At 43.1% G+C, this 434,280-nt stretch overlaps 7 protein-coding genes, 1 long non-coding RNA gene and 1 pseudogene across 32 annotated transcripts; 5 read left to right on the top strand and 4 right to left on the bottom strand.

The window, feature by feature from the left end:
• Positions 1 to 76,344: 76,344 nt before the first annotated feature.
• Positions 76,345 to 77,469, bottom strand: GPR88 (G protein-coupled receptor 88). Its single transcript, XM_084848211.1, has one exon. The coding sequence runs from the start codon at positions 77,467 to 77,469 to the stop codon at positions 76,345 to 76,347; it is 1,125 nt and encodes a 374-aa protein (XP_084704337.1).
• A 6,899-nt stretch (positions 77,470 to 84,368) lies between these two features.
• Positions 84,369 to 167,850, bottom strand: CDC14A (cell division cycle 14A). Of its 3 annotated transcripts, XM_084851747.1 has the most exons (16): positions 167,391 to 167,850; positions 166,629 to 166,719; positions 151,201 to 151,276; positions 145,002 to 145,094; positions 137,344 to 137,423; positions 116,849 to 116,915; positions 113,455 to 113,517; positions 109,538 to 109,625; positions 107,402 to 107,632; positions 105,663 to 105,801; positions 99,641 to 99,803; positions 98,218 to 98,333; positions 96,584 to 96,631; positions 93,235 to 93,363; positions 92,249 to 92,573; positions 84,369 to 87,512 (listed from the first exon to the last, which is right to left on the bottom strand). In XM_084851747.1, exons 1-16 carry the CDS (start codon positions 167,503 to 167,505, stop codon positions 87,483 to 87,485), a joined length of 1,854 nt encoding a protein of 617 aa, XP_084707873.1. In that variant the 5' UTR covers positions 167,506 to 167,850; the 3' UTR covers positions 84,369 to 87,482. The 3 variants fall into 3 exon arrangements, with proteins under 3 accessions (XP_084707873.1, XP_084707874.1, XP_084707872.1); XM_084851748.1 differs by lacking the exon at positions 92,249 to 92,573 and having other exon boundaries at positions 167,391 to 167,787; XM_084851746.1 differs by lacking the exon at positions 84,369 to 87,512 and having other exon boundaries at positions 92,096 to 92,573; positions 167,391 to 167,787.
• Positions 90,471 to 107,147, top strand: LOC146347894 (uncharacterized). Of its 2 annotated transcripts, XR_014790467.1 has the most exons (7): positions 90,476 to 90,584; positions 93,290 to 93,372; positions 96,194 to 96,327; positions 101,512 to 101,586; positions 104,963 to 105,025; positions 106,207 to 106,238; positions 106,476 to 107,147. It is a non-coding gene; the product is annotated as an uncharacterized LOC146347894 (long non-coding RNA). The 2 variants fall into 2 exon arrangements; XR_014790468.1 differs by lacking the exon at positions 106,207 to 106,238 and having other exon boundaries at positions 90,471 to 90,584.
• Positions 167,851 to 176,457: 8,607 nt separating the features above from the next.
• Positions 176,458 to 178,222, top strand: LOC146347892 (nucleoporin p58/p45 pseudogene; annotated as a pseudogene).
• Positions 178,223 to 182,282: 4,060 nt separating this feature from the next.
• On the bottom strand, positions 182,283 to 205,127 carry EXTL2 (exostosin like glycosyltransferase 2). Of its 3 annotated transcripts, none has more exons than XM_084851723.1 (6): positions 204,295 to 205,127; positions 199,490 to 199,617; positions 197,214 to 197,280; positions 187,173 to 187,600; positions 186,305 to 186,375; positions 182,283 to 185,309 (listed from the first exon to the last, which is right to left on the bottom strand). In XM_084851723.1, exons 3-6 carry the CDS (start codon positions 197,216 to 197,218, stop codon positions 184,818 to 184,820), a joined length of 996 nt encoding a protein of 331 aa, XP_084707849.1. In that variant the 5' UTR covers positions 197,219 to 197,280; positions 199,490 to 199,617; positions 204,295 to 205,127; the 3' UTR covers positions 182,283 to 184,817. The 3 variants fall into 3 exon arrangements, with proteins under 3 accessions (XP_084707849.1, XP_084707848.1, XP_084707847.1); XM_084851722.1 differs by having other exon boundaries at positions 204,480 to 205,108; XM_084851721.1 differs by lacking the exon at positions 204,295 to 205,127 and having other exon boundaries at positions 199,490 to 199,645.
• Positions 205,128 to 205,166: 39 nt separating this feature from the next.
• SLC30A7 (solute carrier family 30 member 7) lies at positions 205,167 to 262,363 on the top strand. The gene is made up of 11 exons (XM_084851718.1): positions 205,167 to 205,402; positions 206,396 to 206,497; positions 216,007 to 216,120; positions 218,373 to 218,460; positions 220,466 to 220,592; positions 224,215 to 224,370; positions 226,639 to 226,689; positions 229,908 to 230,043; positions 256,948 to 257,038; positions 258,490 to 258,639; positions 258,996 to 262,363. The coding sequence occupies exons 1-11, from the start codon at positions 205,323 to 205,325 to the stop codon at positions 259,041 to 259,043; spliced, it is 1,143 nt and encodes a 380-aa protein (XP_084707844.1). The 5' UTR covers positions 205,167 to 205,322; the 3' UTR covers positions 259,044 to 262,363.
• A 278-nt stretch (positions 262,364 to 262,641) lies between these two features.
• On the bottom strand, positions 262,642 to 303,497 carry DPH5 (diphthamide biosynthesis 5). Of its 14 annotated transcripts, none has more exons than XM_084851735.1 (8): positions 303,439 to 303,497; positions 299,518 to 299,729; positions 295,284 to 295,408; positions 286,058 to 286,166; positions 274,487 to 274,607; positions 269,692 to 269,731; positions 267,251 to 267,354; positions 262,642 to 265,611 (listed from the first exon to the last, which is right to left on the bottom strand). In XM_084851735.1, exons 2-8 carry the CDS (start codon positions 299,650 to 299,652, stop codon positions 265,406 to 265,408), a joined length of 840 nt encoding a protein of 279 aa, XP_084707861.1. In that variant the 5' UTR covers positions 299,653 to 299,729; positions 303,439 to 303,497; the 3' UTR covers positions 262,642 to 265,405. The 14 variants fall into 14 exon arrangements, with proteins under 14 accessions (XP_084707861.1, XP_084707865.1, XP_084707851.1 ...); XM_084851739.1 differs by having other exon boundaries at positions 262,648 to 265,611; positions 303,134 to 303,497; XM_084851725.1 differs by having other exon boundaries at positions 262,648 to 265,611; positions 286,037 to 286,166; positions 303,207 to 303,497.
• A 104-nt stretch (positions 303,498 to 303,601) lies between these two features.
• LOC146347888 (uncharacterized) lies at positions 303,602 to 407,173 on the top strand. 5 transcript variants are annotated; one of them, XM_084851741.1, is made up of 8 exons: positions 303,602 to 303,755; positions 334,428 to 334,676; positions 345,419 to 345,520; positions 368,492 to 368,583; positions 374,407 to 374,589; positions 376,161 to 376,220; positions 380,323 to 380,441; positions 405,614 to 407,173. In XM_084851741.1, the coding sequence occupies exons 1-7, from the start codon at positions 303,635 to 303,637 to the stop codon at positions 380,416 to 380,418; spliced, it is 903 nt and encodes a 300-aa protein (XP_084707867.1). In that variant the 5' UTR covers positions 303,602 to 303,634; the 3' UTR covers positions 380,419 to 380,441; positions 405,614 to 407,173. The 5 variants fall into 5 exon arrangements, with proteins under 5 accessions (XP_084707867.1, XP_084707868.1, XP_084707870.1 ...); XM_084851742.1 differs by having other exon boundaries at positions 380,323 to 380,426; positions 405,614 to 407,082; XM_084851744.1 differs by lacking the exon at positions 405,614 to 407,173 and adding an exon at positions 404,521 to 404,558 and having other exon boundaries at positions 380,323 to 380,426.
• A 3,163-nt stretch (positions 407,174 to 410,336) lies between these two features.
• On the top strand, positions 410,337 to 424,430 carry S1PR1 (sphingosine-1-phosphate receptor 1). Of its 3 annotated transcripts, none has more exons than XM_084851694.1 (2): positions 410,337 to 410,443; positions 422,172 to 424,430. In XM_084851694.1, exon 2 carries the CDS (start codon positions 422,320 to 422,322, stop codon positions 423,457 to 423,459), a length of 1,140 nt encoding a protein of 379 aa, XP_084707820.1. In that variant the 5' UTR covers positions 410,337 to 410,443; positions 422,172 to 422,319; the 3' UTR covers positions 423,460 to 424,430. The 3 variants fall into 3 exon arrangements, with proteins under 3 accessions (XP_084707820.1, XP_084707818.1, XP_084707819.1); XM_084851692.1 differs by lacking the exon at positions 410,337 to 410,443 and adding an exon at positions 417,955 to 418,254; XM_084851693.1 differs by lacking the exon at positions 410,337 to 410,443 and adding an exon at positions 418,601 to 418,927.
• The last annotated feature ends 9,850 nt before the right edge of the window (positions 424,431 to 434,280 follow it).

The raw sequence follows: 434,280 nt of genomic DNA, 5'->3' as shown, positions 1-434,280 counted from the left end.
GGATCCACACTCATGAGCAGGCGATAATTTTCACACAGTGAAAAAGTGTCACTTGTTGATTTTTTTGCAAATTGAGCTGCTGATAGCGGCCCAAGAACAAGGCCAGATCCTTTAGTTTTTTGGTCAGTTGCAAGTCTTGGAGATGTGAGTGAACAGTTTAAAGCCCTATACCAGCGCAGAGAGTATTATCAAAATGCAGATTATTAGAACGGGAGCCAAGTGGATGAGCCATTTTGTTTCAAAACATTTCTATGGGGAATGTCTCTCTGAAACAATACGGATTAAAAGCTCCCAGCCTTTTAACATGTGTGGAAATTGGGCAGAGGTGATGCTTTTTCAAGCTTAGACTCCTAGCACTACTAATCAAGAAACATTCCATCTTTCCCTATTTAATAGATTTTGTGCGGTAAAAGGGGGGGGGAGACAGAAGCTGCTGGAAAACACGGCAAGATTTGTAGGGCTCCTTCACACTGAGCTTCTCTCCATCATGGAATTTTGCGGGCTCTTTACCTGGCGCCGTGATCATTCAAGGCGTTCCCTGCACTAAATGCCCTTTGTTCCGTTTTTAAATAGATCACAGATTAATGAGCTATCAAATGACCCCATTGTGTTTTGCTTCAGTTCCCTCCGTGAAAAGAGTAAAAGCGGCAAGAAGAGGAGTGAGATCAATGAAAGATAATGGAAGACTCAGATATGGGGAGAAGGAGGGGGAAGGGGTGGGGGGAAAGCACGCACGTGAGAAAGGGAGTCATTGTGATCCTGCATTTAAAACGGAAGCAGAAAGCTCCGTTTTAAATGCAGGATTTTAGACTGGTGTAGAGATGCCCTGCGGGCCGCGGTGGCTTAGTGGTTAAGTTGCTGAACTGCAGACCGGAAGGTCGGTAGGTCAGCAGTTTGAGACCCGAGTACCGCGTGACAGAGTGAGCTCCCGTCTTCAGTCCCAGCTCCTGCCAACCTAGCAGTTCGAAAGCAAGAAATTGCAAGTAGATGAATAGGTACCGCCTCGGCGGGAAAGGTAACAGCGTTCCGTGCACCTCGGTGTTCAGTCATGCCGGCCACATGACCACGGAAGCGTCTTCGGACAGCGCTGGCTCTTCGGCTTAGAAACGGGGATGAGCACCGCACCCTAGAGTCGGACACGACTGGTTGGGGACACCTTTACCTTTAGAGATGCCCTACAAATGGAAGACATCTGGACACCAGGTGTCTTCCAAAAAGCTGCATCTGAAAGTACCCGCAGAATAGACATGAAGTAATGGGGAAAGCTTCACCTGTTATGTCACTAGACACAAGAAGCCTGCCAGAGAAAAGTTGGCAACTAGAGATAATTCTTCCACAGTTTTACCCTGGCAATCTGATTTTATTTCCCTGCATTACAAGCTACACTTGCTGAAATTTCTTTCTTCTACCCAGCTAGTAAAGGTACAGGAACCATTTCCCTGTTCTTTAGTGAAGTGGTTGCCAGACCACTGACTGAAAAGGCTAGAATTTATGTAAGATGTGCTTTTTTTTCCTACTTCCAAGAAATAACTTGACAATAATATGACTTTGGACCAGACATGGAAAACCTTCCCAGAGAAAACAATGGGTTACCGCAAAAAATCAGTGACAGCACATAGAATGGAATCAGGAAATGAAGCTCTCAGCAAGGAAACAGAAACCTAATGAGATGTTTCCACCTTGGCATACATAGAAGAAATTGAAATAATTTGCCTCTGTTCTAAACTTTCCCCAATGCCCTTACTTCCAGTATTCTACCCTAGTTTGTAGGTCACCTGTCCAGGAAAAATCCATTTTGGTTTGCTTTTGTGCCTTTAGCCCCATTTCATCTGCAGAAATTGAGAAACTTTTCTCAGCATGGGGATAAACAATATCAACCTGCTAATGTCTGAAAATGAATCTGCTGCTAAAGGCACAGCTACAGAGATGGATTAAAAAGTTGACAACCCTAATTTCATGAGAAGTTTAAAACTGAGCCCTCCATCAACCCTTCTATCTAGGCTGGAAGACTGAAGATTTCTCTTCTTGCATCACATTGGATGACTATCATCAATTCTCTAATAAGTCTTTCCTCCCACTCTTAAGTGAAGGAAAATCCCTGTCTTCTTCCTACATCAGAATGGAATGTAAAAGGAGTGGAAACAAGAAAGCAACACAGAGTGACCAGTAGGTCAATAAAACAGCTAGACTACTGTAACAAAAAAAAAATTATGCCAGGGCCCCAGAAGAAGGAGCTAGAGGAGGAATTTTAGTGTAATAATAATAATAATAATAATAATACCTGGGGTTATCCCATGACGCTGATTGGTGGAAGATTCCGGACAGATAAAGAAGTACTTCTTCACACAGCGCATAGTTAAACTTTGGAATTCGCTTCCACAAGATGTAGTGATGGCCACCAATTTGGTTGGCTTTAAAAGGGGATCGAACACATTCCCTGAAGAGAAGGCTATCAATGGCTACTAGTCCTGATGGCTATATGCTACCTCTAGTATCAGAAGCACTATGACTATGTACACCAGTTACTGGGGAATATGAGTGGGAGGGTGCTGTTGCATTTATGTCCTACTTGTGGGTTCCCCACAGGCAGCTGGCTGGACTAGATAGGCCTTTAGTCTGATCAAGCATGGCTTTTCTTATGTTCTTATTTCTTCTTTGCTGCCAGAGGAATTCTCCCATTATTTACTCCTTTATTTTCTTTTATGTTTTATTAGGACAATTGTGCTTTAGCAAAATAATAATAACAACAACAACATTCTTATTTCTGCATACAAAAATGAAATGAGATTACACATTCAAAAAGCAAAGCCCTAGCTCTGGGGGAAGGGACTACACAGCAGGCTATGGTAAGGGCAGTGCAGCCAAGAAATGGAGTGCAAGCAATGCAAAACACAGCATCAGGAACTACGTCACCAACCACCTTATGGATCACTCCTCCTGCCTGGTACATCCCTTTGCCTAAACATAGACTCAGCTGCATTTAAAGTCAGAAAAATGCCACAAACAAGGTCCTTAAAAAGGCAGAAGGACAACACAGAAAAGACTGGCATTTAAAGGCTTGGCAGCAATGTCATCCGGATTCTCCTTGATAATTGAGTGAGCAGGTGCTGTCTGTTTCAGACAAAATGGTTGGTGTGGAAACAGCTTTAATCTTAATGCTTTGATAAGCATTATCAGTTAGATCTGATGCTGATGGTACTTTTTCCAAATAAATTCTATTTCTTTTCATGTGTATAAATTCATGTTGGAAGTTGGGGTTTGATTTGATCTGCAGTCTAACTAATAGGCGAGAATATTTAGCTTCTGTGAAAAGCTTCACCTACTGAGCATTTCTTAACCAGGCTAAAATCCTGCAACTTTACTGAGGCTTTCTGCTTCCATTTTAAATGCAGGATCATGACAGGCTCCATTTACATGTGCTTCCCTCCCGCCGCCCCTTATCTGTGTGTTCTATATATTTCATTATACAGCCACTATATGGCACTGTGTTCTAGCTCCTCTTATTGTGCGACTTCCTCTTTTCACGAGGAAATGCAACACGCTGTTATTTGATAGCTCATTATCTCCGATCTTTTAAAAAACGGGATAAAGGTGATTTAGCATGGGAGACGGCCTGGAGGTTGATGACATCATGTAAAGGTGATGTACATGACATCATGTAGCCTGCAAACTTCTGCCAGTAACCAATCTCAATTGCAGGATAAAAACCCTGTGTGGAGAAGGGTCTATATCCAACTTCTTTCAAAGGCACAGTATCAGCCCAGGCAGATTTTTCTCCCCATGCCAGTTAGCAATCCTATTGGAAGTGAAGATATAGGAACAATCACAGCAATTACTTCCAGGAGTAACCACTGCAATCTTCCATGCATCCTCTATACTCATACCAGTAGACCACTTGCACAACAGTTACTTATTGGGGATAGCTAACTGACAAACCCCCTCCTCCCTCTCACCCAGTCTATGGTCCCTCAAGACAGGGGGGCGGGGCTTTGCTTCCACCTAGACAGGTTATTCCCACCCATCTCATGTTTCCACCTTTTAACAACTTTCTTATATTCCTCCCCCCCCCCGAGTATAACTGTGTGTGCATTGTGCCCTTTTTGAACTTCTACCTAGGTTAAATATAAGTAGTGTGATGAAGACGTAAGTACAGACTCGATGTAAAAGAATCAAAATAATGTATTTAGATTATGATACAGATTGAACTTTAAAAGATTTCTCTGAACCGAATTTATGCTAAACTAAGGCCTAATACCACTAACCACCTTTCCCTATCCCCAGGAGATGTTTTATCTGAGAGATCAAATCCCTCTTTCCCTCATCATCTCTCTTCTGTCATCCAATGGCCTCTTTTAACTAACTCATTCCAGCACCCCTCCCATCAGCATTCTCACGGACCAATCACACGGCCCCAGGCACTCAGCCACTCACACCATTCCATAAATTCTCACACATCCACCAGGCAACCTCCAATGCATGGCGAAGCTATAAACCCTTAACGCTGTGCTTAAACAAATAAAACCATGGGGTAGTTCCACCATACTAACTTTTGATAATGTGACATCTGCCTCACTGACACTGGAGAGTACAGAAAGAGTGGACTGGCCAATCAGATGTTGCCTCCTGAATCCTGATGTCAGATCTGTCCAATAGAGAGGATAGGGCTGGGGGAAAGGGATTGGTCTACTGGCTGTTGATGTCACAACTAGTTATTTGGAGGGGGGATTGGAAGTATTTCTCTAGACCAGGTTCCCCCACATAAGTAGTTCTTGCCCCTCTTAGCTTTTCTGACTGTACCTTCCCTCTCTGTGTCTCTATAATAGTTCAAGAAAAGTAAAGCAGATCGACTTATGCAGATATCTGGAACACTTTCATAGACGAAGATGGTGATGGTTTCATCAATGTACATAGTGCCTTACAGAATAGCATAAGCCAAAAGATAGGTCTTTGTTCCAAGGAGCTCATAATTTAAATGTTGACAGGAGGAAAGTGAGAAGCAAGGATAGCAAGGGGGGCCAACATGAGCAACAGAAGTCAGGGATCCTGTGTTGGATTTGGATCTGGACCAAAAAGACTCAGATACACCTCTCCAGAGAGCTGTTATATTCTCTTTGGGCCAGAGTCTCTCAGCCTAGCCAGCCTCACCAGGTTATTGTGGGGATAAAAGGTGTGTGTGTGCTGTCCTAAGTTGCCTGGAAGAAGGGCAGGGGAAAATAATAATGTAACAAACAGTTTAGCAGATGAGGGAATTTGGGCAGGTGCAAGGTGCTACAGCGATGAGAAAAGCTGCACTTTCTCTACAGGTTCCCTGCCTTCCTTAGTGTCTTGGCACTCTATCAACTTGGCCAGGGGTGGGGAACCTGTGACCCTCCAGACATTGTTGGACTCTATCTCCCATTAGCCTGAGCTGACATAGCCATGGTCAGGGAAGATAGGAGTTATAGTGTAACAATAGCTGGAGGGCCACAGGTTCCCCATCTCTGGACTAGGTGCAAAGCTATTAGAAAGCACTCTTGACCACCACTGCAACCCGGACTTCCAAGGGCAGTGCTGAATCCAAGAGCACGTGGAAACTGCAGACCTATGTCTTGGGGAGAGTGCACACCCCATCCAAAACAGGCTGTATACTCATTCTAGGATCCTAGAATGGGTCAGCCCAGCTTAGAACAGGTCCCCAACCAACAATGCTTCCATCCTGTCTGAATTCAGGGTAGTTGGGGGTGGGTGGGTTGTTTTTTGTTTTGTTTACCCTCATCCAGTCCATCAGTGACTTGGAACACCCATTTATAACTTTCACCGCCTCCCCAGGATATGATGGAAAATAAAGACAGAGTAGGGTGTCATCTGCATACTTATGACACTGCACCCCAAATCTCTTGATGACCTTAACCTGCAGTTTCATCTAGATGTTAAACAACATGGGAGACAAAATGGAACAGCCTTCCCCAACCTGGTGTCCTCCAGATGTGTTGGACTACAACTTTCTGCACCCCCAGGATGCTCCACATCTGGAGGGCACCAGGTTGGGGAAGGCCGTTCCATTTTGTCATCTTGCAGAATCCCACAAGCCAACAGCCATGGTAGTCCAAAGCTTATTTTGGAGTGTAAGGGTATATAGATTTCAGATCCTTATTCAGGCTGCCCATGCAGCTCTGTTTTGAACTTTCAGATAACAAACTGGAAACTAGGAATAAGGAGCTGGGCAATAGGAACCAATGTCTGAATATGAGAGACGGGATTCCAGGTAAAGTGACTATGGGGCAGTATTTCCAGTCAGACAGCTCCTAGCACCAACAATAGCAGCTATCGCTTTCCTCCTTAACAGTTTTTTTTGTGGTAAGAAAAAACATGGAAGAAGCAATGAGAAAACATGGGACGGACAGAAGTGGAAGAAAATACAGTCTGGGGCTGAATCTACACATAGCAGTTATACCATTATCATAACTATTAGTGCCCATTGGTCTCATGTGTACCAATAGTTATGATAATGGTATAACTGCTATGTGTAGATTCAGCCTGGATTCCCTGTAAAATTCCATCAATGAGGCAGGGAAATTGTACCATAAAAGCCTTGCTGGAAGCACATGCAAAAGGGGACAGGTGCCTGTATATTCAATATTTGGATCCAACAGCATACCCAAACTGCAGATCCGTGTCTATCACAACTGGCAAAAATACAACAGATGAAACTTCTCCAGCACAAAAATGCAGTGATGCAAAAGCAAAAACACCCCTCACTCGCTGGATTCCTGCATCTTATGCATTTGATAAAGGCATGTAAGCCCTGCAAGGGAAAAGCATGGTGGAACCCCCTGTCCTCTTTCACTCTCCTCCCATTTCCCTATGCACATTAGGACACTGTGCCAGGCAGTTTGAAGGCCAGAGCTGTAATACAGGCAAAAAAGAGAGAGCAGCAATCGAAACCAATTAGACTTTTCCTTTCAAAGTCATATTTTACTTGAAAATGCATTTATGTTGGCCAAGCTGATTTGAAAACAGGATACAGACAGAAAGTCCAGTTTTAGAGCATTGTTAACAAGTCATGTGCTCATTTTCACATTTAAACTTGGGATTTCCACAGTATGTAGTGGGTGCCAACAATAGCATTGGTTCATTCTGGTTGTGTGCATTTTGGTGACGCTCACTTGGTTTGTAGATAAAGTTTCATTTCACCAAAAGAATCCTTGTGTGTCATTGGAAAAAGTGGCAGCCAAGGTCCAGCATTTGGGAGACTAGAAAGGTGAAATCCCATGCATGGTTAGACATAAAAATGTCCTACAACTCCCAGCATTCCCCAGCCAGCATGATTGGCTGGGGCATGCTGTGAATTGTAGGAGTTTTCTCTGTCTAAACATGCATAGGATTGCACCCTAACTTAACTTCTTAATTCAACTCCCATTGCAAGTGATTGAGCTTAAGTGAACATACTAACAATTGCCCAACTGATCCATCACAACAAAGACCACAATCCTGCTTCCCTCAGTGGTCAACTAGAGGGCTCCAGGAAGCCCAGGAGTAGGACCTGAAGGCAATTCTGTCTCCTGCTGTTGCTCCCCAACACTTGGCGTTCTGTGGCACACTGCCTCATAGCTCATGGCTGTCACCACATCTTGTGGCAGTGAATTCCATCTGTGAACTATGTGCAATGAAGAAATGCTCTTTTTAAAAATTATTTGTCCTGAATTTACTGCTGAGTGCTGACTGATTTCATTAAACAAACATGTGTTCTGATATTATTAGGGAGGGGATGGAAACATTTTTCTAGGTCCATTTTCTCCACACCATGCATAATTTTATGGACTTCTGTTATATCTCCTTCCCCCTTACCCATCTTGTTTTCTAAACTAAAAAGCCCGGAACATCTAGTCTTTCCTTGCAGAGAAAATGCGCCAACCCTGATTATTTGGTTGCCCTTTTGTCCAGGGTTGGCATCAAGAGTAGTTATAGTTGGGCACCTGCCAAGGGCCCACAACTCAGCAGGGGCCTACTGACAAAAAAACTCCTAAAGTTGCTCCTCCTCTTCACCATTGTGACCTTCTTTTTCACCTGCCTCTCTTTAAGAATATAAGAAGAGCCATGCTGGATTGAGTTTAATCCGGTGGGGGAGGGAGAATCTTCATGACAATGGAATGAGAAGTGTATTGGAGTATTATCCGGATTCTCATGGAATCAGTTTTGGTCTGTCAAGGGGACACATGAAGCAAGAAAAGCTGAATGTACCATACCTTAAAAATCCACTTTTCACAGGTCACACAGCACTTCAAAGGAACATATTTCTGGGTTGGATGGGGAGAATATAACTGAACGTCATCAACCCAGCAGGGGCTGTTCAACCCATGAGAGAGGCTTGTTTCCCACCCCTGTCTGGGCTCCCCCCTGCTACTAAATTATGAATGGAGAGTAACTAATTCAAATTCTGAAGGCTAGAAACAGAGCTAAAAAGGCAGGCTAGATACTCGCTCTTCGTGAGAACACCCCACCAGTGCAAGTAAGCTCCATTCCAGCAAACTCTTGCGGAGTTATAACTTCCAACTCCCCTTTCTCCTTCTCTGGCCACTTCTCCCTGCTCGCAATGACAGGCTTCTCTGCTCCCATGATCCTGAGACTGCAGTAGTTCACTACTGAGATAAAGCCCTTATGTGCATTTGTTTAATGCCAAAGGAAAGAGGAGAATAGGGGAAAATGGGGGGATAGGGGGGAAATGCTCAATATTCCATGAAGAAGCAAAAAACCCAAATTATCCACTGCAGCATCTAAAGGTTCCCTATGAGAGCACCCCACCACCCCAATTTCGCCCCATTCCAGCACACTGTCATGGAGTTATTGCCCCCGCCCCCTTTCCCCAATGTGTGCACTTGTCCATGAAGAAGCCAAAATCCCAAAATATCCAATGCACGATCTGAAGGCTCTGCATGAGAGCACCCCACCAGCACAATTTTGCCCCATTCCAGCAAACAGTCACAGAGTTATAGCTTCCAACCGGTTTTTACTGCAAGCAAGAGAAGTGAAAAAACCCAACATCAGAGAAGCGACTTAACACAACATCACAGAAGCAACAACACAACATCAAAAAAGTCATAATCACGGAGACTAGTTACTCCCACTGGTGAAAAGGAAGGGCAGCGCGATTCTGAAGGCTCAAAAGAGTGCTCTAGTGCTTTGACGTCTTTGAAAGGCAGGCTAGTTACTCCAGTTACCTAGGTTACCGAGGTCACGGCCAGGTGAAAGACACACTCCTAAGAATGCCCCGATCACAATGAATTTAAAGTGGAGGGATGGGCCCACAGCAGCTGAACTGCAGAGGAGCTGCATTAAAGAAAACAATGGAGTAAAAGTACTCTGTAAAAATGCGGCTTCCCCACAGGTAAACTCCAGGGTGGTTGCAGACTGGCCACGATGTCATGTGCCGCAAAGGACCTCCAAACAGTCTCAATCTGTCAGGATTCCCCCCTTGCCCTGCTGAAAACTCCAATGGCCAAACTCAAGACTCAGACAAGAGGCTGCATTTCCAAGACTTTAATTCCATTTACCCTAATGAGTCATACAGATGGAAATTGCTAGAGACTCACAGACTACAAAGGAAAAGCCTTCAAGGAGTTCAAAGGGGAGCTATGAAAGTTGGTCTCCATTTGGGAAAAGGCAGCAAACTCTCCACTCTTAAGGGGTGGGAGGGGAAACTCTCCCCCTCTCCTGTGACACCTCTAGGCGCAGCTGTTGATGCCGAGCCAATCGGGCAGAGCACCTAAGTTCAGGCCCCGCGATTTCTCGCTTGTGTCTGTGTCTGCGCCTTGCATCTAAGAGTTCAGGTTGTCCTTCCCTTGCCTCCCCCCGTTCGCTATCACTCATAAGAAGTGTGAACGGAGGGCCTCTCCGTCCAGCTGTGCCTCCGAAGCCTGGGAAAGTTTCTCCCCCACGTGTTGCAGCTCCCCCTCAAAATCTGAACCACTCTGGCACTCTATATGCTCAGAGGCAGCCCTGACACAATCTGCAGCAAATCACCCATGAAGACAGGCTTCAGTTTCCAAGTACAATGCTGCATTAGCCACATACAGTCAGGGCCAGAAATATTGGAACAAGGATAACTGTTTTGGCAGTTGGCCTCTGTACATCACCACATTTCAGTTGAAAGGAAACACACCCAGATGGGAGCGAAGTCAGGACTTTCAGCTGTAATTCAAGGGGTTTGACAAAAGTGGGGCACTAACCATTCAGGAAGTACAGCCAGTGGCATACACACACACACATATCCATCATTGGTGGCTCATAAGTTATGGAACAAATGTCTGACAAGCAGCTGCATGGTCAGGTGTGGCCTGTTTCCTGGGTACCCCAGGACCAATCAAGCAGAGAAAAGGCCTGGAGGTGGTTCTGAGTGTTACATTTGCATTTGGTAGCTGTTCACTGGAATTCCCAACATGAGGTCCAAAGAGGTGTCCATGCGAGTGAAAGAGGCCATCACTAGGCTGAGGAAACAAAATAAACCCATCAGAGAGATAGCAAAAACAGTGGGAGTGGCCAGTACAACAGTTTGGAAATCCTGAAAAAGAAGGAATTAACTGGCAAGCTCAGCAACAGCAAAAGGCCTGGAAGACCACGGAAGACAACTGAAGTGGATGACCGCAGAATTCTGCTCGTGGTGAAGAGGAACCCTTTCACAACATCTACTCAGGTCAAGAACGCTCTTGCGGATGTAGGCATGTCATTGTCAACATCTACAGTCAAGAGACGGCTTTATGAATGTAAATACAGAGGCTTCACAACAAGGTGCAAACCACTGGTAACGCTCAAGAACAGAAAGGCCAGATTAGCCTTTGCCAGCAAACACCTAAAAAAGCCTGCCCAGTTCTGCAATAAGATTCTTTGGACTGATGAAACCAAGATTAACTTGTACCAGAATGATGGGAAGAGAAAAGTATGGAGAAGGAAAGGAACAGCTCATGATCCAAAGCATCCCACATCATCTGTCAAACATGGCAGAGGCAGTGTTATGGCATGGGCATGTATGGCTGCCAATGGAACCAGGTCACTGGTGTTTATTGATGACCTGACTGCTGATAAAAGCAGCAGGATGAATTCTGAAGTGTATAGGGCTATACTTTCTGCTCAGATTCAGCCGAATGCTGCCAAACTGATAGGACGCCGCTTCATATTGCAGATGGATAATGACCCAAAACATACAGCAAAAGCTACCCAAGAGTTTCCCAAGGCAAAGAAGTGGGATGTTCTTCAATGGCCAAGTCAGTCACCTCATCTCAACCAAATAGAGCATGCTTTTCGCTTACTGAGGACAAGACTGAAGGCAGAAAGACCCACAAACAAGCAGCAGCTGAAGGCAGCCGCAGTAAAGCATCTCGAGGGAGGAAAGTCAGCATTTGGTAGGGTTGGTGGAGAATTTCTCCCCGAAACTTCGGGGGGCCGAGCGCCAACGTGTTCGGCCCCCCGAACAAGTTTTGGGGAGAAATTCTCCGCCCCCCCCGCCCCCCCCCAGGACGGGACTTATCTTTGGCGAATGTCCCTTCCAGCGGTGGGTCCAGCCGGCGGTTCGGCGGGTCTTCGTCAGGGGCGGGGGCGGCAGCCGATCTTTCAACCGGCTGCCGCCGCCGCCATTCCAATAAAAGAAAAAAAAAAAACAACGCCCCCGTGATAGGCTACGTGACGATTAACGTAGCCTATCATGGCTAGATTTGCAAAGTCAGCCGTGATAGGCTACGTAAATCGTCACGTAGCCTATCACGGGTGACTTAAAAAAAAAAAAAAGCACGTACAGATAATGGCGGCCCCCATATGGAGCCGCCATTCCCGTTCCTTATTTGGTCGCTGTAGTCTACGTAAAGATTTACGTAGACTACAGCGACCAAATAAGGAACGCGAATGGCGGCTCCCTATGGGGGCCGCCATTTGCGTACGCGCTTTTTTTTTTTTAAAGTCACCCGTGATAGGCTACGTGACGATTTACGTAGCCTATCACGGCTGACTTTGCAGATCTAGCCGTGATAGGCTATGTTAATCGTCACGTAGCCTATCACGGGGGCGTGTTTTTGGTTTTTTTTTACTTTTTAGTTCGCAGCCGGGCGAGGCGAGGCGCCTCCTCCCCAGCCTGAATTTCGGCCGGGCAAGGCAGGAAGCCTCCCCCCTGGCCTGAATTTCGGCCGGGCGAGGGGGGAAGCCTCCCCCCCCCGGCCTGAACTTCACGGGGGGTAGCAGCGAAGCGCCTCCCCCCCACCGCAAAAAGCTTCGAGGACAGGTAAGGGACTTTCGTGCACCCCTAGCATTTGGTCATGTCCATGGGTTCCAGACTTCAGGCAGTCATTGACTGCAAAGGATTTTCATCCCAGTATTAAAGGCGATCCTTAAGTTTGAAATGATGTTGGTTTGTTCCATTACTTATGAGCCACCAATGATGGGTGTGTGTGTATGCCACTGGCTGTACTTCCTGAATGGTTAGTGCCCCACTTTTGTCACACCCCTTGAATTAAAGCTGAAAGTCCTGACTTCGCTCCCATCTGGATGTGTTTCCTTTCAACTTCAATGTGGTGGTGTACAGAGGCCAACTGCCAAAACGGTTATCCTTGTTCCAATATTTCTGGCCCTGACTGTATGTAGGGACCCTGAGAATTGTCTGAAGATAAGTCACTGAAGTCTGCCTTTGTAATTGATTCTTGGGGGGAGGGGGTATTATGGCTGTTAGATACTAGTTTTCTTGTATCAGCTTTTAAATAATTTATTGTTTGTATTTACACACCCTAAATCTCATGTCACATGAAGGACAGTATAGAAATGTTTTAAATAAATGTTGTCCATCCCAGTGATACTACAACAGGACTTGGTCCACGAAAACCACCTGTGACAGAGGTTTTAAAAGACATGGACTATGTTTGCTTGGAAATAAATGTTCACCCCAAAAGAGCCTATTCCAAAGTAACTGTCCATAGAATTACAGCTTTGAGTACTCAACAGTCTCCTTTGGTAGATTGTTCAGTTGTCTAACCAGTCTTGTTATAGGTACTTTTATCTATTTTAGACTGTGTATTTTTAGAGAATAGATTCTCTTGAGTATGCATGACTAATGCTTAATGCAAAGGGGGAGAAAAAACAACTCAAGTATGAGCAGCTAATAGCTTGATAAGAAATATAGGCAGCCAAATCTTGTAGACAAGCCAAGTGAATAGCAACATGGACGGCTGTGACTGACTTTGCCTTTCAAGAGGCTTGTCTGGCTCAGCATCAAAGACGACAGTCCTTGTATTCAGATATACATATTTGAGGAAAATGTTTTGCATGGCTGTGTGTCACCCTCTATCAGAGTGCAGGGAACTCTTGGGAGATAAGAGGCAACTTGAAAAAAATGTTATGTGTGTGTGAAATTGCTGGCATACACGATACAGAGGGGTGCTGAATGATTCAGAAGAGTATTTCAGTTTTTCAGAGTGACACATTTCTTCTCAGAAGGATCCCTTTTAGGGGAAATTCGTCACAAGTATTGGTGTGCTTCTAACCATCTGATTTGGGGCCAGATTGTACTCTGAGTGACATAGCAATAACCACAAGAGTTTTTTCTGAAACAAATCTAGCTGGGTGAAGAAATGGTCTCCTCCACAGATCCAGGAGCAACAGTATGTGTGTGTGTAGATTAAATGAATGGAGAGTAGGAAAGATTCAACAAGGTACAGGGGAAAAAATAGTATTAATAGAGCAATCCTAAGGTGCTGAGGGCAGCGGGGGGGCGGCAGGGGAGAATCCGTGGCAGAGGAACTGGGTGCTTGCTAGGTCAGTAAGGGGGTGAGGAGCAGCTTTTTCCTCCCCCCCATTTTTCCTTTTATGTTTGTGTGCATGTAGAATTTCCCTCCCATCACCTCTAATGGTAGGAAAATTCACTACACCAGCTCCAGTGCTGGCATAGTTTTTTCCCTTGAGGAGGCTTTGGATCTGGTGAAACCAAGCCCTCCCTCAATTTGCCTCTAACACACTCTTTTTTTCTTCTCCCTACCGCCACTGGAATATTGACAACAGAGGAGCAATGGTGGTTTCCACCACTGCAGCAAGGAGACCTCCACCTATGGACCTCCCCCTCTGCCTATGGAGAGGGAGATCTGAAATAACCTAAGGTCACTGAGGGGAGACACCGTTCCAGGGACCATAGGACTGCAGTCTAAGACTGCAATCCTATACATATTTTTGTGGGAGTAAGTCCCATTGACTTCAGTGGCATTTACCTCTGACTAGACATGCATAGGATTGTTCTGTAAACTGCAAAAAAGCAGTACATTTTGAGAGCATTCATTGAAAATATTTTTATATCTATATTTCACGTTAACTTCAGCAGTGAATTCACTAGGCTTGTTAACTGTCCCCTAATTAAAGACATCTTAGTCAATTAATATTTGTTTAATTAATTAAATCTGCCTAAATTTGCACATGATTAAAAACATCCTGAAGCAAAAGACATAGTTTGTTTTATTATGCACACCCATTTCATAATAGGCCAGTGCCTTAGAAGTGGTGTTCCTTCCTGTGTCAGGAAAGAGAATGTCTTTTAAGATTGTGCTTATGATCTGCACATTTTAAGGGCTTCTATTAAATACAATATTTTTTAAAATTCTGCTGCCTGATTATCCAGAGGCACATGTTTAGTTGATCAAGTTATCAATAAAATATTTAACCTTGGTGGCAGTATTATCAACACAGGGACACATTATTTTGAAGCAAAGAGATTTATGCATTTGGCATGCACACTTAGGACATAAATCAATTTAGCCTGCGATCCTATATCCACTTACTTAAGCGTAAGTCTCATTGAAATTATCAGGGTTTAGCTCTGACTAGACATGTATAGGATTATGCTGTTAGTTGTTCACAACTTTAGCCACTCAGTGCTAAAACATCTGTATTTAGCAGCTACATCTTCTTCTCTGTATCTAGGAGCTGTTTCTTTTCCATCTCTACTCTAGACTAGGCACAAGAGGCCTAATCCAGATTGGGACCATAGTGGGGGGAAAGGGTTAAAGACCTCGAACCCAGAATTAACCCCTTGCACCACTCTAGAGTAAAAATGCAAAAAAGGTGTAGCTACTAGGAAAAAAATAAAATAATGTATGTTCTATGTAGGACCATTGATCTGGCTAGGGGTATAGGGGCTCCTGAGGAGTAATCATATGTGGTCTAGATACCTAAAAAAGGTGATGCCCACAGTCATTCTGCTCATGACACTTTCTGTTACTTGCCTGCCCTCCTGCAGCTCATGGCATCGCAATGTGTGTGGAGAATGGGAAGTCTATGTCTGAGCAAAAGCCCAGACACTTCCCCCAATCTTCCCCGATCACATCCTTACCAGAGGACTGTAAACTAGGTAACATCTATTTTTAGAATGATATCCAAGAAATTACATAACATTTAACCTAACATTCACTGTAGTTAAATTGATGGAAAACATGATTAAATATAGCATTATTTAGCAAATTGAAGAACAAGCCTTGGTGAAGATGAATCAGCATGACGTCAAAGCTCTGCCTCCATCACATCAAATTTCAGTTTCACATCCAAAATCTTGTGTTGGGGGACACCCCAAGCCACATCCCTGCCACCTTCCTACAACATCCCTTCTAGTCAAGTACTTCACCCCACATTTACAAGGGTCGATGTCAAAGAGGTTCTCTCTCCACACCCCTACACCAAGATACTAGTTTGTCCTGGCAGTGGGGGGGGGGAATCTTCACAACAATGGAATGAGAAGCATATTGGAGTATTACCTGGATTTTCATGGAATCAGCTTTGCTCCATAAGGGATACATGAAGCAAGAAAAGCTGAGTGTAAAATCTGGTAAAATCCTTTAAAATCTGGTTTTCAGGAGTCACACAGTGCTTGAAAGGAACATACTTCCAGGTGGGGGGAGGAGAAATGAACGTCATCAAACTGGCAGAGGCTGCTCAACCAATGAGAGAGGCTTGTTTCCCATTCCTGCCCAGGCTCCTCCTTGCTACTACATTATTATGAATGGAGAGCAATTAATTTTCCCCATGTGTGCAGATTTCCCTGAAGAAGCCAAAATCCCTGGTTGTCAAGTGCAGCATCTGAAGGCTCCCCCTGAGAACTTCCTCCCACCCCGATTTTGCCCCATTCCAGTGAACTGCTGTGAAGTTATTGCTTCCACCCCATTTTTCCCCATGTGCGCACTTTTGCCTTAAGAAGCCAAAATCCCCAATTCTCCAGTGCAGCATCTGAAGCCCCCCCCCCCCGAGTAGCTCAGCCCCTCAATTTTGCCCGATTCCAGAATTATGCCCCGGAGTTATTGCTTCCAACCCCCCCTTTCTCCTTCTCCCTGCTCTCAATAAGAAGCTCCTGTAAACCCGAAAGATTGTTACTGCAATAAAGTGGAGAAAGAACTTTACCTAACAACAGAGAAATGACTTTAGATCAGAGAAACTACAGAACATCGAAGAAGCACAACATCACAATAGCAATTTAAGAGAGCATCGGAGAAGCAAAAGGGCGCTTTAGGGCAAGTTCCTAAAGTTAGCCTTTAACCCTTTCACTGCAGGGGCATGACATTTATTTCTTACTTCTGAGTAAACATGCACAGAAGGGGGGATATGTTTAAGATTAAAAGCAGGCTACCTAAGGTGAGTGAGTGTCCCCACTACTCCGGTAATGTGAGGGGTTGCTGCTGTGCTACTGGGGATTTTCTCAGTGGGAAAAACTACTTGGGAAATGGGAAAACAAGAGGTAATGGGGAGTTCCACCCCCTTGACCACCTCACTGCCTGGTCACAGAGGCATGCCCAGGATTTAATGCAGGGGGGGGAACATGGCACAATGTGGTAAAACTGCCAAGGAGCTGCTTCTGGTAAAAAAAAAAAGTCAGAGTAAAAGGATTTTCAGAAAATGCGGCTTTTCAAGAGGGAAGTGGCTAGTTGGCAGTGGATTGGTGATGTCATCTTTCGCCAAGGAATTCAGACTGCTCTTAGCACTAATCGCTTGTGAAGACAGCCCCCTGGAGCTGCTGACTGGCTTGCTGCCCTCCCTGTCAACAGGGGATTAGGGCTGCCTAGGGTCACCCAAAAAGCTAGAGTAGGAGGAGAGAAGAGTCCAGGCCAGGACCTTTTATATTTGCCAAATCCCTTCCTTCTCCTGGCACAGCAATAAACGGTGGCTGGCTCTACCATTAGGTAGAGTGAGGCAGCTGCCTTAAGCAGCTGATTGTGGGTGTTGTGAAAGGGCAGCAATTTGTTAGGTATTTCATTTATTATCATGGTATTTTTATTCCCAGGGATAGGCATTTGTGGGATTTTCTATCCCAGGTGCCAAAATAACTTGGCCACCATTGAGTAGGGAATCTGCTGTTCTGTCTCAGGTCTTGAGTTGACCAATGCACAGCCAGACCGCACATGGAACTATGTGTTCTGCAAGGAGAGCTCTAGCATCTGTCCCTTCAAGTCTGAAACTTAGCTTTGCAACAGGCTACAGCAGGGTTTGAGTCTGACAGAGGCAGACACAAGTCAGATGGGCCAAAGTCACAGACAAGCTGGAGAACAGTTACTAAGTTGGGCAAACAGGAACCAGAAGTGAGGCAGTCTACATTACCTATTCAAAGTTGCTCAGATTGAGAAGATGGCTTGGAAGAGGGTGTGATGTGTGTCCATTGGCTTGTGAGGTCAGCTGACCATCTTCAGGCTATGGGGTAAACTGACAGCACTCAGGCCTGTTCTGCAGCTTAGAGGATGCCCTTGGATCACAGATCCTAGTGTGTCTGGCCAACTGAGAGACTAGAATGCTGATGGCGCAAGAGTAAAGTGCTGGAGGATGGCTGCTGGAGGTCCCTGCTTGATATCCCCCCCCCTTCCTGATCACCAGTGGAGTGGCTGTAAGAGTGAGAAGGCAGAGCAATGTAAGCTCCACTGGCAGCCAAAAGCATCCATGAGCAGCAAGTCCCAATGAAGTGGAAAACGGAAGAAGAGAATCTATGGGTGAGGCAATTCAGGTTCCTTGTGTTTTGACTCACCTCTCCCCTACTCTGTTTTTCTCTTTTTCCTGATTAAAACAGAAACTCAATAGGCACAAGTACCCCTACTACCTGAAATACTGTTCTTACTGGTAGGGTCTCACAGACTCCCTTGTTTAAGGCAGCATTTAATGGTTCTTAGCAACGAGTTTCAGTTATTGAGGCCCGAGGATGCGGACAAGGTGCTTGGTCAAGTCCGGTCAACCAGCTGAGTGTGTGACCCTTGCCCTTCATGGCTTACTACATCAAACAAGGAGGGGATGTCTGACTGGGTCCAGGAGGTTGTAAATTCCTCCTTGAGAGAGGGAGTGGTGCTGGCATCTTTAAAAGAGGCGGTAATCAGGCCACTCCTGAAAAAGCCTAACCTGGACCCCGAGGATGTTAATTGGTGGCCAACATCCCCTTCCTGGGCAAGGTGCTTGAGCGGGTGGTTGCGGGACAATGGATTATCTAGATCCATTTCAGTCGGGCTTCAGGCCTGGTTTTGGAACAGAAACTGCCTTGGTTGCCCTGTGGGATGACCTCTGCTGGGAGGTGTGACCCTGTTGATTCTCCTGGACCTCTCAGTGGCTTTTGATACCATCAGCTATGGTATCCTTCTGGATAGGTTGTCTGGGTTGGGAGTTGAAGGCACTGCACTGCAGTAGTTCCGCTCCTACTTGGATGACTGATTCCAGAAGGTGGTGCTGGGGGATTATTCCTCTGTGCCTTGGCAATTATGCCATGGGGTTCCACAGGGCTCTATTTTACCCTCTATGCTATTCAACATCTACATGAAACCACTGGGGGAGGTTATCCAGAGGTGTGGGCTGAGGTGCCATCAATATGATGACACCCAGCTCTACCTCTCTTTCTCATCAAACCCAGGTGAGGCAGTGGCTGTTCTGAATCAGTGTCTGGGCACGGTAATGGACTGGATGAAGGCTGATAAACTGAAACTCAATCCAGACAAGATGGAAATACTGTTAGTGGGTGGTTTGTCTGCCTGGCTAGGTGATGTTCAACCTGTTCTGGAGGGGGTTGCACTCCCCCTAAAGGATCAGGTTTGTAGTTTGGGGGTGCTCTTGGACCCAGAACTGTCACTTGAGGCACAGGTGAACTCAGTGGCACGGAGCACTTGTTATCAATTTAGGCTGGTATACCAACTATGCCCTTATCTGGATAGAGATAGCCTAGCTGGTTATCCATGCTCTGATAACCTCTGTCTGAATTACTGCAATGTGTTATACGTGGGACTGCCTTTGAAAGCGGTCCGGAAACTTCAACTAGTCCAAAATAGGGCAGCAAGATTGTTAACAGGGACTGGCCAATGAGATTATGTTATGCCAGTACTTTTCCAGCTGCAGTGGCTGCCAGTCCATTTCCAGGCCCGATTCAAAGTGCTGGTATTAACATTCAGAGCCCTTAATGGCTTGGGGCCAGATTATCTGAAGGATCGCCTACTCCCATATGTGCCTGCCTGGACCCTAAGAACATCCTCAATGGTCCTTCTCCATGAGCCTCAGCCAAAGGAAGTGAGGTAGGTGGCTACCAGGAAGAAGACTTTTTCTGCTGTGGCACCCCGGCTGTGTAATGAGCTCCCTAGAGAGGTTCGCCTGGCACCTACATTGTATTCCTTCCAGCGCCAGGTGAAGACCTTTTTGTTCTCCCAGTATTTTGGCACTTTAGTTTCCTAGTCTTTTAGCTCTGGTGTTTTAAATCTGTATTTTAAATCTCTGCATTGCTGCTAAGTTTTATTCTGATTGTATTGTTATGTTGTGGTTTTAAGCTTTCATACTTCATATTGTTTTACACTGCGCTTTGTGGTTTTAATTTTTGTAAAGTGCCCAGAAAGATTTGGCTATTGGGTGGTATATAAACAAACAAACAAACAAATAAATAAATATGTTTTCATGGAGACCAATTTTGAGGATTATTGGGTGGAAGATGATATTTCTGCATCATTCATCATCACTTCTAAACGGGGGGGGGGGATTTTGTTTTCCAAAGAATGTATCATGTCCAACCTTCTCCCAGCTGAAGTCTCTTTCAGAACCTGATTATCACATAGGGCACAGACTGAAACACGGAGAATGTCCAAGCAAAACAGACCGAGAAGATGTTTTATTTATACATTACCAACCAAAGTCCTGACACATACAAGATTTTTGTTGTTATTTTTCCTCTTACCATTGGCTCCCTGACCCTCCTTGTTCTGTTTGACTCCTTTTGTTTTGCATTTTAGCATTGGCCATCATTCTGGCCCTTGTTCTGCTATGGCAAAGGTAAATATCCCTTGGAAGGAAGCTCCTATCCTCCTCTCATCCCTGCATGTTGCCCCCAAGGGCAGCTGAACAGAACATTGGTGTACTAACTTAGCTGCAATTGGCTATTTGGATAAAGGTGTACATTTGAACTGGTTTCAGTTGGCTTCCGTTATTTTGTCCAGAAAAAGAACTGGCCCCAAGACCCGAAGATATTTTCAGTTGTCAGCAAGACCACTGATCTGATATGATCCCGTTTCCTGACAATGTCAACAGCCAGCAGCAGGTGTCATTACAGAGGAAGGCGACAACCTTGAAGACTAAACTCTCCCTGTGGTGCTGAGCTACAAATGGCTTTCTCCTCCATAGAGTCCATGTGTGACCCTAAGCAACAGGAAAAGTAGCTTTAGGGACTTTCATTGAGTGAGGAAAAGAAAGGTGGTTTTAGGGACTTTCTATGAGCTAGGTTGTTGTTTTGTGAGAGGGGTCATTACCTCTCCTTTCCCTTTCAATTACCCTTTTTCCAACCCAAGCAAATGACAGTGGCCATCAATGCCTTCTTAGAGTGAAGTCATGCGTATGTATTTGTTGCTTGATGACTTCAACATTGATAGTTTGCACATGTGATACCGCAGATGCACAATAAACAACGCCAACAGAGCTTCCATAAGCATTCCTACACCAGGCTAAAATCCCGCAACTTTACTGGAGCTTTCTGCTTTCATTTTAAATGCAAGATCATAACGGGCTCCCTTTACACACGCTTCCCTTCCCCCCTTATCCGTGTAGTTCTATATGTCTCATTAAACAGCCACTAGATGGTGCTGTGGTCTAGCTCCTTTTATTGTAGATTTCCTCTTTTCACAAGGGAACTCAACATGCTGTAATTTGATAGCTTGTTATCTCCAATCTTTTAAAAAAATGGGATAAAGGTCATTTAGCACGGGAGATGCCCTGGAGGCTGACGACGACAAGTAAAGGACCTGCAAACTTCTGTGAGTAACCAATCTCAATAGCAGGATGAAAGCCCATGTGGAGAAGCCCCATGTCACTTCACCTGAAACAAAATACTTTCCAATTAAGAGGCACAGTAATGTGCATGTGTAAGTCAACCACAACAGACTTGATGTGTTCTGGGTGGGCAGCCCCACAGCTGTTCTCTGCCCCAGGAAAGGTGCAGTACAGACCACTAATTGCTTCTTGAAACCTGAAGGGATTAGATATGGGGAGAATATACTGATAATATACATCTCCTTGGCCTATAAATGCGAATGGTTTGTTCAAGGAGAATTAATGAGCTCTTCAGTTAACATGGTCTATGTCAGGGAAAACAGGCTAGCATTCAGCTGCAGGAGGAAAGCAAATGCTGGACCCAAGGGGGAGAAACCTCCTACTAAAAACTCAAGATAATTTATTTATTATTTATTAAAATATTTCTAGGCCGCCTTTCAAGCCATCAGAAGGGGGTTTACAACATTAAAATTAATGAGATAACAGTTCTTATGTCCATAGACTATTTGCTAGGTAAGGATTTGGATCAGCACTCCATCAGCACTTCATGGATGAAGAGTGCAAACTGAGATACAGGGCCATGACATTGACTACATTGCTTTGGCCAATTACATATTACAGAGAGCTAGTGGGACTGCAACAAAATGCTGCAGTGTGAAGTGCTTCTGTTTAGGTTTCTAGCCAACCATGCTTTCTCCCAGGATACTCCATTCCATTCATTACTTTTTCCCACTGATTTTCCAATGCCCATCCTCTCTAACAGACAATCGGCATTCAGTGCCCGCTGAGCATGCTCAGTCCTCATTGAGATACTTTTTAGGGGTGGGGTACCTCCTTAGATGCCCCCCTCTAAATATATGGTACATCTGCTAACCTTTGGGTTCTGCCTAGCCCGCTGATACTGCCTCTTGTGCACGGATGGTGACATTTTGGCTACCTAAAGATCTTCACTCAGAGAATGAGATCACTTTTAGTATATAGGATATGAATAAGGAGGAGGCTGTAAACAGAGCATTCAACTGCAGGAGGAAACACTGTACTACTCCATCTGCGGGTGAGAGGGATGATTCCCCATGTTAAAAGAAGAAATTGTGGATACAGTAAAGTAGCACATCTAAGAGAAAGGCTTAACATAGCCTTACCCCCTTTTTGTTAGTTTACAACATGCAGGTTCTTTAAAAAACATAACACACACACAAAGAAACAAAAGGTAGCAATACAAAATATGACTAATCCCATCTACACTTGAAGTGGTACACTCCAGAATTCTACGACTTCTGTCTACCATCCCCTTCTGAATAATATGATGCTCAGCTTTCACCTTAAAGACATTTGCAGGATATAAGGGCCATGAGTAGGATGTGCACTTGTACAATGATACAGGTTACCCTACATCAGGGGTGAGCAACTTTGTGGGCCGGGGGCCAATTTCCACACCCTGGACCTCCCATGGGGCCACACTTCTGCTGCTGCCATGCCGCCAGAATTTGGCAAGGTGGTGGCAGTGGCAGCAAAACCTTGGTGGCAAACCAAAACAGAGGCTGAAAAGGGACAAATTTAGCTTGTTTTCAATCTAAATGTGTCACTTTGAGCCTCCATCACAGTTTGCTACCAAATTTTGGTGGCACACTGCCATTGTTTTCACTGCTGTAGTGTTGCTGAATTTCGGCAGGGAGGTGGCGGGGAGAGCTGCACTTGAGGCCAGGGGTGGCTCACATATAAGGCCATGGGTCACATGTTACGAAATCCTGCCCTACATCAACTTATTTGCAACTAGCTTTATTGGAAGGTCATTTTCAGCATACAGTCAGGGGTGGAGCATTTGGGTCCCAACTCTTCATTTCCCCTCCACAGAAGCCATTTCTACTTCATATTTTATTTCTAGTTTAACAATTGCAGGGAGGGGGCATATGGTAACTTTCAGGGGGACACATTTGGCCCAGACACCTCTATTTGCTCATCCTTATACTACGGGTTTTCAACATGTCACTTGTTTTTAGACAGGATCAGGAACTGACAAACACAATCCATCAGGTAGCATCTTATGATCAGAAAGGTCTTGCTTCTCATCATCATCAATTATATGTCATCAGTGTGCATGGCCCTTTACAGAGTACAAGAGGGCAAGTCCATGCCCCAAGAAGCTTACAATGGGGTGAGGAACATTTTGTGGACCAAGGGCTGGATTGCATAAAACACTGGGGGAATGTTTCTCTGCCCTTTCTGTTCTCTGAGGGAGTTTGAGGCAGGGGTGCTTTGGGAAGATAAAGCTCCATCTGTTGAATCTCAGTTAACAGCTATTCTGGGCTATGTGTGCACACAAAACTGAAGTAGGTGCCAGGGAAAGATGGTATTGAGGGTTCAAAGTCCTGAACTTTTATCTCAGATACCTGAGGGCGATGCTGGCTAAGAATGGGATGGAAATGTACTCTGCATATGCTCAGAAACAACTTCTTCTATTTCCACCAGGTCATATGTTCCACACAAACAACTACTTTCCTGGGCAGCAGCTGCACATGTGTACAAACGTACACATGCATGAACAGACACACCAAACTTTTTGATATCACTGGTGGGTGAGAAAGAGATACTGCCTCTGGAGGATCAATTCTGGTGTCAAAGGAAGCAGGAATATATCAGCTTGCAATCTTAGCAACTGGGGGCTGAAGGAGAAGCGACTGAGCTGTATCAAAGGTGAAAAACTCTTCCCTCTAATAGCTGAATAGCAGAACCTTCATGTTCAGGTGCAGTCTACTTCTGAATTAGGTTGCATAGTAGGCTACATCTGAGTATAGAGGGGTTTTTTTTCTATCTACCTCCCATGGGTTCTCCCTTGTGCTGAGATATTCACACACACCGCCGAGATAATCAGTATACCATAATTGCATTAAACAAAGGAGAATGCTGAAGCAACTGGATGTATTTGCCCTTTCACCTCACAGATTTGGTGTTTTTTTAAAGAAAATACTTCTGAGTACTAACATAGACATGATGAAGTACTTCCCCAGCCAGCCAGTTGCCTTATATATTTACCTCAGAAAAACGTATATGTAGAGAGAGAGTTACTTCAGGAAAAAAGCTCAAGATGGTGGGGGAAGCGCTACAAGGGAGAAGCAATGACAGCTAGATAGTAGAACTGCCATGTTCAGTTGCGGTCTACCACTGAAAATATGTTTCCATGGCAGATTGTGACTGAACAGTCTTCCTCTCATAGCTTCTCTCTTGTGGGGACTTTTCCCCTCTGAGGGTGGTTAATACGCTACGGTGGCCTGTTAACCTTGCTGCATGTGCCAGTTGCATGCCAGCCTGATTTACATAATTACTGTCATTGGGTGTGGCTTCTCGTATTGTCAAAACCTGGCAAGGGTGGCTTGTTAACAAAGCACCCAGAAACCAAGGCCTGTTGTAGGGTGGTTTGTTAACCACCCCAACAAGCCACCTTTGCTGGGTTCAGACAACACGAGAAGCCACCGGGGGGGAGGGGGCTGAATTGACAATTTTGTGCTCACAGGAACCACAACCCACTGGGTCTGTGCCCTAGTGAGGATTAGAGGGTCTTTAACCCTTTGACCGTTACCGTGGTCCCAATCTGGATCAAGGTCCACTGTGCCTGCAATCTGCATAGGAAAAAGGCCTCCATTCAATGGGGAATTTGATTCTTATACAAATGGCAGGCATGGGCCCCCTAATCCAAATTGGGACCACAGCAGGGGTCATAGGGTTAACACATACACCCAGCCCCCAAACTAGGATCCTGAGCCAGATCAGGTCCACCACTCTTATATTTGAATAAGAATAAAAGAATAAACACAGCTGTATGCTATGTAGTTCACTCTGGGTCATCCAAAGTGTGTGGGATGATGAAAGGCCAGTTTTATGGGTTTCTCATTCAGGATAGTTGATTCCCAACTATCAGGAGACCATCTTCTAGCTATTATGCCTATTGAGGAAATATCAACAGACCATCTTAGTCTAACAGAGGGCTACTCCACCTCCTTCTGAAAAAAGGCTTGGTTACTACACCAAGAAAACTGAAATGACTCATAGCTGCATATTTCCTAAAGGAAAGGCAATTAGACTTGTTAATAACCAAGTTTAAAAATATACATTGTTCACTGTTCATATATTAGAAAACCATTTCCCCATCTGCAATTCATGAATGTTCCCTCTAAACTAAAAATTGCCCCCGTTTGTGATTTCCATTCAGATAATCACCATTAAAACACAAAATATGATGTTATTCTGAAGCTACTGTTCCACCCCTAGGTGCCCATTATATGAGGATAATATTCCTTCAGGCTCCCAGATTCTCTCTTGCCATTCACAAACACTCATTATAATTTCCTTAACCTCCAGTCCTCAACAACCTCCCATTTAGCCAATTGTAAACCAAGATTATGGCAACCAGCTTGATTGATAACTGGCAAATAGAGGGAGAAGACGTGGGTGGAGGCAGTGACAGACTTTGTCTTTGTAGGCGCAAAGATTACTGCAGACGCTGACTGCAGCCAGGAAATCAGAAGATGTTTACTTCTTGGGAGGAGAGCAATGACAAATCTTGATAAAATAGTGAAGAGCAGAGACATCACACTGACAACAAAGGTCTGCATAGTTAAAGCAATGGTATTCCCCGTAGTAACCTATGGCTGCGAGAGCTGGACCATAAGGAAGGCTGAGCGAAGGAAGAGATGCTTTTGAACTGTGGTGCTGGAGGAAAATTCTGAGAGTGCCTTGGACTGCAAGAAGATCAAACCAGTCCATACTCCAGGAAATAAAGCCGGATTGCTCACTTGAGGGAAGGATATTAAAGGCAAAACTGAAGTACTTTGGCTACATAATGAGAAGATAGGATACCCTGGAGAAGATGCTGATGCTAGGGAAAGTGGAAGGCAAAAGGAAGAGGGGCCGACCAAGGGCAAGGTGGATGGATGATATTCTGGAGGTGACGGACTCGACCTTGGGGGAGCTGGAGGTGGCGACGGCCAACAGGAAGCTCTGGCGTGGGCTAGTCCATGAAGTCACGAAGAGTCGGAAGCGACTGACCGAATAAACAACAACAACAAATAAAATAAAGGTGGGCCAAACTTCATGTGATACTGAAGACATTGTGGGGATTTTTGTTTTTAGAAGTGCAAATCAGCAACTGCTGAGGGGGCGCTGAGGATTCCGAATGTGGCACATGTGGGGGAAATGTTTTGTTAACTCTTTCCTCCTGTGCTGCAGTCCCAATGTAAATTGTTCCCCCCACAGCTCCTATATGATTCCATAGGGGAGCTCCCATGATGGGATGGGGGTGGGGGAAAAGCTGGCTTCCAACTGAGCCACTGGCTAGAGGAGTGCTCCTCAAGTCAACAGCTCAGTTGGGCCCTCTCTACGCCTCAGCTGACTGGCGCAGATCAGCTGAGGATTTGAGGGTGCCTGATTTTCATCCCCGTTGTGGCAAATGATTCGCAGGACTTTTCTACACAAGGCATTTATTGTGCGCTCATCATTCCCTACTCATAGCTGTTTACGGGTTCTTTAGACGATGTCATGACCCTGCAGTTTCGCTTCTAACGAGCACTTTTGGTGAGTGTACTTAGAACAGGGGAAATGCAGCATGTAATTGTGAAAGCAAAATTAACTTTTTAAACTTGTGTATTTATGCTATTCCACTGTACTACAGTGCCTCCTAGAGGTTATGTAGTGGAAAAGCAGGAAAGGAAATGCTCCTTGTGGAGTGCTCGGATCACAATTCTGCAATGAAACCGAAAGCAGATACAGAGGATTAATAACCTTGTGTAGCAAAGCTCTAAGATAGGTTTATTGCCTTCTTTTGGGAAGAACTTTGAGTGTGCTGACCTGGCCCGTATCATGCAGAACTGGCTGGATGAGAATGAGGGAGTAAATCTCTCCCAGCTTTGCCCACCTGAATTCTCTATGTTGCTGTATGCAAGACCTGAGGGGCAGGGAGGTGGAATTGCAGTGGTCTATCATGATTCTGTCTCCTGTCCAGGTGCCCCATCCTGTAGTCTTCCAGTTTCAAGTGTGTCTATCTGAAGGTGGGCATTTGTGACAGAATAGGAGTTCTGTTGGTGTACCACTCACCCTGCTGTTCAACAGTCTCCCTTCCTGAGCTAGCCAAGGTGGTCTCAGGGTTGGTGCTGGAGTCTCCGTGGCTTGTTGTGCAGGGGAACTTCAACATACATGCTGAGGCCACTTTGTCAAGAGTGGCTCAGGACTTCATGACCTCCATGGCAACCATGGGTCTGTCTCAATTACTATCTGGCCCTACCCATTCAGCAGGGCACACTTTGGATCTGGTTTTCTGTGCAGGGTGGGATGATGGTGATCTGCGGGTGGAGGAACTTTCTATAGTTCTTATTTGTGACTGAAGCTGGCACTTTATATTGAAACCTTTCTCATTTTAAAATCTGTTAATATTTTTTTAATCTATAAATTTATAAACTGGATGCATTATCATTGTTTGTTTTATTTTATAGTTCTGTTGTCATGGGCAGATTACTTCCTGATGGGGTTTAGACTTGCTGGGACTCAGAGCCTCTGCGGGGGTGGCGGACTGATTAAGATGGTCCGGCCCAGGAGACTGATGGATCCAGATGCTTTCTGGTGGCTTTGGGGGATTTTCCTGTCCCTTAAGCAGGTGATTCTGTCAAAGCCCTGATTAATCTCTGAAATGGCCCCAGGCAGTTGACACGATTGCTCCTGGGCGCTGAAACAAGTGGGACATCAACTGAAGTGACATTGGCAGAAAACTTGGAATGAGTCTGATCAAACATGAGCTAGAGCTCATTTGAAAGTTTACTCTGTGGCAATGAGGGTGGTGAAGAAACTGTACTTCAGTGCACCACCACATCTGCTCACCCAGCAGTTTTTTTGAGCGGTCAGAGGACTGTTATGTTCTGGCCTGCAAGAAGAAGAGATGGATCACTTGATAGCTCGCTGTGATCAATTTGCACAACACTTGGCAGTTAAAATCGATCGTATCCATGCTGACCTGGATGCCATTGTTGATACAAGTTTGGTGAATGTAAATGTGGCTCCTACTTGCCCAGTTACGATGCATAATTTTCAGTTTGTACAGCCACAGGACAGGATCCTTGGAGAGGTGAGGCCTACCACTTGTGTGCTCGACCCTTGCTCTCCCTGGCTTATAAAAGCAACCAGGGGAGGAGTGGCTGAGTGGGTAAGGGTGATTCTATCTTGCCTAAAGGAGGCAGTGGTAAGTTCTTTGTTGTTGTTGTTGTTGTTTTAAAACCCTCCTTGAACCCCACTGTGTTGGATAATTTTCAGCTGGTCTCCCAATATTCCATTCTTGGGCAAGGTGCTGGAGCATGTAGTCCCAGGGATTTCTGAATGAGTCAGATTATCTAGGCCCATTTCAATCTGGCTTCAGGTCTGGCTATGGGACAGAGACTGCTCTGGTCACCCTAGTGGACGATCTACGCCAGGAACTGGACAGGGGGAGTGTGTGCCTGTGAGTTCTGCTAGACCTTTTGGCAGCTTTCAATATCATTGATCATAGTATCCTTCTGCGATGTCTGAGATGGGACTGGGAGGCACTGTTATACAATGGTTTGGGGGGATCCCTGTTTGATGCCTTGGCTGCTGGCCTATGGTGTCCCTCAGGGTTCCATCTTATCCCCCCATGCTATGTTGGATACCAACATATACGTGAAACCACTGAGATTCAGTGCCACTAGTATGCTGACGACACCCAACTCTATCTCTCCTTTCCATCTGAATCCAACAAAGTTGTTCTGGTTCTAAATTGGTGCTTGATGTTGGTATTGGACTGGATGAGGGCAAACAAATCAAAGCTTAATCCAGAGAAGACAGAGGTGCTCCTGGTCAGTCGAAAGGCAGATCAGGGAATAGCGATTCAACCTGTGCTGGATGTGGTTACACTCCCCCTGAAGACTTGGGCTTGCAGTTTGGGTGTATTCATGGAATTGGCCCTGAACCTGGATGCCTGTTCAGCAGTGGCCAGGAGTGCATTGGCACAGCTGAGGCTTGTCACCAACTGTGCCTGTTCCTAGAGATGTTTGATCTGGTCAGACCTTAGTTACATCCCATTTTGAGTATTGTAACATGCTCTATGTGGGGCTGCCTTCGAAAACTTCAGAAACTTCAGCTGGTCCTGAATGATGTGGCCAACCTGTTGATTGGGGCTAGTTGCAGGAAGCACATGCCTCCCTTGTTACAGCAGCTGCACTGGCTACTGGTCTATTTCTGGGCAGAATTCAAAGTGCTGGTTATGACCCAGAAAGCTCTATTTGGCTTGGGACCACCCAGCTGAAAAACTGCCTTCTCCCATATCAGCCTGCCCAGTTTTTAAGATCTTCTGGAGAGGCCCTTCTTTCGAGACCACTGCCTTCAGAGGCACATTTGGTGGTGACATGAGGGGGCCTTTTCGGTGGCTGCTCCCAAGCTATAGAGCTCTGTCGCAAGGGAGGCTAGGTTCACTCCCACTCTGTTGTCCTTCTGACAGCAGGCAAAGGCCGTTTTATTCAAGAAGGCCTGTAACGGTGCAATCCTATGGGGATAGGTGGCTGCCTCCGAACTTGGAGGCGACTGCCTATCCAATGCAGGGCAGGAGAAGCATGGAGGGAATTGTCCCCTCTGCACTTCAGTCACTCTGCATTTGTGGCTAGACAGCTGATTCAGCTGTCCAGCTGCAGGAAGGCAGAGTGGGAGAAGCAGATGTGTCTTACCGGCATTTCTGCCTTCCCCGCCCCGGAATGCCGTTTCCGCTGCTCTGTGCTCCTCTTCCGAGCACGGAGCTGTTTCGAGCTGCCTGCCAGGCAGCGGGGGAGGTTGGTTCTCTGGGAACCAACCTGGGATCGTGGGCTCTGAGGTCAGTTCCCAGAAACCGATATATCCTATGGCTGTCTAGCTGCTGACTAGAGGCCAAGGGATTGCTCCCTAAGTGGGGCTATTTGGGTTGGGTGCTGCTTTTATTCTATAACGGTTATGTTTTTATTGTATTTTAATGTACTGTGTTATTGTTTTAACCAATTTTAATTGCCTCTGTAAGCTGTCTTGAGTGCCATTTTTTGATAGAAAGGTGGGGTACAAATCAAATAAATAAATAAATAAGAATGTGTATCTGCAAGGACTGCCAACAGAAGCAGCTCTTGCTTGAAAAATTCCCTCAGGCTTAAAAGTGTATCTGGATAGGAGATTGAAGGCTAGAACGTTATGAGGTAACTGGTATTTTGTCAATAGACAACCTCCCACTTGAAGCCTCCAGGGACCTGATCACTGCTACAGTTTGCCACACATTTAGAAATGGACAAGCCACTGGTACTGGAATTCCGTAACTGGTTTGTGCACTGGGAAAACAAGCTAAACAATTAAACTGCTTATGCCATCACCATACTAAAATGATGTAGACTTTGAGCACATACGTAGAACTGTAATCGAACTTTTTTTTAAATGATGAAATGTGTTAGAGGCAGGAACTGAGGTTCTATCTCAAAGGCAAAGAGATCAGATTGGGATGGAAGTTCTCTTTAGGATTACCACCGTGATGCTTTAAAAAAAACCTTCCTATTTTTGCTTTGTTTTCTTTCCTTCCTTGCCAAAACGAATCCTGTTTATCACACTTCCTCCTAGCATGGCGGAAGGTTTAACCTGATAGCCAGGGTAGGAACTCCTCTCTAGCCCAGGATTGTTTTCACATGATGTCTCCACTGTAGGCCAGCTGACCCTATAGCTGGGTTGCAGGAGGTTTCTCTAGTTCAGATGACTAACACATGATGCTTCTATAGGTCAGGTGCCCACAGGGCTGCATTGCAATGTGTTTCTTTTATGCATACTTCCAGAGTCTTTTTGTCACTGTGTTTATTATTTAGTTAGGCATTTATGCACATTTATGTACAGACAGTGTATGTATGGGGGAGTGGAAACTTCCTCACGAGCACATAGATTATGTGCATACATTATGCTGAACACAATGGGTGAGTGATGCCACTCCCCCTGTATGCTTGTTGCGTGTACACTACTGTAACATGTGTACAGTCTTCTGGCTGCCATCAGCTTCATGGTTGCTCCCACATATCCCCAGGAACATACAAAGCTTCCACTCATGTAATTCAGATTTACAGCACAATATGCCCACGATGCCCACACAATATAGCTAAACTTGGAGGAACGGGAGCAGCCTTAGAGGTGTCACCAACATCGTCGTTCCAGATATATGGAAAGAGGGCTTTGAGAAGATTTAAGTCCCACTGAACTCAATGGGAATCACATCTGAGTAAACCAGAGAGAGCCAGTGTGGTGTAGTAGTTAGTATGTTGGGCTGGGGAGACCTGGGTTCAAGTCCCCACTCAGCCATGAAACTCATTGGGTGACTTTGGGCCAGTCACTGACTCTTAGCCTAACCCACCTCACAGTGTTGTTGTGAGGATAAAAAATGGAGAGGAGGATCGTATATGCCGCTTTGGGCTCCTTGGAGGAAAAAGCAGGATATAAATGTAACAAATCAATAATGAACATGCAGTGGATTGTGCTGTATGTCAGTCTAATTTTGTGTCCTTGTGGTTTTTTCAGAGGAGGGGTGGGGAACTTGTGGCCCTCTAGGATGCTGTTGGACTCCAACTCCTATCATCCCCAGCCAGCTTGGCCAATGGCCAAGGATTATGAGAGTTGTAGTCCAGCAATATCCAGAATGCCACAGGTTCCCCATGCCTGCTTTAGAACATATATGTGTGGCCATGGGGGGGGGAGAGAGGGGGGAGGGAGAGAACAGAGCTTAAATCTATCCAGAAACACCATCTGACCTGGAATCTTTTCATGCTAATCCCCCATATGTAGTTATTACTCAGTGGGGAGGCGAATGCACTCTGTACCTGGTCAGGGGAACTTTGATGTGTTCTTATTTCATATATTTCAAGGCTGAGTGCTATCACATATTGAGCCGTGGCAGAGGCCTCGTCTATATCTGATGCGCACCTGATCACAAGAGATATTCAGCTGTGAAGAAATTGTGGTTGGGTCAAAAAAAAAGGGAAGCCAAAAGAAAAATGCTGATTCAAATGTAGGAGGCCATCGTTATCTGGCTATGACATACCATATACCTCTATCCTTTTCCTATAAAAAGTTTTATCTCCTTCCTTATCTCTCAATCTGTTCTGCTCCTTGAGCCTGCCAACCTTTCCCATGCAGCGTTTGCATTTTTTTAAAGCACAGTGCCTCTTTCCTTGGTAAACATATATGTTGCAACATTTCTAGCCATTTCATGCACACAGCACATGTGATTTATGTTTCTTCTCCAGCAAGGATTTTCCACACAAAACCTGCAAGCCTGCTGTAATGGAAACAGGCTATTTTAGCAGGGCCTGCTGAGGACCCACAGAGTTACTTACGTTTTTGGAAGATCGAAAGGAGCAGTTGGGTTTGTTTACATGCTTAGGTCAATTTTACATAAACTCAGCAGTATTTAGAAGTAAACAAGGTTAAAAAACCTTTGCACTATTCATGCACTTGTAACTGCAAATTCTGAGACAAAGAGTACATGGTGGTGGCATCTGGGCTATGGAAGTCCTTGCCCAAGGAAACATTGTTAATGTCACTTCTTTCTGCCTTGAGAAGACAGGCCAAAGGTTATATTTAGATATGTATTTGGCCTGAGCAATAAATTAATGTAATTGGACCTTTTGCCTGCTGCTGCTAATTTGATATTGGTGCTACTATTTGGGTTTTTTGTTTTTGTTTTTTTGTTCCCATTTTATTATTTCATTGGATATTTTAATATGCCTCTTAGCTGCCCTGAAGACCCCTTTTAGGGATGGAAAGGTAGGAAACAAATGTTTTAATAAATAAATAAATACATAAGCAAGGAAGTGTAAATTCAGTTTGTGTCTGTAGTTTCTTTTTTTCTCTCTCCTGACAATGTTACTACCACATAGTTGACAGGGTCACTTTGAGACTATTAACACTCCAAGACAAAATTCTTGCCTAGGCATAAACCCTCCTACTTATCCATCTTCCCCTTTTTCCCTAGCAGCACAACGTTGCCTTGTACACTAAGAACATAAGAAGAGCCATACTGGCTCAGACCAAGGGTCCATCTAGTCCAGCATTCTGTTCACACAATGGCCAACCAGCTGTTGACCGGGAATCCACAAGCAGGGCATGAGCGAAACAGCACCCTCCCACCAATGTTCCCTAGCAACTGGTGTACATAGGCTCACTGCCTCTGGTAGCACAGAGCTATAACCTCCTGGTAGCACTGTTGTAACCTTCTCTCACAGAGAAGATGCTCCAGCCCCTTGGTCATTTTAGTTGCCCTTTTCTGCACTTTTTCAAGCTATACAATATATTTTTTTAGGTGCGGTGACCAGAACTGTACACAGTATTCCAAGTGTGGTGGCATCGTAGATTTGTATGGCAGTTTTATTCTCAATTCCTTTTCTAATTATGCCTAACATAGAATTTGCCTTTTTTACAGCAGCTGCACATTGGGTTGACATCTTCATGGAGCTGTCCACCACACCCCCAAGATCTCTTTCCTAGTTGGTCACCGCTAGCTCAGATCCCATCAGGTTATACTTGGAGTTGGAATTTCTTGCTCCAATGTCCATCACTTTACACTTGCTTACATCGAACGCATTTGCCATTTAGATGCCCATTCTCCCAGTTCGGAGAAATTCTTTTGGAGCTCTTCACAATCCCTTTTTGTTTTAACCACCCTAAATAATTTTGTGTCATCGGCAACCTTGGCCGCTTCACTGCTCATTCCTAATTCCAGATCATTTATGAACTGGTTGAAAAGCATTGGTCCTAATACAGATCCCTGTGGGACCCCACTATTTACTTCCCTCCATTGGGAGAATTTACCATTTATCCCTACTCTCTGCTTTCTGTTCTTTAACCAGTTACTGATCCACAAGAGGACCTCTCATTCCATGACTGGAATAAGTTTGCTCAGGAGTCTTTGGTGAGGGACTTTGTCAAAAGCCTTTTGGAAGCCCAAGTAAACAATGTCTACTGGATCACCTCTGTCTACGTGTCTATTGATACTCTCAAAGAACTCTTAAAAGCTTAGCGAGACAGGACTTACCTTTGCAGAAGCCATATTGATTCTTTTTCAGTAGGGCTTGACCAATTACGAATTTGCTTACGAATTTTATCTTTAATAATACTTTCAACCAATTTAAGCAGAACATATGTTAAGCTAATCAGCCTGTCATTTCTCAGATCCCCCCGGATCCCTTTTTGAAAATTGGTGTTACATTGGCCATCTTCCAGTCCTCTGGTATAGAGGCTCATCTTAGGGACATGTTGCATATTTTGGTTAGAAGATCAGCAATTTCATATTTGAGTTCTTTGAGAACCCTAAGATGCTGTCAGGGCCGGGTGACTGATTTGCTTTCAATTTATCAATAAGGTTGAGAACTTCATCTTTTGTCACCACTGTTTGCCTCAGTTCCTCAGATTCCCTTCCTGAAAATATCAGTTCAGGCACAGGTATCTATACTATATCTTCTGCAGTGAAGATACTATACTCTATTGTTACCCTGTGCTGCAAAACCTTAGAAGAAAATCAACCTTAGAAGAAATGGAGTAGCACTCATAGTCAACAAAAGGGTGGGAAAAGCAGTACTGGGGTACAATCTTAAAAACGACAGAATGATCTCAGTACGAATCCAAGGCAAACCATTCAACATCACAGTAATTCAAGTCTATGCCCCAACCACTGAGGCTGAAGAAGCTGAGGTTGATCGGTTCTATGAAGACCTACAACACCTTCTAGAACTAACACCAAAAAAAGATGTCCTCTTCATCATAGGGGATTGGAATGCTAAAGTAGGAAGTCAAGAAATCACTGGGATAACAGGCAGGCATGGCCTTGGTGTACAAAATGAAGCAGGACAAAAGCTAATAGAGTTTTGCCAAGAGAACACGCTGATCATAGCAAACATTCTTTTCCAACAACACAAGGGCGACTCTACACATGGACATCACCAGATGGTCAATATCGAAATCAGATTGATTATGTCCTTTGCAGTCAAAGATGGAGAAGCTCTATACAGTCAGTAAAAACCAAGACCTGGAGCTGACTGTGGCTCAGATCATGAGCTTCTTGTTGCAAAATTTCAGCTTAAATTGAAGAACGTAGGGAAAACCACTAAACCATTCAGGTATGACCTAAATCATGTCCCTTATGAATATACAGTGGAGGTGAGGAATAGATTTCAGGGATTAGACCTGATAGACAGAGTGCCTGAGGAACTATGGACGGAGGTCCGTAACATTGTTCAGGAGGCAGCAACGAAATCCATCCCAAAGAAAAAGAAATGCAAGAAAGCCAAGTGGCTGTCTGATGAGGCTTTACAAGTAGCTGAGGAAAGAAGGGAAGAGAAAAGCAAGGGAGAAAGGGGAAGATATATCCAACTGAATGCAGAGTTCCAGAGAATCGCAAGGAGAGACAAGAAGGCCTTCTTAAATGAACAATGCAAAGACATCGAGGAAAACAACAGAATGGGAAAGACTACAGATCTCTTCAAGAAAATTGGAGATCTCAAGGGAACGTTTTGTGCAAAGACGGGCATGATAAAGGACAAAGAAGGCAGGGACCTAACAGAAGCAGATGAGATTAAGATGAGGTGGCAAGAATACACAGAAGAACTATACAGGAAAGATCTTAATGTCCCTGATAGCCATGATAGTGCGGTCACTGAACTTGAGCCGGACATCCTCGAGAGTGAAGTCAAGTGGGCCTTAGGAAGCATTAGTAACAACAAAGCTAGCGGAGATGACAGTATTCCAGCTGAGCTATTTAAAATCCTAAAAGATGATGCTGTTAAAGTGCTGCATTCAATATGCCAACAAATTTGGAACACTCAACAGTGGCCGCAAGACTGGAAAAGGTCAGTTTACATTCCAATTCCAAAGAAGGGCAACGCCAAAGAGTGTTCAAACTACCGCACAATTGCGCTCATTTCACATGCCAGCAAGGTGATGCTCAAAATCTTACAAGCTAGGCTTCAGCAGTATGCGAACCGAGAAGTACAAGCTGGGTTTCGAAGAGGCAGAGGAACTAGAGATCAAATCACCAACGTTCGCTGCATCATGGAGAAAGCAAGAGAATTCCAGAAAAACGTCTATTTCTGCTTCATTGACTACGCTAAAGCCTTTGATTGTGTGGATCACAACAAACTGTGGCAAATTCTTAAAGTGATGGGAGTACCAGACCACCTTACCTGTCTCCTGAGAAACCTGTACGAGGGTCAAGAAGCAACAGTAAGAACCAGACATGGAACAACCGAGTGCTTCAAAATTGGGAAAGGAGTACGACAAGGCTGCATATTGTCACCCTGCTTATTTAACTTATATGCAGAGTACATCATGAGAAACGCCGGGTTGGATGAATCAGAGGTCGGAATTAAGATTGCCAGGAGAATTATCAACAACCTCCGATATGCAGACGATACCACCCTAATGGCAGAAAGCGAAGAGGATCTAAAGAGCCTCTTGTTGAGGGTGAAAGAGGAGAGTGCAAAAGCTGGTTTGAAACTCAACATTAAAAAAACTAAGATCATGGCATCTGGCCCCATCACTTCCTGGCATATAGAAGGGGAAGAAATGGAAGCAATGACAGATTTTACTTCCTTGGGCTCCAAGATCACCGCAGACGGTGACTGTAGCCATGAAATTAAAGGACACTTGCTCCTTGGGAGGAAAGCTATGGCAAACCTAGACAGCATAGTAAGAAGCAGAGACATCACCTTGCTGACAAAGGTCCGTCTAATCAAAGCTATGGTTTTCCCAGTAGTAATGTATGGCTGTGAGAGCTGGACTATAAGGAAGGCTGAGCGCCGAAGAATTGATGCTTTCGAACTGTGGTGCTGGAGAAGACTCTTACGAGTCCCCTGGATTGCAAGGAGGTCAAATCAGTCCATCCTAAAGGAAATCAACCCTGAGTGCTCATTGGAAGGACAGATACTGAAGCTGAAGCTGAAATATTTTGGCCACCTAATGCGAAGAGAAAACTCTCTGGAAAAGACCCTGATGCTGGGAAAGACTGAAGGCAAAAGGAGAAGGGGACGACAGGATGTGATGGCTAGATAGCATCACCGATGCAATGAATATGAGTTTCAGCACACTCCGGGAGAGAGCACAGGACAGGAAGGCCTGGCGTGCTATGGTCCATGGGGTCACGAAGAGTCGGACACGACTGAACGACTGAACAAGCTGCAAAACCCGAGGAATCTGGCTACAGGAAAAGCATGAGACTAGAGGAACCATCCATTGACGTGGGGTAGTGGCCGCTAAAGGATGTTGTCAGAGATTCTTCAATGAGACACTCAATTATGTCACACTGTCTTCCCTCAGAGACAGGTTACCTACCATTACCACTCTGGCCCTGCCATCTGCAGTCACCAGGGAGTGTTCTCGAGCATGTTCTAATCAAGTACAGGGCAACAATGAGGCCCTGCTGGCCAGTATTCCATGTAAATGGAGCGTATGTCTTAAATGCTACCCAGAACTCCTTGCAACGCTCAGGGCTCCATGGCTATGGCCATGAAAGAAGTCTTCAACGGAAAAATCAATGTGGAAAGAGCTCCCTCAAGTAAAAGGGCTGAAAATCATAGGCCTAGGGCAGCTTTTCCCCAACCTGGTGCCCTCCAGATGTGTTGGACTAAAACTCCCATAACCCCCAGCCAGCATGGCCAGGCTGGCTGGGGGTAATGGGAGTTGTAGTCCAACACATCTAGAGGGCACTAGGTTGGAGAAAGCTGGTCTAGGGTGACTGATGCAAGAGAGAATAAGGCTCCCACTACTTTTAAGATCTGCATACAGTAGGGAATTACAGCAAGTGCAGCTGTTCTCTGCCCTGCATCGCAAGCTGTACCTGCTGTACACCTGTCAAAGGTACAGAAGGAGCCCCATCCTCCTCCTTTGCACTTGCACCCATTGTGCAAAAGCCCCAGGTTCAAAGTGGTTCTCCTTACTGATTAGTGTTTTTGCTCTCCCTTAAAATACAGCCAAATGCAACAGATTTGCTTTTAGATTTCATTTAACGAAATTTAGTCTTCTGTTTTCTTACAGGGTCCCACTCTACTAACTGTAATACACACTCTCTCTCTCCTCTTCTGAACTTTCTCTTATCTTGTAATCTTTGGCAGTGTTCCATTAGTCCTTTCAAACTGCGTTGCACTCCTCATTCCATTTGCCCTAAGATGAAAGAAAATTTAAGGGTTTTTTTTACTGCCCATTGCACATGCAACAAACAACTCAATGCACTTTGCCACAACAATGTATTGCCAGTATTATCTGCAGGTGTAATTTACAGAGATGCTGGACGCAGAACTCTGAAGTGTGATAGGAATTTCCTCCCCCACTAAAATGGCAAATTTGCTATAACATATTTGCATTATTGCTACAAGTATACATATTGGACCATAAAGAAGATATAATAATAATAATAATAATAATGTACTCTTACAACACAGTTGTATACATGTCTACACAGAAGTAAGTCCCATAGAGTCCAATGGGGCTTACTCCCAAGTAAGTATAGGACTGCAGCATTACCGTGCTTTTTTAAGAGCTCAAAGCATTTCGCATACACTCTCTCAGTAATCTTTACAAAAACCCTGCAAAAGAAAATGAAATATTTAAAATCTCAATATTGCAGGCAGGAGGCTGATGTTGAGAGCTAGCATCTTGCTTATTAAGTGTGTGTTTACAGTTGAAATGAAATCTGAAATGGAGACGTCACATCTTACAGCTCATTCTCTTGATCAGAATGATACTGGATGACGCAGGGGTCCTCTACACAGTGCCTGCAGGCACCTCCAATGGCACCCGCACAGCTCTTCACCCCCTGCCAGGGGTGGTGCTAGGTACGAAAAAGATCAGGGCTCAGGCCTATAGGACAAAGATATGCCCAAATTTGCATATGCTAATTTATATATGCAAATATATGTGCATAATTAGAAATAATCACTAGAATTTAAATTTTATAGACAGCCAGCTAATTAACCTCTTCTTTGCTTTCAGGACAGAACTGCAATGTCCAAAATTGTGCTTGTTAAAACTTACCCGCCATGTGCCCACACTTTTCCTTGGTCTTTCAGGCCCAAATCCAGATGGGGAGGATGGAGTGTCTGGGACCAACAAAGAGCTGTATGGCACTTTTAACATTTACCAATTAATTGCAAACTGAATACGGCACAATGGCAAGACAGAGAATGGGAATGTATTGTAGACTATAATAACCCATGCTCTTAGGCTGCAAACTTACACAGTTACTAGGGAGTAACCCCCATTAAACATAGTACAATTTACTTCTAAAACCTCATTTAACCCCCCCCCCTCCAACAAGCACAACAGCACTGGACAAAGACCTCAAGACCGGAGGACTTTGCTTTGCTGCTCCTGGTCCCCAGACCAGGTGAGGAAGCGGAGATAAACACTACCAAAGGTAGCTCCTAATTTCAAATACTTTATTTAAGGTAGGGATGTATGAAAGTCACTTACCTTTCATGGATTATGTTGATAGTGGGGGGCGGGAGGCGCTCCGTTCCTCCCCCCCCGGAATCCTGGCCGGCTGGCTGTGCTCTGCAGGGATTCTGCAGAGCCGCCAGCCGGCTCCGCCAGCAGCCGGACATCTGGCCGCTGGCTAGCAGGGACGCAAATGGCGGCGGCTGTAGCCGCCGCCGTTTGCATCCCTACAGTCAGCTGTGATAGGCTATGTAAATGTTTATGTAGCCTATCACGTCTGACTAAAACAACAACAACAACAATGCACATACGCAAATGGCGGCGGCCACGGCTGCTGCCATTTGCATTCCTTATTTTGGCACGTCTTAGTCTACGTCAAGATTTACGTAGACTAAGACGGCGAAAATAAGGGGAACGCAAATAGCGTAGCAGACGCTACGCTATTTGCGTTCCCCTTATTTTCGCCGTCTTAGTCTACATAAATCTTGACGTAGACTAAGGCGTGCCAAAATAAGGAACGCAAATGGCGGTGGCCATGGCCGCCGCCATTTGCGTACACGCGTTGTTGTTGTTGTTAAGTCAGACGTGATAGGCTACGTAAAGATTTACGTAGCCTATCATGTTTTTTTTTTTTAAACTAGCCGTGATAGGCTATGTAAATTTTTACGTAGCCTATCACGTCTTTTTTTTTTTAACTGGAAATGGTGGTGGTGGTAGCCGGTCGGAAGACCGGCCGCTGCCGCTGCCAAACCGCCGCCGGAGCTACTGCCGCCAGGAAGATCCGCCCCAGGTAAGTCTCGTCCCGGGGGGGCGGCGGGGGGGTGGCAGACCGTTCCGCCACCGATTTCGGGGGGCCGAATGCGCTGGCATTTGGCCTCCCTGAGATCCGTGTAGGAATTCTCGAACATCCCTAATTTAAGGCACAATCCTATGGCAGCTAGTCAGTGGCTAGACGGCCACAGAATAGGTCAACCGACCTCCACCCCCTCTCATGCTGCCTCATAGGCAGCGCGGCTCAGCTCCACGCTTGTAAGAGGAGCGCAGAGCAGCGAAAACGGAGCATTCCTGGGGCAGGCAGAAGTGCCTTTCCAACACTTTGTATGCGTTGTCTGGCAACTGCACCCTCCACTCCTGTGGCTAGACATCCGAAATCAGCTGTCTAGACATGAATGCAGAGCGGCTGAAGCGTGGAGGGGAAGATCCCCTCCGCGCTGCTCCTGCCCTGCATTGGATAGGTGGACACCTCCGAGTTTGGAGGCAGCCACCTACCCCGATAGGATTGCACCCTTCATTTCTGGGATTCTAGAGCACGTTTTTTTTTTTTTTTACAGTTCTTTGGTTCTAACTTCTGGAAATTCTAAAATCTACATCAAATTTTGCAATATTACGTTTCTAGCAACCTCATCATCATACAACTATTAAATTACAAAACTGTATAGCTGGACACATTTATTAGGACCAACAAAAATTCCTCATAAAGGTATTGCCGAACTGTGGATTTGAGGTTTTTATTTCTCGAGGACCAGCATGGCTACTTTTGTTTTTGGTCGGTTGTTTTTTCAATTACCAAAGTTATCAATCCCCAGATTTCTCTCTAGATCCAGATACTGGAACTATCTTCAGGGTTGATAAGGCAAAATGCAGTTCTGAGCATATTTCTTTATGGAGAAAGACTCCAATCCTACATACACTTACCTGGGAGTAAATCCCATTGAACTCAATACAATTTACTTCAGAGTAAACATGTGTAGGATTACACAGTAAGGTTGATGTAATCCTGAACATGTTTCCCCATCCACAGATCTCTCTGTACCCCCAGTTGTTTCTCTACCCCACATGATATCTTGTACTATCTCAGCTGCCTTTTCCCACCCCACAGATCTCTACAACCATGTCCAGGGCTGGCCCAAGACACTTTGCTGCCTGAGACAGAGCAGCAAATGGTGCCTTCCCCCCACAATCCCAGTCAAGGTGCATGCTGTTGTTCAGTTGTTAAGTCGTGTCCAACTCTTTGTGACCCCATGGACCACAGCACGCCAGGCCTTCCTGTCCTCCGCTCTCTCCCGGAGTGTGCTCAGGTTCATATTCATTGCATTGGTGATGCTATCTAGCCATCTCATCCTCTGTCGTCCCCTTCTCCTTTTGCCTTCAATCCTTCCCAGCATCAGGGTCTTTTCCAGTGACTTCTCTCTTTGCATTTGGTGGCCAAAATATTTGAGCTTCAGCTTCAGTATCTGTCCTTCCAATGAGCACTCAGGGTTGATTTCCTTTAGGATGGACTGATTTGACCTCCTTGCAGTCCAGGGGACTCGTAAGAGTCTTCTCCAGCACCACAGTCCGAAAGCATCAATTCTTCGGTGCTCAGCCTTCCTTATAGTCCAGCTCTCACAGCCATACATTACTACTGGGAAAACCATAGCTTTGATTAGACGGACCTTTGTCAGCAAGGTGATGTCTCTGCTTCTTACTATGCTGTCTAGGTTTGCCATAGCTTTCCTCCCAAGGAGCAAGCGTCTTTTAATTTCATGGCTACAGTCACCGTCTGCGGTGATCTTGGAGCCCAAGAAAATAAAATCTGTCACTGCTTCCATTTCTTCCCCTTCCATATGCCAGGAAGTGATGGGGCCAGATGCCATGATCTTAGTTTTTTTAATGTTGAATTTCAAACCAGCTTTTGCACTCTCCACTTTCACCCTCAACAAGAGGCTTTTTAGATCCTCTTCGCTTTCTGCCATTAGGGTGGTATCATCTGCCTATCTGAGGTTGTTGATAATTCTCCTGGCAATCTTAATTCCGACCTGTGATTCATCCAACCCAGCGTTTCTCATGATGTACTCTGCATATAAGTTAAATAAGCAGGGCAACAATATGCAGCCTTGTCGTACTCCTTTCCCAATTTTGAACCAATCGGTTGTTCCTTGTCTGGTTCTGACTGTTGCTTCTTGACCCTCGTACAGGTTTCTCAGGAGACAGGTAAGGTGGTCTGGTACTCCCATCTCTTTAAGAACTTGCCACATTTTGTTGTGATCCACACAATCAAAGGCTTTAGTGTAGTCAATGAAGCAGAAATAGACGTTTTTCTGGAATTCTCTTGCTTTCTCCATGATCCAGCGAATATTGGCGATTTGATCTCTAGTTCCTCTGCCTCTTCGGAACCCAGCTTGTACTTCCGGTAGCATAGTAGCACTCAAAGGCAGAAAATCCTACAAGTACCTCTCCCCTTCCCTTGCAGTGAAAATACAATAATAATTAATACATTAAATAATGAATAATTTGCTGTTTTTTCATTATGTCCGAAATCAGCTGTCTGAGGCAGTTGCCTCAGGCTCTAAAGTGTGTGTGTGTGTATGTGTCTTTAAAGAACCCTGTCTCCTAAAGACATCCCTATTTCTAAAAAGGGATGAATGGATAGGGGAAAGGAGGGCATTTGATTTCAGGAAAAAACCTCAGGCAGAAAGATTCAAGGGAGGCAACAGGAGGGGAAGCATGTGTGGGCAAAAAGTCAGCTAGTCCAGGGGGAATCAGATGCAATAGAGGTCTTCAGGGCCCCTGTACTTTTATTTCAGCAAATGCCATTTTTCTCCATTTACATGAAAAGCAACATCTTTGAAAAATAACTTTCTCTACAGTGGAGTCCTGTCCATGAAAGCTTATTATGCCACAGTAAATGTGAGAGTTTTAAGGAGCCACAAGGCATTGTGGGTTTTGAACCCAAAAGAGCAAGAAGCCCCTATCCTCCTCCCATATCTATTCACCTTTCGCTAGCCTAGTGCAAAACCCTGATGCCAAGGAGGACCACGCACCCACCAGAATCTGGCCATGTGGATCACGCAAAAAGCAGATGCATTCCAGAAAGATGACTGCACAGCCAAGGAGCTCCAGACACATTCAAGCAAGCCAGAAAGCCAGGACAAACCATATATTACCTTGCCCCAAATTTAGACATTGCTGCTCATTGAAACCCTTTATGCAAGCAAACCCATTTCTATTTTCCCCCAGGGTAAGGGGTGTGGGCTAGTTTGGAGGAAGCAACAGATGAGGAAGGCCTCTGGCACTCCGTTTGATATGTGAGCAGCCAATGCACCTGCTCTTTTTCTTGTCAGGGCCTCGCTACCCAGGGCACAAGCACAATTGCCCAGTAGTAACTGGCTGGGCAGGTCTCTGCAGAGTCAGACACACTCCGAGAAAGTTGGATGACAGTGGGGCTGTTAGGCCATTTTGGACTCTATACTTATGAAAATAATGAGCAGGAAAGGTGGTAGTCTCCCATCTGGTTTAAAAGGCTGGTGACTTCATGCTAGACTCCATATTAGTCTGCTAAGGGAGTGCGTCCTAAGGTCTCCTAGTAACTGCTAAGCTACTAAATTCAGAGAGAAGGAGCAGGCTTGTATTAAGGCAGATGATGGCAAACTGAGGCAGCTCTAAAGATCTGAGGTACTGCTCAGAAGATCCAAGTCCCATGCCTAAGTGGACCATCCTTAACACCGCCCATGCTCCCTGTCCCCCCCGCCCCCAATTAATAAAAAATTGAAAAACATTAGGGTGCCAGGTTCTCTTTCCTGTTCCTGAACCTGCTGCTGATCAGCTATTGCGGGCAGGAAGAGACGGCAAGGCAAAGGGGAAGAGGGGAAAGCAAGAGCAAGGCTAGAGGCTAGGAGACAAACAGCAAGATAAAGAGGTGTCTGGGGGGGGGGGAGAGAAATAGTGAGGCTAGAGGCTGGGAGTGGAGAGAAACAGCAAGATAAAGGGGTGCATGACCAAGGCTAGGAGGGGGGAGAAAGAAGAAGGGTAGGGATGGGGAAGGGAGGGAAACAGTGAGGAAAGGGGTTGGGGGAGAGAAATTGGGAGGCTAGAGGCTGGAAGTGGAGGGGGAAAGAGAGAGCGCACGCACAAAGGGGAAATGTCTCTGTGAATGGAAGGAGACTGGGCAGGCCAAAAAGCAACTCTTTCCATTTTTCCCTCCCTCCCAGCCTCTAGCCTCACTATTGCTCCCCTCCCCCCCACACACACTTTTGACTAGCCATGCCCCTACAGCAGCCATTAGGTGACTAGCCACATCCTCCAAGGGAGCCATTTTGTGGTAGTGCCCACAGCAGTTTCTCAAATTCCCAAATATGCCCATGGGTCCAGAAAGGTTGAGGACCTCTGGTATAATGTCTGTCTGCTTTCCTTGACAACACTCAGGCTCTGGAGCAGCATTTAATTTTTTCTTTATGCTTAAGAATATCAAGCTAGTTCAAAACATTCCCCAACAGGAAACCTTTGTAACTGGTATCATTTCTCAGCTTGGCTTCTATATTTACTGATATTCTCTGGGGCTGCTTTTCATTGTACAGGATGCAACAGCATGATTTTTATACAAGATATTTTTCCAATATGCAGAGCCTGACATTACTAAAAACAATGCTATGTCACCTTTATATTCCTGAACTGACCTCTGAAACCTTGAACAATAGAGAACTAACTAGATTATTAATTTCAGAACAATACTGGTAGCCCCTAGCCTCTAATGGGTGTCACATTTTTTCCAAACGTTATTGTGCAATTCTTGAAAATGCTGAACAACACCTTCTTGATTTCTGGGGGTGGTGGGCATATTTGGTCAACTCTTCTTCTGAAACCACTGATTCATCACTTCGTAGAATGTGTACTAAAAAGAACAGAGGATAACAGGAGGCAGGGATACGGTGATTCTGAGGTATAACAAAACACATGCTCTGAATACACATGGGGAATCACCCATGCCTCTTGGACTGTTAGCCCAGATGAATGAATGTGCACCTCTTTCAATTTCCATCCCTCCCACACAACAGAATTATAGAGCTGGAAAGGGCCATTTAGGCCATCAAGTCCAACCCCATGATCAGAGCATGAATCCAGTTTAAAGCATCCCTGACAGATGACTGTCCAGTCTCTGTTTGAATTCATCCGGTGATGGAGAACCCACCACCTCCCTAGGAAGTTGTCTGACTCCTCTAACTGCTAGGAAGTTCTTTCCTGATGTTCAACCGAAACCTGCCTTTCTGTAACTTAAGTCCATTATTTTGTGTCCTACAGTCTTAGATGATAGAGAAAAAGTTGTGGCATAGTTTTTGAGAAACCAGCAGTGATCTTCTGATTGAGGAAACCCTGCTAAGTTCCCGAGGAAACCAAACGTTCCTAGAAAAGCAGCTTGAAACCCGCAGCATAAAAGAACATATATCATGAAAATGTATTAAAGGGGTGTGGGGGGCGTGTGTGGGTGGAATAACATTCAGGTATTATATCTTCGCTGGAAAAAATAGGAGTCAGTTATCTTTAGAATCCATTTGGTTTCTGAAAAGCAGAATCAGATGGAATAGGTTGCTCATAAATAGCAGCAAAATTGTTAAAGAGGGGCAGAGCAATACTAACCCCTCAGACAGTTGTCCGAAGGGGGCTACGATGCAGTGGAGGTGTTCTTACACTTAAAGGGGTCTTCCCTGTCCTGGAGGCCCCAGTTATACCCACAGAAGGTCCATCCATGGGCATAAAGTTACTGCCAGCATGTTCCTGCTGGTGGTAGGCTCCAAAACTCACTCTTCTGTGAGTGGGGAAGAGGTGGCTTTAGATCAACTGGATCTAAAGCCCCTCTGTTCCCCTGAGAAGGCCTTAGATTGAGCCCCTCAGCTATGCCAGCCTGGAGCAGGTGTCGCAAATTCCCCCCATTGGTTTCGGGGGGTGGGATTTTTTAAAAGCCTCTCCCACACCTCACACCCTGACCACTGTGACCTGGCAGGGTACAGGAAGTGGCCGACAACCCACCACTGCTCCCCCACCCACCCTAGTTAAGATTACTCTTTTAATCCCTGTCCCACTGAGTGGGACTGGGCAGGAGGAGCAGCCACGAAGGTCCCTGACGAATGCTGATTTTCATTTGTCCAGCTTCCGAAACTGGCATCATCAAAATTGGGTGTCTGCTAAAGTTCAGCAGGGAAACACACCTATAAAATGCATAGCCAGCTTGAAAAATCGTTGCATGCTACAACTTCTCTCTGATGGCATGAAAATAGTAATTGCTATACAATCTTCACAGCTGCGATTTCATTACCACCTCCCTAATATAACTGTGACAGAGAGAGCAGGAAAATAGAAGCAGCCCTACTAGAGATTCACAGACCCTTACAGGCAATGAAAGCAACCACAAACACTTAGCATCTATGCAAACCATAATATATTGATCCCCCCCCCTCCGTACTTCAGAACACATGATTGCATCTATTGGCCCCACAGTGGAATTCAATTGGATTTAGCCAGGACTGGCATATGTAGGATTTCGCTGTTTATTTTTATTTACTACTGCTTTTGCTGTTGTTTTTAATGGTTTTCATTGTTTATGTTAAACTTCTATTGCATTTTTATGATTTTTGGTTTGCATTGTGAGCTGAGAAAAAGAAGGAAGGAAGGAAGGAAGGAAGGAAGGAAGGAAGGACTACAGGCTTAGTAGTGGAGTGTTCTGATTGTTTTTATCTGCTCTTGTTTTACTATGGTTGTTTATTTTGTATGATTATTTTTATTATGTCAAATGTTGTAAGCTGCCTTAGGTGTTATATATGGAGATACAGGATATTTATTTAGGGCGCAATCCTATGGAGGTTTAGACAAAAAAAAAGTCCTACAGCTCCCAGCATTCCCCTGCCTATCCAATGCAGGGCGGGAGAAGCATGAAGGGGATCATTCCCTCCGTGCTCCTCCTGCCCTGCATTTTTGGCTAGACAGCCGATTGCGGCTATCTAGCCAAGGGAGGGCTGAGTGGGGAAGGAGGCTGCCATACGATGCACTGGATGTGTCGTACAGGCATTTCCGCCCTCCCCCTGTGTACCTGTCAGCTAAACAGCCTATTCAATATTGAATAAAGAATCTGCTACTTAGAATGAGATCTCTCTTTTTTTAAGGTATTAAGACTAGAAGTCTAAGAACAAGAAATGGTTAAGAAATTATTTTTCTTTTTTAAGCTATTAAGATGTAAGGATCTTTAACAATGCTCTGTTTATCAATAAAAATGTTTTTATATGCACATTACATTATAATGAAATGCTATAAAGTATATTTCCAATAAAAATGATAAATGGATCAAAGATGATTTACCTGTACTAATTCTTGTTCGTACAAAACCTGGATTGCAACCCATGAAACAATCCTGGGTGTACACTTTGTTTAGAAGTATTTTATCTGCTATCAGGTGGTAAACAGAGATAAATGCTCTCAAAGTTCTGAACTCTAGACAGATAGCTCAAAGTCCCTGATCCGTAACATCTTCCACCTGATTTTTGGGGATCCCCTCTCCCTCCCACACCACAGTTCACCCCATTCAGCAGGGTGAATCTCTGTGTAGCATTTTCAGGGGGCCAGAGGGGCTGCCATGAGATGGTGGGGTTGGGGAAGTCCATTTCTGCCAGTGTAGTTGCTCCAGCATAAGTCTGAATCCAACCCTTAGTTATTATAGCCCCAGCTGCCTACTAGACAGCATGCTATTTTCCTTTATAGCATTGCTCTGAAAGGAGGAAGTCATGTCAGGAAGCTAGACAACAACTTTATTGTCTCTCTTAAACAAGGATAGAACAGTAAGAGGAAACTTTTGACTCTACCCAGAAACAACTAAGTCCGGTGCCTAAATAGTGACACTCAAATAGTGTCATTATATAGTGACTGAACTATATAATGACACTATTTGAGCTTAACCTCAAATTCCATTTTAATTGACACTGCACTTCGATGTCACAAACCAGCAAATTATCGCTATTCACTCTCGGTCCAGAAGTATCGTAGAGTTTTTACATTGGCACGCTTTAATTCCCTCCCCTCAGCTGTCCTGGGGGGCAGATTTTGTAAAATTCCTTATTGCGAATGGAGCACCTCCAGCAACACCAGATAGGCCGCTCAACAAGATCAGCCTTGGATGACCTTCTCTCTGTCCCATCAGCGAGGACAGCTAGGCTGGTGAGGATGAGGGAGAGGGCCTTCTCTGTGGTGGCCCTCACTCTATGGAACTCCCTCCATAGGGAAGTCCACCATGCCCCCTCTTTAATGAGCTTCCGCCAAGCATTAAGACGTGGTTGTTTAGGCGGGCATTTGGGGTGGGTTAGGGTAATTTTAGAAATGTGATGTTTTTAATGTTGAATTTTATTGTTTGAACTGTTTTTATTGTTGTACATCGCCCAGAGTGGCTGGGTGACCAGCCAGATGGGCGATTAATAAATTTAATAAATAAATAAATAAATAAATAAATGTGCCCCTGTGACTCAGGAGAGATCGAAAGTGACCCATGTTCTCCTATGCTGTCTTTTTTATCGTGACATTCGTAATTGATCCCATTTTATCTGAATTACCAGGATGCTCAGAGGCATTTTATGTCTCTTTATTTCTTTCTGACAAAAAGGCAGCCACTACTCTTATTGCTGCCAAATTTTTTGCAGCAGCAAGTAAAATCCGTCAAGAATTTACCCAATCTATCCAATGTTTAAAACTCTTCTGAAATGTTTAGAACTTTTATAATGTTTCGGCTTCATATACATATTGCCCTATTTCTTGTCTTTGGTCAATGTATTTTATGTTGATTATGGAGTTAATTTGGTCATTGGGCCGTAATAAAGAGCGAGTGATATAATGACACTATCCACACAGAGGCACGGAACTCTTATTTACTGTTTTCCTCAGGCCAAGAGTAATATTTAGGAAGTGCAGGATGGGGCCATCATCCCTTCCCTGTGTTTCTGATCCCATGCGTTATTCCTCAGAAACATCTACCCTTATAAATAATCTAAGATTGTTCAACCTGCATTGACATTTCTATTGTTATTATAATAGCAATAGACAAGCATGGGGGTGGGGGTGGGGTTGCGGAACATAACTGTAAAAATGCTCTTAAACTGCACTATTTTGCTTTGTTTGAGGTTTAATCTTGAATCTGGCCACAAGCAGGCCTTTAAATCTTGTTGAAAATGTGTGTTCCCCCACCACAGTGATCTGAAAAGGTGAGCTGGGTTAACTCTGCAATTTTTGCATTGAAGTCTACAACAGGGATAAGGAAACCTGTTGCCCTCCAGATGGTTTGGATTACAACTCCCATCAGCCCCAACCAGCATGTCCCGTGATTGGGGATTTGGGGAGGGGTCTGGAGGGCACAGATTCTTACCCCTGTTCTACAACATTCTTCTCCACTCATTTAAATAAACTAAGGAAGAACTAATAATTGCCATTATACCATAAGCATAGCCCAGCTGGGACATTTCTCATCCTCCACCTTAGCACAATTTTGCAGCACCCCAACTGCCAGCCTTCTCTTGTCTTTAGCTCATCAAAAAGCTTTGTACCATTTGGAACATTCATGTGGAACTGAGCATTCTTGTCTAGTCATAAGGCTATCAAGATGGATCTCAAGCCATCCACTACACTTATTTTCCAGCCTATCCGTTGTTTTATATCCTAACATTGGGGGAGTGGTACTTCATAGCCAATGCAGTCAAGTAGAGAGAAATGTAGGAATTTACATGATAAAACTTTTCGTGGACTGTATAAAATCAGAGTGCAGGTGGTGGACTGCATAATTCAACGCCCCTCACCCGCAATATATATTCAAAATTCTCCTGTTGTAGAAAATAAGAATGAAGGATTCTAGCTACACATGTAATAATATTTGCATGATTTCCAGATCATGCTGCTACAGTCCTATTTCCAATCACGCCATACAGCCCTATTCCTCAATACTGTAATCCACATTCATGTACCATTCTTCCTCCAGGGAGTTCAGGGCAGCATACATGGGGTAATCCCATGCTATCCTTAAAATCACTCTATGAAGTAAGCTTGCTGATAGAACATTAGGTGTCCAAGGCTACCCAGTCATCTTCAAGGCTGAGAGAGAATTTGAATCTATATGGTACAGGTCTACATTGGCTCCCAGTCTGTGAATTGGAAGCTGCAGCAGACCTGCTTAGCCTCTCTGGTCTTATCCTCCCATGGCACTGGACCTTTCTTAGCTGCTCCCAACAACCACCAGTGTCCATTCCCAGTCATGTCTACAAAGAATACTACACAGACTATCCAGGCACTGTGGGAAAAAACAGGCATTCCAAACTCACAGCCCCAGTTGGTATTCATGGATGCCACCATGTGTGTTTACATATAATAGTAATGTTTCTTTACCCTGCCTAGACATGCAGCTACAATGCTATTATTATTCAGAGATACAGCATCCAGGACTGGGCAAGGCACCAGCAGCCAACAGGGACATCAGGGGACACAGGTAGGGTGGCCACTTATGAACCACCCAAAACAAAGAAATACATTACAAAAAAAGAGGACAAGGGAACATAAATTTGCATGAAATTTACATATACTAATTTATATCTATACATGCAAATTTAGAATTATAACATAAATAGAAATACAGTTACACATAGTGCAGGAGACTGTGACAACACCTGACTGTTTAGTCCGCTATCCAAGTGCTAACTGTGAATGGGCAACCGTTCTTATGGTTATCTGGGCTTCTCCACACCAAGCTTTTTATCCCACAACTTACTGGGGCTTCTGCTTCTGAGTCCTTTGCGGGATTAAGATCGTACCCTTACACAGGCTGACACCGGTTGTTTTTTTTGGGGGGGGGCTGCCTTTCTTGGCAAGTTCTCTATGTTTCATTTCACAGCCACTACATGGCTCTGTGGTTATAGTGCAACTCCATCATTACACATTGCTGATATATTGGATTAACATTCCTTATTGGGTTATCTCCAATCTTTTTAAAAGCAGGATAAAGGTCAGAAAGCATGAGAGACACCCTGGAGGTTGACGACGTCATGTACAGGACCCAGAAACCTCCATAAATAACCAATCACGAGCAAGCAATAAAAGCCTTGTGTAGAAATGTTCTTTATCTTCAAACTGGAACTGGACAGCACAGCCTTTCAAATAGAGGACAGTCCTCTGGCAGCTCTTCAAATAGCGGATTGTCCTCTGTAAAAGGAAAGGTGGATTTTCCCAGCCTTTTGTGTTGGCAGCCATGATATTTTAAAATTTTAAAAATATCTAAACTATTTAGATATTGCGTAATATTCTACGCAATATTATAGGTATTGTGAATGGCCTATGAAGTTGTGGAAATACCCTGGGACCTAGTGAAAAAAGAGGAAATGCGCGAACACTGAAACAAAGGAAATTAAACTCCTGGATAATTGAAAGTGAACAAGAATGTTTATCTTGAATCGCTTCCCTGTTTATCCAAGCCTTGCAAAGGTCAATTTTATTTTTGATACCGACTCCGCTGCTGCTAGTGATGTTCTCTTTATAAAAAGGGACCCTACTGTAGGGCTATGGCTTGGGGCTTTTCTTCAAATTGTTCCTCCCATTTTACACATACAAGATAAAAGGGGAAAGAAAAGGGAAATTTTCCTTTTCTTTCAGCTGATGACACACTGGTGGCTCGCATTCTGCAGTACCCCAGGGACCATGAGGCGCCACCTGCCTCTGATCATCTCTTGCTGATCAGATAATAATAACCAAGGAGTGATAATAACCAAGGAGTGGTTATTAATAACAATAACAGTTCACAGGAACTAAGGTGCTTGTCACAAATGATTTCTGTTTAAAATCTTGCAAGATGATGCTGTCAAGGTGATGCATGCCATATGCCAGCAAATTTGGAAAACACAAGAATGGCCAACAGATTGGAAAAAATCAACCTATATCCCCATACCAAAAAAGGGAAGCACCAAAGAATGTTCAAACTATTGAATGGTGGCACTTATTTCACATGCAAGTAAGGTAATGCTCAAGATCTTGCAAGGTAGACTCCAGCAATTCATGGAATGAGAATTGCCAGATGTACAAGCTGGGTTTAGAAAAGGCAGAGGAACTAGAGACCAAATTGCCAATATCCGTTGGATAATGGAGAAAGCCAGGGAGTTTCAGAAAAACATCTATTTCTGTTTTATTGACTATTCTAAAGCCTTTGACTGTGTGGATCATAACAAATTGTGGCAAGTTCTTGGTGGTATGGGGATACCAAGTCATCTTGTCTGCCTCCTGAGGAATCTGTATAACGAGCAAGTAGCAACGGTGAGAACAGACCACGGATCAACGGACTGGATTAAGATTGGGAAAGGAGTACGGCAGGGTTGTATACTCTCACCCTACCTATTCAACTTGTATGCAGAACACATCATGCGACGCGCTGGGCTTGATGAAGCCAAGGCTGGAGTTAAAATCGCTGGAAGAAACATTAACAATCTCAGATATGCAGATGATACCACTTTGATGGCTGAAAGCAAGGAGGAGCTGAGGAACCTCATGACGAAGGTGAAAGAAGAAAGTGCAAAAGATGGGTTGCAGTTAAACCTAAAAAAAACCCCAAGATTATGGCAACCAGCTTGATTGATAACTGGCAAATAGAGGGAGAAAACGTGGAGGCAGTGACAGACTTTGTCTTTCTAGGCGCAAAGATTACTGCAGATGCTGACTGGAGCCAGGAAATCAGAAGACGTTTACTTCTTGGGAGGAGAGCAATGACAAATCTTGATAAAATAGTGAAGAGCAGAGACATCACACTGACAACAAAGGTCCGCATAGTTAAAGCAATGGTATTCCCCGTAGTAACCTATGGCTGCGAGAGCTGGACCATAAAGAAGGCTGAGCGAAGGAAGAGAGATGCTTTTGAACTGTGGTGCTGGAGGAAAATTCTGAGAGTGCCTTGGACTGCAAGAAGATCAAACCAGTCCATCCTCCAGGAAATAAAGCCAGACTGCTCACTTGAGGGAATGATATTAAAGGCAAAACTGAAGTACTTTGGCCACATAATGAGAAGACAGGAGACCCTGGAGAAGATGCTGATTCTAGGGAAAGTGGAAGGCAAAAGGAAGAGGGGCCGACCAAGGGCAAGGTCGATGGATGATATTCTGGAGGTGACGGGCTCGACCTTGGGGGAGCTGGGGGTGGCGACGGCTGACAGGAAGCTCTGGCATGGGCTGGTCCATGAAGTCATGAAGAGTTGGAAGCAACTGAACGAATAAACAACAACAACACAAATGAAGGTTAGGTCCAGTGGGAAATTATTGGTGGATGCTGGATAAAAAGGGGTGAGGCCTGGTAAAAACAGCATATTCTCTACCAGGCCAGGTCTTCTGAGCTTCGTGCTTCTTCGTGGCTAGGCAGAAAGTAAGAAAGATTCCCTCCCAAACAGCAATATTAGTTCATCTCAGACTACTGGAGTATCCAGAAACAGCAGGCCTGGCTAGCAGATCCTTGATCTCTCCACCCTCAGTATAAACATATATATATTTCTTATACTTTAATACAATACAGAGCTGGGGGCAGCTGTATGTTTTTATATTATTAACCGCCGTGAAAGGTTTTGTGAGTAAGAGGTGGGATAAAGACTTCTTTTTTTAAAAAAAATTGTTACTGCCAGGGTTTGGGACAAGAGACAGTAAAACTGTCTGGGCTTTGTCAGGTAAACTACAGGTGATATGTTGCCATGGGAATTAAAGTTAGCCAATTGCTTCTTAATATAGGATCATTTTGGGAAATCTTCCAAATAGGGGCAAACTCCCCCCCCCCCCAGCAAAGGATGAAGTAATAACGGTGTCTGTGTAGGAAATTTGCCCAGTTTCCCCAATTTGGGGAAAGACAAAAGCTCCATGTGGGTGTTTACCCTCTGCATGTGAGGGTTAAAAGTATGGTGGGAGTGAGTGAATGGACCCACAACATCCTCATCCACCTGGCTCTTTGCATGTTGAGCACAAAGTTCTGTAGAGGGTTTGTTAGCAGCTGGATGCACTTCCAAACTTATCTGCAATCAGGAACCCTGATAAATGCTAGTTAGCTGGACATGCTAACAAACTCCCAACACACCTTATCGCTAAACAGGCCTTAGCCTGTGTTCTCAGGGGCAGGGGCTTGTTTGTGCACCCTCACCCCACCCCTTTTTGAGCCCATCTGTGCAGACAAAATACCTGAATAGAGCTAAAAACACAGAGAAAGGGGAAGAGAATTTAGTTTGAGGCAGACTGACAGAGCCACAGAAAGTTGGGTTTGGGGTCTGTAATAGCATCTTCGGGTGTTGGCTGTCTCCCAAGGGACCTGATATGGAAGCAGCAGACTTTGGGTGTCTGTTGGAATGCTTATGTCATGTGGTCAACCTGTATATTTGAAAATAGATAACTATTACAAAATGCCATCACCCCTGCAGTGACCGCCTTCAGAAAAAGAATGAAACCCTAAGCGCTGCACCCCTGGGCCTCGTCACTGCTCACAGAAGTGGAATGCACATAGCACTACTCTCAATAATTAAAAAAATAAATTAAAAATAAGCAATGTCTGGCATGTTCTCTAGGACATTTGCAAAAAGCGCTCTTATGCATGAGGACCTATGGAGAGACCTGCTGGATCAGACCAAAGGCTGTCCAGTCCTGCATCCTGTTTCCCATAGTGGCCAACCAGAGGCTATTTGGAAGCCCACAAGCAGGACATGAGAGCAATAGCCTTCTCCTGCTGTTGTTCCCGAGAACCTCTGAACCTGGAGGTAGTGTGTAGCTATGATGAATAGTAGCCATTTATAGACCAATCCTTCATTTATATACCAATCCTTCATTAGTTTAATCCCCTTTTAAAGCCATCTAAATGTGTTCCCATCACATTTTGTGTCAATTAATTCCATGAGTGTAGTATGTGCTGTGTGAAGGAGTACTTCTGTGCAAAGAAGTACTTCATGCACAATACCCATTCCTTCCAATGGGGATTGTGCAGGACAACTTATAATCATGAACAGTTTTGTGCTGTGCTGCACTTTCTTGACTGGATTCTGCTTTCTTCAGTTAGTAGAGATCCTCACAATCGCACCCCCCCCCCACTAACCCACACAAGATTCTTCTTGCTGTAGTTGCTAATTTTAAAGGGGGGGGGGTGTTCGGGCAGGGAAAAGGCTTGATTTAGAAATCCAAAGTCAGCACTATTTTATGTGGTATGAGCATTTCCTAAAAAAACAAACCCAAAGTTGAGGCATGTAGAAGAATAGTAAGCCAGAATATGTTTTACAAGTTGCAGCAGTTGAGGAAGATGCAAAGGGAGCTTATTTTATGAGTGGCAACAGCTATGGAAGAAGCGAAGGGAACACAGTGTACATCGTTATAACTTCCAGGAAACAAGGAAATCTATGCATCCTTTATCTCTGAGATATTGGCAGCATCTTTTGTTTGTCCAAGGTTCAGGATATTGTCTGTCTCCTGCCTTTATACCAGATGCAGTTTGATCCATATAAAACACAAGAATGTGGATTTTATATAAATATAAAAAATACTTATGTCTTCATGTGACTCATGCACTTAATAAGATTTTGGTAAATATCCAATATAATTCAGATTACATCTGTGTGTAATCCTAGCCTGATAAAAGATCAGCATTTTTTTTTATTCAAAAAGTGCTTAGCTGAGAAGAGTTTTAAAAGAAGTATACTCTTTGGGTCAGATAAGCACTTGGATTTCTGCAAGTACAGTAATCATTTGCTGAGATGGCACTAAATACAGGAATCATATAGTACTAGGAAGTTTGACATTTGCCATGATGTCTCTCAGCTTAGAACTGAGCCCATATTTAGGGCTATTTGTATTCTGATATTCTGCAATCGTACCTTGCAAGGACAGAATTTGGTACTAGGGGCAGGATTCATAATCCTAAAAAAAACACACCGTCTTAAAAGAAATGTCCCTGATCCAACTAAAGTTAGCCATCGCTGAGCCCTATTAAAACTGATGAAACCAGTTAAGAAAGATGTGCCTTCTGCAGAGCAAATGAGGCAATTCTGGATGAGCCCTCACAACACTGAATACAAATGTACCTTTTCCACTCCAGGCATGAGGTGTGCAGAGCTAATTCTGCATTTTTGCAGCAAAAGTCAACTATGAATGGCACCGATTAGCTACTGCCTATGACCTTCTACTCCCAATCTCTTGATATATTTTGCAACTACTGAATTTTAATGTTAAGAATGAATAAATAAACTCACAAATGCACATACAGTGCTTAAAAACCAAACAGGTATCCCTCCTGGGCACAGGAGGGCCAAGACTGATGGTGATTTGCTTAAGCTTACCTCTGCCATACAAATCACAAGCTGGGTGAAAGCTGCAGCTTCTCTGTAATTACATCTGTTTCCCCTCTATATTTATCTAGATGCAACAACAGGCTTGAACATATGTGGGTGACGCCTAGTCATATCTCAGAGACCCAGGGCAAGTAGCTTAGCTAAACGCAAAGCCAGAGAACGCTCATATACCTTTTATATCCCCTGATGCAGCAGGAGAAGAAAAAACAATCACAGCTTTTCTTTCTTGTTCCCTCCCTCTCCCTGCTGTTCACGCCTTTCCCAGTCTGCTGCAATTGATCAAGGGAAGGGTGTTGCTAGTTGAGCAGGACCCTGGCCCTGAGGACCCTGGATCTATTCCCCAGACCACTGGGTATCCACTGGTGCTGATGGAAGGGTTTTTTTCTCAGCTTAATTGCCATGGGGGGGGGGGAATTTAAAGGGGGATTGCAGCTGGGGAGGGAGGGGCGAACTCTCCCCTTCCCACATGCTGCAACACCACCTCTACCTCTCCATCTTCCCCTGTAGGGCAATTAAACTTAGAAAACAAACTTTCCATTGATTTGGGATGATCTGGGTTAGGGTGCAAATTAATTGAAGCATTTATTTTGTCTGAGCTGATTTGGATGAGAAATTAACTGGCTGGCTTTGCCTCCTGTGAAATTTAAATAAACCTTAGTAATTATGCCTGAATTTACATATATAGATATAAATGAGCAAATGCAGATTTTACGCCCTATGGGGCCTGGGACCCGAATCTTTTAACTGCCTGGTGACGCCCCTAGCTCCAGGTATTCTGAAAAAACGGGGGGGGGGGGATACAACAGGGCCTGAGACGGAAGGGGCAAGAGAAGTTGCGTCTGCTTTTATTTCCTGTCACATCGGGAGATTTCATTGTATCTGAATATGCTCTGGCTTTGAATCTGGCAAACTGAATGGGCAGAGAGGAAATGAGCACGATTTCCAGATATTAAGTAGACAGGGCTCCTTGTCGCACGCTAACAGAAGCATAATAATATTTATGTAAGCGAAATGTGGAAGTGTTCTTAATGTGCAAGATGTATACAGGTTGCCGGATCCAGCTTCTTTGGCACAGAATTTAGATTTTTTTCTCTCTCTCTTTAAGCTCAGGACCAAAGCAGACATTATACTTTAAATCCATATCTAGCAGCTAGTCTCCCCCCACCCTTTCATTTTTACTCTGAAGTAGGCACAGGGGCTTCCAATCTGGATCAGGATCCTCGTGTGGAGGTTGGGAAGCTTTTACGATCCGGACCAGGTCCCCTGCAACTACTGTAGTGTAAAAATGAGGCCGGGGGGAGAAGTAGCTGCTAGATACAGATTTAAAGTAATGACTGTTTCCATCTTCAGAGCGTGCAATCCTGGCAGTATGCTGTAGCCTTCACATTCAGTGAAAGCAAGTATAATGCAGGAATTGGTGGTCTCAGTCTGATAAATTCCCCACAGGCTAACCCTGGTTGCATTATTTGTAATTGTGGACACAATGAGGGCTATACACTTGCCCTTTCTTTACTTAAATCTGCAGACCCACAAGCTCAAAAAACTCCCGCTCTGAGTGGGGAAACCCCTACTGCGGGGCTGATTTAGTTCCCTCTTCTTTTGTAAGCTGATCTTTCGTGGCCCTCTTTGTTCTGGCCACTTTAATCTTCAGGAATTCCCGAGACAATGTTATTGCCAAATAAGGAATCGGCTTGTTTGATTAATACAAATTATGTGAGACTGACATCCGTGACTGGATCTGCTGTCTACGGTTTTTGTAAAAAAAAAAAAAAAAAAAAGCAGCAAAAGGGACTAGGCTCAAGACCATGATGCTGGGGGAAGTTTGTGGGTATGTTTTTTGTAATCCTTCCCCTCTGCACCCTTTTCCTGGTGAAAAATCATCCCCTTAAAGCTTCTATTTGCCCCATTAGGGGAAGTGTGCATGTACATTTTCCCTTCTGGGGTAAAGAACAGCTTTGGGGGTGAGGAATGTTTATCACAAAAATGGTGGAGGGGCAAGAGGTGTGTTTTTTCTTTTTTAAATTTCCAGATCCTAATTGCCTCACAGCTGCTTTTTACAAACATTGAAAGACATGGGGAATCTGGTTATGGATGCCATCCTCTTTTATTTCTGTAGATTCCATTATTAGCACATTTCTTACATAATTCAGTTCTACTTCATAATTCTAAAACCCAGAAAAAAATATTTATTGTGTCTTCTATTTCTCCTTTTGGTTATTTTGCCCCACTACTGGAGTTACAACAATTGTTTATGGATGGGTTCCTAAGATAACTTAACTTCAAGGAAATTTAAATTCGATTAACCCAGGGGTGTCCCCTTCATGGATCACTGCCTTGTTGTGGCGAAGGGGCTTGCGTAACTCAGTGAAGCCATAAGCTATGCCGTGCAGGGCCACCCAAGACGGACAGGTCATGGCAGAGAGTTCTGACAAAATGTGGTCCACTGGAGAAGGAAATGGCAACCCACTTCAGTATTCTTGCCAAGAAAACCCCATGGAACGTATCACAAGGCTAAAAGATATGACGCCGGAAGATGAGCCCCTCAGGTTGGAAGGTGTCCAATATACTACTGGGGAAGAGCAGGGGGTATTTCCAAGTAGCGCCAGAAAGAGTGAAGCGGCTGGGCCAAAGCCGAAAGGACACTCAGCTGTGGATGTGTCTGGTGGTGAAAAGAAAATCCGATGCTGTAAAGAACAATATTGTTTAGGAACCTGGAATATACGATCAATGAATCAAGGTAAGCTGGAGGTGGTCAAGCATGAGATGGCAAGATTGAACATCGACATCTTGGGAATCAGCGAAGTAAAATGGACAAGCATGGGTGAATTTAATTCAGGTGACCATCATATCTACTACTGTGGGCAAGAATCCCTTAGGAGAAATGGAGTAACACTCATAGTCAACAAAAGGGTGGGAAAAGCAGTACTGGGGTACAATCTTAAAAATGATAGAATGATCTCAGTACGAATCCAAGGCAAACCATTCAACATCACAGTAATTCAAGTCTATGCCCCAACCACTGAGGCCAAAGAAGCTGAGGCTGATCATTTCTATGAAGACCTACAACACCTTCTAGAACTAACACCAAAAAAAGATGTCCTCTTCATCATAGGGGATTGGAATGCTAAAGGAGGAAGTCAAGAAATCACCAGGATAACAGGCAAGCATGGCCTTGGTGTACAAAATGAAGCAGGACAAAGGCTAATAGAGTTTTGCCAAGAGAACATGCTGATCATAGCAAACACGCTTTTCCAACAGCACAAGAGGCGACTCTATACATGGACATCACCAGATGGTCAATATCGAAATCAGATTGATTATGTCCTTTGCAGCCAAAGATGGAGAAGCTGTATACAGTCAGTAAAAACAAGACCTGGAGCTGACTGTGGCTCAGATCATGAGCTTCTTATTGCAAAATTTCGGCTTAAATTGAAGAACGTAGGGAAAACCACTAAACCATTCAGGTATGACCTAAATCATGTCCCTTATGAATATACAGTGGAGGTGAGGAATAGATTTCAGGGATTAGACCTGATAGACAGAGTGCCTGAGGAACTAAGGACGGAGGTCTGTAACATTGTTCAGGAGGCAGCAACGAAATCCCTCCCAAAGAAAAAGAAATGCAAGAAAGCCAAGTGGCTGTCTGATGAGGCTTTACAAGTAGCTGAGGAAAGAAGGGAAGCGAAAAGCAAGGGAGAAAGGGGAAGATATACCCAACTGAATGCAGAGTCCCAGAGAATAGCAAGGAGAGACAAGAAGGCCTTCTTAAATTAACAGTGCAAATAAATAGAGGAAAACAACAGAATGGGAAAGACTAGAGATCTCTTCAAGAAAATTGGAGATCTCAAGGAAACGTTTTGTGCAAAGACGGGCATGATAAAGGACAAAGAAGGCAGGGACCTAACAGAAGCAGATGAGATTAAGAAGAGGTGGAAAGAATACACAGAAGAACTATACAGGAAAGATCCTAATGGTAGCCATGATAGTGCGGTCACTGAACTTGAGCCGGACATCCTCGAGAGTGAAGTCAAGTGGGCCTTAGGCAGCATTACTAACAACAAAGCTAGCGGAGATGACAGTATTCCAGCCGAGCTATTTAAATTCCTAAAAGATGATGCTGTTCAAGTGCTCAATATGCCAACAAATTTGGAACACTCAACAGTGGCCACAAGACTGGAAAAGGTCAGTTTACATTCCAATTCCAAAGAAGGGCAACACCAAAGAGTGTTCAAACTACCATACAATTGTGCTCACCACATGCCAGCAAGGTTATGCTCAAAATCCTACAAGCTAGGCTTCAGCAGTATGTGAACCGAGAACTACCAGAAGTACAAGCTGGGTCTCGAAGAGGCAGAGGAACTAGAGATCAAATCGCCAACTTTCGTTGGATCATGGAGAAAGCAAGAGAATTCCAGAAAAACGTCTACTACGCTAAAGCCTTGGATTGTGTGGATCACAACAAACTGTGGCAAATTCTGAAAGTGATGGGAGTACCAGACCACCTTACCTGTCTCCTGAGAAACCTGTATGAGGGTCAAGAAGCAACAGTAAGAACCAGACATGGAACAACCAATTGGTTCAAAATTGGGAAAGGAGTACGACAAGGCTGCATATTGTCACCCTACTTATTTAACTTATATGCAGAGTACATCATGAGAAACGCCGGGTTGGATGAATCACAGGTCGGAATTAAGATTGCCGGGAGAATTATCAACAACCTCAGATACGCAGACGATACCACCCTAGTGGCAGAAAGCGAAGAGGATCTAAAGAGCCTCTTGTTGAGGGTGAAAGTGGAGAGTGCAAAAGCTGGTTTGAAACTCAACATTAAAAAAATGAAGATCATGGCATCTGGCCCCATCACTTCCTGGCATATGGAAGGGGAAGAAATGGAAGCAGTGACAGATTTTATTTTCTTGGGCTCCAAGATCACCGCAGACGGTGACTGTAGCCATGAAATTAAAAGACGCTTGCTCCTTGGGAGGAAAGCTATGGCCAACCTAGACAGCATAGTAAGAAGCAGAGACATCACCTTGCCGACAAAGGTCCGTCTAATCAAAGCTATGGTTTTCCCAGTAGTAACGTATGGCTGTGAGAGCTGGACTATAAAGAAGGCTGAGCGCCGAAGAATTGATGCTTTCGAACTGTGGTGCTGGAGAAGACTCTTACAAGTCCCCTGGACTGCAATGAGGTCAAATCAGTCAATCCAAAAGGAAATCAACCCTGACTGCTCATTGGCAGGACAGATACTGAAGCTGAAGCTCAAATATTTTGGCCACCTAATGCGAAGAGAAAACTCTCTAGAAAAGACCCTGATGCTGGGAAAGACTGAAGGCAAAAGGAGAAGGGGACGGCAGAGGATGAGATGGCTAGATAGCATCACCGATGCAATGAATATGAACTTGAGCACACTCCGGGAGAGAGCGCAGGACAGGAAGGCCTGGCGTGCTATGGTCCCTGGGGTCACGAAGAGTCGGACACGACTGAACGACTGAACAACAACAAACCCAGGGGTGTAGTACCTCAGGCCCAGGGGCCAAATCCAGCCCTTCCGGGGGCAAATTCCAGCCCTCTCTTGGGCCAAATCTGGCTTTCTGTGGTTCCCTAAAAGTTCATGCTGTCTTCCTCTGGCCCCACTCCCTTCTCCCCAACCACTGATCATTTGGTGGTTTCCCAGGTTTTGCACTGCTTTTCCCTCATTCTAAAAGGTCGAAATGCCTCTCCTAAGGCTCAGTTACTGGCAGTAAGAGTACTAAGCTAAAATATGCAGGGGGGGTTGGTTTTTTTTTTTTGGTATTTTGGCCCTGCACACCACTGGAATGTGGCCCTTGGTCTGAAGTAAGTTCTGTACTCCTGCTTTAACTCCTGAAAAGTCTCTCTGGAGCGGCGAGGGTGGGTGGGGTCCTGAAGACTCTGGGATTGGATGCATGGGGCTAGTGTGGGAAGGGAAATATCACCCCAAACTGGGCAAATCTCTGCCTGATTTGGGGTGATTCCCCCTCCCCCAGCAGCCAACCCCCCCTATTGTTAAGGAGCACCACTCAATCCTCCACAGAGGCAGAGGTAGTTGCAGGGAGGAGGAGGCAGGAAACATTCCTTCTGTAAATATTTTAATTTATCTTAGGATCCAAGCTGATGTCTCCAGAAGTATGCGGACATCACTTAAGAAGGAATTGTATATGCACACATCAAAAATGGATGTTCAGAAAAGCTGGTAGGCCTAACAGGCAGCTTGGTAGTAAACATACGTATGTTTAAATATCCTTATTAAGCGATGCTTATGATGCATTGGGGCCGCGGTGGCTTAGTGGTTAAGACGCTGAACTGCAGACCGGAAGGTTGGCAAGACAGCAGTTCGAGACCCGAGTGTCGCGTGACGGAGTGAGCTCCCGTCTTCAGTCCCAGCTTCTGCCAACCTAGCAGTTCGAAAGGAAGAAATTGCAAGTAGATAAATAGGTGCCGCTTCGGCGGGAAAGGTAACAGCATCCCGTGCACCTCGGTGTTCAGTCATGCCGGCCACATGACCACGGAAGCGTCTTCGGACAGCGCTGGCTCTTCGGCTTAGAAATGGAGATGAGCACCACACCCTAGGGTCGGACACGACTGGTTGGGGACACCTTTACCTTTTTATGATGCATTAAAACAGGGGTAGGCCATCTTCTGGGGCCCATGGGTACATTTGGCAATTTGAAAAACTGTCCTGGGCACCACCACAAAATGGCCACCCTAGGAGGCATGGCTAGCCACTAAGGACAAGTAACCTGCCCAAAAGACAGGGTACAAGGCAGAGGTGGGTTCTGAGCCCCCAAACACAAAACAGCTCCTTTGAATTCACATTTTCTGTGCCACCAGAAACCTATTTCACAGAAGGGAAACTCTTTTTCTCTCTCCCCTCTCTCTCTGCCAGCCAACTCATTCCCCCACCCTATCTCTTTTACTCTCTCACCTTGCACCCCCCCACACACCACGTATGGCTGTGGCAGTGGCTGGAGGCCCTTGCTTTGAAGCTATCTCAGCTGCCAATAAGAACATTTAAAAAAAATATTTAAACATGAAAATCGGGAGGGATAGGGCTCCTTGGTAGGCACCAAACAAGGTGTTGAAGGCACACTGGCCCCACAGGCACCATGTTGCTGACCCCCGTGTTAAAGATTAAGAATTGGATCCAGACTAAATTAGCTGAATTTAGGTCCCACCGAAATCAACTAATATGGTTTGGTTCCAACCCTAACAGATTTACTGTGGCATAAACCTTGCTGGTCTACGACCATAATAAAATTGAATTGAATTGAATTGAATTGTCGCATAAACTTCCATGGACTAGACTAGAGACTACGTTGGCAGATGTGGTATCCACACACAACTTAAGACATGAGCCACAATTCAACATAAAAGAGTTAAACTTAGTTAAGATAACTGAAATCAGTGGACTTAAGTGCACTCAACTCTGTATTGGATGTGGCTTTGGAGAGGTATTCTTCTTTAGCCCCCAATGGGGGGGGGGCAGAAAAACAAGCAGCTGGTGGGGGGAGGCTTAAACTTCCCCTACCTGCATGCAGTAGCGCTGATCTGGATCAAGACCCCACATGCTTACTTGTGAGTACCTCCCCCGCCCCCCCAATGGTCAGCCGCATGCTACATAGTTAACATATCGTGTAGTTTGACCTTAAGATGCGCCTATTAGGGATGTGTGAATCAGCAAAACTTGAGCTGGCTGAAGTTCTCCTAATTCCATCTTGAAGCTCATTCTGGCTCAAGTCCGTGTGAGCTTTTTTTTTCTTTTCAGATGAACATTCGTGCATATTTTTCCAAACATATGCATCAGTTGTGTGCATCTTTGAAATGTATGCATTCTTCTCCCATTGATTAAAAGCATATTTGTGTGGATTTTTCATAAGTATGCGTTTTTTTCATGTGCATTTTTAAAACATATGCATGCTGTTGAACATCAGTTGGGTTCTGTGAATCACACTGCAACCTCGGAAATGTACGCACTTCGACTGCAGATTGCATCTGAGTCCATGTTCGGTCCTCAAGGTGCAAAATGGGTAAATCCTGATTGAAAATGGACTGAAACAAATGTCTAATACATCTCTAGTGACTGTTTAGAAAAACAACGCAGAAAGCAATCCACAGTAAAATGCCCAAAGCATGTGAGACTGAACTTAATTTCAGCATAGTCAAACTGCTGTGCATGATCTGCCTGTAGAGCAGTGCCATCTATCTCCACTCTACAGGCTTATATTCTAACTCAATCAACTGCTTGGATGCCAAGAAACCCCTCCATCAACTCAAACGTATTCTCATCACTTAGAACTGTTGAGCTCTCCTGTACATGAAGGGGGTCCTTTGGTTTTTCTACAATGGCCCAAGAATATCTAGACTACAGGAAACTAATGGAAGGGATGAGGGCACAACAATCACCAGAGAATTGGAGACCATATGAACGTAGCTGCCTTGCTGGATCGGATCAAGATGCATCTCTAGTCAACAGTCTGTGGCTATCCAGATGCTCTGGTGGGTAGCAAAGGCTATAAAGGTGACAGGAACATAGCAAGCTGCCTTCTACTGAGTGGGACCATTGGTTCATCTAGCCCAGTATTGTTGGCACTGGCTGGTTGTGACTCTCCAGTTTTTCCAGCCCTTCCTGGAGAAGCTGGGGATTGAACCAAGGAACTTCTGCATGCAAAGCAGGGGCTCTACCACTGAGATACAGCTACAGTCCTCCCCAGTTGTCTCCAGAACAAGGATCTACAAACTGGGCCACAATGGCATCTGCTCCCTTCCTTTGGAAATTGTCCTTTCCCATGTCTCTTGACTTCATACTGCATTTTGAACGTACTGAACCTCTAAAATGCAGCACAAGCCTGCAATGAGAACCTCTCCTTTTCTGAGCCTGGAACTTGGGAGAAGGACTAATTTGACTTGGTTCTGTACTTTGGAACCATTCTGAGTGGCTTCAAGATGCCGCTCTGGTCAACACCGAGTCAGAGCTGCTGCCCCTCCCTGGAATGATCTGAGAATGGCAAAGGTCTCAGAGATGGGCAGAGGCAGTGTGGCAACCACAAGTCAGTGGCTGGCTACCAAAACCAATGTGGCTCCCTGGCCCAGAATCTGGTATTCACAAGTATTTCACCATAGTACATGGAGGTTCTGTTAAACTATCATGCGGGAGAGCTCATACCTGTAGCAGCAACTGCCAGTACCTCCTTAGGAAGACTGACTGAAGACTTGGAGAACTGGGAACACACAAACGTTTCTTGTATTTAAGCTGGAGAACATTCATATATCTTTCTGTCTCTTGTTGTGGCAGGAGACTAGGCTACCATGAAGTTCCTGGTTCCAGGTTTTTGAAGGCCCTTGGGCAAGACACTCTCAATGAGCCCCCTCCCTCAGTGAGTCTACCTTCTCACCACCGCTCTTGCTTCTCATCCTCTTTCTCATCACCGCTACTGCTTGCTTGCTTGCTTCCTTGGCAGGCAAAAAGCCAGTGAGCAAGTAGGCAGTGGCATCTACTGCTCCTCCTTCTCACCACCAGAGCAAGAGGCAGTAAACGAGCAGGTTGCAATGGTGAGGAGGAGGAGCATGTCCAGGAGGCCCTTGTCAGTGGGCCCCTGCTGGGGTGTGGGCCTCCAGCAGGTGCCTGACCATGCCTACCCTTGACGCCAGCCCTGCAGTCATGGCTTCTCTTGTTCGTTCCCCTGTGTGCACTTCCATCCCTTTCTTCTCTATGTGGTAAACCTGGCCCTGATCAGTTACAGCAGGTTTGGGAAAGGGTGGACAACAATGCCAGGGAGAGAACAGGCAGAAGAATCTGCAGCTGCCTGGTCTTCTGCTGCAAGTATATGAATGTGTCCGGCTTGAATCTGACAACTCTAACTGCCTGCAGCTTTTCTCTTGCACTACCTCCATTAGGTATTAGCTATTTACTTTCCATTCATCGCTCCCCACCTACCCTGCTGTCATTCTATAACACCTGATCACTCTTCAAGAGATGTTAACTCACATCTGTACCAGGCATAGATTTTTTTTTTTTCATGGACCACTTGTAAATTGCTAGAGGTCTTGGTAGACTGCTTAATACTTTTTTTTTTGTTCTACAAATGAAAGCACATACATAACTCATGGTTTAATTTTTAAAATTATTCAGCACCGGCATCATCATCAAAACCAGCGCAGCCTGTGATGAGAATCACGGGCCCTTGGCCAGGCATTTGAGAAGGGTCCCCTTTAACTGGTACATGTTATGGGGGAAATTAGCAGAGTGTACCAGTCCTATGAAAATCATGGAGCCTTGTTAGCCTGTTAGATGATCTGGCCTGGTCACTATGGCCTCAACCTCCATCAGAAAAATTAGACCAAGTACAAGGCCAACTAAAGATATTCTCAACTGTTCTGCAACCTTTCTGCAGGCCACCTGAGCAGAGTTTGTGTGTTCCATTGATTACTCTTGGACACAGCACTGTAGTAACTTCTTTGTTAGGCAGACTATTGTTGCTTGCTTTGCTTTACTCTGCACTGGTATCCACAGATAACACAAGACCCTAGAGCAAGATAGGGAACATACACAACACAGACCACAGGTTGAGAAGCTCTGTTCTAGACCATTAAAGGCGCAATCCTATCCATCGTACCCTCGATGATCAGAAGTACCCCAAACCCGGAGGCTTCCCATCATCCAATGCAGGGCAGGAGGAGCAGTGGAGGTGGTCTTCACCTCCCTGTCCTCCCACCCGGCATATTTTGCTAGATGGGCTTTTTAGTCTGTCTAGTGATGGCACTTCAGATGGGGAGGGAATGAAGCTGGAAGAGGCTTAGGATAAATGTATCCAGATCTCTCTGGTCTCCTCTCCTCCTGGCCCACCAGAACACCCCCTTTCCCCCTTCTCTGAGGTTGATTTTCCAACCTCAGAAACCAGCCGGATGCAATGGGGCGGGGGAGGATCTGTGACTCCCCCTTCCGAGGTCGGAGTCCTGTCTCTGACCTCAGAGGGGGGAATGCCCAGTATCCTATGGCTGCTCAATGTCTAGGGGACATAGGATTGTGCCCTAACTCTGGAAGTAATATGGGTGTGGCTGTAACCAGCCCTGTGAAAACAAGCTGCTGTCTTCATTTATGATAAAACCACTCAATCATTCCTCACAAGCCTAAGCCTACCTTTCCCTCCCAGAAGGTCTCCTTTTAGCCAAGAATAAATAATTTCTCTTGTATGCGTCAGAGGCAGATCCAAACTCACGGAGACTCAGCCAGATAGCACAGGGTATGCAGCAGAATGTGATGATAGAATGGACAGAACGATTTCAGACTGCAGATGGGGGACCCACTCTTTGAATGCTTCCTCCAGTGTGTGTGTTTTACATCATTACTATCACCATCCAAAAGTAGAATACTTCCAATTCAGAGATGAAGTTCTTGCTTCCAAACCTTTGCATGCTGTGCTGGATTTCTGTTTTCAAGGAGTTTTTAAATTGCAAGAACGCATTCAAAAATGTGACACCCCGTCCCCACCTGCTGTCTGAACTGACGCTGTTGCGTTCTCCCACCTTAGCATTATCCTATCTCATTTTTTGCTGCATGCGCAGACCAGAAAGTTGGTCTGCACATGCCACATGCGCTCCCCCGTCCTTTTCTGCAGCTCCCCTGCTGCCGTGCTACCAAATTCAGTGACAGTGGCAAAAACCCTGGCAATTTGGCAACAAAATTTGGTGGCAAACCACCACAGTTTAGTTTGTTTTCAACTTTTATTGGTTTATTGTTTTCAACTTTTATTGGTTTATTGTTTTCAACTTTGTTTTCACCTTTTACACGTATTATAACCAGGTTGAGGAGAGGGCGGGAGAAGGGCTCGAGACCACTGGCCATATTACTGTGGCTCATCTGGGGGCTGTTTTGGCTGTCCATACTGCATCTTGGACCCCAGAAGTTCATCTCAAACCTGAGCTTCCTATCCTAGCTGAGACTTCCGTAGGTGCAACACAACAGTTGCCCGTAATCTGTTGGGCGGTCCCTGTCTGACCCGCACTGCCCCAAATTCTGGCTTTTGACTTCCTTATTTATTGGTCTTGATACCCCCCCCTCTGTTCCATACCTGCCCAAGTTGTGATGGGTTTATGAAATGTCATTGCAGTTTACATTTACATTCTTAAGGTGATGCCCCAGGGAAGGCAAAAAACCACTAAACAGGATGCACTTGTAACTTACAGATTCTCTTGCAGGTCCTTACAGACAACATTCACATATCTTAATTACGTCATGTACCCTTTCTTGTTCAAGGCCTTGTTCCCTCTGTTATTAGCTCCATTCCCCTTGCCAGGACTACTGCAGTCTAACTGGCCATAAATCAGCACAGGGCATCTGCTGGGTTAAAATTGTACCTAACAGCTCTTAACATTCTCACAAGGGCAATCATATTACACCTGTCCTACATTCTTTCAGCCAGTTGCCTAAATAGCAGGTTGAATTCAATGCTTTACATTTTGGAGGCCTCTGGACACTGTATGGTAGCCAGGCATCCCACTTTACAATTGACAGTTCTCTATTTTGGAGAGCTGGCAGAGGGCAGTTCTCTATTTGAAGATGTCCTCTATTTGATGGGCTGTTCAGTCCAAGTGTGGTGGAAAGTCAAAGAATCATAAGGAGGGAGAGTAGAGCAAAGGCACTGACATTGTCCATGAAGAGTAGCACCTGAACAGCAGATTGAGCAGTGGGAACACAAGTCTCCTGGTCAGTCTTCTCCACTGTGCTGAAATGTATTGTATTTCTGTTTAAAGTATAGTTATTCTTTCTAAATTTGCATCTATACATATAAAATCACACACGTAAATGTTATGCAAATTGGTGTCCTCTTTTTTTGGTGATGAAAAACCTTGTTTTTTGGCAATGAGTGAGTGGCCACCCTACTGGACACTGGCAATGTTTTTAATCGGGTTGTGTTTGGCTATTGCTCCCTGTGGGGGTAGTCCTGCCAATGAACCAAAGGTGATCAGGCCTTTGCAATGGAAAGCATTCAAGAGCACCATTCAGCTCTTTCTAGACGTTCCTCTCCCTGCAACTTTAAGCATCTGGAGATTCTTATCGTATTGTATCCAGGTGTTACGGATTTGATTTTACTATTGAAATTGCCCTGAGAGCAGCTTGGCGGTGCCAGGAAGGGGGATGTAACATGTATAAACAACATGTATTAATTATGAAGTATTATTCTTGCCCATGCTGGCTGGGGCTGGTGGGAGTTGTAGTTCTGACACATCCGGAGGGCACCAGGTTGGGGAAGGCGTATCTAGATACTCCGCTTTATTATTATGGTGAAGTTGCAACACAACGCAAGGCGGGATTTCCAAGCCTCAAATAATGCTGCCAATAAAGCAGAATTTATTGCTTTCGTGGCTCTGTCTGAATTGTGTGCAAAGCTGAATTTGCCCAAATTCTTCCTTCTAAAGAACTATCAGTATGAGAGCACATATGCGATACAATAATCCTACTCTTAGATCTTCTGCAGTACCCAAACAATGCAATGCATAAGATGAGCTTGTTTTGTACTAGCTCGCAGCATGCCCCCTTACGGGCTTAATTTTGCAGCCTACCCGCTGTCATCTGCTACCAGCCTCTGCATTAGCAGAGGGGTGGGGGAGAGCACTGTTCAACCAGGCTGGAAAATTCCGGATTAGAAAAGATGAAACATATTTGTTCATAGGTAGAGTTAGTAAATCTGTACCTGTGAAAATAGTTCACCTCAGTTGTTCAAAGATTTATTCAATGAGTCATACAACGGAAGGGCCCAGATGGCCATCCCATCTCACACTTTGTTCCATGCCAGAACATTGCCATAGAAACCTACAGTAACCTATCAATATTTTTAACTTTTATAATCTGGATCAGGGCTGGGCAACGTCTGTACAACTCAGAAGCCATTCTACTCTCCACTCAGTGATCCAGAGACTAAAAGTGTATTTGCCACATGACTCTACTACTCCTTCAAGTTTCTACTGCAAGGACGTCAGCTAGCAGAATGGCCGTTCTAGTTAAGGCATGGTTGCCTTAAAGCAAGCCTGGGGCAGTGTGTACGAAATCCAAAGTAACATTCCCTCATGAAGGCTCCTCCTACCTCTGTTGTCACCACCAGCAGCCATTCCAGCAGGCTGAACTGTGGGGATTGAAAGGGTGAGGAAGGCCATTCCACCAGCCCTGCTGTCACCACCAGCAGCCATTCCATCAGGCCAAACTGAGGGAGATAAGAAGCGGAAGAAGAGCCATCCCACCAGCCTGCTGAAAGACTATTCTTTTTTCCTCTTCCCCTCTCATTCCTTTTTCTTCGTGTCTTTTTAGATTGTAAGCCTGTGGGCAGGGGCTGTCTTGTGTAACTGTAAGCCGCTCTGGGAGCCCCTTTGGCTGAGGAGTGGTATAAAAATATTTCAAATAAATAAATACATAAATAAAACATTACAGCATAGGATATTGCTCACTCGCTCTCACCCTCCCCACACACACCTTTTTGAAATAACACGTTGCTTAAGTTTCCCTTCTAAGAGAAAGAAGATCAATCAGCAGTCAGATACAATTGCTTCATGGGCCAAATCTGGTCCTAGGGGCCACCCATCAGAAATTGAAGGATGTGCCACAAGAAGAGAACAAGAGTCAGATGTATTGCACCAAACCACAGCAGCCCAAATACTTCCGGATGACTCAAGGCGAACCTTGTGCATGAAGGAAAACCCATCTTCACATCCTCTGTGGACAAGAACACTTTATTAAAGCATGTGGAGTCTACCTTCCCAACATATCTCAGTCCTCAATGCTCTAGCTTTTTTTCACAGCACAGTTACTTGGTTCCACTGAGTAGCCTATAGGCAGCTCACACTTGAAGCCAGTTACGGAAAGTAATGTTCAAAATTCTCATTGGGGAGAATGGCACTACCATTAGGCAGAATGAGGCAGCAATTGATTTTTGGTGTCATGAAGGGGCAGCAAATTATTAGTTATCGAATAGATTATCAATGCATTTTAGTTGCCAGGGCAGAATAGAGGCCCTTCTGGGATTTTCTGCTTCAGGTGCCAAAAATAATTTCATCAACTTTGGGTACTATGCACCCTGACTTGGTGGTGGTGATGGGGAGGCATTTGTAGCTCTGACTCAGGCAGCAAAATGTCTTGGGCCAGCACTGATTCTCACTGATCTAATCCTGCAATATTTAGATGATGAGAGTGTTTCTAAGATACACAGTTTTATCATGCCACCAAGAATGACTCCCGCCCACCCAGCCCCAGAATACAAACTGAACCTGTCGCTCTTGCATTTCATCCGCTGCTGCTTTTGAAGCAACAGAAAAGACCTTGAGGATAAGTGAGAATACCAACCACAGGCACTGTGCATTTACTGTCTTGGGGAAAATTTATCTCTTTTGATGTGGTGCTGTCTACAAACGAGATAAACTTAAAGCAGGCAAACTGAGCACTTCAGAGGGCGTTATTCCACCAAATCTTGAGGGGTTTGGCCAGGTAGTTTATTAGCGAGACTTCCTCTGCTCCACTGGCGTGGATTACAATCCTTAAAGGTTCACTTTGTTTTCGTTTGGCAGTCAGCGTCAAACGGTACACCAAACAATGGGTGTAACCTAGAGCAGCCTTCCCCAACCTGGTGCCCTCAGATGTGTTGGACTACAAATCTCATCACCCTCATCCTGTGTGGGGGTGATGGGGTTTGCAGTCTGGCTCATCTCAAGGAGAGCAGGTTGAGGGCTCTTCCAGAGAAAATTTCGGTCTGCCTGCAGGTCCTCACAAATTTCTGCTGCCTTTCAAAATCTGGATTTCGGAGATCCTAACTTTTGGACTTATAGCTACGATAACCCAGAATGAGGCTGGCCCGAAATCCTACTAAAGTGAGTGCGGACTACGGCTATAATCCTATATACACTTACCTGTGAGTAAGGCCTGCTGAATACAGCAGGATTCAGTGAACATGCATAGGACTGAGCTGCTAGTCACAACGAAACATGTGACATCACCACCAATTTCGGTCCCATTGTGTGAGCAGCCTGACCCTATGCATGCTTACTTGGAAATAAGTCCCACTGAATTCAGTGGGGCTTACTGACAAGGAAGTGTGCAGAGAATTACAGCTTTAGTCATTGACAAGCTTTTGCTAGACTGGGGCCAGCATTATCAGGCTATTTTATCATTTTGCAACAATGATAAAGAAAGGTTTCTTCGCTGCCTTTCAAGAAACATTCAGAGCCCAGGGCTTCATCCCACATTACACAAGCAGACCTCCGCTTCTGCAACAGGAGTTTCTCTACCCCTGCAGCCCCCTGCCCTGCCACAGCCTGTGGAGTAGATTTGGGCCTTGTATGGCAAACTGCAATGTGATCCACCAGCAATATTTGTTCAGCTGGCTGGACACCACCATCAGATACAAAACCCACTTCCAACACCTGTTTAGATAATCATGTTTTACAGGGAACAGAAGATACTAAGAGCAATGTAGTAGGCAACTTTGCACATAAGAGCTGAGATATGGTAAGCGTTATATAGGACGATCATGTTGGGTAGTTTTGTTACCACTGACAGTTGGGTAGTTATATTTTGTACTTTAAAGTAATTGTTTGAAAATGGCTTTAGATGAGGGTCAGGCGACTTTTTTGTTTCGAAAGAAAGAAGAATGTCCACTCAAGAAAGTTCATAAGAGACAAATGATAGTTCTGTTCCTTAATCTTGTGGTGGTTAAATCTTATATATTAATAGTGAATTCATTATTTGAGTGCCTATTCTTATGTAGCCAAAACAGTACCATCCATGCACAAGAGGAAGGTTATCAGCAGGGCTGGGAGAACTCCAAGGTTTCTACAAATAGAAAAAAAACTTTAGGAAAAAAATTAAGAGGGAGTTCCCACCAAAAAACAGCCCAATAAGGATTGAGCAAGCTCAGTGGCCACGAAATGCTGAACTGATGAGGGGTGCGGGGTGGGGAATAGAAAACTGGGCAGGAGGAAGGGGAATGGAATGGTGTCACCTGGAAAATGAAACCACTGACTGGCTGGACTCTTGAACAGGAACACTCCAGGCTGAAATATTTTGCTGGGGTCCCACTTGTTCTAAATCAGCAAAAACAAACGAGTAAATAAAACCCGCCAAACAGTTCACCTTCAGTATCAGGGCTCAAGAGTGTGAAAGTCATGTTTTCTCACAAGACAACCCTATTTCTAATCTCTAAAATGGGTGTTGGGCCTCTTTCAGCCTAAGAGCCAAATTCCATTGTGGAGAAGCTCTTGGGTGCTGCATTCCAGTGGAGGGTGGGACCAAAGGTAAGGGGTGGAGCCAAATAGACCAGCTTATTTTAGCTTCAAGTTCTTACTGCCAGTAACTAAGCTTTAGGAGAACTAAGCTTTCAACCTTTTAGAATGGAGGGGAAAATGGCACAAAAGCCAGGAAACCACCAAACAAAAAGGGGTGGGGCCAGGGGAAGGGGTGTGACCATCTGGGAAACCTGAGAGGGTGGATTGGGACCCTGGAGGCTGAGGTTCCCCACTCCTGCTCTAAGACATGAGGGAAAAGCACACTGTTCTAAATACATTATATGACACATATAATCCCTGTTGCCTCTGTCTGTCCTCTCTCCCTCCCGCTATACTGCCCCACTTTCCATTGAAATTTAAATTATAAACTCCTTGAAGCTGAGGACCTGTCTTTTTTGCTCACAGTACTCTGAAAAGAAGAGCCATGAATTTTGATGATGCTCTGTCAATACAATTACAAAATACAATTACAATTACAAATACAATTACAAAAACATAATGCTTCATGTGTCTGAGGCCTGAGCCCTGGCTCGCTCGCTCTGTGTGTGTGTGTGTGTGTGTGTGAGAGAGAGAGAGAGAGAGCACCCTCTTCCCTGATACCGGGGTCAACAGTGTCAGGGCAGATTTGCCCCCGCTCCACACTAATATTATACCCCAATGCAGCCCTTTAATTTCCTCCCATGTAAAAAAAATGGCCACCATTCGGTAAAATAATTGAAGGTAAAAGACTGAACTCAGAGACATCCTTGTGGTAGTGGTCCATTCACTTGTGACACTTGGCAGCTTGGCCTCCATTGGTGGAGACCCAATGAAGAGGCCCTACCTTCACACACATGCATCCTGTGACTCCAGAAACATCTATATTCTTATTATAGTTCATATTTTGTACCACATCCTTTCATTTAAAGCATTCAGGGTGAACATGGAGGCAATCTTATTTTATCCTGTGAGGTAAATTAGGCCCATGGTGACTAGTAATCAGTGGTGTAGCGAGCCGGGGATCACAGGGACATAGCACCCGCACTTTCTGATTAGCAGGGACCCTGGCATCACCTTCCATTTACAGTTTTTCCTCTGTAAAACATCCCTCTTCCCTTCGAGCTTAGCTGCAATGCATACAGTAGCTTGGGGGGCAGGGGGATGAATTTTCACAGCAACATTACATTGTTCCCTGTTGTAATGTAAAGTATTTGGGGGGTGGCTTGGTTTTGAATGGGCAATTAAGACCCAGTCGCTTTATACAAGACCAGCTCCTAGTAGAGACAAAAACTGCTAGAAATAGTTTGTTGAGATGGATTAACTCAGCAGGCTGCAATTTTGGCCTCTCCTTGGGAGCGTGGCTATGGGGGCTGTCATGATGAGCACCTGCTCTTCAGAATTGACCACTACACCACTGCTAGCCTTAATGACTAGACCAAGGTATGAGCTGCTTGGCTGAGCAGGGATTTGAAGGTACACAACACACTATCCAGTACAGCACGGCAGCCATCTTAACCTCCCTCTGTGCTCTCCCACTGGTTTCTCATAATGATGGGAATTTTGCTGAGAGTTAGGTTATTGTTGGCTTTGGTGGGCTGAATACATTTACAGTTCATATGCCAAGCAGAAAGATGCCATCAGCAGTCCTAATGTCCAAGATTTTCCACTGTCAAATGCTCAACATTCATATTTTTTGGAACAGAAACAGAAGAAAACATAGGATATAAGAACTTGTCTCATGTGGCTTTGGTAACAGCTTGCCAGGGACTCAGACAGAGGTGTGCTTTTTCCCCTTCGCCATGTGATCCTTTAAATCGAGATGCCAGAATGGTTGCTTGGACCTTATCCATGGCAAACATGTGCTCTATCAGTAAGCTAGGGCAACCCTTCTGTTACAAGTTGGTTCCTGTTGGCATTTTGTGAGCCAAGAAAGGAATGCAAAGTTTTCCAGACAAAAACAAAACCCAAACAGTTAAGACCCTGACAGGCAATTTGAGGTATATAAGATGCTTCCCTCAGCTTGACTACACCAAGTCACTGTAAAATTCCACAAAATATGAAAGCGATTTGATACAAATATATACATTCCACACACACACCCAACCCCCCCTGCTGACAAGTGTCTCTATAGAAGCATTAAAAAGCCTCTCCTTTGGGAGCAGAGGACTGTGCAGTTCAGTCAGCGAGTCATTTTTAGTTACAGACAAATGCCTCCCAGTGGCTGTTCATTCAAGTGTGGACAGGTTTCCACTGGTGGGTCATTGAAGTACTAAGCTCCCCATACTTTCGACTGTGGTGCCCAGCTGGGATGGCTCCTGAGAGGGAAGTGACACCGTGGGCAGGGCCGTGGTGGCCGCTGCTGCAGCCGCTGCTGAGGTGTCCCCTCCAGGTAGTACCAAGCGCACACAGCGCCGGAACTCCTCATTCTTCCAGGTATAGAGCAGTGGGTTGAAGGCAGAGAGAGAACAGAAGAGCAGCCAGCTGGCCAGCTGCAGCTCCCGTGGCATGGGCTGGAAGAAAAAGCCCAGCAGGCTTACCCACACCAGGGGCTGAGTGGCCAGGAGAAACGCAAGGCAGAGGAGCAACACAGAGATGCTGCTTAAGCGTCGCTGCACCCGACGTGGAGCTTGTGGAGCAGCGGGGAAGGGCAGCTGTTGCAGCAGGTGAAAGTTGAGGACGCTGACCCGCTTGACACTGCCTTGCACTCTCCTCACAATCCCCACGTAGCAGCGGAGCAGGAGAACTGTCTGGCTGAGAACAGCCAAGGCCACCAGCAGTGTAGTATAGTTAGAGCTCTTGCTGCTGGTGGCATTTCTAGGCTCCCACGGGTCAGGTTGCCATGTCCGCAGCCATGGCAGGACCAAGGCAAGGAGGAGGGCAAAGCCCCAGGACAAGCCAGTCATCCCGACTGTGTGCTTCCGCTGGTAAACAGCCTGGTATGTGATGGGCGGCTTGGTGATGAGGACGTACCGGTTGAGGGCCACCAAGAGGTGGGAAAGCAGCGAGGCGGTGAGTCCAAGACCTACAAGCCCGACCCGGAGCAAGCGGTAGCCTTCTGAATGAGCCGTGGGGGAACCAGAAGGTAGCAGCCCTTGCACCACTTCCTGTGGCATCCAAAGGCCACACACGCTCAGGTCAGCTATGCAACCATTCACAATGAAAGCGTTGCTGGTGGTGCGCAGCTTCCGGAAGGTGAAGACAAGATAAATGACTACGACATTGGATAAAGTCCCAGAGATGGCCAAGAGCAAGTAGAGGATAGAAAAAGAGATCCTGGTTCCTAGCGAGTCTTCTTCACAAAGCAGCAGTTGTAAGGATCTGGAACTCCAAGAGGAGGAGGAGGAGGAGGAGGAGGAGGAGGAGGAGGAAGAGCTGTTGGGCATTCTGTTGCACACAAATTAGGCTCTTCTGCACCTCCAGACAAACCTCCCCACTGCTCGGTTCTGGAGGTGGCTAAGCCAAGCCATGACGAAATTAAGAACCATCTACTAGACTATGCAAAGGCAGAGCAAAGGCAGCCAATTAGAAAAGTCCAAAACATGCAAGGTGTCCAAGAAAAGGCAGACAGCAATATCCAAACAGGTAGAGAAACTGGATTCCAGTGGAAACACACAAAAGCCATGCCAGATCCAGAGTCAGTCATTGACAAATGTCAAAGAAATGATGTAGGGGGATTCTTCATAAAGTAAAGTGAGGAGGATGCAAACATATTCTAAGCCAGCCACAAGATCCCAAAAGGTGAAGCTGGGTAGATCATCTGAAGGAGGGGTTTGGAAGGCAGGAAAGCAGGAAAAAAGATCCGAAGCATGCAGGAACCTTACACAGTCTCCACCATGGTAGGTATGAAGCTAGCTTGCCAGCCAGGAGAATGTGAGGCAGCAATGAGTGCCCTAAGCCAGGCAGGCAAGCAAGCAGACAAAAAGAAAAGAAGGTGTGAGTGTGTGTGTATGGGGGAGGAAATATAACGAGTCCCAGGACCCTGCAATGAACAGCCTCCAGGAGATTTGGATTAGCAGCTCATCTGAAGAGTTGGAGCAGCTTCCTTTGCTTTACAGTACGCATAGTGTGTATATATATCAGTCTGGGAAAATTCGGTGCTTCTAATCTTTATGAATTATTCAGCAGGTTTCAGGCTTGCGAGAGCAGGAGGGAAGGGAAAAAAGCCAAGCTTACACAGAAAAGCCAGCAATTACAGACTGATGTTTCTCCCCCAACCCAGAACTCCACCCACTGTGGTTCTCAGATCACCTTCCTTTTGACACAGTACCTTCTGTTCCCTTCATCTCCTGGACCTTTCCTGTAACCACTGAAATCCAGCCCCCAGTTTGGACAGAAACTCCTCTACTCACACACTTCATTGTTCCTGACTCCTTCTAGTCTGTGTTATTCTGAGGAAAGATTTTATGCTTCTATGGCTTACCAAAAATATTATCTAATTTTAGATCAAATCTTCCGTTGCAATATGCAAAAGCACTCTTGCTTAATACATGCTTGCTGCACCTTGGCAACAGAATTTTGATCATGCTACTGAGCTGACCATCTAATATATTTATGCATACTGTTTACAATAGGGTTCCCTCCACCTCCTCCAGAAAACATTAGTGTAAGTATTCCCAGGGTTTGAACTGGGGGAGGTACACACAAGTGTGATAAATACATAATTTTCCTAAGGAAAGGAGAAACGGAGAGACAGACACAGATTTAAGGTTGTTCATTCATTTTTTTATGAAACATTGAAAATGCCCAAAGTGGTGTACAAAAGATAAGTGCCCCAGTCCAAGAAGGCAGATCCGCATGCAGAAACTGCCTTCCATGCATGCATGTAGGTGATGTGGAAACACATCCCCCTTTGCAATGCTCATCCAGACCCCTTGAAAGTGGCTGGACATGTCTTGCGCATGGGGAAATGCATACCTGTGCAGAGCCACCAGTAGCAACTTGCAACTAGAACTAGGTAAGAACCAAAACAGAAAACCCATTTTCGCTATCTGATACCAATCAGGTGGCTGCAGTTTCTCCAGAATAGAAGTTGGCAACCTCAGCCAAGGTGGCAACTTCTGAGTTGGGGGTACATTCAGCTGTGAAGTTGGGGGAACTGATGATGGCGAAGCCAATGGTTTGTCATCTAATTTGATCCTATGGTTCTTCCTTTTGGTTTTCGGTCCCAGCCCTGTTGTCAATGGGCTCTTACTGTGGAACTTTGCTGGCTTGGCCCTATTGGTCCCGACCGTTAGTCTCAAGGCTTTGGGATCATGCTGGAGTGCCAAAGTCAAGGGCACAGTCAACTCTGGTACCATCTGCAGGGTACCAGGTACCAACTCTGGTACCATGCAGGGCTGATTCGTTCCCATGCAGGGTGGATTGTGCCATGGCTCCATCCATGGAGGGTGGAGCTGGGGTGAGTAGTAGGGAGTTCAGTGGTACTGACTTCATGCAAACAGACAAAGCAGTATGAAGCAGCTGGTTCTTGTCACAGAATCTGCAACCTGCAGGGCCTGTTCCCACAACAGGGTGTGAAGATGAGCCATTCTGTTATATCTGGCCTGTCTTGTAAAGGCCTGGCAGTGTGTGCAGGAGTCAACTTGATGTTCTTCCCCCAGACAAAGGAGGCATCTGTGGTAGCTCCCTGCCACAGTGGGTACACTTTTTTAAGGATGCCTTGGAGGCCATGCACCTTTGAAGGGGATGAGACAAAGTTGAGGATAACAAAAAGTAAAAATAAAGGAAAAGGAAGATTCAACAATGAGGATAACATTAAAAGAACTCTACCCAGTAGACCCAGGAGGGGATATCTGTAACTTTTTGAGAAAGAAGAATTGTGAAACATGGAGAACATTCCTAATGCTGCTATTGCTGTGGAGGATGAAAAGGAACTGAGTGGGAGGTGAGAGCCATGCCCCAGAGTATGCATAAAGGAGGTGGCTGGGACTCCTGGCTAAAGCTCTGCTCAGCTCTACTCAGCTCTACAGTATTCCAAATGACAGTTCTGTGCAGATGTACAACCCATATCCGTGAGTCACAGAGACCACAAAGAAGAAAGGCTAAAATGGGTTGGGTGATGATATCAGTCGGCATGGCCGTGCTGACATCATCTGGCCTGCAGAGGGCCTGGAGGGGGGCAATTTGGCCCCCGACCGAAATATGCTTCTGCACCCCTGAGTTAGAGTACCAGGATAACCAAATTGTGGAGGGAATTCTTGTGTTAAAACATTTTGAATACTTGGCTGGCCCATGATCTGAACGACCTCCATGACTAGGATGTACATAAAAATCTCTCCAAAAAGCAACTGCACAAACTTACTCTGCAGAGGAAAAGCAGCTTGTGCAGAAAGGACCAGCCTGCACATTTAAGATTTTTCCATGTTAATGAGTCAAGAAAAGAAACCAATTATTCTCTTCATTAAATATCTTCAATATATTGAAATAGTTAATTGGTATGGCAGTGGTTATGACAACGTCCACATGTTCTGTTAGTATATTGTAATATTACTCCATCAGTTTGTTCATACTAAAAAACCAAAACAAAACATTTTCTGCCCCCAGAACCTGTATTAATAATCCTGTACCTGAAGGATCTAGTTATGGCCATCCCCTAAAGAAGCTCTTGTTTTGTACCACCTCACAAATCCAAGGATTAGCTCTAGCATCCAAATTGGGTTCTGGGACTCAGTTGTGGTTAATACATAATGGATATAGACACAAAATAAAAAAACCATGCTGTCAACAGAGATAAATGTGATTAATGTGAAGCAGAGAAGATATATGCTTGTTGTAAACACACAGTGGAAACATACAAAGAGGACATGGTTGACAGGGTGTGTGCACATCCACCATGCATCTTTGCAATTCTTGCAAGCAACGTAAGGTGTGATGCAGAGATGGGTTGCTAAACTCACAGGGACCCACTGTGGACATGCACTGGGGAGCTATGCTTCCTTGGCACATTTCCAGATGCACATTTCCAGTTCATACTTTAGCACTTACCGCTGCAAACACTGATGTAATTACAGCATCCCAAGCATATACATGTTTGCCATGTAAAGAGTGCATCAGCCCTGAGCACATAAGCCATTTGAAAAACCCCCAAAAGCAGCTGCTCAAAGCAGTGAAATGGAATTTGTCATCCACCATGCCTTTTCATGTTGAAAGCTGCCTGCCACCCCCACACTGCACTGGAACAAGGGGAAGGGTTTGAATTCGCTGCTTTAAACAGCATCTCCTTCTCATTGCTCCTAGGGTCTGCTAGTTCGAAGGGCTCTCACCAGCTTGGTTTGTTCAACATTTTTAGAGCGCTGCCTTGGAAATAATGAACAACAATAACTACAAGCCCCTACAAAACACAACAGCACGTATGCTCCAAAGCATTATGCTCTGGTCTTACGTGCTGCCGTCATCCTCTGCTTCATCTTCATGTTCACAAGTGAACCCAGGTTGAAATACAAACTTTGATACAGCAAGTTTGTTTTAAAAAGGAAGAACGTTCCCTTCCTTCCAGAAGGGTAAAAAAACAGCAGTAGCCAACATACTTGGCAAGTGTGCCGCCAGTTTGAAAAATGAGATGCTGCTCCAGGTTGCGCTACACCTATACGAGCTGTCTACTTGTGCCTTGTGGGGGTTTTGCCCTCTAATCCAGGGAGCGGCACAGCACCAGATGCCGTAGCCAGGGCCACCATCTCTCCTTCAGTCTGCTTCTGATTGGTTATGCCACAACAAACTTGTGCTGTGTGCTGTTTATGACACCCATGCCACAAGTCAACCAACCAGGGTAAAATGCCTGAACTAAAAGTTTAAAAGCCCCGAATAGTCTTGGGTCAGTTTTTTCGGGAATCACATCCTCCTGTATGAACTTCTTTGAGAATGTGGCTCAGGTTCTGAGACCCTTCTTGTGGCCCACCATTCACATAAGTTCAAAGAGTAAGGGCCCCTTTGATCATGGTGCACAGATTGTGGAATGACCTATGTAGAGCTGCATTTCCCCCTTTGTTAGTATTCATTTAAAGGCAGCACTCATTTAAAGCAAGCAAAAATTTTTGTAGCAGCAGAACTGCAACTTTTTTGTACGTTAAGCCCTCAGGACTGGTTGTTTTATTGGTTTTGTCCTGTATTGTTTTAATTATCTACCCTTTTGCTGAACTGTAATTACTTTGTATTGTTATATTGTTTTCTATTGCATTGCCATTACTCGTCTTGTATGTTGGTTGTAGAGAAAGGTATGATACAAATGTTATTATAAACTGGGATGGGCAGTTTGTGGCCCTCCAGCATTTTGGCCTACAGCTCCCATCAGCCTTAGCCAGCATAGCCAATGGTGAGTAATCATGGGAGTTATCAGCCAAAACATTTGGTGGGCCATAAGTTACCCACCCCTGTTATAAACAAACGAACAGCTAAATTCTTCTTAGTTTCTGGAATTACTGTTTGACCAAGCAGAGAGAGATTGAAAACTGAGTTACTGGCTGACACCAAATTATGATAGCTATGTTGTAGTTTTGTTTTTAATTTGCGCTTCAGCAGTCACTGAACTCCAAGGAACATACAAAAGGAAACAAAGTATGCTGCAGATCAGTGGATGATACCTATTTTATTAATTCTATTTATTTAAAGTATTTATAATACCGCTCTTTAACAACACATTCCAGGGTGGTGTACAAAATTAATTAAAACTATTAAAATTGAGATAAAATCCACAATAAAACAGAAAATCTAACTCACCATGGTTCTCAAGAGATTATGCCTACTGCTAATCCAAGTTATAGACCAAAGACACTAGTAGGATCAGCATATACAGCATAGTCCAGGACAGCAACTGTTACAGTCAATCCTCACTTTAATTGTTCTCTCTCTCTCTCAGCACTCATCCACTTCTGGCTTAGCTCTATAGTTTCTAAGATGCTGGGGAGTGGGGAGCTGGCCCTTAAAAAGCAAATATGATTGTACTAGCATTAATCCAAACATCCACAAACAGGGTATGTGTATGCTGTGATTCTGCAGGAATGCAGATAATCTGCAGAATTCAGCTTCCTGAAACACTCCATTTCAAAAAGAGACAGACACACACACATTTGCATGTTTACTCAGGGATAGGTAGCACGAACAAGCATGTGCAGGATTGCAGCTTTGGTTGTTGTAGAATGCAGAAGTTGTCCACTGGAATTATATATGTACCACTGGTCCCCAACTTCCTATTCGTTTAGAAGGGCATGAAAAATTAAATGTTCGATGCAGCCAATAAAAAGTTAAATATGTACTCAAGTGTATCAGGGCAATGTTGGAAGTTTAGGAGGGAAGAAGCAAATTTTATAGATTTGTGGTATGTACATATTCTCTCATACACAGCGTATATAATGCAAGTGTGAAGGAAACAATTGGGTATTGAAACAATTGGGTAATGTCCCATAGACAGTAAATGTCTATGGGAGAATCACTATAACTATCCCTTTGTTGGAAAAGTGGCATCCTTATACTGTATTCTGGTGTAGGACTAAACTACATGAAAATGCCAGACATTTAATAGTATCAAACTTTTAAAAATGGAGAGGGGGAAATGGGAATAATTTAATTCCACTAGAAACTATAAAACAGATGCTTTAAGATATATACTATTCAAAGGATAATAAGCCCACCAAAATAGGAATATATACTTAAAATTTTGGTAGCTCTGTAATGTATACTTTATTGGAAAAATGAATTTGACATTCAAATATACATGAAAATCTTTTTGTTCTCCTTTAATCCCCACACCCTTCCAATTAATTAATTCCAGATCAGACACCCACTCTCATCCTCTGCTTGCATAAGGCTTTTTTATTCTCTACGAAGAAACACACTCAAGGTGCTCATGGGTATTCCCACTATGTGTGCAAAACATTTTCCAGCTCACAGAAGAGAACAGAGAAGGCATGTTCTTAGCACAGCAAGAATAAGAGGACTACTTAATACAAATGCACTTTGTTTTAGGAGATGTTGGCAGGGGGTGGGAAGAAAGAAATAAGATGTGCCTCAGCTGTAGTCTTGGAATGGGAAGGCTGAGAGAAGCCCTTGACAAAGCTCCCTAAGACAAGGCTGCCAGCCAGAACAGGAGGGGCCGCCAATCAAGAAAAAAGGATGTGCGCGCATGCGTGTAGGGGGGTGGGGGTGGCTACATGAGTTAATGAATCTACAATAACGGCCAATGAAAAGCAGGGTTCAAATCTGAAGGAAGAAGGGTATAGGTTCCCCAGGGTCACTGAAAAATATTCTCTAAAACAGAAATAGTTCATAATATCTGATTAAACCAAAGAAATGAAGTGCATAATTTTGACTTTTATTGTTTGTTAGCATTTATATTTCAACATTTCAAAAAAATAGTACATCTTTCTAGTAACTAAGCTAGTAACAAAATACATGTCAAATTGTATAGAGGTAGAATTACCTTAGAATTTGCTTATCACTCATTCACATACAGTACAATTTATCTACATATGATCAAAATTAATATTGTATTCAGTGATTAAAACAGCTGCAATCAAGAATTTTGCCATCATAATTAGGGCCATTTCCCCTCATAATATATATTTTTTAAAAACTCAACATTAGTTATCCATGCTTGATATGAAACCAGTAAGAAATCATAGCACACTCCCTGTTAAACAATGGCCTGGTTTAAACAATCATATATGAATGAGCCTTTTGCCTTTCACTCTTTCCTTTGCAGCGTGAGCAACCTAGGAAGCCTCTAATTAACCATAGTTTCCCATTCTGCCCGAACTGGGAAATTATGATCGCAAGCATTGGAACAAACCAGGATATTAAACAAACTTCAAACCATGTTGTAATATCCTGGCTTATTTTGAAACTGGTACCCAATTCAGGCAACATAGTAAATAATTGTTAGAGACTTCCAAGCTGCGAACAGAGGAGTGAAGGGGCTGCATGTCTGGGCAAAAGACTCATTCATACCTCACCTTATTAAACTGAGATATGATCCTCCAAGCATAGTCATTGAGTGCAGAGATATCTTCTTGTCATAATATAAAATAGTAAGTCAAATGAATACTACCATTTAGCTTTTACTGTTATTGCATTCTGAATGATACCAACTGTACTGCAGATACAGGAAGAATATAGGAGGTGCAGCTATTTCAGAAATATTTTTGAAGGGTTCTGGTGAAGAGCTACATCTCTTTCCTAGTAGCACTGTTTGAAATACTTTAGTGATTAAACTGAACTGAGAACCAAATGCCTCAAGGTGGCATTAGGCACTGGCAACAGCATTTGCAACCACAATAAGCAGAATAGCATGGTTGCATGTTTAAGGGTGCAATCTATGACTTCTGTCCTCGATGTTCATAAGCCTCTAAACTTGGAGGCTTATGAGCATCCAGTGCAAAGTGGGAGGAGCGGCAGAGGTGATCTTCCCGCTCTGCATTTTTGCTAGATGGGCTTTTTGGCCCATCTAGCTGGGGTGTTCTGGAGGGAGCAGGAAGGAGGTTGGGGAGGCCTCAGGATAGCCTGTATCCAGCCTCTCCAGTCTCTTCTTCTCCCTGCCCACTGGAATGCCCCCTTTACCCTCTCTCCAAGGTTGAGTTCCCAACCTCGGAGTGGCACCCGATGCAGTTATTTCTGTACCAGCTATGAACAGGGGGTGGAGAAGCATCGATTCTTGGATCTGAGATCAGAGCACTGTCTCTGACCTTGGATCTAGGAATCTGAAATATCCTATGGACTCCAAGACACTCTCTAGGGGCCATAGGCTTGCTCCCTAAGAAATATAGCAATAAAGGGACATATACAATGCACTGTATAATGAAAATGTGTGATTTCCTGCTAGGGATGGGCGAACATGTAGTGTTCAACTTTGTTGAGGTTCTCTGAAACAAAGCTCATTTGGCCTCGTCTGCATTCTCAAATGCGAGCGTGTTCTTTTTTTCCAATCAGGGAAAAATGTGCATTTTAAAAAGCACACAATTTTCCCCAATTGAAAAAATAAGCATTAAAAAAAATATGAATTTTTCCCTACCAAAAATGCGTATTTCACCCCATAGGCTAAAGTGTGAAAATGCAGATGGGGGTGGCGCTTCTGAAAATGTACAAACTGCATTTTTGGAAGTTTGGGAAATTGCAAAAATTTCCCAAGAACTGCTTTCCTGCTTGCATTCAGGGTCGTGAATGGGGCATGTCTGCATGATTTGTGAACAGGAACAAAATTCTTGTACATCCCTACTTCTTGCCTTCATGCCTAATTTTGTAACAAAATTAGGCAGTAACAAAAACCACTGCAACCTGGCAATGAAAGTCCCATCAAATCAAGATCAAAATACATGTGATTTTTACAAATTCAGTGAGTATATGAGGTTTTTATTGCTATGCATCAAAACTTTCCCCCTTATACATAGCATCCTGGCTTTATATTCTGATAAAGTAGAGGTTTTAAAAACAAGATATGCAAAAAGAAAAATGCAGGCTCTAAGAGTAGAATGTCCTTGTAAAAAAATTATTGGGCTAAAAATGTTAACAGGTTACAGACTTATTATTTAAAATGACTTTTCCTTTCCATGGAAAAAACACCAATTCAGGATGTTAGCATAGGCCTACTTCATAGGCATTCTATATACTTTTTTAAATGTCCATTTTAAACACCAGTATTTCAAAGCTAAAAACAGTGATATTAACTAGTTTTCCACTAGTAAAGTTATCTAAACTAAATCCACAATGATGGATGCATAAAATAAAACCAATAAGCAGCCCTATTCTTAATGGCCAGGATCAAGAGAGATGTGCAAGGTTGCTTCCAAATGTGCACAGAATTTTCAGCTCTCCCCTTCTAGCAGCAGCTTCTTGCACTCCACAAAAATTGAGGGGCACTCTGGAGTGACAGCTCATGTGGCAATGATGGGATGCCACCTACAAGCAACCCTTGCATCCCATGTGTGCGCAGAAGTGGTCTGCATGACATTCTCTGGATCCAGGTTAATGTTTGAATTGTAAAGCTAAATATATATTGAAAAATACACATTTTTGGTAAAAAAAGGTGAGGCCTAAATCAAAATATAGTCTACTTTTTACACATTTATATATAGATATATATACACACACAAAATATTTACTCAATACATATACATTATAACACTGTATCCAGAACCATAATTACAAATGTATTGCTAAAATCATTAGAAATGTCCTCAGAATTAAAATCCTGCATCTGTACACAAAGGTGTAATATTCAGAAATTGAACTTCAGTGCATTTGTAGTAGTCACTAAGTGAAGCCCCTGGTTAATTCAAAGACTTGGGTATCTTAAGTTCTAATCATGTATGAAGAGGTGTCTTCCCCGCAGGTTGTTTCCCTCAACACTGTTCCTTCCTTGAAGAACATTGATTTTTAGGAGCTGTCCAGCTTTCACCGAAGCAACAAGGCTTTAGTACTGAACATATTCAGACTGAAGGGACTGTGCAGGTGAGAAACAAAAACTAGTGTTAAAATTCAGTTCGAGACAAATTATATTTCAAGCAACATAAATAAGTCTTCTTTCAAGCAGAAGAGTTTGGCCCTATGAACAAAAACTGGCTAAAAAAAATCCAAGATACAGCATGGCCAGACAACACATTTAATTTGCTTACACTATGAGAAGTACAATATAAATGGGCATGTAAAGAAGTAACATCTAAATAACAGAGGCCCAATTTCAACCTCCAAAATTAAAACTGGAGACACGCTATGCTTTTGCATCCAAGGAAGTTTACATACTCAAAAGAGTCCACCCTGTATTTCTGTACAAGTCAGTGATCTGGTCTTTCCATCTTCCAATCAGGAGGCAAGCCCAGAGTTAGTGACATGTGCAGACACAGAGTAGGCATTCTCCTCTGAGGACTGGTAATTCTGCTGTGGTTTTGGTATCAGGCGTGATGAGATGATCCAGTCAAATCCACTGTAGATATGGCAGAAATTAACAGGGGAAGCTTACTAGGAAGGGTACTTAAACATCATGGGAGCTTTCAGTTAAGTTTTTTTTTCTTACTGCATACTAACAGTTCTCTCATAGTTCACTAGTCTGCCCTGCAAAAAGTTTGGGAATTACTGCAGTAAACTCTTCTTCTGTGTTATGAAAATTAAAGATAAATGTTAAATGGTGACATTTGTCTTTAATTAGGGTAGCCTTCCTGCAAACTGAGGTGGGGGTAGGGTAGGGTGGGGTTGGTAGCTGACAACTGTTCAAAAAGACCAAGTCTGACTGTTCCATAATTCTTCACATTTTGACTGTCATACTAATTAAGAATTCTAGCTATCTTTTACATTAAGTACTTTGAAACAAAGGACACAGTCATAATCACCTCTACAATTTACCTCAGTAAAGAAAATGGAAAGATGAAATTGCACTTATTGTAGTTTAATTGCATTCATTTAGCTTCAACAATGAAAAGCACTCTTCAGTTTTTGATTCCATTCAGAAAGTGAGTGAACTAGAGCTAATCCCCACAAAATGAATTAAACAGCAGCACATTTTAGAACACATTGAAACATTTTAGATATAGATTTGAGAGGGGTAAGAGTAGAAACAAGTACAAATGAGTATGTACAGTTACTGTAAGTAGCAAAGATGGACAGGGAAAAATTTAGTAGAGTTAAATGCATGCCATGAAAACCCTTGCTAATATTTGTACAAACAGTGTCCCTACAGCTGTGTCCCTTTGAACTTAAAATTCTTTCTCTGAACAGAGAAAATGGATTTAAAATTACAACTTTTAACGTCCTGCTAGTTCTTGCAACCAGTACTGCAACAATGAAATCTAACTTAAGATCTAATCTTCACTACTGCTTGTTGTTAGGTCTCAATCCTAGAACGATTTACGTGGCAGTAAGTTCCAATGAAGTCAGTGGGACTTACCTCCAGGTAAAGAAGACACCATTCTGCTGACATGCCAGCTATGATAGAGCACACTGATAGACCTCATTCAATTGCAGGAGTGACCTAACTAATACAGCAGACATGGAGAAAGTTGTGTGCAAGTCTATCCTGGGTTATAATGGTACAAAGCATAATACTGTAAAGACTCAACAGTGAAAACCTTAAGTTAAAAATAGTTGCATCCTGCTGTTTACTACTTCTCCAATTGGTGTATTTTGACTCCTACTTCTAGCACTGCTGCTTGTTCATAATGAGGCAGAATAGTCACAGCCATTAGTTGAATGAGACGGCTAGACTAAATTTTAAAACCTTACAAAATAGAATAAACACTCTGTTTATCTGGCTGGTTTACATATGCAAGTCCTGCTTATTTTCCCTGTTTGTTCAAGTATGTGAGTATACAGCTGTGTAGCAAATCATGTATGTCTACTTGTGCCACACTGACCAGTAGCAATCACAGCAGCTGTGACAAAACTGCCTCAGTAATTGTGGAACTGGCTGTTGGCAGCATGCATGCTGTCTAGTCCACTCTTGCTGTTTTTCACATGACTATATACCCCCGTGAAGACAATGTGCAGGTTGCATGTGTGAACCAGTACATCCCTTACTTATTATCTACATTTTGCAGTTATCTGACTTCACCGTTTCCTAGTCCTGCTCCTGGGCTTCTGCTTTTTCTGGAGATCTGCTAGACATTACTACACTTTCATTTTCATTTTTAATATAAAATATTATTGACCACTCGTGAGCAATTATAGAAGATAACCTGAATTACAATCTGAGCACCATCTCATAGGCACCATCAGTGGTGTACATCTCAACATTAGAACTACTCTCCCCAGTTTGACAAAAGAAAAAAACAGTAATATACCAAATGTGTAAATAAATATATAAATGTATGAATACAGCACAAGCCAGGAACACTTTGAAGGCTAAACATCTATTATGCTGCATCAGTAATTGCCAGAGATGGGGGATACTTTTTTCCATTTATGGAACACAAAATGGCCATCTTGCCTTCCTTCTCGCTTTCATAGTTATTATTAAAAAAAAAAAAAAGGCCCTTCTACTGCAATATACTTTTGAGTTTTTACAGATTCCTTCCTAAGGAATAGCTAAGCTAGTTTTTACAAGGATGAAGGGAGTGAAAGAGGATGCAGACTGCATGAAGACTCAATTTTGGTCATGCATTTCTTTTAATCTACACTCTCCACCCCCATCCCCTGCCACTCAATCAGCTTTGGCATTTCCAAGTCTAGGTGAAATCAATCAGAGATATAGCAATGAACAAGGCATTTATTGAAGACACTTGGCATTTATGGCTAAGATCAATGCTTTGATATAATTTGTTTTCAGTTTTCTTGCCAACATGCAGGCCCTCTCCTGCTTCTCTAAAACTGTAACATCCTAATTGGTATAGTTTCATTGGCCATCTCTCCTCCAAAGGCAGCATCTAATTGGTTCAGACCACTGCTACTCAAATGTAAGGTTAAAAAAAAAGAATTATTTTGAAATGGAGCAGCGCAGGCCCTGAAGGCTTGCCTGGATGGCTGCTGTGGGGCTGCCTTTTGCCAGAGGAGCCAGCTGGGCCTGGGTGATGAGGAGCAGCAGCAGGTTAAAAACAAAAAAAAGGGAAGGGAGGGCTGGTGGTGGTGGCAGGGAGGGCTGGCTAGCATACAGCTTTGGGGGCAGGCAGGTGGGGGGGCAGGGGCAGGCAGCTTTGGGGGTGGGGGGCATGCGGGATGCCTTGGCGGTGGGTGGGTGAGGGGCTTGCCTTGGCAGTGGGCAGACACAGGCCCCATCAACAGCACTATGCCAACAGCTCATTGCAATCTGGTGCCAGTCCTGGCTAGGCATAAGTTTTCTAAAAAAATGGCAGTTGTGGAGACCATGCAAGATCTCTTTAGGTGTCATAGTTCATGAGAATCACACCACAGATTACAATAAACTGGTCGTCTGATCTATTCATGTTTGGAATTTCACATATCAACTCTTACATTTACACAAAAAGATGCTATACTTTCTCCTACTTATCTTCTCAAACACCCAGGAGGTTTACCCCAACCCTCATCTACCATATAATAACCCAAAATGCCATTTATGATACCGGCAACCTGAGGTGGCATGCCATGGAAATGCACTGAGAAACAGTTTTTCAGACATATGCCATCACCTACACCTCCTGAAAACTGCTGCCATTTTATGGTATTACACACAAAAAGCCTAGTTTAAAAACAAAATGTCAAGCCTTGAAAGCAAACGGCTACAGCAGTAATGTTTTTAAAGAAAATCCTGGGATCAGTTTGGTTTCAAAAACTATACAATAAATTATTTCAGAAGGGGAAAGGTTTTCAAACATTTTCTGTATAAAGTGAAGCAAGATGGGGTTTGCTGGATGTGCTCAGCAGAATGAACAATCACACATTTTCAAAACAAATTTAGTATGAAGAAACTCCAGTTCTCAGTTCTGGAAATCATTCAGCATATTTTTAGTGCTTCCACACTAAACTCAAAATGCCTGTATGGCAGATAAAATTTATCAGCCAAAGCAGCTGCAGGGATGCAGGCTGTGGCTTGAGATACTGCCGTCTTCTAACAGTGGCAATAAAGGTTTGGCTTTCTGACCCTGTAAGCCTAAATCTAAGTACTGCTATGCTGAGGCAACCATTCCCACAGGACTGGATCACAAAAACAATATTCTAGGAAGCCAGATGTTTTAAATAATTCTTTTAAAAATATTTACAGTGATATAGAATTTTGGAAGATTATAAAAACTGTTAACTCAAATTTTTGAGTTTTAAGTTGCATCCTTTTACAAATTTAATTAATCCCTTTCATGGTGCTAAGGCTATATCCTATTATTACACTACCTTTGAATACATACACTACATACGCTACCTTTGAATACATCTAACAAATCCGGATGATCTTACATTACTATAAAAGTTTCATGTTTTCAGAATTTTATTATGAATGATTTGAAATGGGCAGACTAATGAAGAAAGATGTACTCATGAAAGATGTTAGAGAGTTAAAGAATTATCTGTTTCCATTACATCTTTTCTGAGTGAACATCAAAGAAGCAAAAGTAAAAAGTAGTTGATTGCTTTCGCTAAGAAGAAATCAGCAAAAAAAGCAAGGATGCTATTTGCATAAACGAAGCATGTCTTAAGGCAAGAAAAGAAGGTCTAGAATGGTTAGAAACTCTTTTGAGGAAGCTCTGGCTGGAGGGAGTTGCTGTAAGTTCCCTGGGAGGGCTGCTGTGGCTGTGAACTTACAGGAATCGAACGACTCAGATATCTTGCTGGAGAAGCAGCGAGCCCCGTAAAGGATCTGTAGGCGCTGTACTCGTCTGTCAGGACGCTGGGAGAATTGACATAGCTGTTGAGGTTGGTAGCACTACTGCCGCTCCTGTTGTACAGGTTGTTGTTCAGCTCATGGTAATTTCTGGCAGGCAGCTGTGTACTGCCATTCAAATGACTGGAGGTTTGGTTTACAGAATAACCTGTCCTAGAGGACGATGATGTCAGTTTGCTCTCAGCATCATCTGAAGCAGCATACAGGTTCCCTAGAGAACTGGCTAGCCTGGAGTTTATGGAAACGCTGAATGGAAAACACATGCGGGGTAAAAATACACACAAAATGTACATATATGCGATGATTAATGCAAGACACATTTTAAAGGACACTAGGGGAAGGGTGACAAACCAGTGTCACAAAATTAAATGAGGGCAGGATATGGTTTACTTCTTTCTCTGAACTATGGAGCAGCCATTGCAAAAACTGTAAGGTAAGGAATGATGCAATAATGAAACGGTTGTAATGTGCTGAAAAAAGTACACGATCACCAAGATCATGTGCACAAAATGACGATGGACATGTGGAATTTTCTGCAGAGTTTTCCGTGGCAGCAGCTTCTAACTGGCTCATTTAAATATATTTGTTTCTTGGCTTGTATAAGCAGCTGGAAGGTGCTTGTGTGGAGAAAACTCTGTAGAAAACAGGATCACAGCTATAGTTTCATTAGTACTCAAAGTCACTTCTTTAGATTATCATACTAATTTACCATAGTCTGGAGTTCAAAATGACATGCCAAATATAAGACAAGGTCAGAATATTTTAAGACTATTGGTACCCTTAGCCAAGTAACAAAAACCAAGATGCAGATGCATAAACACAGTTAAAACCAATTTTCACTCAAACTTCCATGTTACGCTTCTATCTCCCTCCCCAAAAGGAAAAGACACAGTAGAGTAAGGCGTACCTTTTAAAATTTGGGGTTGAGGATGGAGAGTGTCTGTTTATTCTTTTTACTGCAGGTGACATAGCAACCATCACTTTGGAGGACTTCAAAGGAGATATAGACCCTTGAGAGATAGCTGCAGTATTCAGTCTAAAACAGGTACAAAAATGAAAAGTAGCAGCAAGATCACACTGTTGATACACTTTCATCATTCAGCTAGAAACCTAATAAGTTATCATTCTAAACATCTTAAACCAACCTTTTCAGAAATGGAAGCTTAATACTTAGGTTACCTATTAGTAGGATTCAGTTAAAAATAACACCAAACTCAGTGTTTTCTGTTAAGACAGCAGGTCTTTGTACCTCATAGAATGTAGCCCCAAAGGCCCCCCAACCTTTGGGACAGCTTTTCAGTTGCTGCAATGGGAAGGGTGGGATTTAAAAAGCCCTTTGTATGTACAGAAGACCACATTTAGGCCTTTGGATTATTTGAGGATTAGAAAGTTTAGCAGCATGGGAGTTTCTTGCACAAGTATAAAACGTTTTCTCCCTCGGAATATCTGGCTGCAGTATGGACTGCTCATTTAGACAAAGATGCAGCAAATTTTCCTCTAACTTTAAATTCTCATTTAAAAACACACACATCAGTCTTTCTTAATAGATAAACAGTGGAGGTGAGGAATAGATTTCAGGGATTAGACCTGATAGACAGAGTGCCTGAGGAACTATGGACGGAGGTCCGTAACATTGTTCAGGAGGCAGCAACGAAATCCATCCCAAAGAAAAAGAAATGCAAGAAAGCCAAGTGGCTGTCTGATGAGGCTTTACAAGTAGCTGAGGAAAGAAGGGAAGTGAAAAGCAAGGGAGAAAGGGGAAGATATATCCAACTGAATGCAGAGTTCCAGAGAATCGCAAGGAGAGACAAGAAGGCCTTCTTAAATGAACAATGCAAAGACATCGAGGAAAACAACAGAATGGGAAAGACTAGAGATCTCTTCAAGAAAATCGGAGATCTCAAGGGAACGTTTTGTGCAAAGACGGGCATGATAAAGGACAAAGAAGGCAGGGACCTAACAGAAGCAGATGAGATTAAGAAGAGGTGGCAAGAATACACAGAAGAACTATACAGGAAAGATCTGAATGTCCCTGATAGCCATGATAGTGCGGTCACTGAACTTGAGCCGGACATCCTCGAGAGTGAAGTCAAGTGGGCCTTAGGAAGCATTACTAACAACAAAGCTAGTGGAGATGACAGTATTCCAGCTGAGCTATTTAAAATCCTAAAAGATGATGCTGTTAAAGTGTTGCATTCAATATGCCAACAAATTTGGAACACTCAACAATGGCCGCAAGACTGGAAAAGGTCAGTTTACATTCCAATTCCAAAGAAGGGCAACGCCAAAGAGTGTTCAAACTACCGCACAATTGCGCTCATTTCAATGCTCAAAATCCTACAAGCTAGGCTTCAGCAGTATGCAAACCGAGAACTACTGGAAGTACACGCTGGGTTTAGAAGAGGCAGAGGAACTAGAGATCAAATCGCCAACATTCGCTGCATCATGGAGAAAGCAAGAGAATTCCAGAAAAACGTCTATTTCTGCTTCGTTGACTACGCTAAAGCCTTTGATTGTGTGGATCACAACAAACTGTGGCAAATTCTTAAAGTGATGGGAGTACCAGACCACCTTACCTGTCTCCTGAGAAACCTGTATGAGGGTCAAGAAGCAACAGTAAGAACCAGACATGCAACAACCGATTGGTTCAAAATTGGGAAACGAGTACGACAAGGCTGCATATTGTCACCCTGCTTATTTAACTTATATGCAGAGTACATCATGAGAAATGCCGGGTTGGATGAATCAGAGGTCGGAATTAAGATTGCTGGGAGAATTATCAACAACCTCCGATATGCAGACAATACCACCCTAATGGCAGAAAGCGAAGAGGATCTCAAGAGCCTCTTGTTGAGGGTGAAAGAGGAGAGTGCAAAAGCTGGTTTGAAACTCAACATTAAAAAAACTAAGATCATGGCATCTGGCCCCATCACGTCCTGGCATATAGAAGGGGAAGAAATGGAAGCAGTGACAGATTTTACTTTCTTGGGCTCCAAGATCACCGCAGATGGTGACTGTAGCCATGAAATTAAAAGATGCTTGCTCCTTGGGAGGAAAGCTATGGCCAACCTAGACAGCATAGTAAGAAGCAGAGACATCACCTTGCCGACAAAGGTCCGTCTAATCAAAGCTATGGTTTTCCCAGTAGTAATGTATGGCTGTGAGAGCTGGACTATAAGGAAGGCTGAGCACCGAAGAATTGATGCTTTCGAACTGTGGTGCTGGAGAAGACTCTTACGAGTCCCCTGGACTGCAAGGAGGTCAAATCAGTCCATACTAAAGGAAATCAACCCTGAGTGCTCATTGGAAGGACAGATACTGAAGCTGAAGCTCAAATATTTTGGCCCCCTAATGCGAAGAGAAAACTCTCTGGAAAAGACCCTGATGCTGGGAAAGACTGAAGGCAAAAGGAGAAGGGGACGGCAGAGGATGAGATGGCTAGATAGCATCACGGATGCAATGAATATGAAGTTGAGCACACTCCGGGAGAGAGCGCAGGACAGGAAGGCCTGGCGTGCTATGGTCCATGGGGTCATGAAGAGTCGGACACGACTGAACGACCGAACAACAACAACAACAAAACTTTTGATTGTTGTTGAAAAAGAAATGCTTTGACCCGAGTCATATATTTGTAATTCAGTGGCATGGATGGGCTTCCAGATTGTCTATCTCGCAGTGGATTTTGATATGTTCAACCAGGGTATCCTTCTGGAATGACTTGCTGAGACAGGATGGGGTGGTGATGGTACTATTTTGCAATGATTCCAGTCCTACCTTCTGGATAGATTGCTACACTTCCCTATGCCTTTAGATTGCAATGTATCACAGGGGTTTCTCTAATCTCCCATGCTATTTAACTTTTACAGGAAACTGGTAGGGGAGGTCATCCAGGGATTTGGGACAACAGAAGTATGCTGCTGACACAAAGCTCTCTTCACCCCATGCCCCACCTCAAATCAAATCTTCAGGAGCCACCGGAAATGCTGATCCAGTGTCTGAGGTCAGTGATTGCTAAATGAGGGCGAAAAAACGGAAACTTAGTCCTGACAAGATAGAAGTACTGTGGACTGGGATATGGACAGGTGTACAGTTGCTGTACTCTTAAGACTCAGAACCACAGTTTGGATGTACTCTTGGATCCTGTAGTTTTTTGGGATGTTCCTGTGGTAACAGTAACCAAAACTGCATTTTCCCAGCTTGGTCCGGTTGAGAGATATAGCACGAATTGCTTCCCAAGAAACTATAGAAATAAGTACCTGAAAGGCTGGGATACAGATCTGGTGTGCAGTTTCATATCTTCTAATCTAGAAAATCAAGAGCATTTTTAGATCAGAAGTATCAGGCTTAGAAAACATGGGATGTATGATTTATTACTGGATTTCTACCATGCTAGACAGCCAAAGTTAAACCCCTAAAAATCAAACATAACAAACCAATTAAAAACAAACACAAAACCAAACACCACATACTGATAGAATTACAGTTTACCAAAACACAAGTACCAGACTGTCAACCACATCCCCCTCCCAGGCCAGCAAATGCCTTCCTAAAAAGGGAAAAATCTGTTACCATGCTTATGAGGACTGGAAGCTGGTCCAGTGAGCCTCCCCAGGGAGGGAGCTCAACAGGGCACGTGCCACCAATAAGGAGCCCCTCAATCTCTGTACATCAGATGGTGGGCCGTGCAAAGCAGGGGCTCCTTCAATTGTTTTAAGGCCAACAGTGGCACATATAGTAGGAGCCACAGCTCACTGGTAGAGCACAGGGCTTTCATGGACAAGGTCCCAAGTTCAATTCTTGGCACCTCCAGGGAGAAAAAAAAATCAGGCATTAGGTTATGGGAAAGGCCTCTGCCTGAATGCTGGAGAGCTGCTGCCAGAACACACAACACTGGGACAGAAAATATGGACCAACAGCCTGCCAGTATATGTTCATATATAAAGAGATATTCCTTTAGCTATCCCAGAATCAGACCTTTATGATGTGATTTTAATACCTTCGACATTAAAATTAACCTCAGATGAAAATAAAGGAAAACTATCTGATCTATTTGCAGTTAAGAGTCATGAGCTGTTTTTGGCTGTGGGTGGTTTGTTAACCACGGCAAGAACCCACGGTGTGCTGGGTTTTCATGTCACAATAAGCTTTGTTGACTGCCTGCTGCAGCTTGAATATTCACAATAGCTGCTGACAGCTGCAGTGATTGTGCAAACTTGTCCAATGTTTTTGGAAGGGTACAACCCCCAACACACCTAATCTGAAGGGGGTGCTCATCCACGCCACACCACACCCCCAATTAATTACAATATTATAAGTAATTCATCTTGGACTTTCAGCAACTCTGACAATAGGGGTCACTGTTGAGCAACACATGGTTATTTAGTATTGTGCAGAAAGTGCTGCCTGGAACTTTTGGTTGACATTCATGGAGGCTGGGGGAAGGAAGGGGAGAGACATAATCCACAATCTGGTAGGCTGGAGAAATTCTTACAAATTTCAGGGATCAGGGACTTAGATTTCTAATAGTCAGGTGCACGGGCTTCTCGCCTCGCTTCTCTCTCTTTTTTCAAAAATACTTTTGCCACTGTGGCAAGTAGCAGCAGCACCTAGCATATCCCAGCAGTCATTCCGTCCCCCCGCCTATTACTGGAGGGAAAAAATGGCTGTCCCCAGTAAGCCTGCAATTCCCTTCCCCTCAAACATGCCCCTATAAGACTGCTACATTGTGATAAGGCCTAGTGTTATCACTGTCTAACACAACAAAATTAAATTTCAGTGCCAAATCAGGGAAACCTAAACACTTTTTAAAAGTATTGGTAGAAGACCATCCCATTGTCTACAAGGCAATACTGTGGCTCACTGAACACATGGAGGAAAGAGAATGGGTTACCTAAGTGCTCCTGTCGTAGCTGAGCGTGGTTGCCTCCGAAGTTTTAAGGCACGGAGTTTGTCTCCTTGTGTCATGCCATTCTTAATGTCCACTTCTTCATTGTCTTCCAAATCATTCTGGAAAATAGGTATAATTAAACAAAATCAACGGGATTCCAAATGGCATTCTTAAAACTGTATTTGGGGGCCAACCATTTTGACTTAGAAGTCACTAAATCCTTTCTTCTTGTGCTATATTATTTTGGGTCAGGACCACCTACTGATAAAACTAGTAACCTGGCAACTGACTCACAGGCTCATGTCTCCACTTCTCATAGTGTCCTCCCAACAGGCACTTGCAAAAAGGAAAATGTAACATAAAGAAGGAGAAAAGCACCATATATAAAAAAGTAAACCATTTGGTCCAGCAGGTTGAAATTTACCAGTGCTTCTAGAAGGGCTACTCTGAACTCAGATAATAAATGCAAAAGTATACCTGTTTTTAATCAATTCAAGCTTGTCCTATACCAGATTCCCAGGTGGACAAAGGGCAAAAGCACAATGTAGTACCATCACATCAGTATCACAGCCAAGGCTGAACATAGTGCTGTCACATCAGTGCTTTGCTTCTTGTCCATTCCTGTAGGCTGTGTGCCATTAAAGGATTTTTAACTAGGGATTAACATGTATGCTAGTTATTCTACTGCTGCTTTCTAATCTCTTCTCAAAATAGTAGCCAAATTTTAAAACAATATATGTGAGAACATCAAGTATCCATTTGGACTATCATTCTATGGTTTATGAAGCCAGGAATGAGCTTTGGGACTGAGCATTCCTCTCTTGCCTCCCCTCAGTGTGAAGGTTTTGGCTTGTATTAATCCAGAGTTTTCCATTATGTCTGAACCAGGGAACTCTGGATTAATATCCATTAACAAAGCAAGAAAATAAGCCAGGATGTGATGATACCAAGTATATTTTATAAGGTAGCATAATGGCTAAGACACCTGTTCCAGAGGGTCATTTTGGAGGTGACTGAATTGACTGCATGTGCTATGGGATCCCATAGAATTCCATCTTGTTCCTCCCCATCCCCCTGATATTTAATATCTATATGAAGCTGCTGGAAGAGGTCATCTGGGAATTTGGCATTAAGTGTCAGCAGTACACTGATGACACTTAGCTCTCAGCTATTCTATGAACTCACTAGGTGGTCTTAGGTAAGCTGCTCTCTCTCAGCCGCAGCCCACCCCCCTATCTGCAATATGGGGATGGTAATATTGACCTCTTTTACGGGTGTTGTTGTAAGGATTAGAACACAGTATTTAAATATATGAACTGCTTTGAATGCACAAATGTGCTATGATAAATGCCAACTATTATCTTTGGAAACTATTTAATTACTGCTTTTCTCCTTTGACGTTGGAGAAATACCAGTGAAATTTTACCTCCCCATATCTATCCAAATTTTCTGCTTTGTTCATCAAAGTCCCACTGATGGAAATGTCATCCAAACCAGACAGAACTTTGTTCACGCTATCTTCATCTACTCCTCTTGGTTTCTGTTTGGCTCGGTAGATATCTCCTTGGACCCACAATGTCGACTGCATTCTGTTCAACAAGTACAAAGACAAAATCAGTCCAGCAAAATGTATGTCAAAGTCACTGTAAAAAGTTAGATTGGAGCCCTCCATCTATCCAAAGCCCTGCCAGCAAGAGCCAGGCAGGGTGGGTAGAATGATGGAGGCGATTTGGCCTCCAGTTTCTCCTTGAAAAAAACCCAGTTTCAGCTAGACTGGTCACTGAGCCCATTTAGCTGATTTACTGGCAGTGAGCGGGGACGGCAACCAAGAGGCTGTAGGATCTTTCAGATCCACACCTCCCCTCCCCTCTCCTCCCTCCCCTCCCACCACCCTTGGGCTCTTCTGAAGTTGCTATTATGACCTTCGAAGGGCAGCCACACTCTGCTTTTAGATAACCTCTTAAACCTAGTTTTCAAAGAAATATTTACCCAGACTGAGAAATTAAAGATGAAAACTGGGTTGTTTTAAAAATATATATATTCTAATGTTTATAAAAGCAGTAAACCAGGAAGGAACTGAATTTTCTCCAACTTACAACAGGCCACCTCTATAGAAGTCTTCACAACCATATTAGTAAGAGAGCATTGCCTTCCCCTTCATTTATGAAAAAAAACAATTGTTTTGCTAAATTTTACTGATTTCCTCCATGAACAATCTTTTCCTGCAATTTTGCTCATGAAGTGTAACAACTCTGGCAATGAAAGAAATAACTCCATCCATATAGTCTGAGTCAGAGAAAAGCTCCCATAGGGAGGTCACATAACTGTGAATACAGCAGGATTAGAAAGCTGAAAAAAAGTGTTCCTGCTTAGAGTGTGGAACTTGATATCCAGTATAACTGAGTGATCTGAGATTACACTGATGATGGTGATGCAAGCCAAGTTAAGTCTTGAAACCACTTGCTGGGAATGTGTGTCAGATACACAGAAATAATAGGATGTGAAGTAAGTTATTTTTTGCAAGTATCAAGGACGTTTATCTATCAAGGATGTTCATGTTTCTCTTTGAGATTTTCTTATTCGTACACCATAATATGCATGTGAACAACTGTTCACATTTGCTAGCGCTTATTGTTAGGATGTTAACTACCAAGAAGAAATGCATAGCCAATGGTCAGGAACCTTGCAATGGAGCCTCCCTCCAATTCTGAATTCATAGCCACCTAAATAAAAATGCTTTAAAATGAAAGTTGTGCATTATCTTCTCTCACTTATATGTCTTACAGTAACATTAACAGAAGGTCTTCTACCACATTTAAAAACATGATCCCTTCGTTACACTTTTTTTTGGCAGGGTTTAAACAATAATTCTGTAGTAAACAAAGCTTTCTTTGAACACCACACAAAAGAAACTTTCACTGGTCTCTTGGAAAACTAGGTGGTCTTTTGGGTAGAAAAACTGGTCATTTCCTTGGCCAGGTTCAGAGAGCAACAGAGCACAAATAAGGAGATATCACCTCACTTTACTTCAGACCGTAATACCAAAACACCAAGGGTGAGCTGCTGTCACCTTTGCATATTCCAAAATGCATAAAGCAAATGTGTGGTATGGAAGTTCAGAAATGGGCAGTTGCGGTTAGAGCTATTGATTCCCAACATAGAACAACTTCGGGTACTTGGGTAGGTGCAACTGAATAACAATTCTACAGAAATAAGAAACAATTATAGATCAAGCACTTTCATCTCTCTGCAATGGCTGCCTTTGTGCTTGGATATTAATTAGCACAATTTTTGCAGGCCAGATTAGAACCTCAATCCAGCAGTTTCGATGTTCACCAAGGAGCTTCAGTACGAACCCAGAACTTCATGCAAGTAAGGGCTTTTCTTATTCTTGTAAAGTGTCCAGACCAATTTCATGCACACAGTGAAAGAAATCATGCATGGAGAAAGCATGAGAAAGGAACTGTTTCTGTAGAATCCTCCTAATTATGTCTTCAAGGAGCTTTGGATTACATAACAAAATGCCCATGCTGCTACAAAGGTCCAAAACTCAGTGCCTTGGACATGCATTATCCAACTGGGCATGAGTGTCACTATTCTACCCCTTTCTACTGCAAAGTATCATATGTTCTAGCGAATTTCAAAGAATCTTATTCCTCTATCTCATATAGGATTCAGAGGCATCAAAGCTGAATGAGTAGCACTATGAACGTAACCTGATATCAGGATATTATACTTTTTACATTCCAGAATTAGGGACATATGTGCATTTCAGAATAGCAAGGAATATGGAATCCTCAATACAAAAACTTAACCCAAGGCAAAGGCATTGTTTCTTATGCCCACTTAAACTGTAACTCCTGAGAAGGGAAAAAAAACCAATGAAAGAGCCAAAATCAGTAATGGGCCAGATTTAATTATTACTATCATTATCATGAGTTAATGTGTTGACTATATTGTATAACGCTAAGAAGTGATAACAAGCATCAGAATTTGAAAATAGCTGAAATTCTAATGTTGAAACATCCCTTTGTGATAACGCTGCTGTAGCATGTTTCTGGCATTTAAACCTGGGACCTTTAGCAAAGAGGATAAATACTCAAACCTCCTCCTCAGCCAGTTTGCCCATCTGCTCATGTTTGCATTCCAGGACATTAAACCCTTACATTTCGTCTTGCTAAAATCAATATGATCTCAAATGGCGATATACATTTCAGTAACTAGGTATAATTTAAGGCCATATGTATCTTGTAGATTAACTGTATACATCAAATGACTTATTGCACCTTCTGCTTAGTGATTGTTGGGCTATAAATACAGTTACTTTTTTTCCAGGGAAAATGGCCATGAAGATGCTGCTGGCACCAAGCTGTACCTTGTAACCTAGTACCTACATATGCATGAGCCAAGTGAAACTGATTTAAGACTAAGCTGAAATAACTGTTGGCAGGTCCCGTGACTTGGGGAGGGGGGATTTAAAGGCCTCTCAAAGTCCATGCTGGGGCTCCTCCCCATTTCATTTCATTTCATTTCATTTCATTTCTTATATTTCTATACTGCTCCACAGCTGAAGCTCTTAGGGCAGTTCACAAAAATGAAAGACTCATTAAAATACGTTATACAAAGTACAAAACTATTTACATAAGAACAAATAAACATGACAGCACACACAGAGACAACATATACCTAAAAACAATTCTTAAACAATCAACCAAATGCAACCCAGGACGTGATTAAAAAAATCATTGTATGTTGCCAAATGCCTGAGAGAAGAGGGCAGTTTTAACCTGGCACTGAAAAGGTAACAATGTTGGCACCAGGAGGGCCTTGTTGGGGAGATCATTCCACAACTGGAGGACCACCACTGAGAAGGCCTTCTCCCTTGTTGCCACCCTCTGAACCTCCCTCGGAGGAGGCACCCATAGGAGGGCCTCATACCGGGAGAGGCACTCCATCAGGTATTGTGGCCAGCATTACCCCAGTTTCTGGACAGGGTTACACTGGTACCGAGAGGAACCTGGGGCTTCCTTTGACACCTTAGTGGGAGGATTCCTAATGGAGATTACACTGGGAACATAACACAGAAAGCCTTTAAGGCCAGAAGATATGTAGTCAAATCAAGTGGTAAAGCTTTTAATGAACTGTACCACTTTGTGGTGCAGGTAGGGGGCTGTAGTATTGAACTAACCCCATTAAGACAAAACTAAATGTTTCTGCATATAGAAATCTAGCATATCAAGAAGAACTGTTTATCTGAATATGCTATTTTTCTATGTGGAGGTTTTTTCCATCAGGATGGTAGAGCATTCATGTACCCTTGCTTCCAACCCGAAATTGTAGATCCCAGAAAAATGTACATTTGCTGGTGCACACAAAGGATGAATAAGCCTTTGGTTCTCCTTTTTTGCCTGGAAAGTTAGTTTTTAATAATCTGGCTGCTAATTGTTTTATGCCAACTATATTGGAAGGATTTTTTAATGTTGCATTTTTATTGTTGTTTTTAATTACTGTATTTTGTATATTTAGCATTTTATTCTGTATACCACCCAGAGAATACTTATTGATGGGTGGCCATATAAAATAAAACTAAACAACTAAACAACAACAACAAAATCAAACCAACCACTGTGCACACTGGAAGTCAATCACTTGATACAGATTAAAGAGTGGATACCTAACCACACTAGTTTTATGCAATGAGACTGGCAGTATCTTTCAATTCATGCTTATGGGGAAGTGGGGATTATAATATGTGTAAACATTTGAATTCAGAACTGTCACTGTTTTATGGCATACCAATCAATGCAATATAAAAAAGTGTGATGTTGTAAATGCCTCATAAAGCTGCCCAAGTGTTGAAACTGACTGCTCAGTAGGGTTGAGCCTGCAGCTGTCTATACCAGGGTTAGACAGCCTGATGCCTGCCAGATAGTTTGGACTACAACTCCTATAATCCCCAAGCCAGCATGGCCACACTGGGCTGGGAATGTTGGTAATTGTAGCCCAAAATATCTAGAGGGCACGAGGTTGCCTACCCCTGGACTATTCTGATCCCACCCTGCTTCTATGTGCAGTCTAAACAAGGAGAGACAGGTCTTGTGAGACCTGGAGACTGTTTGTGCATGCACACAGCTGAATAGCTACACACACAATTATACACATGGCACACAGGGACAATATTGTGTGCTGGAGAAACACTGACATCCAAGTGCCGAAATATAAAAGCCATCACTTCCCTATCCTGATGCAATGCAGAAAAGTTATGTGAGAAGCTTCACAATAAAAGTATTACCTTCAACAGCATGATACAGTCAAGTTAGGCTGCAATCCTAAACGTTCTTACCTGGGAGTAAACCCCACTGAACGCAATAGGACTTATTTCTGAGTAGACATGCTTAGGATTGCATTACTAAAGTAATAACAAAGCAACTAGTAAAGTGTGTGTGTGTGTATGTTTTGTGAGGAATATGACACGTATGTGTGAGGGACAGTGGAGAATTTAAAAGGTGTAGTACTGAGTGAGAACTTTGTATTTTGCTGACATTTCCCCCTGACCAGCTAAAATGTTTACTGATCCTATGACATCACTACCAGATGCATTACTGCACTACCACAAATTCCATAATGCAATGCAGATGGCTTGATCTTGTTCTTTCCAGTCAGCCTTAGGTGGGCAACTTTTCTACTCCTAGTATTATTTATTATTATTACTACTGCATTTATATCTCGCCTTTTTTCCTCTTTCAAGGAACCCGAGGCAGCTTACATGGTCCTCCTCCTCTCCATTTTATCCTCATAACTACACTGTGAGGTAGGTTAGGCTAAGAGTCGGGGGCCCAACGTCACCCAGTAAGTTTCATGGCCAAGTGGAGACTTGAACCCAGATCCCTTGAGTCCCAGCCCAACACTGTAATCACTACACCACACTGGCTCTCAATCTGAAGTACACACTTCAGATTTTTCTGCCCCCTTCAAGAACAGGTGTGAGAATCCGAAGTTTTCAATTTTAAAACAAAGTATGCACATTCATGACAGAATTCTAATTTCATTCTATTGCCTTAATAGTCAAAGGAATAACACGTTACAAATGTACACAAAATGCTGACATAGAAGTTAAACCTAAGGCCTTCACTATGCTCAGCCAGCAAGTCACAGAGAAGGATTAAACCACTTTCCAATTTAACTCATTTCCTGAAGGTATTTAAAGAGCCATACACTGAATAACACAATAAATTAAAACTTCGTTATTACAATTGTACACACCTGTCCCAGGGAAATTAATAAAGTTACACACCTAGAACTGTACACACATTTTCAGCCTACAGAATTTGAAGAAAGCCACCATGTAATTTGGCCTTTCTGTAACAGACTTTCTAAGCTCTACAGACAGGGAAAAGTGCATGGTTCGGAGCAGTAACTGATATAATTAACATAGGTGTCATACTTACTCTTCAAGAAAGTGTTGCTGGGGTCCAATAATAGAACCTGGCCGACACATTCGTATCCAAGCAATGGCTTCAGAATGTGTAAATCTATAATGTTTCATTATATAACAGGCTATCAGCGTTCCTGTTCTTCCTAGCCCAGCTACATTATGGGGAAAAAGGACAAAAAAAATGGATCTTGGGTACAGAGCAACACAACTTCAAGAATATTGAAGAATACTGTTAAATGTGTTATATTCCATAAATTTGTTTCTGTGTGTCAAATTTTACAAAACAATACTACTAAAGTCTTTTTTAAGCATCATGAATCTGTCACAGTTATGAACATCCTGCTAGATCCCACATAGCCTAATGCCTGTCTTAACCTCCAGTGCCCTTTCTATTCCTGCCCTGGATAATCCAGAGTATACAACTCCTTGTTCTACTGAACAATGATATACTGCTTTGTTACAAAAGTTAAACTGAAGGCACACATGGTGGAACTATATGTTATATATGAGATGACATCACCTTATCAAGTTCTCCTTCTCGCCTTTTTAATGTGTAGGATCATTTACATGGTGTCAGAACTTCAGGACAGTGAGTAAAAATGTCACACATCATTAGATGCCATTGGTGGAGGCAGGGCCACGTACAACTGAGGATGTCACAACATAGAGTGACTGACCCTACATTTATTTAGCTAAATTTCTGTGTTATCCTCCCTAAACCTTCTAGTTTTTAGTTCATTATTTATGAGGATTTCAGCCCCTGTAGAGATGTATAGCTAATGAAAAAGCCGTCAAGATAACTAATCCTCTTCATCTCTGCTTACAGAATATGATTTCCTGAGAATGCATTCTTATCCAGAATGTGCTTTGGGGGTTGTAGTGGATCCACGATCATTGTTATTCCATAGAAACAATCCTCTATGAAAACAAGGTAGTGTTCAGCTAACAGAGCACTATGAAGATTGGTGTCAAATGCTATTATCCCTCCCACTTCTTTCATTTGCTCAGTACTTTGAGAAACTGCCTCCTGTGAAATGCCTTTTCTTAATGTTAACCCTGGTCGCCCATACAGGATGACAATGAAACAGTTTTGTTATCGCAGTCTCTATTCCAGTTCTAGAGGAACATGGATATTTGTTCACTGTTCCTGCCCTGTTAGATAAGGGACAGGAAGAGTGTAACAGGGGCTGATTTCTAGATTGGTTGGGCCCTAGAAGAGAAGCTCACTGACTTTTAAAAATGAAAATGAACAAAAGTCAAGGAAGACATTTACACTCTGCTTCTAGCTAACTAAATAAAAGAAAGGTGGCCTGGAGAAGAAAGGACAATGCTACACTGTTATTTTCCTATTTTAAAAATCAAATAATTTTATTTAAATGGCTTTTATGGAGAGAATGGACACCATGCAGAAATGGCTATGTTTCTTACTGCTATCCCACACACATAAGAATAGTATGTTCTATGTGTATATTATAATGTTTAAAATACGAAGGAGAAATCTTTATGAAAAAGAGAGGAAATAGCATCACTCAGTGGAATAAAAAAGGATCTGCATAAAATGCAGCAGGAACTAATAAAAAATTTCTGCCTGCACTCAGAGTTGAAGCGTTTGCAATTTGGACTATTTCACCAAAGGCAGCCTCTTTTTTTATAAATTAAGATCCGAGATGCGATTTTCAAATCTGGTTATTTATTCTTCTTTATGCCATCACACAGTACTACTGAATTGTCATTTAGAGCTTTTTAATATACCTTTACAATGTACAGCTATGGCACCTTCTGCTTCCTCACAAATGTTCAAGAACTGTCGCAATATACCATCGCTTGGCGTGCTTCCATCTATGAAGAACAGGTCGTAGTGCTCAAACCCACCATCTGTGAAGCGCTTTGCCTCATAAATCTTTTTGTTGAGTCTTATGACTGTTGTTATGTTGTGCTTCCTGAAATATGGGAAATAGGCTTCGGGTGCATGGAGAGGGTAGCCTATAACAAGCAGATTGTGTTTAAATACATCTCCAGAAACTGCCCAGTTGCACAAACAGAAACTACACCATACTTTAAACTCATATGGTTTAAAAATGAAAATGTTACTAATGTAATCAACACACCGAATACAAACGTCACTAAGAGAATAGGTCCAAAGTTGAATGCTTTGGAGTTGCACAAGTCGATAGATCTTCCATCAGAGAGTAACAAAACATGAATGATTCTGGCTAATACTGTGAGTAGCTGGACAATTAAAACAGTACTAGAGGGTAGAAATATGAGTGGGGAGCCTCCTCCTCCTCCTCGTTGCAGAACACAAGGCCACATTCTTACATAACCTTCCTCATCATGAAATGAATGCAGTTAAAACAGAAGTATGAGTATTCTAGGGGTACAATTTCCAACTGTCAAAGTTTGGGGCACAATAACCTTGACTGATTTGCTATTCCTTCCCTGAGCTCACCAGTAGACCCAATGAAATGAATGGGGCTTAGGTTAGTCATGACTAACCTAAGTCCCATTCACTTCAATAACCTACACTAAGAAGAACTAACATTGGATACTACTCACTGTATCCAGCAACACACCGAAATGTACATGCCCTTCCTTTATATGCTGCCCCCCACTGTTTTCTTTTTATATAGGTTTGTTTTATAGTTTTTCCTTTCTTTGTAATAGTTCTAAAATTACGAGATCAAGTTTAAGGCCACGCACAAAGGTTCTGAAATGCCTGAAGATCCAAGAAGAGAAATTTTCAGCAATGAGACGTTCCCTGTTCTTAAATCATGCATCAATTCAGTAGGCTGAAATTAATCTGTTACTTTAAAACAAGTCTAACATCTTGACTTGAATTTGAAAAATGCACTTTTATTATTTTTAGAATGAAGCATTCATTTTGAGTAGGTGAATACAGAAGATGCACATTGTTCTTTAGACCTGAAAACAATTATCATTTATTCATTATGTAAAACTGAAAATAATGCTCAGAGGCCATATTATCTGTATAATTCTCATTCCAGGTAAGAAATTTTGAAATATTCATGAAACCCTCAATTTGCCTCTCAGGAAGGCCAGACTCTACTGACAGAGATTCCGTGGGGAGGCAGATCATTTAGATGTATAATCCACCCCAGAAGCTTGCCACCTTACTAGCAATAAATATTTAATTTTTAACCTAGCATTTTCCCCAAGTGCTCAGAATGCTTCAAATACAGCCTCAGGAATCCTCACAACTACAGAAGACCATGGGAGTAGTCCCCTTCCCCCTTCTGTTATGTATAGCAGTACTTATGAGCTACAATCTTTTTCCATATATTAATTTTGTAGGATATCTTTAATTAAACTGCAGTTGATGCAAATTGCCAGTTTTAGGAGTGAAAGCAGGAAGGTTCATCAATTTCCCCACACACTTACAGGCTGTTTTAATCTCAGGGCAGTTACAAAAAATCTATGAATTTAAGATTTTCAAGACATTTGAAAGCTAATGAAAAGTCTTATCACAAGATGCAAAAATGAAACAATTTGGATTTTGGACTCAATGAAACTTAAACATATACATGTTTACTGTTTTCACAAACAGCAAGATACCCTAAAAAGAACTGCACACAAGGTTTCTGTGCATGCACACATGATTTCCATGTGCATGGGACCCCTCAGCTATCCTTCACATTGCAATCTCAAATACTGTATACATCCAGAACAACTGCTGAAGCTTAGAACTTTAGGGGCAGCCTCCAATACAGCATAAGGAGCTGCATTTGGATATACAGGGAGGGGACCAGATGTAATCCTTTGCATACAATAAACTGCTTGCATGAACACATGGAGATCTTCGGATCATGATGACTATTCATATGAAGCAGATACAAAATTCTACAGAAAGCAAGGGGAAAAAACACATACCATTTTCAATCTTGGTCTTTGGATGTGGTCCACTAAATGCTAAAAATTTTCCAGGAACAATCCAGTTGAAGTCACCATTTTCTACTCGCTAGTGAAGATAAAAGTAAAAATAATAATAAAAATCTATTCACAACATTTTTGGACAATATTCTCTTTTGCAAAACTTTAAGAGTAGTTGCTGTCTGGCTCATAAAATATAGCTGTATGGACATAGTACAATTTAGCTTCTGGGCAATATCTCCTTTGGAAAGATTTTTCAGGTTGCTCAAACTTTACCAAAGCACTTCTTCTGGGTCCAAAGAAATGCATGAATCCATTTAGCTCTACTATTAGTAGGGGCTGGCAGACAATTACTTTCTTTTTGGTATTTACAAAGGCAATGGAAGTCTGCCACATAATTAAGACTTGCAAAACTAATCTTAAAGGGAAGACAAAATTAAGACCAATTAGCTTTGATATATTTTTCATGTAGATACAGCTTCCTGCCATGTAAAATTGCTGTCAGACCAAATATCTCTCTCATGAATCAGCCTCTTATTATGCCAGGTAATTCACTATGAAGAAGAGATGTGTGTCAGCTGAAGCCATTGGATCTATTAATGGAAGGAGCCTCCACTCATGGAGTGCAAGTCTGCTTCTTGTAAATGGAGCAACTACATTGGTTCTTCTTTGTGGTCTCTGTGTATCACACATACTTTATGGGTTCTGTGCCTGCATGGAGCCCCATTCGGGAAACTTCTATAGCTGAGGAATTTTTGGCAGAAACCCTCCCCCACCATTCTAGTGTGCATGTCCCTAGCAGGTTCCTGCCTAGTAAGGCTATGCAGCTCTCCTGCCAGCAAATCAACATGGCTAGGCATCAGACTGACTATGACACTGAGGTGATTGTCAGATCCCTGGCCTTAAGGAAACATGCTTGGCTCCATTCTGCCAGTCTCTCTCAAGAGGCCAGGTCCCACATTGAGGACCTTCCCTTCGATGGGGAGGGCCTGTTTAATTCCATAATGGACAAAGTGGTGGACTCTGTGCAGAAAGTGAAAAATACTGCTCAGTGGATAGGATTGGGATAGCAACCTGCTTCATACAAACAGCATAGGTGGTTTCGCCAACCATTCTATCAGCAATCATGGTCCCATGGCTTGTCAACCCTTTTGCATCAATTAGCCTTGGTTCTAACACGACAGTATCCCCTTCCAAGTTTCGCAGGAAGCAGGATGGCAATAGTAAATGCTCTTTGACTAGCCCCACTTCCTTCTTCATCCTTCCGTCTGTCACCCCACCTTCAGAACTTGTCTGGCCTCTTTCCTACTGACATGGGCACATATGTCAAATTCCTGGGTCCTTTCTATAATACAAAAGGGTTATAAGATCAAGTTCAAAGTCTTTCCTCCTGTCGGTTCCACTGAAGTCACGACACCATTGTTGGGGTTAAGTAGAGACCCTCCTAGCAAAGGGTGCCATCGAGAGTGTCCCAGCACATCAGCTTCATGACTGTTTCTTCACAGTTCCAGAGAAGGATGGAAGGCTTCAACCAATCCTGGATCTCAGGGATGTGAACACCTTTATCACCCCCAAGCACTTCCAGATAGTCATGCTTCTGTTCCTACGGAAAGGGGACTGGTTCACATCTGTGGAACTGAAGGACACGTATTTCCATATTGCCATCAATCAGAAATACGAACGCTTCCTCTGATTCACCATCAGTCCTGACGCCTACCAGTTTCAGGTGTTGCCCCTCAGGCCTGCCACCACACCAAGGGTCTTCACTAAGTGCATGGCTGTGGTGGGACTCACCTTCACGGCCAAGGGGTGGCAGTGTACTACATCGATGACTGGCTGCTGCTGATGTCTTCAAGAGAGGGGATCATGCAGGCTCTCTCCCTAATGTGTCATTTTTTGTGGGACCTTGATTTCTAGCTGAATGTAGAGAAATCCCACTTGAGACCAACACAGAGAATCCACTTCATTGGGGCAGTCTTGGATTCTACAGAGGGCTGATGCAGGACTTAACACTCTCATAGAGGAATCTTGCAACACTGATTTCTTATTTATAATTTTCTTTTGAACTCCCCCGCAATCCCTATTAGGCTACTGGGGTACACTGGACCCTTGCATTATTTATTATGAGCCCGGTGTTTTACCTAGGCATTTTTTTGGTTTCTGTTTTGCTTTCTCTTCTGTTTTCTCCTCCAGGGCTTCCTGATAGCCTGATGAGGATTGCCTAAATTGGCTGGCTGGTTGTATCTTTTTCACAGTTACATGTCACAGGTTTGTTTACCCTTAACAAAACATATAGATACTCACTACTTTGTGTAAGTGCTTTTCTGTTTAAACAAGTACGTTAATACCGAGATGCCAAATGTGTCCCAATAGTTTTTGTATAAGACTAAATTTTTGAAACGTGATACCAATAACATATTTTTTGTATGTTAAACTGGAGTCAGCAAATCATATCTTTATTTTCAGCTAATCCTTCTGTTGGACCCTAATAGCATTATTTCTGTTGGATCCCAACAGCTCAGGGGTTGGCAACATGGTGCCTGCCAGGACCCCTGGGTTGGCTTGCCAGCCCCTGCCCCCTGACCACCTCGCTGCCACCTACTTCCTACCACTGCTTCTGCCACCTACCTCCATGCTCACAGAATCCTAACAGGGAAGCAGGAAATTGGATCTGCTGACTTCCTGCTTCCTTGTTAGGGCTGTTCCAGTGAGGATGCAGGAGATGGGGGTGGCGGCAAAATAGAGGAGGAGAGCATGGCGGTCAGGCAAGGGAAGGAGGAAGTGCAGCGGGGGGGAGGGTCAGCAGCGATGACAGGGGGATGAGGAAATCGCAGGGGCAATGTGAACTCACGCCACCCTCACAGCACTTTGTGGTGGTGGCCATGGGCACTTTTCAAACTGAAAAATGTGCCTGCAGACCAAAAAGGGTTGCCTACCCTGGCAACAGCTGATTAATACTGTCAAAAGTAATGGTAGAGGACGGTTAAGCATCTCTTTACATCCTGGCCACAATACTGTATCTGGATTTAGACTGAAGCTCAATCTCAAAAGTATTGAAAATAATAAAGTAACACTGTCATTCTTAGTAGTTTGTAGGAAATGAAAAGAAGGCTGAAGTTCTATATAAATGTAAAAAGAGTGCACAGAAAAGAAGATAAATTAATTCAGACTAATTCCTTTCAAGGTTACAACTAAGCCAAGAAAAGATGTGCTGCTCCTGTAAGTGCCATATTCTTCAACAAGTTATCCAAAAGTTAATATTTAACAACTAGTGAAAGGGTTTCCTACAGTAATTATTAGTTAATCCACGTACCTATGCTTCCTGCTACAGAAACGTGACTGGGCATGTACTATATAAACATTCTCAAGTACCCTCTCCAAACAAAGTTTCAGATTTAGAACATATAAAATATTGTGCAAAGCAAACAGAAGTGACATTACTTGCTCAATAAAAAGACACAGCAGAAAAACATCAGGCAATGCAACAACTGAAATAGGACAGGCTCCACAAGCTAAATACCAGATAGACCTAAATAGCTTTTAGCACTGGCCAATTACTCAAACAATTTTCCCCAGATTTTCAGCAACCAACTGAAAAACCGGGATTTTTTAAAATGTAGTCCTAATACACAATTTTTAAAGAATGACTTTTACACTGTTAAAGTGACATATCTCATTTAGGTAGTATTCAGATGATGCCAAAGCTCTAAGCAATATTACATTTCTTTGTCTTTGTACTTTTATTATACCTAAACTCAACATCTGCAAGACAATTTAAAAAGAAATCGGCAATGCATGAATTATGTGAAACCCCCAGTACAGGAGAAGCTCAAGCTATTCAGCAAAACAGACCTTATTATATATAATGTGTCATGTTTGAACCTGGCAAAACCTGTTAATTCAGAAGATACACAAACCTCATAGTGCTCGTACTCATCTGCATCAAATGTCTTGAAGTCGATAAATCCATGCTGTAAGGCCTGGAAAGAAACAGGTGACAAGTTCTCATACAACCATCCAAAGAAGAGAACATTTAAATTTTAAATTTAAGAGAGATCCAGAGAGCATCTGGATCAAAATAAATGGAGCAAAGTATAGAAGGAACCTGGTGGTCGGAGTCTACTACCGGCCACCCAACCAAGGAGAAGACGAGGATGAAACTTTTGAAAAGCAAATAGCCAATGTTTTCAGGAAGCATGATGTAGTAGTAATGGGGGACTTCAATTTCCCTGATATTTGTTGGGAGACAAATTCTGCAAAACATGGCCCCTCCAGGAAATTCCTGACTTGTGTGGCGGATAACTTCCTCCTACAGAAAGTAGAGGAAGGAACTAGAGCATCGGCTATCCTTGACTTGATCCTAACCAACAGAGATGACTTAGTGCATAAAGTAGCAGTTACAGGAACTCTGGGGGAAAGCGACCGTGTTGCACTTGAGTTCTTGGTTCTAAGGGAAGCAAAAGCCGAGTGTAGTCAAACGCGTACCCTGGATTTTAGGAAAGCTGATTTTAATCAACTCAGAACAACCATCAGTAAGGTCCCATGGCAAGCGACGCTAATGAGAAAAGGAGTCCAAGATGGGTGGGAGCTTTTAAAAAAGGAAATTCTCAAGGCACAATCGCAAACAATTCCAACAAGAAGAAAAGGTGGAAGACAACAGAAGAAGCCAATGTGGCTTCACAAAAAGCTTAGAGATGACCTGAAAACAAAAAAGGACACATATAGGAAGTGGAAAGCAGGCCAAGTAACAAAGGAAGAGTACAGGCAGGTAGCACAGAATTGCAGGGATGGCGTCAGGAAGGCTAAAGCTGAGAATGAGCTGAGGTTAGCGAGGGATGCTAAAAACAACAAAAAGGCTTTCTTCAGCTACGTGCATAGTAAAAGGCAGAGGAAAGAAATGGTTGTTCAGCTATTAAATAAGGATGGCAAAACGATAACAGATGACAAAGAAAAGGCAGAGGTGCTCAATTCCTACTTTGGCTCAGTCTTCTCCCAAAAGAGGGTCTATGACCCCCCTGGCAAATGCGAAGTACAGGCTGAAGGGGCAGGACTGCAGCTTGAGATCGATAGGCATATGGTCAAGGAACACCTAATTACTTCGAATGAGTTCAAATCGCCAGGGCCAGATGAACTGCATCCTAGAGTAATAAAGGAACTGGCAGAAGAACTCTCAGAACCACTGTCTATTCTCTTTGAGAAATCATGGAGGACGGGGGAAGTGCCAGATGACTGGAGGAGGGCTAATGTTGTCCCTCTCTTCAAAAAGGGTAAAAAGGAGGAACCTGGCAACTACAGACCAGTCAGTCTGACATCAATCCCTGGGGAAATTCTGGAGCAGATGATAAAGCAATCCATCTGGAAGCACCTTGAAAACAATACCGTGATTACTCGAAGCCAACATGGATTTGTTAAAAACAAGTCCTGCCAGACAAATCTGATCTCATTTTTTGATCAAGTAACCTCCCTTGTAGACAGACCATGGGAATGCTGTAGACATCATATACCTCGACTTCAGCAAAGCTTTCGACAAAGTGCCCCATGATATCCTGATGAGCAAACTAGCTCAAAGTGGGCTAGATGAAACAACGATCCGGTGGATCCACAGTTGGCTACAGAATCAGACTCAAAGAGTGCTTATCAATGGGATCTTCTCAAACTGGGGAGAGGTAACGAGTGGGGGACCGCAGGGCTCAGTCCTGGGCCCAGTGCTCTTCAACATTTTTATTAATGACTTGGAGGAAGAGGTGCAGGGAATGCTGATCAAATTTGCAGATGACACAAAATTGGGCGGGATAGCTAATACTTTGGAAGACAGAAACAAAATTCAAAGTGATCTGGATAGACTGGAGTGCTGGGCAGAAAACAACAGAATGACATTTAATAGGGATAAATGCCAAGTTCTGCACCTAGGAAAAAGAAACCAAATGCACAGTTACAAGATGGGGGATACGTGGCTCAACAACACTACAAGCGAGAAGGATCTTGGAATTGTTCTCGACCACAAGCTGAATATGAGCCAACAATGGGATGTGGCTGCAAAAAATCCAAATGCTCTTTTGGGCTGCATTAATAGAAGCATAGCTTCCAAATCCAGGGAAGTACTAGTTCCCCTGTACTCAGCACTGGTTAGGCCTCATCTGGAGTACTGTGTCCAGTTCTGCGCACCACACTTTAAGAAGGATGCAGACAAGCTGGAGAGGGTTCAGAGGAGGGCAATAAAGACGATCAGGCGACTGGAAACAAAGCCCTATGAAGAGAGTCTGAAAGAACTGGGCATCTTTAGCCTTGAGAAGAGAAGACTGAAGGGAGATATGATAGTGCTCTTCAAGTACTTGAAAGGTTGTCAGAAAGGAAGTCCAGGATCTCTTCTTGATCATCCCAGATGCAGGACACGGAATAATGGGCTCAAGTTACAGGAAGCCAGATTCCGGCTGAACATCAGGAAAAATGTCCTGTTAGAGCAATACGACAATGGAACCAATGACCTAGGGAGGTGGTGGGCTCTCCCACATTGGAGGCATTCAAGACGAGGCTGGACAGCCATCTGTCAGGGATGCTCTGACTTGGATTCCTGCATTGAGCAGGGGGTTGGACTCGATGGCCTTGTAGGCCCCTTCCAACCCTACTATTCTATGATTCTATGATTTGAATGGGCATCTGTCATTTTCAATCTTTAGACCACTTTAAACTATTAATATACAGACAAAAATTGGGTGTATTTTGTAAGAAGGATGCTGTCATAAGAGCTTTCATAAACATTTTTCCAAGCTTCAGCTTTCAGTTTTATATGTATCATTTAAAGGCCTGTAAAATTTGTTGTCTCTCCCACTGCTTTAGCCTATTCTCCCCCACTCCAAATTCACCCTCTTGATGAACCATTGGCTTCCCACAACCCAGAACACAGTTCTAAGAGAGAAGGAAAGATAACATTTCTGATGCCCCTCACAACCCAGAAACTGACTTTGTGCATAGTGGGTGTAGGAAGGAAGCAGTGAGCTTTACACCTGCTCTCAGAATGTAATATAATGTTACACGCACCCATATACGTGAATGCCATGCGTTACTTCACAATGGAATCATAAGGACCAAGTATACTACTAGACCTAGCTGGTGAAGCAGCCTCACTGTTCTATCAAGCAAGGGCATCACTGCATGTCACCAGAAAAACCTGTTAAGACTGAGCAGTGTGTTCATCAACAGTTCAACAGCTTTGGTGAAGGACCTATTTTCAAGTCCCAGCCCTGGGAGCTTCTTTGCTTGCATGTGCTTAAGGATATAGATTTTTGTTTCATACGCACTCTGTGACATTACCTTTTTTATTCCTTGTAGGCAGTCCAAAATAGATAGATTATACGTTGAGTTTCCAAAAGAGGCATCCCTGTTAAAAGAGATGCTGATATACGTCAAGTGAATACAAAAAATAGATCTGTATAATCACACCCAAAGGTGGAAGATATTTCATGTTTCAGATTCGTGAAATACTAACTTCGACATGAAGACATAGGGCAGGATCCAACTGTGCCCTTGCGTGGGCGATCAAGCCTACTGGTCCTGGTATGCGCATGGCCCCTACTGCTGGCAGCCATGATATAGTGCTTCCAAGGACAAGCCTCCAAATGAACAGAAACCCTTGTTTCTAGAAGGGGCAGGTTACCCCTTCCAGAAACAAGCACTTCTGCTCGTTTCGGGGCTTTCCCCAAGAAGCACGACATCGTCCCTGCCAGTGGTAGGGGATGTGCACACACCAGGATCAGTAGGCCTGACTGCACACGCAAGGGGGCTGGCCATGCGTGCACCAGGACCGGTGGGCCTGGCCACCCGTGCATGGGCGCAATTGGATCCTGCCTAATATACGTGCACACACATAGACACAGCTCTCCTCTACTAATTGAAGACACTTATGTTAATTTAAAACATTAATAGGATAAATTTTAAAATGAATAATTGATTTTTTTAATGTGGCAAAGGTTTGTGGCTCTGGTCTGGATACTTCGATTCATGCTTATGGAATTATTCCTACAGGCACCTTTCAAATGTATTTTTTTGCTACTGTTTTTAATAGCAGCAGTCTTCACAGACTAGAAGGAATAATGGTACAAAAGGAAGCAGAAGACAGCAAGAAGAGAAGGAATGTGAAATTCAAGTTACTTTTCAGACTATTACACTTCATTACATTTTCCTGGATTAACAATTTTAGGTTTTTGTTTACTTTATAAAACTTAATAGCATTAGTAGATAGATATAGGTCCTCTCAAAATCAGGATTATAATCAGCACAGCCAGATATATTTTCAAACAATGATAAATTAAGATTACAGGTCTCCATTTCTTTGGTCAAAAAATAGACACCATTCATCAGCATCACAAAGACTTATGCAAAACAGTAATATAACTCTGAAGACTACCTCACATAAAACAGAGCTATTACTAGTAGATTTGAAATTTAGTCCAGTAGATGTAGAAGTTAACCGTAAACAAAGTCCACCCAAGACATCATTTCTTTTTGGGGGGATGTCTACCTATGCAAAGGCCAAAAATAAAAAAAAATCTAGAGCTTTCTTCCTGGGGAAAGCCTTATGCTACCTATTTTTTCACATTTATTTATATCAATTCTACCTGTTATTTCCATATGTGATACATGTTTTAAGAGACAAAATGTTGATAATGAACTACTGTCACTAATGGAGCTATAATTTCTGCTTTAACATTTCAGTAAATTTCACAACCAATGACGCTATACTCTATTATTTGTGACAGTCTTCTTGGAAATGATGAAAGTTGCGCGGGTTTTTTTGTTTGTTTTTTTAGGAAAAAGCCATGAGAAGCATCATTGAAATGAGCAAGGAAAAATGTGATGATTTGCGTGAGAGACCTGTGGAAGTTCCTCAAGTCCATAAAGCACGCCATTGTATGTATACCAACAAAAACTTATAAAATTGTTTTAAAAAAAAAAGATGAAGCGTCATATGCTTCACTCGGAAGTTCCATGGTTCAGTTTCAAAGGAAACTGTTTATTATGTGGCAAAATTATCACAGGCAAAGAACAAAAAAAGGGGGGCTATTTGTTACTTAAGTCAGAACCATGCAAATCAGATAAACACTCAAGAAATTTGTACCACAAGAGGAGATACGTGGAGTGTACTCATCCAGACACATCTGCTTCCAAAATCAATTTGCCACAGCAAGAGAGCAGAGCTGGCAGGGCTCTTTGGAACGTTTGCCTTGCTGGAGGAAGATGGTGGTGGTAGAGACCTCCTGGTGCCGGAAGTGCACAATTAACCCCTCCACCATCTGAGACAAGGGATTCACTCAACTCATGGGAGGGCTGGCCCTGCTGCTGTGGGTTACAAATAGACTGCAAAAACAACCAGGTCATAGATTTTTCAGGCCTGCTTCATTGGTCCTAGACTTTGGATATCTAATATAGAATACTGTCCTGAACAAAGTGCAAGTGGAACAATTCTGGGTGGAATTTGTTTATGGTTAGGCATTGTCTATGCAGTGGGTCTACTGGACTAACTAATTTAGAGAGAAATCCTATGCCTCCTAGACAGATTCTGGGAGACATAGGATTCTTTGGTTTCCTGGATACGAGGTCAGAGACAGGGCTCCAATCTTGTAGCCGGGAAACCACGCTCCTCCCCCCGCCGCCAGTGTGGAGAGAACTGTGCCGGCTACCTCTCCATGCTCAGTAAACCCAGTGTGGAGATAGGGGAAAGGGGATGTTCCTGGGAGTGGGGGAGGGAAGGTGACCAGGCCTTTTCCTACACACTCCAGCCTCTTAACCTCCCCCTCCCCAAAGCCTCCGCTAGATGGGAGAAATCACCCATGTAGCTTAAATGCAGCACAGAAGGTGCAAGGCACCTCCCACTGAGCCCTTTGTAAGTATTTTGCAATTATAGTCCAAATTGATACTCCACAGACTTTGTTTTGTTTTAAACCCAGAAATTTATGAATTTAGGGGAGGCATTTTATTATAACTGGGAACTAAGAGCTACAATGGAGATAGTTGTTTTAGCTGGGTTTCACTGGATTGTTACGAATAGGTCGGAGAATAATGCAAGCACAACTCTAGTTTCAATACTCTGTTGTTGTTGTTCAGTCGTTCAGTTGTGTCCGACTCTTCGTGACCCCATGGACCATAGCACGCCAGGCCTTCCTGTCCTGCGCTCTCTCCCGGAGCGTGCTCAAGTTCATATTCATTGCATCGGTGATGCTATCTAGCCATCTCATCCTCTGCCGTCCCCTTCTCCTTTTGCCCTCAGTCTTTCCCAGCATCAGGGTCTTTTCCAGAGAGTTTTCTCTTCGCATTAGGTGGCCAAAATATTTGAGCTTCAGCTTCAGTATCTGTCCTTCCAATGAGCACTCAGGGCTGATTTCCTTTAGGATGGACTGATTTGACCTCCTTGCAGTCCAGGGGACTCGTAAGAGTCTTCTCCAGCACCACAGTTCGAGAGCATCAATTCTTCGGCGCTCAGCCTTCCTTATAGTCCAGCTCTCACAGCCATACATTACTACTGGGAAAACCATAGCTTTGATTAGACGGACCTTTGTCGGCAAGGTGATGTTTCTGCTTCTTACTATGCTGTCTAGGTTTGCCATAGCTTTCCTCCCAAGGAGCAAGCGTCTTTTAATTTTATGGCTACAGTCACCGTCTGCGGTGATCTTGGAGCCCAAGAAAGTAAAATCTGTCACTGCTTCCATTTCTTCCCCTTCTATATGCCAGGAAGGGATAGGGCCAGATGCCATGATCTTAGTTTTTTGAATGTTGAGTTTCAAACCAGCTTTTGCACTCTCCACTTTCACCCTCAACAAGAGGATCTTTAGATCCTCTTCGCTTTCTGCCATTAGGGTGGTATTGTCTGCATATCGGAGGTTCTTGATAATTCTCCCAGCAATCTTAATTCCGACCTGTGATTCATCGAACCCGGCATTTCTCATGATGTACTCTGCATATAAGTTAAATAAGTAGGGTGACAATATGCAGCCTTGTCGTACTCCTTTCCCAATTTTGAACCACTCGGTTGTTCCATGTCTGGTTCTTACTGTTGCTTCTTGACCCTCATACAGGTTTCTCAGGAGACAGGTAAGGTGGTCTGGTACTCCCATCTCTTTAAGAATTTGCCACAGTTTGTTGTGATCCACACAATCAAAGGCTTTAGCGTAGTCAATGAAGCAGAAAGAGACGTTTTTCTGGAATTCTCTTGCTTTCTCCATGATCCAGCGAACGTTGGCGATTTGATCTCTAGTTCCTCTGCCTCTTCGAAACCCAGCTTGTACTTCCAGTGGTTCTTGGTTTGTATACTGCTGAAGCCTAGCTTGTAGGATTTTGAGCATCACCTTGCTGGCATGTGAAATGAGCGCAATTGTGCGGTAGTTTGAACACTCTTTGGCGTTGCCCTTCTTTGGAATTGGAATGTAAACTGACCTTTTCCAGTCTTGTGGCCATTGTTGAGTGTGCCAAATTTGTTGGCATATTGAATGCAGCACTTTAACAGCATCATCTTTTAGGATTTTAAATAGCTCAGCTGGAAGACTGTCATCTCCGCTAGCTTTGTTGTTACTAATGCTTCCTAAGGCCCACTTGACTTCACTCTCGAGGATGTCCGGCTCAAGTTCAGTGACCGCACTATCATGGCTATCAGGGACATTCAGATCTTTCCTGTATAGTTCTTCTGTGTATTCTTGCCACCTCTTCTTAATCTCATCTGCTTCTGTTAGGTCCCTGCCTTCCTGGTCCTTTATCATGCCCGTCTTTGCACAAAACGTTCCCTTGAGATCTCCGATTTTCTTGAAAAGATCTCTAGCCTTTCCCATTCTGTTGTTTTCCTCGATGTCTTTGCATTGTTCATTTAAGAAGGCCTTCTTGTCTCTCCTTGCGATTCTCTGGAACTCTGCATTCAGTTGGATATATCTTCCCCTTTCTCCCTTGCTTTTCGCTTCCCTTCTTTCCTCAGCTACTTGTAAAGCCTCATCAGACAGCCACTTGGCTTTCTTGCATTTCTTTTTCTTTGGGATGGATTTCATTGCTGCCTCCTGAACAATGTTACGGACCTCCGTCCATAGTTCCTCAGGCACTCTATCAGGTCTAATCCCTGAAATCTATTCCTCACCTCCACTGTATATTCATAAGGGATATGATTTAGGTCATATCTGAATGGTTTAGTGGTTTTCCCTATGTTCTTCAATTTAAGCCGAAATTTTGCAATAAGAAGCTCATGATCTGAGCCACAGTTAGCTCCAGGTCTTGTTTTTACTGACTGTATAGAGCTTCTCCATCTTTGGCTGCAAAGGACATAATCAATCTGATTTCGATATTGACCATCTGGTAATGTCCATGTTTGTACTGTTGGAAAAGCGTGTTTGCTATGATCAGCGTGTTCTCTTGGCAAAACTCTATTAGCCTTTGTCCTGCTTCATTTTGTACACCAAGGCCATGCCTGCCTGTTATCCCAGTGATTTCTTGACTTCCTCCTTTAGCATTCCAATCCCCTATGATGAAAAGGACATCTTTTTTTGGTGTTAGTTCTAGACGGTGTTGTAGGTCTTCATAGAACCGATCAGCTTCTTCGACATCAGTGGTTGGGGCATAGACTTGAATTACTGTGATGTTGAATGGTTTGCTTTGGATTCGTACTGAGATCATTCTATCATTTTTAAGATTGCACCCCAGTACTGCTTTTCCCACCCTTTTGTTGACTATGAGTGTTACTCCATTTCTTCTAAGGGATTCTTGCCCACAGTAGTAGATATAATGGTCACCTGAATTAAATTCACCCATGCTTGTCCATTTTACTTCGCTGATTCCCAAGATGTCGATGTTCAATCTTGCCATCTCATGCTTGACCACCTCCAGCTTACCTTGATTCATTGATCGTATATTCCAGGTTCCTAAACAATATTGTTCTTTACAGCATCGGATTTTCTTTTCACCACCAGACACATCCACAGCTGAGTGTCCTTTCGGCTTTGGCCCAGCCGCTTCACTCTTTCTGGAGCTACTTGGATATACCCCCTGCTCTTCCCCAGTAGTATACTGGACACCTTCCGACCTGAGGGGCTCATCTTCCGGCGTCATATCTTTTAGCCTTGTGATACGTTCCATGGGGTTTTCTTGGCAAGAATACTGGAGTGGGTTGCCATTTGCTTCTCCAATGGACCACATTTTGTCAGAACTCTCTGCCATGACCTGTCTGTCCTGGGTGGCCCTGTACAGCATAGCTTATGGCTTCACTGAGTTACGCAAGCCCCTTCGCCACAACAAGGTGGTGATCCATGAAGGGGTTCAATACTCTACAGTTTCTCATAGTAACTAGTCTTGCATATGTGCACACATATCCCCACCCATTAAACTGACCTCCAAGAGAACAATCTTAATGAAACATCTGCATGTTCTCCTTAACATCAAATACATTACTTACTACTACAAAAGCTGTAGAATTCGGAATAAAATTAAAAAGAAATCTTGACTGTATTGTGGTATGCTCTTTCATCCATTAGCAAGAACTTTCTGTTTAATGAGTTTTGGTAGTAAGTGTTTAGAACAGTTCAGTATTTGAACGAGTATATATGGCATTTATGGGGAAAGTTTATCCACAGAAGCAGAAGCCAGACTTTTGTAATGTGTGACTACTAATGTTGGCTACTTAAGTTTATTAGGGAGCAATCCTATGCATGTTTAGACAGAAAAAGTCCTACAATTCCCAGTATGCCCCAGTCAGCATGGCTGGTTGGGGAATGCTGTGAGTTGTAGGACCTTTTTCTGTTTAAACATACATAGGATTGCATCTTAGGGAGCAACTGTAAGGGAATAGTGGGCCGCCTCTGAACTCTGAGGGAGGCGAGTGATTATCCAATGCAGGGCAGGCACAGCATGGAGGGGATCCTCTCCTCTGCACTCCAGCTGCTTTGCAATTGCAGCAAGACAGCCGATTTCTGTCCCCCTCACCGCCCCCAGGAATGCTCCCTTTTCGGTTGCTCTGTGCTGTTCTTAGAAGCATGGAGCCAGGGACGAACCACGCCTCCTACGAGGTGGCAGGGGAGGGGGTGGAGAGTTAGATTTCTGGGAACTGAGCTTGGAGCGCTGGCTCCAATTCAGTTCCCAGAAAGTGAAAAACCCTGTGGCTGTCTAGATGGTGTCTAGTGGCCACAGGATTGCTCTGTTAGTGTATGTTACAAAGAATACTTGTTTGGAATGTCTGTTATGGGAGAAGTCAGACTGACAACATGACCTCCTGCACTTTGAGAATTCAAGCCTAAATATAGATTTCTGTTTAATAATTCACCATTCAGTGGAGCTTTACAGTGTTCTGGGCAGTCTAGTCAGGATTAGTACTAAGGACAACTAGATATGTGCTAAGAAGCAATAGTAGGCATAAGGTTTTAATAAGATTCAGGGGCTGCGGTGGCTTAGTGGTTAAGACACTGAACTACAGACCGGAAGGTCGGCAGGACAGCAGTTCAAGACCCAAGTGTTGCGTGATGGAGTGAGCTCCCGTCTTCGGTCCCAGCTCCTGCCAACCTAGCAGTTCGAAAGCAAGAAATTGCAAGTAGATAAATAGGTACTGCTTCGGCGGGAAAGGTAACAGTGTTCCGTGCACCTCGGTGTTCAGTCATGCCAGCCACATGACCACGGAAGCGTCTTCGGACAGCGCTGGCTCTTCGGCTTAGAAATGGAGATGAGCACCACCCCCTAGAGTCAGACACGACTGGTTGGGGACACCTTTACCTTTTTAATAAGATTAAAGCACAAAAGTGCTAGAAAATTTAAGATATATTTCAACCATATTAACAACTACTTGATCTTGAAGTGGGCAAGAATGAATATGAATTTGACTGGATGTTTAATGGAAATTCTAAATGTACTCTACCATCCAGGGCTCCAGATATGCAAGGGTAGGCTGTAGATATTCAGTGAGAGAGAACTTCCCATGTGCAATATCAGATGCACTCTACTACCGCATGTGTTAGGGTTTTCATAACAAAATATTTGATTATCATAAGTTTTAATCCATTAAATCTGCCTACAAATAACTAGCTCTGAAAAAAAAACATCTATCTATCTATCTATCTATCTATCTATCTATCTATCTATCTATCTGTTTTTAGAAGATGGGCACCAAAGTTGCAGCATGCCATTATCTTAGAAGAAGCATTCCTTCCTGTCTGAGAGAAGGGGAGACATTCGTATAAAATATGCTATTTTTAAGTGAGTGTTTTAAAACTAATTTTAAAAAATATGCTTTCCAATTAATCAGGGGCATCTTTTAAAAATTCGTTAGAAGACTTTAACTGACTTTTAAAAAAATTGGTGGAGCCCACCAATTCCAGCTTTCAGAGCTGCAATGTATTAAGCTCCGAAATGTTGTCCAGTGTTGGCAGTAAATTTAACATCTCCCCCCCCATATTTTTATATAAGCAGGAAAAAATAAGCTTCTGTATTTTTTACATTACATGGATTATAATTTCTGCCTGAATAAAGAAAAAAAAGTATATACCTCCCACAAGTTTTTTTTTTTTTAAGGTATTTGTTCAGTGCCCTATTTGGCTCTTCTGCTGAATTGTGCAGTCCACTTATTCAGCAGCCCGAGGGCCTCGGTTTTGATTTAAAGAAGCACATTTCTAGTGTTTATGACTGCAAAGGTCATAGCAATGGCTGGATAAATCTCAGAAGCCAAAGGGGTAGGTTAGCAGAGAATAATGTGCAATCTTCAGTACCCATCCTAGCTCCTTGCCTTTCTCTCTGACTAGAAAAACACAGACTCAAGCAGAAATGCACATTTGTATAGTTTGTATAAGCAGCTGAATTCAGCTTTTCTTTGCATTGAATGTGTGTGATCCTGGATGCAAATTTTTTGTTTTACAGCAGAGTAAATACATAGGCCCTGTCCCCAGACAGATTGGTATGTTATGGGAATAACTTGCCCCCACCAGCACAAGATACGACTTTGTGTAAGGGATCATTTTGATTTCTTCAGAGTCTAAGGCCAGGTAAATTCAGAGAACCAAAAGAAGTAGAAACAAAGAAGAGCTACAAGTATCCAATTGTTCCTTGTCCTTAGATAGATGTTGAGTATACCACTGCTAGAATCCCATTAAAGCTCAGAAGAGTTGAGGGAGCATCATATTTGACAGGTAACCAGGTGTATTTCTTTAATGTTGCCCAGATACCAAATCCATGTTTTATATTAGTATGAGATCTTATCCACAGTGGGCAAGTCCTTATTCCTTTTGACGTCTTATTCTCTTGCAGAAAGATTAACGTTATGCTGCAATTGCAGTCTGTGTCAAGACTTCTGGCATTATAAATCTACATGCTATCATTCAGTTGGCATGTGTTTAAAAACTAAAACTAAATCCAGTTAGCAATGCAATTTCTGGGAGAAAAGGCACAACAACTGAACTGAGAGATCTTCCCAAAGACCACTCTGCTACAGGTTTCTATTAGGGTTACACATCAACCACTTGATGTACACATCAAGCAATTTGAAAAGCAGCCCAATTTGGCTTGGAGCACTTCTAGGGGCATCCAGTTCAACTCAGGTTGGAACCTGGTTTCAGAAACCGAACGCTTTGTGCCTCCCAGTTGACTATCACTGGGAAACAAAGGCTACAACACTTTTGTTTTCTGAAGAACTGGATGACATTCACAGGCCTAGGAGCCCCATCTGAGTGGATGAAGCCTGCCAAATTTCAGCTGGGCTGGTACAGGAGGTTTTGTGCAAGACAGGCTTTACCATTGGGGGGTTTGAAAAATGATTTGCTTAACTAGGGATGTATGAGAATATTGTTTGTGTCCACAAAACACTCAAACATGCCCCGTTTGCGACCCCGAACACAGATGCAAGCAGGAGAATGTATTCACTGAAAATCTTCACAAATTCTAAAAAATGCTCATGCTCGAAAGGTGCGCAATTCCTAATGAACAAAACAGTTTGAAATGATGCATTTTTGAAAACGTGCAATTTCACACTTTAGTCTGTCGGGGAAAGTTGTGCAACTCTGGAAAATACGCAACATTTTGTGCCGTTTTCCTGTTTGATTCGTGCAATTTCCCCATTTGTACAAACCAAATGGAGATTGCAAATCAAACAGAAATCAAGGAGAGATTAACATCAAGCTGATGTTAGGAGAATCTGGGCAAACGTGAACATCATTTGTTTGCCCATCCCTGTCACTTACCTCCTGTGTTTTTTCTGGTAATTTGTGTGAAAATGACATACATCATAGAAGTGCCCCTAGGGAAGAAACCTGCAACATTTCCAAAGGGCAGGTTCAGTGGGGTTTGTGCTAGGCACCTTTACAGCTGACTGGGGACAGGGGCTAAACTGCAATTCACTCTTCTGCCCCTCCCACCATGGTTTTGTGGGCAATTTATATACCTACACTGTAGAAGTGCCCATATGTAAGTAACCTGTAACATTTCAGAATGCTATGGCCAGGAATTAGGGAGTTGTGATGAATGAAAAACAGATTTAGGATTTAGTTTGTTTTTTGTTAAATTGACAGTACCAGAGTCACTTTAAGGACTTCACCTTTGATAGGGTAGATGGAGGATACTTTACTGAGAAAATATAAGAAAGTATACACTGTAGAGCTTGTACGCACTATATAGTGGAAGGGAAGCCTTTAAAGTTTGGGATGTTTTTAAAAGGGATTCCCATCCCACCCCTTTTGTTGGCAGTTTGCTGTGTCCTTTGTTCTCTCTCTCTCTCTCTCGCACACACACACGCAAGAATGAATAGTGCCTGGTGCAACCAGAAAACTCTCCTTGATTGAAAAGCTCAGACACCCTTCCCCGCTATATTCTTCCAGGCAGAGGGAGTGTCCTTTTTGCTCTTTGTTTCAGAGAAAGTAGCTCATCACTGGGCTTTACATTAACCAGTGGGAGAAATGGCAGTAGAGGTGGCAAGATCAGTTCTCCCCATCTCCCTATGCTCCCTGACTGCCTGGAACTTGTGCATTTTCCCCCACACCATGATAAGTTGGAGGTAGGCACTAGCTTTAGTAGCAAGGTCCATGCATAAGCTTCTGCCCAGCCTGTGCTAGCAGTAAGACAGAAAGTGCTAGGGGAACGTGACTCAGGTTGTGGCGTCTTAGTTGAACTCCACATACCTGCCTGGGAAATTGGTGTCAGCACCTACTGCCCACTGAACAGGCAGGCATGGGATGGGCACCTCCTAGTTAGTGCTGCCTCTCAAGCCATTCCTGGAAGCTCTGAGCATGGCTGCTACCTCTGCTGTCACAGAGACACAGTCACAAAATGCAGCAAAAACACAGGTCCTGGTATCTCATCATAATTGTTTTTAGCTGTTCTAAACTGTTTTTAAATTTTGCATGTTAAAATTTTTTATATGATGTTTTCTAGTTCTTGTGAACCTCCCCCAGCTTTGGCTATTAGGTGGTACAGAAATGAAATAAATTAAATGAAAGGAGCAGCATCTGATAACTTTCCTCTACATTCCTCCTTAAAAAAAGAAGAAAGAGAGCCCTCATAAGGTTATTTCCAGAAAGGAAGCTAAAGCTGTCAGTCACAAAACTACACCCCTCTTTTTTCCTGCCTCTCTTCCCGTCCTGGCATTTTCCTTACATGGTGAGCTTGGGGGAAAATATACCAATTTTTCCACATACAGGCTCAGTCCAGATGTAACAACGACCCATGGGTCGCCAGGGTCACCTCCCGACCACTGCCGTTTTTCTGTTTTGTTTCTGGATGATAAAACAACTCATGGTTACTTGGGGCTGTGTGTGAGCAAGCACATGGTTTCCCTCAGCGAGTCAGAGTCTGGTTTTGCACATTACAGAGCACAACCCAGGAACTTGTTTTGTAATCTAGAAACGAAGTGGAAATGGAGAGCAATCAGGAGGCAGTACACTTGCTCCCACACGGCCCCAACTAATCATGGGTTGTTTAACCCATTGTTGGCTACTACATGTGAACCAAGTCACAGTGTCTGTGTCTCCATGTCCCTCCAAATCACTCCCAAAGCTTCAGGAAGACTCAGATTCACTTTGGCATGATTCTGAGGACCGTTGCTTCACTTTGGATGAATCCCAAATCTGTCCAAGTCAGCCTGATTCCATTTGGGATTTGCTCAAATCCAATGCACATTCCTAGGCTCTATAATGGATAAGTGAGGTTAAGTTTTATAGCAACCAGTTCTACCACCCCTCTGTGGGGGTGCACACTGGAAGAAATTTTAACAACTCTGCTGTGAAGCAGGACTGATCTCCATCTCATTCTCAAACACTGAAAGACTCCCAACAACAGCTTGTACTGTTCATTACTCCTGCAGTGAAGGAGCTAACATTACAGAGGTAGCCTCACAGTCCTTAGAAGCATGTCTGTCAAAAACTGACTTGCTATTACAAGAGTCATGGCCTTGAAATCAAGCTTTCAGAATGAGGTATCTTTGTTTTCCTTTGTGGAAGAGACCAACAAGTTCTGGCAAGCCCAGAAAGCCTTTACAATGCACTATTAACAAAGCTATGGCTACACCATCTCTCTTCCACAGCAACAAATATCAGTATAGGTCACTCTTGCAAATAAAACGCTCTCGTGTGTCAAGCAACATTCTCTAATGCTTTAGATTAGTCATGTATGTACAGTGACCTTTTAAAGCCTCACCCCCACTAACTCTTGTAATTATGTCTGTCTTAATATTTTCCTCCTACTTTTTAAAAAATAAGCAGTGCACCTACCACTGCCAATTATAAAGTTTACAGAACTTTCTCCACCGCCAGCAATTATTGGGTAAACTCTCTGCTCCAATAAAACCAATGTAATATCCTAGATTAGATTAAGAATACATTTATGGCATTTTGCCAAATATTAAAAAAACCAGTATGTCTAAACAGAAAAACTTAGTGATGACTGCAGTATAAAAATCACACTCATAACCATTCAGATATTATATTATTTGCTGGGCTTGTACAGCAAAATTCCATAATAATTGCAATAATTTTAAAGAATTGCCTCCATCGATGCTGATTTTTTTTTCATTTGATGGTCCAGTATAGCAATCACTTCCCCCATGATTGGAGGAAAAAGACATGTACATAAGTATTTTGCAGTGAACGTGCCACATGGACAGTTTGGTCAGGCATATTTTGCTACCTCTCAACAAGAAGAGCCCATTTCAACAAAGAGAATCTAAATTGTGAAATATCTTGCCTTTGATCTGTAATATTTCACAGATATAATTCTATCCCAAATTGTATTTTTGCATATCTTGATAAAAAAAGAAGTATGAGAAGCTCTAAACATCATTATCTTTTAAGGCTGTTCAGCTTAATATCATCTAGCAAAGGGAATGAGGACATCCAAGATGTTCATTTTGAGTGCTGGGGATATAGGAGAGATACAACCTGTCAGGAAGACATCTATATCCTCTGCAACAAGGTTTGTGAGGACACCACCATCATGTTTCACAGTAAGAATTGTCTATACATAGCGTTTGTTGTATGAGAGGCTGGTTGCCAGCTATGGATTAGATGCAGCCCTTGTGCAACAGGACCTCCCTGTTCTCCCCCCCCCGCATCTGCTCTGGAGGGTCCCCCAACTCTCTGGAGCAGGTTTAGGGGGCACAGGGGACTGCAGGGGAAAGAGGAAATCCATTCCACCAGCGGTTCCCCGCTGCTGGTGGAACAGCATCATGGGATACAAACCTTTATATCCAGGACGGACTCAAATTACACCACAAGAGTTGAAAGGTCATATCTGGTCAATGCATATCATTAAAAATCAAGTCATCATATCCACAATTAATTCCAAAATAAGATTAAAATATCTGATATGTTATTAACAATTATTCATTCCATTATTTACTATGAACAAAGGGGACACTGACTCATTATATCAGAAAGGAACATGCCTTCTCTCTCTTAACATAATACTATCACAGCTTTGTAACAGAATACTTTTCTGGCAGCAGCTTTTAAAGTCAGTGACTAACTTTCTAGCGATGAACTTTAAAACATCGTTCACTAGAAAACTGACTAACAAGATAATTCAACCTTTGGATCGTACTGCCTACATCACGTACATACAGCGAGCTAAATACACAATACTTTGGAAGTATTAAAAGTTTTGCAATTACAGCTGAAATCCATTCTGTTCTAGTTAATCTCTCTTCAGAACCATAGGATGTGTCTGCCATGTCAAAGAAAAAGAGGTGCCAAGCTTATTTAAAGACACTCTGTCTGATTTCTCTACTTTGATCATTCTGTGCTCTTCCCAGTTCTGCTATGTATATAACTATGGTAGCAAAAAGGGATTTTCTTTGGCAATACTCCCTCAAAAATTATCCTTTCTTTTTGAAAAATCTTGTATATTAACAATAAGTTAAGACACATTTTGTGCCTAACAGGTTTGGCAAATTCTACTTCTGTTTTTATCTATATGGTCAAAGAACCTTCTTGCTATAAAAAGAAAAGTTATTAAAAAAGTACAAAGTTAACTAAAAACATTTATCAAGCATTTCACTCAAGTTTTAAACAACTGATCCAATTTCATGAAAGCCTAAGAAAAAGTTAACACATTCAGGTTGGTGGACATAGCATTCCAGATTTGCTTAACCATGGTGAGGCAATTGGGAACAGGTTAAGACAGGGGTGGGCAACTTCTGATCCTTTAGATGTTGTTGGACCGTAACTCCCCTCAGCCCTAGCCTGCAGAGCCAATGGTGACAGCTGATGTGAATAGTAGTCCAGTAACATCTGGAGAGCCACAAGTTGCTCACCCCTGGGTTGATCATGCACTACCTCCCCCTATCACCGTATGGAGCATGAATCCCTTGCTTTCCTGGTAGGTCTGAGTTAACTGTGAATTCTGGTTAGCTCTAATAGCAGTTAGCACTACATACACAGCAGTTAATCAGGGTAGAACAAGCAGGAGAAATTCATGCTCCAGAGTGGAAGGATCCTGTCGCCCATTCCTGATTTGTTCAACCATGGTTAAGCACATGAGGAATGTTATGACTCCACTGACCCTGCTGTAACGAAAGCAGCTCTCTCACATTGCTAAACGTCTTTCAACAGTTCCAGAGAAGCTCTTGGGGGCCACATTCCAGTGGTGGGCAGGGCTAAGGACAATAAGGGAAAGGGCCAAAAAGCCAGCATGTTTTAGCTAAAGCTTTTACTGCCAATAACTAAGTCTTGGGAGAGTGGTATTTTAACCTTTTAGATTGGGAAAACCCCCACAAAAAACAGGAAACCACCAAACTATCAATAGCTGGGGGAAAATTGGCCCAGAGGCCTGAGGCTATGCATTCCTGTTTCACAATCCTTATGACTGGGGCCCCCAGTCGCATTGAATGATTCACTCAACACACATTTTTGTCTATCTTCTTACTAGCCTTCAGAACCCTGCCCTCTGGCCTGCCACTATTGTTGGTGGGTATCAAAGATGGAAACTTTTCAGTAGTAGCCCCAGACCTGTGGAAGTCCCTGCCACAAGAACTCTGCTTGCCCTGCTCTCTTGCCCCAAAGATTTTTGTACTCTGACATTTTTAAGTGATTTTACTGCTCCCCCCATTTTATCTGATCCTGTTTTTATCTCATGTTATTTTCTCCATTGTTGTATTTCTTAAACAATTTTTATTGCAAGCTGTTTTGTGAGAGTGTGCCCTAAAAAGCATGGTAAATGTTTTAAAAATAATAACTTCCTGTCTGTAGAAAAGGCTACCTTTACAAGACATCCAGACTTTCAACCTGAGGAGCAAGAATAATTACATATACAACCCCTTTCTGTCTTTAGGGGTGGGTCCCTTCGTGCAAGTCAATGTTTATTCAGCTTCTTGCTGTGATCTGGCCAGCCAATAGGAGATTGTGTCTTGCATCATTTGAAGACAACAGGTTAGAGACAGGAAGCCCTCAAGATAGATTCACCTATGGCAGTCAAATGGCAATTGCACTCACTTGTACAGTAAGCAGCTCACGTCTGGCAGTCTCTACAAGCAGCTTGCATTGTCTAATTTAGGGGAAAGGACTGGCAAATAAACTGGAGTTATGCACTTCCATGTATGGGAACCCTGCAAAATAAAATCTTGAACATTATAAATGGGTATTGCTGTTTATTGTGAAATTAAATTTAGCCACATTCCACTGCAATAAATCCTTCTGGAAGCCAGAATGTCTCCCTAAGATAAAATCATTTGAGTAAGAACCTAACGCAAGTGCCCTCAATTAATCTCTTCAACCAACATTAACTTGTCCCCCCCCCCCTTTCTACCATACATAGAGATTTGAAACTGGCTGCATGGTATATCTGATCACGCTATATACTTATATTTCACCAGTATTTTGCTCCTCCAGTGCTTAAATGAAATGATGGCTGAACGTTTAAGCAGATTAAGATTTTCCAGGTCATTGAACTAAATGAAAACAGATCTATTTGAACAAACACTAATGTATATATTTTAAGAGACTGTCATTCAGATTCTGTACTGCTGTGCTATGAGGTATGGGAGCTCGAGATTAGGTTTTCTCAGTAGCAGCATCTAGACTGTGGAATTCAGAAAGCCAGCAATCTGCTTTTTACATGTTCAAGCAACAGTTTAGATGGCCTTGGTCTGAGCATGTCTTTTCTAGAGTTAGTTTCTGATGTTTGCTACTGTTTGGGGGAATGGGGGTGATGGTTTTGCTTTAATTTTGATAATTCTGTTTGGTTGATTATTTTAACATGATTTTTGTTTTTAATTATATTATCTGTAAGCTGCTTTGCATGCCCCTTTGAAGCAGATGAAGCAGAGTATATGTTGCCTTATAAACAAACAAGTGACATAAATATTTATGTATTCTCCACTAAACAGGTATCAATGTAATTATCTTTTTAAAAAATGACCTGCAATGGCATCCTATAACTGGCTTTTCTTGGTTCACTAGACTTAGAAATCCTCATCTCTGTAGTATCTTAAACAGAGAAGCATTCCAGAGAACAAGGTATTTTTGTGGTATAAGGAAAAAAATAACTAGGATCATGACAAATAACAGAAATAGCCCATTTGAATCTTAAGGCCATATTCAGACATTATTTCTTTTAGAATGGTCCCCAGGGAAAGTGCGGAGTAGACTTTAGGCTCACCCACTATGTTCATTGCAGGGAGAAGTAACTGGACACACTGATATTTTCCAACATTTATTTGAACACAGGATCTCCCAGTGTAGTTTTCACTTTTCCTGAAGGAACAGGAGATCACAAAAGAGGAGGAAGACACTGTGCAAGCTTGAAGCCTCCTTCCAATATTTCCCAGAGTCCCAGGCACATTCCTCCCAGGGAAGAAAACCAAGCAGCCCCAACAGTTCATGCTCCTGGAAGGAGTAAGTGCCAAAACAAAAGTGAATGGGGGCATTAATAGGGCCTCCCTTCAATTTGTGTCAAAAATGCTTTAAAATTGGCCCCAATAAGCACATTTTGGATGAGCAGGCTTCAGAGGACAAGTAAAAAAGACAATTTTGCTCTCAACTAGGAAACAAGTTAATCAAAAACTAAAGAGACTATACATAAGGATTCCCTTGTTTCATGTACGATCCCACAAAGTGAACATATGGCTATGCAGTCTTCAAAATAACTTTCCTATTATTGATAAGCTGTCCCTGTTTTAAATATTTGATGCCTACAGTTCAGGAAACATTTCTGGCAGCTACCTAAACTTCAGGTGATTACAAATAGCTCTGTGCTGACAAAGCTTCGATTCTTGGCACGTTGCCAGCGTCTTCAAGAACTGAATCAGCAGCAATTTGTGCGCTAACCAAAAGGATTATCAGGAAATGTCAACCGTATGTAGCAATCCTTGCACTGTTTCCTAAAGTTCCAGAAATTAGATGCAAAGTCATTATGATAAGGACAAAGGAACAGCTTTCAACATCATGTACCTTAGCTTTCAACCCTGGTACTTTGGTGTCTGTGACTTGCATCTATTCCTGCAATGCTATTAAGCTATGGCAAATGTGACAAAGCCTCGCTGGAATCATCGCAGACCCATTTTTTCCATATAACTAAATCTGCCAAACTTTGGAACTCTCAAGATGTTACTGGGGAAGTATAAAAAAATTGTTTTCTTGTTGCCTCATGCCTAGCATAAAATGACAGGTCCAGGCAACAGCAGCACATGGATGATCAATCCTGAAGCATTGCATGACCAAATATGAAAGAAGAGAAGGGGTCATACAGTTGTAGCTGAAAACCATAGAAATCATTTGTCTGATAGTGGAGGTATTTCTGCAATTCCACAGAAGCATAGCATATGCTTTGGGGCATGGAGTTCAGTACCTTGAGAACTACAGCTTTCACTCAAGAGATTTATAGCACTTGTGAGAGCAAATACAGGGTTGAAAGTGTGTGTGCAGTGCCTAGTACCAGGTACCTTATAGAACTGTAGAATACCAATATATATGGTGTATAAAAAGGAGTACATTTATAATAAATTGAGATATATATATATATATATATATATAGACAAATAAAGCACAATCAACTGTATGTGCCAAATTACAGAAAAAGTCCATGATGTCAATCCACCATCTCAAAAACAAAGGCTGCTGGTTAAGATTTCCAGTGGATGACCCATGGCTTCAGTGCCCTGAATTGTCCTTCCCCTTCCTCATGACTAGGAGAATAAGAAGACAGCAAAATAGATGTAAAAACTCTGCAAATTTGTTCAATTTACATAGGTTGCAGAACTTGGATTTTCTTGGAACAGTGCTTTGGATTTTAGCAGAGAGTATACACATCTCTATATTATTCTGTAGGTGCAGCCCCTCTACTTAAGGCTGCTAAAAGGGCAAGTGTGTCATCTTCTCAGAATTCTATTCCCTAATGCTTCGTAGACTACCTTCAACTTATAGTGAGGTATTAAGAACTGAACACTTGTTAGCTGATTACTTTTGGCTTTAATTTAATGCACAGTACTGATTTTAAGTTGAAACTTTGGGGGTAGGGTAGAACGAGGACAGGCAAGTATTTCATCAACAAGTAATAGGTTTTAAAAAAACTAGCTTTCCACTTAAGTAAAAGGGAGGTAGTAAAAGTACTGCAAACTCCAAATCAGATATGTGTGATATCAATAAGATGTGGACAAAGGCAGACAGGGAAGAAGGAAAGTCTGGAGGGAGGAGTAAGAAGGTTGGCCCAACACATTGGCATCACCTGTCACATGAAATGGGAGGGTGCTGGTGTGAGACATAGAGAGGGAGAAGGTACAAGCAAGGTTGAAGAAGGCAGAACAAATGCAAGGTTCTCTGACAACTCTAAAAGATGGATTGTGAGAGGCTCAAATGACACCAAGTTCTAGTGCAGGATAAAAAATGATCTGAGCAGCATGCATCACCTGTACCACAGTTTGCACATGTACAGATATTAATTGCAACCCCCCCATCTATGAAACAAGATAAAACATATGGATAGAATTGTTTGAACACTAAAACAGAAAGGAAATTGGGGTGGAGAGAGAGGAATTGAAGCAAATCTCATCTGCAGTGGTCAGTACACAGGTTTTAATTCTGAGGAGCAATATGGGCTAATAAAAGGAGGGAAAATCTTGCAAAGCTGACAGGATACCTCTCTTGGCAGCATTTTAAATATTGAATGGTCAAATTAAGGTAATTGCGTCCTTAAGTTTGTAAGTAATGGAGCTGGTACGTAAGCAATTTTGTGGGAAATATTGATATTATATAATTTTATGCCATTCTTTTCTTAATTTGAGATTCTCAAATATAGTATCCACAACAAATGGTTCACAGAACTCTGGCTACATAGCCCCTCTATTCACAGGGCACTTAAGGAGACTTTGCTAACAATGCAGGACAGGAGTGGCTCAATTGTATATTTCCGTGGTTGGGTGTTGGGTTTTTTTGCATTTCATCTATCCCAACCATTAAATTAATAAAAGCATTTTGCCACTGAATGATGCATCTAACATTAATTAGACAAAACAAACAAAACCAAAATAATTCAGTATTTCAGAGTGAGTATAGATACCTCTTGCCTTGCTGGTTCAAGGAAGAGCTGCATAAGGGACAAATTGATCTCTTACTGCACTGCTTTCTTAGTGTATAGTTATAAGTGCTTTACCCAGTATTTTTCAGCAGAGGGAATGGAAAGGTAGCATATGTGAACTTCATATTAATGTAAACTAGGAATAACACACGTCTGTAAACATTTCTCTTAAATCTAGTTGTTCAAGAGATATTAGATACATTCCTGCATACTGAGTAAGTGTATCAAATTACCCAGTGAAGAACACATGAGATAAAAGTTCAGCTAATTTGCATGTTGTAGCAATGCCAGGTGAAGCAAGAAACAGGAGACACTGGTAAGGATCCAAATAACCCTGTGTATGAGTAGAAAGCATTGCTGCATGGGGAGGGGGAGCTGAAGCAGGAAACTCCCCTTTGGATCTTAGTTACTAGCAGGTGACAAGAGAAAGGAACAAGCAGCCAGAAAAACTGGCCCAAAACCTGTGGGGCACCACACTGTAAGAAGTATGCTACACAATAATATCCACGTGTCATGCTGATTGAAGAGTTTGGTAGAATGCACCGACATCAAATCACCTGTGTTTAGGAACTTTAAAGGCAACTTGCTTAACTTGCAACAAGAACTGGTGTAGCACAGTGGCTAAGGGACTGAGCTCTCAATCAGGAAGTCCCTGGTTTGAATCTCACCTCTGAGCTCACCATAGGTAAGCTATGCTCACAGGAAGATAATACTGACTTACCTTATCAAGTTGTTGTAAGGATTAGGGTTAGTATGAAGCACTCTGAACACTTGAAAGCTCTATATAAAAGTATTATTGTTTACAGCCATACCTAAATGGAAGATATGGTGGATTAGATCCAGATAAGAGTATTCGGTAAGCTTCTTCTGGTGTTTTCTTCAAGTAGATGACCTACAAAGAAAACCAATATGAAGTAACACCTCATCTTAGAAAAGCTGAAATGATATTGACAGTTGTACAATATATTTATCTCAAGCTAATTCTTTAATGTGAATTGGATGTAACCTGGAATTGTGACAATTCAGTCCTTTAGCCTTTGCTATGCAGCCTTAAGAGTATTTACATGCTTTAGTAGGGCAGACAAATGCCATTTTTCTGGATGTACTCATGGCCATACCATGACAGAAGCACCACAGCAACCAAATTGTTTTCCAGTAAACCATGTTTCAGTGTATGTTGTTGTAAACATCCATTAGGTGTCTTCACCATCGTCTAATTCGATTGTACTGAATTAAGGCAAACGTTTGTGAGCCAGGCTTTTCCCACCAACAAAAAGCTTTCTTGCTCTTATACTGGCAGAGCACACTGAACACAAGTCATGAAGTAGTAACTGCTGATCAGCTCAGTCTTAGTATCACCCTCTTCATACATCTTTGCTGGCCAGTGTTGCTGGCCCAAAATAAAGATCCATCAATATTATTTCACTTGCTATACATTTTGATGTCACAGTGAATTCTTAGTTGACTACCTCACCAAGCCACTTACTGTCTCTCTCTGGTTATTGGTGACTCCAATCTCCTTGTCCCATAAATCACCAACATAAAGGTATCCATGGAATCTCATGTGCATAAGGATTTCCGTTCCCTTCCATGAGAAGGGCAACTTGGTGCATGCAGACACATTCCCCACTGTGAAAGCAGGTGTTTCCCTTCTCACAGGGAAGAACAGGAAGTGCCTGGACATACAGGGCTTTATAAACTCAAACAAGACACCAAAATTTAGAACCTAAAAGTAAAAATTAAGAGATACTGCCTATACAGTGATCATCTTGTGTGTTTAACACAGTTAACACAACTGCTTTTAAAATATATCTCAGAAAGGTTTTGGAATGTCTTCCCAGGGAATGCACATTGCTTCTTTGTGGCTAGGAATTACACAGAGCACTGACCTGGCATTGAAACAAGTGGGATTTCATGAAGAGCACTATTTGGGGGAACTGCACATTAAATCCAATTTTCTGCAATATCCTCAGCTCAGTTTTACAGATGTTTTCATAATGCCTCTCGTAACTTCAGTGCATATATTCTAGTCAGTATTCTCCCGCCACTCTTAAAAAAAAGAGCACTCCCTTTCCCCATCCAGTATTCATCTTCTTGAAATCAAATTGCTTCCTTCTCTTTTGTCTTCTCTTCTTTTGTAGTCAGGGAATATGACATACTTACAGCACTCAGCAGTCCCCCACCCCCCACCCTCAAGCCAAGAAACTTCTGAAGGGGTGCATAACTAAGATACATTACTAACAGATATAGTACACATTGTGCGCTTTATCACTTCAGAAAGATATCACAATTTATTATTTTTTCATTGCTAACACAGGTGACATAGCATGACACTTCTACATTTCTATTTTCTAGAAATATTTTGCCAACTTCCTTTCCATTCCCCCATTTCATTCTTGAAAAGTTGTTTTTAAATAATATATTATTCTGTGCTTAAGTCATTGCATGTTGAACTAAATTTGCAATCACAGTCTACACATTTTCCCTAAGTATATATAGTAACTGCACTTAATTTCATGCTACAGAATTTAATTTTTCCCATGCTATAGAATTTAATGTATGTGAATAGTCCAGAAAGCTTTGGCTGTTGAACTGTATAGAAATGCAGTAAGTAAATAAATATAGGACATATTAAAACATTTGGCTTTTTAATTATTTCAGTCACCAGTGGCTGCTGAACAGTTCTTTGCTGAAGCTGACAGAAGTATACTAAGAGTTTTGCTGAAAATAACAAAAGTATCTTGGGAGATTAACAGAGCCAGAAAAGATTTAGTAGTGGTACTGTACATATGAACTAAGTTACCATTCTTGGGCTTTTTTGGCAAAGTCTATATAGTACAATTCATGGATAAAACTAGATCATGGCATACACTACCTGGACATGAGAAATGTTCTATGAGCTATATGTTACATACCCAGCTGAACAGTCAAATGTTAACTAAGACTTGCTAGATAGGGACTAGGAGCATTGTTTGCTAACAATGGGGAAGAAATGAAAGAAAAGCCTGAGGTTCTCATGTTGCATTTTGTACAGCACATGACAGTACTACAGATAAAGTAAGATGAGAGGGGAAAAAAAGTAGGTTCAAGACAAAAATACGCAAGTCACATTGTGTGCCTGTGTAAAGTACATAGCTACCAGTGAAAATTCTATTTGTAGAATTTAATCTAGTGTTTGCCTAGTTTCATTTTACACATTAATATTTTAGCATTAGGACAGTAAAAACAACCCTCTGAACTAACAATGCTCAGAATGTCATGTGCTACACAAACATAAGGAAAACAAACTGTTTCTCAAACAGGATTGTGCATAGTAAATCTAGCATATGAAGGGAAAGGTAAGTGAAAGGGTGACTGCTTTTAAGCCCATGTATAAGAAGTTCAACAGAAGCTTATTGGTTCAAGAGGGAACAGGTTGCAAATCTGTTTTCCTCAAAGGGGAGTTTACTACACTAAGACATTTTACAGCTCAACATATTGTAACCAACCCTGTAAGCTTGATAAAAATTTACAGACTCTGCACACTGTGGGAAACAGCAACCGTCTATTGGGGATAGCTATCCTAACTCTGTGTTTGCCTTGCACCCAGACATGGGATGCAGCATTTAAATGGGGCTATATGTCTAGTTCCAATCCCTGAAGAATGCCTACCCTCAAAACTGAGGTAAAGATAGCACAGATTGGGTCTACATGTCTAAACCCCATTTCAACGCCATCAAGAGCATGCACCTGATTTCTCTACAGAAAAGGATACTGAACGATCAGTCTATGTTAGATGCTAGAAGTGACAACAAAAATAGTATCCTTAGCTCAACCAAAAGTATTGTTAGTTTTTGCATGAGTCAGGCAGAAGTGTTTGTCCTCAAGAACTACCCTTCTGCTCTATCACATACACATACCACAGCATTCTGCACTGATCTGGAGGCTTAATTCTGCTATCTACTGTGGAAGGACCACTCTGGGGTTGCAGACCCAAAGAGAAGCACACTGGCACTTCTGCCATTGCTCTGGGCACCAAGTGCCACTAGCAAAGGAAAGACCAATCTGGCCCCATCCATCAGCCAGGGAAGGAGCAACTGTACTGAGGTTACTATCTACTCCCTTCCAGAAAGAAGTCTGCACCAGTGCTTGCCATCCTCTTCCCTCCCCATTTCTTTTCCCCTTTGTATCATTTCTATTGGACTGTGAGATTAGGGGTAGGGATCATCTTATCTTTTAATCTCTCTACAGCGCTTAGAAAATTTTAGGTGCTTTACAGTTGTTGTTATAAATGCTTCCACCATGATGTCACTGAAAAATTGCTATGTTTTAAACCTCTTGGCATTTAAACGATTCTTCATGGACCTTCCCCACCCCATCCCAATAGCAACTGGATTTTTTTTTTTTAAAAGACAGAATGCTTACGCTGTCATGCTCAGACTGAGATTGTCAGCAAAGCAGCATTGCTGGTCTTATACAGTAATTGCAGCCTTGCAGAACATAATGTCACCACAGCCTCAAAAACAATTCCAACATTACAGCTGGAAAGGCTGAGAAAGGAGGTGCTAAGATCATCAAGAAGTAGTTGTTTTACAATACAGGAGAGAGATACAGACTCCCCAACCCCACTTTCTATATGTAACTATCCCTGAACTCAATCAAGGAATACCAAATGGAACTACCTGACCAGCTGAAGAAATTCCCTACAGAAGGAACAGATGTATTCAGATATCTGAGAAGTCTTCACTAAATGACTTCTACTTGCTACTCCAAATTTACCAGCTGGGTAATCTAGGGTGTTCCATTGTCTCAGGCACTGGCATTCTTTCAGCAGAAGCATCCGAATATGCTGACTCTATGCCACTAGCATACATAGTTATCTTCAGAAAACCACAGACTTGATGAAGAAGTTGCAGTGCAATTAAAATCTCCCAGAAAAACACCATTCTTGCAGACATAGATATAGAGGTTTGATACACCAAGATCCCACACACACAGATGGACTGATGACAGATACTACAGCACATTTAGATGCTGCAGTTTACCAACTTGTCTTCATCCACAACTGTTTCAGACCTGGGAGAGTTTGTATCTTGAGATCTATGTTACTGTTATGGATACATGTAGGGCTCCACAGTGTGCCATCATATTTATAGGTGACTTAAGAAATAACACTTCCTAAGTTCCTGTCCTCTATTGCCTTTCCTCTGAGTTACATCAACAATATCATCATCTGAAACTACAAGAGGGAGCCCCCGGGAATTCATTCAGAACTGCGCCGATTTCCACTGCAATATTAACTTAAGCCTGATACACAAGCGCCCACTTTTTGACACCACTGTACAACTATGCAAAGGACACAGAACTCCTATCTTACGACATAAGCCAAATGTCCAAAATCCATGTTGCTGCAATACCTTTATTAGGCCAATCAAATGATCACAAAAAATTGTGCAAGCTTTCAAGACTCTTCAGGCAAGATGTTATAAAAGACGGGATGGGGGGAATGGGGAGGGGAAAAAAAGATGACTACATGGTGAAGTCACAAGGTCTGCAAGTTCAGACTAATCACAAGGTATAGTGTGGGAGGAGGAGTCTGCAGGTTATGTGATGATTACAGAAAGGTTATGCTCCCCTTAGTGATACTGGGAAGGAAGCGGGGGGAAATGTTGGATCCTCCATTTTGGGGATTATAAAGTCCAGCTATTCTCAGAAGTGTTTTCCATCCTGGCTGAAGCCCACATGCTCCTTATGGCCAACATGGCTACCTTTGCTTTTTCTATAAACCAAATTATTCACATATCTATATGCTTCCAGTCACAGTACACTTCACTATTCACTGTCACCAGTCAAACTTTATGACATAACAGCATTTGCTCCAATTCTTTCATCGGGGACCAACATGTGCAGGATTTCCATCAGTTATTACGATACTGTGGTGGGGAAGTGAAGGCATAAATAGGCAAGGCCAATCAGATACTCAGGATAGGCCAGCAGAAAAATGAACGGAATGCACGTCAACATCAGCTCTCAGCTAAAACCTCTCCAGTATATTAAGGATCTACAGTCCATTCTTGAAAATGAACCTTGGATGGTAAGCCTGTCCTTGCTAACAGATTACTCCCCAATTTGGAAGTCATCTAACAAGAAATACAAATCCAAGAACAACGCTCCATGGCAACATTGGTGCCCCCATTTTTACTTTGATAACTCTATGATGAAAGCCATAGGACAAAACAACAACTACACCAAAGGCTTGTTCAATTGCACATTGTCTAATGTGATATTAAATACACCCTGAGGGGTCTACAAATTTGGAGAAAGACCTTGCCCAAGTCTGGAGACGGGCAAGGGCTCTCCCTGATCTTGTGCTGAGTTTTGGATGCTTGGAAAGCAGAACATCTTCAAAGTTCACTATGAGAGGGATGAGCTCCTGCCCCCTTCCAGCTCAGAGATGGAGGAGAGGGTGGTGGCTGGGTCCCACAGGTGTGCTGGGCCTCAGTGGTGCTCCCGGCATCAAAGCTCAGTATGTCATCATAAACAAGACTCCTCCCACCCACTCCACCTAGGGGAGGGCAACAGGTTGGTGAATGGCACACATTTGGGCTAACTATCCAGGCGAGCCAAAGTCTGTGGACTCCTGCATGCTATCGTCTGCCAACAATGCCCTTCTGCCATTTATACAGGCAAAAAGTTCAGTCTCAACACAAGCAACTAAGTCAAAACATATCAGACATTACAAAGAATAAACAGCGGGGAACCATTTTACTCTCCTAGGACATTCTGGAGACCTTAAAGATATCATACTCCAGCACGAAGTTTCGAAGAGAGACTCCAGGGCAAAGGTGCCAAATTAGAATTGATTAGTGTGATGTCATCATACCATGCTGGATTTTATTGGTTTTCAGACTGAAACATCTGGGCTTTTAAATTTTTATATCAAATTATGACTCTATTATATTAAATTATATGCTATCCTGACAGTCTTGCACTGAATGGTGGCTATACAGAGATGGATGGATGGATGGATGGAAGGAGGAAAACCCAAATATTGCTGTTCTAATGCAAGTGAAAATTGCTTTATTAATATTGCTCTCAACACCCAAGACAGTCAGAATGTTAAAACTTTTTGCACAAGTATTTAGAATGTGGCAGACAAACAGCAATGCCAATACAATTCTGCAAAGTGTGCTAGTACTGCTATAATTTTACAATGACACAGCAGAATGCTCCTCCAAGCAAGATGTTACATTTGGGATTCTTAGCCTTGTCCTTGCCCTCTGTAATAAAGAAGTTTAACATAGTAGTCTTCAGCAAATCTGTGCCCGATACCCTTGAAGAACTGGATTCAAGACCTGCTACCAATAAGGACTGATAGTCCAACCACTGCTCTGCTTTAGCATGAAGGACTAAGCCATCTTATATGCCTTTTCACTGTCAATCCATTCCCATGTTAATGCTGTTCCCATTTTATTGTTGTTTGCACACAGATAAAGTTAAAGTACACTTTGTGTTCCTCCAGAAAAGGCTCTATTTCATTTGTTTGTATCTTGTTCTGTTGCTCCATAGAGGGCCAGTTTGTTTCCATTACTATATACAGGAAGATTAAGCCGTATGAGCTACTTATACAAGCAGTGATCAATATTTCCAGAATAATGTTGATAATCATCTCAATGTACTCTGTGGAGAGGTACAGCGTAACTTCTTTTTTGGTAAATGTTTCCATAAAGTTTCCATACACAGAAGGTACTAAATGTGATACACAGCAGAAATACTCAGTGAAATGTATTGTCATTAATGAGCCAACAAGGCATTATTTTAAGAGGCAACACAAGAAACCTTTAAACATTTACCTTGTATGAATTTACAGATTAATAATAACCTACAAACATCCATATATGAATGCTTCAAATTCTCTTCAACTTAGAAAATGCTAATGTTTTTGGAAAGTTGTGCAGCTTTAAGTCTCTGTATATACATATATTATAACAGACCCAAATAACATATGCACTGCTCTTTAAGAAATAAGAAGTCAGAAATTTATGCACAGCTTGCTATGGAAACTGCTGGTTCCCTTGGGTCCAAGAAAAATAACATTAGCAATAAGCCCCTGCAGCAGACTGACATTCCCCGTCAGGGAGCCCTGCTGCGACCGCCTTGCCTGTATTTCCGGCCAGGGAAGTGGTAGGAAGTTAGTCACAAGGATAGCTACTGTAATACAGGGTGAAGACAGTGTGTCACTAAATTTAGCTACTTCTCCTGGCTCTTTTCTCTGCATGCCAGCATAAGGCCAGAAGGGAAAAGAGTATAGAGAAGGCAAAGTTCAGCAGGATGGGGATATTCCTTTTTTTTTAAAAATTGTAACACAGGATTGGACTGAAGAACAATAGGAAAAGGACAGTGATTTTAGGATTTACAGTATCTATACTTAACCAGAGAATGAGATGCCAGTAAGTTCCTGCTAGAGACACACACATCAACTGATACTTACTGCATATGCTCCTATCAAAAATGCAGCATTTGCTCGTTTCCGCTGGTCAAAGCTGGTATAATACACAATTTTCTTTCTTGACAGACTGAATGACTGTTTAAAGAGAGAAAGATGAGGGGAATGTTAGCAAAGGATCATAACATTCTGTAAATTAAATGCTGGCAGCTGACCTGTGCCAATTTAGCCAAGTCTGCCTTGGCAGTTTCTTCAAATCAAGTTCATGTCATGACACAGAAGATAAAGAAAGTGCTCCCTAACCCTTGATGAGCAGCATATCTCAAGCTGTTTCTCCTTCTTACTTGTGTTCTCCAACCCCTCTCCCCATGTTGCATGACAGTCTGGATATATGAAATACAAGGGATTAGCATTCCTGTGGCTAATTTCCCATCACCTCAGTGTATCATCTAATAAACTGAATGAGCCGATGCCATTGCATATAATGACAACCACGCCCCCCCGCCCTCCAATACACCTGGAGAAATGGGAACATTTGCTACAGAAATTCCAAAGACATCTCTTTAGACATCTAACAGTGGGCATTTGGCACAAAAAGTCTCCTCGTTCATTCACCACAAAAGAGGCAGAAGAAATGCTTACAAGAAAATTGCACATTAGAATCCAAAGTCCAGAACAAGTAAATCAATCATTTGGCTCCATTCTCAGCTTGCTGCTTACTGCATAGAAACAGCAGCAACATCAAATGTTACATCCCCCATTTGAATAGGGGTTAGTACAATGAAACAGTGATCCATGTTTTACTCTTGTGCCCAGCATGGGTAGGAAGCAAATGAGCAGCAACTTTAAACAAAATACAGATTTAAATTATTAAATGAGGAGCAAGAATGCACCAACTCATCTTCTAGGTGAGAGTGAGATGAATGATATAAAACAGAAGTTGATGACTGATGCTACAGCTATCCCTTAAGAGCATGGCTCCTTGCCTTCCCCAGTTGAAGCACCACTGGCAGTGCTCAATGCTCTCAAGTCCTCTTTAGAGATTCACACTTAACTCCAAACGTACATATCCCTTTATGTTCAAGTCCCTGCCTGATGTAAACAAGGTACCTGCAACAAGACAGAAACACCAAGACCTGAATAACTGAACCCCTAGAGATTGCTACAAGGAAGGTGCCTGTGACCTTCTGTTGTACTTTCCGTAGGGATGTCAAAGCCGCCATCTTCCATGCTCTGGACAACAAAATGATGATCACATGAAAGTTATGCTCATTATTTATCAGGCCAACCAGTTATGAAACTAGGCCCATCTCTACACCAGAAGATTTGAAGCCAATAAGGTATTTATGTATTAGGGCTATAAAGCTCTCAGGTGGTTTACAGAGTAGAATCATAAAACAATTAAAAATACAATTCAATAATAGTATTGACTGAACAATACAATCTAAAACTAGCAAAAACAACACAATATCATAATAAAACACCAGCAATGATTTAAAATTATCACTTAAAAGCTTGGTCCAAATAAATCAGAGAAAGCAGATGTAAACAGCCAGGTCTTTACACCCCATTTAAAAGCACACAAAGAGGAAGATACACAAACTTTCTGTGGGAGGGAGTTCTACAGTGATGGGCCACAATCAAGAAGGCCCTGTCTCTTGTTCCTGCCAGCCTGATGAACCTTATTGGCAGGTATCTGAGGAGGGCCTCAGAGGTGAATCTCTTAGAGTACCGTAAGTATTTACTACTGCGTTCAGCACACACTTATCCTGACATTACTTGCAAATTGGCTCACTAAATGCCTCTGTTACTAGCAGAGGTATTGCAAGAACTTGACTTTTTGAACACTTCTGCTCAAACAGCCAGCTCTGTTGCTACAAAGAGAATTGGGGAAAGTAGCGCACACACCCTCAAGGAAGCCTCCCACCCTGATCCCACCCCTCACCAGTCTGACACATGCTCCGGTGGGCTAAAGCCTGTGGTCCAGGCAGACAATGGTGGCTCTGGCAACTCCCTGAATGGAAGAGGCTCACCTAACCTTCCCCTCCCCTCTATTTACTTCTTTAAAAAAAGAAAATAGAAAGAAAAGACACAGTCAACGTCTTGATGCTGCAGGCAGAGCCACTGCTGTCTGCCTGGACCACAGGCTTTAGCCCACCGGGGTATGTGTGTCAGACGGGTGAGGGCTGGGATCAGGGCTGGAAGCTTGCTTGAAGGGGTGTGTGCTTCCTTCCCAATTCTTCTTGCAGCAGTAGAGCTGGCTGTTTGACTTTTTGAGCATTTCTGCTCGAATTCTTGCAAAACCTCTAGTAGTAACAGATATATTTAGTGAGCCAATTTCCAGGTGATATCAGGATAAGTGTGTGCTGAATGCAATAGTAAATACTTCAAAGGTTTATTGAGTTACTTAATTTTTTTAAATCAAACCTCAGATTATCCCTGGCTGAAAAAAAGACTACCAGATATAACTGATGTTGTTGGTCAAAAATTGACTGTCTATAAGCGATATGGTTGTTTTGAAAAACAAATTGGCATAACTGAACCATCAAATATTATAAATTTTGTTTAACATTTTTTAAAATTCATCTAGTGTAGTGTTGTCAGGTTTCCCACACGTGGAGTGTTTATTTTGAAAATGCCAGTGGCCAGGGATTATGGGAGCTGTAGTTCAACTCCGACAATCCCAAGCAGAAGGAGATGCCACAGCATCAAGATTCTGGCTGCACAGGGGAAGGAGGAGGGGGAGAACAGACGGCCTCTTCTATCCAAAGAGCGGCTGGAGCCATCTGCCTAGTTCCCAAGGTAAGCTTTTGTCCCACTGGGGAGAGCAGAACAGGCTGGAAGGGGAACAAAGAATTGGTCCATGGGGTTCTCCAACCAGGTATTTTTGACTTCGGCTCCCATCAGGCTCAGGCAGCATGGCCAATGGTCAGGAATGCTGGGCAGTGTAGTCCAAAATATTGGGAGGGCAACAGGTTGGAGAGGGCTGCTTTAGGAACATAAAGCAGCCTTCCTGTTCCTAAAGTTATTTTATGCATGGTTTGTTTGCTCATAAAAGCATCATTATATTTTAAAACTTTTAAAAGTAAACTCAGTTAGTAAATGTGTACTTATTGTATGAACAGATTAGAACTACATTAAGTGACTGCTACAGCATCAGAAACACAGGACTCTATAGAACAAAACCCAAGCTGTCAAGAATGCACAATTGTGACTCTACTCCCATGTTGGGAAACTGAGCATAAATGTCCACCAGTAAAATATTTTAGATCAATAATTTTAACAAAGAAAGAACTAACTATGCTGGAAATCTTACAGGGAAGATTTTTTTTTAAATTCCCCATGTCTTCATTATTTCCAGACATTTTACATCTCTAGTCTTCCTATAAAAGTGTTCTTATTGTTTTTAGAAATCATTTTGGGAGGAGTAAAGGCTGGGTAACAATATATAAATACTCCGTCTTAAATTCTAAAAGAAAATATTTCATAATCCAAAGCTGTTCAATTTTTTGGAAGCAAAAATGGTCCTAAGGGAAAAAAAAAAAAAAAGGGAACCCCCCCCCCTCATTTTTTCCCAGGCCTTCACATCACTAGTCAGAATATGCATCACTTCTTTTGTGCTAGCTAGATAGTTCTATAGTTGCTGTTTCTTCCATATAACTGCAGATGACCTAAGGTACAGAACTTCTTTGCTTCAAATAGATACGTTTTAAATAGCAACACAATTATTTCACATTTTACGTATTTCTAGCACTCTTCCTCCCTTCCCTTAAACTGGCAGATATCGTAGGCACAAGACCCACATTTATATTAAGAAACTGTCATATTAGGGGAAGCTCCATCAATTGCAAAAGGCCATAAGACAAGAGACCAAGCAATGCTTCATACAGGCCCCTGGCACATCAGCTTTTTGCATGACAGGGGATAAGAACCTTGGGCTTTCCCACTTTGCCACATGTGAAATGTGTCATCAGCCCCATATTTGTGTACATCTTTATGTGCATAGACACAGTCTCTATAACCTATCTGCTAGAAAAAAAGAGGTGGATGATCAGGCATACAAGGCATTCCCATACAGGGATGTATAAGGTTAATCACACTTGATGTTCACATCAAGAGGTGTGTGTGAGAGACTAAGGCTCATTCCTGGACCCCCACCATGTGTAGACAGGAAAATTCCGAACCAACCAAAACTCAAATAGTTTTAAATATTTTTTATATTTGTATCCATTGTATCCTACCATCATGTACATGGGAACACTAGGTTATATGCTCACAACAAGACTGGTTAATCAGAATGTATAACTTTCCCAAGGCCACCCAATGAGCTTTAGGGCAGAACAGAGACTCAAATCTAGGCCTCTCCTGTCCAGTGATCTTGTATCTTATTATAGCCTTAACATATGCCTAAAATAATTAAACTGTATCAGAAATACAAGAAAAAAATGCATTACTTCTTTTTGTATCACCAATTCTGAAGAGGAAGGCACACACACAAACACCCCCACCACGCTGAAGGATAGGTCTCATATATGGTAGTTAGAGGGTTGTGATAACAACCCCATATACTCCATAAGCAATATAAAATAGTTCATAATGGGTGGTAAAATACAAGGCATTTTAACAAGAAAATACTTTTACATATTTAAGATATGCAACCTAACTCTCACACCTTCCTCTCTTTCCATCCCTCCACCCCATTGGCATATATTCTGCACCAGCCTACCCCAACCTGGTGCCCTCCAGATGTGTTGGACTACAATTCCCAGCATCCCTCAGGCATCTGTGCTCCAATTCTTAATCAAAAGTTTAAAAATAAAGAGTATCTGGAGCAGTTAACATTTCAGATGCTGCCAACATTTTCACAGTAGCATTAGTTGTTACTAAATTGTTGACATGTTCTTCGAGACCTCTCCTATGTGTATGATCACATAGAGAAACTGAGCTGTCCATGTAAACCAAGCTGTCTCCACAAACAGAGCCATTATCATAATAGTGGCAATATTTGTAGCCGTTCAATCTCAACGTACGGCCTGGTCAACACTAAGCCTACCCAGTCCCATAAATGAAAGTGATTGTATGTATTAGGAAAAGCAGATTGGCCACATTAGTGAGCTAAAATCACTAGTACACTATAAACAGGATCCCTAATTCGTGTTTGAAGCTTTTAATTCCTCTAAAACATCAAATATATTCAGATACTTGCAAATAAAAAGGAACTAGTAATATAAATCCAAAATCTATTAGATGTAACCTTACTTTTGTAAGACTTCCCAGAGTTAGAGACTGTCTTTCTGGTTCCTTTTTCCTAAGTGACCGCCACCCGGGAAAGATTTTGGTGTCACAATAGAAAGTTCACTTTACACATCAGCTTGATGAGCAATGCAGGCACCATTTTGCATATGTTTGTGTAACCCTAAAACAGACCATGGGTTACAGAGAGGGTTGTTTACCCTCTCATAACCCACGCTCATTGGGTTAACATGACAACCCGCAAGGGGGGGTTGCATATTCAAAATGGCAGTTGCACATGCCCCATACCCTCACCATGAATGGGTGGTCTTGTCATGTGAACAGCCCCAGTGACTTGTATGTAAGGGTACTTTTGGGCAAGTGGAAACCACTTTCGCACATGCAAGACAGGCTCCCTGATTTTTGGCAGTCACCCCATCCCACTGCAATTATCCCACACTTTACTGTCCTGGAGGTTCTCCCATCTTTCAGGAACATAAGGGAGGTGGGCGGGGGGAGGAGGGGAGGGGTTGTAGTAGACAGAAGCGATCAGCAAAAATCAGGAAGGACCTATCTTGGCTGAGCTGAAGTGTTTGCTGGTCATGCAAAAGCACCTTTGGATGCAAGCCAATGTATTTATGGAATTTAAGAGCCACAAGAAGCTGTAATGGCAACCAGGCACACAGATTTCGAAAAGATTTAGTACAATATTATGGGTATCAGCCATAATAGACACAAATAGAATCTCTATGTGTAGGGACAGTACACTGAAGTTTTTCTTAGGTGTACTACAATTTACTTCTATGGCTTTATATTAGACAAACACTTTGTATTTAAGTTACTGACACAGTGGATCAATTTTCAGTTTCTCTATTCAGAGAGAAAGACCAAAGTTTTAGTGCATAAATTTAAGAATTCTGTTAATTATCATGTAACTGGCCGTCACCTGTAGCAGTTTGCTGGTCACATTTTAGTAAAAGCCTATATCTAGAAGAGAATATAAAGTTCTTACCTTTAATTTCTTGTTTAGTTTGCAGCAGAATCGATATACCAGAGCCACGTTTAAAGGTCCAAAATCTGCATAAAAACTATAAGGAATATATATCAATGGTCAAAATCCTTGTACTTTAACCCTTTTGAAAACTGATTTCTTAAATGATTTCTTAAAACTACACAAACTGAAGACTTTTATATAAAACTAAAGATGTTAAATTTCTGAAACTTTCCTGACAGATGTTTAGGGATTGCTCCAGGTCATGCTTATGTTCCTAACATGTGACTAGAGTCACCATATCATAATACATAAAGAAAATGTGCATTCTTTTCAGCTTCAGTTTTGTTCTATGGAGTCCTGTGTTTCTGGACTTGCTGTGGTTAGATGCTGTAGCAATAGGGATTTCTTTTTTAAAATGTTATCATTCAATTCTCCTCTAGAAAAAAAATATAATTCACCTGGCTTTTTTTTAAAAGGTAAAATTTGCTCAAATTCCAATTTGACCACAACCCCCCAAACAGGCAGCAACTAGGATATCTGTGCTATGACATCACAACTGCTTATTTTTCTTGGGTTGGGGGAGCACAGAGAACATTTCTTGTAAAAATATGTCCCAAAACAACCATGATTTTGTAAAATCCAAAAGTTAAAAATGGTGTATAGTGCCATTGTGCAAGAACACACCAGACTATTTGTGTGTATTCCTACAGAAAAGAAGGGAGGGAAAATATAAGTAGATGTTGTGATAAGAAAATTCTTGTTCAGTGACAAATTTGTGTTGTTTGTGTGTTAGCACCATTTCAACATTAGTACAAATATTATATATGTTTTTAATCTGCCCATATTATTATTTTTATGCATATTTTATTTGTCTCCCCATTTTAAAAAAGGTGCAACTGTGTGGAGAAGGGAGGGGAAGTGAACAGTGGCTGGTCAGTATGCCCATCCTTTTTGTCTTCAGCCCTGGAAATAGTTGAGAAGGACATCTGTCAGGGCTGTGAAATCTGCCTCCCCTCACTCCACCCCCAAGAAGAAGAAATGTGTTGAAAATACAGGACAACCATTATATTTAAGTGGTGCAATTCATGTCTTTGACATAGATTAAGCCTGTTCCCCACACAGGCCTCGTCTCTTAGCACTAGTAGCATAACTGAGAGAGCCAGTGTGGTGTAGCGGCAAGAGTGTTGGACTAGGAGATGGGAGATCCAGGTTCTAGTCCACCCTCAGCCATGGAAGCTCACTGGGTGACTTTGGGCCAGTCACAGACTCTCAGCCCAACCCACCTCACAGGGTTGTTGTTGTGAGGATAAAATGGAGAGGAGGAGGATAATGTAAGCCACCTTGGGTTCCTTGCAAGAGGGAAAAAGGCGGGGTATAAATGCAATCAATCAACTGCTTCTATCTGAGATTTGCTCCACCTATTGAGTTTCTTCTTCTTCCTGTCACTCAGCTGGTAGCACTATTAGCTCTGCGTCTAACAGCTGAGTGACAGGAAAAACTCACTAGGTGGAGTTTCCCCCAACATTTGGGAGGTGGGAACTGCATTCTGGCCATCGTTCAGCTGAAGTACAGACAGAATATCCCCAAGTGCTGCTTCCATCCTCATATGTCAGGTAAAACTGCACCTATTTAATTTCTTCCTGTCATGCACCCAGTGAGAGTCCTGTTCCCTCTGCCCCTTATAAGGAACTTGGTAGCCCCTTTCTTTTATGAGGTACAAGGCTGGAGGGTAGTAAAGGCCAAACAGCAGCACTGAAGTCTAGCAGTTTTGAGGTAAAAATGAAGCAAAATGAAGGAGGATGCTCTCAGGGAGAAGTAGTCACACTATTACTACCAAGAGGCTTATGCAGGGAATAGGTCTAATCTGCCTCAGACACATGAGTTACACCATTCAAGTATAAAGGCTGCTCTTTATTTTGAAGATATTCCTCCTTTGGGAGTGGGGGCGGGGGGAGGGAGAAGACAGATTTTAGTAGCCCCAACAGAAGCCTTCATCAGCTATTTCTAGTGCTAAAGACAAAAAGGGTGGGAACATTGATCACTCTCCACACACTATGTTTTTTTTAAGGGGGAGAAATAATTAAAATACGTTTCTCCCCTATGCTAGCACTCCATATAATAGGGGGAGGGGAGAGAAAGAGTGTGTGTGTGTGTGTGTGTGTGTGAGAGAGAATTTGAGTTATAAAACCAACTCTAATACTAACCTTGAAGTCTTCACTTCCCTCATTTCCACTCCCATGTAATCCTCATTGCCAGCAAAGAAAAATGCTATCATGCAGGAATCTATGCACAATATCCAATAGTGTCACTCTGCAAACTCAAATAGCACTAGCAGAGCTCTGCTGAATCTTTCCATTGTGCAAGCGGTTGCCCATTACGCTTGCACAACCAGTTGTACAAGGTTGTGCAATCAGCTGTGTAAGCAACTGTAAAACCGGTTGCACAAGTTAATGTACAAACACTTGTGCAAACGTAACTTTAGTTGGATTCTTCTTTGCACATAGTTCAGAACCTAGTTTCCACTAGCGCAATGTCATTTGCACTACCAGAATGACACAGGTAGATACTGCCCTACAAACGGTAGGTTTCCTGAATTTCCTTTAACAAATCCTTTTCAGCCATTGCAATGAATCAGTGCAAAACAAGCCGCAAACCCAGTCAATCCTATCTACACACTGCAGGAGAAAGGAGTGGGGTTGAGCACTGTCATAATCACGTAATCGAAATGGAGGTTGTTTTTGCTCTGCCAGGGTAATTTGAATCTTTAAACAGGTTTTTAGAACATAATGCTTCATGTAGGACCCCAAACAAGTGCAACATTAACTAATGATGAAGTGTTTAATGGAGTAATACTACTAAAAATGCAATGTGAGATTTAGGAGAAATCCCTGTTATGAATGTAGTTCTAAAACACACGAGATAAAAACTGTAGGTTAGCCACCATGGACACCACATGTGACAGAATGACATGAAGGTTATTTATTTATTTATAATATTTATATACCACTCCACATCTAAGCAGATTCCAGAGTGGTGAACAATAAATGGTAAAAAGAATAAAACACCATATTAAAAAACCCAAACTGAATACCAATAAAAAAACATGCCTGGTCAATCAAAGAAGGCTTCTGGAAATAAAGATGTCTTCAGCAGGCATCGAAAACAACACAATCTTGGAACCTGCTTGACCTCCAGAGGCAGGAAGTTCCACAAAAATGGAGTCACCGCAGTAAAGGCTCTATTTTGGGTGGACTCCAACCAGGCCATACGTCCATGTGGAGCATCGCACCTATGATTTTCCTTTTTTTCAAAAAAGAACTCACTGTTACAGTTTTTAATAAAGTTCCCCATTGGGCACAGTAATAAAGCTCACAGTTGGGGAATGCTGCCTCTGCCATAAAACCTTTTACCACTGCCACCAAAAGGATCTATACCTAAAGAAACTCAGTAGCCTGGCTCCTATGGCATAGGTGTGGGATTGACATTACCACGAGAGACAAGCTTTCAAAATGAACAAAAATTAACATGTTTATTAAGATGACTTTAAAAAGGGACTAAAATGTCACTGTTTAAATAACAAGTTGAGATTGCTTAAAGATTCCTAAATTAAATATACTTGATTACCATTCTTAATTAAGTAGAGAGTCTTCCCTACCTAAATAAGCTCTCAATAGTTTTTCCTTCAGATGTCCCTAAACTCTACCCCAACCAATTCTTCACAAACAGGAACAGATGCTGTACGTGAGTATGCTTCTGCTCCCAGCTCTTCCTGCTACTTTTGGCTTGTAGGATGATTCAGAGACTATTTGCTAATATTCCCTCTCTGGTCAGGCATAAAATAGGAACCTAAAATGTATTATGTATAACTCAGTTTGCTCATAAAATCTCATGTTTCATATTACATTTAAAAGTATAGTTTGAAATTTACTGAGTTGACTTTTAAATGTTTTTAATTTTAATAATAATTTTATGATCAAACCAATGCATTTTATGTTATAAAGAATCTTTTAAAAAGTATTGCGTATTTTCTGTTTTGGCATTGCGTTTGTTTTTTCCTGAAATTGCCCGGAAAAAGCCCATTTTCCCCCCATGACTTCAAAGTTTCCAAATATGTTACAGCTCCAGCTAACATGAAGAAGTGATATATCTGTCAGGATTTGAACTCATCTTTCATTCCATATTGCAGCATTAATCAAATACAAAATTCCAGCTCAAGTCTTAGAATATGTTTCCTACGATTACAACCCTCACTGCTTACAGTATGTTGAAGAGAAGAAATGTGTGTAAAACAGTGATCACGGTCTCCTGGGATTTATGCTTCATTGTTTCTAATTATTGGTCTAACTGGAGATGTAATAGTATGTGTTAATATGTTCATTGTGGTAATATCAAAAAAGCTAAGATTGTAATAAATAACATTCTTTTAATGAAGGGATTCGACATAGGTTGACATACAGATGAAGTGTTAACAGCAACAAAACTGAGACACTGAAGCATTCTGATTGATACAACAAGTGCCAGTGTTTGTCTCACACACCTATACCCTGTTTGATGGAGCTGGCAACAGTTGCTAACGTCTCTGGTAGGCATGGCACACTTCCTGCCTTTGAAGTTTTTAATTTGTTACTGTATTGAGATCATGACACTGGAGGAATAAGGCACCAATTTGCTCAGAAGCAAGCAGTGGTTCCTATGGTAGCCATCTTGGCTGACTATTAGATCAACCTACAGCACAGTAAGTAGGCACAGCATACTATTAAGTGATGAGAAGTGGGAATGAAAGTATTAAATGGACAGTGTATTAGCTGGGTGGGTAGGGGTGACAAAAAGGGACTGCATTTGCTTATTTTTGCCACTCAACACAAAAGGCTAAGATTGTGATTATGATCTTGCTGCAGCATTTAACCTTCAAAAACGTAGTATCAACTTTCTTGCAGTCTCTTACCTGAGAAATATTTTAAGATAGTCTGGTGAAAGGCAACTTACAATATGGAACATTAATAGTCTGTGGCTACAATCCAAACTAAACTCAGGGAGTTGGATCCAGATTTAATCATATTCAGAGAAGACTGACTGAAATCAGTCTGGGACTACACAGCCAATTGTATTTAGCCCCATTGATTTCAATGGGTCTCCTCTGACTGAATCTGAATCTAACCCCCTGTATTTATTTCTGAACGAACATGCATAGGATATGTTCATATGAAAATGAGTGCAACCATAGCTATTTATTGGGAATATGTTTTTTCCTGACACAGACACCCAAAGAGGTTTAGGATAAACATTCTATGAAAACACACAAGTGTTTTCATTAAAGTGTTTTTAGAATCTTAAGGTTTATGATGTGTGACATGCTGCGCACATCAACATTCAATTCAATAATTCCATGAAATATTTGCCCAAACAAAACGTTTATCATATATGCAGATTAGCTGCTCTATGATGTTGGAGATGTGGGTAAACTTTCATTTTCAGTTCAAACGCAGGGAGGCACATTCAGCTATAATGTAACTGTAGCTTGTCACTTCGGTGTTATTGGTACTTTACAAGTGTCAAAGGTAAAAAAAACAAAAACAAGAGTAAGAGTTAAAAAAAAGATATCTGTTGAAAAGACAGGTACTTGCTCTATGGCAACATAATCTTTGAATTAATCCAAATCTTACTACAGACAGGAGCACATAATGTAGCCCATTGTCATATATAGTTGCTTTTGCATCTGTTCAGAGTGTTTGCGCTTCTACAACACTTGCAAAGTCCAGTAACTAAATAACAGATGTGACAGATTTTAGAAGGAGGAAAGAGACCGCATTTTAGTAGAGAGGCACACAAGAAGTCAAGGCCCTCATGAGCTACCTCAAACTGAAACAGATACAGACCAACTACTAGAGAATATGTTAGCTAAATGAAAGCCTATTGTGCACTAACCAGTCAAGTGTGATATGCCAAGCCTAGATCAGCTTGCAAAGAACAAAACAAGAGCTAGCATTCTTCTAGAAGAATAAGCCATTTGCCAGTTCCCAACTCATTAATTAATTAAAAGTCTAAGTCAGCCTTGTGTCTGTCAATAATTTTTTCTCCTTTCTTTTTCACCATCTTTATTACAAGGTAAACATTACAAAAGTAGTACCCTTGAGCAGGACAAAGACATATAAGAGACACCTGCCAACTTAACATGAAGAATAATTTTCAATAAATTAGGCTTAAAACGTATTAGTTGGCTTCTCCAGCTTTTATTTTCATTTGGCAATATACAAGCTCATTCATTTTTCTTGGCAGGACAGGTTCTAATGTTTAATCATAAAATGTTTAATTGGACTTGGCACAGCTACTGTAGAGAGTTAAAACAGCTGGCATATGAGACATGGCTTTTACAGTACAAATTTGAACCTGTTATCAAAGCAATCCTGCTACAAAAAAAGCAACTGCTGTTTATTCCTACAACAGGAAACACAGGAAGAAGTTTCATGTAGATCTGTAAGATTTCAATTATCAAATTTTGATCCATGAACTTTTTTTCATTATGTGAAAAAGTGTCAGATGATAAGTACAAGTATAGCATACAGGAATAGTTCAAATTGAGTCTTTTGAAAAGAGGCAGGACAGAAGCTTTAACTATTTTAGGGAGTAATCCTAAAAAAAATACAAATAAAAATACTGATTGCGCCCTCAATGACTGTAAGCCCCCAAACTCAGAGGCTTCCTAATCATCCAATGTGGGATGAGAAGTAGCAGAGGCAATCTTCATCTCCCCGTTCTCTCACCCTGCATATTTCACTAGATGGGCTTTTTAACTCATCTAGTGATGGTGGTTCAGAAGGGGAGGGAAGGAGGTTGGCAGAGACTCAGAGGAACTTGTATCCTGGCATCTCTAGTCTCCTCCCCTCCCTTCCGAGGTTGGAGAGCTGACTCTGACCTTGGAGGGTGAAAACCCCAGTATCATATGCCCCTCCAGACAATGTCTAGGGGTCATAGGAATGCTCCCTTAAAGACTTATTTATTTTTTTAAAATTATATACTACTGTTTATATAAATTTCACAGCAATGTACAAGAATGTAACACAATATTATACACAATAAATATCAGTTAACAGTAAGAACAGAAGCACAGCACAGAAAACAGCAAAGCATGGCAAGTCAGTGATTTCTGAAAAAGGAAGTTTTAGAATCCAATCATATGCTTGCTCAGAAGTAAAAGTTACCTTAACACTACCTTCAAAAAGACAGTAGGGAGGAAGCTGTATGTACCTTTCTGAAATTCTCTTTCAAGAACATCTAGGCTACTACAGAAAAGTCCCTGCTCCCTTTGTAGGGTATTCTACTCTACGATGGAATTTGATCAGAAAATCTTAAGAGGTGGAGCTTGTATAGGAGATGCTCCCTGGAAAAAAAAAAAGGGGGCAGCTGCATTCTGTACTAGCTGAAGTTTCCAAACAGTCTTCAAGAACAATTCCAAAATGAAATACTTTATCTTTCTGGAAGTCAAAGTAAGTTTGATTGGCATCTTGATCCAACAATTATGCATAGCTGTTATGACAACTGGACTATGTTTACAGGACTACCCTATGATGGGCAAATACATCTTTGGTACCATCAGATGAACAATTACTTAAATTGCACCAGTGAACTTGCCTTCATGGTGGCTGAAACACTATGGGGATGATGCATCAGGAATTATGTCCCAGAACAAACACCAGAACATCCAGATGATCCTTAGATGCAAAAAAAAAATTAAACATCAAGAAGACAGCTAAAGTACTTTAAGTAATAATAAATGGATGACTTCAGCTTTCCTCAAGTTGATCAGGTCAATGTAATTTTGGACATATTTAGGATAGAGAGATAAAACTTCAAGATACAGATTTATCTTGCAACAGTTATAAAACCACAAAGAGAAGAAAAGACAACTCAGACTGCCTAATTCTCTGCCTATGCCATCTGCCTTCCCACAATTCTCAATTCCAGATAGGCCAGATCCACTGAATTTACAGTCATCTGGCAAGTTCTAGAGTTTTCTCCAGTGCCAAAGGGCTTCTGCTATCAGTATGGTACAGTATCATGAGGCTTCTACATATGTAGTCTCAACTTATGCAGCCTGTAATGTCAGAAAAGCCTTACAGGTGCACAGCAGAATCTGCTGGATTATGCTAAGAACATTTTCCAGTCCAATCCTGCAGTGATCCAAACTGCAGATCTGCTGTTAACTATACTTTGATTAACATCTCTGAAGAAAGGCAACACTTCATTCAAACCTAAGACATGCCTACGATCTGGTCAAGAAAGTAACACCAAAAAGTATTGAAAACAGGAGCCATACCAATATCAACAATATGAAAAGAGTCTTGCCTTACTCTCCAAAAGAGTATTTTAATTTTAAAATCTCTCAAAAATGAAATAATTACTTAAACCTAAAAAGAAAAATTAAGGTCGTAAATCTCTCCAGGAAGCATACAGATGTATAAAATCACTATGAGGATTAATAACATTTATACTACCAATTAAAAAAGTATAGACAAGTCTGTAGCTGCACTAAATCTCTTCTTTTTAAAGTTTCAAATCTTTAAGTGCACACACTCTGGCAAGCCAAATATAAATGGGTAAGACAAGCCAAGAAGGAATTTGAAGAGCATATTTCTTAAGATATTAAAAAATAAACATTTATTTAAATACATCAGAAACAGTAAGACGAGAAATAGTATGACTATTAAATAACAGTAAGTTGTAACTATCAGAGGTAGAAGTTTATTTATTAAATTCATATCTGCCAAAAGTGGCCCTCAAGGTGGCTAACAATAATAAAGCCAGCCTCCTTTCCAAAGAAGTGGAAAGCAATCAATGCAACACCATTTTATTAACAGGATCCAGAAAATTATTATATATCAGCCCCACTTCTTTCCCGAGTAAATTTCTAGAAAGCGTGACCAAGGCTAGCATTATCGAAGAACAACTGTTGCTGAGGTATAGTCTCTGGGAAAGAAATTGTACTTCAAAAGACCTTTAGGAAACTAAGTAGTCATAGGGTGAGAGGAAAAGTCCTCTTAGGGTGCAATCCTAACTAGACAGGAGGCCATCTCCGAAGTCAGAGGCAACCGCCTATCCTAAGCAAGGCAGGAGAGGCATGGGGGGGATCGTTCCCTCCGCACCTCTCCTGCCTTGCTATTTTTCGCTAGACAGCTGAAAACAGCAGGGGGGCCGACCAGGAGAGGAAGCTGCTGTATGACACATTGGATGTGTCGTACGCGCAGCTCCGCTCTCCCCGCCCTGGAATGCCCCCCGGAACACCTCTTTTCAGTTGCTCCGCGCTCATCTTCCGAGTGCGGAGGATGGGGGTTCTCCATGCTGCCTTGGAGGCAGCGCGGAAGAGGGGGGAGGTCAGATTTCTGGGAACCGACCTCAGAGCGCAGGCTCCGAGTTCGGTTTCTGGAAAACAGCACAATCTATGGCCCTCTAGACAGTGTCTAGTGGCCATAGGATTGCTCCCTTATAGATTATTTTTACCTTCTTGTTAACACCACCACCCACACACACACACACACACACAATGACAGTTTCACAATGGAGGAAGTAGATAGTGCAGTCCCTCAACAATATGTACTGGGACTAGTGCTGCTTAATCTTTTCATCCTTTATATGGATTTGGGGGTGAACAACATGATACCCATGTTTGCAGATGCCTTTAGATTTTTCAGGATGGTGAAATTCCAAGCTGCAGAAGAGGTTCAAAAGGATAGCTCCAAAAGGATCTTTCCAATTTGATGACTGGGTGCAAAAAAATGTGAGATAAGCTTCAATTCATATGAGTACAAAGAAGCTCACAAAATCTCAACAACATTGGGATGTAAATGTTTTTCTGGGTAGTCACAATCAATCTGGTAGGTCATAACAGATCATTAAAAGCATTAGTTGGTAGCAGGGCTGGTTGTGTACAAATTTAACAGTAAGAAAAGAGTGAAAATGCATCTTGATGTCATTATATAAATCTATAATGTGTCCCATTTAGAATACTGTTACAGTTCTTGTTGCTGTATTCAAGAAGGATTAAAGTTTGAAACAGTAAACAACTAAAATGGTCAGGGGGTTAAAGCCCTCTGATGAAAGCTTTAAGAGGGTGAGAGTTTTTAGTTCTAAAAATGACAACTGAAGGGATCACATGGAGAGTCATGTCTGGAGAAACCAGACAGATTTTTCTAAAGAGTACTCAAACTTGGGGTCATCTAATGTAGTTGACTGGAAGTGGATTGAGGGCATGAAGAAGGAAGTAGTTGTTTGAACAAAACATAATTAATGAATGGAATTCCTTACCACAATGGCCACTGACCTAGATGGCATTAATACATTAAACGAATTCACTGAGAAACAGGACTATCAATTGCTGTTAGCTTTGACAGCTGAACAGAAATGTCATGTATTACAAGGTCCTCGGTGTACACAATAGGAGATGGCTGGCATCATATTTGATTGGGAGATTCCCAGAAACATCTGGTTGGCCACTGATTGAAACAAAACTCTTATTATTAGATTGTTCTAATTCATCACCAGAGTTCTTATACACTTCTGTAGCATGCAATAATTCTGATGAGGCAGCTGACAACTGTGATCATATAGTGGAACAGTTTTTAGAAGAAAGTGGGAAAGGCTAGTCATGTGGTGGCTAGACTAGAGGAGCCTTATATGGAGATGCCTGCGTTATCTACGGATTCCAGGGTGTTCCCAGGAACTCTATTTTAGGTATGTACTTTGAACAGCCACCATCACCTACCAGTTATACCAAGTCGGGTAGGCCACCTGATATTTACAATATTTGTCTAAACTCCATTGCTATGGGGCAGGGGGGTTCAATCCAAAACACTTTAAAAGGAATTCCCTGTAACTAGAGAAGATTCAAAACCCTTAAGTAATGTAAGGCCAACTGGAAGAATGAGCAGGGTGTGTGAAATTATCCTCTAGATGTAAGCTTCTGGTGATAAAAAGTAGAGATTGATTTATTAAACAAATCAGCATGTACAGGCTTAAAAAGGTGAAAATATGAAGATGGAGAAAGACAGAAAAAGGATGAAGGTATTGCTAATTTAAGTTCTTCCTAGCTTCCTGGTGTTCTGAAGGCAGGCAGTATCAGTTCCAGAAAAGTTTCAGAAATCCTAGGCTATCTTGCGAGGGAAAATGCTGCCACACCTTGCAAGTGAAAGAGGAAAAAGAGCAAGGCCTTCTTCCTCCCGTGGTCCTCTGGACCATCCTATCCCAACAGAATAAAAGAACATATTGAGATCTATCTTCAAAACAAGAACTGACTAACTGAGCAACTTCATTCCAATTATAGTGCAATCAGAAAGGGAGAGCAAGTCTGCATGGAATGTAAGATAAATCTGATAAAGAGAGGACAAAGTGACAGGAATGGAAAAAGTGTGACACTCCAATTCCAGAGGACAAAGCTACATGAGTACACATGCACACAATGGTTTGAGGAGCAGGCTGCTTTAAAAAGGCTTTTAACCTTCCAAAATGAAGCTCTGTAAGTGTACACCTTGGAATTTTCAGTCCTTCCTATAAGCAATTCATACGAAGTAGGAAAACTCCCTTCTAAGTGATCAGTTTATCAAACTCTTAAGTCACCTCAAGGCAGAGAGGTACTGCTACCAAGTAGAACTATGGCATTTTGGTACTCATTTGCAAAGGTGGACTGCACTACCTTTGAAATCCTTTTTGATGCTATGGTTCTATAATGGACTACATCAAATAACAGTTTCTTTTGTTGTACCAGAAGCAGGTAATTAGTTATGTAATGCAAAGTATTTTGAGCTACCTAGAATGTTCCTTAGGTTTTGATCATCACGTAAATTACTATGATTACAATACAATTATTCTTAAGAGCTACAAATTTTAAGACGACATCCTCCAACCAAACATCGAAGGCCCCCAATTTTGCATGACTAAAAAATGAATTTTTTGACTCTTCCTGGTGCTTTAAGTACCTACTAACAAGTACGTAATTATTGCTATACAAAAGTGATCAAGGGTTGTGGGATCACAGGAATAGGATTATGTATTAGTCAAGTTTTTAAAATGTTGGAAAGTTCAGCTAATGGACCTAGCCACATAGGTATTCTTGGGCACTGTTGGGCATTGAATCATTTTAAAATATAACATTCAAGATGACTAGTTCATTAAGACTTGAGAATGATTACAGGGCACAATCCTATGCACGTTTGGACAGAAAAAAGTCCTACAACTCCCAGCATTCCCTAGCCAGCATGGCTGGCAGGTAAATGCTGTGAGTTGTAAGACTTTTTTCTGTCTAAACATGTACAGGATTGCACCCTAAGGGCACAATCCTATGGAGACAGTTGTCTGCCTCCGAACTCGGAGGTGGATGGCTATCTAACACAGGGTAGCAGGAGCACAGAGGTGACCCTCACCTCTATGCTGCAGCCACCCTGCATATTTGGCTAGGCAAGCAATTCTGCCTGTCTAGCTGGGGAGCATCGGAGCAGGAGTGGGGGAGGCTGTGCAGTACATAGGAAACTGGGTAAAGTGGCTTCTGCAGTCTCCTCTCCTCCCAATCCCCTTTTCCCTGTCTCTGTGCTCTTTTTCCAAGGGCGGAGACATAGCCAGTGTGGAGTCAACTACGCTGGCTGCGTGAGGGCACGGAGTGCCGTTTCTGGGAAACAAGGTTGGAGCCCTGGCTCCGACCTCGGTTCCCAATAACTGAAAAATCTTATGTCCCCTAGAAGCTGTCTAGGGGACTTAGGATTGATCCCTAAATCTACTAAATAAGAAGTGTCAGGGTCAAATTGCTTTAGGAGGAGGTAGTTATAGCAATATACTAAGCATCAGCGCTTTATTTCCATCAATACCCACAAAAGTTGAAATACCAAGTTTGTTTCACAAAGCTTGTATGTAGTAAGCTACTAATCAAAAACTCCATTCTGTGAGGAGGATGCTCCACTGGATCAGAAGCCTTTTGTGGATGGAGAGAACCCTTCCATTCATGAAAGGAAGACTGTGGTTTCAAGCCATAGTAATTTTAGCAAACCCTAAGAGTGAAGTGTTCATATTTATTATACATGCATGTACACTGCTTAAGGACAGTCACCCCCCCCATGTTAAACTTTGAAAATACTCAATTTGACTAGTATGTTACGAATTTTGTTAATGAATTTTTAGAAATGGAAATTAAATTTTCTACCCCACATCACTGAGTATGAATGTAATCCACAATATTCACCAACTAATAAGCAAACAGGAGAAGACCCATGCTAGTCTAATAAAGAGAAAGAACCTAAAATACTATGTATGTTCGTAGCATTTGGCCTCTTTAAGATTACTATGTGTTAGACCTGTCAGTTTAAAGGATTAATCCTACTCATTTGGACACCTTGGACAGTAGTCAAGGTTCCATGTCTGCTCCAGAATCTTATTACTTTCTCCATTGTCTACATGTAATTCCTTCTTCCCCCACTTCACGAGATGTGCTGCTACTGATCTTTTCCATCAGGTTATTGATGCTCACCATCCCTTATGACTCAGTACACATCCCATTCTGTCTGGCAAATGAAGTAATCCTAGCAATGTATTACATTTTATCACACAGGCTAGAAGGGACATTAAGTGTCAGAGAACAGTGTGGAATTCCTCAAATATTTCTAGAACCTAAGCATAATGTCTCATTTGTAACTTGTCAACATGGACCTGAAGCCACCACGAAAAACACAGTTGTCAAGCATATTCTTCCACCACCCTTAACATGAATTTAATAATATATTTTGATTTTTAATTATGACTGATGGTTATACTGTATAGTTGATTATAACTAAAACAACCTATATTTGTATTTTTATTATTGTACACTGCCTGGATATGTTATACATGATAGGCTGTACAGATTTTTTTAAAAATTGATCAGTCATCATCATCTGTAACTTAAGCCAAATCCCCTCACTGAGCAGTTTAAGCCATTCAAGAGGGAGAAGAGTTACATTTGAGGTATGTAAGGTAGTTAAAACAACAGCTATTTATACACTACTGCTCGACTTACTGCTGTAAATGGATATTTTAAATACAAACTATTTTTTACTGATAAACATTTGAGAAGGGGTGTTTAGGACACAATCCATCAAAGGTTAGCTTCAATCCTATACACATTGAACCTGGGAGTAAGCACAATTGAATGCAATGAGGCTTACTTCTGAGTAGACATGTATAGGATTGCATTGTATATCTCACTGAAAGGAAATCTCTATTACCGACTTGAAATGGATTCGGGGGATTTTGCTCTTAAGAGTGCAAAAACACTTGGGCACTAAATACAATTTTGAGGGGACACAAAGGCTTTGAGCCTTCCCTCCACTAACATTCTACCCCCTCCCCCCATTTCACTTGCATGTTATTACAGTGCTGCTGACTATCCAACTAGAGTCAGGGTATTATTGTAAAGTATTACTAACAACTTACTGCAAATCCCTCCCCTCCCCTTGCTCCATCTGCCCCAAGTCTAAGGGCAGATGGAGGGCAACCTCCCCTTGCCAAGACTCTGTGATTATACTGTGTTGTTTGGGAAAAGGAAACGCAGGGAAGGGGCATGCAGTGCTGCAATCTAAGTGGGCACTGTAAAAAGAAAGATAGTTTCTGAAAAGCCCTGTTTATTATTCTCTGTGGACCCTTGAACTTCTGGTGTTGTCCCAGAAAGTTTTTGAACAATCTCAATCACAGCCTACTAATCAAGAAAAATCTGAGATCCACAAAAGCTGCTTAACAAAATAATGATTTGAGTAAGAACCATGTTTTAAAGTTCACTAAATTGAGGTTCTCTTACTATAACTTGAGATGACCCATCATACTTACACATATTTAACACTGCAAATTCAATATATATTGTTAATGGCTAATTTAATGCAACTATCATGCACTTCACAGATTTGCTGAGTAGTAGTGAAGCCATGATGTTTTGCTCTTTCATGTAGGAAGAGAGATTTATACCAAAGAATTTTGGGACAGATAAACTCACTTTTCTTTTTTAAAAAGAGGAAAGATAAATGCGATTGAACAAAGTGCTTTAAGTGTCTTGCTATAGTTGTCAAAACCTACAGTCACTTAACAGCGGGATCCATTTTACAAAAAGTAAGAAATGGGGTGGGGGAAGAGAACGAAAGACAAAAACATCCATTTTCTATTTAAGATTCCACTAAGATATAATTAGTCTTAAAGATAGGCTCTGTGGCTTTAAAAATAACCCACTGGCGACACATTATTGCTAACCCACCCAAGATGACAAGGTACTTTACTTCCTTTTAGTGTGAGTGAAAGAGAGAAAGAACAACCTACTCCTATCACTTGGCGACAGGCTTGAAAAGGCAAAAAAACCAAACACTTCAAATGAGAAAACGAAAGTGAGCAGGAGTGTTGGGAGGAGGGAGGCAACAGAAGAAGGCGAAGAAAAAAGAGAAAAAACTTACTTTTCATAAACAAGTTCCTCATCCGTACAGAAATAGTGGGTGTTTACCGTGCTTTTGGGTCTATTCCGTAAAGTAGCAAAATATAGTCGGTCTGAAGAGGGGAAAAAAGTTTAAAAGGCAATCAACTGCCCTTGCGGTATCTTACATTTCAGCACAAGTTGATCAGTACCTCTCACTGTACAGCATTTACTGCAAGGGTTATTTAAAAGCCACTCTTTGGGCAGACACTGTAATTTGCATTAAAGCTTGGGGACGTCGCCTTAGGGTTACAATTCCGGAAATCCCCCCCCCCCAAACTTACCAGCATGGCTAAACGTCTTAGGGCTTACCCCCAAGCAGATAAAACTTAGCCCCGGGCTGTCAGAGTGAACGAACTATACGGCACCATCTTCCCTAACTCGTTTCTCCACTGAGGTTGGGAGTGGAGGGCGGCATTACTGCCCTTCCAAAGGGGGAAGGAAGCCCTCAAATTCCGTCTCCCCGCCGCGGTAAGGGAAAAAGTTCACGCCGGGGGGGTCGGGGGACTAAACTCGCTGCTTTGCTTCACCTCAGGGCAACTTTCCGCTGTTGTTGCTGCTGTTGTTGTTGTGGACACCCCTTCCCGCCCGCCGCCGCCGCCGAGGGCAGGTGCCTCCAAAAAAGGCAGAAAGGAAGCGCCGGGGTGGGGGCGAAGCAGAGTTATTGCGTCCCCGGCCGGCGCCGCCACCCGCGCTCGTACACCGGGAGCCCCAGCGGGGTGCCTGCCCCCTTCCCCGCTCTCACCTTTGAGGAACTCCGAGGCCCCCACTAGCTGCTCTGAGGAAGCGGGCGGAGCCGGCTCCATCCTAAAGAGGGCGCGGAGGTGCGTAGACGCGCGGGAAGACGTCTCCGCACTCATGAGTGGCGACTTATTTTTCTGCGGCGGCAGCAATATCAGTGGCGGCGGCGGCGGCGGCGAGAGAGCCGCCGCTCAGCTGGATTCAGCGAAAGAGGCGCCTGCAGCAGGACATGCCCAGAGAGCGGGGAGCCGCCGCCCGCCGGGGTCCGGACTACTACTACTGCCGCCGCCGCCGCCGCCAGAGAACTCCTTCCCCGCCGCCGCCCGCATGGGATGGAAGTGAGCGCGCGAAGGAGGCGAAGGGGAAGGCGAGGGCTCCGGGACCCAGCAACCAGCCCGAGTGGCGGAAAGAAACAGGGAGCCGGCCGGAGGGTGGGGTGGAAGGGATTTCTTCGCCCCCGTCCCGCCCTCCGGCGGCTTAAAGGGGCAGCGCCCGGTTACTAAGTACTCGGCGCTGCGGTAGCAACCACGTTACCAGGGCTTTGTTACACACACGCGCTTTGCCTCAGGCCGAGAAGCAGGGGCGGCCGGCCTCGCGCCTCCGAAGGGCTCGCCCCTGCCTCGCGCCTCAGGCCTACTCTGTGCCCCGGACAGCGTTGAAAGGGGCGCAGCAGCGCGGCACTTTCGCCCTAGTCGCCTCTCGCCCGAGGCCTCAAGCAGGAAGAGCCCAGCCCCTCAATAACAGCCCGCTCCTGCGCATGTTTATTCGGAAAGTAGCTCCGTTGAAGTCAATGGGATTTACTCCCGATGTGTACATGATAGCCTGAGGCATAGGGTCGAGCGTGCGGAGCAAGTCCCGTTGAGCTCTGTCTCTGTGCCACCGGCTTCCAAGACAACAGCCGTAGGCTTGGGCTACAAAAAATCACTCGGGTTCACTAACCCAGCCTTGAGTACACCAGCCTACCCCAACCTGGTGCCCTCCAGATATGTTGGACTACAACTCACAGCATCTCTCAGCCAACAAAGCTGCCTGGGGAATGCTAGGAGTTGTAGTCCAACACAACTGGAGGGCACCAGGTTGGGGTGGGCTGCACTAACTCCTTTAACACCCTAAAAGTTAACTGCCTTTGGGAGTACTCGGCGACCCCAAGGTTGTTTTAATAAGATGTGAAAACTAAAGACTGGATTTTCCCACCCTTTCAAGGTGAAACAACAAATCCCCTCACACACCCCTGCCCCCAGGGGCAAAGTAGTGAGAGCCAGGCACATTATTTTGGCACCCAAGGCACAAGTGCCTCCCTCCCTTCCTAGCAGTAAAAAACCAACAACAACCCATCATACTATTTGTTGCCTTTTTGTAACACCCCAAATCAGCATTCTGCCTAATGGCAGGATGGGCCCTGGTTTGTGGCTGAGGTGACAATTACCAAAGGCTATTGTGTGAAGTCTGAGATGGAGACTTCACTTCCAGTAGCCCTATCCTAGGCCTGTTTACTTAGAAGTCCCACTGTATTCAGTGGGCCTTTCTTCAAAGTAAATGTGCATACCTTTAACCACTCTGATGAGTGAAGTTGGAAATACACAGTGCAATTCTGTTCATGATTCCTCAGAAGTCAGTTCCACTGAGCTCAGAGGCCCTTACTCTCATCCTTTTGCATAGGAGTAAAGCCTTGGTCATCATAAGAGAGTCTAGTTATTCTGGTTTAATCAATACTGAAGTAGCAGCAGCTTTCTCAGTCCCTGAGGTTTGTTATACACCTGATCAGGATGACTGGTAATAAACCATGTATTTCTGTTTACACATTCAAAACAAAGAAACAAGCAAGGAAAACTAAGCCCAGTGTAGTAACTCAACACACAATAAATCCCATTTCCTATATTGATTTACAATCATACAGGCTATGAAAAAACTGTGATGCCCTTCTGGTTTTTTTCTCCTCTTTACATTTTCATGTGAAATCTTATACAAGCCCGTTAAAGCTGGAGAAGGATATTTCACACACTACCAGATGAAACGGAAAACAGAGCAGGACGTGTTAAGATACAAGAAATTTCTCAAGACTTACACTGTTAAGGGATCAACACTTGTAAACGTGTTTAGGTAAAGAGAACCTAGAATTGTTTCAGGTGGTCTAGAGTCCACATGCAGCTCAGGATTCTTATCTAGTTGAGTACACATGTTTAATTACTTCAATAACCACAGCTGACTGCATTCTTGTGACCAGCACATCATTACATGGTTGGAGTACAAGCTAGGATTGTCACCTTGAGACAATGTATAACTCATACCTTACAGAACAATAGTTGGATATACAGCAGGGCTGTCTCCAGGTTTGAGGGGGCTCAGGGCAGAGTACTCTCTGGTGGAGCCTCTCCTCTTAGGCCCAGCAGAGTTATCTGGTAGTGGTGACTGGCAGCAACTATATTCCAGGCAGTGCCCAATAGTTGGGGATGGGGTGGCATTTTGATTTTCCACAATGCCTCAGAGTGATGCTACATTAGGGGCATTGTGGGAAATTAAAAAGACAGCTATACCCAGGTGGCCAGTGCTTCTCAGAGCACCAGTCCAGAAGAAACAATTTAAAGGGGGATATGGGGTAGGCCTCAGTGGAGTCTTGCTGCTGGACCAGTGGGAACATAGGATAGGCCTCAGTAGTGAGTCCTGCTGCGGCACCAGAAGCTGCCCAAAGTTGTCAGGTGGTGATGCTGACGCTGCTGATAGTCTTTGCTTTCTGATTAGAAGTGTGATTGTATCTTTTACTTTGATATGAAAATGTAAGATATGAGGTAGTACTGAAAACAACATATCTGAAATAGTCTTGTAAATGCATGGATGTGAAGACAACTTCCACAGACTTGCTAATCCATGGTAGTCATCATGGTATTAATGCCCCCTGGTCCCAAGTACATGAAGCTGTGCTTTGTGTGGACCATCATCTTCTGTTGGTTATTAGTGACAGGAGGTGTTCCAGAAACACATTTCTGCACTGACACGTCCACAAGGATTGAAATTTGCATGTGCAAATCATCCATATAAACCCCTCAAAATGTTTTTGAGAGGCGAGTGAGATACCAATTTGCTGTTTTGACTTGACACTTTGCACTTCCATTCTTTTTTTATTGTTATTTATGTCCTGCCCCACAGTCATAACTTTATATTATGTTTTAATTGATTTACTCTGACAAGTAGCCCTGGTCCATACCCACAATTATTGGATGTAGATTAGCATCATCACTCCATTCATAAACATACAGTAAAAGAGTGGAAACGTATAGCTTCTCTTTCTGAATACCACAAGTTAAATAAAGGAATTTCGGCTTAAAATGAAGAACGTAGGGAAAACCACTAAACCATTCAGGTATGACCTAAATCATATCCCTTATGAATATACAGTGGAGGTGAGGAATAGATTTAAGGGATTAGACCTGATAGACAGAGTGCCTGAGGAACTATGGACCGAGGTCCGTAACATTGTTCAGCAGGCAGCAACGAAATCCATCCCAAAGAAAAAGAAATGCAAGAAAGCCAAGTGGCTGTCTGATGAGGCTTTACAAGTAGCTGAGGAAAGAAGGGAAGCGAAAAGCAAGGGAGAAAGGGGAAGATATATCCAACTGAATGCAGAGTTCCAGAAAATAGCAAGGAGAGACAAGAAGGCCTTCTTAAATGAACAATGCAAAGAAATCGAGGAAAACAACAGAATGGGAAAGACTAGAGATCTCTTCAAGAAAATTGGAGATCTCAAGGGAACGTTTTGTGCAAAGACGGGCATGATAAAGGACAAAGAAGGCAGGGACCTAACAGAAGCAGATGAGATTAAGAAGAGGTGGCAAGAATACACAGAAGAACTATACAGGGAAGATCTGAATGTCCCTGATAGCCATGATAGTGTGGTCACTGAACTTGAGCCGGACATCCTCGAGAGTGAAGTCAACTGGGCCTTAGGAAGCATTAGTAACAACAAAGCTAGCGGAGATGACAGTCTTCCAGCTGAGCTATTTAAAATCCTAAAAGATGATGCTGTTCAAGTGCTGCGCTCAATATGCCAACATATTTGGAACACTCAATAGTGGCCGCAAGACTGGAAAAGGTCAGTTTACATTCCAATTCCAAAGAAGGGCAACGCCAAAGAGTGTTCAAACTACCGCACAATTGCGCTCATTTCACATGCCAGCAAGGTGATGCTCAACATCCTACAAGCTAGGCTTCAGCAGTATGCGAACCGAGAACTACCGGAAGTACAAGCTGGGTTTCGAAGAGGCAGAGGAACTAGAGATCAAATCGCCAACGTTCGCTGGATCATGGAGAAAGCAAGAGAATTCCAGAAAAACGTCTATTTCTGCTTCATGGACTACGCTAAAGCCTTTGATTGTGTGGATCACAACAAACTGTGGCAAATTCTTAAAGCGATGGGAATACCAGACCACCTTACCTGTCTCCTGAGAAACCTGTACGAGGGTCAAGAAGCAACAGTAAGAACCAGACATGGAACAACCGAGTGGTTCAAAATTGGGAAAGGGGTACGACAAGGCTGCATATTGTCACCCTGCTTATTTAACTTATATGCAGAGTACATCATGAGAAACGCCGGGTTGGATGAATCACAGATCGGAATTCAGATTGCCGGGAGAATTATCAACAACCTCCGATATGCAGACAATACCACCCTAATGGCAGAAAGCGAAGAGGATCTCAAGAGCCTCTTGTTGAGGGTGAAAGAGGAGAGTGCAAAAGCTGGTTTGAAACTCAACATTCAAAAAACGAAGATCATGGCATCTGGCCCCATCACTTCCTGGCGTATAGAAGGGGAAGAAATGGAAGCTGTGACAGATTTTATTTTCTTGGGCTCCAAGATCACCGCAAACGGTGACTGTAGCCATGAAATTAAAAGACGCTTTCTCCTGGGGAGGAAAGCTATGGCAAACCTAGACAGCATAGTAAGAAGCAGAGACATCACCTTGCCGACAAAGGTCCGTCTAATCAAAGCTATGGTTTTCCCAGTAGTAATGTATGGCTGTGAGAGCTGGACTATAAGGAAGGCTGAGTGCCAAATAATTGATGCTTTCGAACTGTGGTGCTGGAGAAGACTCTTACGAGTCCCCTGGACTGCAAGGATGTCAAATCAGTCAATCCTAAAGGAAATCAACCCTGAGTGCTCATTGGAAGGACAGATACTGAAGCTGAAGCTGAAATATTTTGGCCCCCTAATGCGAAGAGAAAACTCTCTGGAAAAGACCCTGATGCTGGGAAAGATTGAAGGCAAAAGGAGAAGGGGACGGCAGAGAATGAGATGGCTAGATAGCATCACCGATGCAATGAATATGAACTTGAGCACGCTCCGGGAGAGAGCGCAGGGCAGGAAGGCCTGGCGTGCTGTGGTCCATGGGGTCACGAAGAGTTGGACACGACTGAACGACTGAACAACAACAAATTAACTCAGATCCGGTGATCCCTAGTATGCAACCTGATCCAATTAATGTTGACTCAGAAGTAAGCCCCTGGGAGCTAAGTGGAACTTATTTCTGTACAAGTGTGCATAGGATTGTAGTCTAAGGTTTCTACCAAGGTACGATTTCCTGCACTGGCAGTGGGGGCAGTCCCAAGGTTACATCATAGTTTTGTTCATAATTATCATGGTTAAAGTGACAAATATAAAGTTGCCCACTCCGCCTCCCAGGTCTGGGGGACTCTTCCTGTGCTCAACAGTTTGATGTGCAGATGTCAACTGGTGAAGCTTTTCACAGCACAGATATAATTATTATCACTTGCTAACATCTGCAGGTGAAGCAGCTGTTAAAGGGCACTGCTACAGTGGCATGTTGCAAAGGTGGCTATCCTATTAAAATATCCTCAGTTCTACAAACAGTGTTTAAAGGATAATGAGGCATTTCTAAATTAAAACCAAAGCTATGGTAGTTATCCTGAGTACATCATTAAAATATGATATTGTGGATGTTTTCATCTCTTTCCTTCTATATATTCCCCCTCTCATTTGTTCATCTTTTGAAATAAAATAACAGCCATAACTGTGATGAATTAGTGCAATACAAATCCTGGTAAAGATCCCAACCCAGATACAGAAAGGTACTTAGTCTTGGCGGGCTGTTCCTAGGTAAGAGTTTAGGCAAAGCTGATAGATTAGGAATTAAAATGGTGACAAAATTTTAAAGTCCTAACCTTCTTCTTTGGCTTTCCACACACTTGTGTCCACAATGGCAGTTATAAACTGAGAAGAGCCAACATATTCTTTAGGACCACCCGTAGGCTAAGGACAGCCTATCGTACACAAACACCTGGCTTCCGCTGCATCTACTGGTCTGCGACTGGCTCAAATTTTAAAAAATGCTACCGTATCAGACTACCTAAGACATCAGTAAATGGCTTTCCTGATCCTGTCAATGTCAATGATTCAACATTCTCGGGAGGACAGTGAGGAAATTCTTCCCAGTAACATTTGTTTCCTGCACACTGCAGACACCATTTCCCCATTCATCTCTACAAGACCTTGCTCCCTTTCAGAAATATTTACCCAGATATTCTTTGGTAGTCCATCAATCATGTTGTCGATTCAGTACTTGTTAGAGGCAGCAACTAATGCTGGTCATTGTGATTCATCTGTTGTCTATTTCAACAGGCAAAAATATTGCATATGTGACCACTGAATATACACATATACAGAGAGAGAATGAGAGAGAGGGAGGTTAGTGTAAAGCAGCACAACAGCAAAGTAACAAGGATGCTCTGGATCCACTGTGGAAGCAGTCAGTCTTAAGGTAAAATGTATAAGAAAGATAGAAGGACTAACGACAGAGTATTAAAAAATATATTTTAAGCTAAACGTTTCAGCTTCTGCTCTCATCAGTAGCTGTGCTGTTATGTGGGTATCAGGAGTGGCAGTTTGGAATGCCTGGAGATGAAAGTTCCTTAGGAGAAAAAACAGAGGTATGATTGACATAATGCTTATGAATTGTCCTCCAGATTAAGGCCATTTGGACTAAGATTTCTGAGTCTAGAGATCCAGAAATTTTTCCTTTTGTCAAGCATAATAGGGTCTTTTGTTTGTTCTATTGGAACCAACTGTAAATCCGAGAGACTATTTGCAGGAGAGTTGAAATGGCTGCTCTAGTTTTTTGGTAAGAATCACAGGTTTGTGATTATGGAATTGTGTTCTTAGGTCCATTGTAGTTTCCCCTACATATTGCATACAACATTTTTTTTAAAACATTCAATTAAATAGGGGTGCAGTCCTATCCATGTTTAGACAGAAAAAAGTCCTACAACTCCCAGCATTCCCCAGCCAGCTATGCTGGCTAGGGAATGCTGGGAGTTGTAGGACTTCTTCCTGTCTAATTATGCATAAGATTATGTCTTAAAGAACATAAGTAGAAGTGCATTATTAAAATTTGTCTAATGCAATAAGCTTTGTTAGTAATTGTGCTTCTGAAATAAGTGGTTTCTTGGAGAGAACTGCAGGTAATGCAATGCATTGATTTACAATGGTATGATCCTGGGTTGCAAATATTTTGTTTAAGTGCAGCTTTAACTAACAATTTATGCAGATTGGGTGGTTTTATGAATGCAATGCATGGTGGAGAATTAATGGCTTCCATTAAATGAGCACCATAGGATATAATAGGGTAACTATATTGAATTATCTTGTGGAAATTAGGGGCAGCTGAATGGTAGTCCACAACAAATGGAATGCTATTTTCTTTCAAAGAGTTATCCTTCTTTATGAAGCAAAGGCTATCCCTGGATATTACTGATGCTCAATTGATGTTGTAGTCAATAATGTGACTAGGGCCCAATCCACATGGAAACGGTTTCAGAGTGTTTTCTAGTTATATCTGGAATTTAATGAAATTGCTTTAGTCCATCAGCAGCATGCAAAGCAAGAAAAGGACAGTATACACTACCTAAAAACCTGTATTCATGGGTCAAACAGCACTTGAAACTGCAGAGTAGAGAACATCATAACTACATAGGGGCTGTTCAGGAAATTAAAGAGGCTTGCTCCCCACCCCTTTCAATGCTCCCCTGCTCAGGGAAGTTTAATAGAAGAGATGAATTATGTCCCGTAGTTAACCCCACACCTCTCCCCTCAAATCCACAGGACTGTGAAGCAGCAATATTGAAGCCCAGCTCCCCACATTAGTTACTATAGCACACTAATGAGACATAGCACAATTGTGTGAGTAGAAGACTGTGAAGCAGCAATATTGAAGCCCTGCTCCTTGGGTGAGTTACTGCCCCAGTATAATTCAATTCTGTTGCCCTAATGCAACATTGCACAATTGTGCCTGTGAAGGTTTGAGGCCTACAGAGGCATAGGGAAAAAGGGTCAGGCTTAGAGGCCTGGGGTTTGTTTTTTGGTTGGGAGGGGGATCCCTCAGACGACTAGTTTCATTTCCCCAGTTAAGTTTAATTTCATCAGGTTTGAAACAGTACTGTTGGCTTTGAGGGAGGAGGGTTTATAAAGAGAATGAGAAAGCCAGTAAGAGCAGAGTCAAGAAGACCAGAGCCTGAAGAGGGAGCAGGAAGAAGCAGCTTGAAAAAGTCTAAGTACAACTGGGGTAAAGGAACTTGTATTTTGCAATGTTTATTTTCTCTTAATGCCTTTTGTATCACTCAGCTGTATTGTATAAATACTTGTAGTAGTAATTTACTTGCATTAACTTACCTGTAAACTGTTGTGGTTAAACCATGTGTCTAGAGGGCAATCACCTCACATCTACAGCCTAAACCCCATGTTACTGGAAAGTAGAAGGTAAAAGAAGGAAGGTAGGACTCTTAAGAAGGCAAGAGTTGCTCAGGGGGGTCCGGGTCATAAGGAGAACCCTGACAGTGCCGTTACAGGAATGTGAAGTAGCAATGTTGTAGTACAAAGTAAAAATAAAAGGAAAGGCCAGCAGCCAAGCAGCACTACTGTGTAATAGTGTTAAGTGGGAAGAGAAGGCTGTGTCCAAAGCAGCTACTGGGGGGCCGCAGCTTGTGTTGTGAGGGGGGCCGCCAAGCCTGCGTCAGCCTACCGAACCCAAACCCCGCGCTTGAAGCGTTTCTTTTTCCTCTCCGCCATGTCGGCAGGCTTCTTTTTTGGGGCTGGAACGTTGACTTCGGCCACTGCTGCCACTCCTAGGACTGGCGGCGGCGGCAGTGGGGGGTTCTCGTTTGGAGCCACTCTGAGCTCAACTGGAGGGCTTAACTTTGGAACATTGAGCTCAACAGCTGCAACTACAATAGCTGCTTCTGTAGGGTTTGGGTGTGGCCTCTTTACCTCAAAACCTACCACTGGTTTTACATTAGGAGGGACTAATACAGGAACAGCAACAACTATTGCCACAGGACTAACACTAGGCACACCTGCTACTACTTCTGCTGCTACCACAGGCCTTAGTTTAGGATTCAACAAACCTGCAGGATCAGCCACACCATTTGCTTCGCCCATCACATCTACCTCCTCTGCCCTCTCTCTTCTGCCCTCACGTCGGCTCCAGCAGCAGCACCTTCCCGCTTTACGTTGAACTTGGGAGGCACACTCGCCCCAACCACAAGTGTATCCACAGGACTTTCTCTGGGAGGAGCTTTGGCTGGTTTAGGAGGGACACTATTCCCAAATGCAAGCACAACTGCAACAGCGCTCGGACAGAATGCTTTTGGCTTGACTCTAGGGACAGCTACAGCACCTGCTGCTACAATTAATGAAGGTCTTGGTGGCATAGACTTCAGTAGTTCTTCAGATAAGAAGAGTGACAAAACAGGAACAAGACCAGAGGATAGTAAAGCACTAAAAGATGAAAATCTACCTCCAGTAATCTGCCAAGATGTAGAAAATCTCCAGAAGTTTGTAAAAGAACAAAAACAGGTTCAGGAGGAAATTAGTCGAATGTCTTCCAAAGCAATGCTTAAAGTGCAGGAGGATATTAAAGCCTTGAAACAGCTTTTATCAATGGCTGCCAGTGGATTACAGAGAAACACTCTTAATATCGATAAACTGAAAGTGGAAATTGCTCAGGAACTTAAAAATGCTGAAATAGCATTACGAACACAGAAAACTCCTCCTGGCCTTCAACATGAAAACACAGCACCAGCACTTCAGGATCTTGATTGAACAGTTTGAAGCACAACTGCAGCAGTACAGTCAACAAATTGAAGAACTAGAAAATCATCTTGCCACTCAGGCAAACAATTCTCATATAACTCCACAAGATTTGTCGATGGCTATGTAGAAAATTTACCAAACATTTGTAGCTCTAGCTGCACAACTCCAGTCAGTACACGAAAATGTGAAGATGCTCAAAGACCAATATCTTGGTTTCAGAAAAACCTTCTTGGCGGATGCTGTGGACGTGTTTGAGGCAAGGCGAGTGGAAGCGAAGAAGTGGCAGACTGCCCCACGTGTTACAACAGGACCTACTCCTTTCAGCAACATACCAGATGCACTGGCTGTTGCCATGGCTGCAACACTTACACAGCAGCAACAGCCTGCTACAGGGCCACAGCTGACTCTGGGAATTAGTTTTGGAACGCCATTCGGTTCAGGTATTGGCACTGGCTTGCAGTCAAGTGGCTTAAGCTCTTCAAGCCTTGGAGGGTTTGCAGGTAGCTCTGGTTTTGGAAGCAGTGCTGCAGGTGCACCATCATTTGGATTTGGAGCCACAAATAAGCCTTCAGGAAGCCTTAGTGCAGGCTTTGGCAGCTAGAGCACATCTGGGTTTAACTTCCGCAACCCTGGCATCACAGCATCTGCTGGCCTGACATTTGGAGTGTCCAATCCAGCCTCTGCAAGCTTTGGCACAGGAGGACAACTTCTCCAGCTAAAGGAACCTCCAGCTGGAAACAAGAGGGGAAAAAGAGAAATGTTAATGGGGCGGGGGGAGGGTTGGGGTCAGAGAAAAGGGACAATGCATTCACTTCGTTCATCCTGGAAAAATCTATTTTTTAAGCTGATATAGTAGGTGCTCTCCTGCACTGCTGCTAGGTTTTATTGTGGTTGTATTGTTATATTGTGGTTTTAATGTTCTATATATTTTAAATTGTTTTATTGTGTGCTGTTTGGTTTTAATTTTTGTGAACCGCCCAGAGAGCTTCGGCTATTGGGCGGTATAGAAATAAATAAATAAATAAATAAAATACTGTGAATGGGGGGGGGGGAAAGGAATTGGGGGGGAGGGACAGCCCCACTCCTTGACCAAGTCACAGCCCCACTCCTTGACCAAGTCACAGCCAGGTCATAGATACACCCCTAGGCATGCCCAGTATGCAAGATTTAATTCGGTGGAATGGGGCGCACTGCAATGGAACTGCATGGGAGTTGCATTTAAGGAAAAAATATGCACTGAAAGGACTTTGTGAAAATGCGCCTTTTTGAGAGAGAAGTTGTGCAGTTGCTGCGGTGGCAACAACGTCATGTGTTGCAAATGACCCTGATGTGCTCTCATTCTGCACTACATTATCTGTGTAGACTGGGCCTAGTAGGGTATCCGCATTGTTGGAGATAATATTTAAGGTAATTTCACCTTCTTGAGAAGTTTTATTTGTTATTACAAATGTGTTTTATCCTATGAGCTAAACTATGTATAATGTTCTCCTTTAGATGGCTCACATGACTTGAAGTAAAGGTACAGGTGGGAATCTGTAAGTTTACAATATAAGTCTTTGACAATTTGGGCAGTTTTCGTGGAAAAGCAGCATATCAATTTCATGATGATTATGAATTTGCTGGTTTTCAATAGTTAAGAGAACATCCAGGAAGGGTTATTTTGGGTTTTCAGTTGTGTTACTGGTAAATTTTATTGTTGGAAGGATAGTGTTGATAAACTTAGTTAAAATCTCCAAGCTATCCCTTCCATAGTCCCAGATGACAAAAATGTCATCTATGTAATACCACCATATGCTAGGTTTTTAGGCAGAAGTTCTGCAGATAGTGTCTTTGGTTTGCCCCATAAATAGATTGGCATACGATGGGGTCATACGTGTTCAATTGCTGTAACTTGGAGTTGTAAATAGTGATTGCCATTGAACATGAAATTGTTACAAGTGAGTACCAATTTAGCCAGGGATGTTAAGACTCCAGTACTAGCTTCATTAGAGGTTCTGCTGTTTAAGAAGTGTGTTAAGGCCGAGAGGCTGTCTTTGTGGGGTATGTTAGTATATAAAGAAGTAACATCAAAGGCTGTGATGATGGTATAATTGTTAAATCGGTGTTCCTGATTTAGTCTTTTGATCTACTTAAGGAAGTTTGTAGCGTCTTTAATATATGAAGGAAGTTTATGGACCAATGGTTGAATTATGGAGTCAATATATAGTATTTTTACATGAAACAATAAGTCACACTGGGTTGTTGTTTTTATGGATCTTTGGTAGCATGTAAAATCTTCCTGCTGTAGGGGTGGAGTTAACTAAAAGATGAACGCTTTCTCTGTCCAGTAAGTTTTCATGCAGGAATTTATGGATTACATTGCCATTTTTTTTTAAAATTCAGGTCAGCTGTGATATCATGATGGAAGAGTTTGTATGTATTGCTACCATTTAATTGTCTCAAACCTTCAGAAATACAATTCTCAGTCTTCATCACAACAACAGCTCCTCCTTTATCAGCTGGTTTTAGGAGTATGTCTTTTCTGATTCAAAGGTAGTTGAGGGCCTCTCTTTCTTCTCTTGTTAGATTGTAAAAGACACATCAATTCTTTTTTTAACTGATTATATTATACTATATTATATATATTATACACACACACTGTACTGTTAAATATACCAATTAATATAATATTTCTAGTATGATACCACATGGCAACATTTTCACCTAAATACTAAGCTGTATCCCTGTTCATGATTTCAACTACCTCCTCTTTTATTGGTGATGGGTTGTAAGGACTCCTTAGTGGTGAGAGTGACGGACTGGGAGCCAGGAGATCCGGGTTCTAGCCCCACTCGGCCATGGAAGCTCACTGGGTGACTTTGGGCCAGTCACAGACTCTCAGCCCAACCTACCTCACAGGGTTATTGTTGTGAGGATACAACGGAGAGGAGGAGGATAATGTAAGCCGCCTTGGGTTCCTTGCAAGAGGGAAAAAGGCGGGATATAAACGCAATAATAAATAAATAAATAAATAATAAATAAAATAAATAAGAGTGACACCTGCTGGCTAAATTGAGAAAATTCAGCAATGGGGTAGTAGTGATATTGAATGAAGAGAGGGGAACTAGCAGATCTGCACTAGCAGATCAAAAACAGTGACAGCTGTTTATGTAGTGGGGCTCAGGAAATAATTCTTCCTTGATTCATTATTTTCATTCCTAAATATGGGTCAACAGGATTACACAGGAAAACATTTCCCTGGACTTAGGAAAGAGGCTATCTAACATCCTCCTCTCTCTCTTTAGGATTATGCCGGATGCATTCATTGAGCTCAAGACATGCCAAGTCTCACCAGCTTAATCCACTACATATCATCTAATATGTAGAAAAGATTGGTGTCGAGGCTCAAGCTTCTAGGTCCCATAAGGCCGACAATCTCTGTTCTTTAGTTCCAGGGAAAGAACATTAACTGCGCAGTTATTAATATTTACTAGATGAATGTGTATGTTGCACATCCTCTGCAGAGCTTTATAGCACAATCCTATGCATGTCTACTCAGAAGTAAGTCCCACTGAGTTCAGTGGGGCTTACTCTAAGGTAAGGGGGTATAGGATTGCAGCTTTTAACTTCACAACAACTTTGTAAGGAAGGTTAGGGTGAGAGATAGTGACTTACCCAAAGCTACCCAGTGAGTTTCATAGCTAAGCCAGGCTTTGGGTCTGGATTTTCCACATTCATGCCTTCCCTGATGCTTCAGCAGCTATGCCAGTGCCAGCAGAAATGCATTCCTTACATGCTTAGAGTCCCTTTCTTCTCTAGTTAATCTGCAGGAGCAGAGGACAACAACTCCAATGCATGCATAAAGTGGAGAGTTCCATAAACCAGCAGCAGGTGCTGAAACAGGTTCTAAGGCAGCCTCCCCCAACCTGACACCCTCCAGATGTTTTGGACTACAACTCCCACCATCCACTACCCACTGGCTATGCTGGCTGGGGCTGATGGGAGTTATAGTTTAAAACATTTGGAGGGTGGGGAAGGCTGTTCCAGGCTGTGCACCCTGGAGGGAATTATGCATTGGAACCCATCCTATTTTGAATGGCTATACTAATAAAGCTCATGTTAATCCGGCTGGATTTCTTATCTTTCCTGGATGGGAACTAGCTTTCAAGTATTATCTGGAAAAATTCTAGCAGTAAAAGCAGTATTGCTTTTATCATGAAACACCTGGGCATCTCTTGTCACAAGTGTGGAACTACAAGTATATCTTCCACCTAGGGCAGGGGCAGACGACCTGGGTCCTCCAGATGATTTGAACTACAACTCCCATAATCCTTGACATTTGGCCATGCTGACTGGGGATGATGGAAGTTGTAGTCCAAAACATGTGGAGGGCATCAGGTTGCCTATCCCTGATCTAGGGTGGCATCAGTCCACATACCTTTCTTGATGTAGCTGTTTATAGCCCTGGACAATGTATTTTTTTTAATTAAGAAATTTTTATCTTTCCTCTCCACATGCTTGAGGTAGTTGGGGGATGCACATTTCAATAGTGGGGATACTAGAATGTGCAGGGGGATGTATATTGCATATTTGGGAGTAAGTCCCAACTGGGACTTTGCCTCCAAGTAATCACGCAAAGCAGTGTAGCTCAGCCCGAGTTTCAAATGAGGTCTTACTCATTTCTGAACTGGTTGCACACCTTTCTTTGGAAGAAAGCCCCATTGAACAAAATTAGATTTATCAGAAAATGTGCACAGGGAAATGAGTTAACCTGCTTTCAATCTAATGCAGCTCCATTTATCCAATAATCACATGACATTTGTCATCATTACGCATCTTTATTAGCTTTTTTGTTAGAAAGTAAAGATGAAGAAAACAAACAAAACCCCCAACAGCATATTAATATGAAAGAACGAAACACACAAGACTTGGGGGAAAAATACATTCTGTATCAATACAACTGAATTAGGCAGCCACATCTGCAGTTGCCACTGAATTCTACAACATAAATATTTTCAACACCACAGTGTGTTTCTAGCTTATTTCTTGGAACAGAATACAAGAAGAGAAATACAAAACTCAAGACATAAAAGTAAGCTTAGTTGAATGAATATAAGCAGGAAATATGGCACCTTAATATATAGGGTAGCATAGCTCCAATTCTAGAGCCAGGCATAAAGTAATATTTATTTTCTGAAGAAAGTAATCAGTCACCAATTTCATATATCTACAGGATGCCAAACAAATACACACTCGTGATGCCAAACAAAGAGGCATAGTTGAGCTCCTGGTTGACCATAGCCTGCCAGATATTAGAGACAAGTCCCTGTTTTTGCAGCCTGCATGGTTGATGTGCCCTGTGTTGCTTGGGGATGTATGTATGTTTCGCAGGCCAGGACTAGACCTTGTGAGCTGCACATGTCACCACTGTGGCTGATACACTGTACATGGGGGCTGGAATCCTCCATGGTTATGTATGCTTTGCTCTTGCTGATCAGGTCAAGAACAGCATGCACATTGCTAGATGTTTCCATTTACCTGGTTTTGTTCCAGCAGGTCCCCTCTGAACAACAAACCTGTCACAGGTTACTTGTGTTTAAATATGGCGGAGATCAGGGACATTGCGAGGCACTTAAAAGATTAGAGGCCCAGGCCCATAGACTTAATTGCCATGCAGGCAGGAATTTTAGGGGGTCACAGTGTGCTGGGAGGGTAGGGTTCACCTTTCCCTCTCCGACTGTGATTTCCCCAGAAATCCTGACTGGCAATTTATCTTTGAAAATACCTCCCACTGGCATCATTGGAAGCACTTTTTTTAAGCTTAATTGCCATGTCAGTGTATGTGTGTGTGTATATTTTGGGGGTTGCAGTATGTGGGGAATGGGGTTATCCCTTCATTTCCCAGCTGCAGTTCCCCTTGAAAATCACCTCCGGCATGGGAATTAAGCTTAGAAAAACCCTTTCCATTGTCATGAATGGATACTCAGGGCTCTGGGGAATAGATCGAGCCCCTGGAAAATAGATTTGGGGCCAGGGCCTAGCAGTGCCCTGGTGGAAATTAAAGTGTGGCTTGTATACATTGGCAGAAGGGGCAGCCATTGTGAAAAGTAAGCAAAAACCCATGACTATACATGCATGGAGCATGCACAGCATGGGCTGTTTAGGCTGTGGCTCCAAAGGGAAGCAAATAACTGGATACAGGACTGCAGCTCTTGAATACGGAGGAGGAACAGACTATGGAGAAGACAATGCCCCAGAATGCAACAGACGTACCCTACTGCTTCCACTGTGTCTACCCCAGCTGTGCTGCCTTCTCCATGTCCTGCTTTAGGATTTCCATGCACTCCGATCCCTAAGCAGCCTGCCTTTGTAGGCTTTTGTAACAGGACAGAGGATGAAGCTGGTCTCTCACTTTGGAGACCCAGGACCCTGCTGGAGACCCAGCAGACTGAAGAACAGCAAGTCAAAGTACAAGTTGTACAAGCTTGGAGATGCTTTGTAGTTATGCTGGGACCTACCAGAAAACTCTACGAACAATTCACTGTAGCCCATGGCCTGAGAAGTATAGTAAAACTCTGTCAAAATGCAAACAACCATTGCTAAGATAAATAGATTCAAGGAAGTGGATAGCAAATAGATTGAAGGAAGTGGATGTGAAATTCCTCACATGGGCAAAACCCAAAAGATATGTGCACTTAGAATATTTGGCCCTGTTATTATTTATTTATTTTTATAATAAGGGGAAAGGAGAATGATTTCATTGCAAATGTACCTGAAATGGGAAAGTACTCCTCTTAGAACATTTTTGATTCCACATTTCCATGGGTGAAATTAAGGAGTAATACTGGTGTTAATGTACGATCTGCAAATGAGGTGTCACGTGCAGGCTTGTAAATAACTGCTGGCTTGCTTATCTGTGATGAGCAAGAACTGCTGGGGAAAATGTTATAAAAACCAGTTCTTTTCTTCTTTTAGGTCACAAATAACGAACATTGATACATGTGGGCAGGCAGACCAGTAGTAATCATTATTGTGGGCTTAGCACTTTTTGCTGGAGACATATTGGTGACACTGATCATGTGAATTATCCTGCATTTCTGGGATACTCCAGCTTCATGCAAGTGGGTTCGTTTGACTGAAATGGGGATAAATGACAAAGCCAACTGAAGAAGCGTTTTGCATGCTGAGCCACAGAGTTGCAACGCTTCAACCAGATCTCACATCCCCAAAGAGCTTTTGCAGAAACAAGCTCCAAATAATGTGCAACTTGGAGATCTCTTACATACTTACTTCTTTACTTCATTTACCATTTCAATAGCTGGGAAGCATGTTGAAGCATTTCCTTGCAGCACCTTCTTACATTTTATTCTTATGATTAGCATAATTTGGGAAACCAAACTGGGAAATCATAAGGTTAGAGTATTTTAAGGGCATGTTGCCATAGATACTGACCAATTTGTTTAGACAGTAAGACCTCTGCAGCAAGTGTTCAGCCCGATGCCACATTCCAGAATAGCCACTGTTACTCTCTTTCTCTAAATTCCTGATGTCTACTGGCTTCACAAACATGCCCGAAGGCTTTCCAGTATGTTTGGCCACTAAGAAATTCATGGCAATATCATCACAGTTTTGAGTCTCATCTATCATGGTGTGCACAGCTTCAGGTAGTTTTTGAAATAGTTCTAGGTATTCACTGCTGAAGAAAGCTGCTCCTACTAGAACCATGGAATACTGGTCCCCATTTCCGATGCTGGGAGTCTGCAGTTCAAAGCTGCCATAGCTGTATATTCCTGAAGAACTAGGCACATGCTTTCTAGGAACAAATCCCACTATCTGATCTGGAAATTGCTATAAGAAAGGGGTGAAAAAAGATCTTAAAATATGAATAAGACGGTTACTCACAGCCTTATTGAAACTGATCACAATTACAGAGGATCCTATAAATTAGGAATAGGCAGAGAAATTGACAAACCATACACTCTATGGATGGAAACAGGAGGAAATGAATTAACACAAAAGTATCCAGTAAACTTTCTAAGTGGGCACCATTCATAAATTCATAGTAGCACTGTTTAAAATGGGCAGATTCTTTACTGTGTGAACTTACCACCAGTGGTTAAGAAGAACTAACTAAAATTGCAATCTTCTGCACACTTACCTGGAAGCAAAGCCCTGCTAAACTCAGTGGCATGTACCTCTGAGTAGATATGACAATAATAATAATACTGAATAATTGTGTAGCACTTTCAAGCATTCAAAGCACTTCACATGTGTTAGCTGGTCGGTAATAATACTGACTTACTTGACAGGGTTTTTGTAAGTACTAAAAACAACCCTGTCACGCAAGTCAATATTATCCCCCATATTACAGATGGGGGGGGGGAGAGGCTGAGAGAGGGTGGCTTGCCCAAGGCCATCTAGAAAGTTCATGGCAGAGGCAAGGTTCAAACCAAGGATGTCCCGATTTGTAGCTCAGTCTCTTAGCTGCTATGCTACACCAGCTTTAATTTGGAGAAGTGAAGTATAAGCTTTTATTTATTTAGTAGGGAGGGGTAGGGTACCTTGGCGGACACCAAGAAAGGTGTCCAGCAGCACATTAGTGCTCACACCATCACATTGGCTATCCCTGACCTAGAAGACCTTGCAACCCTCTGGCAGATCCTAATCCACCTCTGGGAATCACTGTGTTTTAGGGACACAAGCAGCACAATCATAGGCATGTTCACTCAGAAGTACTCCTAGGGAAATGTGCATAGAATTATACCCCTGCAGGAATACCACATTGCTCAAACACACTTTATATCTAATAAAATAAGGTGCATGAAGCAGAATGCAGACATTACCTGCCAAATGGAGAACGCGAAAACTAGGTCATAGGCACTAACTAGGGTATCATCATCCATCATCAGAACAGCTGCACAGAGAAAAATGCATTTTGATGAGTGCACACATTAAAAAAAGACATTACTAAGCAAAAGACATATGACAAGTGGGAACAATGTTCACTGTAATTACTCTTCCTGGGGAAAACATCGGAAGAGTCTAACCACTCTTTGGAGCAAGAGATGAAGCAAGATTTAGGGGAAATCAAAAGCTGCCTTGTGAAACTCAGCCATGTTTTCCTCTTGCAAAATAAGGTTTCCAACCTTTTTCTTAGACTCAAAATTTTGTGGTGATGCAAAGAAAAACACAGCATGCAGCAGGAGAACCCAAAATGTGATGTGAGCAGCTGAAGTGCAGCTCTCTGGGTGTTCCCAAAAGTGAGTATGACTTGGTGAAGTTGCCTCTTGTGTACATTATACAGTAAGACCAGAGTGTGGAACTTTTTTCATCCTGAGGGCTGAATCCTATTTCAAAGATGTTTTCAGGGGCCACATTCCAGTGGTGGCTGTGGCCAAAGGCAAAAGGGGTGGGGCAGGACAGGGTACTGAACCCAATCCCAAAATAGGTTCAGCATATTCGATAGGTCCTTTAGTGTTCTGACTGAAACCCAAAGTGGTTTCACAGCCCCACTGACATCAGAGCCACCAGCCTCCACTGGTTTATTTGCCCATGACAGCCCCACCTGATGCTGCAGTCATCAAGTGATGAATGGACATCGGGTGAGACAAAACCCAATTTATAACCCACCTCTCCGAATGGAATAATGTTGTAAGCAGTAATGATAACTGGCGGGTGCATGGGCCAAGGGTGGTGAGAGACAATCACTACCTTTTGTTTCCAGCTCAGGAAAAACCTGAAGCCTGTTCCTCATGCGATTGACTGTTTGCACTTTGAAGATAACTGGGACAGGATGTGGTCCCAGGGAGTTCCAGATTTCCTCAGGCGCTTTCTCCCCAACGTTATTCCACACGACAATCACTTTGTGCAAATGAGGGATGGCTTGATAGTGATTCAATAGCTTCAGGAGTAAGTCGGTTCGGTTGTACGTCTGCATAATGAGAGTAAACGAATCCGCGGCAGACTGGCTCTGGGATTTCCTTTCCCTTCGCAAAGTAAGCATTTTATCTTCCTTGATATTAGGCAGCAAAGCCGTTAATGCGCCTGCCACCAGGAGCAACAAAAGGATCACTACAGAAGAGAAGTGAAGGAGCCGGATCCCCATGATTCTTCCAGGTAGCTTGCAGGTGTGATAAAACCTTTAATTTTTTTTAAAAAAAAGGTGTGGGGAGGGAAATCAGTCAGTCATCATCATACCTTGCAAAATACAAAATTGACATCAGCCAACAAAAATTGATTAAAGACAAATGGGTTTTGCACACTCAGAGCAGATTATGCTAAAGGTCTTAAAATGCATACCAATGTCACTGAATGTCTCACAATGAAGGCAAATCCCACCTCTTTCTCAGCATCTGAGATACAGCTTAATACCACCTTCCCCAACCTGGTGCCCTCCAGATGTTTTGGACTTCAATTCCCATCAGCCCCAGCCAGCACATCCAATGGTCAGGAATGCTGGGAGTTGTCGTTCAAAACATCTGGAGGGCACCAGGTTGGGAAAGACTGGCCTAGTAGCTACAAAAATGTCTAGTAAGAGCTACAGGCCTGACCCTGCCATAGGAGGGCTTGGCTAGGGTTGTGGTGGCTGTACCCAAATCTTGTCTGTCCCGCCCAGGGTCTTTGAGGGCAAGAGGTGGAGCCTTCAGTGCAGCAGGCAGAAAATACTGCTTGAGCAAGTAGGTACAAAAGGCCAAGCTCCTAGTATTTATAGTAGGGCCTGCCAATCAGAAAACATACTGCTTTCCAATCACAGGGTCCAATGGTATACACCCCATTCCCTTCTGAAGGTGGCCTAGGCCTGAGCACACACAGTCCAAGGTAGTTTGCTAGTGTTCAAGTCCCAAGAGTCCCTGACAATGGCCTTCTTAGCAGGGTCCCCCCGGCCTAGTTTGATGATCGGTATGCTCTGAGCAGAAGTAACCAGCAGGCCTGGAGCAGTCCATGTTCCACGATTACCTGCTGATGGTGCAGGGCCTACAACACGACCTATTCCAGCAGTATGTTCCTGGCATGGCTGTGGAACAGTGTGTGTGTGTGTGTGTGCGCGTGCGAGCGCCATATATGCACAAAGCCCCAGAGGACAGATGTACATGTGCTAGAAGCACTTTGTACCAGTCACCAGTGTCCATTTGCATGGGCAGAGCTATATACACTGTCAAGGTTCCAAGCCCTCCCACTGAGAAGTGAGGCAACAGAGACTTGCTGTGGAATCCACAAAGTCTTTATTCAGTTTAAATATGTCTCCACACCTGTAGCATCTGTGAAAGCTAAAAGCTGTCCTCTAAGCCTAATTAGCTAAACAAAGCAAGGCAGTTGCTATCCACTAAGTGAATGGTTTCCTGCTGTGCTGGACAGACTTTTATGGGGCTCCTCCTTCAGAGAGTGTCCTCTTGACCCAACTTCTGACATGCAGCCAAGCAGACCACCTCCCCTCAACTGCTTAACCCTGCGGTGGACTCTGAGATTTGTCAATTCTGGTGCCCCCTCCCCCTCTGACAAAGACTGAGTTCCCACGGTGGGTGGGAGGAAGATGGTCTCTGAACCTGGGCCTCCTGTTCGATAAGCTCCTGGGAAGATTCATCCGTGACTCCTGGAGAGTCTTGGGGAATTTCCTCCCCTGCTCTCTGTTTCGACTGGGCTTCTTCTAGCTCTGTCTCTGAATCTGACTCAGAATCTGAAACCAAACCAGGGAGCCTGGGTTCCATCTTGACAATACACTCTGCCATCCATGTGCAGGATCCAGGGATTGGATTGCACCCTGATTTTTAAAAAGAAGATATTGCTAAAATATAACTGTCTTCACATGGTGTCGTATCATTACGTCAGTTACGTACAGGATGCTTCAGCACAGAACTCTGGGATACTAATAAGGAGGCAGGAGAACCCTCCCAATGGGCCATGCATTAGAACAGAGGTCCAGAATCTTTCAGCCTGAGGGCCTAATTCCATTTGAGAGAGGTTCTCAGAGGGCCGCATTCCAGTGGTGGGCAGGTCCAAAGGCAAAAGGGGCAGGACCAAAAATACCAGCATATTTAAACTTGAAACCCCTACTGCCAGTAACTAAGCCTTAGGAGAGGCATTTCAACCTTTTAGAATGGGGGAAAAAACTGCACAAAAGCTGGGAAACTACCAAACAATTAGTGGTCGGGAAGAAGGGGTGGGACCAGGAGAAGGGGGTGTGGCCATCTGGGGAACCCCATAGGGCCAGACTGGAACCTCAAGCCTGAGGTTCTGCACCCCAGCACTAGAACATAAAGTTGATGTTGAACCTATTCATGCCACCACTAGATTTGTGTTTCAGCTAACAAAATAATCTTGTTCAAGTCAAGGAGAGCAATTCAATTTAGATGTGGGTTTGATGAATGTTTGTTGATGAAGGCCCAAGGCGGTTCAAAAAATAAAAGATGGGTACATATGAATTGATGAATAGGGAAAAAAATAGAATAATTTCTAATAAATGGGCACTGGGAGAAGAATAGCAAGATGAGCCCACAGCTCTCTTTCATTGCTCAATGCAGAGCAGTACTCTGCCACATCAAATATCCTGTAAAAGGATTTATGTGACGGTACACTTTTTGCAGTTACTGTTATGTTCCATTTATTTTTTCAAATCTATATTGTAATGCACTAGGAATTAGCGGGTGGCTATAAAGCCTCTGGGAGTTATTGGTTGACGTACCCTGATTATTACAGAGTAGCAGGACAGGCAGAAAAGACTGCCACTGGTTTAGCTACTCAGTTCATACAGGGTGCTTCCAGATGAGGCTTCTATTGTGCAATCGCCCTGCTGCGTTGAAGGAATTTTACAGAGGGTTCAGGGACTGTTGTTGTCCATTGTTAGCCATCCTGTATTTTTGCACTGCTTCTTCTGTCTTTCTTCTTACCAGCATTTAAAGAAGAAAAGATGGAATAGCTTCACACTGCTTTTTGATTGTCAGCTCTTGGAGTCCTTCATTGGGAGGCACCAACAGAGTGGTAGGGCAAACACAAGAGCCTAGGGAAGGAGAGGGTAAAAAACTAGGGGCTTCAGGAAATGGCCATTTGGTGTAGTGGTTAGAGTGCTGGACAAGGAGCGAGGAGACCCAGCTCCAAATCCCCACTCAGTTATGAAGCCCACTGGGTGACTTAGGCATAGAATAATAGAATAGTAGGGTTGGAAGGGGCCTATAGGACCACTGAGTCCAACTCCCTGCTCAGTGCAGGAATCTAAGTCAAAGCATCCCTGACAGATGACTGTCCAGCTTCATCTTGAATGCCTCCAGTGTGGGAGAGCCCACTACCTCCCTAGGTAATTGGTTCCACTGTTGTATTGTTCTAACAATCAGGAAGTTTTTCCTGATGTTCAGCCGGAATCTGGCTTCCTGTAACTGGAGCCCATTATTCCGTGTCCTGCACTCTGGGATGATCGAGAAGAGATCCTGGCCTTCCTCTCTGTGACAGCCTTTGAAGTACTTGAAGAGTGCTACCATATCTCCCCTCAGTCTTCTCAAGGCTAAACTTGCCCAGTTTTTTCAGGCTTTCCTCATAGGGCTTTGTTTCCAGTCCCCTCATAATCTTTGTTGCCCTCCTCTGAACCATTTCCAGCTTGTCTGCATCCTTCTTAAAGTGTGGCACCCAGAACTGGACACAGTACTCCAGATGAGGCCTAACCAGTGCTGAGTAGAGGGGAACTAGTACTTCACGTGATTTGGAAGCTATAATTCTATTAACGCAGCCCAAAAGAGCATTTGGCTTTTTTGCAGCCACATCACATTGTTGGCTCATATGCAGCTTGTGATTGACAACAATTCCAAGATCCTTCTCGCTTGTAGCATTTCTGAGGCAAGTATTGCCCATCTTGTAACTGTGTATTTGGTTTCTTTTTCCTAGGTGCAGAACTTGGCATTTATCCCTATCAAATGTCATTCTGTTGTTTTCTGCCCAGCATTCCAGCCTATCAAGATCACTTTAAATTCTGTTTCTGTCTTCCAGGGTATTAGCTATCCTGCCCAATTTTGTGTCATCTGCAAATTTGATCAGCATTCCCTGCAACTCCTCCTCCAAGTCATTAATAAAAATGTTGAAGAGCACTGGGCCCAGGACTGAGCCCTGCAGTACCCCACTCATTACCTCTCCCCAGTTTGAGAAGATCCCATTGAGAAGCACTCTTTGAGTCCGATTCTGTAGCCAGCTTGAGATCCACCTGATTTTGCTCATCAGGATATCATGGGACACTTTATCTAAAGCTTTGCTGATGTAGAGGTATATTATGTCCACAGCATTCCCAAAGTCCACAAGGGAGGTTACCTGATCAAAAAATGAGATCAGATTAGTCTGGCAGGATTTGTTGACAAATCCATGTTGGCTTCGAGTAATCACGGTATTGTTTTCAAGGTGCTTCCAGATGGATTGCTTTATCATCTGCTCCAGAATTTCCCCAGGGATTGATGTCAGACTGACTGGTCTGTACTTCCCAGGTTACTCTTTTTTACCTTTTTTGAAGAGAGGGACAACATTAGCCCTCCTCCAGTCATCTGGCACTTCACCCATCCTCCATGTTTTCTCAAAGATAATATAGACAGTGGTTCTGAGAGTTCTTCTGCCAGTTCCTTTATTATTCTAGGATGCAGTTCATCTGGCCCTGGCGATTTGAACTCATTCAAAGTAATTAGGTGTTCCTTGACCATATGCCTATTGATCTGAAGCTGCAATCCTGCTCCTTCAGCCTGTACTCCGCCTTTGCCAGGGGGCTCATAGACCCTCTTTTGGGAGAAGACTGAGCCAAAGTAGGAATTGAGCACTTCTGCCTTTTCCTTGTCATCTGTTATTTTGCCATCCTTATTTAATAGCTGAACAACCATTTCTTTCCTCTGTCTTTTACTATGCACATATCTGAAGAAAGCCTTTTTGTTGCTTTTAGCATCCCTCGCTAACCTCAGCTCGTTCTCAGCTTTAGCCTTCCTGACGCCATCCCTGCAATTCTGTGCTACCTGCCTGTACTCTTCCTTTGTTACTTGGCCTTCTTTCCACTTCCTATATGTGTCCTTTTTTGTTTTCAGGTCATCCCTAAGCTTTTTGTGATGCCACATTGGCTTCTTCTGTTGTCTTCCACCTTTTTTTCTTGTTGGAATGGTTTGTAATTGTGCCTTTAGAATTTCCTTTTTTAAAAGCCCCACCCATCTTGGATTCCTTTTCTCATTAGAGTCACTTGCATGGAACATTACTTATCACTGTTCTGAGTTTATTAAAATTGGCTTTCCTAAAATCAGGGGTACGCATTCGGCTACACTCAGCTTTTGCTTCCTTTAGAACCAAGAACTCAAGTGCAACATGGTCACTTCCCCCCACCTCGCCCCAAGTTCCTGTAACTGCTACTTCATCCACTAAGTCATCTCTGTTGGTAAGGATCAAGTCAAGGATAGCCGATCCTCTAGTTCCTTCTTCTGTAGGAGGAAATTATCAGCAACACAAGTCAGGAATCTCTTGGAGGGGCCATGTTTTGCAGAATTTGTCTTCCAACAAATATCGGGGAAATTGAAGTCCCCCATTACTGCTACATCATGCTTCCTTGAAACATTGGCTATTTGCTTTTCAAAAGTTTCATCCTTGTCTTCTCCTTGATTGGGTGGCCGGTAGCAGACTCCAACCACCATGTTCCATTTTATTCTTTGCTCCATTTATCTGCTCCACAGATGCTCTCAATGGAGCTACCAAGCTCATCCTCCTGTATTTCTGTGCAGACATATGTATTTTTAACATATAGTGCAACTCCACCTCCCTTTCTGTTCCTCCTGTTCTTTTTGAACAAGTTTTATCCTTCAATTGCTGTATTCCAGTCATGGGAGTCATCCCATCAAGTTTCAGTTAGACCTATCATGTCATAATTTCCCTCCTGTATTAAGAGTTCAAGTTCGTTCTGTTTGTTTCGCATACTCTGGGCATTAGTGTATAGACATTGAAGACCATGTGCTTTATTGTCTGGCTTTCTTCCTACATGTTTCTGAAGACTATTATTGGGCGCTATTAGAGCTGTTCTCTCCGTTGTGGTGCATGAGCCTTCATCCACTGTTACCCCCAACTTTACGTCTCCCTCCCCTGTAGGATTCAGTTTAAAGCCCTCCTGATGAAGTTCTTCATGCTGTGGCCAAACGCATTCTTCCCAGCCTTTTGAGGTGCAACCCATCCCTTGCCAACAGTCCATCTTCCAGGAAGTATAGCCCGTGGTCCCAGAATCCAAATCTCTCATGCCGACACCACCTTCGTAGCCAGTCATTCACCAAGAGTATTTTTCTTTCCCTTTCTGTCCCTCTTCTAATTACTGGAAGGATGGATGAGAAAACTGTCTGGGCCCCAAAGTTCTTGAGTTTCCTTCCCAAAGCTTCAATGTCTGATGTGATTTCTTCGTAGCTCTGCTTGGCGGTATCATTTGTTCTCACATGGATGAGAAGAAAGGGATACCTGTCAGTGGGCTTTATGAGTGTAGGCAACCCTTCAGTCCCGTCTCTAATCCGTCCTCTTGGAAGACAGCATACCTGGCGAGTCCATGGGTCTTCGCGACCTACTTGGGTTTCAATCCCACACAGCAAGGAGTCTCTCACTCCTCCTCCTCCTCTTCTCTTCTTGTTGTTGTAGGCCTTGGTTTCATCGCCTCTGCTTGACTGACCTTCAGCCTCTTGCTCGTTGTCATGCGAGGTCCACTGTAATTCTTCCTCTGCAGGCGGTCCTTCAGCCTCATCCTCAAGTACCTGAAAACGGTTCCCTAGTTCCACTGCTTCCACTGGTGTAGAGTGGCTTCTAGTTCTTCTGCTCCTAACTGTCACCCTTTTCCAAGGAGTATGCTCTACTTCATTTTTCCTCACCTCAGCATTTTCCTCTTCTGCCTCAGCTTGCTGTTGCTCTTCTAGCTTCTATTCTTCACTTTGCTGCTGTAGTTCCACTGTTCTGTCCATGAACTCGTGTTCTCTTATTCCCTGGAGGGTCGACACTCACTGTTCCAGTCCTCTTACTTTTTCTTCCAACAGCGTGATCAACTTGCACTTGTTGCACGTGTAGGCCATGTTGATCTCAGGCAAGAAAACAAACATGGCACAGACGTTGCAGGTCACCACCACTGGAGAGTCTTTTCCTTCCATAGTCTGTATTCCCTTTATGTTTCTAGCTTTCTGATTGTACTGGAATAGCCTGTTCTTGGTCCTCTATTCACTGGAGGCTAAAAACACCGTTGCACAGGTATGGAAGTGTGTGTTACAAGAAAAAGAAATTTTTTAAAATGGAAAAAACACACATGAAAAAATGGGAAAAAATGTTAGGGGCCTCCCCCTTGACCTCCCCTGGCCAACTCCTGTTTGTTCTCCTTGTTCACTTGCTTTGATCGCTCTCTCTCTCTGGAAGCTTGTTTGCTTCTATAGCCCCTAGACCAGTTGGAGCAGCTTCCTCTGCTCTGCTCTGCTCAGCTGGGAGGTGGGAAACAGACTGAAACTTCCTGTCTACACAGACAGTTGGTGATCTCTCCACCTCTTCTGCCTCAAAGGGCTGTTGTGAGGATAAAATGGGGGTGGGGTGGGAAGAGCCCTGTATGCTGCTCTGAGCAACTTGGGGAAAAGGTGGGATATAAATGTTCTAAATGAAAGAAATAAAAAGGCAAGAATTTGAGGGAAGGCAAGCCACGAGAAGCTCTGGGGCTTAGGATAGTGAGGTAAGAAGAAAAAGTGATCCAGAGGAATGGAAGAATAGGTGTGACTAGGAAGTTACCAATCAAATATTTGGCTACAGGCCTTCCATTTAATTTCTTAAAAAGGGGCAGGGGGGAAGGACCACCACCACTACCACCAGTAGGCTGTAAGAGAGAGGGATGAGAGGGGAAGCAGGGTTATTCCACGAGGACTGCTAAAAGACTGCTTCATTTTTTCCTCTCCCCTACTCATTCCTTTTTCCTTGTCTGTCATGTCTTTTTAGATTGTAAGTTTGTGGGCAGGGACCGATTGTTTGCAAGCTGCTCTGGGAGACTTTTTGGATGAACAAATAAATAAGAAAAAAGAAATGGCTTTCATTCATGCCTTTGTGTCTCAGTTGTATCTGGTAAGGCTCAAGACATTTCCCTGAAAATAGAGAGGCTCCCCATGACAAAGACTGAAAATTGCTGCATGATAATAACTAAATCTAATAGGATCGAATTCCAAAAGTACAATCTGGTGTTCATAAATTTCTGTTCATAGGAATCTGTAGATGCAAACCATCAATTGAAATTGCCAATCCCCCCCCCCCCCACTACTTACTTCTAAGCTAAATATATACACATACAGCAGTGAAATCTGCATGATGGAAAAAACATGAATATGTTGCTGGGGAAAAAAGAATCGATATTCACTGGAGGCAGACAACTTGGCTCTTTTAACTGGCTTGGGTGGCTCACAATCTGTACAGCCAGCTTTACAGAGGGGTTCCTGTTCTCTTGGCAAGAGATCAAGAAGTGGACAGAATTACCCGAATTGCCCAACGGCAGGGCAGCACAGCAAAAAGATGTGGTTGCTGCTTCCGCACAAAAGACCCACTGCACTTTACAAGCAGGCAGAGAAGGTGAATGATGGAGTTTAGATGCCCCTCTTGCCAGCCTTGCAGGAGCAATGTTGTGCTTCAGAAACATGAGTGGCAGTGAAACTTAAGAGCATACCCCTAAATCAAGTGAGCAGCGCAGAGAACAGGGTTGGACAACTTGTGGCCCTCCAGATGTTGTTGCACTGAAGCTCCCATTATCCCTTGCCATTGGCTAGGCTGGCTGATGGGCGGTGCAGTCCCACAACATCTGGATGGCCACAAGTTGCCCACCTTTTTTCATAGAACAACCACAACTGTGGACAGACAGGTTGGAGGAAAGGATTGCTCTACCAGTCCTGTAGCATCAGCCTTATATTAGGTATATCAGCCTTCTCCAACCTGATGCCCTCCAGATGTGTTGGACTGCAGCTTCCATCATGATGGGAGTTGTAGTCCAATACATCTGGAGGGCACCAGCTTGGGGAAGGCAGTGGTATAACATAGCACCAGGCTCATACTAGGTTCAGTAGGGAAGTGGTGGGCAGAATTCAAGCTAGTGAGATCTCCTTTTTCCCTAGAACCTTGAGATCTACCAGCTGGAGCCAAGCACAAAATAGTGGCTTAGAAAGAGGGGCAGCCATACACTTAGAATTAAGGAACATGGAACTTGTGAGTACATCTCAGCCCCATACAGGATGGGGTTTTATGGGATCAGGCCATTAGAGTTACCGCAGATTATATATAAAACAAAACCATGGATTGCAAGGTAGAATTGTGTTGAATAACACTGGCTATTTTCTTAACATATGAATGTACCACATGCAAAGAGTGAAGTGCAGTGATGCACATGCAACAAGTTCCTGTAAGCTAACTATGATTCAGTAATACAATTTAGATGTCTCTGTACAGCAAACCAAATAGCAGTAACATTTCCTAACAGCTCTTTTCCAGGAAGCCTCCTTGGTTAACCAGCCTCGGTTTTAGTGACACTCTGTTTTTTAAAGAATAATTTAAAGATCAAGTTTCATTCTTTTTATCTTTTGTTCATTTTATCTCTTGTTGTTCACTGCTCCGGAATCTATTTAGATGTGGAGTAGTATACAAATGTTGTAAATAAATAAATGTTTATAGCTACATCCTTTTCTTACAGGTGTTAGGAACACAGGCAATAATTTAATTTCTAAACAGCATATGTGCAAAATATTTCAACTCAGGGATGCATTTTGTATGAGAACTCACCTCATTCCTGCAGAAGAAGCTTTAGTGTTAGTGTGCCAGGGAACTCTACTTGGGATAGCCTTTAGCTCTGTTGAAAAATGAAATAATTCACAATTATACATTGTCACAGGCCACTTATAAGATGATCCTGCAGAGGAACACATATGTGAAACTTTTACCAGGCAAATTTGCTAGTATGTCTACAGTGCTGTTAACTGTCCTGTTCGCTCTGATTGTGAAAAGAAAATCTCTTGTATCGTGATTTTTTATAACACCAATGTATTACTTCCAGCCAATACTGTCATCATTATGCGGGAAAGTTCCACTGTGTAACGGAGCCTGCAATGCTTTACAGTCCAGCAGTGGACAACATGTGGCCCTCTAGATGTTTTAGCCTACAACTCCCATTAGGCCTAGCCAGCATAGCAATAGTGAGGGATGCTGGGCATTGTAGACCAAAACACAAGTTTTGTGTTCTGGAAAGCCACAAGTTGCCCACCCCTGCTATACCCACTTACCTGGGAGTAAGCCCCATTGAACACAGTGGACTTATTTCTAAGGAAACATGCAAACTCTTGGTGTACAATTACAGCCACATGTGTTTAGGATCAGATTCCCAGCCCTAATGCAGTGCCATGTGAAACAGACAGTACATCCAGCCTTCTCCAATCTGGTATCCTCCTGATGTTTTGGACTACACCTCCCAGCCATGCTGGCTGGGGCTGATGGGAGTTGAAGTCCAAAACATCAGGAGGGCACCAGGTTGGGAAAAGATGACACTTTTCTCTCTTTCCACGCATCATTCTCTGTTGTTTGCTTTGCCTTGTTCAGTGGATGGTTTTATTTCATGCTGAAGCATAGTTTGAGATTGATGGATTTTGATTGGTTCCCATTTTACTGATGGCTAAATATGAATGGTAGTCTCTCTGTCTCTTTCTCTCTCTCTCTCTCTCTCTCTCTCTCACACACACACACACACACACACACTATGTAGGGAGTAGACTAAGATTCAGACTGGTTCCTTGTTTTGCCACTGCTTTTCTGTATAATCTTAGGCAAGTCACATGTGGTGAAGGAAATCACTCCGTGATCAGCACGTTCACTGAAAATCTCTCTCACTAACCTCCTTGGAACTCATTTTCATGTACATGTGCTTAGAAGCATGACTAATGTGAGTTTATTATCTTCGTCTTGCAGCCCGATACTGTGTGCACTTTGGGAACAAGATCCATTGATCTCAATGGGGCTTGTTCCCAAATGTATATGCATAGCTTTAGGCTAACAGACTAATGCCTCAAATATGTTTGTGATCTAAGGTTGTTGTTGTTTATTTGTTCAGCCGCTTCCGACTCTTCGTGACTTCATGGACCAGCCCGCACCAGAGCTTCCTGTTGGCTGTTGCCACCCACAGCTCCCCCAAGGTCGAGTCCGTCACCTCCAGATCTAAGGTTGCAACACTCTAAACCAGCCTTCCCTAGCCTGGTGTCCTCCAGATGTGTCGGACTTCAACTCCCATCAGCCCCAGTCAGCATGCCCAGTGTTCAGGAAAGCTTAGAATTGTAGTCCAAAAAAAACCTGGGGGCTCTAGGGTGGGAAAGGCTGCTTTAAGCACACTCAGTGGTACTTACTTTTGAGTAATCACGTATAGGATTGTGATTCACTTAGATCTTACTGGGCTGCTGTAGGTGCAGAAGGGCCAACAGAAGCTTGTTTAGCTGCAGCTAAAACAGCGTCCAAAGGTGCACTTTATAGTCCTTCCCTTTTACTATTACAAATCTTTGGCAATGCATTGTTCACAAATGAGATTTTAATCTGCTACAAAGGTCTTTGGGATATGAGATAGGGGTGGCAAAGCAATCCCAGCTCCACCCTCACTGTGGTTGTGTTTGCATAGCAATACCCATTGATGCTCCTGCAGCGGGGTGCCTGATCTTATGAGCTGCGTAAAGCAGCGCCAAGTGGATTATGCAGCCCATTTTTTTGTGCATTATAAAACCTTCAAAATATTCTCTAGATTCCCCCCCCAAAAACCCCCCAAACAAAAAATTCACAGCAACGTAAAAGCGCACACGCGAACTCAGCAACCAGTGAGGTCAAGAAATAGGACCCTGCGGCTTGCTTCTCTTCTACAGCCCCTCCCCACGGTTCCGAATTAAAACCGACATTTCGTCGTCTCATTCAGCAAAAGGTGCCCCTCTCTAAGCGTAAAATGCTTCTCTCCCCTTCCCTCGCCGTTATGACATTGTGTTCTAATACTGCCTCTTCTCCCTCGTCATGGCTTCAGATTGTTTCGTTACCTGCAGTCAAGGGGGCTGGGCGCGATTTCACATCGTCAGCAGAAATGACAGCGGAGATATCGAAGACGGCTTGAAAGGGGTGATCGAATCTGACCGGTGACTGCCCAGACCTGCGCCGCTTGATTCAGCTGCAATTGAAAACATCCATCGCAACGTGAGAGGAACGCAAAAGGGGCTGTACCAAGTCCCGCAATTCCTTCCCTTTTTGTTGCCTTGTGCTTCCTGTTGGAAGGAGGCCCTCTTCCTCCCCCTGTTGGCGAGCGCGTTTTTGCTTTGCGTTATTTCTCCCTCCGTCTGTTTGTTATCATCCGTTGCAAAGTACTTTTTAGCTGCTGATTCTGACCGATCGCCGGAGTAGTTAGCTCAGACGAAACGTAGAGTTAAAACCAGCAAATTAAAACCCCAAATTTGATCGCTTAATCACCCATACCAGGACACAGGGCCAAAAAAGCTGTTTAGGATTTGTTAGTCTGGAAAGTGACACCAGATTCTTCGTTGTCTTCACGTGTAGGATTCTATACATATGCGGCACCCAGAAGGAAAGGGTGGTCAGTCCACTCCCCCTGCCACAGTAAGTAGCTGGTTCCCACCACATGTCACCCAATTGCTGAAGCCCTGTAGTAATTTGAAAGAAATGCACTGCTCACATACGAATTATAAGTCAGTAAGAAATGACAAATTAAAATAAATTAAAAGTAAGCTCCTTCAAAATCAATAGGACTTGCTTTAGAGAAAAGGGGGTTGTATCCAATGGTGACATTCTGCAGGTGTAAATGACGCTGCATTAGCAGATACCAAGTTCTAAACTGCTCAAGGGGAGAATCCAACTAAGGCTCTGCTTGCACAACCACTTGTCCCATCTGGTGCAGATCTTGGGCAGTATCCAATGCTGTCACAGTGTTAGTGCAAATCAGCACTGGCACAATATTATTAGTGATTGCTAGGCAAAGGAAAAGAGGCAATTTGTTGCCAAAATTCGGCAGCAAACTGCACCGTTGAAATTTGGTGCCAAACCACACTGCTGAAATTCAGTTGCAAATCATTAGTTTTTCCCTTCGTCTAGCAAGTGCTAACAACGTTGCCCTAGTGTTGGTTGATGCTAGCATAATGGGTAATATCCAATATTAGTCCTATGTAGAGTAGACCTATTGAAATGAATGAGACTTAAGTTAGTCATGACTTAACCCTAAACCTAAGTTAAGTCTCATTCATTTCAATGGGTCTACTTTAAATAGGACGGACATTGGATACTACCCAATGTCATTAGCACTAGTGCTGTAGCAACATTGGATACTGCCCCTTAGGCTTACAAAGTAGTCTGCTAGCATTTGTGCAATGGGAAAAGGCAGCAGAGATCTGCTAGCACAGCAAGTTCTGCTAACAGTACATTGGATTTAAGCCAATATGCTTAAGATGGGAGCATTAATGTGAAATATACCATGATTTCTCTGTCAGAAATCATAGAATAATAGAATAGTATAGTAGGGTTGGAAGGGGCCTACAAGGCCATCGAGTCCAGCCCCCTGCTCAATGCAGGAATCCAAGTCAGAGCATCCCTGACAGATGGTTGTCCAGCCTCATCTTGAATGCCTCCAGCGTGGGAGAGCCCACTACCTCCCTAGGTAATTGGTTCCATTGTCGTACTGCTCTAACAGTCAGGAAATTTTTCCTGATGTTCAGCTGGAATCTGGCTTCCTGTAACTTGAGCCCATTATTCTGTGTCTTGCACTCTGGGATGATGGAGAAGAGATCCTGGCCTTCCTCTCTGTGACAACCTTTCAAGTACTTGAAGAGCGCTATCATATCTCCCCTCAGTCTTCTCAAGGCTAAACATGCCCAGTTATTTCAGTCTCTCTTCACAGGGCTTTGTTTCCAGTCCCCTCATCATCGTTGTTGCCTCCCTCTGAACCCTCTCCAGCTTGTCTGCATCCTTCTTAAAGTGTGGTGCCCAGAACTGGACATGGTACTCCTGATGAGGCCTAACCAGTGCTGAGTAGAGGGGAACTAGTACTTCCCGGGAATTTAGAAGCTATACTTCTATTAATGCAGCCCAAAATAGCATTTGGCCAGTGTGGTGTAGTGGCAAGAGTGTTGGACTAGGAGCTGGGAGATCCAGGTTCTAGTCCCCACTCGGCCATGGAAGCTCACTGGGTGACTTTGGGCCAGTCACAGACTCTCAGCCCAACCCACCTCACAGGGTTGTTGTTGTGAGGATAAAATGGAGAGGAGGTGGATAATGTAAGCCGCCTTGGGTTCCTTGCAAGAGGAAAAAAAGGCGGGGTATAAATGCAATAAAATAAATAAATAAATAAATAAAATCACATGGTTGGCTCATATTCAGCTTGTGATCAACAACAATTCCACGATCCTTCTCGCTTGTAGTGTTGTTGAGCCACGTATCCCCCATCTTAATCTTAACATGTGGACCAACGCCCCCAAATACAACTTGCTCCTTCTGTACCAACCCAATACATTTTTTTCTGGTGGTGGTGCCACTGATTATACAACAGCCTGTTCTTTGCTGAATGTTGCCAGGCCAGCAATAGGAAGGATTCAAGAAATATACTGGGTGGCAGAGGGGATTCTAGAAGTTAGCTGTGGGAAAATTTCTGCTCATGGAAGCAGGCAGAAAAATATAGCACACAAAAGGGATCAGAAAGTGCTGCAATGGGAGAAGGAAGGGTTCCTTGTCTCCCAGTCCATAAACTTAAGGCTTTGAATTAAAAATTAGGGGAAGACTGACATTCATAGGCCCCATGGCATAGTAGCCCGGTAGATATTATGCTAATAATCGCAGACCTATTTGGTTGTCCTCATATTAAACAGGTTTGGACTGGAGTGTTAAGGATTATTCTTCCAATGCCCAGTCATCTGTTTTCAGGTGCACCAGAAGTTTTATTACGGGATAATATCAAGACGGTGTTTCCAGACCAGTAACTCCTAGTGCTACCAGTCAAAAGACATTGTGCAGCTATTCTGTTGTTTCCTTCTTAGCAGACTTTTTTGGGAAAGGATAAAGATATAAGAAGCAGTGGAAAAACTGAAGGGTTAGAAGTGGAGGATGTAATGACTTGGATCACAAAACTATGTGAATGAGGCAGGGCAATTGCATAATAAAGCTTTGCCTGGAAGCACCCAAGTATTCCTGTTAAAGAGAAAACATGAGGCACAACTTGTTAAGGGCAACAAAGATTTGCATTGCTTGAAAATAGAAAAATCCAGGGGTCCCAGAAATTAAAATTTAGTTATTTAAAATGTGGGAAATTGTAGCAATGCAAAAGGCGACACTATGGGCCGATCTACATTGTGCCTGCCATCGCAATGAATTCGGTGTCCCGTCTCGGGTTAAACGCTCTCGCATTAAAACGTGATTATTCACACTCACCCATTTTCCCCATTGCAGTGCTTCATCGAATGCGCAAGCTCAGTTCACACTCGAGTGCTGTGCTGTTTTCCTGCGTGCGCTTGTCTGATCTCAGATGCTAAGCAGGATCGGCCCCGGTCAGTAGTTGGATGGGTGACCGCCTGGAAATCAGGCTTCCTGCACTGAGCAGGGGGTTGTTGTATCCCCTCAAATGAGACTAAGTTTTACCTCCTCCAATCCCCCGCTCTGGATGTTTTTTTAAAAAATTCAGGCATTATCCTCGCAGAATCAGGGCTTCTCCGTGATTTTTTTTTCTAATTCAGGCATGATCTTAGAAGCTTCGAAGTTGTGAAGCTTCACAACTTCAAAGATCATGCCTTAATTAGAAAAAAAAAATCGCGGAGAAGCTCCAATTATGCAAGGATAACGCCTGAATTAAAAAACACACACATCCAGAGCGGGGGATAGGAGGGGAGTAAAACTTAATCTCATTTGAGGGGATACAACAACCCCCTGCTCAGTGCAGGAAGCCTGATTCCCAGGCATTCTCCCATCCAAGCACTGACTGGGACCAACCCTGCTTAGCTTCTGAGATCACACAAGTGCACGCACATCCAGCCCTTTGCTTGTTGCTGAGGAAACAGGGGCTGCTGAGGAAGCTATGCGATCGGTAGCTGGAAGAAGACATGGGGCCATCGAGAGCTGTGATTGGACAGGAGGGAAATACAAACACTGCTGCCTGGCGGGGCAGGGGACTATGACTGGATATGGTAGCGAAGGCGGAAAATCAGAGCACATTAAGGGGAAATACCAGGATATTAGCGTATTGAAAGCAGGAGCACGGAAGTGGGAAATTCCGGTTCCAATTCGAGGCGGCTACTGCGTAGTGTGAAAGGTGGGTGGTGAAACCTCATTGGAAGCGAAAAAAGGTGGTAAGTATAGATCCAGCCTATATATTAGGATAAGAGAAACAAGAATATATACTAATAATGACTTCCAGGGAAAATGGAGTTTATTTATACAATTTCAGAAATTGTATGAATAGTTGTATGGATTTATTTATTTATTGCATTTATATACCGCCTTTTTTCCTCTTGCAAGGAACCCAAGGCGGCTTACATGATCCTCCTCCTCTGTTTTATCCTCACAACAACAACCCTGTGAGGTAGGTTGGGCTGAGAGTCTGTGACTGGCCCAAAGTCACCCAGTGAGCTTCCATGGCTGAGTGGGGACTAGAACCCGGATCTCCCAGCTCCCAGTCCAACACTCTTGTACAGCATGTTTGGAATGTTAAAGTTGTTTGATTTACACATGTGTAATTAGCTTTTTGTTTCTGATTAAAACAAAAATAGCCCCATTCATTCCTTAGCCAGGACAAGCAGCCAGGTGTGTACTCTGGATGTGTATCTCCTTCCTGCTGGGAAAACAGCACAATGCATACCTTCTCACGGGCAGCTAGCACTAGGCTCAGGTCATACTGTCAGGAAATTCTTCCTAATGTTTCGTGTAAATCCTTTTTCCTTGTAATTTGATCCCATTGGTTTGGGTCTTACCCTCTGAGCAACAGAAAACATATTTAGCCCATGTGACAGCCCATCACATATTTAAAGATGGCTATCATATCACCTGTTAATTGTCTCTTCTCCAGTCTAAATATACCCAACTCCTTCAACCTTTCCTGGTTGGGTCTCCAGGCTCCTCACCAGCTTTGCCACCCTCCTCTGGACATGGTCCAGTTTGTTGATATTCTTCTTATAGTCAAAGTGTGTCTTAGAATGCAACCAGTATTCCCCTGAGGATGCACATGGCAAAGGAAGACCAAGTAACCGTGAGCAAGATGCCATTCAGGGAAGCTTGTCTATTGTTTCTCATCCAGGAAACCGTACTCTATAAGCTTCTGAGGACCACCAACAGTGCCGGTGCCAGGTTTTTGAGAACCTTCGCGTCGGGGATCGGGGTAAAGTCACACAACTACTTTTTATGTCATAAGGAGTACATTCAAAAGGACTTCCGAGTCACGCATCCAGGCGGTGACTAAACCAGGGCTGAGGAATCTGTGGCCCTCCAGATATGGACTCCGCCAATAATCACTGGCCATGCTGGCTGGGGCTGCTGGGAGTTGGAATCCCGCAACATCTGGAGGCCACAGGCCCCCTACCCCTGGACGAAACTCTTCCTGGTTCACCCGCACAAGCCATGACTGCATCTGCCTCGCTCCGCGCCTCCGCACCGCCCGGTTTTTTCCTTTTCATGATGCAGCCCTCCGTCGCCGCCCCTACCGCGCAGGCTCGCTGGAGGCGCGCGGCTCCGGTTGTGCCGGAAGTGGCTGCTGGCGGAGAGGCCCGGCTTCTTGGCTTGCAGGCGGCTGCCGCTGCTGCCTGCCGGAGAGAGTCGGGCCCCCTCTGGAGCTGCTCTTGCGCCCCCTCACGCCAGGCCAGGCCTCAGCCTTTCCCTCCGTTGCTGAGGAAGATGCTGCCTTTATCCATCAAGGACGATGAGTACAAGCCGCCCAAGCTGAATCTGTTCCACAAGATTTCGGGGTGGTTCAGGTGAGCGAGAGTGGAGGAGGAGGAGGACGAAGGGGACGAAGTAGCCACGGCTTCGTGTAGCAGCAGCAGCAGCATCCTCCCCCCGCCCCGCGCGTGTGGTGGTTTCCAGCGGGTGGCTTAAAAAGGGGTGGGGGCAGCAGTCGCCCCACAAGGGGGTCTGGCCGGAGAAGGTGGGCGAGCAGGAAGGAGCCCGCGCCCGAGGGACGGTGGGGCGGGAGCCTTCGGCTCTGAGCTGGCCGGCAGGGAGGAGTTGCGTGTGGCTGGAGAAGCCGTGGGTGGGGGAAGTAGGAGAACGGGCTGGGGGTCTAGCCCAGGCGGGGTCTTGTAGGCGGAAGGGCGGAAGCCCGCGCAGCAGTGGTTTGAGGGGACGGAGAGGAAGGGGCCGACTTGGGACTTCAGCTGAATGAAGAGTCGGGGGGCGAGCGAGGGGGAAGAAGCGGTGTGCAAGTTGCGGGAGGGGGTAGTCGAGAGCTATGTCTGTATGGGTCTACTCGAGGGCCTGTAGGGAAAAGCTGGAGTGGCAGTCGCACGGTCTTGGGGAGGGGGCTTCGGGCGGCCGGGGCCGAGGGAGCTGCTGAGGAGCGGGGCGGGGCCCCTTTTGGCTTGCTGTATATAAAGTGTGCTTGTGTGTGGAGCGCTCCAGGGCGGGACCCGCGTGTGCGTGATTGCGGCATTGCTCTGGCAGGCCGAGGCCTCCCTCCTGTCAAGGATGTGCCCCCCTCTGCCTCGGAGCCCGAGGAGAGGCTCCCGTGCGCGCGCGCGCGCGCGTGTGTATACAGACAAGCGCGCTCGTGGGGTGGTGCCCAAATCCGGGAGGCGGTCCTAGCCGGCCTCGTGTGAATGTGTGTGGAGACCCGGGGTGTGTGTGCACGACTGGCTTCTCCCGCTTCGGGCCTTAACGGCTTTTCTCTTTCCCGAAGAGGAAAAGCTACCGGCATCACTGCTTGATATTCTCGCTCGCCACCCCTTCCTTTTTGTACGCTCTTTCTCCAGGTCGATCTTATCCGACAAGACATCGCGAAACCTCTTCTTTTTCCTTTGCCTCAACCTCTCCTTCGCCTTCGTGGAGCTGCTCTATGGCATCTGGAGCAACAGGTACTGGGGAAGGGAAGGGGAGTGGGGGGAGCAAGGAAGAGAGAGAGAAAGGAGGGAGAGGCGGTGCTTACCAGCTGAAGCCAAGTTCAGCACAGCTGGTGCTGCCACGTCTCCCTCTAGTCGAGGCCGAGGAGGAAGCTCCTGGCTCGGGTGTGCTGATGGCTTGAGAGAGCCACCGGCCTTGGGAAGAGGGGGTGGAGGAAAGGACTGTATTAGACCATGTCATGTGTTCTCCCTTAGAACATGTTGAGATGATATCAGTTGTTGGATCGATCACTGGATTTTTATTATAAATTTTAGGTAAATAAATAAATAAATTTTAGGCACACATAACTAAGTGCAAATCTTAAGCTTCGGGAAGAAAAGAAAGGGTTTCGACAGGTAGAAGGAGGCTGTACTAGGTACTGAGGAATATTCTGCTGTCCTTCTTCCTTTTTTTGCTTTCTTGGAAGGTTTTTGTTGTAGGGACTGTTTACCAAACTTTTTCTGAGTACAGGATCTGGTGGATTCTCCTTGGGGCGTATGATTTGTTGTCCCTTGACCGGTAAATATTGCAAGCTTAACTGCAATATTAAGCTTGTGGGAACAGGGAGAGAATAGGACCAGGAACGTATGATGAAACATGATAGCTAGTCAAAGAGGCCTAAGGGCTGTAGCAGAAGATGCACATGCCAGAGACATGCCACCTTGTATGGGTGTTTCTGTGCAAATACTAGAAACCTCCAAGTCAAAATGGGAGAGTCGGTGCTTGTTTTTAAAAGAGAACCTAGATAATAGTGAGCATTATAGAAACTTGGTGGAGTGGAGAGAACCAATGGGATATGGTCATCTCTGGATATAAACTCTATAGGAAGGACAGGGAAGGGTGTACTGGAGGAGGTGTTGCTCTGTACATCAACGAGGGCATGGTGTCAAGCAGACCAGAAAATCTAAAAGGGGTAGACTTCTCCACAGAAGTGCTGTGGATGAAAATACCAGGCTCCAAAAGTAATTTAGTACTAGGGATATGCTGCTGTACCCCGGATCAGAAAACTCAGTGTGATCTTGAGATGGAAAATGAAATCAGGGAGGCATCCAAACAAGGAAGCATTGTAATAATGCAGATCTGTAAGAACCATATATTGACTGGATAAATGGATCTTCTAATCAGACAAAGAGGTTAAATTTCTTGATGCCCTAAACGGCTGGGCCCTTGAACAATGGAACTGACCAGAGGGGAGGCAACCCTGGGTTTAATCCTAAATCATGCCACCCAGGACCTAGTATGAGACGTGAGTGTTGTCAAACCAGTTGGAAACAGTGACCACAGAGCTGCCAGAGTTAATATATATTTAAGTGGAAAATCGCCAGGGAAGTCCAAGACAGCCACAGTTAACTTCAAAAAAGGAAACTGCTCTAAAATGTGGGAAGTGGTAAAATGAAAGTTGAAAGGGGGCCTCTAGAAGGTTAAATCCCTTCAGTATGCTTGGAGGTTACTCAAAACCACAATAATAGAAGCTCAACTAGAATGTATACCACAGGTTAGGAAAGGTAGCACCATGTCCAAGAGGGCGTCAGCATGGTTAATGAGCAGTGCCAAGGAAGCTATTAGAAGGCGGTTTCCTTCAGAAAATGGAAGTTTTGCCCAAATGAGAACAACAGAGAGCACAAATTTGCACAAAAGAGATGCAAGCAGACAATAAGAGATGCAAAAAAAGCATTTTGAGGAGTATATCACTAACAATATCAAGGCCAACAATTAAGAATTCTTTAAATATATCAGAAACAGGAAGCCAGCTAGTGAGGCAGTTGGACTGTTGGATGACCACAGAGTTAAAGGATTACTAAAGGAGAATAAGGAGATGGCAGAGAAGCTGAATGAATTCTTTTCATCTGTAGGACAGATACCTGTGCCTTAGCAGACATTTTCAGGAAGGGAGTCTGAGGAACTGAGGCAAATAGTGGTGACAAAAGATGAAGATCTCAACCTTATTGACAAAGTTAATGAATCACTGGCCCAGATTATAGCCATCCTAGAGTTCTTAACTCAAATGTGAATTTGCAGTTCTTCTAACAAAAATATGAAACATGTCCCTAAGATCGGCCACTGTATCAGAGGACTGGAGAATGACCAATATAATGCCAGTTTTAAAAAAGGATTTTTGGGGGGGGGGTACCCAGGAAATTACAGGCCAGTTAGCTTATGTCAGTTCCCGGTAAATTGGTTGGAAGCATTATTACAGATAAAATTAGTAAGCATATAGAAGGATAAGCCCTGCTGAAAAAGTATCAACATGGCTTCCAGCAAAGGTAAGTCATGTCTTACTAACCTTTTAAAGTCCTTTGAGAGTGTCAGTAAACATGTAGACAGGGGTGATCTGGTAGACATTGTTTACTTGGATTTCCAAAAGACCTTTGACAAAGTCCCTCACCAAAGACTCCTGAGCAGACTTAATAGTGATGGAATAAGAGGAGAGGACCTCTTATGGATCAGTAACTCGTTAAAGAACAGAAGACAGAGTAGGAATAAATGGTAAATTCTCCCAGTGGAGGGATGTAAACCATGTGGTCCCACAGGGATCTGTATTGGGACCTGTGATTTTCAACTTGTTCATAAATTAACTGGAATTAGAATTGAGCAATGAGGTGGCCATTTGCTGATGACACCAAATTATTTAGGGTGGTTAAAATAAAAAGGGACTGTGAAAAGCTCCAAAAGGATCTCTCCAAATTGGGAGAATAGGCATCAAAATGACAAATGCAGTTCAGTGAAGAGCAAGTGTAAAGTGATGCATTTTGGGGCAAAAAATCCCAACTTCACTAGCGGTGAAGATAGTGGTGACTGACCAAGAAAGAGATCTTGGGGTTGTGGTGGACAGCTTGATGAAAATGTTGACCCAGTGTGTGGCTGCTGTGAAAAAGACAAATTTTATGTTAGGTATAATTAGAAAAGGAGTTGAAAATAAGACTGCCAATATCATACTCTCCATATTCAAATCTATGGTGTGGCCACACTTGGAATACTGTGTATAGTTCTGGTCACTGCATCTCAAAAAGAATATTGTAGAGTTGGAAGAAGTGTAGAAAAGGGCAACTAAAATGATCAAGGGGCTGGAGCAATTCTCCAATGAGGAAGGTTACAACATCGCGGACTGTTTAGCTTAGAAAAGAGGCAAGTAAGGGGGAGATATGAGAGAAGTTTACTAAATTATGCATGGTATGGAGAAAGTGGATAGACATTTTTCTCCTCTCTTAATGTTAGAACCCGGGGTCATCCCATGAAGCTGATTGGTTGGAGCTTCAGGACAGATAAAAAGGAAGTACTTCTTCATACAGCGTATAGTTAAATTATAGAATTCACCAACACAAGATATAGTGATGGCCACCAATTTGGATGGCTTTAAAAGGAGATTGGACAAATTGCTGGAGGAGAAGGCTATCAATGTCTACTAGATCTGATGGCTATCTCCAGTATCAGAGGCAGTATGCCTATGTACCTTAGGTGCTGTGGAATATGGGTGGGAGGGGGCTGTTGCACTCATGTCCTTCCTGCTTGTGGGTTTTCCATGGGCAGCTGGTTGGCCTCTATGTGAACAGAATGGTGGAGTAACTAGATAGACCTTGGTCTGATCCAGCATAGCTCTTCTTATCTTCTTATGAATGCAATGTACTCTGTGTAGAACTGTTGAAATGGTAAAGCATATAGTGCAGCAGGACAATGAGACCTTAACTGCTTATGTACTGTAGAGTAGAAATTGCTGAAAGCAAAATGTTGGGTACTACCCAGGTTTCCCAAATGTGCTATTACTCACTGACAATTTGTAATGATGGTGTACTTTATGATACAGTTGTAAAGCTATTGAAATTGATATCGGTTGACATCTAGGCCTTTCTACTTTCCTTGCAATTGTTGGTTCTTATATGAGACGGTAATTGTTGACAGTTGCTGGCACTTCTATGCTGTCCTGAAAGAAATAGGTTTGATACCTTATTTTTTAAGAGGCTGTGCCCTAGCATCCTAGTTTCAACTCAGAACAAAATTTGTGCCAGAAATTTCACCTATTTAGCTGCCTCCATTATAGGAACCCAAACTGACTAGGGTAGGAACTGCTCAGGACAAAGCATGACATCTCAATTAAGGCCTGCTTCACAAATGGCTCCCCCCGCAGTGTGTGTGTGTGTGTGTGTGTGTATATATGGAGCACTGTAGGAAGCCACAAATACATGGGAAGGCTGTGCTGAGGGATAGGAGAGGGAGAATTAAGGCCATTCCACAAGCCCTGAAGATCACCTCTGTGAAGTTTCCTCTTCCTTCAACTGTTATCTCCGAATTCCTGCAGGTTGTATTGTGGGAGATGAGAGAGGGAAGCAGGGCTGAAATACTTAATTTTTTCCCTCTTCCCCTTTCCTTGTGTGTCGTGTCTTTTTAGATTATATGTTTGTGGGCAGGAACTGTCTTCTACTGATTATTTGTAAGCTGTTCTAGGAGCCTTTTTGCCTGAGGAGCAGGATAAAAATTACTCTAAATACAATGACCAGCCTGTGTGTATGTGCAAAATAAATGCTTATACCATGTTCTGCACATAATGGCATACACATGTTCATATTATTATGGGCAGGGGTGGGCAACCTGTGACCTTCCAGATGTTGTTGGACTTTCTCAACATCCCTGACCATTGGCTATGCTGGAGGACCGCAGGTTGCCCACCTTTAATGCTGGGAAACAGCATGTGTGAAGTAACCTTATTACTACTGGAATCTGGGAAAGAATATTAAAACAAGCAAAGAAAAATTCTTTGGGACAAAATCTAGCATTTAGCTAGAAGAGGGAGGATGAAGTATCAATTCAGCTTATTCCATATTTGTTTGGTTGCTTTTAAATAAGGTTTATATGCATGCATCAGTAAACATGAATAGCATTATTTCTCTTCTTCTCAGTGTCTTTCATAAAAGTACAAGCAGCATAAGAATCAGTTGCTTTGATTTATAGTGAGATGTAGGGTACGCACTAAGCAATTATTTGAATTGTTTTCAGATTAATTTTTATCAAAAATGGGATGATAATTTGGTCATTTTAGTACTAAAGCAGAATGAACTTGTGAAGTCATTCAGGAGATGAACCAGCTCCAATTGTTCAATTAATCATGATATTTTTGCCATGATGTGCCAGAACCACCACCACCAAACAGGCTTTTCAATCATACTAATAAGATTGTTTATTCTTCTGGTTAGTTTTCTTCAGCAAACAACAACATTAACAAAGCAGACAGGCAGATATTTGAATAGTTAACTATTTCAGTTTTTAGATAAATGTAAAGTTCTTTTAAAAATAAAATGTAGGCAATTTCAACCAAGTCAACATGAGAAACCTAAAATATTGGACGGTACAGTTACCTCAAGATCATTGTGGATATTGCTTCATCCAGCTCGTTTCATTTTCTATTCCCCTTCCCTATCCCTTGCATTTATATCCAGACTCTTCCTCCTTGTTCAGATTTACACCATCCCCCCAAATTCTCTATTCATTGACCCTGTCTGTCTTTGCACCTAGAGAGAGGCAAGGCCTTGAGAAAGTGGGAGAGAGAGAGCATGCACTTCTTTACATTACCTGCAGTGCGGAATAGGACTGATCAGGTTATCTCCCATCTCCATAAACTGCTGTTAATGTATTCATAGAATATAAATAGAAGTTGTATAATTAGTATTCATGATTATATCTTTGACCTAGGCTCTTCTTTTACTAATTGTTTTTTTCAAATTTCAAAATCTGATCTAAATGTTAAAAAATCATTGATTTTTATCAACCCTGAAAAGAATGTGTAGCTCAGAGCTGGAACTTGTTACATGCAAGTGTTGAAGCAGCTATGATGATCATCAGTTGGGCTGCAGAAGCACAATCCCTTTTGGAAACACGGCCACATTTTTCAATGTATATGGAAAATAAAGAGCAGTATGGAGAGGCCACAGAGGTATTTGACCATGTATCTGTTATGACAGTGTATCTCCCTATAACTTGCTAAAGAGAAGGGTTCATCAGTCATATGTTAGAAAATACATAGTTTTGACCTAAATCAATATTTAAACCATCCATGTGTGAGTAGTTATAATACTAGATGCTGGGTCATCCATTGACGCTAAATTGTGGGAGATTCAGGACAGAAAAAAAGGAATTAGTTTTTCACACAGCACATAGTGGAATTTGCTTCCACAAGATGTAGATATGTTGCCAACTTGGATGGCTTTAAAAGGGGATTAGACAACTTCATGAAAGATAACCTTATCAATGGTTACTAGTCATGATGGCTATATATTGCCTTCTGTAACAGAGGCAGTAAGCCTCTTTAATACCAGTTTCTGGGGAGCATGAACAGGAGGGTGCTGCTTGTTCATGTCCTGTTTGTGGGTTTCCCACAGACATCCAGTTGGCCATGTGGGAGGAGAATGCTGGACTAGATAGGCTTTGGTGCTGGACAGCTGTCTCTGTTCTTGTGATGTGTCTGAATCCTGAAGCGCAGTCAGCCAGGCTTCAACTGTTCTTCTTGTCAAGTGAGTGTGATGAGCAGCCAGCCTTCCTCCAAATGCTGAAGCTGCAGGGGTGCGTGCAGATCATCCTGGCAGTTGTATCGCGATCTCTGCCAGCTCCCCAACCCCAAAGTTGGGAGGAAGGTTGGGGTTGTTTGGTAGCTGAATTGCCAAGGGGCTTGGCCTCACAGGGTCAAACTAGCCCCCAAACCCTCACATCTTTCTTGTTCTGGTGCAGGAAAGGTAAGTGAGGAGGGCTGGGGTGTTAGATGCCACTACTTGAGTGCCTTCAAACTGCAGTGCTAACCAGCTGTTCTCCCCACTTGCCTTTCCCCCAGGGAAGTCTGGGGAGATGGGGTGTTGGACACTACTACCTGAAGGTGCTCAGGGTGTCTTCAAGCAGAGGTGCCCCAGCAGCTGCTCTCTTTGCTTACCCATCACTTGTGAAAAGCTGGGGGTGATTGGGTGCCTTCAAGCAGCAGCAGAGCCCAGCCTGGCATGCTCCATATCATGGAATAGGCTGTGCCAGGCCTTACCCAGAGAGTAGGGGGGCTGGTGACTATAACTTTTGGTTGACCAACCCAAAATTGTAGATTTCTGGAGTCAGCAGTTACAATTTTAGCCTGAGCTGCCATTCCAGCAACTTCTCCCACTGGTCTGGAAGATCTTCTGTAGATATGCCAGACATTTAGTGGATAGGATGAGCAGGTGTGTGTGTATGTGTGGCAGAGTCTTTAATTTTTTTAATGTATTGATTTACAACCACCTTACATATGTATGGACTACATATTGGCTTGGTTCATAATAATCTTAACATATGGCTGACCAAACCTTTTCTCTTGCACTTCTTTGGCTCTTTCCTTATATTAAGGAATCCATCCATTAATACAATGAAACTATATTTAGCAGTTTAAATTTTTAACTCTGCCCTTGATACCCTTCCCTCATACTATTTTTTACTTCAACATCCTTGCAACTTGTGTGACATGTTTCATTGTGTACATATAGCCTGGTGTCTCTCTGTATCTTTTTTTCAGCATTTATATCAGAAAGGGTGCCCATGTGTCCAAAAAGTCACCGGGTCTCTGAAGTCCTTGTGCTGTTAGTAGCTGCTCTGTGAATTTTTGCACTGTTGTGGCTTTTCATGTTCTGTGGGGAGCCCCGCTTGCTTTTGTAGCAAGTAAAATATTCTTAATAAATATTCAAATATTGTTTCTGGTGTGTTGTCTACCCTGAACGTTAGGAGATGGGGTGGATTAAGTAAGCAATTGGTAAGACTGGTGGGTTGGGAAAGCTGATTTTGATGGTTTAAATAGAAATACAGTTTCAAAGCAAAACTGCTGTATGAGCCATTTGTAAATAGATAGATAGATAGATAGATAGATAGATCCTTTTCAATATTTATATCCTGCTCTTAAGTCCAGGGACTTTCAGAGTGTCTTACAGTTCAAATACCAGTAAAATTAAGTTAGCAGCATCAGGAATATTTAAAACCAAATAAAACTCCCAACAAAATCAGATCTAAAACAATCAGTATTAAAAGACCTGAGCAAATAAAAAGATCCTTATCGGGTGCTGAAAAAACCTAGGGAAGTCTCCCTGGGGAGACCGTTCCTGAGTCAGGGTACCATGACAGACAAGGCCTTTTACCCAGTGACCACCTTTCTTGCTGCAGAAGGTGGGGGTACCTAGAAGGGCCTCTGAGGCTGATCTGAGAGTTTGGGCAGCTTTGTGTGGGATAAGAATGCATTCTGTCAGTGTTTCAGAATTTCTGATTAATACCATTCACCTCAAATGCTTTTATGGAATAGTCCTAATATAAAACCGAATCCTTTTTTAAATCAAACTGTAAGTTTGAGGACCTATTAATATTTCTTAATAAAACAGTTCATTCTAGGCAGGCCAATATTAAGTAGTGCTTTCAAGCATAAACTAAATTTACCAGGAGGATAACCATTTGCTTATTTACCTGGGGTGAGCGATGATGTTTACTTGACAAATCCTTCCAGATCACTCAAGGTCCTGTGTGAAGCATAGGTTTACAATAACTGGTGACCTTGTCACACTTTTTAATGGGCTGAAACCTTTTTGTGTTTAACTTTTATCAGTGAAGGTAAATTTAGATCAGCCTAGATCAGAGAATGAATGAGGTTGCTTTAGTTGGCTGATTAATGGAAGCCACTTGGTAAATAACCATTTCATTGGGATTGAATGTTAAGGTGTACTTGTGCGTTTTTGTTTTAGTCTACTTGGTTCTGGTGTTAAGGCAAACCAGTCAACTGAAAACTGATTAATTGAACAGCCTAGCAAAAAGATGAAGCTTTTCCAAGCAGCCGCAATTAGGATATTAGTACAGAGAAGCTATATCTGAAGATGCACCCAAGAATGGGTTTGTAACTACATCAGTAGTATTTGTTTTACTGGTTCTGTGTTTTCAACTATTGCTGGTCACTTTGAGCATCTCTTGGCAAATGGTCTCATAAAAAAGTATCATATTTGTGTGAATGGGCACAGACAGTATAATTTCTTACCACAGGGTTGCAATAGATTACTGTAAAGCACTCATAAGCTTGTCTGGGTGGGGTTTCAAAATAATCTAGCCCCTTGCCACCTGCTGAAGATCTCTCACTAAAAGGGATTACTTAATTTGCCATGAATCAGTAAATCATGAACTTTCAGACTCTGAATTTTCCCAGTGCTTGGTGTTGGTAGCTGTAGACCCACTAACTAGGCTTGCTTCTTCATTAGTTCTAATTCAGTTGAGTGGGCTATAGTTATTGAATTAGCTAAATACTCTGGGTTGAACCCCATACTTTTGCTACTATATTATATTTGTTTATCCAGAGGGATTTTTGCAAAAAAGAAAAGACAAAATAGAACTTCAGTAAATACAACTCCAAAGGAATGTTGTCATTCCTCCTGATGGGATTTTAACAATTTTATTTCTAATGTACTGGACCTTCTGGTTATCTTCTGCACTTAACTGAATTTTGTCTTTGCTTTTCCAGTTTAGGTCTAATATCGGATTCATTTCACATGTTTTTTGACTGCACTGCTCTGTTAGCTGGACTTGCAGCTTCTGTAATTTCAAAGTGGAGATCGAATGATGCTTTTTCCTACGGGTAAGCAATTTCAACAGGTGACACAAATGTTCTGAGGACACTACTTGTTCCATCATATATCTGTTGATCATGGATGAGAGAAACTGCAGCTTTATTACAGTACGCTGACAAGGCATCATTGCTGTTCTATTAAAATGGGTTAGTGGAATTAGGCTATAAATATTTCTACTCTAATTTGGCTCATGTAAATTTAAGATACATTGTAGTGCACTACCTTTTTGGCAGGAAGGCCAAGTCTAAAACACTTGAGACCTTGCTTTGTGATATTAATGAAAGTATGGTTAAATTAATAATTTCAGACTGTTCAGCTGCTAATTAATGCTGGGAAGGACATATTTACCTACTCTAAGGAACGTGTGCTGCCTTCCAGAAATCTGAAGCTACCATGATGAATACATGATGAATATTTAATAAGGATGCAAGCTGACTGAAAGATATAATAGTGGTGCTGCATTGCTACCCATTCGTTCTGGAGGTTGCACCATTATTTGGTCTTTTTGACATGTTAGATGGCCGCAGCCAGGCTCTGTGATAAGGCAGCAGAGTACATTTTGCGACTGCTATTCAATGTGATAGCGAGGCATGTATTGTTTGTTCATATGCCTTATTCATTCTTTGAATGGTAGTTATCTAATTTGGAATTGGTGGTGATTCGTATGCATGCTTTGATATGCTTGTCCTGGGATCTTTTTTGTGTATGTCAGGAACAGAGATACTGATTCTGTGTTGTAAGAACAGATTTAAAGCATGTGAACAGGCATATGTGCTATTGGGATGCATGAGAATATATTTGCTGAGAAGTAATTCTGTGCAAAGTGGTTCACTTTGTGATAGAGTAGGGGTGGGCAAAAGGTAGATCAGGATCTACTAGTAGATCTCTGGGTGATTTGCAATAGATTGGCAAGGGTGTCCAGCTCCCAGTCATTGAACAATAGCAACAAAATGACATTTACCACCTAAATTTGGTAAGCTGCTGAAATGAAGAAAGCTTGGGGTAACCAGAAATGGATTTTCATGTGAAAAGAATGTGAGCTCACTTTAGTTCTGGTACTGAAAACAAAATCCTAGGTTCAGAATGTGTTCAGAGGCACCCTTTTAAGCATATGCCTTTTGCACCTGGCTCTGGTGGATCTTGGATTCTAGAAAGTAACAAAGTAGATCTGACAAGACTGAAATCTGTCCACTTCTGTGATAGAGTATGAGAACTGTGTGTTAGACTGAAAGACCTCATCATTTTCGCACGCATGTTTCATGTCTGCTTAATGTCGTGTAAGCTAGTTGTAGGTAGCATGCAGGTTCTGTTTTAAACACTCTGCTTTGACATTCTTTTGCTAAAGGTGGGAATAAGTGAGAAAAGAAATACTTGTGTTAAGAGGTAGTTTTGTGAGTTATCAGGAGTCCATGGCAAACTGTGGTCTGCATTTTGTTGTGTTGGCCTGTGAGGAGGCTGGTTGTCAAGCAGTGGAGTGTGGGGAAGTGAGAGAAGGGTGGGATTTTCTCTTGTCCCCTGCATGCTCCATTTTGTGATAAAAGTAGACTTACCCCACTTCTCAGTTAAACTGGAAAATGTATGCATATCTGGTCTTCAGCAAGAAATAAGAGGTGAGCTCTCATATCTATTAGGAGTGGCATCTGCCAGATGAGAAGCAATGCTTTGTGTGCTGCTTTTGACCTGGCTAGTGCTGTTGTGGGTTCACATGAAGTAGTGCTAGCTAGGAAGAAGCAGCACTCATGCACTCATTTGCTGACTGAGGCCCCTTCCATCAGGAGGTGGGAGATTTGCTCTAGAGTGAATGCAGTCTTTTAGTTTCAGATGAGAGGGATGCTTTGCATGCTGTTTTGAACTAGTTTGCCTGCTCCTGGAACCCCTCGCTCAAGGAATAGCACTAGCTGGCTTAAAAGCAGCATGCAAGGCTTTGCTTCTCATCCAGTGGGTAGGTGCTTATCGTACTGGAAAACTGAAAATTATCACAAGGGCCTCTATAGTGATGCAGCGTCTGTGTGAACTCCCTACACCTTATTTGTGACTGAACTGGTACTTGAAGAACAAGCAGTTCACTGATACAAGCATTCAGTGCTTATATCAGTTTTTTTGTTTTTTTTTAAAATTTCACTTTGGGGAGGATTACTCAATTACAGGCTGCCATTGTTTTTGGTAACAGTTGAAAAAGAAAAAAAGATGACACACAATGGCTTTGAATTTTGGGCTAATGTAAAGCGGAACTAAGACCTGCTTTTCTTGATCTTCGTAGATATGTTCGAGCAGAAGTTCTAGCTGGTTTTGTAAATGGTCTGTTCCTGATCTTCACAGCTTTCTTCATTTTCTCTGAAGGTGTTGAGGTATGTTATGAAGATGATTATAAATATTTTTCCTGATGAATAAAGAGATTTGTGCAGCACCATCTTGTGGATATAATATTTACTTGGAAGTAAGTCCCACAGTGTTCAGTGGGGTTTACCCTCAGGTAAGCGTGCAGAATTGTAGCCTTAAAATTAAGTTCATTTTATGTGATACGTTTATCATTAACCAAGTTATAGGAGACTAAAGTTCAAAATTAATGTAGCAGACGAGAAAATAAACCATTCGAAGTGGATATGGAATGTGTTTATGTATGAGTTGTTGTGATACTATATACTTGTAAGAAGGTAAAAATGGCATCATCAGTGCTATTTTGGAATATGAGTAGTGTTTCATTCAAATTTTAGTTTTCTCATTTAATAAATAAATGGACTGCACTGACCACAGCACAAGATTCTAAAAACAGGGAAATAAAATGTTAGAAAGGAAAAAAGAAAGGATTTTTAAAGGAAAAAAATGCCAACAATATTACAAGGTAGGTGGTAAATTGGAAATTCTTCAGGGCTTAACAGTGCAATTCCAAGCATATTCACTTACTGTACTGTGAAGTTCAGCGGTACTTACTCTCTAGTAACTGTGCATAGGATTGCAGCCCTAACTGCTTATTAACTGCTTATTATCCACCCTCTTTTCTCCATGGGGTTAAAATAGGGCCTTTTCAGACCTTTTAAAAATTTCCAGGTAGCCTCACTATTACGCTATATGTAATATTAACTTGGTATGGCAGCACTGTTAAAATTAGCTTTAATACTGCTATGTGTAACATAGTTGTGGGTTCTGTCTTGATATGCAATAATTCACTTTAATTGTTTAGAAACTATATCAAAAGATGATAATCTTAATATACATAAGGAGAATCCCTATTGTTTCTCCCGAGCAACTGATATCAAAGACATACTCGGCCAGTTTTCACGACACGCCAGCCCACCGTTGGTTAATTAACCATGGATAGCCCAACATCAGTGGTCTCTGCTCTGGTAACCTCTAGATTAGATTACTGCAATGCACTGTATGTTGGGCTGCCTTTGAAGATGGTTTGGAAACTGCAGCTAGTGCAGAATTCAGCAGCCAGGTTGTTGCCTGGGATTAGGTGATATGAACATATAAAAACAGTCCTGGTTTGCCTGCACTGGTTGCCAATTTGTTTCTGGGCCAAATTCAAGTGCTGGTTTCAATGTATAATGCTCAGCATGGCTCGGGACCCCAATACCTCAAGGATTGCTTCTCCCCCTGTGAACCTACGCAGTCCCTGAGATCAGCTTCAGAGGCCCTTCTTTGTATGCTCCCTCCAAGACAAGCTCGGGGAGTTTCAGTTGGGAATAGGTCTTTTCTGTGATAGTCCCATGTTTATGGAACCTTCTCCCAAGGAAGCTCATCTAGTGCTGACACCATCATCTTTTAGGCCCCAGACATACTTATTTCCTCAGTCATTTTGACATTAGTTATTGCTCAATTCTTATGGGCCGCCTTTGTGATGTTCATTCTAGGCTGTGAGCAGCGGGAGACTTTGTATTTGTGGATGAACACTTTTTATATTGTATTGTTTTTAGATTATGTTTTTATGGTATTTATTTTTATTTATGTTATTGTGCCAATTATGGTTTATATTGATTTTCTGTTATATTAACTATGGATTTCTGTATTGTGTGTGTAAGTCGCTTTGAGACTGCTTTTTGCGGTGGGAAGCGACATATAAATGTAATAAATAATAATAATAATAATAATAATATTACATGGCAGCAAATTCCATGATTATGTGCTGTGCGAGGTTTTGTATCTGTCCCGAATCTTCTGTCAATCTAGTATTAAGTGATGTTATTCTATGAACACTCAGAAATCTATTTACTAAACTACTGACTTCAGTTTGCATATTAAAATAAATGACATTATGCATTACACAGAACTGATATGTAGGAGAACCTCGGGAAGTTAATAGGTGGTTGTTGTAAATGACTTTCTCTGAAATGTACTGCTTCACTGTTGTAGCGAGCACTTGAGCCTCCCGATGTGCATCATGAGAGACTTCTTCCTGTTTCCATACTTGGCTTCCTGGTAAACCTTATAGGGATTTTTGTGTTTCAACACGGCGGACATGGCCATTCCCATGGCTCTGGTAAGATGCTTAAACAATAATTCATCTTATCTGTTACTTTGTCTCCTCTTGCAGTAGAGGGCCCAATACTGTGCAGCAGGCCTCAAGATTCTGTATTTCAGTCCTAGTGGATGCTATCTTGCATGTCCTTTATGGAGCTGTGTTGTAGCTCTCTCTTATGCTGCGGTGTCAGCAACCATTTGTCTGGGTTAGCCAGCTTGGAAAGGAAGGCATGTTCATAAAGGCCCCGTCTCCATAGTATCAGCAAAACGCTATAGTAAAAGATGAGTGGGACACAGGCTCTTGCAGTGCAAGCCGCTGCTGCCACATGAGTAATATTGGGTTGGACATCTATTCTGTTTTAAGAATTAGAGCTTGCTTTGTTGTTTTAATTGGCCACCCAGTTAAGTTCAGTATGGTGTTCTACTATTACAGCTGTAACTTGTGTTAGGTTTTTACTGCTTTCTAAACTTACAGCACAATCCTACACCACTTTCCTGGAAGTAAGTCCCATTGAACCCAGTGGCACTTACTTCTGAGTAGACAAGTATAGGATTGCACTCTTAATGTGTGAAATTAACTTTTAAAATTTGACACACGAACAGAACTATTTTAAATTGTGTATTAAGCACACAAGCTACAATATGAAAATACGTGAGTGATTGGAAATGCCTTGTGCGTAGGATAACTGTAGTGCTTACAAGTCAAGCATTCTGTAGCTTACAACAATGAAAGTATAGTTTGGTAGAAATATGAATTTTAAGTATGACTTCGTTCTGAACTGGTGTTGATGATCTCAAGACGTGATTAATCAGCTTGAGATGGAGCTGTATGACTGCATTCTCCCTCTGCCCTTTTCCCCTTGTGTGCCTCACTATGGAACTTTTATACTGGCTGTTGAATGACAGCTTCTTGTGATGTCCAAACTAGAAAACTTTGGTTTAATCACTGCTTACGAAGCAGAATATGAAACCAGTATGGCTGATTGGTCCAACATAGTTACATCTGAACTCGGCCTTAATCTGTTTACTGGTTGGATTAATTTGGGTCACCTTTTTAATCTATCAAAAGTTTTTTAATCAATTAATAGGCCAACACACTTAAAATATATATTTTTAATATAAGTATTTATGAAAAAGGCAGATGGCAGGTGACATCTTAGAGGTATCCCCTCCAGTGAGAGCAAGAGGGGAATGCCACATCTAAGATGTTTCTGCTATGGCTCATTCATTCATCAACTAAGAACAAACAGCATTTTTCTTCTTTTTGGAAATACTTTTTATTCTATTTTTTATCTTTATAAATGAAATAAACATTAGCAACAACCCAGCCATTATCTACAGTTTCCAACAATACAGTATTCAAGAGGACACAGCAATAACATGAGAAGGAAAAGAAAAAAAAGAGAGGGAGAAAGGAAAAAATGAGCAAAAAGGAAGAAGAAAGCGAAAGGGGAAAAGAAACAATATAAAAAAGTTACTTCAAGGGATTAAATTTAAACTGCACTACACACAAACTTCAAGAATCATTCTATTTAAAAATTATACCTATATCACTGTCAATATTACACTTCAGTACAGCATAGGTAATCAACCTTAAGTTTTAGTATCATATCAGTCTTATAGCATGGAAGCAAGCATACAGTTCATTTCCACTAACCATATATTGCCCTTCAGTTAATATATAATAATAGAGCTTAAAAATTTAGCCAGCCAAAGATATTAGTGATCAAAGTCTCATAATAATGAAAATAATAATAGTAAAAAAAGAAAGAAAAAAAGAAAAAAAGGATAAAAAATAATAAATCACTAATATGCTTTATACTATCTATATTTTAGATAATATCATATATATATATGAATGTGTACATATCTATACATACCCAAATAAAATTTTTATATACAGTATATCATATCTAATATAAAAAAGTAGTAAGCAGAAAACAGGAATATATATATACCTCTGTACTGGCATACTGCCCGGCCCTTGTAGCCTAAACAGATCCAAAGGGCAATCTTGATTGAAAAATTGTCAGCTCATGAAGCTGGAAAAGATGTCTCCTGTGTTTTACTTTGTATGCCAGCTAACCAATCCTCCGCCAATTCATGATTTAAATTTTTTTTCATCTGGCCTTCAAAAAGAATACAAAATATAGCAGGGTATTTGATATGATATTGTAAATTCATTTGTCTTGCCTGATTTCTCGCCTTGGTAAATTGCCTTCCTTTGTCAGCGATTTCTTTGGTGTAATCTGGAAATAGCATAACTTTATCTTGCGTTGGCCCCCCAAAAAGTCTTTTCATTTCTCTTGCCAAATGCAGCATATGATTTTTTTGTAGAGACTCTTGCAAATTGGACTATGACAGTTGCAGCCCCATTGGTGCCACGAACTTCACCTGGAACACAGTATGCATGCTCAATATCAAGTAAATAATCAGCTGGCAGTACAAGTAGCTCATGCAGAAATTTATCCAGGAATTTAGGCAGGCTTATCCCATCAGGCAAATCTTTAATACCCAGGATACGCAGGTTTGCTCTGCATGAATGTGCCTCCAGTTGGGAAATTCTAGCAGACAGGATATTATGACCGGCTTGTAGTTTCTTGCACAGAAATCTGTTCTTGGAGGGCATTAACCTTCAGTTCCGTTTTTTGCCAAGAGCTATTAATTAAATCCACAGTCCCTTGAAGGATAGTAATGGAATCTTGGATTGTGTCCAGCCTCTTAGCCTGTTCTGCTAGTTGAAAAGACAAAGTTTTATCAAAGCCAATACCTCCCCTACATCTGCAGGATCTTTCTCTGGCAAGGGGGGGGGGGTTGGGGGGGTCGGCGGTGGTCCCATAGCTTTCTTCCTTCCCTTTGATGCTGCCATCCCCCTCTTTAAAAGACAAAGCAAGTAGAAATAGTTACAAACAAACAGTAACTTAAACAGATTTTGCAGGTCCTCAAATGTTGTTATTTTCAATTCAAAATTGTTAACTAAAATTGGCGCTCATCAGCCCTGAATTCTCCTCACTACGTAGGAGTTTCAAAACAGCTTTGAATAGATGACACTCCGGAAAAACTAACCTTAGAATCCAGCCCTTCTACCGCTTCGCAAAAGGAGTTGTTCTTCCAAGATCTTATCCAGATGGTACTCTAGCTTCTCCTTTTAATTCCAGGGGAAGATGAAAAGTTTTTCAACCTTTTAAAAGCTGTTTGAGGAGGCGACCTGGGGAGCCTCCGCAGAATGCTTGCCAGAGCGGCATGGCGCCGACCAGATGTCCAACAAACAGCATTTTTCTTAAACTATTGTTTTATTAATAAATTAAATCAAATAAAGTTACACAATTTTTAAATTGTGTGACATCTGATTAAAGGTATTCCTCGTTCCAGGGTGAGGCAACCTGCTTCCATGGTAGATTTTAGGTTACCATTCAAGGGTAGAAAATTGTCTATTTTAACCTCAGGGGTTGGGGGAGGAGAGGCAACCATTTTGATTTTCTATCTCAGGCACAGAAATGCTCTTGGTCATTTCTGCTTTATTCTCTCTTTCTTACCAATGAAAATAAAATGGAAACTTTCACCCTGAGAAATTTGCATTATTCATGAAGAAAACCAGACATTTTCTGAAGCACACCAACAAATCTTTTTTTTTTAAACAGGGCATGAGCACAGCCATTCACTGTTTAACGGGGCTCTAAGCCATGGTCACAGTCATGAAGGGCATGGCCACAGTCATGATTCCAAGCATGGACATGGACATGATCATTCTCATGATCACAGCCACGGGCATGGACAAAGTCAGGGTTATTGCCATGGTAAGCATGTGTGAAACAGCAGGCTCACAGTTATTCTTGCACGTGTTGTTGTTTTTACTGTGGAACATCTGTATGGATGGATTGAATAGAAAAATTCTAGGGCTTTCAGGACAGAACAAAGATTATATGAAAATATTGACTCTTGTCCTATGGCTATCTGGTGGTTTTCCTGCGGGTTTTATATGAATGATGCTTTGTGAGGAAAATGATAAGGAAGCACCAGGTCCCAGGCATTTCATCAGGCATGAGAAAGCTCAGGGCTACTTCATGCAAGATGAATTTGCTCCACAGAAATAACTTATGTGTAGGAAACTGCATGCATCTAATATATATAGTGTTGCATGTGATCATGTGTGCCAAGGGAAATTGCTGTAAATAGGGGCTTTATGCCATATGGATACAGTATAAAATATTGTATTCAAAATATTTGTATGCTATCTTTCCCTTTACCAGCACCCCAGGATAGCTCAGAATAGTAATGAAAAACAGTGTAAAATACAAAATAGAGCTCTGTGTGTGTGTGTGTGTGTGTATAGATGCTGCTCATACATGATGGCACACAAGAGCAGTACACTTACCTATATAAAAAGCTTATTTTGTAAGAAACGGTCCTTAGACACCTGCATTTGGAACTCTGAGAACCCTTCTTTACTCTCATTTGATAAACTATGACTTCAGATCCAGTTTTGATCAGGAACCCTTGCTAGCATGCATTCCCTTTAAAGTCCATGCCAATGTATTCCATGACCACATTTTAAGGTGGAGAAGGAGGCATTTGCTCCTGAGAGGTAATGAATGGAGGGAGGGAATGTTATATTTTAATCATCCTTTGACCCCTCCATTTCTGTAGCTTTAAAGCATGTTTTGATTTCTTACCGCTAGGGATGTAGAAGGAATCCATCCAGGGGGCGGGTGGAGCTCACCGCACTTTCATCAGCTTGACACCCTGGAGTTCAGCTATTTTCCCACTAGCTGGCCCAACCCAATCTGCATTAAGTCAGGCCAATTTGCTGGTTTCCGAGGTTTTTTATTTGCATAACTAGAAATTAGCGCAAATCGAAGATGCAGTTTGTACAATTTGCACAAGTTATGTCTGAAATTTGTGCAAATTACACAAATTGCAGCCACAGTTTGTGCAATTTTCTATTTATGCAAATTTTAAAAATGCAGAAAAGGTTCCCGGATTTTGGGAAAAACCCATGGCTCAGCTCACAAATGCAAGCAGAGTCGAAGGCATTGGCAAGCCCAAGAAGGGCTGGATTTCCAGGCTAGGGACATCCCTACCTACAGCAAGTGCAGTGGCAGTGATATAAAATGAGTCAGTGTGTTGAACTAGTTAAGAGTGTTGGACTAGCACTAGGAGAACCCAGAATCAAATCTCCATGTATTCACTGGACAATCTTGGGCCTGTCACCAGCTCTCAGCCTAACCTTCTTCATAGACTGGTGATGAGAATGAAATGCGGGGGGGGGGGGAGGGATAATCAAGTATGTTTCCTTGAGCTCCTTGAAGGAAGAGTGGACTAATGATTGTATTATTTACTGCATTTTTGACAAGTCTTGTCAGTACCTCTGTTGTGGAAGGGAGAGTGTGGTTAGTCTTATGTCTGCAGAGGCTCCCTCCCCCCCTTTTAAAGAAAATAATTCCTTGCTATGAGCAATTATTACCTAGTATGCAGCCCCACATTTTTAGGGCAGGTTTTTGAAATCTCAGCAGCCACATAACAAGTTGGACCTTAATATTGGATAATCCATGGTTTCATTCTTGGGTGTTCATTTTCAAGGCCCTGAACTTTACATATTCTGGCTCAGTTTGATTAGCTCCTGAATTCTCAGCCTAGTAGCAGTCTGTACTTAGATACTACTCATTGTTTGGAAATTCCAACATGGTAGACGATGAGAGCCTTTCCCGTGGTTGGGCCTTCATAGTTAATTTGCTTCTTCCTCTTTCTCCCCCTTGCATTAAAGCAGAACACTAAAATGTTTTTGGTATCTGCATTGTTGAGGATTCACTGAGTTCCTTTCTTTCTGTCTTCCCCCGTCTCCTTTCCCCAGTTCTTCTACACTTTTCCTTTAAAAAATGTTTTGTGGTGTGTTTGGGTTTTTACCATTTAAAGAGTCCCCAGCTCCATTTAGTTGAGGAACTGCTGTATATTGTATATGCAGTTGCTGAAAATAGTATGATTCCTTAAAAAGAACTTCAGTGCTAAACAAAAGCTCAAAAACATTGAGGGGATGAATACATTTTACCTTCCTGCTCTTTTTTCAGATGATCACCCCATTGAAATGGCTGGAGGATCCAGCAAACAGATTTTAGAAGGTATGATATGAGTATAATGTGTTAAATTTCAGGTTCTGCTGAAATGAAATAATAAGAGCACAGTGTGAACCCAGCAAAAGAGATAAAACCTTATATAAGTTTTTATCATGTTAGTTAATAATGATCAAACTAATTACTTCTTTTTGCTTGTTTAGCAAATATCTACTTGACGTGCTAATGAATTAGCAATTCTGCTGATAAAGAAAATCCTTTGCCAGTATAACTTGCAGGTCTAAAGCCTTTTTATTCTGAAGAGCTTTATCAATCAGTGACAGCCTTGCCTAACTAGAATTTATGTGTACACAGGCCCGTGATTCAGGTCATCTGGATTTTTTTTTACCACCCCATTAATATCAAAATGATAAGACAAATAAGCTAGTACTTGCTTTCCAAGAAGCATATGAATTACTATGTAATAAAATAGTAAGACTTGTGGGAGGGTTGGAGATTTGCCACTAGGTCACTATTTCTATAAAAGCTGATCAGGTTTGAGGCACTCTGGAGGATACAGGGACTACCATAACATAGACCCGGTTTGCTCATCACGATTGCCCAGGGTTTAAACAACCACTGGGTAGCTAGCTGTGAATGAGTGGGAGCAAGCAAGTGTGCAGGCTCCTGGCAGGCCACTCATTCCTGCTGCGATAAACAGTATCCGAACCTGGAACTCTAGGTTGTTGGGAGATGGACGAACAACCCAGAGTTGGAACCTACAACCAAGAGTTCTGGGTTCGGGGCATCATAATGAATAACCCAGGGATGAAGCGCTTCTGCTTCTTTTGTTAACTGTGGGTTCTTATGATATGCGAGCTAGGTCATATGTTCCCCCAAAGGTGGCTGGTCAACTGGGACCAACAGAAAGCAACTTAGAATCATAGGGTTGGAAGGGGCCTACAAGACCATCAAGTCCAACCCCTTGCTCAGTGCAGGAAGCCTGATTCCCAGGCAGTCTCCCATCCAAGTACTAACCAGGGCTGACCCTGCTTAGCTTCCGAGATCAGATGGTAAAGCCTTTACTTGAGAAATTTAAAGCTCACAATGATTGTGTTAAATTGCCCTCTTTTATTTGAAAGTTGACAGATGGTGCTTAGATGGTGTACTGTGGTGCTCAGAAAAGAAATGGAAAAAGTGCAATTATTGTTAAGTATAAATACACTGACCTGGCACAAATCTTGTAACTGCTGGGCTTTCGTAAGTGCTCTGGAGCAGAATCTTTTTCTATTCATCATAAAACAGTAGCCAAAATACAGCACTTCCAAATAAATTGATAGTTGATATAGGCGGACAGATTTGTGTTTGCTGTGGAGAGGCAGGTACCCATGGATCAGGAAAACTTCCAAATTTCTAGTGTGTTCATGGGTGTGTCAACTTCTGTTTTCATATAGAATTCATAGAATTTCAGCTACAAAGAGCATTTGAGAAGGAAAATGACGGTTCTGTTGATCAGTTAAATAATGTAGCTATTTATCAGTATTGATATAAACTATTTTCTTTTTGTAGCTGCATGTGGTACATTTTAAATATGACTTATCTGACAAATATAAACCGATATGTGATTTTGGAGTGTCTGCAAAGCCTTGATTTTACAAGACAATCTGCTTTTCTGTCATATGCCTGTGGGTGCCAGATGTTCTTTGTTTGCTTCTACACAGTGTGTTACACAGAAGCCACTAACTTCAGTCTTCATTTGTTGTAGACCTCTGGCCTGTTCTGTAGGGTAAAATGACTCATATTGAGGATCCTATAACCGTTATTTTTCTCTGATTAAATAACCCTGAAAGCAATATAGAGAATCTTTTAAAATCCTGTTAATACTCTTTTATCTTTTGATGCCTGATTGGCAATTATACCCTCATCTACCAGCAGAGGGATCTATAGGATTAGTTTTTGGTGAGATGCTAAACATCCCCTTGAAACATATTGGCTTGAAACTTACCTAGATTTGTGTAATTTACAAACACTTAAGTAGTTAATTTGGCAAAGGAATTTGTAGCCCTTACTGCAAAAATATTTGCGGCAGCTGTAAAACACAGAAGTGTTTTTAAACTCTTTGCAAAGCTTTTGTTTTATTGAGCTAGTCAAGATGTGCTAGCTTTTGGTCACAGCCCTGAAGTTTTTATTTTGCTTGGTGTATTGTAGATGTGAACTGTAGTATTTATTGTAACTAAGGATTTGCTGTAGCAAATGGCTTAATTTGAAAAAAAATAATCCCACAAAAAACTTAGGTGCTCAAAAGCGTGACAGTTTGGGAAGCTTGTATGTAGCCATGTAGCCATATTTTGTTCTAATGCTGCATTTTATTTTATTGCATTTCTAATGTCTTTTTTTAAATCCTGGGAGCTGTCCAGAGAACCTTTTGTTAAGAGTGCAGCATATAAGGGCGCAATCCTGTGGCCGCTAGTCAATGGCTGGACGGCCATAGGATAGGTCGGTTCCTTGTAGGCAGTGTGGAATGGCTCCGCGCTCGGAAGAGAAGCGTGGAGCGGCAAAAGCAGGGTGTTCCTGGGGGCGTGTTGGGGTGGGGAAGTTGGGAATGCTGGTACGACACATCCTACCTGTCGTCCGGCTGCCGCTTCCCGCACTCTGAAGTCCCAGGGCTGGACAGCTGAAATAGGCTGTCTAGCTGTAAATGCAGGGTGACTGAAGTGCAGAAGGGATGATCCCCTCCGTGCTTCTCCTGCCCTGTATTGGATAGGTGATCGCCTCCGAGTTCGGAGGCGGCCGCCTATCCTGATAGGATTGCACCCTAAATTAATGTAAATAAACAAATAACCACACCCCTACCCATGATTGGGAATGTGGTAATTATCCTCATCATATTCAAGGGCCGTTTCACCCAGTATGTTTTGTGTGAGAGTTTGACTAACTTGAAAAGCTCTAGGCCACATGGGAGGAGCCTAGACTGCATTTCTTTCTGGAAATTGTGGGAAGAGCCACAGTGTGGATTCAACTTACGTGGTCCAAAGCTCCTAATGGTATCTTTGCAGCATGGGAGGAAGATGTGCTGGAATGGATACTACCTTGCAAACATAACATGAGAAGGGGTTGACAGATAAGTGGCATCCCACTTAGTTATGAGTACTATGGTAAACATCCATTGAGTACATTGTTGTCTGCTGTCATCCTAAATTTCAACTTAGCTACTTATTTAAAGGCTTGCTGAGATTTCATGTTGCAAAAACATTACCTCGTCGGATCTTACATATGTTTTTTTGTAGGTGTATTTTTACACATAGTCGCTGATACACTTGGAAGTATTGGTGTAATCATATCTGCGCTACTGATGCAGAACTATGGTTTAATGATAGCTGACCCTATCTGCTCGATGCTGATAGCCCTACTAATAGGAATAAGGTAAGTGCTGCAATGGGTACTCACTTTCCAGGGTTTGGAGTTGGAACAAGTATCACAGGCTTCATTGTCCATTGCTACAACTACAGCTTTTGTCATTGCTTGCTATTTTTTCTATCTTATACCAGTTTATTTTCACACCTAAAGTAAACTTTATCCTGTCAGCAGCCGATCTTGCTTGTACATGTCATGTTGTGAATTTTAAGCTTGTAAAATCATCTTTCCGACCGACATTGTAAAACATCTTCTCTCTGTTGTGTGTGGTTTATATAAGCAATGTACTGTACTACTAAATGGAGCAGAATGGCCTCAAATTCAATTGAGTCCAGCCTGCTGGCACAGAATGTAGCTTTCACCAAACTAAGCTGCCAAGCATCTTGCAGAAAGCTGCTCATATCTGTAATTATCTGCTGAGGCTTCTTGCTATTTTTGAGTAGAACTTTTCAAGTTTATTTAGAAAGTATTGCATGCAGCAGTGCATATTTGAATCAGAGAAATCTTTAAGTGTAACATACTTTCTAGTTACTGCTGCTTTTGGAGATAAGTAGAAATAGTAAATAGTAATTGACCATGTAGCCTACAAGCTTCTCAGTCACCCAGAACTCTTCATTAGGTTAGATGATAAGGAACAATCTAAAAATAAGTTTCTGAGTGAGGATTTGATTCTAAGCCTGTCTCTCTAGTTTTTCAGTTTTAAGATAGTAATAGAGAAAGTTCATGAAGATGTTTTTTAGATGACATTTTATGTGGGGCAGAGATGCCATATTTATACAGAGGCATGCTTTTACAATGGAACATCGGAGGTGCTCCCTTTGTAAATATATAAATTACTGGTTACCCAAGCCCATCCCTAGCGTTCATAGATCTCATGTGAGATGGACAACAGAATCAAAGACAAATGCAGCAGGCCGTTTAGAACAGTTAGCCTGAGCCAGTGTGCTGTGCAACTCAGAAATTTGCAGTCTGAATTGTAAACATTAGTTTTGTCTGTTAAAGGTGATGGTGATCCTGTTCTAATGTTTCAGTATAACTACCAATTTTTGTAAGTAGCTTTGTGGTGCAATTTGCTCTTCAAACCCCTTCACTTTATTAATGCTGCAGTTCTGAGCAGTACTTACTTGGTGAGTTTTGGTGACATAGTTGACAAGTACATAGTAATAATTGTAAGTGGTACAGTTGTATATGTAACTTTCTGCTGATTGTAATACTGAAAGTCTCTTGTTTTAATCTTTGCCTAAATTTTAAAATTCAGCTGGCCAAGGTAATAAACTCATGCCATGTAGGATGCATGTATTTCTTCAGCTACATCACGATGATGTCTGTTAAAATGGGCAGAGGTCTACAATAGATTATGATAAATATATAACCTGCACAATTTTACATAAGTGTAATATTTTGGTCAATTTTCTGTTATAAAAATGTTAAGCAGTTTTAAAGAGAAATGTTCATCTGAAAGTCAAGACCACCATTAGGGGCCTTGCCTTCAGTGTAACAACAGTAGATTGTGAAATACTAGGGGGTTGGATTCAGTGGTCTTATAGGCCCCTTCCAACCCTACGATTCAATGATTCTGTGAAATAGTACATGGCTGGATGATTTCTGATTAAATTACTTTTATGGGTGGGCAACTTGTGGCCTTCCAGAACTTCGCCTACAAGTTTTGTACTCCCTCACCCTTAGCTATGTTGGCTAGGGCTGAGGGGAGTTGTTGGCCAAAACGTTTAGAGGGCCACAAGTTGCCCATCTGTGTCCTGTACAAACATTCAGGGGCTGCACATAGTTAAGGGACTGGGATTGTGCTCACCAACTCTGCCCTGCCCACCCAATTTCCATGCATTGGAAGTCATATTTGCCTAGGGTCTACATATATAGAGCCATATAACTTGTATGCTTTGTTCATCCCTACACTCATTGGGCATTGTCTGTAGGCCCCCATACACAAATGTGACGTTGTAACATGGAGACATTGATAGGAGTGGAGGTAGGGCTGGCATATGGATGATGGGTGAATGCAATCCTGATTCTCCTGGGAGCTGGAGATTTAAATTTGTTTTACTTGTCTTAAAAACATTTGTTTTCCATAGTTAGACATTGTATATCTGCATTTAGAACTGTGTTGGTGATAAAGGCTTAATATATTAAGTTGACTTGAAGCCTTAGTGTCAGGCTTTACTTTTTTCTTGCAATAGGCAGTGGGTGTGAATGTCAGTTTTACATTCACACCCAGTGTTTGTTGCAAGCAATTCTAAAAAGGAAAATATTATGTTTCAAATAATTTAAGTGTTTTGTGGTAGCAGGAAAATAGGGCAGTACTCTCCCTTTTGGAATACTGGTGCATTGGTCTGTTCTTAAACAATCGTCAGGCTGTATTTCTTCTTACTACATTTTTTTGCAGTGGACAGTAGAATATTTCATTTTGAGTGGACAGTAGAATATTTGAACTATTTATCTAAAATTATTTCTAGGCTGCCTTTAAGGATGGAACCGTCTTTTTTTTTTCTAAATAAAGATCAGGCATGGACTTATTGGAATGCCTTGAACAAAGTTGTCTAGTTTTCTAATCTCTGAAATGGAGAATATTATCTGTTACTTTTGAGGATGTAACACTGGATAGCATGGCATGTGGTTGTGCATATATATTATATTTTACTCCTGCCTACAAAAACTGCTCTCTCTAGACATTTCTGTCCATATACTAGGGGGAATGTATTGCAAGATATATGTACCATAATAATATGAAAATTATATGTTTGCAAAAAGGCTGCTCTCAAATGGAAGCAAATAATCTGAGATGCACTAGATGCCTGTTTCTCCATGTGGATTCTTGGGGCCCTCTTGTTACATCTTCTTATACTGAGTTCAGATGAATCTTTAATATTTTATAAGGGTAATAAAGAAAAGTAGAGTCAGACCTCATATTTATACACTCTCAGCCTCTAAATTAAGCTCATGCAATATTTTTCTCTCTCTGATCTAGAAGTCAGTATTTCTGTGTCGCTAGTATATTAGATAGAGGAGATGCTTCTCAGTACAAGCTGCTAGCTGCTGGGAGAAGGGTTATGAACAGGAGATGAAGGTCAAAAGCTGGCTGTAGATGGGAGGTGCTGGAGGCAAGTAACCCAGGCCTATGTTGAGCTGCATAACATTTACATCCTTGGGATAAAATCCAAGTCTCGTTGATAGGGTTGGCTTCCTGTGTACAAGGCACCCCAACTTTTTACATGTTGACAAAAACTTTGGGATCTAAAGCTGATGGCAGCAAAGTCTGACTTGTTTTCGTTGACTTGTGAATCATGTTTCTGTGGTCCCTTCAAAGATAAATGTCAGCATAATTATATTTTCATACCAAGTTCCGTTTATATAGTAAAGTGCAGTGTCATTGGCTTGACTTGGCTTGAGACTGTTCATATCATGCTATATCTGAATGAGGCAACATTGCCTTGTTGTACAACAAGTGGACAATATCTGTATCATGGTTATATATGGTACAATGCAAATTGCTACCAGATTATTTAAGTGATGTCTTGTTTTAAGTATCCTACTGACGTTAATGGAAGATCTTCCTTCAGTTTCAAGGATTGTAATTGCAGCTGATTAATACTAATTCTCAAATTGCAGGAGGGGCAGGGAGGGCCTAGCCCCTCCCCCCTTTTGTGATGGCCCCCTTAAGCTACTGTTGTAGAAAGCTACAGTGAGGGCATGATTTGTCAGAAATCGGGAAGAGTCCAGGGGTGTACATTATGGATTTCATTAAGGGCTCCTATAATTCACTGATAAAACAGAGTTCTGTAGAATCTTAAATACTAACACTGTGGCATCTTAAATGCTAACAGATGTATTCTGTTTTAATACTTTTGTGGACTGGAGCCCGCTTCATCAGGTGCATGAAGTGGTATTTTCAATTGGGAGATATATAGGGATATAGAGAGAAAAAACGTTGCCATTTGTAACAGCAGTTATTGTGATAATACTGTATGCTATGCTAATGTGAACATCTGTAGTAGGAAAGAAACTCAGACCTCAAGTAAGTATGAATGAAAGAGAATTGCATTTGCTAATAAATTCTACTTCAGCAGTTTTACACTGCAGCCTCCCCTTGGAATTATGGTGGTTTTCCAGGCAGCAGTGTGCCCTGGGAGTTAGAACTGTTCTCCCACTAGTGCCTGAATATTACCATGTGTGTCTGAATGGTGCCCATCTTTCCTCTTGAGTAGACCCATTAGTACTATGTAGAGAGGAGAATGGCATTGATGGCAGATGCTGGCGCACATGGAGAATGAGTAGGTGAATGACCCCTGATGGTATGGCTGACATTTGGTCTTGTAGTCATGTTACCTAAATAGATAAAGCCAAAGAGTGGCATCTGAGTTAGTTTCAGGGCCTAGTCCTTGATTTGTGTCTCTATCATTGTTATTCTTCTGGAATTTTATATAATAAGAGGTGCAAGAACAGCTTTGCAAATAAGATCACATCTATTAATAGCCTATGCATTTCTACTGGCTGACATGGCCTAAAAGAACCAACTTTTATACATCTTTCCACCCTGGAGGTAATTAAAAGTTGCCATAGGGATCAGGAAACACTTTTTTTTGGGGGGGGCAGCATTTTTTTTAAGGATACCGTGTGTAGATATGACTAGTCACCATCTAAAAGTTTAGCAAGTTAGTTTGTAAACCAGCTTCTATTCACAATATTGACTTGCTGCATTTGGTCTGGGTCTACTTGTTGCACTAATGCATTTGTCTCTGGCTGGCTGGTCCTTCCAGTTGCTTGTGAATAAATTGCATCATGTGTTGCTTGTCTCTGGATTATTTGGGGGCATATTTTGGGGCAACTAAGCAGTCTATTTATTTATTTATTTATTGCATTTATACCCCGCCTTTCTCCCTCTCGCAAGGAACTCAAGGCGGCTTACATTATCCTCCTCCTCACCGTTGTATCCTCACAACAACAACCCTGTGAGGTAGGTTGGGCTGAGAGTCTGTGACTGGCCCAAAGTCACCCAGTGAGCTTCCATGGCCAAGTGGGGACTAGAACCCGGATCTCCCGGCTCCCAGTCCGTCACTCTCACCACTACACTACACTGGCTCTCAGTCTAGAGCGATGCCCCTTTCTAGATCTTACTTCCTATTTTAAAAATCTTTAGGGAGAACTATTAGTCTACCATGCAGTTTGGACTGACTCTTTTCCCTTTCTTTTTTTGCATATCCCCTTCAAGGCAACTATTAGAATTGAATTCTGTCCAAATGCATGAAGTGTTATTTATGTATTTGATTTGTACCCCACATTTCTACCAAAACATGGCACTCAAGGCAGGAGGTACAGGCAGCTTTACCACCTGAACCCAGGGGTCCTGAGTCAGGCTGGTGGGACTGACAGCACTTCTTGTGAAATGCTGTACTGAAGCGGGGGAAAAAAATCCTTTTTCAACTTGTCATGGGCCTGGTTCACAAATGGCCCTGGAGTGTAGGTTATGCATGGGGACTAGGCAGGGGAATTAGCCTTGGGTTCACATATTCTCTCACACTGCATATAGAACCCTGTATGTAAACCAAAGGCCATGCATGTTGGTTACACTGATGTGATCCATCTGTTGCAAAAACGTGTGCGTGAACCGGCCCTCAACTTCAGTGTAGTTATGTTCTGACCACAGACTTCCTGTACGTTGATAACGGGATTGGTTGAAACTGTTTAGTGTTACAGATGCCTCAAAAATATGACTGAAAACATGCTTTGCCAATGTAGCATTTGATTTCCAGTCTCCACTGTATTGGGTTAACACCTAGTGGCTCATAAAGTCAAATTGGTGTAAATGTCTCATTCTAAAAATTGCTGAACTAGGCATGCATAGTGGCAGACATATTGCACTTTTTGCATATTGGAGAGAAGAAAGTAGATTGGATGGTTTAAAACAAATAAGGGAAATGTGTAGAACAGAATCAAACACACTTAACAGTTGAAACTGAGGATTTCTTCAGAATGATACTTCCAAAGAAGAAAGATGTGGCTGTCATAAACAAAGTCCTTGACACATTTTCCAATGATGAAATCTGAACTCTTTCCACGTTATTGCTTGCAAAAAAATTAAATGCAAAATAGTTGAATCATAGAATCATAGAATAGTAGGGTTGGAAGGGGCCTACAAGGCCATCGAGTCCAACCCCGTGCTCAATGCAGGAATCCAAGTCAGAGCATCTCTGACAGATGGCTGTCCAGCCTCGTCTTGAATGCCTCCAGTGTGGGAGAGCCCACCACCTCCCTAGGTCATTGGTTCCATTGTCGTATTGCTCTAACAGTCAGGAAGGTTTTCCTGATGTTCAGCCAGAATTTGGCTTCCTGTAACTTGAGCCCATTATTCCGTGTCCTGCACTCTGGGATGATCAAGAAGAGATCCTGGCCTTCCTCTCTGTGACAACCTTTCAAGTACTTGAAGAGCGCTATCATATCTCCCCTCAGTCTTCTCTTCTCAAGGCTAAACATGTCCAGTTCTTTCAGTCTCTCTTCATAGGGCTTTGTTTCCAGTCCTCTGATCATCTTTGTTGCCCTCCTCTGAACCCTCTCCAGTTCGTCTGCATCCTTCTTAAAGTGTGGTGCCCAGAACTGGACACAGTACTCCAGATGAGGCCTAACCAGTGCTGAGTAGAGGAGAACTAGTACTTCCTGGGATTTGGAAGCTATGCTTCTATTAATGCAGCCCAAAAGAGCATTTGCCTTTTTTGCAGCCACATCACGTTATTGGCTCATATTCAGCTTGTGATCAACAACAATTCCAAGGTCTTTCTCGCTTGTAGTGTTGTTGAGCCACGTATCCCCCATCTTGTAACTGTGCATTTGGTTTCTTTTTCCTAGATGCAGAACTTGGCATTTATCCCTATTAAATGTCATTCTGTTGTTTTCTGCCCAGCACTCCAGTCCATCCAGATCACTTTGAATTTTGTTTCTGTCTTCCAAAGTATTAGCTATCCCGCCCAATTTTGTGTCATCTGCAAATTTGATCAGCATTCCCTGCACCTCCTCCTCCAAGTCATTAATAAAAATGTTGAAGAGCACTGGGCCCAGGACTGAGCCCTGCGGTCCCCCACTCGTTACCTCTCCCCAGTTTGAGAAGATCCCATTGATAAGCACTCTTTGAGTCTGATTCTGTAGCCAACTGTGGATCCACCAGATAGTTGTTTCATCTAGCCCGCTTTGAGCTAGTTTGCTCATCAGAGTATCATGGGGCATTTTGTCGAAAGCTTTGCTGAAGTCGAGGTATATGATGTCTACAGCATTCCCACAGTCTACAAGGGAGGTTACTTGATCAAAAAATGAGATCAGATTTGTCTGGCAGGACTTGTTTTTAACAAATCTATGTTGGCTTCGAGTAATCACGGTATTGTTTTCAAGGTGCTTCCAGATGGATTGCTTTATCATCTGCTCCAGAATTTCCCCAGGGATTGATGTCAGACTGACTGGTCTGTAGTTGCCAGGTTCCTCCTTTTTACCCTTTTTGAAGAGAGGGACAACATTAGCCCTCCTCCAGTCATCTGGCACTTCCCCCGTCCTCCATGATTTCTCAAAGAGAATAGACAGCGGTTCTGAGAGTTCTTCTGCCAGTTCCTTTATGACTCTAGGATGCAGTTCATCTGGCCCTGGTGATTTGAACTCATTCAAAGTAATTAGGTTTTCCTTGACCATATGCCTATCGATCTCAAGCTGTAGTCCTGCCCCTTCAGCCTGTACTTCGCCTTTGCCAGGGGGGTCATAGACCCTCTTTTGGGAGAAGACTGAGCCAAAGTAGGAATTGAGCACCTCTGCCTTTTCTTTGTCATCTGTTATCGTTTTGCCATCCTTATTTAATAGCTGAACAATCATTCCTTTTCTCTGCCTTTTACTATGCACGTAGCTGAAGAAAGCCTTTTTGTTGTTTTTAGCATCCCTCGCTAACCTCAGCTCGTTCTCAGCTTTAGCCTTCCTGACGCCAGCCCTGCAATTCTGTGCTACCTGCCTGTACTCTTCCTTTGTTACTTGGCCTGCTTTCCACTTCCTATATGTGTCCTTTTTTGTTTTCAGGTCATCTCTAAGCTTTTTGTGAAGCCACATTGGCTTCTTCTGTTGTCTTCCACCTTTTCTTCTTGTTGGAATTGTTTGTGATTGTGCCTTGAGAATTTCCTTTTTTAAAAGCTCCCACCCATCTTGGACTCCTTTTCTCGTTAGCGTCGCTTGCCATGGGACCTTACTGATCATTGTTCTGAGTTGATTAAAATCAGCTTTCCTAAAATCCAGGGTGCGCGTTTGACTACACTCGGCTTTTGCTTCCCTTAGAACCAAGAACTCAAGTGCAACACGGTCGCTTTCCCCCAGAGTTCCTGTAACTGCTACTTTATGCACTAAGTCATCTCTGTTGGTTAGGATCAAGTCAAGGATAGCCGATGCTCTAGTTCCTTCCTCTACTTTCTGTAGGAGGAAGTTATCCACCACACAAGTCAGGAATTTCCTGGAGGGGCCATGTTTTGCAGAATTTGTCTCCCAACAAATATCGGGGAAATTGAAGTCCCCCATTACTACTACATCATGCTTCCTTAAAACATTGGCTATTTGCTTTTCAAAGGTTTCATCCTCGTCTTCTCCTTGGTTGGGTGGCCAGTAGTAGACTCCGACCACCAGGTTCCTTTTGTTCTTTGCTCCATTTATTTTGATCCATGTGCTCTCGATGGGGCTACCAAGCTCATCCTCCTGTATTTCTGTGCAGAGATCTGTATTTTTCACATACAGTGCAACCCCACCTCCCTTTCTGTTCCTCCTGTTCTTTTTGAACAAGTTATATCCTTCCATTGCTGTATTCCAGTCATGAGAGTCATCCCACCAAGTCTCAGTTATACCTATCAAGTCATAATTTCCCTCCTGTATAAAGAGTTCAAGTTCATTCTGTTTGTTTCCCATACTCTGGGCATTAGTATATAGACATCAAAGACCATGTGCCTCATAGTCTGGCTTTCTTCCTACATGTGTCTGAAGCCTATTATTGGGTGCTATCAGAGCTGTTCTCTCCGTTGCAGTGCATGCACCTACATCCATTGTTACCCCCAACATTACATCTCCCTTCCCTGTAGGATTCAGTTTAAAGCCACTCCAGTCCACTTACTTTTTCTTCCAGCAGCATGATCAACTTGCAGTTGTTGCACGTGTAGGCCATGTTGTTCTCAGGCAAGAAAACAAACATTGCACACACCTTTCAGGTCACCACCACTGGAGAGTCTTGTCCTTCCATAGCCTCTTTTCCCTTTTTGTGTCTAGCTTTGTGATTGTTCTAGACTAGCCTGTGCCTGTTCCTCTACTCAGTAGAGGTTAAAAGCAGAGTCCCACTTGTGTGAAAGTGTGTTACAAGACAAATAAATGGAAAAAAAGTTAGTTAAAAAATAAAATGAAAAAAATGAAAAAAAAATGTTAGGGGCCTCCCCCTTGACCTCCCCTGCCGAACTCCCCTGGCCAACTCCTGTTTGCTCCCCCTGTCCGCTCGCTCTGGTCGCTCGCTCTCTGGAGTTTGCTTGCTTCTGTAGTCCCTGGACCAGCTGGAGCAGCTTGCTCTGCTCTGCTCTGCGCAGCTGGGAGGCGGGAAACAGACTGAAGCTTCCTGCCCACTCAGCTACTGGGAGTACTCAGGCCACACACCCCCAATTCAGTTGGAGCTCTCAGAAGCACCTGGTGAGCTTACAGCCAATCAGAAGGATAAAGGGCAGCCCCCTGGGCTTCCTGCAGCCCACTTACCTCTTAGCCTCTGTCTCCTTTGTCTCCTTTGTCTCTTCAACCACTGCAACTCCCCTGGCCAACTCCTGTTTGCTCCCCCTGTTCGCTCGCTCTGGTCGCTCACTCTCTGGAAGCTTGCTTGCTTCTGTAGTCCCTGGACCAGCTGGACCAGCTTGCTCTGCTCTGCTCTGCTCTGCTCAGCTGGGAGGCGGGAAACCTTAAGTTTAAGTTTAAGGCTGGGTATCCCAGAGCTATAATAAACGTCCCTCCTAAAAATAGTTCCTCAAGGTCATTACGTTTTCTTGGAGAAGAAAACGTAGTCTTCTCCAAGACCCACAACAATTTATGCAGGCATGTGGTTCCCTCAAAACAGAAATAGATAGGCACAAACAAAACAAATGTAAAAATGTTGGATTTATTGCAATACATAGGATTCATTGTAACCAACAGTTCTTAAGTAAACTGCTATTTAAGCCACAATGGTGATGAGAAAACACCAAAGAATTGTGCTACTTCATTGTAGTACAGTGTTTCAGCTACTGTACTGGCCATTGATGGCAGGGAACATTTAAATTTGCATTTAAATGGTTTTAATCTTCTTCCATAGGTTTGCGCTTAGGATGGTTTTTCCCACTGAATTTCTTGTGTTGGATACTATTAGTCCATTAGCCAAGTATTTCGAGTTGAGATTTTCATGTGCAACTAAATTTTGAGAAGATGATCTATTGATTCATTTCTCTGAGATGCCCTTTCTCCTCCCATTTTCCATTTTTCCTTTTCTCACTCCCCTCCTATTTCCCCAGAGGAAATTCCCTTTATATTGCCATGGAAGAAACTCCATTGAGGACAGTTTTTATAGCCCCTTCCTTACTAGAATGGAGTAGATGCTCTGTTCAGAACTTCATTCCCAGTTTCCATAGAATGTGAACTCTTTATTCACTTTGCACAATGAGAAGGCTGTAGCGTAGTCTACATGTAATGCCTTGGGCTTGTGCACTTACTCATCCCTTGTGCCCTCCCACACTTCCTCTTTCTAGCAAACCATAGTTTATCGATTCAGATGCAACAGAAAATTATGGTCAGTGTTTGCTTTCCAAACAAGAATTGCCAACAACAGTTTGCAGTGTCCAAGCCAGTTTTTTGTAGCAGAGGTGAGAATAATTTGTTTTAAAATGTGGTGTGCAAAATAGAGCTTCGGAAACCGTCAGTTGTTATAGGACAGAATGATGTTTCCTGTATTTAAATTCAGTCTACTTTTTTTAATCTGTTACCTTTTAAAGATTTACCAATGATACAGGCTAGAAATAGCTTTTTCTGTAGAAAAAAATCCATCTCTAAAAATGCAGTTTGATAAGATTAATTTGTAACATATTGAATGGGTGAAATATCAGGCAAACTAGGCATTTTCAAAACTATATTTTTTCAGGTGAATGTCCCTAGGAAGCATAAGTATGTATAGCTCACCCTCTCTGTTCCCCTTCTTTATTTGGGGAGAGGGAATCGAAACAAAAAAACTCGCATTATTCATATATACTAATTTGGATCTCAGTCATTTCAGGATATCAGAAAATCCTCTAATTAAAAACATTCAAGTAACCTTATGACATTTGTGAGATTTAGAACATAGAACACCAGAACATTTATTGACTGACAAAGTGTACCTAATTGGTTTTTCCAAAATGTGGCATAGGTTTTGTATTGCCTTTTCTCTTCACCTTTAGCCATATTGATAACCAGATGTTGATGATGAATTCCAGTGTCTGTACCAATGAAGTTCTCCTATAATTTTTATAGAGCATGCAGGAACTGCCTATACCTGTGCTAGCTTCACTTGCTAGTTCACTTGTTACATTGGAGCAAACTCCAAGCTACTATTTGAACTTTTTTTTTTTTTTTGCTTGAAAGCCAGTCCCCTTTGCACTAAAGAAATTGGTGAAGAAATATTAGATGCCACATATAATTAGCTTAAACACAATGTGTCTACTTAAGGCAAGCTTAGTGTTTCTTTTTGTCAGAACCTTTAAAAGTAAACAATTGTAGGAATAATGTGAATATTTTGCTGATAGAATAAGTACTGCAGAAAGGAACTGATTTTGAAATTTAGCTGAGGCCCACTTTAGATACAATATAGGGCTAGGTTAGTTCCATGTATTCAGAATAGAATGTTTTCTTTTTACAAAATCTATGTCAAGTAAATTGCTGACAGTCTTAAATTTCTGTTTGTGGTTTGGATATAGTGACTGTAGTTCTTGTCCACAATCTTCCACTTTCTATCCAGGGCTAAGTTGATATTTGTAAATTCAGGCATCTTTTGCCCCAGTGTATTCTGCTACTCATAGTAGCAGAAACCAAGCCTGTTGCCATATGGCATAACATGTTGTAAATATTGCATCTGCTTTTCAGTGTAGCCCTATGCAGGAGTTCTTCTCACATGATTATTTATTTGTTTATTTACAATATTTATATACCGCTCCACATCAAAAGATTTCGGAGCAGTGAACAAAGATAAAAGAATAAAACAATTTAAAAGAAACAAATTCTGAATGTAATAAACTGGAGCAGGTCACTCAAGGAAGGCCTCTTGAAATAACAGTGTCTTCAGGAGGTGCTGAAAGCAACACAAAGTTGGCACCTGCCTAACCTCCAAAGGCAGGGAGTTCCACAGGAAGGGGGCCACTACACTGAAGGCTCTCTTCCTGGTGGACTCCAGCCAGGCCATGGGTCCATGTGGAACCACCAAGAACATGCCCTCTGATGACCTCAGTTCAGTTGCCAAGGGGCCGAGGAATAGTCGCCCAATGTTATTCTCTGAAATAGGCTCCATAAGTAGGACTGTAACACAGCGCCTCCAGTAACCATCACACGGACTTGATCCAGGAGGATACCATGGTCGATGGTATAAAAAGCCTATGAGAGGTCAAGCAAAATTAACGGGGTTGTATTCCCCCTGTCCCTCTCTTGATAAAGGTTATCCATCAGGGCGACCAAGGCTGATTCAGTCCCATAACCAGTTCGAAACCCATACTGGAATGGGTCTAGGTAATCAGTATCTTCCAAGAGTGCCTGCAGTTGCTCTGCCACAACCCTCTCAAGTACGTTCTCTAAGAAAGGGGTATTTGCAACTGGGCAGTAGTTGTCTAATACCATTGGGTCCAGAGTGGACATGATTAGAATTGCACGAGGGGAGAGCTGGAAGATGCTAGCTAGTGTTACTCCCTCCAGCATGTACCTGTTGCTGGCCCACAGCCCTCCATGCATTGATGCACAAACATCTGCAGCAGGGAGCCGGCTGTACTGGTGTAGTTTCCCTTGGCTTCTGAATTATGTAGAGGGTTGCAGGACTGGTGATGGAGATGTGACTCAATCACTCTCCACTCCTGTGATTCTAATTGTATGAGGAGTACACTACCTGCATAGGGCTACTGTGAATTGCAGATGAGATAGTTGCAACACATTATAACACATACCAATAGGCTTAGCCATTCTAATCGCATGAGAAGAAAGCCTGAACAGGGTTTGTGAAACTGCCATTTATAGAATCCCTCATTCCTTGCCATTGGAGACCTTCCAAAGGCATTTCCTTTGTTCTATTTCTGCTTTTCAGCCCTATTCCTTAGTCTAGGAATCTTCTCTCACCTCTTTAGTCATGAGGGATGCTGCTCCTACACCTGCTACGGAATAGTATAAAGGGATGGAAGTACAGCCTGGCTATAAAGTCAATAGGCCAGCCTACAAAAAATAAAATGAATAAATCTGTTGTGGAACTGATGCCCAGGCCTGATCTACAAGACCTGCTTTATGGATGGTTGCAGTGAGTTGGGTCAGATGTAACGAATGAACAGTCAGGAGCCTGTCTCACACATGGTGATCCCTGCATCCTATTTTAATTAGAGAGTTCTGACAAAATGTGGTCCACTGGAGAAGGAAATGGCAACCCCACTCCAGTATTCTTGCCAAGAAAACCCCATGGAACATATCACAAGGCTAAAAGATATGACACTGGAAGATCAGCCCCTCAGGTCGGAAGGTGTCCAATATACTACTGGGGAAGAGCAGAGGGTATTTCCAAGTAGCGCCAGAAAGAGTGAAGCGGCTGGGCCAAAGCCGAAAGGACACTCAGCTGTGGATGTGTCTGGTGGTGAAAAGAAAATCTGATGCTGTAAAGAACAATATTGTTTAGGAACCTGGAATGTCAGATCAATGAATCAAGGTCAGCTGGAGGTGGTCAAACATGAGATGGCAAGATTGAACATCGACATCTTGGGAATCAGAGAACTCAAATGGACAAGCATGGGCGAATTTAATTCAGGTGACCATCATATCTACTACTGTGGGCAAGAATCCCTTAGAAGAAATGGAGTAGCACTCATAGTCAACAAAAGGGTGGGAAAAGCAGTACTGGGGTACAATCTCAAACACGATAGAATGATCTCAGTATGAATCCAAGGCAAACCATTCAACATCATAGTAATTCAAGTCTGTGCCCCAACCAGTGAGGCTGAAGAAGCTGAGGTTGATCGGTTCTATGAAGACCTACAACACCTTCTAGAACTAACACCAAAAAAAGATGTCCTCTTCATCATAGGGGATTGGAATGCTAAAGTAGGAAGTCAAGAAATAACTGGGATAACAGGCAAGCATGGCCTTGGTGTACAAAATGAAGCAGGACAAAGGCTAATAGAGTTTTGCCAAGAGAACACGCTGATCATAGCAAACACTCTTTTCCAACAGCTCAAGAGGCGACTCTACACATGGACATCACCAGATGGTCAGTATCGAAATCAGATTGATTATGTACTTTGCAGCCAAAGGTGGAGACGCTCTATACAGTCAGTAAAAACAAGACCTGGAGCTGACTGTGGCTCAGATCATGAGCTTCTTATTGCAATATTTCAGTTTAAATTGAAGAACGTAGGGAAAACCACTAAACCATTCAGGTATGACCTCAATCATATCCCTTATGAATATACAGTGGAGGTGAGGAATACATTTAAGGGATTAGACCTGATAGAGTGCCTGAGGAACTATGGATGGAGGTCTGTAACATTGTTCAGGAGGCAGCAACGAAATCCCTCCCATGCAAGAAAGCAAAGTGGCTGTCTGAGGAGGCTTTACAAGTAGCTGAGGAAACAAGGGAAGCGAAAAGCAAGGGAGAAAGGGGAAGATATATCCAACTGAATGCAGAGTTCCAGAGAATAGCAAGGAGAGACAAGAAGGCCTTCTTAAATGAACAATGCAAAGAAATCAGGAAAACAACAGAATGGGAAAGACTAGAGATCTTTTCAAGAAAATCTGAGATCTCAAGGAAACGTTTTGTGCAAAGACGGGCATGATAAAGGACAAAGAAGGCAGGGACTAACAGAAGCAGATGAGATTAAGAAGAGGTGGAAAGAATACACAGAAGAACTATACAGGAATGATCTTAATGTCCCTGATAGCCATGCTGGTGCGGTCACTGAACTTGAGCCGGACATCCTCGAGAGTGAAGTCAAATGGGCCTTAGGAAGCATTACTAACAACAAAGCTAGCGGAGATGACAGTATTCCAGCTGAGCTATTTAAAATCCTAAAAGATGATGCTGTTAAAGTGCTGCACTCAATATGCCAACAACTTCGGAACACTCAACAGTGGCCACAAGACTGCAGAAGGTCAGTTTACATTCCATTTCCAAAGAAGGGCAACGCCAAAGAGTGTTCAGACTACCATACAATTGCGCTCATTTCACATGCCAGCAAGGTTATGCTCAAAATCCTACAAGCTAGGCTTCAGCAGTATGTGAACCGAGAACTACCGGAAGTACAAGCTGGGTTTCGAAGAGGCAGAGGAACTAGAGATCAAATTGCCAACATTCGCTGGTTCATGGAGAAAGCAGGAGAATTCCAGAAAAACGTCTATTTCTGCTTCATAGACTATGCTAAAGCCTTTGATTGTGTGGATCACAACAAACTGTGGCAAATTCATAAAGAGATGGGAGTACCAGACCACCTTACCTGTCTCCTGAGAAACCTGTCCGAGGGTCAAGAAGCAACAGTAAGAACCAGACTTGGAACAACCGATTGGTTCAAAATTGGGAAAGGAGCACGACAAGGCTGCATATTGTCGCCCTGCTTATTTAACTTATATGCAGAGTACATCATGAGAAACGCCGGGTTGGATGAATCACAGATCGGAATTCAGATTGCTGGGAGAATTATCAACAACCTCAGATATGCAGATGATACCACCCTAATGGCAGAAAGCGAAGAGGATCTAAAGAGCCTCTTGTTGAGGGTGAAAGTGGAGAGTGCAAAAGCTGGTTTGAAACTCAACTTTAAAAAAACTAAGATCATGGCATCTGACCCCATCACTTCCTGGCGTATAGAAGGGGAAGAAATGGAAGCAGTGACAGATTTTACTTTCTTGGGCTCCAAGATCACCGCAGATGATGACTGTAGCCATGAAATTAAAAGACGCTTGCTTCTTGGGAGGAAAGCTATGGCAAACCTAGACAGCATAGTAAGAAGCAGAAACATCACCTTGCCGACAAAGGTCCGTCTAATCAAAGCTATGGTTTTCCCAGTAGTAACGTATGGCTGTGAGAGCTAAACTATAAGGAAGGCTGAGCGCTGAAGAATTGATGCTTTCGAACTGTGGTGCTGGAGAAGACTCTTACGAGTCCCCTGGACTGCAAGGAGGTCAAATCAGTCCATCCTAAAGGAAATCAACCCTGAGTGCTCATTGGAAGGACAGATACTGAAGCTGAAGCTCAAATACTTTGGCCACCTAATGCGAAGGGAAAACTCTCTGGAAAAGACCCTGATGCTGGGAAAGACTGAAGGCAAAAGGAGAAGGGGACGGCAGAGGATGAGATGGCTAGATAGCATCACTGATGCAATGAATACGGACTTGATCACACTCCAGGAGAGAGCGCAGGACAGGAAGGCCTGGCATGCTATGGTCCATGGGGTCACGAAGAGTCGGACACGACTGAACGACTGAACAACAACAACAACGTTTGTTTGTTTTCTCATAACTTGCAAACTATGGTTTACATTTGCTCTGCAAATCAGGAGGCTGACTACTCATTCATCTACACCACCGCAGTGTGCAGCTGTGACACTGCTGTGTCATGCAAAATTTCATCCCATCTTGTTGGTTTTGCCCAGATTAGTTGCCCTGTCAAGCTTGCCTCTGCTTTGCATATCTCTAATCAATCAACGTATGCAATTCTTAAGTCTGCTCAAGTAGGATAAAAGATTTCTGTAGCTGTTGTTTACTTGAGTCTGGAGCAAGAGCTAATAATAGCAAGGAGAAGTTGAAGTGCTTGCTGCCTCAAAAGACAAAGCTTTGCAGTTTTCCTGTACTCCCATGACTAACAATGAAAAATTAACAAAACTAGTTGTAGTTTGGCCAATTTTTTAACCCACCTTAAGTACAGATGGACAAGCTCTCAAATTCTCCTTGGATTAAATTGAAAATGTCCCATGTTTTCCTGGGGAAAAAAAAGGGTACCCTGCTGGCATTCCCCACTCCACCCATATGCAGTCTAATATTTTATTATTATTTATTTTATTTATTGCATTTATATCTCACCTTTTTTCCTCTTGCAAGGAACCCAAGGCGGCTTACATTCTCCTCCTCCTCCTCCTCCTCTCCATTTTATCCTTACAGCAACAACCCTGTGAGGTAGGTTGGGCTCAGAGTCTGAGACTGGCCCAAAGTCACCCATTGAGTTTCCATGGCCGAGTGGGGACTAGAACCCGGATCTCCTGGCTCCCAGTCCAGCACTCTCACCACTATACCACACTGGCTCTCAAATATAAATAGAGTGAAGAAATAGACTAATAGAGTGAAGCAGGTCCATTAGATTATATGGAGGAAGGAACACTGCAGGGGCAAAATCCCGGAGGTGGGGGAGGGGAGCTCCCCAAAGTATGGAGGACACAGAGGCAATGATATTCCTTTATGCTGAATAGGGCTGGAGTGAAGAGGTTCAGGGACAGATTTTGAGGGTGGGGGCAGGAAGCCCCATGAGCCCTCTAAGGGGCAGTAGGCTCCCCTCCCCACCCTCAGAGTTTGACCCTACAGCTCTTACTCCAGCCCTCTTCAATGGGATAGAGCAATGCTGCTCTATTATACTAAATAAGATTGAACTAAGAGGTATGTAGGGCTTTGGTAGCTGAAGATCTGGGGCACTGATAGCTCTCTCCTGGCCATGTGAAGCATTTGTCAGTCAGGGAAATGAGCAATTCTCCTTTGGCTTGGATTTTAATCCAAGCAGGACTCAGGAGAAGAATTCAGGGATCTGTAAAGCATGCCTCTCCTTTGAGGCAGAGTTTAGTTGTTGAAGTTGTTACTTTAATTTGTATGCTGCTTTTACACATAAGTGTGCTCAAAGTGGCTCACAACAGAAGAATAGCAATACAAGGACAGGAATGCATATCAAAGTATCATTAGAATAAACAATTTAGTGCCAATTCATTTCATAACATGATATTGCAAATCAAATAACCAATTTAATTTATACTAATGTAGCAGCCATATCGGGGGTCAGACTAAGTAGCCCCATGCAGTCTCATGCTTCATGTTTTTGCTGAGCTCTTGCTCTCTGAAATATATGTTTGTAAGCTGACGAGACACAGGAATTTCTTATCTTGTCAACAAAGGCTAAGGTCAGCATAGAATTGCATATCATGTTCCTGTTCTTTGCTTATTGTATATTTTGTTCTCTGCTGTTCACTTCTGTTCTCTGCTTATCATGGCTACCCTATAACCCAGTTCCTGGGATATAAACAATGGTGCTAGGAGAAGAAATGTTGAGAACTGCAACCCCACACGGGAGGGAGTGGAGGAGCCGTTTCCTATGTGTCACAATATCTATAGAAACAATGTGCTGATGTAAATCGGGGTTTCTGGCTCTTTGGAAATGATTCCAGCCTTAAGCCCGCGCGTTAAATAAAGAAACTCTTTTTCCTTCACTCCGTGGTCTCTCTGACTCCGAGTTCTGCAACACTAACACGTTTTACATTCAGCACTAAGAGGAGAGTATCAGTTATTAAAATAGTATCAGATGCTATATTTATCAACTGTTAAAATACATAAGCCAGAATCATGTATTGTGGAACTTTCCAGTGCAGTCTGATATTAATAAATGTATCTAGCAGCCTGTTCCTTAAAAGTGCCAAGTGCAGGAAATAGCAACCAAATTTCTTACAAGTGCTAATATTAAAATGTGCTAGATGCTGAGATATCAAAACAACTAAATAGAGAATTATTTACACGGTTTCATTTTTACAAGCAGGCTTTACATCTCTTCTCACTATATATGTTTTGCAGGCTTTCCTTTTTACCTAGAGAGGGGAAGTCTTTAAAATATTCCCATATAAGGTCTTTCTTATGACCAGTACCCATGACAATTTGAGGTTAACAATACAATCCTATACATGTCACCTTAGAAATAGGTTCCTTTGAGTTCACTGGGGTTTGCTCCCAGGGAAGTGGGTATAGGATTACAGCCTCAGTATGGGAATACAGGAAGATGCACACTGGACAAGGTTATCTTCTCTTTTTCTTTCCAGTGTTGCTCCTTTCTGCTTCACTGCTGGCCCAGTCGTGCCCTCACAAAAAACACGGTAGCTAGCAAAAGCATATTGGCTGTGACTGATACATTTCAAAACCAAAAGAAGGTTTTGTAGTTACTCAGCAGAAAAAAGTCAAAATTATTGTTATTATTTTAAAAAATTAAGCATCCTTTTTATCCATCCTGCTATATTGTCTTTTTTGTCTTAATTCCTCTGCCTTGCACGGCCTAACTTCATCACCTCATAAGCACAGAACAACAACAGTTCTATCTACCCTGTGTCTTTGCACATGGACAAAATGAAAGCCCAGAACTTTCGAGAAGCAAGAGCTGGTACTTAGAGTGGACAAGACCTATTTTCATGAGATGAAAAACTGAAATTAATGCCCATGTTAATTAATGGCCATGGTAGATAAGCTCATTTTTATGAGTCTGTATAGATTTAAGCGGCCTGGCGTGCTGTAGTCCATGGGGTCACGAAGAGTCGGACACGACTGAATGACTGAACAACAACAACAAATAGATTTAAGTATATTTATGTTGAGACATAACTGTAACTATGTTATTAAGTGAGAGAGAAATTTACTATTTTATTTAATTATTTACTTATTTTAAAAAATCTGATTTAAATTGTAAAGCCTGATTTTTTTTTTATTTTTTAAAGGTCATTGATTTTTATCCACCCTAACCAAATTGACTTCTCCCCCTCTCACTAGGAGAGTCACTAATATATATGCCCTTCAATGGAGATAGCCACACCACAGCAGCAGTAAATGAGTAGGGCTAGATGGTACAAAATCCCTCACTGCTCCTCTGCTCATTTGACAGCTCTGCTGCTCTGCAACTGATCTCTCATATGCCCCAGTGTCTCTCACTCTCAGATAATGTACCAATAGAAAAGAGAGTACAGTTTAAGTGTGCACTCTTTTTCTACATTGGTAGGAATACTGGGATGCCATTCTCAAACTTGATTTGACTGATCACCATAAGATCTGACTCTTATACGTGATGAGAATTTGGCATGTCTTGACATGCACTACAATGTGACAGCAAGCAACTGTTCTTTAAGGAATAACTTTTCCAGATGTTTCTTAGGTGTTTATTTGGTGTTGAATATTCATCTGCCTGGTTTGTGGCTCACATTCTGCATAATAGTAAGCATTTGTTTAATATGTATACCAAATGGTTAATTTCTAACCACTGACCAGCTCTTTTTAAACCCCCAGTAGGAAGTTATTATTGAATAGCTATGTGAATGATGTTTGCAGTATAATGTCCTGACATAGTTTTCTCCTTCTGTGGTGACACTTCACCGCAGACTTTTGGAAAAAGTCTTATGAGGTCATCTAGCAAAAGTTTTTTGTTTTTTGTTTAGTATTCCTGAGTTACTTGAATTGATGACTCCACAGTTCTTATTTGAAGTCTTATGACCTTTTTGCAATAGAATAATTCCTCTGATTTCTCTTGTCCCATTTTCTCTTTGAAGCTCATTTTAAGGCTTGTCATATGGCTCTATTTATAATTGCCCTAAAGTGGGATTAAAACTAAGAATAAAATGGCTCTGTGTGGAATGTAGTGCATGTTATGGTGCCCAAGTCTGAGAGAGCTCCTCAGTCCACCATCAAATTTGGGGATGTCTGGCAGTGGGGCTGCCATGTTGCCAGTAATTCTGCCTCTGGGAAGTGATGGAAGTTTATAAATGGTCTTCTTCCATTCCTTGCATGCTCTTAATTGGATTCTCTGAGATGTAGGGGCAACATTCTTTTAACACATTGGACTAGTTCCAAGAAACTGGAGCTGCTGGGTGGGTGGTTTGGGCCTTGGTACACTCTCTGCTATATCACCAATGAGCAAAAGATCTGAGGATCCAGAGCCCTAGAGAAAGATGGAGAGACACCATAGTAATCCACGTTCTTTGTTCCTGCAAGGCCATAAGAGCCACAGGGTGATTGCGGCAAGAGCTTTCTGCCCACCTCACAAACCTAGTGCCCCCCCCCCCCCCGAGCTACCGTATACCAAGTTCCAACTAAATGGTAAAAACTTTCTGATTAGGGTGAAGGGTACTCTTATCTTTCTATTCCAGCTCCAAATGAGGGAATGTATGAGGTGAGATCCATCCAGTGTATTGTAAGCTGTGCATCTCTAAGATTTTGTTCTTTCCTGGCTTATTTCACTATGCATACAATTATGTAGTAGTGTATTTGTGGAAAAATTACGTGGAGAGAGGGAGTGTATAGGATAACTTCCTAGTACTCTTGCACTTAAGTATAAAATATGGGCAGTGCCATTAAAGGGTAGAGGGTAATCAAATAATCATGAACTTTTATTACTGATTGGCATGTTGAACTTACACGCACATGCACGCACACATGTTTACAATGTAATGGATAACTCTAGACCAGTTCTCAGGTCATAATACTGACCTGAATTGGATAGTATTGCTTAATTGGGATCTATTGCACATCCTGGGTAACATATTCCTCACAATGGAGCCAGAGAAATTTTAGTAGCACTGAAATTGCTTGGTGTCTAAGCTAGGGGTGCACAACATGTGGCTTGTGGGCCACATGTGGTCCTCCATGTTCTTTTCCGTGGCCCCTGCCACACCCCAAGTGGTTGCTGCTGAATTCTGACAATGCAGTAGTGGCAAAAAAGCCACATTTTCCCTCAAATTTGCCATTTGAAACTGAAAGCTGCTCAAACAGCAAGCCACAGTGATCGTGCAGAGCCCGAAAGAACTGTGTGTTGCCTCCATCAGTGGCGTGGCTTCCCACCCAGATCACTGCAAAAGCACCATGATTATAAGCAGCTGTGTTCCAAAGCTGAAGCCCCCTGTTTAGACTCTAAATAAACCTCACCAGTTATGAGTTTAAAAAGAACCTCACATTTCAAATCTTGGTATTGAATTATACAACAAACACATATTACGGTGTTTTGTATTTACAGCAAGACGTTGCTGCTGCACCTGCTGAAGTTGTTGCAATTGCCACCGAAAGCACCACTGAGGAAAAAAGCAGATGCACTCTTCTACCCCTCTTTGCCTCCTGCTAAGCATAATCATGGTGGTTTTCTAGCTGCCTTGCTTGCCTCATTCCCTCCAGGCCAAAGCACCAAATTCACAGGCACCTACCACCTCACCCACCCACCCAGCAAAACCTCCTCTCCTTTCCGGAATCTGCATCCCTGTTAGAGACACTCAGGTCTGCACTCTCACAGGGTTCTATGATGTAGGAGTACTCTTCGTCATTCTCCTATACTATAGAGCTGCCTGTATCCAACAACCATATACTCTCTTGAGTCCTTTATTTTGATACGTTCAATACATCTCAGTGGGACTTACTTCTGCATAGAAATGTGTGAGATTGAACTGCACATGCAATAAAGTGTGCTGGCCCTACACCCTTCGGATGTGCAACCCCCAGCCCATCACCCAACTTCAAAAGTGGCCCTTGACGCAGAAGAAACCCCTGCTCTAAACCCTTTAACATGGGAACCATATACTGGCATGGTGCTATTGTCACTTTTACAGTTAGCAGTAGAAGCCTCTAATTGCTTCCAAATGCTCGCTGCTTGAGCTGTGCTAAAGTCCCTGGATTCCCTTATTTCAAGAAATGCAAAGCTGGCAGTTTTAGACAAGTCATTCCATTATGGCTGAACTAGTCCCTACTAATTTTGTTTTATGATCTCCCCCCTTGCATTCTCTCCCCTCTGCTTATTATCTTGGTTCATAAGAAAAACATTTCCCAAGTCAGACACAAATGCAAGAATGTTTTTGCATTTCTTATATGTTTTTATGGCTGTTGTAATTACTGTTGTAATTGATCCTGGGTTTAAAAAATCAACAACGATTTTTTCTGTCAGCGTCATCTCTTCCATATAGATTTCAGGGAGAGCATAGACTCTGTTTCTAGATTCTGTAGCTGAAGTTTTTGTTTCCATATCTTTTCTTTAGGAAGTGCCCAAGTTCACAAATGAGTCACAAACTGTTGTGATCATTTCGCTATAGATCCCTCCTAGTTAATATCTTGGTCTAGTCAACAGCTTATTTTTCATTTTGAGAGATGTAAGCTTTTTAGGATATCTTAAATCATTACATACTGGCCACATTTGGACAATCATACCTTAACTTAATAAGTCAAGATATGAACGAGCATTATAGCTCTGTTCCCACCTTTGCGTGAGCAAGCAGACCTGTAAATCTTCTATTAAACTATAGTTTCCCATTTTGCCCGATCCAGGAAACTCTGGTTAATGGCTTCAGAACAAGCCAGGATGTTGAGCAATGGTTTGAAGTTGGCTTAATATCCTGGCTTGTTTGGAAGCTTTTAACCATGGTTTCCCAGTTTGGACAAAATGGGAAACTGTAGTTTAATGGAAGACTTACAGGTTTGCTTGTTTGTGTGAAGGTGGGAACAAACCAACTGTGCACACAACCACAAGGCTTGTTCATATCTAGAGCGGAGATGATAAATGGCTAATGTTAGTTCCTTTAACTTTTGAGTTTTAATGGGAGTACTGGCAGAGGGCCACAGAAGAGTGAGTGTGTACTGCTTGTTTATCTTGTACTGCTCCTGTGTTCCATCGAGTTTGCCAAACCACCTCTGGACCCATGCATATTTTAAGCACTATACATTTAAATGCATAATGTAAGTCACGACTTTGATGATTCCTGACTTGCCGGCACTCCATCCAGCCTGCTTTGAGGGAACAATGTTAGTACTGAAAGGGAAAAATGGAAAATCTTCCTGGTTGCACCAGGCTTCCTGTTTGACTTTGGGCAAGTTAAAGGATTTTCTCTAACGGTGTACAATTAATATCCTTTTTCTCTGTCACTGGCATTATTTATGTAGAGTCAAGCACTCTGGGGATATTCTCTACCCTGTTATGCTTGGATATATAGTTCCTAGTAACAATTGGACTTTTTGCATAATTTTTGATAAAACAATATGTGTAACCTAGGGCATGTTTTTTCCAAGTGTGTGCATTGTGTCTAGGGCCTGGCTTTTGGATCAGTTCCCATGACTACATGGACATGAAAAGATTTCATTATGGTGGTTTTTCATGCTGTTTAGTCCAAGATTGTCCCATGAGCTTGATTTGAACTTTATACTTGCCTTCAGATCCCAGGATCATCTATGAGCAAGTTGCCCAGATGACTTTCTGTGGAAATGTAGTCTTGTGTATGGATCTGTGGGAATTGTTCTAATAGCAGTCTTGCAGAAATAAAAGCTGTGTCTCAAATGGCTTACTTCATGTAGTGTACATCTAGCTCAGTCTCTGCCAGTAAGGGTTAGGATAAATTGCAACACTAAAATCTGCAGGGGGGGCTGTATTCTATTTGTGACTTATTCATCATGTTAGCGTACATGTTAAGCACCAGTCTAATGCTACACAAGCATTGGATTGCAACTGGAATGCTACTAGTTTTAATGGATGAATTGTAGTGATTACTCTGCAGAGCTTTAATTTTAGATTAAAATTATTTATGTGTATACTACATTGTATTATGTGGGTTAAGGGTAGTTTAATAGCAATTTTTATCAATTATTACTGACTCTAAATACTTCACAATCCACGTAATCTGCATGGATGACTTCAGATAACATAGAGCAGGTCAAGCATCACAGATTGTTTGCACTCACTAAGTTTGACCAAAGCTTTTTAGGGTTGGTTGACACCCCTAGTTTCTGTCAGGAGCGCCCTAGCTGCCTCTTACAGTCTACTCCAATAGCCAACTCAAAACACAGACAAAAGGATTCTTTTCAAGGCTTTAATCCTTTTACAACTTAATGACTCTTTCAGATGCTAATCACCAGCGACTAAGCAAGGAACAGCACTGGGCAAAGATAGCAGAGTAGCCTATGCTCCAGGTTAGGCAGTTGGTCCCCATTTGAAGGAGAATCACGGGAAGACCCTGAACTTACGGGCTAGGGAGAGATCCTCCCTCTTTCCCTTGGGTCCTCGGGGCGCGACCGTTGCGGGCGCGCCAAACGAGCGCTATGCCTCCTTTCCGCACCCTCCATCTGTCATCGCTCCCTGCGTCGGCGTCGATTCTCCAGCAAGCCCCCCTCCCGCACTCTCTTGCTGCCAGGGTCACTATCTATCTCAGGAATGCTGGCAGGAGGAATCTCTGCCAGCTGCTGTGCCTGTGAGAGATGAGTGCGCTCCTCTCCCATGGATTGCTGTTCTTCCTCAGAATCAGACCTGCTCTGGGGTTCTATCGGCTCAGTTTCCACCCTGACAGTTTCAACTTGTCATTTTTTTTTAATTGTCTTCTCTGATACTATCTTAATATGCTGACTTGAAAAAGCATGTTACGTCTTCATTTATTCTTGGGGATGAAGGAAGGGACTTAATTCTTATCTATTGCATAAATATTGGTTTGCCTAGTTCCTAGAGATGTTTGGTCTGGCCATGGTCACGCGTGCCTTAGTTACATCGCATTTGGACTACTGTACTCTACAGGGGGCTGCCTTCGAAAACTGTTCAGAAACTTCATCTGGTCCAGAATACTGCAGCCAGACTGTTCACTGGGGCTGGTTACAGGGAGCATGTGACTCTTGTTACAACAGCTTCACTGGTTACCAGTCTGTTTCCGGGAAGAATTTAAAGTGCTGGTTATGACCTATAAAGCCCTATACAGCTTGGAACCAGGCTACCTGAAAGACTGCCTTCTCCCATATAAACCTGCCTGGGTCTTAAGATCATCAGGAGAGGCCCTTCTTTTGAGACCACCACCTTGAGAGGTGCATTTGGTGGTGACACAGAAGAGGGCCTTCTCGGTAGCGATGTCTGATGCTGGGAATTCTATTCCGTTTGAGCCCGACGGGATTCCGCAGTGTTTCTGTTCCAGTAAGTTATGGACTGTAGTAGAATTTTTTTCCAATTCCAGAAATATTTTGCACATTTGGGAGGGGGTCCCACCATTTGTGCAAATGGGAATGGCAATTTGCACAAACTGGTTATTTTCTTGAAATTTTTGCAGGTGGATTCATATTTTCTAAAGTTCTCGGTTTTTCAGAAGTGCACAAGAGCACAGATTTAGCTGTCTAATACGTGTAGTCTTGCCTCAATTTCCTTATATGTTTCAGCTGTCAACAGGAATACCAAAGTAGAGTAGGTAAACGTGCAAGGAAACTGAGAAGGTGAGATTGTATAGAGGCTAATTCGTGCACAATTGGATTGACTTGTTACAGGTGCAGTCGACACCAGTGGGGGGAAATGGAATGAAATCCACCAGGACCAAACCAGAAAAGTCTCTTGACTTTTCACCCCCCGAGCAGAATTCTTATAACATCCTTATTTCTCAGTGGCTGCTCCTAGCTTGTGGAACGCCCTGCTGAGGGAGGCTAGGTTCACTCCCTCTCTGCTGACCTTGCACCAGAAGGCAAAGATGTTTTTATTCAAGCAGGCCTTTGACATGTAAGTGGGTATGTTGGGTTGGATGTTGGTTTTTATTCTGTTATTGTTGTGTTTTTAATTGTGTTTTAACACATTTGTTTTATTATTGTTTTAAACCTTGAGTGCCATTTTTCTGGGTAGAAAGGCGGGGTACAAATCAAATAAATAAAGTGCTTTTAAAAAGATGTAGCCTTTTAAATTATTTTTAAAAATCTTTCTAGTGTTGTTCCGCTTCTGAGAGAGTCTATTGGAATCCTGATGCAGCGAACTCCTCCTTCACTGGAAAGTGCTCTGCCTCAGTGCTATCAAAGGGTAAGTTGTCAATATTTCCATCTGTTTAAAACATACTCCTAGATAATGGGGCAGCCAAACATCTGGAGGATACTTGCCCTCCAGGAAATCCTGTACAGGTTTTCCTGACAAACGATACAAAACTTAACACACCAGAAGAAATCTAATTACTTGATTAGACTCATTTGTGACTTTTGTACAATTTCCATACTATAGGATTTATACAACTTGATACGATGCTCAGAATGTGCATTATTTAAGGATGAATCCTCAAGGAGCAGTCTTGCCTATTCTGCACTTTGTCATTTGTACGCATAGTGTCTAGTACTTTTCTTGAGTCACTTGTAGCTTCATGACTGACCCCTATAGCGACAGTCTTAAAGCTATAGAGCAGCCTTCCCCAACCTGGTGCCCTCCAGATGTTTTAGACTTCACCTCCCATCAGTCCCAGCCAGCATTGCCAATAGTCAAGAGCGCTGGGAGTTGTAATCCAAAACATCTGGAGGGCACCAGGTTGGGGAAGGCTGCTATTTGGGCATGTTACTGAGTTATTGCATGTGAAAAAGCATGTGGCTGCAGGAAGACTTTGAGTGATTGTAATCTAAGTGTGCAGTCCAAGTGCAAGGAAAGGTTTTTATGTCCAGTGGGGGGGTTTTCTAATCGTTGTCTTGTACCATAATGTAAACTGCTTTTTGAACCTTCTGCTGTGTTTTAAAAGCAGCTTGTGATATGCCATGGGGTGGAGAGGGTAGGAAATCTGTATTTGTGGTAGATGGAACTAGTCATGCAATATGGTCTTATACTGCATCGTATACTGTGGAAAAGTCTCAGTGTAGAATATAATAGCTTCAGAAAAGTACTGGAACAGAATATCATAGTCCTTTAGAAACATCTTGATTTGCCAGTCTTAAATATCTGCCCACTTTATCACCAATGGAAGGTTAGCCTACATAATTCGTATGTTCTCAGTTTTCAAGCTGTAAATATTGGAAGCCTTTCCCATTTCAAGATACTATATTTTTCCTTTGTATTGGCCCAAATAGTCCCGATAAGTGCCTTTCAGGCATATTATTTTAAAAACAATGGGTTGCAAACATATATACAGTATAAAGGCCATGTTAAATTAGAAGCACTCTACTGTTCCTAACGGCATGTAGGATCATTTGTACTACATGGATTAAACACCTATTTTTGAAACAGTAGTTGAAAGAAATTGCTCTCTTCCCAGAATAGGTTTAGGATTGTTTACTAGATTAAGTCTTTAGGGGGCAGGGGTGGGGGAAGCAGTTGGATACTCTTTGAGTGAAACTTGTCCTTGCTTATTATGATATAAAGTTGTTCAGCCTCTACTTAAACAAAGGAAGGGTGGTACATTTTATATATACCACACTTTATACATGGCTCTCTCATATACCACAGAATTTGTTTATCAGAAATAATTAAAACAAAACTTAATGCCGTCTCTGTTTTAGGTTCAGCAGCTGCAAGGAGTTTACAGTTTAAATGATCCTCATTTCTGGACCCTTTGTACTGATGTTTACATAGGGACTTTGAAACTATTTGTCGCTCCAGATGCTGATGCAAAGTGGATCCTAAGCCAAACTCACAACATCTTTACTCAGGTATGGTTTATGCGTTCACTGTAACTGTAAATACGGTTGTTTCTTACAGGTGAGGAAATATTATTTTAGTGGAAAGGAAGAATAACGAAAAACAAGAGCAGTTTTATTGTTTTGGATCTTATACAACACATAAGGAACAAATATCTAGGGGGGAAGGCTAAATTTTTCTAAACACTTCTTCAGCTTCCCAAAACAATTTTACACGCCAGCCTCAGGTTTTTGTAGCAGGCATCAAATGGTTTTGCTAGGCAGTTCCATAACAAAACCATTCCCATATACAGTTTTCTGGTGTTTGGGATAGGGGCATGCACATTCTTGGAATTGTTTTCTGATGTGGCTTTTTCTTTTAATTGCAGGCCGGAGTGAGACAGTTATTTGTACAGATCGACTTTGCCGCTATGTAGCAAATATCTTGATGCTCTCTTTGGACCAAAGTTTTCTAGTACTGTTAAGATTTTAAGACATTGTACTTCCTTTGGAATAGAGACCCCACTTCTCTACAGTTGTCGAAAAATGAATAGACTCTGCTGCCTTTTGGCTAAATTAAGAGTGAAAATTAAAATCGCACCGTTCTGGACTACTTGGGATTGACTGTTGTGAGCCTCAGGCCTTTGTGGATTATTTGCCAAGTTTGTTCCTGCAGCAAACTTAATAATAATAATGTGGTATTGCAATCATTGGTTATGCTTTTCGTGAAGCTGCTGCTCATTCCCACAAAGCCAGTGTTACTGCAGGGAGGGTGGATAAAGAGGAAATTAACTTTGTTCATAATGTCACAGTGGCTGACATTCTACAACATAACTGTATGTAAGACTGTTTGTACTTTGCAAACTTAATGAACCAAACCATATTGGGTTTTCAGAGTGCCTTTATATCAAAGTATCTGCCAGCACAGATATGGAACATCGGGGATTTTTATTAATTTTTATGGCTCCTACTTGTACGCAGTAGGATTCTTGCTTGTGATTGGTGTGATTTATGTGTAATTGCATAATGGTAGATGTTGGACTCCCACTTACTGTTACATTTTAAAGATCCTTGGAGGTGACTCTTCAGTTTTACAATACAAAGGTAAAATGATTACCCAAAGCTTGTTTACAAAATGTTTGACTACCATGAAGTAAATCTAGGCTGATAGTACCTCACCGTTCTGACAGTAAAGAGAAATTACTGCATGGCCATTGTACTAAAGGTAAACCTGCAAGAATGAGATGCCACCGTTTGATGTCTTCAGTTTTTCTTCTTTCATGTCCCATGTTTTACAGTAAAGTTGAGTAGTTAGTATTATTTTTTATGAAGCACTCAAAAGGAAGGATGTTTTCATGTATTCTGTTCTGGTTTTATCAGCTGATCTGGAAGCTTTATGTCTTTCAGATATACTTTAACTGGGGAATGAAGATTTTTTTATATGCTAGTCAACAGATGATCTGAGGTTTTGTTTCAGATTCCATGTTCAATTAATTAGCAATTAATATTCGCAAGCTCTGTTTTAATATCTTATGCATATTAAGCCAGAATACCCCTCCAAAAATTCCACCAGCACGACCAGTACCTGCAATAAAACCCATACATTTTATATACACATTATCATAGAGCATACTTGGTTTTGTTGAATCCTGCTCCTTATTTGAACTTCGATTTCAAAAAGAGCTATAGGTTTTTCAGCAAAATCATATAGCACTTAAATACCAGGGCAAATCTTTTAGTAAATTGTGTTTGGTTCAGTCGACATTGGTTCAAAGCTATCATCTATTTTCTGTCTTGAGGTCCCTCTTAAATTTCACAAGAGCAGCTGACTGATACATTTTTATGGGTTTATCCCACAAGTGCTAGTATGGGACTTTCTGGGTAACACGTAAAGGGTACATCAGACAGTATAACAATTCCACAAATGTATCTACCTGTTTCTAATGCTGGACTAGAGCTGGCTGGAACTGGAATGTGTGATAAGAAGCAAGTCTCCCTTTACTTATCAGAAAAGCTGATTACACATCTGTCAAATTAATGGAAATCACCTGTTTTTTCAAAAGGCCTTTTGCACAAAGTTGTGTGACATAATCAAGATTGCATAAAAAATGAAGGTTGTTGCTAATTGATGGTCAGACATTATTTCCCCCAAATATACAATCGTTTAACTTTAGCTAGAGGGAGACCTTTTCATTGCTTAAATGGTTGTGCTAGGCACTAGAAAAGCCTAAGATGAATTTGTACTTTTCTGCTGAGAGAGGCTCTAATGTGGAACTTGTTTTTATGGGAATAAGTTCCCTTATACATTTAATTTTTAACACATTTGTTCCTTTGTAATCTATTGCTGGCTTTTTAAGTTCTAGCCTGTGCTTTGTTTTGCTTACTGTTTAATTGAGAAATGTGACTATTTTGAAACAAACTAATACAAGGCCTGGAGATAAATCTTGGCCCTTTACTTTTACAGTAACATACCCGAGTTGCATTCCTTTCCAAAAGAATGCAACATATTTTCCTCCATGGAGATTCCTATAATGTGTGAAGTACAGTATGTCTACCTGCCCAGTTGGTATATACTGTGGAAAATGGTTGTACTGTTTCTCACACATTACAGTGAACTAATTTTTTCCAAATGGAGATATTATTTACCCCTGTGAAGTGCCACTGACTTTGTATCTGGTCTTTGTTTAGCTGTAGTCACTTCTTAAAAGAATCAGCTCCTTTTTCATGTGAACTGTCCATGTGTCAGAACTTTGCTTATGCTATGAGATGGAGGCTTTTATGACTTCTGTTAACACATGCTAAATTACTGGGTGTGGCGGAACACAAGAGACTGGAAATTGCTTAATCTTTTTAGTAGTGTTAATTTGCTTAAGACCTTTTTTGTAAGGAAATAGTTCTTTATTGTTGCTCATTTCTCTCGGTCAAATGACAAACACTAAACCATGTTGAATCATACTTTGCCAAACATGTGGCTTTGAAATCTGCTTTTATCTAACTTCAGCGGTGTAGGTTAAATTAATACATTGCTTTTACACAACCTTAGGTTTTAGTGCAGTAGGGTGCTTACCCAGTAAACAAATGTGCACATTTGTCTCTAATCACAATGCAAGGTCTTCAATATAGGGATGAGGTTTATTATAGTGAGAGTTTATTGTCAACCAAGCTCTTAGTGTATGTTATGAAGGAAAACTGTTTTATGTTCAAAGGTTGGTGCACTATACTTAATAGGATTGGCCTAATTTTTGAGTTATGCTGTGCTGTACAACATACTCCAGTATATAGAGTAGGTGTTGCTACAGATGGCTACAACAATCTCAGCAGTGTTCTAACTCCTGAAGTTTTTGCAGTAGAAGGACATTTTTAAAAATAAAAGCTTGTAATCACATTGAGATACTGGAAGTTAATTAGAAAATAAAACATTGTGGTGCAATTGTGTGGTCTAAATTTGAGAATAGTTTCAAAGGATTAAAACTGAAGAATGGATGCTGACTGCACTTTGCTGAGTGAATGGTATTGGAGTAAGTATGAGGAAACTGAGGTTGGCAGTTAAGCTGTTAGTAGTTGGCTATCCCTGGGTTGGGATGTAGTAAAAATGAAATTAATAATGTTTTGAAGGGAAATTGTGGTGCTGCTTCATGCTTTCTTTTAACATGGCTGATTTGGATGAAACCAGTGTTTTTAATATGCGGTGCCCAGTTCAGATTACGTTCTTCAGTTTAGTTAACTTCCTTCTGAATTTTCTAAATCGTTGTTGTGTGGCCTTTTTGCTGCAAAAAATGATTTCTTCAATCTAGAATTTGTCATATTCTTGCAACCCAACCCACTCCACCCCAACCTGCTGTTTCCTACTCTGAACTGATCTTCAGTCTTCTAACAGTTGCATTTCACCCTTTAAAAGTTGTTTCCCACTGACTGGTAAAATGTTGCCATGGAGCCCTGTGAAAATGCACAGAGTGCATGCAAAGATCTGGTGGTATTTGAAAATATTTTACATATTTTTTACTGTTGATCACCTCAACAGATTTTTCTTTTTTTGTGTCTGGGATCAATTCTGTGCATGGAATGCTTTATAGAAATAGTGCTTGTATATTTCACTCCCCAGAGGTGTACCATGACAGGATGGTGATCTTATTGCCAAAATTTAAAGTAGTATTTTTAGATTGGATTAACTTGTCTATGAAATCTTGAGTGGGAAAAGACTGCAGAAACCCTGTTTCTTAAGTTACATAGAAAGTGGGACTTTGCTGTCAGCCTTTTGTTCTATTTCTAATTGCATGATGTATTTGGTGCGGTTTCAGGTTTGGTAAATTCAGCTTTGGTAAATTCAGCTTTGGTAAATTCCAACAGGTGACTGCAGATAATTGATGATTGTATACTGAAATTGGTTTGGGAATACTAAAGTTAGTAGCCAGTCTGACTTGCCCTAAGTGCAATATTGGACATTTTAATGCATCTTTTTTCTACTTGAATAGTCTCTATTAAATATTTAAACAGCAAATATGTTAAAGACAATATTTGGGATCAATTTTCCTGTCAATAAACTTTGCCTTTTTTCAAAAGCCCAAATGTTGTGCATTTAGTTCCTGAGGCTAATATACACAGTTCTAGCTGTCCTCAAGTAAAACATCTTATAGGCAAACATAATGTATGAGCTAGGGGCTTCATGCAGAGATCCTATGAAATCCAGAGTGGGAAAATATGGCAGAAACCTTATTGCCAAGTTGTACATAAAGTGGGACTTTACTTTTGCTCATTGAAGAGGGGAGAAGAGGCAATATCCCCCAACTCCCCCTGAAAATCTGCTCTGGAGGGTAGGAGGCCCTCTGAAACAGTGTAGGGAGGTTGCACAGGAATATGTGAAAACTGCCTCCTTTCTTTCACCTTCTGTGAGTGGAAATCTCCAATGGATCAAAGTCCCTTCTACAAACTTAGAATGTGTCCTTCCATTCACAAAAGGAATACTCTGAATTTACACCTAGGTGACTCCAGCTATGATGTAAGCAGAATGCTATGAGGTCACCAGCTGAGAAATGTACCTCTTCAGCTGCCAAAATCTGAACCATCATGAAATAAGAGTGCAATGTTATAGCCAGACTTCAAAAGAAACATTTTCTGGTGAAGTTTGGCTTAGCTACTGCTATGCCATCAACTCCCTGATCTACCTTTGTATGGTGGGCATATCCTGTAATCAAGGTGGCATCTTTTCCAGGTGCTGAGGTCACAGGAATTGCTGTTGATTATAACCTACTTCTCACTTAGATGATAATACTGACTTGGCTGTACCACTTCATGCTGCAGGCAGGCTCTCATAGGACTGAGTGCTCTTCGGTACAAAAAAAATATCCCTGCACACAGAAAACTAACATGTCAAGAAGAACTGTTCTAGCCTATCTTTTGCCTGAGATGCTAATTTGCTCTGGAGGGAATTGTTTGTATGGAAGAACACTTGAAGTAGGAATCTCCATCTGCAGCCTGATGTGGCACAGCCCAGATGCAGGTTAAGGGAGATCTAAGCCTTCATCAGTGTTAAGTTTCCTGAAGGTTTACAATTCATTGATTTATTTTTATTTATTACATTTCTATACTGCCCAGTAGCCAAAGGTCATATCAACTAGCCAACTCAGTAAAAATGCTCAGTGTTGGCTGTTTATTGCACCTTCTGAAAATGGTCTCGTTCTGCCACAATGACTGTTCTCCCTTCAGCTGTCACACAATAGCTGTAGTTTTAACCCTAAATTAATTTTTTCATTTTAATTGTCAAGCAACGAGCACCAAAAAGCTCTAATAAAAGATGCCCGTTCTTGTCTTTATCAGTAAGCCTCTCCATAGGCATCTTTCAGAGTGCCTAGAACTGTTAGTTTTCTGTAGAGAAAGCTATTTTAGATTAATCTCACAACCAAGGCTCAATGGCTGCGTGCGTGTGTGTGTGTGGGGAGATACCTCTGCCACACTTGGACTAATCATGGCTTCAGATTTTATTAAGTTGGTCAATAGTCAAAGAAGCAATTCTTTAAACAGCATATTAGTGCTGATATGGCAGGTCCAACTGCAGTGTTACATGATGATTGAAAGCTATGAGCAACACGGCTCTGTGATGTAACATGTTGACATACTTTCTGGCAAACTTCTAAAAGCACAAGACTCCTTAGCAAAGAGTATTTGAGGATTTTTTGACTGAGGGAGGAAAAAACCTCAATGGAATAGATGACATAGTTTCTCTCAAGACTGGGCCGTTTGGGAATGAATGATTTCTTCTTTTTTATTGTTAGCTGGGGACAGGGATGGAAAAACTGGCAAGTAAATCTTGTTATGGCCGCTGTGATTTCCGGTTAGATGTCTCATGAGGGCCAGCACTCGGAGAACTGAGATTGTTATTAGCATATTAGACTGCACATTTTACAAGCAAAGCCATAATACAGATAAACTAACTCTGCATTGAAAGACCAAGGGCAATTGACAATATATTTAGAAAACTCTGTCCTACATGCCTCATTCTGACCTGGGTTGTTGTTGTTTTATTTTTTTTTGGTAAATCGGCGTTTTCTAAATTTCTTGTTCTACACCAAATTTATGCAGGCTGGCTGAATATAGTTGCAGGGTCATCTTGACAAGTAGACCTTTTGGCTTCTTGTGCCATATGAAGAGGCAACTATGGCAATAGGGTTTGCCAGTGGTCTACTTTGGCAGCTGGAGCTGATCTGGCCCATCACCCTCTATCCCTCTTTTTGGAGTGGACTTTCTTACTACAAAGGTTATACCAGATTCAGTGCACAACAGGCGTACAGAGAGGTTTTTTTATTCAGCAGTGTTCAAAGATGGATTTATCTACTGCAAAGAGTTTAAGCATGTCTACTTCCAGTGGATGCAAAGTTCCAGTTATGATCAGAGAGTGCAGAGGATCACCGAGTGCCACTTTAGTCATTTCCTCTAGAGTACCTGAAGAAATCTTTTGACCCACTGCACCCACTCTTGCCAAGCCTACACATACTGTGTGTTCTGTAATTTCTGTAAACACAAAGAACATGAAGAGAACAAAGAATATTAAGGAAGTATACTTGAAAGCATTGGTGTACTTAGCACATTTATGCGGGAAGTGCTGCTCTCCCCTTCCCCTAGTAGAGGTTACATACTACTCTTACAACAGCACTGGGATGCTCATGCCCCACCCAGTACATTAAATAGGCAGTCCTCTGAAGTTACTTTTCTGGAAATCACATTAATTGAGCAATGTTTGTAACAGTAGCTCGCAACAGGATGTGGTCAACTTGGTAGAGGACATACCCGGGAAGTAGGTTGTCGCTATTCCACAAGGCATCTGACTATACTAGTGATAGTATAATCAGTGAGCTAAGTTGCTATTCACACAGAGTCATTAAGTGAATATAGTGTAGCTGAGAAAACTAGATTTTGCCCTCCCTGAAATGAGGAACTTGCTCAAAAATTCAAAAGGACTAGTGAATATTTCTGAAATGTTGAGACAAGGTTGCATTGCTGGAAAAGTGTCTCCGAGTGTAAATCTTCAAATAAATAAAATGTGATGAATATTCAGGCATTACTAATATCAACACTTTGCATGTGGAAGGGTCATGGAGCAGAAGCATGGGATGAGGTACTGCAATTACTTCTAAACTCTACCCTCTGGGAAGTAAAGGGCGGGCCTTGGAACCCAAAGTCTCCATCAACCAGTGCCTCTGGTATGATTCACTGTTCTGACTTGTCCCCTTCCAAGTGGCATCTGCAGAGTGGGCAGGTGATTCTTTTGCTACTTGTGCATGAATGGCTGTTTTGGACTTGCCTCCTTCCAAGCAGGAGGCATGCTCAACAAAGTGGCTCATGTAGAATCTGCACAAAGGTTGACGTCTCTGAGGACAACTAATTCTTACTCTTATAGCCCTTGGCCTGTAAGAGTGAAGTGTGCTTCCTATTTTAATTTTGTGCCCCTGATATTGCAATATTTTGGGAAGCAAAGCAGGGGCAGGAAACCTGTGGTCCTTCAGATGTTGGACTCCAACTCCCATCAGCAGGCAGCATGGGTAGCCCAACAACATCTGGACAGCCACACGTTCCCTGTCTTAAAGTCTGACTATTAAAACACTCTTTCCCAGTCTCAGTGCATCTCAAACTGCTTTGTCGTAGCTAATGCCTCAAGAAGCAAATGAAGGGAAGTATTTTCTATCAGTGCGGGACACTGAGGAAGGTCAAAGTGACTCACTCTAAAATATGTCCATATGGGATTGGCATTTAAACAAAAAATGGTTCATTGAGCTTTGTGGCTGGTTTGTGTACAGGCCAGCATTCTGCGGCTGTAGCTATATGCCTCCAGCCCCACTGAAGTTCACTTCACTGTGGATGATAAGCCACAGAGTAAGCTTGGCCTCTATGCTAGTTATATCCTGCCAATTTTAGGATGGCCCATCTCCATAGCAAATTGGGAGTTTATCTGATTCTGGAACAGTTTCAAAAGGAGGGTGCTTAGTCTCAGAAAGTAGCGCATCCCTTAACCAAACGGGCGCCGTCCAGATGTGAGGCACTACACCTCTCATCTGCAGCTACAGTTGGGATGATGGGTGTTGTAGTGCAATACATCTGGAGAGCACCAGCTTTGGAGAAAGGCTGTGTTGGTGGAAAGAACTGACTTGCATACCTGGCTGTTTGCCTTGTAGCCTCCTATTCTGAACAACAGCAAGAAGCTGCTCAGCTGCTTGATTCACGCTCATGTACCGTGGTGGTTCATAAATCTTCTTTCCCCTGATAGAAGCAGAAAGTTTACAGTAGTGGGTCCATAATGGTCCTGTCATGTCCCAGTCAAATAGCAGTACCCGAGTCCAGGAAAGGCAAATTGCTCTAATACTCTAATACTAAGACAAAATTGGTAGTTAACATGCAAATTGGATCAAGTCCTGCATTCTGTCTCTGCACATGGCCACTCGGATGTCTCTAGACTAGGGATGAGCAACTTCTAGCTCTCCAGGTGCTTTGGCCTACAATTCCCATAATGCCTCACCATTGACTATGAGTAGCCCTAGCATCCGCTAGCAGCCTCCCCAGATGCTGTTGAACTACAACTCCCATAATTCCTAACCAGCATGGCCAATGGACTGGGCTGATGGGAGCTGTAGTCCAAAATCTGGGGATCCAAGGCTGGGAAAGGCTGTGCTAGTCAAAGGGCACTGCCTGCGAATGCAGAGGTCCATTTAGTTACATAGCTAGAAGCGGCTGCAGACCTAGCCATGTTTTGCATTCATCCTTAATGTTTTTGGTGAGAACTGGAATGAAAACGAGATCTATAGGTAGGCCTTGGCTGGAAGCAGATGGATCTTATCTGTGCTGTCCTCTGATCAATGGAAGACATAAAACAAACCTTTTCTGGCTTCCATGTTTTTAAACGGCCTGACCCAGGTATGTATTATGTACATGTGAAGACATCAGCAGGCTTTTCTATGGACTTCAGCATCACAGACCTGAATGTACAGGAGAAGCTGCTCCCACCCGTTAAGTTAGTGGTGATAAAGTCACTTGTGTGTGCGTACTGCAAATCAAAGCCATTGTGTGGCTGTTTTGATGCTTCCAACCTAGGAATTATAGCCAGCATGATTAAACTGAAAATACTCTCCCTCGGCTTCTAAAAGAGGTGCCACATACTGCACTACCTCCACAGCACAATCACAGTCACGTATATTTCTAGTCCCCTGCTAATCTATTGTAACTACCACTACCTCAGAGGGTGTGTTATCCGTGCCAAATTGGAAGGAAAGCCTGTATTTTCCTACCCTATACTGTATAGTTACATAATTATAGACCCAAAAGCCAGTTCTCAAGAGTTGTTTTCTGCAACGTTTGCCAACTCTGGAGTTGGACGAGCAGAGCTTATGAAGAAGTTCCAAGATAAATTTCCACTGGAGATTGTCAGACTGCATGAATGTGAATCTAAACCAAAGTGAGGACGTGTCCTAGAAATGATCCATAGTTCCAGTGCAGATGAGCTGGTGGAGAAGACTTAAGGAAGTTGACTGAACTGATCTCCCCCAGATTAGGCATACTGAAAACTCAGGAGGAGAAAAGAATAATACCACAGATGAAATGACTTGAGGTCAGAACAAACCTTACTTTCTTCACATTTTCTTTGGAGACGGATAATGCATACTGAACCCAAAAGAAATCAAACAAACTCATGAAACAGGCAGCTCATCTTACTATCCCATCACTGCTGATGGAAGAAGGCAGCTGAAAAAGGAGAGACAAAACAAAACGCTGGACGAAGACGCTTTGCTGCTTGAAGGGGAGCCCAAACGGTGCCACCCCTTGCTTTGGCTACGGCCAGTGCTTTAAAAAGTCCTGCTGCCATTCAGATGCCAATTCCTGCCATCATTTTATCTTCCCCTCAAGGTGCTGCCTGATGCAGGTTGTGTCAGTCTCTACAAGTAGGCAATCTGGTGCCCTCCAGATGTTTGGGACTACAACTCCCATCAGTCCTAGCCAACATGGCCAATGATCAGGGACAATGGGAGTTGCAGTCCAAAGCATTTGGAAAGCATCAGGGTTGTATCCAATGTTAGTCCTACTTAAGAGTATACTTGCTGAAATGAACTGGACCTTTTAGACTAATTCTGGATACAAGCCCAGGTTGCTCACCCCTGCCGTACTGCATGGCCATAGACCAAACCAAAGCACATGCCATTGAAACCAATGGTAGGACTCCCAAGGATTGGGAAAGTCATGCGCCTGGCCTCGTAACTGCAATTAATGGATCTCAGAATTAGGTACTCTCTCCTTACATGGCGAAGGGATATTTTGGCATTGAGGTTAGTCACAGATATCCAGCTTTCCCATTTAATAATCAGATTTCTTAACCGGTTTCAAACCCTGTTTAAGAGAAGGACCTGGTTGGCCTTATCTGTGGTTTACATTGCAGTAGATCCATGTCGGAGTGAATTCCTCCCATTCTCTGCCTTAACCCTACATGTAATCCACCAGCCAGCTTTACTAAGAGTTTTACTTATATGCCAACACTAACAGAGAATTATCTGCACACGCTATTCATTGCCACATGCTGAAAATGCACACATGTCTAAAGAGACAACTTACCTCATGAGATTCTCCATAGACTGCTCCTTTACTTTAATGTCTGCAGGGAAACATAATTGTATAAACACCTGGAGTTAATTGTGAATTTATTTATTTAGATATTTGTAACTCATTCTTCATCAAAAGATACTAGGGTGGTGAACAATAATATAATAATAAAAATAAAATACAACCATAAAATATTAAAAGGCAGTAAAAAACAAAACAGACTGACCAGCTTGGACTGACTTCTTTTCACAAGTATTAGGACATTTGGGGAATTTTTTTCCTGCGCAACTAGATGGATCCAATACAGGAATAGTACCCATTTCTCTCTCATATACACCAAGTTCACACATAACGCATAGTATTGATTGTTGAATCCTGGGTTGTCGTTTAAACCATGGGTTGTCATTATGACAGAACCTAGAACCATGAGCTGTTGTGCCAGGCTACAGAGGTGGCAGGCAAGAATGGTTTTTAATACCCCCTCATGCTAATACTACAGTGCCACAAAGGCATTTGGGATACAGGGGGGGAAAGAGCAGGCAAAGGAGAGAAACAACCCAGGAGTTAAAACAAACAATGTGTGCTTTGTGCACTCATCTGGCGGACAAATCATGGGTAAACCCTGGGTAAGGGACCAACCCAAATTCTGGGTTGTCATTATGTGTGAACCAGGTCTCACACACCTGCATGTATTGCCTTACCAACTGTATTCCAGATATTGTTTATAAAATGGAATCTACAACAATGTTGCCTTGTACAGTGCTGAGTTCCATTCAATATTCCAGCCAGCCATGTCTTCTTTCAGGGAACTCCATTCCCACTCCCTTGGTCATCCTGTCCCGTCCCCACCCAGCAAGCACCTGAATTCACTATTAGTATATACAAGTGGGACCTGCAACAAAATGTTGCAACATGGAGTGTTCCTTTCAGGGTTCCAGCCAGCCATGCCCTGTTCCAGGGTTCTCCACTCCCTCTTCCGGTTTCCTGTTTTTTTGTTTCAACCTCCCACGCTCAGTCTGTCAGTATTCAGTGCCTAGCATGCTCAGCCTCATGGGCTGTTTTGGGATGGCCGCACTCCCTGAGGACTTTCCCCCCTAAATATGTTTTATACTTCTACAAACTTCGTGGTTCCCCCAAGCCCACTGACACCTCTCTCTTGTGTGTGGCTGGTACTGTTTGGCCACACAAAGATCCATGCTCAAAGAATGAGTCCACTGTTAATATATAGGGCGATGTGCAAGATACTATCTGTTTTACATAGTTAAAGGCATTGCATTCATGTTAAATGATGCAAGAACTAATATCTTTTAATTGAAGCCTGCTAAGTACAGGTCAGCTGTAGGAAATTAAAGCTGTAGTTGTTACTTGGAAGCTCCATAGATTTTAGCGGGACTTACTGTTGCAGAAATATGTTTGGGGTTGGAGTCAAAAAGGTCAATAAATGCCTGAAGGTGTTTCATCTTGCTGTTTTCTAAGTGAAAACCTATGCTAAGTATCATGCTTCATTCAGTTCATCAAAGTTATCAGAACTGATACTCTACTAAGTTAAAGCAGCGTGAACAAGCTACAGGCAGAAGCCAAGCACCTTCACAGGTCAGAGCCTTCCTGTCTCAATCAAATTCTTAACAAAGATCATTCCGAACACTGCCCAATTTCTCTTTTCAGTGAATTTGTTCTCTGAAGTGGTTACCAAAATCTGCATACTATGAAACAACTGCAAGAGGCATCTTCAGATACACAAGAAAAAAAATGCCTCAGGATTTCTAAACCAGCAAAACAAAAATGTGACATCCTGCAGAACAGTGTATTCTACTAATTCAGCCTTCCCCAACCTGGTGCCTTCCAAATCTGTTGGACTACAGTGCCTGTCATCCTGGGGATGACAGGAGGTGTAGCCCAAAACATCTGGAAGGCACCAGGCTGGGGAAGGCTGGTCTAATTCAATAAAAAATGATGATTAATACACTTGAAGACGTGTGTGTGAGTGTGTGTGTGAGAGAGAGAGAGAGTGCAAGTGAGCGAGAGCATGCACTGTTATTTTTTGGATAATTTGATTCAGACAGGAAGGCAAAATTCAAGACACTTAGGCAACATTATATTAAAGTGCATTTTAAAGCTTTTTAAAAATGGGCAGCGTATGATATAATTAAGCTATTATTAATTTTCATCTTCTGTCTGTGTAGGAACTGAGGTAGCCTCATTCATCTTTCTAATGCCATTCACAGTTGTAATTTAATTTTATTCAGCTGAAGTTATATTCTCTGTAATTCATTTTCTTTAGCCAGCAAAAACATCTCCAGCCAACTACTTCGTAAGTACATTTTAGTTTTTAACCAATTCTTCATACTTCTCCTTTAATAAGCCAGACTATTTTTGCCAAAATAAAAACAACACTGGAATGAAAATAGGGGAGCAAAGCTAAAAGTTTAATGTTGCAAGATTGCTGCATCTTTTATCTGAAAAATTCAACAGTTAATTAATAAAAGCTCAAGTTAAAGTATTTGTTTCTGCCTCTTTCTGCAGCTATTAATAAAAACAAAAGAAAAAAAGACTCACAAAACACCAAATGGCTAGATTAAGCTGTATGTAGTAGAAGCTATAATGACATTTCTTTCATTGCAGCACTAATGGCAGGGAGCACTTAATGTGGTTTTAAATCCATCTCTCTCTCAAATGCACTCCAAAAGGCCAGCATCAATACAGTTTGGCTAGCTGTATGGCTTTTCATGTATTTCAATAGTTGGGGAATATCTGCAATAAATTTCCAATGTATAAATTGCTTCCAGTCCCCAATTCCTAGAGCAATTATGCATGCATGTCCTGACTGATTACATGCTGGCAAATGCAGCTCTTTCTAACACACAAGGAAATTGCCTTTTGACTTGGAGGTTTTGGGACACAATCCTGAAACTCCCAGCCTGTCATCAAGGAAATCAAGGGAAGTCATAGGGACACTATATGCTTACACGGACCCACCTACATTCAGTGAAATGTCTATGGTTAAATTCTGTAAACTCACAGAAAGCCTGTTTAGTTGGGGGGGGGGGGGATAATTCCATTTAGGCTGCCATCAAGGATCTTGCCAATCGAAAGGAACTCCATTCTCACGGACCAGTTTCTGCATCTAAACAACACTGAATGATCGAATTCCTTGCTAATTGCATCAGTCTGATTTCCATCCTGATCAAAATTCCATGTGTGTTTGTGTGTCTGTATATAATTTCCCTCGCTCAAGGGTTTCATGTGAGTCTGGATTTTGTCTGAAAAGATCTGTACAATTAAAATAAATCTTGGCTAGCTACGGAGGTCATAGGATTGCTTGCCTTTTCTGCTGGTCCAGATTTTGTGCTTTTAAGAACAGCCTGATACACAAACATTTAGCACAGTTTGGCTTTCCCAGCCGCCTCTCCCTCTGTGCCAAGAAAAGCTTAATTTCTGTATGTCTGACTACTGTTTAAGGCCCAAGAGCAGGGCCAATAAAAACTTGCCAATCCTAGCAGAGGGATGGACTTGCTAAAACTTCCCTTTTAAAACTCAAATGTTCCTTTTAAGATGTATGATAATCCATTCCCAGATTAGTTGAAGGACAATGTTTGCTGGATTCCCTTGATCACAGCTTAAGACTTCTAACCCTACAAACATATGCATGTCTACTCAGAAGTATGTTCCATTGGGTAACATGGAGCTTACTATCAGGTAAGTGCATAGAGGATTGTAGCATAAAGCTAGAAAATTAGTGGGTTGGGCAGGGCTCAGTTCTTTTTCCTTTTTACTAGATTTAATAGACAACTGCAATTTCATGGGACTAAAAGGACCAATTTATATATTCCACAAAATCTAGTGGTAAAGCTTATCCTAGCCTGTTCCACTTGGGACTGCAGGAGGTGGGGTGTGATGAATGTTACCCAAAGGGGTAACCCCTCCCCCACCCGCAAAACCCAAACAAAACCCTGCATATGCAAAAATAAACACCATATGCTATTTTCCCATGTATAGGGAAGTGTTTGGGATTTATTTTTATGTTTTTAGATGGAGGTGCATTTAAGCATGCAACCCTTTTCCTGCAGCTAGGAATGGTACTTTTCAGGAAAAGCTTCACTGTAGTTTTATTAAATGTATAAATGGAGAGATACCAATCCAGGAGTCAGTGCTTGCTCAGTTCATAATCAGACATGGACTAGACAATACATTTGCCACCTGATTGTCTATCCCAGGCTTTTCTTTTAGAAATAGGAGCTGCAGGGTTGTGGAAGGTGCAATCCAGTATAGGACCATAGCAAGCAGGGTATTATTATTTTTTACTCTTCCTCCCAGAAAACCTCCCCCAAACCACTATTTGCTTCCAAAAGGGCGGAAATGGCACTTCGGAGGGAAATGGGGGGGGGAACCTCCCTTCCTGCATGCCATGATCCTGTTCTGGATTTCCAGTCCCCATCCCTACGGGTGCTATTTCTAAAAGAAAAACAAGCCTGGGACAGAGAATCGGGTGGAGCATATTTATCTTGGTCTTGTTCAGCAAAGATTAGAGGCAGTTCAGAAGCGCAAGTTACTTGATTCCCTCTAATACCACCTCTTATGTTGGAGCTGAAGGCAGAGGACACACAAGGAAAAAGAAAAATGCACTTTTTTTTGGCATGCTACTTCTGTCCACAACTTGATGCTGGTGCTTCTGTGTTTGGACAGGAAGGATGGAGACCTTTGGTACATCTTCAGCCAGTCATTGTCCTGAGCTCCCAAATAGCGCCTGGGTACTTCAGTTAACAGAAGCTAGGTGTTACAAGGGACTACATACAAAGATGTTCCTTACCAAGCAAGCAGAGAGTGTGCAGCCCGTTTCTCCTGTTTTTTGCGATTTTGTCAAAAAAGCTCTCGGGCTTCCATGCATCAGTCCAGAAAACGACAGAAACCGTTTCTCCAAAATTGTAGAGCTGCCAAAGGGGGGTGGGGAGGCAAGGAAAAGCTTGTATCAAAGTTAGATTGCAGCCACTAAAATGAGCACAAAATCTGGTTATAAATGTGTGACGTATGATTTTGAGATTATGCTACTAGTACTGAACTGTGTTTATTTCTACATGACCAAAGACATGGTTCTGGAACTAATCATAGAAAGTATCACAGAATCATAGGGTTGGAAGGGGCCTACAAGACCATCGAGTCCAACCCCCTGCTTAATGCAGGAAGCCCGATTCCCAGGCGGTCACCCATCCAAGTACTAACCAAGGTTGGCCCTGCTTAGCTTCCAAGATCAGACGAGATTGGGTGCATCCAGCCCAATGGTCTCCTTGAAGCTAGGAGCACATGCCACAGGGTGCTATCGCCCTCATGTCCTGCTTTTGGGCTTCCCATTGGCATCTGACTGGCCATTGTTGGAAACAGGATACTGGACTAGACAGGGCCTTTCGTCTGATCCAGCAGGACTCTTCTAATGTTCTTACGTTAGTAGCAATGTTCTGGAACTGCACTCTGTGGTTGGGTTGCCTGTGCGCCTGCCTAGCTGCCTTCCTGCTGGCTCTTCTGTTTTTCATTGTGGTGGTGGCATGAAGGTACATTGGACCACACACAGGGAGCTGGGAACTGCAGGAAGAGCCAGGAACTGGACCAACACTGGAAGAGGCAGGAACAAAGCACAGCAGGACAGGGATGAGCAGAGGCTTGTGATCCCAGAGGGAAGCAAGCTGCCTGGCAGGTTTGCGGGGGAGGGGACCCATGGTGGGTGCTTTGGTCTGTGTGTGAGAGAGACAGAATGGAATGAATGCAAGAGAGAATTAATGATTGATGCATGAAGAGGATACAGAGAGAGGAGGGGCAGAGAAATAAAAGGGCCTTCTGATTCACTTTGGACTGAGACCCTGTCTGCAGCTACTGGTACGCAGCCCCCGGCCCTCTCCCCCCTGCCGAGGAAATGCAGCCCCCAACCCCCCAAAAGGTTGCTCATCCTTAGCTGTCATGAGCTAGAATCTAGCAGCCCAAGAGCCAATTCCATTTCAGAGAAGCTCTCGGGGGCACCATTCCATTGGTGGATAGGCTGAAGGCAAAAGCAGTGAGGGCAAACCCCCCAAATATACCAGCATATTATAGCTTGAAACTCTTTCCGCCAGTAACTATACTTTAGGAGAGGAATTTCAGCCTTTCAGAAGAGGGAAAACATATTGCACAAAAGCTGGGAAACCACCAAACGATTGACGGTTGCGGGGGCATGGCCAGGGAAAGGGCTGTGGCCTTCTGTTGAACCACAGATTTGGCCCCTAGCTTGATGGGCCAATGCTTCAAGGCAGCTTCTTTTGTTTATGCCCCTAGAACCCTATGTTCAGTTGATGATGCGTGGAATAAGACACAAAACGTCCTCTTAAATACTCTATTTGGGTAGGCCAGAAAGAGAACAAGCAATTCAGATTTTGCATTTCACAACCAAAATAGCCCTGCCAGGAACTTGAGAAAAAAAATTGCTCAAAGTAAGGGAAAGGTCAAGATGCAACTTTCAACTCATTGATGCCCCTCGAAATATTCAGTTCTCTTTCTCCCCTCCCCTCCAAACACACACCAGGCTAGATGCTTCAGTTTTGAATCAGAGTAAAACTAGACATTTTTTAAGGGAACTAATGTAACATTAAAGAAACGTATGCAAGTCTACTCCACCTAGCTCAACTGGGAAACATAGAATGGCAAAGTCTGGAATTTGTAAAAGGTAAGGGTGCATAAAAATTTGTGCAAACAATAGAGTGCAAATAGAAAAAAAAACAAGTTCGGGAATCCTTGCCAAGTACACAGATGTGACACAGTTACTGCTGAAGTGATCCAAAAGAATGGATCCAAAATGATTGCTATCCCTGTGCAAACATACCCTGTCTGAGTTCTTGCCAGATACCTACTCAGATGTCCCCCTTCCCTCTCATAGAGACAACATGTAGAGGGTACCTTCTGGTCTGCCCCAATATCTCACTCTGTTAAACTCTGCATCTACATTCCACTAGATTGGAATTTGATCTACCTAGCTGGAATATTCCCTGATGCTTTCCATATGCGCACTCATTTCATAGAGGAAGACAGGATCGTGGGCCTCTAAAATCATGTCAAAGAAGGGAAGTTCAACAGGGACCATTTCATCCATGCAGGGGAAGTTGCATTTGCTCAAAATTTTCTCCTCTACAAATTATTTGAAGGACAGCAGCCTTGTCTTCCTTTGTAGTTTGGTCGTCCTAATCACTAGGTCAAACAGGTCTGATTCCCATCAAGAGATGATGTTTTAGTGCATCCATTTTGCAGGGCATATTGCCTGAATAGAAATGTGAAGGCCTGGAAAAAATGGGACGGGGGTGTGGGATCCCATGCTTTTCCTCAGGGACCTTTTTGTTTGGTCCTGAGAAAAGAACCAGGAAAAATACTTTTTTCTTCTCTTTTTTCCAGGCCTTCACATCTCTGCCCCTATTTCTGAATACGTTCTCATGTGACAAAAGCTGCTATTTGACAAGTCAGAGTGAACTCGAGTTCTCAATGGTTTGCTTGAGGTCTTAAGAGGAGCTCCACATATGGCAACTGCTGCAGAAAACACTGGTGTTTCATCTCCCCCACCCCCATAAAATGCAAATGTATACACGTCTGGGAACCCTGGCCCAATCAGGTTTCCCAAATATATGTATTTGAGTATGCAACATGAAAAACCTACATGATGTGTTTGCTTCAGGAAACACAGGGTAACACCAATGATTCCATCAGCATCTGTAATGTATGGATCTGCCCTTAGATACCAACTTTCACCATGTGTGGGCACCTTTATATAACTTATTCAGTAGCCAGAAATGAACTCATGTTAGTGTGTCAAATGCTCTCTTAGAATCAACCCACAGAAATACGTTCTTGGTGGTTGCTCATGTGCAACTCTCTTCTACTGTAAACGTGCCTAACCCAGAGTGTTTTTCAGAAGTATGGTATGACTTTTTTATGTGGTTAGTGTGGTAGCAGTGACTGAGGCAGTGGGAGAATGCTTTAATACACGTGAGTTATGAAACTTGATTTGAACTGAGCATTTTATACTCATTAGCTACCCCGCATTTTTAGAGGGAGGCAGGGATTTCAATACATTGAGAAGCATTTTGATTCTATCATCAAACACCACAATGATCTTCAGGTAACATTTAGGTGAGATGGATGGGGTAGAACTAGACATCATGGCAGCAGGGCTCAACCTAGTTCCTAGAAAAAGGTAGTGTTACTTTACACAGTGTATAGTTAAACTATGGAATTCACTTGCATAAGAAGTAGTGATGGCAACCAATTTGGATGCCTTTAAAAGGCGATTAGACAAATTAATGGAGAATAAGGTTATCAATCCCAGCTAGCCATGATCACTATATATCACTTCCAGTATCAGAAAGTGTCTCTCTGCATACCAGTCACTGGGGAACATGAGTGGGAGGGTGCTATTGTGGTCATATCCTGCTTGTGGGATTCAGCACATGGGTCTGCTACTGGCACATCTATTTAGGTTCAAAAGACCAATGCATATTTATTTATTTATAATATTTATATACTGCTCCACATCAAAGATTCTGGAGCGGTATATAAATACAACAAGATAAAAGAATAAAAACCATATTAAAACAATTACAACATTTTAAAAGTAACAGATTCTAAACTTAATAAACTGCAGCTGGTCACTCAAGGAAGGCCTCTAGAAATAACAATGTCTTCAGCAGGCACCAAAAGCAACAGAAAGTTGGCGCCTGTCTGATTTCCAAGGGCAGGGAGTTCCACAGGAAGGGGCCACCCCATTGAAGGCACTTTTCCTGGTGGACTCCAGCTGGGCCATAGGTCCATGTGGAACCACCAGGGACATGCCCTCTGATAACCTCAGTGACTGGGCAGGTTGGTAAAGAAGAAGACTCTCTCTCAGGTATCCTGGTCCCAAGTTGTTTAGGGCTTTGTACACTAGTACTAATACCTTAAACCTGGCCCGGTAGTGAACAGTCTGCCAGTGCAGTTCCCACAGCAAAGGAGTTACACGCTGAAAAAGGGCAGCTCCTGACACCTGAGCTGCTGCATTCTGTGCTAGCTCCAGCCTCAAGGGCAGCCCCACACAGAGCACATTGCAGTAATCCAGTTTTGAGGTTAGTAATGCCTGTACCACTGTGGCCAAGCTATCCCTGTCCAGGAGAGGCTACAGGTGGCGAACCAGCCAAAGCTGGTAAAAGGCACTCTTGAGCCACCGCGGCTACTTGGGCCTCCAGCTACAGTGATGGATCTAGGAGCATCCCCATCCAGAACAGGCAATGAGCCTATCTCCCAGACCCTGGAACCACTCACCTACAGGGCTTCCATCTTGCCAGGATTCAGCATACATTACTGTATGATTGGTAGTGTGGTACAATCGCTAAGAATGCTAGTCTTGGACCTGTGTTCAAATCCTGTTCAAGGATGAAGCTTGGACCAATGCCTTTCTTTCAGTCTAAACTACCTCACAGGCTTGTTGGGAGAGACGGTTTATTCGTTAATTCATTCATAAATGAATTGACTACTTTAGCTTTCACTATGTTAAGGGAGGTAATGTTCAATAAAAGTATTCAGAAATCTGTCCCTTTTATACTGCATTGAAATAAAAAAGCAGATAAGATTAAAAATGCATATTCAAACACAGTAATGCAACAGTTTGACAGAAATCAAGAAGTAACTATTTCAAAATACAGATATCTATTTCTGCAGCATCCTTTCCCAGAATGGTTGCTGCATTAGTGTAACAGTGGACACTGCATTTCCTCAGGTATTTATTTATTTTAAGAATGTAAGACTGTAGGCTGGGACTGTCTTGTTTTTTATTATCTGGGAGCCACTCTGGGAGCCTTTTCAGCTGAAGAACAGAGTAAAAAATGCTTTAAATAAATGAATAAAGGTGCAATCCTATGCATATTTAGACAGGAAATAGATTCCTACAATTCCCAACATCCCTCCAGCCAGCCATGCTGGCTGGAGCATGCTGGGGATTGGAGGACTTTTTTCTGTCTGAACATGCATAGGATTGTGCCCTAATGTGTTAATGTGCAACCTAAATTGTGTGAAAATGTGGATGGGGTGCTCATTCCATTCAAAGCAACATGGCACAGAGAGACCACCTTTCCTCTGATGCGCACTGGGGCGAGGTGGTAGGCTGAGCTGATAGAATTCTGGACCATACCACTTCAGACTGCAAGCTGGTGGGGTTTTTTTTTTATGGGAAGGAATATTCAAACCAATGACCTGTGATGTAGGGTTAGCGAACTGGTGGCCCTCCAGTTGTTGCACTCCAAATTGTCAACAGCCCCAGCCAGTATAACCGATGGGCTGGGGGGGGGGGTCATGATCATTGATTTGTATGCCAATTTTCCAAGCTGGCTTGCAGCAACACAGAAATAAAACACAGCAACATTTTCAGAAAACCAACAATTACAAATAACAACATTTAAATCGTCATGCAAATAGGCTAAACGTCACACACTAATAAATATATTGTAAGGTTAAATAATCCACTAAGATTAAACAATCACACTGAGGCCTAAGAGAGGAGAAATACAAAATATAATGTAAATTGCAGCAAAAATAACATCTTGCTGCAAGTCCTCCAAGACCTGATGGGAATTGAAGTCCAACATTTGGAGGTCCAAAGGTTTAACCCCTGCTGTAGTGGTACAGCCCACCATCCAGTTCATCATAACGGCTTTAGCTCATGTTCATGTTCCATGTGCCTCTCCTTTAGTTGGATCTGTACACTTAGTTGGAACTGGTGCCAACAATTCCTTCAAGTGCTTGTTTTACACAAAGAGAAAGCTCAAATTTGGAACCATAATAAAAACTGATCACTCCATAATGTGGGAATAAACTATTCTATGTAACGCTCATCCACAAAAGCGTACGCTGGCCTTCCTCTACCTGAGGCCCTCCAGATGTTTTTGGACTTCAACTCCCATCAGCCCCAGCCAGGATGGCCAATGGTCAGGAATGCTGGGGGTTGTGGTCCAAAACATCCAGAGGGCACCAGGCTGAGGAAGGCTGCTTTATGCTACAATAAATGTGTTGGCCTTGAAGGTGCCACAAAAGTCTTTGTTCTTTCTGTGCAACTGGTGCCACTCTCCAATGTTCAGAAAGTACGAGTTGGTTTTTTTTTCTCCTCCAGGCTCTATGAAACTGGCTTAAAAGCTCACCAGACAGACAACCCCCCCGCTGCCATTATCTTCGCCGGGCCCACCGTGATTAGCTAGAACTTGAAACATAAGTAGCTTACACGACAGACAGCTGCAGCTTTCTCTGACAGAAGCAAACCGCTGGCTTTGACTCGCCTGACGTATGCCTTCTAAAAAATCTACAAAGGTGTTTCCTGTTTTTCACTACTGGAGTATGAGCCTGTGCATCGTGATCAGATTTAAACTAAAACGCACACGCACACACAATGTCAGCCCTAACTATGAACTGAATATAATTTAGGGGCAGGGAACCTGTGGCCCTCCTGAAATTGTTGGATGCCCAACTCCCATCAGTCCCAGCCAGCATAACCCATGGTCAGGGCTGATGGAAGTTGTAGTCCAACACGTTCTCCATGCTTGAATACATTCCTAAATAACCCTAATTATTTAAACCTAACCGATGCAAGTCAATTTTACAAAGGCGATAGCCACCCTTGAAATTGTCCCCAGCATCTGGCACTCACAGGTATGCTGAACAGAGCAGTTCCATTTAGCCATCGGGGCAAAGATCTGTTTGTAGACCTGTCCTCCATGAATTTTTTGCGTCCTTTAAAAAAAATGCTAACTAAGCTAGTGACTATTGCCACATCTTGTGGTAATTCCATGAGTTAATTAGGCATACTCTAAAGAAGAACTTCCTTTTCTTTATCCTGAACCTATTGCCAAACAAGTTCACTAGGTGAGATTTTATTTGTTTATTTAAAATATGTGTAACTTGCCTTTCAAGGTGCACTGCCCTCACAAGGCGGCTTACAAGGCTCTAAAACACATGGAAATGCCATTATAATGTCAAAAACACAAAACGGCATACCAGGAGCAGTTAACTTTTGTTTTTCAGGTACAGCACAATTTAACCAAATGCTCAGTGGATTAAATGCATCTTGAGAGGATTTTCTTTTTAAAACAAAAAACCACAACCAGCAATGATGAGGCCATACCTATCTTCCGGGGGGTGGGGTAGTTCCAAAGGTGTGAGGCCACTACTGAGAAAGCCCTGTCCCTAGTACTTGCAGGTGTAATGGCTCTTGCTGTGGGCCAGAAAGAGGGCCACCCCACCCACTCTGACTTTAATGTTTGGGCAGCTTCGTACATGTGCAGATGGTCCTTCAGATAATGTGGTCCCAAACCATTTAGGGCTCTAAAGGCTAAAACCAGCATCTTGAACTGGGCCCATAAACAGATAGACAGCCAATGTAACCCACAGGGAATAGATTTCATAGAAACAGAGTGACTAGCTCCCACAAGTGTTCTAGCTGCAACATTCGGTACCAGTTGCCGTACCAGACATTTGCTAAAACCCAACAGCCTGAACCACATGCATAGCTGAGGCTCAGCTCTTTTCCTGCACCAGTCCACAGGCCAAGTTTTTCACTGGCTGGCAGACCACACACATTTTCTTCTCTCTTCCATGCGTGATCTGGAGTGTCCCTGCTGAGCCTAGAGGGGACTGTGTGGGAAGAGTCCCAGGTGGCTCAGCAGACACCACCAGCACGGCCCATACTGGAATAATGTGCACAGTTGTGGCCTGCTCGGTCTCAGAAAGGCTACTGTAGAGCTGGAGAATATGCAGAAAAAGGGCAACCCAAGCGGTCAAGAGACTGAAGCACTTTTGTTATGAGGGAAGGGGCCCTGAAGCGCCTTCATTGTGCAGTAATGTTTGGAGCATCTTTAGCTTAGGAAAGAGATGACTGGATATGAGAGAGTTTTATGAAATGATGTGTGGAGAGAGAGAATTTTTTCTCTCTCTCCCATATCTTTTTGTTGTAGGGCAGCCAGGGTCAGCCAAACATGTTTTGCTGCCTGAGGCAAAGGATAAGATGCTCCCCGCCATGCACACACAAAATCCCACATACAGAAGCTGACTGGGCTGGTAGTTGAATTTTACTTCATTACTGGTAATGGGACAGTAACCTCCACATCAGAGGGCAGCTGGCCAGGAGAGGCCACACACACAGGGGAATGGCTTGGGGGCTATCGCTGCTGCACCCCAGCATCTGCCACCTGAGGCAGTTGCCTCACTCTGCCTAATGGTAGGGCCAGCCCTGAGGACAGAATATAAATATCAAATAAATAAAAGAAAAATCTCTCACACCTCGGAACCACCCAATTCAAGTTGACTGGCAGTAGTCCAGGACTGACTCAATGTATCATCTGTTTATGGAATCCACTTGCCACAGAGTGTGATGAAGGCCACTAATGTAAGAGAGCTTTAAAAGGGAATTAGATAAATCTATGGATGGAAAAGTCTATCAGTGCTGATTGGCCAAAACAGCTACATGGATTCAGTTGCATCATGTCTCCAAAGACCAGTTACTTGGGGGATGGTGTGTGGCAACAGCAGGGGATGATTGCTTGCATGTCCTATTTGTGGGCTTCTCTGAAGCATCCATCTGGCCACCGCAGCAAACAGGATGGTGGCCAAGCTGATCTTTGTTCTGATACAGCAAGATTCTTCTCATGTTCTTAACTTGGATTGAATACTTTGGCACGGGGAGGTAATTATATTCTTTCCCCCAATTTTAGGAGCTGTAGCCTTTCTGATTTGGCAGGAAAGCATCTCTACCGACAGGAAACATAAACATTGGGATGGCTATGATCACAAGGTGAACTGCTAAAAATGGCTTAGTTGAAGAAACCAGTATTTTCTTCACAAGCGCTCAAACATCAGCTTTTATTTGAAAAGGCCAAGTTGCTAGCTCTCATGCCTAAAGAGGACAAACCTAAAGGTACAGCCAGTTTCCACTACAGGCCCAGAAACCACAGTAGCTCTGGGAAGGATTTTTAGCATCAAGGCAGCACAGTTACTTCACTCAGGACAGCTCTCCAATCTCTCTCTACGGCCGCAGTCTTTGTTCCACTGGTCAGTACAATCCACCTCAGTAGCAAATCCACCATCAGTAGCAAACTTGGCATTGTGGAACTTGATCTCAAGAAATACTGAACATGGCTAGCAGAAACCGATTGTCGCTCTCTTTCTTCAGACAGGGGCGAGGAACCATTTTCAGCCTGAATGCTTCACTGACCCTGGGTCAGGATGTTGGTGGCCACATGCCAGCAACAGGTGTGGCTACTGCCCAAAGCGGGTAGACCCACTGCTGCCAAGCACTCCCCATATTTCCACACTCATACACACACTATTCATACACATACATAAACCCCCCTCCCATCCTTCCCAACCCCATTTTCCTTGACCAACACTGAAGGAGGCTCCCTTTCTCAGTGCTGAGCAGAGAGACGGAAGTATCTCTGATCCGCTGCTGACCAGAGAGAAGGCTTGTCTAGGGGGAAGGGGTGGGGCTTGGGAGAGAAGCTGGAGCTACAGCTGGGGAACCCCGGCAGACCGGAGGTTTCCCTTGCCTCATTTAAGGAAACAGCAAGAGGGGAAGGCACTTATGTGTGCCAAAGCAGAAGAGTAAATATCTTCAAGTGCCTGAAAAAACTTTTATTATGCCCAACACGTTTCAAAAAGGACTCTCCTTGCCACATTTAGACTGCTAGTCAAGATTCAGTCACTCCCACAGTATCTGGATTTTCTGTTTCTTTGACTGGAATCTGTGTTCATTTGTGCTCTGCACAGAACTATGACTAGCATACTGCTCTCTCTTGCATGACTTTGTCCCCTCTTTAAAAAAAAGAAAACCCTCTATTTTACATAGAAGTATGTGTTTGTGTGCACACTTAGACGTGACCAGTGGGCTCTGCTCCACAAAAGCTTATGCCATGAATTTCTTAGAGTTTAAGACGACCTGGACTCCAACTTCCTTATTACCTATCATTGCATTAAAGAACTTCCTTATTACCTATCGTTGCATTAAAGAACTGCTATACTGGCAGTATGGACAAAAAAGAGTTTCCTTCGGCTATACCTATCACGGAGTTGGAATAGACCAAAAATGCTTCTTGACTACCCCTGCCATATAATGGTATCACAGACCTAGCACTGGATCACAGGCCTAGCACTAGACTCACAGGCCTAGTACTGGATCTGACTAATCCAGTGTACCAAAATAGGGAGATGGTGCATAGCAGAGCAAAAAGGTACAGATAATTCAAGCAAAAGAACCAGCCAAAGAGGAAAAAGGATCCCTAGAAGATGTAACATGGAGGAAAATTGCTGCCCAAACCCACTGGCAAGGCTCTGAATATGGCAAAACTCAAAATCATAATTTAGCACTTACATGGTGCTTTTTGAGTATTCCCAGTGCTTCACATACATTGACCATCTGAACTGGGCCACTGATCACTAAATTGGGCCACCTAAACAATGATTTGGGTGATTGCAAATGAGCTGTGGCAAACCTTGGACTCGTGTGCTCCCACCTCCCCCTCAGTGAAATCTTCCACTTTCACCTCGGAATAAACTACAGTTCTGTGTTACGTACAAACTCGGGGATTGTGGTTTGTCTAATCAAAGTTAGTTTAAACAAATCAGGGTCCAACTGTGGCTTCAGACTGTGGTTTGTTAGCTAGCTTTTGTTACAACTACAGTTTCCCTACTTTGTGCATAAAACGGAACTGCAGTTTGTTTTCAAGCGAGAGTGGAAGATTTCACTCTCCTCCTCTCACACAAGGAGAAGGGGCGGGGGGGGGAGTGAATGCATGGGTCTGAGGCGTTCCTTGGCTTGTTCTCAGTAATCTTTACAATAACCCTATAGGCCAGTATCGTGAATTATCCCCATACTGCAGATGGGCAGCTGAGGCTAATTGGCTTCCTTAGACTAATAAGCTTATATCCGAGGTCTGAACTGGGGAATTCCCTGTTCTCAGCTCACATTTTCAGCCACAACATGATATCAGCTCCCATCCACTGTACAGAATGCCTCTTACAAGTTTCATTACCAGAAGATAAAGAACAGCACTGCCCATCTCTCTTGTACAAATTCATCAAGAGAAAGCATTTACTTCTTAGAAGCTTTGTTTTATAGCACTTTGAAGAGAGAGAGAGAGAGAGAGAGAGAGAGAAAGAAAGAAAGAGAGAGAGAGAGAGAGAGAGAGAGAGAGGAAGCATCACAACAGATCCTGCAAACCAGACGGGAGAGTGTGCAACTTTCACAGCTGTTTCTTACAGATTTGGTAGCATGTTATTCTGCAGAAATCCTGTTAGGGAAGAAAACAGAGCTGAGCTGAGCTGTGGTGTCTTACTGACTTACCACCACACGTGCGAAAAATACCTGCAAACCACAGCAGCCGACAGCATTCAGTATGGAGGCATTATGGATGACTCTGTATGGGATCCCCAGCTTCACTGCCCGGAGAACAAGGTCGCTATGCGTCGTTGCCCTGCAGTGAAGAGGCAGTGGGTTATGGCCTGTATTAAAATGTATTTATTTAGGACGCTTCTGCCTAGTTTCTCTCACAGTGACTAACTATGGGCTAAGCATCTGACAGGTAGCCATGTCCGCGAGCAAGTACGCAGCCTCCAAGGTGCCCACCACTTCCATTTTCTTTCCTGATCACCAAATAACCCAGGAATGCCCCACTGTTGGGTTGTTGCCATGACATGTCAGCCTGGCACTCTGGGTTGCTGAGGGAGAAACAACCCAGAGTTTCAGCCCAACAACAAACCATGGGTTCCTGGGTTGTTTGGCAATCCAGAAAGAAAGCAGAAGTGGCGAGTGGCCACAAGGCAGTGTGTTTGCTTGCTGCCGCACGGCCACAACTCAGGAACTGGGAGACTAAACAGCGGCTTACAATAAATAATCTATAACACCACAAATAATATACACCACGTTTCTGCTCTAAGCAAACATCCTGAGAGAGGAGCCACATTTGACAGGGCAAAAGCATTTGCTGTGAGTACAGTACTCTGGTGTTACATCAGCGTTTCCCCGTTCAAACATGAAAAGCACAGATCGGGAGCGGGCAGAAAGTAGGCTGAGATCAACCAGGAGACTGTTGGATTATTTTCTGTTCAGTGACAAGGGTTTTTTGACTCCCAATTGTTTGACAATAGCGACAACAAAAAGGCGCCCCATGCCAAAATACACACGCACTAGGTTGTTAGACTCCGTAATCTGTAGCAACTCGGATGCAGAGCTGCATTTGTACGTGGAAGTTATCCCAATATATAGTTCATGGGGTGCAGCAGGTAATTAGCTCCACCCCCTGAGCTGCCATTTTGCATCTGGCTCTACCTGCAAGCCAATATTTTGCCTCTGCCTCTGATGGCTGGACCTCAAGCCGGAAGTCTACCCACACCTGGTGTAGATGAACAACCATGCAATTACACCTGGGAACCCTGAAGACACGGGGCTCCCTAATGTACATACACTGATGTTTCAAGAGATGCATACGCCACCCACATTTTGAATTTTGCTTTGGGAAACAGTGACGTAATGCCAGTGTACCCACAACAATTTGGTTTGCCATGTAAAGCATGGATCTACCCTACTACTCTTTCTTGTGCATAGGAGGCAAGAGTGTGCACAGCGCACACTCAAAGGGGGCGGACAGTCATCAATTGCTCCCTCTTTTTAAATCAGGGGTGCAAAACCTCAGACCTGGGGGCCAAATCCAGCCCTCCCAGGTTCCCCAGATGGCCACACCCTCTTTCCTCCGACCACTGATCATTTGGCAGTTTCCTGGCTTTTGTGCAGTCCGCGCCCCCGCCCCAGTTTCCAAAAGGTTGATATGCACCTCCAGAGGCTTAGTTACTGGCAGAAAGAGCTTTAAGCTAAAATTTGCTGTTATTTTTGCCCCTGTCCCTTTTGACTTCAGCCCCATCCACCACTGGAATGTGGTCCCCGAGAGCTTCTCCAAAATGAAATTCGGCTCTCAGGCTGGAAGAGGCTCAACACCCCTGTTTTAGGTGAATAGGGAAGCCCAAAGGAGGAGAAGGATAAGGTGCGCTAGACCAGCGCGTGCACAGAACTATATTGTAGCTAACCAGAGGAATGTAAACATACCTAAAAGCCCTACTGACTAATTGTGATTTTGGACCCAGTGATTTCCACAGAACTCAAGCACTTTGACTCCACTGCGTTGCTGTTGCCTTTTATGTTTTGATCACTGTATGAACCAGCAAGAGCGTTTGCGGATGGAATACTACAGGCCTATCCATAAGCGATAGTAAGAAGAAAGGAAATATCTAAAGGCACCCAGCACAATGGAAGACACAACATGGAGAAGAGGCGGCAAGTACTTTGGAGCGTGGGCCAGTTTATACAATTGGCAGAACCAAATATACTTCTATACTGCTTCAACCTGCAGGTGGATATGGGTGTTGCAGGTTGGATGCTTTGTCATGGGTGAGGGGGGAATCTCCCACCAAAAACTCCTCATTTAGAAAACTGGCATGTCAGGCAGAAGACTAGACTGATTCCTTCTTCCTGACATGCTGTTTTTCATGCTGACATGAGGATTTTTCCCTCATGAGGGAACACCGAAACAGCACACAACACACACACTACGGTCATGAAGTTGTGTAGGCCAGGAAAAGGTCTTCCACTTAACTCTGCCGGTTGTATAAACTAGGCCCCAGAGATATAAAACTGTAATGTGAGTGTGCATTCTAAGTTTACACTAATATGCTGTGTATGGGCACACAGAACTCCATGGCGGCAGCAAGGTTGTGCTCTCTAGGTTGAATGCCCAAATCAAGCAGCCAAATCCAAAAACAAACTGACAAAACACTGCGCTGTTCCCAGGCTGGTTAAAACACATAACGCCTCCCTAAAACCAACAACAGTTTGCATTTTAACTTTAATAAAGCCATTTTTGCCTGCAAACTAGATGTTTCACTTCCTTCTGTCTTACAGTGGACTATGGGGCATCTGTTGGCTGGTAAACATCAGCTTTGCCTAGCAGAGAGAGCAATTTAGGCATAATTCCAATGCTCCCTTTAATTACTGTGCAAACAGGCCTTAGTGTAATTGTAAATGAGAAACTTTGCATGCATGCTCTGCACTTGCACCGGTATGTGAAAGGGTTGTTTTCCCCACACATTCACATTTGCTATTCAAAAGGGTTTCAGGGAAAGTGGATGGTATCCCTCAGGAGCGCTAGATCTACGCTGCATGTGCCAGACAAACATCTAGCTTTGGGGGAAAAAAAAGAGTGTTCTCTTCGGAGGGATCTATGAAACAAAAGGTTGCAAGAAGTCAAGGGAACAGCGCTAGGGTGTACAAACAGCATGCAAATTAAGGCTCAGATTAATGCTTCAGTTAGAGTGCTGCAGCCCCTGTAAAAACTGATTGCTGATCTACATTTGACTCAAAAGGGTCACTCATCTGAATCTACATGGCCCAGGGCTGGTGCCTTGGGGGTTGGGGGTGGCAGGGAGATACAAGGTTTGTGAGAATCAAAAAGTTACATGGATTCAAAGAAACACCGTGGAAGAGGCTATATTTGTGCAATTATGATTACTGAAAGCTCTGACTTTGTAAAGGTTGCTAATCAAGCATACATCAATCACACTGACTGCATTACGTAGCCAAATGTGGAAATTCATTTAAATAAGGAGCCCGAATCTGAACAATGGCTTCAGCTGCCCTCTTTCCCCCAAGGTATCTTGCTTCCATGCCGCTCATTCCATGGAGGTGAGCAGGGAACAGAAACCGCATCTGGCCGGAGAGTGTGATTAAGCAGTGTGATGCTCTTTGGGGCATCAAAGCTTAAATTTCCACTGGGGTCTCTTTTCTGCCTAGGCCTTGTTCCACTACTATCATTTTTGTCACTTGGAGGTTTTAGGGACTGACCAAGAAGTGCGATAACTGTGGTTGTCCAGGGTAGAGACTAGCGAAATAATATTCTTTTGTCACAGCTGTTATTGTAAAAAGCAAATAAGTTTACAGTCCTCCCAATGAGGCAAGGGATGCCATTCAAAAGGTGAAGAGCACTGCAAAGAAAATGGGAATCAGTATCTCCAACAACCATTCAGACAGAGGAGATGGTATCTACAAGACGAGGCTGGACAGCCATCTGTCAGGGATGCTCTGACTTGGATTCCTGCACTGAGCAGAGGGTTGGACCTGATGGTCTTGTAGGCCCCTTCCAACCCTACTATTCTATGACACTTAAGAAAAGTGCAGAAGCATGTGGTTGCTGAGGTTTAGGCAAGCAAAGAGGCCTTGAACTTTAACAACTATGGTTGGGAGGGACTGGGCTTCTATATGACGTAGCACTTGTTTTTGCTTCGAGTATCTGCTTTCCTGTGCCACTTCTGCAACTCAGCTTCCTTTCTTGCATTTTCCTTGTCAAGATGTTTCAGGTTCTATGAAAAGCACACACTCACACTCACTCTCACACACACACACACACACACACCCTTTCTATCTGAATTCTGCAACTTTGGTTATGTTTTAAGTGCAGATCTGGCTTGTAGTTGGCTTCTGCTACCCTGCCCCAGAACACCTGTGGGGAAATCTTCCAGCAGCTTCAAGCCGAGGAGATGGAGGTTTTTTCCATTTTCCACTTGCCACGCTGAAGTCTGCAGGCTCTGGTGTGTAGCTACTTTGCAGTGGCACATTACAGTGAAAGTAATCAGGGGCACTTTGCATGTGAATATCTAAACACCAACTGTCCTGCCTGCCACCCAAATCCTGGGCATTCAGCGTGAGAAGCACTCCCGTGAAGCTTTTCTGAGGCAAGCCACTGCATCAGAATGAGACGCTGATCAAGGACTGCAACTAGAGTAAAGCTGTTCTTTAAACTTGACCCTGAATTCCACTCAAGAACACAGTTTGGTCCCACTGTAATTATTATTCCCCTCCCTAGCCTCGAAAAACCTTGGTTAGCGAGGGATGTCCTTCTCCCTCCACTCCTTCTCTGCACTGCTATGTGTTTGCTTTTTAAAAGTTTTCTATATTAGATTAAAACCCTGAGTGTTCATTGGAAGGACAGATACTGAAGCTGAAGCTCCAATATTTTGGCCACCTAATGCGAAGAGAAAACTCTCTGGAAAAGACCCTGATGCTGGGAAAGACTGAAGGCAAAAGGAGAAGGGGACGGCAGAGGATGAGATGGCTAGATAGCATCACAGATGCAATGAATATGAACTTGAGCACGCTCCTGGAGAGAGCGCAGGACAGGAAGGCCTGGCGTGCTATGGTCCATGGGGTCACGAAGAGTCAGACACGACTGAACGACTGAACAACAACCACAAATATGAGATTCAGGATTTCCAGTACTGCAATCTGATTGACACACGTAATTCCTTTCGTATTTTCCTCCCCCTCTCCCCACAATCAGTAGGAAGTGAGGCGGGTGGCTACTAGGAGGAGGGCTTTCTCTGCTGTGGCATCCCGGCTGTGGAACGAGCTCCCTAGTGAGGTTCACCTGGCACCTACATTGTATTCCTTCTGGTGCCAGGTGGAGACCTTTTTATTTTCCCAGGCATTTTAGCTTTCTAGACTTTTAGATTTGCTGTTTTAAATCTGTATTTTAAATCCCTGCACTACTGCTAGGTCTTATTCTGGTTTTATTCTGGTTGTACTGTTTACTGTGGTTTTAATGTTTTACATATTTTGTATTGTTTTATTGTGTGCTCTTTGGTTTAATTTTTGTGAACCACTCAGAGAGCTCTGGCTATTGGGCGGTATAGAAATGAAATAAATAAAATAAATAAAAAACTGCACACAGTAGGTGATACATAATTATTGCGCAGAACATGAGGTTTGGTTTTGGTTTTTTTGCTAATGCTTATAGAAAAGGTCTACATTAGGGAACATAGATGGTTCCAGAGGAAAGAGGCCGTCAGCACCTAATGCAGGAAGCTGGGATATATATTATATATTCCAAGTATTTATAAGCTGCTTTTTAGGGCCAAGCCCTCACAAAGCAATGTGCACAAAATGAAGGAAACAATGGTACATTAGGCAGATCATGTAACACAGCAAATAGATGTATAAGAAAACTACTTTAGAACACATAGCAATCAATTCTCTAAAGGAAATATAGTAATAAAAATGTATATTTAAGGGCCTGTACTGAAGGGGCCAAGCAAACATTAACCAGAAGGACAAGTGTTGGGCCACCATGGAGAAGACCCTGTTTCTCATGTCCATCCACCTAACCGTCATGGCCCCACTGGAGCAATCCTTTTCTGAAGAGCAGCTGGAGCTCCCAGAGGTAGACAATGCCAGGAGATTTGGGGGAGCCTGGGCCCTCAGAGGAGATCACTGCTAGTCCATTGCTGAGGGAGGAGGGGAGTTCCGCCCCTGAGGCAGAGGCTGGGCGACCACTTAATGCTCGAGAGTGTCATCGCCTCAAGAGGCAGGCCATTAGGGCTCCTCAGAGAAGGAGTGCTCGATTACAAAGGAGGACTCCTCAGGTGCAAGGCCCTCCTCCCAAGTAGGACTTTTGCCAGAGGGCCTGTAACGCACTGCAGCTGAGCCCTGGGTGGGGCTCAGAAAGCTCTGGCTATATAAGCCTTCAGTTGTAGCCAGTGCTGGAACAGCATTGTTCCTCAGCTTTCTGGGCCTTGTGATTGGCCTTCTGTGCTACTGACCCTTGGACTCCTGCATGACTCTGCTTCTGAACTGTGTATTGTATCTTACTGCTTAACTGTGCTGTGACCTTTGCTTGTATCTTCACCACTCCTGCCTTTGCCTGATCCCATACTGGGCTGAAACCTTTGTGCTGGACCATTTGCCTGCTTTGTTGCCTTGCCTTTTGGATTGCCCCATAACTTGCTCTAACACTGAGTCTGATTCAGCCACAGCAGGACAGTAACCCATTTTACAGGCAGGCACACGAACAGAACCTCCCATGCAGATCTCGGATTCTGAGCAGAGCCATACTGGCAAAGGAAGCTTTGAACGTAACCCAGTCCCAAAATCATTCAGGGCCCTTAAGGTTAATAGCAGCTCTTAGCATTGGGCCTGGAAATGCACTAGCACCCAATGCAATTGGTGCAAAAGAGGCGTTACATGTTCAGACTTCCCAGCTCCCGTTAACGTCTGAGTCGCCACAGTTTGTACCTGTTGACGTTTCTCATCCGTCTTCACAGGCAGCCTCCTATAAAGTGTGTTGCATTAGTCCAGTTTAGAGATAACTAGTAACTGAGGCCTAGGACTACAGCGGCTGGTATACAAGCCTAAGCTAGTAGAAGGCACTCTAGGCCGGTGCTGCTACCCGCACTTCCCCAGACACTGACGAGTACAAGAGCACCCCGAAGTTGCACGCCTGGCATTTCTGGGGGAGTGCAACCCCATCCAGGACAGGATTAACACCTCTGTCCAGATGGGCAGGCTTCCCACCCCTCAAGACCGTTAGCTCTGTTCAGGCATGCAAGAGGATGCGCGGGGCTCAAAGTGGGTAAACAACAAGGCCATGCACACTTACTCCACCCCCTATGTCTCCAGGCACACCGGCCCCATCCCACTCAGTTTAGACCTTGCTGCGCTGAACAGGATTCTTCATCACACGGAGAGTTCTACTCAGCTTCAATCAAACGTGAGTAGAAGTCCCTTTCAGACCTTCTGGGAAAAAGACCTTCACCAGGGCACAGTCTGAACCGAGGGGGCGGAGCTGGCACACCCAGAGACATAGGGGGTGGAGCAAGTGCACAGGGCTCTCGCCCAGTACCCACTTTGAGCCCTCACACGTGTTCTCTTGAATGTGTGAACAGGGCTTCCATCTTCTCTGCATTAGGTTTCTGCTTGTTCCCCCTCATCCATCCCAAATGAAAGCAACAGAGATAGATAGAAATCTAAACAGTTAATAATGAATAAATAAGAGTCGTTATCTCGGGCAATGGGATGTGGAAGCAGGCTGCTTTGGGATGTGGGAATAAGAGCCCTCCAAGACATTTAGCTGCCGACCAGGCCTAAGGCTGCACTCACAGTCACACTTACTAGGGAGTAAGCCTGCTGGATATAATGGAACATCCTTCCAAGTAAACATGCATTGGCTTGCACTGCACATGGTGGACTGGTACAAAACCACTTAGAAAGACATACTATTTAAAGTCAGAAGATGGCCCCACAAAGGTTTCAAAAATAGTTTGGGGAAGGAGATTATATTTACATGATGTACTCGCAAATGTTTGTTTGTGTCATGCCTGCACAAAGGTGCAGTAAGATATCTTTAACACAGGCCCAGTTTTTAATAATGTCATTGCTTTCTTGAATAGCATAATTACTTTAATTCTCCAAGGCTGGCATCATCTGCAGTTAAGTACCAGTTCAATTAAAAAAAGAGAGATTGAGAGAGAAGAAAATTGCCTCCTAATGTTCCCTAGGAGGTATATTTACTTCAATTACTCTTTTCATTTTTGACACATACACTTCCTTATAAGGAGGGAGCCCTTGCAGGATGTGCGCAGTGATTATATTTTCCCAGCTTCCCCCCTCCCGTGCAACATGGCAATATTAATTTTGAATCACCAGCTGGCGACAAAAACCCCTCTTCTGTGTGGCTTGACGTTGCAGATTGATGATGCTTCACTGGCTAGGGCAGAAGAATGGCCTTCTGGTGAAAGAAAGCCCTGCCGTTTCCAGTGGGAATAGAAAATGGGACTAAGAGGCTTAGTAACCAAACAGATAAGACATTGGTAATGACCCAGACATCCACAGAAGGTCAGAAATGCATGAAGTGTGCAACTCATTCCGTGGCATTAACTGCCCGAAGCTACCACATGGCTTGCAGGTGCAAAATCCGGGCAAACAAATCAGTCCTTCAAAAATATAACTGAGTGTCTCAGGCAATAAATAAGAAATGCCATGCAGGAAAAATACAACCAGGTTGCTTTTCAAAGGGCAACATAATGAATTTTAGGGCTGATGCTTTACGACTGATAGGCTAGTATATATACTACTGGGGTGAGGAACCTCAGAGCCAGGGGCCAGGTCCAGCCCTCCTGGGTTCCACAAAAGGCCATGCCCCCTTCATCTCGCCCCTCTCCCTTTCCCCCAACCACCAATTGTTTGGTGGTTTCCCAGCTTTTGTGCAGTTTTTTTCCCGCCTTTCTAAAAGCTTGAAATGCCTCTCCTAAGACTTAGTTACTAGCAGTAAGAGGTTTGAGCAAAGAACATGCTGGCATGTTTTGTATTTTGGGTCTCACCCCTTTTGCCCTTGGCTCTGCCCTCTCCTTTAAGGTCTGGCCCTAACAACAATTAACACTAACTGGATATCCTCATAAACAGGGTTTGCAAACCCATTCAAGCCCTGGTTTCAAATTTGGAATTGTGCCAACATAGATGGGAGGAGAGAACATGAGAGCACATGGAACATTTGATCAAGGTATGCGCACACCAAGCTACTGGGAGAAACATAAAGCAAGGCGGAGGTCTTCTAGGCAGCCAAAAAAAGAAACACAGCCATGCTCCAAAAAGCCTGGATGAGCTCATTGCAAACACCTTACAGTTCAGAAGTCACTCCTTTCCATATAATCAAACCAGAGTTTGTGGCTTAACAGTACTAGTAACAGGATGATTTAGCAGCGTCGTCTCTTCTTACCCAAAAGGATCTCCAACGACAAGAAAAGCCACGTCACATAGATGTGCATCTTTCAGGATTGCATCTGCTTCTTGTTCTACACTTTCTCTGTCAGCAAGGATCAGTTCTTTGCCATAGAACTCCTCCTAGGAAAAAAAAGTTGATATTACAGTAATATCTGCATCCCACCATTCCTCCATCAAACTTAGGGTGGCATATGTGGGTTTATCTTTTTGTAATATCCTGACAACATGACGCAACAGCCCATCATGGCTTAATTTTGCTGTGGGGCTTATTGTGTCAGGCGCCTGTGGACACCGTTTTTACATAGCACCCATGGGTGCCCCCGCTTGCCATGGTTTGCTGTGTTGTGCGAACCAGGCATCATGGGTTTTTTGAGGGGGTAGACAACCCTCAAATAACCCTAAAACAAGCTATGGGTTATCTGAGTTGTCTACCCCCTCAAACAACCCAAGCCCAACATGATGCGGCAACTATGAGCACACCGCCATTGCTTACATATACAAAATAGTGGCCAGCATACTCCACTAAGCCCTGCTGGGAAATGAACTCACAGTGGCTTGGCATTATGTGTGAATAGTCCCAGTGAACGGCTCAAGGTCACTCAGAGAGCTTAATGGCTGAGCAGGGATCTAAACTCAGGTCTCTTGGGCCCAAGTCCAACACTCTACCCACTACGCCATGATGGTACATAATTAGTAACTGCTTCTCTTGAACACAGCTTTTGTCTTCTGCAATGAATCGGTCCCAATCTTACAACCAAAACAAGCCAGAAAAATGAGATTTTAAGATGAACTTGTATCAAGTTCACCTGGACTACTCTGACTTAAATCCAGGTAAATCAACTTAACAGCTTTGTAAACTGGTTAACAGTTGTGTCTTACATAGCCCTATATGACTTGGAGACCATGCTACTTGGAAGACCACCTTCTCCCATATGAGCCTACCCAGGTTTTAACATCTTCTGGGAGTGGCCTTCTCTCAGTCTTGCCACCATCAGAGGCATATTGGGAGGGAACGCAAGGAAGGGCCTTCTCTGTGGCTGCTCCCAGGCTCTGGAACTCCCTACTGAGGGAGACTAGGATGTCTCTCTTTCTGCTGTCCTTCCGACAGCAGACAAATACGTTTTTATTCAAGCGGGTTTTTGGCATGTAAGCTGGTCTGTTGCTGAAGCGGGCTCTATTGGGCTGAGGGCTGTTTTTATTTCTTTTGTTATGTTTTTTAATTGTGTTTTTAATCTATTTGTTTGTTTTAACTAAGTATATTTTGATGATGGTTTTATTAGTCTCCTTGAGCACCATTTTTTGGCAGGGTAGAAATCAAATCAAACAAACAACCACCTGTTCTTTAAGATAATGTTATAGTAATTATTACTAGGGTTTCTGGTGCTTTCTCCTTCTGTATTTCAGACTTGCCCTCTGATTCTGGCTCTGCACAGCACCAGCAATACACCTAGGGTAGTATCCAATGTTAGTTCTATGGAGAGTTGACCCATTGAAATGAATGAAATTTAAGTTAATTGTGGATAAATTTAGTCACATTCATTTCAATAGGTCTACTCTATGTAGGACTAACATTAAATACTAGCCCTAGGGTGCAATCCTATGCACGTTTAGACAGAAAAAAAATCCTACATGTATAGGATTGCACCATTAGGCTCCAATTTTTCAAACTTACTAAAGAAACAGAGTTGAAATCTCAAAAGTTAAAATGAGATTACTCAAATATTTTAAACCTCATACAAGGCTAAGGCTCTCTGTCCATTCCACCTCCAATCTACAACACCGAGAAGGTGAATATGCTCAACTGCTCGTAATTGTAACTCACACCCATCATTATTACGATTTTAACATCATACATGGACATGTTACTCACATGTTCAGCATATGCTGAACAGTCACCACTGACTTACTTATATGTTGATTTGCTGGGGTTATTTTTCAGCTGATTTAACTTTTATTAAGAAACAATAACAAAACATGAGGCTTCAGTCACTCTTACTAGGAAGTAACTCCCATTGTGCTCAAAGGGACTTACCTTCTGAGTAAACATACGTAGGAATGGATGCTAAGGGTGCAATCTTATGGGGATAGTAGGCCGCCTTCGAACTCGGAAGAGGCCGGCTACCCAATGCAGGGCAGGCAGAGTGGATCTTTTCCTCCGCACTCTGTCCGCCCTGCATTTGCGGCTAGATGGTCGATTTCGGCTGTCTAACCAGGGCGACTCGAAGTGTGTGTGTGGGGGGGGAGGCCAGACGGCGCATAGGAAGCGTACCAGTGTTTCCACAATCCCCTCCCACCCCCAGGAATGCCCCGCTTTCGGCCGCCCTGTGCTGCTCTTCCGAGCGCAGAGCCGAGGACGACCCGTGCCTCCTACGAGATGGCAGGGGAAATGGCAGGGAGTTGGATTTCTGGGAACCAAGCTCAAAGCACTGGCTCCCAGCTTGGTTCCCATAAACCGAAAAATCCTTTGGCTGTCTAGATGCTGCCTAGCGGCCATAGGTTGGCCCCCGAAGTGTACTTTCTGCAGATGTGCAGTACATGTTGATGTTATTCCACTGTTTTAACAAATTGAGAACATGTACAAGCACATTGCTCAAAAGTCAGCATAACACTTCACGGTGCCTAAGGAAGAAAATCTAAACAGCACACCCTTGATGGTGAAGAAAAGACAAAACTAAAATAGTTAATTTTAAACAGTTTGCTGCCTTTTATGGGTATCCCAAAATTTACTACCTGCATTGGGCTGCCTCAACCTTGTGTAACAGTAGGCAGGCCTGTCTCAATGTTAAGAGGTGGGAGGTGATGGACAGGAAAACAAGCCCCATCCATACATTCCCAGCAGCAATTAGGAATGCTACTTGTTTTTCCTTTTTCCCCCCTGAACCTGCCTTTGGTGCCTTTAACAGCAGCCTGATACACAGAAACTGGGCAGGGGGTGGGGCGGGAATCACCTGCTTGACTCCATGCCACAGAAAAACTCACCTGCACAGATTCTGTGTATTATGCTGCTGCTAAAGGCTCAGGAACAGGGCCACTTAATGTAAGAGGAGAAAAAGGGATAAGCAACATAATTCTAAAGGCAAAACTGTTTTCAAGATGTTTTTCCCCAGCCCAGTTCCAATTCCAGAAATGTCTTGAAAAGCGCAGTGAGGCAGCAGAGGGAGCTGGGGTTCATTGCTTACTTCTGCATGCTCATTTTGATATTAAAAGTACACACACACACACACACACACCCTTTATAGCCCAGTTGGACAGCATGTGTTTCTTAGATGTGCACACAACTAGAATCACAGTAGAACGATGCACGGTATGCTGTAGTACAGGGGTGAGCAACCTTTTTGGCCAAGGGCCACATTGGTGTCAGGTTGTACACACAGGCACACATATACATACACACACATTCCCCCCCCCCCCCAGTAGGAAGTTTAAACTTCCCATTCCTAGTAATTGAGATGGGATTGCTGGGGGTGCGGGGAGGGGGAGGTTAAAGCAGTCTCAGCTGGGCTGCAGGGAAAAGTGGATGGGGCTTCCCAGGGCTCGCGAGCTGCACAGAGGACAGCTGAGAGCTGCATGTGGCCTCTAGGTTGCCCACCCCGATGTAGGTAGTTTGAGTTCTTAAGCCACCACGTTTATTATACATGTACATTACTGTCTCCCTGTCCCACTCTTTTTTCCAACCCATTAGACAACCCTCTACATAGGGCCATCATTCAGAGCATATGGGGATTTTCTCTCCCCTGCAACAGGAATTGGGCACCACACCTCCTCACCGATTCCATAACTTAACCATTCATTAAAGGTTCACAATAACCTTATGCCAAGGATTTTTTTAAGGAAAATCCAAATGGTTTTGATAAGAACTATTCATATATTCATAAAGGTTACCATTCCAAGTCGTGATTATTTGCAAAGCTGCCCTTTTATACTGGTTTAATACATGTCACCGGTTATACACAGAGGTTATTCCACTTTATCCCGTGAGGTGTGTTAAATGGAGGGATAACAACTAGGTCCAGAGATTATGCAGAAAATTTCATAGCAGAGTAGAGATCTGAGCCCAGGTCTCGCTAGTCCAGAAGTGGGTAACTTCTGGCCTTCCACAAGTTTTGGCCTACAACTCCTATCAGTCCTAGCCAGCACAGCCAATGGAAGTTGTAGGACAAAAAAAAATCTGAAAGGTCACATGGCTCTCTATTATTACGTCACACCTTTTCCCACCTTCATCCACTTACCAGTGCTTCCTTTCCAACAGTGAGGATTGAAGTGTAGGCTTCCAGGTAGACTCGGCTACACTGTTTTATTACTTCCAGACCTTTCACTGTAATATCTTTGGCATCTCCGAGTCCAAGTCCAATCAGGTAAAGCATTTTTAAAAAGATAAATAAATCATGAAATGGAATGGAAGTCAGTTCTGGAATGGACGATTTCGAAACCTGCCAAAAAGCTGGAACGGAATAAAAAAAAATATACAATTCAATACATCATGGAACTTTTTTGCTACGTAACAGAACACTGCAGGTGGAGTTTTCCCTACAGACATGAGTTATTGGGCAGTATCTTGCACTGCCAGGGCACTAGCGGACTGAACCGCTGGAGCAATTAGAAGTAGAGGTTCCTGAAAATACTGGAAACAAGTGGCACTGCTTGTTTCTGGAATGGGTCAGGTCAGTGGCTCACAGAAAGGAGCTCTGCTGATCCATCACGTTCTGGATATGAGCGTTTCTGCTCATTGCCAGGGTTGTTTCAAGAACTAGCTTCACAGTGGTGGTACGGAATACTGCTCATTGTGTTCTATAAGCAACGAAGAAGAGTAATTTAAATGAAAAGGTTCCTGAAACAGTACAGCAGTATAGCATGGGGACTTTCTGCATTGAAAAGTGTATATTTTTAAAGTAGAGGTGGATGTGCTCACATACAATGGAATAGTACACAGGGGAGTCCACAGTCATTAAGGCCATTAAAAAATACTTCCAAAATAGCATGGGGTGAGGAGATACATCGCTCATCACTAGTGACTTCACAATTACCATTCACAAGGTGCCTGCAATGTTCGCAAATTACAATCCGTGCACTGACTACACTTACACCATTAACGACAGCTTGATGTGCAGAAATCACATATGGGTTTTTTTCCACAGAGTAAATAGAAGTATTATCACCCGGTAAGATCTGTGCATCAAGCTCCTTCTAAAACCACAGTTATAAGGTGGGGCTGATTGAAAGTTGGCAACCTCGCTGTTAAAACCACAGTTAGAAGGCGCGACTGAAAAGTCGGCAATCTCTTGTAAGAGTAATGTACGTGCTAGTTGGGGAACAAACCAAGAAAGACAAAGAACTGGGTATGTTTAGCCTTGAGAAGAGAAGACTGAGGGGAGATATGATAGGGCTCTTCAAGTACTTGAAAGGTTGTCACAGAGAGGAAGGCCAGGATCTCTTCTCCATCATCCCAGAGTGCAAGACACGGAATAATGGGCTCAAGTTACAGGAAGCCAGATTCCGGCTGAACATCAGGAAAATCTTCCTCACTGTTAGAGCAGTATGACAATGGAAGCAATTACCTAGGGAGGTAGTGGGCTGTCCCACACTGGAGGCATTCAAAATGAGGCTGGACAGCCCTCTGTCAGGGATGCTCTGACTTGGATTCCTACACTGAGCAGGGGGTTGGACTCGATGGCCTTGTAGGCCCCTTCCAACCCTACTATTCTATGATTCTAAATCATTCCCCCAGCAACAATGTCATTTCCAACTTTGAAGTCTGTCTTCTAGATATGCTTGAATGGTGGCATTGTTCAAGAAATTAACCCTTGGATGTAAATGCATTCCTAGTCACCCTACACATAACATTTTAACCTAAGATTTTCCCTTTCATCATCATCATCATCATCTTGGCTCTGCACTCTGTTAAGATTTTTTCTCCTGTTTTTAATTTAGCGGCTTGTGATGTTTTAACATTTTGGGGTTTTTTTTGTTTTAAATGTAAGTTGCCTCGGCGGTCCTATTTCTCTCACATATCCACCACCTCTCCAGGGCATCCTTTTTTTCTTGGTAACTCTTGTGCCTTTTAGCAGACGTGGAAATTCAATCAGGGCAGATCTTTGCAGCATATAAAGTAGGTTAACCAGATGCAGAGGAAAACAGGTGATTTTGGCAGCTGTGTAGAAGAGGGGGTTTCAGCAGGTGCATTTCTGCCCCTCCAAACTGCAGACAAACAGCGCCTACTGCAATCCCCTCTTCTATTCAAGTAAAAGATAAAGGAACCTTGATTTCCTTTGCATCTGATTAACCTGCCTTATTGTATGCTGGAAAGTAGCACCTGTTGCATTTCTGCTAAATCAACTCTTAAAAGTACAAGAGCCTTGACAGGATGTGGAAGGGAGAGGCTGTACATTATTCTAGTTTACAGCATGTCCCTAGCTCTTCACTCCAAAGCTCAAGTCATTTTTCTGTCCAGCACACACTCCTCCAGTCTGATCTATGTAAGTTTATTCACAAGTTAAACAAGGCATAATCCCATGTAAACATAGCTGGGAGAGAATGCTATTGAATTTAGTGACTTGCTCTGGCACAAACGTGTATAGGAACAGGTTGCATCTATGCTTAGGGTGCCACTGCCCACAATGGTGCAACAGGTGGCTACTGGGGAAAAAGCTTTCTCTATAGTCTGTCCCTGCACCCCCCATCTATGGGATGTCTTTTCCAGGGAGATCCCCTGGCATTGTCACTATATACATTTAGATGCCAGGTTAAGGCCTTCTACTTCAAGCAGGCATTGACTCTTTAATCTGTTGCTTTATTAATTTTGCTGATGGCTCCTCAATGTTTTCAATTTTTAAGAATACTTTTAATGCTTCATATCTAAACAGCCTCTTGTTGTGGGTGAAAGTAGAGAGTGCAAAAGCTGGTTTGAAACTCAACATTAAAAAAAACTAAGATCATGGCATCTGGCCCCATCACTTCCTGGCATATAGAAGGGGAAGAAATGGAAGCAGTGACAGATTTTATTTTCTTGGGCTCCAAGATCACCTCAGACGGTGACTGGAGCCATGAAATGAAGACACTTGCTCTTTGGGAGGAAAGCTATGGCAAACCTAGACAGCATAGTAAGAAGCAGAGACATCACCTTGCCGACAAAGGGCCGCATAATCAAAGCTATGGTTTTCCCAGTAGCAATGTATGGCTGTGAGCGCTGGACTATAAGGAAGCCTGAGCGCCAAAGAATTGATGCTTTCGAACTGTGGTGCTGGAGAAGACTCTTACGAGTCCCCTGGACTGCAAGGAAGTCCAACAGTCAATCCTAAAGGAAATCAACCCTGACTGTTCATCGGAAGGACAGATACTGAAGCTGAAGCACAAGTATTTTGGCCACCTAATGCGAAGAGAAAACTCCCTGGAAAAGACCCTGATGCTGGGAAAGACTGAAGACAAAAGGAGAAGGGGACAGCAGAGGATGAGGTGGCTAGATAGCATCACTGATGCAATGAATATGGACTTGAGCACGCTCTGGGAGAGAGCGCAGGACAGGAAGGCCTGGCATGCTATGGTCCATGGGGTCACGACTGAACAACAAATTGTGTTTTTTTGAGACGTGTATTGTATTGCCATCACTATTTCATTCATTTTTTGTTATTTTGCTGCTGTTTGGTTTTGATTGTAAACTGCCCTGAGGGGATCTGCCAGTCGGCCAACATTCAAACCTGAGAAATAATGACATGACATGATTAAGACTGCAACCCCCACTCAGCCTCAACGCTCACACTCGCTGGCTGGGCCACCCAGCCTCTCTCAGCCTGGAGAGCCTCCGAACAACCTCTCACTGGGCTGCTAGGAGAAACGAGCGATGTGCACAACCTTGGACTCCTCAGAGGGAGAACTGGACAACAGCGGGAACCACGCGTCCCTCGCGACCGGATGTTCCACGCACGTTTACTCTGCATTACGCCGCGCGGAATTCGACGGGGCCCAGCCCCGTGCAAACGCGTACACGGTCCTGCAGCCTTGCTTGGAGTTACCTTTCCCGGTTCATGCACACCTATAGACGCGCGCGTCTCTGCCACAGGCAAATAAGGGCCTGCCGCCAGCCGCAGCTACGCTTCCCGCCATTGGCTGAAGGAGCGCAGGGCCCTCGCAGCGCGCCCCCTCCTCCTCGGACTTACACGCGCAAGCGCCGCTCCGGCCCTCCTCCTCACATGCTTTCGCCGCAGCTTCCTGTGTCGCCCGCTGCTTGGCGGAGAGAGACTCTATCCCCCCCCCCGCTTTGCGACGTTTTACGGCATCAGAGGCACCGCTTATTGCTCCTGGGTTTCAGCCCGCGCGTTTGCAGCTGGGGGAGGAGATGAAGGAGGCGGGTGGATGGCGCCTGGTGCGGTGAGGTGGAGGCGGCTCAGCATGAGCACCTGGGAGTCCGGGAAGGCGCTCCGGGCGCCCACGGTTCCCCTCCCCAATGGCTCAAATATCCCCGTGTTGGGGCTGGGTAAGTGCTCAGGCCGCCGCTTGTCCTGGTTGGCAGGAGCAGCAGAAACAAGAACGACCATAGCGCTAAATGTTCGGAGCAATAATAACCCAAAGTGCATGCATATTTTCGTCCTCCTTAACCCCCCTTCAACCTCTCCTTCTGCCCAGATACACACTGTAAATCAGCCTTCCCCCACCTGGTGCCCTCCTGATGTGTTGGAGTACAGCTCCTACCATCCCCCAACCAGCATGCTGGCTGGGGGTGATAGGACTTGTTCTCCAGCACATCCGGGGAGCACCAGGTGGGGGAAGGCTGCTGTAAAGCGTACAAGTGTCAGTCGCCGTTTTGGTCCATTAGAACAGAGGTAGGCAGAAAGATCTCCAGATTTGGGACTTTTTAATTCCCAGCATTTATTTATTTACAATATTTATGTGCTGCTCCACATCAAAAGGTTTCAAAGCAGTGCGCAACAGATCAAAGAATAAAACACCATGTTAAAACAAAACTTTTGAAAAGAAACATTCTGAATTTAATGAACTAAGGCTGGTCACTCGAGGAAGACCTCTTGAAATAACATTGTCTTCAGGAGGCACCGAAAGCAACATGACACCGGCTGACAACGTTGACCTCCAAAGGCAGGGAGTTCCACAGGAAGGGGGCCACCACACTGAAGGCTTTTTTCCTGGTGGACTCCAGCTGGGCCATGGGTCCATGTGGAACCATCAGGGACATGCTCTCTGATGACCTCAGTGACTGGGCAGGTTGGTAAAGAAGAAGGCACTCTCAGGTATCCTAGTCCCAAGCTGTACAGGGCTTTGTACACTAGTTAAACCTGGCCTGGTAGCAAGCAGGCAGCCAGTGCAGTTCCCTCAGCAAAGGAGTTACATGCTGAAAAGGGGCAGCTTCTGACAGCAGCTGAGCTGCTGCATCCTGCACTAGCTTCAGCTTCCAGACCAGCCTAAAGGGCAGCCCCACATAAAGACCAGCATTCTTGACCATTGGCCATGTTTGCGGGGCTTCTGGGTGTTGGAAGTCCAAAACATCTGGAGGTCTATCTTCTGCCTACCCCTGTATTCGAAAGAAAGGGAAAAAATCAAAAAGCTACAATGAGATAAAAACTTTATGAGGACTGATAGCAGGCACACTCTGCACCCTCATCCCCAAATTAATACTGGAGGGACGCTTTCCTCATACATTTGAAAAAGTTTGTTTTCAGAGTGTGCTGCAATGCAACCCTATATATCTACTCAGAAGTGAGCCCAATTGAGCTCAATGGGACTTACTCCCAGGTAGGTGTGTATATTAGGATTCCAGCCCAACCAGCTGTCCTCAGAAGGTCCCATCCCCTGTGTTTCTGCACGAGTGAGTGAACTGGGTAAGCCTCCTGCATGGAAGCCCAGCAGTGACTCATGTAGCGATGCAATGGGCAGATTCCTGGGAGGGTGAGCCATTTCAGCATCAGGTGTGTTTGAGCCGATTACACTTCATTTAGAGATGCTGCAGAATAATGTAGCCCGGGAATGTGCTGATTGGAAGAGGATATTCCTAGAGCAATGCTTTATTCAGAGACACAGTTGGTGCCTCCTCTGTGTGTAGATATTCCAGGACTCCCATTGCTTTTAATTCAGCAGTGGGGAACTGTTTTTCTGTCAAAGGGCATATTACCTCAGGGATAATCTGTTTCAGGCTAGGTGCTAGTGATGGGCAAGGCTGAAGCCTGTGGTGAGTGGGGCCAGAGCCAAAAGTGGGTGGAGCAACCCCCTTTTCTCTCTCTGCCACTTGTTTCTCCCCCCACTCCCTTCCTCCCTGCCCAGTGGGTGGCCCAAGGAAGGGTGGATTATTCTTGCTTGAGGTCTGAACTGATCACTTGAAGAGGGCTTTTGAAATTAGGCTGAGGGCCATATTAAATGCAAGTTGCCCACCCCTGCTTTAATTTATTTCTGGCAGAATGCGTTTTGGAAACTACTGCTAAAAAGACATTACCCTAGACTGCACGTTTCACTGAATGCTCTCCTTAAGGTCCCCAAAGCATTACCAAAAGAGTTGGGCTGCTCTAGTGAAAGGAACAAAGCAAACATTCTTCCCTTAAGCTTGGGCAAGAAATCCTTGTGAATATAACATTTTAGGCTGCAATACTGTGCATTCTTACTTGGGACCAAATCACATTGAGCCCATTAGGCTCGCTTCTTAAGCATTCTTAGGATTGGATTGTTACTATGAAATGTGTGTAGTGGATCTCCCAATACAAACTTATGATGAGTACCCTTATTCCCATTTCACAGATGCATCAGAGACAGAGCAGCACTATGCATTTTTTATCAGAAGTCAGTCCCATTGAGGTCAGTGGGATTTATTCCCAAGTAAGCATGCATAAATTTGTGGACTGAGACTATTAGGTTACCACCTGATGCAAAATTAAGGTACCAGGGCTGGCAAGCTAGTTGCCACTGATTTGTGTGTGTGGGGTGGGGTGGGGGGAGTGTCTTCATGTGTTACAGGTATACCTCAACTTGAAGACACAACAATGAGGAAGGCTGTACCTGTTAATTTCCTGCCATATAGATATTAATTCCTCTGTCAGGGGAAAAAACATTGGAAAAATATGTAGCATGTAAGATGCCCACTGTATCTGTTTTGTTATCGTTCACAAGTAAGCTTGAAGCTCGTGGATGAATAAAACATTATTGCCAGCCTGTTCATATCATGTCCCCATTCCTGTAGCTGTGTACAAATTGTACATTCCATTGACTTTACAAAGACTGAGGAGGTAGTTAGGAATGTGTAAACTTCACCTTAGTTGACTAAGGAAAAATTAGGATGACCTTCTGAAGCTCTGCAACCACACATTAAATTCTGTTTCTCTGTATAAAATTATTCCCCATGCTCACCCTTGTGGGTAAAAGAGAGGGTTTTGTTTTTGCTGATATTGGTAATGATGTCATGCCTCCATATTAATCAGCTTTGCATTAGGAGTGATTAACACATGAGGGGCCTTTCCTTTCATCAGTCAAGTAGCATCTAAACATCTATCTCAAAGGAAAGTGATGATAATGATGATGATAATTAGTCTTTATATAGGACATTTCAAGTGTTCAAAGTGCTTCACATACATTATCTTACAGAGTGATTAACTCCAAAAATGAAAGGTAGGTGGGAATTTGCATATACGACGGGGAAAGAAGGGAACTGCTCAAGTCTGTATGGCACTCCTTGTTTAATTGTGGTTCAGAGATAGAGGAGCATTATGTCTATACCTGTTCATAAGTACTATGCTGCATTAGTTGTAAGTGATGTGCCAAAAATCATGTTTTCACCAGCAGCATAGCCAAGAACTACAGAAAATAAGCAGACGCTTGCTCTCCCCTAGCTGCTCAGGCATCTGAGTTTTTATTAAGAGGCAATGCTTTTCCAAGCTTCATATCAGTGGAGCAGAGCAAATAAATGTTCTTTGCCTTCCTACAGCTTTTTGAGAACTGGAGAAAGGGATTATTTTGTTCACTGAACTGTAACTGATGTTGTGAAAAAGTGTTTCCAGCACTTCTTTTGGCTGGCTGTGGAACTGATCCCACCATTCCTTTTCAAAAAGACTCTCCCCCTTCTCAAGCCCATCAGAGCTGGCATCTTGCTTGACTGCTCATCAGAGCCCAAGCAATAAGAACTTGCCCTGTGCCCACTGAAGTCAGTGGAAAAACTCCCATTGAGAGTAAGAAGCTCCTTGTTGAGGTCCTAAGTAAAATCCCAGAGAACAGTGTCCTCTTCTTCCCATAGAAGGAACCTTCGGAGCCAATAGGGAAAACATCTTTTTGGTGGAGTTGAGTTGATTCTTTGTGAAACAGACAAACAAAGCAGAGTAAAAACTTCAAGGCAACTGGTGTTAGATACTTAAGGCAGGCTTCTCTAACCTGCTACCTTCCATGAGTTTTGGACTTCAGCTCCCATCAGCCCAAGTCAACATGGCTAATGGTTAGGAATGCTGGGAGTTGAAGACCAAAACATCTGGAGGGTAGCAGATTGGAGAAGGCTGACTTAGGGTGCAATCCTACACATTGCACAGAAAAAAGTCCTACAACTCCCGACATGCCCCAGCTAACCATGCTGGCTGGGGTATGCTGGGAGTGGTAGGATATTTTTCTGTCTAAATATGCATAGGGTTGCACCCTTAAGGGCTTTCTGTGCTGGAATATAGGCACAGCTATGCAGATGTTCATCCAACATTACTGAACTTTTCTGGGAGGAATCCCTGATAAGCTTCCAAGGAAGTCCAGGTTTTCCCAGAACACCATTTGAAAACCGGTGGTTTAATTAAAATCTGCAGAATACCTTGGCTTCCAGAAACCCTCTTGAAAGAGGACCACATATTGCTCTTTGTTGTTGTTTATTCGGTCAGTTGCTTCTGACTCTTCGTGACTTCATGGACCAGCGCACGCCAGAGCTTCCTGTCAGCCGTCGCCACCCCCAGCTCCCCCAAGGTCGAGTCCGTCACCTCCAGAATATCATCCATCCATCTTGCCTTTGGTCGGCCCCTCTTCCTTTTGCCTTCCACTTTCCCTAGCATCAGCATCTTCTCCAGGGTATCCTGTCTTCTCATTATGTAGCCAAAGGACTTCAGTTTTGCCTTTAATATCCTTCCCTCAAGTGAGCAGTCTGGCTTTATTTCCTGGAGGATGGACTGGTTTGATCTTCTTGCAGTCCAAGGCACTCTCAGAATTTTCCTCCAGCACCACAGTTCAAAAGCATCTCTCTTCCTTCGCTCAGCCTTCCTTATGGTCCAGCTCTCGCAGCCATAGGTTACTACGGGGAATACCATTGCTTGAACTATGCGGACCTTTGTTGTCAGTGTGATATCTCTGCTCTTCACTATTTTATCAAGATTTGTCATTGCTCTCCTCCCAAGAAGTAAACGTCTTCTGATTTCCTGGCTGCAGTCAGCGTCTGCAGTAATCTTTGCGCCTAGAAAGACAAAGTCTGTCACTGCCTCCACGTCTTCTCCCTCTATTTGCCAGTTATCAATCAAGCTGGTTGCCATAATCTTGGGGTTTTTTGAGGTTTAACTGCAACCCATCTTTTGCACTTTCTTCTGTCACCTTCATCATGAGGTTCCTCAGCTCCTCCTCGCTTTCAGCCATCAAAGTGGTATCATCTGCATATCTGAGACTGTTAATGTTTCTTCCAGTGATTTTAACTCCAGCCTTGGCTTCATCAAGTCCAGCACGTCGCATGATGTGTTCTGCATACAGGTTGAATAGGTAGGGTGAGAGTATATAACCCTGCCGTACTCCTTTCCCAATCTTAAACCAGTCCGTTGTTCCGTGGTCTGTTCTTACCGTTGCTACTTGGTCGTTATACAGATTCCTCAGGAGGCAGACAAGATGATTTGGTATCCCCATCCCACCAAGAACTTGCCACAATTTGTTATGATCCACACAGTCAAAGGCTTTAGAATAGTCAATAAAACAGAAATAGATGTTTTGCTGAAACTCCCTGGCTTTCTCCATTATCCAGCGGATATTGGCAATTTGGTCTCTAGTTCCTCTGCCTTTTCTAAACCCAGCTTGTACATCTGGCAATTCTCGTTCCATGAATTGCTGGAGTCTACCTTGCAAGATCTTGAGCATTACCTTACTGGCATGTGAAAGAAGTGCCACTGTTTGATAGTTTGAACATTCTTTGGAGCTTCCCTTTTTTGGTATGGGGATATAAGTTGATTTTTTCCAATCTGTTGGCCATTCTTGTGTTTTCCAAATTTGCTGGCATGTGGCATGCATCACCTTGACAGCATCATCTTGCAAGATTTTAAACAGTTCAGCTGGGATACCGTTGCTCTACATACAGCTTAATTCTAATAAGTTAGAAGCCATCCCTTCCTGGTCTTTATAAAAGCTTCCATGACCTTGTAAAAGTTCTTTTTAAACTTCTCACTGCAGCAAAATAGCTAAACGCTGTTGGAAAAATAATACAGTAAGGAGAGCAGCCTTTTCGGTTGAATCAGCTCTTTGGAGGCCACACAGTGCATTCATTGTGATATCTTTTTGTTGAAAGCCATTGTGGGAGGCAAGAGATTTAATAAATGGACTCTCCTGGTGTGTTAAAAAGTATTTGATTAGCTGTAGCCTTAGCAAGATACTTCTGTAAACTTTTTGTTAAGATTACAGAAGAGAAACAAGGATAGCCAAGCTGTTCCCTATGTAACAGTGCTGGAACTTTATATGCATAGTACATGCTCCTAAAAGACCATGCCTGGCTTCTTCTGTTTAAAAGTTATCTTTTCAAAGGTTTTTGTTTCCTTGCTGTGAAGCTGGAAGTGTTATTTTGATTGCACATTCCTTATTTAAACAAAAAAAGATTTTCTATGTGCCGTAATGTGCAGAATTGGTATAGTTTTAAGTAGGTGAGCCAGTAAAATAGAATTTAGCTGTTGCTAAATAATGTGGGACTATCACAGAAAAAGTCTGTTCCTGAACTGCCCTTGGCTTGAGCTTCTCTCAGAGGGGTCACACAGAGAAGGGGCCTCTGAAGTCTACTTCAGGGACCGGGTATGTTCATATGGGCAGAGGTGGTCCTTGAGGTATTGTGGCCCTGAGCTATGTAGGGCTTTATTGGTTAAAACCAGTTTTAAACATGGAAAACCCACTATCTGCTGAAAAGCATACTGGAGACAAATATTTTTTTTCATGAGGTAAATTTGCATGTGAAGTACAACCTTACTTATCTGAATTTTCTTGAAGGACCCAGAATATGAAGTTGAAGCTGCGATCCTATGCTCATTTATTTGGGAGTAAGTCCCATTGAACCCAATGGGGCTGACTTCTGAGTAGACATGCATGGGATTGCACTGCAAGCATAATAATCACGGACAGACCTTTGTGCAAAATATTGTAAGGTTTTATTGACATCAGCCAAATGAAGTGAGATGTCAGTGTATTAAGTTAGCCAGGAAACTCGAGTAATCAGAGCTTCGTTGCTGGGAATTTAGGATTTTGCCTGCCCTTTGCCACTGACCTTGAGTCATTCTGTCCCATCCCTCAGTGTGATGAGTTTACGACTGGCTGTTTGAGATTAAGCAACATAGTTTCAAGGGTTAAGATTTTTCCTGATGCCCAGAATGAATTAGATCAGCATTCCCAAACCTGGTGTTGGAGGCAATGGCCATGCTGGCTGGTGTGATGGGAGTTGTAGTCCAACACATCTGGACCTCACCAGCTTGGGGAAGGCTGAATCAGATGTATCATGTTCCATGATGCTTACGATCTTCAGTACCTCAAGTGCTTGGAATACCCTCCTCCCATTTCATCTACCCCTGGCCCAGCCAGGGGATGAGTGAAACATTGACGGTGATTTGTTGACAACTACAAAACCTGTCGGCGTGGATGAGCATGTGCCTATCCAATGTGCTTCTCCAGCTTGTCTTTCAAGGAATTGTCTTTCATTTTGATTTAAAAACATGGTAGTAGTCCTGTGAGCCACTGCTGTGTCTGAAAATGCATGCCAGCTTAGGGTTTAAGGCTGCAGTTCTGCTCACACTTAGTCTGCTTAAATTGCATTGATTTCTGTGGGAGTTGACACAAAAAGCAACATCTTGTTTTTCTCCACTTCTGTTTTCTAAGGAACCTGTGAGTTTCGCCTATGGATGGCTACAATTTTGAGTAACAGCTGCATTTTATATTTTAAAGAATGGGGGATTAACCATTGTTTGTTTTTTCATCCCAGCAGTCCTAGGGACAGTCCTAGGTGCAACCTGAAACTATCATGGCAACCTGAAGTCCTAGGGACAGTCCTAAGTGCAACCTGAAACTTTGAATGTCTGCAGCCTCCTCTCACATTCCATCTTAAGATTCTGATCATGCAGGCTGTATGACTTCAACATTAAATCAGCCTTTTCCCCCAGCCTTCATTACAATATCAACCAGTTCAGATCATCACAAGAGGTTACTTCTTGGCAAGGTTACGATTCTATAACAACTTGCCTGGGAGTAAGCTTCACTGAACTCCATGTAACTTACTTTTAAGTAAACGCATATAGGATTGTACTATAAGTTTCTTTCATTCTCTTCCTTGTGAATGGTACATCACATCTGTAAATTTCCCTTTGATTCAGAGCTTGGGATGTTGCCTAATTTCTAAACGCCAGATGTAAACTGACCAACCAGAAGGAATGGCTAAAGGTCAGTGGGCCATAAGGGCAGGCAAAGTCAGGAATTCCCAGCGATGAGGCACTAATTCATAAAGTTTAACAGCCATGATTTTGCAAAGTTGAATTTGAGTCTTAAGGACCTGCAGAAACTTCCATTTGGCGCATATGTTCCTGTGAATATCAGAAACTGGAGATCATTAACATTTTAAATAAGTTTTTGGGTGAACGTTGACAATTGAGATGATTAAGGCAGCTGCTTGCCCAATTTTGATGGATGAGTTTCAATTTGTTCAGACTGCTGAAGTGGACAAGTTGCTTGGAGGGGTCAGGCAGATCATGTGCTCCTTAGGTTCATGTCTGTCCTGGCTTATAAGAGGTGCCAGGGGGTGGGGGTGGCTAATGGGGTATTGGAGATTATTAATGTCTCCTTGAAAGAGGGCTATGTTCTGAGTTCTCTACGTTGTACTGTTTCCGGCACCCAGTGAAGACCTTTTTATTTTTCCAGGCATTTTTAGCATTTTAGTTTTCCAGTTTTTTTAGCTCTGCTGCCTTAAATCTGCTATTCTGTTTAAATATCTGCAATGCTGCTAGGTTTTACTCTGATTGTATTTTTATTCTGTAGTTTTAATCTATTATATTTTATATTGTGTTTTCTGTTGCATTTTTGTGGTTTTAATTCTGTGAACCACCCAGAGAGCTTTGGCTATTGGGTGGAATAAAAATGAAATAAATAAATGAAGGAGGCCATGATAAGACCTTTATTGAACAAGCCTTTACTGGCTCCCACCAACCAGTTTCGAATCTCCCTTTTTTTTTTTAGTAAGGTTTTGGAGCAGCTGGTGGCCTCACAACTCGGTGTTCTCTTGGATGAAACTGATTATCGGGATCCTTTTCAATCTGAGTTCAGACTTGGTTTTGGGATAGAAACAGCCCCGACTGTCTTGGTTGATAACCTATGCCAGGAGCTATAAAGCCCCAAATGGCTTGTGGCCAAGATATCTGAAAGGCCGCCTCCTCCCATATGAATCTGCCTGAAATTTACATTGGTCGTTTGAGGCCCTTTTGCATGTCCCACATCTTAGAGTAATAATGTTAGTCAGCACTTGTAACAGCACCTTTTGTGTAGCAGCATCCCAGTTGTGGAATGCCCTCCCCAGGGAAATTAGCCTCCTCCTTAGTGTCCTTCAGATGACTGCTGAAGACAATATTATTTTGCTAAACTTTAAATAGTTAATACCACTCTCTGTTCTTATCATTAATCCCTGGTTTTAAAATGTTTTAGGTTTTTGTATTTTTATGCATTTTGATCTTTGTAGTTTTATTATACATTGCAACTTATTGAGTGGAGGGGCAATCCAAAAATATTCTAAGTAAATAATAAATTGCTGGTTAAGGGAAAGAATATTCCTTGTATTCTTTCATTAAGTGAGTGGTGAGGAAGGAGAGAGTGTTTATTTTTTTAAAGGTTGCCCTACAAAGCAGGGAAGATAAGGACAGAAATATGGGCTGTTCTCTTGCCATCAGGAGTGGGGTGGGGTTAACATGGCCCCATTACCTCCCCTTGTGAGTCTTAGAATCAGGATGAGACTGTTGCTGGTACAGCCGTGGTGACATTTGTGTATAGTTATCCCAATTTTTGGCAACAAGTCCCTCACTCTATTCTCTCTTGGCATCTTGCCATCTTCTGTGAAATTAGAAATTCATGTAACTTCCTCATGATGAACATAGTAGTTATGCTGGGTGCTTGGAAATTCAAGAGAAGGTGTCTCTTCTTTCTTGATAACAGATTGCTTATCTCTCCTTACTCTTCTGACCATTTCTGAAATGGTGGTAGTAGAGCAAAAGGTCTTAGAACATATTAGCTGCCATGTTGGCTGCCTTGTGTTCCTATAGTGTGTGTGTGCATTTGTTTATTCATTTATTATATAAAGCATTTTTACCCCACTCTTTGGCCAAAAAGGCTCCCAGAGTAGCTTACAAACAATCAGTAAAACAAGCTAGGCCCTGTCTGCAAGCTTTCTTTTAGATTCCCATCTTTCTCTGCTGCCACCTGAATGGCTGCTGTCAGATGACCGTTGAGGGAGGAGCCCAGTGTAGCTGGTCTTTCAGCAGAACTGATGGAATGGACCAGCTTCCCACCTCCTTTTGCTGAAACCTGATGCAAGTATCTTCCAGTAGACGAATGTTGCCCATCCGATTGTTGGAAGAGACAGTTTTGCTTCATAGCTTCTTATTCGAAGTGAAAGTTGACCCCCAAATGGTAGGAAAAGTAAGTGAGCTCCATAGTGGGGATAGCACTTCAGAATGTGCTTCAAGATACTTGATTCTGAAAATGAACTCGCTGAAGTAACTTGGAGAGCAGTTATAACAATCATGGCACACTTTATGAGAGGGATTTGCATCTAATTTTGCATCTAAAATTGAGAGCCTGTGTGGTGTAGTGGTTAGAGTGTTGGACTGGGACATGGGAGATCTGGATTCTAGTCCCCACTTGCCCATGAAGCTCACTAGGTGACTTTGGGCCTAACTTACTTCACCGGGTTGTGAGGATAAAATGAAGAGGAGGAACATGTAAACTGCCTTGGGTTTCTTGCAAGAGGAAAAAAGGCTGGATATAAATGTAGATCTGTTAACTTAAATAGTCCTTGCATTCTGTTTACCTGCATTTGTCATGATGATGGTGGATCAGATGATAAGGCTTTGTCAGAGATTTGTGACTTAGCATACCATTGTGCAAAGCATCTGGATGTGATGAAATAAATCCAGGGGATTCTACAATATAAGAAACAGATGGCCAAATTTTCTGCTGGCTCCTTTCTAGCACCAAGGGTTTGTGGCTAGTTGAGCAGTTCAATCAATTGTAGCTTATATCTTGTGCATACATTTAAAAATAATAATGGAAAATAAAATTTCCAAGCCTAGCTGATATCCTTAGTTGCATTTATCAGGATGTATTGTAAGTAAATCCAGCTACAAATTCATTTCAGCTACTGTGATTCCCACCAGAGTATTTTACTGGAAGGTTTGGTTTTTAATTTTTATTTTAAAATCTGCTTAAGGGAATAATCCTGTCGAGATAGGCGGCCGCCTCTGAACTCAGAGGCGGCCGCCTCTCCTAAGCAGGGCAGGAGAAGCACAGAGGGGATCATGCCCTCCGCACTTCCCCTGCCCTGCTTTTTTGGCTAGACAGCCGACTGCAGCTGTCTAGCCACAGGAGCACAGAGCAGGGAAGGAGGCTTCGTACAGGCAGCTATGCTCTCCCTGCCCCGGAACGCCCCCAGCCACGCCCCTTTTCAGCCCCTCTGCGCTCCTCTTGCGAGCACAGAGGATGGGGCTGTTCCACGCTGCCTCCAAAGCAGCACAGAAGTGGGGGGAGGTCAGTTTCCCAGGAACTGACCTTGGAGTGTGGACTCTGAGGTTGGTTCCCGGAAAATGGCATATCCTATGGCCGTCTAGCCGCTGTCTAGTGGCCATAGCTCCCTTAAATATTTATTTAATTTCAAAAAGTTTGTTTTACTTTTGTATGATTAATGTAGTGGTTGTGAACCTAATGGAGATAAATGGAAAACATTCTTGTTTTAAATTGGAAATAAAACTAAGCACTGTGAACTCACCATCAGGGGTTTGTGGACAGCATCCCACACAATTTCAACTATTTCACACCTACCAAAATTCTGTTGTTTTTTTAAATAATATTTACTTTGGGTGAATGTGGAAAGTGTATATATACCCTTGGCTAGGGCCTGCCATCCATCCTGGAACATACAACTGTTCCCTTAGAAATCTGCTAAAGTTGTTGGGTGGTTTCTTCCATCTACAGTCAACTTCTTCATAAGTGCTGAGAGGTGGAAGTATATGTAATGCTGTCTCATTCCACATTCAGATTATTCTTTTCTAAGACAGCAGAGAAAGGGAGGAGCATTTTGGGTGTGTGTGTGTGTGTTGATATTCTTGTATCCTTTCCATTTCCTTTCTTCTGCCTATGTGGAGAAATTAAGACTTCAGAAAAGAGCAAGGTCCCTTCTGCTTTTTAAAACAAATTTGCTTGTGTAACTTTCCAGTGTGGTGCAAATTGTGTTACTCAGAAAATAAAAGTGGGGGGACTTTTGATTTTAAATGAGAGCATGTTTCACTTTCTATGAAAGTGCGCTATAATGAAAGTATTTCATTATACAGGGTAAACTAGAAGTAATCCATTAACATAAATAACACAGACATAGGTTTTGAACATAACTTCAAGTTTAAACCTATGGCATTTAGGTCATCAAATCTATTTATGGCACAATCCTATGAGGTATGCTCCTGATAGACAGAGGGCTCTGAACTGTCCTATGCCCCTGCCAGCAAGAGCCATGCAGGGAGAGAGGAGGGCGGGGGCGATTTCGTCTCTGTTCCTCTGTTTAAAGTGCAAAAAGCAGCTGGACGGCCCTCTGAGCCCATCTAGTTGATTTACCTTTTGGTGCGTGGGGAGGGGACTGGAGAAGCTATAGGATATTGCATATCATGGCGTCTCCCCTCTCTTCCCGTCCCACCAGCACACACCCTTTTGTCCCTCTCCGACCTCTCGGCCACTGGTGGGGGGAGGGAAGATCCATTATTGGATCTTCTCCTCTGTGTTCCTAGCTCTGTCTACAAGCATGGAGGAAGTGATCCGCAGCTTCCTATGGCATCCCTGATGCTGTCTAGGGGCCATAGGATTTCTCTCTTAAAGATCCTAGGATTGGCACACATTGGCACACATTTCCTCATGTTAGAGCTATGATGCAGCACTTGTCTTGAGGTTGTGTTTGTTATTGTTACACCTGTGATTCCCTTACCTATATTTAGTATGGCACAGCTGCGCCATACGACTTTGCAAGTGGTAGGGCTTTGCTGGAAACAGCTGGCTTTGCCTAGCATATTAGAAATTGGATTGTAATTCAGCTGTGCACAAATGTGCATGACACTGCAAATGCAGCCACTGTGTAAGCTGATCCATAGTGACAATGGCCAACCTTCTTGGCAAGCATGCCCTCTGGTTTGAGATACTGCAATTGTTAGTGCGTTCTCCAATTCATATTCTTCCTGCCAGGCATGTCACTCCACAGGTGGTATTCAATATGCACTGGCTTTGAACTTGAATGTGCTGGTTATCATCATTAAAGCCTATGCAGTTTGGGCTTAGTATACTTAAAGGATCTCCTCATTCCACACATTCATGTTTCCTGTTGAATACCAAGGGGCCCTGCTCCCAATTCCATTATCCTCTCAGCTGTTGGTTACACAGGATAGGGCTTTCTTGGTTGTGGTACCCCAGAGTTTAGAATTCTCTCCCCTGGGAGACCATCCTTCCCTTCTGGTTTTTAGGAGACTGGTGCAGCAGGTCTTCTTTAGGCTGGCCTTCAATTTTGAATCATGTCACACCTCCAAACCAGCTAGTTTTTGGCTCTGTTTTTGCTGTTTTTCTGCTGTTTTCTTTTAATTTTGTGTTTTGATTGGGTTGTATCCAATGTTAGTCCTACCTAGAGGAGACCCACTGAAATGAATGAGACTTAAGTTGGACTAACATTGGATAGAACACAGTGGATAGAACCCAGTGTATTTTAACTCTTGCTGTATGGTGCTTTGGCTTTTGCTGAAAACCTGCCTCTAAATAAACAAACACATAAATAAACAAACACATAAAGAAATGGTCCCTATGCAATTGGGATGGGGTTTGCCTCCAGTCGACTTAGCTGGGAGGCAGTCAACAGAACAGTACTTGGAACTGTGGTTACTCATTCCCTAGTTCAGGAGTGTTACCACTTCCCACTGTTTGAGCTGCTTGTGCCACAGAATGGCACAATAGTTAGGGATGGGTGAACGGGTGAATGTGGGATGTTCAAGTTTGTTGAGGTTCTCTGAATTCTTCCTCAAAGCTTGTTTAATTTCTTTTGCATTCCTGAATGCAAGTGGCTTTTTTTTTTAAATTGGGAAAAATGTGCATTTTCCCCATTTTAAAAAACACCTTACTTTAAAAATGTGCATTTTCCCCAGTTGAAAATGTGCATTTCCCCCCATAGATTGAAGCGTGAAAATATGGATTGGGAGGGGATCTGTGCAAGTGTACAAACGCACATTTTCAAGCGTGAATTAAAGTTAAGGAAATTGTGAAAATTTCCTGAGAGTAACGTTCCTGCTCATGTTCGTGTCCAGGGTTGAGAACGGGACCTGTTTGTATGATCTGCAAAACAGGAATGACATTCTCCTATATCCTTATCCATAGTGCTGGTCAGCCTAAGAATGATTGAAATAGGCGAATGCTTCCAGTATATGGCTTCAACACGGTGCTTCACATCGAACTGTAAATATTGAACTTCGTAGAAAACCCGTTCCCTTGCAAATTACTGATATAGAAAGTTGCTTATCCATCTGTCTTAACATGCAGTTAATGTTCTTAAACTGGATGTTTTGGGGTGTCTCTCTCCCCTCACCCCACCCCCAAAATACTGCAGTGTTTCTTTTCATGTTTTGCGTGCCACATTTGTCACTTGGGGCTTTTCTTTCTTAGCACGAGGCCCTTTGGAAAATCTGGAATAGCTGAATGGTTGCATCATGTGAGACTACAACTTGGGTTGCAGCCATTGTGCCTTCAGCTGAGTAAGGAGGAGAATGCTGATTTTGTGCTCCCTTTGGGTTTGTTGGTGTGTGTTGTCAACAGAGACAACTACACATAGTCCTGGATTACCACCCCCATCCACCAGTGAATAATGCATATAAGAAAGCTGCATTCATTGGTTGTGTCCCATTAAAAAACAGAGCAATAATGACTTGTTTAGTTCTTCTTTGTCAATTTAAAGGGGGGAAATGGATAAGGCACTACCACTAGTGTGATGGCAGCTTTTGAACTTCACGTATAGTCTACCTTGTCTTTCACTCTTGGGGACCGAAAAGACAAGTAAGCTAAACAACACAAGTGTCATGCCTTTTTTCTGCTCTTACACTACAATCCTATGCATGCTTACTCATAAATAAGTGCCATTGTGTTCAGTGGGGCTTGCTCCCAGATAAATATGCACAGGATTGCAGCCCTTATGCACCACAGTGAAACCTTTAGATGTCCATATGCCATTGTACTTTTATCTTCGTATATGCTAAGTAAGGGGTGGCATGTTGCCCTCTGAGCTGTATGAGACTGAAACATGTCCTTCCTGCCTCCATAGCTGTGGAAACTGAGCATCTTAGGGCTGAAGTATGAGAAGTCTGGTGGTATTATTTGGGCTGGAGCCATTTCATTCATTCATTACCTTACTAAGCTGTCTGGATGGTTCACAAAAATTAAATCCCTAAAATTCGACATAATAAAACATAATGTAAAACCTTTAACATATACACATTTCAAACAATTTGAAACGGCCAAAAAACCAATCAACAATAAAACACAAGGACCCAATAAAAGAACAATTAAAAAGCCTCATCATATGCCATCAAATGCCTGGTTGCAGAGATAAGTCTTAACCTGGTGCCGAAAAGATGACAGTGTTGTTGTCAGGAGGACTTCATGGGGGAGAGCATTCCACAGTGCCTTGGAAGAGGCACTTGGAGCAGGACCTCAGATTGTAGTATACAGGTAGGTTCATACCAGGAAAGGCACTCCATCAGGTATTGTGGTCCTGAGCTGCTGTTCAAGGCTTTATAGGTCAAAACCAGATTTGACAAGGAAAGCTTGATTCACAGTGTCTTCCAGTAAGTTCTGTGAGCCAAAGCGAATTGGCAAGACACCTAGGATAGAAGAAAAACGTGCTCCCTGCAAGAAATTGGTTACCACTAGAAGCAGCTTCAGCTCTCACTCCAGCTGAAGCTGTGGATCATCCCTCACATAACCCACGGTCTATTGTTGGGTTATGTGAAGGTAGTTTATCCTTTGCATAGCTCATGGTCCATGGATTTAGACAACATGACAAACCGTGGCTGGGGCTTGAATATTCAAACTGGCCACCCACACATGCGAAGCAGCCCACTGACTTCCATTCACTCTTATGGTGAAAAAGAAAAGTGCTGCATTTGGAGACAGTGTCATGGTGAGGATAAAACCTTTCTCTAATTCTGATACTGTTGGGTGTTGTAACTTCCGCTGCATGGGACTCTGTGGCTAGGTTTGCATTATCAGGGAAGGAAAATAAGCCATCATAGCTTATTTTCAAGCCCCGCGTGTACTACATTGTTACCATAATTACCCTCTCCAGGTGTGGCTTGTCATGTCATCTGAACCCAGTGAAGGTGTGTGGCAGGGTGGGTTACAAATCACTCCGCAACCCTAGGACAAGCCATGGGTTGTAGGACAGTTTGTAAAACCACCCGACGTGTACCCTTGCCGGGTTCAAATGACATGACAAGCCACACCCGGAGAGGGTAATTATGGTAATGACGTGACGTGTCACTGTCATGTGTGAGGCAGGAAAATAAGCTATGATGGCTTATTTTCTGTCCCTGATTGTTCAAACCCAGCCAGTGTCTGAAAATCAACGTCTGCATTCAGATGTAACAATAACTATTACATGAACGAGCCAGAGGGAATTGTTCACACACCCCTTCTCCAGTGCAGCACAAGGAGGAGATCTGAAATGTTTGCTTACATTTTTGATTAACCACAGCTTGTCGTGATGTCCACACTTGGGCAAACTGAGGTTAAACCTAACTGTGGTTTCTTGAAACAAGCCAACTTCATGGGTTATGGAGCTGGCTTGTTTTAAAAAAAATAGTTAAAATTAACCACAGTTTAGGGTTCAGATGTAATGATAAACTGCATTAATTAATGCATTAATTAACTGCATTAATTGCATTAAAACCACTAATTAAAAACAGCAGCATAAGATTCTGTTCTCATGATGCCCATGCCAGAGGAAGAGAGAGGGGGGAGAACGTGCGAGCCCAAAGCTGACTGTGCGTTATTCCCATAACAATAAACTATAGGATATTGTTATATCTCAGTGCAGAGCATATGGCCCTGTATGATGGAATATCTGCAACATATAGAGATCCTCATTCCCCCCCACCCATCCATCATATAGGCATGATAATGTATATATTATTTTTTATGTATTTATATCCTACTCTATCCCATGGACTCTATCCCATGGAGCAGCTTACAGCAGTTTTTCTAAATATTAATAACTCTGTCCTCTAGTCTAGGGGCTGTCAATCTAAGGCGATCAATAATTAATATCAAATGTAAATAATAAACAGAGCTTGACTAAAATAGAAAATGTTTCCTTATCAGAATCACTTGTTCACAACTAGCTGTACATCTGTACTACATACCGATTTAATAGTTGTGAATTTGTCCGAGGCTGCTGAGCATTCTGTATTCGAGATACTTAGCCTTCAGTATGAAGAATTATGAAATATTATACTGATGTTTGACAGGTATAATGGCATCTTCATAGGTGGAAAAGCTGCCATGACTTCTGTAGTTGAGATGATAATTGTATGTGGGTATTTTTAAAGCTTGTCTTCTAAATAGGCAGCAAAGTAATATTCTGAGTTAGTTTGCAAATGCCAGACAGGTAGACTGTAATCTGATAGGTTAGTCTTGGAAAGAAAAGAAGTAATCCTGTGTTGAAAGTAATAATATATTCTTTTGATCTCTCGCATTTGCAAAACAGCCTCATGAAAAGATAATAGGCCCCATAATACTCTGACAGGTTTCTCCCTGTCTCATGGTGGGAATAAAAGGAAAACTAGGGAGGCTAAGGATCCATCCAGGTATAAGAAGTACTGGAAGTGATTTCAGTTGGCTGTAACAAAAGTAGAGTGGAAATCATTTAAAACTGGTTCACACCAGCAATTCTTCGTGCACTATTAACTGTTCAGATCTAGTCACAAAACATTATTCTGAGGAGAAAAGGTTTAGTGAACCCTGGAAATTGGATTTGATTTATGCCAGAAAATCTGCCTTTTCACTGCTTGAGATTTTCTATGGAAGAAAGCCACAGCCTTTTACCAAATGGTTTCTAAGGAAACATCTTATAGCTGAGCATCTGAAAACAATTTGGTTGTTAATGAGAAATAGTTCTCACAACGGTGGGAAAGTGTTGAGTGAAAGAAAAGGCTTCAAGATTTTGGCACTTTCTCCATAAAGACGCTTTAAATAAAAGTGTGCTGCTGCTGTAGCACAGCTTATGAAATTTCCTACATGGAGTGGGCTTTCATCACTTGCCTTTCAAGGGTCTGTGCTCTGGTTTCACATCTCCTCCTCCTTCCTGCCGATAAACACTTTAAAGAGACTATGAACTATGGAGAGGAAAAAGCCTTGTTTTTTAAAAAGTAAGTTAGATACTTGAAAATGGCCAGTGTGAAGGGCAGATCATGCAGCATATTCTGAATCTTCCAGTGAATAGATTAGCGAGTAATGCTGTGTGCTGCCTATCAGGATCACTTGAGTCTTGACCCAGCAGCCTTATGTTCTGCAAACGGTTGTCTCTTGACATGAACCAAGGAAACAATTTTATCCTCCCTGCAGACACCCCACTGGTTTCCCCTGACCTCGCTGTAATAGTTTCCAGGTCTTTGTCTGGGCAATGATGCCCTAGATTGACCCTCCCATACTACATTTAGGTGGGCCTGCTTCCTGGGATCTGCCTACAGTGGAATCTGCTCTAGTGTTCCATCCCAACTCTGGTCTCACTTTGGCTGAACTGAGCCTGCACGCTCAGCTGCCAACTGTCCGGGGATGGCACTCTTGGCAATACTATTAATGCATGAGAGCATTTTCTCTGCTGTGTTGGTAGCTACGGGGAATGATTCCTGTAGCTGCAACTCTTAAACCTGTTCTTAGAATTGCTGTATTGGGAAGCCTCTTGGGCGACAGACAGAAAAGGAAGGATGGCAAAGTAATGAAGTGATGTATAGGATGGTGTGCAAGCTTCTGAAAGAATCCTTCCATTGAGGAAAATACACTCTGTGATTCTGTTGCCAAAAATATAATGGAATACTGTATTTTCAGGTACTTAATTGTGTATTAACTACAGCTGAGGTATTATATTCAGCCTGTTTTTGGTAGATGCTAATGTTGATAGTTTCTGAATCCTTACTGATGCCCCAGTATTTTTTTTTCCTTTTTCCAGTTATTCCTGTCTTCCTAAAATTCTAAAAGTGCCCTCTTAGCCACTAGTTTTTAAAAGTGATGGGAAGGGGTGTGTGTCTTGGTTTGGTTAAAATTGGGGTGAGACAGGGGTGGGGCTTGCGGATTTCTTTAAGCCCCCTATTTTTCCACCCATAATTTGATCACTTCTTTAATCATATTCTATATTGGAATGCACAATCTCTTTTAGGAGGTGTTGAGAGTTTTTTTAGAACTTCTGAAGTTGATAAACTTATCTGGTGGATTGGTATTGAAAATAAACTTTTCTCTCCTTCAGGAAAATTAAATCAGTAGAATGATAAGTTGTTGGCCTATCTTTACAAAAGGGAGCCCTTTTCTCAGAACAAAAACACAAGATCAAAACATTTTGCTGTTGTGTATGTGGCTTATTAAGTTGCCTACGTGGCCTGCACAAGTACGAAGGCATAATATCCAAAATATCCTGGAGCTTTCTGGGAGAAAAAATGGAAGTTCCACATGGTCTTCTTTGCTGAGGAATCTGTATATGTCAGTCATGAAATTTATGTGTGTCACAAAGAACTAGCCAGGCCCTAGAACAGGGGTAGGCAGGAACATCCGAAGCTCTCCAGATGTTTTGGACTATAACTCCTAAAAGCCCCAGCCAACATGGCCAATGGTCAGGGATTATGGGAGTTCTGGTCTAAAACATCAGGAGGGCACTGGGTTGCCTAATTCTGCCCTACAACTACACTGTGCTTGGGGTTGCAGGCACATAATGGGGAAGGTAAAGAGTGGTGAGCAAGCTGACTTTCAGGAGAGCTTTTCTTCTCATTGGTGGGATGACTGATACATATCTAAGAAACCCCAGGGTTTCCTGGAACACACTTAAAAAAACACTGTTGTAGAGCACTATTATGAACAAAAGCAAAGTGGTAGTAACTGCAGCCAGCATAATGCCATCTTATTAAGGAATCCCCCCTGCTTGTTTAGGTAGTGAGGTGACTGTTAATTGAGTGTTTCAGGTAAATATTTTGAGGGCTAGCAGTACATATGTGAAGAGATGGACTGGGTCTTATGCCAAGTTGACATTTGGACTTTATATTACTTGGGAAATGTTCTGTGATCCCTAACTTGTGATTAATTTCTAAATATCATAAAAATCACACATGGTCACAGTTGAAGCTGGACTTCCTTTTCTATAAGGAAAGACTGTACAGTGTTCCAAAGCAGATAAGACATGGTGAATTTTTCATGATGGTAAGCCAAATACAATTTTTTATATGCAGTTAAATAACCATGTTACTGAAACATAAGCTGTATAACAGAAATGGTTGTGCTTTAATTGCCTTCACAAAAAAATGAACAGGAAATTGTCTGGCTCATTTATGTAGCGCTGCTGCTTTGGAAATGATAGATTTCTAAAGAAAAAGCCCTTTCGTGTTTAGTTAAAACATTCCTAATACGTAGTCCAAATGCTGAGTAATTAAATGGAAATGAGAAACTGAATGTCAAATAAATTAGCATGCCATGTCCTGGGACTGCAGAGCTGAAGGGCAGCCACTCTTGCCCCATCCATCAGCCAAAGAACCAAGGGCCACAGGAAGGCTGCAGTCCCTGCCTTCCAGGGAGAACCTTACAGCAACGGGGAGACCAGTCTGGCCCCATACATCTGGCAGAAAACGGACACCTGCAGGGAGCTTACTGGTCCCTGCCAGAAAGGGGAGTTTCCCATAAACATTTTGTAACTTAGAGTGAATGTCTGAATTTGTTTTTTCCTCCTCCCTCCCAATCCTTTTTCCTTTTATGTCTTACATTACAGTGAGTGGCTTGGTGGGGAGGAATAAGCTGAAGCTGAACCCTGACAAGACCGAGGTACTTTTGGTGGGAGACAAGAGGAGGCTGGGGGATGCTGACCTGGTGTTGATTGGGGTACGGCTACTCTTGAAAGACCAGGTCTGCAGCCTGGGGGTCATTTTGGACTCCCAGCTGTCCATGGAGGCTCAGGTGTCAGCTGTGAGCCAGACAGCGCTGTATCAACTCCATCTGATACGGCGGCTGCGCCCCTTCCTTCCCGACCATCTGCTCCCATCGGCAGTACATGCCCTGGTCTCCTCTCGTTTAGACTACTGTAATGCGCTCTACGTGGGGTTACCCTTGAAGACGGTTCGGAAGCTGCAGCTGGTACAGAATGCGGCGGCTCGCCTGATTAAAGGCAGCCGCCGGCGAGTTCACATCACCCCAGTGCTGAAGGAGTTGCACTGGTTACCAGTTGTTTTCTGGGCCAAATTCAAGGTGTTGGTTTTGACCATTAAAACCCTATATGGTTCCGGCCCAGCCTATCTTAAGGAGCGCCTCCAGCAACACCAGACAGGCCATTTAACAAGATCAGCCTCGGGTGGCCTTCTCTCTGTCCCATCAGCCAGGACAGCTAGATTGGTGGGGACGAGGGAGAGGGCCTTTTCTGTGGTGGTCCCCACTCTGTGGAACTCCCTCCCTAGGGAACTCCACCATGCCCCCTCTTTAATGAGCTTCCGCTGTGCATTAAAAACGTGGTTGTTCAGGCAGGCATTTGGGGTGGGTTAGGGTATTTTAGAAAACATTTTTATTGTAGAATTTTATTGTTTGAAACTGTTTTATTATATGCTGTACATTGCCCAGAGTGGCTGGGTGACCAGCCAGATGGGCGATTAATAAATTTAATAATAAATGAATAAATACTGTGTAGATTGTAAGCCTGAGGTCAGGGACCGTCGTTACTGATCACTGTAAACCACTTTAGGAATCTTTTTTCAGCTGAGGAGCAGGGTAAAATGCTATAAATACATAAGTTGTAAAATTGTTTTCCACTTTATGACCACATCCTGCAATGTCTTTCTTCATTTTAAGTAGAGCTATAAACTCAAGATCCCATAGTCTTTACTCAAAGGTATTGGATCCTGGAGAACTAGCCATAGGCTTCCTGTTTTTATGAAAGCAAACAAATTTTGGAGGATATAGCTAAAGCTTATAAATACTTAGCTGTGATTCTGAATTCCACTGTAGGAAATTCAACAGTTAACATTTTAAGCTTTTTAGGCAGGAAATTAATTCTGAGGGCTGAAAAACAGAGAAATAGGATATTCACAGCAGAGGCCAAGTACATGAATAAGAGATTATGGAGCTCTGAAAAACTTAAATAACAGCCACTTTGGTTTATATACTTTGGTGATGTGATTATTGTGTAGCTAGCTATAAATAAGATTTGATACCATATGATTTTATTATTTATCAGCACTGTAGCTTTTGTTCAACATTCAAAGTGCTTGACAGGTTTTTCTTCTCATGAAACTGGTTTGGTTTTCATCCAGAGCTATACATAGAACAAAAAGAATGCAGCCAGATTTTGTAGAAAAAGTGAGAAATATGAGAGTCTACCTCCTTGGACAAATTATTGAAGTTGTATTTAGTTTGATAATCATCTGTTTGAAAGGGGTGGGGAAAGGAAGTTAAATTTTGGTCCTATAATACATATGCACATTAGCAAGAATGATAGTGCAACCCTATGCATGTCTATTCAGAAGTAAGTCAAATTGAGTTCAGTTGGACTTATTCCTCATAAGTGTATATAGGATTGCAGCATTAGCATAAATCTTAAAAATATGCTTTTGCCCAAAGAAACCACTTTAAAATGTGAGAAGTAAACAACTCCAGAATTCAGCTCTACTCCCACTGCCAACTCAGGCTCAGTCTGGCCTAAAGATTGGAAACTGGTGGCCTGCAAAGCAGAATCTGATCCCCAGAAGGTTGTAGCTGATCCCTAAGATGGTATCCTGGCCCCTTTTTTTTTGCCGCTGTAGCAACTTCTAGATTAAGGTTTGGTGGCCACTGTGTAATTTAACAGTCAGTCTCTGTCAGCTAGGATGTTAATTGTTAATCTGGAAGGGAAGTGAGGGAGGAAATAGGGGGAAATCACGAGTGTGTGGTTGCTTGGCAACCACTCATCCCTCTCCTTTTGCTTCCAGATTTAACAGGAAGTGTTGAGATCGCATGCATGGCACTCAAGGAGCCACATGTTTCACTTTCACTTGTACTATTTAATTTCTGGCATTCCTTATCTGTTCAAACCTGTACTGTGTGGGTTTCAACCAGAAAAAAGCCACTCCTGGATGCCTTTGGAAATGTGGTTGAATTTATCTTGCTTTTTAACTCAGTGTTACTGTAGTACACCTACAAATGTGGCTATCTTTGCATTTGTTATTTGCAGTCCTTTAGGCATACATAACATGCTAAGGCTACAACCCTATACACACTTACCTGGGAGTAAGTCCCACTGAACCCGGTGGGAGTTACTCATGAGTACACAGTATTCCAGCCGAACTATTTAAAATCCTAAAAGATGATGCTGTTAAAGTGCTGCATTCAATATGCCAACAAATCTGGAACACTCAACAGTGGCCACAAGACTGGAAAAGGTCAGTTTACATTCCAATTCCAAAGAAGGGCAACGCCAAAGAGTGTTCAAACTACCGCACAATTGCGCTCATTTCACATGCCAGCAAGGTGATGCTCAAAATCCTACAAGCTAGGCTTCAGCAGTATGCGAACCGAGAACTACCGGAAGTACAAGCTGGGTTTAGAAGAGGCAGAGGAACTAGAGATCAAATCGCCAACATTCGCTGCATCATGGAGAAAGCAAGAGAATTCCAGAAAAATGTCTATTTCTGCTTCATTGACTACGCTAAAGCCTTTGATTGTGTGGATCACAACAAACTGTGGCAAATTCTGAAAGTGATGGGAGTACCAGACCACCTTACCTGTCTCCTGAGAAACCTGTACGAGGGTCAAGAAGCAACAGTAAGAACCAGACATGGAACAACCGAGTGGTTCAAAATTGGGAAAGGAGTACGACAAGGCTGCATATTGTCACCCTGCTTATTTAACTTATATGCAGAGTACATCATGAGAAATGCCGGGTTGGATGAATCAGAGGTCGGAATTAAGATTGCTGGGAGAATTATCAACAACCTCCGATATGCAGACGATACCACCCTAATGGCAGAAAGCGAAGAGGATCTCAAGAGCCTCTTGTTGAGGGTGAAAGAGGAGAGTGCAAAAGCTGGTTTGAAACTCAACATTAAAAAAACGAAGATCATGGCATCTGGCCCCATCACTTCCTGGCATATAGAAGGGGAAGAAATGGAAGCAGTGACAGATTTTACTTTCTTGGGCTCCAAGATCACCGCAGACGGTGACTGTAGCCATGAAATTAAAAGACACTTGCTCCTTGGGAGGAAAGCTATGGCCAACCTAGACAGCATAGTAAGAAGCAGAGACATCACCTTGCCGACAAAGGTCCGTCTAATCAAAGCTATGGTTTTCCCAGTAGTAATGTATGGCTGTGAGAGCTGGACTATAAGGAAGGCTGAGCGCCGAAGAATCGATGCTTTCGAACTGTGGTGCTGGAGAAGACTCTTACGAGTCCCCTGGACTGCAAGGAGGTCAAATCAGTCCATCCTAAAGGAAATCAACCCTGAGTGCTCATTGGAAGGACAGATACTGAAGCTGAAGCTCCAATATTTTGGCCACCTAATGCGAAGAGAAAACTCTCTGGAAAAGACCCTGATGCTGGGAAAGACTGAAGGCAAAAGGAGAAGGGGACGGCAGAGGATGAGATGGCTAGATAGCATCACGGATGCAATGAATATGAACTTGAGCACGCTCCGGGAGAGAGCGCAGGACAGGAAGGCCTGGCGTGCTATGGTCCATGGGGTCACGAAGAGTCGGACACGACTGAACGACTGAACAACAACAACAACACATGTATAGGATTGTGCTTTAAAAGAACAACAGTAACAAACAAATGGTCCAGATTCGTTTGTATAAAGTTGTTGGGTTCTTTCTTAAAGTAGAAGTTCTGTGTGGCCTAAATGTCCTTACTGGAATCTATTATGCATGAAAAGGGTCTGCGTCCATTTGCAAGACCTCTGAATGAACTCGGTTCATTCGATGTGTTTGGAAATGGCAGTTCAGCCCCAAACAGACACAATAGTTACAACCTAATTTCCTTGGCTCTGACACCAGTTTATTAAAAGGGAAGAGTTCGTTATGAAAAAATGTGTCACAGTCTTCCTATGGTAGTTTTATAATTCTACATTCCTTTAATATCTCCATGATTTAATTATGTAAACACATTTGTTTTCTCACTTGTCTATAGCATGTTGGTTCTGGATAATTCCTGACTTTCTAGATAACACTGGCATGAGACGTTTTATAGCACATGTATTGGATACAAATATAATGTGTGAATTTTAATATAGAAGGTATCTTCTCAATGCTGAATTTACCAGCTTCCTTGTTATCTTTTCATGTTCTGTCTATGCAACCGATTATATAAAATTACGCTTTTAAAAAGATCATAGAAAATATAATAACACTATTCTATTATTATTGTTAAGGCCAAAACCTAAGACTTCTTGTGCAAATATATAATTGTTTAGAGTGGGACATATCCATTGGTGTTTAAGCACTTGAACAAGGCCTTGGGCAGTGGTGTCAGGACTGCAGGAAGACGTGCTAGCAGAAATATTTAGTGTTGGGGCTTCCTGTGTAGGAAGCAACACTGATCCAGTTGTGGAGCTCTTGTACTAGCAAAGTCTTGTTTTTTAACTTCACTGTTGAGGGCAGAGTCCTGGGAAAGCTGGGTGGTGTGGTTGCTCCATGCATCAGAGCACAGAGGTGGATATTCTGGTTTTAAGCAGCATAAAAATAATTACAAGTTTTGAATTAGGACTAAATCCTGTTAATGTACTCTTGGGGCATATTAAAAGTCAGATTCCAGGCACTATATGGAAATAGTGACATACATGTTAATTGCATTGTGACCTTTACTGGCAGAATTCTGGCAAACAGTTCACATGCCATCAGTTGATCAATGGAAAATGCAGATACAGACCATTGTGCTTTTGAATAAAATTACTAGTTACAAGCTGCTCTGGAATAGACAGATGAACTCCGCCCAAACCTTTCAGCAAAACATTTATTAACTATTGGAATGGGTCCAGATCTGATGAATTAGTGACTTCACCCATCCTAAATATGAGATAAGGACTATGCAATGAATTTGAGCTAGTGTCATGTATTAGAAACTTAGAAATTTTTTTGGAATGCATCAGAAAATTATATAGTAGAAGATAATATGAAAAAGATTTAAGCAAAAAAAGAACACCAAAGTTACTTTGCATTGGAGATACAGTCTATCACGTGGTCAGACTGATGGCTCATCCGACTCGGTACCATATCTTCAACATTGGCCATTGCTAGGTATCGGAAAGGAAAAGGAACACATGGCAGGGCAATTGAAGACGATCTTTGCAGGCACAATGGCTAATATAGTGGTAGGCAACCTGGTGCCCTCCAGATGTTTTGGACTGTAATTCCCATCAGCCCCAGTCAGCATGGGCAATGGTCAGGGATTATGGAAATCATAGTCCAGACATCTGGAGGGCACGGGGTTGCTTACCCCTGAGCTTGTAGCTTGCACCTTTCATTGTTCTTTAAGAGAAAAATACTGAAATTTCCACATGATGAATTCTGCATTTTCTGCCAAATTCTGTGCTTGCATGGAATTTCAGAATATACATAACTTTGTTTATATTAATAACTTCATTTATAGCATGAACAATATGGAATAAGGGAAGAGGTAGCATAGATCCAATACGTAACATTAATTGCTTTAATAATAATACATTAGAGCTCAACTGCAAATACAAAAATAGAGCAATAGTTAGAAGCTGTTTCGAAATTAGCCATATGTGAATATGCAGTACTGTAGGAGAGATAAGAGTTATTTTTTTATCAGGGTGGAAAAATGAATTTTTCATGGTGTTGTTAGATGTGTGAGATTAGATTTTTTTTAATATATTGTGTGAAACCTTCCTTTACTGTTCCCCTCTTCTGTCTCCTCTTTTTCCTTCTAATTTTCTCTCATTTTTACTGTAATTGTTATTATATAATGTATCAATAATGCACAATTTTGTATAAAATCTAACTTTTTAATGTTAATATTTGAAACTTTTGAACAAACATTTTTTAAAAAGCAAAATAGATGAGCATCTCTCCTTAGCTCTTTAGGTCCTTGTCATTGCCCTAAAAGATAACATACATAATATATTTAAAAGTTGTGCTTGAGAATAAAAATCCATAGCCTTATTGAATACAAAAAATAATGGATTAAACAAAGGGATAAGATTTTTGAATTTAAAATTACTGTTTGATGGAATGCAGCAACTTGTCTCACAGATTTCCTTGTACCCATTTTGTAACTAGCCTTCATTCCCAGTGTTTGATTTATGGTGGTACTTTCTGTTCACATTTCCTTTTCATTGTATTGACTAGGTTTCATAGTTTGTTAGGCTTCCCTCATCTATTTGCAGGAATAATAACCATGATGGAAATATTTGCATCAGTGGGTAGGTACTATATAGGAAAGATAGAATTTGTGGCAAAATGGATGTGTGGCTTCATTATATCAACAATATAATACCAAGAGAGCAACAAAAGAATGAAGTAATGAAAATGGCTGACCTTCCTTGCATTGAGCCATGGTGAGGGGGATAACCCAAGGGGAAGTGGGGAGAAGAGAGATGTTGGCCCTACCCTACAACAAATAATACTTAGGCATATGGAAAATAGTGTATGTGATGGGGTTCAGTAAAGGCAGATCATGTCTGATAAATCTGATACTCTTTTCCAAGGAGGTAACTGGCTTTTTAGACAAAGGACATGTGATACATAAAAAACAGTTCAGATTTTAGCAAAGCATTTGATGTAGAGCCACATAAAATGGTATTAAACTGAAAAAGTTGCATATCAGCAAACTTGTTTTAAGATGTATAAGACCTTTTCTGCACAAGGCTGTTAATTGGCTGCTAATTGGCTGTATCTGCTTTCAATTTTATTGCAGCATTGAGATCCGACCACTACACGAAGAGTGTTTCCTTTCCTGCTTTTCCACTACGTAACTTATAAGTGGCACCGTGGTATAGCAGAATAGCACAAGTATGCAAGTGGAAATAGCATTTTCTTTCGCTTTCACAATTAAATGCCACATTTTCTCTGCTCTAAAAAAACTTGCCAAAAGTGGTCTTTAGACAGAGGAGGAAAACTGGAGGGTCATGACGTCGTCTGAAGAACCATAAACAACTGTGAGTAGGGAATGACAAGAGTGCAATAAATGCCTTGTGTAGAAAAGCCCTAAGACCCTAAAAGGAAGAAAACAGTGAGAGTCTCTCTTGTTCTCACTCACACAAACACCCCCCCACACACCACATGTACAAGTGTAGATTTTCTAGCTATGAGTAACCATAGGTCAACCTTATCCCCCACTCCTCTGTTCTGTATCTTATTTTGTAGTCTGTAGGAGGAAAGTAGGAGTGAGTTAATGAAATTTACAGATGATGCCAAGCTCAGAGGCATTGTTAATGCAGAGAAATATCAGGAAATTATACAGAATGAATTGAACAATCTCAGGAACTGGGGTAATAGAATGAAATCTAATAGTGTAAGGTTATGCCTCTGAAAATATTCCAAATGAACATCTCTCTGGGCCGGTTCATGCTGCACAAAATATCTACATGATCATGCATGTGGTATATGATTAGAGGGAGAAAGAACTGTTTGAACTGGGTGGTGCGCATGGTGAATCAACAGCCAAAAGCAGGATTGTGACTGCTGGGAAGAGTGCAAAAAGCATACACAAAAGAGTGGAAAAGCATACTTCTCTAACTCTGCTCCCTATGGTCATGCATAATTGCACACAGAAAGTCAGAAGTCTGTATCTCAGTCTTAACGTGTATAGACAACTAGAAGCTCCCCCAAACTCAGTTCAGCGTATCAAATAGGTGACCTAGGAAACTCAACGTATAGCTGATTAAAGGTTGAAAGATGAGCGGATGCTTCCCTAAGAGCTGAGTTGTTGTTCTGGTAGACAAATGGGCTGTTGGCAGGAAAAAACAGCTACAAGGAATGTATAAGATAACTACAGCCCCCTACTCTGAGGGGCACACGTTCTTTATCTTGCAGTCCTCCTGGTAATGGCTTTTCCGGCTAAACCATTTCCTCTCCTGTTGGCATACATATACATACTGTACTGGATTTGAATGTCCAGCGAGTGCAAGGTTAATACAAATATTTAGCCCTTTTCCAACATTTATCTCACCTGTCTGTAATTTAATTCCCTTACTTAGAACCCATGAATGATTCTGACATGGGAACAATGTTTTCTTGTTCTTAAGAGCCAGAGTATTGTATTTATCTCAGAAGAATTTGTTTATTTTTAAATGACATGTTTCTAGCTCTTTTGGTTGCAGAAGAGAGGTTCAAAATGTCTTGGTGTTTTTCAGTTGATTGTTTTTCCTTTCTTGCTAAAAGCTTTCAACTCTTTGAAAAGCTGAATAATAAAAGTTGCATAACTTTTGCAGAGCGAGTCAAATGTATGTACATCTATTCAACTGATTACAGAACTTGAGCGCAGAATAATACTTTAAACGCAGGATGTATGTTGAATTGGATACTTGCTACTATAAACTACCAGGCATGCTTCGGACACGTGTCTCTACACATGTCTTCAAACTACTTCACTGTTTTCAGGGAATAAATCATTTGTGTCTCTTCCAGAACACAAATGATTGGGCGAATTTAGTTCAGATGTTGTGCCGAGGGCAGTCTTCCCCATCCTGATGCCCTCCAAATGCGTTGGATCACAAGTCCCATCACCTGCAGCCAGCATTGCTGATGACCATGCTGGCTGGGGATGATGTAAATTGTAGCCCAACACATCTGGGGGGTGGGCACCAGATTGGGGAAGCTTGTGCTAGGGAACTGTCCCCCACTGAGACCCTGGCTCTGTTCTGCCAAAGGAGAGGATGCTGTCCAGTAGAGCTGGTCCAGACTAGCATAATTAGCATTATGTTTTATTAAAACTTGTTTTGTGAACCACCAGAGAGCTTTAGCCGTTGGGTGGTATAGACATGTAATGAAAATAAAATACATGTTTAACCAAATACTAAAAGGAACCAAATATGGGCAACATTTTGATTGTTCAGTCTGAGTAGTGGACTGCCCTCATAGCATACCCTCGGGGAGCAGACAGACAAGATCAGAACTAGCAGTGAGGCAAGTGAGGCCCATTTTGACTACCAGCATTCTACACGGCAAAGGTAAACAATCTAAAATAGGTTTTCTCCTTCTAAAGGATCCTGGGAATGGTAGTTAAGAAGCTAGAAATCTTTAGGAGAGAAAAAACTGCAGTTTGCAAGATGCCAGATGAAACAACTTAAAACCCCTATGGTTTAGACATGTCCCAAGTAATGAAATAGAGGTTTTTATCCCCGCGCAACAATTTTGCTCCACCTAATTTCATTCATTTTTATTTCACTTGCTATGCGTTGCTGTCCTGTGTGAAACATGTGCATAAAAAGCATATTAAAAATAATGCAAGTTTTGCCTTCTCTGTTTCAAGGAACTTCCCATCAAGGTGGCTATTCCCATGATGCTGTGGTGTATGCACTTCAAAAATGTGGCATTCGTCATATTGACACAGCAAAGAGATATGGCTGTGAATCATTCCTGCAGAAGGCTATCGAGAAGAGTGGGATAAAGCGGGAGGATCTCTGGATAACTACCAAACTCTGGCATACTGACTACGGTTATGAGAACACTAAACAAGCCTGTTTAGAGTCCTGCAAGAGACTTGGTGTTGAATATTTAGGTATGGTGTTCTTTTCTCTTAGGAAATCTATATGAATATTTAGTAAGGTTCCCCTACTTGCATCACCTGCCCAGCTGGTGTACTCGCAGCCAGCCACTCTCACAAGACCTCACCTGTTGTAGTAATCTGTGTTTCCAACATGGAGGGGATTTCTGTGGGTCAGGGCAGGTGTAATGAGATCTCTTAACCATGCTAAAGAAAGTGGGAATGGGCTGTGGGATCATGGACACTCCTCACAGGGTCTTCCTAAAATGAATTCTCCCTGCCTGCCTTGACTGTCGTTAAAGGATATGTCAGACAAATATTACTTACAGATAAAGCTAACCTAGTTCCCAGCTCAACAAAGAGTTTGAAGGTGGTTAAGAGGGAAACCTCCTGAGTCATAACCATTGTTAACATCAGTGCTGCGATTAAGGCAGAAGGGAACAATTCACTGTGGGGTGACTGTGATCCTGCATCCCAGACCAATAGAGTTTTGACTATTGGACATTATAGAAATGTAACACGTAATCCCCTTCATGGATCACTGCCTTGTTGTGGCGAAGGGGCTTGCGTAACTCAGTGAAGCCATAAGCTATGCCGTGCAGGGCCACCCAAGACGGACAGGTCATGGCAGAGAGTTATGACAAAATGTGGTCCACTGGAGAAGGAAATGGCAACCCACTCCAGTATTCTTGCCAAGAAAACCCCATGGAACGTATCACAAGGCTAAAAGAGATGACGCCGGAAGATGAGCCCCTCAGGTCGGAAGGTGTCCAATATGCTACTGGGGAAGAGCAGAGGGTATTTCCAAGTAGCGCCAGAAAGAGTGAAGCGGCTGGGCCAAACCCGAAAGGACACTCAGCTGTGGATGTGTCTGGCGGTGAAAAGAAAATCCGATGCTGTAAAGAACAATATTGTTTAGGAACCTGGAATGTCAGATCAATGAATCAAGGTAAGCTGGAGGTGGTCAAACATGAGATGGCAAGATTGAACATCGACATCTTGGGAATCAGCGAACTAAAATGGACAGGCATGGGTGAATTTAATTCAGATGACCATCATATCTACTATTGTGGGCAAGAATCCCTTAGAAGAAATGGAGTAGCACTCATAGTCAACAAAAGGGTGGGAAAAGCAGTACTGGGGTACAATCTTAAAAATGATAGAATGATCTCAGTACGAATCCAAGGCAAACCATTCAACATCACAGTAATTCAAGTCTATGCCCCAACCACTGAGGCCGAAGAAGCTGAGGTTGATCGGTTCTATGAAGACCTACAACACCTTCTAGAACTAACACCAAAAAAAGATGTCCTCTTCATCATAGGGGATTGGAATGCTAAAGTAGGAAGTCAAGAAATCACCGGGATAACAGGCAGGCATGGCCTTGGTGTACAAAATGAAGCAGGACAAAAGCTAATAGAGTTTTGCCAAGAGAACATGCTGATCATAGCAAACACTCTTTTCCAACAGCACAAGAGGCGACTCTACACATGGACGTCACCAGATGGTCAATATCGAAATCAGATTGATTATGTCCTTTTCAGCCAAAGATGGAGAAGCTCCATACAGTCAGTAAAAACAAGACCTGGAGCTGACTGTGGCTCAGATCATGAGCTGCTTCTTGCAAAATTTCGGCTTAAATTGAAGAACGTCGGGAAAACCACTAAACCTTTCAGGTATGACCTAAATCATATCCCTGATGAATATACAGTGGAGGTGAGGAATAGATTTCAGGGATTAGACCTGATAGACAGAGTGCCTGAGGAACTATGGACGGAGGTCCGTAACATTGTTCAGGAGGCAGCAACGAAATCCATCCCAAAGAAAAAGAAATGCAAGAAAGCAAAGTGGCTGTCTGATGAGGCTTTACAAGTAGCTGAGGAAAGAAGGGAAGCGAAAAGCAAGGGAGAAAGGGGAAGATATACCCAACTGAATGCAGAGTTCCAGAGAATAGCAAGGAGAGACAAGAAGGCCTTCTTAAATGAACAATGCAAAGAAATCGAGGAAAACAACAGAATGGGAAAGACTAGAGATCTCTTCAAGAAAATTGGAGATCTCAAGGGAACGTTTTGTGCAAAGACGGGCATGATAAAGGACAAAGAAGGCAGGGACCTAACAGAAGCAGATGAGATTAAGAAGAGGTGGCAAGAATACACAGAAGAACTATACAGGAAAGATCTGAATGTCCCTGATAGCCATGATAGTGCGGTCACTGAACTTGAGCCGGACATCCTGGAGAGTGAAGTCAAGTGGGCCTTAGGAAGCATTACTAACAACAAAGCTAGCGGAGATGACAGTATTCCAGCCGAGCTATTTAAAATCCTAAAAGATGATGCTGTTAAAGTGCTGCATTCAATATGCCAACAAATCTGGAACACTCAACAATGGCCACAAGACTGGAAAAGGTCAGTTTACATTCCAATTCCAAAGAAGGGCAACGCCAAAGAGTGTTCAAACTACCGCACCATTGCGCTCATTTCACATGCCAGCAAGGTGATGCTCAAAATCCTACAAGCTAGGCTTCAGCAGTATGCGAACCGAGAACTACCGGAAGTACAAGCTGGGTTTCGAAGAGGCAGAGGAACTAGAGATCAAATCGCCAACATTCGCTGCATCATGGAGAAAGCAAGAGAATTCCAGAAAAACGTCTATTTCTGCTTCATTGACTACGCTAAAGCCTTTGATTGTGTGGATCACAACAAACTGTGGCAAATTCTGAAAGTGATGGGAGTACCAGACCACCTTACCTGTCTCCTGAGAAACCTGTACGAGGGTCAAGAAGCAACAGTGAGAACCAGACATGGAACAACCGATTGGTTCAAAATTGGGAAAGGAGTACGACAAGGCTGCATATTGTCACCCTGCTTATTTAACTTATATGCAGAGTACATCATGAGAAATGCTGGGTTGGATGAATCAGAGGTCGGAATTAAGATTGCCGGGAGAATTATCAACAACCTCCGATATGCAGACGATACCACCCTAATGGCAGAAAGCGAAGAGGATCTCAAGAGCCTCTTGTTGAGGGTGAAAGAGGAGAGTGCAAAAGCTGGTTTGAAACTCAACATTAAAAAAACTAAGATCATGGCATCTGGCCCCATCACTTCCTGGCATATAGAAGGGGAAGAAATGGAAGCAGTGACAGATTTTACTTTCTTGGGCTCCAAGATCACCGCAGACGGTGACTGTAGCCATGAAATTAAAAGACGCTTGCTCCTTGGGAGGAAAGCTATGGCCAACCTAGACAGCATAGTAAGAAGCAGAGACATCACCTTGCCGACAAAGGTCCATCTAATCAAAGCTATGGTTTTCCCAGTAGTAATGTATGGCTGTGAGAGCTGGACTATAAGGAAGGCTGAGCGCCGAAGAATTGATGCTTTCGAACTGTGGTGCTGGAGAAGACTCTTACGAGTCCCCTGGACTGCAAGGAGGTCAAATCAGTCCATCCTAAAGGAAATCAACCCTGAGTGCTCATTGGAAGGACAGATACTGAAGCTGAAGCTCCAATATTTTGGCCACCTAATGCGAAGAGAAAACTCCCTGGAAAAGACCCTGATGCTGGGAAAGACTGAAGGCAAAAGGAGAAGGGGACGGCAGAGGATGAGATGGCTAGATAGCATCACGGATGCAATGAATATGAACTTGAGCACACTCCGGGAGAGAGCGCAGGACAGGAAGGCCTGGCGTGCTATGGTCTATGGGGTCACGAAGAGTCGGACACGACTGAACGACTGAACAACAACAACAACACGTAAATAAACAAACATACTAATGAACTGATCTCTTCAATATGGTTTAGACACTGGTTCTGTTAATCTCAGCATTGCATCTAGTAAGAAAACTGTTAGTGTGTGTCATAGCCCTGAATCCTAGCAGTTGTGCTAATATATTTGGCTGCCATGCTGTCATAACATCTGCGCAGATCTAAAATAAGTTCGGCCTTACAGTCTAATAATGACTCCTCATAGAATGTCCCATCTGCCTTCCGTAAGCTTCGCGGTAGAACTGACTGCCTCCGGTTGTTTTTAAAGTGCTTGAAAATTCATTTCAGACTTACAAATAAGGCTGCAATGGTTATCAGTAGTTGCAAACGAAATATTCCTCATCCCCCTGGCAGACCAGTGTTGCTGATTTAATAAGGGCAAGCCTGATGGAAACTTTCTTGATGCTTCCTGGTCTATTCAGGAGGTGGGAATAGATGACTATATTTCCCACGGGAAGATGAACTTCTATCCCTTCACTGAGGGGATGCTGGAGGATATGACTTATTTAGTTAGCCAGGGTCATATTTTCAACCCCTTCCTTCCAGCAAGACACAGAAGCAGGATGGGGGACAGGTAGACACATCGCTCACACCTCTTCTGTTGCCGCTGTTTTTGGGACATCTGAACTAGCTCTGAACCTGCTTTTAGAATATCCGAACTAGTTTCCTGCTAGGCACATTGCAATATGATCTGCAATAGGCTATGACTTTCTCCAAGCCAATGCACTCCCTGCAGGAACACATTTCAGTATGGAATGAAGTACCTCTACAGTGCTGTGCTCGCCATGTTAAACATGTTTGCTAAAGGCTTGTGTTAAAAGAATGATGCAAAATTGCTGGGCTGTTGCTGGGCTTCTGTTCATTGCAGGTGTTGATCGTTAGAAGGATATTCTCATAAGCAAAGTAAATGGTTTAATAACTTTCTCTTGGCTATGTAAATAACGAACTGGTTTTACTTCTTCATGCTCCCTCTTATAGCTCATCTGCTTTTTGTGTTTTATTTTTTTTTTACTTTCAGTTTGCTCCTTGCTGTATAGCCCTGTTACTGAATGCTGATGAAAATAAGCTGGTCTTGCTCCAGGAATATAGTTTGTCTCTGTGTGTCTATGTATATGTATATAGGTAATACCCTTTCAATGCTGTTGTTCATTAGGAGAATTTGATCATTTCAAAGAAGTCTCATCTTTGGGTCTGCTGCTCCAAAAGTATTTGCAGCCCAATATGTTTCTTCTATGTGGGCAGAAGTGTTCTTGGGGCAGCTGACAAATAGAACACTAACAAGCATGTGCCTTGAGATAGGACTTTCCCCCAAGTATGCAATGAAATAATAATTATTATATATGCAATAGGAGAAGATGTGTGAGCCTGAGGCTTGCTTCTGCACTCTGCTACATATACATAATCAATAGGTAAAAGGAAGTACTTCTTCACACAGCACATAGTTAAACTAAGGGATTTGCTTCCACAAGATATAGTGATAGCAATCAATTTGGATGGCTTTAAAAGGGGATTGGACAATTTCCTGTAGGAGAAGGCTATCAATAGCTACTAGTCCTGATGGCTATATACTACCTCCAGTATCAGAGGCAGTATGCCCATATATACCAGTAACTGGGGAACATGGGTGAGAGGGTGCTGTTGCGCTCATGTCCTGCTTGTGGGCTTCCTGTGGGCAGCTGGTTGGCCACTATGTGAACAGAATGCTGGACTAGATGGATGCTTGGTCTGATCCAGCATGGCTCTTCTTTTGTTCTTAATAAGCATTCAGGGAAAATAAAATTGTGAACACTTTTGCCTGCTTCCCACCAGGTTCAGCGTTTCTGTTTATGCTATTTTGTTTATGCTGTTTTATTTTTTAAAACCTCCACTCATTTGAATGGTAAGATGCTAAGAATGCATTCACTTATCTGTTAACTACCTTCAGGCACAATCCATTAGGGAACAATTCCAGAGCCGTTCCTTCAAAAATCAATGTTCACCTCAGCAAATGGTCTGCCTTCAGTTGTACTCTATTCATCTCAATGGGTATTGAACAGGAATTTTCAAATTCTTGCCCTGAAATGACAGGCTATGGAGCTGTGCCGATTTGCACAGGCTTTCTCATTTCCTACTCTTACGTTAAGAGCTTCTCTAAAGAACTGTAAGCCTGTAGTTGTCTTGCAGTAGTCATCTACAAGTTTTGTGTCCAACTCATAACAAATTACAGAGCCACGAGAAAATGGAAATGTGTATTAAGCTATGGAGAGTGGGTTTTAATACTCCTTTCATTAAAAAAAAATGATTTTCACTTTTTCCATATACGATTTATACTCTGGCAGCGGGCATTTGTATTAAATCAGTATAAAACTGCAGAAATATGAAGTCTCTAGGTTTGGGTTTGGAGACTGCATTCCTTTTGATTTGGGCTCTGCACCACAAATAACGTTTTTTTTCCTGAGTGTGACTTGTGGTTTGCTGAATATATAATCTGTTTTATTCTCCTGTGTGTATGTTTTTACTTGCTTTCTGGTCCTTGCTAGCAGCTTCCCTTTTATTGTACTGGGGATTCCAATGGAATTGCAAATATTAGGTCTTCTTACAAGCATTCTGATGCCTGCTAACTGTTTAAAGTTAGCCTTGCATTTCGAATGAAGATGAGCTTTTTCTTCTACGCTCTTGGGAAACCAACTGAAAATGAATGAGACACCCAATGACATGAAATTGCAGAACTAGCTGACTGAAAAAACTGTATACATTAAGATGTTTGGAGGCCTTTTTATTTTGTTTTTGGCTTTCCAACATGAGTTTCTGATTTACCATGGTGTAGCTTCAGTTTGATTGTCTTTATTGAACAGAAGAGGCATGGCCAAAGAATGTTTGCTTCATTCCCAAGTATTTGGTGCATAACTGTCATGGGCTGAAAGATACAGTACATCTAGCACAGTGAAATAACCTTTTCTTTCAGCTCTTGGCAGGGAACATTTAAAACATAAGGCTCAGTTTCAAATACATTTTCCTAAATATTTATATGCCTGCCAGATTTAATAGGTATAGGTAACCATCCTGGCAAAGTTAAGCACTCTTAAGTCCCATTGATTTCAGTAGGAGTATTAAGTATAATTCCCACTGGAACCAGTGAGACATAACCAGTTGGCTTCTGTGTATGTTTACTTGGAAAGAAGTCCTATTGAGTTCAGTCAGAGTTACTGCTGCATAAGCATACATACAATTGCAGCCTTGTAATGCTTAACTTTGGCTAGATAGTGTTATTTGGGGGGTTTGTTTTGTTTGTAAACTAATAAATAAAACAATACAACAATTTTCAAAAATCTCACAAAACAATATAATGAACCTAGAATGGCAATAAAAGCAGTAGCAGGTTTCTCTTTAAAATCTATTCATGCTACACTGCGGAATTAAAATTATTTTGGTTAGTGGTATGAGAGTCAATTCTCATTTCAGTTTTTGTACTTGGGTATGCATAGTGGGCATAGAATACAAGTATACCTTTGTGTCACTTACGTTTGCATCTGTTCTAACAGGGAACGGAGAGGAAAATACATGCAAACGGCATTCATAATTTACAGAGCATACATGTATTTCAGCATCTGGTATACATATGTCAGTACAGCCTTCCCCAACCTGGTGTCCCCCAGATGTGCTGGACATGGGGCATGCTGGGAGTTGCAGTCCAACACATCTGGAGGGCACCAGGTTGGGGAAGGCTGCTTCAGTGCAAAAGGTCAACTGAGAGCCAGCCCCTCCTTTAAAAAAAATCTGTTCATTTTTAATGCTTTTCCTGAGGTTGCACATTCAGCCACTCCAAATGATGAGTAAGCATTTGCTTGCACATTATGTATTTGGATGGTGCAGCGTCAGCAGCAACCCTGGATTCCATCCACTCCTCAGCTCAGTCCACCCGTTTATGCATGTGTCTGAAGGCTACTAAAGGCGTGATGGAACCCACCACATTCACCAGTGTTCATGTGAGGAAGAGGCTGTTCTTCCTGCTGTTGGCAAAGGGGACATTATGAGCTTAGATAATAAGAAACAGTGCTCTGGAAGTCTCCACTGATCTCATTTGTGACAGTGTAATCAAGTGGATCAAGGGCTGGATTAGGACCTTAGAGACCTGTATTGAAATCTTAGCTTAAGTTCAATAGGTGGCTTTGGTCAAGTCACCCTCAGATCTCCACCCATAAAAAGAGAATAATAATGTTCCACTTTTCATAACTGTTAGGGTAAACAAGATAAGTCTTACAAAGTGTAAGGGGAAAACACTCTTGTTTATTTACTTATGTATTTATTTATTAGGAAGCTAGTTCTAACGTTCTGTGTGACACATTAAAGTGACTAAAGGTGCAATCCTTTGCATGTTTAGACACTGTATTGCGGTGGTTCCGGTCCTTCCTCTCTGGCAGGTACCAGAGGGTAGCACTGGGAGAGGAGGTTTCGGACCCGTGGCCACTTACTTGTGGGGTGCCACAGGGTTCCATCCTCTCCCCGATGCTATTTAACATCTATGTGAAGCCGCTGGGGGCTATCATCAGGAGGTTTGGGGTGCAGTGTCATCAATATGCGGATGACACGCAGCTCTACCTCTCATTCAAATCTTCACCAAGGTTGGCCGTAGAATCCCTGTCCAAATGTCTGGAGACGGTGAGTGGCTGGATGGGGAGGAATAAGCTGAAGCTGAACCCTGACAAGACCGAGGTACTTTTGGTGGGAAACAAGAGGAGGCTGGGGGATGTTGACCTGGTGTTGAATGGGGTACGGCTACCCTTGAAAGACCAGGTCCGCAGCCTGGGGGTCATTTTGGACTCCCAGCTGTCCATGGAGGCTCAGGTGTCAGCTGTGAGCCGGACAGCGCTGTATCAACTCCATCTGATACGGTGGCTGCGCCCCTTCCTTCCCGACCATCTGCTCCCATCGGTAGTACATGCCCTGGTCTCCTCTCGTTTAGACTACTGTAATGCGCTCTACGTGGGGTTACCCTTGAAGACGGTTCGGAAGCTGCAGCTGGTACAGAACGCGGCGGCTCGCCTAATTAAAGGCAGCCACCGGCGAGATCACATCACCCCAGTGCTGAAGGAGTTGCACTGGTTACCAGTTGTTTTTCGGGCCAAATTCAAGGTGTTAGTTTTGACCTTTAAAACCCTATATGGTTCCAGCCCAGCCTATCTTAAGGAGCGCCTCCAGCAACACCAGACAGGCCGCTTAACAAGATCAGCCTCGGATGGCCTTCTCTCTGTCCCATCAGCCAGGACAGCTAGACTGGTGGGGACGACGGAGAGGGCCTTTTCTGTGGTGGCCCCCACTCTGTGGAACTCCCTCCCTAGGGAACTCCGTCATGCCCCCTCTTTAATGAGCTTCCGTTGTGCATTAAAAACGTGGTTGTTCAGGCAGGCATTTGGGGTGGGTTAGGGTATTTTAAAAAAAATTATTGTAGAATTTTATTGTTTTAAATTGTTTTATGGTATGTTGTACATCGCCCAGAGTGGCTGGGTGACCAGCCAGATGGGCGATTAATAAATTTAATAATAAATAAATAAATAAACAAACATGCAAAGCTAGTATACTAAAGCTAGTATACCTCAACTAGTATAGCTGGCTGGGGAATGCTGGGAGTTGTAGAACTTTTTCCTGTCTAAACATGCATAGGATTGCGTCTTTAGGGTGCAGTCCTTTGCATGGTTTGACAGAAAAAAAGTCCTACAACTCCCAGCATTCCTGTAGCTGGCCATGCTTATTGGGGCATGCTGGGAATTGTAGGCATTTTTTTCCCTGTCTAAACATGCATAGGATTTCATTATAAGAAACAGATCTCACAGTGGGCATATTCATATAGAAGCAGGCTTATTACTTCTCTACCTATATGCCCATTAGTGACTAAGGGCACTAGGGACAGTCACTAGGTTTAGCACCCCACCCCATCCCCATGGTGTCTCGTTACTTTTTCCATTCACTCTTGTTCAGGAGAATCCAGTGTTGTACTTGGGTAGTGCTGCAGTAAGGGTAAAAAATCTGTTCTCTGCACTCAGTGGCCCAGTGCTTACTGACAGGGATCCCTCACGGCCACTGTGTTGGTGTTATGGAATAACCCTGCATAGCCTGTGATCCACCAAGCCAAACATAGTCCACTGGTTATGTGTGGCGGCCCATAAGGAGCTCAGTAAGCCCCTTGATTTTGTTTTCTGCTTGGGACTGCAAAAAAGAAGGGGGAGGGCCTGATAAGCACAGAATACATGAGTGGTGGACTGTGGTCTCCTTGGTTGGTCAAGTGTTGCGTAAGCTTGTATAAATGCTACATAGATTTTGACCAGCTCTGGTGTGCCAGTGACAGAAAGGATGTCAAAGGAATCCTACAAATGGGGCAGTTGACATATCCTCTGTTCTGCTGCAGTGAACGGAAGAGGCTCTTTGTGTAGTAGTTATATGTGTAGTAGTCACACATGATTTTTATCACCGATATACTTTTCCCAAACTTGCCTGCATTCAGCTCAACCTGACTGTATGTATCGAAAGAAACACCTTGCTGTAGTAGATGAAGCATAATCTTCCTTAAAGCCAAATGATGCCTGAGATGCAGCTTCCAAGAAGAACCATGGAAGCACTGATACAAGGGAGGAGAAAAGCCCCACGTGTCAGAGCAGGACAGAGGATTTGCTGTTCTCATGGCTGCTAAGCTGTTTTGCTCAGGGTGTTACAGTTTTTCAAGCGTAGCGCAAAGCTGCTTTTGTACATTGCTGCCTGTAAAACGGCTGCTTCTGGGAGCATCTGGAAAAGTGAGCTTACCTGGATATGAAGAAGGAGCTTTTGAGTCTTAATTTCATTAAAACTAACACAATTTTTGTGTTTTATTCTAATGAATCAGAGGCGTTGTCCCCCTCGCCCCCATCCCTATTCAGCAGTTTGTTTTTTTATTGTGAGCTTTTTGGTTGTGTTTTGGACACTTTAAACATATTTGGGGTTGTTTATTAATGAAAAGAAAAATTGTATTGCATTTTTCTTTTAGATCTTTACTTGGTGCATTGGCCTGATGCACAGGTGCCTGGCAAAAGCAATAGAGAGATCAGAGCAGAGACCTGGAGAGCCATGGAGGAACTGTATGAGAAAGGTAGGGAGATTTTGATAGTGGCTGAAATATTTTACAGTTTGCAAAAATGCATGGTATGTTACCATTGGAACAGCATGGCATAGAAGATACATTTGCTTCAGCCCTTTCCCCTACGATATATGCTGGACAATTGGTCCACTTTGAGGTTTCTTTGCATGAAAGAAGATCTTACTTTTCCTGCCATGTTCCCTACAATATCTGAAGAGAGATATTGGGAAACCTCGTTCATATCTGTATCAGCAACTCACCCAGTGAAGAGGGGAGCTGAAATTTGCCCTTTCAGAGCAGACCTGCAGGGGATGAGGGTGATGGGAAAGAGAGGAAACCTCTCATTTTCTGCCCCCATTTCTGAAAAAGAGTAGCATCTTGGATTAGAAAGCACACACTGTGGCTGCTCTTCTCATTAGACCAGTTGCTGACAGGTAATGGCACTGCCGCATCGTGAAGCAAGCTCCAGCCCTTTTCCACAAGTAAATTGCCTGGCGCAGGCTGAAGTCATCCCCACCAACTTCTGCTTGTGAGTATATATCCAGCATGCCTTAGTAATTTTCATGATGCTCAGTGCATTTTGAACTGCACTCACACAAAGAGCCAAATAGGAACTTACTGGGACAGGGAACCAGAAAGAAACTTCCCAGAAACAACTTGGGTGTTTTGCATGTGCCCTTAGAAACACCCGAGTCTCATTGACTTATCAAACTGAGATAAATCCTGACTAATAAAAGACAGCTGAACCAAAGTAGCTGTCTTTCGTGGCACCTAATCCAAGTGCTCTAGTTATCAGGGTTCTGTGTGTCCCATTGCAGGTTCTCTGAGCCTTACTGATACTGTTCAAGGTGGATCCAAATTGGGACCAAAGAGGGCTTGTACTGATGGTGGGGACTTTATCTGTGTAGCAGTTCTGTCATTGTGGTTTTGGACGGGGGCCCTAGTTGACTGTCTCAACAAGGAATTGAAAAGTGTTCTGTTAATTAACTTTCCAAGCATCTCTTTGGGGGAAGTTTTAAATGGAATCTCTTTTATCAAACCCTTGCCATTATTCTCCACCGTTTCCTTCTTCACCTGCGTTAATTTAGCTTGACTGTCCATGCGTACCTAGGCTCAGTAAAACATAATGAATTAAAACTGGATGTTAGGGGCCTCCTTAGTTTATCACCACCATCCAGATCTTTTTTGGTTATTACAGAGTTATTTCCCCTTGGATGCTGACTGCCGCCCGTCCCCCGCCCCCTACCGCCTTGCTATATTATTCAAATTAATGACACATAAATCTCACTCCAATTAAAAAAGCCTCTCTGTCTTTAGTGTTTTGTTATCTGGTCCCATCGGTTCCTTCTCCATCCTACAAATCATCACTTTTCTGTCTTAAGCAGAGCAGAATTTTGAACCTCTGGCCATGTGTTTCTGGAGTGATAGGCAAAATGTTAATAAATGTAATAGTTTAAATGCAGTAGCCCATGAAGAAAAAAATGATTAAATAATTTGCTTGCATGGTTAACCACTAAGTTTTCAGTTGACATTCAGATAATGCTTAATCATCCCATTTGACTTATGACACTGGCCTGGGGTTTCTAGAGCAGCCTTTTAATTAGCATTGTTCCTTTTGAGCATTCACTTCTTTTCCTCATTTGAGAGCTTGTGTAGCACAGTAACTACAGTTGCAATCCTAAACATACTGACAAGGGAATGAGCCCTTGGGACTTGCCTCCAAGTTTAGGATTGCGCTGTAAGTGTGTCAGCTTGGAAGTCCTTGTTTCAGATCTCTCCAGCCACAAACTGACTAGGTGGTCTTAGACAAGCCAATGATCTCTCAGTTCACTTTTCTGCAATATTGGGATAATAGTACTGGCATATTTTACAGGATTATTGTAAGGACTACTAAGGGTATTATATGAATAGCTTTGGACTTTGGGAATGTATTTTAGCAATGCTAAGTTTTATTATTGGTTTGTTCTTAAATTTGTGGCTAAAGATGTTGGTCATCAAATCAAGTATATGTAGAAGTTTTTGACTCCAAAGATTTTGAGTGATAAAATTTGTAGGATGGCGAAGGAGCTGATGGGAGTAGATAACAGGACAGAGAGGCTGTTTTCTCCAGCACAGCTTTTGGTGGTTTATTAACAAAGGGTGCAGTCCTCTGCATGCTTAGACAGAAAAATGTCCTACAACTCCCAGCATTCCCCAGCCAGGGGCATGCTGGGAGTTTTACGACTTTTTTCTGTCTAAACATTCATAGGATTTCACCCAAACAGGTTTAATAAATGCAGTTCTTTGCCTTCTCTCAGCCTTGTAATTTCTGTTCATGATCAAATGCCTTATCTTCCAATGTTCTTTGTCATAAACCCGTGTGTGTGTGTGTGTGTGTGTGTAAAATTTAAGTAACTCGCATTTCTGCATGATGCATAACACTTTGCTTCTGGATGTGCAGTAGAAACAGTTGATTGTGCTGGCCCTGTTGAGTCCTCTGATTCCAATGTGAGAAGGAGAATTGTGGCCATATCCAGAAGACTCACATGACTTGCATTTAAAGGTTCCACTATGTTGTTTCAGCATACCCAAACTCTGCTGTACAGTTTCTAGGACTTCTGTTAAAAGCTAATCTGGTGATGGCTACTAGCTTAGATAGCTTGTTTTTGTTTTTTTTTAGGGATTAAAAAAATTCACAGAGGTTATTAGTCGTAATAACCAACAATGGAAACTATATTTAAAGTCAGTATTCCTAGCATATTCCCAAATGCTAGGGAAGAACAGCAGCAAATGACTATTCCCATCCAAACAGCATGCCCTGTTTGAAAGCTTCCTCAAGGCACCTGTCTGGCCAGTGTTGAAGACAAAGGGCTAGACCAACCTTTCCCAACCATGGGTCCCCAGATGTTGTTGGACTATAACTCTCATCATTCCTGACCATTGATCATATTGGCTGGGGTAACTGGGAATTGCGCTCCAAGAACATATGGGGACCCAAGGTTGGGAAAGGCTTCACTAGACTATATGGATCTTGATGTGATCCAGCAAGGGAGTGTTTTCATCCTTAAGAAGGAGGAAGCTCCAGCTTAAGCTGACCCCCTGCTGGTTCATGCAGCTGACATGGGTCAGTGCTAGCAGTGCACTCCATAAATATTCATTTTATTGAGTGTGTTGGCCCACAAGCCCACAAGCCAACAACGCTTACCCACAATTCCTCTGTAGGTCGCCAGACTACATCATGTGACACTCGGCTCCTGTAGGTCAGCTGATAACCTGCTGAATTGCCTGTACTCCTGTAGGTCAGCTATTCTTATCATGGTATTGTAACTTGGAAAAGCAGTGCTGGGCAGATTTCACGCTTGCGGAACCTACTTTGTTTTTTACATGAATCCCAGGGTCCACAAACAGGAGCCAGGGCAAAAAAGTAGTTCATGGGGCAGACACACCCTTCGAATTCTACAATAGAATTCTGAGCAGTGGAGGCTGGTGGCTGTGATGTCAGTGGGACGGTGAGTCCACTCCGGGCATCAGTCAGAACTCTAAAGTAGGTATCCAAGTTGCAAAGCCCCACTGACAACAGAGGCACCAGCCTCCCCTGCCTTTGAGCACAGGGTCAGTCCAGGAACTTGTTTTTAAGTACCAGAAATGAGCTCACAGTTCCTTCCAATGAAAATCTGCCCCTAATTTTCCCTCGAATTATCTTAATTTCAACTGCTTCATTTATTCATTCATTCATTTATTTTAATAAGTCTTTTTGTTGTTATTATTAACCAAAGAGGAGTCAGAAACTCTTGCCACTATACGGCAAATCACTTGGAGATCTACCAGTAGATCCTAGTCTATTTTCTGTCCACCCATGTTGTAAAGTAAGTTAGTATTATCCCCATGTTACAGATGGGGGTGGGGAAGGGGGCTGACAGTGATGTGCCTAAGGTGAGTAAGGGTGCAATCCTATGCATGTTTAGGCAGAAAAAAGACCTACAACTCTCAGCATGCTCCAGCCAGCCATGCCGGCTGGGGGATGCTGAGAGTTGTAGGACTTTTTTCTGTCTAAACATGCATAGGATTGCACTCTTAATCAGTTAGGGGCCGAGGCAGGGTTTGGACTGAGCTTTTCCAACTTCTCCCTCTTAACCACTTTCCCCTTTTGGTGGATGCAGTTAGGTTATATTGCTCCTGCTGACTGCTTTCAGACAAACGTGGGAGGAAGGTGGCGGAATAGACACTGGATGACTTTTGCACTCTTGGTATTCACCAATATTTATGCATGAAAGAAAAATGACGAGCTTTAAACTCTCACTGATAATATCAGTTGTCCCCAATAAATAATATCATCTTACTCACATTGTGTGCCTTGCTTCCTGGAGCAAACTGCCAATTCTGTTTGCACAAGAGATAAGCAGCTGCTGATTGAAGGGCCCAGTCTGCTCCCATAGTTTTCCCACCTGGCCTGTAGTATGGCACCTTATTCTAAGGACGCCCCTTTATGCCCTTCAGATCTTTTTCCTTTGCCAAGACACACGGAGAAGGGGGGGGGAGTTAAAACAGGGAGAGGCAACCTTTTTGGGTCTGTAGGCACATTTTTCATTTTATCCCCCCAACTTGTGGAAAAGGGGGATTTCCTCTCTCCCTGCCCCCTGCTCCTCCCCTCTGCTCGAGATTTCCTTTCCCTCTCCTGTCTTTTTCTCTTTTCTGCTGCCCGCCTGCTGTTTCTGCCACACACCACTGCTCCCACTGCCCACCCTCTGCCACTGCTTCTTCCGCTCACCCACTGACCCACCTGAACAGCAACAGAGGCTCTGTGAGAATTCGCCCATTACGCCTCTCTGCTGCTCACTTTTGCAAATGGGGGCAAGCAACTGAAGGTGATGAGGAAACCTCTCTGCCAAAGCCTCTGTGGGGGAAGGAACAGACAAGTCCAGAAATTAGGCCAGATGTTGTGGCCATGAGGTCTGCAGTTGAGACCCAGGCAGTGGAGGCTGGTGGCTCCAATTTCAGTGGGGTTGTAAATCCATTCTGGATTTTACTCAGAACCCTAAAGTACCTATCTAAGATGTTGAATGTATTTTGGGGATAGGGCTCAGCACTTTGGATAGCTCCTTTACACTTCTGGCTGGTTCTGACTAAAACCCAGGATGGATTCTTAGCCCCACCGAAATCGGAGCCACCAGCCTCCACTGGACCCATGCTCAAAATGGATATTGCAGATGAAATTAGTTACAAGTAGGTGTTGCAGCAGGTATCACATTGCAGGTAGCAATGCATTCTGAAACAGAGACGCAGTGGCTGATCTCCATTTCTGAAATGTAAAGGCCAGCTCTAACTCAGATCTGCCTCTTTCATTGCGCAAAACACACAGGTACCTGAGTTGGCATTCTGCAGAATTACAGAGAAACATGACAATCCTTATAGTAGCAAAGCCAGAGATTAATTTTAGGTGGTCCACCAGGTTAAAAAAGGTCAATTCAAGCAAAGAAGTATTGCCTAGTAGTTGGAGGGAATAGAACTCTCAATGCAAGTCCCACTAAAGGTGGTAGAAAATCTTTTTTAATTACCAAGCAATCTCCTTAGAAAAAGAAAGTTGCCCGATCTATACCAGGATAGGGGGAAATACCTTCTTGGTTCATAATGGTAGCTTCTATGGCCATTTTTTTAAAGCTCTCACTGTGATTTACTACAGAGCTGTTCAAGAAATTTCTCTTGATTGTCAAAAATAGTATTTTAAGCTTACTTTAAAAAAGAAAACATGCTATGGATTGGTTTAAAGGAAATGGGAAATTCCACAGATGAACAAAATGAAAATGTGACTAGCAGCCCTAAAAGCGAATGTGAATGTTTTCTATAAAAGCTAATTATTTCTAGAAGCATCTGACAACTCAGTCTATTTATAAAAGTTTTTTCCCCTCTTGAGGAAATCAGGAAAGATGATCGTTGATAGCTTTGGAAGTTTTGCCATTTTTAATGTATGCAACATGTTCTATCTTGGGAGTATAACAGTGGCAGGAGGGGGATGGAGTGAAGGGCGGTGACATTTACTCTCTCTCCACTTTGGTGTTCTTGCCATCTTTACACCTAGGAGGCCTTCAGGGACTGCTGAGACATGTGCCTCCCTGGCCCCCTCAACCTGGAAGTATGTCATTGGTGCTTTGTGATAATGCTTAGGGTCGGGCTAGAGTCACAGCCGCTGCTGGAAGCCGTTGCCACCAGTGGGCTGTTGCCAAAGGAAAAACACCAAAGAATATCATCTGAAGCTGGTCCCTTTGTCTTGTGGACGTGGGTGCTGGGTTCTGCTAATTCATTTTGTACATCCTGACTTGTAAGCATCCCTGAGAATCCACGGAAGGATGGGGTAGATCTCCCATAAAGAGGCTTCATTTTCATTTCTCACCCATTCTTGGTTGTGGTAAGGTTTTTATTTCCTTACTTTTAAGGTGTTCGCTTGTAAAAGAGGTCTGTTTAGTTTGAGGTGTCACACAGTTTGGGTGAGAGGGATGGAAGATATTAAATACCCTGATCACCTTTAGGTTAGTAGGCTGGATATGTGTTTGGCTAGTATTTGGGGGAAGGCTCAGGGCTGACAATTGATGCTGAGGGTTAGATGAGCTAGGTAAGGGAAAGGAGGACCAGAAAGTTGATAGCTGAATCCCCTGCCAGCTTCCCATCCATCCTGCAGCTCTGAATGTTTAATGCCAGGTTGGTCTGTAATAAAACATCCTCAATCAAGGCCTAGATGTCGTTTAGATTAGATTATTGTAATGTATACTACATGCGGCTGCTCTTGAAGATGATCTGAAAAATGGTTGAGAATGATGCTACCAGACTGTCGACAGGTGTAAGCTAACATGGTTATATTATCCATATTTTACAATAACTCCATTGGCTTTCTGGTTGTTTCTGGGCCTTCACAAGGTGCTGGTTTGGACTTTCATATCCCTAAACTGTTTGTGACCTTAATATCTTCTTCCTTATTATCTACCCATCCATCCACTCACCCAAGATTTTGTGAAGCCCTGCTTCACCGGGTGCCATCTTTTGGAGATACTAGATTGTCATCAAGTAGGAGCAAAGTTTTTTCTGTGCAACCTCAGAGTTATGGAACGTCCTCACCAGGAGTCCCATTTCTCTACCTCACTTTTCAGAAACGGGAAAAGTTTTTAATCCAGCTGAGCACTTGGCTCTTAAATTGCTGGCTGGGTTGTGGTGCAGCTCCAGCACTGCAGTGGGCCTTGTAGTTCATAGCCAGAATCTGATCAGAAGTGGTCCGGAAGGTTTTGGGCCTATTCAGCCTGTGGGATGTCAGAATCAGTGTGAGCTTATCTCTGTCAGGAAAGCAAGTGGGAATTAAATGACTCCCATCCACCTGCTAGCTTCGACCTTGGCAGGGAAGGAGGCTGGCAGCTTCTCTGTGAGAACCTAACAGGAGTGGTGGGGCGTTTTCAGAGGCATCACACAGGTTGAAGTGTCAACTCAGGAGGGCAGAATGGAGATACCCTATTTGGGCAGGGGCTTTGTTGATGGGCTAAATCCCTTGTCAGTTAGTTATTCAGGAGGAGGGTTATCAGAGCCGCACCTTCGCTTTTAAGCAGATGCCCAGGCTGGGAGCCTGCTAGGAACATTCTAATCTTTACTGCCCCAAATCCCCTCTTTTTGGAGTTACTACTGTCTGAGCCTCTTGAGGCACTCTTCACATGGGCTCTCCATCCAATTTGGATTCTTGTCTCTTTGAACTTTGTATTGTTAAGAACCTGCCATGAAAAGTACTGCTGTACTTTTCATAGACTTTGAATTATTGTTTGTTATGGATTTGGACCCATGTATGTGGAGATACCAAAGTGGAAGCTATTACCACTGAAATCTCTGCATATGTGGGATTACTCTGGATTTACTCTTGAACCTGTTTTGACTCTTAGATTTGATAGGCCTTGACCCATGTAGCGTGGAGGCTCCAACGAGATTTCGAGGTTGGACTAATTCTTTGCTTGTGTGGTTTTGGTTAGGTCTTTTTCTAGAACCCTTGTCTTGGATTGCCTGGGATGGATTACACCAGGAATCTTTCAAGCCCCTTGCCCTGTATTCTGAGCCATAGAGATTGCAACAGGGAAAGCAAGTTGTATGGATCTCTGACACCCTTATAGTTATTAGCTTTGGATTGTTTTGAAATTACTTGTGGAGCTGATAGCTAATTGCCACCAGCGATATGATTTCTGAAGAGTTTAACTTTTATCCTGGGATTAGCTACAATAAAAGAGTCCCACTGATTTGGGGTGTCCTGTGTCAGAATGCCAGAGTGTGTGCTTCAAGGATCGGGCCCATGACAGGCGGCTGCTGCTTATTCTTACTTGTCCTTGAATGCTTCTTTAGCTTTTAGCTTTTTATGATGTTTTAATTGATTTACCTTATTTATACTGACCTTTTTGAGAACACTTCTGTAGAAAAGCAGTATATAAATTTTGTTGGATAAATAAGTTGTTGACTCTAATAAGAAGAGAGCAGCCCTGTGAACTAACCTCAGGGTCTGAGTGGGTTTAGACTTTAGAAATCTAGATCTATTATAGACTTAGCCCATTGGAGAATGTCTTTGTCCCATGTGCTGCATTACAATCTCAGCAACTGACCAATGGTGCTCTCTTAATAACAACATCTATGTATCATGTTCAGACCACAGTGTCATAAAGGGAGACATTCTTGAAGCTTGCACCTGTGTTATAGAATCCCCTTCTCCTGGTAGACCTGCCAAATTCCAAGCTGGAGCACTGTTCAGCAGAATTGTTAAGCCTGGATGTGTGGCCTGGCCTGTGGGGCTTGGGGTTAAGCTGGTTGAATCACAGGGGCTCTACACATAATAGCACTCAGTAGAATCTAAGACACTGATGCATAGGTTGTACCCATGAGATTCATTCCTCCCCCATGATTTTGGATACACAAATGTTACCGGTGAGAGCTTAGAACTTGCGATGGGGAAGTAGAGATGGGATAATAATTGAAAGCAGGAGTTCTCAGTATGCCTGCACAAATGAGAACATAGCCATCCTTCCAGCTTGCCCAGATTCAAATTGGGGTTCTCACCCTCCCTCTACAAATGTTGTGAGCAGAGATTGTGAGGCTTGCCAGCCCCATGATCTTGTCTACAATTCACAGCTCTTCACATCCCAGGAGAGCTTCCTGCCCCACTCTCCTGCTGCTACCACGTCACTCTCTCCCTTCCCCAAGCTAAGGATTTTTTCCCCCCTTGGAGGAAGGGGCAGAACTGGCATGGAAGGCTGGGGAGGAATTAGGCTGTTTGAGTGTTCAGATCAAACATCAGAATATTGGAGCAGCCCAATTGAATTTTTGGCCAAGCAAGTGGATGTTCGCCCGTCCCTATGAGGATGCAGTTCCATTGCCACGCAGCTAATGTCTGAATGGGGCCTACATTGCTGGTACTATTGTTTTTCAGTAGCAGTAGAGTTTAATATAGGTGAAAGCATCCTCCTGTGGTTCACGGTGGTTTGTGAGGGATATCCGGTTTGCACCACACCCCGTTTGATCAGATAATAGTGATGGTGTCTTTTTCAGAAAATAAAATCAAGTAACACATTGGCGATCATTTTAATTATAAAGATTTGCAAAACAGTTTTTAAAAAATAGAAAACAACGTGAAGCCAAGCCTATTAGTAAAAGAGGGTATGGGCAGGTTATTTACTTATTTAAAAGATATTATCCCACTTTTCAATGTGAGTTTCCAAAGAGGTATCTTTTATAGAAAAAAAATGAGTTTTGTATAGTGCAACTGTTGTAGTGCAAAACATCTGGGGGGTTGCTTGCCCCTGCAGTAGTTAAGTCTGGAGGTAATTAAAGCATAAATGACCATAGCCAGGTCTTACTTTTCTAGGAAAGGGCACAACTGGTCTGCCAGCTGAAACTGCTAAAAGTGCCCTCATCACAGAAACGTTCTCCCTTGTCACTGCTGCCACATGAACCTCTGAAAGCACTGCTAGATAAAGGAGCACCCCAAGCTGAACTCTCAGTTCTTCAGGGCGCAACCCTGTTCAAAATAAGCCATGCATTTGTTCCTGCAACAGACAGTCCACTAACCAACAGTGCTTCCATCTTATCTGGATTAAGATTCAGTTTGTTTTCGCCCATGCAGCCCCTATTTCCTTTCTTTGCTAGGCCTCAAGAGACTCTGGGTTGCTCTACTGAAACTTTTCTTGCATTGTGCACTGCCCTGCAAATTAGAATTTGTAGCTTTTTTTTCCTCTCAGAGATGTGCCTTTAACGTGTGCATGTTAGACAGAAATTGAACCAGTGCTTTTTTATTCCCATCTCAGAAAAGGCTACACGTATTGAATGTGTGCATCATTCAGTTTGACACAGAGAATCTGTTATGAAAAAGCAAAACAAAACAGTGACAACTTGTACATTCAGAGTGTGTGTGTTTTCCCCTGTAATGGCCTAAGGAAATTGTTATGAGCGAATACTGTTATCCATATAACATTGCTCAAAAGTTCTAAAAATTGTTTTGATGTCTGAACTTAGTATAGCTAATGTACCAGAAGGCTTAAAAGCCTTGATAAACGCCCATGGCAGTGTTTAAGAAAGATAAGGCATGCTATTGTAATCAAACAAAGCTTTGGTGCTGAGGCCATTTATTTATGAATCTTTGCAGTAAAGGATCAGCATGTCCATCTTATTCTTGTAGACCTTTTTCTCTTTTTGATCTTTGCACAGAATTTGTTTTGAAGCTCTTTCTGGCAAGAAAATGCAGTGCAGCAGCAGTATTCAAAGTCTTCAGCAGAATAGGCAGCCACAGTAGGTGATAAGGGTAGGCATTTGCTGGAGCCTTGACAAGTCCCCAACTGTGAGCTGCCTTTCTTACTTGTCATGGAGCACCCAAGCATTGCTTATCTAACACATCTGTTGGCTTAAATGATTTGTCCCCCATCTGGGCACTCATGTTACCTGGCCAAATTTGTTTCCCCACGAGTTTGGGATTAGAAATACAATTCTTTCTCGATTCAGTTTCACAAATTTCTATAACTTTCACTTTTGTACACTTACTGGTCGCATATTCCTGTCTGTGTATGAGAGAAACAGAGGTTAGGGCCAGGTTACAAGATATGCAGACCCTTTGCTGAGTTTGTATATTTCTAAGTGGAGTCTGGCATCAGAATTTGCTCCCCTTTTGCTATAAAATAAGACTTTCGCTCCTTCCCCTACTGATTTGTGGTAGAAATTCACACATCTACCAGAATAAGTTGTAAATTTGATTTGAGCAACTAACTAACTTTATTCTAGCTTGTACTGTGGTATTTGCACAGGAAGTCTCCCTGAAGCAAGAAGCAAAGCCATCTCGTTTTCTTTCCTCCCTTCAGAGGCCTCATTCGGCCAGGCTTTCCTATGCAACTGTATAGTCATCATACCGTCTGTTAATCTTACCTTGCCAAAGCTGCAGTCCTGTGCATATGTATGTGGGAGTAAGCTCCATTTAGCTCACTGGGACTTATTTCCAGCGAGTAAACATGCACAGGATGGGGCTGTTTTGCAGGGATTAGGAACTGAATGGCAGTCATAAAGCAACACCATGCACCTATACTGGTGTGGTCTTATGTCATCCATTGACTCTAAGGACATTGGATAGTTTGTTGGTCAGACTTGATCAAGTGTTAAGTCCCAGTTAGTACATTGAGTCCCAGTTAGTGTTGAGTCCCAGTTAGTTAACTAACTGGTTAATACGTAACTGCGTACTAACTTCTCTGGTTGTTCTCATTTAGACACTACTGAAGTCTTCACTCTTAAATGTTGCAAAGGACAAAAATGGACCCTTTATTGTAGTACCATTCGGTGGAATCTTTGCAGTGAAGACTGAACTGTTCTGTCAATTTCAGTTTAGTGGCTGGTTTCATTCCTGTGCTTTCTCCCTCCCCCCATCACTGTTGCTCGGAGATTATGCTTTGGGGAGCTTACCAATGAAACCAGTTTCTTTCACAGTATTCCTACCTTCTTGGTGGTCCACTCTGGTAAAGTGGATGCTGCTTGGAAGTGACGGTCTCTGATATAAGGAAGCACTGGTTTAGAGTGGGGATACAATGAATTGCCATTGGAGTCTATGTAGGCATAAAATTAGAAAAATGGAGATAAGTGCAAGAACAGACGGTAAATACCATTAATTGTGCATTATAATGGCAGATATTTTATTGCTTAAGCCCATTTACTTTTTCAGCTTGTTAAAACATGGGATCAGACTTGGCTCAACCAACTTATTTATTTATTGCACTTTTATCTGACCCCTCCTCCAGAGAGCACAGGGCGACATGTAAGTTTCACATCCAGACCCACCTCCTTCATTTGGTGGCGGTGTTCTTAAGATCTTTGGGAGAGGCCCTTCTTTCGAGACTGCCATTTGGTGGCAACGTGAAGGTGGGCCTTCTCAGTGGCTTTTCCCAGGCTGTGGAACTCCCTGCCAAGGGAGACTAGGTTCCCTCCCTCTGTGTTGTCCTTCTGTAGCAGGCAAAGATTGCTTTATCCAAGTGAGGCTTTAGTGTGTAAGCGGCTCTGTTGAGCTGGATGCTGTTTTTACTTTGTTGTTGTTGTTGTTGTTGTTGTGTTTTTAATTGTGTTTTCATGTATTTGCTAACTGTTGTTTTTATTGGTGATTGAAAGCCACCTTGAGTGCCATTTTTGGTTGAAAGGCGAGGTACAAATCAAATAAATAAATACATCCTCACAGCAACCTTGTGAGGTAATTTAGGTCGAGAGAGAGAGTGACTTGCTCAAGACCTGCCAGTGAGCTTTATGAGTCAATGTGGTTTTGAATATTGGGTCCAGATGTTAATTGAGTAAATGCTATACCACTTTTCCATCTCAACCAATTCTGAGGTTGACTTGACTGCTTTAGCAAAAGTCCATCTACTAGACTACAACCCCAAAGATTGTAGTGTGTCCCCTTAATAGCTGTGCAACTGCATAGGAGACCTGCAGTTGTGACTTCTCCTGCCCTCCTCCCCCTAGGCCAATTATATATGCCCCTTCCCTGGCTTTCTCAGGCAAACAGAACTCTCATGTTGCCCCATAGCAGATGGGGGTGGGGCATGGGGGATGGGATGGGGGAAAGACCAAGGTGGAAGAAAATATGGCTGCATACCCTTTGTAGGGATGTCGGAGAAATCTGCAATGGATTCAGGTTTAGATTTCTATGAATCCCACCTGTGGCTTCTGCGGCGGATCGGCTTTTTCTGAGTCATACAGATTCTGCAGCCTTGTGGACCAGCTTTTCATGGGGGGGGGGGGAAGATTAGCTGTAATTTGCATTGGCACTAATGCGAAATAGTTAATGTGCATTAGCGCTAATTCACATTATCTAATGCACATTTGCACATTAGCACATTAGCACTGATGTGAATTAGTGCAAGTAGAATGAAATTCTGGTTAAACAATTCCAATTCTGTCAGTGAGCGGATGATGGAATGAAAGACACCTGACAATCCACGAAAGAGATGGAACAGGTTTAACAAATTCCATACATTCCTAACCCTTTTAGCTGTGGGACTTTTTAAATAGTTAGAAGAACTTTCTGGGTCATGCCCCAGGAACCCAATCTGTCATAGTTGCAATAGTAAGAGTTGCCATGGGCTGTTCCCCTAAAAGTCCCTGTTTTGAGATGTGAAACAAGCAATACCATCTGTGTGTTTTCTGATGCCAAAATAATTTCCAACTTCCTCTTTTGGCAGAGAAAGGAGCTGCTTGGGTATTTTGAAAAATGGAAGGAATGCAGCCATCAAATTGCTCTATTATTCCTGCACGATTAACAATTTTAGAAATCCACCCAACAGTATTGAACACTAAGAATGAATAAAATGTTCACATTGTGCTGTACAGTCAAACAGGACAGAGTACTAGTATGCTGATAAACCATCAGTAATATAGTGACCCACACACCCCACTTCCCTGAGTGGTGAGAAGCTCCAAATGCAGTGCTATTGTGTTTACTTTCCCTTGGATGAGAGAGAACTGGAGACTTGTGGTGTCTTTGTGATATTACTTTATTTACAACAGGGGTGGGAAATCTTTTTCAGACAGAGGCCCACATTCCCTCATAGCTAATGTTTGGGGGTTGCATGCCATTGGTGGACTGGGCCACCCTACACTCTTTCTCAATCTCACATTCTCTCTCTTTCTCTCTCTCTCTCTCACACACACACACACACACACACACACGTATACGTATGCACACAGAAACACATCTACTCACGCACACACCTAAGAATAGCTGTGCTGGATTAGACCAAAGGACTGTCTACTCCAACGATCAGTTCCCACAGTGGCCAACCAGATGCCTATGGGAAGCCCATAGCAGGACATAAGAACATAAGAAGAGCCATGCTGGATCAGACCCAGGGTCCATATAGTCCAGCATTCTGTTCACAAGCGGCTAACTAGCTGCCTGTGAGAAACCCCAAGTAGGTCATGAGTGCAACAGCACCTTCCCACTTCTGCAATAGCCCCAGGAGTGCAATAGCCCCCTGCTTGTGTTCCCCAGCAACTGGTATACAGAGGCATACTGGCTCTAATATTGGAGGGAATATATAGCTATCATGACTAGTAGTCACCCTTATTCTCCATGAAAACACACACACACACACCCATTTGTTCATATCCACTCTCCCCCCCCCCCAAATTTCCTTCCTCTGTAGCCAATACAGGAGTAGGGTCAAAGCTCCCTGCTTCGCTAGCCTGGCTCTGTTAACTATGAACTCCCCAAACTAGGATCTCCTCCAAACATATGCCAACGTTTTGTTCCAGTTTTATGCTATTTTGTGCCACAAATCCCAGGTTTTGTGCCGCCACCCACAACTGTATACTGCTGCATCAAATGCAGATTCGTAGTTAACACATCAAAAAACCAACATTGTCATATCACTGCCAAACCTGTGCCAAAGTTTTGTGCTAGTTTGTGCTGTTTTGTGCCACAGAATCTGAGATTTGTGCCGGCACCAACATCGCGAAAATCACATATGCTTAAGTAAGGCCTGCCGCATGCAAACATTTCCTCATTCGCATATCAGCTACAAACTTATTGCAAAGTTTTGTGCTAGTTTTGTGCCACAAATCTTGAGTTTTGTACCACCACTTGAAGTGTGAAAATGACATACCCTAAGATGTGGCCTGGTGAATGATAAAAAATGCACATGCTCATATCAACGCCAAACCCATGCCAAAGTTTTGTGCCAAGTTTTGTCCCATTGCTGAAAGCATGAAATGACATACCCTTAGGTGTGGCATAGTGAATGATAAAGAATACACATTCCCATATCTCCTCTGAACCTATGCCAACATTTTATGCTGGTTTTGTGCTGTTTTGTGCCACAAATCCCAAGTTTTGTGCCCACGCCAAAAGTGTGAAAATGACATACCACTATGGGGGGGGGGGAGTAATGGCTGAAAAATCCACATTGGCACATCTCCTCCAAACATATGCCAAAGTTTTGTTCTAGTTTTGTGCCAATCTTTGCCATAAATCCAGAGTTTTGTGCCAACACCAAAAGTGTGAGAATAACATACGCTAGGTGTGGCATTGTCTGTATGTTTCCAACCCTGATTCAAGGTGCTGGTTTTAACCCATAAAGCCTTACATGGCTCAGGACCGCAATACCTGATGGAGCGCAATACCTGATGGAGGTTTGGAGGAGATCCTAGTTTGCAGGGTTCGTAGTTAACAGAGCCCACTAGCCTGATTGGCAAAGCAGAGCGCTGTGTCTGTGCTTTGCCAGCCCAATCAGCTTCTGTACTGGCTGTGGAAGAAGTGGTTTATCTGCAGCCAGTACGAAAGCTGATTGGGCTGGCAAAGCATGGACAGAGCGCTTTGCTTCACTATCCTAATCAACAATATCAGGCTGGCAAAGCAGAGTGCTCTATCCCTGCTTCACCAACTTGATTGGCTTCCTTGCTGGCCACAGAGAAAGGGCAGGTGAGGGGCATGGCCTGCAAAGAGTCTAGAAGGCTGGACTGGGAGGTTTGATGAGCCGCATTCAGTCCACAGCTTGGAGGTTCACCACCTCTGATTTACAAGCATACTAGCAGAGCATGAAGAGGCATTGGATTTGGTTTTGGAAGAACGGCCAGTCAGGTGTGAACTTACAGCACATCCTATATGCTGTCAGAGTGTATAAAGACATGTGTAGCCTAGTATAACGGACAGTTTTTAGTTAGTCAAGTAGGCCTCTCACGCAAGGTGATTTACAGCTTCACATGCAAATGACCTTGCATACTGCTTGGCCTCTGCCAAGTTACCTCATTCCTCCAAGATAAGGATGTTTTGCTTTGTCTCACTGAAGAGCTGAGAAAGTTTCCCTGTCATGCTGGGATGTTGAGGCCCCTTTCTCTTAGGAAGGGGTGACTTCTCTTCCTGCCTGGATGCTTTGAGCACCTTCTGGAAGGTGGGAGAGAGGTATGTAAGCTGGTGCTAAGAGACGACCAATATGGTCACGCTCCAAGGGGAAATGTGCACAGCCAGTTTGGAGGAATTCAGTAGTCCATGGGGTGACGCCTCTGTGTGCTGTGGGGACTTGGGCACACAGCCAGCTGTGATGAAGTCCTGCTTTGGTTGGCTGAAAGGACATGTGACCTATCTTTGCATTTCTTTCTGCATCCCTTTATGACCTGCCAATCAATAAACTTAATCTGATGCATCTGTGACTTTGTTTCATTTTGGCAACCCTCAAATCTGCTTTGACTCAGACCTAAGTAAATCTGGATCCCAGAATCAATACACACGCATGTTTCCATCTGCCATTTTCCCTATCCATTTCACCTTGGTGTTTCTTCATGTGATCCCATATGGATATATAGGAGGGGTGATGTGGGGAAAAATAAGCTGTGGGTTGCATGTGTAAACCATTCCTAAGCCACACTGACCAATGCAGATGCCATGTGGCTTGTGTCTGTGGAGGTTTGAACAGTTGTTTTCTTGTCATGATGGGCCATCCCAAGACCAAGCTTGGGAAACCCTGCTTGAAACCAATGAAATGAATGAGACAGTAACAGCATTCTTTTATAGGAAGACATAAGTATTATCTTTGCTTGAGGAACCTGAAATGAAAGTGATCAAAATTGTCTACTTTGGGAATTAGCCTGAGATTTTATGGCAGGAGAATGATCTACCAGCAGTCCACATGTTAAAATGCAACTTTACTGCCTCTATCTTGTTCATATGGTTTTTGTTACAAGACTCTTGTAAACCCTTTCATTCTTCAAGGCAATATGATTTAGTGGGAAAGATTTTTAATACAAAGAGGAACATCTTTCCTCATTCCCTTCCATGTTACAATTGGAAATAAGGTTTGTTCTAGGTTTGTTTTGGAATATTGATTTAATAGTGGGTGTACTATGGTGAATTTATTTCCTTCTTTCTCCTCCTCCTCCTCCTCCTCCTCCTGCCAAAGGCCTACGCACTGGGAGCTTGACCTCTCCTAGCATATTAAATGCAAATTATGCAAAATGCTGTGGTGTGGATCATAACCCAGTTAACATGGCACATATTAAACACATGATAGTTAGTCTAAATGAAAGCTGTGGAGCAGCTTGGTGCTCAAGATTAACACATTCATGGTTGGATGCTTTGGGGAAGCAAAGACTTAGGAAATATCCATATTTGCCTCCACGTGTTCTGTACAGAGTTCTCTTTGAACCTACCCCTCATCTAAAAACATGGTAGCTTGGCTCTTTGTGCTGCTGGATTGAAGCAGAATTAACTTCCAGTTTAGATGGAACCTCCTTTGGATAGGAATCTGTAAAGCATGATGTACACTGGTGGCACTATAGAAATAACAGTAAATAGTAATAGTGAGAACATGACAATATAAAACCCACATCAAAAAATTTCATTAGCTGTTTCTACAAAAACATTGTGTGCTCATCTTAGGTGTTGGAGTGGGCATGCAATTTTGTCTAAGGTATCTCTGTTAAAGGGAAATGTTTGAACCTTAGTGAACGTCCAATATTAACATGGGTTCCTTAAGGAGGAAAAAAGGCGGGATATAAATGTAACAAACAAACAAACAAGTGTTTATTATCAATCCGAGACCAAATTTGTGAATTTCTAAAAACTCAAAGACATACCAGCGAGCGTTGACAGTCATCTAAATGAGATTGTGTTTTTGATTGCTCTTAAGAGACTGTGACAGGACAAAGGAAAGGAGCCAGCCCAAGACTAACAGTACTTTACAGGTAAAGACCGGGCTGCTTCCAGACGGAGGGCTCCCAGCCCTACCAATCAAGACATTGCGCAGCCATTCTGCCTTTTCATTCTTAAAGGATTTTTTGCGGAAAGAAAAAGATGGAAGATGTGGTGGCAAATCACAGGAGGGTTGCAAGTTGAAGCTGACATTGTCTGGACCTTCATTCTATGAATGAGGCAGGGCAACAGCATGACAAAAACCTCATCTGGAAGCACCACACTGGGACGTTAGTGTGTGCCAGCAATGCTCCCAGAACACTAAGGTATCACAAGCTCAGCATCCTCTCTGGAGAAATGGTGAAAACAAGAACAACACAAGTTAAAGTGGAAAAAGAGCATGTGGGGAGGATTATTAGCATACTAATGACTTGGCATGCAGCCGCTCAATGCGTGCAATCACTGTTGATTTGTCTTGTCACAGGAATCCTACATTAATCGAACAGCTAGAGAGATGGAACTCCTTGTCCACCTCGAACAGCTGCGTTGTCAAGCCCAGCAGGCTTGCATAATTCCCATTAATGCTAATAGGATTTAGGGATGCATAAGGGAGTGAAAACTTACCTTGATCCAGGATTTAAATATAAATTTGTATTAACATAAACAAAGCATTTGCACTTCAGATATGTCACTCACTATATATTTAGCATACTAGAGAGGAGCAGCAACATAGCAATTTTTATATCCAAGTTACACTCATTCACACACACAGGCAGTAATATATATGGCATTCAGATGATTCAAATTGCTACTCAGCCACTGATGCTCACTGGGCAACCTTGGGCCAATCACCTTCTCATAGCCTCACAGAGTTGTTGGGAGGATAAAATGAAGGGTGGGAGGAGAAACCATGCACGCCAGCTTGTGCTTCTTGGAGGAAAGGCAAGATATAATAAAATGAACAAATAAAGGCAAGACAAATATGGTGAATGTCAGCATTCAGTGGTATATGCCTCTGTTGTTAGATGTATGCTGGTGAACTCTGACATTCTGGGTGGACACAGTCAACACCTCAAATGTATAAGCTTAGTATACATAGGGGCTTAGAGGCTGACTTGTGATCCAAAAAAGTTCCCTATTTAATCTTGCCACTGTCATGAATTCACTGAAAGGAATCACAGTTCTCTCAGCCTCAAAATGGATATAGATAGCTTTTTCATACAATGAAATTGTTGACAGTATCTTTCAGGATTGGAATCCAACCTGGTTTCCAGTATTATAAAACTGGTAATACCCAACTGCTGTCTTCCACTGTTAGCTGCCTCTTTCTTCTTTGAGGAAGCCATATACTCTGGCTGTCAAGGGACCAGCTACACCCTGATCTGTGTATGGAAGGGAGACCAGGCCAAATTGAGCGCCCCACTCCTGTTTACCCTTCCCTTCCCTTCCAATGACCTTTCTGCTGCTACTAAGTGGAATTCATTATTTTCCTTGGTTGCCTCCATCAAACAGCCTTAAAACCCTCTGGTTCTCTTGTAAATACTTTTAGGTTGTGTGGTTTGGCTTTTAGGCATGGGGTGGGTAACCCAACAAGAAAAGAGACCACACCATTTAAACAACAACATTTTCAAAGTTTATTAGGGAAAAGGTTTTAACATTTGAATGGTTACCACACACAAACAATTCAGGTAGGAACATAACCAGGGTTTAATGCATCCAGCTAACCCTAACTAAACTGTCCCTATTTTATCCAAGTTCTTCCCAGCAATATCTTGCTATCAAGAATTCTCAGCTTTTCCAAACAATGTTCTTGGTCTTTTTTTTCCTCCTTCCAGCCTCTTAACCTTCTTTTTCAATTCTAAAAATCTCTTTTTGGACTCAGGAGGGCTAACCTTTGCCCTAAATTCCTTCCTCTGAGTTCTTTGCACACATTTCTGCAAAGCCTCTGGATTTTGTGAAACTGAAACCAACCTTTCTCTCAAAACAGATACTTCCCCCCTACCAAAGAGCTGAGCAAGGCTCCTTACCTCTCTAACTATCTGCTAACCCTTGTTCTCTTCCTTGATCTCCAGACATAGTGGCACCAAACCTAGTAAAACATTGACTGAACTTTTTAACTTTTTGAGTTTAGCAAATGCAGCAATGAAATTAACCCCACAATACCCAAACCAAAGTATAGGCACAATTAGGAAACAGTTGTATTCCTTCACAGGGGTCCTTTAAAGCTTGAAAAAAAACTGTGAGGGTTGCATCCAATGGGTTGTATCCAATGTTAGTCTGACAAGTCTCATTCATTTCAGTGGGTCTTTTCCAGCTCAGGCTGACATCAGATACAACCTTGAATGTGCAACCAGAGGTAACACTTTTAAATTAAATGTTTGACTTCATTTTTAAAAAGCTGCATAATATCTGTTTACAAATGTACTAGAGTTGTCATTTAAGTAAAGGGTTGTTACCTACCCCAAGTTCTCAAGAGAGACCCATTTTGGAATCACCATCTCACTGTGGTTATCCATAATAACCTAAATATTATTTTGCTGCATCAGATCAAAGATCCATCCAGTCCAGTAATCTGTCTCCAACAGTGGCCGATGATGAGATAAGTGGGGAAGCCCCAAACCAGGGTGTAATGGAGATAGCCACCTCCTGCTATTTGTCTGCAACAGTCTTCCTCAACCTGGGGCCCTCCAGATGTGTTGGCTAGCAACTCCTATCATGATGGGAATTGCAGTTCAACACATCTGGAGGGCAACAAGTTGGGGAAGCCTAGTCTGCAGCAACTGATTAAGAGAGAGAGAGAGAGATCATGAAAGTTCCATTCCCCACTTACCACAATTAATAGCAATTCGTAGATTGACCTCCATAAATTTGCCTAATATTCCACTGTTGAGAACTTCCTTTTTTGGCCAAAAAAATCCACTAAAGCAGGAGCCTGAACACCTTTTAGAAATCATGTTTTCATTGGAGGGGTAAGACATTTGAAGGTTGATAAGGAATTATGCAGTATTGGAACTGTTTTAAAACGTTATTTTTGTTAGTTGGGCAAGGGACCAACACTTGCTTGCTCTACCACACTGTGGGCACTCACATAGTCCTTTAAAGAGGGAAAAGAAAATTACCCAACAACAATATCCCACTATTTAAATAACTGTTTTTCTTTCTTCCCCCTCAGCACCCACTAGGCATCCCAATAATTGTCTGTATAAAAGTCTCGTATAATGTGCGTGAGCTGTCTGTTGTATAAACAATATTCATGTCTTATTACCCACATTTTAAATTTTCCTCCATCCATGAGCTTGACTCTCTGTTCCTCAGTGCTGTGAGGAAGGGAACAGCTACACTGTCCCTGCTGTTCTGGGGAACAAGATGGTCTCCCATTGATCCGTTGCAATGTTATGTAATATACAAAGGCTAACATTTAATCCTGCGCTACTGTAAAATATGAAAATGTCAGTAAGGCTGATGATTTTACCATATACTTTTTTCATGCTAAAATATGGTTCCATGGAGTTTGAAAGTCTGCTACCTTTTTTCAATAAAGGAGTTTCAGATAAAAGGGAGTTGTAACCCTTCTGCATTTCATTTGTTGGCATCTAGCAGATGATAATTGCTTTTGCAATTGCCACATTATTTCAGCAAATTAAGGACTTCTTTAGTTTTGCTTGTTCCAGGACTGCCAGTGTAGGTCAGGTTTATATATGTACATATACTCACAGTATTATGTTTTTGTTTTTTTAGAGCATGCTGCCCTGCACGCACGTAACTATGACGTTGTGATAGTAGGCAGTATTAGAAGTGCAAAAGCCCATTCCAAATATGCACGATCCCTGCTCCTAATTCCTGACGTCTTAAGCATAGTTTCAGCGTTTTTGGAATGTCGTCTTTGTAGTAGTAACCTGCAAGTAGTCGGAAGTCCGTTTGGACTGTTTGTCCCTGTGTTTTCTTACTCATACCCTATTCGTCTTCTACCAGTGTTCCACTTTTCTTTAGCTTTTGGCAAGCTGTTCAGAACACCATTTCCTCCTTTTCAACCTGGTGAAGTCCAATTGTTCTTTGCTTACACTACATTAGCTTTTCCCAGAATTTATCCTGGAGCTTGAATTCACTAGGGAGACCCCAATGTGTTTAGATTATAAAACTGCTTCCTAAAAGGATCTTGATTGAATGGTGTCATCAGATAATGCTGTCAAACCGGATGTTTAGCGTTCATTCCCACCACCCTCCCCAAGATGTTCTCCAGTATGTGGTTATGCAGATTCTGATGCATATGTAATCTTCCCCCCACCCCACCCACCCCCCTCTATCTGATGATGAATTCATCATTCTTGAAATGAATTTATTTTATAGCCCATTCTCCCTTGAGTGCTTGTGGTAGAGAACAACCTTTCTTATCTCAAAAGAAAGGGGAGGTAGGAAGGAGACTAAAGCTGAGAGATAGTGATTTTGTCTGGGGCCGTTCTGATATAGTCAAGATGTGTTTTATTACATAAACTCAGGTACAAAAAGTACACTTAAATGGCAAAATAAATGTACGATGACAGCAATTGCATATTTGACTCCATATGTTTAAATGGCAGGGTTTCCTTGAGCTATATACAGAAATGGTGATTGGGCCCCTTCTATGTTTAATGCATTTAAGGATGTGCCATTCACAGTTGATGCAACCACGTGTTTTGTTTTTTGTACCCGTGCTTAAAGGTGTAATGCATGGGACTGTCCTCAGTGAATAGCTCATGGAGTTGGAATTAGAACCCAGGAACTTGGTCTGGACCACAGAGTTAAATCTGTATAGTATTTAAAAAAAAATATGGCAGAATGTTGCAAACATGTAGTGCCTTTTTGTTTTTGTTAAGGTTTATGCCGATCTATTGGAGTAAGCAACTTTCTCATTGATCATTTGGAGCAGCTAAAGGAAGACTGCCAGGTAACCCCACATGTAAATCAGGTGAGTATATTAGACATAGTCCTTACAAGGCTGTGACCAGCAAACTAGTTTTACCAGGATATTATGAGGAAGAAAATGGGGAAAAAATGAATCTATCCACGTTCTCCACACCATGCATAACTTTAGAAATCTCTTATCATGTCCTCCCCTTTATCCCCTTTTTCCTAAAAGGAAAAAAAAAAAGGAAAAGCCCCAGTGGTTTAGCCTTCCATGAAGTTAAGGTGCTCCAACCCATTGATCAGATTTGGCTGACCTTTTCTGCACCTCTCCCAGCATTTTCCCCCCTTGTGTGAAATGCCCCGTGAAAGTTCTCTAAGCATTCATAGACTCTGTATTTGAAAGGTCCACTTGGAGTTATTGCCTCTTCTTCAGAGTTCTCTACTGTATGTGCTGGAAATATCCTGCAGCCTGTTCAGGTGCAAGCAAATGGGCAAATGAGTGACCTCCACAGTGCCTCTGCGACTGTAAACATGTGATGCTGAAGGCCACACAGAGGTCAAGAAACTTCAAAGGTTGAAGAGATGGATGTGTCTGCTGCTTGAACCTTGTCTCCCATCCAGTCTGTCATTTTTGATCACACTGGCTGACTCAGCCTCGCCTCGGAGAGCCCGGGTATTTCAGAGTCAGTGTTGAGTAGATGCCAGCCTATTGTTCCTGACCATTGTTGCCTGGAAAGACAACATGTACTAGATATGAGAAACAGGAAACAGCCCTTCATCCTCCTCAGGGTGGATGAAATTTTCCACATTCCCTATGTTGATGTCATTGTGCTAAACTAAGAGATATTATTCTTCTTCTTCATCACCAGCACAAAAAGTACGCAAAACAGTTAGGTCATTGGAAGAAGCATGACTTCCCTTTGCTTTTGAGGCATGTTGCTATCTATAAACCAGTTTACAGAGAATTTACGTTGATTTGTGCACGTGCAGAGTTGTATTTTTCTATCCAGGAATTGTCATGATTTTGCTTTTTTTAAAATCTTCCATGGTTGTTATAGGGAGGGACGTTGATCATGTGAACCAGGTCACTGTGCCATCTACATCGATGGCTCCAGATAAAAAAGAAATAATAATAAACCAGTTATATGTTATCATTTATACCACTGGAGAAGGAAATGGCAACCCACTCCAGTATTTTTGCCAAGAAAACCCCATGGAAAGTATCACAAGGCTAAAAGATATGACGCTGGAAGATGAGCCCCTCAGGTCGGAAAGTGTCCAGTATACTACTGGGGAAGAGCAGAGGGTATTTCCAAGTAGCGCCAGAAAGAGTGAAGCGGCTGGGCCAAAGCCGAAAGGACACTCAGCTGTGGATGTGTCTGATGGTGAAAAGAAAGTCCGATGCTGTAAAGAACAATATTGTTTAGGAACCTGGAATGTAAGATCAATGAATCAAGGTCAGCTGGAAGTGGTCAAACATGAGATGGCAAGATTGAACATCGACATCTTGGGAATCAGCGAACTAAAATGGACAAGCATGGGTGAATTTAATTCAGGTGACCACTATATCTACTACTGTGGGCAAGAATCCCTTAAACGAAATGGAGTAGCACTCATAGTCAACAAAAGGGTGGGAAAAGCAGTACTGGGGTACAATCTCAAAAACGATAGAATGATCTCAGTACGAATCCAAGGCAAACCATTCAACATCACAGTAATTCAAGTCTATGCCCCAACCACTGATGCTGAAGAAGCTGAGGTTGATCTTCTATGAAGACCTACAACACCTTCTAGAACTAACACCAAAAAAGATGTCCTTTTCATCATAGGGGATTGGAATGCTAAAGTAGGAAGTCAAGAAATCACCGAGATAACAGGCAAGCATGGCCTTGGTGTACAAAATGAAGCAGGACAAAGGCTAATAGAGTTTAGCCAAGAGAACACGCTGATCACAGCAAACACGCTTTTCCAACAGCACAAGAGGCGACTCTACACATGGACATCACCAGATGGTCATTATCGAAATCAGATTGATTATTTACTTTGCAGCCAAAGATGGAGACGCTCTATACAGTCAGTAAAAACAAGACCTGGAGCTGACTGTGGCTCAGATCATGAGCTTCTTATTGCAAAAGTTCGGCTTAAATTGAAGAACGTAGGGAAAACCACTAAACCATTCAGGTATGACCTCAATCGTATCCCTTATGAATATACAGTGGAGGTGAGGAATAGATTTAAGGGATTAGACCTGATAGACAGAGTGCCTGAGGAACTATGGACGGAGGTCCATAACATTGTTCAGGAGGCAGCGACTCAATCCCTCCCAAAGAAAAAGAAATGCAAGAAAGCCAAGTGGCTGTCTGATGAGGCTTTACAAGTAGCTGAGGAAAGAAGGGAAGCGAAAAGCAAGGGAGAAAGGGGAAGATATATCCAACTGAATGCAGAGTTCCAGAGAATAGCAAGGAGAGACAAGAAGGCCTTCTTCAATGAACAATGCAAAGAAGTCGAACAAAACAATAGAATGGGAAAGACTAGAGATCTTTTCAAGAAAATCAGAGATCTCAAGGGAACGTTTTGTGCAAAGACGGGCATGATAAAGGACAAAGAAGGATCAAATCGCCAGCATTCGATGGATCATGGAGAAAGCAAGAGAATTCCAGAAAAACGTCTATTTCTGCTTCATTGACTACGCTAAAGCCTTTGATTGTGTGGATCACAACAAACTGTGGCAAATTCTGAAAGAGATGGGAATACCAGACCACCTTACCTGTCTCCTGAGAAACCTGTATGAGGGTGAAGAAGCAACAGTAAGAACCGGACATGGAACAACCGATTGGTTCAAAATTGGGAAAGGAGTACGACAAGGCTGTATATTGTCACCCTGCTTATTTAATTTATATGCAGAGTACATCATGAGAAACGCCGGGTTGGATGAATCACAGGTTGGAGTTAAGATTGCTGGGAGAATTATCAACAACCTCAGAGACGCAGTCGATACCACCCTAATGGCAGAAAGCGAAGAGGATCTAAAGAGCCTCTTGTTGAGGGTGAAAGTGGAGAGTGCAAAAGCTGGTTTGAAACTCAACATTAAAAAAACGAAGATCATGGCATCTGGCCCCATCACTTCCTGGCATATAGAAGGGGAAGAAATGGAAGCAGTGACAGATTTTACTTTCTTGGGCTCCAGGATCACCGCAGACGGTGACTGCAGCCATGAAATTAAAAGACGCTTGCTCCTTGGGAGGAAAGCTATGGTAAACCTAGACAGCATAGTAAGAAGCGGAGACATCACCTTGCTGACAAAGGTCCGTATACTCAAAGCTATGGTTTTCCCAGTAGCAGCGTATGGCTGTGAGAGCTGGACTATAAGGAAGGCTGAGCGCCGAAGAATTGATGCTTTCGAACTGTGGTGCTGGGGCCATAGGATAGTTTGGATTCCCCCCTTCGAGGTTGGAGACAGTGCTCCGGCCTCGGAAGGGGGAGTCTGTGATCCGACCCCATCCCCGTCTCAGCCAGCATGGAGAGAACTGCCTGGCTTAATCCCCGAGGTTGAAAACTGAACCTCAGAGAGGGGGAAAGGGGGCATTCTGGTGGGTGGGGAGGGGACTGGAGAGGCTAGGATACGATTCATCCTGAGCTTCCTCCATCCTCCTTCCCTCCCCTTCCAAAGTGCCCTTGCTGGACGGGCCGCCCCACCGTCTGTTCTTTGCTTTTATAATTTTAAATAACTTTAACTTAAATTTACTTTTTTTAAAATATATTTTTATTTATTTTATCTTTATAAATGAAATAAACAATACCAAAATTACCAACAACCTGATCAATACTACAATTTCCCAACAATAGAATATTCTGATGAGGGCACCACAATAACAAAGAGAAAAGGAAAAGGAAAAGAGAGGAGAAAAGGAAGTGAAGAAAAAAGAAAAAAGATTATTTCCCCTTCACTCTCCCCCTCCCTCCCCTTTAAAGAATTAAGTTTAAACTCCAATACCCCCCGGCCTCCGATGCCATTGTATTTTAAAAACTATATCTATAACCTCAACAGTCTTACAGTTTAATAAACAACCTTACATTTCACTATCATATCATCAATCTTATATTAAAAGAAACAGGTCTACAATTCATTCCTAGAAGCCTATATTATTATTAATAATAATAAAAATATATAGTGTTTTATATTAATAAAACTTAATATAAACCTTCAACAGTCAGTAATATATTTTATAATAGATATAGTATTTATTTTGAAATAAAAATATAAAGAAAAGCAAGAAAAAACAAAAGATGAAAGAGAGTAAACGAATATATGTAACTTAAATTTGCTTTTAAATAACAGAGGACATGGAAGCGATGATCACCTCCAGCGCTCCTTCTGCCCTGCTGGCTTCAGCCCAGCAGGGCATAGGAATCTTGGAAGCCTCTTGAGTTCAGAGGCTTCCAAGCAGTGAGACTGCAATCAATAGGATTGTGCCCTAAAAGTTTATATATACATCAGTTGTTAACTAGGAACGAAAATACTACTGAAATCTGTAGGCACCTGAATGAGCTTAAGAGATGAGACGCTTATACTGTGTCTAAAAGAGATGAGAGTTGGTTGGATTGCTAAATAAGGAATTCAAACAGGAATAAATAAGAAGTTAGAAACTAATAGGGCATTATTTGACGGCTATCTCAGCCATGCTCTGTGTCTTGTTCAAGAATGTTTGTGTTTCCCTAATCCAGGAATGGGGAACGTGTGGCCCTCCAGATCTTGTTGGACTGCAGCTCCCATTGTCCCTCAGCATTGGGTATGCTGACTGGGGCTGATGGGAAGTGCAGTTCAACAACAACTGGAGGGACATGCATTCCCCATCCTTGCCTAAGCTGTCCATCACTGAGGATGGTTTCACATTATCATGTTCTACCCCTTAGGGATTCACCCACTGCAGTCACCCTCTGCTGAGATACACACAGATCTAATGTAAAGGGAGATTCTGATTGAAACCTTACAAATCAGGCTATTTGAAAAGTGTTGGTTGAGTACACGTCAGACTGTTTTGCAAAATCTAGCTCCACATAGATCTTGCTGCAGGCTGACTGGAAGAAATTGCCTCATGATGGTAGAAGAACAGACAGGTATGTGAATTTGCTCTACAGAGAGCCAGAACTGTACAAGGGTACGTCCAGACAAGGCTTTTTATTGTGCAAACATCCTGCCTCATTCATGGAATTTTATGGGGGATCCAGATGATGTCCTGTTCTATTGTAACCCTCCTGTGTTTTCCCATCGCTTGTTCCATCTTTTTTTCTTACCATGGAAAATCCTTAAGGAGGGAAAGGCAGAATAGCTGCACAGTGTATTTGATGGGTAGCGCTAGGAGCCATCCATCTGGAAACACTCCAGATGAGATGAAGAAGGATAGTTGCAGAGTGGTCTCTCTCCAGTACACAATCACTCCTGTTGTGCTACCCATCCTTTCAAACAAAGCGTAATCTCTTTTCCTTGCAGACAGGAACCTGAGACCCTTTGCGGGAAAGGAGGAAGAGGAGGAGGTGGCAATTGCCTTACCTGATGGCTCTCTAGGGATGGAGCTCTGGTGTATCCAGCAAACTTTTGTGTACTTTACTGTAAAGAGTTCATGAACTATTCGCTTCTTTGTACATTCTGAGGATGTTGGCAATCATTGTACACATTTTCCAGAGTACCGTGTTTCTGTCTAAGGGATTTCTGCCTGACATTTTAAAGGGGGGGGGGGCAGGGGAACAACACTTTTTTTTCCTGATAAAAAGTCAAACTGTTTGCCAAAACAGTAGTAACATTTCAGTTGGCTGATCTTTGAGTTGTAATAGGTTATAAACTGACTAGAGTTTTAACTGCAAAGTGTCTTCTCTTTTATAAAAGGTTGAATATCACCCTTTCCAAAGGCCTCAAGAATTAGTGGATTACTGCCAAAGCAGGAATATTGTTTTCGAAGGCTACTGCCCACTAGCGAAAGGTGAAGCTCTTAATCACCCTAACATAACTCAGCTTGCAAAGAAATATGGCAGAACTCCTGCACAGATCTGTATACGTTGGAGCATACAGGTGAGTTGCCAGTATTATAGGTCTCACTTCTGTTAAACAATAATAGTTGAAGAGTTTGTCTGTAATAGAACATATTTCTTGTTCACCCACGTAAAACATGACAAGAGTAGTATGTACACCTCATCTATGTCTTGCTGTTCTTAGTGCTGTGAGGATATCAAGCATTGGCTGCCATGTTCAGTGTGTTTCAAGGTAGTCCAGTAGCTGAAACTATTAACTGTAATAAGCTAGATGTTTTGGCTATTGTTGAGTAGAGAGAATGGAAGAATCTTGTTCCTGGAACTATTTTTAGCATGGCAAGTGGTTGTTTCTTCTAGGGACTAACAAGGAATCTAGCAATGATCTAAGAACTGGGCATCCTCATCTTCTTCCTGTCAATGTAGGACTACAGGCTGCTGAAACAGTGGCATGACAGAAGTAGTGATATAGAACATTTCTTTGTCAACGCCACTGCGCCCAAACAGGGTTTGCAGAGTGGTGTGTAATGGGTACGTGATATTGCCTATCCCTTGATATTGGCTCCCCCTCACTTGGATTGCCTACCTTCAAGTCCTTTCAGTATTAGAATTTTATATTAGATTTTTTTAAATACAATTATATTCAGTCATGCATAATACACCAAAGTGAATGTAAAAGTCTCTGTATATGAGGCCTTTTGGACTAATTCTTCCAAGCGGTGTACAAGGTGGTAAACCTGTGTCTGGACTGTAATGCTTCGGATTTCAGGGAATGGGGGGTTCACATGATGTAATGTTCCTCCACAATGCTATATTCCTACACATAGAAAACTAGCATGTCAGAGAGAAGGTCAGGCTAGAATCCTTATCTTCAAACACCTAGCCTTCTATGTGCAGAAAATGTTTGTATGGAGGAGCATTGAGCCATGTGATCCCCCACTTGGTACAGTCAAGGTACATGTTTATGACTATGGAACTAAGTTAGCTGTCTCTTGGCTAACTTTCTGCCAGCAGGCAGAGACAGAATCATAGACTCATAGAATCATAGGGTTGGAAGGGGCCTACAAGACCATTGAGTCTAACCCCTTGCTCAATGCAGGAAGCCTGATTCCTAGGTGGTCTCCCATCCAAGTACTAACCAGAGCTGACCCTATTTTGCTTACGAGATCAGGCGCATCCAGCCCTTTGTTCATCATGTTTTTATTCAAGCAGGCCTTTTGCACTGCTTGAATAAAGCAGGTTTGTTGGGTTGGGTGTGGTTTTATTCTGTTATTGTTGTGCTTTCTACAGTGTTTTTTCAAAGTATTCGTTTCATTAACCAATTTTTAATTGTGTGGGGTTTTTTACTTAGGATTTTTTGCTGCCTTGAGCTCTGTTTTCTTGTTGGAAAGGCGGGATACAAATCAAATAAATAAATGATAATAAATAAAAAACAAAATTGCCATCTCAGCTGCTGTTTGTGAAATCTAGGTTGACGTTTCAGGCTAGTCATTATAGGGATATGATTCAGCTTAAACTAATGACTCATTGACTTTGGTGAGGTCATCCCTCAACTCTCACTTTTTTAAATAAGTCCTCAGTGGTATAAATTGTTGGTTTTACTTTTCCTTCTAGAATGGCATTGTCACTATTCCAAAGTCTACAAAACCAGAGAGGGTCCAGGAAAACTGCCAGGTAAGAGCCAGGCGGACATAGCATCTCATATTTAATACTTTGGACTTGTTTGACTTTTCATTATTTTACACTATTTTTGTGCCATCCCGTGTCTATTAACAGAAGTTCAGTTACTCACTTCAGAGCAGTCAGGAGTAGTCAGAAGAAAAGATGGGCCACTCAATGGCTCGCTGTGACCAATATGCGTGACGCTTTGCAGATAGAATCAATCATATCTGTGCCGACATGGATGCCATAGTTGATACAGATGCAGTGGATGTAACTTTGGCCCTGCTTGTCCAGTTACAATGGATACTTTTAAATTTGTACAACCCAAGGATACGGACAGGATCTTTGGAGACCTAACACTTATCTGCTGGACCCTTGCCCTTCCTGGCTTATAAAAGCAGCCAGCGTGGGGGTGGGGAGACTGGCTGAGTGGGTAAGGGTAGTGGTGAATGCCTCTTTACAGCACGGTGTGATTCTAACTTTCCTAAAAGAGGCAGTGGCAAGACCTTCAATTTTTTTTTTTAATGACCCGACCTGAATCCAACTGTATTGCTTAATTTCCAGCTGGCCTCTAATATTCCATTCTTGGCAAGGTGCTGGAGTGTATGCTGGCTTCTCAGCTCCAGGCATTTCTGGAAGATGTGGATTATCTTGATCCATTTCAGTCTGGCTTCAGGCCTAGTTATGCGGCAGAGACTGTATGGTCACCTTGATGGATGATCTAATCTGGGAACTGGACAGGAGGAGTGTGTCCCTGTTGGTTCTGTTGGACCACTTGGCAGCTTTCAATACCATCAACCATGGTATCCTTCTGTGGCGTCTGTCTGAGGTGGGACTGGGAGGCACTGTTATATGGTGGCTTTTTAGTTTAGGATTTGGTGGGGTGGGATGTGAGTGGAATGATAGTGGTTTATATAATTATGAATGGTTTGGTGAAAGTGATCACAGAGATTTTTCTCCCTCTCTCATCATACTAGAACTTGTGGTCATCCAACGAAATTGGTTGGCAGTAAATTAAGAACCTATGAAGAAAAGTGCTTCTTCATGCAAAGCATAATTAACTTATGAAATCCACTACCATAGTTGTATTTATTTATTTATTTTTTTGTTTGTTTGTTTAGGGTGCAATCTTATGCATGTTTAGACAGCGAAAAGTCCTACAACTTCCAGCCATTGGACTTTTCTCTGTCTAAACATGCATAGGATTGCACCCCTAAAAGATTTTTAACCTGCCTTTCAGAGTGCATTGTCTTTATAAGGCAGCTACCAATATTACAAAACCATGAACATACACATTATAATTAAAAGTACATACATACATAAGATACATACACGTACAGCAGTCGGAGGAGCAGCTAATGATTTTTAAGCACCGATTGCAGGCTGGAAGAAATGTGTCTTCCGGATTTCTTTAAAAGCCAGCGGCAATGCGGACGGAGTTTCAAAGGTGTGGGCCTAGCCCTATACCCTGGTGGGGTTTTTTCCCTAGAATGTTGTATTTAATAGAATATTGATATTTCTACGCATGTAATTTCTTGTCTTTCCCCTTTTTTTCTGCACAATTTGTTTTTGTTTTGTTAAAAGCACAATTCAAAGTTTAATAAAAAAAATAAAAGAGGTTTAGACAAATTCATGCAAGCAAGTCTATCTCCTCTATTAGCCTTGAAGGCTAAATGGAACCTCTACTACTTCTTCGGCCCGCTGTGGGATCAAACAGTGGACAACTCATCACTGTTTATTTATTAGAAAAAAATAATATCCCACCCTTCCAATCCATTTTGCATTAGCCAGGGTAGCTGATAACAGGGTAACAGCAAATGAACTAATTTAATCTTAAAACCAGCAGATGAAAGCAACTAAAATTAGGTTTCACTAGTGCCATGCTACGCTGAACAGGAATCAAGAGGCAGAAGCTTCTTGGAAGAAGGTTCCAATTCAAGGGTGGATAACTTCTGGGGGTCGGGAGCTGCATTGCCTCCCCAGTCCCCGCTGGGGGCACACCTCTGCTCCTGAATTTGCCACAGAAATTCAGTAGCACAGCAGCAAAATCGTGCTGATAGGACATTTCCAAAAGCGCAGTTTTGCTTGGAAAGCAAAATCATCCCCTTTTTTTTGGCCACCACAGTGCTAATTTGGTGGCGTGGCAGGAGCGGAGGTGAGTGGGGGCTTCATAAAATCCCAAGAGGCTCCCATGTGTAGCCGATGGGCCACTTGTTGGTTGCCCCAGTTCTGCTTAGAGAGATAGTAGCTCTGAAAAGCTTCAGTACCACATTTCTAATTCACACTAGACAAGCGGGTGTTATAGTTGTGTGTTAGGTTTTTGGTTTGTTTAAACTGCACAAATTGGATCTGGAAAAGCAGGGAAGGCTACACAAAAACATTGGAATGTAACAGGCTGGCAAAGTATGCTAGTCCCATGGATAAAAATTTGCCGTTGCCAATTAAACAACCAACAGCACTTCAGTTGACAAATCTACCAACTGGATCAATTAATACTTGTGGGCCTAGTTTTTCGAACTGTGCTAAGAGCACCCAGAGGGGTCTTGAGGGAGGAGGGTTTTATTGCTGCTACAGCTACCAAGGGAACAGAGGAACATCTCAAGGATTTGCCAGGTGCATGTCACAGAAGCTGCACGTCTGATATTGCTGACTGTGCCTGCATCCGTGCACGCAGCCTACAGGAACTCCCAACTCAGGGACCCAAGCAAGAGAGTGGGGAGGCAGGCAAGGAAATGGCCTTTCACCGTGTGAGAGCGACTCCTTTTCTACATTTTTCCCTTCTATTCTTGTACGTAAACTTAGTAAGCTCTAGGGAAGAGGCCTCCTTACAGTCTGCGTCTGAGTCTCTCCTCCCCCAGGAACAATTTCAACAGTTCTACGTGCCAGCTGGTGTGTTCCAGGAGCTGAGCGTGTGCTTCTCAGAAAGCATATTTACAAGGAGGGATGACTATTTTGTCTAGCCAAGAGAAAAGGGAAAGTTTTTCACCTCCCAGCCAGGGAATCCCCCCTGGCTCAGAATCTCCTCTCATCAGCGTTCCGTGTGTGTTAATTCATTACTGCTTTCTCATGTTGAAATAGTCTTAAAAGTGTAAGAACACAATCCATAGGATTTCTCCCCTTAGAAGGAAACCTCCAGTTTCAGAGACTTCTGCATATCCAATGCCCTGCTGGACTATGGCCCGCAAAGCAGGAGGAGTGATGGAGGCGTTTTTTGCCTCTCCATCTCCCTTTTAAATGTTTTTTCTCTAGACAGGCCTCTGAGGACATGCTGGCGGGGGCTGGGCCAGGGCTGAAGAGGCTATAGGACTTCTCGTATCCTGTTCTCCCCTCCCCACTCACTGAAACATCCCCTGTTCCTTCCCTCTTAGGCCACATTTGCGGCCTCGGGAAGCAGCCGGTGCAGATTTTTCCATGGCAGCTGCAATGGGGGTGGGAGAGGGGGATCAGAACTTGGAGATCCCCTCCTGAGGTCGTAGCAGTGTCTACAGCCTCGGGGGGGGGGGGTACTCGAACAACCTTGTGGTCCCTGGGATCCTCTCCCAGGGACCATAGGATTGCTGTCTAAATTGTTTATTTAATTTTCTTTCTCAAGTTCCTTCTCTTTCACTTGGTGTTTTGGCCCACATTCCTCCTGAATCGTGATGTACATCAGGCTTAAGGAAAGGAGTTCAGGAGGTATTCATGGGTACTGATCATGGAATTAAGTTTTGGGGTTGATCATGGAATTAATAGTTGTAGAAGAGGCTTCATCAGGTTATATCACAGCAGTCTTCACCCCTACAAATGAAACAGTGGCCGCCTTATGTGTTAGAAGGAGGGTGTGGGAGGTTATATATTGTACCATGCCAGAGAATGGACCCCAGGCAAGAAATATTTTGGTAAAACAACCCAGTTTGGCTCAAGCCAAAATACATTATGCAGAGGAAACCAAAGTTATGCCATGTTAAGTAGAGATCTGACATTCCAGCCATTGCACCATGCTGGCTCTAGATACAAAATCTTGAACCCAAATAGCAGTTCAGGATGCTGGTGAGTTTTAATTAAGAAGCAGACAGGCAGTTTGTAGGATTGTCTTTGTATATGATCCACTAACCACATATACCCTTCCTCATAGGTCTTTGATTTTTCACTAGCAGAAGATGATGTTGCAATTCTAAATGGAATGCATGATGGGAGACATGTTTCCTGGGATCCAACCTCAGTGGTTTAAATGCCAAGGTTTGAATTTGTGTTGTAAGTTCCATAGCATCTGATGGGGTGATACTTCTTAAGAATCGCATTCCTATGCAATTATACGCCTGTTTGGGCATTCACCTTCCTGCAATGCCAAACATGTGAGGGGAAAGGCAGGGCTGCACTTGCTGGTCACACTCATGTTCCTGTCCACCTGGCCTTGCCACCTTCCACGTGATGGAAGGGGAAGGTGTAAAGCAGGGAGCCTGTTATATGCCGGTGGCCTCTCCGCACGATTAAGACCCCAGATGGCGCAGGATTCTCAGTTGCTCAGGAAGACTACACAGGTAAAGCAGGCTCCCTGCTTCGCATCTTCACCCTCCAATGCATGGAAGGCGGCAGGGTCAAGCCAACAGGGATGCAGTGGAGGGGGCAGGGCCAGTGACTGCAGCCCTGCTCTCCTTCTCATGCAATTGGAATCATGTGTGGGTGAACACCGGAACAGGGCTAATGTGAAATGAAGTAAAAAGTGGCCTTGATTATTATTTGCACAAGTTATTTTGGATATAATAATAGGGGCTTCTTTGGGAGTGGGATATATTTCCACCACGCCTAGTAGGGTTAGCATCATTCTCCTCTCCCTCCCTCTTTCTAGGAAGCCCTAAACCACCACAAACTCACTAAATGTAGGATAGTGTATATAAAATTGGCTGTTTGGGGGTTAAGGTTGTCGGAGAACTGCCATCATCGTAGTGAGTGTTAAGTAGAATGTGCTGGAGATATTCAGTGCTGGAAGTGATCAGAGTCCTCTAGACCTAGATGTATATTTTACCACACACACAAAAACCAAGTTTCTGTGCTGCTTTCCCAGTTGTTGTCCTTCCTGGGAAGCTGGAGAATATTCCTAAAAGCACCTTACAACATTACTTAGGGATAAAATGGCAGCTGTCTTCTTTAAAATGGAGAGGGAGGGAGAGAGGTGGTAGTTGTTGATTCATTTTATTAAAAGAAAATAGCCTGTTTGTTCATTGCCTTGTTCTTAACAACCTTCGTGCTTATGTGGGCACCTTTGGGAGAGATTCTCTCTTGTTTGGGGATGGAACACTTTGCTCAAGGTAATGTGGTCTTCCATTTCAGCAATGTTTTGTTATGGTCCAGACAACAGCATCTTTTCTGCGGAAAGCATATCTCGCACCTCTATTCTGTGATGAGCAGAAACAAAGTTGTATTAATTGAAATAAGCTTTCCAGGACGAAAAAGCATACGCATCAAGAGTATTATAGGATTTGATCTTGCATTCATTCACACAAGTTTGTTTGTTTGGGGTTTGTTTTGTTTGTTTTGCTGAGGCAGTGGGGTCCGACAGAGTATGTGTGAAAAATAGGGAAGAGTTGGTTGGGCTCAAAATGAAACAAGATGTTTATGTATCCAACTGAAATAGATGATTTAATCTAGGATATTGTGTGTGTGTTCCAACATGCACACAAGTAGGGTTCCCCAAAAGGAGCAGTTCTGCATGTGCTTTCCTTTGCATATACATAATTGCCCTCTTCACTGAAATGAATGGGAAAGCTTTTATGAGCTGGATAACTCCATGTACGTTAGATCCCCTGCACCTTCACTGAATTGTTGGGCGATGGGGAGAGAGAGAGACTTGTACAAATTGTGAAGAAATGTGCCTTTCTGTAAAATCCACTGTATGCCACCATTTCGTACAGGTGAAGGTTTGAAAGGTTGCCCTGTTTGTAATGCACCTCTTATCTCTTGCTTCGGGTTTGCTTTTTAAAAAATTAATATTGGGTTACAGTCGTTAGATCAACTTACCAACCCATCAAGCCAGTAAGTAATATCTTATTATGTCTCTAGCGACTACCTTTGTAGTACATGGACATAATGCCAAGATTAACCCCAACAATGGCATTCTTACTATGCAGCCAGGATAGTGCCATAAAACAGGAAGACTTTATTTTCATAATCATGAAAAAGTTTTGTTCTGCTTGTTTTTCATTTTATTAATTTGTATTGCTATTCTCATGAAGCAAAGTGTTGACCCCCACTTTTTTTAGTGTGTATCCAGCTCAGGTCCCAAGAAGAAATTCTGGCCTCCTCTCCACCCTTGGGCAGTGATTCCCCAGAAAAGGTTAATAATTCCCTCTGAATTCTTCCAAGGTTCAAATAGGGAAAAGAGGTAATGGTTGGAAGAAGGGGGTGATTGGCCCTCTTAAGAAAACTCTAGTCAAGCTGTTCTCATAAGAACACATTCAAAGATTTCTGACCAAGGCTGTTGACATTCTTCAGCTAGAGGTTGATCCTTTTGAGTCCACCCCTCCTTTACCCAGGCTTAGCGAACCTATTACCCCGCTACAATTAATGCCAAGTGTGTCAGATTTATCACTGTTACTGTTACTTCTAATTTGGGAAGTGAGTGCTGCTCATGTCTGAGGTAGCGTAAATGAAGACCAAGCTGGCAAATGGATTTAACTCAATAAAATAGAATAAAAGTGTATTGTTTACAAGATGTCATTAATTAGCCTAAGCCTGCCTCACTACCCCTCCAAATCCTCCCTCTCCATCCAAGATGGTGCTCTAACTCCCCACCCTATCTCTCCCCAGAACTAACCCTGACTAACTAAATTGACAAAACAGAAAACCACACCCTCCTGAGACATCATTCCCCTCTCCCCACAGGTAGAACCAAAACAGCTAAACACATACAAGCCCCATCTGGCCCACCATTAACCCTTTCCTACCTGTATATTCATTTCCTGCAAAACTAAATACCTAAATATTAATACAACAAAACACATTAACATAACAAGCAGGTGATTTTGTCACAATCCTCTTCTAAGTCCTCCAAGCCGAGGGGTTTGTAGGTGGCCTTTTTTTTAGCACATGTTGGATAATTTGTTCTGTTCCCAGTGAGCTTTGAAGCCATAACCCAGAAGAGGTAGGATGGGCTCTCTAGATCCAAATGCACACCATCTTTCAAGAAGTTCTGTTCACTTCCAGAGGAAGTAAACGTGTTCGATGTAATGTGGATGCCCCAGTGGGCACTGTTTTGAAATCCATTCTTCCCATTGACTCAGACAATGTTTCAGCTGATCAAAATGACCACAGGACAGGTGTCCTCCACAGAGGGGTTGAAATGTCTACAGCTGTGCTATATACCTCCCCTGCTTCATCAGTTTTTGCCATAGCAGCTTTCACATGGGCCAGTGAGTTTGCCTCACTGCTGGAGGTTCCCAAATGGGTCAAGGTTAGCCTTCAGAGTATTATTTTAATTCTAGCCTTTTGATGGACAGTGCCATGACCTGGTGCAACATGTGGCTACATCGCTGTGGAGTAGATATCTGTTCCAAAGCTAATCTAATGAGTATCTCGTTTACTGGTCAGAAGCTACTTAGGGAAATTTGCAACGCACCATTGGCATCTGATTTCTTCTAGTTTACAATGTCACAGTTACACTGACAATACCCTTCTCTGTCTGTCTGTTCCCTCCTTTTCATATTAATATTCCCAGTTCTTACAGTTATATCTGCCTTGATGTCAGATAATTTTCCCAAAATGAATGTGCAGCATGATGTGTGAGCCCAGGCCACTAAACTGTTTAGGTGCTAAACAATCCAGCGGTTAACCCTTGATTTGTTGTTGGGTTAACTGCTGGGTTTGCATGTCATGCTGCACAACCTATGACAGAGCTGATCATAGGTTGTGCGGTAAAGCAGAAGAGGCACGCTGCAGACAGCATGCCTGCTCATGTCATTGCATGCAAACGGGTAGTGCTGTTTTACTTCCGTTGCTTCCTATTCCTTGGCTAATTATTTTTAGTTTATCTATTGCTTCCTATTCCTTGGCTAATTATTTTATAGTTTACTGCTTTTTTTCTCTTTCATTTTCTTCTACTGCTTTTTTTCTCTTTCATTTTCTTCTAGCTCATGCAAAGTTTCCCTTTCCTTGCAACGCTGCTCTCTTTTTGTGCCATATTTTTTAGGTTGTGAGCCAGCAGTCAGGGACTTGTCTCTTCTGTTTTTGTACAGCATCTAGCACTTAATTAGGCACCTTTAGAAATAATACATGATTATAATTAAGAGAAAAGCCCTTCCAAGAAACAGCCATCCAGCACAAAGCATTCCTTACATCCCACTCATCCTTCCCCACGCATGCCATCACAGGAGGGATGCCAAACCGAAGTGGAAGTCTTGCTCCAAATCAAAAGGCAGCTTTGGAAACCAGTGTTCCAGTAAGACACTGCCTCCCCACCCCCTGACGCCTTTTCTTCTGACTGGAAGAGTCATCCAGTATCCCTGACCTGAGTGGGAGGTAAACTTTCAACATTTGCAGGAATCTGGTGAGAAATAACTTTAGACCAGGGACTTCTGCAAATAGTGAAGGACAGTTACTTCCTAGTGTTCCTTCAGATTTGTTCTTCGTCTCAAGCAACACCAGAAAAGTTTGCCCAGATTTTCAAGGCCATCTAACTTCTCTTTGAAGATGTGGGCCAAAGAATCAGTATCAGGTGAAGCACATTTTCCAGGAGTGTTCTTTCATCTTTGCCATCCTGAAAAAGAGGCACCAGAGCAATTTTTCATGTGAAGAGAGTGAACAAGTTGAAGTGAAAAATATTTTCAAGATGGAAACCCTGTGGTATATCCTGATAAACCAGATTTTCTAGGTTTGATAGAGGCTTATCTGCACCTTCCCATCCAATCCTGCCTTTCTCACTTCCTGAGCTTCAGCTATGGGAACTGCCAGCATCAGTACTGGGTCTTGCCACTTGATCTCTCTTCATCCCCCATGGTCTTCTTGAAGATTCTGGTAGTCCATCTCCAGACAGTGGAGGTACATCACCACCCCTTCTAGACAATTTTCTGATTGAGGCCCCAGCCTCATCTCAGGGGCTTTAGAATGTGATGGTCACAATTCAGGTGATGCAGAAATAGGGTTTTGTGGTCAATGAAGCAAAAAACCTCCCTTCTGCTTTCTTAAAGAAACCAGCACTGGGGAGTCCTGCTAGAGATTGGCCCCAGGACAAAGTTTCTGTTTCTGGGGACAGAATCTCAGCCCTAACCTGGTACTGCAAGTCAGATGGAGCACCAGATAGGGATGGTGATGACGGCCAGCCTGTCATCAAGTTAGACCATATCCCTGGGGAAAGACTTCCCTGTAATGGGCTCCTCATGCAAGCCATCAGCCATCTTGGACAGGTGAAGAAACATCTCACCGCCATAGTAACCAAGGATCTTAAAGGAGTGCTGTGGTGTGGGGCTGCCCTTCCACACCTAGTTTCTTCTATTAAGGCTCCTTTTGAGCTAGCCAGTTTGCTGGAACTTGGCCAAATATCTTTCTTTTAATTAACAGCTGGCCCCTTTCTCTTTCCAGCCTAACATGGAGCTGGTGAGTGCTCACTGTATATATCATTTGCACTTGATTGGCAAGTCACATCAGGGTGTGTGTGACTCCTTTACCTTCCTCCTTTGGCTAGCCCTGAAAAAATGGCATGGGTTTCCTGTTTCTTTTTGACTCGGGTGGGGGGTGTCCTTGGATAGCTGGGGGTGTTACTGTTCTGGACCCTGGCTCCTCTACCAGTAAGGAAGTGGAGGTGTGTGAGGCCTTCTCCAGTAGCTGTCATGGGGGAATAAGTTTGAGTCTGTGCAGGCTAGAGAGACTGAAGGTATAGTTTCATTTTGCTATTTTTATGTATCCTCTGTTTTGCTTTTGTCTCAGTAAGTATTTCTTTGACAATAAATACTTTTTCTTTCTTCCAATTTGGATGGGAAGTGTGGAATGAGGGTTTCTTTTGTGAACTGCTGAGGGATTTTATTATATTCAGCGGTATAGAAGTGTCACAAATAAATTAATCAATCAATAAAATTTCTGGCCAAGATTCAAAAGAAGGGTTTTCTTTCCTCATGTGACCTAGCCTCTCAGTAACACCACCAAGGTCTTTCAATCTGGGCTGTAGAAGGGGGTTGCTGTATAGGGGGCTCAGGTAGGCTCCCCGTACCATCACAAGGGTTCAGCTGAGTGGCAGACTGGCTAAGCCAAAGGTCTGAGGATCAAAGTAGGGCAGAATCAGAGGGTGTTGGAGAAAATAACATACAGTTTCAGAGATTCTGTAGTCCAGGGGTCCCCAATCTTTTTGGACCCATGGGCACATTTGGGAATTTGAGAAACTGCTGTAGGCACTACCACAAAATGCCCAATCCATAGATCGCTGCTTTGGCAACTACCTGTCACGTCTATGGATCTTAGTCTGTGTCTTATTCAGCAAAAGTTTATGTTTTGTGTCTATTGGACACTGCAGCGTCTCTTTAATAAGGGATTGTCTAATTCAGTTAATTGATGGCAGGGCAATACAGCTGATGCGTCTTTTAAACATGTGTTTTAACAATGTCCAGTAATTGCTTCTTTTGAGGGAAGGTTATTACACAGATAAATGTTGTACTGGAACAGACTTTAATATTCACTGTTGTACATGGTCTTTTAAACTATTTACCTGTTTCATGGAAATTAACAAATGTTCAGCGTAAATAGTTTCTCTGTGCCGTTTTGAGAGCTAAAAGACTGATATTTCAACATTGGAATGATAAATACTCACCTCCTACCTTGCAATGGATTGAAAACCTCACACGCTTTCAGTATTTGAACAGGTGGCATATAGACACCAGCTTCAAGTGGATATTTCTTTGGATGTTTGCTCTGTTTTTGTTGAAGCCTACGTATAATTGCTAGAAGGTTGTATGCATTTCATACAAATCCATGTACATATATTTTAAAAAATGGAAAACAACAACAAACATACATATGTTTTCCATTGGGGACCCCTTCGTGGGCACCGTTGGATGGGCCCGTGGGTTCCATGTTGGGGACTCCTGCTGTAATCAGTCTCTTCACTACCAGTGCAAGCAAACAGGTGCCGTAGTTTAGAAGAAGACCCTAAGATAGGAGACACAAGCCTGGTGAATGCTCTGAAAACATGTTGGCCTCCAGGTCTCCTGTATATCTCCTCTCCCTTTTCCCCTGATCTTCAAGACAATTGGGAGGATCAGGGAACAGGAAGCAGATGTAACCTCCACTACCCTCCGGTGGCCCCAGTATCCCTGGTACTCTGATCTGTTGGTTCTCTCCATCAAGAAACTTGGGTAGCTACAGGTGCTGCCAGATCTACGTCAGCAGGGCCACGACTATTCCATCTGAAAGTATGGATGGGGTTGACTGGTAGACCCTGATAGCAACTAGTTGCCATCCCAGGGTGATCTCCACTCACTTGGCCTCTCATAAATCTTCTACTGTCCATAGCTACAACGATACTTGGAAAGCCTTTCTCACCTGTTGCAGCCAATTGGGAAAACCCTCCCTCCACACTGTGGCCAGTGATGTTTTGATCCCTGGATTTCTTGCAGCTTCACGAAAAGCTAGCTAGCTTAGCATTCCTCTAGGCGCACTGTTTGCGTATAGTGGTGGAGAGTCAAAAGGGAGCTTAAAAATAATCACGGAGCACAACTGTTACTTTCAGTAACTGTTCTTTGAAAGGAAGTGTGCTAACGGAGGAGCCTCTCTCACATAATTTCTGTGTGCAATTAGCACCTGTAGGTGTGCAAACATTTCAGTTTGTACATCCTCCCTGTACCCCCAAATTGGCCTTTTAAGCTTAGAAGACAAATGTCTGTGGATAGATAGATCCAGTTCCAAGGTAAATCAGGCTTGCTTTGCATCCATAGAGGCTGTAGATACTCAGGTATTCTGTAATAGAAGATCAGAGATACGCCCACACTTTATATGGCAATCTGCTTGCTGGTTGTTTCCCACAATAAACACAAAGCCCCATTTAAGTTACATATACCACCTAAAGATCCTGTTTCTGTAGTGAATGAGTGGCCAAGTTTGCACCCCTTGTCTCGGTCTCACAAAGGTAAAACAAACACTTGCTGTGTGTATATAAAGAACTGAATCACACATTTCTTTCTCCTTTAAAGCAACTGTGGGGTGGGGGGCGCAAATAGTGGCATCTTTCCACCCTCCACACTGACATGGAGCATAGAGGCATCTATGTGCAGCACCGACATCACATGTTACATTGCAAAATGAGGGTGGTGGGTGGGCATAACCATCCACTCCTCTACTGTGTGAACAGGATCATTGATCCAGGTAAATAGGCAAGTATGAAGGCCATGTCTATATTCCTATTCACTCAGTGAATATATGGTGAGAAGACAGAATTCATGTTGAGCATTTAGTAGTGTGCATCTTCCCTTCACATTTTGTGTGTTTACCAAGGGAAACACCAGTGTTGCCACAGAAAACACAAGAGCTGTGTACAGACCGATTTAGCTCTCGCTCTCTGAACCGATTCAAAGAGCCTCTTCACACATTAAATTTTTCTGTTGTGGATCTAAAAATCTAAAATGCAAATGCAATAAATGCGTGATTGCAAGTATTTTCATCATATGCCTGTCAGGGAGTCAGTATTTGTTGTAGCACACTCTCGAGCATGGACTTGAAGAGTCAAACCTTGGTTTGCAGACATGTGAAGTGTGAGACAGCCTTACTTGTATGGGAAGGGAGTGATGGACAAACTGAACACAATAGGAAAAACTGACTTAAAAATTACAAAACATAACTTAGGAGGTGAACCTTGAAGTATTCATTTGAAATGCTTGCAGAATCTTCCAGAAGTTCCCATAGGAGCTGTAATCAAGGAAGAGGAGAAACTTTGTCTCCAAAGCGTACAGTTACAAAACTTCAGGGACAAATAACAATGCCAGCTTGCAGTGAGCTGGGACGATAAAAAGCAAGGAACTTTGTTTTGTATGATATGACTAAAACAGCACAGCAGTGGGAAAACTGCTCCAGGAAGTCCTAAAACAATATAAATCACAGTCAGGCTTTCCATACTCTTCTAGACACAGGAACTCCTAAAATATCAGACCAGCAGGACTGAGTACCAAATGCCAGGCTGATAATCAAGTGGGCCTGCAGAGATTCTCTCTAAAATGTAACTATGCACTATGTAGGCTCTTTTTTTTTTTGTAATCATAAACGCCAATAACAGTGTAGGATATCTCAGTACATTTAACCCAAAACCCAACCTAGAGGTGTGGTGTCCCTTCCCACAGAGGTCAGGCAGGTTCACACTTTTGTTGTTGTTCAGTCGTTAAGTCATGTCCGACTCTTCGTGACCCCATGGACCATAGCACGCCAGGCCTTCCTGTCCTCCGCTCTCTCCTGGAGTGGTTCACACTTTACATGACTGCAATCCAAGGTTTGACCCTTGAGCATACACTTGAAGAGTGTGCTATGACCAATCCTGACTCCCTGACAAGCGTATGATGAAAACAGTTGCAAAGACTCGCGTATTGCATTTACATTTTAGATTATTAGATGCACATCAGAAAAATGTAATGCTTGAAGAGGCTCTTTGAATCTGCTCAAAGAGTGAGAGCTAATACACGCTGTACACAACTATTGTGTTTTCTGTGGCAACACTGGTGTTTTCCTCGGTAAACACACAAAATGTGGAGGGCAGAGGCATGCTCCTAAATGCTCAACATGAATTCTTCTCACTGTATATTCACTGCGTGAATAAGAACACAAGACGTGCCCTTCATACATACATAGTTACCTGGATCAAAGATCCTGTTCCCATAGCAGAGGAGTGGATGGTCGTACCCATTTTGCAAGGCAATGTGTGATGTGGGTGCTGCACATAGATGCCTCTATGCTCCAAGTCAGTGTGGAGGGTGGAAAGATGCCATTATTTGGTCCGCTGCCCCCCCAATTGTTTTTAAGGGGAAAGAATGGTGTGATTCAGTCCTTTATATACACACAGCAAGTGTTTTTGTGAGACCAAGACAAGGGGTGCAAACTTGGCCACTCATTCACTACAGAAACAGGATCTTTGAGCAGGGTAAGCGACTTAAATGGGCCTTTGAGTTTATTGTGGGAAACAACCAGCGTAGCTACAGCAAGCAGATTGCCATATAAAGTGTGGACGTATCTCCACTCTTCTAGAACAGATACCTGAGGATCTACAGCCTCTGTGGATGCAGAGCAAGTCTTGAGTTGCCTTGAAACTGAATCTATCTAGCCACAGACATTTGTCTTTTAAGCTTAAAAGGCTAATTGGGGGGCAAGGAGGAGGTACAAATTGAAATGTTTGCATACCTACAGGTGCTAATTGCACATGGAAATTATAAGAGTGAGGCTCCTTCACTAGCACACTTCCTTTCAAAGAACAGTTACTGAAAGTAACAGTTGTGATCTGTTTTGTTTGTTTTTTAAGCTCCCTTTTGACTCTCCACCACTACCCCCAAACAGCAATTTGTTTGACTTTCTCACAGTGCAGGAGGGAGAGGGCAGCTCGAGTAAACCTACCTAACAAAAGAGAAAAAAAAAACCAAGGTGAAGGCTTTTCTAGTCTAACTGGCAGCTTGATCCATTGCAGTACTGAGAGAGTGTCAAAGTTCAATTGTTTGTACAGGAGGAAATGTGCCTTCTCATGCCGGTGCTAAGGCCTCATTCCCCATGCTTTTAGCAATAGTTTCCTGTGCCAAGGATGTCCTTCCCAGTTCTGGTGCAGCATACGACAGCTGTTGCATCACTAGCATTAGGAAGAGACATATGTACCTGGGAGTCAGCACTGTCCATTAGCAAAAGTAATGCAAGGGATAAGATGATACTTCTGCTGCAGCTTTGCAATGCTGCACCACAGATTAAGGAGATCCATTGAAACAAGTGCCAAACAAAAACATGGGATGCTAACAGCAGGACTCTAAGACTTGCTACACCAGGATGGGGCATACCAGTGGCAATGCCAGCGACTTATTTATTTATTTATTAAATTTCTTGATCGCCCATCTGGCTGGTCACCCGGCCGCTCTGGGCAATGTACAACGGTACAATTTAAAACAGTAAAATTATACATTAAAACATTATTTAAAAATACCCTTGTTGTTGTTGTTCAGTCGTTAAGTTGTGTCCGACTCTTTGTGACCCCATGGACCATAGCACTCCAGGCCTTCCTGTCCTCTGCTCTCTCCCGGAGTGTGCTCAAGTTCATATTCATTGCATCGGTGATGCTGTCTAGCCATCTCATCCTCTGCCGTCCGCTTCTCCTTTTGCCTTCAATCTTTCCCAGCATCAGGGTCTTTTCCAGGGAGTTTCCTCTTCGCATTAGGTGGCCAAAATATTGGAGCTTCAGCTTCAGTATCTGTCCTTCCAATGAGCAGTCAGGGTTGATTTCCTTTAGGATGGACTGATTTGACCTCCTTGCAGTCCAGGGGACTCGTAAGAGTCTTCTCCAGCACCACAGTTCGAAAGCATCAGTTCATCGGCGCTCAGCCTTTCTTATAGTCCAGCTCTCACAGCCATACGTTACTACTGGGAAAACCATAGCTTTGATTAGATGGACCTTTGTCGGCAAGGTGATGCCTCTGCTTCTTACTATGCTGTCTAGGTTTGCCATGGGTTTCCTTCCAAGGAGCAAGCGTCTTTTAATTTCATGGCTACAGTCACCGTCTGCGGTGATCTTGGTGCCCAAGAAAGTGAAATCTGTCACTGCTTCCATTTCTTTCCCTTCTCTATGCCAGGAAGTGATGGGGCCAGATGCCATGATCTTAGTTTTTTTAATGTTGAGTTTCAAACCAGCTTTTGCACTCTCCTCTTTCACCCTCAACAAGAGGCTCTTTAGATCCTCTTTGCTTTCTGCCATTAGGGTGGTATCGTCTGCGTCTCTGAGGTTGTTGATAATTCCCCCGGCAATCTTGATTCCGACCTGTGATTCATCCAACCCAGCGTTTCTCATGATGTACTCTGCATATAAGTTAAATAAGCAGGGCGACAACATACAGCTTTGTCGTACTCCTTTCCCAATTTTGAACCAATCGGTTGTGGTTAGAGTGTTGGACTGGGAGCCAGGAGATCTGGGTTCTAGTCCCCACTCGGCCATGGAAGCTCACTGGGTGACTTTGGGCCAGTCACAGACTCTCAGCCCAACCCACCTCACAGGGTTCTTGTTGTGAGGATAAAATGGAGAGGAGGAGGATTATGTACGCCACCTTGGGTTCCTCAAAGAGGAAAAAAGGTGGGATATAAATGTAATAATAATAATAATAATAATAATAATTCCATGTCTGGTTCTTAGTGTTGCTTCTTGACCCTCGTACAGGTTTCTCAGGAGACAGGTAAGGTGGTCTGGTGCTCCCCTCTGTTTAATAATTTGCCAGAGTTTGTTGTGATCCACACAATCAAAGGCTTTAGGGTAGTCAATGAAGCAGAAATAGATGTTTTTCTGGAATTCTCTTGCTTTCTCATGATCCAGCGAATGTTGGCGATTTGATCTCTAGTTCCTCTGCCTCTTCGAAACCCAGCTTGTATTTCCGGTAGTTCTCGGTTCACATGCTGCTGAAACCTAGCTTGTAGGATTTTGAGCATAACCTTGCTGGCATGTGAAATGAGCACAATTGTACGGTAGTTTGAACACTCTTTGGCATTGCCCTTCTTTGGAATTGGAATGTAAACTGACCTTTTCCAGTCTTGTGGCCACTGCTGAGTGTTCCAAAGTTGTTGGCATATTGAGTGCAGCACTTTAACAGCGTCATCTTTTAGGATTTTAAATAGCTCAGCTGGAATACTGTCATTTCCGCTAGCTTTGTTGTTAGGAATGCTTCCTAAGGCCCACTTGACTTCACTCTCGAGGATGTCCGGCTCAAGTTCAGTGACCGCAGTATCATGACTATCAGGGACATTCAGATCTTCCCTGTATAGTTCTTCTGTGTATTCTTGCCACCTCTTCTTAATCTCATCTGCTTCTGTTAGGTCCCTGCCTTCTTTGTCCTTTATCATGCCCGTCTTTGCACAAAACGTTCCCTTGAGATCTCCGATTTTCTTGAAAAGATCTCTAGTCTTTCCCATTCTATTGTTTTGTTCGACTTCTTTGCATTGTTCATTGAAGAAGGCCTTCTTGTCTCTCCTTGCTATTCTCTGGAACTCTGCATTCAGTTGGATATATCTTCCCCTTTCTCCCTTGCTTTTCGCTTCCCTTCTTCCCTCAGCTCCTTGTAAAGCCTCATCAGACAGCCACTTGGCTTTCTTGCATTTCTTTTTCTTTGGGAGGGATTTCGTTGCTGCCTCCTGAACAATGTTACGGACCTCCATCCATAGTTCCTCAGGCACTCTTGTCTATCAGGTCTAATCCCTTAAATCTATTCCTCACCTCCACTGTATATTCATATGATTTAGGTCATACCTGAATGGTGTAGTGGTTTTCCCTGCGTTCTTCAATTTAGGCTGAAATTTTGCAAGAAGCAGCTCATGATCTGAGCCACAGTCAGCTCCAGGTCTTGTTTTTACTGACTGTATAGAGCTTCTCCACCTTTGGCTGCAAAGTACGTAATCAATCTGATTTCGATATTGACCATCTGGTGATGTCCATGTGTAGAGTCGCCTCTTGTGCTGTTGGAAAAGTGTGTTTGCTATGATCAGCGTGTTCTCTTGGCAAAACTCTATTAGCCTTTGTCCTGCTTCATTTTGTACACCAAGGCCATGCTTGCCTGTTATCCCAGTTATTTCTTGACTTCCTACTTTAGCATTCCAATCCCCTATGATGAAAAGGACATCTTTTTCTGTTGTTAGTTCTAGAAGGTATTGTAGGTCTTCATAGAACCAATCAATCTCAGCTTCTTCAGCATCAGTGGTTGGGGCATAGACTTGAATTACTGTGATGTTGAATGGTTTGCCTTGGATTCGTAGTGAGATCATTCTATTGTTTTTGAGATTGTACCCCAGTACTGCTTTTCCCACCCTTTTGTTGACTATGAGTGCTACTCCATTTCTTCTAAGGGATTCTTGCCCACAGTAGTAGATATGATGGTCACCTGAATTAAATTCACCCATGCTTGTCCATTTTAGTTCACTGATTCCCAAGATGTCGATGTTCAATCTTGCTATCTCATGTTTGACCACCTCCAGCTTGATTCATTGATCTTACATTCCAGGTTCCTAAACAATATTGTTCTTTACAGCATCGGATTTTCTTTTCACCACCAGACACATCCACAGCTGAGTGTCCTTTTGGCTTTGGCCCAGCTGCTTCACTCTTTCTGGCGCTACTTGGAAATTCCCTCTGCTCTTCCCCAGTAGTATACTGGACACTTTCCGACCTGAGGGGCTCATCTTCCAGCGTCATATCTTTTAGCCTCGTGATACATTCCATGGGGTTTTCTTGGCAAGAATACTGGAGTGGGTTGCCATTTCCTTCTCCAGTAGACCACATTTTGTCAGAACTCTCTGCCATGAGCTGTCCGTCTTGGGTGGCCCTGCACGGCATAGCTTATGGCTTCACTGAGTTACGCAAGCCCCTTTGCCACAACAAGGCAGTGACGCCTGCCTGAATAACCACGTTTTCAGTGTGTGGCGGAAGCTCATTAAAGACTGGGCATGGCGGAGTTTCCAAGGGAGGGAGTTCCACGGAGTGCGGGCCACCAGAGAGAAGGCCCTCTCCCTCATCCTCACCAGCCTAGCTGTCATGGCTGATGAGACAGAGAGAAGGCCATTCGAGGCTGATCTTGTTAAACAGCCTGTCCGGTATTGCTGGAGGTGCTCCTTGAGATAAGCTGGGCCTGAACCGTATAGGGTTTTAAACCAACACCTTGAATTTGTTGAATTTAATTGAATTTAATTTTTGTGAACCGCCCAGAGAGCTTCGGCTATTGGGCGGTATAGAAATGAAATAAATAAATAAAATAAATAAATAAAATAAATTTGGCCCGGAAAACAACTGGTAACCAGTGCAACTCCTTCAGCACTGGAGTGATGTGATCTCGCCGGCATCTGCCTTTAATCAGGTGAGCCGCCGCGTTCTGCACCAGCAGCAGCTTCTGAACAGTCCCCACATAGAGCACATTATGGTAGCCTAGACGAGAGGAGACCTGGGCATGTACTGCCGATGGGAGCAGATGGTCGGGAAGGTAGGGGCGCAGATGGAGTTGGTACAACGCTGTCCGGCTCACAGCTGACACCTGAGCCTCCACGGACAGCTGGGAGACTAAAATGACCCCCAGGTTGCGGACCTGGCCTTTCAAGGGTAGCCATACACTATTCAACACCAGGTCGACATCCTCCAACCTCCTCTTGTCTCCCACCAAAAGTACCTTGGTCTTGTCAGGGTTCAGGTTCAGCTTATTCTGCTCCATCCAGCCACTCACCGTCTCCAGACATTTAGACAGGGATTCCACAGCCAATCCTGGTGAAGGTTTGAATGAGAGGTAGAGCTGCGTGTCATCCGCATATTGATGACACTGCACCCCAAACCTCCTGATGATGGCCCCCAGCAGCTTCACATAGATGTTAAATAGCATTGGGGAGAGGATGGAACCCTGTGGCACCCCGTGGCACCCCACAAGTGAGTCCGGCCATGGGTCCGAAACCTCCTTTCCCAGTGCTACCCTCTGGTACCTGCTGGAGAGGAAGGACCAGAACCACCGTAATACAATGTCTCCAATGCCCATCCTCTCCAGGCGGTCCAGGAGGATACCATGGTCAACGGTATCAAAAGCCGCTGAGAGGTCGAGGAGAACAAGGAAGGAGCATTCACCCCTATCCAAATTACTTTATTTCATAGAGCATGATGTTACACCACCGTAAACGTTGGAATTTGAGAGTTTAAGTGTTGGTTGTTTTTTCTCCAACAAAGGAGAAGTCTGCCATGAGGCAAGTCTACCTTTCACAAATTATTTAGAATTGGTGGCGGAGCTGCTTGGAGAAATGATTGATGACCATTTCATATGTGATTAATTTTCTGCACAGGCTTAGTTTCATGTACACAGTTGCACATGCTGAGTGCATACTTCTTGTGTACGTACCCTAGAAATCTTTTTACCTTGTGTACGTACCCTAGAAATCCACAGCCAATCATGTTGGCTTTGCAGTGTATGTACCCTTGGCAGAATTGATACATATGCATTACTCACCTGTGACAGCATATACACAGAATATCTGGAGTTTTCTATACAAAAGTGATATCCACTTTGGAAATTCATTATGTGCGTAGCAGGTATCAATCTAATACTGATAGGAACTTCCTTAGCAACATTTGTTAGTTGGCATTAACTCCCTCACGCAGCATTTTCCTTTCAGTCCTGCTTTTTCCAGCCCTTCTGCATCCCCTGTATCATTTGCTGGCAATTCCATAGGGAATTCACCCGCAAGTCTGTGACCACAGTGAGTATGTGCAAAGCATGCCACATGTGTCAATCCCAACTTGGCCCCGTGATATTTTCCTTACAGCATTCTGTGATATACTAATCAGAAAGCCTTGTTTCCTATGGGAAAAATAGACTCGTCTAGGATCACAAGCATGGAATCTTATTATCTCATGTAAACCAGGAGACTACCATGTTTTGCTACTGTAGCTTTCCACTGTCTTGCAAAGAGTTTTTCTCAAGCTTTGTATCAGGTCACTGGATTGAGAAGGCAAGGTCAATTTATTCTTGGTTCTTTTGAACAGGAAAGACTTCAGCCTATGTATCATCGTGTTTAAATGAATCAATGTGGAAAAGAGAATTTTTTGTCTGTGAAGATTGTTTCAGCACTTTTTCACAGAGTTGGCGGGGAAAGAAGGAATTAACATCAGTACACTCCCAAGGCAGCATGGTCTTTTCTAATAGACAGCATGTCAGCTCTTGACCGAAATCTTAGTTCAATGCTTAGGCTTAGTTCAATGCTTAGAGAAGGAAAGACTTTCCATTTCAGTTCTCCATCTGGCAAATAATTCTGAGCCAGCTTCACAGGTTTGTTGATGAATTATCTAGAGTTGCCAACCCTTTTTTCGTTGCTTGAGTCTGTTCATGTGTAAGACACAAAAGTAAAAGTTAACCTTTTGCTGGTATGGAGAAAGTATTGGAAAGTTTTCACCTGCTTAAATTCTGGTGTTAAATGCACAGGGGCAGTAAAAAAAAAAGTTCTCAACCCAAAAACTAGGCAATGTCCTAAGTGCTTTATATTCCTTAAAGCACAGTATCAGCTTGCAAATAAGTCTACCAAAGTTACTAACCCAGCAGAAATGTTCACTAGTGTTACTGTACATTCCTACCTAAATTAGTGATTTATGGCACATCAGTGGTCCGTAGGTTGTGGGTATGTGAAACAACTCTCTTCTAATTTACAAAACTTCCCTGTGTGGTCACTTGAAAACAATTTTTACTCAGCACAGCCTATTTTCAAGCCTGGCCTGTATACATAAACATATCACAGTAATGCAGTTCAGCTATTTCTTTACATTCTAAATAATCTGAAAGAGGAGGCAGAAAGAAAAGAGGAAGAAGGAGCTCCTCAGCTGTGTTAGGAGTTTCAGAGGGTGCCCCTGTTAGGATATGCACGAGTGGTATTGAAACCCTATTTGTGTTAGAAGCAGAAACACAAGAGAACAAACTGCTTTTAAAGGAGAATTCGAGGTCTGCAAACTGAAAACCAAGCTCCACCACATGTTTCCTCTTAATACAATACCCAAGAGGGCATATTTTATCCCCCATGCTGTTTAACATCTACATGAAACCGCTGGGGGAGGTTATCTGGAGGTGTGGGCTGAGGTGCCATCAATATGCAGATGACACCCAGCTCTACCTCTCTTTTACATCAAAACCAGGTGAGGCAGTGACTGTTCTGAATCAGTGCCTGGGCACGGTAATGGACTGGATGAGGGCTAATAAACTGAAACTCAATCCAGACAAGACGGAGGTACTGTTAGTGGGTGGTTCGTCTGCCCGGCTAGGTGATATTCAACCTGTTCTGGAGGGGATTGCACTCCCCCTAAAGGATCAGGTTCATAGTTTGGGGGTGCTTTTGGATCCAGAACTGTCACTTGAGGCACAGGTAAACTCAGTGGCACGGAGCACTTTTTATCAGCTGAGGCTGGTATACCAACTACGCCCTTATCTGGACAGAGATAGCCTTGCTACAGTTATCCATGCCCTGGTAACTTCTCGTCTGGATTACTGCAATGCGTTATATGTGGGGCTGCCTTTGAAAACGGTCCGGAAACTTCAGCTGGTCCAAAATAGGGCAGCAAGATTGTTAACAGGGACTGGCCTGCGAGCTCATATTACGCCAGTACTTTTCCAGCTGCACTGGCTGCCAGTCCATTTCCGGGCCCGATTCAAAGTGCTGGTGTTAACATTCAAAGCCCTTAACGGCTTGGGGCCAGGTTACCTGAAGGATCGCCTCCTCCCATATGTGCCTGCCCGGACCTTAAGATCATCATCAGCGGCCCTTCTCCGTGAGCCCCTGCCAAAGGAAGTGAGGCGGGTGGCTACTAGGAGGAGGGCTTTTTCTGCTGTGGCACCCCGGCTCTGGAATGAGCTCCCTAGTGAGGTTCGCCTGGCGCCTACATTGTATTCCTTTCGGCGCCAGGTGAAGACCTTTTTATTTTCCCAGGCATTTTAGCATTTTAGCTTTCTAAATTTTTATCTTTGCTGTTTTAAATCGGTATTTTAAATCCCTGCACTGCTGCTAGGTTTTATTGTGGTTGTATTGTTATATTGTGGTTTTAATGTTCTGTATATTTTAATTTGTTTTATTGTGTGTTGTTTGGATTTAATTTTTGTGAACCGCCCAGAGAGCTTCAGCTATTGGGCAGTATAGAAATGAAATAAATAAATAAATCCGTCAGTGAAGATGGCTTTTACCTTTTATTCCAGCCTTCCCCAACCATACGCCCTGGACTACAATTTCCATCATCCCCAGCCAGCAAGGCCCATGTGCGTGCTGTTTGTTAAGGATGGGAGTTGTAGTCCAACACATCTGGAGAGTGCCAGGTTGGGATGGAGCCAGCGTGTGCACCCTGTCTCCCTTCCACACTTAAGATTTTCAAACACCTGAATAGGGCGATTGTCTACATGTGTTCATACCTAATTTCATCACAGCTACTACAATCCTCCTTAATCCAGGGCACAGATCATGCATATAGATGAAGCTGGGTTACATATTTATTTTATTTATTTATTATTAAATTTATTAATCGCCCATCTGGCTGGTCACCCAGCCACTCTGGGCGATGTACAACATACAATAAAAACAGTTTAAAACAATAAAATTCTACAATAAAAACATTTTCTGAAATACCCTAACCCACCCCAAATGCCTGCCTGAACAACAACGTTTTTAATGCATGACGGAAGCTCATTAAAGAGGGGGCATGACGGAGTTCCCTAGGGAGGGAGTTCCACAGAGTGGGGGCCACCACAGAAAAGGCCCTCTCCCTCGTCCCCACCAGTCTAGCTGTCCTGGCTGATGGGACAGAGAGAAGGCCATCCGAGGCTGAACTTGTTAAGCGGCCTATCTGGTGCTGCTGGAGGCGCTCCTTAAGATAGGCTGGGCTGGAACCATATAGGGTTTTAAAGGTCAAAACCAACACCTTGAATTTGGCCCGGAAAACAACTGGTAACCAGTGCAACTCCTTCAGCACTGGGGTGATGTGATCTCGCCGGCGGCTGCCTTTAATCAGGCGAGCTGCCGCATTCCGTACCAGCTGCAGTTTCCAAACCGTCTTCAAGGGTAACCCCACGTAGAGCGCATTACAGTAGTCTAAACGAGAGGAGACCAGGGCATGTACTACCGATGGGAGCAGATGGTCGGGAAGGAAGGGGCGCAGCCGCCGTATCAGATGGAGTTGATACAGCGCTGTCCGGCTCACAGCTGACACCTGAGCCTCCATGGACAGCTGGGAGTCCAAAATGACCCCCAGGCTGCAGACCTGGTCTTTCAAGGGTAGCCGTACCCCATTCAACACCAGGTCAACATCCCCCAGCCTCCTCTTGTTTCCCACCAAAAGTACCTCGGTCTTGTCAGGGTTCAGCTTCAGCCTATTCCTCCCCATCCAGCCACTCGGACAGGGATTCTACGGCCAACCTTGGTGAAGATTTAAACGAGAGGTAGAGCTGCGTGTCATCCGCATATTGATGACACTGCACCCCAGACCTCCTGATGATAGCCCCCAGCGGCTTCACATAGATGTTAAATAGCATCGGGGAGAGGATGGAACCCTGTGGCACCCCACAAGTAAGTGGCCATGGGTCCGAAACCTCCTCTCCCAGTGCTACCCTCTGGTACCTGCCAGAGAGGAAGGACCGGAACCACCGCAATACGGTGTCCCCAATGCCCAACCCCTCCAGGTGGTCCAGGAGGATACCATGCTCAACGGTATCGAAAGCCACTGAGAGGTCGAGGAGAACAAGGAAGGAGCATTCACCCCTATCCAGAGCCCTCCTCATATCATCTACCAAGGCGACCAAGGCCATTTCTGTCCCATGCCCAGGCCTGAAGCCCGACTGAAATGGGTCTAGATAATCAGTTTCTTCCAAGTGTGCCTTCAACTGCACCGCCACCACCCGCTCAATCACCTTGCCCAAAAATGGCAGATTTGAGACTGGGCGAAAGTTGTTCAAAACTTGAGGATCCAAGGAGGGCTTCTTTAAGAGCGGTCTTATCACTGCCTCCTTGAGGGCTGATGGCATCACTCCCTCCTCAAGGGAGGCATTCACCACCGCCTTGATCCCCTCACCCAGTCTCTCTCTGCAGCTCATAATGAGCCAAGATGGGCAAGGATCAAGTAAGCAGGTGGTCGGCCGTACCGATGAAAGCACCTTGTCCACTTCATCAGGAGGAAGAAGCTGGAACCGATCCCACAAAACCGGTTTGCCACAGACCGCCTCTTGCTCACTAACTGTATCCACAGCGTGCAGAGTAATACACCTAATCTGATCAATTTTATCTGCAAAGTGCCTTGCCAAGGCCTCACAGGAGGCCTTAGAATGCTCCAGTGGTTCCGGAGCCACAGGACCGATCAGGCTCCGGACCACTTGGAACAGCCTCCTGGGACAGCACTCTGCAGACACGATGGAGGCAGCATAATATTCCTTTTTTGCTGCCTTCACCGCCACGTGATAGGCTGAAGATACAGCTCTAGCCCGTGTCTGATCATCTTTGGAGCGAGACTTCCGCCACAGGCGCTCTAGCCGTCTCACCTCCTGTTTCAGAGCTCGTAACCGCGGATTGAACCATGGTGCAGTCCGAGCCCTGTTCAGGGGGAGAGGGCGTTTCGGAGCCACCTGATCTAATGCCCCAGTGATTGCGGCATTCCAGCCACCCACCAGGGTCTCGACCGAGTGGCCGTTGGCATGCCCCAGAGAATCCCCAAGCGCGTTCAGGAATCCATTTGGATCTATAAGACACCTGGGGCGGACCATTTTAATGGGTCCTCCACCCCTGCGGAGGGGTTGTGGAACCGAGAAGTCCAACGTCACCAGATAGTGATCTGACCATGACAAGGGGGTGGTGGATATACCCCCGACTTCCAAATCACTCCCCACTTCTCCAGAAACAAACACAAGGTCTACTGCATGACCGGCTACATGGGTGGGCCCAGTTAGAATATGGTGCAGCTCCCAGGAGGCCATGGTCTCCATGAAGTCCCGAGGTGCTCCTGTGAGGATGGCCTCCGAATGTACGTTGAAGCCCCCCAACACCAGTAAGTTAGGGGACTGTACACGCACATCAGAGACCACCTCAAGCACCTCGGCCAGGGAGTCAGTCGTGCAGCGAGGTGGACGGTACATGAGCAGAATCCCCAGACTGCCCTTCGGGCCCAACCTCCAGTACATGCACTCAGCAACCTTGGTCTCCCGGAGAGGGGGTCTGGTGAAGACCAAGGACTCTCAAGGACATATAGTTGTGTGAACTTGAGAACACGTTTACTTTATGGTGTTTGCACGTTATATTCAATGTACGTACCACCTGTGAATGGCGGCCTGAGAACATAAGAGCCATGCTGGATCAGACCAAGGGTCCATCCAGTCCAGCATTCTGTTCCCACTGTGACCAAGCAAGTGTCAATGGGAAGCCTACGAGCAGGCCATGAGCACAGTAGCACCCTCCAGTTCATGTTCCCTAGCAATTGGTATTGCCTCTGAGACTGGACATAATATCTAGCCATCATGACTATTAGCAACTGGTAGCCTTATTCTCCATGAATTTGTATAATCCCTTTTTAAAGCCATCCAAGCTGATGGCTGTCATTACATCTTGTAGTAGTGAATTCCATAGTTTAACTATGTGCTGTGTGAAGAAGTACTTACTTTTGTCTATCCTGAATCTCCCACCATTCAGCTTCATTGGATGACCCCAGGTTCTAGTATTATGAGAGGACAAAAATGTCTTCTATCCACGGTCTCCACACCATGCATAATTTTGTATACCTCTATCATGTCCCCCTTTATTCACCTTCTTCCTAAGCTAAAGAGCTCCAAATGTAAGACTTTCCTCATAAAGGACTTTGTCAAAAGCCTTTTGAAAGTCCAAATAAACAAAGTTTGCTGGAACACCCCTATCCACATGCTTGTTGATACTCTCAAAGAAATCTAAAAGGTTAGTGAGACAGGTCTTACCTTTGGAGATGCCAAAAGGAGTTTTAAGACCTCCACTCAGAGGTATTTAATATTCAAAATTACTGTGGAACATGGCCAGTATGTACCAAATCAAATCATGGGTTAATTAATCTATGATTTGCCGCTGTTACATGCGAATAGCCCCACTCTGAGGAAAAGGGGCTAGTATATTGATAATATTAATTACTGTATAGGATCCTCCTTAGCTAAGGCATTGAAAAAGAAGTTCTGGGTCTGGTTCAAATTATGTCATGCACCATAGCCAACTTAAAATTAGCTGCGTGGGTCCTCAGAGGTTTTGAACTGGCTGAATTCTTCAAGAGCTGACTTCCCAAGTGATAATTACAGTCCTCAGTTGTAAATGGCACATTTCTTTATAGTGTTGAACAAGAATCCTCCATATTTACCACCCCATACAGTGGCTGGATGTTTTGGGGAGCATTTTGGCAATTCATGGGGAGGGGAATTATTTGAAATATTGGCACAGGCTGGGGGTGTTCTGGTATGGAGTGTCATTCAGTGGAATTTGGGGATATGAGGAATAAAGGCCACTAGCTGGAGGGAAAGACAAGAGGGCTGCTAGCTCTCATGTTGTTGTTTTTTAATGTCCTCCATGCAAATGAACTCCCGATTTCAGAGGATGAGTTTTTCCATGTTCCCAATTTCGAGTTGGAAATTCTGTCATGAGAACTTTCAGCACAACTCTTGGGCTCAGCACTAGTTTTCCTGAATAAAACTTCCGTGAGGCACCATGATTTAAAAAAAAAAAAACACACAAGCAAAAAACTTTTGGGAACCAGGCTAGCTTGACTGTATGATGCTCAGTTTTGTTAAGTTTTGCTCATATGAAAACTGTAGCAAATAACTGCACCTGATCGCTACTCTTCTTGGGAGAGGACTGAAATTGAGAGTTATTTATGCAGATAGCTGAAAAATTAGCTTTCAGGGAAAATCCCACCAGTACAGAAGTACTAATATTTTGAACTCTTTGAATATTGACGCTATAATGTAGCCCAGCCTTCCCCAACCTGGTGCTCTCCAGATGTTTTGGACTTCTATCAGCCCCAGGCAGCATGACCAATAATCAGGAATTCTGGGAGTTGTGGTCCAGAATATCTGGAAAGCACCAGGTTGTGGGATGCTGATGTAGCATCCTTTGCTAGAACTCTGATCAGTAGGAAACTGCTTTGAATTAATAAATAAAAGAGAACAATCAACAAACATGAAGGGGAAGGGTGAGGCCCTTGCTGATGGCTGCCCAGCTATAGAGTTTCCTGTCTGATTTTCCAAGAGTAGAGTCTGTTTCTTAATCTTCCCTTTTTGTTCATTTTTTTACAAGTTTCTTTGTTTTCTTTTTATTTGGCTGAAAATCTGCTCAGACCCTCCAGTTGAGAAATGCCAATGGTGGCTGTAAACTGCATACATGAGGCATTTTTGACCGAGCTGTACATTTGATTGCAGAGAGCTGAAGATACTATGGTTCCTTTCCCTGCCCACAACTTAAGCTAGAAGATAATTATGTTACTGCTATATAGGCAGTAAACAGGCTACAGTAATTATAAGTTCAGAAGCCCTCAGAGTCAAAATATATGTACTATTGGCCTGGTCCACTGTGATAAACACCAGCCTGCTTCCCTTTAAAGTGGTACTGTTGCATTACTTTGACAGGAAAGCTAGTGACGTTAACTCTTCTCTTTTCAAAGCTCTGCTCTTGGACGAAAGTTCTCTTGTTGATGTAAACAAGGCTTTCAAGCTGTCAAATCTTTTGAGAGCACATTTATATCTATGGTGTGTGAACCTGATTCCTTTAAATGCCCTGTGGAAGTTAAACACAGCTTTATTCTTTTGTGGGTTCCAGTGAAGACATAATTTGGGAAACCTGTATTTAGCACGCTTCTCAAGCTTCTGGAAAATTCTTCACCTCTGAGGGAGAATGTGAGTTTGCTGGCATAGTCTTGTAGTGAGACCCTGTGAAATTTCTGAGATGAGCTTGCTTTGCTCATTGCTATACAGCTGCATCTGTTCAGCTGTTTTGGGGGGAGTTGGATATGCCTCTGAACCTCCACAATAAAAACTTAGCCCATCTGCACTGTGTCCAGTGTTGATTGTGGTGCTCATGTAATGGGCACCACAGTTGGCACACTTTTTTTGAGGTGATACGCATTTTTCCTGCTTCTAGAGAGGTAATTTCTCACTCCCACTGATTGTAGCCATAGTGATATCAAGGCAAGCACTAGTGACTATCGACTGAGGATAATGAGTTTAGGAGAGGGCTTATAAAGTCATCTAGGCACCTTAGCAACATTGATCTCTCTCTCACTGGTGCTGTGCATCTGTTGGCTTCAGAGAAGGTATCAACTCCACCCTCTAGTTTTCCTTTGTGCAAGGAAGGCACCCACTTCTGCTGATCTAAATAAAAAAGAAAGCTATCCATGATAGTTAAGCGGTTTTACATTTGCTTCCAAACACTGGTCCTTGATTCCCATGTTGTATGCACACAATTCTTGTATCCCCCTGTCACCTCCGGTCAAACAGGTTCTGAAACAAACACCCCCCCCCCGCAAAACCTGTTTGCCAGACATGAAGGTGGGATGAATGTACACACCATGAGCAGCAGCAATCTTCCTTTCAATCTGCCTTCAAGTCTGAAAAAAAACCCTATTATCTGTCTCCGAGTAGTAGTAGGTTGTATAAAGCAAAACAAAGATTGAGTATGCTATAGTTTAATTATCAGCACTGTGCCAAGAATATTATAGCTGTATGTTCTAACACTCTCCTTTTTTCTTTTCTTTCCAGGTCTTTGATTTTAGACTCGAAAAAGAAGATATGGAATTTTTAGACTCAATGAACATCGACAAAAAACTGATCCACCTTACCTACCCATTATGGAAGGGATAATCTTAAACAAGATGGTTGCAAATTGCAATGGCTCAAAATCTCTGGACTGCCTCAAGTCTGTCTCCACCATTTTGCTTTAATGCATTCTGAGCTGCTGCAAATGACACATGTTGAATACTGCATGCACAAACCTATCTTATTAACAAATTGTTTTAGGCAACCTAATGTTCCCATCTTCCAATCGCACTAAAATACTTTCCAGTAAATGGTGATTCATTCTTCAGCCCAGCTAGATCTGAGTAAAAATGACATTGCTGAAGACAGATACCATCCTATGATTCTAGCCATGTGTGGGGCAAATGGAGTTTGCCATTGGATGCTGTGAAAAATAAATAGTCTGCTTAATTTAAGGTCTTGCCTACACACATTTTTTTGCAAATTAGAATCAGTTCTAAATCAGTTTAGAGCCAGATGCTGCGATTACATCATTGCAATCCAATTTTACTAGCAGTTAAACTATAAAGTTCTGAAACATGAAAGTTCTGTTAATTCCAGGCCTTCTTATAAGCAACAGGTTCACCATTTAGGTTCAGACAGGGCAGCCTCTTATCAAGGCAGCATGTAGAAAAAAGCCTCACTGTGCCTGTTGTGGCCACAGACCTCCAAAGCAACCATAGGCAGTTATATCACAAGATCTTCTTCCAGGCAAGGAGTGTGCTGCTGCTATTCACTCTCACAGCAGTATAGTACCTTGTCATGCTTTTTTTTTGGGGGGGGGGGGCAAAGAGAGGAAGGAATTTCCTTGCTGCTCCTAGCAAAAAACAGGAAAGGTATCGCTCTGGTGGTGAATGAGCGATCTGGTGGAGGGACAAGAAGAGGGATGGAAGGTGAACGTGATCCTGTAGCTGGTTTGTGAACCTGTGGCTGTTACAGATGCTGGGAGGCTTCCCTCCATCCGACCCAGGTCATGCCTCTTTAAGATGCACATGTCTGAGTCAGGACATAGACACGCACTGACCTTTTTTACAATAGTTCTTCCTGCTTATATAAGATTCATCATTCAGTGGCAATTTTAAGCAGGTTGAACAAAACTCTTCAGCTCTCTTATACAATTGAAGGACAGGGTTAACCTGGGTAAGGCTGCCTTTGCGCTCTGGATTGCTTTCCATAAAGAAATGAAACTGTCTGTTTTGCTGGTGACCATACAGAGTACATTCACTGAGTATTTCATATAACGACTTCAAATATACAATAATTTTTCTGCAAAACCACAAGCTGGCATGGTAGGCCCAGCTGTGGCCCGTAGTTCACATATTTAAAGTTTTCCCAAATTTTATCAGGCCATTCTTTGAACTTTTCCTCTGTAGAGTAATTGCACAGAACTGAAATGTACTATGGAATGACCACATCTAAACCTTGGCACTTCCAGGAACAGCTTTGTTGAATGTCTTTCTATGCTCCTTTGTTTTGCTTAGTGTGAATGGCTTTGCCTGCACTGATTTAGATCACCAATTCCACAAAAGTAGTAGTCTAGAAGTGTACCAGTGTGGTTTGTAAACGCTTTAGGAATTGAGCAGTTGGGAGAATGAAGCATTTTATCTCTTGTAATGGGATGCAAGGAAACTATGTGATGTTCAGAACTGACCTAAAATGGTAGACTGTTTGCTAGAAAGATGCAAGACTCCAGAGTAGAGGAGGAGATTGCACTGCATCAGGGCATGTTTTTTCCTACAAAGAGCAGAACAAGGCTTATGTAAAGTTTGGGTTAAACTTCCTTATTTGAAGGTAGATATCAGACCCAGTAAAGCAGGTGACTAAGAGCCAACTCACACTTTTTCCAGCTGCATAGGTACACTAGTGTGCTATTGCCATTTGCGGCAGTATATATGTAAAGTGTGATGTGGAGGCACATATCTCCAAGTAACAACCAATTGCAGTTTCTGGACTTCTGTCCCTGAGTGTTAGAGTAGGAGTTAGCAGGCTTCAGGCTGGTGGGATCTACTTGGTTTTTTACTAGAATCCAGAGGTCCGCCAACCAGAGGCAACTGCAAAATAGTGGCTGAGGTTGGCAGGGCCAGATGCAAAATGGTGACTTGGGGATGAGGGTCAGAGCCAATTATCTACTGCAACCCCCATCCCCTGAGCCTGCATATACAAGTACAAATATATATCTGAGTTACTACAGATTAGGAATTCTAACACAACACTTTAAAACTGGTCAGCAGAGCTGCACAAAGGCAGCCAATTAATACTATTACAAGTTACTCATCCTCAACCTCTTTGCACATGCATCCAACAGGAAGGTGCCTGAATTCATGTCACGGTTCCAGGACACCAAGGCAAAGGCCACTGTTGCCCTGTCCCCAAGGCCTGCTATATGCCTTCCCCCATTTCGCCTTCACCAGGGTATTGAGGAAGGTGAGAGCATTGAAGGCTCAGGTGATTGTGGTGGCTCCTTATTGGCCACACCAACCACGGTTTTCAGACTTCAAGGAGCTCAGCATCGAACCTCCCAGAAGGCTTCCAATGCAGCCCAACTTCCTGACCCAGGGTCCCCTGTTCTACTTGGACCTGAAGTGGCTCCACCTTTGTGCCTGGAGATTGAATGGCGACAGCTTCTAGCTCATGGCATCTGGGAAGGTGCAACTTCTACCATCCTAGTCTCCAGGAGGCCCTCTACAAACAAAATTAAATGACTAGGAACATCTTCCAAAGGTGGTACAGGAGAGAAAAAAGACCTCTCCACTTCAAGCTGGATTCCCTCACCTTCTGGACTTCCTTCAATCTGGTCTAGAGCAGGGCTTAGCCACCAACACCTTAAAGTGTCAAGTGGCAGCCTTGCATACAATTCTGGGAGCTGTTGCACATCACCCTCAAGTCAAGAGATTTCTGAGGGGTTGGCTCTTCTATCTCCACCTCCCATATATAGGTTCCCTACCTGGGACCTTGATGTCATATTCCAGCTCTCACCAAATCGCCTTTTGAACCTCGGTGTTCTATCCTCTCAAGAAACTCACCTGGAAGGTGTATTCCTAGTGGCAGCCACCTACGGTAGAAGGGTTACGGAACTCTGTGCCCTTTCCAACTGAGAGGAGCTGTGCATTTTTCACTCTCACAGGGTGACTCTCTGTACTAATCCAGCATTTATTCTTAAAACAAACACCACCTTTCATCCATCTCGGGATATTGTCCTGCCTGATTTTTGCCCCAACCATTCCCACCAGAGGGAGTGGTTGTGGCATAAGTTAGATGTGCAGAGAGTGCTAAAAAATTACATCACATATACATAGGACACCAGGGTCTCTCGTCAGTGATGTTCCAACAAAGAGAGTCAGGGGTGTCAAGTGTCCAGAAGTCCTATTAGCTGGTGGGGTCAGAGACTGCATCTCTTGGCCTACTGTTCTTCCAGCAAGCCTGTTCCAGAATTATAGTCCATCTGGTAACAGAGGCAGCCGCCTCTGCTGCATTAGCTACCCAAGCACCCCTGGAAGATATTTGCAGGGCTGCTACCTGGCTCATTCTTCTACCTTTATTCAGCATTACGAGTTTGACCGGTATGGTTTGGCTGAGGCATCCTGTGGTTGCCAGGTTCTGCTAGAGGTTCTGTGAGTCACTGTGCCTGCCTGTATCATGCCCTCACTAGAGGAGTCCCCCTCAGGAAGAGGTGGACACCCCAGAAACCCAGGGCACTGCAGACCAAGGACTGCCACCAGACCCACTGGAGGCTGAGCCCTCAGGGGAGATGGTTGCAGGGCCATCCCTGTCAGGAGAAAGGGACTCTCTCTCTGAGCAACCCCCTGACCCCTGGGAGTGTCATCGACTCTCAAGTGACAGACTACTAGGGCTCCTGCACAAAGGAATGTTCACCTCCAGAAAAGATCTCCTCAGGAGAAAGTGACTCCTCAGGAGTAAGGCTCTGGAAAAGGAGCTTTGATTACTGCAGCTGAACTCTGTGTGGGGTCCAGCAGCCTTCAGGCTGAAAAGCCTTCACTGAAAACCCAGCCAACATTGGGACAACATCATCCATCCAACCTCTGTGCCATGTACCTTGCCTCCTGAACCATACCCTGTGATTGCTGCTCTATTTCCTGACCTTTTGGACTGCCTAACAACTCTGCTTCTGGACTGTGTAATGTACCGGACTGATTTACTGTGTTTGACCTCTTGGTTGTTATATTGACTACTCCTGCTGTTGCCTAATCCTCTTTGTCTGACTAACTGCCTGTGTTCTGACCTCTGCCTGGATGTAGACCACCTCTGTTGTAGCCTGAACCCCACTGGATAACAATCATTGCAGTTAGAGTTTGCTCCAGTCAAAGCAGGACAGTCTGGGGGAGGGATACTGCTGTTGGACATCCCTTTCCTCTTGGCGCCACTCCTCTGCTGACTGAGAATGGAAAGTTGGACTGACCATGAAATGCTCTTCTGGTCAGCGCAGAGTGGACCCAACAAGCCCACTCTGAGGTTTCAGTGACTCCTATCGCATGAGGACATGGGGGACTTAATCTTTGTCTTCGCACAGTGCCCCTTAGGTAGATAGGGCTTCCTTTGCCTCTATCCCATTCAGTACTCATTCACTGTTTTTTCCCCATAGTTGGTGGGAATTGTTTATCTTTTCTAAATTTTTTAGTTTGTTATTTCGGAGGATTCTACTGCTATCAGCAGGTTCTGCAACTGAGTTTCCTCCAGGAACAGAAGTAAAATTTCATTGGCTCTTCCTTCTCAAGGTGGAAGAGTTAAACCTTTGCTGTTGAATCCACTCTCTGCTGACCAGAAGGACACTTCACAGTAAGTCCAACTTTCCGATCTCTTACCTTTGTGGAAAAGGGCTGGTGGCTTTCGCACTTGCGTCTGCACTGGGAGAAAAGATGTGGGGCTTGAGCACAAAACTTTTTGAGGCAGAGCTGGTTCCCTTCAGCAGCTTCTCTGGAGGACTCTGGAAAATGAGGATAGGAGACAAAACAAGTTAGGAAAGGGTAAAACAGTGTGTGCAGCAACTCCAAAAAAGTACAGGAACGTCTCTTACCTTTGTGCTGGGTTCACCTGGAGATTAGGAGTGTCACCTCCACCTCCCCTTACAGCCACCTCTTTCCTCCACTGAGGCACACCTCATCTGTAGAGAAAGTTGGCCCATCATTCTTTCTGTCCAGCAAACAGCTCAATTGTCTGGTGTTTAAAATCCAAGATTTCTTTAATGATCTGTTTCTCTATGGACAGCATTGCCAAGGCGCTGAGTCTGACATGGTGTTCTGCAGGAAAGTTTTGATCCTCTTCAGAGCTGGGAATGACTGCTTTGCTTCCCCTGTTGTCATAGGTGTGGTGACAAGGATTCTCAGCAAAGTCACAGTTTGCCCCAAAGCTGTCCCCAAATAGTTTTTCAAAAGTAGGTCTAGGGGTGTGGGAGCATTCCTGCAGGTGTTGAACTCTGCCCTCTGGTACAGGATGGAAAGCTCTGCCTTGAGTCTCTCCATCTCCAGCATCAGATAAGCCTCTGCCATTTCATTCGGTGCCTTCTGAGGGCATCTCAAACACCAATCTAGCAGCAATGCAGCCAATGAGTGCCTTTATGGTGAGCAGAAAGACCTTGAAGTGGGTGCAGGCTCTTTAAAGATGAACTTGTCCTCCGGTTCCTTTCTCAGTTTAAATGATCTCTGAGTTAAGCATGTTATGGACATGATTATATTTAAGCAGCTGTTGTGTGAATGGCAAAGAAATAATAGAATCACAGACATCTGCTTTACATGCTCCTGTATACAAAGAGCTCTTGAAATGTTCAGAACTAAGGCACATTCACATCTCTTCCAATGCCTCCTGCTGTGGAGTATCTAATGCTGTTCATTTTTGTTCACATCAATATGGCCCCTCTGATGCTTTTTCGGTCATGACTACATCAGGCTGAACTTTAGACGTTTTTCCACAGCATCTGAGGGGCCATAGGATATTTTGGATTCCTAGATGCGAGACTGCAGCCAGCACAGAAAGATGGGGAAAGGGGGTGTTTCGGTGGGCATGGGGTGGGGGAGAGGAGACTGGAGAGGCCAGGATATGAGCTATCCTGAGGCCTCTCCAGCTTCCTTCCTTCCCCCTCTGAAATGCTCCAGCTGGACAGGCAAAAAGCCCGTCTAGCAAAAATGCAGAGCGGGAGGACGGGGAGGCAACAATCTCCGCTGCACTTCCCATTCTGCATTGGATCATTAAGCCTTCAAGTTTGGAGGCTTGTGATCGAGGGCGGAAACAATAGGATTGCACCCTAATCCCATTACCAAACTTCTTGAGTCAATTCTTTCCCCATTATAGAATGCTACCCTGACACATTAATCCCTCCGAGTGGGATACCTAGGTTCATGAAGAAAGGAATGGATTGTTTGTTTTCAGCCCCTTAGCTTACTTCCTTTAGCAAAACATGTGAAATCCGTAATTCTGAGGCAGTTGCAGAAGGGTTTCCTCAAACTATTTTCCATGCCTTTTCTCTGACAGTTGCAAATTAATACCTTCTTGTTATGTTCTATGTTTATTGACTCAAAACATGAGTGTGCATAGCTCCATTGCGTAGGGGTGCCTGACCATGTAGCCTTATCTGAGTCATTCAGAAAGGGGCGTGCAGCAATTGAAACTGTTAGAAACAAAAAACGTGCCTAAGTGACATATTCTTTTTTGCTCTCTGATAATTTTGGCTGATGAGTGCCTCAGGATAGCTGTCCTTTTAACAGAACAGCCATTTCCGCCTGAACCTCACTGTATGATATTACTATTCTGTGGTTATGGGTTGTACTAGGCAGTTATGCTAGCAAAGAGAGGCAGCTCCTTTCTAGGGGTAGTATCCAATATGAAGTAGACCCATATGAAATGAATGGGAGTTAAGTCACAACTAACCGAAGTCTCGTTCATTTCAATGGGTCTACTCTATATAGGACTAACACTGGATACTACCCTTAATTCTTCTCATATACCCTATAGGTGATGGTGAACAATGTGTGTTTCCTTCAGTGGTGCAGTCAGGTAATTTCAGACTAGTGCTGTGCCAAAAAATTATTCCATATATTTTTTCAACCATTCTCATTCCATTTGATAGAAGAGAAATTGTTTCAAAAAGAAATTCAATACTGAAGAAATTTTGGAGAATATTTGCAAGGGCTGGGTCTGGGTTTCTTGGGCTTACCTTACTTAGGAGGTGGCCGAGCAGTGAGCATACGTATCCTGTTTTTCATTGTACAATCATCTCTCTGGACTCCGGTAGCCTCCTCAGCTTCCTACACTTCAGTTAAAGCCCAGTTTAAGGCACCACGAGGTAACTCCTCCCATAGGGCTTTTTCAGATCAGGACGTGCAGGCAGCCTGGGAGGCTGGCTGTGATTAGGTACGCTCAAAAACACCACCAAAAGAAATTCAACATAAATTATAGACTGTCCTAAGAATGAGGCAGAACAATGGAAGCCACTTTCATGGGAGAAGAAAACTTTCTGGAAATTGGAGGACAGATTTTGGAAAAGCCATCTGTGTAAAGCTCTATTTGGGACTCTGAATTTAATGGTTCTACCCAGGTGGTGATAGGGGGGAGCAGTGGTGGGGAGCATGCAGTTCCCATGTATTGTTGGACTGCAACTCCCATCAGCCTTTGTAAGCATAGCCAATGGTGAGGAATTATGGGAATTGTTGTCCAGCAACATTTAGGAGGTCACTCATTCCCCATCTTTGCTTTAGAATCTGAAGCAGGGCTGCAGAACTTCAGGCTTGGGGACCACATTCAGCTCACCTGGGGCTCCAGTCTTGGCCCCTGCTTCCCTGCCTCTTCCCTCCACCCCCAACAACCAATTGTTTGTTAGTTTCCCGGCTTTCTCCCCCCCCCCCTTCTAAAAGGGTAAAATGCCTCTCTAAGGCTTAGTTACTGGCAGTAGGAGCTTTAAACTTAAATATTCCGGGGGGGGGGGAGTTGACCCCACCCTGTTTATCTTTGGCCCCACCCACCACTGGAACATGGCCCTCAAGAGCTTCTCTAAAGTAGAATCCCCTCTTTGGGCTGAAAGGAGTTCGACACTCCTGATCTAAAGTTTACATGGTAATGTGTATTGTTGCGCTTCAATATGTGGTAAGCTGGCCCTGTTGCATTTGGAGGCCTTTCTGCTCATTCTGCCCAGTCTGTCCTAGAGTCCTGCTCCGAATCCCCCATTGGTTTCCTTAATAGTCATTGATAGCCCATCAGGCAGATCTTTTTACCTAACAGTCCACAGCTGGGTGAGTGCTGAAAGGGACATTTTAAACTGGGCTAGAGAAAGAGAAAACAGTTCTATGCTTTTAATCTGGTTGGGGAAGCTGTCTTCAGGAATTGTAGGAATTGTATTGCTTTGGGACTAGCCCTGCTTGCCTACTTCCTGCCTGCCTGCTTGACCTGTATACTTGTAAATAAAAAGATATTACAAAAACATCCCGAGTCTCCAGTACACTTTGAAAAGCCACCCTGAAACTTTCTACCACTTGGGCAAGTTATTGGGAGGAACACAGAAAGGTATGGAGCACGGAAAGCTACCTTCTACCAGCTCAGACTATTTGTCCATTTATTTAAAGCATTTACCCCACTCTTCAATTACAAAAATGCTCTCAGAGTGATTTACAAGTCAATAAAACCAGACAGTCCCTGCTCTCGGAACGGCCATCTAAAAAAGACATGACACAGAAGGAAAATGCGATGGGGAAGGAAAATGAAAATTCAGGCACCAATTCTGAATGTTACATCATTCTTCTAATGACCAGCTGCAATGGAAAAACAGGGATGTGTTTCCGGCTGAACATCAGGAAAAACTTCCTGACTGTTAGAGCAATATGACAATGGAACCAATGACCTAGGGAGGTGGTGGGCTCTCCCACACTGGAGGCATTCAAGAGGAGGCTGGACAGCCCTCTGTCAGGGATGCTCTGACTTGGATTCCCACATTGAGCAGGGGGTTGTTCTCGATGGCCCTGTAGGCCCCTTCCAACCCTACTATTCTATGATTCTATGGATTTAGTCCAGTATCTACTTTCACTGGAAGCAGGCTCTTCAGGGTCTCAGGCAAAGGGCTTTCCCATCACTTTAAAAACTGGGGATGTCAGGTTGAACCTGGGACCTTGCGCTTGCCAAGCAGATACATTCCTTTTAGCTGTTGGGCTGGTGTGGAACAGAAAGATCATGATCCACTGTGCTCCTCCTCCAACCCAGGAACTGGCATTGAGGGGCAAGGAGGCAACGGTTGCTTCTTTTATTTATTATCGTATTTATAAACTCCAGGTCAAAAGCTATGGGAGCAGTATACAACAAATTGAATACAAACGGTTTTCAAGAACAGCAGAGAACATCAATGAAAACAGTGGCTGGGATTTAGCCTAGCCAGGAGACGCCTGAAAAGAAAGGTTTTCAGCAAATGCCGAAAACAAAGCAGTGTTTTGAAGCCATCATCTGGGTGGGTAGGAGTTGGCAACTTACAGCCCTCCAGATGTTTTGGCCTACAGCTCCCATCTACCCTAGGCAGCATAGCCAATGCTGAGGACTGATGGGACCTGCGGCCCAATAACATCTGAAGGACCACAAGTTACTCACCCCTAATAAAAGATGACAAGCAGGAGGAAGGAAACTTCCAGATGTTTCTGACTACAGCTTCCGTCATCCCTGTCCATTGGTCCTGGTTGGGGCTGGTGGAAGTTATAGTCCAAAACATCTGAAGGGCACCAGGTTGAGGGGAGGCTGAATGCATTGCCTGCTTCTCCCCCAAGACGCTGGCTACCAGGTTGTAGTGAGCGAGGAAGATAAACACTTCCTGAGTCCGTCAGCCACAATTGGAGGTCATGGTAATACTTGCTACAGTCCAAATGTGAGGCGTGGGCAGGAATAGAGAGAGAATTAGGCTTGGTCCCACTTCTTCCAGTGTGCGTGCGTGTGTTTATATGCATATATGATGACATGGGACCAAGCAGCCATTGGAAAGGAGACTATCCCAGGAAAGGAATTAGCTGGTGGGGCAGTACCTCTCTGTCTTTCATTGTCGTATTCAGGCATAGACAGGCAAACTTTTTCAGCCCAAGTGCCAAACTGGCTCTGGGGAAGCCCAGCAGGGCCATGTCCCCAAGTGGGTGGGGTTGCTCCACTGCTGGCGTTTGGCCCACAATGTGAGTGTATGGACGCCATTCACACATCCAGATGGAGGGTTGGGCTTGATGGTCTTATAGGCCCCTTCCAATCTTACTATTCTATGATTCTATGACACACACACACACCCCTCAAACAATTGTTCCTTCCCTGCTGCAATTAGGCTTTTAAAAAGCCTACATGGATTCCAATGGGTGATTTTTCAAGGGGGAGGTTTTCAGCACTGGGGGAGGGGAGAGCTAACCCTCTCTCCCCAGGAGGACCCTGCCCCAAAATGCCCTCACACACTGCAATTAGGCTTTTGAAAAAACCTTCCATTGACACAGCTTGCTACTGAACAATGTCCATGGCCTTATTCATTTGTATGTGCCAGCCAGCAGAGTTGCATAATGTTTCTCTGGCTCCCCACCCCACCCCGGTGAGGAGAGCTTGCTGAGGGGCGCCTATAGCAGTCCCCTGTTACTTCCCTGTTAACTGCCTTGTCTCACAAACCAGGGTGATGGTAAATCAGAAAAACACACCCGTTGGCCACTCAAGAACTGCACTGATACCTTTCATAGCCTTTCTGTGCAAACTTCTGTGTGGATTGTACAAGCATGCAGGTTTAAGTCACAGCCAATTCCAAAGACTGGCTGTATGGGATCATCGAATTCCATGGGAGATCCTGTATGGCCAGTACTATTTCCTATATTACTCAGAGGGAAAATTTAGTTTGCTGCTAAGTGTGTACCCAAACGGAGTTGCTACAAGCAATTGCATCTCCTGGCCAAGTGGACCTACAGGACAGCCATGTTAGCAAATGTGTGTTTTCCACAGTCTTCAAATGTCCCGTTAACAAAGATAGAAAAAGGCATGCGTGAAGGGGACTTCAGCCCATACCATAACCCTGTAAATCTTTCTCTCCTGCACCCAGTATATCAGTCGCTATGTTTTCTCTCTCTCTCTCTCATTTTGAGTGGCCTTATATGTGCAAATAGTCATAGTCATAGAATCATAGGGTTGGAAGGGACCTACAAGACCATCGACTCCAACCCCCTGCTCAAATGATCCATTCCAGCCCTGACATGACTGCCAGAACTTCCAAGTCACCCAATGGCACCTTCAATACATTCCCAATGAAGTCACTTTACACATTCAGTTACCACCAGTCAACAAGAGCTGACTAATCAAACGATGCACACAGGCATATATGAACTGTCTGGCACATACTAGGTAGAATGCAACTAAAGTCCTATTCGGAGTAGACCTATTGAAATGAACGGACTTAAGTTAGTCATGGTTAACTGAAGCCCCATTAAATTTCAATGGGTCTACTCTAAGTAGGACTTTTGTTGCATTCTACCCACGCTTTCCTTTTGGGGGTGTGTGGGTTTGCCAACTTTTCTCACACACTGCCCTCCCCCACCCTCCCCCAGCAGTCTGATGCCCTTAACAGGTGTTTGATCTTGCAAACATTAGCCATGTATACGGCTGCCAACCCTTGGCTTACTCCTAGGGGTTGTGTCCAATGCGGTGGAGGCTGGTGGCGCCAATGACAGTGGGGCTGTGGATCCGCTTTGTGTTTCAGTCAGAACTCGAAAGGAGCGGTCCAAAATGGATTCACCTTGGAGAGCTCCCTTAAGAGTTCTGATTGGTTCTGGCTGAAACCCACTGTCATCGGAGCCACCAGCCTCCACTGGTCCAACGTTAGTCCTATTTAGAGTAAACACATTGAAGTAAATGGGGTTTAAGTTAGATTAACGTTGGATACCACCGCATATGCTGTTAACCGTAGCAGGTCCCCTACAGAAAGGCCAGGCTTTTCAGAGCATGGAGAACAGGCATGGCCAGCTCTTAATCCAGCTTCCATTAAAGGCATAGGAACAAAGGCCAGGGGGAAAATTGGCAACCCTACTCCCGGCCGGGAGAAGCCTTGACTGGGGAACTGCAGCAAAGGGGGCCAGGCAGCGGCTTGGCAACTCTCCTGTCGGGCGCCTCATCCGCGTAACCGGCCCCCTTTGCTTCCACGCGGGGCCGCTCGGCATAAACCCCCCCGCCAGATCCACCCAGCCCCAGACAACTTCTCTGCCAGCTGCCAGCCGGCCGGCGGGGAGGAAGGAAACAGGTGTTAACCCTGCCGTCGCCACGCCCGGGCGAGAGCTGCCGCCCAGGAATCAAGACAGCCGCGGCGGCTCCAGCAAGCGGCAGAGAGCGCGGAGCGCCCGCTTAGCGCGACCCCCGCGCCTCGCTCTTCCCCGCTGCCCGGCCCCCGCCGGGACGCGCGCTGTCCGCGGCGCCTCAACAGTTAACTGGGGCGAGCTGCTGAAGTGGCCCTCTGGAGGGCGGGCGAAGAATCATAGGAAACTCCGGGGCTGGCCTTTGCCCAAGGAAACGTTTTAAATGAGCTACAGAGGCGTCCCGGCTTTTGTGACCAAGTTGGCCCGGCTTGTTGGCCCGGCGATGCGGTCGCCTTTGGAGAGAGAGCGGTGTCCTGCCTGAGCGAGGTATGAACGCCGGGGGAAGCGGGCTCTTGCGGGGTCTCGGGTAGATACGCTGCGGGCGGGAGAGGAGCGTTCGCGGTGTGGGCTGAAGTCTGCTTCACACGTGTGAATGTGGCGAGGACACGTGTTTGCTAACACGGGTGTCCTGCAGGTCCACTTCTGCGGGAGATGTGATTGCTCGGCGCAACTCCCTGTTTGGGTATGCACTCGGTGGCAAGCTCAGCTTTCCCTCGCGGTAACGTGGGAAATAGGACTGGCCGCATGGGATCCCCCTTGGAATTGCATGGCCCCATACGGCCAGCCCTTGGAGCGGGCTGTGACTTAAACGTGCGTGCTTGTGCAATCCTGTGTATGTTGACTCGGAAGTAAGCCCTACAGTGCTCAATGGGGCTCACTCCCAGGGAAGTGAGCATACGGTTGTAGCCTTCAGCCCTCTGCGTTGGGAAATTGTTTCTCTTTGCCGGAGCTAGTCGGGAAGACTCAGCCTCCCAACAGAAACTGGTGGGAAGTGAGAGAAAGTTGCCCAGGAGTATTAATCTGAAATGGCAGACTCCCCTGGAATGCGATAGAGCGTGTGCACGTAGTTGGCGAACTCATCTCTCAACTTTCTCCATACTTAATGCCTAGCAGCTGAACATGTGAACCGCCTCTGTTGAGGAGTGCGGTGGCTGAACCGGTAAGTAAGTCTGTGGTATTTGATTTCTGGGGGCTGTTTCACCGATGCCAATCATGCTCTGATGTTACAGGCAATGGATGAAATGCGCTTGCATATAAAAACGCAACCCCGAGGTTAACTTTCAAGACTCTGATGGCATCATTTCTCATAGCTGATGGCACAGAATCCACTGAGAAGGGGATGTCTGAATGTATGTGCATAGGCTGAGGCACAGTGGAGGGTTAACATAATAAGGTGAGAAGAGTGCTAAGGACCCTGGCAATGCCTTAATCTTTTCCTGATAGTTTTGCCAGGCAGGCTACATGAATGCTATGCATAATTGCCACTGTGAACTTGACAGTGGCGTGGATTGACATGGATATTACAAGAGAATAGGTACTATTTATCAGATGGAGATTCTCTGATGTTATTTTTATAAAAAAGCAGAGAGAGAGAGAGAGAGAGAGAGAGAGAATGTCATTTTCAGGCAGAAAAGTTTCCACTGGTAGAAGAGCATGCGAGTTTTCTGTGTGGGGAGCTCTAGACAGTTCCCCTGATTTACTTGACATGACTGAATATAACAGCGATTAGCTGCTTCGGCTGTACTCCTGTGCTGCACAGAACAGGAGGATTTTCGTTTCTTCTACTGAGGATTTGTAAGTAGGCACAACCTGAGATGGGATGTTGAAGGGACAGGACTAATGCTAAACGCACTGGAGGATCCAAGGGATGAGAGCTTTGATTTCAAGCTCAGAGTTTAAAACATTGCCACATATTGGGACGGAAGGAATTTTCAACCAGTTTGCTTTGGCTGATGTCTTTGGTTCTCCCCCTTGCAGTATGTGGGAGCAGCTTACTTGTTTGAATCATCTTGCTATAGACATCTCTGACAGAAGCCATCATGGAATTCTTTTGTTTTGCTCACCGCTTTAATCATATGGGCTAATTTATTATAAGGGTTTGCCCCGGGAAGATTGTGTGTAGGGAAACTAGACCTGAAGATTTTTTAGGGCTTTTTCAGTTGTAGTGTATTGTGTCTATGGTTAAATGCCTATCTGTAGCCTGATGCCAGATGTTCAGTGTATGTGCAGCGAGGGGGAAATTTTCAACAAGCCGGCTATTGCCACTCCCAACTTCCAGACATTCAGCCAAAGGTCTGAACATGTACAAACTGTATTCACGTAGCCATGCTCTGTGCAATGGGGAATCCTGCAAAAGGCAAAGTAACCTGGTATGCACATGGAATATATGCACGTAGGCTCTGTTCAGAACTTTCCAGAATGTATGGAAGTTTGGATTGGAGATTGTGGGTGGAATCCCAATTCCCAGTCTCTTCCCCCCCCCCCCCCCCGCTTTTCACATCTACTGAACGTCTTTCACAGGGTTTACTTGAGAGAGCCCAGGACCCTTACATTCTTGAATCCTCAGTCGCGAGGAACGTGCCAGTGTGATGTAGCAGCTGAAATGCTGGTGTTGGAGGTGGGGAATCACTTGGATTCGAAAGCCCTTCTCAAATCAGGTTCATACTTTTGAAACTCCCAAGTTTAAATGAGTCAATACCTGTTTAGTGGTGTCAAACATAGAAGTGAGGGCCTCATATGTTTCTGCAATAATTGATTCCATGGTTAATGTAAGGCAACCCCAGTCATTTAAATGTGTGCATGCCACTGACTACTAATGAGGTGCGAGTGTGCATGTGGCATTTAAATGCTACTATGTATTGTATGTGAGAGCAAAAAGTTATGCGTGAATTGACTCCCTGTTATGAAGTTCACTGGGTATACTTGGGAAAGTCAGCATTTTTCAGTTTACCCTGTCTCATAGGTGAGGATAAAATAAGTTGTAAGAACCTTGAATGCAGGGTATGAGATGAATTTAGCATGTTTCATTTCCCCCACCCCTTTCCTTGAATTGCTTAGTTGAATGTTTTAACTTAGCTTCCTTTGTCAAGCTAATTGACTACACCAAATAGTGCAAATACCATGAGTGCCTTCTGTGTTCAGTTAGTCCTTAGTTCCATACCTCCTATTACATCTCACTTTTTGCCTGATAATTTAGCACACAGACAGGTTTGGCTGCTTAAGTCGATGGGAGGCAAACCTCCAAACTGCATGCAGGACTGTAGCCAAAAGCCATTCTGTTCTTTCTTCCCTCACAATTAGAAATGCTCAGGAGGGGTTTCTTTCATCTCTTAGCTTTCCTCTAGTTTTACTGATTTTAATTCCAGAGATGAGAAGGCTTGGGAAAAGATATGGGGTCTGGGAGGACTAGTTTTTTCCCAACCTTTGACATCTCTATCTTTTTATTTATGCTTATTTTTTTAACAGACACAACTTTGGCTTAAGTTCATATTGGTGTTAGAGGACAACTTTTCCCCTTGTACCAGTTGCACCTTCCTTTCAACCTCCCCTACAAAGTGATTCTCATACAAATTTTGAACCAACGAACGTTATTTTCGTTACACAAACAGAACCATATAATTGAGGTAGTCAGAGGCATTAAGAGATAGCTTAGGCTGCAATCCTATACATGCTTGCTTGTGGAGTCTTATTGATCTCAGTGGGATTTACTTCTGAGTAGACATGTCTAAGATTGCACTGCAAGGAAGTCTTTGACAATTACATGAAATTAGATGGAAAATTCTTGCAGCAGGTGAAATCTCAAAACTCTGCAATTCCCATTTCCCTTCATTTACTTGTTTGAAAAGTCATGTTCGTTTTGTGTGTTTAAGATGCTTCTGCTAGTTTTCAGGTTTTCTGTTTAATGAGATCAGCAGACATGAAGTGTGTGTGTGTTTTAATGGTTTCACTCACATTGTCATGTGTGAGCTGTTTCAATCAAGGACAGAAACTGTAATTGTTCTGCTGTGATCTGACTGTAAACTGTATAATTTGGCTCCCAGGATAGAAATAAGTGGATCTTGTGTGTAAAATGAGAAAGTGAGTATCTTGACCTCATGGCTATACACATTAATGTGTTGGGACATAACACCTTAACCTAATATCAGAGTCATGATTTCATAAAGTGGTTATCACTTCTGCTGAAGCTAGATGAAGTTTGTTTAACCAGTCAAATATGAATGATACATAAAATTGAGTCGAATGGCATTTTTATTGTCGGTGTTTAATTTGCATAATTCTGACCACAGCCAACCTGCAGGATCTGGTGTTTGGGCTTCAAAATGTTGGCTGATGACTTGCAGTAAACTAAAATAATTGCTCTTCGAAACTAACCCTGTTTTGCCTATCTCTCTCCTGCTTTTAAGGACTGTGGTTTCTGAGGTTACCCAGAAGGTACTAGACGTTGGAGCCGCAGACGTTTGGACGTTGCAGCCAGCCAGGGCGGCTGGTGAAATTCCTGCTTCACACCGCCTCTTGGCAGCTTTCTGGAGAACTGCAGTCCAGGCTGCAACCATGGATTCTACCAGTGGCCCCCATGGGAAGGGCCTTAATGAAGTCAGCTACTATGTCAACTACGCCCTCATCAACAAACATTACAACTTCACAGGGAAGCTAAATGAGAACACGGACTCTGGGATCAAAGCCTCTTCTGTGGGCTTTATCATCATTTGTTGCATCATCATCCTGGAGAACATATTTGTCCTGCTGACGATCTGGAAAACCAAGAAGTTCCACAGACCTATGTATTACTTCATTGGTAACTTGGCACTCTCCGATTTGCTGGCTGGGGTAGCTTATATTGCCAACCTCTTGCTGTCTGGGCCCAAGACCTATACCCTCACACCTGCCGAATGGTTTCTTAGGGAGGGGAGCATGTTTGTGGCATTATCTGCTTCGGTCTTCAGCCTCCTGGCTATTGCCATCGAGAGATACATTACAATGCTGAAGATGAAACTCCACAATGGCAGCAATAGTTTCCGCTCTTTCCTGCTGATCAGTGCCTGCTGGGTCATCTCTGGGATATTAGGGGGTCTCCCTATTATGGGGTGGAACTGCATCGGCATCCTAGATTACTGTTCCACTGTGTTGCCTCTCTACCATAAGCATTACATCCTCTTCTGCACCACTGTGTTCACTGGCATCTTGTTGGCCATAGTGGTCCTTTACTGCAGAATCTATGTCTTGGTGAGGACAAGGAGCCGTCGGCTGACCTTTCGGAAGAATGTGGCCAAAGCCACCCGCAGCTCAGAGAAGTCTCTGGCTCTGCTCAAGACGGTGATCATAGTTTTAAGTGCCTTCATTGTCTGCTGGTCTCCTTTGTTCATCCTTCTCTTGCTGGATGTGAGATGCAAAGTCAGGTCTTGCCCCATCCTCCTTAAGACTGAGTATTTCTTGGTTCTGGCAGTTCTGAACTCGGCTACCAATCCGATCATCTACACGCTAACCAACAAAGAGATGCGGAGGGCCTTTGTCAAGATTATGTGGTGCTGCAAGTGTCCCACCACAGACTCTGGGACCAAATTCAAGAGGCCTATCATTGGAGGGATAGAGTTCAGCCGAAGCCGGTCGGACAATTCCTCCCATCCGCAGAAAGATGAGGGTGACTCTCCAGAGACTATTGTGTCTTCGGGTAATGTCACTTCCTCATCGTAGGAGTTTTTGCAAAGAGGAGGCATGAGCCCCTTGAAGGCTGACACATGGGGAATGGCTCTGCTCACTTGTCTCCCACTAGAAAAAAGAGAGCTATGGGAGAAGGGATCTGTCTGAGGTGGGGAGCAGAGCGCTTACTAGGGTGCTGTTGATGGCCTGGGATGGATGGTGTGACTGGAAAACATTTCCCCCCTCGAAGCTTGTTGTGTGTGGGCTTTGTGCCAAGGCAGCTTCAGGTTGTTAGGAGCATTCATGTCCGATGTAACTCTGAAAGACTGAAACCTTGGTAAACCAACACTTCGTTGAATGAGAGTGAGTGGCGGAGGAGAGTAGGTGTCTTCCAACATTCTCTTTCTCCCAAGACAAATGTGAACCCCTGAAACAACATTCTTGAATGATGGCCCTCCCCAACTAGGTGAGGGGAAAAAATGTGCCACTGTATTCTGGGATGTGAGGATTTTGCCTCGGGACTGGCTGAGATGCAAACGACACTTGGGCACTTTCAGTTGAAGGTCAATGGGAATGAGACCTTAAAGACTGCAGTGGGTTAGTCCGAGGAGCACAGCGCCATGCTGCTTGCTGTAGTCAAATCTCCCTGGATTAGTGCGACTCTGCTTGACTTAGGTTGGGTATGTTTGGAACTGTAGCAGAAGTGTTGTTTGAACCTTGAATTGATTTGATAAATGTGCTACTCAATAACAAGGTGGATTTATTATGTATTTCTATAGCACCTGAGTATACAAAACATTGTCCAACAGCTGTCGTCTCACTTATCTCCACAGTGATCCTAAGAAATACTTTAGGCTGAGAGATGAGACTCGGACATTTAAGGCTGAACAAAGAGATGTGTCTGGGCCTTTCTACAACCTAAGTCGGTGGCCTACATTCCACCGCACTATACTCCAGACTCTTTTATATCCCAGAATGTTAATAATTTTTAAAGGTGTTTATAGTTTGTCAATCAATGTCCACAGAAAGTGTTCTTTGTGTTAATTGAATGTAATTTGTTACAGTGTCAATCTCTATTGTGTGTGTGTGTGTGTGTATGTGTATATATATATATATATATATATATATATGTAACTAACCTGAGTTAATCAGGTTGAATGTGTACAATGTGTAGAGATGCTAATAAGCGTAGCACCTGCCCTGTAGTCTTCAGTCTGATCAGATCTAGGACCTTGCCTGTCATCCCAGCCTGCAATGTGGGACTTAGTTTAAATTCTTTGCCCATCTTTTTCCTTTTCCCTCCAGGAGTGACCAGATGCAAAAAAACGAGAACAAGGCTATTGCGTTTATAGTAGTTGTGTAGGAGCAGGAATTCCAGTAGGGACACCTTGCCATGAAAGGGGAAAAGGCAGCACATAAAGCTGTGCCTCCTGAAATCACCTGTTACAAGCACAGGAACCCTTGTCCTCCTCTGGGGAGGGGAGCACATGCTGTGTATTTGAAAGGCCCACAGATGGACAGAAAATGGCAGTGGTGCCTCCACTGGTGTGAACCACTTATGGGCCCTGACCCATCTGTTGAAGACTAGTGACCTAGAGCATTACTTTGGAAATAATGTGCAGGGTAACTGAAATCAATTGATTAATGTACAAATATTGATGGCATTTATAAGTGGTTAAAAAAAAAGAAGACTGTTGGCCTTTTAGTATTATTTCCAGTGCAATTTTTTTTTAAATAGTATTTAAAAATGTTTCTGACTTGGTTGTACATTTTGCACATAGCTTCATTGACATCTAAACATTAATAAACTGGGGGTTTTGTACAAATTCTGCTATGACCATTCCTTCCTCCACACTTTTATCATGGCTATAGTTATGACTGGCTACTTAGATAATGCAGTAGAAACAGTTACATTATCTGTATGCCTAGAAGAGAGGTCAATGTTTGCCATGATGAAGGAAGCAAATGCACAAAGATGTCCTTGTCCATCTGGTAAATGTAAACATGTGTAGCTCTAACACAGTGGATACAATAGCTTATTAAGAACATCAAATGTTGGTCACCTGTTTAACAAGGCAGCGTTCAAACTGGAACAGGTAATACACATACCTATAAAAGGGCATATTTAGCTATAATATGTGTCAGTGGTATTCTCTTTTTTTAAAAAAATCCTATATGATACCTTAGTTCAACATTCCCTAGCCTGACACCCTCCAGATGTGTTGGACTACAACTCCCATCATCCCTGGCCAGCATGCCCATGCGGGCTGAACATAATGGGAGCAGTAGGCCAACACATCTGAAGAGTGCCAGTTGGGGAAGGCTGCATAAGTTGGTGTAGAGCTCTCTATTAATGAGTTCCACCATTCTCAAAGTACATATCAGACCTTACTAAAAGCTGCTCTATGCATGTAGCAGAATAGTGCGACAGAACTTCTGCTGGATTATTTTGCATCAGACTGCGGCTGAGGGATTGCATGTGGAAAACAGCCTCTATGCATAGAAAACTTGCCTACAAGGAGAAGTCCAGAGCCATTCCCCCTAACGTGCTAGATTTCTGTATGTAGAAACGCTATATATTTGCCGGTAACTGTCAAAATATGCAGCTGGATCTTCCCACTTGCAGCCTGAATAGTTCAGTCGGGGGAAAGCTATCCTCTGATTCTGTTGCATGGGTAGATCAGGTGTAAGAATGTGTGGGGAGGCATGAGCACCTCTCTGAGTTTTCCCAGCCTAGTTTTTTTGCTAGGCCTAGAATGAAGATGCTCTCTCACAACCAGAGCAACAGGGGATGCTTAAGTTAATTGCCTATGCTGACATTCTGATTTTTCAGGAAATCTCCTTCCCTTAGCTTTAGGAGACTTAATCATAATATTATTACACGTAATGTTTTCATGCAAAGAATGCTTGGTTCAGTTTCCTTTTTCTTTCCTCTTGATGTAAAAGTTGACTACAATCCTATGCCCACTTACCTGGGGGTAAGCCCATTAACTGCAATAGGGTTTACTTCTGAGTAGACACATATAGGATTGGACTTTTACTTTGATATAGCTTGAAGGTGCTTCATTGCATACACACGCATGCACACACTTTATTCAAACTGCTGTTCTGTTTGCAGATGGTTTACACTATCATTCAACTGTATCCAGTAGTCCTGATTAATTGGACAACTCAAACAATTGCTGATAGTCAAATGAAAGTTTCACCACATTTGATTCTTTTACAAAATGCTTCTGTGAAGGTTCCACAGTATCTGTACCAAGATGATTTCAATCTGAAGCAGATCTTCAGCAGACGTAAACCAGCTAAAATGCATCTGCTCCAGATGTATGGTTCAACGGTTCAGAACTTCAGTTTTTGATAGTTTTATCCTGTGCTTCCCCATCTGTTGGTTCTTCCTTTCCTTCTTTTCCCCTCTGCTGTCTAGGTGTAATGCCTTGGAATTTTACTGAAACATACAGGATACAGTTGGGTTATAAAGATAACCCTCACCTTCTTACGCTCTGTGTCATTTCTCTGTATCGTTTATGGTGAGAAACTGAGCTGCCTGACTGAAAGAGGTTTTTTAGGTCGCAACCTTTTACTTCCTGAAGGAAATTCCAAAAATGCCCTGAAGACAAAAACTGGAAACAGACTGGGATTTCTCTCCATCTGCCTGTCTGTATGGAAGGAATGATTTCATGTGTGATCACTTCCTTTTCTTTTAGTTGGTGTCCTTAGCAAAGCTCAGAGGTAGAGAGTGTCAGGGCAGTATCTGCAAAATGCCGAAGTGTTCCTTAGTTAGGTCTTCATGAATTGTTATTTTATTTCTTAGATTTTTGTCCTGCTCTCAACTCAAGGTGTTGTTTAGAAGGGTGTGTGTGCGTGTGTGTGTGTGTGTGGGTGCGTGCATGTGTGCGCGCACACTTGTGGAGGAATACTTTCCTGTTTTTCACAGCTATGAAGAAAAATTATTAACAAAACATGTAATCTACAGCTGGAAATATATAATCAGCTGGAATCCAGGTTAAAATACTGGGAATTAGGGTTGCCACTTTGTAACCTGGACACTATATGCAGCCTTTGAAATTTTATTTATTTATAAAACTATTTGACTGGCCTTCGCCGCCGCCCCCCCCAGCCCCCTAAGGCGACATACAATTTAAAAACTTTAAGACTGTACCATATAGACAAATAAAGAACACAGAATCATGAAGAGTGAAGTTAATAACATTTCAAATCATACAAAGACCAAGTGAAACAGAAAAGGATAGGCGTCAACAGTAGGCATGGTTGGGCACCTGCCAAACACCCACACCCCAGCAGGGTCCCATTGACGAGCCCATAGACTTGCTCTTCCTCTTCAATTGCCTCTCACTCTGGCCCAGGTGGTGGTGGTGGTGGGGGTAAGGAGGAGCAATAGATGCCACTGCTGGATTGCTCACCAGGGCTCTACCTGTCAAGCAAGCAAGTTCCCTGGCCCCAAGAGGTATCCTGGCCTGAAGACATCTCTTGCTAAAGAGGAAACAAGACAGCATCAGCCTGTTCTTCTCCCTGCCAGCCTGTTGCCAACCTCCCTCCCTCCCTCCCTGATCTGGAATGAGGCAAACTCATGGCAGTATTACTCATTCAGGGACACAACAGGTAGCCTCCTTTGAGTTAGCTTTTCTCTCGCTCCTCTGCCTCAGGGATGCTGGAATGATCCAGTCAAACCTGAGACAGGGATGTGGCAGAATTACCCATCCTCCGGTATACCTGTTGCTCTGTTGTTTGTCTATCTGTGTATTCAGCAATCAAAAATTATTTCTAGGCCATCTGTAAGGGTAGAACCCTCTCAAGGTGGCATACAAGATAAAATTCCCACAAAGTGGAGACAATAAAAATCCATAAAAACTGAGATTGCCAATTACAATCGATATAAAACAACACTTCCCAATAAAAACCAACAGCCCAGACTTCTGAGAAGGCCAGCAAAAACAGGTGGGTTTTCAGAGCTTCCCTTGCAATTTGAACATTATTATATTTTAGTTGCCTTTCTATAATTTTATATATACCGCCCTGGGATCCCTTGTGGATGAAGAGCAGTTTATCATTTTTTAAAAGAAATAAACTTACAACTTTGGACCCTTTCTTCCTCGTGCTGCTGCCATCTGAGGTAAGAAGGGTGGTGACCAGAAAAAAAGTCTTCTCAATGGTGGCAACCCACTGAGAATTCCATTTGTGGAATTCTCTCACCAGTCAGGTGCCAATATTGCTATCTTGTCAGTGCCATGCAAGGACATTTTTAATGTTCTGTTTTTAGCTGTTCCTGTGTTTGAAAAATGAATGGCTGAACGAATGACTCTTTGTCTTGGTTTCTCTCCTTGGTTTTACAATCTTAAAAAAAATAAAATAAAGACAAGTTCACTAGAACAGAGGTGTGCAGAAGGTAGATCTCCAGACGTTTTGGACTTCAACTCCCAGAAGCTCCTGTCACCACGGCCAATGGTCAAGAATGCTGGGAGTTGAAGTCCAGAACATCTGGAGATCTACTTTCTGCCCACCCATGCACTAGACCTTATGATAAGAAATATCTGAGCAAATGTTATGAACCAGGAACAATAAAGTTGCCTTTGCCTGTAGTTCTTAGCCATTCATTTCCCATCTCCCTTTCTATTTCTTTCCTTAACTTCTATGTGTGGTAAAGTCTGTGCAAACAGTACTGTGGTGAACTGAAGTCTGTTTCCCTGGGACAGTGTGTGAAGAAGAACCCTGGTTGTCATTGTTGTTAAGATGGCTGATTGCAGCTAGAGGCTCTTGGCCTCCATTGTGTTTTTATCCTAAAACAAACAGTTTCTTTCATAATAAGTGGTGTCTGTTCTCGGTGGCAGCCAAAGAATACTTCCATATCTCTCTCATAACACTATGGAATACAATAGAGGAACAGTCCCTCTGAGTTTTTCTTTGATGGGGTTTCTCTGTGGCATTCCTTTGTCAGAGGATGAGAGAAGAGATGAGAAATCCCAAGCTCTTAATTCCACATCTATGTATTGCTGCAATGAAACCATCACCAAGGCCCCATCTACATGGCACCCCTTTCACACACCCCGTCACAACTGCACAGCAATGTGGCTTCGAACTAGCACCCCCTGTGATACACTCGCAATTTACTGTGCGCTTCCCAAACAGACCCGCCATGCCCTTTTTTTTGCCACTATACTTAAATGCGCAGCTGTGCAGTCCCGTGAGCGTGGGGATGCAATGCTTCATTGGCTGTTTTGTATTTTAGGGGTCCTGTTGTGTCTTTCCCTCCCTCATTAGTTAAAAATTGGTTGTTCTGTGCTCCTTCATTTCCATGCCACCTGTTTGTCAGTTCCCCAGCCCGAGACTCTCGCAATGGTTTGCACTCACAAGTGTGAGCAGTATGTGCCTAGTACCCATTGCTCCAAAATAGTGGCCAGAGCGAAGAAGGTCCTCCCTCAAGACACTTCCCCCGGCCGCTGGGCACTGAGTCTAAAAGCAACCATTGCGAAGATACGAAGCTGCCAAACTGTGCGAAAGTGTGATTAAATAACTGAAAACACCTCTCTGTGCCTCTGTAACTGTGCAGTTGCAAAGGGATGGGGGGAATAAAGGGGTGTCACAGAGCGACGCAAGCACTACACATGCCGATGACACGCCCACTGCAAAATGTGAAGTTGGTTCGGGGAAGGGACAGACAGCTCACAACCACAGGTAAACTTGCAGGAAACACAAAAAATTGAAGCAAAACTCCACCTTGGAAATCCACAGTTTCCAGGAGAAAACCTCCGATGGCTGTAAAGTGGTGACTGCGTCATCTGTCCCGAGGGACCTTGACTCGCAGCCACCCTGGAGTAAAAGGCTCATGTAAATGGGGCCAAAATGATTTCTTCCTCAAAATATTTCCTACACAGTTTTGCCCCCAGTTTATTTCCTTCTGGTTTCAGTAGCAAATGGTTTCTCTTCACACCTCTGCTAGCTTAGTATGTGAAACTTTCTGCCTTGTGTTCATTTAGTTTTGAGCCAAAATATCCCGTTTAGAACTGGTGTGCCTCTGAATCCTGGGGGCAAACAGGACATGACTATTAAACCACGCTCTAACTGCGACTATTCCAAGGCGACGAGCTGTCCACTGTCGGAGACAGAGATGCTGGACTACATGGATCCTTGATCTAATCCAGCAAAGGCAATCAGTCCTTATGTTCTCTACTTTCTTTTTCTGGACATCTAGGCAGCCTGCAGCCCTTTCTACACTACGACAGCTCCAGTTGGTCAAAGTCTTTCCATCTAGCTCTGAGGTTTCTGTTCTTTAGGCCAGGAGAAATGGTGAGATGAATCACTCGACAGCTGTGTGAATTCCTGGAAGCCGAGTCTGCTGTATCTGATGCCACTTCCCTTTACATCATGGTCTTTTGTGGGGAGGTTGCTGGAGCAGCTAAAAATCCCGATAGACAGATAGCCAGCAAAGAACGCTTATAATGTATTCCAGCACACTGGATGCAGACAGCCACAAAAACGCTCTCTTTGTTGCAGTCGTCTGAGGCTTCCTATACTTTTTGCGTGGATGACCTATGCTTTGGGATACCTGACAGGAGAAGAGAGATTCCCTTGCATACGAAAAATTCCACCAATGTGCGGGAGCACAAAGTGCATATCTCTGGCCTGTCTACTGCCACAGGGTACAGGGGAGCACCACTCCCCACACAATTGCTATGATTTGCGCATAGATCCCAGTGAACCGCTCTACACGTGGCTTTGCTGCCGTTCTGAAATTTCCTGCTCCTTTTGACTACTCCCCCTCCCCCACTGCCAGGGGTTTACTTGCTTTAAGCATGGATAGGGTAGCCACAGCTACTTTATTGCCTCAGGTAGACAGGCAGCCCCACTCTCTGGTCAGCGTCCTCGTCAAGAACCTAAGCAGAGCCCTGCTGGATCAGACCCAGGGTCCATCTAGTCCAGCATTCTGTGCAGACAGTGGCCAACCAGCTGCCCAGGGGAAACCCACAAGCAGGACATGAGTGCAATAGCACCCTCCTGCCCATGATCCCCAGCAACTGGCGTACATAGGCACACTGCCTTTGATACTGGAGGCAGCGTATAGCCATCAGGACTAGTAGCCACCAGTTGCCTTTCTTTGCTGTTTCCAGTCTATGATCTCAGTGGTGCAGCTCGGCCCTTTTAGAACCTGGGCTTCGGGCACAGCCCTATGCATGTTTAGATAGAAAAAGGCCCACAACTCCTAGCAGGTTTGCTGCAGTTAAAAAATATCTAAAAATAAAAACTACCAGCCCCAGTGCAAAGTGTCTCACTGTCTGAGACAGGAGAGAATCCACACCACTGCTCCGCTCACCCTCCTTTCCCCTTGCCGCTGCGTTGGCTCTAGGGAGAGCCATGTGGCTAGAAGAAGTGGCTGTGGGGCTCTCCATAGAGCCGATGCGGCAGTGGCAAAGATATGGTGTGGTGGTGTGATGACAGAAACAAATGGTGTGCGGCTGCTATAATGGTGTGCCAATGCTACAATGGGAGAGTGGCTGGCTGGGCTCTCTAGAGTACTTGCTGGAGGTGGCAGGGGAGTGGTGGTGGGCCCTCCTGGCAAGGGTGGGGAAATGGCACAATTTGCCGCTCCTCCCACTCGCCTGATGTGAGTGCCTCACCCTGTGTCATGGGAGGGCCGGTTCTGAAAACCACACATGCCCCCAAAATGGGCAAACCCCCAAAGACAATTCATTGATGACTGAGCATGCTCAGTGAGTGCCAAGAGCAGGCAATGCTGAGTGTCAGTTGGAAAAAAAAAAAGGGAAACTTGCAGAGGGGTGGGGAAGAGGGGAGAGTGAACTGGCCTGCTTGAGCCTTCTACAGCTTCAGCTATTCTGGAGGAGGACATGGCTGGCTGGCTAGAACCCTGTACAGGAGAACTTCTGTTAGGGCAGGAGGGGTGAGTGACTTGTGGCCCTCCAGACTTTTGGCCTATAACTCGCATCAGCCCTAGCCAGCATAGCCAATGGTGATGAATGATGGGAGTTGTAGGACAAAACATCTGGAGGGCCACAAATTGCCTGCCCCTGTATCAGGGGCTGAGGATAAATTGTGATTATTATTTTTTTTTAGTAGGTCCAATTTGTTCTTTACGATGTACTTGAATCTGGAGTCAGGGTGGCAGCAGTTTAAGCTGTGCATCCTAGAGAGCCAAGATTGCACAGCTGCTCAGTCACTATTTCTTAATCTAAGACACACCAGATGCTTGTTTTGAGCTGGTCAGCTGATTAATGATTTTTTTTAATGGACTTGTCTTCCACACGTTAGTTGATTAAGTTTAAACGAACTTGCACATTGCCAAAACCTTTCCACAGATACGTGTTGAGACACTGAAGAAAGTGTAAGATAACATTTAGTAAACAAAAGCTGTTGATTATTGCTAGACCAGCTTTAATGTTTCATGTTCGTTTCCTAGTATAGTAACAAATTAGAGCTCAGCTAGCTTAAAAAATAAATACATGTGCGGGTTAACTTCAGTCCCACTCCCACCAATTGATATTTACCATCGCTGAGTAGGGTGCAGTCCTGTGGACTGTGCCTTCACTGCTAGGAAGCTCTGAGACTCAGAGGCTTCCGACATTCCTATGCCCTGCCGGGCTGAAGTCTGCAGGGCAGGAAAAGCAACGGAGGCGATCTTTGCCTCCCCAGCCTCCGTTCTTTGCTCTTTTGCTAAACAGCCCATCTAGTGAGGGTGCTTTGGAGGTGGAGGAAAGGAGGCCAGATAAAGCTCAGGATAAATTGTATCCTGGCCTCTCTGGTCTCCTCTCCTCTCCACCCACCAAAACAGCCCCTTTCCCCCCTCTCTGAAGTCAAGTTTCCAACCTCAGACAAGCAGCCAGCACAGTTCTGTCCAGGCTGACTGCAAGGGGGTGGATCTTCAACTCCCCCTTCCGAGGTTGGAGTGCTGTCCTGACCTCGGAGGGGGGGATCCAAACTTTCCTATGGTCCCAGGTATGCTTGCCCAGGGACCATAGGATTGTTCTCTCAGCTGATTGTCTAAATGGAAGTGCAAGGCCCTGGTTGAAAGGACATGTAAATCAGACTGGAATTGTAAAGCACTTTGTATATATAAGTGGTCTAAAGATTATTACAAACCCTTGTTCTTTAGCCTGGTTCAATCTGTGTAGACCAGGGGTGGGGAACTACTGGCCCACTAGATGCTGCTGGATTCCATCTCCCTTCAGCCCCAGCCAGCCTGGCCAAGGCCCAGGGATGATGGGAGTATCAGTCCAACAACATCTGGAGGGCCACAGGTACTCCACACCTGGTGTGGACTGAATGCTCATCATGGGAGGGATGTTGGTGGCAGGCTTCATCCCTCACCGATGTGTGTTTAGTCTGCTGTCTCTGTTCATCCATATCCACTGTGTCCCCTATGGGAAAAGCAGGGTTCCCAGTTGCGCAGACAGAGTATATGCATATAATGTGTATACGCACATAGGATTTGCTCAGACAGGAGGCTGAACATGTGAAGGCTGGGAGCAGGTCCTGCTGCTCTAATTTCACCCCCCCCCTCCATGTTCAGTTTGTAGAGACTGAACGTCTGAAAATGGCTTTTGTTAGGGTCCAGCTAGATGAGATAGAAGAGATTTGTGACTGGATTCCTCGGTGTTACCCCTTTCCCTTCAAAATAGTGACAGGTGGGGGGAGGGCAGAACTGGATCAGTACTATGGCTGATAGTACTTTTCTCTCTGTCCACTGCAGGGCAAGTAGCAGCTTTTGGGGCAGGGGATAGATTGGGCAGAAGGGAAAGGGTTAACTCCCCCTCTCCCAGCACTCCCTGACCACCTCAGGCATGGCTGCTTTGGAGGAAGAAAAAAAAAAGGAAACAGCTGGTGAACTAATCATTAATCTACAGC

The sequence above is a fragment of the Heloderma suspectum genome, chromosome 4, assembly GCF_057233095.1.
Source record: "Heloderma suspectum isolate Gila_16-S chromosome 4, 16-S_ref, whole genome shotgun sequence".
In the NCBI taxonomy this organism is placed as follows: domain Eukaryota; kingdom Metazoa; phylum Chordata; class Lepidosauria; order Squamata; family Helodermatidae; genus Heloderma; species Heloderma suspectum.
This window is presented reverse-complemented; position numbering and strand designations above follow the sequence as displayed.

What these genes read in the sequence shown, in the direction of transcription:
- GPR88 (XM_084848211.1), bottom strand. Translation starts at nt 77,469, where the DNA reads ATGCCCAACAGCTCTTCCTCCTCCTCCTCCTCCTCCTCCTCCTCCTCC.
- CDC14A (XM_084851746.1), bottom strand. Translation starts at nt 167,505, where the DNA reads ATGAGTGCGGAGACGTCTTCCCGCGCGTCTACGCACCTCCGCGCCCTC. An exon ending in ATGAGTACGAGCACTATGAG is followed by an intron (nt 109,626 to 113,454) that starts GTTTGTGTATCT and finishes TATCTTCACTAG; the next exon opens with CGAGTAGAAAATGGTGACTT. An exon ending in ATTTGGATAGATATGGGGAG is followed by an intron (nt 98,334 to 99,640) that starts GTAAAATTTCAC and finishes CCTATTTTCCAG; the next exon opens with AATGATTTGGAAGACAATGA.
- EXTL2 (XM_084851723.1), bottom strand. An exon ending in TCCTGAGCTGGAAACAAAAG is followed by an intron (nt 186,376 to 187,172) that starts GTAGTGATTGTC and finishes TTCTCTGTGCAG; the next exon opens with CTGTTCTGATGATGGATGAT. An exon ending in TCGCGTTCTCCATTTGGCAG is followed by an intron (nt 185,310 to 186,304) that starts GTAATGTCTGCA and finishes CCTTTCTTATAG; the next exon opens with CAATTTCCAGATCAGATAGT.
- SLC30A7 (XM_084851718.1), top strand. Translation starts at nt 205,323, where the DNA reads ATGCTGCCTTTATCCATCAAGGACGATGAGTACAAGCCGCCCAAGCTG. An exon ending in AATGATGCTTTTTCCTACGG is followed by an intron (nt 216,121 to 218,372) that starts GTAAGCAATTTC and finishes TGATCTTCGTAG; the next exon opens with ATATGTTCGAGCAGAAGTTC. An exon ending in AAGTCAGGGTTATTGCCATG is followed by an intron (nt 224,371 to 226,638) that starts GTAAGCATGTGT and finishes CTCTTTTTTCAG; the next exon opens with ATGATCACCCCATTGAAATG.
- DPH5 (XM_084851724.1), bottom strand. An exon ending in GTCGTTGGAGATCCTTTTGG is followed by an intron (nt 275,284 to 295,283) that starts GTAAGAAGAGAC and finishes TGCCTCTTCCAG; the next exon opens with TGTTGGTCCAGTTCCTGGCT. An exon ending in TCTATGGAGAATCTCATGAG is followed by an intron (nt 267,355 to 269,691) that starts GTAAGTTGTCTC and finishes TGCTTCTATCAG; the next exon opens with GGGAAAGAAGATTTATGAAC.
- LOC146347888 (XM_084851740.1), top strand. Translation starts at nt 303,635, where the DNA reads ATGGCGCCTGGTGCGGTGAGGTGGAGGCGGCTCAGCATGAGCACCTGG. An exon ending in TATCCCCGTGTTGGGGCTGG is followed by an intron (nt 303,756 to 334,427) that starts GTAAGTGCTCAG and finishes CTCTGTTTCAAG; the next exon opens with GAACTTCCCATCAAGGTGGC. An exon ending in GTATACGTTGGAGCATACAG is followed by an intron (nt 374,590 to 376,160) that starts GTGAGTTGCCAG and finishes TTTTCCTTCTAG; the next exon opens with AATGGCATTGTCACTATTCC.
- S1PR1 (XM_084851694.1), top strand. Translation starts at nt 422,320, where the DNA reads ATGGATTCTACCAGTGGCCCCCATGGGAAGGGCCTTAATGAAGTCAGC.